Source organism: Tenrec ecaudatus, chromosome 16, assembly GCF_050624435.1.
Source record: "Tenrec ecaudatus isolate mTenEca1 chromosome 16, mTenEca1.hap1, whole genome shotgun sequence".
NCBI classification, from domain to species: domain Eukaryota; kingdom Metazoa; phylum Chordata; class Mammalia; order Afrosoricida; family Tenrecidae; genus Tenrec; species Tenrec ecaudatus.
Genome location: NC_134545.1, coordinates 12,678,479 through 13,255,194, shown reverse-complemented (window position 1 = coordinate 13,255,194; position 576,716 = coordinate 12,678,479). Strand labels below are relative to the sequence as shown.

Here is a 576,716-nt window from a genome sequence, read left to right as displayed (position 1 = left end):
AATTCCCTCACCAATTAGAGGCTTCCCTTCCAGCTGCCCCTGCCTTCCCCACACCTGCTGAGAAAAGCAGGTGTGGGCCATTAGCCCTCAGTTTGGCCACCACCTTGGGTCACGTCATTGTTCCTGAGTTGGCCACTGCCCTGCAGAAATGACCCCATGGGGAAATGTTCAGGGGAAGGCTGAGCACATGGCAGGCTCCAAAGATCCCCCAAACCATCTTCCCAGTGGGGGGATGGGGGAGACAGGGGGGATCAGGGCTACTGCTGACCACACACCCATGTGTTCTTGACTCAAGGTGGGGCCGTGGTTCAGCAGCTGTAACAGCGTGGCCTGCCTCTCAGCCCTCGCGCTAGATCTGCCATGACAAGAGCCGCCTTTTAGCAAAGGCCAGCATGTGGGCCAGCTGAATATAGCTGTCCCTGGAGACAGGGCCCCAAACTGGGGCCACACTGTCCTGATCCCCGTGGCCAAGGTGACTGCCAGCTCTGGTTGGCCTGGCTTCGTGGAGATTCAGCCAACGCCACCAAGCCCAGGGCCAGCTTCTTCCCGACGGCCTTCCTGGGACTCACGACCCACCCTCCCAGCAAGGATCAAAAGTGTCCACTTGGACACCAAGCCACCCCCGAGGCAAAAATGTCAGGGCCTTGGGGTGTGCTGGCCTGGAGAACGCTTCTCCCCAGCCTCCAACTGCAGGGAGGGCGTGGCATGGATGTTGGAAGTCCCGGGGCGGCTGCGGGACGGCCCCCCGCAGGAGTTAGGGTTATCATGAGGGGGCCCCTGATAGTGCAAATGGGGAAGGGCCACTCGCTGAAAGCCAAACAGGTCAGCTCCACTCCAAGGTGCCTACGAAGAAAGGCCTGGCAGTCTACTTCGGAACAAGGAGCCACAGAAACCTTATGGATCCATTTTACTCTGATACCTATGGGTTTGCAGCTGCTCTTGGATTATCACCATTTGGGAGGCCTGGTTAAGCCCTTGGCTGCTAACCAAAAGGTCAGCAGTTTGAACCCACCAACAGCAGGAGAAAAGGATGGCAGTCGGTCTCCATAAAGATCCTCAGCCTTGGAAAATCTCCGGGGACAGTTCTGCTCTCTCCTGGAGGGCTTGCCGTGCATCAGAAGAGCGTGAGGCTTTTTGTTTTTGTAATCACCATGTTTCAGATAAGGAAACTGAGGCATAGAGGGGGGGCTGGGCCTTGAAACCACCAAGCTCAGGCCATAGTACCCCTGTGCCTAAGCCTCGTGCTACCCTTTCTGAGCAGGGCCCTGGTAAGAAAGCAGTTGGTCCTTCCCAGGCGGCATCAAGCAGAGAGCTCATGGGGTTTGAGGAAGGATTGTGACCCAGGCCCCAAGGTGCTGATGATCTCCCGGCTGCTGCTGCTCCAATTCCTCAGCTGAATGTTCGATGCCAGCCCGCTCCCTCTGGGCCACGAACCGGAGAACCAGCCAGAGTCTGTGGGAGAAAGCGGGAGCTTCCTAGGAAGGCTTGTGGATTTCCCAGACGCATCTGGTGGGCACTCCAGGTGCCCGAGACAGCTTCAGAAAGTTTTCCCAGGTGAACTCCTAGCTGCTGTGCCAGCCTTGCCTCTGATGGGTATGGTCAGGGACGGCTGGCACTGTCTGGTGACTGGCGTCCAAACTTCCCAAGGTTCAGACCTGGCCTGCTTCTAGCTCAGAAGTTCAAATGCCAGAGAAGGCACTCACGTGTGATGGAGTGAGTGCAGTACTGCTGGAAGCTGAATTCTCCTCCTGTCAGCAATGCAAGCAGGAGCCCTGGTAGCGTAGGGGATCGCATGTTGGGCTACACATCTCAAGGTCAGCAGTTCAAAACCACCAGCCACTCCATAGGAGAACGACACCGATGTCTGATCCTCTAAAGAACTGAAGTCTCAGACACCCCACATGGGCAGCTTAACCCTGTCCTATAGGGTCACTAGGAGTTGGCAACGACTTGATGGCAGGGAGGGTGGGTTGGGTTCATTATATGCCAAGGAGATACGGGCATATGAGGAAGACTCCGGAAGGGAACAACCAAAAGCTCAAAACAAAAAGCTCACTGCCATCGAGTCGATGAGGAGTCATAGCGAACCCCTACAACAGGGAAGACCTGTCCCTGTAGGTGCTGAGACTGTCACTCTTTACATGACTAGGAAGCCTCCTCTTTCTCCTAGGGAGCGGCTGGTGGTTTGGAACTGCTGACCTTGGGGTCAGCAGCCCCACGTGTAACCACTATGCCACTAAGGTTCCTAATCACTAGCAAAGAGAAACACAGTGGAGTTCAAGCCTGTGGACTGCTATGACCAGGCTCTGGGACCCTGCCACCCTGGTCACTACCGATTGGCTACAGGACACATCATCATTCCATATGGCCCCACTCCAGCAGCTGTTCACCGGCATACTGTGTGTCGGCTTTTGAAATCCAGGGACAGTGGGTACCTGTGATACAGGCTGCCTGACTGTATTTGCAGAACAAATTGCCACCCCTGGATCAGACAGTTCATAATCAAGGCCAACCATCTCCGAGGGGGGCTTCGAAGAATTTGGGGTGGTGGTGGTGGGAAGGGTGGTGGTGGGAAGTAGAATTACAAGATAATGGAATAACTTCTCCACATACCATAGGAAGTTTTCAAGTAAGGGATCTTGGTTCCTGTCTCAGTCCAAGAGAGCAGCCCCTGCTGTTGATGACAAATGTATCCCTGTAGGTCTTGCTCCTCCCCTCGGAATGGATGAATGCGAGATGCAGACAATACAGAACACCCACCTTCCCGCTAGCTTCTCACCACTTCCCACCACATCCACCACCTTCCCACCATTTCCACCATTTTCACCACCTTCCACCACTTCCACCACCTTTGGCCACCTACCACTATCTTCCACCACCTCCCACCATATCCCATCACTTCCCACCACCTTCCACCACTTCAACCACCTTCCTACCACTTCCCACCACCTTCCACCACTTCAACCACCTTCCCACCACTTCTCACCACTTCACCACCTTCATCCTACTTCTACCTCTTTCTCACCACTCTCGCCAGCATTGCCAGGGCTGTGGTGCAAAGCTAGAAAGAGTGCCGGAGGTGGGGAGAAGCCACAAGAGGTTCGCTGGAAGGGTCCAGGTAGGAAGACTGCCTACTGGCTATGCTCCAGGTAGAGCTGGGGCACGATGGGATCCCAGGGAAAGGCACGGCGGTGCGGAAGGGCTGAGCGAGCATTTCCGTGGGTGTTCCATAGGTGCTGGATGGTTTGAGTTTCATCTCTATACTCTGAAGCCTGAATGCCTCTTAGGCTTGAAGAGTTTTCCCATCTCCCTTGAAGTAGGACCACACTGTGTCTTCCTCCCCTTTCCCAGGCTTCTAAATGCAACATGGTGTACACAGAATGCGGCAGGACCAGGCTCTTGTTTTCTCCCTCTTACACGTTGTCCACTGGGTGGGCCGTGCCTCTCTTTGCCCATCTGTAAAGTGGGGTGGAGGGTAGCTGACACCTGGCACACAGAGATGCTGTGAGAACCCAAAGGAACAGCCACCATGTGCTGAAACACAGTGACTCCTGCTAAGCACGACCAACACCAGCTACCCTGCCAACGGAGTAGGGGTATCCGTTGGGTGTTAACCACAGAGTCAGCGGCCCAAGATCACACACCAGCCGCTCTGTGGGAGTAAGATGAGACTTTGTAAGTCAGTAAAGCATCTGGGACATCCACGGGGGCAGTTCCCGCCTGTCCTAGAGGGACACTGGGAGTCAGAATGGACTCAATGGCGGTTGAGTGAGCTCGTCATCCGTGAGCCCTGGAGGTGTGATGGGTAAGAGGTTGGCTACCAACAGAAAAGTCAGGGGTTGCCACCTACCAGCTGCTCCTTGGGGGCGGGGTGGGGGTGGGGTGGGGGGGGATGAAGCTGGATGGGAGCAGGGGAGGGTGGGTAGTCTGCTTTCATCAAGATTTACAGTCTTGGAAAACCTGTGGGGCGGCCTTGGGAACCCTATGTCAAAGGAGGGTGGCCCTCTCAATCCGGATCAACCTTTGATGGTACCCAACCACCATGAACCTTCAGCAGCATCTTCCTGAGCTCCGTTGGTGGAGACTGGCATTGCCATGCCCTCGGCTTTCTCTCCAACCCCTCCCTCTTCTTCCAAACACTCAAGCCGTCCGAGGGGACCCCAGACTGGGTTTATTGGGGTTCTCTGAGTCTCCCCTGTGTGTACACCCAGCGACACAGCCTAGAGGAGCAGGGGCCTTGGGGCCAATAGGAGACCCACGGTGAACTGCGGCGTTGCTTGCCAACAAACAAAAGTTGCCTTTCATCAGATCCGCTGCTCCAGGAGAGAGGAGCCACTTCCTCCCGCCGCCGCTTTCTGGACGCAGACAGCCGAGGCGAGAAAACAGCACACGTTCTGCCTGTGATAAAACCATCGCAATCAATTTCGGCAGCTCGCGGCAGCTCCGACAGACTCTGCGCCGACTGGATCCTGTTACCGGGAGTGGAGAGAGTGGGGAGGGGCTGGCAGGGGTGGGAGGGTGGGGGTGGGTGGGAGGGGGCCTTCTGGGAGCCTGGAGCATTTGGCCGTCCTCAGATGGGCCCCATTATGCCTATAGGCTGGCGCCACTGCCGTGGGGGGAGGCAGGGGAGATGGGGCGGGGGGTGAGGGGGGCGGCTGCCAGTGTTAGCTTAACTCCTGCGGTCTCACAGACTAATTGCTCACGGTGGAAACAAGCCTCAAAGTGCTTTGGCCTCGTCAATAATAGGGTATTAGATGCCTTCCATTCCGAAGATCATTGATCGGACTCCTCACCAGGCCTCCTCCTGGCTCCGCTCCACTCCGGACGCTCCCCGCACCTACCCTCCCCTCCCCCCCCCCCGTAGGTGCCCCCCCCCCAACACACTCACACTCACACGCACACCATCTCTGATGACTCTTCTTCCTTTTTTTAAAAAGTGTTTTCTAAGCGTGTGTTTAGCATCAGTGGTGCCTAAGTGCTAATTGTTACACCACAGATTGATTGGCGACGAGATGGCTTGCCAAGTTTTTGTAGTCTCCTGGGGCTCAGGGCTGGGGCCGGGGCAACAGAGAGCCAGAGGAAGGAGGAAGGGCGGGGAAAGGCCAAGGGGTAGGGGTGGCGGGGGTTGAGGGGGCAAGAGGGAACGGAGGGGGATCCTGGGTCCTTCGGAGCAGCTTCTCAGGTAGCGGGTCCGTCACAGGGCTGGGAACTGCGTGCCACGTTCCCAGGGAATGGGGGCAACGTCTGTGGGTATTCACAGTGATTCTTGTTTTGTGGCTTGGGAAAGTGGCATGGGCTTGGCCCGAAGTGCAAACCTGGGACCAGGTTGCCATTGATGGAGAGGAGGACAGCAAGGAGGGCTGAGGTTCACCTGTGAAACCTTCAGCAGGTCCCTTCCACTAAGTTAGAGGTCTCAACAATGTGGCCCAGTGTGTGGGAAGGGCCTGGATGGACCCTCTAATCCCTCACTGGAATGGCTCTATTGAATTGTTGCTACCTGTTGCAAGGCAACTGCAGGCCGCATAGACTGAGACCCTGCCTTCGGGGCCCTGCACCCTCTCCACAACCCTGTGAATGGGACCCTTGAAACTCATCATGTTTTCAGTCATAGACTGCCAGTCCTTTCTTCCTCTTTTCTCTTCGTCCTGAACTGGTACTGAATCCTGTTCTGCACCCTAGCATCGTGCAAGCCACCACAGACAGAGGCCTGTGTGTGAGGTGCATTGGCCGGGAATCAAACCTGGATCTCTAGCACTGGCGGTGAGAATTCCACCACCATACCCCTCCTTGGCCCCAGTGATTCAATGATTTCATTACCTGGGTTTTCCCAAAGAAGATTGCCAGCCCCTTCTTGTGAGGTGCCTCTGAGTGCACTCAAACCTCCACCGTTCGGTCAGCGTCCGTGTTTGCAGGGACTCTGCTACCACTGCTGCTAAGAATAATAATCATCTTAAGTCCAAAGCGAAGGTACACCCATTCCCATCGCAAGGGTGTCTTGCTCTGCAGGTTAGCTTCTTTGGGGACTGAAGTTAAAACACCCACAGTTGTCAGTTCCACAGATCAGCATTCCATAGATAACAGATGAATGAATAAAAGAAGCATTTGCAACTACCTGTCCTTGGGCAAGCTACTCCAGCCTCTGTGAGTCCCTTTCCCCATCAGGAAAAGTGGGGTGCAGGCAGTCCCCTGGTTACGAACCTCTTACATTTAACTCACAGTTACATACACAATGGTTTCTCCTAACAGGAGGACGATACTGGGTGCCCATTAAAGCATTATTCTTACTGTACTATTAGTATAAAGAGGAGCCTGGGTGGCCTAGTGGGAGATGGGTCAGGCTGCTAACAGCAGGGTCAGCAGAGCAAGATGAGGCTTTGACCTCCATAAAAGGTCCCAATCTCAGAAACCTGCAGGGGCAGTTCTACCCTATCATTGGGGTCGCCATGAGTCGGCATTGACTCGATGGCCGTGAGTTTGAGATTCTGTTTTTCTTACAAGGAAGAGGCTGCTGTGTATCTGGATGTATTTCTTTCATTTTTAGTTCTCGTTTGCACACATGAAAGTGCACTCTCGACCTAGAGGAACCTCAGTCTCCCTGGAGTTAGATACGTGTCCCTACCTGCTCCACTTGGCATGCAAACTCAACGTACAGACGGACTTCAGAGCGGAGGCTGCAGCACTGACCTCTATTTCGGGAAGCTGGGGGAAGGAGAGAGAGCACACGCCCTGGCAACGCAGCTGCTGACCTGGCAGCTGTGTGTCCACCAATGTGACCTTCTCTCATTGTACCCTCCGATGAGGAGCCCTGGTCATAGAGGGGTTAAGAACTTAGCTGCTCACCGGAAGGCGGGTTCGAACCCACCAGCCGCTCGTCAGCAGAAAGATGAGGCAGGCTACTTCTATAAAGATGTACAGCCTTGGAAGGCCCGGGGGATGGGGGCATGGAGATGGGGGAGCGGTGGCAGTTCTCCTCTGACCTAAAGGGTCCCTGAAAGTTTTCATCAATCTGATGGCAAGGGGGTTGGTGGTGTTTGGGCACCGCCCCTGCAGTGACCCCACGTACAGACGGACCCGGCTCCCTCTGTGGCCAGGGGAGATGAAGCTGGGAGATGCTGTAGAGCTTGCCCTCGCTCTTTCTGTCCCACAGACACGCTTAGCCAAGGGAGTGCCAGGGGAGCCGGAGTTTGCTGATTGCAGGTCAGCCTTACGGGCAGAACAGGCAGCACCCAGCCCCATTTCCACCTTCGGCCCCGAGATGATTTGTTTATCAAAGTAACAAGGAGCCTGGCTGCTGTCACAGTTTAGGGCTCAGCGGCTGTCTGAAATCTCTGTGGTGATTTGAATCCACCCAGCAGGTCCTCGGAAGGGAAGATTCCAGGGCAATCTGCTCCCATAAAGATGTCCAGCCTAGAAAACCCACCGGGGCTGTTGGACCATGTGTTGTGAAGGCTTCATCTTCAGGCGATTTTAGGCGATAGTGAGTCTCACTGGGCTGCTAACTGCAAGGTCCGGAGTTCCAAACTTCCAGCCTCTCAGTGGGAGGAAGATGAGACTGTCTACTCCTATGAAGAGTTACAGCCTCGGAACCCCGCAAGGGCAGGTCTAGCCTGTCCTATAGGAAGCGACTTGATGGCGGAGCATTGGGGTGATTGGTTTGAGCCGGATGGAATCTTGTCCAGCAGGTCAAGACCCATGCATGAACGATAGAGAAGCACGTCCTTTCAGCAAAGGGCCGTGGGTCCCATTCCTCCTCCGTCCCAGCTCAAGGGTTCATTTACAGGTTGGCTTGGAATTGTGAGCTGCCCATGAAGTCAGCTCCAACCATGGTGAGGATGCAGTGGCCGGTCCTGGACCACTTTCATGACCCTCAGCGGGGTGGAGCCTATGGTTGCAGCTGCTGGAACCATCCATCCAGAGGAGGACGTGACCTTCTCCTTTAGACCAAACATTCGATGCACTTAGCTCCTTGGTTCTTGAGCCATTTCTCTCATGCTGAAGCTGTCGAGTGACCGTGACTCTTACACGGAGCAGCAAATAAGAATGGTGATGCTCTATCCAGTAAGGAGGATAGGGGCTGCTGATACTTTTGCTGCGTGCCATGCACGCTGCCAACCAGTCTGCATGCCATTTCTTCATCAGCTGTCGAGACCCCCCTTAGAGATGAGGAAGCTGCTTTCCAAGAAGGAGAGTCCCTCCCATACGGCCACCCAGGTAGCTGCTGGCCAGATGGCTGTCACTCCCAAGTCAATAGGGTTTGGGAGCCTCTAAAGCAGTGGTTCTCGCCTTCCCAATGCCGCCACCCTTTCATACAGTTCCCCAGGTGGTGGTGCCCCCCCCCCAACCATAAAACGAATTTTGTTGCTACTTCATCACTGCTATCTTGCTACTGGTATGAATCATCATGTAAATATCTGATAGGCATGCTATATTAGGTGACCCCTGTGAAAGGGTCATTCGACCCCCAAACGGGTCATGACCCACAGGTTGAGAACCGCTGCTCTAAAGTATATCAGGGATCCCCTGGGCTCTAATCCTAGTGATCAAAGCTATTTCCATGGCATCCGTTCCAACTCCCACTGTCCCCGTGTGTGGGTTCCGCAGCTTTACATCTTTATGGGAGCAGATGGCCTCCACATTCTCCCAAGAAACCAGTGTGTGGGTTTGAACTTCCACCCTGCAGTGAGCAGCCTAACGCTTACCCAGCAGCACCCACGGGGGCTCCTAAGGAACCCCAATCTTCTCTCCAGCCAAAGGTCTGGAATTGTAGGTCGTGCGAATGTTAAAGCCTCACAATTCTCTCTGCTGCTCATGAGCTGATTACAAGGATCTACATGTGACTTCCTCCCTGGGGGACGGACAACAGAGAAGGGGGTGGAGGGAGACGCCAGATAGGGCAAGATATGACAAAATAACAATCTATAAATTATCAAGGGCTCATGAGGGAAGGGAGAGGGGGATCGGGGAGGGGGGTGGAAGAGGACCTGATGCAAAGGGCTTAAGTGGAGAGCAAATGCTTTGAAAATGATTAGGGCAAAGAATATACAGATGTGCTTTATACAATTGATGTATGCATATGTATGGATTGTGATAAGAGTGTATGAACCCCTAATAAAATGTTTTTTAAAAAAATCTCAGAGAGGAAATGAAGGACTGACCCAACAGAGACAAGAATGCGAACCCGGTGAGTGGGTCTTCTCCAGAGGTCTTCTGTCCACCCAGCAAGCAGCCCTCTCCATGAGCCAGCAAGCCACCCTGGCGCCCTCAGTTTCCCAGCTGCCCGTTTCCGGGTCTCTGGAATGAGAGCACCTCATCCAAGCTCCTTCCAGCTCTGCTGCCAAGGCGGCCCGGTGATGGCCCAGAAATCTGTGCTGTGCTGGGTGGAGACCTCCTGGTGGCTTCTTCCAGATGCCAGGACCCAGGATGGACCTTAGCTTCAAAGCTTCCTCCCTGGGGAACTTCCTCTGACCTCTTCCTCTGGCTTCCCCTGACTGTCACCCCCATGCCACCCCTCTGCCACCACCCCCTTGCTACCTGGAAGCATAGGTCTAAGTAAGCGCGGGCTTTGTGAGCACTCTGGTTGTGTCTGCCTTGGGCCCAGCGCACAGCAGGTGCTCCACACCCATTCCTGGAGTCCAGGAATTCTGGCGAAAGGAGCATTCGTGTCACAACAGCTAAGCACTTGGCTACGAACCAAAGGGTCCGCTGTTTGAACGTGCTGGGCAGCTCCGAGGAAGAAAGGCCTGGAGGGCTGCTTCCACACTGACAGCCTGGCTCGTCGCTTTGATTCAGACTTAAGGGCACCTTACCAGGGAATACTGCATGGCTTAAAATCAGGAAAGGTGTGTATCAGATATGTATCTTCTTGGCCAAGTAAAAGATTAGGGAAAAGATGAAGACTCTCGAGGAGAGGGACTGGCAGAGTGGCGGCACCCAGGGGCTCCAGGCTGACCATGGGGAGGGTGGCGCTGGACCAGGGACTCGTTCATTCTGTGGCACATAGGGTCACGATGACTCAGAAAGGCCTCAATGGCACCCGAGGATGACCACAATAACAAGGGTTGGCCAGCTACAAAAGGGATGGGGAAGCCAAAGAGGGGGTGTGTTTGTGTGTGGGGAAGAGAAGCTCTAACTTTGCTTTTGGGGGAGAAGTGATCAATGAAACTTTAATAAGCAGTATTGCATTTGTGTTCATCTGGGTTGACTAGAGAAGCAAATACAGAGACACTCATATGTATAGTCGAAAGAGCTTTATATCAAAGAGCCATTGTATATTGAGAAAACATCTCAGTCCAGTCTAGATCAAGTCCCTAAGTCCAATAATTACCAATATATCCGATACTAGGCCATACATTCCTCTTCAGACTCATACAACACATGCAATGATTTTGAATGCAGGAAGATCACAGGCCAGTGAGTGGAAAGTCTAGTCCACGGAATGTCTCACACAGAGAGTGTGGGTCCTGCGTCTAGGGAGGAAGACAGGAGTTCCCAGAATCCTTAGGAGAAACTCATGTCCACACAGAGGCCTCATTGGCTATGACATTATTGACAGGCTAGATTCTACCCCTTCGCTTAAGTTGGCAAAAGATTATGTCACTGCCCTAAGTGGCTGGGTCCACCCTGGGATCCGCCTTGCCACTGGGGAGGAACATGGGATGTGAGCCTTGAACCGGAAGAAACAGAGTTCACAAAACATCTATCTGTTTCTAGGGACTAGGCCCGCTGGCCTGGCTTCCAGTCTGGTCTCAAAGAGCCTCTGGAAGGACTTGAGATTCTGAGAAGCATTGTGTTAAGACCTCCTTCTGCCGAGGTCCACACCAGCTCCCTCTACAAGCCTCCTTCCTCCTCAGCTACTGAGAGAGTTAATGTTTATTGTGTCAACCTGGCCGATAAACACAGGTGGGGTTAATTGAAGGGCAGAGAGATAAATGGCTTGGTGAACCTCACCTTTCTAGTTCTTGGGTCTCTTGCTTTCTGATGGTTGTACCAGGGTGCAGCTGCCTTAGCAAGTTCCCTGCTTCAGCTGGCAAGGTTCACTTCCTGCAAGACATCCCCAAGGAGAAGCCACATGGACCTACCCTAATGTAACCCTGGGTGCTGGAGCAGCCATGTGGATACCACTGCCAGCACTGAGATGTTTACACATTCACTGATTCGGCTTTCCTCCTGAAGTCGGCGTCATTGCATGTGTTTTGTGAGATGGAGGAGGACTTCGTGGATTGGTGTCAGACATATGGGTTAATGGTTTAATGTTGGACTTGTGGGCTTGGGCAGCACTGGGTTGGGATGTTTTCTTGATGTGCACTTAGCCTTTCTATAAAACTCTCTCTTATACATATAAGTTTCTGTAAATTTGTTTCTCTAAAGCACCCAGACTAGCACAGCGACCTTCCTCATCAGGAAGGTGAGAAAAGCAGCTCGCCATTGGATGCCGTTGAGAAGGACGCTCCTGCTGGTCAACCCCAGTCGCTTTACTTTACGAGAAGCTACCTGGGTCCAGAAAGGGATATGACTTTTCCAGGCCAGAGAACACTGCCCCTTTGGGCATCTCATACCCAAAGGCCTTGCTCACCCCCAGCCTAGGTTGATAAAGCTGGGCACGAGGATGAGGATGAAAAAGGTGATGATGGTAGTAGTTATGATTCACCGAGCTCTTGCTCTGGGCCAGGCATTAGGCTAAGTAAGGGCATCGTCGGAATGGCTCCTTTGACTCACAAGGCAACCATAGGCAATAACCCCTATGCCATGTGCTAATTATTGGACACACACACACACAAAACACTACCATCAAGGTGATTCTGGCTCATCGTGACCCTATAGGACAGGGTTACCCTATAGATCTGCCCCCTGAAGGTTCCTGTGACTGTAACCCTGCATGGGAATCGAACACCTTGTCTTTCTCCTGAAGCATTGGCCTAGGAGCAAACATGTGGGTGGACCAGTTCTCTGTTGAGTTACAACATCCATCCTCAAGACTTGGCAGTGGAAAACAACAATGGGCTGTGTAGTAGCTCACTCTGTCTTTGTGGAGGGAGGACGCGAGGGTAGCTCAAGAAGCATCTCTCTTGACATTGCAGCCACGCTGCGAGCAAGGGCTGCAGTCATCTGAAGGCGTGACTGGAGCTGGGGCAGTGGCTTGCAGGAGGATGTGCTGACAGGGTCAGCAATGGAAGGAGACCTCTGTCCTTCAAAGCATACGATCCAAGAGAGGGCGAGACGGAAGCTGCCGTATTTGTGATGGCCTAGCCTTGGTAGGCATTAAGGTCATGTCCACAAGATCTGGTTAATAATCCAGCTCAGCCCTCCTCTTTGGAGAAGGTGGCACAGAAGCACACAAACACTAGAATGGGGAGATCATTATGGGCCAACTTGAAGGCTGGCGACCACAATTACTACCGTGGTTGAATAATACACAGTCACCGGAACTCCATGTGTGGCCCTTGTGCCATTTTAACACGAAGGAGGATGAAGGTCACAGGAAATAAGCGATCAGTTCAAGGTACACAGTCACAAGTGCAAAGACAGAGAAGTCAAATTACCACCACCTTCCAGCCCATGTTCCTCACCCCCGGGAAGCTGGGATCCCAGGGTGGACCCAGCCGCTGAGAGCTCAGCTTGGCAGAAGCCGGCACCCAAGGCTTGGCCAGCCTCCAGTAACCTCACCCCTCCTGCCCTCTCTGTGGGTCATTTATTCCAAGAGCCCTGCTATAAATATCCACTTAGTGAAATGCCTTGCTCCTCAGGCACCTTCACCCCCATGCTGGCTGCCTGCACCCAGCTCCAGTGATGCCAGACTGCAATCTGAGTCCACTTTGCACACCCAGCCCCAACCGGCTGCCCAAGCTAGTCGGCAGGAGTGTGCTGGCATGCCCCCAAGATTGCTATTGTAAGTTAATGGCACAGCAATTGGTTGTTAAAAACACTAATTGACGTTAAAGAGGTGATGTTATCCCATAACTTAGAGGCCGCCCTGGTTGGCTCTCTCTTCTCGTCTTTTCTTCCTCTTTGCCTTCTTTATTAGGATGACTTTTCTAATGTCTGGGAGGCCCCACGGAGGACAGGCGCAGGGTCAGCTGGGCACAGGGAAGAGCTGGGAGTCAGGCACAAATAGACCCAGTTGTTTCTGTCCCCCATCGACAGCAAGGGAAAGGCCGGGACTGGGGTCTGACCAGAAGGGCGAGCCAGGGCCTGGGTTAGGTTTTCTCTCTTTTGTCTCCTTAAGAAAGGCTCTCCAGAAGTGGTCTCAAAGCCCAAATTGTGAGATTCTGGTTTGCAGAAGGTTCTGGATGGCAGTGGGAGCCCAAGATGCATTTGTGAGGTCTACACAGGAAATAAGCCGCCGGTGAGTTCCCTCTGTCCATCGTGGATGGATGGAATTAAACGGGTTACAAAACAGAGTGCATTGGAGAGAGAACTACAGGACATCAACATGATAAGCCTGACTCAGAGAGCTAAAACCTTTTCTGTTGATCCCCGACAAACATATTGGACCCGAGATGATTTTCAACAATTTTTGAGGGGTTTTTTTTGCTTTTGTTTCATAGTATCATTATTTTTTCTTTTTTGGCTTTCTTTGTTTTGTTAAAAAAATTATTTTATTGGGGGCTCATACCACTCTTCTCTCAATCCATCCATCCATCCACTGTGTCAAGCACATTAGCACATTTGTGGCCATCGTCATTTTCAAAACATGTTCTTTCTACTTGAGCCCTTGGTATCAGCTCCTCATTTCCCCCTCTCTTCTCCACCCTCCCTCCCTCATGAATGCTTGATAATTAGTTTTTCATGTCTTACACTGACTGATGTCTCCCTTTCACTCATTTTTCTCTTTTTGTTCATACTGGGGTTTGGTGCTGATGTACAAGGGGAACCCCCAAAAAAGACCAGAATTTTTTTCAAAGCTATGTATTTAATTATTTTTTTTTTTTACAAAACAACCTTATCACCTGCAAAGTACTCTCCATTATACTTACTAGATTTGTCAAATCTGCAATCCCATTCTTAGAAACATTTTTCAAACTCCTCTGTTTGGATGGCTGACAGCACCTCCCTCGTTCTTTTCTTCACCTCTTCTACATCGTCAAATCGCTGTCCTTTCATGTCCCTTTGCATCCATGGAAACAAAAAAGAAGTTGCACAGAGTGAGATCAGGTGAGGAAAGTGTGTGGGGCAAGAGAGGCATGCTGTTTTTTGCCAAAAACCAGCACACTGAGACGGCTGTGTGAGCAGGTGCATTGTCGTAGTGGCAAAACCAGTCCCCCATCTTGCCACAAATCAGGCCTTTTGTCACACACTGTTACACAATCTTTTCACACACTCTAAATAGAAAGCTTGATTAACAGTCTGACCTGGTAGAACAAACTCCAAATGCACTATTCCCCTCACGTTAAAAAAAAAAGCGTCTGGATTTTTAATTTCATTTGACAAACTTTTTGGGGGGGACAAGGTGACAATGGGCATCTTCCACTGGCTGGATTCATGTTTGCTCTCATGGTGTTAAGAATAGCACCATGTCTCATCACCAGTAATGACCTTGAGGGGGAAAAAAGAGTCTGGGTCACTTTGGAGCTGTTTTTTCAAAGCACAGCATGTTTCCACTCTCAATGCACTTTTTACTGGTCAGTTGGCACCCAAAGCACAAATTTTGCAGGGACCGTTCTCATTCCAAAATCTTCCTTTAAAATTCGCTAAACTGGGCTCAAAGAGAGTCCAGATAACTTCCCCATCTCTCCCATGGTCCATCATCGGTCTGGGAGCACGCGTACACAAATATTGCCAGCATCTTCATCCATTCAGGAAGCAGAAAGGCATCCAGATGAGGTCTGTCATCAATCGACATTTCCTCTCTTTGGAAATGCAAGAACCACTTGCAGAACGGAGTGTTTCCCACAGCGCTGTCCCTGGAAGCTGCGTTCAACATCACCGCATTTCTGCAGCCTATTTCACCAGCAGGAAACAAAATTTCATAGCTGCACACTTTTAATCGGCCATCACAAAAAAGAGGTTCCAGCGAAACTGCTTTCAGGAAAAAAAATCACTGCGACCAGAGAGAAGCTTCCCAGGTGATGCCGCTGCGTGCACTGACTCAGAGCGAGTTGCTTGATGCCCCTCTTGAATTTTTGTTCTATACTTTTCTAGACACAGCAAGTAGAGTAAGGGTTCCTGGAGGGGTCCTGTGGGGAAGGGTGGGGACAAGGGTCAAGGAGAGATGATATCAAGGAGCTCAAGAAGATAGAGAAGTTTGGAATGCGATCGTGGTCTCCATTGTACAGCTCTCCGGGCAGTGATTGAACAATGAGATGATGTGCTATCTGTCTCGCCTCCACATCAAAAGGTTTGGGGGAAAATAAAAGGAGACAGAATCTCCAACTTGGCGATCTGTGGGGGTGGGATCTGGCAACGATTGGGGAGGGTCTGTATTCTCGGTGTGAGTTGGAAGTCCAGCATGTGCCTGCTCTCTCTGAGCCGGACCTTGATGGAGAAGACGCCCTGGTGCTTCGTGAGCATGGAGCGCAGAGTCTGCCTCCTTTGGACTTTCTAAATCCCGCGTGTTTCTTGACTGCATTGTCGTCGTCTTTGAGATTGGCACTGGACACCGCCTCCCTGCACCAGCTCAGCAATCCCTGCACCTGCTTTTCCGTGACATTGATTTTATTCGTCTGGTTCCAAAGCCATTCTTGCAGTCCTTTTCCAAAATTTTCTGTTCCCATGTGCATGGGCTCATGGGCCCCTCGATTGCCTGGCTCATCTTTCCAGTTGTTCTTGTCTACACGGGGCATCTCAATATGAGGCACCCTCGAATTCAGGGGATAGGTGGTGGAGGAATTTCATGATTATCTTCTAATTCCATTGTCCACAAGCTTACTGAACCCCCCTCATCACTTCTGAGAAGAGCACCATGTTCAAGGCAGACACCCCTCCTATCCCCCACCCCGCTACTTAACTAATTAAGATGCCCTGCTTGTTAGTGAGTTACAAAATCGGGCTGCTAACCACAAGGTCGGGGGTTTGAATCCCCCAGCCCCTCCATGGGAGAAAGACGAGGCTTTCTGCTTCCATACAGATTGACAGTCTCAGATGCCCACAGGGGCAGCCCTGCTCTGTCCCACCAGGTTGCTATGAATCGCAATGGACTCGGTGGCGGTGCATTGGGTTTTGGTTTTATTCATAAAGTTGAAATGACCGCTTGGTTGAAAGAAGCCTTCTGGGGAACATGTTTGGTTTAAGGTTTAAAGATGACCTCAGGACACTAGTTTCCGGGGTTCATGTAAGTCAGTGTTTTCCAAAGTGAGCAATAACCCCACCCTTGGGTGCTGGCGTGATCCAGTAGTGCAGATACCTACACTTTATCCTGGATGATGGGCTAGAATACGCATGTTTTTAATTGCTGGGGGGCAGGGAGAAGCAGGGGGATGGGGGCATCTACCCTGCGGGATTGTCAAGGCCAATCTTTACTAAGAGAGAGGCAACCTGCATAGCTTTCGTGCATGGAGCCACTGATGGGTCTGAACCTCTGATCTTTTGTTAACCTAAGCTCTCAACCCCTTCGCCATTAGAGCGCCTCACCAGGCACTAGAGAAGGTTTATGTTCACCTTTCCTGATGACCCTGCATGGAGGGGGCTCCAGCCGATCCAGGTTATAGGTCGGAAAGCTAAGCCTGGGAGCAGCTACTCCTCTGTGTCACTGTGGCTGTCCCCAGATATGAGGAGACCGTGCACAACAGGCTCAGACCGCCGTTGTCTAAGAGCTCTCAGGTGTAAGGGTTTGGGATGTTGGTCGCCAGACCCTTCTTCCTAGTCTGAGTTGGTTTGGAAGCACCACAGACACTTGTCCAGCCTAGATCCATCATTTCAAATTTGACTCCACGGAGGGAAGGGGGCAGACCGCTCCTCTACCCAAGCCACGCAACGAACTCTACGGGCTGTGATGGGCCAAGGCCTGTTCATACGGTCACTGGATCTGACCATAAGCCACTCACTGCACCTCAGGGTAGGGAGAGCAGCTGGCTGGATCCGCTGGGTCCCTAGTTCTAAACTGTCCCTGAGCATCACGTCATTGAGTAACGCCAGGTCTGGGAGGTCCCATTGCATTGTAACATGCCATCACGGTAGCCCCAGGTCGCCAAAGAAACTGAAACGTGCAAATCAGGTGCTCATTCACAGACACGGAGCGGTCAAGTGGCAGAGCCAGCGCTGGAACCTAGATTTGTCCAAGGCCATGTGACCGGCAGACGAACGCCTACCAGCCACCCTCCCGGCCCTGACCTCTACCACTTGAGGTTATGCTAGGTCAGGTGTGATTAAGTGAAAGGATTTGCAACAGGGAGATGATGCAGAATTGTCCACAGATGGGGAGGGAGCAGCCGCTGAGAGACTGAGAGGCTATGTTGCCGTAAGAGGAGCCTTGGTGACAGAATGGGTTCCGCATTGGGCTGCTGTCTCCGAAGTCAGCAGTTCAAATCCACCAGTCGCTCCAGGGGAGAAAAATGAGGCTTTCTACTCCAGTAAAGAGTTACAGTCTCGGAAACCCACAGGAGCAGTTTGGACCCTGTCCTACAGGGTCGCTATGAGTCGGCATTGACCAGGTGGCAGGGAGGTGTGCTGTCAGAAGAAGCCTAGGGAGCCAGGGAAGGAGGGCCGCTTCCCGGAAGTAGAAAGGCACGGGAACATCCTTCCCCCTCGAACGTTCCCTCAACCATGAGCTCTCACAGGACTTGGCCCCGAGGCCGCCTGAACTTTGGCTCCCTAAGGCCCATTTTGGACTTGTGACCTTTGCTTGATGTGAAGTCACCCAAGGTGTGTTATGTTGTCACGGCAGAAGCTGCAGCCAGTAAACCAAGCCACCCTCTCCACCACCCATCCACGATGGCCTGCGTGTTTGGGATGGAGCTGGGGAAGCAGGTGAGCATGTGGACTTTGGGAGGCGCTCACAGCCCCACCTACCCCCATGGAAGGGCAGTGAGGTTCAGTGGCCCTGGCAGCTTTGGGCGCAGGCGGACGTCTGCCTCAGCCTCTTCAGGGAAACTCTCTCTCTCTCTCTCTCTCTCTCTCTGGCCTTGTCATCCAGGGAGCAGATGGGCGAGGGGAGGGTGCCACTGCCTCACAGCTGTCTCTGGCCCCAGGCTACCTGGGGTCCTCACCCACCTCCCCCAAGCCCCCAGGCCGGCAGGCGCCTCAACACCCTGCCGTCTGGGTCCCCAGGCCGAAGGGCGTCAGACCTTAATGGGGTGGTGAGATGAAGGCGTTGGAAACACTTAGTTCGGCTCCTTAGGGGGACAGGGCTGGCACCAGGAGGACAGGGGAGCCACAGCTGGAGACAGGGAAATGGGCCTTCGGGGGCCTGGTGGTGCCGCTGTGGGCCCCGAGGGGGCTTGGTGGCCTGGCCGCCACTGGCCCCCAGGCCTCTTAAAGTCCAAGAAGCCCATTACTTGCTGCCTCGGGCTTGGGAGGCAGGAGCAGGGCGCTTCAGCCAAGCAGAGCAGATTGGCCGGCTCTGTGGATCAATGGCTCTGGCAATGGGCTGGCCGCCCCTCCCTCCCGCCACCTCCCCCTTCCTTAACTAGAAGTGGGCGCCAGTCAGACAACAGGTCCTCTGCAGCTGCCAATCAAGGGCCATGAAATATTCATCCCGTTTAATCTTCTTCGGAGACTGGCCCGGAGCCCTGACGGGCCCGGATTGGTCCTCATCAGCTTGTAAAGGACGGATAGAGGGAACCGGTCAGGGGAGGGGAAGCATCAAGGGACTAGGGACCGCCAGAGCCACGCCAAGCCCCCCTCCCCCAGCGTCTCTCTGGGGACCCAGTGCACCTGGAATTGCCTGGCCAGGTATGTCCTGTGAGGGATGCCGCCCAAACTCCGCAGGCTTCGGGCCCCTTCCTACAGCCACCATACTCGCCGGGTCCCTGTGTTTCCCTAAATCAGCTGAAACTACTCATTGTTGTTGCTGCGTTCCTTCCTCAACCTCCCAGGACGCGTTGGCAAAACCCAGACTCAACCCAGAGGGCAGAGTAGAATTTCTCCCTTGGCATTCCTGAGACTGTCGCTGCTCTTGATGGGAGTGGACAGCCTCACCCCTCGCCCACTCGGGCCACCCGATGCATCCACTGACCAGGAACGCACAGGAACATCTGTGGAGTCACAAAGCCAGCCTTACTCGGGGTCTTCTCCAGCCCAGGGATGTAAGTAGACACACTTCTTTAAGCTCACTTGGGGGTGGGGGTGGGACATACATTTTACTCTTTTGCCCTATTGCTTCCTCAGGGGTAGGGGGACGGGACTGAGGCTCAGAGAGAGGAAGTGACTTGTGCCAAGTCCCGCAGCAAGTACGGGGCAAAGGCAGAGGTCAGTCCCAGGTGTCTGAGCTATAAGCACAAAGACTGGCCACCCGCACTCCCCACTGCCCGGCCTTCCCCTGCTTCTTAAGGTTTGGGGTGAACGCTAAGGAGTCCAGGGACAGGGAGGGTGAACGTGATCAGCATGCACAGATGCTAACCAAAAAGAGAGCCCTTGGGGTCCACTTGGAGATTGCCTCAGAAGAAAGGGCTGGAGATTGTCTTCTCCCCCAAAACCAGCCACTGAGAACCCCAGGGACACAGTGCTCATCAACACACAGGGTAGCTATGAGTTGGGTGGCCTTGACCGCACCTGAGCCGACTAGGGCTTTGCCTTTTTCCATAAACTGCGCCCTTTCTTAGCGTCTCCAGCCAATGGGACAGCACTTCAGGAGAATAGGGATCGCCTTTGTCTGCAACCCCATCCCAGTGGGTTTAGTTGCAGTTTCTGTCTTACGAGGGGTCTTACCAATCTCGTGGGTGGTGCAGGGGTTATACACACAGCCACTTACAGAAGGGTTTGCGATTCAGACAAACCAGCCAGGATGAGGCAGGTGGCCTGCTTTCATAAGGATTCCCAGTCTTGGGAATACGAGCTGGTCTTCTCGGTCACACGGGGTCCACCATCGCCTCATAGCACCGGTACCTATCTCACCAGGGAGTTCCAGGGAGATTGGAGGCTCAGGAAGTGTCCCTCAGGTAAACCCACAAGCAGAAGAGAATCCCGTTGCTCTTGCGGTGGTGGGGCGGTCGAATCCGTCCCGACGCATGGAGACCCTGCTTGTGTGCAACACAGCGGAGCACCACCTGGCCCTGCCCCATTCTAATGGTGGCAGTTGCTGTGTCCATCCTCTTTCCACTGCCCCTCCACTTTACCAAGCAGGATGACCGGGTCTCTCCTGTCATGATAATCCTAGAGGAACTTAGGTTCCCCCAATCCCGTCCTTTTCCTCCTCCTACCCCACCCCCATCTGGCATCCCAATGGGCATCTCCATAGCATCCTGATGTGTCTTGCTCCTTACCACCCGCCCTCCCTTGCCTGGGTCACTGTGTGGTCTTACTTGGAGACCTGCCCCTCCCCCAATCTCCCCCAGCTCTCCCCTCGGGAAGTGGCCAGGGGTCCAGGATCCAAAAAGGCCACGTGTACATCCATCGCAGCATCCTTTAGCTCCTAGCTCACAAATGCTGCCCAAGCCTCTGAGCATGAACCTAAGGATACAGGCCTGCTACCTGTGCCATCCCCTGCCCTGGCCTCATGCAACCTGCAACTGTCATGCACCATGCTTGTTTCTGCCTTTCAAACATACCAGCCTTACCCTTGGGTGGGAGAGCCTTAGTCTGCTGGGTCAGCCAGCACCCCCTTTTTCCCAGGACCCCTGACACCTTCAGTCACTGCTTGAGCCCATTCGGACTTGTGCGTCCACTGCAGAACTGTGCTACAGAGTTTTCCCCAGGCGAATTTTCCTGAAATAGCTCACCAGGCCTTTCTTCCGAAGTACCTCTGGGTAGACTTGAACTTCCCACCTTGTGGTTAGCAGTCGGAGGCGTCAACCATTTGCACCACCCCGCATGGATGCCATAGGCAGGCCCATCCAGCTCCCTGTGGTGGCTGTGGTGGGCACCTGTGCATGGCCACCCTGGACGCGAACTGAGGAAGGAAGGGCAAGAGGCCGTGGTGCCTCATGAGGGGGCTGAGCGATATTGGCCACATGCCTCATCTCTGCTCTCTGTGAAATCAGATGGTGCACTGACCCCCCCCCACCCCCCAAGCTGTAAAGCCCAGCTCACACAGGGCACGGTAAAGACAGCGTCTTTGCTGGGAGGTGAGCCCCTGCGATATGAGGATGAAGCCTCTGTGGCTCCCCGTGTCTGGACAAGATCGGCCACCAGGGTCAGAGCCCAGCCAGGCCACCTCCCCCAGCCATAAGCTGGGCAGCTGACCAGCCCTTCTTGTGCCTCCATTTCCTCATCGGCAAAATGGGGCAAGGGGCAATGGCCCGAGCTGGCAGGCATGTATAAGGAGGGCTTAGCGCCTCTCCAGGTAGCTGTGTGCCATCCCCATGCCAGCTCCATTTGCAAACCAGGTCACCAGATGCCCCAGGTGCCCCAGGTGTCCAGGCTGCACGAACGATTGTGGTCGTGTGCAGCTGCCACCCCAGCTCCCCCTCCATACCAAACAGCCCGTTGCTCCTGGGAAGTGGAGCTTTTCCAACTTCAGGAGCAGTTGCTCCCCTGAAGCCTGGCTCCGCACGTGGCATGTATGCCCCCAGGCTGGGGCCCAGAGGTCAGCCTAGCCCCTGTGATTGCTCACCGATACTTCCTCCCTGCCGCCTGGGCCCCCCACCCACTAACCCTTTGCAGATCTCTGGGATAAGTGGAGCTCTGTTAGGCCGGGACCTTCGGGGGCCACCACCCCATCTGCTGGGCCTGCCAGCCCTCAAGGCAGGTGGGCCTGAGAGCCGGAAAGCGCCTGGCACTTCCTCCCGCCTGATGGGGTCAGGGGATGGCGGCTAATTGGAGGATGCTGGGATGATGCCTGTCTCCGGCTTCCTGCTGCCTTGCCAGGGGGAGGTCACTGTGGGCGACACCCTTCCACCACCCACCCACCCCCAGCCTCCTTGAGGAACGGATGCTCATTCCCAATTGCAGGGGAGGGTTCTACGCTGACTTGTGAAGCTGTCCTGACTCCAGCCCCTGCCTGCTCCTCCCAGACTCGCAGACAGCTACAGAGGAAGGCCATTGCAGTAGCAGGCCTAGATGTCCCAGCACCAACCCTGGGCCAGTTACGTGAGGCAGTATGTTACTCAGCGTTATTAGTCTGGGTTGACTACAGAAGCAAATTCATATACACTCATGTGTATAAGAAAGAACTTTATATAAAAGAGCAATTGTATATTGAGAAAACATCCCAGCCCAGTCCAGATCATGGCCATAAGTCCCATATCAGCCCATATGTCTGATACCACTGTATAAATCCCTCTTCAGACTCACACAACACATGCAATGACACTGAATGCAGGAAGATCACAGGCCAGTGGGTGGAAAGACTTGTGGATCCAGTGGCAGTGGAAGCATCTCAACATTGGCAAGGGTCTCCACTTGGCTCCTCCAGCTTCAGGGCCCTAGGGTAGCTCCATGTGGCTTGTCAGCAGGAAGAGGAAGCAGAAAGTGAGTGTGGGTCTGGCCTCCAGGGAACTGTCTATCTCCATGGCACCTCCCAATGAGGTCATCAAGCTGTGACCTGATTGACAGGATAGACTCCACCCCTTTGCAAGTTGACACCAGATTTTGTATCTGTCATAGTCAGGGTAGGTTAGCTGCTGTAACAAGCTAGCCCCCCAAACACAATGGCCCCACGGTGGCTCAACAGGAGGGTTATCAGGGTCCCAGAGTCCCCCTTCTCACTCACAAAAGCCACATTGACTGCTGGGACCTATATCCCAAGATTTTTCTGATCTAAGGATCTGGGCTGGGTCTGAAACTGCGCATTTGAACAAGGTCTATGGTAATGCCGAGTGTACAAGTCCAGGAACCACTCTAAGCATCCAGAGAGTCACATCTCTCAGGCGTCAGAGTCCTCCCTAGTGGTGGTGTGGATTAGGCATTTGGCAGCTACTCTGAGTTCAGTGATTCAAACCCACCAGCAGCTCCACAGCTCCCGCAAATACACAATTTTGGAAACCTTATGCAGGGTCACTAGGAGTGGGGATTGGCTCAATGGCAAGTGAGTTTGATTTGGGTGGGTGTGGTAGTTACATAATCTGTCACCTTGCAAAGGGGTGGAGTCTAGTCTGTCAATCAAGATGCAGCTCGATGACTTCATATGGAGCGCCAGGGAGATAAACAGCTCCCTGGAGCCAGATAGACTCACTCCCTGAAAGACATTCTTGTTGACAAGACACATACCGATGGCAGCCTCAGCCTTAGAGCTGGAGGAGCCACGTGGAGATCCACAGCTGCGCTGAGATGCTTCCACTGCAACTGGATCCCCAAGAGTTTCCACCCACTGGTATGTGATCTTCCTGCATTCGGTGTCATTACGTGTGTTTTGTGAGTCTGGAGAGGACTTCATAGATTGCTACGAGACATATGGGCTAATATAGGGCTTATGGACTTGATCTGGACTGGCTTGGGTTGTTTTATTAATATATAATTACTCTTTGATATAAAGCTCTATCTTTTATATATACATGAGTATCAATGAATTTGTTTCTCTAGTCAACCTGAACTAACGCAGGGGGGGGGGTGGGGCAGAAGAGGAAAGAACAGGCATAGAACATAGGTTTCCATACATATTTGATCACCTGCTAAGAGAAAAATGACTCAGCACCCCACTGGCGATTAAAATAGTTTGTACTCTACAACACAATGTAAAGAAGACCACAATCCTCACAACTGGTCCAAGAGGTAACATGATAAATGGAGAACGGGTTGGAGAAGTCAAGGATTTCATCTTGCTTGGATCCACAATCAATGCTCACGGAAGCAGCAGGCAGGAGATCAAAAGATGAGATGCATTAGGTATGCTGCACAAGACCTCTTTAGAGTATTGAAAAGCAAGGATGTGACTTTGAGAGTAAGGCGCGCCTCACCCAAGCATGGTACTTTCCACTGCCCCGTACGCATGCGAAAGTTGGACAACGAACAAGAAAGACAGAAGAAGAATCGATGCATTTGAATCGTGATGATGGCAAAGAGCACAAGCTGACCTGTCTTGGAGGAAGTATGACCACAATGTTCCTTAAGGCCAAAGGTGGCAAGGCATCCTCTTGCATGCTTTGGACATGTTGTCAGGAGTGACCAGTGATGGAGAAGGACGCCATGCTTGGTACCGTGGAAGGGCAGGGAAGAAGAAGACCCTCAATCAGATGAATTGACACCATGCCAACAACAATGGGCTCAGGCATAGGAACCACAGTAAGGAGGAGGCAGGACCGGGCAGATGGGGTCGCTGTGGGTCAGAAGTAATTCAGTGACATCTAACAACGAAAACAGCACTAGCTCATCCTCCAGAATCAAGGTATCTCCTCACCCCCTCCGTCTTCACCCACTTTGGGAAACACTGGCATAGGAGGTGCTAAAAGCCAGACCTGAAGCCCATTGGTCAGAATTCATCACATGATCTAACTGTAAAGGATGCTGGGAGTTGTAGTCTAAGTGTGCACCCAGGTAGAAGAAGGAAAACACGACTATTGGTGAGTGCTAAGAGGAATTTCTGGGACAGACACTCAGGCCCAGCCAGTCCTCATGGTGCCTAGTCTGGGAAGCAGCGGTGTGTGTTCACGTATATGTAAAGAGTGACGGGCTCAGAGAGGGTGTGTTGTCTTCCCAAAGCTGCACAGCTAGCAAATGGTAGAGAGAGGTTACAACCCAACTCTCCTCCTTTGAAGCCCAGGCCAACAGACTCCACTCCTCTGTGCCCCAGATGCTTGCTGCTGTGCATGGGGTTGCTTGCTGCTGTCTATCTTCCTTAGTTCTATCCTCTTTAAGTCAGGGGAGCCAGGCTCACCTGGGGGCCTTAGCATCACAGTCCTGGGGATGCCAACATCCACATTGACAACATCCCAGCACCCCTATGCTCTGTTCCTGACTCCCACTCCTCCAGCGGTCCTGTCCTCCATCCCCTCTGTCACCCACACTCATGCCTACAACAACACCTACATGCCATCTCCCATTTCTGATTGGTAGACCCACTCCACGAGGCCCCCTCCAGTCTATGAGCCCTCTTCTCACCATCCCCACTTCCCACCGAGTACGCTGAGACTCTCAGAGTCTCACATTCAGCAGGGGACTCAGCCTGGCTTATGCCCTTACTGCCCTTGCCCCTCTCTGCCTCCATTCCACCCACCCTGTCAAGGCCTGGCATGGCCTAGCCTAGCCACTCTCTGCTCCTCTGTCCGTGCCCGGGGAGGCTGAACGTGGCCGGTGTGATCACATGCATGCTTAGCACGAGCTGGGAGGCTAGCCCACCCAGCCCACTGGTTCCAGGACAGGCTTCACAGATTGGGCTTCCATCTCTCTACCCAACATCCACCCCCAGTCTCACAGGTAAGCTGCTTTTTCATTTCTGGCTCTAAGTTTGTCATTCTTTGAGATGCAAGGATGACCTCGCCTCAAAGCCACTGTAGCGCAGAGGGACAAGCAAGGGACACAAACCACATCCCACAGAGCTATCCTGGCCTGTGTGGTAGCCTCTAGCCCACATGGCTAAGAAGCCCTTGAAAGATGTTGACTCCAAGTGAATGGCGCTGTTCATGTAAAAACCAAATGGGATTTCAGAGAGAGAGAGACCAAAAATCTCTCACCATGTTTCTATTGCGTGCATGGGAAACTGGTCCTATTGGGGAGATCCTAGGTTAAAAAAAATACCCGATTCAAAATAAGTATTGCCTGCTTCTCTTTACTTATACATGCCACTCATATTACATTTCTAGTCAGCAGAGTGTCAGAAGAGGAGTCAGCAAATGATGGCCCATGGGCCAAGGAGTCATGATGGCTCTGTCAGAATAGCATTAGACTGACAAGCACAAGACTGACAGTTCAAACCCAGTAGCCACTCCAAGGGCGGAAGATGAGGCTGTCCACCTCCATCATGATTTATAGCATTCGTTCCCAAACATACTGAGCCTAGTGATCCTTTTCAGGATTCTTTCCAGGAAAGCAAAACATGACTTGGTGTGCCCCTGTCAATGTAAACCTTTTGTCCTCTAGCTAGCTCATTATCCAGGATAAAGTGTAGGTATCTGCTTTTGCAGCCCCCCTAGGTCATTCTGGAGTCCTGGTAGCGTAGTGGTTAGGCATTGGGCTGCTAACCGCAAGGCCAGCAGTTCAAACCTACCAGCCACTTGGAGGGAAAAAGATGGTGCTTTCTACTCCCACAAAGAGTTATGTCTTCAGAAACTCGTAGGACAGATCTACTCCGTCCTATAGGGTCACGAGATGAGTTGTAATGGACTCAATTAGCAGTGAGTTTGGTTTGTTTTTTTTTTCCATGCCCCCACCCCCCAGCAGGGGGTGGTATCACCCATTTTGGAGAACACTTGTTTAGAGTCTCAACCAGCCCTATCAGAGTTTCAGTGAATCTGAAGCACTTGGTAGCTGTAGGGTGGGGTTACCAACTCCAAAGCAAAACCTACTGCCGTCGAATCAGTTCTGACTCACAGCCACCAATCTTATAGGACACAGCAGAACCACCCCTGTGGATTCCCAAGGTCCTAACTCTTCACAGAAAGAGAAAGCCTCATCTAGCTCCCGAGGAGCGGCTGGTGGTTTCGAACTGCCCACCTTGAAATCAAGTTGGTTCCAACTCCTAGTCACCTCACGTGAGAGCAGAACTTCCTCAGGGGACTTTTCAGATGTCATCTTTATGGAAAGGACCCCAGTGGTTATGCATTGCACTGTGATAGAAACAGTCGGCAGTTTCACCATGGGAGAAAGATGGGGCGTCCTGTTCCCATCAACAGTTGCAGTCTCAGAAAGCCACAAAGGGTCACTGAGTCAGCATGGACTGGACAGCAGTGCGAGGGTCTTTATGGGAGCAGACGGTCGACTCTTTCTCTCACTGAGCTATGTCGGTTCAAACCCACCACACCACCAGGTCTTCATGGAGAGGGCCCAAACTGCTGATTTGTGAATTTAGCATGGGTTAAAACCATGGTTCTCAACCTGTGGGTCGCGACCCCCTTGGGGGTCAAACGACCCTTTCACGGGGATCGCCCAATTCATCACAGTCGCAAAATGACAGTGATGAAGTAGCAACAAAAATAATTGTAGGTTGATTGGGGGGTTGGGGGGTGGTCACCACCACATGAGGAACTGTTTGAAAGGGTTGCAGCGTGGGGAAGGTTCTGAACCACTGGTTAAAAGAGTAGAGGAACGAATTGAAAGAAAATAAAACGATTTCACAGTGCTTGAGAAGAGTTTGAAGCTAAAACCTCGCTGTCCGCAAATCACGTTTTACTGGGGCTCAGTATGACCAGTTGTGTGCCCACTGTCTACTCGGACTAGGGCCCCGCTGTCACTGCGGCCCCCAGTAACAGCGACGTGGGAATGTTGGAGCAGACATTTGCGGAGTGGAGAATATGGAGAATCTAGACCTTAAGAGAAAAGGCTTGCTGACCCCCATTCTAAAGTACTGTTTTTCTGATTCTGCTGTGGACACAGCCCATCTGGGGAAGTCAGAAACTGCACATTCCTGGTCTCTCGGGCTCAGTGTTCACCCTGTGGACCTGGGGTTGAGGCCAGGAATCTGAATTTTTATAAGGGGGTAGGAAGATTCCCTGCATAGCACAAGCAAGCTAGGTATTGGCTTGTTAACTAAAAGGGTGGAAGTTCAAATCCAGAGTTAAGGCCTGGCAATCTGCGCCAGAAAGTTCTGTCACCACAAACCGTGTGGAGCAAGGGGCCTTCATGCCACGAGTTGAGTCAAAATGGACTTGGTGGCTCCTGGCCAGTGGTGCAGCCCCAACTCCTTCCCACACAGCAGCTTCTTTTGATCCTAGTTCATCAAACCCTGGAACCACCCCCACATCACAAAGGAGGACACTGAGGCCCGGCGCCCAACAGTGGAAGAGCTTGGTGGTAGCCTAGGGTCCTGTCGGAGTGGATGTGCCCAGCCGTCCAGCTGCTGCCTTTGTGCTGTGCTGGAACATCCTCCTGTCTCTCTCTCCTCCTGCTTTCCCGGGTTCCTGTGGGCTAAGCCAGATCCCAGGGGGCCTCCCCTCCCTCCCTGCACAGGACGATGTGTGGCGACCCTCAGGGAGGTGGGGGGCAGCGCTGGCTCCAGGCGGAGGGAGCTGTGATTTAATAAGCAGACACTTAGGGACAGCCCTCTCCGCTAATTGTCCATTGGCTGCCGCCGTCCTGCCGGCGTCTCTGGGCTCATTAGGAAGGGGAAGGGAGGGGGCCTGGGAAGAGCCTCCCCTTCTGGCTTCGCTGGCTCCGGAGATGTTTATCACACTGGACAGCGCAGCTGTACGCCCGGCTCCACGGGAGACTGAAAGGCAGGCCAGGCCTCTCCCAGGGGCATGCTGCAGGCTTGGCATAAAAAGGGCACAGGGCCTGGGTTCAAATCCAGACTCCGGCTGTGCCATCATGAGCAATAGGCTCGAACCCTCCCAGCTTCACTTTACCTCCTCTGCGAGATGGTGATGCCTGTACTTGGCGGGGGGTGGGGTGGGGTTGGGTGGGGGATCTGATCCTGGGGCATGAACTCCTCAACATTTGTGGCCTGTCCTTCGCTGAGCCCTGGAGAACTGCCTCTTGGGGAGACTGCAGGGGGTGGGGCTTGTAGTTATCGGTGTGGACAAATCTAGGCACAGCGAGTGTCCAAAGGACATTGACGGGGTACCGGTAGGGTCTTTCGGAGCGGCCCAGGTCAGTGATTTTCCATAGACTTCCACATTCAGGTTGGAATGACTTCTTTTCCCACTACGGTGAGACGAAGCACAGCGAACTGTGGTCGAGTTGTGTGTGACACATAGCCACCCCCTAGGACAGGGTTGAACTAACTGCCTCGGTGTGTTTCCGAAGCTGTCATTCTTTTGCAGGAGTAGAAAGGCTTAGCTTGTCTTCCCTCCCACGGAGCGGAATTGCTGATCTCTTGGTTAGCAACCTAACACATAACCACGAGGCCGCCATGGCTCCTGACAACTAAGATAAGCTCGTCTGCACTAAGATAGGCTCCTCCCCACTAAGATAGGCCCCTCCCACTGAGATAGGCTCCTCCCACTAAGAGAGGCTCCTCCCCACTAAGATAGGCCCCTCCCCACCTAAGTTAGGCTCCTCCCCACTAAGACAGGCCATTAAAAAAGAAGGGCACCAGACCAAGGGGCTTCATCTGAACATGACAAAGACGCTTCACGGAGGCTCTGAGGGAAACCCTTGCCTACTGACCAGAAAGCTGGCCTTTCTACCCACCTAAAGGTCCACTGGAAGAAAGGGCTGGCAATCTGCTTCCTAAAGGCCACAGCCTTGAACACACTACAGAGCTGCGCTCTGCTCCACACACTGGGGTCACCACGGACCAGTGGCTCCTGACCATGGCTGTGTGAATGTTGGGGGTGGAAGGGGTTTCCTAAGAACAAACCTACAAATGAGAATGCATAGGTTGAGAATGAGATTAAATATTTTCTTCCTTCCTTCCTTCCTTCCTTCCTTCCTTCCTTCCTTCCTTCCTTCCTTCCTTCCTGTCTGTCTTTCTTCATTTTAATAAACTGACTCTGGCCGGTACCATAAAAGTAAAATACAAAAGAACACCTATTTCGGACATCACGTGCTAGTATGCAGACATGGCGTGCTAACACAGAGCAGTGCGGCCACGGTGACCTTGGGGAACCACATTGTCCTATTACCTAGGTGTCTTTGAACAAACATGGAGCTCGTTTTGAAAAGCCAAAACGTTAAAAAAATTATTTCCTGGAAGTGCACTTCTGGCCTGAATAACGGGCTTCAACTGTTCTGCTTCTCAGCAGTAAGCAAGCGTAATTGGTGCAAACAGAAAGTGCCCAGGAAGAGTTACCTGCCCCAGAGAGGAAACAGCCCCGGGAGCTCCTGCAGCTGTCAAGGTAATATACCTTGCTCTCTGTGAATAAACCAAATTCCACCCTTGAAGACGGAAAGCTCCGATACTCCTAAGGAATTTCCTGGAATTAGTTTCATACATTTTATACGTCGCCGTTATCCTGGTAACACATCTATGGTCGATGTCCCTAAATGGGTTCAGGTTCCCAGCACCACCCTATGTGAAACACAAAAGGACACTGCCCCGTCCTGCACCGTGCTGGCAGCCATTTATGTCTATGTCAGCCCCCACTGTCGCAGCCACTGGGTCAGCCCATCTCATTGTGCGGGGAGAGGGTTTCTCTTTTTGATGCCTTTCTACTTTCCCATGTAGTATGCCCTTCATCCATCAGGGAATGGTCCCTCCTCGTCACATGTCCAAAGTACTTGAGATGAAGTCTCACCATTCTCACTGCGAAGGGGCATCCTGGCAGTACTTCTTCCAACACAGAATTGCTCACTCTTCTGGAAGCCCACAGTACACGTAAGAGTCTCTGTCAACACCATCACTCCAGGGCACCGTGCTTCTTCGTTCTTCCGTATTCCGTGCCCAGTTTTCACTTGTACAGGAGCCTATTGGAAACACCATGCCCTTTGGCTTCAAATGTACCTTGGTCTTCAAAGTGACACCCGTGTCTTTTAACATGCTGTGGTCGTTACGTACCATATTTACTCGAGTATAAGCCATCCCGAATATCAGCCGAGGCACCTAATTTTGCCACCAAAATGGCATTGAAAAATGTGCTGAAAATAATCTGCTTGTACACAAGTATATATGATAATCTGTTGTCAATTTGAGACTTAAGAGTAAAGGGGTGGAGTTTAGTCTGTCAATCAGGTCACAGATTGATGACCTCCTTTGGAGGCGCTAAGGAGATAAACAGCTCCCCGAAGGCAGGGCAAAGGCTGACTCCCTGAGAGACATTCCTGCAGACAAGGCATATGGAGCTATGCTAGAGCCATGGAGCTGAAGGAGCCACGTGGAGCCCCACACCAGTGCTGAGATGCTTCCACCACCACTGGGTCCACAAGACTTTCCACCCACTGGCCTGTGATCTTCCTGCATTCGGCATCATTGCATGTGTTGCGTGAGTCTGAAAAGGACTTTATAGATCAGTATCATACTTATGGGCTGATATCGGACTGATGGACTTGATCTGGACTAGGCTGGGATGTTTTCTCAATATTTAACTGCTCTTATACATAAACCTCTTTCTTATACACATGTGAGTGGCTATGAATGTTTCTCTAGTCCACCTGGGCTAACACACATACACAGATTTGCCTAATGCAATTTGTTATTTGATTTCCTGAGCATTGAATGTTGATCCAAGTAAGATGAAATCCCTGACTATTTCAATCTGTCTCCATTGATCATGATGTTGCCTATTGGTCCAACCCTGAGGATTTTTGTTCTCGACATTTTGAGGTGTTACCCACAGATGTTGTTGTTGGTTTGTTTTTGTTTTTTAACTCTTTAGCAGGACTTGCTTGCAGTTCTCAAGGTTGGATTCAGCTTGCATTCAGCAAGCAAGCTTGTGTTATCCACAGATGGAGGATTGTTAATGAGTCTTCTTCCAATCTTGATGGCACATTCCTATTCTGTAGTCCACCTTCTCGGGGTATTTGCTCAGCATACAGATTGAATGAGTATGGTGGAAGGATATCACCCCTGACATAGACAGCTTTCCTGATTTTAAAGCATGTGATCCTCCTTTTTGGTTATTCGAATACCTGCCACTTGGCCTGCGTGCGTGTACGTGTTTCACATGAGCATAACGGAGTCTTCTGGAATTCCCATCTTCACAATGGTGTTAGGTGACATCTAGTCGGTTCCAACCCACGGGGACCCTATGACAGCAAAACACTGCTCGGTCCTGCACCATCGTCACCATTGTCCACAGCGATATCGATAATTGATTCTGCATAGCCAAATACCTTTGCGTAGCCAATCCAAGAGGAATCAACATCTCTCAGGTGGTCTCTGCTTGTAGTCCAGGTCCATTTGTGGTCAGCATTGATAGCCCTTGTTACACATCTTCTTGTGAATTGTATTCTGAAAGTGCCTGACATACTTTTTTAATTATCTGCAGCATATTTTACTTGTGTATGATATTGCTTGATAATACCGTAGTCTATTGGATCACCTTTTCGGAGGGGATGGAAATGAGTACATTGCTCTTCCAATTGATTGGTCAGGTACCTATATCCCAGAATCCCTGGCATAGAAGAGTATTTCCAGAATTACATCTGTTTGCTGAAACATCTCTGGTCTATTTCAGGAGGTAGCATATGATCAATAACTGATAGTACTAAAGGAAGAAGTCCAAGCTTCACTCTTGGTGTTGGCTAAAGTCTCCAGAAATTGATGGAATAGCCATTAAGATTGACTATATCTTGACCGGGTTAAAACCTGCATATTGTACATCAGGGGAAAAAATGCACACGTTCAGGACATCTGGAACTCTGCGTTCAAAAAAAAAGCCTACGCTTACATTAAGTAAAGAGAAAGATCAGTCTTTTGTCACTGCTGTGATGCGCTAGGCTGTGAAACCAAGTACTGTCATCCTTTGTGTGTGCTCTACTGCACAAATAAAAAGGGAAAAGTCAGACTAAATTGAGTACCGTATATACTCGAATATAAGTCACATTTCTAGCGCATTTTTAATGCAGTTTTTGTGGTAAAATTAGGTGCCTCAGCTGATACTCAGCTCGGCTTATACTCAACTATATACAGTAATTTAAAACTTTTATTAAAAGAGAGAGAGAGATGGGGCATCATCTTTAAAACCTCCCAGTTCCCTGACCTGTGAGATCTAAACACTGGTCTGAGTGGTAATAAAAGGGGGAAAAAATCCAATTGAGACTGACTGGAATTCTTTTGTGACATACAAGCTCATTTCCAACAAACTCATAAAAACATCAGTATTTCTTCATGGCTCAAATTAATATAATAATAATTCCAGTAGTATGAATCCCTTATCATTCTTTATACCCACAAACTGCAGCCCGTGAGCTATAGCCAGCTCATTACATGTATTTAGGGGGCCCACAGATAAGATTGGCTCGACATTCTTAAATGGTCAGAGGGGACATAGCAACAGGGAAGGACCATCTGTGAAATGACAAAGCAACATGATGAAGTCCAAAGTGAAGTGTCCCTAACCAAAGTCTGATTAAAACAGTCATGCCTTATTGGCTGATATCAGACTGATGGACTTGATCTGGACTGGGCTGGGATGTTTTCTCAATATTTAACTGCTCTTGTACATAAACCTCTTTCTTATACGCATGTGAGTGGCTGTGAATTTGTTTCTCAGTCATGTCTTATTGGCTGATATCAGACTGATGGACTTGATCTGGACTGGACTGGGATGTTTTCTCAATATTTAGCTGCTCTTGTACATAAACCTCTTTCTGATACGCATGTGAGTGGCTGTGAATTTGTTTCTCTAGTCTACCTGAGCTAACACACGCGTCATAAAGACCTTTGGGAGCAGATTTGCCTAATGCAATTTGTTATTTGCTTTCCTGGGCATTGATGGTGGATCCAAGTAAGATGAGATCCTTGACTATTTCAGTCTGTCTCCATCGATTGCTATGTTGCTTGCATGTTGTCTGTGGCATAAGCAGGTTGTAATTGGCTGCTAAGCTAAAGGCTGGCTTTTCAAACTACCCAGTATCCGGGCCACTCATTCCTGTAAAGACTGTGGCCAAGAGCACCCTAGGAAGCAGCTCTTCTCTGCAGCACTTAGGGTGGTGGTGAGTCGGAATCCACCTGGCAGTGATGGGTTGAGTATGGCTACTTCCACAAGGCAAATGCTGAGTCATTGCCACAGAGACCTCACGACTCGCAACGACTGCACTATTCCCTGTGTCATCCCTGTTCCCACTCCCACTGTTGGTGATGTGGTTAAGTACTCGGCTGTACACCAAAAAGTCGGGGATTCGAATCCCCCAGCCACTCCACAGGAGAAAGGCGAGGCTGTCTGCTTCCATGCAGACCACCGCTCAGCAAACCCTGCTGGGCAGTTCTACTCTGTCCTATTGCACAGCTATGAGTTGGAATCAATCTGGTGGCAAGTGGTTTGGGTTTGAGTCCCACTCTTAAGGAGTCCTGGTATCACAACAGTTCAGCAATTGGTTTCTAACCGAAAGGTCAGTGGTTGGAATTTGCCAGCGCTCTGTAGGAGTGAAGGCCTGCCGATCTGCTCTTGTAAAGACGCCAACCAGGTGAAACCTCTGGGGGCACTTCAACTCTGTCCCAAGGGGTCACTGTGAGTGAGAATTAAGTTGAGGGCACATGACAAGAGCCCTTCTTTGGGGAGAAATAAGGAATTCTGCTACACTAGTTGATAATGCAGATTGGCCTGCGAATCTCAAGTTCAGAGGTTCAATTCTCCCAGCTGCTTCTCGGAAGAAAAGTGAGGCTTTCTGACACTGACTTGGAATCAACATGCTGGCAGTGCATTTGCTTTAGTGGGTTTTGGTTTTTCTGTCTGTTCTAAAGTGTTGAGGTGACACCACAGGCAGACAGACACAATTGGTGCCTGCCTGTGTGATGTGTGACTTCATGTGGGTGAACACCATCCACCGCCTTCCCTAGCTGCTTCATTCTAACCAACCCCTGGGACACAGAGAGGAGCAAACCAGAAGCAGGCGCACTGGGTTGGCCAAAGGACGAATGGCTGGCAAAATGAAAATCCTTTGGCTTTCACCGTCTCTGTTTGGTTTGGCTAGGTTGGCCCTAGTTCATCTGAAGTCATTATTTTTTTCGAAGATATCTCTATTGTTGCAATTTTCTATGGAAAACTTTAAAATGTGTACGCTAAACCTATTCAAGAAGGGGGTATGCAGAAAAGATCTAAAGAAGTGAGGAATCGGTGAGGAGTGGTGTGGCAGTTACATACCCTGTCAACTTGCGAAGGGGTGGAGTGGAGTGTGTCAATTAGGTCACAGCCAATGGGGCCTCTGTGGGGCATGGCCTTCTCCTGTGGATTCTGGGAACTCCTGTCTTCCTCCCTGGATGCGGGACACACTCTCTAGCTCTGCTTCATCTCCCTGCAAGTCACTCCTGTTGACAAGCCACATGGAGCTCCACTGATGGAGCCAGAGCCCTCAATAGAGCTGGAGGAGCCACGTGGAGAACCACACCAGCACTGAGATGCTTTTACTGCCACTGGGTCCACAAGACTTTCCACCCACTGGCCTGTGCTCTTCCTGCCCTCGGCATCATTGCATGTGCTGCATGCGTCTGAAGAGGAATTTATAGACTGGTATTGGACATATGGGCTAACATATGTTGGACTTATGGAATTGATGTGGTCTGGACTGGGATGTTTTCTTAACATACAATTGTTCTTTTATATAAAGCTCTTCCTTATCCACGTAGGAGCATCTATGAATTTGTTTCTCTGGTCCACCCAGACTAACACAGACAGTATTCCAGACAGAAGGGATAGGGGAAGTCCGCAGTCCCTGGGGAAGGAACATGCCTGATGGGTGTCAGGAACAGCAGGAAGGCCAGCGTGACCAAAACTGGGGGGAGGGAGCAGGCGGTGAGGTCTGAAAAAGTGGGACATTGGTCATGATTAGGCTTGTCTTCTCTCGGAATAGGCCAGGAATCCCTGGAGGGCTGGGAGCAGAAAGATGATTCCACGGGGCAAATGGGGCCTCGGTGCAAAGAAGAAGATAAACGGAGGCACAGGTGGGAAGAGAGAGGTTAGCCAGGAGGCCACTGGGTGAATGCAGGGGCAATGGCGGGGACTTGCCTGTGGGGCAGCAGGGGAAAGGGTGGGGGAAAGTCACAAACATCCTCCCACTGCACTGATCCAGAGCTACAGCTCCAGGTGGCTGGTAGGCTAGACAAATGGGACACACACGCAATGTGAGGTGCCATCAAGCTGCCTTCAACGGGTGAGGTGCCATCAAGCTGCCTTCAACGGGTAGTGACCCCGGGGGACGGAAGAACTTCCCAGTGGGTTTTCTCAGCGGTCATCTTTATTGGTGCAGACGGTCAGGTCTTTCTCCCATGAGTTACATGGATTCAAATGAGCAGCTTTCCTGTCAATCAATAAGCCCTTTATACTGTGTCACCAGAGCATGCTCTTCTCTCTCTCTCTCTCTCTCTCTCTCGCTCTCGCTCTCGCTCTCGCTCTCTTTCATAGGTGGGAAACCCTTGAAAGCTGGAACCTGTGTCTGGCAGAAACCTGTCAGAGCAGGAAAACAAGAATCTTCCCCACTGAAATGAGCCATAGAAAAATGGTCAGACTGCACCCCATCAAAAACCATGTGAGATCCAGGAAAACCAGGCCATCCTGGTGAGCTCTGCTTCCCACCAGTTTCACTGTAGACACCAGGCAACTTCCAGGACCTTTCGGTCCTATCTTCCCTCAGACTTTTGGAAGGCCTCTCATGTGATGCTATCGCTGTGTGCCATGGGGACCTTGTATGAGGGCAGAAAGGCCCCATAGCATTTCCTAGGCTGGAATCATTAGGGGAACACAGTGCCAGGTTGTTTCTGCTGCAGGGCCCTTGGAGGGTTTGAACTGCACACCTTTCGGTTAGCAGCCCAGTGTTTCAACCTTGTGCCACCAGGGTGCACTCTCTCTCCACTCTCTCGGTCTCCACCTATAGTGGTGTGTATGTATCTAGGCAGCTAGGTATAAGCATATACATGTGCTTGAAAGACCTGAGGAACATAGATATCTACACTATGTGTCAGAATTTGGTTCTCCATACCCAAGCACTTACATGTTGTGTCTCGGTAGTCAATGACACCCAACAACATACTTGTCTGTGTGTGTATGTATATACCAGCACCAAACCCACTGCCATTGACTCAGTTCTGACTCACATTGACCCTACACAGGACTTTTGCTGCTATAAATGTACGTGGAAGCGAATAGCCTCATCTTTCTCCCACAGAGCACCTGGTGGTTTTGAACTGCCAACGTTGTGGTTTGGCATCCAACCTTTATCCGATCACACCACCAAGTCTATAGGCATCAAATCTAGGGAAAGGCCAGTGGGATTTGTAGATGAGCCAACTTAGGGTGGAGATGACATTCTCTTCCTTTCCTTTAGGACACTTGGCAGTTTAGGGTGACTTTTTCCTCCTTCCTGTGGCTCTGGGGTACAGAGGCTCCTGCCCAGTCCACAAGGGGATGGGCAAAGATCGCGCCCTGGTGGCACAAGTTTACAGGGAGGTGGACGACACTGCCACTCTCCCAAAGCCAAGCAGCCAGTAATTGGCAGGCCAAAGAGCCCCAACCCCTTTCCAGCTACTTAGCTCCCAGGCTGCCCCCTAAGATCTGGGGGGATTGTCTCCCTGCCCAGCATTATCCTCCAAGAACAAGACAGGGAAGCAGAAGAACGTATGAACCAAGTAGAAAGAAGGAAGGAAGGAAGGAAGGAGAGAGAGAAGAAGAGAAGAGAAGAGACAGATCCACAGTCATTTCCCTGAGAATAAAAGGGATGAAAGCGGGGGGAGGAATTAATGAGGGGAGTCACTTGAAAGGGACCCAAATAAAGATGTTTCCGTCCGAGATGGCTCGATAGGACGCAGCGGAGGGCCTTGCAGCTGCACGTGACACTCCCTCCCTCTCTCCAAGGCTGCAATTATTTATCGGCCCCAGCTCTCGTTTTTTCCCCTCGCTTTAATGTGAACTGCGCAAACACACTCACTTCAAAGAGAAAAATCCTCATAAATGTCATTTTACTGCCGGCCCAGAAGAATAGCACCAACAGACCCTGAGAGTGGGGTGGGGTGGGGTGTAGGGACCCCGGGCATGTCTGTAATTAAAGGGGAGAGCGGCCACCGGCAGATGACTGCAGAGGAAGGGACAGCCTTGAAGGAAGGCAGCTGAGTCGGGGCTTGGGGGAGCTGCTAAAAGCGTGACAATGTTGGGGTTCAAACCCACAGATGCCTCTTTTGAGGCAGACAAGCCCTTCAACTCCTCCACATCCTGTTTTGGATGCTGTTGTTTTCGATCTATAAAACACAAGCAGCTTCATCATAATCCCCAGCGGGATTTTTTTTTTTTTTAAGTAAAATACCCGGAAAGTACCTGGCACAGAGTCTCATTCCTGTAGGTTTAGTACTTCACCACCATCTGAAAAGGTGGAGGCTCAAGTCTGCCTAGAGTAGAGGCTCTCAGCCTGTGGGTCACGCGCGACCCCTTTGGGGGTTTAAAGACCTTTTCACAGAGGTTGCGTAAGACCATATTTCTGATGGTCTTTGGAACCCAGACACCGCTCCTCTATCCCTCTCCTGGTGGGTCCGTCCACATGCAGATATGCTGATCTGGTGAGGAAGAATCTATCTCAACCTTCACAGTGAAGTTGGCCTTTTTCCCATGCTGTCGCAAAATGTAGCAATGTAGTTGACTATTGTTATATTAAGGCTGTTACCCAGGCTACACCATGCTTCAAGACAAAATTTCATGTATTTTTCATTAGAAATAGTTCGCAATTACATATTGCTTTTGTGATGAATCACGATGCTTTCATTGTGTTCAATTTGTCACAAGCCAAATACATCCTGCCTATCAGATGTTTACATGACAATTCATCACAGTAGCAAAATGACAGTGATGAAGTAGCAATGAAAATAATTTTATGGTTGGGGGTCACCACTACCTGAGGAACTGTAGGAAAGGATCACGGCGTTAGGAAGGCTGAAAACCACTGGCCTAGAGGAGAGTCCTGGTAATATGTTCCCCAAATATCTCAGGCATCGGACACCCCACGGAATGCCGCTCTCCTCTGAAAGATGGGGTATCACTGGGACTGGGCCTTGCCCTGCTGAGAACTGATTTGGGTGTTTGGGGTCATCTCTGCAGTGGTAGAAGTGTGTCTTCATGTCATGCTGCACCCCTGTGATAGAGGGAATGGGTGGCGTCTCCCAGGACCTCTAGATATCCCACCGGGTGACATGCGAGACCCCAGGTGAAAACTGCAATGTTGGAAGGGGGGCAGGAGAAAGCACACCCAGACTGTGCAGTAGCACCCCTCCCAGGCACCCATGTCCGCTCCCTGGCTGACTCCCATGGCAAAGCTGGAATGCCTCCCTGGTGGCGATGGAATGGCCAGCCTGCTTTAGGGCACATAAATGAAAGTCAGCTGCAGGGGCAGATTGGGGAACCTGGTAAGGTGATCAAATGAAACACTTGTGACCCGTCCCCCACTCCTTTCCAGCTTTCCCAGCTGGAAATGCAGGAAGTAGCCATCTTCTCTCCAGGACAAAGCCATCGAGTCCGTGCTGATGCAGCGTGACCCTGATAGCCCAGGGCAGGACTGCCCCCTGGGAATTTTCGAGACTGTAACTGTGTCCGGGAGGAGACAACCCTGTCTTTCTCCTTCAGATCCGCTTGGTGGTTTGGAAGGGCTGACCATGCGGATGGTAGCTGAACACCTAACCACCTACCATGCCACCTGGGCTCATTGTAGCCATGGGAGGAAGCTCAAAAGTCTCACAGTAGCTCCCCAGGGAACCCCATTGACTTCCTGAGCCAATGGCTACCTCCACCCACTAGGCGACCTTTCCTGACATGCGTAATTTAAACCACGGTCACTGGATTTTATATGATGGGCAGTGACTTCCATTCCTGATTAGGAAAGAGAGAGAGAGAAACAGAGAGAGAGAGAGAGAGAGGTACCCTTGCTCCCTAACTCTATAGGGTCTCAGCCTGAAGCATCCTCCGTGTGCCCAACAGTAGCTTTAGGTTATCTACCTGTCCTCTAGACCTCGGAGGAGCTCTTTCGTCAGCTCCAAGCTCACCTTTAGTAAGGGGGATTGGGTGGCCTGACCGGGTCTTGGGCTTGCTATCAGCAATGGGGAGTTGTAAGTCTGCCTTTGAGAGAACCATGTGGTTGAACCAAAGGAATTTGGTATCTTCAGGCACAGAAATGAACGTTTGGAGATCTTTCTCTCCTGCCATCGGGGTGGAGCAGAGACGGAATCTATCCAGGAATCTGGTCCGTAGCTGCCAGCTTCAGCAGGCTTTTTCTAAGCAATCCCTTCTGTGACCAGCTCAGTGTTAATAGGAAGGTCCCAGATCGGATGGCATCCCAACTCCACGTGTAAGGTCCCCTATTGCTCCTGGGGACCTTGATACTCATCCTGTCAGGCAAGTGGGTTTGGCCACTGCTCTCCTTAATCATGCTATCACATAGGCAAGGGCTGGGGAAAATGGTCGTCATGACGCAGTCATGCCATGGCCCTTAGCGGAGCACCTGCTCTGTACAGATAGCACTCGGCAGGAGAACGGACAGTGGTGCCAAGATGACAACAAGGGGCACATTCCTGGCTTTGAGAGGACACAGCATTCCAAGTTCCACCCTTTTCCCATGCTAAATGGAATGAGTTTCCTCAAAATTCCTCTGGGGAAACTTCTTCTCAACCTCCTCACTCCATCATTTATCACCTGTTTCAGATTTGCTTCCTGCTCCAAGAGTTATGCTAAGTCATTCTGCAAATGCAGCGTGTGTGTGTGTGCGCACGCGCACGTGTTTAAATATCTTGGCAAGTGTACAGTTTCCACTGGAGAATTCCTACACAGCTTCATTATGGTTTTTACAGAGTGCTGGGATGTATCGGACGGAATGGGAGGCATCACAAAATGTTTCTGGTAGCTTTAAAAGACAGGACAAACTGCCCTGCTGAGGACATGTAAGACCACACTACCACCTGGTGGCAATGTTGTACCTGAAGCCACTGGAGGAAGATGGCTGAGCTACCCCACCTGATTTGGGGGTAAAATGTCTGAATTGAGAAGAGATTTTTCATGGATGAAGCTGAAAGAGTCAAAGAGCTCATGGTGGACCATAGCTCTGGGAGCCAGTGACAGCTCAGATCAATGCTCTCCAATTATGGTCCCCCTTCTTACGGTTGTGAGGGGGCATTCCTTTGCCTGAGACAGGCATGACGAGGACTCCATTTCGCCACTGAGGAAATTCACGCACAGAGAGGTCATGCTACAGGCTGGAGGATACCCTGAGCAACATAGACAGTCAAGGCTCAGGCGTGTACTTTCCGATGCTGTGACAGTGCTTCCTGAATTCCATCCATCTGGGTTCCACTAATGTGGCTGACACCAAGGCCAATAAAGAACAAAGAAGGAACCCAGTGAACACATGGACTCTCTGTTGCCTGAGTAGACAGGGGACGAGTTGGGCCTGCCTTGAGTCAAGTCAGACTCCCTAGAAGCAGAGCCCGAGGCAAGGATTCAGAAGCAAGTGATTTTCTATGAGAGTGCTTTCAAGGGGGGAAAAGGACACCACTGTGGAGACAGAAAAGCCGAGGAAGGCAACTGTGGTTTCAGACCCAGTCTAACCTCTACCTGCACAACCACCACCACCCACCCCCGAGGTGGGGGGTGCTCAGTAATGTGCACTGTTCTGTGGCGTTTGTCCTATTTTGAAGGAAGGAGGCTGAGCTTTGGGAATGCCAGCACAGGGGATGGAAGTGCCCAGGCACCTTAAGGATAAATGACTCCCACTGCCCAATTGCATGCTGGGTCAAAGGACCCGAGATGTGGGCCATTTGCAGCAGTGCACGCCACAGCCGGGAGATGGGCATCCTGTACTTGCCTAGGAGAATCAGCCAGACGCCCTTCCCAGCCCCAGCCCTACGGCTCCCAAAGTCGAAGCAGGGAAGACCGTGGGGTGAGCTCCTGTGACCCAGCTGCTCCAGGCAGGGCCCTGCCTCGGCCTTCAGGAAGCAAAGCCTTCTTAAGTACAAGGGAGGGGAGCAGATGGAGGAAGAAATGGAAGGGGGTGTGAAGACAAGAAGATAGGGAGACAGGAAAGACAAAGCCTATCAACAGACACAGTTCCGAGTCTTCTCTGATAGGGGAAGGAGAGAATGGGATTAGGTGAGTTGCCTACTAGTCCGAGAAAAAATCATTAAGGGTGTTATAGAAATCCAAGTTGAAAACAACCAAATGACCAACCACAGTGGGGGGTGGGGATGGGAATGGCTCACTGAAGCACGGAACACGCATATAACCAGTTGCCAATTCTGTTTTACGGGGGGGTCCCTGTAGGACAGACTAGAACTGCTCCCTGATAGTCCCAGAGTTGTTATTGTTACAGTAGCCGGCAGCTTCGTCTTTCTCCCTTGTTGCACCCACTGTGTGATCCATCTCGCTGTGAGTTGTTCCTCTGTTTTTCACTGCTCTTTGACTTTACCAAACACGATGTCCTTTTCCAGGGACTGGCCTCTCCTGATCCGATGTCCAACGGGAAGGAGACAAAGGCTGGCCGTCCTTGATTCTAAGGAGCATTCTGGCTGGAACTCTTCAAAGACCTAGGTTTGTTCTTGGCCACCTCACACCTGTCTTCTGTGTGTTTGTCATGTGGGCTCCTTCTCTGAGCAAGGGTGTAAGACCCAAGAGAGCCAGTGGTTTTTGTTTTTGTTTTTTGACTCATTTTGTTCATAGTTGCGTCCTTAGTCCCTGGGACAATCACCTGCAAGAAAGGTACTCAAAAATAGGATGTGTGTTGTCTGAATTAAGGATAAATGACTCAATGGAGATATACTTATTTTAAAAAGAGAGTACACAAAGAGGCACCCTGTGGTAGTTATATATAATCGCTTGTCAATGTGAGGATTAAGAGTGAAGGGGCGGAGTCTAGTTTGTCCATCTGTCTATCGGGACACAGCCAATGAGACCTCTGTGTGGGCCTGGCCTTCTCCTGCAAATTCTGGGAATTCCTGAATTTCCTCCTTGGAGGAAAGAGAGACTCTCTCTCTCTGGCTCACTCCCTTGGAGATTCTCTACTGACAAGGCTGACTTCCTGCAAGACAGGATGGACAATGAGTCTGATGGAGCCTGAGGATCCACATGGAGACCCCTGCCCATGCTGAGATGCTTACAATGCCACTGGATCCACAAGACCTTCCACCCACTAACCTGTGATCATTCTACATTCAGCATCATTGCATGTGTTTCATAAGTCAGAAGAGGACTTTATAGATTGGTATCAGACATATACACTAATATCAGACTTACTGACCTGATCTGGAGTGGGCTGGGATGTTTTCTTAATGTTTAACTGCTCGTGGCTATAAACCTCTTTCTTATACACACATGAGTGTCTCTATAAGTTTGTTTCTCTAGTCTACCCAGACTAACACACACCCCAACATGAGTTCAGTCATACAAACCAAGTATATTCACATATGGCTGTCCATAGGAAAGGGAAAGTCATGGCCTGTGGAGATACATATTTCGTGGCATGGTATTAACCATTGTTAGATCCTTCTCTGCGCACTGGTACTAATCCAATTTTCTACTGTGGCCATGTACAATATTTAAAAGAGGGGCAAATGCTTCCGTTGGAGTTTGTTCTAAAATCAGGATTAAATATGAAAGCCTTTGGTGGATTAATCCATTCAAGAACCCTGATACAGCAGAAAAGACTAAGAAATCCATTGAAAAACAAACCAACAAACTCACCGCCATGGGGTCCATTCTGACTCAGAGCGACTCACTAAGGCACTGTAAACCTGCCCCTGTGGATTCCCAAGGCAACATTTGTACATTTGTTGCCATCATCATTCTCAGAATATTTTCTCTCTACTTGAGTCCTTGGTATCAGCTTCTTATTTTCCCCCTCTCCCTCACAAATCCTTGGTAATTTATATTTTTTGTATGTCTTACACTGTCCGATGTCTCCCACTTTTCTGTTGTCCATCCCCCTGGGAGGGGATTCTAGGTAGATCATGGTGAGCAGATCCAACTTTCTATTATGACAGGTTCTGAAGACTTCGACCCCAGATCTGGAGTGAAGTTGGGGCTGCTGAGGGTACAGGTGCCCCAGCCACCCTACGGTTGAGCATCACAGTGTCCCAGGGCCCTGTCTGGGTTAGCATCCCAGAACCCAACCCTAGGCAGGTGCCTCTAGCTCTCTGGACCTTGTGGGCATTTCTGCAGAACAGAGAGAGTCACATCGGCATCGCTCCTGCAGAGCGCCCATGTGACTGCATTTGATGTGTCTTCCTCCCCACAAACCTGGAGAGAGACACACACATATCATCATGTGCTCGCTGGTCCAAGCTCATTCAGAATAACTCAGTAAGACAGGAACGGACTGCCCGGTAGGGTTTCCTGCGCTGAAACCTTTCCGCGAGTCAATCACCAGATCTTTTCTCCTTGGGACCCCTGATGGGTTTGAGTTGCCCATCCTTTGATTGGCAGCTGAGCACTGGACCACAGCATGCCCAGGGCTCTTTAAAACCAAAAAGGCAACCTCACTGCCATCGGGTCTGTGTAGAACAGGGTAGAACTGGCCCTGTGGGATTCAGAGACTGATTCTTTACGGGAGTAGAAAGCTCCACTTTCCCCCACCAGGATGCCTTAGACAAACACTAGTAAGTAACTGTCTCAATGATAAAGACAAGGAAGCAAAGAGATCCACAAATCCCAGCTATTCCAGAGTAGAGACAGTTCTGACCCTCATCTCTAAAACCTTGCTTTCCCCGCAGTGTCCCTGCTCACTCTGAAAACACACCCCGAGAGACGGGTTTCTTTCAAAGACGGAGAGAAAGGTATGCAACACCTACGGCTCTGGCAGCGAGCAAGGCAGGCTTGCATCTACAGCCACCAGGAGTGACATCCCCCGTGTTTCGAAACCGAGGTTCACCCAAGGTCAAAGTAATTGTGCATGATAAATGGTTGATCTCTTCCTGAAAGCCTCACACAAAAGCTCCTAACCCAGTTAGTCGTAATGCCGCCCTCCTCCCAGTCCATTTAGGAGAGCAGGGTTTTATTTCCTCTGCACACAGCCACGTGCCAGAACCTTGGGCTCTGAGAGAGGGCTTTTAAGCCCCGACTCATGGGCTGTGTTTTCCCAGGGCCCGATCCAGACATCGCAAATGCCTCTCTGGCCTCTTCAGGTGAGAGTGGAAAGAGAGATGATGTGGGGAGAAGAGGGGGCATTTGTTGAGTGTTTGCCACGCACCCAGCACCATTCTGTCTGGTCCAGGAAGGAGCTCCCTCCCTCCTGAGAACCATACACAGTGATGACCCCCACTGTTCAGGTATGGAAACTGAGGAATGGAGGGGCCTGAGTTTCTTTAGGGCACACAACCAAGTTCCCCATACGCAGCATTGTGTTTTAGGATTGGCTCTGAATCGTCCCTTTAATTAATTAGATAAACAAATGAAGTTGCTGCTATCAACTTGATTCCATTCACAGAAACCTTAGGGGGCAGAGTAGAACTGCCCCTTTGGGTTTCCAAGGTTGTAAATATTTACGGGAGCAGAAAGCCTCCTCGTTATCTAGTGGAGCAGCAGTGACTTTGAACTGCTGACCTAGCGGGGCTCCCTAGTCTTCCCTGTAGATTTCCCCAAATCGTCACCAGTCCAATACATCAGCACTTAACATGGTTGGTAATTGCAAAAATGGTTCCTTCTTAGGAATGATGCCACCATCTGAGTTGTCATTTCTTCAATGGTTCACATCCATTACCTGTTTGTTCATAACCCCATGACACACACACACAAACTGTCCCAGGGCTCCACCTTACCAGTCTCTCTTCAGTTTTCCAAAGGGTGTCATGCTTTCCCCACTCGGTGCCTTAGCACATGCTGGACCCTCTGTCTGGACTGCTAGGTTGCCCTGCCTCACCCCCTTGACCAGTACTGCACTGTGACCCAGGTGGAGCATCCTGAAGGAAGCCAAGAAGCAAAATGTCAAATCCAAGCTTACTAATTGATATCCCATGGTCCAGATGTGGCCCTAAGAAGTGACTGCTTTGGTCACAGGCTTGGTTAAGACTTTAAATGAGTTGGCTACATTCTAAAAAGTAGCTTATGAAAAACCAAACCATCTGGCCACACTGGTCCTGCATGCCCTCAGGGAAGAGTTGGCTGGAGCTGGGCTGTGGCCAAGCCCTGAGAGTCACTCCCATCCCTACTCTCTCTCTTCTCAATCACCTAACTGGCCCCTATTAAAAACTCAAACCATACTCACTGTCACTGAGACAGTGACTCTATAGAGCAAAAAAATGCCCCCGTGGCTTTCTGACCTTCTATATCTTTACAAGAATAGGAAATCTCATTTTTCCCCTTCAGAGTGACAAGGGTTGAAATTGATATCCTTGAGATTAACAGTCCAGCTCATAACCCACTATAGCCAGAGTTCTTGAATGTCAGAACAAAAAAAGAGACCCCCAAAAAGTATCAGGAAATTTGTCAAAGATTTGTTAGACAAAAACTCCCCTAATAGCATGGAAGATAAGAAGATAATGCATTTAAGAACCCAAAAATAAAATCACCAAGGTATATCATAACCAAGCTCTCCAAAATAAATGACAAAGAAAAAAAATCCTGAAGCAGCTTGGGAAAAGCAAAAGGTTGCCTACGAAGAAGAAGCCATAAAACTATGTGATAATTTTTCAGTAGAAAACACATGGGCATGAAGGCAATGGGTGACATATTTATAATTGTCAAACATGTCAACAAAGACATTTATACACAACAAAATCATTCTCAAATATTGTAATGAAATAGAACATTTCTTGATCAGCAAAAATTAAGGGAATGGGTGAAAACCAAACCAACTCTACAAGAAATAAAGGAATTTCTTAGCGATAGAAGCAACCACAAACTGAGGTTAAATCTCATGACAATGTCACTCAGAAACCAACCCAGAAGTAGGAACATTCAAAGGAAAATACAGCTATAATACTGAAATAGGAGACCAGAAATATCAATTTGAATATGAGGACAACATCTAGTTGAAAAGAAGAAATAACTAGCAGAGGTACAGAACTTCCCACTGGAAACTCAAGACAATTTGAAGATAGAACAAACTGTCTTAAACTTATGAGGAAACTAAGACCTTACAGGGAGATCTCAAAAATATATATGCGTAAACCATTTCATCAAAATAAAAAGAGAAAATCATATAATAAACTGACGAACTGATAAGATCCATAAGCAAAAAGAACTCAGTAGAGAACATGGAGCAAAGAAAGCAGCAGCATCACACGAAATTTCACACCAAAATGACAGCAATAAATTCACATTTGTCAATAACTACATATCATAAATGGATTAAACATACCCATTAAGAGATAGTGAATAGCAAAATGGAGAAGAAAATAAGACCCATCAATATTCTGCCTACAGGAAGCACACCACAGGTACAAAGACAAAAATAGATTTTAAAAAATCAAATGACAGAAAAATAGATATCAAGCAAATGTCAATCAACAAAGAGCAAGAGCGGCAACATAAATGTTTGATCATCTGGATGTTAAAGCAAAAACTAGCAGAGACAGAGATGATAATGACTTTGTGATCAATGGAACTAGAGGACATTGCTGTGATAAGTCTCTATGCTCTCAGTGAAAAGGCCCGAAAAACACAAACTGAACTAAACCAGAACTGAAGAGATACATATAAAGCCACAACAATAGCGGGAGACTTTAAGACGCCATTTTCCATGATGAACAGAACAAATAGAAAGAAACCTAACAAAGACGCAGAAGAAATAAATCGCACAATCAAGGAACTTTACCTCACAGACCTATAAAACATTTCACCCAACTATGGTACAGTATACATTATTTCCTGCACACATGGAACATTCTCCAGGGGAAAAAAATATAAATACATTAGGCCTTCAAGCAAGCCTCGGTAAACTTTAAAGCGGTAAGATCCTTCAAACACCTTCTCAGATCACAATGCTACAAAATTAGAAATGAAAAGTTGGAAGATTGGGATTGAGAATCAAATACATGGAAATTGAATACTATCCTGCTTTAGACCTACTGGGTAATCAAAGAATGAAGCATGAAATAAAAGAATTCCTTAAATCAAATGAGCATGAAGACACAATATATCCAGACTCTTGGAACACAGCAAAAGGGTGCCCAGTGGGAAATTTATAGCAATCAGCGCACACATCAAAAAAGAATAATGAACTAAGATCAATACCTAAACCCAATATCTACAACAATTAGAAAGCAGAATAATCCTACAGTCACCAGAAATATTAAAAAGAAACTAAAAATTATAGATGAAATTGAACACAGGAAAATAATAGGAAAATTCAATTAAAAGTTTTCTAATTAGAAACCAACTAGAAATTGGTTCTTTGAAAGCATTAATACAATTGGCAAACCATGGTAACTCTTACAAAACAAAAGAAGATATAAATCTCATCAGTGAGAAATAAAATGGGTAACACCCAACAAAACTAACAGAATTTAAAAGACAATAAAAGAACATTATAAAGCACTACCTTAAAGACATTTGAAAAGCTAGGAGAAATGGATAAATTCCTAGAAATGCACTCCCTCCCTAAACACACCCAGACTGAGTAGGGAATTTGAACAGACCTGAAAAAAAAGACTGGGTAGAAAATTTGAAAAGGCTCCCGAAAAACGAAGACTTTTGTCAGTCTTTTGAGAAAACTCACAACATTCGGAGATATGTTGACACCAATTCTACTCAAGCTATTCCAGAAATCAAGAAGAATGGAATACCCTCAAATTCATTTTATAAAGCACATATCCCTGATATCAAAACTGGGGCAGGAGGGAGGCATCACTAAAATAAAATTATAGACCAATTTTCTTTATGAACATAGATGTAAAAATTCTAAGCTAAATTCTAATCGATAGAATCCAATAATATATATATATATATTACATTTTATTAGGGGCTCATACAACTCTTATCACAATCCATACATATCAATTGTATAAAGCACATCCATACATTCTTTGCCAATAGTATATTTTTAAGATGCATCATTACCAAAAAGGATTCAGATTATTTATGCAAGGATGGTTTAGCATTAGTAATACAATAAACATAACCTACCACATATGAAACAAAGGGAAAGAAGCACATTATCATATCAAGTGACCAAGAAAAAGCATGAATTAATAGTAGAAGGGAATTCCTCAACATGCTTAAGTAGGTACATTCAGACCAATGGCCAACAATACTCTTAATTAAGAGAAATCAAAAGCACTCCCTCTGTGAATGGGAACCAGAGCAGAGTCCTCTTCATCTCTAGTCTCATTGGATATTGTCCTGGAAGTCCTGGCCAGAGCTATAGACATGAAAGAGAAGTTAAAATTATCCAAATTAGAGAAGAAATAAAACTGTATTTGCCAATGATATGACCCTATATGTAGAAAATATGTAGGACTGAGCAAGAACATTCCTGGACCTGGCTAAACAGTGCAGTAATGTGTCAGACCGATGTACAAGATCAACATAGAAAGATCTGTCAGAGAACTCTGAGTAGGTGTGTTTGTCCGGGTTGACTAGAGAAACAAATTCATTGACACTCATGTATGTTTAAGAGAGAACTTCATATCAAAGAATAATTGCACATTAATATTGTAATTGTATATTAAGAAAACATCCCAGCCCAGTTCAGTTCAAGTCCATATTAGCACATATGTTTGATACCAGTCTATAAATTCCTCTCCAGACTCACAACACATGCAATGACAGGAAGATCACAGGCCAGTGGGTGGAAAGTCTTGTGGATCCAGTGGTGATAGAAGCATCTCAATGCGGGTGTGGGTGTCTGGGTGGCTCCTCCAGATCCAGGGCTCTGGCTCCATCAGTGTAGTTCCACGTGGCTTGTCGACAGGAATGTCTCCCAGGGAGAGTGTGTGTCCCACCTTCAAGGAGGAAGACAGGAGTTCCCAGAATCCTCAGGAGAAGGCCATGCCCACACAGAGGCCTCATTGGCTATGGCCTGATTGACAGGTTAAAATCCACCCCTTCACAAGTTGACAGATTGTGTAATTGCCACAGTAGGGAATAAAGAAAACAATGCTATTTATACTAGCCATTCCAGATATGATGTACTTATAAATATATCTAAACAGAGACACAAAAGACCTATACAAAAATATTACAAAAGACGATTCAAGAGATTAAAAGAGACATACATAAATGAAAGAAAATAGTATGTTCACAGATAGGAAGACTTAACACTGTGAAAATGTCAATGCTAGGCAACGTGATCTACATATCATATGATCTCAATCCAGATCCCAATAGCATTCCTTAAAGAGATGGAAAAGTCAGTCACCAACTTTACATGGAATGGAAAGAGAACTGAAGGAGAACTACAAAGTGAGGCCTCAAACTTTTCAATTACAAAGAAAGAAAGAAAATCCTGGTGCTGGTATAATGACCAAAATATAGGCCGATGGAACAGAATTGGAAATCCAGAAGTTAATCTACCCACCCATTTTTTATAAAGGATAATTTACCACAGCTGATTTTGATAAAGGGTGGAAACCTGTTAAATGAGGGAAATATAGTGACTTTAACAAAATTTGCACCAGCAATACTGATATATCTAGTTGTGGAAACATGAACCAGCACCAATATCTCACACCATGAACAATGGATTTAAAATGGGCCAAAGACTTAAATGTAACACCTAAAACTATACAGACCTTCAGTGAAAAACTAAGGACAAACTTAGAAGTTCTACTCTATGGCATAAATATACTATGAAATATAACTGAAAGCACACAAAGAGCAGAAGATATACTAGACGACTGAAATTTCCTAAAAAATAGATGCATGCATCAATAGATTTCATTAAATATGTGGGGAAAAAGAATCCACCTACTAGAAACATTTTGGTAGCACCAGAAGAGACAAAGGAGAGTCTAGCAAAGTCTTCATCACCTCAACCAACAAGGGAATTAAGAGCGGTGGCATCAATATGTCATACAAAGAGGTTTCATTAAGTTCATGCACAAATTCATTGAAGAGATATTGGAATTCCTTTCACAAATGTTTTGAGTCTCTCTCCTATGCGTAGCTATGTTCATCACAGCAAAAAAAAAACCTATAAAAGTAATCAAAATGCTAATCAGTGGATAAACTATGCTGTGTTATTTAAAAAAAAACACTTCAGAGGAGCTGATACCAAGGGCTCAAGTAGAAAGCAAATGGTTTGAGAATGATGATGGCAGCATATGTACAAATGTGCTTGACACAATGGATGGATGGATGGATGGATGGATGGATGGATGGATGGATGGATGGATGGATTGTGATAAGAACTGTAAGAGCCCTCAATAAAATGATTAAATAATAATACTAATAATAGTTCATAACCACAAATGAACCTGGAGTATCTAATGCTAAGGGATATTAGTCATAAAATGACAACTATTATATGAGAACACTATTATTAAAAGGTAAGAAAAGGTTTTCTTTGATGGTTACTAGACATGGGAGGGGAAGAGAGGGAAAATTGCTAACTAGAGGATAGCCACATATTAACATGGGTTAAGGGGAGTACAATATGCAAGAAGGGTGGGGTGGTCAGGGGAACATGATCAAGGCCAAGAAAGATACTAGGGGGGTTCAAGCGGTGACGACAACAGAGGTCAATGTTATTATGTAGACAAGCCTGCACTAACAGTAATAACAGCAGCCCAAAAGTGAACACCTGAGAAGACACAAAAGCCACACCGTATTGGAAAAGAGAATGGGGTCATACAAACATACACATAAAAAGGTTGACAGAGGATATTTCTAAATACAAATAATGCACACACATCCAGGAATATAGTAGAACATATGGGGAGAAAAAATATGAAAACTGCTTAGCTATATGAGGCAATTGAAAATATCATGACTTGGGTCAAGTGCACCTTCGTCCTCAAAGTACCATGCGAGCTTCTGAATATACTCTAAAGAGGTCTTGTGCAGCAAATTTACCTAATGCAAGATGTCTTTTGATGTCTTGATTGCTGCTTCCATGAGCATTGATTGTGGATCCAAGCAAGACAAAATCCTTGACAATTTCAACCTTGTATCATGATGTTGCCTATTGATCCAGTTGTGAAGATTTTGGTCTTCCTTAAGCTGACTTGTAATCCATACTAAAGGCTGCAGTCCCTGACCATGAGCAAGGCTTCAAGTCCTCCTCGCACGCTGTGTCAGATGCATATCTCAGGTTGTTGATAAGCCTTCCTGCAATCTTGATGCCACCTTCTTCTTCATATAAGCCAGCATCTCTGATTATTTCTCAGCACCCAGATCTAATAATTATAGCGAGAAACTACAACCCCATTGTACACCTTTCCTGATTTTAAACCAAGCTATAGTTCCATGTTTGGTTCCCACAACTCCCTCTGATCCGTGGACAAGTTCCGCATGAGCACAGTGAAGTGCCATCATTCCCATTCTCGTCACGGTTGCCCATGGTTGGTTATGATCCACACAATAGAAGACCTAGATCTGTGCAATTATCTACACATGCTGTCCCGTGTGATTCCAGACATGGCTATGTCTCAGGATAATCTATGTTGTTGCTAGGTATGTCCAGTGATTTCCGACTTCTCATGACCCGGCATACAACAGAGTGAAGCACTGCCTTCTACTGTGCCACCCTCAAGCTCGTTGTGATATTTGAGGCCATTGTTGTAGCCACCATGTCACTCCATCTCTCTCTCTCTCTCTCTTTTTTAAAAATCATTTTGGGGGCTTGTACAATTCTTATAATCCATACATCCATCCATTGTGTCAAGCACATATGTACATTTGTTGCCATCATCATTCTCAAAACATTTGCCTTCTACTTCAGCCCTTAATATCGGCTCCTCATTTCCCCCCTCCCTCACCCTCCTTCAGGAACCCTTCATAATTCATAAATTATTATTATTTTGTCACATGTTACACTGTCCGCCATCTCCCCCCTCTCTCTTCCCTGCTGTCCATTCCCCAGGGAGGAGGCTACACATAGATTCTTGTAATTGGTTCCCCCTTTCTACCCCACATTCCCTCCAACCTCTAGGCATCACCACTCTCACCATTAGTCCTGAAGGGTCATCTGTCCTGGAATCTCTGTGTTTCCAGTTACTATCTGTACCAATGTACATCCTCTGGTCTAGCCAGATTTGTAAGGTAGAATTGGGATCATGATGTTGGGTGGTGGGGAAGAAGTATTTAATAACTAGAGGAAAGTTACATGTTTCTTCTTGCTACCCTGCACCCTAACTGGCTCATCTCCTCCCACAACCCTTCAGTAAGGGGGTGTCCAGTTGCCTATCGATGGGCTTTGAGTCTCCACTCTGCATGGATATTCAGCCTCCCCTCAAGTACTTTACTGAATGCAAGAACACATTGTTCTATTAAATTGGCATTCCATGATGCACACCTTCCCAACATGATTGCTGAAGAAAAATGTGTGCATAAGCAAATGTGGTGAAGAAAGCGGATGGTGCCCGGTTATCAAAAGATATAGCACCTGGGGTCTTAAAGGCTTGAAGATAAACATGCGGCCATCTAGATGAGATGCATCAAAGCCCACATGGAAGAGCACACCAGCCTGTCTGACCACGAGGTGTAGAAGGAACCAGTTATCTGACATCAAAGAACTAAAAATCATATCAGTGGGTGCCCACCTTCCTGATACGATCACTGAAGACAAACGTGTGCATAAGCAAATGTGGTGAAGAAAGCTGATGGTGCCCGGCTATCAAAAGAGACAGTGGTCTGGGGTCTTAAAGGCTGGACGTCACTCCATCTCTTTGAGGGCCTTCCTCTTTACTGCTGCCCTTCTACTTTGCAAGCACGATGCCCTTTGCCAGAGACTGGCCTCTCCTGGATAATAAGTGCAAAGTATATAAGAGGAAGTCTCCCCATCCTTGCCCTCTAAGGAGCAGTCTGCCTGTACTTCAGCCAACTCTGGGACTGTGAACCCACCTTCCATCTGCTCTCTGGAGATCATCTCTCTGGGGCTTGGTGACAGAGTGAGCACATGGGTATGTTCCTGCTTCCCCCATACACACTCCCCAGCCCGTGCACCCCCCACCCCCCATTCTCTCCTTGACCACTTTCCCTTTCATGTCTTTGTTTGACAGATAGGAAAGAATCATGAGGTGTTGAGTATCATTAGCTTACAAACACCTCTGGAATCAGTAGGAGAGTGCAAACACTACTCCCCCCGCCCCCAAAGACTGTCTTCATAAATGATTTGTTCCTGAGTCCTCCCCTTTGGAGATGAAAAGAAAGGAGCTGGCAGGACGGACATTCTCCAGGGGGAGAGGTGACATGCAGAATAAATGAAAATATGATTGACGTCTCTGCCCAGCCCTGCTCACACATGGTTCTGAGCATTTAATAAACAGGTTGACACTCTGAGTTCCCCTCATTAGGGCCTTGCGCCAACCAGGACTAGCCGTAAATCAGAAGATGGGGGTTAACAAAGTGTGTGATCTTTAACTGGGTTGGGGCGCCCTCCTGTCTGCTCACATGGGGGGCGGCAACCTGCAAGCTGCAAAGAATTAACTGCTTGTGCCACAACAGAACATACGGGTACTCTGGAGGAGAGGGAGGCTGAGACAGGTAGGGAAAAGCATCCCAGGTGCCCAGCACAGATGGCTGGCCCTTGGGCATGAGAGTTGTGGAGATGCGGGCATGTGAATGGTGAGGGTGAGGGATGACTCTTATCTTGGTCTCTTGGTGCTGTGAGAACACAACCCCCTGCCCAGGGTTGGCTTTACAACTCAGCAGTTTATTTCCTCATTGTTCTAGAAGGGGCTAGAAATCCGGATCAGGTCTTTGGACCCAATGGTTTCTTCCTTGTCAGTAACCCCAGGTGTCCCCTGATTCCTTAAGGTTCTTTGGTTTATAGATGATCCTCACGCACACGTGTGCATTCCTAATCTGTTTTATGATTCAGAAATGATGAGGTTTAGAACCCCTGCCCCTCTACATTAGTATGATCTCATTAAATAAGATAAAAGAAAACCGTTACTTCCAAACAGGATCAAGGCCACAGGTACAAGGGCTGGGAGGTCAATGCACAGTTGAAGGGAGAGACAATCCGATGCAGAAGAGTCCTGGGTGGCACCAAGGGACAGACCTGTTTGTTTACTCACATGGGGCATGACTGAGGGAAATCCTACAAGGCGTTGGAATTTCCCATTGGAAGGGAATTCTCCATTCCTGTGGTTGCCCAACCTGCCTTTCCAGCAAATTTTAACAGAAGACTTGTTTGGGAATGCACATACGCACATAGCTTATGATGCCCAAATGAAATCCAAGAGACCTAAGTGCATATCCCCACAAAAGTGTTCATCATGTGTATACTGGTACAGCTTGGAACTGGATACACAGGGAATCCAGGACAGATAGATGATCCCTTCAGGAACAGTGGTGAGAGTGGCGATACCCGGAGGGTGGAGGGAGGGTGGGTTGGAAAGGGGAAACGGATTAGAAGGATCTACATATAACCACCTCCCTGGGGGACAGACAACAGAAATATGCGTGAAAGGAGACGTCAGACAGTGTAAGACATGACAAAATAATAATTTATAAATTATCAAGGGTTCATGAGGGTGGTGGGGAATGGGGAGGGAGGGGGGAAATGAGGAGCTGATGCCAGGGACTTAAGTGGAGAGCAAATGTTTTGAGAGCAAGGAATGTACAAATGTGCTTTACACAATTGATGTATATATGTATTGTGATAAGAGTTGCATGAGCCCCTAATAAAATGATTTTTTTAAGTGTTCATCATGGCTTTGGCTGTCATAAAAACCAGAAACCACCCAGGTCCCATCTCCAGGAGGGTGGATCAGCACATGGTGAAACAACCTGGAAATGAAATATGACTCCGGAGCATGTAGAAACCCAGACCAACACACAAACCTGCATGAATGTCACAGATATGGATCTGAATGAAAGCAGCCTAGGACACCAATGTACAGAGGGGCGGCTCTGTTGCTGTGCTGTGTGATTCCATCTGTGGGGCGTTCGAAACTAGGGCCACACTAACCGCTGCCTATAGACATCAGAATGGTGGCAGGAAGGGCAGTGTGGGTAGACAGGAATGGCGACCTCCTGAGGCCTGGAGCTGTTCTCTATTGTGTGTTCTCTCGACAGTGAGAACAGTGTGAACTTTTTTCTTGACCGCTGACCAGTATCCTTAATATTTTACTGTGCGTAAAGTACAACCCAGTCAAACACAGCCAACCAACCAAAGCACAATAAAGGAGAAATGCAGATTTGAAAGCCTTGGCACGTGCTGTTCTCTTGGCCTGGGATCTCCTGCTCTCATTGTTTATCCTTCATTAGGCAGCTGGCTCCCCTTTCCATTCAGGTCTTAGCTGAGTCTGTATCTTCTCAGAGAACCTTTGTAAAACAGTCTTCTTTCCATTGTTGTTGTTCGTGTCTGTGTTTGTTTTTATTGCCCTAGTCCAGTGGTTCTCACCCTTCCTAATGCCATGAAACTTTCATACATCTCCTCATGTGGTGGTGACCCCCCACGCCCCAACCATAACATTGTTTCCGTTGCTACTTCATCGCTGTCATTTTGCTGCTGTGATGAATCGGGCAACTCCCGTGAAATGGTCGTTCGAAACCCCCCCCCCCCCGCCCCAAGGGGTCACGACTCACAGGTTGAGAACCACGGCCCTAGCCCATCTCTGAAAGTACCTTTTGTGTATTTGTTTGTTCTCTGAGTCTTTCCTCATCAGTGCCCGCTCCCTTCTAGACTGCTCCCTCCTTAAGGACCAATATGTTACCTGTCATTGCATCTCTAACACCTAATTGCCCAGTAAATACCAAAGAGCAACCTGTTACATGAATACATCAGACTTTGGACTGGAGGTTTATATTTTGAAGTCAAAGTACTGTGTGTGTGTATGTGTAATCTTAGAATAATACATTCATGCTCATAGAGATACAGAGGGGCCTGGGGAGAAGAAATTACTTTTTAGGGTCATGCCATTGTCGATAGGGAAGTCCACTTTCCAGAAAACACCATCCCTGGTACTCCATGAGCGTTAATACCATGACACAATGACCTCTGCTATATTCCCTGGAACTATTTTTTCAGATGGAGACCCCTTCTCACAACTTTGCTAGTCCCTCGGGGCACAATGCCTAGTTGAAAGTGCAAGCCTCCTGGCGGCTTGATCCATTTGATTCTAACTCATCTACACCCAGCTCTGGATGAACTAAGCCAAAGGAGCAGCATCACGGCAGGGCTAAGGGCCTGAAGGCGGATGACACTGGCTTAGCCCTATCACAGCCAAGCTCCTTGACCTACTAGACTCATCCGTTGGTCTGGAAACTGGGAGTGATTGCGCTTTACCTCTTGGGTTTGTTAGAAGGACTCAAGAAGACAATGCCTCCAATGGAGGGGTGTGTGTGTGGACAAAGGCTGGCACCCAGTGAGACTCAGAGAGACGTGGTCATTGTTCAAACACATGCCAAGTCTAAGCTTTGGGATTCTAGGATCCTTACAATTCTCCATGGGATTGAGTCCAAGCACTTTGAGTCTGAAACTATGACATTCAAGATGGACAAAGGACTTGAGCAGACTTCCCTCCAGAAAAGATAGGCACGTGTGTCTGAAACATAGGAAAGATGTTCACCATCATTGGTCATTGGAGATGCCAATCAAACCACGAGATGCCGCTTCACACCTGTTAGCATGGCTATGCTGACAATGTTTTAAAGGAGAATAACAAGAATGGACAGGGATGTGGAGACATCGAAATTCTCCTAGGGTGCTCACGGGATCATACAACGGTGCATCCACCATGGACAGAGATCGTTGCATCTCAAAATCATAGACCAATTCTATTCCTGGCTTTATACCCCAAAGAGTTTAACATAGGTACTCCATCCCTGGTTCTATACCGCAAAGAGTTTAGCATAGGTACTCAAAAAGAGACCAGCATGCACATGGCCATAGCAATGGTACTGGCAATCTAGTTAACTAGTGGGAACCACCCACATGTTCATCCACAGGTCAATAGATAAACGACGTGGGCTCCAAAAGTTCGTGAGAAAATTCCATTTTCTTAAATACATTTTTCCCTATGAACTTTTTGGAGCTCCCTCCAATGAAGCATCATACATACATACATACATACACCATACATACAATAGAATATTATTCATCCTTAGGGAGAAATAAAGTTCTGATACATGCTATGAGAAGAAGGAACCTTGAAAACATTTTGCTGTTCCAGGATGCACACCTTCCCAACATGATTACTGAAGAAAAATGTGTGCTTAAGCAAATGTGGTGAAGAAAGCTGATGGTGCCCCGTTATCAAAAAATATAGCATCTGGGGTCTTGAAGGCTTGAAGATAAACAAGTGGCCATCTAGCTGAGATGCATCAAAGCCCACATGGAAGATGCAGACCAGCCTGTCTGACCACGAGCTGTGGAAGGGATCAGGTATCAAGCATCAAAGAACAAAAAATAATATCATTGTAAATGTGGGTAAGTGAAGACTCAAAGTCCATTGGCAGGCAACTGGACACCCCCTTACTGAAGGGTTGTGGGGAGGAGATGAGTCAGTCTGGGTGCAGGGTAGCAACAGTGAAAGATATAACTTTCCTCTAGTTCTTAAATGCTTCCTCCCTCCCCCCCCCACCCCCACTATCATGATCCCAATTCTACCTTACAAATCTGGCTAGACTAGGGGATGTACTAGAAACACAGGGAATCCAGGGCAGGTGACCCCTTCAGGACCAGTGTTGAGAGTGGTGATGTCTGGAGAGTGGAGGGAATGTGGGGTGGAAGGGGGAACCAATTACAAGAATCTACGTATAGCCTCCTCCCTGGGGGATGGACAGCAGAGAAGAGGGTGCGGGGAGACGGCGGACAGTGTAACATATGACAAAATAATCATTTATGAATTATAAAGGGTTCATGAGGGAGAGGGGAGTGGGGAGGGAGGGGGAAATGAGGAGCCGATATTAAGGGCTCAAGTAGAAGGCAATGTTTTGAGAATGATGATGGCAACAAGTGTCCATATGTGCTTGACACAATGGATGGATGGATTGTGATAAGAATTGTACGAGCCCCCAATAAAATTGTTTTAAAAACACAAGCATTTTGCCAGACATAAAGGGGCAAATCATATGATCTCACTTAGATGAAGCATCTAGAAGACATGAAGTCTCAGAGACAGAATGTAGTGGTATAGTTACCCACTCATCTGGTATCTCCGGACGAGGACAAGTTACAGAGACCAAAGGAGGGGAAGGGGAAGCTACTCTTAACAGAATTTCTAAATGGGGTGATGAAAAATTTGAGAAACAGTCTGGTCGTGGTCACCCACTGCTGTGACTGAGATTCGTGCCCCTGAATTGTACACGGAAAGGCAGTTAAAATGGCAATGTTACCTATTTTGTGTCACAATTTAAAAATTTTTAATGAAGGGATTCAGGCTTAATTTCCCACTCTATACTTATCTATAGTTTGGACCCTGGGGAAGCTCTTCCAAGCCACTTCTGAAGAGCAAGACTGTTGGTTGTCACTGCCTCTTAGGTTTGACAAGCAGCCAGTGAAAACCCACATCCCTTTGTTAATTAAGAGAATGGGGCTTCTGAAAGATTTTTCTCCAAAGCGATGGAATTCGGATTATGTGTTTTGTCTTCTCTCTGAACCTCTTGATTAGAGTCTTCAAAACTAGGGAGATTTCAGATTTTCTACCCAGGAAGGGTAAAATGGTTGGAAGAAAATATGAAAGATGACCACCTCTCTTCTTCAATTACTTTGTAGTATTTTGTAGACGTGGCCATTGGTTCATCAGAGAGAGACTAAAACTGGGTGCTGCCTGCACGGTTCGTAGTTCAGATCCAAGGAAAACAGTTTCAGAGACAGGAAGTAGAGCAGTCACAGAACATCGAGTCTAAGAGGCGGTTCGGTAAGAAGGGGCACTCTCTTAAAGGAAGACGGTAGACACTGCCCCTCCAGCCCACCCTCGCTCTAGAGCCACCGGCTTGTCATCTGTAAAAGGAGGCTGTCTCAGTACCTGCCTCCCTAGGTGGAGGCAAGAACTGACTGTTCTATTCCGTTCTACTCATGATTGACTACCCAACATTTTCCCAGAAGAACAAACTAACCCGGCTTGGAAGAAATGCAACCAGGATGGTGCTGAAGAGCTAGGATGCACGGAGAGACTTTGCCTCTTGTTCTTTGGACATGTTATGAGAGGAGGCTGGTCCCTGGAGAGGGACAGCGCACTTGGTCAACTGGAAAGAGCAAGACCCTCAATAAGATGGACTGACCCAATGGCTGCCACGGTGGCTGCAAATAGACGTACTCTTGTGAGGGTAGCGCTGGACCAGGCAACACTTCATTCTGTTTAACATCAGCTCTGTACGAGGGGAACTAACTCAATGGTACCTAGCAACATCACCCAAATTTGAATTTTCAGCAACCTTCTCTTCTTCTGCATGGAAATAATGAACACGTCATCATTTATTTTTCTTCAAATTACATAGTCAATATTGATTTTTGTTCAAAAAAAACAACAGCAGTTGAACTGTGTGAGATAGTTAAAGTTTATTGTGCCAACCTGGCCGATAAACACAGGTAGGATTAATTGAAGGACAGAGAGATAAATGGCTCGGTGAGCCTCACCTTTCTAGTGGTCAGGTCTCTTGCTTTCTGATGGTAGGACCAGGGTGCAGCTGCCTAAACCAGTTCCCTGCTTCAGCTGGCAAGGCTCACTTCCTGTAAGAAATCTCTGAGGAGAAGCTGCATGGACCTACCCTGAAGCAGCCCTGGGTGCTGGAGTAGCCATGTGGAGCCCCCTGCCAGCACTGAGATGTTTACACATCCACAGATTCAGCTCTCCTCTTGCAGTCGGCATCATTGCATGTGTTTTGTGAGATGGAGGAGGACTTTGTGGATTGGTGTCAGACATAGGGGTTAATGTTGGGCTTGTGGGCTTGGGCAGCACTGGGTTGGAATGTTTTCTTGATGTGCAGTTAACATTTATATAAAACTCTCTCTTATACATATGAGTTTTTATGGATTTGTTTCTCTCATGTGCCCAGACTAACACACTGTGTATAAAACAATAGTGGAGAAACTAAATGTTACCTGAAATCCCAGCATCCTAAGGGAGCCAACATAAGCATTTTGGAAGACCACCCCATGTATCTCCTTAGATGTGTCACGCTATTGTAAAAAATCCATTCTAGTGTTAGAATCAGCCAGGAATCTGAATCCCAGCCTTGGCACTCAGGAAATGTGTGATTCAGATAAGTCGTTTAAACTCTCTGGACCTCAGTAATTCATCTATAAAATGGGACTAAAAAGAGTTGCCTGCTCAAGCCACCGGGAAAACCAAGTCGAATGGGCTAATATAGATACAGTCCTTGGCATTGCTTCTAAAACCCACAGGCAGTTCTACTCTGTCCTACGGGGTCACTGTGAACAGGAATTGATTTAGTGGCAATGAGTTTGGTTTGGTCTTGGGTTGGCACATGTTAAATAATCAATAAATGCTGTGTATTAATAACCTTAGCTGAAGGGCATTGCTCTTTCAACTCCTGTAGGGGAGGGGGAAGGAGAGTAAGATATAAATAAACAACCGTGAGTGAACACTTTGGAGATTTAGATGGATGCCAAAAGTGTGGTTTCCCTGACCCCTTTATGAGCTTAAAGAAGAGTGTTTTGATGTATTTATGCTCCGATTTTTTTTCTTGGCTTGTACTTTTCCCTAGAGCTTCCTTCTACTTCTCTACAGCTTCCTTCCCCTTGTGATAGTTTTGTGAATAAGTCATTTTCCTTGGAGAAAGTACGCCTCAAATGCGTGCATGCCTTCAAATCAATTAGATGGATTACATTTTCTTTAAAATAGGAACTCTACCATTCATTCCCACATGAAGCTTTTTTATGATTTTGTGACATTGAGGTTAAATAGAAATTCTTTACAGCTTCATTATTTCGACGCATACAGCTGTGCTGATTTTTTTTAATGGATAAATGAAAATCAAGGCTTATGAAAGAGTTGAATGAGAGAGCAACTGTTCTCTCCACACAAAGATCTGTCCTTGACCAAAGGGGTTCCTGGTGCATTTCTACAAGAGGCGGGTAGTCATTGTGAGTACACAGAACTGAGATTTAGTCAGGCTATGGAGAAAATGGTTCATGTGTTTGGCTGCTAATGGGAAGCTTGAGTCCATCCACCATAGTCTTGGGGAGCAGCAGGGTCACCAAGGTCAATAGGCATTACATCATTCACAAAGACTATGTTCCACATGCTACTTTGGGGGGTAGTAACTGGGGTCTTAAAAGCTTGTGAACAGCCATCTAAGATACAATTATTGCTCTTTCCACATCTGGAGCAAAGAAAAGGAATGTAAACATGTTTTAATTTAATTTTTTATATAACCATTTATTGGGGGCTCATACAACTCTTATCACGATCCATACATCCATCATCCATTGCGTCACGCACATTTGTACATGTGTTGCCATCATCATTCTCAAAACATTTTCTTTCTACTTGAGCCCTTGGTGTCAGCTCCTCTTCCCCCACCCCACCCCCAACCCTCCCTCCCTCCCTCCCTCACGAACCCTTGATAACTTATAAATGATTATTTTTCAATGTCTTACACTGTCTGATGTCTCCTGCTACCCTCTGTTGTCTGTCCCTAGGAAGAGGATAATACGTAGATTGGTGTGATCGGTTCCCCCTTTCTCCCCTGCCTTCCCCTTAAGGGGATGTAAATTTAAAATTTAAAGGCATATGGAAACCATGAATCCGGTGAACTAATGGCCCACACAAATGTCTCTGAGACCAGAAGAACTAGATGGTGCCCTTTTCAACTACCACTACCAACTGCTTTGAAAAGGATCTCTGTTAAAGGTTTGGGGTAGAATTGGAGAGAACTAATTGGACAGATCTTTATAAAAAAGATCAGGTGTATTGGTTGAGTAGAGTGTGATCAGACCCCTAAGGTTATGTCTGTCCCTCAGTCACCCTAGGCCTGGACCTGAACTAGCCCATGTGTTACAATAATTATCCATTTAAGATCAAAAGGGCAGTATTAACCCAAGGACAATGTTCAGAGAGTTGGAAGGAAGGAAGGAAAGAAGGAAGGAAGGAAGGAAGGAAGGAAGGAAGGAAGGAAGGAAGGAAGGAGAGAGATAGGAAAAGGTAGAAGGGTTTGCAGTCGATAAGTTAAAACAAAATGGGCATGGTTTATTGTATGTAAACTGGTGCTCTGGTCTGTAAACTTTCATCTAATTCACAATTAAGTTAGTTAGTTAGCTAGTGGGTTAGTCTATGTAGACTAGAGAAACAAATCAGGGGAGACTCATATGTGTATAAGAAAGAGCTTTACATAAAGAGTACTGTATATACTTGAGTATGAGCCAACCAGAATATCAGCCGAAACACCTAATCTTACCACCAAAAAATGCATTAAAATGTGCTGTAATTTCGGGCTTATGCTCAAGTATATATGGTAATTGCATAATAAGAAAACATCCCAGCCCAGTCCAGACCAAGTCCATAAGTCCAATATTAGCCCATATGTCCGATACCAGTCTAGAAATTCCTCTTTAGACTCACACAACACATGCAATGACACTGAATGCAGGAAGATCACAGACCAGTGGATGGAAAGTCTTGTGGATCCGGTGATGGTGGAAACATCCCAGTGTTGACGTTGGTCTCCATGTGGCTCCTCCAGCTCCAGGGCTCTGGTTCCATCAGTGTAGCTCCAGGAATGTGTCACAAGTAGTGTGTATCTGTCCTCCTGTCAGCTATTTATCTCTATCACGCCTCCAAATGGGGTCATCAAACTGTGACCTGATTGACAGGTTAGACTCCACCCCTTCACAAGTTGACAGGAGATTATCTAACTGCCACAGACCACCCCTTGCCAACTTGATACTTTTACACAACTCTTTAGTCATATATAATTTTTAAACAAAACAATAAAATCATATCTGTACCTCACAGGATAAAACTAAAATGCATACAATTCAATGTGTGTCAAAGCTTCATTTAAACATAATGTTCTATAAGCTGCTTCATGCTTTATGCTCCCCATTTTGGGTATCCAATTTCTATACTGGCCATTTACACCAACCCAGTGCTCGGAGGAGACAATCCTAATCTTTGATGTGAAGAATCTTCATTCCAGTTGGAACCTTTCAAAGTCTGCATCCATAAGCAAAGTCCATTCAGGAAAGGCCATCCATAGTGTCAGCAGAAATATGCACCAGTTCACAGGCTCAATAGTCTTTTCTTCATCTAGTCTGGTTCTGGTCAACTCAACGTGGGCTGCCTCACTTAGCCTCACCAGGGTGCCCATTGGCTGCCTTGCCTTTAGACCATGGACCTCATCAAATTTTCAACAACCTTAGTCCCCTTGGGCTAGGTCATGAACTTCAGATCAGGCAGCCCACTCTCGTTTTCTCCTCTGGTCCCTGTGAACCAGGTCCACGGTACCAGTGACCAGATTCCCCCCTTCTCTTTATTGCTGCATTTCTCTCTCTTCCACTCAACAAGTTGATCCAGGTGGTCACCTAGCAGGCATTTCAGCCCGCCCAGAGGCTCCCTTGAACAGTTCAGTCCTAGAGCGAGGAGTTCCTTCCATATTCCAAGTTTTTCCTACATCAGGCACAAACCACTAGTTCAAAATTCAAAAAAGCCAGAGTTCCTTTTATCTTCAATCTGCCAACAGCCCCCTAGGCAAGTCTCTTCACCTTCAAATGTCATGAGCACTCAAGACCCTGGGTAGGGCTTATCCTTTTAGATCCTTCTTTGTAGGCATGTCCTAACCCATTTAAATTCCAATGTAATGACTGAAGACAAGTAATCTTACAAACTCTCTATTTTTACTTCCCAATAATCACTTCTATCTCAATCATTGTATCAATAACAATAGGTAGAAGAAAACAGTATAAACCTAGTACAGACAGATCTTAAACTTGATCTTAAAACAAATTCTCTCCTTATCTAAACTTTCCATATGGACCTTCTGTCAGGCATTTTGATCTCAGTTGGCCATTTTCCCTAAGCATCATGGTCTCAGAGAAGTTCAAGCAATTTCGTCCACTGAGCATAAAATAGATATTAATCACATTCATTTTCACCATTTCAAACAGGAATGACCAAAGACGACAACCAAAGAAAATAATTAAAACTTTAACTTCACATATTCTTTCCAAAAAAACCTAGTAAACTTCATATCCATATCTAACCTCTGGCTAGCCAAAGAAGCAAAATTACCAGAGTTGATTTAATGACACCTAGTGGTATGGTGGTGAATATGACTCTCCTTTGGAAGCACTCTCTCTGTACCTCAGTTTCCTTACTGAGAAATGAAGGTAGGCTGGAAGAGATGACGCCTCCCAATTCTGATACTTTAGGACTCATAAGTCAACTGTTAATATATTCCTATTCATACTTCCAAAGACCTATCTTCAATCCCTTTACCAGTGGGCAGGGGAGCATCAGAGTCAAATTTAATAAGTTTGCAGTGGTTGAGACTAATAATGGAATTTGTTGATCTAAGAACAGGTTATCCTGAAATAAATGAGCAAGACAGGAAATAAGCCACTTCGCAAGGAAAGCTGGGTAATCGTCTCAGGAAAACACATTCCGTCATAGGCGGCACGTCCACTTCTTCAGTAGCAGGATCAGAGGCAAAATCCCAGGGTGATAGAGCAAGATGGACATTCATGGAAAGAAGGAAATGTGCCTTTCATCTTGAACGACGAAGAGCTTAGAGAAGAGCCACACTGTATAAGTCTTGGGCCTTCCCACCAAGTCCTGTACAGAATTGGTGTTTATTAAGCCTTTGCTGTCAATCACTTAGGAGGAGAATGGAAGAAGAGGTCACAAGTCATCTTCCAGAGAACACTTAACCACGAAGAGGAAACTCCACAAACCCAAGTAGTTACAGTTCTGAGTGGCTGTTTTAGCTCTCCATAGCCTACCCCCACCCACCCACCCCCACACACACTTATTAGCCACTTACTGTATGTAGACCTCTTCCCTTTGGTGCCTGAGTTCCATCATGACCACCATCAGCATTTTCTTCAGCATCATCTTCATTGCCATCATCACCTTCATCATCTTCATCTTCCTCCCCATCACTGTCAACGTCATCTCATCTTCATCACTGTCACCATCATTGCCATCACTTATTTCTATGTCAGTCTTTGCTATCTGTCCTGAACTAGCAGCTCAGTGCCTTACATCAACTACCTCATGGCCGTTATACCCGTCTTAAGGTGGGGAGTACAACTTATCTTGGTCCGCTTTGTCCCCCTGCCCCCAAACAGATCCTGAGACACGAAGTGGAGGGAAAGCATTCACTTGGGAACTGATTCCAGGAAGCATGGTGAAGGAACAAGGAAGTGGAATGTAGGGAGGTGAGTGACAAGAATGGGTCCAGGGCTGGGCTTTACCACTGAGGAGTCAGTAGGATGTGTGGTCCCTATGTGAGATGGTGAGAAGACTGCAGAACTGTCCCTGTGAGGAAAGTGGTGTAGTTCTCCACCAAGTAGCACCCCTCATCAGTTGAGGCTGCTCCTGAGGGCACCAACTACCCTGTTACTTCCAACCTGGGCTGAGCCCAGGCCTGCCACCAGGGAAAGCCGCTGGGTAGAATGAGTTAACGTCTGCATGTTGAGAACAGTTCGTGTAAACTAGCTTTGGGGTTGGAGTCAAGGGGATCCGAGTGGGACATGGACATAAGCTATGCAGCTATTATTGTTCCTATTCTAGAGCTAAGCACGTTGAAGCTCGGACAGAGGAATAATTGGCCCAGAGCACACAGTTCCTAAGCAGTGGAGCTGGGATTCGAACCTGCATCTGTTGGTATCAGTGTCTGAGCTCCTCCCCCACACACTCTCCAGCCCCATCCATCAAAGGCATCCGTCATTTCTCATCCATCAAAGGCATCCGTCATTTCTCATCTACCTTCCACCCACAGCCGCAATTTCTGGGTCTGACTCCCATGGTTTAGACTTAGGGAGAGGGGGATTCTCCAGACTCCTCTTTCATACCATCCCTATGCCTACCATCTTTGTGACCTCCTAGGGTAGGGGTGAGGGGGTTGATCAGGAACCTGGGATCCAAGACTGTGAGGAAGAGTCGGTCTTCCACCTCAGCCAACAGGCCTTGAGGCTCTGAAACTTGGGAGACATCACTTCAGCACTCTGAGCCTTGGTTTCCTAATCTGTAGTCTGAAGAGATGATGGGAGGATCGCATGTGGTCCAGGGCTGTTTTCAGAATGAAATGGGACGATGCCCAGTGAGAGTATCATCCAGAACCCAGCCTATCATCAAGTGTTCCATGATGGCTCTCTCTTAGTCTATCCCACAAGTATCGATGACTATTAATTACCTAGACCTCTGGTCTCCCACTGATGAAGACCATGCTTCCAAAATGCAAATCGGGACATGACATTATGTGGAGGCAGAGTCTAACGACCTATGATAATGGTAAAACATGACAAATTCAAACCCCACCTTCTCTTGAAAGGTCTACCATGCTTGAAAACCATACATGTGTTTTGTTGGAAGGGGAAAGGATGTCTGACGAGGCCTGTAGCTGTCTGGCCAGGCATGGACTGAGATATTCCGGTGACTTTGGCTGCCTGGAGCCGAACATTTGGCTACTTTCGTTGACCGTCTGCCATCTGAACAAGAGATCCTGATAAACCACAAGACCATCCTATCATGACACTGCTGTTAAAATCTGGCAATGACTTCCTCTTCTATCAAATGTCAACAACGTCCCCCCAATGGCCTCATCAGCCCCACAGGCTGAGAATACGTACTCTGCCCTTGTCTCTCCTCTCCGGGAATACTGAGCCCCTCGATGGTTCCCAAGGCCTTTTCACTAGCTGTTCCCTCTTTCTGGAATGTTCTTAGCCCGTAGCCATATGGTTCACTGCCTTGTTTCCGTCAAGCCTTTGTGAAATGTTGCCTTCCCAAGGAAGACGTGCTCAACAACACCATGTCCCAGTGTAAAAATCTCCCGTCTCTACCCTGCTCTGAGACTCATTCTTCCTGACCCTACTGTATATTTCTCCCACGACCCAACAGATGTTACAATTTGCCTATCTCTTAGTTCCTAGAGTACTGGCTGTCTCCCTGTCCCTTAGCCTGGACTTCTTCAAGCTGGCTGGTGAGACAACTGTCATCTAGGATAGAGGTCAAGGATGCTTCAAACATCCCAGAGTGCACAGGGCTGCCCCACCGCCATCACAAGGAATTACCCAGCCCCAAATGTCACGGAAGGAAACTCCAAAAAGACAGGGATTGGGAGCTAATGTGATGCAGCTGTTCTTTTTAAGGCTGGTATCCAGGGGCACGCTTGGCATACAGAGGTCACTCGGTCATGTTGGGGAGAGCGAATGATCCCCGGAGATGATACCTTGAATGAAGACTCTTCCCATTCATCAATTAACGAAACTGTGTGCTTCAAAATCAGCAGCAGACCCAATGCACAGCCCGGCTCCAACCGCACACGCGCGAGGCCCAGATCTTTGTTGGGAAAGGAACCGCTGACACCGGAAGGAGAGAAAGACATCCCGCCAGGAACTCACACATTGTGTTCTAAGTTTAACACTTCTTGTGCGCGCTCTTGTCGAAACGCTTGGCTCCAGCCCATAATATCCCTGAATCCAGGAAGCCATTATGACTGCTCAGGGTCAGAGGTTGCTCCCATTGTAACCCACTTCCTCCATGGGAGTTTTAAATTTGGAAAGCGGTCTTACGGCCATTGTATGCAATGTCAGCTCTCAGATAACCTCAGAATTATTTTCATTTGTCCGCCGGGGCACGCAGATCCTTCCCCATGCTGTCCCCCCCTCAAAAAAAATAAACAGAAAGCTGCAGAGCAAGAGGGGTGTCTTCCTCCAAACATGATGTTAAGCGACCTAAAGGCAGGTACGAGCCAGCAGAGAATGAATCCAAGGAAAGCGTGGTAGTCATATTCCCAGTGGGCCCTTAGCATGAACCCCACCCTGGGGTGGGGGGTGTTGTTTCAGAGGAGGAGCGAAGGAAAAGACTCAGCACCCTAAGGGAGTAGCAATTTTAGGCAAGTGTAAACAAGTGAAACCTGACCGGCTGGGTTCGGATACCCTGCAACATTTCTGGAACTTTCTGGACATCAAGCTGAGTCCTGAACGCCGTGGATATGTGCTAGCATTTTAACCCTATGGCAGCAGGAGTCGCCTCTGGGTCTGACCAGAAAGAGAAGTAGACGGGAGGGTGTCCAAGGGTGGCAGAGAATGTCAGCCCGCATGGCAAGAGGACGAGGACGGTGGCGTTAGCTAACTGTGTGGAGAAATCGGGAACAGGGCCATCTTTGGGGGAGAAAGCAGGATAGGGCAAAGAGTGGGTGGGAGGTCTTTGATGAGCTTCCTGCTGGGGGTTGGAGTGGGCTGGGGGAGGCCGGACTTCTTCCATTCCATTTGGTAAATACCCAGGGAGTGCCTACTTCTGTGTGGAACGTGGGCAGTGTTGGATGTTGATGGTGGAAAGACAAGAAAGCAACAGTGTGAAGCTGCAGGTTGGGGTGTGGAAGCACTGTGGGCTGGATTTACATCCTCGAGGGGAGTCTGAGTACCTCCCTTCCTCTCTCCAAGACTTGCTGTCCACACAGGACCAAACAGTGGAAAAGACCAGCACCCCACCTTCTGACGGTGGTTTAGAGGCTGCTGCTTGGCACAGTGCCCACACCATGGAAGCTTTCCATAATGCATGTTAGTGTTCTTGGAAGCAAGACGAGGTCCTTTCTCTGAATTTGCTCACGGTGGGTTTCCATCGCCATTCTCAAAGGGAGAGTTCACCTTCGCTGGGCAGTCACGATAGGCCTGGCTCTGTACTTACGTCCCCTGGTGGAACCCCAACAGCAAGCGGAGGTAAAGGTGCAGGCTGCTCAGCAATTTAATACACCTGGTTCCCCTCCTACCTTTAGCACAAATGTACTCCCCAGGGTCTCCTGCATTTGAGTAAGCTAGGACTGATTCTGGCCAAGGTGGGGTATGCGAGGAAGTCACTTCCCCGTGCTCCCATAAAAAGCACCATTCCTCGTCAGTGGAGCCTTACTTGACCTTGGCATCGAGCCCCGGTTGTTCGCAGTCATAACTGCCCGTGAGTGCACTACCTTCCTTCCAGGCCCTTCTCCCTCCTCCACTGCCCTACCACCACTTCCTGACCTCACTTCCCTGAACGATTTCTTGCAATCCAATCCCAGTTGTTTGGGGGGTATGGCTGCTCTAGTTAGGGTTGTTGTTCGTGGCCCTGAAGTCGGATCTGACTCACCGTGCCCTTACTCACAGCAGAACAAAGCATTGCCCGGTCTGGTGCCATCTTCCTGATGATTGGTAGGCTTCGGTCCCCTGTTCACCAGGTCCACAGTTTGTCACACGGTGGTGCTTTGTGTGTGGTTAGGACTCCGGAAGCTCTGCCGCTGGGTGCAGCTCAGTGGGTGGTAGGTTGCACCTTGAAGCTGTTAGCTTCAAGGTCAGCAGTTCAAATCCACCAGCCACTACAAAGAAGCAAGATGAGGTTGTCAACTCCCATAAAGATGGACAGCCTCGGAAAGCCAAAAGGGCAGTTCTATCCCATCCAGTATTGTCGCTATGCATCGGAATAACTCGGTGGTAGTGGTTTTGATAATGCCGCTGGTATTTCCAGTACCAGCAGGGTCACCAGCCGGTTTTAGCAGAGTGGCCAGACAGACTAGTCTGAAAGAATCTACTATCGATCTACTGCGAAAAAGTAATCAATGACAACTGCATGACTTTGGGCCTGGCCCTCCCTGAATAAAACAGCAGCACAACCATCTAAGGGCAGACTTAGAAAACACTGACTGGCCTCCCCAAACGTCAGGCTCACTGCCACGGAGTCTGGTTCCAACTCATAGTGACCCTATAGGACAGGGTAGAGCTGCCTCTGTGGGTTTCTGAGACTGTCTGTGTTAGTAACTAGGGAAACAATTTCATAGAGACTCATATGTGGCTGAGAGAGACTTTTATATAAAGGGTCGTTGTACATTAAGAAAGGCATCCCAACACAGTCCAGTTCAAGCCCATGAGTCCGATATTAGCCCATATGTCCGATACCAATCTATAAAGTCCTCTTCAGACTCACGAAACACATGCAATGATGTCGACTGCAGGATGATCACAGGCCAGTAGTTAGAAAGTCTTTGGATCCAGTGGTGGTGTAAGCATCTCAGTGCTGGCAGGGGTCTCTAGGTGGCTTCAGAGGTGTGGTTGCATCAGGATAGGTCCATGTGGCTTCTCCAGCTCAGGGCACTAGCTTAGTTCCATGTGTCTTGTCAGCTGCAATGTTTCCCAGGAAATGAACAGAGGGAGAAGAGTCTTCCGCCTCCAAGGAAGAAAAGACAGGAATACCCAGAATCCTCAGGGGGAAAGCCAGGCCTACACAGAGGTCTCATTGGCTGTGACCCGATTGACAGACTAGATGCCACCCCTTTACTCTTAATCCTTTCAAGTCCCAAATTGACACCAGATGATGTCACTACCACACTGACCCTGCAGGACAGGGTAGAACTGTCCCTGGGGGTTTCTGAGACGGTCACTGTTTACAGAAGTAGAAAGCCTCTTCTTTCTCTCAAGGAAGGGCTGGTGGTTTCAAACCCCTGCCCTTGGGAATAGCAGCCCTATGTGAACCCCACCACCAGGGCTCTTTCAACTCATGACCAGGTTGTCAGGGTGGCTATTGATTCAACTGTTCAGCCCGTTTGGCTTTGAAGTGTGTGCTCTTCTTGTGAGTGGTCTTTGGGTACCCTTGGTCCCAGTGTGAGGAGGGGAGGGAAGGGATGGGGAGAGGAGGGGAGCAGGGGGCAGGGGAGAGGAGAGGAGGGGAGGGATTGGGAGGGGAAGGGAGGGAAGGGGAGAAGAGGGGAGAAAAGGGGAGGGAAGGGGAGGAAAGGGGAGGGGAGGGATGTCCCCAGTTGGGGCCCATGGGCACATGAGGTACACAAGCACGCAGCTAAGGAAATAAACGAGGGGAGTTCCCAGTCAGTGAGAGTGACTGCCGTGACTTGGCTTGGGCTCTGCTGACTCGTCCTCGAGCCCCATATGATGGATCTCATTCCCATCCCCCCTTCACGAAGGCTGAGTGATCTGCTTCAGACCGGATATCACCTAGCAAGGGCTGGGAGGAGGCCTGGAGGCATAGGGGTTACTCATTGGGTTGCTAACTGCAGGGTTAGTCAAAGCCACCGTCCACTCCGAGGGGGAAAGACGAGGCTTCCTACTCCCATAAAGAGCTAAGCATCTCTGCCCTGTACGGTTGCTATGAGTCGACAGAGCAGTGAGTTTGAGGGTTTGGGGGGAGGAATTCTTTTTATCTTTTTTTATTTTAAGCAAGTGTTGGGCGTGACCGTTGACACCCATTTCTGCCAGCATGCAGAATGCATGCCTGAGGTGGCTGCGCTACACAAAGAGGGGGGCAAAGCCATTCATTGTACTTACGCAAAGAGATGTCAGGGCTAGCAGGGCGTCTGTGCTGCGTGAAGAACTGATTGGCCGTGGAGGGTGTTTGAAACTCTACCCAAGGAAAAGCACGCCTTCCCCCTGAGAGGCGAAAGTGGAGCATGGGAAAACGTCGGTGGCTGAAGTAGGCAGACGCCTGTGGGGTGGATGGGATGGCCCGGTGTGGTGTCGAGCTGGGAAGATGCTCACTGCCCAGGAACACGTGGATAGCAGGATGGGAGAAGGGGCAGCAGGCTCACAGGAAGGGAAAGACCTTGTTTTAATGAACACGCACCCTGCTGCCTTGTAGGGTTGACTAAAGATGATCTCTAAGTGCTAACAGTTATAGAAGACCCCTGGTGATGCAGTGGGTTACATACCGGGATGCTGACCCCAAGGTCGGCAGTTCTGATCCATCCATCATTCCACGGGAGAAGAATGAGGCTTTCGGCTCCTGTCAAGACTGATAGCTCCCGACACCCACAGCGGAAGTTCGACTCTGTTCTGTAGGGTTGCCGTGAGTTGGGATCCACTTAATGGGGGTGGGTTTGACTGTGGCCTAAGCCCGAAGCTTAACCACAACATCCGTTGTTCAAACACACGAGCCATTCCTCGGGAGAAAGAGGAGGCCATCTCTTCCCAGAAAGATGGGAAGTCTCAGACACAAACAGGGACAGTTCTCCTCTGATTTAGAAAGCTGCTCCATGTCAGAATTGGCTCAATGGATTGAAGGATGCCGGCTGCCCACATGCATGCAGACCTTTGAGTCTTTGCACCTCTGAATGTGTGTGCCTCTGTTTGAAAACACAATGTCTCTTTCAGTAGGTTAATGAAGTGCCAGCAGAGTTGAGTGGATCCTAAAGCCGAGAATTTCTGAGTTATAAGCCTCAGACCCAGGGTGGTAAGGATCAATGCCACCTCATAGAACATCTTACAGGACAGAGTGGAACTGCTCCATAGGGTCTCAAACATTGTCATCTGTACTGATGGAGACGGCCACATCTCTCTCCCATGGAGCCACTGGTGGTTTCTAATGACCAAACTTTTGTTTAGCATAGCCTGAGCTCGGCACCACATGCAACACAGGTCCAGACACACACACACACACACACACGTGCACACACACTCTCACACACACATACACTCACACACACACTCTCTCACACATAAACACTCACACACACACTCTCATACATACACACTCTCACACACTCTCTCACACACATACACTCACACATTCTCACATACTCTCTCACACATATACTCACACACAAACACACACACACTTTCATACATACACACTCACACACATACACACATGTACATACACACACACTGTGGGAGTTACAGCATCTGTTGTCAATTTGAGACTGAAGAGAGAAGGGGTGGAGTTTAGCCTGTCCATCAGGTCACAGTCTGATGATCTCGTGTGGAGGCACTAAGGAGATAAATAGCTCGCTGGAGGTGGGACACCCACTCACGCCCTGGGAGACATTGCAGCTGGCAAGACACATGCAACTACACTAGTGCCCTGAGCTGGGAGGAGCCACGTAGAGATGCCTGCCAGCTCTGAGATGTTTATACCGCCACTGGATCCACAAGACTTTCCACCCACTGGCCTGTGATCTTCCTGCATTTGACGTCATTGCATGTGTTGCATGAGTTCGAAGAGGAATCTATAGGTTGGTATCAGACATATGGGCTAATATCAGACTTTTGGACTTGATCGGGACTGGGCTGGGATGTTTGCTCAATATTCAAATGCTCTTGTATATAAAGCTCTTTCTTATGCACATATGAGTGTCTATGGATGTTTCTCTTGTCTACACACACACACACACACACACACACACACATACACACACACCCTGGGGGGCGGGGCGGGTTGTGTGAAGACAGACACCATGTCTCGGTCTGTCTATAAGTCCAGGAGAGAGACCAGGGAAGGAAAGGACACCATGAGGACCCTCACTTGACCACATTGTTTCCATAACTTGGGGACGATATCTCTCTGCCTGCTGCAGCCTCTCACTTGTGGTGTTTGTGCCACAACACCCAGGGTAACCAAGACACTCAGCTTTAACTTCCATCCAGTCCATGCTGACTCGTAGTGGCCCTATCGGACAGGGAAGAACTGCCCCTGGGGGTCTCCAAGACTGTGACTCCATATGGAAATAGAAAGCCTGTCCTTCTCCCGAGAAGCAGCTGGTGGTTTAGAACTGACGACCCCAGGTACGGCAGCCTAATTTGTCACCATTATGCCACTAAGACACTGAACCCGGTCAAGGTATCATTCTTACACCGACCTCTCCTTTGTGGGCATTCGAATCCATCCCTTCTCAGCCAATACTGGTGTGTGTGTGTGTGTGTGTGTGTGTGTGTGTGTGTGTGTGTGTGTGTGTGTGTGTGCGCGCGCAAGCGCCTAGCCTTTTTCAAGAGGCTGTGTTTCCTTCCCACATCTTGGCACCCTGCTTATGGAACTTGTGTCCTGGAGTTACGCACCCTCTGGCCTCCTGTGTAGGGCTGCCTGGGAATTCGGTCCCTGCAATTTCAAAGCACTGCTTTTAAGTGCCTGGGACCCCTCGGGCCCTGGCGAAGGATTCATGACACGCTTCTTTCTAGTGACGAACATGGGATTCGAATTTTTTCCAACCACTAGAAAAGAAGTGGCAGAATTCCTTTCCCAGCTCTCAGGAAGAGCGAGGTTTCCCCTGGAAAGCTAGTCCTCATCTGAACCACCTCAAAGCGAGTGAATTCCTTATAAGACCCATCCTAGGAGTGGACCACGTCCTTCTTATCAGGTCACATCTCATTGGTGCCAAATCAAGGCTTCCAGCTCCTGGTGGCTCTTTGCTTCTGGTGCCTGGTCTTATATGCAACATGCCTGGCCACGAGGTTTGGTATTGGGGGGAGGGGATAGTGGGGGGGGGCTTCATAGGTCCTTAATAAAAACAAAACAAAGCCAAAAAAATCAAGCTTTCGCTGGTCTTGTATGAATTAGGGACCATGTAAACAGTACTTAACAGTTCTAATTGAAGGTCAGTAAATCCCCAAGAGATTAAACGAATCCTGCAAGGAGTCGTGTAAATCTCCCTCCCTTTTATGGCGGGCCGGCCAAGCCCCTAGCTTGCCCGGTGCACGGCTTCATAAACATGGTATGTACCTAATCAAAACCATTTTGCACCCAAAAGGGTGAGGGGTGTAAATCACAATTACTCTTGGCGTTAAACCCTTGGCCCCCAGGAGGCCCAGTGTTGCCACATTCCATCAGAGGCTGACTTTGGGGACAGAGATGTCTGGCATGGATTTCCAGGTCTGAGAGCCCAGCCTGGGTCTCAGCAGGAGAACTCAGAAGAGGATGCATAGCCTGAAAGGGATCATGATTTCCAGTGACCCCATCAGGCTCTCTGGCTTTTCCAGGCCTTCCCAGCTCTAGCTTGGCCGAATATGACTCCCCGCCATGGGATTGATTCTGAATCTCCCTGACCCAGTGGGACAGGGTAGCATGGCCCTGGTGGGGCTTCTGAGACTGTAACTCATTAAAAAAAAATTAAGTCATCTTATTGGGGCCCATACAACTCTTATCACAATCCATACATCCATTGTACATTTGTACATTTGCTGCCCTCGTCCTTGTCAAAACATTTGCTTTCTACTTGAGCCCTTGGCATCAGCTCCTCATTTGCTGAGACTAACTCTGGGCGGGAGTAGAAAGCCTCTTATTCCCTCCTGTGTAGCTGATGGTGGTTTCAAACTGCTCACCTTCCAGTTGGCAACCGAACCTGTAACCCACTAAGCCCTCAGGGGCTCCTGATTGAATAGAACTAGGTGTATCTTTAGATATCGTCATCTAGATTGGCACTTGATGTGCCCGCAGATTCGCGCATCATGCCCAGATGCAACCATCATTTTTCTCTTGAAGTTGTAGGCACGGTGTTGTTGTTTAAAGTCTACACGTCCCACTTCCTGAAATGAATGGCATCCTTTGGGGTGTACCACCAGTCCCCTCCTGCTCCTCTGAGCAGTCGCACCCCGTCCCCTGCCCCATCAGCACTGAGTTGCTTACCCAGCCATGCCTGGGGTCACCCGACCTCTGGACGGCCCTGGTGTGACTTTATAAGTGCAGTTCCTGCTGAAGCTGGAGTCGGGAGATTTCTGGGACTCTGCGCTAATGACATCCCAGCCAAGGTATTCCGGAGGAGCCCTGGAGGCACCGTGGGTGACCCCGTGGCTGTTCTCCTCTGGAGAAAGAGGAGGCTTTCTACTCCCATAGGGTCTAAGAAACTCACAGAGGCCATTCTTCCCTGTCCTGTAGGGTCCCCCGGAGAAGACATGGACATGCTGGCGGTGAGTTTGAGATTTTGGGGGTATATGCAGATATTTTTAATAAGACATGAGAACTGTTAGAGAGTCCTCCCTGTAGGCTGAAGGAGTGCCTCTGCCTCCATGTCCCTCAGCTCCGGCCCATCCCATTCTCCTCCCACCTCTAACCATGCACACCTGCTCACAGTCTCATCTGAGCATCCAAGTGGCATCTGCTGGCCTTGACTAAGGTCATCCCATAGCAGGACACCTTTGACACTGGTTACTCCATCCGTCTATGAGGAAGATGCTCATCTGTGTCTGAGACAGCCCGCTCCCTCCAATAGATGTTCGCCTTTAATAACCAATCCCTGAAGGCTATTGCTGGAGTCCCAGACTAGGGCAAGTGGCGAAGAGCTGGACCACTAGTCAGAAGGTTGGTGGTTCAACTTCATCTAGAGAGGCATCGCAGCCAAACGGCCTGGGAATGTGGTTCTGAGAGTCTGTGTCACGAGCACTGAACGCCAGGTGTGCCCTGCTCCTTGAGGCATCTCAGGTCACCATGAGTCAGAAAGAAGAGCGTCCACTCGATGGTCTCATAGACACGTGGCCACTGGGACAACGATTGTATTCCCACTTCTTCTAAATCCAAGGCCCATAGGAAGTCGCCAAAAGTGATGGGTCATTTGTTAAAGTTTTTTCAATTATGTTTGTTTTTTTAAGGGAAGGGGAGATACACATCGGTTAAGCCTCCTGTGAAGACCCTCTAAGCAGAGACCCGGCACGGGAACAGCCGGGCTATCACGCGGCGTGCGCTGGCACGTGGATGACTGCGGAGGCAGCGTGTTAAATCTGGACACTGCATCCCTTGAGCTCTCTTTCACACCATTTTAAATGTGTGATCATTTATAATGCTTTATCTTCTATTGAGGCTTTTCTCTGTTTGACTCTGTTATTGTTTTTTAGGGGTTTTTTTGTTTTGTTTTGTTTTGTTTCGGGGGTGGTGGTGTTTTGTTTGGGCTATATTTTTCATTATATGGAATCCAGGATGGGTAACTCTGTAGAGACTGGATTCATGGTTTCCTGGGATTATGGTAGAGAAGGGGTGGAGGTTGTTGTTAAGTGGGGCGCGAATAGCAATGATCACAAGAAAGAAGAAAAGGTCAGTCTTCTTAATAGGATTGAGCTATTGGGGTATAGATGATGGGCGTGTCCTATGCCAATGAAATGTTTTGTGTGTGTGTGGGAGGGTCATCCGCACTTCCAGCTGCTCTGAAAGGGATCACATTAGAGGAAGGTCCAGGGTAGAGCGGGGCACATATAGAGACTGGCACTCAAAACCATAACCATGACAAGGCTTGAGGATTACATAAAAATAAGTGGGAGTCCCCACCCCCACCGCCACCCCAGCCAAGACCATGGCCCTTAGTCACCCTTCAGGTCTAGAAGGGAACTCACTTCCAAAGTAGAATAATCAACCATTTCAGAGCAAACGGGCAGCATTGACCCCCAAGAGGAACAGTCGGAGGATTCGGAAAGAAGGGGAAAGGACACAGGAAGCCCAGGGAGGAAATGGGATTAACAGATGGTGCCTGGAGGGGATGGCACTGAATGAGTTAAAACAAAATGCCTGTGAACTATTGGATGTAAGACCAATGATCGGCTCTGCAAACCTTCACCCAACTAGCTGACTGCCACTGGGTGGATTCTGACTCATAGCAACTCTGCAGGAGAGGGTAGAACTGCCCCCTGTGGGTTTCTTGGATGGTAGGTAACCTTTGAAAGGAGCAGAAAGCCTTGTCTTTCTCTCGCCAGGAGCTGCTGGTGCTTTTGAACTGTGGATGTTACGGTTAGCAGCCCAACGCCTCCCCGTGACACCACCAGGGCGCCTCTGAAGTCATAAGACAAGTGCAAGAGAAACCAAACAAATGAAGATCCTGCCCCATCCAGCGGTCCTCTCTCTCCCACCCCACTGCACAGAATGCATACTTAAAGGGGCAGCAGCCTCAGACCTCAAGTGCTAATGCAGACAAAGGAGAAGGCAGGAGCCTGGAACTTGGACTTCATTTACAGCCCGGTCACCCCAGATCAAATGGACTATTCTGATTGGATTAGAGAGACACGCTCTGCCTGGGTGCCTTGCTACAGCCGCCAGACCTTATCCTCATTAGTACGCCACCCTGAAGGCCACGTCATGGAGCCCGGGAGGCAGAGTGACTCCATTTGGTGCTGCCTAATGGCAAGGTCAGCAGTTCGAAACTACCAGCCACTCCGGGGGAGGGTCACTATGAGTTAGAATGGACCCAATGGCAGGAGGGAGGGGGATTTGGAAGCCAGTGTCATACGTGGTACAAATACCAGGCTGTGTCTACTCTGCTTCCAGAAACAGCAGACTCTCAGATACCAAGGTGCTACAGTGGGTCTATGCTCAGATGCTGCGTGTGCATGAGCGGCCAGTCTGCTGTGTCCACAACTGTGGAAGACCTGCCTTCCTCACTCTGTAAGGTTAATCTTTTTCTCTTGGCTTTCAGTGGGCTCTTCTTGGAGCCACTTCCATCTTATCCGTCCCTCTCTTGGGGACCCCTCCTGCTTCTCTGTGACGCTTCTCTTCCACCCTGTCACTGCCTCACCCTTTCACTCCGCCACACGTGGCGCTCCAGTAGAGCCAGGCATCCAGGCGGGGCAATCTTCAAATCCAGAAAGCAAAGGAAAGGCATTCCGAATCTCGATGCACCATCTCGAGCAAACACCAAGGCAGGGCCGGGAGCAGGGGGTGGGGTGGGAGGGTAGATCGTGCATTGTGAATGTAAGCAGCAAACCCTCTTTAAAACGTTGTCTTTGGCCTGCTTCGCTGAATGTCCACCTTCCAGATGATAATTCCATCTGTAAATATCTTCTCCTTCCCTGTTAAATATCAATCCCGAAAACCTCACCTTCGTGGATTGTTAAGTCTCTCCCAATCTCTCATTCCCCCCCTCACCCCCAAGCACTCACGAGCACATACACACACACACACACACACACACACACGCAATCTAATTGTATGCATATTACAGTCCCATTGACCCCTTGGCTCTTCCCTCCATTGTATCTACTACTCAACTTCTCCATCATGCTGGGGAGCCCAGGATTCACCCAGCAAGAACCCTTTCCTGGAAAGGCCAGAGGAATGGTACAGTCAACCAACCACACACGAAAGTCCAGGTCCCACTGGAAGGAATGTGTCCTAAGCTGGGCTCCCTGAGGCAGAAAGCCACCTGCCATGGGGTGCTTTCAGCAGCTCCCCCTGCCAGAGAACAAGAAAAGTCGGGGTGAGAAGAGGAACGTGGCTGATCTGCAGCTCTAGCAAAGGCTGCCGTGAATCCCAGCAGAGCCCCGAAGCCCAGACGCTTGTTGTTCTCAATCCAGGAGGACAAGCAGGACCTGTGTGCTCCCAAACCAGTCACTCATCAGATGCAGGCTGTCTGGGAAGAGGGAGCATCGCCGTGAGCAAGGCAGGTCTCAGAGCAGGGCCTGCCGAGGACCGCGGCTGTGAGCTATGGCCACAGACTACTCTTTGCACCTGGGAAAATGAGTCCCTGGTCCCGCAGTGGGCACACACGCGTCCACTCTAATCTGCCTGTGTTCTGCCAGCAGCTACTTAATGGGCACCACCATCCAGCGTGCCTGGCTTCCAGGCCCCTGCCATCCCTTCCCCTCTCCCCTCCCCTCCAGCCCCTGCAGTTTGCTTGGAGCCAGAACTTCAAGAATTGGCTGGCGCCTTAATTGCTTCACTCTCCGCTGTGACATCAATTGGAGGTGACATTTCCCGGGCACGGCGCTGCACCCCTGTGGCTGCATATTCCCCCTGTCACAGGAGATAACCAGAGCTATCATAAGTGGAAAGCTAGACGCCATCAGAGGGGCAGGGGCCATGGCGAGCCTGGGCAGAGAGTTGGCAAGGCACGTTTCCTCACCCAGGACCCAGAGGCACATTCTGGTTTGTTGCGCTCTGCCTCCCGATGGGGCACGGGCTCTGACATTTCAGGGGTTACCTGACAGAGCTACAACCACCAGGTCTCATCCAGTACCAGAGGGAAGGGAGCTGGGTCCTGGGTGACAAGTCAGTGCCTGAGGCAGGGACTGGGCAAAGTGAGCAAACCAGTGGAGGAGGGAGGTCGCGATCCAGTGGAGCAGTTAGGAAATGGCCTTTGATGGCCAACAGAGCTGGGCACTGTCCCATAGACATGCGGACCTTTCCTCTGCTGTGAGATAGGGCTCCGCATACAGGCAGCCGCCAAGTTGTGAGTGACCCATTCCCAGAACCTTTCAGAGGAATGTGTAGGTGGGTCAGAACAGGAACGTGCGTTTCTTCTTGAGCTTCGCTTCCCTGCAAGAAGAGGAACCCTAGTGGCGCTGTTGATTGAGTGTTGGACTGTAACCCGAAAAGTGGGGGGTTCAAACCCACTCAGGGCTCTGTGGAAGAAAGATGAAGCTGTCGGTTCAAGATGCAGAGGCTTAGGAGCCCTATACAAAGCTGCCGGGAGTCACAATCGACTCGATGGCAGTGGGTGAGTGCCAGACAAGGCTCAAAGCCTTTTCAACAGTTTAAAAACTGCCTTTGTAGCAAGTGAAGGTGCGGGTGATGGTGTTAGTCCAGGTAGACTAGAGAAACAAATTCATAAACGCATCTATTATAAGAAAGAGTTTTATATACAAGAGGAATTGAACATGGATAAAACATCCCAGCCCAGTCCAGATCAAGTCCATAAGCCCTATCTATAAAGTGATCTTCTGACTCACAAAACACCTGCAATGACATCGACTGCAGGATGATCACAGACCAGTGGGTAGAAAATCTTTGGATCCAGTGGTGTTGTAAGCATCTCAGTGTAGTCAAGGGGTCTCCACGTGGCTTCTTCAGCACCCAGGGCTGCATCAAGGTAGGTCCATGTGGCTTCTCCTCAGGGATGTCTCACAGGGAGTCAGCCTTTTCAATAGAGGGTCTCACAGGCAGTGAGCAGAGAGAGTGGGTCTCCTCCCTCCAGGGAGGAAAATTTCAGAGTTCCCAGAATTCTCAGGAGAAGGCCATGCCCACATAGAGGATTCTCATTGGCTAAATCCTAATTGATGGCTAGACTCCACCCCTACACTCTTAATCCTCCAATTGACACCTGATGATGTAACTGCCACAGTGATTATGAGAAGTAATTGGTTGTTGAGTGTGGGTTAGTTAGATCAGTCCAATCTTTTCAAGATGAGGGCAGATTTGCCTACCATTGAAGGGCCAGTTGGATTATTCCCGTGTCTAATGTCCGAGCCCCGGAATTGCCAGTAGCTGCCTCACAGCCGCTGGGTGGTACAAATGGCTAACACTTGGCTGCTAACAGAAAGGTAGGAAGGTTCAAGCCCACTGAGTGATACTATGAAAGAAAATCCCAGTGATCTACTTTAAAAAAATAAATCCATCATTCGAAACTCTTGCTCAGCGCGGTTCTGATCTGATACCCAGGGTCATCAGGAATCAGAAACTACTAGGTGGCAACTGTTTAGATATAGATATAGATTAGATATAGATATAGATATAGATATAGATATAGATATAGATATAGATATAGATATAGATATAGATATAGATATAGATATAGATATAGATATAGATATAGATATAGATATAGATATAGATATAGATATAGATATAGATATAGATATAGATATAGATATAGATATAGATATAGATATAGATATAGATATAGATATAGATATAGATATAGATATAGATATAGATATAGATATAGATATAGATATAGATATAGATATAGATATAGATATAGATATAGATATAGATATAGATATAGATATAGATATAGATATAGATATAGATCCTTCTTGTTACAAAACTATCTTACCTGTATATGAGTACCATTCGTTTCTCAAGTCAACCAGCCTAACACACTATTCAGCATCACTGACAGATTGTTGATGGCCGTGCATGAAGTTCATTGATTGGGGATTAACACTGGGTGTCCCATGCGGAAGGCAACCAAAGAGTTCTACCATCCAACCACCACTGCCTCATCACCTTTATACCTTGCCAGTAATGTCTGGTTCCTTGGGAGAAAGATGGGGCTTGGGGGAAAGATTGGCTGGTTTGGGGGAAAGATGGGGCTATCTACTGCAGTCAATGGTTAGTCTCAGAAACCTACAGGAGGCCATCCTACTCTGCTTTATAGTGTGGCTGTGAGTCAGCATGGAATGAGTGGCAAGTGAGCTTGGTCTTGGGTTTTGCTTGTATGTTTATGGCCTCCTTCCCCTACAAAGATATGAGCTCTGGGTCAGCGCGGGCTCTGCCCACCTCATTCCTCATGGGAACTTGGTACCCAGCACAGTGCTTAGGGCAAAGCGGCCGCTTGACAGATGAGTGCTGAGTAAATGAAAGGGGGCTATGCCTGGCCTGTTCTGAACATCCCGGGAGCATCCCCTGGCTATGACTATTAGAAATAGGAAGGCTTCTAATCTGATGCCAAATCCCAGAGCACCGTGGGGGCAGCTGAACGGTGTCAGCACCCTCTGCGCTAATGAAGGTAGCTCTGGCAGCTGGCAATGTCCTGTTCCCCCCTCAACAGCTTCCAGACTCGCTGGTTAAATTATTATTCGAACTGACAAAGGCCAAACAGGTGCTGCGAAATGTCCCAATCCATCTCCATTTCAGTTTGTCACCCAAGATTCATGGGCTCTCCAAGCTCGTGGGACCCAAGAGACCATCGGGTTCAGTCCTCTCATTTTTCAGATGGCAATATTGACACCCCGGGAAGTGAATAACATCACTGGTCCTTGAATTCAGGAGTCTCTGCCTGGGATCCATTACCCCTGGCTGGGCAATGGTCCTTGGCCTCTCCGTGTCCTTTGCCTAGCTCTGTGTGTTGCTGTCCTTTGGCAGGGCCTTCTCGGAAGGGCCCCAACACCACTCCCTCTGGGAGCCACTCCTAGGCCCTTCCCATGGATCCTGCGAGCCCCTCTGCTATGTGTTTGCATTGACCCTGCTCTGTGTCCATATCATCACTGGAGAGATCGCTTGTCTCATGATCCACCCCCATCCCCGTCCCCACAGACTCCACTCTGGGAAGGAGGGCCCCGCCTGCCTTGTGCCCTGCAGTGCCCTGGTTATCCACGCGGTACCTGCCACATAGGAGGGACTCTGTAAACAGGCTCCGGGTGGAAAGGAGCAGGAGCCTGCATTCCAGTAGGAAAACGGTGAATTCTCAGACCACTGGCTCGTTTGCAAGGGCTACTTTCAAGCTTTGACTCGTTCCACCCCGCTTTTCTCCGGTGCACCCTGCATCAGCTGGATTTTATTAATAATAATATAAAGCGCCTATGATTTATGGGGCACCCTGGAGCCCAGGCTGATGAGTGGGCTTAAGCTTTGCACATAAAAATCAGGCCGGCTACCTGAAACCGGGCAGCTCAACGAGGGAGGAGAAGCGCGCGAAAGTGGGCCCTCGGGGACTCGGCCACTGGGTTTTCTTCTCAAGACGGGTCCTGCTCTGCACCAGCTGGGTGAGCCCAAGTTCTTCCTATTGGGACCATTCCAGGCTGGCCAAGAACAGGGCCATGGAACCAGAGGGCATTCCTGTAAGGCACTCTGAGCACTAAGGACTGGAGAGATGCCTTTGAAATCAGCTTGGTTGCAGGTTCCTTCGAGCCTGTAGGCGTGCTTTGTTTGGCTCATGGCAGGCTGGTAAGTAGGTAGACTACCTCCTGGCTTGTAACATAGAGCCTGGGGTCTTAAAGCGTTCAAGCAGCCACCCTTTTCTTGGAGCAACTGGAAGAGGAATACTGGGAAGACAAAGGGGATATGGAATGGTGGCCTGACGTCTCCACAAGAGTGGCCTCTTTTGCTGTGAGACCAGAAGAACAGCATGATGCCTGGCTCCCATGACTGAAGATTTTGATAAAAGGGTCCTGATCAAAAATGGAGGAAATGTAAAACAGAATTCCAAATGCTCGCAGAAACCAAGATTTTCTGGAGCCATTGGGGATGGATGAAGCCCTTGGAATGATTGCCCAGAAATAATCTTCATCTCTCTTTTTAATTTTTATAAATCATTTTATTGGGGCTCATACAACTCTTACCACAATCCATGCATACATCAATTGTGTAAAGCACCCTTATACGTTCATTGCCCTCATCATTCTCAAAATCCGCCTTCCACTTAAGTTCCACTCATTTTCCTTTTTTCCCTCCCCCAGCCCAGAAATAATCTTTAAACCTTGGGCCAAACATATACCCTGGAGCCTTCTTAGAACCCAGAAAGTTGTTCGCTTAGCTAATAAAAAAATCTGTCCTGAGCAGTATGCTCTTTTGAGAACCAATTATATAGGATCAGATAATGACAGCAAGTCCAGATAAGACAGGAACTTCAGTGGGCAATGCCTGTATGTTAGTTGTGTGGTATGATAGTCTGGGATGACTAGACAAACAAGTCCAGGGACATTCATATGTGTGCAAGAGAGAGCTTTATACCAAAGAGCAATTGAATATTGAGAAAACATCCCAACCCAGTCCAGATCAAGTCCATAAATCTGTTATTAACCTGGGTCCAATACTAGTCCATAAATTCCTCTTCAGACTCACATTGCTACTCACAATGATGCCCAATGCAGGAAGATCAAAGGCCGGTGGGTGGAAAGTCTTGTGGATCCAGTGGCGGTGGAAGCATCTTCGGGGCTCTGGCTGCCATCAGCGTGGCTCCATGTGGCTTGTCAACAGGAAGTTCCCAGAATCCTCATGAGAGGCCACACCCACAAGGAGGCATCATCAGGCTGTGTGACCTGCTTGACAGGCTAGACTCCACCCCTAGACCTATCTATCAAGTTGACATGAAATTACATAACTACCCACAGGTAGGAACAACTCGGAACAGGAGGGTGAAAATGGCTAAGCATCTCGAAGACGACATCCAATGTACACGTAGAAATGGGACATGTAGAGATGACTGCGTCCGTGTGTGTGTGTCTGTCTGTCTGTCTGTTTTGCTACGTATGTTCTCAGCAACAACAGCAAAAACAATCAACATTTGAAAAAAAAAAAAAGACGTCAGTGAATCACAGACATTCAAAAAATCAGATTTCACATAAAAAATCGTGACTTGTCCTGCTAAGACGTGAGCTCTGGGTGGCAACTTTGGGATGGGCGTTCCCGTTTGGTAACCATTGGCAGGCATGAGTGACCGCTGTGTTCTTTGGTTTAATCAGTCTCTGGCTCTCTTTCTACATCAGCCCCCTGGGTCTTCACTCATTTGAATCCACAGTCTGATCTGGAAGAGCCTGTTGTTGTTAGCTGCAATCAAACTGGACCCAACTCATGCACATTCTGTTATAAAAGCAATGGATGTTTTCACATGCCTGTGGTGCTAGGTGGAGCCCACGTATCTATCACTGCCCTGGAAGGGAGGGGGTGATGGTTTAACATAGCGGTTCTCAACCTTTCTAAGGCTGTGACCCTTTCATACAGTTCCCCATGTTCTGGTGACCCCACCCCCAACCATAAAATTATTTTCATTGCTATTTCATCAGTGACTTTGCTACTGTGATGAATCGAGTGACACTCCCCCCCCCCCAAAGGGGTCATGATCCACAGGTTGAGAACTGCTGGTTTAATAGCTGTGGGCAGACATACCAAGGAGCTGGGCCACAGCTGCTGGGAAGGTAGCAATTGGGGAGCAGAAAGGCAGCTCTACAGAGGATCTGTCTCCTGTCCTTGATCATTCCCTCCTGATTAGCCCTTCCAATGTCACGATTCCAACAGGACCCACCCTGACTCTGAATGAACCTCCGTGTGGTCCGGGACCATGCCCATGATTAGGTGTGGATCAGAATGGTGTGGTCCATAGATGTTTCATTGGCTGGAGGAATATGGCTGAGACCTGTTTAGCATCATAGACACACACACGCCTCCATGGGCAGACAGGAGGTAGCTGCACACAAGTTGCATCGACTGGGTGGCAAACCCAGGTTTCATTGCACGGCAAATGAGAATTCTACCACTGTGTCATCGCTGCTCCCAGAGAAGAGCTTACCACCCATAAATCAGCCAACTCTCCATGGAAAGGATGGAGACAGAGGTACTGGAAAGGAAAGAGGACGGATGCGCTGGTCTTTAGGATGTTGAAATAGTTGAACGTTATCCGTATAAAGGAAAGTTTGTCCTGATCACAGACCAAGCCTTCCTAAGAGTCTATCTGCTTTCTATGACTGGTGAAGTCTCCACTGAGGCTGGTGGAAGAGGTGGCATGGTGCAGGGTGTGGCAGCCCCAGCTTTGGAGTGAGACTGGAGCTGGGTTCAAATCCTGATTCTGTCTCTTATGAGTTGTGCAAGCTCACACCACTAATTTCATCTAAGTCTTCATCTCTTCGTGAGGAAAGCGGGGGCTCATGCCTTTACCTTCCTCTCAAAAGCAGAAAGATGGCTAAATGGGAGATAGAGAGGGTAACTGCAGATGCCACTGCCTACACGGGATACTTTGAGAAGTGCAGGCTAGTTGGAGATGATTCTTGGACAAAAGATGAAAACCATGAACGCCCCCCCTAGCTCAGTGATTCTCTCCTTGACTACACACGAGGCTCCTGAGAACATCTTCAAAATCAATGATGCCTAGACCTCACCCCCAGCGATTCTCATGTAAGGAGTCTGGGGTGTGGCCATTGGGACTTTTATAAATTTCTGAGTGATTCTGCTAAGTGAAGCCAAGCACACTGGGTGGACAATCAGAGCTACCTCTCAGTGCTGTTATCATTACACTCTTATTTTTATTATGCAGGAGATGGATATGCATCATCATGAGCCTGCTGGAATTAGATTGGCGCCTATTGCTGTAACCAGTCGCTTCAGAAGAGTGGTTTTCAATCAGGGTTGACTTGACCTCCTCTAATCCCCCCCAATGCCTGGTGATATTCTAGGTTGTCACATTTGGGGTGAGGAATTGCTGCTGGAAGCTAGAGGGTACATCCTTCTCTAGTGGGTAGTCCTGGTGGCATAATGGGTAAGTACTAAGCTTCAAAGTATAAGGTTGGTAGTTTGAATTCATCAAGATTTCTGCCTAGGCAACCCCATGGGGCAGTTCTACTTAGTCAGATAGGGCCACCAGGGGTCAGGATTGACATGATGGTACACAACAATAACAGCATTTAGCGGGTCGAGCCCGGATGGTGCTAGACATCGTGTAATACAAAGGAGAGCCCTCTACCCCCACCAGCCCCACCCCAAAAGAGTAAACAGCCTGAAACATGAGCGGTGCCATGCATGGGAAACCTTGCTTTAGTAGGTGTGACGGGGGAAAGACTCTTGAGTGAGAAAGTCATGCCACTGTCATGCCCTGTCGTCCTACCCTTGTGTCCCTTCCACTGCTGCCAGCTCTAGGAGGACCAAGTCCCTGGCTGGCCAGGTGGCACGTTGAGCACCACACTCAAACCTCTCCATGGACCCAGATCACTGCACGCCAGGTATGTGCTGGAGATGATTTTCAACTTGCAGGAGCCGTCCCAGAGTCTTGGCATCCTCCGGTGCTGGAAGTGTTTATCAGAGACTTCCTTGGAAAAGAAAGGTCATGCGGGGCGAACCAGTAACAGCTTTCTTTAATTTCTCCGTCTAACTTCTGCCAGCCACTGCAAAGAGGCCGATAGCACCTCAGTTATGAAGAGAAACATCGGAGCGGAGAAAAGGAGAAGGTGAGTTTATGCCACTGTAGGACCACCTGCCCTTGTAAGGTCAGCCCAAGCTATGATCGGAGGAGGAGGAGAAAAATTATAGCAGGAAAAAGGGAAGGAATGGAGGGAGGATGGGAGGGAGAGGGGCAGGAATGAAGGTGGGTAGATGAATGAAAGATGAATGGGAGAGAGAGAGTAGGTCCATGACTTAGTGGGAAAAAGGATGGATGGCAGACGGTCGGACGGACGGACGGACGGACAGTCAGGTGGGTGGATGGATAGGCAGGTGTGTGACTGAGACGATGGATGGGTGATGAGTGGGAGGATGATGGGTAGATGAATGGATGGGAAAGCAAGCTAGATAAGTAAGTAGGCTGGTGGGTCTAGAGGTGGGTAGACAGGCAAAGGAATAGATGGGTGGATTGACCTTCCTGGCTGCTGTTCTGACCCAAACTGATGCTCCAGCCCTGCCTCACCAACTAGCACTCACTCAGGCCACCTCTGAGTTTTCCAGACATACAGAGGTCCAGGCCTATCCTAAAATATCCCAGGCAGTTATTGGTGGAGGGGCAAAGTACCCGATCTTTACTACTGTACTTTGTACTGGTGATCAGCCAAAGGCTTTCTAAGCCCTTGAGTCTTTTAAGAACTTTTCTGATTTTCAGCGCTTTTTCATTACAATGCAAATGCTCCTAAGAGATGGTCCCTGGTGGGAGGTTATCTATTCATTCATTCAACCATGCCATCATAAAAACAATGAATATTTATTACGTGTCCACGCTGTGCCAGTATTGTCCTGGGTGTTGAGAGTACCCTGTAAGAGAAGCAGAAATATCTCTACCCTTGAAGGGGCCTTGGCACTGGTGTGGCAGGTATTTCGTTCAAGCATTGCAAGGCTGAGTCTAGGCGACAAGGGCTTGGGAGGTGGAAATTGAGACGCAAAGAGACAGCCTTTCAAGGGACCTGTGTTAGGCTGGGTTGATAAGAGAAACAAATCCAGTGACACTCATGTGTGCATAAGAGATAGCTTTATATCAAAGAGTAATTGTATATTAAGAAAACATCCAGGCCCAGTCCAGATCAAGTCCATAAGTCCGATATTAACCCATATGTCTGATATCAGTCTATAAATTCCTCTTCAGACTCACACAACACATGCAATGATGCTGAATGCAGGAAGATCACAGGCCGGTGGGTGGAAAGTCTTGTGGATTCAGTGGTGGTGGAAGCATCTCAATGCTGGCGAGGGTCTTCACGTGGCTCCTCCAGCTCCAGGGCTCCAGCTGCCATCAGCATGGCTTGTCATCCATGTGGCTTGTCAACAGAATATCAAGCAGAGAGAATGTGTGTCCCGCCTCCAGGGAGGAAGAGAGGAGTTCCCAGAATCCTCAGGAGAAGGCCATGCCCACACAGAGGCCTCATTGGCTCTGACGTGATTGACAGGCTAGACTCCACCCCTTTGCTCAAGTTGACAGGAGATGATGTCATTGCCACAAGAGGACTTATCTCCTCTCTGTGATCCTCTCTTCCCACATCACAATGTCATCGGTGCCCACTTGGATCTGGGGCCCGTGTGACTGCTCAAGGCTGGCTGCCCCCCACCAGGACCCATGCCCACGGCCCGGACAGAAGAGAAAACGAGGTCTCTGCATATGCATGCCCCTCCTTTCCCGAAGGAAACTCTCAGAATAGTGTAAAGGAAACCCTCACAGAGAGAGATCACACTGTACTGTCCTACCACCCACCACTCTGCGTTTGGGTGGGGATGGGCGGGGGGACTCCCTGGCAACCTTTCTTCATGGCACAGGGGGTCAGGCAGCTGGGGAAGGAGGCAGCCACACTGGCTCTCCACTGGTGACCCAGCCACTTCCTTGGTTCAGCCGTGCGACTTTCCTCGCTGAGCCTCGGGTTTCCCCCTGGTCGAAGGGAGCTATTGCTCTCTTCTTACCTTGCAGGAGAGTGCTGCCATTAGGTTTGAAAACACAGAACCTCAAAACCATACAGGTCGGATGTCTGGTGCAGCCCCTCTGTTCTACGCAGATCGTTCCTGCTCATGGAGGTTTAGAGCAGTGTTCTCCACTTTCCTGTTGCCGCGACCCTTTCACATAGTCCCTCATGTGGTGGTGACCCCAAACCATAACATTATTTTCGTTGCTACTTCATCACTGTCATTTTGCTACTGCGATGAATCGGGTGACCTTTGTGAAAGGGTTGGTGGACACCCCCCACAAAACCCCCATAGGGGTCGTGACCCACAGGTTGAGAACCACTGGTTTAGAGGGAAGCCGTACAGCCCTAGATTCAGCTCCGCAGCCTCCACGTACCCGCTGAACCAACCATCGAATGCCCCTACTTTAATTCCCTGCACTGGGGACAAGAGGACCCGTCCCTTTGGATCATTACAAAACATAAATATAAGCAACGTGGTCCCCAGCAGGCACTCAGAGGGTAGAGCCCTCTGCCATCGAGTCGATGTGACACTCAGTGACCCTACAGGGGACAGCAGTATTGCCCCTGTGGGTTTCCTACGCTGCAATGCTGTCATGTGGCCAACTGCCACGCCGTCTCCCACGGGGCGGCTGGTGGCTCAGTCTGCCCAGCTGTGGGTTGGCAGCTGAGGGCTTCAACCCCTGAGTCCCCAGGGTTCCTTTCTAAAAGCCGGGGCAGCTCTTACAAGGTTGCTACAGCTACCACCTCAGGGTGATCAAACTGATGCGTGGACGCCAAGCGACCTGGTAAGACCAAGTAGAAACGGCCCCGGTGGGTTTCCACGGCTATCACTCTGGATGGGAGTGGACTGCCTCATCTTTCTCCTGTAGAACTGTGACCAGAAGTGGGGCCTTGGGCGGTGGGGGGTGGTGGTGACCGTTTGGTGGTAGCACTCTTGCACCCCATGCAGGAGCTGCAGGTTGGATTCCCAGTCGACAACCCCCCCCCCATCCCTCCCCACCCTGAGACACCACTCATGCTTGTTCTGAACAGATTATAGCCAGGCTTCCAGACTAAGGGGCTGGGAAGAAAGTCCCGGAGATCTAGTTCTATAAACTGAGCCAAGTGAAAACGCTACAGTCGAACCCACCCTTTGGGCACAAGCCTGCCGTGAGTCACAGGCTGAGCTCACAATAACAACAACAACAGGACTATTATTATTTCAGGCAATCTGTAGATCTCAACAGTTACTCCCAGTCCGGAAATAAAAAAAAGATGCATTTACTAGAAATCACCACAAACAGGGCCAGGTCCCAGTTTTCAGGTGTGTAGTTGATTTGAGAACGAATCCCAAGCACCGGACTTTTGAGAATTTATGAAGCAGACAGGACCGTGGGGCGGATGCTGTGCCACAGACCCTCAGGGCCTGGGTAGGGGCTTGTTCAAATGGGAGGCCCTGTCTGGCACTCTTAGCTTCGGAGGGAGCCCACTTTGGACCTCAGGTGATGTTTCGTGGGGCTGGGGGTGATGTCGCAGGATTGAGGGAGAAGAGATAGCCAGACCCTTCCTTGGAATCAGCCTGTCTGTTGGTGGAGGCTGGGGCTGGGCAAGGGGCCCCTCCCTTCCTGCCCCTCCCCCCTGCCCCCTGCCATTCCCAGAGACTTGGCTGGCTCCGAAGGTTCCAGACAGAGGGAGCTAAACACGTTAGCTGACAGACTAGCAAGACACAAAAGGCGGCAGGAATCAAATAAAAGGGAAAACGCGGCAGACACAGGTCAGTCTTGTATAAATATTTATGCTAGAGGAGAAGTTGGTGCCTGAGTAATGACCTTGTGGCTGGTATTAATAGAGATAATGTGTGTCTCTAGGACAAGCCGCCAGAAAGAGAAAGGGGGTGGGCTGGGATGGGGGGGCGCTGGGGAGTGTAGGGGGGGCGGGAAGCAGAGCGAGGGCAGGAGCTGCGGAGGTTATAAATCTTTGTGCCAAACCGAAGCCCCAGCTGACCTTTATCCCTTCCTCTCCCGTCCCCTCCAGCGACCCCCCCCCCACTCTGTCTGCATCTTCAAATCTATTTTTCCTCCTTCTCGTCCATCATATCTGGACACAGCCCCTCTTTGTGCACCAGCCATTAGGAGGGCTGGGATTGTAATTTTGGTGCGTGCCTGAGTGTGTGTGTGCTTGGCTGGGTACCCTGCTGGGCTCACAGTTGGTGTTTAATAAGGGTTCAAGACCAAGAATGGATGGCACCGTGATTGGGGACCAAGTTTCTGTTGTCGATGATGGGGCCTCAACTAGGGGACCGATTTCTTGCTTTAATGGTTTCCCTGGCTCCACCTCTCTTCTGCTCTGCGGCCACCACGCAGCGGCGGCCACTTGCCCAAAGGGAAGTCTCCCTCAGCTTGGCTCGTCTGGGGCCAACCACAAAAGCTCTGTCAGTGGCTCCCGTGGTCCAAGCCCTATAGCACAACATGGCTGAGCTTTCATGAGATCACTGCCACGTGTGTCCGGCTTCTTCTCGTGTTCTCCCCACGCCCTGAGCACACCCATCCCCAGAGATCCTGAAATGCCTGCCTCCTTTTGCACATCCGGGCCTGGACACAGTGTGGTCCTTCCATCCTCCTGGCCCGCCTTCTCCACATGTCTCGCTTCCACCCTTTTCTGGCTTCTCCTGGGAGTCATCCCTTCTTCCTTCAGGCTACGATTCTCCGTCACGGTCCAGGCAGCACTGTCTCATGGGGATCTTAAGTTCATTGGTACAACTCCTTGCCTGCTCCCGTGCCATCCTCAGGATGGTTGAGCCCACGGGGGCAGCCAGAAGGGCTGCCCTCATGTGGAGGGGGCTCTCCCTTTTGCAGAAGCTCTTTTACTCAACTGGATTCCCTTGTCCGGCCAGTGGTCCTCCTGGATGACAGACACTGTTTGAAGGGAGTGAGCCCAAGCCTGGCCATCTTTGCGTCTTAGGAACATGTTGAGTCTGTTGCTTCTCAGACCGAGTAGTTCATTCAGCTGGCAGCGCGTGGTCTGGCCCACATGCCCCACCAACACTGCCACTCAGAGGCACTGGGTCTCCTGTCTTATTTTTGCATCATCCCGCTTCCCCACGTGCACAGACCACGGATTGGGGCAGGCCCACCTTAGACAGCTTTGCTTCCTAACACCTGAAAGAGGTCTTTGGCAGCCGATCTGCCCCATGGAATATGTCCGTCGCTCTCTTGGCCGCTGCCCTGTGGATGTTGACCATTGACGCCAGCAGACGGCATGCGTTGCGTCTCCATCTTCTGCCTCTTTTCTCTGTGCCAAGAGCGCTCTGTACTGATTAGCCACGATTAAAGAGCCAGTCTCCCTTCGCTTGTCTTTCTCTCCTTCGAGACTCTGAGGATCCTGAGGGCAGCAGGTTAACCTGTCTTTGCCCACATGCACAGCACAAAGCCTGCTCGGTGCCCAGGAAATGGGTGTCAAGGAGGCCGGGGTGGGGTGCCAGGATGACATCATCTCCTCGCTTAAGTCATTGAGAGGGGCTCAGCCTCCTCCCATGTGGGACGCAAGAACAATCAAGTTCCCAGCATCTGGGAAAGTCCTCCAACGTCAGCCAGGGTCTAGGAACTAATGACTTTCTCCTTCCTCTGTCCAATGGAGCCCTGGTGGCCTAGCGGTTACACCTTGGGCTGCTCACCACAAGGTCGGCCGTTCGAAACCACCAGCCACGCTGAGGGAGAACGTGAGATTTCTGCCCCTGTAAAGAGTGACAGCATTGGAAATCCACGCGGGGCAGTTCTACCCTAGGCTGGCTGAGATTCTGAATGGACTCGGGGGCAGTGAGGGTTAGTTAGCCCTCTGTCCAATGGGCCTCCCATTCAAAGGCCAGTTGCCCCCCAAGAGTCCAGTTCCATACATTTAATCAAAGACATTGACAAGCCGCCCTTGAGTTGACTCCAATGCGCGGGAGACTTCATGAGTGTCAAGAGACTGGGCTCTCAAGGTTTTGCAGAGGTTGCTTCTGCAGACACAGCCCAGCAGGCCATTCTCCCTTGCCTCCTCCAGGTGGACTCGAACCTCAGAGTTTTGGGCTCTCGCTAAGCGCAGCATTCACCATCTGCACCACCCAGGGACTCCTTAATAAAAGAAAGGAAGAAGGGGGTGGCGGGCAGAGAATAAGCCACTCAGCTCCAAGCCCTTTGCAAGGCAGCAGTCCAAGTCGGATGAGCCACTGACGCCAGGGTCTGGCGATCAAGATGTAAAAGAAGATTCCTCCCTGGAGATCAAAGCGCAGCTGCTTGGAAGCCAACCGAGGTCTCCCAGGGAGGGAACCCTGGAGAGTGACTCTCCTGGAGGAGATTCAAGGCCCGCAGCCCCCGCGGTCACTACCCCTTCCTTAGGCACCACCCCCCCTTCCCCCTGTTTCAGAATTGTCTGCTTCTCTCCCTGGAACCAGAGAGCTGAGTGAATGCCTAGGTCTTTGAACTCGCCGGTCTCTGAAGCCCCTGGGCTGTGTAAGGTCTGTGCTGTGCAAGGGACCAAGGGACTGAGACACACCAGACACCACTCTGGGCCTGGGCCTTGGCAAAGGGGACATCCTTGCATCTTCAAGATAGCCCAGGGGCACAGGAAGCCATAGCTCTGTTTTCTAGACAGGGAAGCTGAGGCTGTGAGACACCCAGCACGAGCTCTCTGTATCACCCTGCCCTGTCGCTTAGAACTTGCATCTCCACCTAGCAGGCACTGTCTCGTCGTTCTCCCCCCACCCCCCAATGAGAAAAGACTCCACCTTTTTCTTATTCTGTCTCTGGTGTGCTGGCTGCTGTAGAAACTGACCCCAAGCTGATGGGGTGACTCTTGTTTAGATGTGCCCTGGCTCTGAGACTCTGAGGTGACAGAGCAAGCAAGGCCAGAGGTCACTGGGTGAGTCCCATAGGGATGATGCTTAGTCCTCAGGAGGCCATGCCAAGCTTCTCCGGAGAAGGTAGAAAGGACAGGTAGAATGAACTGGACCCCTCTTGAGTGCACAGTCATACATAATGACCAGGTGATCAGGATGGGGAGCAGAATGGACCTGATCCCGTGTGGTAGCTACATAATCTGTTGTCAACTTGAGACTATTAAGAGTAAAGGGCTGAAGTTTAGCCTGTCGATCACATCACAGCGTGATGACCTCATCTGGAGGTGCTAAGGAGATAAGTAGCTCCCTGGAAGCGGGACACACACTCACTCCCTGCAAGACGTTCTGTTGACAAGCCACATGGAGCTATGCTAATGGCAGCCAGAGCCCTGGAGCTGGAGGAGCCACGTGGAGACCCACGCCAGCGCTAAAATGCTTCCACCACCACTGGATCCACAAGACTTTCCACCCACTGGCCTTTGATCTTCCAGCATCATCGCATGTGTCGTGTGAGTCTAAAGAGGAATTTATGGACTAGTATCAACATATGGGGTAATATCGGACTTATGGACTTGGTCTGGTCTGGGCTGGGATTTTCTATTAATGTTCAATTGCTCTTTGATACAAAGTTCTCTCTTACACACATATGAGTGTCTATGAGTTTGTTTCTCTAGTCAACCCAGGCTAACACACCCTGCATGGTTCTAGATTGAGACACACAGAATCATCCCAATATCCCATCTCATCTGTCATCACTCACCATGACTCTCTCTCTTTCTCTCTCTGTCTCTCTCTCTCTTTTTCACACACACACACACACACACACACACACACACACCTCCTTAGTAGTTGGCTTCTTCATGATGCTTACTGGCACCTGGCCTGTGGGGAGGAGGTGGTGTTAAGTGCTATTAATTTATTTGGGCTCATTCACTGTAACCCCTTCCCACCACATACAACACCGCAAAGCACGTCCTCGCCCTGTCCTGTTCTCACAACCATGGCTACATTTGAACCCACTGTGGCAGCCACTGTGCCAATCCATCCCATGGAGGGTCTTCCTCACTGCCATTGACCTTCCTCTACACCAAGCATGATGTCCTTCTTCAGGGACGTCTCCTGGATCCTCCTGACAACATGGACAAAGTACATGATGTGAAGTCTGACCACTTGATTCTGAGGAGCATTCTGGCTGTACTTCTTCCAAAATGTATTTGTTCATTCCTCTGGCAGCTCATGATAAGTCAATATTCTTTGTCAATGCCATCATTCAAAGGCATCAGTTCTGCTTTGGTCTTCCTTACGCATGGCACCTGGTGTGGTAAGGGGGTTTTATTCCAGGGAAGACACTGAGCTTCTGAGATACATCCCCTCAACAGGTGTCATAGGCAGGGTCCTTTGTAGATTCCAATCTTACAGTGCCATCTGATGCCATGAGCCTGGGAGACCTTCTGGGATGGCATGTGCTTGGCTGGGTGGGTGGTGCATCCCACACCCATGGGATTCACCATTCATCATGTGCCTATTAACCCACCCACCCATCCCTCCATCCACCCACCCATTGCTCCATCCCTCCACCCACCCACCCATCCCTCCATCCACCCACCCACCCATCCCTCCATTCATCCATCCACCCAACCATTCATTCTTCCACCCACCCATCCCCCCAACCCCCCATCCATTCATTCTTCCACCCACCCATCCCTCCATCCACCCATCCCTCCATTCATCTATCCACCCATCCATCCATCCATCTCCCCTTTGATAACAGAAAGCTCCCTGGCAACAGTATCAAAAGGCATGAGTTTCGGTTTCACTTCCATCAGGACTTGGAGGTCTGTTGAAGGCTCCTCTCTCTCTTCCATCTGGTCAACCCGGCTGACAGAAATTCCACAACTCCAACAGCGTTAGGAGGGTTGTAGGCCAATACGTGCATTTCAATAACATGTGTCTTCTTTGCCCCAGGGCAATGCCAAAGATGAATGGAGGCAGACCTCAGTGAACTTAGTGGTTTGACTTTGAAAACCATTTGTCAAGACCTCTCATACTAGCTCAAAAGAGGGAATGGGGATATGGAAGGGCTAAAAATGGAGCCATCATCTCTAATGACCCCAAACCATTTCCTGAGCCCGTAGTCTCCTCTCCTGTCTTATCTTTTCATTCCCTCCTAATTCCTTCCTCCATCTCCTCCTCCTTATTGTTCCTCTCCCTTTCCCCCAACCCACCCCCTACTCATAATGAGCTGCATCATGCCTCAACGCTTTGCTTTTTCTGCTCCTTCAGTAGAGATGGCTTCTGCTGTTCACCCAAGTCCTGGCTCTGCCTCATGCCTTCTTCACATTTGCCTTCCTTTAGCTCAAATCCCTAAAGGAGAATCTGATTGTCCCAGTCTTAGAGAAGCCGGCTTATTGGTCAAGGGCCTACCTCTCATCCAATCAGTGAGGGAATCACTGAGAGAATCAGTGTCCCTTAGGAGGAGGTGTGAGTCACGTGGGCTTGCTCATTCTAGAAGTGGGGACCATGGCCCAGATGAGAGAAGGGACTTAGAAAAAGAGGTTGAGTGGTTTCATGAGATAGAATAAGAGTTAGGATTACAGAATCAGGGATCCATTCCGGTCGCCATCCCACAGACCAGCCACTGTGATTCCCCATCTGATAAAAGGAGAAAATCAAGTCTGCCATGCCTAACTCTGGTATGCTGTCCGAACCAAATTAGATTGTGGATAAGGAAATTTCGTAAGCTGTAAAGCGTCGTTCACCTAGATATTAGCATTACTGGCTGGAAGTCACTCAACTACTTATGAGAGGGACTTTATAGCTCATCGCTTATGCTAATGGGAGGAGTCCTGGCAGCACAATGTCTAAGCACACAGTTGGTAACTGACATGGTGAAGGTTCAAACCCACCAGCCACTCCTCAGGGATTGAGCCCTGGTGATCTGCTCCGGTAAAGATGAGAGCCTAGAAAACCCTAGGAAGCATCCAAAGTGCACATGATGGCAAGGGCACACTAACGCGAGTCCACCGGGAGCTATTTTCACACAGTGGCAAGGGCAGGGGGTTCATGTAAAGTGCTGGGCTCTATAGGGAATGAAAGGAGCCCTGGTGGTGTGCTGGTTATGCATTGGGCTGCTAACCCTAAGGTCAGCAGTTCGAAACCACCAGCCACTCCTTGGGAGAAAGACAGGAGTTTCTATGCTGTAAAGAATTGCAGTCTCAGAAACTCACAGGAGAAGTTCTACCCTGTCCTATAGGGTCATCTATGACTCGGCATCAACTTGATGCTAGGGAGTTTTGTTTTGTTTTAATTGAACGATGCATGCAGTATAAAGGAAGAGGGAGTCTATGTAGAAAAAGAATGCTTGTAAACTGATTATACAATTCTGCTCAACATGATTGAACTATGGAATATGATACATATATTCATTAAAAATGTCTTTTTAAGAAGAAGGAAGGAACACATCATCACGGCATTGGTCAACATTCAGCCATTTCAAGAGATAGCGTGTGATCAAGAGCCAATGGTATTGAAGGAAAAAGTGCAGGCCGCACTTAATGAATTACTGAACAGCAAGGTTCCCGGATGAACAGCATGCCAACAGCGATGTTTCAGCCAACTCATGCAAACCTATAAGAACTCACTCATCTCCACCAAGAAATTTGAAAGACATTTCCCTGGCCAGCCTACGGTCAGAGATCCGTCTTTGTGTCCACTCCAAAGAAGGTGGTGCATCAGAAGGAACAAATTAATTATTGAGCAAAAGCAATCTCACACGTAAGTAAAAGGTTGCTAGAGATCATTTAAAAATGGTAGAAGCGGTAGACCAACGGATGGCTTTCAAAAAATCTAAGCTGGATTCAGAAAAGAGTGTGGCATGAAGGATGTCTGCTAACATCAGACGGACCATGAATGACAGCTGACAGTACCAGAAAGATGTTTCCTTCATTTTGATTGACAATGCAAAGGCAGTAGACTGTGTGGGTCATAACAGACTGTGGGTAACATTGAGGGGGGTGGGGTGGGATGGAAATCCAGAAAGCTTCATTGTGCATATTAGGAACCTGTACGTGGACTGTGGTTGTTGCACAATCTGGTGTCAGCTTGCAAAGGGGTGGAGTCTAGCCTGTCAATCAGGTTGCAGCTTGATGACCTTATTTGGATGCGCCATGGAGATAAATAGCTCACTGGAGGCCGGACCCACACAGACTCTCTGCTTCATCTTCCTGCTGACAGGACACAAGGAGCTTCACTAGAGCCCTGGAGCTGAAGGAGCCATGTGGAGACCCCTGCCAGCACTGAGATGCTTCCACTGCCACTGGACCCACAAGACTTTCCACCCACTGGCCTGTGATCTTCCTGAATTTGGTGTCATTGCATGTGGTGTGTGAGTCTGAAGAGGAATTTATAGATAGATTGGCATCAAACATATGGGCTAAGATCAGACTTATGAACTTGATCTGGACTGGAGTAATATACAATTACTCTTTATATAATGTTCTCTCTTACACACAAATGAGTCTCCCTGGATTTGTTTCTCTAGTCAACCCAGACTAACACATGGACCAAGAGGCGATACAGAATAAGGGGGCACTGTGTGATTCAAAATCCGGAATGATAGACAACAGGGTTGCATGTTTTTCACTGTCCAATATGTACGCTGAGCCAACAATCTGAGATGGTGGATGATATGAAGGAAACTGTGGCATCAGCACTGTAGGGAGGCTCATGCACAACCTGTGGGATGCAGGTGCAACCTTGCTTGCTAAGAGCAAGGATGATGTGAAGCCCTTGTTCGTGAAGATCAAAGATGGTAGCCTTCATTATAGATTACAACTCAAGGTGAAAAGAAAGAAAGAAAAGAAAGCATTCAACTGAACCGATAGACATCATCACGATAAATGGGAGGGGAGGGGAGACATTGCCAAGGATTTCATCTTGCTTGGATCCACAACCATTGCTCATGGAAGCAGCAGCCAAGAATTCCAGCAAGCCAACATGGCCCTGGGTAAATCTGCTGACAAGACATCTGTATAGGGTTAAAGAGCAAAGGACGAAGGTGTGTCTGACCCAAGTCAGGGTATTTCCCTGTGCCTGTGAAGGGTGGGCAACGAACGAGGAAGGCAGGAGAAGATAGGCTGCGTTGGAATGATGGTATGGGAGAAGATTATTGAAAGTCGCACAGGCTACCAGAAGAACAAACAAACCGATCTGGGAGAACGTACAGCCAGAATGCTCCTCAGAGGGACTCCTGTCCTTCAGATGTGTTGTGATGCGCGGCCAGTCCCTAGAGAAGGACATCATGCCTGGTAGAGTGGAGGGTCCGCCAACAAAGAGGAATACCCTGAAGGGGATGGATGGGCACAGTGGCGACAATAAGGACCTCAAACATAGCACCGTGATGGTGAGGATGTTGCCAGACTCGGCTGTGCCACCTTCTGTGCCACGTAGGGTTGAGACCAGTTGTAACTAAGTGGAAGGCACTTGGCAACAACCAGCAGAAAGCCAGTTTTCCTGAAGGAGAGGACAGGAAAGCACATTTGTCAAGGGCTGGTCTAGGGCGGGCCCTTGTCTAAGGGTGGGTTGCTCGCATCTCACAACTCTCTAAGACTATTGTTGTGGTGGTGGTGGTTGTTGGGTGCCATTAGGTTGCATGGGCTCTAACCCATAGCGACCCTGGGCACAATGGAAGGAAGCACTTCCCAGCCCTGTCCCACCCTCAGTTGTTCTTCTATTGAGCCCATTGTTGCCTCCCTTGTTCCAATGGCTGTTCTGTGCCCACATCAGGCTCCACAGCCTGAGCTGTCTGACTCACTCCCCTTCCCTCCTGGGTCTTCACTGCTCGCCCCCGCCCCATGTGCCTCAGCTCATCCCCCCCCTCCCCTCAGCCCTTCCCTGGACCATCAATACTTAATGCCTTGTGCTGCCACATTCATAGCTGTGAAGGATCCCATTGTGTGGCTGATCTATAATGTAAGGTTAATGCCTAATTAGCTCATTTAACGTTTCTTTCGTGGGTAATTCATGATAGGTCATTAACAAAAGCCAGGGCAAAAGGAGGGGCATGTTCATCACCATAAATCAAAGGCCAAAACATCATCATGGAAACAGGAACATGCATGTATTATTCAGGTCAAACAAAGAGCCAGGTCTGCACCAGACTCCTCGGTGCTCTTCTGACCTTGAGGTCAAGGGACCAAGTGCAAGGCTTGAGGGATATTTGCTAATAGCAGAAATGGTGGCCTCCGGTCTACTGGGATGACACATCTCCTGGTCAGCATGTGGCTGCACATGTCATAGTTAAACTTATGACTCCCCAGGTGCCAAAGACCACCGAGCCATGCGCACGGCCCACACTAATAAATAGCTACCACTGATCACGCACCCACTGTACTTGTGCGCCAGGGGTTCTACCCACCCATGTTCTGTGCACCAGTTAGCCAGGACTACATGACAGACTACCCAACAGCTCAGTCGCTTTCCACTGGGCGATCACTCGTCTGGCGGCAGCTGCCAGTGGTTGGGCTGACTATCAGTTGCTGGTCTAATATGGCGTCGTTGGTGTCTGGCTAGGGTGACAGGTGACTGAGCCATGTGTCTCTCTGTGTCGCCAGGGTTCCAAGACACAGGTGAGAAGCCTGCATGGCCTCACAAGGCCTGGACTTGGAATTGGCAGACTGCCTCTCCCGCCGTGTTTCATTGGCCCCGAGGGAGCGCCAGTTTAGATGCAGGGGTAGAGAGTTGGACTCGACTCTGCAAAGTCACGTGTGCCGAAGAATGCAGACGACGGGATGGAGAATGGCAGCTATGTCGGAAATGACTCTTATCTCCGTTCCCTTCTCCCTCGCAGCCAATCAGTTAGCCACTCTTCCAGCAACCATGTACTGCGGGCTCACTACGGGCCAGAGTCTGTTCCCGGTGCTAAGGCACCGAGCCAGGAGTAGGATGGAGTCTCTGGCCGCGTGCAGCTTACTTTCTAGTGGAGGATGAGGTACCAAAGAGAACCCCATAAGCTACATGCCGCTAGATGGTGGGACCAGGAAATGGAAGTGTAACAGAAGGCCTGCTGACTTTTGATGGGGGTGACCAGGGGTGGCGTCTGTCAGGCAGACGCAGGAACTGAGGGGTGAGTGGGGGAAGGAAGCAGCAGTGCAGCGCTGTGAGTGGAACAGACAAACAGCCCGTGAGCGCTGCAGCTGCTTGAGGCGACACCGGGAGAGGCCAGTGTGGACGGAATGGAGCTATGAGCGGAGAGTTGCTGAAGATGCTGTGGTCAGAGACCAAAGGGTGGCAGAGCTGGGCTAGCCACTGTTAGGACTGGCCTCTGGCTCTGAGCAGGAGTTACTGGATGGTTTGGAAGGGGACAGGGGGTCCAGGGTCTGCCTTCAAGTCCCAGAGGGGCCCCAAGGCTGCTGTGTGGAACAGAGATTGCAGTCATGGGAGCTGGGAGGAGACAGAGGGATGGCTCACTCTTGGGACTGGCAGAAGTAAGAGTTGAGGGAGAAACACAGGTAGCAAACAAATGTATTGATTCATTGAAAGGCTGTACTTGTCTACCATGGAGCGTCTCATGCCTTTTTGCCAACTGGGCGGCTTATGAAAGATCAGAATGCTGCTGGCAGGACCCTGTTCTCTCCCAACTCCTCCTGAAAAAGGCTTCCCCTGGAGGCATCCAGCGTCTGGTGTCCTCCTGGACTTGGGGTAGCATCTAAGGGCAGGTATTTGTGGACGAAGAAGGCATTTCCAATGAGGGGCACTCAACCACCACATCATCCTGATGAACCTTGAACTAACCTAGGTGGCTGGATCTGACCTCCTATCCAGGTGGGAAGGTCTGGCTCCTTGATTCTCAATAGCTTCACTCCAACCTTGGTCTCCATCTTCACGCATGGCTGTCTCCCCTCGGTGTCTCTCTATCTCGGCCTCTCTGCTTCTCTTCTTCTGTCAACCCCATTCGTGCTGTGGCAGCGACATCATCTCCTGTCAACTTGAGCAAAGGGGTGGAGTCTAGTCTGTCCATCAGGTCAGAGCCAACGAGGCCTCTGTGTGAATACAGCCTTCTCCTGAGGATTCTGGGAACTCCTATCTTCCTCCTGGGAGGCAGGACACACATTTTCCCCTGTGAGACATTCCTGTTGACAAGCCAGATGGTGCTATGCTGATGGAACCAGAGCCCTGGAGCTGGAGGAGCCACGTGGAGACCCACACCATTGTTGAGATGCTTCTAGCACCTTGGATCCACAAGACTTTTCACCCATTGGCTTGTGATCTTTCTGCATTTGGCATCATTGCATGTGTTGAGTGAATCTGAAGAGGACTTAACAGACTGGTATCTGACCTATGGGCTAATGTGGAACTTCTGCACCTGATCTGGACTGGGCTGGGATGTTTTCTCGATATACCATTGCTCTTTTATAACAAGTTCTTTCTGATGCACATATGAGTGACTATGAATTTGGTTCTCTAGTCAACCGGGACTAACACAGCCTCCTAAGCTTATCTGCAAAGGTTCTACTTCCAAATAAGATCATGCTCCCTGGTACAGGGGTCAGGACATGACAATATCTCTGCTGGGGGCAGGACACAGATCAAGCTATCAAAGAGAGGTGCAAGATGTTCTGGGAATATGCCAGGAGGAAGATGGTAGCCTGGGACTGAGGGAGGTACTAGGCAGGGATGCCCTCTCACAAATGAGCAGGACAGCATCCTAAAGGATGCATTGAGTTCTTGCCAGGAAGCTGAGAAGAAGGGCAGCTGGGCAGACGGCAGCTGGAAAGCCAAGGCCTGGGCCAAGGAAGTGTGACCACCCGGCTGGTGATCCCAACATCGTCCCCTTCTTGGGATACGCAGCCCTGTCTGCTGGCCTCGGAGATAATGAACATTCAGACCCTTAGGAAGGACAGGCCCGTTCTGGGTCCACGCAGCTCTCCCTGCCCTGTTTCTCTCTCCTCTATCAGCAGTGGGGAGGACCAAGATCGACCCACCTTGTAGTAAATGAGCCCCAAGGATTCATCCGACCTGCTAGATCAGTGGCTCTCAACCTTCCTCATGCCGCCACCCTTTAATCCAGTCCTCGTATGGTGGTGACCCCCAACCACATTTTCATTGCTATGTCATCACTGTCACTTTGCTACTGTTATCAACTGTCATGTAAATATCTGATAGGCAGGATGCATTTTCATTGTTACCAATTGAACATCATTCAAGCATGGTGATTCATTTCAAAAACAACATGTAATTCTCTATTGTCAAATATTTATTTCTCTTGACTAATCAATGACATCTTGTCTTGAAGCACAGTGTAGCATGGGTAACAGTCTTCATGCTGGGTACTCGTAGGTGGGCATATCTGCATGTGGGCAGACCCGCCTGGAGATGGATAAAGGAGCGGTGTCACGGTTCCTAAGACCATCAGAAATATGTTTTCCGACGGTCTTAGGTGAAAGGGTCATTCGACCCCCAAAGGGGTCACGATCCACAGGTTGAGAACCACTGAGCTAGATTAATAAAGACGGTGTGACTTTGACCTGACCAGAGTCGAGCACCCCTTGTTGGGTAGGGCTTGGGAAATCCTTCTTTGTCCCGCATGCCTGCCCCTCTCGACGTCCCTGCTGCTTCACGGAACAATGCAGGTGGAGGGGGGAGCAGGGAGGTGGCAGGATGGCCCCCAGAAAGAGGACTCAAGATTAAGCACATAAACTGGCCTTTTAAGAGCTTAGTGGGCCTTTCCCATTGGATCCCAAATGGACCACACTTGAGAAATTAAATAAACAGCATTTATCAAGGGCTTTTGTGGGCTCCCAGCTGTATTTATTTATAGGTCGGCCAGTTATTTATGGGCGCCCGTGCTCCGTATAAAAGCTTTGTCAGAGAGAAGTGGAGGGGAGGAGGCAGAGTGCTTTTGTGCTTACTTGGACACTTAAGTTTTCGCTCCCAGGAGCCCAGACAATGAGCATCTGCTGCCTTTGTCCCAGAGAAGCTGGGGGCAACTGTAAATCAGATGGAGTTTCTGGGGAGACTGGGCGGCTGGCTCCCCCAAAGAGTCAGAGGGTCTCCTCAAAGACCGATGAGGGCTGGTCCCACAGAGAAGTTGCAAACCTGATCTGGGCTCATTGGGTCTTCTGAATCAGCTACAAAGGCCCAGTCATGAATGCTCAAGACACATCTCTCCTGCCCCTCGCTCAAATAAGTGCTCAGTAGATTTGAGTGACTGAATCATGAATGGCCACAGAGGTTCCGTGGTAGAAGTCTTGCTTCCCGCTCAGGAGACCTGGGTTCAATTCCTGACCGGTGCACCTTGCATGTAGCCATGGTACCGAACAGGTTTCAGCAAAGCTTCCAGACTAAGAGGAACCAGGAAGGAAGCCCTAGAAATCTACTTCCCAGAATCAGCCCATAAAACTCCAATGGATCACAGCAGGCGGATCCATAACCCATCGAGGACCAGGACCAGGCAAGCATTTCGTGGTGTTGGGTTTGGGGTGACCATGAAATTGGAGGGCTGACCCCATGGCAGCTAACGAGATAGACTGTCCTGATGGTTACGGAATTGAAAACTCAGAGAAACGACCTCAAGCTAGTGCCGCGTGGCATTGCCTGTCAAAGAACTAGGCAATTCATGAAAACACAGCACAGCCGTTCTCTCCTGAGACTATAGTGAAAGGTGAAAGCCAAGAGTGAAGGAAAGAGGTGTAAAGAACAGGAAAGGAGATGAGAAGAGAGGACGGAAAAAGAAAGAGTTCGTGTCAAAAAAAAAATCATTGTCATGTTCTTTGTTGCCATGAAGATGAGAGACTCACTCCCACAGAGCCCATTCCGGCCCATAGTGACCCTCGAGGCCAGAGTAGAACTGCCTGTCTGTGTTGCTAAGACCGTAAATCTCGATGGGAGCGGAAGGCCTAGTCTGCCTCCTCCAGAGCGGCTGGTGGTTTCTCACTGCTGGCTGCGCTGTTAGTGGTCCCGCGAGGTCTCCCTGCAGAGTTAGAAATGCCCTGACTCTCAACAGAGGAAAAATGACTCAGCTAAAGTCAGGCAGCCACTGAGTACTGGGTTACTCAGCAGATTTAGGAACCATATTCATCCAAACTATAAAATAACTCAGAAAAAAAGGTGGGGGGCACGATGTTACTTTTCCTTTTAACCGTTACTAAAACTGGTATTTTAAAAATGCTTTTCCTGAAGAAAGACTAAGTAAACCGCATATTTGTCCTCCAGAAGGCTCAGAAAGGTTATGCTGGAATAGGAAAACTGTGGGTGATTTCTTGGTTCATTTTATTCATTCTTCTCTGGTCTCCATGCCTAAATTCCCATGGAAAATGCTGAAGCATTTTAGTGACTGAAAATTCGTGGTCAACCAAAAGGCAAACAGCCGCCAGACACATGAAAAGATGTGAGCCACCAGCAAGGTGTAAATCAAACCCACCATGCACTGTCACTTCACGTTCACCAGGATGGTTATAATTACAAAAGAGGGGGGGGCGTGTAACAAATGCTGGTGAGGATGGGGGCGGTAAATGGGCGCCCTTTCCCATTACTGATGGGAACGCAAAACAGTACAGCCACGGGGGAAAGCAGTGTGGCAATTCCCAAAATTAAAAATAATATCACCATGTGGCCCGGCAATTCCACTCCGAGGTATAGATCGACCCCAAATATCTGTAAGCAACAAAAACACCAAACCCACTGCCATCGGCTCAACGCTGACTCATCTTGACCCCTGTGGGTTTCTGAGACGCTGGTTGCAGGAGCAGGAAGCCCAGCCTTCCACCTGTGGAGTTTCCCGGCCTTGTCCCACAAGGCTCGTGGCAACGCACCTCACAATAGCCAAAAGGTGGGAACCACCTAACTGAAAATGGGATGGACACAGAGCATTGGAATGCTGCCCCCATATGGGGAGAGCTTGAGGACAAGGTTGAGCAAAAAGCCAATCACCCAAGGGCAATTATGATAGGACTTCACTTACTCAAAAAAGATCAAGAAAATGAAACTGTACAGAGGCTGAAAGGTATTAGTGGTGACTCAGGTGGGAGGGGGGCGGTGAACAGTGATGGAAAAAATCGTGCTGCTGAAAGATAGGGTTGCATAACTGGTGATCAGATTCCTCATCAAGAAATTGAGAATCCGGTAAAAGTTAAATTGGCACAAGGCGTGTCACAGATAGACTTACCACAATGGCTTCCAAAAAAAGAAAATCAAATGTCTACCGGGTCAGTACGTAATAAATAAAACGTAATCCCCCCCCACCTTAAGGAAAACCTTTTTTAAGATCTCCAAGGAGATAAACTCCAACTTTCTTTTTTTTTTTTGTATTCATACTATTATGAAAACTGTTACAATGTTGCACACAGGAAGGAAGCAGAATCAGTGATGTTACATTGTGGGGACTGCACTCCATGAGTGGAAACAAAAGGGGCGGGAATTGTTTATAGGAAAACTAATCTGTCTAAACCTTCACTGGACTCACAGTGAAAGTTCGTTTTCTTCACTTCCCTACTTTGAGGGTTATTTTACCATCGCCAGAACTAAAGAGATATGTACAACACCTTGAAATATCACTATCTCCATGAATCACTGTGGCTTCTGGATTAGTCTGGGTACTTTAGAGAAACAACCCCACAGAAAATCATGTATAAGAAAGAGTGTTATATAAAGGATAAATGCGCATCAAGAAAATGTCCCAACCCAGTGCTGCCCAAGCCCACAAGTCCAACATTAACCCATATGTCCAACACCAATCCACAAAGTTCTCCTCCATCTCACAAAACACACACTATGACACCGACTGCAGGAGGAAAGCTGAGTTAGTGAACGTATATCTCAGCACTGAAAGGGGTCTCCACATGGCTGCTCCAGCACCCAGGGCTGCATCGGATAGGTTCATGCGGCTTCTCCTCAGGGATGTCTTGCAGGAAGTGAGCCTTGCCAGCTGAAGCAGGGAACTGCTAAGGCAGCTGCACCCTAGTCTGACCATCACAAAGCAAGAGACCTGAGAACTAGAAAGGTGAGGCTCACTGACCCATTTATCCCTCCACCTTTCAATTAACCCCACATGTGTTTATCAGCCAGGTTGGCACAATAAACTATTTCTACTTCCTTTTGTTATGGAGGCTCTCATGGACTGGAGAGTCAACGTGGAGTCCTGGGGACTCTGGGCCAGAGCAGAACCACCCCAGAGGGTGTCAGAGATGGTCACCTTTACTTGACAGAAGCAGGTCCCCGAGTCTTTCTCCTGCAGAGCCTCTGGGTGGGTTCGAACCACCAACCTTTAGGTCGAGTGTTTAACTATATGTGCTACCAGAGTTTTTCTTAACATCTTTCAAGTATAATAAACAAACACATTTGCTCCATTTCTACATTGTGTCTGTTTTCTTTTTACCCCGATTTAAGTCACTCTCTTGGCCCCTCTCGCTACTATATCCAATTGTCCAGGATGTACTCTTTATCTGTTCAGGGGACCCGGGGAAGAGGTAAGACAAGCACTGGCAGACTTGTGCTGACTTACTAGTCCGTAGTGAACAGTTGTATTGGAGTTTTACCATGTCAAACATGTGAACCTGTCTACTGCAGAGGGACCCAAACCAAATTCGCCATCATCAAGTCCATTCTGACTCAGACCAACCCTGTAGGACAGGGTAGAACTGCCCTCTGAGTCTCTGAGATTGTAACTCTTTATGGGAGTAGAAAGGGTGGTTTTTCTCCCAAGAAACAGCTGGTGATTTTGAACTGCTGACCCTGTAGTGAGCAGTCCATTGCACAACCACCAGGCCACCAGGATTCCTTGGCAGATGAATAACTAAGCACAAGTAAATCCAACCTGATGTTGCTTATTGGGTCCTCCAGCTTGGTCAGGGACTGTGGATGTTAAAAGAGGCTTTGATTCAGTAAGAAAGTGCTATGAACTTCGGAGAGAGTTAGGTGCCCAGAAGCCACGTCTTTGTTCACTACAGACTAATAAGTAAGCTTGTGCTTACCTTGCTTCCAATACTTATAACTGAGACTGAGCAGGCTTTCTCTCCAGCCACTGCTTGTCTATAACCTCAGTCACATCTACATGAGCCCGGAAAGAATGAGCACTTGGGGACCAAAGTCACGTAACCGAACCCATTGCCATTCAAGTCCATTGCAACTCACAGCAACCCTGGAGGACAAAGTAGAATCCCCCCTGTGGGTTTCTGGGGCTGTCATTATTCACAGGAGTAGAAAGCCCCATCTTTTCTCTGAGGAGCGACTGGTGGTTTCAAACTGCTGACCTTGCATCACCACGACAGCACCACGGCTCCGAATGTGGGCACCCAGATTCAGAATACCGTAGATCAGGGCCCAGTCTCCAACTCTGCTGTGTCCTAGCTGGGTGACGTTGAGCAAGTCATGTAATTCTTCCACGACACAGCTTCCAAGGAGCCCAAATTTAAACGTGAATGCGACCAAAAAAAAAAAAGAAAAGAAAAATCAGGGGGACTCAAAGGAATGGTCACTTCCCATGGGGCCAGCGCTAAATCCTCCTCGACGCGCCGCACCGCATGGCTGGAAATGATGTGGGATTTCCAATCGCTTCATGTGCACGTGGAAGGTGGGTCATGAAACGGGAAGAGAGAAAAAAGGAGTGGTGCGTGGGCACGGTGGGGGTTGGCAGAGAGTCCTGTAGAGAACGAAAGAACAAACAAATCCATCTCAGGAGCACAGCCGGAATGTTCCTTAGAAGCAAAGGTGTGGAGACGTCCACTCACTCAGGTTGGGCAAGCCATCCGGAAGGGCCAATGGTCAGAGAAGGGCATCTTGTTCCATAGAGGGTCCGCGAGAGGCCTCAAGGAGGTAAATGGCCCCCAAGCTGTGTCGACTGACTGGAGCACACTAAGGGCCAGGGGCTGGGCACCGAGCCTGGTAACTTCCAGTCTGCTGTGCATGAGGTTGCTGATTTGATGAGCAGGGACGGAATCAGCAACGAGACCCTTTGGCCTCTGTTTTCCATTTGACAGAGGAGGGAAAACCCATTGTGGGAGGCTGACCTTGTAGCAAGCGCTCATGGGGTGCCCACTGGGTGCATTTTAGAGCTAGGCCCTGGCTAGCTCTAAAATTCATGGGGTGCTCATCCTGTCGCTAGACCCTGACACCCACTCTTGGGATATGTATCCTGGAAGTAGACCCTGGCTACTATTCATGGGGTGCTCATCCTGTAGCTAGACCCTGGCTATTCTTTTTGGGGGTATCTGTCTCGTAGATAGGCCCTGAAAACCGTTCTTGGGGCGCTCATCCTGTAGCTAGTCCCTGGTCTCCTTACTGGTCTCATTTCATTCTTATAACTGCTAACCTGTGAGTCTTGATACTACCGCCAGAATAGACTAGGACAAGGAAGGGTGGGTTGCCTGGGGTCCCCAGAGAAAGATTTTCCTAAGAAGGAGGCTGAGTATCTACCACCCAGAACAACAGGCCTAATCCTTCACAGGCCAGGGTCACCATAGCTCCTGACAACCACCCTGTCGCCAAGCACGGGCTCTGGTGACAGAGAAATGCTTTGAAGGAACCCAGACATGACTCATCCTCCTGGCCCCCTCCCTGACTCAATGGCTACTCTCTGACCAGCTACCATCAATAGGCCGCTGCCCACCCCATGCTGACAGGAGCTCATAAAAGGAAGTGTCCGGGTAAAAGTGTGTGCCCCATATTCCCCTGAGATGGATGTGGTTTGCATCCTGAGAGAACTAAACACCACCTGTGGCAGTTACATCCTCTCCTGTCAACTTGTGAAGCGGTGGGGCCTGTCGATCAGGCCATAGCCCACGAGGCCTTTGTGGTCATGGCCTCCTGAGGATTGTGGGGACTTCTGTCATCCTCCCTGAAGACAGGGAACACGCTATCTGCTTGGCATTCCTGATGACAAGCCATATGGAGCTATAGTGATGGAGCCAGAGCCCTGGAGTTGGAGGAGCCATGTGGAGACCCACACCAGAGCTGAGATGCTTCCGCCACCACTGGATCCACAGACTTCCTACCCACTGGCCTCTGATCTTCTTGCATTTAGCATCATGGCATGTGTTGCATGAGTCTGAAGAGGAATTCATAGACTAGTATAGGACATATGGGCCAATATCAGAATTATGGACTTGACCTGAACTGGGCTGGGATGTTTTCTTAATATAGAATTGTTCTGTATATGAAGCTCTTTGTTATACACATATGAGTGTCTATGAATTTGTTTCTCTAGTCCATCCAGACTCACACACCACCCCTGTCCTCTGAGGTAGCCAAGAGGAAGAGACATGCCATCAGGGGGAATACGGGTTTCAATCTTCAGGGGAACAGGGGGGATGGGACGGGTCACTCAGGTTTGGCCTACTTCACCTCAACACACCCGTGACTCACAAGCTGCTGTGGGTGCTCTCGCGTTAAGGATGGGGTGGTAAAGCCCAGGCTATTGGGTAGAAATTGCAAAGGAAAATAGGGAGCTGGCTTGCACATCTGTAAGTCATTTGCGTTTGAGACAAATGTATTCTGCTGGGCACTGGCGGGGGTGGGAGTGGGGGAGAGTGGGCTGGGGCAGTTGGTTCCCATTAAGCTTGGAAGCCTGAGAATGTCCTGCCTGTGACTCCATGTCGGTCCCTGCCCCAGCCAGGAGGCCAGAATGAGAAGTCCCCTCCTCTGTGGGCCGCAGAACCTGGGACTCCAGTGTGTTCACGGGGCCTCGGGAGAGAAATAGCCAGGAGACTTCAGACCCGCAGCCCTTCCCGGTGCCCTGTTCTCCATGGCCCCCTAATGAGGCATTTACATGACAGATCAATTATGCCCCTGAAAGAGTGGTTACAGGCTATTGAGTAATTAGGGACATTTTTAAAATACATGTGCGACCACACAAAACCGTGTTTACACAATGCTGAGGAACAAGCTTCCAACCACAGAGGCGAAAAGAAGTTAGCCGAGGCAGAGAAAGTCCAGCCCTGGGGTCGAAAGGGGGGTCCTGGTGGCTTTGAGGTTCAGGCCACGAGCTTGGGGGGATGGGCTGAAGGACCTACCCTGTGCCGGGCACAGCTCCAGGTGACAAGGCTGCAAAGGTGGACTGCAAGTTCCCGTTCTTGGTTTCAAAGAGCTCCTGGGTCTCAGGCGCATGGTGGCCGTGCTTGCGTGGCAAGCTTCATGCCTCGGTCCGCTGGACCTTTTATTCGGCAACCCTGGACTGAGCACCTACTATGTGCCAGGAGAGGGAATCTCAATCTAAGTGAAGGCTTGATCTCCTTTTGAGGCACTGCCAGTGCGGGCTCATTCAGTCACACGTCTTTGTAAAGAGTGTCCACACCCAGTCACGTCTACATGCTGTGAAGGAGCTAACCTTGTATCAAGCCAAGCTCCAGGGTCCAAAGATAGACGCAGACTTTTCTCCAAGTACAGTCTGGACAACCTTCTTATTGTTAAAAACCTCCAATGAATTGTTGCTTTGACTCACGTGTTTACAAATACAGGTAGCCCCCTGATGATGGTGTATGAGGGAGGATACACTCTCACGACCAACCTGAATTTCTGTGTGTGCGCATGTATTTTCACATTAAGAATACATGGTACATACAATGTGGCAACATGTCATTTGTTCGTGTTGTCCTATCCGTCAGTTCATACATCATGCTTCCGACCCTCAAAGCCAAATCAAGATCAGATTCGTAAAGGTCATAAAAGGCAACGATAAAGAAAACAAAACAAAAACCAAAATGGGATGTTCGTTTATGCCCAAAATGTCTTGTGACAGAGACATAAGCCTGTCCGTCAGGGGCAGTGGCTTAGTGGTTATGCATTGGGCCACGAACTGCAACATCAGCAGTTCGAAACCACCAGCCCACTCCGTAGGGAAAAGATGGGGCTTTCGAATCCCATAGAGTTACCATCTCAGGAACCCAGAGAAGCAGTTCTTACCCTGTCCGATACGGTCGCCATGCGTTGGTATGGACTCGAAGGCAGTGCATATGTTTGTTTGTTTGTTTGTTTATAATAGATACAAGGTTAGGATCCAGACATAAACAAGGGAGGCTTGTCCTGCTCTGAGCTCCAAGAAAGCCACAAGATGACAAAAGCTCCAAGATGACAGCCCAGCATGGTAAGTTTCATGACGGGAACCCTAAGGAGGGGGTGACACTCTTAAACAATGACTAGTAGGCCGCCAGGGTCCCTGGGTGGTGAATGCACTTAGTCTTTAATAGAAAGCTGGCGGGGTTTCGTCCACCCAGAGGCACCTCAGAAAAAACACGTGGCAATCTGCTTCTAAAAGTCAGTCCCGAAAACCTCACGAGCACTGTTCTCCTCTGAGCCACACGGGGTTGTCGTGAATCAGGACAACTCCACAGCGGCAGGTTTTCTGCGACGAGCTGGGGCAGCAGATCAGTCATTCCCCTTGGGGAAACTCAAGATGGAACAGCAGGCCCTGAAGGAAAGCACGATCCCCATTCCTTGTGAGAATCGCCAGCCTCTTCCCATCCTGTACCAATTAGGCCCCCGACTCCATCACGCCTGACTTCAAAGCGGAATGGCAGTGAATTCGCAGAGGACAATAAACCTGGCCCGTGGCAGGACTACAAGCCCATAAACGTTTTCTGGCCCTTCAACTGCTCAGCCAACATCATCCCCTGCTCATCACCAAAGTACCGCCTTCATCCACAGCCAGAACGATAAAACGTGTGTGTGTATATATATGCATATACATAAAAGTCTATATTCCCCTATCATCTGGGAGAAGAACCCTCGCAACAATATCTGCCTCCATGAATCACTCTACTTTGGAATAACCAGGGCGATTCCTGGCGTGGCCAGTTGGTGGCTACAAGTTGTTCTTGATCAGTGTTTGAAGAGTCCCAATTGGACCACGCACTTGCCGGGTGGCCTGGGATATGTCTCTTTCCGTTACAGCCTCCCCCCCATTTGCTCTATCTGAAATTATAGGATTGGACAATCTGTAAGGTTCTTTAGGCTAGACATACCTAGAAGGTTCTAGGTACATCCCGAGGGTTCACAAATTATGTCTTGGGCTCCACTGGGCATCGGCAAGTGCGTTCTCGTTCACTGAAGATGGCCTGATGAATTTGGTACAACACTTCCTGGAAGATGATTGGACCCGCTGTTGTTGAAAATCTTTTTAAAATAGTGCAAATGCTTGAACTCAGGAACTGATCACAGCAGAATATGTAGATTCATGGTTCTCACCCTGAAGTGGCTATATGCCCCCTGACCTCCCATCCCTGGTGATAGTTGGTAATGGCTAGCAACATTTGGGGGTGTTACAGCTGGGGTGGTGCTACCAGTATGTAGTGGGTGGAAGCTAAGGGTGCTGCAAGCATTCCACAATGTGCACAGGGAACACCCCGTGGAAGTTACATCATCTGTTGTCAATTTGAGACTGAAGAGTAAAGGGGTGGAGTTTAGTCTGTCAGGTCACAGCTTGATGACCCCTTTTGGAGGCGCTAAGGAGATGAATAGCGTGCTGGAGGCAGAACACAGACTCACTCCCTATGAGAAATTCCTCTTGAGAAGACACATGGAGCTGTGCTAGAGCCCTGGAGCTGAAGGAGCCATGTGGAGACCCCTCCCAGCACTGAGATGCTTCCACTGCCACTGGACTCACAAGACTTTCCACCCACTGGCCTGTGACCTTCCTGCTTTTGGCGTCATTGCATGTGTTGTGTGTGTCTGAAGAGGAATTTTTAGATTGGTATCAGACAAATGGGTTAATATCAGACTTATGGACTTGATCTGGACTGAGCTGGGACGTTTTCTCAATATACAATTGCTCTTGTTTATAAAGCTCTTTCTTATACACATATGAGTGTCTATGAATTTGTTTCTCTGGTCTACCTGGACTAGCACACTCCAATAATCAAAAATTACGGAACCCAATATGCTAAAACTGAAAATAATGCTGATGTTGAGAAATCTTGGTATAGACAAAAAAATTCACTCAGTTTTGTTTCTTGACATGCAGTCAGATATTAAGAAGAAAAGAAGTCAATACAAAATAAGAAAAATCTGTTTCAAAAATTTGTGTTTGGTCTACATGAAGGGATTCGTCAATGTCATTTTAAAACATGAGCAATTTTGCGGCCAAGAGCCCAGATTTTAGAGACTGACAGTTGTCTGGGTGTCAAATCTCACCCCTAAAAAACACTAATTACATGACCTCCACCTCTACCACTCCCGCCACCACCACTAACAACACCATTACCACTACCAATAGCAACGCCACCATAACCACAACTATCACCACCTTCCTGACTTCCAATACCCTTACTACTACCACTAATAACAGTAATACCACCACCTCCACTACCACCACCACCACTAACAACACCATTACCACCACCAAAAACAACAACATCCACCATCACTACCACCACTAAGCATACCACCATCACCTCCACAATCACCATCTCACCTCCACGACTTCCAATACCATCACTACTACCAGGAATAATAATACCATCACCACCTCCATCACCACCTCCACTGACACCACCACCACTAACACTACATCACCACCATCTCTAAAACTACTATTGCCACTACCATCACTACTCCCATCACTTCCACCACCACCGCTGTCTCCATTAACCACACCATCCCCACCGACAAAAACACAGTAGCACCACCATCACCATTACCACCTTCACTAACAACAACACCAAGAACAACAGCAGTAACACTATCACCATCATGACCACCAACAACACCATCACCGCCTCTACCATTCCCAATCTGCCACCACCCTAGCTACCAACAACACCACCACCACTACCATCACCACCTCCACGAACAACTACACCATTATCACCACCACCACAATCATAATGCTAGAAGGTATAGTTAAGCATCATTCCTATTTTATGGATGAAAAAATTTCGGCTCTTAGAGACCAGAGCCTTGTTCAAGATCATTCAGCTGGTATAATGTGGTTGAGGTGAACTTCTGCTCCAAGACAAAGCCCATGTCTTCAGCACATGATGACGTTCCTGAATGGCCTCATAGCACAAATAAGATCAAGTTATGGAGATTTATCAAGTTGTTTAGGGATGCAGTGCCCATTAAGTTCCCATTTTCCTGGAATTATCCAAGTTTTAGTACCAAACATCTGGCTCCTGGGAAACCCTCAGTCTTAGGCCAACTTAGCTATTTGGTCCTCCTGCTTAGGGATGGGCGTCAGTGGCAGCAGTCTGGTTTGTTTTCAGAGTACCTACACTTGGTGAGGGAGCGTTTAAGGTTGCAAATGTCCACCTTCTGAGGCTTACACACTTCTTTGACACCAAGAAAAAACATTGGGTCAGAAAACCTATCCCCACCACAAGTTCACAGCTTACACATGAGCTCCTTCTGGGCCCTTCTCTCTTTCACTGGAAACTGAAAGGGTGTGGTTAAATTTTCTATAAGGATCACCCATCTATCCCTCCCAATATGTAGCTTTCCATCTACCCATGCATCTAAGGACCCCTAAGGAGCAGTGGTTAAGTCCTTGGCTGCTAATGGAAAGGTCAATGGCTCAGACCTACCAGTTGCTACCTGGTAGAAAGATGTGGCAGGCTGCTTGCATAAAGATTACAGATTTGGAAACCTTTGGAGTAGTTTCACCCCGTTCTGTATGATTGGCTATGAGTCCAATTGGCTCAGTGCCGATGGGTTTGGGTTGGGATTCCATCCATCTACCCACACATCCAGATGGGGCTCATGGGTGTTGCAGATGGCTCGGGACCCAACCACTATCAGAACAGTTGGCCGTTCAAACGCACACAGAAATGCCTGGGAGGGAAGGTCTGGCCATCGGCTGCTGAAAGCTCACAGTTCTACTCTGAACATCGGAGGTGACCATGAGTCAGAATAGACTTGATGGCCACTCTGTCATTGGTGGGGGGAGGGGTTGTGTTGGTTTGGAGGAGGGGTTTGAAATGACAAGCTCTAGGCCAGGCTTTCCAAGAGTCCTGGGGCTGTGGTAGGTGACTCACTGGGCCGATGACTGCAAAGTCCACATTTCGAAACCACCAGCCACTCCACAGGCGAAAGATGAGGCTTTCTGCTCCCGTAAAAAGTGACCTACCGTATCGGAACTCGCCAAGGCAGTTCTACTCTGTCCTGTCGGGTTGCTATGAGTCAAAAGTGACTCAATGGTAGTGAGTGAGGCCAGTCTTTCAGGAGTTGACTGCCAGCTTTACCATCCTTTAACCGTATAATCTTGGCTCGTGACCCTGCCTCTCTCGGCCTCGGTTTCCTCATCTGTCAAATGGGTATGATAACAGAGTTTCGCTGCCCTGTAGTGCATGGAAAATACTTATCATGGGGCTTTGGCCCAGCCACAAGGTTCTTCGAATATGGTTGGCATTAGTTATTAATAATCACGTGTAACTGCATCTATTCCACTCAAAAGACGAACCCAGCGCCATCTATTTGACCCCAGAGATGTATTGGCCGACGAAACCCTCACTTATGCTCCTCTCTCACACATGGGAAGGCCCTGACTCTAAATCCAAGTGAATTCATGATGAGCTTCTTCTCTTCTGAAGCCAAGATGAAAGCGAGAGAGCGTGGAGCATTGAAAGAGGGAGAGGCTGCACCCTCTCAGGGCACAGGCCAAAACAAACATGGTGCCCTGCATGGCCGGTCATCAAGCCATGGCTGGGTGAGGACTCCACCCAGCGGGTGCGGCCACCTTTTGCGGCATCTTCAGGCTTTTTCAGCACCAGCTGCAATTACCAGGTGGGTAATTACCTTCTGACCCACTTCCCACAAATGCCTTTCAGGTTCGGCAAGCAAGGCACAGCATGAGCCAAGAGCCTGCCGTCGCTCTCTCATCCGGTGATCCTTCCAGTCTCCTAGCAAAGCCAAGCTCTCAAGGGCCCGCCAAAAATGCACCCCTGGCGATAAACTGGGATGCCCTCCTGAATATGCCAATGGGTAAGTTGTCTTATGGGTTTTTTTGACTCTGAATTCTAAGCCACTAAAGAGGAGACAGCTCGAGAAAGCCAAGCACAAAACGTGCTTGTCTTCTGTGGTCACAGACGGATGGGAGAGGTTGTGTTGGTTGGATTCTTTCTCTCATAGGAGAGGGAGGATGCACGTTGGCGGTGGTGGTTTTGAAAATGGCTGAGACTCTTGGAACGGGGTGCCTGGAGCCCAAAAGGTATAAGAAGCATACCCTCTTGAAGGTCGGGGAGATGGCATCTCTTCAACATCCCGGCCCGGGCAGCCCAACTTGGCACCAAACCAGTTTCCCATACCCATGGTCAAGGGGGTCTCTGGAAGCCTTGACTAGCTGGCTGTGCACATCCTGATGTGGTTGGAGATGCTGGGGAGGGAGGGGCTGCCCCGTGAGCCTCTGTCCAGCCAATCCATGCGCTCTCTCAGCCTCATCACCCTCCCAGTCCCGGGGGAAGGAGTGGAATTCTGAATGCAGTGATGTGAGTTCAAGGCCACCCTCTGCCCCTTCACCTTGAGCAAGTGATCCTGCCCCTGTGCCCTGTCTTTCTCGTGTGTAAAATGGGTACAATGGGGACACTACCTTGAGGAGCAGTGGTTCGGATTAAATGAGGCAATGGTTAGCACAATATTTGCCATGTCTGTGTGCCCGATACATGTGAGCTGCTGCTATAAGTGATTTGGCTTCTCTGAGCCTCAGTACTACCAGAAAGGAGGAGTTGACTTTAAATCATTTCAAGAGGTAGCAGATGCGCAAGAAGCAACAGTACTTGACGTGCCAACCTGGCCAATAAACACATTGGGGTTAATTGAAGGGCAGAGAGGCTTGGTGAGCCTTTCCTTTCTAGTTCTTAGGTCTCTTGCTTTCTGATGGTCAGACCAAGGTGCAGCTGCCTTAGCCAGCTCCCTGCTTCAGCTGGCGTGGCTCACTTCCTGCAAGACATCCCTGAGGAGAAACCATATGGACCTACCCCGATGCAGCCCTGGGTGCTGGGTCACCTGTTTGGAGATGCCTGCCAGCACTGAGATGCGTACACATTCACTGATTCAGCTTTCCTCTTGTGTCAGCATCATTGTGTCTGTTTTGTGAGATGGAGGAGGACTTTGTGGATTGGTGTTGGACATATGGGTTAATGGGTTAATGTTGGGCTTGTGGGCTTGGGCAGCACTGGATTGGGATGTTTTCATGATGCACTTACCTTTTATATAAAATTCTCTCTTATACATGAGTTTCTGTGGATTTGTTTCTTTAACGTACCCAGACTGATGCAGGACTGAAGGAAGAGTTTAAGCTATTCTGAAAGCATTAGCCAAAAACAAGGTTATCTGAATGGGTGGAAAACCAATGGAAATGTTTCAACAAGCTGTTGAAGCCCTGGAAACACTCGTCTATGCCAGGAAATTTGGGAGACAGCTACTTGGCCAACTGATTGGAAGAGATCCATATTTGTACCCATTCTAAAGAGAGGTGACCCAACAGAATGCCCAATTGATAGAACACTATCATTGCTATCACGTGCAAGTAAAATTTTGCTGAGGATCATCCTAGAACAGTTGCAGCAGGACATTGACCAGGAGCTGCCAGAGGTTCAGGCCAGATTCAGAAGAGGACATGGAACAAGGGATCTCATTGCTGACATCAGATGAATCTTGGCTGAAAGATTTGTGCTTGTGTTTTGTTGACTATGCAAAGATATTCAACTGTGTGGACCATATAACAAACTATAGATAGCCTTGACAAGAATGCAAATCCTAGAATAGTTCATTGTGCTCCTGTGGAACTTGTACATGGATCAAGAGGCAGTTGTGCAAACAGAACAAGAAGATACTGTATGATTTAAATTTTAAAAAGTGTATGTCGGGGTTATATCCTGTCGCCATACTTATTCACTCTGCATGCCGAGCAAATAATCAGAAAAGCTGGCTCTGCTATGAAAAAGCTCATCTGTGGCATCGGGATTGGAGGAAGGCTTACTGACAACTGTGGTAAGCCGATGACACAGCCTTGCTTGCTGAACGTGAGGAGGATTTGAAGCACTTGTTGATGAAGGTCAAGGATGACAGCGTTCAGCATAGATTACAGTTCAATGTAAAGAAAACCAAATGCTTCACAGCCAGACCAGTAGGTTCCGTCATGATAAATGGAGGTCACTGCAGAGTCCCATTCCCCAGCCCCTACCTGGACAACGGTTCTACCAGAAGCAAGTTACCAGCTCACCATCCTGAAGCCAATTTAGGTAGGGAGTACACACACACACACACACACACACACACACACACCGCCAAAGAAAACCAGAATTTTGTTTTTCAAAGTTGTGTATTTAAATTCTTTTTCAAAACAACATATCACCTTCGAAGTACTCCCCATTATACTTAATGCAATGGTTAAATCTGCAATTCCATTCTTGGAAACATTTTTCCAACTCATCTGTTTGCATGGCTGACAGCACCTCCCTTGTTTTCTTCTTCGCCTCCTCTGCATCGTCAAATCTCACTGTGCTGTCATGTCCCTCTTCATTCGTGGAAACAAAAAGAAGTTGCATGGAGTGAGGACAGGGGAGTCAAGTGTGTGGGGCAAGAGAGGCATGCTGTTTGTTGCCCAAATCTGGCTCACTGAGATGGCTGTGTGAGCAGGTGCATTGTGGCATAACCAGTCCCTCATCTGCCACAAATCGGGCCTTTTTGGTCACACACTGTTATGCAGTCTTTTCAGAACCCCTGAATAGAAAGCTTGATTAACAGTCTGACCTGGTGGAACCAACTCCAAATGCACAAGGGATGGATGTTTTCATCTGTTGAGGAAGGTGATGGACGTCCAGAACAAGGTTTTGGACCATTAAGAGTTCACCTTTTGTGAAACAAACTAACAAAAACACATTCATACACTTGAGATATACCCATAGTGATGGTCCCTCTAAGCTGGGTTCAATATCACAACAGTTTCTGTGACATATTTTCCCGAGCAGGAAACTAAATTTCACAGTCGCATGCTGCTTTCTTAAATCAGCCGTCACACCCACCCCCCACCAAAAAAAATGAGGTTTAAGCAAAACTCTTACCAAAAAAATATCCTGTGACCAGAGAGAAAGTTCCCAGGCAATGCCACTGAGTGCACTAACTCAGAGTGAGTTGCTTGATGCTCGCCTAGCAGGGAACAAATGCATACTATGAAAGCTCCACTCCACCCAATGCAATGCCTGTTTGGGGTTTTTTTTGCGGGGGGGGAGTTACCCCCTCATATTAATAGCCAATTGTGATGGAATAGAGTTGACCTGATAACAATCCCATGTCATATGTGTCTGAACCTAACTGTACTTCGTAGGGTTGAATTATTGGAAATGAATCACCAGACCTTGCTTCTTGGTTGCCTTTGGTGGGCTCCAGCCTCGGACTTTTCAGCTAACAGCCCAGTGTGTAAACCATGTTTACCTCCAAGGGACTTTGAAGCCACCATAAAACCAAACCAAACTTACAGCCATTGAGTCAACTCCAATTCATAGAGACCCTACATGGCAAAGAAGAACAGCTCATGGGGGTGTTCCTGAGCTGTCAGTCATTGAGGGAGCAGAAGGCCCCGTCATTCTCATACCCCGCAGCTTGGGGGCTCACACTGCTGATCTTCTGGTTAGCAGCCCAAGCCGTCACCCACTACACCAGCCAGGCTCCTTGAAGCCACCATAGGGGAATTTCATTCTTGAGAAAACATAATGTTTGCTGGGTTTAAAGTGAAGCTGGTTTATATAGATTTAGAGATGCTGTAAATTACAGTAGGATCAGCTGTACAAAGGAGATATACATCATTTGAGCCTTATTCGTCCAAGAAAAAGGAGACTGTGGTGTGACTGAGGCACTGAACCCCAGATGTAGCTCATGTACATTGACAAAGCAAGCCTCTTCGGCTCTTGGTCCTCTGCCTTGGTCCTCTGCCTCTCCGCAGTTCCCTTACACTGTTTGTTTATTCCCACCTGACCTTTGGAGTAAAAGGGCAGTCTCCTGCTTGTGAAAGATGAACTTCTCATTTTCCGAAACAGGTTCAATACAGCATGGGATTTACTGTCCTATAATCAAAGGACTCTGCCCATAACGGACAAAGGGCTTCCTCTGCATGTAGCCAGAATGAGTGTGTGAAGTTCAAAGTTGGCTTCATCTTGCCTTCTCTCCCTCCCAAAGGAGGAGATTATTTCATCACTTTGAAAGGGCTTTGCTAACTAGGACTTCCATGTACCTGGGGAGGAAGTGGAAGACACTACCCACAGAAGGGTAACCACTGGGTCCCCAAATTTTCATCGTGCGGCCCGGTGGTGCTGTGGCTAGATGGTTTGTCTGCTTATCTAAATGTCAGCAGTTCAAACCCACCAGTCCACCAGAAGTTGGGAAGGGTGATACCACCCAGAGCCACCCCATAAGAAAGGCCTGGCAAACTACTTCGGAAGAAATCAGTCATTGCAAACCCTCCAGAGCTCAGGTCTATCCGGACACACATGGCGTGGTCATGACTTGTGCTTGATTCAACGGCCAATGGTTCTGACATGAAAAACAGCTGCTGGTGTGATGATTGGGAATGCCCAAACTAAGCAAAAGCACACGGAAAAGAGTTGATTGAACAGCGTTGGAAGTGTGGCTTAGCACACACAAAGCTTAGAAGAGCTTAAGGTGCAAGGCATTGGGGAGGGGAAGGTGGAGAGCAGAGCGCCCAGGCCCTCCGAAATGGTCCTTACTGTGTCCTGTGAGAAAGGATGTGATGCATGGGGGGCATAGGCAGTGGGGAGAGCTGTCCAGGATGCGTCTGTGGTGGTTCTGAAGTGCCCTCAAGTTGGTGTCCGCTCATAGTGACCCTGCGCAGAACATCATGAAGCGCTGCCCAGTCCTGCGCCGACCTCTCGTCGCTGTCGTGTTTGAACCCGTTGCTGCAGCCACTGTTATCCATCCATCCGGTGAGACCCTTCCTCTTGTTTGCTGACCTTCCACTTGACCTCCAGTAGAGCCACTCGCTTCGGATAACCTGCGCAGGCTGTCGTTCCATCAAAATAGCGTCGCACACACACACCCCAAACTGGAACTCCGCTGACCTCCGTTTCAGTGGAGGTAGATGTTCGCCGACGGAGAATAACTGCAAATAGCAGTGCTTCTCCCCAGAGAAATGGCTCGGCTTGGCCAAAGAAGCCGGTCCGTTAATGACCCACTGTGGGTCTCCCAAAAGCCTTAGAAATACATTGTCTGTGACCCCCAAAGTTGGCGGAGCATGGTTTCAGCGCATGAAATTGATTGATGTATCTCTCCAAGGGTAGTTCTTTTTGTCCTTACCTTTGGATATGATGGGGTCTCTTTCTTAAAGAAAAAAAAATTGGGGGGTGATTTTTAAATCAAAGAAGCACGCTTTTAATATTTTATTTGTAAGCTGGTTCGTGACATGCATGCGTAAAATCCCCCAGGTTGGGGAGACATGGAAAGGGGTCATGAACATTTCATGTTTGGGCAACTTGGTGACAGGCACAAGTTGCTGCAATCCAGAGGGTTGGCTGTTCGAAACCAGCAGCAGCTCTGCGGGACAAAGACTGGGCTTTCTACTCCCGTAACCAGGTACAGTCTCAGAAACCCACAGGAGGTCACTATGAGGTCTGGTTTGGTTCTTGGTTCTCCCACCACGTGAGACCTCTTCCAGGTACCTCTTGGGAGGCAATCTAGAGAAAAATGAAACCCCTAGGCAAGATGTACAGACCCTTCTTCTTTCAAGGCAGCTTTCCACACGAGATCCCATTTCTGTAATTGGAGTCATTGGTTACAAATGACAGAGAGCCGATTCAAACGAGCTTAAGCAAAAACGCACTGGGTGGTTGCCGGTTCAGGTCCTCCAGGAAGCAGAAGCCAAGACAATCAAGATACTAATTGAGAGAGATGACTGGGAGAGATCACGGCAGCGGAAGCAAAGGGAAGCAGGCCAGCCTTGGGCCCGTGACACCTGTCTGACACTCAGGGAGAAGGGAAGGCCTGGGCAGGAAGAGTCTCGGGCTGTGGGCTAGATCTAAGAAAGTCTAAGGTGGAGGGGGTAGAGGGTGGAGGTTCCAGAACAGAGAGCTCACTAGAGGCGTCTACGGTGGACAGCATGGTCTCCCTCGAGAACCATACCCAGTAACTCAGGGAGAGTGTGGCTTCCGTGCTAAAGTCACGGCAGCTGGAGACTTCCAATGCTGCCACTCCCAGCACAGGGAATTGAGCGGCTCAGCCTCAGGGGCAGGGGGAGGTGGGGGAAGCCAGGAGGCTGAGAGAAAAGACTTAGGTATAGGTGGATCAACGCTTCCGTGCAGGATATCCCATCCACAGCTTCTCTTTCTCTTATTCTCACTTCTCTCTCTCTCTAACTCTCTCTCTCTCTCTCTCTGACTCTCAAATCTTTCCTTGACACGGCTGCCTCTGTCTTCTGAGCTCAGTAGATAGGTGCCCAGCGGCACCAGATTGAGAGCATCCCTCCCTAAACCAATCCCACCGCCAGAGAGTGGATTCCGACTCAAAACCACCCTACAGGACCAGGTGGAATGACCCCTTTGGGTTTCTGAGGCTGTCCGTCTTGCCAGGAGCCACAGTGGTCTGTTCGAACTGCTGACCTGGCAGCAAGGAACCCCATAATACCCCATATGCCACAAGGGTTCCCTGTAATTATTCCTAGATCCTGATTTTAGCAAAGGACTGTGGCTGGCCCTGCTGGAGCTTGTGTCTACCCCTGAATTGATCCACTGATCTGAAGGGGGGGGGCAGGATTTTCTAAATGATCAGGCTTCATAGGGGAGGAGAGTAGGGACTCCTCACTAAATCCTCATCCTCCCCCACCAGCACATGACTGGCAAGGAACAGAGGAGAATAGTCCAGAAGGCAACAAATGTCACCCAAGGAAAAGCCGATTCGTCAGCGGGGAGGAGAGCTTACAGGTATAGGCTAGGTGAGCATCCTTTGTAGTTTTGGTGAGATTGGGTCCAGATTCCTCCGGTTAGATTTTTTTTCCCCCAGGCCCTGTTGGTGTGGTGGTTGTCGACTCAGCTCCGACCCAAAGCGAAGGAAACACAGCATGGTCCTGCCCCGTCCTCGCAATGGTGCCAGGCCCTGGATTAGGTTGAAGGGCAAGGATACGGTTCCCCCGAGACAATGAATTGTTTGTGTTTTGTTTTCTTAAGAGGGTGAACATCACTAAGAAGGGACAAGGGAGCACGGGACTCATAAAACGGAAGGTTAATCCTGTGCTTCGTTGTTGTTGTTGTTGTGTTGGATTTGACTCATGTGGCCCGCACACAGCAGAAGGAAGTCTTGGCCAGTCCTGGGCTGTCTTGTTCATCATTGGCATGCCCCAGCCCATCGGTTCCACACCGTGTATTTGGGGCGCCTGCTGACCCAGGAGACTTGTCTTCTGGGAGGAGATTGGGCAACGTTCTGTTGTGATCCCAGGGGTTTCACCGGGTCATTTTCAGAAACAGATGGCCACACCGTTCACCTACTCTGAGTCTAGAAGCTCTACTGAAACATGTCCACCACGGGGTGATCCTGTTGGCACTGGCAGGACTGGTGGCATAGCTTCAAGCGCCAGAGCAGCACGTGGACCACCATGAGACCAGCAGAGAGATGGACGGTGGAAACTTCAGTAGAAGGCGTAGTGGTCATCGCCATGACGATATGGCATGTGCTTGAGATGAAATCCCTGGGTTGTAGAATTCCCCTCTCCTCGCTGCTACTACCTTCTGCCCACAGGATCCAGGCTGCAAACCTCCTTGCTTTCTTATCTCAAGATGAGGGCAGGGAGAACGCATTCACAAAACCATTGTTAAGTTGAAGTCCTGCATGGGAATCGCGGAGCTTGGCGCCTGGACCTTGGGAAGTGCTTGGTGACCGTGTGCCTGATGTTATTAAACCTGGATGATTTCATGGGCTTCTGCTGTCATTGGCTTCCTGCCCTCTCGCCTCAGTCGGCGATGCCAGGGAACCTGAAAAAAGCCCTTGGCTCCATAATCCAATAATCCCGTGGATCCTCAAAAAGGGGAAGGAAGGGTTCCAAGCCCAACGGGTTATTTTGGGGGATGAAATATCATCACAGTCTTTGCGGAGAGTGACTCTGGGAGTTATCCTATTCCTACAGTGAATTGTGCCGGGGGGGGGGGGGGGGGAGCCGGGGGAGGTTCCATTAGACAGAGAGGGATGTTTCAACATCCTAAAATACAAAGCACCTTTACAATTGCCCTTGATTTATGGCATCCCTGGGGCTGTCTTCAAGCTCCAACCACAACCCATTTGGGTCTGCCAGCGTTCCTCTCTTGTAGATTCAAGGGCACAGCCACAGGCCTGCAAGACTCCAAAGGGCCCAAGGGTTCTTACATGACCCAGTCCTGTCAAACTGCCATCCTCCCCCACCCCCTGCTACCACCCCCCCACCCCCTACCAACCCACCCAAGTGGAAGCCAGGAGGACATTCCAATTTTCTTCTGACTTCTTGCCTTCAGCCTTTGTTTCTCAAAGAAGCTCATCCAGCTAATCTAATTATTAGGCAGAGACTTGGAAAAAAGAAAGCAAAGAAATAGTCTTTGGCGACTTTGATGGGTCACAGGCAGCTGGCTGGCAGAAGGTGACAAGGCTTTGGCTTTCTCTCTGGCCAGATGAAATTAGGCAAATGGTGCAGGGAGAATGTTTTGCTTGAGTATACAATGGTGGGAGGAACCTACTGTTAACTTTGGCAGGGGACTGGACGTTCTGTGCTTCAACTCCGCATCTACAACCCCCGGCATGGCTCACATGGACCACTTCGTGGAAAAGTTAACGTGGCTTTTGAGAGGAGGTGAGTCAAAGTAGTATTGGAGAAGCTCACAGCAAGGGAACACACCATTAAGAATGAATCCTACCAAGATTCCTGATTAGGGCGGCCCTGGGCAGCCTTATTATGGTGGGCCAATGATTAAGCCCTTGGCTATTAATTACCAAACGGCTGGTGATGTCAGTCCACCCAGGGGCTTTTCCAAGGAGAGCTGTTAATTTACTTCTGAAAGATCAAAGCGTTCAAACTCCCGTCCATCAAGTCCACTGGGATTCATAGGAACCCTGTGGGACAGAGTAGAACTGGCCCCAGAGATGGTTCTGAGACAGTCACTCTTTACTGGAGTAGAAAGCCTCATCTTTCTCCCACCGAGGGGCTGGTGGTTTCAAACTGAGGACCTTGTAGTGAGCAGCCTAACCCAGTACCCACGGCACCACCAGAGCTCCTGTTCCAAGAGAAAGCCACTGAAAAGCCCACAGAGCACAGTTCTACACGGCCGCACACAGGGGTCGCTGTACTTTAGAAGCTACTTGGCAGCAATGGTTTTCTGCCAGGTATTATGTGGTTAGACCGCGTCTCCCCAGTTAACCCTAGCAGCAATGCTAAAGGGAAAATCATATCAGAAGTCCCACTTTCTAAGCGAAGGGGACTGAGGTTCAGAAAACAGAAGTGAAATAACCCATCAGCTCCACTTCTGGCTACGTCCCCAACAGCAGTGGCCGCATATGTCCCAGGAAGATCAGCATAAGAAGACCCGTGCACCTGGGCTATGCTACCCAAACTTAGTAGGTTTTTCTGTAGATGTGTGATAGTCCATATATTAAAGGGGTGGGAAATAATAAAAATGAATGAAACTTAAATTTATCCGCCCCCCCCCCCCGCTCCTAAACTTAAATTTATAAGAGAGACAGGTCATCGCCTTACAAACCCTCCTGAGGGGTGATAAAAGAGGGAAAGCAAACCTGAAACAGACTTAAATTCCTTTGTGATACAAATGCTAGTGAAGGAGGAGGAGGAAGAGGAAGAAGAGAAGGAGGTGGTCCCCGCATTCTTATTCAGAATAGTCAACCCCTGAGAATACTACCAACACCTGTCAACAATATCAATGTGGCTGAATGCATTGTTGTCTATTGGGACAAAGGAATATCCGTAAGTAAAGCTGAAATCATGAAATCAACTCATGCTACCCACAGTCACGTGGCTGGACCTCTCAGATACTTGGTGGAGTGTGGAAGCACCCACTGTGTGAATCTCTTTGTGTGACTCACCAAGATGGGCACAAGCCATCCCTGGAAGATGGAAACCAGAGGAATGACTCTGGCTCCTGTACTGAGAAGCGCTGTAAGGGAAATATAAGGTGGTGCTGTAACCTGATCTAAGGAGCCCTGTGACCCGTAGTTAAACATTCAGCTGCTAAGCAAAAACTTGGGGGCTTGAGCCCATGCTGCATCGTTGCAGAGAGAAAGACCAGGCAATCCGCATCCATGCAGATGGCTGTTGTTGTGCTTAGATGCCACCCCGTTGGTTCTTAGATGCCACCCAACCCATAGGGACTGTCTGCTCAGCAGAACTGAACATGGCTCGGTGCTGGGCCACCCTCACAATGATTCCTATGTTGGGTCCACGCTTTCAGCCACCGTGTCCCTCCATCTCATTGAGCGCCTTCCTCTTTTCCGCTCCACTTTACCAAGCATGATGTCTTTCTCCAGGGACTGGTCTCTCCTGACCACCTGTCCCAAGTATGTGAGACCTCGTCTCACCATCCTTGCCTCTCAGGAGCACTCTGGCTGGATGCCTTCCAAGACATGTTGGTCCTTTTAGCTGTCCAAGGGACTTTCCATTCAGTCGTCCTTATCCAAGGCCCAATTTACACATGCAGGAGGCAAGGGAAAACGCCATGGCTTGGACCAGCCACACCTTAGTCCTCAAAGCAACCTCCTTGCTTGTCAAGACTCTGAAGCGGTCTTGGGCGGCATCTTAAGCAGAGACAGCATGTCTGTAAAGACGGCAGCCTAGAAACTCCTATGGGCTTAGTCTACTCTTGTTTGAGTTCGAATGGGCTCCGTCACATCCAGCGACAGCACCAGATCTTGATCTGGGTGGTGGTTATACACACACTTACATATATACGTACACAAGGCATATGTAAGATTGGTTGTAGGCATGGTATTTTTTTGTGAGTCGTCTCTAAATAATCCTAAAAGGGGGAAGAGAGGAAGGGAAAGAGCAAAGGAGCGAGGGAAGAAGGAAGGCAAAGGTCCTTGCTCGAAGCCCCACAGGTCTGCTTGGATTGAGCCCGCTTTCTTCACTACTGGGCCAGACTGCCCCATAGCTGGGTTGATGTTGACTGTTGAATAAACATCTGTTGGTGGATGCGTGTCTGTTTATGGAAACTTAACCGCATGAGCTCACTGGCCTTCAAGATTTAGATCCTGGTGAATTCCCCGTGACCTTTCCTGGATCACCCCTTTCAGTATCTCTCGTGGTTCCTGATGAGGAAAATTGAGCTACAGCCGAGCTGTAAAGAGCTGCTGCCGCCAGCTGAAGTTGCGTGGTGAATCTGGCCCCTGGTTCTCAGGCCATCACCATGGGACTGTGGACAAGAAGAATGGAGACGGGTATTGATCCTTGCTCATTATTTAAATGCATATGGCGGCAGGCAGCTCTGCTCAATAAAACCCTGACCGAGACGCCTCAGGCCTGAGCGAAAGCCCCAGCAACACCCACTGGCTCCTCAAGGGAGACTCAGTTTCTCCAACTCAAAAAATGGGAGTGTGGACAGACTGGTGTAGTCCATTGTGAGAGCTGTTATGGTTTCCACTTATAATGTGCCAAGGGCATTTTGATAAGCTTGTTCTTATGCAATTGGGGGTAGGGGCAGAATTCTTTCCTCTTTTTCTACTAACCTTGATCTCAGACCCCTGGTGGCGCAGCAGGTAAACGAGTGGCTGCTACCCCCAAGCTCAGCAGCTTGAGCTCCGTGGGAGAAAAATGTGGCGGTCAGTTTCTATAGAGACCACAGTCTTGGAAACCCAACGGAGTAGTTCTACTCTGTTGCTTTGTTGTTTTGTTTTGTTTTAAACTTAACTGTTAAAACAAGATCTAGAATCCTGTGGTTTTGTTCCCATTTCAAGCTGTTCACTGGGTTGGCACCATGGTGGGGTATTTATTACCTTGGAGAGAGACAGCCTGGTACTCTCGTCCCCAGGCTGCTGCTTGCCAACTCCGCGCTCTCGGGCAAGTTGCTACACCTCTCAGAACCTCATTGTGTGCTTCTGAAATGGAGAGGGCATTCATATATACCTGACTGCCCACAGCTCTGGGGAGGTCTGGTGGAGTAGTAGTTATGCGTTGGGTTGCGATCGACAGGTCGACAGGTCGAACCCACCAGCAGCCCCGAGGGAGAAAGACTGGGCTCTCTACTCCCGTAAACAACTTTGGACTCCCATGAACAGTTACAGTCTCAGAAACTCACAGGGGGACCCCAGGAGTCAGCCTTGATTCGATGGCGGTGAGTGCGCATCCCTTGGCTTCTCACTAGTCCTCTGCCCACCCTGGAGCAGAACAAGAACTTGCCAACGGCGCTGCCCTTGTAAGCACTGGCCTTCCTGCCTCTATCTTTTAAGTGCCAGAATCACCGCACCTAGAATGATCTTTCCCATCCACCAGATATCTTCCTGGGTCACCATGGGTAAAGTCTTCAGCAACGGGGATGCCACTTTGTGCCAAGAGTGATCGATATGCCACACTCCACGTAGGTACAGTCTTTGGTGCTTACTGGGAGATGAATAGACCAGTCCCAAACCCCCTTCTTACCATCTGTTTCCTTGGACCACTCCTGGTCAGATGAGTCTGAGCCCTCCCAAATATATATATATATATATATATATATATATATATATATATATATATATATATATATATATATGCATGCTAAGACAACATCCATCCTAGAGATTCCTGGGGGGAAATTCCTGTGGAAGAGGAACAGGAGGGAACAGTAGCTGTCGTCCCTACCAGTGTCCAGTACCCATGGAAGGAGAGGGAAAGGAAGGCAGATTGGATAGGCCATCTCAGCTCATAGCTCAGTTTGAGACTTGTTTTAGACAGGCCCCTGGGAGTCCTAGAACCAGGAGGAGCGTGGTCTCCGCACACATGTGATGGGTAAGTCCGGAAGGAAGGCAGCTGCAGCCAGCAGCCAGCACTCTTCCCAGAGCAGGAGTGCTGGGCGGCTCATTCTTCTCATGACTGCTGGGCCGATAAACACCACCTGACCTCGGAAACTCACTGAGGATGGGACGGTGACTAAGGCAGGCAGGCATGGTTTCTGTTCCCAAAGTCGAATGAAAATATTGATATATATGTAGTATAGGTCCGTGTCTACCCTATGTAACATTAACATAGCCAACATACTCTAAATGCACTGTTTGCGTGAAGTGATGCGTATCTATCCTCAACCGCCACGGCAAGCCAAGATCCACAAATGTTCGGGAAAGGAGCACAGGTTTTTGGAGGCAGAAAAGAAAGTCCCCTGAGATCAGCCCACAGTCAGGGATGTGTCGCTGATGCGGCACTCCCCGAACGAAGATCCCCATGAGGAACAGAAGCGGCCTAGGCCCAGGGAAGAGGGGCAGAGGAAGAAACCATTGCAAAGTCCTGCTGTGGGAGGAGAGAGGCGCTTGCAGGGAAAGGAAGCCCGAGGGGGTGTAGCCCAAGGGGCAGAATGTTAGAACAAGCTGGGGAAGGAGGCAGGGCCAGCCCAGGCAGAGGAGTAAACCCTGTGAATGACCCTCATCTTTATCCTTAGAGCGATGGAAAATGATGCCCTGGCTGGACGTAAGCGGTGGCACGTCCAGATCTGTCTTTCACAAAGACCCCCCTGTGTGGGTTGGGGAGGTGGGAGACAGGGAGCGTGAGAGGATTTAGGGAGTACACAATGAAGGGGTGGGGAGCACTAGAACTGACTGACTGGGATGCCGCAGCTCATTTTAAAGGCGATTTAACCATTGGGGGTAGGGGGGGTGTTATAACATGATATGATTGAACTGTTGAGTTGGATGAAAGGTGGATTAGGTTCCAATAAAAATGTTAAAAAAAATAATAATAAAAGGCAAAAGATGACCCTGTGGTGACAGAGTAGAGAGAGGAGAGGAAGGCAGCGTGGACTCAACAGGAAATGTGGATCCCAGACAAGAAACGCTGGGACCTTGGACGAAGATAGTGGTGGCGTAAGCAGGGGAAAGAGGACAGAGTCTAGAGAATGAAGCCTGTCATTAAGACTAGAACGGCAAGGGACAAATACCTTGTGTGGCGTGTGGAGATGACAAGGTCGGCGTTGCACTGAGGATGTTTTGAGTGCCTTGTTGATACCCAAGTGGAGATGTTTCAAGGACAGCTGGATATAGGCACAGGAGCTCAAAGGAGCTGCCTGGGAGATGGACGTCCATTTTGAAGCGATGGACAGATAGATGGCATGGGCTCCAGGAAGGTGACGGAAGTCACTGAAGGAGAGGTTGTAGGGTGGGAAGAGAAGAGGGCCTGGGACGGCCCCTGGAGGTGATCCAGCATAAGGACTGGTGAGAGGAGATGGCAAAGGAACGGATGGGAAGCAGCCAGAGAAGTGGATGAAAATGGGAGGGTACAGAGCGAGGAAGTCGTGTCCCAAGGAGACACCGTCGAGTGTGCAATGTTGCCGGAGGGTCACGTGACACGAGAATGACCATGATCCACTCAATGGTCAAGGAGGCCTGCAGTCCATGCCTGGGTTTCCCAATCGTGGAGGTTCTTGAGAACCACGAGACAGATTTGGGTAGAGAGGGGATCGTGGGAGGCATACGGGAGTTGGTGGTGGTATCATGTCGTCAGGTGCTGTCAAGTCCAACTCATCGTGATCCTGTATCCAACACAACGAAGCTCGCCCAGTCATGAGTGCCCCTCACAATTGCTGTTATATCTGAATCCATTGTTGCAGCCACCGAGTCGATCCATCTCATCGAGGGCCATTGCCGCTCCTCTCTCCCAAGCAGGATGTCCTTCTCCAGGGACTGGTCTCTCCTGCTAACATGCCCAGAGCCCATGAGATGAAGGCGACAAGAGAGAGGTCCTGTGGGGTAGAAAACTCTATGCCACCATTGTCTTTGAAAATGCTATCTGTACTGTCGGTTGCAAGAGCCTGAAGAAGCATACATTATGCTTCTATGGTTCCTTACGGGTGGGTCTCTCAAAGAAACACTCACACTCATTTTTTTCAATCTAGCGTTGAGGCTTAAACCACAATTTCTGATGAGTGGAACTTTTAATGAATATATCACACATTCTCTCTCTCTCTCTCTCTCTCTCTCTCTCTCTCTCTCTCTCTCTCTCACACACACACACACACACACACACACATTTTAAGAGGCTTATGCACACGCTCATAATTCTTCCTGGACATCAAATGGCTCTTTAGAGGCTCCATTTTTTGAGGACCTAAGTACACTGCAAATTACACTGACACATAGGATTGCGTTTCCCTCGACATACCAGGGCTCTGAGGAAAAATTGGGCAAAAAAGAGAAATGCCTACAAGAGCACGCTTTGGGTTTTCCGTTCCTTCATGACGCTGCAACATGCAGAGGTCGTTCTTCAGGGCCTGCCAAGTCCAAGCGACAGCAGCTTCCGCCACCTGCCAGCAGGCTCCCTGGGGTGTCTTCTCCACGCTGTCCTCTCTGGACAAGATGAAGTGGGATGACAGAGCCGTCTGCTCACGTCGTCAGGAGTGGAAGCAGAGCTTTCCAGAGTAGGTGGCTTCTTGGGAGGGCGCGAGGGAAATCAGACACAAAAAAATCTTTGTTTTCATCGGTGAACCATGTCGTTGTGATGCATGGGGACCTGGTCATGGCATTACCATCTTGCATATCTCTAGCTCCATTTTAACCTTCAAGGTGGCGGTGGTGGTGTGTGTGGGGAGGCATACCCAAGCCCCTAGTCCACGCGGTTAAGATAGGAACTCAACCTATGCTGGGTCCCTTTGGCAAGCATGGGAAGCAGATCAATCAAAGCGATGCATCTTCAGCAATTGCTTCACAGACACTTGACAACTAGTAGCCAACCATGGCAATGGGACTTAATTCCAAGTCTCTTTGAGAACCGTTGGGAAAAGAGAGGCTCTCTCTGTAGGATACTTCGAGCTGAGAGGGCAGTGGATAACGAGGGTGCTGCACATGCCATCTTGTCATGTGATCATGCAAAGATGAGTTGGGCTGAGAACGACAGCGATCCAGGGTAAAGCAAGATGGAGGAAACAACAGAACTAAAGGAAGTTGTGATTATATCGGTTGATCGCCGTTAGCCAGCCACACCTAAATTCAGTCTACCACTGGTTTGTAAGCAATTTGAGCCGACAGTTCCTTTCCACTGGATCCCGATGAGTTGGGATTCTGGAGTTGTGAACTGGGATTTCCTTATTGAGCCAACTTTATTATTCTTATTATCTTTAATTTTAATAAATCATTTTATTGGGGGCTCTTACAGCTCTTAACACAATCCATCCATCCAGCCATCCATGGTGTAAAGCACTTTTGTACATGTGTTGCCATCATACTTTCCAAAACATATTCTTTCTACTTGAGCCCTTGGTATCAGCCCCTCATTTAGTTCCCCTGCGTTTCCAGTAGTTTTAAGTTGGTCATTGGACAAGGACAGGGTGTACTTTTCCAGAAACCTGTTATTAAAGCTGTTTCCTCTAGTGTGTGTTTCCTGGGGTGAGGGGAGTCCATTGTAAAGTGAATAAGATTTATTGATGATGCTGGTTTTTAAGACTCTTATGGGCCTAGGTTTCATATCCTGCATCTCTATGACTATACAGGAGAGATCCCTGGGAAACAGGTTGTGACACCCTGCATCTGCCTGACCATGGTGAAAATAAAATAAAAATGCATTTCCTATAGAGAATATGAGGAGCGTTGATAGCACAGTAGGTTACTCATTGGGCTATCGAAAACAAGGGCAGCAGTTCAAATCAACCAGCCACTCCATGGAAGAAAGATGAGGCTCTTTTGCTCTGATAAAGATTCACAGCCTAGTGAATGCCAGGGACTGGTTCTACTATTCCCTATAGAGTCACGGTGAGTCAGAACCAACTCCGTAGCAATAGATTATAAAAAATATGGATAAGTCAAACAAGTCTGTGCTTCAGAAGTACAACCAGAATGCTCTGAGTTCATCTTACGTTCTTTGGCGATGTCATCAGAGGGGACCAAGTCCCTTGTGAAGGATATCAGATACAGTAGAAATTCAGTGGGTAGTTGCTGCAACTATGGACTCAAACGTAGGGATGATTGTGAGCATGGCACAAGACTGGGTGGGGTTCCTCTCTGCTGTGCAGAGTCATTATGGGTCAGAAGCAACTTGACATCACCTCACAACAACAACACATGGTTAACTCGGCAGAGAGTTAAAGAGAGTTTTCTGTTAGAAACAGCAACTTTAAAATCCAACATAGGTTCCAGACTCGTGTCAAGACTTAAAATGGAATTAAGACTCTGCTTTCCGGCGGCCTTATTTGCAGCTCAGATTTTAGATTCTTGCTCAACCCCTCCTTTTGGTCAAGGATTTCCAAGAAATTTTTTGTTTTATCATGGTGTGCTGACTTCCTCACTACACTGTGCGTTACGGTGACTGCTTGTTTTAGGGCAAATCTTTTCTATGAGTGGCTAGGCATTATTCCCTGTCTTCACTATACCTACACTTAACACTCAATCTTCAGTGATCTTTCAGGAAAGTTAGTTAGGTAGGGTCCTATTAGAGGAACTGCTTGGTCAGGAAGTTGTTAGAGCGAATCCCCAAGTATATTTAATGAGATAATTGTCATTAATATGCATGAGTTACTCCTTTGGCAACATGCTGGTTCTGTGGATCAAAGCATTAACATTAACTTTCATAGACCATTTCATTGTTCTACCTATAGTGAAAACAACCCTACATCTCAAAAATGCTCTTACAAATATTGATCTAATCTCAAACTCCAACTGCCATCAAGTTGATTCTGACTTATCAAGTCAATTTTGACTCATCGCAACCCTACAGGACAGGGTAGAACTGCCTCTCTGGGTTTCCTAGACTGTAACTCTTTACAAGAGCCGAAAGCTTCATCTTCCCCCCTTCCGTCGGGGCACAAACATCCATAAGGACCTGTTTTCAATCACTAAATCCATGATAAGGAAGGAAGGCTATTAAAATGAACAGTCTGGACTGGGATTTCATTTTCAAGAATTCCTATTTTGTCAGTCATGTTCATGTCTTGATCATTTAAATTAACAGTGACATGAAAACTTGTGTTATTGAAATGCCTTTCCAATCGGACATGGACATGGCCTCTGGTACTCTTGTATTATCTGAAAACCACGCAGACACAACAATGACCATGCACAAGGCTCAAGAGTTGAGTGTGGATTTTTTAAATTGTTGGTTTCTTGATGCCTGAAAGAGCACAAATGATGACCTTCCTGGTATCATTTTTTTAGGGGGGGTGATAATTGGGTTGACTTGTCGAATCCAGTCTTTCGTCACAAGCCCCGATAAGCGTGATAATGCATTTTATCACAATGAGGCGGTTGGTTAGATTTTCTGTGAAGTGTGTAGGAAAGAATATGAAGGAACCTATGATTAGTCAGATGCATAAGTGACTAGTCTGTTAGAATTCTTTCCCATCGTTTTTTGTGTAATTCTTTACATTTTCCTCAGTGTCATTCACTGGGGGTGTTGAGTAAAATTAAACCAAGGCACCTGCTGTATATTCCTGCAGGATGCCACAGCCTAACACATAGCTTGCTTGAAAGTACCAATCAAATTGAGGATGGTATTAGACTTAGGACTATAAAGTCAATGTTTATAAATCTAAACTCTCCTGATGTGCATTATTAACATAAAAGCTTGCGGTGACAGCGGCATTGATATCTTTCCCCATAGCCCATATCATTAAGCACAATCCAAGTTTTCCAGGATTAAATTTCAGATCTAGGGGCTGGATTTTGATGAAATATATATATATATGTATGTATGTATATATATAAAAGACATAGATCTGCCTATAGATATCTCTTATAGCAGCGTCACATGCTGCTGCTGTTGTTGTTGTTAGGTGCCACCAAGCTGATGGTGACTCAGAGCTGCCCTCTATTCAACAGAACGAAACACTGCCCGGTCCTGTGCCATCCTCATCTGTGATGTTGGATTCCATTGTTGCAACCAGTGTGCTGATCCATCACACTGAGAGCTTGCCTCTGTCTCGATCCTCTCCCAAGTATCAGGTCCTTTTCCAAGACTGGTCTCTCCTGACATCACGTCCAAAGGACATGCAATAGAATCTCACCACCCTTGCATCAAAGGCTCATTCAGGCTCTATTTCTTCCAACATATATTTGATTGTTCTTCTGGAAGTCTATGGTATTTTTAAATAGTCTTTACCTACACCAGAATTCAAACTCACGGATGCACCTGTGGTCTTCCTTATTTGTTGTTCCGCCTTCACACGTATGAGATGACTGTAAATATCATGAGTGAAGTCAGACACAACTTGGTCCCCAGAGTGACATCTTTGCTCTTTGACACTTTAAAGTGGGGTCTCATATAGCAGATATGCCCAATGAAATAAATGATCAGATACTTCTGCTGCCTCCGCGAGCATGAACTGTGGATCCTAGTCAAATGAAATCCTTGACAACGTCAGTATTTTCTCTGAGTATCATGAGGTTGTGTGTGAGTTCCGTTGTGAGGGTTTTTATCTTCTTTGCAGGGAGGTAGGATCCCTACTGGAAGCCACGCTCTTTGATCTTCATCAGCAAGTGTGTAGAAAAAGGAGGGTGCACGTCTGATCTCCAGCTCCCAAGGGTAGCTTCCACAAGGCTGTTGTTAGACTTGACCCTATCCTCCATGCTTCTTCAGATTTCTGAGACCAACTCCTCCTCCCGTGGCCCTCTCCTGTCCTCACCCTCACTTTTTGTCTGGATTCAATCCTTCATTGCAATGGCCATAGTGAACTCAAAGGGGATACTCATAATTTCAGAGTTTATTAAGGAAGTTAACCGATTGAAATTCATGCGAGAAATAGTCAGGATCTTGGTAAACAATGAGGTCAGGACAGTTTCTTCTGTCCTCCTGTGCCCTCCGGCAGTCCTCTCTCTGGCCCACAGCCTCTTGGCCTCTGCTGTACTCTGCTCTCTTGGGGCAATAAATGCCCAAAGGGCATGTCACTCTGCCAGAGGCCACAGCCTGAAGGCACTCAGCTCCAGTTCCCTGGGCTAGCAAACCCTACTCTCACAGTTAAGTGCCTAGAGGCATTCGACTCCAGAGGCCAGCCTCCTGCCAGAAAGCACTCAGCTTTAATTGCTGTTATGCTTGGAAGTCCACCATGTAGTCTCACTCCCTGGCACCTGGTTCTGCTGCCACTGTTGCTGCTCTGCTACCCCACTGGTGTCACAGATGTCTCTTGGATCAAGGAGGTTCAATGAGCAGGAATCTCAGGGTCTAAAGGACTGATGAGCAAATTGTAAGGATTGCAAATCAGTGTGAAATTGTGAGGGAAACTATGTAGGCTATTCTGTGAAACTTGGGGCATGACAGTCCACATGTATAGTTTGGTCTTCCAGGGTGAATGGAAACAAACTTTGGCTAGCTGAGTCTCCCAGAACACTAAAAATGCACTACAAAGTCAAACCACTATAAAATGATTAGCTCTTCATTGAATACTAGGTTAAAAAAAAAAAGGTAAGTGTGGATTTGGGACAACCGGACATCAAGGAATTATTCTTTCAGCATGGCTCTTCGTTCCTATATGTTTCTCCATCCACAGTTCCCAGGCTTCCTTACAGGGGCTGATACAGGATACTGTTAGACCTGGGACCAAAATGTCTCAACAGTGAGCACACATCCTTCATTCACTTTCCTCTTCAAGAGATCCTGGGATACTTCCGACAGATACTTAGAGTATCCATTTGGATCACAATAAAAGTAAAATCAAAGAGATGTACTCAAAGTCCAGAGATAGCCAGAGTGAAGACGGCCCCTCCACCGGACAGTAAAGAAGCAAGTATTCTTATGCAATCGGAGCCTCCAAAATCATGATTGGCTGAAAGACCATCGGGAAAATTGAAGGCAGGTTAACTGAAAGTGGGGTCTGATGGACAACATATCTATGGGATTATTTGATTGATTGAGGGTATATCATTACAGGGGCACAAGCTTTTCAGGTGATTACGGGTTGGTCACAGGACAATGGCAAGACATACCGTTCAAGGAACATAGTATTGAAACTGCTCTCTCAAGCATCTCTTTTCCTGGGAGTCCACTATAAAGTAAAGGTTTGTTGACAATGCTGGGTTTTAAGGCACTTTGGGTCTAGGCTATCACATCCTGACCATGGAAACCTTTTTTTTAAATTTCCCCTTTAAGGTGTATGGTTAAGTCAACACAGAGGTTAAAGGAAAACTGCTGTCAGGAAAGACCACTTCAAAACTCACCATAGATTCCAGACTCTTCTTAAGACAGAAGTTGGACTTAAGGCTCTGCTTTCAGGTTTCCCTAGTGACGTACACACCAAGCCCCTCAGATTTGAGACTCTCATTGCCCATGGACTAGGCAGGAGTGAGCTTTCACACCTGAGCAGTATGTCATGCTTCTTCACCAAGGACGTATACTCAGACCGACCATCCTACATATGGATAACCTGGCCAACAGATGCTCCAGCTGGTCCATCACGAGGGTATATTTATTGTTACATAGTTTGAGCATCACCTCTGCTTTCGCATGCATGATCACATTCGTGTTGTGGACCAAAGGGGGATGGAAGGAGAGATGGATGTCACACACTCCTTTCATAAGTGAGCAAAGTAAGACCCAGATGTGAGCTCTCCAAAGGAAGAAGTGCAAGGGCGTCCCTTTCACCGTTGATTAAGGAAGCCTGGGAACATAGTGTATGTGACACCGTGGTCCCACAGAACAAGGGTGGTGCTGCTGAAGACACAAATTGAGGCCGAGCTACCTGCTGTCAAGGCTCTGCTCTTAATCATTCTTGTCATTTGGGCCACTGTTGCCACATGGACCTAAAAAAAAACACACACCAAAAAAACCACATCTCCTCAATGAAATCACAGCACCCTGACCACAAACAAGCCCATGCTAGTGCCTGGCGGGATTGTGGATTCTATTTTCTCACCAAGTGACATCAACAAGTTTTAAGAACCTGAAGGTGAATTCCTGTGTTCACCACACAAATGCGAGATCGTCCTTCTCCAGAATCTGGACTGAATGGATAGGAAGCGTTACATATAGTTCTGAAACCGTTAGATAAATAAACAAAAACTCCTAGTTTATGACTGGGGCTCACTCCCCCGTTTCTCAAGATCCTGGATTTTGTTTTCATCTTTCTGATACTTAAAACTCTCAGTTTCAACGTCTAGTCCTTTGTTTTTATGAGTTCTGTAGAGGGAGACCAAAGTAGCGACAATAGCAAAAACTCCACACACACAATCTAATGCTACGTGTTAAATGCCTCTCTGGAAAGTTGGATGGTGACCGGACACTCTCTCACTGTTCGAAGGCGCCCTTGTTTACTTAACTGATACACAACAAGACAGTGTTCCTTTACTTTTCATCTCTTAAAACACTTTGTGGTTTCCATAGATTTCCTTTCCACGTGTACAGTAAGACCTGATTCCATTTTCATTACGTATAAAAGCTATACACTCTCCATCATGACTTTTGTTCCCGCTTTGGTAGGACTCTGTCTCAGGGTGTGAAAAGGACTGAATTGGAGCTCTTCCTCAACATGAAACTCGTTGTGGATTTTTTCCCCTTTTTTTCTTTTTGTGGATCTGTGTTGTTTGTGTCAAATTATGTCTCATTCAGAGTGACTCACACGGAACAGAATAAGACATTTCCCGCTGGGTTCTGCACCCTATCCATCATAATTGCTGCGTCTGGGCCCACTGCTGTCATCATGTGTCAATCCGTCACATACTCTGTGTGCTGGGATTATAGTGAAAGGACACAGTGATGCGGATCCAGAAATATCAATTTAAAAATTAAAGATTGCTTTGGTTCTTGTGGTAGATATATAATCACTTGTCAATTGGAGAGGATTCAGAATGAAGGGGTGGAGTCTAGCCTGTCAATCAGGCCATCGCCAATGAGGTCTCTGTGTGGGCCTAACCTTCTCCTGAGGATTCTGGGAACTCTGGTATTCCTCTTTGGAATACTCTCTCTCTGCTCACTCCCTGAGAGACTCTCTACTGACAAGACACTTGGGCTATGCTGATATCAGCAAGAACCCTGGACCTGGAGGGGCCACATGGAGACCCACACCAGCACTGAGATGCTTCCACTGTCACTGGATCCACAAGATTATCCTCCCACTGGCCTGTGATCTTCCTGCATTTGTATCATTGCATGTGTCTCATGAGTCTGAAGTGAAATTTATATATTGGTATCAGACATATGGGCTAATATCAGACTTATGGACTTGATGTGGACTGGGCTGGGATGTGTTCTCAATATTCAATTGCTCTTGTAGCTGAAGCTCTTTCTTATACACATATGAGTTTCTATAAATTTGTTTCTCTAGTCAACCCAGTTCTAGGACCTCATCATTATATCAGTTAGGATATGTTGAGGATTGGGGCCATCACAAACCAAGGCACACGCATGGTTGTCAGGTTGATCTGAACTTGTTCCAACCCTATAGGACAGAGTAGGACTGTCCTGTAGGGTTTTTAGATGGAAATTGACTGAAACGTCTTTTTCCCAGGAGGTACTCCCACGTTTCTAACCCCTGACCTTTCAGTTAGCAGCCAAGTGCCACCAGAGCACTTTCAGTGGTCACAAGCAGCCCTCCAATGTTAGGGCCTTCAAGTAGCAACCTCGACATCTCGGTGTGCTTTGCTTCTATGGCAGCTCCACAGCAGGCTCTGTTTGGCCCGTGTATCCCAGCTGACGTGCCCAATACCTATGCATAGTCATCAATGTGAATTGATCTGGGTGATACTCAGGGTCCTGTTCTAGATAGCAGGCCTTGTGGCACCATGGTTAGGTACTCAGCTGCTGACCCAAAGGTAGGTGGTTCAAACCCACCAGGCTTTCCATGAAAGAAAGGTGTGACCACTTCCTTGCTTTAAAAAGTATGGCCAAAGAAGCACACCGGCCTGTGTGCTCACGAGGTGCTGAAGGGATCATTTATCAGGCATCAAAGAACAAAAAAATCATATCATTGTGTGCTCACCTCCATCCTATGATCACTGAAGACAAATAGGTACATAAGCAAATGTGGTGAAGAAAACTGACGGTGCCCGGCTATCAAAAGACATAGTGTCTGGGGTCTTAAAGGCTTGAAGGTAAACAAGCGGCCATCTAGCTGAGAAGGAACAAAGCCCACATGGAGGAAGCACACCCACCTGTGTGATAACAAGGTTTTGAAGGGATCAGGTATCAGGCATCAAAGAACAAAAAGTCATAACATTGTGCATGAGGGGAGTGTAGAGTGGGACCCAAAGCCCATCTGTAGACGACTGGACATGCTCTTATGGAAGGATCACGGGGAGGAGACAAGTCAGTCAGGGTGCGATGTAGCAATGATGATACATACAACTCTCCTCTAGTTCCTAAATGCTTCCTCTCACCACCACCACCACCCTCCACTATCATGATCCCAATTCTACCTTACAAATCTGGCTGGACCAGAGGATGTACACTGGTCCAGATAGGAACTGGAAACACAGGGAATCCAGGACAGATGATCCCTTCAGGACCAGTGGTGAGAGTGCCAATACCGGGAGGGTGGTGGGAGGATAGGGTAGAGAGGGGGAACAGATTATAAGGATCTACATATAACTCCCTCCCTGGGGGATGGACAATAAAAAAGTGGGTGAATGGAGACATCAGATAGTGTAATGACAAAATAATAATTTATGAATTATCAAGGGTTCATAATGGATGGGGGAGCGGGGAGGGAGGGGGAAAATGAGCTGATGCCAGGGGCATACGTGGAGAGCAAATGTTTTGGGAATGATGAGGGTAACAAAAGTACAAATGTGCTTTACACAATTGATGAATGTGTGGATTGTGATAAGAGTTGTATGGGCCCCCAATAAAATGATTTTTTTAAAAGAAAGTATGGCCATGGAGACCCTGTCAGTCAGGTCTGCTGTATCTCACAGGGTCTCAATGAGTCAGAACATGCCTGACGGCAGTGGGTTTCTTTCTCTTTGCTTCTAGAAAAATAGGCGGGGACTTAAAAGGAAACAGCATTCACCTGGTGCCTCGGGAAGAAAAATCGACCAAAAGTCGCTGCACAGAAACGTGAAAGACCCAGCCGCTGGCAGAAAAGCCATGACACTCTCTCTTCTCCTCCATGAGTGAGCTGGAGGGCAGATCCCAGAGCGTGTCCCCGCTTGCCTCGGGGCCCCAGGAAAGGCTCCCATCTCCTGGGCCTCTTCAACTCCCAAGCCTCGCCTGGAAACCGAACCGTGGGTGTAGAAAATCCTGTAATTACCGGATCTGATGTGCCCTTGAACTTTTCCTCTCTGACGTCACTGCAGAGCTCGAAGGTGAGTGGCAGGCCGAGAGGCCCCAGAGCATCTGGGGGGGTGGGGGGGAAGACTCTTGCCAGGAAGTGCGAGAGTTGCGTGTTTGTGGGTGTGTGAATGACTGTGAGTGGGTCCATGAATGCTACCAGGAGCTTCCCACGCTGTGTTGGCAGAGACGCAGTGAGAGGAAAGGAAGAAGGGGGGTGACCGAGAAGGTGGGAGAGTTGACTGCCACAAGGAGGCCTTGAATCCCTGGGCAAGAAGCATCGTGTGTGAACTCGAACTTCCGGTCATGTTGGATAGTAGGGAAGATGTGCGGGTGGGAGGACGTGGAGTCAGCCTCCGAGAAGAAGGACAACCAGGGAGATCACCGTCTGGTACGTCTGGGACGAGAGCAATTAGATACAAGAATGGGGCGCGTGAAATCATTTGTGCTGGAAGAGACTAGAAAGGCTTCTAAGGCTCCAGTGGACCTGAAAGTACCAGTGGGTCGAGTTCTGGAAGGTGGGACCCAGGTCCTATTGATGGGCGATCATGGAAAACAGACCTCCAGAGCCGCACTTCCCAGGTTCGAATTCCAGTTCAGGGGCATGATCTTGGGGAAACTGGTTACCTTGCCTTAGTGCCCTTGTTGGTCATATGGGGATTGCTCGTAGGACTTGTCTCATGGAACCGTTAATAAGGGTTCAAGGCGTTGAGAAGGAGCTTAATGACTGGTGATTTGAGAGGTAATTATGACCATCGTTGTCATTATCATCACCTCCCCGGCATTAAGCACAGCACACGGTGTAAGCTATCCATGTAACCAGCATCTAATCTACGTTGACTGATTGACTGACTGAATGAATGAATACTGTAAGTTCACATGGCCGAGCCCAGGCTCCATTCCGGGGCATTTGTACATATCACTTCCTCTGCTGACTCTTTTTCCAAACACCTTCCGGCCTCTCCATTGTCTCCCTCCATCCTACCCTCCACTGACCTGACATGGAAGGCTCCAGGCATCCCTGAGCTATCCAGCCCTAGCAGACCTGTGACCCAGGGATCCTTGGCCCCTCCTTTCACCATAAGTGCTTATTAAACATCTGTCTTGAATACTTGGCTGGATATTCCTCGAGGTCAAGGACTTGCTTCTGCCCCCGACTCTGAACTCAGTGCCCAGAGTAGTGCCTGGCAGAAAGGAGAGATTCCGTGCACGTTTCATGGACAGATGATGGCTGGACCATGTAACCAAACTGAACGCCCAAACTCACTGCATTGAAGAAGTCCCAACTCACAGAGATCCTCTGAGTCAGGATTGCATGGCTCTCTTTAGATTTCTGAGGCTGCAAATCTTCACAGACACTGAAAGCATCCTCTTCCTGCTGCAGAGTGACTGGTGGGTTTGATCTGCTGACCCACAGAGAACCCACTGTACCATCAGGGCCCCTTGAGTCACTTAACCCAAACCCAAACTCACTGCCATTGAGTCAATGCTGATGCCTGGCAATCTTCTAGGACAGGGCAGAACTGTCCCTGTGGGTTTCCCACAGTGCTATCTTTACAGGAGTAGAAAGACTCGTCTTTTTCTTGCAGAAGAGCTGTTGGTTTCTAACTGCTGTCCTTCTGGATCACAGCCTAATCGGGGTTACACCATGCCACCAGGGTTCCTTGAATCAGATAACAGTGTGATGCAAATGTTAATAAGGAAGCAAACCACCTGGGGGTGATGGGGAGACTCTGGGAATCGTGTCAAAATGTTGAGACTCTGCTGGGCAATTAGAAATAAGCTGATAAAGGTCTGATATCTTGGGTGACCTCACAGGCACTACAGAGAGAGTTCGGGTCAAGCCAATCAAGCCATGCAGAGCACTGAATAAATCAACGTATGCACAGCTACACCTAAAGAGGGTGGTACTCCAAATCCCCTTCCACTCGCCCCCCAGGGCTCAGCACCGTAATATAAATACAATGACACTATCCCTGTACAGGTTGGCTAATTAGTGCATGCCATCTTACCCAGCCACACGGACAAGGGGGTGAATTGGAAGCACCATCAGGTCAAGAGGTGACTTAAACCACTGCCTGGGTAATCTAGGACCCTCCTCTTTCTTCTACACAAACTGTGCTTCTCTGAGCCTCAGTGTCTCCATTTGTAAAATGGGGGTTACCTATGATATGGAGGCGATGCTTCCCTGGATAGAAAATCGGCTCTAATCAGTTCGGCGCCACAAAGGGAACCAGCTTTAGCACCCGACATGGCAAAGGGCAGAGCATGGGGGAAAGAAATCAGATTTATCATGGGAACTCCCAGATCAAGCCTTGCCTGAAGCTGCCCTTCCTGCTGAATTCCCAACTGCAGGTTGCCTCCAACGCATGTCCAGATTCAGTTCCCAAGACTGTCGTAGTTGGTACGAATGTAGTTAACTTCTCAGCCCCCCACCCCACCCCCGACCCCCGGACACACACACATCCCATCATGACTGTCTTTTGTTATCAATATCTTTATAAACAATCTTGAACATCTGGGAATGATAACGTCAGCAAGGACATGCTGTCATGCTGTGTGCAGGACCTATTACCAACAACAGGCTGTAAAACAGACGGCTATAAGTGGGGTTTGTGGTCATTTGAATATGTTGCAATTTTTGTGGTGAGGAGTAACCTATATGTTCACGTTGATGTGAAGCCCAGGTTCTGTTGGGTTTACCGCCCCTTGTACCAGAGAGAGTACAAATATCAGCAGCCCCTTCATCCCTTTTGTGACTCAGTTTCCTTGTTTGCCATACTCCCATGAATGCGTGGAGGCAGCAAGCTGTTAAAAGCCTAGGATTGGAGTCAGGAGTCCCATATCCAAATCTGTGCTCCATCACCAGCTAGTGACCAGATCTCTTAAGGGTCACCTTATTGCTCCAAGCCTCAGTTTCCCCAACTGTAGAATAAGTACTGCCCACCCGGGGAAGCGATGGAAAGTCTGAAATGAGATCGCGAAGGCCAAGTTCCTCACACCTAGACTACACACCCCACAGACTACACACTCATGCATTGTTGACTGGACTTGAATCTCCTTTTCCCTAACCCGTCTCATGAAGATTTTTTTACGGGAACGCATTGCCTGGTGTTGCAGGCGATTCTGTTGACCTGAGCAAGGTACACCACTTACTGGAAGCAGAGCAGAACGGAGGCCCAGAAGGGGGCGAGGCTGCTTTGGGAAGGCCACCAGGACAAGGAGGTGCTCACCATGCAGGCAGCCAGGCTTTGAGGCAAACGCAGACGTGGTTGTTTGGGGGAGGAGAAAAGTTGATGCAACACGGCACAGTAGCTGGGTGTTTTCAAGCTTTGAAAGAACTGTTTTTGCCCCAACTCCATTCCGAGAGAGAGAAGTGCCGTCAGATAGAATCCAGGGCTGACAAAGAGCAAAATATTTATTCCGGTAAAAACACTCATCTCGCCAAACTCCCTTGAAACGGGTTCTGCTTTCTAAAGAGCCTCTTATGAATTCAGAGCCACAAAGAATCACCTGGTGAGAGTTTGTTCCCAGAGGCGCTCCCAAGAAACACGTACCTCACCCTGCATGTACGAGAGCCCAAGGTCTCTGGCTGGGTGTCCTGGGGGGGTGGGGTGGAGGGCGGCTTCAGAGGGGGCTGTGTACCCACTGCCACTTAGTTTGCTAATGGAGCTGGCACTGCGAGAGCCGCCATTGGCAGATGGGGCCCTTCCAACTAGAGATGTGGCCGGTTGGCAGGGGTAGCAGAGTGCGGACTCCAGGGTGGGGACTTGTGGTGTCTGCCCCCCCTCTTTGTCATCTCTCTCTGCAAACATCTCCAGGTGCAGCCATTGGGCTCTGCAGCCCATGAGCACCAAGATCAGCACCAACCCCAATCCAGGGCTGTTCAGTCCGTTCAGACTCAGCCATCCTGTGAGCAGGGCCAGCTGCCCCTGCTGGGTTTCCAAGTCGGGGACCTTTAGAGAGGCAGTCTCTCGCATTTTGCTCCCATGGAGGGACCAGGGAGTTTGAACCACTGACCTTTCGGTTAGCGGCCAGACACATCACCACTGTGCCACCGGGCCTCCTTAAGGTCAGCATGACCCGAGAGCAATAGAAGGCCAACTCGTCGGCAATTTAACTTTCTCTAGAAGCCTCAAACACAGACGGGGAGGTAGAAAAATTAAACAGATGTCGTTCTGTCCTATTTATATTTAACCCAGTAGATCTAAAATACTGTCAGAGGAGCCGTGGAAGTGCATCAGTGACGTGCTTGGCTGCTGACCAAAAGGTTGGTGCTGCCAACGTCAGTCAGTGGCTCCATGGGAAAGACTTGGCTCCCTTCTTTTGCAAAGCCTCCGGCCTAGAAAACCCGACAGGACAGCTGTATGTGGTCCTGTAGAGTGGCCATGAGTAGAAACGGCCTCCGTGGGAAACAGACAGATAGTAAGTATTTTATCATCAGCAGATCATAAGTATTTAAACGTATTGAGATAGTTCGCTATCTTTGTTCATGGAAATTTTTGAAGTCCTTCAGCCTGCATTCCATCTGAACGCTGAGCAAAGACTCCAAGAAATGAAGCCATAGGAAGAACAAGGCATCAGGATGGAAGAAGGCTTATGAACCATCTAGAATATGTACATGACCCAGCCCTGCTGGCTGAAAGCAAGAATGAATCAATGCCCTTCCTGATGAAGGTCAAGCACCGAAGCCTTCAGTATGGGTTACAATTCAGTATCAAGAAAACCTGAACCCCCATAACTGCATCAATCCCATAGGATCTGGATAGACGGGGATCAGATGGAAATTGTCAAGGATTTCATCTTACTGGGATCCCCAATCCATGCTCGTGGACGTGGCAGTCAAGACATCGCATGGCATAACGCCTTGGGAAATCTGTCTCAAGTGTTGAAGAGCAAGGATGTCGCTTTGAAGGCAACGGGACCCTCGGTACTTTCCGTCACCTCTCAGACATGGGAAAACTGGACCATGGAGAAAGAAGACTGGAGAAGAGGTGTTGGTGCTTGACTTGGGGTGCTGGTGAAGAATATTCCAAGTGCCGTGGATTGTCAGAAGAACAAGGAAATCTGTCTTGGAAACGTGCAGCCAGCGTGGTCCTTAGATTCGAGGAGACCAGTGCCTGGCAAAAGACCTCGTGCCTAGAAAAGTGGAGGGTCTGGGAAAGAGGAAGGCCCTCAATGTGGTGGACGGACACAGGAGTTGCAACAATCGGCTCAAACATAGTGCTTCTCAGCATCGCACGGGGTAAGGCAATCATCTGCTCTGTTGTGCCGCGGGGTTGCTATGAGTTGGCCCTTGACAGCAACATGTAGTTTGCACCTACAGACCATGGCCACTTGCTCTTGCTACAGTTTGATTGGCTAGTAGCCGCATGTAGTAAGTGGCCACCAGGTTGGAAAGAATAACTCTAGATTCTGAAGGAGCCATGCAAGACTCTTAAGCTGTAATTAAGTGATTGGCCCGAGGATTTGCATTTCCTTTCCCCTGTGAGTGAGAAAGTAAAAGTCTACCTCTCAGAGGAGAGGCACCATCCTGGAAACTGGGAGAGGGACACGTCTTCTCCTCTTTGGAGCTGTCTGTACTAGAGAAGGAGGTCTCCTTCTAACTAAATGATATGGGATTGAGCTACATGGGTCTAAAGGCTCCTTGAGTTAATTAAGGTCTCCTAGAGCCCTTGACAGGTGTTTATGTGCATGATCATGACCCTTCTATTCAATCCGTGTGTTAGTCTGGGTCAACTAGAGAAACAAATGCATAGCATTCATTTGTGTATAAGAAAAATCTTTATATACAAGAGCAACTAAATATTGAGTAAACATCCCGCCCAGTCCAGATCAAGTCCATAAGTCTGATATTAACCCATATGTCCGATACCAATCTGTAAATTCCTCTCCAGGCTCCTGCAACATGTGCAGTGATGCCACATCTCAGGCCACTGGGTAGAAAGTCTTGTGGATCCAGTGGCAGTGGAAGCATCTCAGTGCTGGCAGGGGTCTCCACGTGGCTCCTCCAGCTCCAGGGCTCTAGCATAGCTCCATGTGTCTTCTCAACAGGAATGTCTCCTAGGGAGTGCTTGTGTGTCCCGCCTCCAGTGAGCTATTTATCTCCTTAGTGGCTCCAAATGAGGTCATCAAGCCACAACCTAACTGACAAGCTAAACTCCACCCCTTCACTCTTAAGTCTCAGATTGACAACAGAGGATGTAACTACCACAGTCTATTTGGACTTTAACAGACATGCAGGTTTAGCATCTTTTTGGTTTTCCAACTTGCTTTACTCACTTAACAAATACTAGATCATGGCCACATTGAGAGGTCAGAAGAAGTGGCTCCAAGACCCACCTTTGCCTGTGTGACCTTCCGCGAGGCTCTTTGGACTCTGAGCCTCAGTCTCCCCATCTGTAAAACAAGGGAACTTGAGCTAAAGTAGCTCGAGGACGCTTTGCACTGTAATGCACTTGCTTAAATTAGCACAATCCCTCTCAATGTCCCGAGGTGGCCATGGTCTAGTTGTGTGTTTGTTAACTGAGTCAAGTTCTCTCTTGTTGGAATATGTGTGGTTTGTATCCATGTGTAGATACAGTTCGAGATAGATATACATCTGCTGTGACTCGAGGATAGCTAGCTAGATGTAATACGCATAAAGAACGTGATTTGGGGGCCTACAGATCAAAGGTTAATAAAGGTCACCTCTGAGTAGGATTGTGATCAATAGCTATTGATCTCGATACTCCAGAACTTTATTTGGTAAGCAAACCCTTTGGTTAAACAAAGTCACCACCTTTAGTCTATGTCCCATATCATTCGTGGTCTATTTCATTGTGGATGGAATTCACTGCAAGTCCCCTCCATGCCTCCATGATGGATACATGACCCGGGGATAGCCAAAGCTAGCCAATCAAAACTATGATTGGCGAGTTCTATGAGCTACAGATACCCTCTCTCCTTTTGGAGTATGTCTGGAGGTGCTGGGCGACATGAGCGAGAAGCAACCTATGGTCCACCCTGCCTTGAAGAAGCAGAGGCAGGTGGTCTCTTTGGATGGCCTGGGCTAAGCTTTTTGTGAAGATAATGCTGCATTGAACTTTTCAGCCTGAAGGTCAATAGATCCCCCTTCCACACTTAAGCTTGATGGAATTGACAACGATGCTCAGCCTGAACTAACAGACATGTGGAATTGGCAAGTTTTTATGTTGGATGCTTCCATCATTGCTGAATTTGTTAAAGAAGCATGGACTTGTTCGTTTTAAATGCTATTTGATGTTTTCAATCTTCATAATCATCATCATCATCACTCGTGAGTATCAGATTCTTGATAGGTATCAAATACTGGACTTGAATGATCTCATTTATTTATTTAGTATTGGTCAAACATTTTATTCGACATCTTTTATTTGTCAGGCATCGTGCAAGGTGATGATATTTCACAAAGAATAAGAAAAGCCAGGCTAATGGGAAACTACTGAGTTAATTGAGGAATTATCTCATTTAATATTCACTCTCACCCTATAGGATGGGTCGATGGATAGATGGATGGATGGATGGATAGATGGATGGGAGATAGATAGACACAGCTGGTGTGTTAGTCCGGGTTAGCTAGGGAAACAAATCCACTTGGGAAACTCATATGTATAAGAAAGAGTTCTATATAAAGGGTAAATGTACATTAAAAAAGCATCCCAACCCAGTGCTGTCCAAACCCATAGGTCCGACATTAGCCCTTATGTCTGATGCCAGTCTACAAAGTCCTCCTCTATTTCACAAAACACACACACAATGACACCGGTAGGTCCATGTGGCTTCTCCTCAGGGATGTCTTGCAGGAAGTGAGCCTTGCCAGCTGAAACAGGGAACTGGCTAAGGCAGCTACAGCCTGGTCCAACCATCAGAAAGCAAGAGACCCAAGAACTAGAAAGGCGAGGCTCACTGAGCCATTTCTCTGTCTGCCCTTCAGTTACCCCCACATGTGTTTATCAGCCAGGTTGGCACAATAAACGTTAACTCTCTCAGATGGCATCAAATCAACTTTGACTCGTGGCGACCGTATTTACACAGGAGAATGAAGGTTTCCCAGTCACATGCCATCCCCATGATTGCTTACACGTTCAAAGCTTTCATTCTAACTCTAGTACCAACCCTGGAAAGGGGCATCATGCTTGGTAAAGTGGAAGGGCATCACAAAAGTTGAAGGCCCTCAGTCAGCTGGAGGGACAGTGGCTACAACAATGGGATGTTTGCAGGACAGGACAGTGCTTCGTTCTGTCACATATAGGGTTGCTGTGAGTCAGCACTGACCCAATGGCACCTAACAAAATCACCAGAAGTCTCCCTTAATTTCACGTGCCCTCACCTTCCTGAAGCAGGGTGACCTCCTCGAGTAATTCATTCCCCGTGGTGACGTATCCAAAGCGGGCAAGTCAGGGACTCTTGTCATCCTCAAGGTTGTCGTTGACTGGCTTTCGGAATTAGATCTTCAGGTCTTTCTTCCTACTCTATCTTCATGGGAAAGTGCCACCATGAGTAACCCTGCTAATATGTGAAACCAGGGCCAGAGCTTCCAGTCGCTTCCCGTATCCCAGCAGCACTTGAGGCACCGTAGTATGACCAACTGATAGTCAAGATTTAAGCCCTAATAAGGCAATTACTGCTTTATAGAGGGTGGAACCCTGGTGGTGCAGTGGTTATGTATTGGTGACATGCTGGTCATCTGCAAGGTCCGCAGTTTGAAACCAGCAGCCACTCCATGGGGGAAAGACAGGGCTTTCTATTCCCGTAAAGAGTTACCGTCTTGCAAACTCCCGGGGGAAGTTCTATCCTGTCGCTGTGAGTCGGTCTTGCCTGGATGGCAGTGAGTTAGGGGTCTGGGTTTATTTTATAGAGGACGAAACGGAGGCTGGGAAAGGAAGGCTGGCTTAAGCAACGGTTCCAGGTCCCATAGCCAATGAACAGAAGAGACTGGACGACAAGCCCAGTCCTGTCTGCCTCTAGAGATAGCAGCTAGCACATCTTACCATCTTGCTTGGCGGTAAGAACATTAGACCCAAGAGGACATTCTGTATAAAGACCCCCCACCCCCCACTGGAATATAAGCTCCCCTAAGGGTAGGGAGTTTGACTGCCTTGCCTGTCCTGCTCCACCCAGAATCTATAAGAGCACCTGGCACATTTGCAGCATGGGTGAAGGAATGAATGAGGAGCCGTGGTCTCCGTGAGCCAAGGCATCTGAGAAGCCCACGGAAATGCCCGACTCGGGCCAACCTCTGAAGCGTTCCTTCTGACTTCCTCGGGGATGTATCCTAGCAGCTCAGACACGCTTTCCAGTTGAAAACATTCATTTAATTAGCAGGCATTTTCCAAAGCGGATGTGCCTCGCTCAGTCACTGGGGCTGCTGTGGACGTTTGGCGCACAGGTCTCCCCGCACCCCAAACATCAAAGCATGTGTTGCCCAGACCTTTCTCTCCCAATTACTTCCAGTGGGGAAGGATGACCAAGCAGACAGGGAAACGGGCAAACACACACAAGATGTTTTCCCTTTGGAGGAAAAGATGCTTGTGGTGCAGGGAGCTCTTTGGGGAGGGAGGGATGGAGAGAGGGAGGGGGTGGATCTGTGTCTTCGAAATGGTTCTGTTACCAACATAGGCTGTTCGCTGTGAACTGCCAAGAAAGCATTTCTCACTGAGACCCAGCTTCCCTTCCCCAAAATAGATCGGAGCACAATCTAGAAGATTCCGTTTCATTGGGCTTGTTTTATTTCTTCCTCTTTTTTTTTTTTTTGGTGGCTCGGGGGCGCGGGGGGCGGCATTGTGGCTCTGGTATTCTACGTTGGTCTGGCCGTCACTTCTCAGCTCAAACGGCGAATCCGTGCCTTTGTCTCTCTTGAGTCTGCATGCCAGAGCCAGGGACAACTTCGAGATAGAGACGTCGCGTCGGTATTTTGGAAGGATGACGGTTCTTAATAAAGCACGATGCTGTTCTCCAAAGTGAAGCAAGTCCTTTGGCCCAAACCCTTCAGTAACTCACCGTGACCACCTGGGTGATGGGCAGGTGGCCCCTAGAGCGCCTACCTTCTCCCCTGGCCACAATTCTGCCTTCCTAGGGCCCTGCTGAAGAACCTCTCTCTGCAGTTCAAGCATCTTACTCCTTTACATGGGATACTCCCTCGGCTGAGAAGATGCCTTTTGCCCCGCTTTCTTCACCTGGTAGAATTCTACTCAACCTCTGATGTTAGCTTGGACGTCACCTCCTCCAGGAAGTCTTCTGTGTTCCTTCCCTCCACCTACCTTGCCCCCAATACAAAAAAAAAAAATCAAACTCACAGCCATCAAGGCGATGCTGACTCCCAGTGGTCCTACAGGACAGGGTAGAACTGCCCGGGTGAGTTTTTGAGACTGTAACTCTTCCTGGGAGTAGAAAGCCCTATTCTTTCTCTCCCACGCCCAGGGGAGGGGCTGCATTCAGTTATTTCTCCCTGGGCAATCACAGCCTCCTATGTGCCAATGCTGATGGCATGTTATAAATACCTACTTCCTTCCAGCTCCCCCCTACTGGTCGTTTCAGTGAAGACTCTCTGAGGCTAGCACATGACGGGTCTTCAACAAACAGCATTGAATGGACAGAATCCATAAATAGTCAAAGTCAGAGCTAGGAGGAACGTGGAATTTACATAGAAAAAGCTGGCGTTTCCTCCTTAAGATGGTTGGATTGCAGGCCAGTATACAAAGGGCAGCCGCTATCCCACCCCTTCCTGCAAACTCAGAGTGCTTGGAAGATTGACTCTCCCCTTCCCTAAAGCCAGCAAGGACATCAACTTGTACCTACGAGGTAAATCCAGCCAAACAAGTCCATTTGTAGCTCTCTAAGCAAGCCAAGGTTGCCACCGAGCCGCCACCAGAAATCTCGCTTCCATGACAGGCTGCTGGCTGCAAGGTCATAGAGAAGGTCGGAGTAAGGAGACAGGAGGCAGAGCTTCCTAGACAGGAGGGTTTGCTTTCTGGGCTCTGGGTCTCTGCTTCTATCCTGTCCAGCCACCACCATAGAGGCAGGTCTGAGGAGTAGACAGACCATGGGAAAGGGGAGCAGAGCATCTTAAAAACCTGAAGTCATTTTTCTCCAAATTTCAGAGCTCCGGAGAAAACACCATTTTATCCTTCACTGCGCTGCCCCACCTGGTGCTGTTATCAGACAAATGGGCTTTGAGGCCAGACTCGCAGATGCTTCTGCGATGTGAAGTGGTGATGCAAAGTTCACCAATACGTGGGGATGGTTGGCTCTTTGCAGACTCCGCCTACACGGGCCTCTCAGTAGGGCAGTACGTTTGCATCTCCATTTTACAGAATCACCTACCTCGTTCTTGAGTGGAGCATTGCGAAACCTGCACGGGGCCTTCTGGCTCCATGGAATTTCCTCTTTCACAAAGAAGTTCTTCGTGCCTTGCAGGAGATACTTGACAATTGTGTTAGTCTGGGATGGCTCCATCGGCTAAGCATGGAACTGCGAACTGCAAGGACGGTGGTTCGAATCTAGCAGTCGTTTCTTGGACAACCTCCAAAAACCCCTAGAGAGTAGGAATTGACTGGATGGTAATGGATTCGGGGGTGGGACCCTAGCTTGACCCCTAGTGGGATCTGCCGGGTATTAGGTCACTGGCCCAGAGCACACAGCTCAAAAGAGGCAATGTTCACATCCACCTTCTCTGGGGTTCGGGGTCCCTGTCTGTAAGATGGGATGGTACTAGGGCCTCCTCCCCCGTGAGATCTCACGGCTATCCAAAGAGGCAACTCTGTTCAGCGCTGAGCATGGCTTGGCGTCTGACTCCCACCAACTACTAACTCGGCTTTGGTGATGTGCTGCCTTCGTGTCTCCTGTGTCGAGGTGAATGCTTATTGTGTAAAGGCTGGGGGGGCTGGATGACCCTCTGTTCTGATGCATAGTTTCATCATGCCACAGCAGACCACGAATAAACCAAACCAGAGATTGCTAAACTGATAGAAACCCATGCCTTCGGGAAATGCAAGAGCGAGCGAGGGCCGGTTCCTGTTGGTTCCAGGGTGGAGAGAGGAGCTGTCTTGTTCTCTCTGTTGTTAATACATTCCCGATAGCCACTTGTTTCCTGGTTGTTTGCCTCTTCGGCTCTGATTGGCTGGGTTCCAGTCCATTGAGGTTTTTATACTGCACTTGGAAGCGATGTTGTGAAGACCTTGAATTCTCTAAGAAAATAAAAGCTTCCTTTATGTCCCCAGACTGTGGTAACTGAGTACCAACACCCACCCCCGGTCCTGACTTTCAGGATCATTCCAATCTCAAACCTTCTGTAGCCCCCATTCCATGCCCGCCATTGTCCCAGAACAACTCCCCTCTCACACTGAAAGGTCGTCCAGAGAGAACTTTGGCTGGGTCCGGCGTGCCCAATTTCCACTCGGATGATCCAACCCCCTGTTCCTCATGCATCTCCTTGTCACAGTCACCCAGTGTCCAATCATTGTATTCACACGTGCAGTCACCTCCCTGACACCATCACCCGTTACACACGTGCGCGAATGCACACGCTCCACCACCGCCACGCCACACCACGGTCCTACCTGCCTTCGCTCCCTCCACCGTGGCCAGCCTCACACTTACTGCTAATGTTTCAGTGAAACTGTTGGCGAAGAGGTTTAAGAAAACCCCAAATGCCTTTAATTACCACGGGGTCGAGCAGCGGTTCTCAACTTGTGGGTCACGACCCCATTGGGGGGGGTGTCAAATGACCCTTTCACAGAGGCCACCTAATACATCCTGCATATCAAATATTTACATGATGATTCATCACAGTAGCAAAGTGACAGTGATGAAGTAGCAATGAAAATAATGTTATGGTTGGGGGGTCACCATCACATGAGGAACTGTATGAAAGGGTCGCAGCATGAGGAAGGTTGAGAATCAACTGGGGCAGGGGAAGGCATTGTGATGATGTCATTCACCTAAGAATCCCACCACCACCGCCGCCACTGCCACCACCGCCACCACCACCCTCACCACCACCACAACCACCACCACCACCCCGAGTGTCTGGAAGGGTTTGGTTAACCAGGGACGTCTTGGCCTGGGTTTCCGCTCTGTGGTGACAGGCCAGAAGACACCTTGCCCAGATGAATGTTTCCTTTCTTGCTCCAGCAGGGTTCTGAAAGGCAAGCCAGCCCAGGCGACCATCAAATCCCGCTCTCGGGTTTGGCCACGTTCAAATATGCCTGCGTGTCTCTGGAAGGTATTGTGATCCAAAACCGACCCCACGGTGCCTGTGCCCACACTGACCCAAAAGGCAGAGCCACCCCACCCCATCCTGACCCCAAGCCGTCTCCAGTGGGATTCTAACTCAATGCAACTCTATGGAACAGACAGACAACCCTCCTCTCTATCCCTGTCCCCCCTTGCCGGTGTCTAAGCCTGTATGCTCTTCATGAAGGCCGATCACCATGGTCTTTCCCCCATGGAAGGCCTGGTGGCTTCTCCCCCCACTCCCCGCCCCTCCCACCCGCCTTCACCCCCAACCTCTGGTTAGCAGCCAAGCGCTTAAGGACTGCACCACCAAGGCGCCTGTAAACAGAGCAGCCCCCAAAGCGGAAGCAATCAGAGACGGCAGTGCCATCTACTGGCTCCTCTCGGAGACAGCGTGCTCCCTTTCAACCTGCCCTGTGCTAACCGCCTCTCTCAACTAAAGCTGCCGAGCAGTGTTGGCTAGGATAGCTCCGGGCATGGAAACCTACAGCTTTTACTGTGTTCCTATCCCATTATTGGGCATAGGCGTTTGGAAATACAGCCTCCTACTCCTTCAATCGCCCACCCGACCCCCTTCCAACCCACCCCCCACCCCACAAAAAAAAAAACAAAAACAAGCACTTAAAGGAAAAAAGACCAGAAATATGGAAGAGATTAACTCGGCTTATAATTACTTTTATGATGATGATTATTAATGATCATTAAAGAGTTAAATTAAAGCATACTCATAAAATGTTTAGGGCTTGGCTTTTACTCGCTCTTCATCCAGAGCCCTCCACCAGCACTTCACAGTTTGCAAAGGGCCCGTTTACGAGGCGGGGTACAGCAAAGGCCGGGGGAAGAGAAGATCCCACAGAGCCAAGGGTCTCTGCAAGGGAACGAGCCCACTTGGGTGCAGGGGTCCTTCGGGGATGGATGGCAGGGTGTGGCTCTTGTGGTGGCGAAGCGTTCGGTGTGAATAGCTAAAGAGCCTGTTTATAGCCTTTCCACCAGGACAGGACGCTGTGCATCCTCCTCTTTAAGCCGGTGGCCCTGTGCGGCCTCTTCTGAGCCAGCAAGCAGGGGAGTCACACACCTGCATCCCCTGCCTGTCTTCCTTCGGGTCTCCAACGGGGACCGTAAGTGGGAGGAACGGACAGCAGGGCCGGCGAGCGACGTCTTTCTCTGCAAGCCCGGGCAGCAGCTCTGTGTGTGTGTTTGTCCTGCTCCTCGGACGGACGGCGTGTGGGCCACTCATGGACACAAGTCAGACACTCGATTTCCGGTTTGCACCGTTTGGGGGAAATTTCCCTAGATCGTTAGCAACGCACATTTAAACAAACAGATGGAGGGTAGTCATGACTGTGCACACTCGCAGGCACGCACCCGTGGCACGTTCGTTTCTAAGCGCGAGGCCCCAAGGAGAGCTGTCCTCCCGGTGAGTGGCCAGCCAGAACAAGTCTTTGGGATCCAAGCCCATCTTGGTGTGTGCTTGGCCCCAGCTTCCCATCGGCTCCGCTGCTTCCTCTGAGGGGGTGATTTGGTTCATATTTCCTGGTGTTTTCAGTCCCCCCGCGTGGCTTTCCTTTTTTCTCGTATTTTCCGTTCCTGAGATAAAACTTCGTTTTATCATAAAAGTCAGGGCCGCTGGAGAACATTTCATCAATGAAACAGCCACTTGCGTTCGCGTGATTTTACTGCATGGACATGTGTGTTGTCTCTCGAAACCGGGCGGCCCAGCCCTGATTTCTTTCAAAGCGGGCACAAAACCAGCACTGGGTGGGGCTTAAAAAAAAAGCAAACTTATTTGAAAGGTAAAGATAGCTTCTTTTTAAAAAAACGTTTGCGCTTTGCTACGCCATGGGGGCTTCTCAGAGGTGCCAACTGGCTAGGGCCAACTTGTTCCCTTCGGAACCGAGAATACATCCGTGCCGGTTTCGGTCCTGGCAGATGCTAATGAAACGTATCTCGCCCGCTCTCTTGTCATCGTCCTACAGGACCAGAGGCCCCTGGTACCAAATGTTGAAACTTGGATGCGTTAACAGAAGACGCTTCTAATGGAAATGAGCAAAATAGGAGGTTTTATTTCTTCATGGGGATTATTTCCCAGATAATGGGGGGGGGGTCAAACAGGGATTGTTGATCATCCTACGTTGGAATTGCCGGCGGCTACCTCCCACCCAATTTTCTGCCCTGTTGGGAAAGGGAGTTTTGTTTGGGTTTAGCCGGGTTGGGGCTGGCGGCGTGCGCGAGTGTGCAGAGAGAGGGAACGAAGGAGAGGGAGCGAAGCCCGTGGTTTTGCTTTGAAGTCCCTGCCTAATTGCTGGTGCGATCGACCAAAATCCACCGAGACGGCACTGCACCCGGCAGCTCTCTGGAGGGACAGGCAAGCAGCATCGGGGCGGCTTGGAAATGAGCCCATGAGGAACAAGAGCCAAGGCAACCCCCCAAGGTGGACAGAAAGGGGTGATCGGGCTGTGGCTGTCCACCTGGATGGGGAAGGGGTGCTATGAAAGAAGAGGGGACCAGACGGAAAGGGAAGGAGAGAAATATTGACAGAGCGGAGGGCGTACAGTGAGAATGGAAGCAGAAAGGGGGTGAGGGGAGGGAGGAAGAAGGGGACCAGGCAAAGAGAAAATATTTGTCCAGAAGGAGGAAGAGAAAGAGGGGAAAGAGACTAAGGAGGAAGGCAGGGGGAGAAAGGGGAAAGAGAGAGAGGCAGAGGGGACCATTTACAGAGATAAGGGCAGCAGGGCCCTGGAGGCCATGCGCGGTTTCCCATTCCGGGGTGTCCTTTCTTGGTGCCGAGATGAAATATTACCTGTGGGAAACAGAAATGAAAAGGGGGTGCTGGCGGTGGTGGTGGAGATAGATGGTCAGTTTCCCTTTTTCTTTTCCAGTGTTGCAACACAGGAAACTGTGAAGCGAAAGCGCTTTCCAAGTGGGTGGATTCTTCTTCTTCTCTGGAAGGGCCCAAGGAGCTCGCAGCCCCTCTACAGGGGAAAAGTTCTTGATGTCACAGTGCCCCCTGGAGTCCTGGCTGGAAGGGACCCTAACTCCCCACCTTTAACTTCCCCTCTCTAACTTGTTTTTCTTACAATGGATGGGGGGAAGGGGGGGGGGGGCGTCAGGCAGCGAAAGTAATTTTTAAACAATCTCAGAACCTTTGAAGAGCTGCTACTGGTCAGATGACAGGAGGATTTTGAGAAATAACTTCCGATTTAGTTCGGATAGTTAGGGGAAGGGGGGAAAAAGGATAAAACCTCTTTCTCCAGTCTTTCCAACCCCCCCTCCCGCTCCCCCCTCCCCCTGCAGTCCCCCTCCCTACCTCCTTAATCCTATTTTAGTTGAGGTCTGACCTTGGAAATTTCCAAAAGACTTTAATCTCCCATCCTCCAAATTGCTAAAAGGAATGGAAAAAGAGTACGGTGCAGCATGTGGGTAAAAGTGGTTGAAAATTGTTTATTTGTGAATGGTCTCGACTTTTCCTGATAGTTAAGAATGTTAACGAGTTCATTAGGCACTCTGGAAATGTAAAGCTGCTCCCCCCCCCCTATCTTCTTGTCTCTTCCTTGCCCCCCCACCCCCCCCCCCACACACACACACACTCCCAGAGAAATAACATTCAACCAGAGGAGAAAGACCTCTGCAACCTCGCCTGCCTTCCCCAAGGCAGAGCTGCCGGGCTGGCGTGAAGATTCTCGGAGCTCTTAGAAGTACCCATGGGATTCCTTCTCCAGAAAGATCCTAGGTTTCCTCACCCCGCCAACACCACCAGAGAAACCAAATTGCCTTCATGTTGAAAAAGGACTGAGAGGTGGGGGTGGGGGGGTGGAGACTGTCCCCATAAATATTTCAGAGAGAGAAACACGGGCCCTGGGCATCGTGCGGCGCTCCAGTTGGAGGGGTCATTGAAATCATGAAGCATTTCATTTTTCAGATGAAAGGCTGGCCTGCGCATTGCCGCGTCGGGCTCTGATGTAATTTGAAGTGTCACTATGAAGCGGTCTCGGTGATTACGTTTTTTTTTTTCATTTCTCTCATTAAAGCGCCGATTTTTCCTGCTGGGGGTTATAACTTTGTTCCGATCTGAAATTTCACCCACCCACCCCCCGCCCCTTCCACGGCCCTCTCGGCTACAAGGGGGCTGATATTTATGACTGGTTTGAAAGAGTCACAAATCCAGTTGGATACGTTAAAAAAAAATTAAAACTGCTTTTGATTTTATTGAACGACATACGGAAGGCAGAAACTGTTTCACTGTCCTGTCCCCACGGTCCGTTTTAAATCACGAGGGACGTCAAAGGTAGAATGACTCATATTTAAACCGGTCTGTAATTATAGGAGGGAAGAAAAGGAAATGTTAGAGAAAAAAAAGTGTGGCGGGAATAGACTTCTCTTGGAAGCAATTGGCTCTCGAGAAATGCCTGTCTTGCATAAAGTTCCTAATTTCCCAGTAAATTCTTTTAAGTTAATAAACATCTTAAACACGGAAAAACCTTGAACACAACCTCCCCCCGCCCCCACCTTTGCCCTGATGCATATGCACACAGGCACAAAAATAACTAATGTCTTTTAAAAATAGGCCTTTTTTTTCTTTCTTTCTTTCTTCTTCTTTTTTTTTTTTTTTTTAAAGATTTCTGGGACGGAAATATTTCTCAGGAAATGTCTACCACAAATGTCCACATAATATCTGCACGGAATAATAAATCAAAATCGGGCCTTTCCCCATGTGACCAAACACAATAAGCTGGTCTGAAAGGTTGTTTTGTGCCTGTTTTTTAGCTCCCTGAAAAACCAATAATAGAAAATGCCCTATTGGGAAAGATAATGTGTTTTCTTGTAGCTTGGTGGGGGGGGAAAAAGAGGGAAAAAATTCCCTTTGTCAAAGGAAATTAGATCTATATTTGAGGGAGTGGGAGACTCTAATGTTTCACTGTGACACGATCCAACAAAAATCCAGGAAATTCAGAGCCCGACCCTGACGCTCGGGCGAAAAACTCACTCCGCTGTGTGCCCGCTTCTGCCTGCAACAGGTTTCAGGAGCCCAGAATGCCTGGGTGAACCTCAAATTTCCTGACTTCGGCCCTCCAGTGTCTCAACACCGAATCATTTTAAAACATGAGCGGGCCTTGGGAAGGTGGCGATTTTATGTATGTGTATGTCTTTGCCCCTCGCTTCCCTCCAGCGCAGAGTGGGTCTCTGCTGGCCCTCTGGTCACCTCACCTGGGGGAGGTACAGGCCAGGCTTTAAGAACGAGTTCCTAAAGGGGAGCTTCCGTGCCCAGAGGAGGGTCTTTTCCAAGAGGTCTCCTGGAGACGGGGCGAATGCAAAGGGAAAGATGAGTCAGGTGGAAAGGGTGGAGGGCATGCTTTGGGGCCCCGGCGAGAAATATTCTGTAGGCGTCCCGCCTCGTAGGCTCATTCAGGGGACAAAATCAAATAGTGGAACTCAACGGGCCCGCCGGTCCGGAGCCCTTGCCTGAAAAGGTTTAAGGCCAGGAGTTCCACACCATTTGTGGATCCCCGATCCTTAATTGGCTGCTGGATTGTTAATTACAATAGACTAATGGAAAACTGCGCCTGTAGGTTTTATGGACGGCCGCTTCTGAGCAAGTGCTTCCTGGTCCTTGCAGGAGCTAAAAAGCTTAAACTTTAACTGCGTTGTAAGTGTTTGGGGCTGGGGTTGAAAGGGGGAGCAGAGCATAAATGCTTTCAGCAGGTAAGTAGTTAGTTATTAAAACGGGCTTTGAAGCCCTTCCTGTGTGTGTCTGCATAATTTAAGGGGTCCGAGAAAGAAACAACTTTTTTTTTAAGGCATCTAATTTGGGTTTCATGGAATGCTCTGCTTGCCCTGATGTTAGGATATTTGGACGAATTTAATTCCCCAAATGCTCTGTATGGAAGAAAAGGGATTCTTTCTGGAGATTTAGAAAAGGGGGCAAAGGGGGAGGGGGGTGCGCCAGGAGAAAAATCCTTTTTAAAAGGCTTAGGGGAAACGGGGGTGGGGTGTGTGGGTGTGTGTGTGTGTGTAGAGAATAAGTGGTCAAGGGGCTTTATTTTCTAAAGCTCAAAATTCCAGAGGAGAAGGACAGTCGACTACGACTACGTAAGACCGGAGGAGACTAATTTACCTGAATTCCTTTGTCACTGCTGGGCTCTTGACTATGAAATGAATCTTTTCACTAGCCAATAAAACCAAATCAAAAGCATGTTTGGGGTGGAGTGGCTGGTGCCTCTGCAAAACCCACCCTGAATGAAAAGCCAACTTTCTCACTGTTTGTTTTGGTTTCTCCCTAAGAGGATTTGCAGAAGGAGCTGAGGTTTGGAAGCCCATCTGATGAAGGTGGGAGGTGTGTGTGTGGGGGGGGAGGTTGAGGAGTGTGTGTGTGTGTGTGTGTGTGTGTGTGTGTGTGTGTGTGTGTGTACAGGACCTGCCTCTCCTCTGCGCTTGTCCGCTGAGCTAAAGTGCCCTCCCTTCTGTGTGACCCATAAAGGAAAGGGGAAATACCTGCCTCTCAGCCAGGTCCCCCAACTGGTAGGGCTTTCCGTCTCTGTTTCCCTCCCCAAGGTTGTTTTGGGATCCCAGCCAAGGCCAGGGGTTGGGGACTATCTGTGACTCTTGTGAAAACAGCTCTAGGCTTTCTGCGCCTCGTCCTCGCCCCTTCCTCTCAAGCGGCCGCAATGCTGGACGCTCAGCGTGTCCATCTTGGAAGGGGTTGGGAATCCTTCCTTCCAAGCAGCGAGTAGCCACAGGGGGGATGTGTTGGCTCATGATGGGAAGCTGCCCTCAGTTCCCCCGTTCCTGACATGTTGTTGGTGTGGACAAAGAACATAAAAGGGGGGTGGGGTGGGGGGGTGGAGTGGCTTCTGATCACAGAGTTATATGTGATGAATCCACATGTAAAATGCTTAACTGTATTATTTCTTAGATTATAGGAATTCTAACCGTCCCTGCCCACCCCACCCCCCACACAAGCATCTGATAATTATTAGGAATATGTAAACATGCCTAATACATAGACAGCCGATGCTTGAACATTCGCACTTAGTAGGGATGTTAGCCTTTCAGGCTCTTTCTCTGGATTTTCAGAGTGTTGGGCTCTGGCTGCTTGTAGGGGTCTACTAGACCAGAGCCGTGAGGGCAAGATCAGATGGCTGAGAAGGCTCTGCCCACAGACTGGCTGTGACCAAGGCCGCCGGCAAGGCCTGCTTGCAAATCTCTTGGCCCGACAATGAAACGCGCCCACTTGAAAGATGGATCAACGAAAGCTTTTTGCTGTTCTCCGGTCCAGATTGGATTGGTTATCCAATTCGACTGAGTGCTCAGAAATTAGTCAATACGGCAACTAATTAATAATTTGACTGGATTTGAAAAACTAAGCCGTCACTCAGCAGCATGCAGAAACGAGTCAGAGTGCTCTCAAACTCCCTAGCTCTGCGAGGCCCGAAGGACCGTCCAGCCTCGGAAATCCACAGCCTGCGACGGTGGAAAGCCTGGGGTCTGTTTGCTTCATGCCAGGCCTTCGCTTCCCAGTGGGACAGGACACAGCAGGACTATGATGTTCAGAGGAAAACAAACAAACAAACAAACAGAAGAGTTCATTTCATACAAGCTATAATGATAACATGCCCCATCTAGTACGATGTATAAATGGCACTGTGTAATACTAGTCATATATTTTATGATCATCGTGGTGCATCAGAGATGTACTAAGTAATAGACGTTATGTGGGGGGGCCAGCGGTGCTTGAGTGGCAATCTTTCCATCTTCCATGCAGAGAGTCAGGTTTGATTCCCAGCCAGGGGGCTTCACGCACACTCACCACTCATGGGGTCAGTGGAAGCTGCCATATGGCTAGGATGGTTTCAGCAGAGCTTGCAGACTTAGAGGGACTAGGAAGAAAGGTCGATCGATCTACTCTGGAAAATAATCTGCCCGGGTAAACCTTGTGGATCACAATGGTCCCATCCCATAAGACCTGGGGCCACCAAGAGCCAGCGCCCAACTGCATGCCAACCAACAACAGCGGCATCAGGTACTGACGGGGCTAAGCAAGCACATTAGCTAGATGATTGGATTATGATTACTATGGACCTCCGGTAAAGGTGGGGGAACCGAGGGCAGGGTTGAGTCACCAAGCTGGTTAAGCTCACACCATTGTAAATGGCCAGATTTTGAACCCAGATGCAGAGCGGAAGTCAAACCTGGCTTCCAGGTCCTCTCCTATTTCCAGCTTTCGTCCTGTTAGAGACTAAGTGAGAGCCCTGCCCACCCAACTCTTCCCTGGAGGGACCCTGCTTTGTAGGTGTTTTCCTGGGCCTCAGTTTCCCCAGGACAACACCAGGGGCCATGTAGTCTTTCAAGCAATGCTCTAGGTCAGTGGTTCTCCACCTTCCTCACGCTGCGGCCCTTTCATAGAGTTCCTCATGTGGTGGTGACCCCCAATCATAAATTATTTTCGTTGCTACTTCCTGGCCCTCATTTTGCTACTGTCATGAACCATCATGTGAACATTTGGTATGCAGGATGTACTAGACGACCCCTGTGAAAGGGTCATGTGACCCCCAAAGGGGTTGAGAAACCACTGCTCTAGGTACTACCCCAACTCATGTTTGGAAGTAAGTAGCAGGTGCTCTCTCTGTGCCAGAAGATGACAGAACTTGAAAAGATAGGAGGATGTGTCATTATCATTAGTACTATAATCGGTAGTGGACCGCATGAGGGCAGCCCCAGTGGTGCAGGACTTATGAGCTGGGCTCTGATCTGCACGGAGCATCCACTCCTTGGGAGCAAGACGGGGCCTTCTACGGAGTAAAGTGCTATCAGAAACTCACAGGGGCAGTTCTACCCTGTCCTACGGGCTCGCCCTGAGTCAGCATGGACTCGATGGCAGTGTGTTTGATTTAGGTTGGGGACCTTAAGAGACCATTTTGACGGCCTCAGGACTGAGTTGTAAAAGAGCAAGGCCCGCCGAGTTTGATTCAGACTCTACCACACACTGGGCACACGGGGCATCCCCTTGCTGAGCCTTGAGTTTCTCAACTATAAAAGTGGAATCACGGCAGTCCATCATAATCCATACCTCACGGGGCTGGAGGGAAGATAGATAAGAAAACGCTGGTGTCGGGAACCGCACAGGATCCGGACACTAGCTAGTGCTTGTAAGTGGTACCGAGAGCAGAGATGATTGATGGTGGTGGCAATGGGTTAATGACGGTGGTGATGCTCATGGTTCTGGTGATGGGATAATGTGTGAGATGGTGGTGGTGGTGGTGGTGGTAGACATGGTGAATACTGATGGCAGTAGTATTGACCATAAGGGCGGCAACAATATTGATGATGATGATCATGATGATGGTGGCGGGGATGGTTGTGGTGTTGACCGTGGTGGTGGCAGCCATGGTGGTGGTGGTGGTTTTAATAGGAATGGTGATGAAGCCGGTGGTGTTAATATATTCCATTTCCAGTAGAGGAAATTTGAAGGGCCCAGCATCATAGGCGAATAGCCAGCCTCGCCAAGACTGGAGATGTATCTGCTGGGGACTGGCCCGCGGCTTTTTCCATTGCCCCATGCTAAAAATAAGCAGAGTAGCATCTGGCGCAGGAAACCCAGCAACTGCTGGGCAAGGCTGAGCAGCAGCAGGCTTCGGCCTTCCTTCTACCCCCTACTTGCTTTACGACGCCCAAGCAATTCCTCTGTCTGTGCCAGACCTGTCACCGGCCTCTTGGGGATGACGCCACCTTCTGATACTTAACTGAGTGGGAAGGGAAGAAGAAGAGGTTGAGAAAGCGGCTTTTTAGCCAGTAGTCCCCACTGATTCTATTGCAAATGGTCCCATGCGGCGTTCGTGAGGACTCCTCCCCAGAGGAATGGTTTCCTTTCTGGTTTCAGGCCCAGGCACCAAATAATATATTGAACTTGTCAACTGGGCTTTCTAAGTGGCCCTGCCCGTGGCTTGTGATCAAGCCTGTGAGAAACCATTGTTGAAGGGAACAAGGAGAGTGAGACAGGAGGGGGGAAGTACATAGATTTCAAACAGAGGAATTGACATGTCGGGTCAGCCCAGGTCCCCAAAGAGCACTGAATTTTCTTTCATAATGAGAGAGAAATTGGTTTGGGGTCTCAAAGAAGCCAGACCCACAGGGAACGGCTGTCCCCAGAGCCCAAGACTAACAAGAAAGACTAGGTGATACTGTTTGCCTAGCAAGCCAGGGACGGCATTACTAAGAGATAGGGGCATTCTCCAACATGCCCAGAGCCTGGCTTCCCAAACACGGAGTTCAAGGCAGCCACGAGCCATTGAGCTGAGTGGCTTCAAGGATGAACCTGAGTATCTTGACATGTGGAAACCAGACCAGTCAACGATTCTGGAAAGACTCGCTCCTAACTAGGGCAGGGTTAAAAAGCAAATAAGCAAACCGACAAAGCAAACTCAGATAGGTGGATTCATACTGAACGTGACCCTGTAGGCCGAAGTGGAGCTTCCCTAAGTCAGGCAAAACCCAGGTAGCCAGTGGCCATCAGGACTCACGCCTCACACACGGCCTGGTGGCATTCCAAATATTGTAGGTGATCTGCCATCCATTGATTCACTCTTTCACACATTCATTCCCCCAGCCGCTCACTGTTTGACTCCATGAGTATTTATTTACTGTGCATTCTGCGTGCCGGGCCCTAGCCTGGATACCAGAGACATGAACCCGACATGAAAATACTGAACCCAGCCCTGGCCAACAGGCGCCTTCTAGGCCCACAGAAACCAAACAAGCGAACTGGATTTAGCAATTGTGCCCTGAAGCATCTCTTTCTGAACTGTGACCCTGGGTGGCATCGTGGGTTAAGTATGGGGCAGCTAACTGCCAGGATGGCAGTTCAAGCCCACCAGCTGCTGTGAGAGAGAAAGACGAGGCTGTCAGCTCCCATAAAGATTGACACTCCCAGAAACTCTCGGGAGCCAAGGTGCTGCTCTGTCCTGTAAGGTTGCTGTGAGCCAGAATTGCCTCGATGGCAGTTGGTAGTGGGTAGAGCCCGGAGAGTAGGGGAGTGAGTGGCACTAGATGATGGGGGGGGAGGGGACAGTACCCTACCTCAAACCTGTCTTGGTGTGACCTCCACAGGCGAAACCCCTTCATGCGCTGCCCTGCCCTGGCCAATCCACTCCCGGCTTCTCTTCTGGCTCTGACCCTGCTCACCTTTCTGCCTTTGCCCGGCACCAGGCTTCCTTGCTGAAAACGTTGAACCCAGTCCTACATATCCGGTTTCAAAAACTGGAAAGGCTAGTATGAGCCCTGTGGGAGCAGAACCTCAGCCTATCCTGGCTGCTGCCACATCGCCAGTGCCCGACACCGGGCACAGAAGCCAAACTGGAGAAAGATTGTGAATGAGGACAAGAGTGTTGCTTTGCCCCCACCCTTGGCACAGTGCCTGGCATCAGGCAATGGGCATTGAGATGGTGAGGGAGAGGAGGGAGGAAGGGGAGAATGGATGGCTTCTGTGGCAGTGCTGGGAAACAGGCATGCTCTCAACCACGATTTCCAAAGCCCTAATTCCCGTACTAAAAGATCCGGTCATGCTAAATCATTTCAGGCACAGAGTATTACAGCAAAATGAGTTAAGATCAGTTCAGACTCACCAGCCTGGCCACGCAGGGTCCAGTCACCATAGGACGGAGACCGGCCTCTGAGCACGGTGGGTGGGGCCCAAGAGGATGCGCCGAGCCAAAAAGCAGTTTTGTGACCTCGTAATTTCTGAAAGCTCTTGGCGAGGCTGACCGGCTCCAGGCCCGGGCTCCCGCTGAGATCCGGTCTCTGCAGTTCCCCGGGTCAGCCCTGTGGATCCAGCACAGGCCCAGCCAGCTGGGAAGCCAAGTCACGGGTGAGACCCCGCCCTGAAACCCGCCCTTGTAGAGTCCCCCTTCTTGGAATACCTTCCTATCCGCTCACCTGAGCCCTAAAATGTTATGCTGGTGATCGTTATTGCAATGATCGTAGCCATTCGCACGAGACCACCTGCCAGTAGATGAAGCCGTTCTCAGTCAGGCCTCCAATCAGTGGTGATGGGAGGTTTATCTGTGCTCTCGGTTTTACACAAGAGGCAGCTGAGGTTCAAGGGGGTGGTGGACCTAGTCCAAAGAAACACAGCCAGGAACGGGGGGATGGGCAGGGGTGGGAGGGATAGAGACACTGGGATTTGGCCCTGGACATGTCCAACTCTAGCGCCCACGCTCCTCTCCCCCGCCCCCGCCCCCTCCACAGCTGTAACGAGTCCTGACAGGGCTGGTATTTACCAAACACACACGCAGGCACGATCCCCTCGTCAGTGTGGGCGGCAGAGAGACACAAGGACAGGAATGCTTGTGGTGAAACATCACTTACTAATGTCTGCCAACATCCTCTCTTCCTTTTTGTCTGGTGAAAAACATCCCTCGCGTGCACGCACACACACACACACACACAGGTTTTGGCAAGCATGTCCCCCATTCTAGGTGGGTCTGATGGAACCAGCAAACAAGGAAAGTCCCTCCATGGCCCAGCCGGATGTCACCTGAGTCACATGACCCAACATACTTCCAATCCTGGGGCAATAGGGATTCGCCGAGGCAGTGGCCATGTGACCCCAAACAGGCCAACCAGAGGCCTCCTTGGGTCTAAGGTGGAGTGGAAAGGCTTTCTCTTTCTTCTAAGACCCACGAGGGTCTTCTGGCCCCGCCTCCTAGCCCATCCCACCCTGGCATGAGGGGAGAATGTGGCCAAGCCAGAAACAAAGAAGGCGGAGGAAGTTGTCGCCCTCCTCCTTGGCTGTCCTGCCTTGTTACTGAGCAGGTAAGTGGCCTGGGATTCTGTCACATCTGGTTAACGGAGTCCTAGTGAAGCGAATCCGTCTGATCCACATCATTCAGTCGTGGCCCGTCCTATCACACAGGCTACATCTACTTAGAACTTGAGCCCGATCTGGAGAAGGGCATTGGCGGACAGAAAGGAGTGAATCAACGGGAGAGAGAGAGAGAGCCCAACTCTGACCCAGACCGTGGCTCGTGGGTTTCGACGCTCTCTGTGGGCTTCATCGCGAAAAAAATAACTTCCCTTTATTTACCGCATGCTACCACACGCCAACCGTCTGCTCTGACCTGCTTTCTCTCACATAATCCTCACACACGCCTGTGACATTGAAGGCTGTTGTTCTCGTTAGGGGGCAGGGGAATCAGTCCCAACTCACTGCCACTTGACGTCCACTGCCCATTCCTGCGCCCTCCTCGCCGTCTTTGCTCTGCTTGAGCTGCTGTTACAGCCACGGTGCTGACTGATCTCTGTGAGGGGCTCCCTTGTCCTTTGCAGGGGAGACCAGCGAGCAATTAAGATGCCGCACAACCAATAAGGGGCAGAAACTAGACCTTTGATGGCAGTTCTGGAGGGCTGGAAGATCCACCCTTTTCCTCCCAGAAGAGCCCTGGTGGTTGCGCAGTGGTTATGTGTTGGACTGCGAGTCCTAAGGTCAGCAGTGTGAAAACCCCCTGATACTCCACGGGGAAAAGGTGGGGCTTTCTACGCTCAGGAAGAGTTACCGTCTTGGAAACCACAGGGGAAGTTATGCCCTGTCCAACATGGACACATCATTCCACCCTGTCCTCCCTGTAGGCACCTGGCTTTGGTGTTGCTGTTCCCTTTGAATGCCTCTAGACCAGCGGTTCTCAACCTGTGGGTCCCAACCCTTTGGGGGTCGAACGACCCTTTCACAGGGGTGGCCTAAGACCATCGGAAAACACAGATTTCTGATGGTCCAAGAAACCGAGACACCACTCCTCTATCCGTCTCCAGGCGGGTCCACCCCCATGCAGATACACCCACCTACGAATACCCAGCGTGAAGACTGTTACCCACGCTACACCATGCTTCAAGACCAAATTTCATTTCTTTGTCATTAAAAATAAATATTTCACAATATACAATGACTTGTTGTTTTTGTGATGAATCACTATGCTTTCATGATGTTCAATGTGTGGCCATGAAAATACATCCTGCCTAACAGATCTTTACATGACGATTCATCACAGTAGCACAAGGTCAGTGATGAAGTAGCAACGGAAATAATGTTATGGTTGGGGGTCACCACCACACGAGGATCTGCATTAAAGGGTACGTGGCGTGAGGAAGGCTGAGAACCACTGCTTGAGAGGGACACTCCCATTGAAAGTACATTTATTTAAATGCCACCACGTCGGAGCGGATGCCGTTTTCTCTCTTCTCTTTCGGTTCTGAACTGCCGGAGGAAGAGGGTCAAGCCCAGGAAGTCTGGGGTTGACCCCAGGCAGGGCTGATATGTGTGTGTGTGTTGGGGGGGGTCCTTTCAGCACACTGCTTGGGCCCATCGGGAATGTCTGATCCCAGGAGGAAATATTCCCAGGGAGCCTTTCCTTCCAGGCTCCGGGGCCTCTGTAGCAGAGGACGAGCAGGCATGACAAAGGCACTGCTATGACAACATGTGTGTGTCGTGGGCACGCTCTGGAGCAGGATGGAGTCCTCTGAAAGCAGAGGGAGGGTGGAACACGACCACGATAGTCACTTGCCCAGAGTCACCCCGTTAGTGGGACTGCAACACTGGTCTGCCCGACTCCAAAGGCTGAACCTCTTGGCTCCTTTGCTAAAGAGCTACTCCAAGGACAAGCTGGGAGGGGACTCTTTAGGAGGGGACAGCTGCGGGTGACTGCGGGACGGGCCCCCTGTGACAGACAGGCAGCAGGCAGCCGCCTCCCCGGAGCTTCCCCGTGGAAGACCTGAATGCAGGCACATCTTGCAGGGAGGTGGGCTGGGTTGGGGGAGCCCACAGGTCTGTGGATGAGCACGCAGGCTAACAAGATTGACGAGTTGTGACTGTCCGCCACCCTGGGCCGAAAGAGCCAAGAGTTGGGGTGTATTCATGGGGCCTGGTGAGAGTGAGAGTCACGGCATTGGGGCTGCTCGGTGTGTTACCATTGTAAGAATCTTGATCATGACAGGAAGTGAGCCGGGCAAATAATACCTTGGTGCCTCTCTCCCCTCTCACCTTGCAGTCTCCTATTGGTGCCTCCCACCCCCCCCCCATCCCCCGTGAGTAGGGGCCGTCAGCGTCACGAGGAGGGCACTGTGAAAAGTACAGAGGATGGCTTCCAAAGCACGACCACAGAAAACAACATGGCGTCTGTCTTGCCCTCATTCTGGAGGGAAGCCAGCGGCCAGGCTGGGAGACCACGCAAGCAGCCCTGTGTACCGAATCCAGTCTGTGGGTCAGCCGGGTGAGCCGACCACCTTAGAAACTGCTCCGTTTCAGTCAGACCTTCCTGCGGAAGGCAGCTCCCCCAATCGACCCTGGAGGAAACCTTCATGAGACACCCGGAGCCGCAACCACCCAGCTAAGCTGCCCTGAGGTCACAGAGCACAGAAGTCATGTGAGATAATAAATGTATATTGGTTTAAGCTACTAAGGTTTAAGGTAAATTGTCGTGCTATAGATAAAGGGAGATAGCTTCCCAATATCCACCACACCCAGGCCTCTGGTTCCCAGGCTCCTCACTACGTGGTTTCCCTTCAGTTCCTGGACACACCCTGGGCTTCTCTGCTGCATTCCCAGTGTGTACACACACACACACACACACACACACACACACACACCGTTTTAAATTCATCATTGTGTCCTTGTGTTCTTCACAACCCCCCTAAACCACCTATGGCCATGGAGTTGATTCCTCCTCTAGACACCCTATAGAATGGGACAGCACTGCCCACCTGGGGCCTCCAGGGCTCTTCTCTAATCTTTATATAAGCATCCTGCCCCACCTTGCTTCTGCACGGCGGCTGGTAGGTCCTACCTGCCAACCTGTAGGTCCGTGGCCTAGCGCTTAACACTGCGTGCCAGCAAACCTGCTCTCCCGAGTGGGGTGCCCCTTGACTGTCCAAAAATCCAGATCGGCCCCGGCCTCTGTCCTTAAGCAACTGGATTGGGGACAAGTCTGAGAGGCACTGTTTGAAGGACCTCCACCAACAACCTAGATGTCAGACCCCGTGCTTCCCCTAGAAAGGCCTGGAAACAGACACATTTCCATGGATTTCCTGAATGGGTTTTCTTGTCCACGTGGTTTCTCTGTCTTCAGGGGCATGAGCAGAAATGCAAGCTCAGGGACTGCACTCCCCGTGGCATGGAAGTGACAACACAGCAGGCCCAGCTACTGTGGTAATTACGTAAACTGGTATCACCTTGAGACTATTAAGAGTGAAGGGGTGGAGTTTAGCCTGTCGATCAGGTCGCAGCTTGATGACCTCATTAGGAGGCGCCACAGAGAAAAAGCTCACTGGAAGCAGGCCACACACACTGCTTGTCTTCCTGCTGATTGGCCACATGGAGACCCCCTGATGGAACCAGAGCCCTGGATCTGGAGGAGCCACATGGAGACCCACGCCAGTGCTGAGATGCTTCCACCGCCACTGCATCCACAAGACTTCCCCACCCACTGGCCTGTGTTCTTCCTGCATTCGGCATCAGTGCATGTGTTGCATGAGTCTGAAGAGGACTTTATAGACTGGTATCAGACATATGGACTGATATCGGACTCATGGACTTGATCTGGACTGGGCTGGGATGTTTTCTCAATATTCATTTACTCCTTGCTATAAAGTTCTCTCTTACACACATGAGTGTCTATGGATTTGTTTCTCTAGTCAGCTTGGACTAAGACAACTACTGAGCAACTAGCCAAGGTAATCTATGATCATGGGCTGAAGCATTTGGTCACAATGATAAAGATGGAACCAGAGATCTGCGTGGACTGCAGATGAGTGGAAAGTTATATTGCAAGATGAGTGGAAAGAGGCTTAAACGAGAACTTCTGGTAACAGGCAACTCACAAGAAGTCGAACTGGGCTCGATAGTGGTGAGTTTGGTTTTTTGAGTTTTCGCCTTGACAGAAGGAGCCCTGGTGAACTAGTGCATTCCCCCTCGAGCTTCTAGCTGCTACGTCAGTCGTATGAACCCATCAGCTACTCAGTGGGAGAAAGATGTGGCTTTCTGGTCCCATAAAGATTCTCAAAACTCACTGCCGTCGATCGAGTCCTTGCCGACCCCTACTGACCCACTGTAGTTTTCCAGGACTTGACTGTTGACGGGCGTTGAAGGCCTGGACTTTCTCCTGGGAGCTGCTGGTGATTTCCAAGTGCCAAACACACGGATCACAACCCAACCCATAACCACCGTGGTTCCGCAACTCGGAGGCCCATCGGTCAGTTCTACTCTGTCCTATAAGGGCGCTAAGTGGGAATTGGCAGACTGGCCAGCGGGCTTTGCATATGTCCGACACCGTGTGAAGTGTTTGATTTACCTGATTACACTTCACATGTGGAGTTGCAGATACGCAGTGGGCTGCTAACTGCCAGGTCGGCGGTTTGAAACCACCAACCGCTCTATGGGTGAAAGATGGGGAGCGTTCGATCCCCACACGGTTACTGTCTCGAAAACTCACAGTTCTAGCCTACCCTGTGGGGTCTCTATGCATTAGCCTGGGCTTGATGGCAGGGAGCGGGGCTGAGAATCTGGGAGGTTCATTTTGCAGCTAAAAGGCTGCTACTGAGGAAAGTTATATGACTCGCCCAAACACCAACTAAAAGCAAGCCTCTAGTCCAGTGGTCCTCCACCTTCCTCATGCCTCGACCCTTTCACAGTTCCTCATGTGGTGGTGACCCCCCAACCATAACATTATTTTTGTCGCTACTTCATCACTGTCATTTTGCTGGGTGGCCCCTGTGAAAGGGTCATTCAACAACCACCCCCCAGGGGTCACGACCCACAGGTTGAGAACCGATGCTCTAGAGCTTTCTCTCCACTGCTGTGGCTCTCTGCCATTGTCACCCCTTGGTACCCAATTTCCCCTCTCTCTATTCATCTTCCCCCCGCCAGGGGGCCTATTCACCATTGCCAGTGGACAAGGAGAAGGGAAGATGCTCTGTCCCTCTTCCCACTTTCTCCCCATCCCTTGGAGATCCTCTCCCTCCCCCTCCCTTTCAGAACCCCGAGATGAAGACTTAGTCTGGGGTCCCCAGGGAGCAGCTGTCTCAGACTCCCGGGTGTTCAACACAAGCAGGTCGGGCCACTTCCTGTCCCGAAATTACCCAGAGGAGACCCAGGCCTTCACCTCTGCTCTGAGTTCACGGTCAGCAGAAAGCACCTGGGATCCCACAGCTTTCCTTACTGGCTGGACTCTTGGCTCTCACGGAGGAGGGCAATAACCGGCCTGATAAGTGAGGAGTCCGAGATGGAAAGCCCCACTCAGTGGGCAGAGTCGACTCTATTTGTTCCCAGCGGGCCCTCCCTCTGCCTGTGCTTTTCAAAATGCCTATCTGTATTCTCCCCAACACACACACACAGAGACACACAACATGGGACGGTTATTCAAATTCAAATACAGAGAAGGTGGCCATTTCCCCTTGACCGCGCTGCCACTGGATACATTCTTAGAACCTTTTCCTGGGGGTTGGGGGAAATAAGATTATACTATACGTACAATCCTGCAAAGCGCCCTGTTGACATAGCAAACGATGCGCTGAACCGCTAACCACAAGGTCAGCGGTTCAAAGCCACCAGCTGCTACATGGAAGAAAGAGGAGACTGTCTACACCTGTAAAGACTTAACATTTCAGAAACACCAAAGGGCAGTTCGGTCCTATCCTGCAGGGCCGAGATGAGTCACAACAGACTGGATGGTGGTGAATTTGGCTTTCCCATTCTGCTAACTACAGGTTTCACTTAAAACACGGCCGAGGCACTCCCGACCAGCAATAGCAACATGCTTATGTCATGTTTTGATAGTACGGCTGGCCAGTATTCATGTTTAGAGTACACCATAATTTACTTAGCCCACGTCCAGTGAGAGATGTGAGGATTGTTTCCAGTGTTCAGATATGATACCCCAACAGTGAACATCTTGGCACCCCTGTCCTATGGTTATTTGGGAGCCAATTCCTGGAAGTGTGATTGTGGAGTCAGAAAGGAGGCTTCTCTGTGTGTGAGGTTTTTGACACCTACGGCTCAGAAACCAGTCCATTCTGTTCCTCTAGGACAGCGGTTCTCAACCTGTGGGCCGCGACCCCTTTCCAGGTCAAACAACCCTTTCACAGGAGTCCCCTGATTCATCACAGTAGTACAATGGCAGTGATGAAGTAGCAACAAAAATAAGTTTATGGTTGGGGGGTCGCCACACCATGAGGAAGTGTCTGAAAGGGTCTCGGCATGAGGAAGGTTGAGAACCACTGCTCTAGTTCTTACCCCACCGGCGCTGCACAAAATCCTCAGCTTCTCCAGACTCTTGCCATTCAAATAGTGAATGAGGCAAGGTCTACTCCCTCCTTTTACTTTAAAATAAGCACAGGGTGTCCGAGAAGTTGGAAACAGGACAGGGAGTCCCCAAAGACCATCCACCCAGCCACTCCCAAAGTCAGCCCCCCACACAAGCACAGAGCACCGACCCAAACTCTCCACATTGGCGAGTGGGGGATCCACTCGACTGTCCGGGCTATTCCATTTGTCCCCATGTTCCCCTGATGTCCACTCTCTGTACCTGAAGCTCAGGTAGCACTTGGTCATGGTTGTCTCCCAAGTCCCTCTCCGATGTGGAATACCCCCACCTTCTGCCTTCATGGGTTTAGGATGCTTGGAGAACACCGGCCAGTTGTTCTGTTGCCTGTCCCTCAAACCTGGAGTTCTCTGATTCTTCCCATGAATACCGAGGTGGTCGATGCGGTTTGCAAGAACGCCACGCAAAAAAAAAATGATGCCATGTTTTCCTCGGTGCGTGGCTTCCGGGGACCTGCGGTGTTAGACTGTCTGAGTAATCACTGACAGTGTCATCCTTGACCGCTGGGCTGGCGTGGCCGTCGGCCAGGCTTCCCCACTCTAAAGCTACGCTGGGTCCTTTTGTCTTGAGGGGAGAAACGACAGTGGAGACGCTGCAACTAAGTGACTTCAGCCTTACAATGGGTATACTCAATGTTGTAGTGGTGTGGTAGTCTGGGTAGAACAGAGAAACAAATACATAGACACTCTCATGTGTACAGGAAAGAGCTTTAGATAAAGGGTAATTGTACATTCAGCAAACATCCCAGGCCCATCGAGATCAAGTTCATGAGTCCAAGTTTAGCCCAATATGTCCAACGTCAATCTATAAATTCCTCTTCAGATTCAGGCAACACGTGCAATGACGCCGATTGCAGGAAGATCACAGGCCAGTGGGTGGAAAGTCATGTGGATCCAGTGGTGGTGGAAGCATCTCAGATCTGGCAGGGGTCTCCACATGGCTCCTTCAGCTGCAGGGCTCTAGCATAGCTCCATGTGTCTCCTCAGCAGAAACGTCTCGCAGGAAGTGTCTCTGTGTTCCGCCTCCAGCGAGCTATTTATATCCTTAGCGCCTCCAAATGAGGACACCAAGCAGCAACCTGATTAACAGGCTAAGCTCCACCCCTTCGCTCTTAATCCTCTCCAATTGACCAGATCATGGAAATCCCATAAGTGGGATATGCCGTTGAGTGGATTCTGACTCATGGCCGCCCTGTGCATGGCAGAAGGAAACACTGCCTGGTCACTACATCTGACAGTGGTCTACTGTGACTCTGAAGGTCTCCGGTGGTGAATCCTTCAGGAGTAGACAGCCTATCCCTTCTCCTTAGGTTTGTCTTGGGCTGGAAGGGCCACTGAAATCTGTTCACCTTAGGTGGCCCTGCTGGTATTGAAAATACTGGTGGCATCACTTCCAGTATCCCCAAAACACGCAAGCCACCACAGGATGGGACAGAGTACACCTGCCCCCAAAGGGATCGCCGGGCTGTCATCTCGGCCGGAACAGAGAGTCAGGTCTTTTCTCCCAGAGCCATGAGGGGAGTTGAGAAATAGGCAGCTGCTTTCACCATGGTGCTGTGATCGGATTATGTCAGTGACCCCTTCCTGCCCTCCCACACTAACCTCCGGGGCAGAGCAGGCAGCATATGAACGCGCAGCAAGGATCCTTCAAGAATGGCAAGTGAGGAGACAGAGGGAAGCGGATGGGTCTTCTGGTCTCCCAGGGAGCCTGCTTTTAACTGGGAAGAGTGGGAATGCCCAGTGGATGCAGGGCTCTCAGCTCCAGATGCTTCCCCAAGAGCCTCTGCACACTTTCCCCCGGTTTCATTGTCTTCCCACCTCAGGGCCGCCTTTGCCTCCTTGCCTCAGGCAGGCATCTCTGCACTTGCCCAGGGACTCTCTGAGTCTTCCGGGTGAGGGTGGGAGTGGGGGTGGATTCAGCACCCAGCGGAGTCACTGAAAAGAGACAAAGAGAACAAAAGGCAGCTTCACCCAACATTGTGTGCCCAGGACAAGCCCCCTGGCCCCTGCATCTTTGTGACTGGAAAGCTCCTTGCCGACTTTTGCTCCTGGGAATCCCCAGAGCAGAAGCCACCCTGGAAGAGGGATTCCTGGAGGCTGTGACGACAAGCAGGGGAGAGTCCAGGAGGGGGTTGCCTGCCATCTCTACATGCCCACGACTCCCCTTGAGGTCCTGTTAGGACACGGAGCCCTCTGCCTGGGGCGGGAGCAGAGTCCGCATTTTGAGCAAGCTTGTGAGGCTTTTCCACTTTGCGGAGAACTGGGGATCCCTCACAGAGGACTTGAATGTGTGGCCGAGATGGGGTGCTGGAGGCAGACAGGAAGGAGAACGGAGGGTGCAGGGAAGCTGAGAGCACAGGATAAGGGGGGTGGAGGGAAGAGGTAGGGAGGGGCAGGAGAGCTTCTTGAACTCTGGCCCAAGACTATCTCTGCATTAAAGGGCAAGAGTGTCCCTTTTCTCCCTCCCCCTCCTGAATCCTCCAGTCCTCCGACGTAGCAGGAATCTCCACCTCCCGCCATCCCACCTCCACCTGCATGCACGTCATGGATGTGGTGAAACTGAGGCAAAGTTGGTAGCCAGCCACTCAGTGCACATGTGGAAGAGTCAAGCCCAGAGCAACCAGATGCCAACTCCTGCCTGTCCTTCCATCTCCTCTCCTCTCCTCGGCATCCTGGTGTGGGACCCAAAAGAGGCCGATTTCATCATGGGAGCCAAACTGGCACCAAGGCCCGCTTCTCAAATAACAAGGCCAGTTGGAAGCTGTTAAGCGCAGATGGGAACCAGCCAGCAACAGGTGAAAGGCAGCCCCACCTATCAGCACGGCTAGAAGCTGTAGCACACTCTTGGCCTTGTCTCCCCAAGTTCAAGGGGGAGCCCCGTCCCCAGATGCACCTGCAATCAAATGTGCAGCCTCCAGCGGGGGGACTGGGGTCTCCATCACGCCGAACCGGCTTCCACGTTCCCCTATTTCCTGGAGCCCTGTGGGAGAACGGTTTCTCTGGGTTAATATATGGTGCTAATGAGGGGTCGCCGGCGGGAATAGGCCAGGTTTACTTGATCCGGGGCTTGGATGGGAGCCAGCGCCTCTCTGGCCATGACCACGCTCTCCTCCCAGGCTGGTACACTGTTGGAGATTAAGATGAATAGTCTGCAAATGGACTAACCTTTTCCAGGCCCCTTTAATGAGGCTTCTTATAATAGGGCCATTTCTCTCTCTTATATTATGTGTACACACACACACACATGCACGCATTCCTTAACATAATCCACATGGAAATGAAAATCTCTCCCGCGCACTTATTGGTTTTAGTTGGACTCTGTAATGGGCAGGACACTTTTGCTTCAAATAAAAATCCACGGTTCGACAAGAAGGACTCCCAGTGACTCGGCAAGGTAGTTTGAGCTCACTGGAGGATCTCCTTCAAGTGTTAAAGTCGCTAGTAATCAACTGGATCCAAGGCATCGTGGGCACACAACGCACAGCAAGGTAAACCAACCCCCCCCCAAAAAAAAAGATACTCCATTCTGTGATTCACTGTGGATGATGGGACTTGAGACGCTTCTCACCCCAGGTCCCTACAGAGAGAGAGAGAGAGAGAGAGAGAGAGCTATGTCCTATATGAGACCTTCACCAACGTCAACACAAAACAATGACTCGCATATGCCACAGTACACGTGCTCCTCTACAGTGTACAAGGGCCTGTTCTTCCAGAAGGTACCTCTAGGCCGACTTCAATGGTCAACCTTCCCATTAGCAGCCAAGCATGCGCTAACAAGGTGTACCACCCAAAGAGTCTACTCATGGACCTAACCTGAGAGAATTCTAGCCTTGTGTACCGCCAGGTGCTTCTCAGCTTCACTGTGTACCAGGGGGAAAAATCAGATGATGAAGCTGGGCCTTACATTCTCGGCATTCACTGCTGTGATCTACGTGCAGATTAAAGACGAGAACCCGCCGAGGCGCACAGCTGTTTCAACGCCATCCCAGGTCAGTGGTCTCTGCAAGGCTGGTAAAGGGCAAGAGTAGTCTCGCAGAGGCCAAGCAGTGGACAGTTGCTCAATCTGGCTGCAAGGTAATAAAAGCAGAAATGACTCGTTTAAAAGTATTTTTTTTAAAAAAAAACCTTGACCACATAGAAATCTAAAGTCGCTCTCCCCCCAAAAAATAGGAGACAAAGGGGAAATCAAAACCAACAATTACAACAGAGAAAATAGCAAGATGAGAGTACCGCATATTAAAATAATCTCTTAGGGAATGCCCAAAGCTGTAATCAGAAGCAAAGTCATAGTATTAAATGCTACCACTATTGTATTTTAAAGGATGCAAATAAATGGGCAAAGCATCGACTCAGGAAGTCAGAAGGGAAGAGCAAAACAAAGCATCAGAACAAATAACAAAGGGGTAAGAAACAGACAAGCTGCCAAAGGTTCTCATCAAGAAAAAAAGCAAAACAAAAGAAGATTACACATCATTAAGAGCAAGAAGAGAGGAAGACGGACATCCACTGAGCCGGAAAAGATTTTAAATAGCAGACTCTCAATCACGTTCAAAACCACCTGTGCTGAAGTAGCTGCAGCATTCAGACGGTTAACACTATCGAGGAAGCAGGGTGGAGAATAATAAAAATGGAGACCCAGGGACGAAGGACATGAGTAGCCAATTCTGAGCAGAATGGATAATGAGAGGCAATCGGTGGGAAAGAAAACGCACAACCACACTGCTGTGTGACCAAGTCAACCAGTAAAACTGGGAGCACCTGTGATGTCCAATGGGTTCCCTATGCGATTGGCCCCAATTGTGCATCTGTTGCTCTTTGTGCTGCATGCAACCAAGAGGCAAAGGTCAGGTGTCAGATCAGCTCTGACTCCATGCAGCCCGTGAAGAACAGCCTGAAACATCGCCCAGCCTGGGCCCTTCTTCAGAACCGCTGGTTTCCTTCCGCCCCTGTGGTGGCCACGGTGTACCGAGGGGTTTTGAGCAGTTCGTGGGGAAAGGCCCATTCACTTGCATTCCATTTCCCCACACACGTGGTCATGCCCCTCATGCGCCTCGGCGGCTCATCTTCCAGCAGGACATCTGACCCAGTGCTGCTGCTGCTGCTGCTGCAACCGCAGGTCTCTCACTGGCTCACGTTCCGAAGCGGATCGCCAGCTCTCTCTTCCTATGCAGGCACTGTCTGAAAGAGCTGCTGAAACCTGCCTCGTGTGGGTGATTCTGCCAGTATGTGAAATACCAGTGGCACAGCATCCGGCATCCTAGCCACTGCAGCAGGGCGAACGAACAGACAAGTGGTGGACATGAGTGAGGAGGAGACGCATTAGATTGTCCCTGCAGAGGGATACAGGTATTTGACAGAGAGAGGGGGGGGGGAAGAGAGAGAATGCTTTTGCATATGCACATACAGAGAGAGAACTCTCTTGCATATGCACAGAGAGAGAGAGAGAGAGAGAGAGAGAGAGAGAGAGAGAGAGAGAGAGAGAGAAGAGAGAAGAGAGCGAGGAACATTTAGCTCTGCTTCATGGTTCATCAAATTACTTGGGACCTTTCTATTTGAGGTTCACGGTTTAATTGGATTCGGGACCCCATACTTGACAGGGTGATACCCTTCATAAATATATGGGGGTGGGGGAGACCTCACAGCCTGGTTTCTCTAAATTCCCAAGGAACGACCCTATGCTCTTGGGCAAGGGGCAGGGTAAGCAGCCCATTCATATTTTATAAGTTTGTTTAATGGAGCCTTCATCTTGGGGTTATGTATTTTTAAAGACCGCGTAGCTGAGATTGATGGAGATGCGGGGCTCCTGCTCCTCGACATCTCCTCTTACAAGCCAGAGCACTGGAGGGGGCCCAGCCCTTCTGGGGCCAAGGAGGGACAAGGCAGAGTCTCCAATAGACAAGGCTACTGAAATGCCAACTGGTTAAATAAATTATGTTCATCCCTATAATGGAGTGTGTGCAGCTGTTAAAACGAATGAGCTAGATCAATGGAAGGGTGGTCATGGTACCCTGTTAAGGAAAGAGGACAAATTGTAGCGCACGGGGGATAACAGGCTCCGATTTGATCACAGGAAAGTGGGGTGCCTGTGTACAGAAAAACGAGAAGACATATGAGCACCCGTCGCCTAACCCGGAGATCATGTCCAAGCTCCACTCATGACTAGCTGTGTGGCCTTGGGCCTTCTTGACCTCTCTGAGCCTCAATTGCCTCGTCTGTACAATGAGAGGGGAGCCCTCTAGCCCCCACTCTACCCACAAAGCCAGAAGGATGGATCCAGGGAATGCCTGGCCGCCATTTGCAGTCTTCTCAGCGCATGGTCTGCATTCAGCACAGACACGGCTGCTTCCCGTGGTCACGCAGAGACAGGGCAGGGAGGGGACCTGCAGGGTTCCCCTCTGCTCACAGGTGAACTTCTCCAGCGTGTAGACTTGGCGGACGTCATTTAAACATCACAGAGTCAGTTTTTATCATGCTTGTAGCTCAAGGCCCTCCAAGGAGACAACGGTGGGGATTCTAGGCTTTCCAATGGTCTCCCTTCAGAGCCCGGGGGGAATTAACTGGATGTTCCCACCCTCTGGGGGCAGGGCAGCCCTCACCCCACCCATATGGACACCAGAAGGACGGGGAACAGGTGAGAGGGACCATGGTCAGAGTCTTGGGTGGGCACCTGGGTGGTCATCTGCATCCTGAAAGATAGAGCTGCTCTCTCTCAACCATCTCGCATTTTTCTCAGTTCCGTTCACCCTGGGGAAACTGAGTCAAGGTGGTGCGATGGTTAAGCACTCCGTGGCTATCTGAAAGGCCGGTAGTTCGAGCCCACCAGCTGCTCCCTGGGAGAAAGCTGCCGCAAGTCGGCTTCCGTAAAGATTCACAGCCTCGGACACCCCATGAGGCTCTTGCTCTCACCTGCAATCACCTGAACGACAGTAGGCTTAAGCAAGAGATGCTGGGCTCTGGGAAGACACGGGATAACAACAACGGCTGTACCTTTTCGTTTTTGAGTCATTTTATTGGGGGCTCTTACAGCTCTTATCACAACCCATCCATCCGTTGTGTCAAGCATCTTTGTGCAGATGTTGCCATCATCATTCTCTAAACGTTGACTTTCTAAGTGAGCCCTTGGTATCAGCTCCTCTTTCCGCCTCCCCCTCAACCTTCATGACCCCTTAATAAACTATAAATTATTATGGTTTTCATATCTTATACCGATAGCGGTCTCCCTTCATCCACGTTTCTGTTATTTTCTTTGACTCTGTTATTTTCTTTTTAATGGATGACGAGGAGCCTTTTTTGCAATGGAGGAGAAATTTACCTACGATAAACATACCTGTGGTCAGGTAGACAATTCAGTGGTGCTTGGTACATTCACAATGTTGTGCACCTACCACCTCGGTCTCATTCCCATTTCCAGTCTTACAAAGAGGTAACCTCAGCCCTCTGAAGAAGTCCCTCCCCACCTCCCCCTCTCCACCCCATCAGACACTGATGTGCTCTCTAGTCTCTCCGAAATTACCTCTCTTGTGGCTCTTTCCTATCAATCGAATGACAGCAGTGTGATAGTTAGGTTTTGTGTCCATGTGGCTGGGTCAGGATTCTCAGTGAGTTGACAGGTAAGGCCTACTACCGCCCCACGCCTACCCCCGTGGTGTTATGTAACAAGATGTAATCAACTAGCCAGTCCGTTTTTAAAAGATGAGCAAGGGTGGGTTGCAGTCCTCTTACTCAGGTCACAGCCCTGATATAATTAAAAGGAAGTTTCCTCCGGAGTGTGGCCTGATCCCTATATAACCAGTAGCAGTGGAGTATCGAGCTTACGTCTCCTTAGGTCAGGATCCGACACATGGCTCATTGAACTCTGGTTCTTTGGAGGTGAGCCAATGGCCTGCCATGCGGCTTGCCGACCTTGGGAGCTATCAGTGGGCCATTATCTCATCTGCCCTGATGACCCTGGATTCATCTACCTGGGTAGGTCTTCTTGCTTCGTCTTTCTGCTTCCCGGTTTGTCAGTCTCCGCAGCTATGATCCAGAAGCCTCCAGCTTAACATCTGACCCACAGGCTAGACTTACCTGCTTCTACAATTGTGCACCTGCTTCTACAAGCCGTTTCCTTGGCATAAATTAACTATCTCTGCCTTTGCTTCTCTATGGCCTTCTGTGTCTGGCTTCTCTCACTTAGCACAGGGCTTTCAAGCTTGTCCGCATTGTAGTGTTTACCAGAACCTCATTCTTTTTCATGCCTGAATACTATTCCACTGTGTGGCTAGACTGCACTCTGTGAATTCATTTTTCTCACTGATGACACAGACAGCCTTGCTCATTCACTCACTATGAATCAGTCACCAGGCTAGATACACCGTATGCATTGGTCCTTTGAGAAAGGTACTGGTCAGTCCCCTTTTATACAGAGAAGACAATGGAGGCTCAGAGAGGCGAAGGCACTTGCCCAAGGACACACAGCGTACGGTGGCAAAGCCAGGATTTGATTCCAAGTCGATCTGACCACAAAGTTTAACCCTAACAGGGGGGTCCATACTAATAAACCAGTGGCCCCTGTCAGCAAGAGGAAGGGATGGATTCATCCAGAGATGCCCTCTGCTAGTGGGATGACTACCAAACGATTGTGCAGATTCTTCCACAGGCCTGATGCCCAAACCTGGAAGAGTTTGTGATAGGGCCGTGTTTCCCAAGTTTTTTTTTTTAGAATACAGGTGTGTGTGTGTGTGAGAGAGAGAGAGAGAGAGAGAGAGAGAGAGAGAGAGAGAGAGAAGGCTATCAATGTCTAGAAGCTCTACAACTCTCCGGCGTTCTAGGCTGTTACTTTTGTTAGCAGGACTTGACAGAGATTATGATATTACACCTGAGGATGCACAGGACCGGGCAGGGTTTCATTCTGTTGTACACCGGGGCACAACTGTTTGACAGAGTTGCATATGAAGTGCATTGTAATGGCTTGTTTAGGGGACATTGAACCCTGAGGTCTGATCTGGAATCACTGACAAATTCTGTGTTTTCCCAGGTGGATGCCAAAAGCCCCAGAGAGCTAGCTCTCATGGTCACCAAAACCAAGCCCACTGCCATTGGGTCTTATCTACCTCCTGGCAGCCCTAGGGGACAGAGTGGAACTGCTCCCGGGGGTTTCTGAGACTCTCGGGCAGTCTCATCTTTCTCCCTTGGGGCAGCTTGTGGGCTTGAACCGCTGACCTTGTGGTTAGCAATGCTATGCTCACGCCCCAACTCCTTTATGACAGTGATGCCATTCCCAAATAGTACTTTACTGAATGATTGCACTGGAGGAGCACCCCCACCACGTAGGGGAATCTGTAGGGACCTGTTATGAATTACATAGGTGGTGGTGGTTATCACGTACCGTCAAGTCAATTCTGACTCATAGGGAGCCCACATGTCAGAATGGAACTGCCCACCATAGGGTTTTATAAGGAGCCCCTGTGGAGGGTTAATCACAAAGTCACAGATTCAGACCCACCAGTAGCTCCTCAGGTAAAGGAGGAAGTGATATGCTCCTGTAAAATCTACAGCCTCAGAAACTCTATAAGACTGCTATGAGCTGGAACCAACCCCGTGGACATGGGTGGGATTGATCTTTACAAAAACAGACGGTCAGGTGTGTTTTCCCAAAGAGCCGCCCGATGGGATTGAACTGTCAGCCTTCCACCTTGAGGGCTTCTTGAATTAAATTATCTGGGAGTCCTCCATGCACAGCTGTGATTGTTTAGAAAGAAGGTCTTCTCCACCAGGTTAATTCAATCGTGGCAGAGTAGGGTGGGGTCTGAGTTAAAACCCAGGAAGACCAGGCCCAGAGACAGGGCACCCAGGAGAAGATGGGTGGCTGTGAGGTCCCTCTACCAGCTAAGGAGCTCCCAGAACTGCCAGCAGGCACCAGACATCATGAGAGGGGGCCCCCAAGGGACTCCGCCCAGCTAAGACCCTGATCCGGGCTCCTCGCCTCCAGAACGAACGGTGAGAAAATAAACATCTGTTCTTGAAAGCCACCCTCTTGTGCGTGCTACTGCAGGAGGCTGAGCGTAGGAAAGACTGTTCTCTCCGGCTGGGTGCCTGTGAGCGGGGTCCCCTCCCGCTGTCTTTGAGCACACTCCAGGTGGACAAGGGGAGCCTGCATGCACTCGGTAGTGAGCGGGTTAAGCGCCAGAGGGTCCCCCAGGAAGGAATCGGGCCTGATGTGGGACAGGCGTCTTCCTTCCCGGGACCAGGAAGAGTGAGGGCAAGGAAGGATAAAATATTGACTCGGGTGAACACTCAGTTGCAACCTCATGAGTAAATGGACCATTTATCCCCAGCCCGGAGCTCCTTGAAAAGGTGACCGTCCATCAATCCCTCCTCCTCCCAGCTGCCCCTTGATGAGCTGCTCTATCAATGGGCTAATTTAGCTGATTACCAAGGAATTTGAGAAGAATGGGCCGCCAGAGCCTGGGTCTGGGCCAGCAGTGCATTAACGCAGCCCGTGTCTCCCTCCCCCTCGCCCCCCCGCCCCTGCTTGGGAGCAAGAGGGGCGTCTTCCCCCTGAAAACGTGTCCCATCTGATGGGCTTCTGTTAAACTCACCTCCGGCTTATCGGGTGCGCCGGAGAAGCCTACCTGATATGGAGTCTGGGCTTTGCTGTCCTCAAGTCCGTGGTGGTGAGGACAGGCTCTGGGGCCGGTGCCAGGCTATTCTAGGCTGCCGGTCAGCGGCATGGGGGCGCCCAGGCCTGTGGAGCAGAGCGGGCGTGTAGGCAGGGAAGCAGAAGCCTAGACCGGGCCGATGCTGCTCTTTAGAGAATGCCTCACCCTCTTCCAAACCAAGGAGACTAGACTTACATACGGGTGGAATGGATTTAGGACTAGAGGGCGTCTTCCCCACACCCCTCCAAAACAGCCTCCTTCAAATCCCTCCCCCACCCCATCCCCAAGAGCTACATCATTCCCTACAATCCCCATCTTTTAATGACAGGACCACCCTATCCATATATCCCATCTAAAACATTGGATGACTAGTTGTTTACACTTTAGTATGAATTAGTCTGTCCAAATCTTTGGCTAAGGCTTGGGGAGCAAGCAGATGTGCCCTGAATGGCACAGGTGGCTAAGTGTTCGACTATTAGCCAAGAGGCACCTCAGAAGGCAGGCCTTGACCATCTGCTTCTGGGCAATCATGGTCTCGAAAGATGGCGGGGGCAGTTCTACCCTGCACACACGGACTTGCCCAGAGTCAGAATGGACTTGGAGACAGGGCACAGTCGCCCCAAGAATTTGGTCTGCCCACTCCTTTTAAGGCTCTGGGGACAGGAGAGCGAAGGATCAGTGTAGATGACCTAAATCAGCCCAGAGAATGGGGACAGAGGGGCGGGACCTTGGAGAGGACAGGCATTCCCTTTTCTGCACAGATAGTTTCCATGAGAGGGAAAGAGAGGTATTCCACGATGAGGAACAGAGAGCCCAGGCAACAAACGGGTTGCACGTTCCATTCTGCTGAGACGGTGCCTGATAGGCAGCAAACTGATCAAGCTTCTGGCTGGGTCCCAGGGAGAGGAATAAGAAAGAACACACGCCCAGGTAGGTGGACATCCTGTGTCCTGGAATAGCAGGTCCTGCCATTCAGAGGGTCTGAAAGCATCTCAGAACTTTTCAGTGGCCTTTCGTATTAGAACTGGGTTGTCCATTCAACATTGCAGCACGTGGACTTCAAGTCAGCACCACGCTCATACTGAACAGTGTTTGATTGCAATGAAGACCAGCTGGAGCGAAAGAGGATTTGCTGGCTTGTGTAGGTTTAGAATTTAGAGCGGCGGTTCTCAACCTGTGGGTCGCCACCCCTTTGGGGGCAAACCACCCTTTCACAGGGGTTGCCCGATTCATTACAGTAGCAAAATGACAGTGATGAAGTAGCAACGAAAATAATTTTATGGTTTGGGGGGATCACCACCACATGAGGCACTGTATGATAGGGTCGCAATATTAGGAAGGTTGAGAACCACTGGTTTAGAGGGCTTGCTTCAGGCATGGCTGGATCCAGTGCCCCAATGATGTTGTTAGAGATCTCTCTCTCTCCAGCTCTGATCTGTCTCTGTAGACTGTATTACCAGGCAAAGCCTCTACACGTGGGTCCAAAGAAGGCCGCTGGCTGTTCCAACCTCACATTCAGCCCGCTTAGAAGCCCAGTGGAAAGGGAAACCTCTTTCTTAGAAACTCCTGTCAAAATCCCAGAGACAAATCTCATTGACGTCTATCACTAATCTCTTAACCAATCACCGACCCAGAGAGAAACTGAATGAGTTGGCCAGACTTAGTCCAGGCCCAGTCCTGGGTCTGTTAGGGGAGAGAGGGAGGAAGGATCAGCCCCACTCAAGTCATGTAAAGAGAAAGTTGAATCATCTGTGAAATAAGATCATCTGTATCATATAAAATTGCTGTGAAGATTTGATGAATCACACTCAACACACATTCATTGAGCACCTATTCTCTGCTGGGCACAGTGCTAGAGACTAGGGAATTCATCAGAACCAAATTCTTCACCATCCTGGAGCAGATAATCTTATAAGGGGCGGGAAGGGGGACAGACAAAAAATATGTAGCGACATCAAGAAATACATACATTACACTGAGTGTTACAATATGCTTTGGGGGGAAGAATAGGAGGCAGTAGTGGCCCTGGTGGTACTATGGTTAACGTTGCTTGGCTGGTAACCAAAAGGTTGGCAGTTCAAACCTACCGGCTGCTCTGTGGGAGAAAAGACCTTGTGATCAGCTCCTACGGAGATTTCAGCCTAGGACCCCTTGTGGGGCAGTCCTGTTCTATTTTATGGGGGTCTCGGAGCTGGAACTGGCCTTATGGCAGATAACGAGACAGGAGAGGTCCTCCCTAGGGGTGAAAATGGTTAACGCGCCTGGCTGCTAACTGAACGTTTGGAGGTTCACATGTGCCCTGAGGTGGCCTGGAAGAAAGGCCTGGTAATCTGTCTCTAGTTTGACCTTGACACACACGGGGTCCCCACGTGTCACCATGAGTCAAAGTACCTACTGGCGGGTAAAGGAAACGTTGCAGAATTCAGTAGTCTGGTCGGGCTGGGTTTTCTCCACAAGGTGGTGTGTCTTGAGAAGCGCCCTGAAGAAGGGGAGGTCAAGATGAGGAGGGAGAACATTCCCGTCAGAAGAGGCAGCCTAAGAACCGTGAGGTGGACCATGCCTGATGTCGTGATGGACAGCAAGGAGGCACCTGTGGGTGTCACAGGACAAGGAGGTGGTAGAGAGGTGGTAGGGCCAGATCTTAGAGGGGCTTAGGGTCACAGCAAGGACAATCACCTGGGAAGTGGTCAGCACCGCCTGGGCTAGAAGATGCCAAGAAGTGGGAGGGAGGAGGAGGAGGATGCGGACAGTGGTGGTGATAGCGAGGTTGGTGATGATGGCGGTGCTGACAAGGGCGGCATGGGTTATGATATCCAGCATGCCAGCAATCGCAGGCAGCCACACACGGACATACCCTCACCTCCCGGAGCTGTCCTGAGGATTTCCAAGTTAACACAAGCAATGTGCCCTCTGACCCCATGCTGAGAACACTGCTCTGTAAACAGAGGGTGTTTCCTGCCACCACAAGTCTGTATCACGCGTCTGACACCATTATCACCAAAAGGTCACCAGGTGGCACCCATTAGCAGAGCTAACACTTGCTCTTCTGCTTACATGACCCCTTCTTCACTTCCTCTTCATATCGGCAGATGTGGCCTGAGTCCAACCTTATCTGCCCCGGGGAGAGTGTGTGTTCCCTCTTGCCCTAATCAAGTGGGCCATTGCCTAGGTGTGGATGCAAGTTATGTGGATATTATTATTAACGCCGACTGACAAGGCTCCAGGCTATCTGTCTGACATCCTCAAGCCGGCCGCCCACTTCATCCTGCCTCTTGACTCCTGGAAGCTCCTTCAAAGTGTAATTACGAAGGCTTCTCGGATGGCCACTGGCCGGTGGGGCCGTCCCCCATCACTTGTTCTCCAGAGAGGATCTCTCCAGATTTTTCCAGCACAAGGACAGACACGGGTGCGAGGTCACTGAGCTGTTCTCCAAGGTCCATCCTCCCATCACCTCTGACCGGGTGGATGGCCTTTGGCTCTTGAGGGGGGTGGGGCTCCTTGCCTCACCTACGCTTATTTCCTAAATCCTTCTCGGTGGGAGGACCCTTTTGCAGGTGGAAGTCTAAATATCCTGTTTGGTAGAGCAGAGGACTGATGGGAATGAGGGATCTCCCCCCTATGGGGAGCATGAAGACAGTGTAGGATGGAGCAGTCACATTTCCTGGGGTGTAGAAGGTCTGAGCCAACTTGATGGCAGCTAGTTGACACGACATGGGTCAAAGGAGCATCTTCTGCATACCCTCCGGGAAGGTCCACGCTCCTTCGAATTGTCATGAGCTCTCTGTGACCTGGCATTTGCCCCCTTTGTGACCTTCACTGTGACCTGGTCTTTGCCACCGTTGTGACCTTCACCTCCCACCAGCTCCCTGCCACTTCCAGCCAGGCTGAGCACCCGAGAGCTCGTGTGTGTGTGTGTGTGTGTGTGTGTGTGTGTGTGTGTGTGTGTGTGTGTGTGTGTATGTTGGCATGCTGTTCTTCTGGTCGAACACCCTTCCTGCTGCTGGGTGCAGCCAGCTCCCACTTACCCTGCAACTGAACTTCTTCCACTCCCACTGGGAAATCCTTTCAGCCTACCACCAGATTCCACGTGGGTGCTCGCCCTTGGCAAACTGTCCATACCCCCATTGCTGCCTGTCTTATGTGGCGCTGTGTCTTTACCAGTCTCTTCTGCCTGTGGAGAAATTTTACTCAACCTGCGGTCTCCTTCTCTGGGGGCGGGGTCGAGCACGCAGTCAATGCCTGCTAACAGGTCATCGCTGAACAGTGAACTAGCCACCGGGTTAGTCTCATGTCAGCGTTGCTCCATGTGGGGCAATGGCTGAACAAAGTGGCCCTGCCGGATGGACGAAGGGTGGCCTCCCTGTAAGAGGAGGCTGCAGCAGTCAGATCCTCAGGGTGTGGGTTTCTGCATCCTAGAGATACTGATTGGGCAGGGTGTGGACAGGGCCCACAAAGCTGCAGATGAATGCCACCCCCATGCACCCAGTGCAACTCCATGGCCCTGGGAGCCTCCCCAGCGGGTGTTCGAGTCCTCAGGGCACCGTCTCTTCTCAGTTCTCCTCTGGCCTCCCATCCTTGCGGCCCAAATCTCCGCAGCAGCCGTGGGGATCGCTGCGCTGGGACTCCTGTTATTTCCCCAAGGAAGGAGAAACCTGGCCTGGGCTTTTAAGTGAAGACTCAGTAATAGAACAATCCAGTTAAAAGATCAGCAAGACGGCAGAGCATGAAATAGGAAAGTCTCGTGCCCAATTGATTTGGACCCCACTCACGGGCTTGGGAAATGAATGTCACAGGCTGTACCAAATGGCAGCCCGGTTTGTAAATCACTACCGGAGATTAATAAAGGAAGCAGGCTTGATTAAGAATTCAGAGCATCGGCCCCACTGCAGATTTATAGACCCTGAGGTCTGGCCACGGGATTGTAAGGCACCCCACCTGTTGATCGGCGTAGGGGGTGGGGGTGGGGATTAACCCTCGAGTTCCTGGCTAAGGTTTGAGGGTGGGACCCAGGCCCTGGGGAAGGAAGGCAGACTTCCCTGAGACTTTCCACTGCCTTGCCAGAAAACCAAGTGCCTATGGGACCCCTGACCTGACATTCTTTACATTCCCCCCACCCCCACCCCCACCACCCCCACCCCCGCTCACTTTTGAACAGGGGGAGAATTTGATCGGACAGCCCATCTGTGTGCTATCGCATGGTAGCGCAGCTTTCCCACGCAAGGCTGCAAGGTTACAAAACAAAATAGAAACTGCCAAGAGAGCAAGGTATCTCATGAAATCCAGCATGGCCTAAGCCAGTCGTGCCCGTGGTGGAGTTTGATCTTGACCGTGAACGTCAAGGCCCTTAGCATTGGAGGGCATCTCTGAACTCCCCTCCAGACCCATGAGAGACAAAGGAGAAGGCACTTGAGGCTGCGCGTATGATGGGGGAGGGGTGTTGGGGGGGTGGACCACGTGTGCACAGTTGTTGGCTCAGGGCCCCAATTCTTGTTATGTGCTCCACGTCCCCGTATGGAATCCCGCATTTGGAACTGTGCTTTTCCAAGAAGAGGCCGCGTGGTGTTTAACAGTCTAGTACACAAAGGGCATTGGAGGTGCCCCGGCAGGAGTCTCACCTCCTCTGCAGGAGCCGCAGGTTCAATCCCAGCCTATGCCACACCCGTCCATCGGTGGAGGCTTGCACACCACGATCATGCAGAATAGGTTTCTGTGGTGTTCCCAGGATTAAAGACCTGGTGATCTACTTCCAAAAACCAGCCAAGGGTCTGACCCACAGCGGATGGGGGTGGGTGGGAGGGGCAGTGCAGGGATAGAGGATCACTCTATTCCACGGTGTGCCTGCCCTATGAGTTGGGGTCACTTCAGAGGCAAGTCACGAGCTGCGCTGTTGGTTCAAACATCAGATTGTCTGAAGTTGGATGGTGATGAAATGATGGCTGAGCAAAGATTGGGGCAGCAGATTGCACCCAGGGCAGTAACCTCTAGGTCGGCAGTTAGAATCCATCAGTTGCTTCTTGGGGAAAAAAGGAGGCTCTCTGCCCCCATAAAGACCAAGAGTCTGGGAAACCCACGGGCAATTCTGTTTTGTCCTCCAGGGTCGTTAAGAGCTAGGACTGGCTCGATGACTTTGACCTTTTTGTAGGAATGCTCTATTTCTTGATCTAGATTTTGTTTATAAAATGTTACTAAGCTTTACCTATATGGTGTTAACTCTTCTGATACTGTGTCAGTCTGGGTGGACTGGAGAAATTCATAGACACTCTTATGTGTATAGGAAAGAGTTTTATATACAAGAGCAATTGAATCTTAAGAAAACATCCCAGTCCAGTCCAGATCAAGTTCATAAGTCTGATATTAGCTTATATGTTGAATACCAATCTATAAAGTCCTCTTCAGGCTCATGCAACACATGCAATGATGCTGAATGCAGGAGGATCACAGGCCGGTGGGTGGAAAATGGCGGCTCCAGTGGCGGTGGGAGCATCTCAGTGCTGGCGTGGGTCTCCACATGGCTCCTCCAGCTCCCAGAGCTCTGGCTGTATCGGCATAGCTCCATCAGACTCATCCTCAGTAATGTCTCACAAGGAGTGAGCATGAGTCCTGCCTCCAGCGAGCTATTTATCTCCTTAGCAGCTCCAATGAGGTCATCAAGCTGTGACATGATTGGCAGACTAAACTCCACCCCTTCACTCTTAAGTCTCAAACTTACAATAAATTATGTAACTCCCACAAATAGGTAGATTCAAAGAGAAGTTCGAATTTTTTTTAAACAGAATTTGGCCGAGTTGGGGGTGGCCCACAGCAAACAGACATTGCCCTTTGAGAATAAGGTGGCCATTGAAGAAGCCTTGTCTAGTGTCGGTGGCCCTCACGCCTTCGTTCAACGTGCCTGCCCAAGACATTCCTTCCACGGGGCATGACAAACCCAGAGAATAGCAGGTTCGACACCAACCAAATCACGTGATGATTTTGGTTTCCCCGGGGATGGCACCGTGAGGTCTGCACCAGGCAGTAGCCTACAGAGCGGGCAAGGAGCTCGAGGAAGAGGTCTGGGATGTGGTACAAGCCGCCAGCGTGTGACACGAGGCTTGTGAAGGGAGAGAATAATGTTGAAAGGAATGTAACCCCTAGGGGCTTGCTCCCTGCAGGGGATTGTTTTCAAAGCAATATCCACAACGTGAAATACAGGGACTCGTGATCAAAACCGGGTCTGCGAGGTGTGCAGCGTCGTCTCCGTGACAGTGAGCCGGAGTCCGACCTCGCGCAGGAGGTGTTTGCCTTGGCAGAATCGGACAGTATCGTGTTTGTGTGGATTCACTGTGTAGCTGGGCTCCACCGCAGCAAACACAGCCTCCTGGGGGGAAAGGCGGGGACAAGGGATCTTGTCTTTCTGGCTCACCTCTGGATCCCAGGAGCCCAGCAGGTGCCTGGCGCGAAGTCAACACTCGATAAATACCTGTTGGTTTCATCGGGGAAAGGATTTCAGGGTGGCATGCTGAGCTCTGGAGTTTCAAAATGTTATCTTTCTACGGAAGCGTTTGATCGCATGATTGTTTTCCGCCCGTAGAGGCGTCTGGGCATCTTCTAGGCTCCGGAAATGCAGGCGTGAGCCACGTAGAGATGGCTCTTTGTGCCCCTCCCACCCACAAGTGTGTGCATTTAAAAAAGCAATCGCTAGGGAAGGTGGTGAGACTTTTGAAAAGGAATGTATGACAGTGTTCCAGAGATCGAGAAGCACCCAGTTAGAAGAAGGCAGCAGCGCAGACAGACACATCATGAAAAGCCTGGTGACCCTGATGGTGGAAACCCAGAGGAGAAGCCGAGACTACGACAGAACAGAGCCTTCCAGAGAAGCTGTCCTGAGTCCCCTTTGAACCGCTCACCAGGACCCCATTCAGCGGGAGGTAGCCTGAGTGTGTTGGTATTATTTACAATGCTTGGCTTAGCACCATTCAGTTTTATCTATGAGCTGGGACCCCGCCAGGGCAGTCAGACCCCAAAACCTTCCACAGAAGCCGCTCTTATGGGTCCGGTTGGAGTAATTCGTTGTCGGTATGCCGGTATGTCAACGCTCTGTCTTGCTTAGCTCCTCAATCTAAGCTCCTGGATGCAGTCGTCAGGAGATCAAACAACACGTTGCATGAGGTCCAACTGTTGCAGGACACCTTTGGAAAGTATTGAAATGAAGGCACACCTGACCCAAGCCATGGGATTTTCAATCACCTCGTATGTCCCTGAAAATTGGACAGCGACCAGGGAAGATGGAAGAAGAATGGGGGCATTTGAATCATGGTGCTGGCAAAGAGTACTGAACGTACCATGGACTGCCAATAGAACCGCCCAATCTGTCTTAGTAAAAGTAGATCCAGGACGTTCCGTAGCGGCAAGGATGGTGAGACTTCATCTCACGTACTGTATTAGTCCAGGTAAACTAAAGAAACAAATTCACAGCCACTCAAATGTGTGTAAGAGAGAGCTTTATATACAAGAGCAGTTAAATATTGAGAAAATATCCTAGTTCATAAGTCCAATATTAGCCCATATGTCTGATACCAACCTGTAAGTTCCTTGCAGACTCATTCAACACATGCAATGATGCCAAATACAGGAAGATGACAGGCCGGTAGGTGAAAAGTCTTGTGGATCCATGGCATTGTAAGCATCTCAGCACTGGTGTGGGTCTCCACGTGGCTCCTTCAGCTCCAGAGCTCTAGCTTAGCTCCATGTGGCTTGTCAGCAAGCGTGCCTCGCAGGGAGCTATTTATCTCCTTAGCACCTCCAAATGAGGTCATCAAGCTGCAGCCTGATTGGCAAGCTAAATTCCACCCCATTCACTCTTCAGTCTCAAACTGACAAGACGATGAAACTACCACACGTACTTTAGACATGCTCTCTGGAGACCAGTCCCTGGAGGAAGACCTCATGCTGGCATAAATGGAAGGGGAGGGAAAATGAGGAAGGAAGACCCAAATCCCATCTGTAGAACATTGGACACCCCCCCCCCACAGAAGGGTTATAAGGAAAGGATGATTCAACCAAGGTGCGGTATAGCACCGACGAATTACATATCACTCCTCTCGTTCCTGAATGCTTTCTCTGCCCGCCCCCTCCCTACTACCATGACCCAGTTCTACCTTACAAATCTGGCTAGACCGGAGAACACATTGGTACAGATAAGAGCCCTTGACACATGGAATTCGGGACAGATAAACCCCTCAAGAACAGTAGTGGGAGTCGTGATATCATGAGGACAGAGGGCTGGTCAGGGAGGGGGGAGGACAAAAAGGGGGAATCATCACAAGGTTGAATATATAGCCCCCCCTACCAAAAGGGATGAATGACCGAAATGTAGGTGAAGGGAGACAACAGACAGTGTAAGATATGAAATAATAATATATAATTGATCAAGGTTCACAAGCGGGAGAGGGAGGAGTGGCAGGGGGAAAAAGAGGAGCTGATACCAAGGGCTCAAGTAGAAACTGTTTTGGAAATGATGACGGCAACATGTACAGAGATGCTTGATGCAGTGGATGTGTGGAATGTTATCAGAGCTAAGAGGCTCCCAATAAAATGATATTTTTTTTAAAGAAGGTGGCCCTCAACAAGGACGGACACAGTGGCTACAACCCTGGGCCCAAACATAAGAGCCGGGCCGTGTGTCCTTCTGTTGTACGCAGGGACACGGTTAGATGTAACCTACTCAACAGCACCTGACCACACAAAGACAACATGCCTGTAGACCGCCACCTATCTCTCAGCTGGTTGTACGGAGGTGGCTTGCGTGTTACTGCGGTCCTGGAAGCATCGCCACTGAGATTTCACACCCCAGCAGGGTCCCCCATGGTGGACAGGTATCAGGCAAATAGGAACAAAGGCCTGGTGAGCTGCTTCTGAATGTCAGCCGATGGAAACCATGTGGATCCCATTAGAGCGCTGTTCAGTAGAAGGCCGAGAGGTGAGCCCCCCTCCGTTGGAACACTCAGTGCCCAGCAGCTGCCACAAAGGATTCAAGCAGGCCAAGGATCATGAAGGTGGCACACAATGAGAACCACCTTCATGTTGTTCTCCATCAGCTGGCTTGATGGCTACCACCGCTACCACCACATGTCAGCAAGAGACCATGCAGGTCGTGCGTGGTGCAGAAGGGAGGGAGGGAAGGCAGCGTTGAAAGACCACCTCTGTCACCTTCCCAGCATGCCTTGCTTCTGGGTCTTTCATTCTGTTCATACAGCATGCAGCGAGCACCAGCACTGCGCTCAAGGTGATGCCCAGTCCCAGGGCCCCCTCCCCTTCAAGTCCCACCCTCCCGGGGCCAGTGTTGCAGGCAGGAGAGCCAGAAGGGAACCAATCAAGCAGAAGGCACTGGAGAGGAAGTTCTCAGTGGTCTGGAGCCAAGGAAGTGGAAGGTGTGGCCCTGAATAGTGGGGATGAGGGGTCACTTTTGACGGATGCACAGGGGAGACCTCAGAGCCGGTGGCATGGGGGCAGAGGCCCATATGGCCAGCAGGAACCGAGCAACACACAGATGTGAAGGAAGTGTTCCGGCAGGAGGTAGAGGCCAAACACGGAGGCAGGTACCGAATCAGGCTAAAGGTCCACTCAGGCCAGCTTGCCCTTATTTTTAGGGTGGACTATAAACGCCATTATAAAGTTCCACCCAACCTTGTTATTCGAGCTAAGGTCTTCAGACTTCCTCCTCCCTCCCCTCCCCTTCTTGTACCGCCATCACTACCACCTCCACCTCTAATCACCTCCACCTCCACCTCTTCCACCACCATCACCTCTACCTCCAACACCTCCACCTCTTCTTCTACTACCTCCACACCTCTACCTCCTCTTCAACCACCACCTCCTCCTCCTCCACCACCTCTTCCTCCACCACCACCACCACTGTACCTCTACCTCCTCTTCAACCTCCTCCTCCTCTTCAACCTCCTCCTCCTCCTCCTCCACCACCAACACCACCACCATCACACCTCCACCTCTTCTTCAACCTCCTCCTCTACCACCTCTTCCTCCACCACCCCCACCACTGTACCTTTACCTCCTCTTCAACCTCTTCCTCCTCCTCTTCAAATTCCTCCTCCTCCTCCTCTTCAACCTCCACCACCACCACCACCACCACCACACCTCTACCTCTTCTTCAACCTCCTCCTTCTCCACCTCCTCCTCTTCCTCCCCTCCTGTTCCTCTTCCTCTTCTTCCTCCTCCTCCTCTCTTCTTCCTTCTCTTCCATGACCACCACCACTTCCTCTACCACCAGCACTAACACCAACACCAACCCTTGTGGTAGCTAGATGATCTTACGTCAACTTGAAGATGTATGGAAGCTTAGAGGTGGAATCCAACCTGTCCATCAGGTCATTGACTGATGGTGCCTCCTTGGGAGTGCAGCCTTCTTATAAGGAGGACTCCGGGGGCCTTCCTCTCACTCTCCTCTTCACCTTTCTGCTTTCTAGGATGCTGCCGCTGGCCCTGAGAGCTGCCAGAGCCCTGTGTGTGTCCACTGACCTCAGATCATCATGACTCACTGGCCTGTGGTCTTTCTGCATTTTCCATCACTGCATGGGACTGGGTGAGTCTGGAGAGGGATGTATGGACTAGTGTCGGACTTATGGACTTGAGTTGAACTGGGCTGGGATTCTTTCTTGATATGTAGCTATTTATTTCTTATCCATATATGAATGTCACTGGATTTGTTTCTCTAGTCCACCGGGCCTAACGTACCATATCCTCCACCACCTCCACCTCCTTGTTCATTCTCCTCCTCCTCTACCATGACCACCCCAACTACCCCCACCACCAAAACCACCAGGACAGCATCATCGCCCCACTACCATCCTCCCCCTCCTTCTCCACTGCCAGCACCACTAGTAGCAGTACCAGCTTCTCCTCCTCCACCACCACCACCTCCACCACCATGACCACCAGCACCACCACCTCCACCCTCCCCACCACCAGTACCTCGACCTCAAGTTCCTCCACCACCACCTGGGAGTTTGTTAAAATACAAGACTCCCTGGTGGTATGGTTGGTTAATGTCGGACTGCTCACCTCAAGGTTGGTGGTTCAAACCCACCAGCTGCGATGAGGGAGAAAGATGACGCGGTCTGCTCCCATAACGATTCACAGGCTTAGAACCCCACAGGGGCAGTTCTACTCTGTCCTAAGGGCTTGCTTGGCATCAGCATTGACTTGATCGCAGTGAGCTGGTCCTGTTGATTTGGACCCTCCTTAGACCGAGCCAATTGCGGTAGAGTCCCTTCTGACTCATGGGGACCCGACGTGGGTCAGAGCAGCCCTGTGCTCTCCAGGATGTCAGATGGCTAGTTTTTCAGGGGTTGGTTGCCAGGCCTTTCTTCCATGGCATCCCTGAGTGTCCTGAAACCTCCAACCTGACGATGAGCAGCGATGCCTATCAACGGTTGAACCACCACCCGGCCGGACAGAATCAGAAACTCATTGTAACTGATCTGGGTGACTATTGCATCTGAGACCCGAGGCCCCACCAGCCACTCTGTCATCATGGGGCGAGTCCGTTCTTGCGAGTCAGGCAGGACAAGACTTGGACCCATCTGCAAGCCGTGACGATCGGATCGCCTCCCGGGACTCAGTCATCGCTGCCTCTTTCAATAGCCCCAGAAAAAGTTAGGGTCCTGTGAGCAGTGGAGACAAGCCTTGTTATTTGGAAAGGGGTCACCCAGTCACGAGTACAGGGAGGGATCTGACTCGGATCAGTTTGCCCTTCATTTTTCTGGTCAGCTCTTCCAGAAAGCAAAGGGCAGATGCCCTGCGGGAAGACAGACCCAGTAGCCACACCTAGGCCTGGCTAGGGTACACTAATGGGGGGAGGCGGGGCAGGAATGCTTTGGAATAACCTCTTGTATAACCTCTTTGGAATAACACCCCAGAAGGGGAGCAATTACAGCATGAGTTGCTCTCTTTCCGGGTCTCCCAGGTAACAAACCTGTCTTTTGCCAGGAGGAATTGGAGAGGGGGCACTGCCCCATCGGTGGTGTCTTAGGTGGAGAGGTGGCCCTGAAGTCTGATGAAGTCGCAGATGGTGCCAAAAGGGGTCATTTGGGAAATTAGGGCTCTCGTGCCTACAAAGCCCTAAGTGGGAAAAGTGCAGGGGCCACTGAAATGGTCCGGCCTCCCTGGGTCAAATTAAAAGGCAGAGAGTAGGGTCTCATCTATAATTCAGGAGTCTGAGCAGGGCAGGAGGACCACATCAGAGGGACACACACACACACACTCGGGCAGGACAGGTCAGATACCTGAGTGGCCTCGGGGAAACAGACAGCTTGTTTGGCTCAGGAAGGAAAAGCCTGGTCTGGATCGATGCAGGAGGCTGTGCAGAAGGCAGCGGATGGGCCAGAGCATCAGCGCTACAAATCATTAGTTACGGTGCTGACGGAGCCATCCATCATGCCAACGAGTCCCCCGCCTTCCGCAGCAGCATCCTAAAGGCAGGGGTTTTCCATGGCCCACCCGTCACAGGCCGCCTCTAGAGTGGGAGGACTCAGCTCCTTGGGTGAGAAGTGGCTGAGTTAGGCATCAGGGTGGCTCACGGAGAGTCAAAGGTTGCCCGTTCTTGTCCCAGGGCTTGGCTGGTGATGCACTAGAGAGACATACACAAACCTTACACCACCACCACTCCCAAAGTCACGGCAGCAGCAAATCAAACCCGGGTGCCCTAGACATTCACCAGAGTTGCTGGGCCCCCGGGGGTTGGAGGTAGTTTCAAACTGCCTCTGCCTGGTAATAGATGTTATCATTGTGTAAATCAAAAGGTCCCTGTGGAACTCGGAGCTCCTTGCTGCAAATCAGAGCTGCAAAGGATTGAGTGTGAGTTGTTCCAGTAAATCTTGATGTATAAAAACAGGCCAAAACAGACAACAACCCAAACTCAATGCCATTGAGTGGATGCCGACGCATAACAATCCTATGGGACGGGGCAGAACTGCCCCGTGAGTTTCCAAGACTCTAATTGTTGATGGGAATAGAAAGCCCTGTATTTCTCCCGCGGAGGGAGCATGGGGGCGGGGTGGGAGGGTGGCTTCGAACTGTGGACCTTGCGGATTGCCGTTCAATGTGTAAACCACTATACCACCAACATTTAAAAAAGTTTTTATATAAAGTCCAGAAAGTAACCAATACTAGAGGGGGTGAGGAGAGATGGGAGCCCTCGTTGTCTGCAAGGGAAACTGGGGAACTGCACAGGCACTGTGGGAAAAGATCTGGCACTTCCTCAAATGCCATTTGACCCAGCCATCCCTCGGCTTGGCATCTTCCCTGAGGAAGTAAAGCACACAGATGGGCATACCCCCGTGGGCATCGCAGCATGAGTGACCATAGCAAGAGCATGGAAACAAGTTAAGCGCTCACGGGTGGGGGAATGGAGAAACATCGGTACCTACGTACAATGGAACACAGTTGTGGTAGTTACATGATCTGTTGTCAATTTGAGAGGATTAAGAGTAAAGGGGTGGAGTTTAGCCTGTCAGGTCACAGCTTGATGACCTCATTTGGAGGTGATAAGGAGTTAAATAGGTCCCCGGAGGCACGACACACACTCACTCCCTGGGAGACATTGCAGCTGACAAGAGACATGCTAGTGGCCTGAACTGGAGGAGCCACGTGGAGACCCCTGCCAGCGCTAAGATGCTTACAATGCCACTGGATCCACAAGACTTCCCACCCACTGGTTTGTGATTTTCCTGCATTCGGCATCATTACATGTGCTGCGTGGGTCTGTAGAAGAATTTATGGACTAGGTATCAAACAGATGGGCTTATATAGGTCTTATGGGCGAATATTGAACTTGGGGACTTGATCTGGGCTGGGACTGGATGTTTTCTTAATATATAATTACTCTTGGATATAAAACTCTCTCTTACACACAGATGAGTGTCTCTGGATTTGTTTCTCTAGTCCGCCAGGACTAACACAGTACTTGTTGCATTCACAATTTTAAAAAGAGAGACAACACAGGCCATGGGCCAGAGTTGGCTCAAGCCTGATCCACAGCAATAGAGGCCTAGGTAGTCTTCCCATTGTACAGACTGGAAAACCCAGGCTTCAAGCAGGCAAGGATTTGTCCAAGCTCACAGAGCCTGGCCGGAAACAGCTCAGAATGAAAGTTTGAATTGTTGATGTCACTGTCTGATGCTCTCCCTGCCCCTCCCTCCCTGCCCATCTATCTTCCCTCTTTACCCAAATATTTACGACGTGCTAACAAGGTTGGAGGGGGAGCAGGGTGTAAAGTGTGAGGGGTGCTGCACATACAACCCATCACAGTCCTTTCTTTCTGGAAGCTTCCAGCCTCTCCTTTCCTTACAAACCTTTTTTTAAAGTTTTTTCTCTCGAACTTTGTACTGTGCGTTAGGTGAAGAGCAAACCATCAGTTGGTATATTCACCAGTTCGTACCCATTTTGTTTCCACTCATCCCCTGATCCCCTTCCTCCCTGTACTTCCTGCCCCCACCACTCCCACCCCTACCTCCTCTCCTGACCCTCTGAGTTTCCATCCTCGGGTCAATACTACCCTTCAGACACCATGTTTCAAAACATGGAGTTTGGTTTTTTGTAAATTCGTATTTGAAAGCTAACCAGGAATGTGTTCTGCTGCTGGGTGCTTCCTGCCCACCCCCCAAAAAATAAAATTAAAAGTTATGACAACGCAAAGAAACCTCCACAGCCCCATTGCTGGCAAGTCAGCTGGGAGGGGTGGCAAGCGCACTGGTTGTCTCTGGGCTGTGAGGATCGTGACGGCAGCACGGGATGGGGCGGCGTCCCCTCTGCTGTCCACAGGGCCGCCATCTGTGCAGAACAACTCGGTGGCCCCCAACCACAATAACTAGCAATGATCTTGACAAGCATACGTCCCAGGGCCTTTCTTCCGCAGGCAGCCGGGTGCGTTTGAACCTCCAGCCTTCAGGTTTGCAGTTGACTGCAAACTGCTTGTGCCCCATCCCCAGGGAGCCCTGCTGGTGTCGTGGTTACTCGCTGGGCTGCTGACTGCAAAGGTCAGCAGTTTGAAACTGCCAGCCAGTCCACAGAAGAAAGAGGAGGCTTTCTACTCCTGTGAAGAGTGACAGGCTCAGAAACTCACAGAGGCGGAGTCTGCCCTGGGCCACTATGGGATTGTCTTGTGTCACCCAGGGGTCTGGAGGGGTGCTCTATCGCCAGCAACACCTTTTCTCTTTTTAGAGACCTGCGATGATTAATTCGTTATCCAACTTAACATGTTCCTTGAGGGGGGTGCAAATGAAAACCATAGATAAGAGGGAGAAATGGCTTAGGGTCCCAGTATCCAAAGAGGCCGACCATAAGCCATGTGGCATAGATCGCGCTGCATTTTATTCTCCATTCTACATTTGTATAGACCTAGATGTAGGCATGGGCATACATGAGACGACTGTGTCAGGTGCCCGGGGGGCGTCGTGGGCTATGGTTTGAGCTGCTGACCTTAAGGGCAGCGGTTCAAACCCACCAGCTGCGGTGAGGGAGAAAGATGAGGCTATCTGCTCCTGAATCCAGAATCCCAGAGGGGCAGTTCTGCTCCATCCTACAGGGTAGAGAAGAGTCCGAATGGACTTGCTGCCATTCGGTTACCTGTGTAAGTCTGTGAGTAATAGTAGTAGTGGGGTGGGAGGGGCAAAGACAGAATCCTTCTAGACCAGTGGTTCTCAACCTGTGGGTCGAGACCCCTTTGGGGATCAACCATCTCTTTCACAAGGGTCTCTGGATTCATCACCGTAGCAAAATGACAGTGATGAAGTAGCAATGAAAATAACTTTATGGTTGGGGGGTCACCACCCCATGAGGAACTGTATGAAAGGGTCACGGGCTTAGGAAGGTGGAGAACCACTGGTCTATACAAACCACACCGTCCCAGAGATCACATGCCTCTGTGGTCCAATGTTCACTCCTCCTAGCTGATCTGCAGATAGTACCCTAGGGGACCGTGGGCTACTGAGAAGGTGGCGTCTGCCAGAAATTCCCAAGAGCCCACCGGGTCGAAGAAGGGATGGTGGCTGCTGGGGATTGTGGTGGGGCAGGCCAAATCACAGAACCACCAGCAGCTTCATCCTGAGTCAGGGCGAGCGAAGGCAGCCTGCCCACGAATCCTCGAAGGTGCTTCATCTTTGTAACAGCTCTGCCCGGCGGTGTCCCCTTCAGGTGACTTCTCATTGCCATCGGTCAATTCTGACTCACCAAGTCCCAACAGGACTGGGTCGAATTGCCCCAATGCATCTCCAAAACTGTTAACTCTTTAACTGGAGTAGGAAAAAAATGGTCTTTCTCCCCCAGAGCGGCCAGTGGCTTCAAACCGCTGACCTTGCACGTAGCAGCCCAGCGAGTCACCGCAACCCCAGCAGGGCTCCTTCCATGACCTAGTCACAAGCATGTCGCCAAGGTCAGCCAGGACAAAGACAGAGAAGCAGCCACCTCGGGGAACAGTGTCTTCTGTGCTCCCGGAAGGGCGCTGGGCAAGGCTGACCACCTTCCTCTCTGATTTAGGCATCTGTCCATAAAGTGCCACCTGAGCTGCTCTTGGGAGGGTGGGATCCGGGTTGTAACCCCCCTGGAAGCATCATGAGCTCAGTAGTGCCCTCCATGGTGTTGGCCCTTTGAAAGGTGCCTTGTGTGACATAACCACCCACGTCCTGATCCAGTTCAAACATGGCCACTTTGTGAGGCTGTGTGTGTGGCCAGGAGCGGGGGGAGGGGGGGTAGGGGTGAAAGGGGGAGTGGTTATGATTGATCCATCTCATCCATCTATTGTTGAGTCTTGACTACCGAAAGGAATCCAATAGGGTTTTCTCAGTTGTAAGGTACAGATGCCAACTCTGGGTACCTTACGCAAAGCAGGGGCCCCTGAAGAATGGGCTTGGAGAGAACAGGGCCACCATGCCCAGGGAGCAAGACTTCACGCTGGACCCTCTCTGAGACATCACACAGTGGGGGTGTCAGCTCCAGTCACCTTAGGCGACCCTACAGCGAGCCTGCCCAGTCTTCCTAGGCCCCATCCCTGGACAAGGAGAGGGGAGCACCTCTACTGACCACCTTTCTATTAGCAAGTTCTTGACTGTGTGCCTGCCACCCCAGAACTGGTGGGGTTTAAAGGCTCCGTCTCTGTGGTAGATGAGCTGGGTCATCCTCCCAGCTCCATCCCTTCAGAGCTGAGGGACCTTCAACTTGTTCCTCAACATCCCCAAGTCTCAGATTCCCTCTGTGTTAAAAACACAAAAAACAAACAAGAGGGGCTAATGTAGTGTGGTGTCAGAGGGAGGGGCTCATTCACCTGTCAATTATCCCTGGCCTTCTCAAGTCCAAGGGCCCTGGCTCTGCTCTCCTTCCACCCCTGGGCTGGGGACTTCTCTCCTTTGAGGTGAGGCTGTGGTTCCCGCTGGCCTGCACGTTCGTGCGGTCTGCGGGGAGATACTGGCCCCAGAAACTTCCACCCGTGGCTCTTTGGAGATCTCCCCGAGACAGAGAAGAAGACCCGCTCCGTGCAGGACCAGCTTGATGGCTCCCCACACAGACTTCAAACCCGAGCCCTTTGACCCCTGCAGCCATTCCCTCTTGGCAAAAAGTTTCGCTTCCTGCTCCTGCGAAGTTAAGCTTTCAGGCTTAGGGGGAAAGGGTTTGTTGGACCAACAAACAGCCCTTTAAAAACAATATTTTGATGAGTTAAGTGTAAATGAATCAGAAACACATGGATTAAGCTTCTCTTGATGTACACATGGGTTTAATAATTATTGGGGGGCAGGGGTGAGACAGGGAGAGGGGGCAGGAGGGGGGGTTGAGAAAGGGAAATGGGGCTGTACGGGCCCACGTCTGGGGTTTTATCACATCGAGAATGTTTGAGAAGTAATTCGAGACATTCCGCACACCCCCAGACTCGGCCCGATTTTCCGATTACACTTCCAAGCAACCAAGCAGGATCTTTCTCGTCATAATTGAAGCCTCCGACGGGCCAGGTTACCGCGGTTCCTGATTGGCCGGGCAAGAGGCTATGATTTATATGACCATCCCAAGATTTATATATTGCCATTAGAACGAATTCCTTCCGAAGTGAACGGTGCCCAAATACAGCTTTATAAATATCCTTCCTGCGAGAAGCCGATTTCACAAAACTTCTCTTCTTTCCCTTCCCCCAGCCCCCCACCTTTAAGCCACAGCGCCCCCACCCCCACCCCCTAAGCCCACCTCCCCCATAAGGGCTCAGACCAATGAGCGGGGCGGGAGTTAATTTGACCATGACTGAAACGTGTTTCACTTTGGCTTGTGTTTAAAATGAGTTGGGACTATATAAGTTATGGGTCACAAGAAGGTTAGAGCTAACGGGCCCATAAGTTAGGCGGAGGGTGGCAGGGGCGGGCTTTTATAAATGCTTATTGCTTTCATAAAGAGAAAAGCTAAGATGTGTTCATGCCGAACGCAGTCAGACACTCCATACATCAGGGCCCGCCGTTTCCTTGAGGAAATGTCCCTTACTGGCTTGGCGGGCTTCTGTCTTCCTGCAGTGACATCATCAGCATTGGACGTCTGGTTAGAATAAGTAACTTCTTCCACATGTGGCCGTGCCTGTCTCCTTCCCCCAAATAAATTCTGATTCGCTCAAAGCTCTGAGGTGCCCTAAATCAATTGGCTTAATGGGCAGCAGAAAAGTGGGGTGAAAGGTGGTGGGGGGGTAGGATTTCCTGCTTTTCTAATGCATCCTCCCGTAGGTCCTGCTTCTGATGGCATGATCCTTAAGTCCCACCCTCCGTGGACACTGGTGGTTACCAGGAAAAGAAATCGCAGCGCTACGTCTGGGCGAGCCTCCTGGACAGGCATAGGGTGTCCACGGGGGAATGGGAGAGCTGACGTTATTGCAAACACAACAGGGTGATGATCCCACAGTGCTGTCATGAGAGGCATTGCCACCAGGACTGGAGCCACCTGTATCGGCTAGGGATGCCACAGGCATGCCGCCTAACAAAAGACCCCAGAGCTCCGTGGGTTGGAGGGGCAATCCTTCACTGTTCCCTGTCCAGGTCACAGATGGTGAGTTGATGATAATGAGGGAGGAAAGGGGTGTAATCCAGGCTCCAGGCTGAGTCTATGCTCTGGGCAGGGATTGACCTTCCCACTGAGCCCTGTGGTTAAGTCGCAGTCTGGTGAACCCAGCCGTCCCTCCTGTCATCCCAAGTCATCAAGTTTGCAGGTGGATTGTTACTCAGCGTCCGATAACCTACCTGCCCCCACTTTGTGCTTCCCTTCATAGCCGCGGTTCCCAACCTGTGGGTCGCAACCCCTTTGGGGGGTCAACCAACCCTTTCACAGGGGTCGTCCGTTTCATCACTGTAGCAGACTGACTGATGAAGTAGCAACGACAATTATGTTATGGTTGGGGGGTCACCACCACCTGAGGAACCGCATGAAAGGATGTGGACGTGCTTTTTGGAGGGCCATCATTCAAGCCACTGAAAAACAAGTTGCTGTACAGTCGGTGATAACTCCTGGGGGCGCCATGGAGGCAGAGTAGAAGCGTGTCCTACAGTGTGCTCAGAGCTGTCACCTTCCTGACGTAGACCAGGCTTGTCTTTACATATCACATCAGCATCTCTATGGTCAACCAAGCAAATAACTCAGCCAACCTCCCTATGGCTCGCCTGGCCCTGCCTGTTTTGTTTTTTGACCCATCTCCCTCTTATCAGGAGATACAGATAGAGATAGATAGATAGATAGATAGATAGATAGATAGATATCAGAATAATATCTGATGAGATATTACCTTCACACAAGCTAACACTTGTCCACCTTCTAACCTATTCCTTCCCCCCTTCCCTCCCTTCCCCTCCCATCCCTAGTCACCATCAGAATCTGCTTCTTTTGGTATAAAAACCTCTTCTTGATCCCCCTTCCCACCCCGCCATAACAGTGGTGGATACAATACTTATCCTCTGATGCTGGACTATTGGCCCTCAGTATAATGTGCTCCACAGCCACCCACGCGGAGAGGTGCTTCACAAGGCCATCATCATTAACAACACGTAGGCGCCCACCGAGCGCATGCACCGTAGTGTGCTGAGCCATCCTCCCCAATGGGCATTTAGGTTGGGTCCTTCTTGTTGTTGTGAAAGTGCTGTGAAGGGCCCGGGTGGGCATGTACCTGTCCATGTGTCCGGCTGCTCTTGAGGGACGACTCAGAATCCACTGAGGTGGGTCAGACTGCCAGCAACAGGTTAATAGTTGAGTGCTTGTTTAACTCTGTCCCGCCATCACCACCAGGGACTCCCCGTGAAGAGCGGTTCATTAAAGGATTCCTGGTAAATGGCTGGGAGGGGTAGAGGGAACCACAGCCAGTGGAACAGCCAGTAGCATGGGGGCTGTTGCCATGATAAGGCGGAAGGAAGAACGCATGAGCGAGGTCCCCAGAACCAGACCAGCAGAGAGAGTCGTGCTGCAAGGGCTGCCTGGACAGAAGCAGGAACGGTTGTCCAAAGGCACAGACAGAAGGGAAGGAGCAAAGATACCCACTTCTCCCTCCTCTGCATCTTGCCAGGGACCCCACTGGCCAAGCCCAATGAGAAGCCAAAGGGCAAGGGTTGCCCACTGGTGCTGGAGGGGAAGCAGCAAAGATCCAACACAAACATTGTGCCCGGAGCTGTAAAGACCTGAGCTGCTAGGTCCCGGAGCAGTCAGCTAAGGCAACAAACCCCAATGAAAGTCACAGTCGGGCTTATATCATGGTGATGGTGTAAGCCAGGGGCTCCCAGCTGCCCCTGGGGTCCTGTTTGTCCCCCCATGGAATAGCACCAGGTAAGGGTCAACTGTGCTCCCCCAGGACATATCGCCCTAACAAAGGAGCTCCCACAAAAGGCTCCTGCTATTTTCTGGGCTTGGGAACTGGCCCTGGCTGTGGGGTGGTTGCCCACAGGTGCGTGTGGGGAAATCTAGAGTCCTGCTTCAGGGTGGAACAGAGGGTTTTTAAGGTGACACCCACCCTGCCTTGGAAGGCAGTCGCATGCAGTAAAGTTGCCCCATAAAAGACTTCCAAATCAGCCTGTTTTGGAGCACAGATGCGCCTGAGTCCTGGACGGTGAAGCCCATCGGCGACTGCAGCGCACTAGCAGATGCCCTGCCCGGGAGTCTTTGAACATGCCTGTGTGGACATTGGAGAGGGACACAAGACAGACGGTAGGAGAATGGACGCATCTGAGTTGTGTTGGTGAGACCTCTTGCAGACACCTTAGGCTGCTGGAAAAACACATCAGTCACGGAGGAAGCACAGCCGGGATATTCTTGGAAGCGAGGATGGTGAGACTTCAGCTCACTTACTGTGGGCATGCCATCAAGAAGGAGCAGTGTCTAGATCAGTTCGGAATCCTGGGTAGAGGGTCCGTGTCCAAGAAGAGGGCCTTTGAGGAGATGGACTGGCTCGCTGGCTCCAACAATGGGCGCGGGCATAGCCGTGACCATGAGAATGGTGCAAGATCAGGTGGTGTTTCATTCTGTTTTCAAGTCGCCGTGAGTCACAGCCTGCCCGATGACAAGTGACGGCATGAGCAGGAAGATGACACACAGGTTGATGGTCAAGAGCTAGATTCCTCGAGGGACCCAGAAAGGACCAGAAAATCCTGGGTGCACACTGTGCCGTGGCTGGTTCCAGTCGATGGGAAGGCAGCCTTGACTCGGCTGTCATTTGTACGATACCATTGTCACTAAATGTCACCGAGCCTCATGCGCTGTAAGTACAAAGCAAACTGTGGAGACGGAGATGGGGGCCCTGCTGTCCGGGAGCTGGCGTTGACCTAATGACATCACCACTCAGCAAACAAGAAAGCACAAACAAGCCGTGGAAGGAGCTGCCTGCCACGCCGACAGGGAGCTCAGAGCATGTGACCTGGGCTCAGAACACAGGGACATCGAGTACCAGGAACTCGGGCCAGCTGACCTATTTAGGTGGGAGAAAGCACATGAATCACCACCTCCCTCGGCCTCGCGGGAGATAGAAATGAGGATGGCTTGAATAAGGGGCCTGCGAGGCAGGGAGGGAGTCGTGTGGCCGTCACTTGCATGTTCTTTTGATTGTCGATGTACCAGGTGCGGCGCAGGACCGTCTGCCAACATGTGGCTGTTGCAGCTGAGTGCATTCCAAGCCACAGCAAACCCCTACGGTGGATACGACTGCCCCATGAGGTGTCCAAAGCTGTAATCACGACTAAGGCAGATTGGTCAGCTATTCATCAGAATCAGAAGAGGCAGCCAGAGGGTATCCATGGGGCAGTGTGTTAATCCGGGTAGACTGGAGAAACAAATCCATAGACACATACGTGTATAAGAAATAGATTTATAAAAAAAAGAAATAGATTTATATACAAGAGGAATTGAACATTGAGAAAATATCCCAACCCAGTCCAGTCCAAGGCCATAAGTCTGATATTAGCCCATATGTCTGATACCAATCTATAAAGTCCTCTTCAGACTCACAAAACATGTGCAATGAAGCCAAATGCAGGACGATCACAAGCCAGTGGGTAGAAAGTCTTTGGGTCCAGTGGCATTGTAAGCATCTCAGTGCTGGCAGGGGTCTTTCTGTGGCTTCTCCAGCTACTGAGGTCTGGTTGTGTCCATGTGGCTTGTCTTCTGCAATGTCTCCCAGGAAGTAGCTGAGAGAGAGAGAAAGAGAGAGAAAGTGTCTTCCACCTCCAAGAGGGAAGTACCAGATTTCCCCGAATTCTCAGGAGAAGGCCATGCCCACAGAAATCTCATTGGCTAGCTCCAGATTGGTAGCCTAGACTCCACACCTACACTCTTAAATTGACACCAGATTAGGTGACTACCACAGGCAGCTTTGAGAGAAGCACCGAGCTCTGGTGGTAGGACCCAGCCCACCTGGGTTGACACAACAGGAAGGGAACCTGGGTGAAGAACGCTCTGAGTTCAACCTCTCCAAACTCCCATCACCATGGGCAATCGGATCCAAGAGTCAGAAGTCACAAGGCAAGGAACCTCATTGGTTCAGTCCAGATGAGCAGCCCGCAAGAGGTAGAGAGCGGATTCTTTCCACTTCCCTCATCCACGTCACTGCATACGCTACTGAAGGGTGGGCCAAGAGTCAGGAGGACGGGAGCCCAGTCCCTGCATCTAACCTGTGCTGGTGGAAGAGAATGGTGGCTATCCTGGGAGCTTCCAGGAAGAACGATGAAATCCATCTATGAAGGAATACACGCAGGATGTTTCTGAGAAGTGAGGAAAGGCGTCATGCTTGGTAAAGCAGATCAACAACAACAAATAGAGGAAGACCGTACAAGCGGTGGATTGACTCAGTGGCTGCTCAAACACAGCCATTGAGAGGGAGCAGGACCAGTCAGTGCTTCCTTCGGTTGTCTACAGCAGGGGTCCTCAAACTTTGTTAACAGGGGGCCAGTTCACTGTCCCTCAGACCCATTGGAGGGCCGGACTATAGTTAAAAAAAACAAACTATGAACAAATCCCTATGCACACTGCACATATCTTATTTTGAAGTAAAAAACAAAAAGGGGAAAAAACATCCGGCGGCCTGGATAAATATCCTTGGCGGGCCACATGTGGCCTGCGGGCCGTAGTTTGAGGACACCTGGACTATAAAGGGTCGCTGGGAGTCAGAACCAATTTGACAACAACCATCAACAGGAAGATCTTTTGCAGTAGATTTGCCCGGAGCTTTGAGTGGCCTCCCAAGGCCACCAACATTGCTTGGGTTTCCTTGGCTTGCTGTCACATCCCTCCAATCTCTGTCTTCACCTGGCCTTCCCCTATATGTTTCTGTGACTCTGATTTCACCTTTCTCTTCGGAGGCTGCTAGTCATTCAATGGGAGACCCATCCTGGGCGCAGGATGATACCATTTCTTGATGCCTACCTTCATGGAATTGACCAAGACTCGATTTCCAAATAAGATCACTTGCTGACATTCCAGGTGGACTGATCTTTAAGAGACCACTGGATGGTACTAACAGGTGGTTCAGCTGCTAATAAAAAAATTTTTTTAAACAGATGGCCTCGGAAGAAATGCCTGGCAATCTGCTTCTGAAAACTCAGCCACTCACCGCCCAGCGCAGAACAGCTCTCCTCTGATACATGTTGCCCAGCTGGCCTGATGGAGCAACAGCAAACATGTACCCTATTACATCACGGCTAGCAAGAGCCCAGGAAACTAAAGCTGGAGAAGCGTCACTCCAAAGTTATTCACACCTCTCAGCGCCAGAGAGGAGGGGCAGGGAGAAGAGGGGTGGAGAGAGGATGGTCACTCAAAGAGCGCTCAGGGGAGGGCTGGGTAAGCAACAGCTGTCCTGGGGCATTCTTACAGCCCCATCAGCTAGAAGGGCAGAGTCACAGACAGACTCTCCCTGAGCCTCTTGAAAAATGATCACGCTAGGGACAGACATCAAGAGGGTGCAGAGGGTCATTTTCCTGGACTGAAAGCCCACAGTAACAGTGGTGGACGCTGGAAAGCACGAGATGGGGCAGAGACAGAAAGGATTGCTACTTGGGTTCCGGTTCCTACATGCCTGGGTTGATTGAGAACAATGTGGGTGTGCCCGTGTCTCCGTGATTGTGGAGAGATACAGACAAGTTCTGTTAGTAATACATTTGTATGCATCTCATGAGAGTGTCCTCAAAACTGTTTTTCTTAAAGGATCTTTTGGGGTGCCATGGAATGGACAGATTTTGAAGTCAAGGCTCATCTCGAACGACTCGTGTGATCAAAGCTCAAGGGGACATCTTGTTCAAATCACTGTAGCTTGTCAGCAAGTTTCCAGGAAGGCTGCTCGACCTAAAACGACAGGTTTGGGATGGATCACACATTTGAAGGGATGGGGGGGGGATCTCCAAAAGGGGGAGACCATCAACTTGGACGAATACATTATGGCACAAGTCTAGAAACTGGTGGCAGAAGAAACTAGGATCACTCCAGGCGCCAGAGCTGTTCAAAGTGAGATCCCACCTGGTTGGGCCTTTTCCAGTTTAACTGAGTATGTTGGTCTCGGCGAGCTTTGGGCTCCATTGGGGCCAGAAGGATTGTGTCAGGATGACCTTGCTCACAGAGCTGGTTTTGAGGCAGTCGAAGCTAAGGAAGATGATCGGCTGGAATGGAGGGGGACAAGTCTCGGCTGGAGTAGTCTGAATCGGAGAGCAGGTCCAACCCACTCAGTGGCTTCCAGGGGGATCTGCGGGGCCAGTGGCATTCAAGGTCGAAAGGTCAGCTCAGAACGTGATAGAAACAGGATTCTAAACAGGTTGTCTTGATGGATTTCCTTGAAGGACCTTGGGAAATCAGGGAGGCTTATGGGGAAGATTTTTTTAAGAAAAATGGAAAACCTCATGGGTGGGATAAAGGCAGGGAAGTGTCACTGAGGAAGGCTAGGGCTATCCGGTGAGAATTTTTATTCCATCCACCCTACAGCCCTCTGGATCTTGCCCCTTCAGATCTTTTTTTTTTTTTTTTGGATCCCCAAACTCAAAGAACGCGGAAAATGAACGTGATTGGAGTCCCCCAGGGATGCCTAAACCTACCACGATGAACATCGAAGCATGCAGAATTCTTGCGGGCAGGGCTTGGGGGATGGACACTCTGCCTTTGCGACTGTGTGACCTTGCGGGCAGAGCTTGGGGGATAGACACTCTGCCTTTGCGAATGTGTGACTTTGCGGGCAGGGCTTGGGGGATGGACACTCTGCCTTTGCGACTGTGTGACCTTGCGGGCAGGGCTTGGGGGATGGACACTCTGCCTTTGCGACTGTGGGACCTTGCGGGCAGGGCTTGGGGGATGGACACTCTGCCTTTGCGACTGTGTGACCTTGCGGGCAGGGCTTGGGAGGTGGCCACTCTGCCTTTGGGACTGTGTGGACCACGCTGGAGCACAGGTGGAGCAATAGTAGCTCCACCACTTGACATTTATGTTTCCTAAAGGTTATTATTGTGATTTGGTAGCAGTATTTGTTTTTTAACTTGTGTATAAAAATAGAGAAGACCTCATGAACTGGGACAGCGAGGAGCCCTGGAGATGGGAAGGAGCCATGGCGAAAACAAGAGGAAGAGAGATCCCAGCCTATGAACGTGTCTGAGCGGTCATGAGACCCTCCTGCCTGAGTCCCTCGGTTCATTTTCCTATAGAGCAATGTGATAAGGGAGCACTAAGAGAGCACCCTGTCCTGGGTGGTTCGGCCGTGAAGCACATTGAACCAAGACCTGGTCTCCCCTCCCTCAGCACATGAGCAACTCTGGGGTCTCCATGTGGCAGGCACCAGGTTTGGCACGCAAGAAGCATCCAGGAAACGGCAACCATCGTTCCATCGTTCATGTTGACTGTGGGACTGGCTGGGCACATCTTCTTCTGACCAGGTGTAGTAGACTGAGGGTAAGGAATTTTTAAAAGGACCTGCTTTTGCTCAGAGCCCCTTGGTGGTGTGAACAATGGATGCATTTAGCCGAAGGGTTGGCAGTTCAAATCCACAAGGACACACTTCAGAAGGAAGGCCCAGGGAAGTCAAGACATTTGCCCAAAGGACAGAGCCAGGTCTTGAACCCCCCCGGGCTGTTGGATCCTACATACTTTACTGGGCGCAAGAGTCCCACTGGTTGGGGTCTGCGCCTTTCCAACCTTAGAGACTGCTCAGCTCCCCCACCCTCTGCCCTGCTTCCTGAAGTGCCCCAACGGGCATTATTCTCCCATAGATCAGTCTTGGAAGCAAAGGGGAAGGGGCACAAGACAGCCAAGCTGGAGAAGTGGCGTTTCAAAGGCCATAAATCCCCTGTCTCCGACACGCCCTTTGACAACGAATCTTTGGAAAACACGAGCCAAATCAGCCAAAGGGGTGGCAGGCCAAGTCATAAAGCAGCCACCAGGGGACATCTAGTGTCCAGGGTTATGCTCCTCGCATTCCAACGGGGTGATGTCAGCCCCCACTCCAGCAAATGGCCTGACCCGGGGAGATGCCACAAGAGAGTCACCATCCGTCTTTTCTCATGAGTCCCCAAGACATCCATTCGGGCCAGATTCCGCCCCCGGCCATCACCGGCAGCTGTCCCTCACCCTCTGATGCGTTTCAGATGTGTGGATATGATAGGAAAGCTCCGATTTCAAAGCCCTCTTTGCATGGAGTCTCCGGCCCCTTGGACCTCGGCCTCTGCAGTAAGGTGTGCCTTCCTTTCCCGTGGATTGGTGGCTCTGTGTCACGGTGGTGGCGCACCATTGTCTCAAAGACCTTTCTCTGGGGACAGAGAGGGTGTGCTGGGACCCCTCTGCCCCTGCGTGGGGCAAATAGGCAGATGCGGAGGAAAAGAGTGAGCTCTTGCGAACTCAGAGATAAGCACGCGGCGAGCTTGTCCGACGTCAGATGCCGTCCAGTGGATGCTGCATGGCAACCCCACGTGTGTCAGAACAGAACTGTGCTCTCTAGAAGGTTTTTGATGGTGAGTCTCCAAGCCTTTCTTCCAAGGCACCTCAGAGTCGACTCGAACCTCCACTGGACTGATCACTTCCCTGGGAAGCACTTGACCAGTTGTGCCATCCAGGGACGCCCCTCCAGCCCAAAGTTCAACCCGAAATCATTATGGTTGAGTTAATTCGAGCTCACGGTGGCCTTGCGTGCCCAGAGGAGAACTGCCAGTAGAGACCAAAGCCCATCTGTAGGCAACTGGACATCCCCTTACAGAAGGGTTGTGGGGAGGAGACGAGCCAGGCAGGGTGCAATGTAGCAATGATGAAACATACAACTTTCCTCTGTTCTTGAATGCTTCCTCCACCCCTCCTCCCCACTATCATGACCCCAACTCTACCTTACAAATCCGGCTAGACCAGAGGGTGTACATGGGTGCAGATCAGAGCTGGAAACACAGGGAATCCAGGACCGATCCCTCAGAACCAATATTAAGAGTAGCAATACCAGGAGGGGAAGGGGAAGGTTGGGGGAGAAAGAGGGAACTGAGCACAATGATCTACCTGCAATCCCCTCCCAGGACAACAGAAAAGTGGATGAAGGGAGATATCAGTGAGTGTAAGACATGAAAAAAATAATTTATAAATTATCAAGGGTTCATGAGGGAGGGTGCGTGAAGGAAAGGAAAAACGAGGAGCTGATACCAAGGGCTCAAGTAGAACGACAATGTTTTGAAAATGATGATGGCAACAAATGTACAAATGTGTTTGATGCAATGGATGGATGGACTGTGATAAGAGTTGTAGGAGCCCCCAATAAAATGATTTTTAAAAAGAAATGCCCATTGGGTTTCCAAGGCTGTCAGTCTTCACAGAGTGGCTGGTGGGGCCCAACTGCCAACCTTTCAGCAGCAAATGCTTAACTCCTGCGCCACCAGGACTTCATAGCAGGCACCCAGGAAACCCTAAACCTTGAAGACTGGCTTCAGAAGAATGGTAGCTGCACCCTTCAACTCCAGTTGCATATCAGTGCCCCCACGAGGAGAGTGGTTTAAATACTATCGCTGGAACCCCTCCCTGGAGACTGATGTGATTGTCCAGGAGGTGGGCCTGGATGTAGACAGGTAAGACTGTGCTTACCTTCCTTGGGTGGCTTGTAAATTATCCATTGCTGCGTCATCAATTACCAAGACAAATTGTTTTGCTAACGCAACAGGAGTTCTTCTCTCCTCATTTCTACAGGTCAGGAACTGGGCACGGTCAAGCGTGTGGTCTGTGTCAATGTCAATGGAACCTCTAGGAATATCCTTGAATGTAGATTAGCTGAAGCAAAAGGAAGAAATGGGGTAAAAGAACTGAACGGGAGGCTTCAGAGACTGGCTGGAAAAGGTGAAGTCGAATACGCTAGTGAAATCAATTTCCTTCTCTGCATATCTCAAGCTGAAAGACCGGCGGGGTGGGGGGGGGGAATTTATAAGCAAAATATTGCACAATGCAGGAAGCCTCAAACCATGATGGAAGAAGTACAGAGAGTCATAGTATCAAAAAGAACTGATTGACATACAACCATGTCAAGATGTAGTTACAATTAAGACCGGTGGGCCTGAAGGAAGACATCCTAGTTGCACTGAAAGGCATTAGCAATAAACAAAGGTACCGGAATCGACAAGGTACCCACTGAAATGTTCCAACACACTGAAGCAGCACTGGAAGCAGTCAATGATCTAGGCCAAGAAATCTGGAAGGCAGCTACCTGGCTAACTAACTGGAAGAGATCCTTCTTTGTGCTCGTTCCAGAGAAAAGTGAGCCAACAGAATGCAGAAATGATTGAGCAATATCATTAATACCATATGCAACTAAAGTTTTACTAAAGACCATCCACAATGGTTGCAGCAGTACATCAACAGGGAGACGCCTGAAATTGAAGCCAGGTTCAATAGAGGACGTGGTATAAGAGATGTCATTGCCAATGTCAGATGGATCTTGAGTGAAAGCAGAGGATGGTAGAAAGATGTTGTCTTGGGTTTTGCTGCCTAGGCAAAGGCATTAGACTGCGTGAATTATAACAACCTACGAATAAACACTAAGAGGTACGGGAACTCCAGAACACTTCATTGTGCTCACGTGGACTAAAAGGCAGCCATGCAAACAGAACAAACGAATACTATGTGGTACAAAATCAAGAAAAGTATGAGTCAAAAGTGTAGCCTATTCAATCTTATTCAATTCATGCTTATTCACTCTGATGATGAGCAGGTCATCTGCTGAACCTGGCGATATGAAGACGAGGATAACATAGGAAAGGAAGAAGCCTTATTAGCAACCTGTGGTATGTGGTAACGCAATCTTGGTTCCTGAGGGTGAGGAGCGCATGGTGCACTTGCTTAGGAAGATCAAGGACTGCGGCCTCCAGTGTGGATTGCAACGTGTGGAAAGAAGACCAAAATCCTCACAGCTGGACCAACAGACAATACATCGTGATAAACAGAGAAATGATTGAAATGATAAGATTTCATCTTGCTCACATCCACAAACAAGACTCACAGACAGAGCAGTGAAGATATCAAATGATGTATGCTTGTATACGCTGCGCCAGGCCTCTTTAAAGTGTTGAAAGCAAGTGTTTAGTCTGGGTTGCTTAGAGAGACAAATTCATAGGCACACTTATGTGCATAAGAAAGAGCTTTGTAGACAAGAGCAATTGAATATTAAGAAAACACCCCAGCCCAGTCCAGATCAAGCCCTTAGTCCGATAGAAGCCCATGTGTCTGATACCAGTCTATAAAGTCCACTTCAGACTCACACAACACATGCAAATGCAGGAAGCTCACAGGCCAGTGGGTGGGAAGTCTTGTGGATCCAGTGGTAGTGTAAGCATCTCAGCGCTGGCAGGGGTCTCCATGTGGCTTCTCCGGCTCCAAAGATCTTGCTCCATCAGCCTCTCTCCATGTGTCTTCTTCACAGGGATGTCTCACAGGGAGTAAGCAGAGGGAGAGAGTGTCATCTGCCTCCAAGGAGGAAATACAGGAGTTCCCAGAATCCTCAGGAGAAGACCGTGCCCACACCGAGGCCTCATTGGCTATGACCTGATTGACAGGGTAAACTCCACCCCTTCACTCTTAATCCTCAAATTGACACGAAATTATGTAACTACTACAGCAAAATGGGAAAACCATTGAACTATGAACAAAGCATCCGAAGAAGATGTAAGAAACCCTTTGAGTCACTGTATCAGAGATCATTTCAAGAGGTAGCATATAATCAAGAACTGGATGTATTGAAGAACTTACGATGGTGAAGAGGTCCAAACAGTCCTGAAAGCATCAGGGAAAGACAAGGTTCCAAGAATGGGAAGAATCCCAATTGAGATGTTGCCACAAATGGATGTCGCCCTGGAAATGCTCACTCATCTACACCCCAAAATTTGGACTACATCTATATAGACAACCAACCGTGAGAGATCCCACGTGGAGCCAACAGAAAGGTAGCTGTTACCTAACAATATCATTAATATCACATGCAAGCAGCTACTTACTGAAGCTCATTCAAAAGCAGTTGCAGCAGGACATCAACAAAGAGCTGGCAGAAAGTCCAGCCAGATTCCGAAGAGGACGTGGAACGGGGGGTGTGATTGCTGATGTCGGACGGCTCTTGGCTGCAAGCAACGGACACCACAGAGATGTTTACTTATGTTTTATTGACTGTGCGACGGCATTCGGCCGTGTGGATCATCACGGACTCTGGATAACATTGCAAAGAGTGACAATTCCAAAGCACTTAATTATGCTCATGTGGAACCGATAATCAGACCCAGAGGCAGTTCTTTGAACGGAACATGGGAACGCCGCGTGGTCTAAAATCAGAGGTGTACATCGAGCTGCTAGCTTTTCACCATTCAGTCTGTATGCTGAGCAAATTGTCTGAGAAAAGGCACGACATGGAGACCGAGGCATTAGGATTGGAGGAAGCTTTATTAACAGGCTGCCGTATATGCAGATGGTACACACCTTGCTTGTGGATTTGAAGCATCTACCGAGCAAGATCAAAGGTTATAACCTTTAGTGAGGCAAATGGTTAACACGCCGAGAGGTTGGAGCTTCAAGTCCACTCAGAGGTGCCTTGGAAGTAAGGCCTGATGATCTACTTCCAAAAAAAACCAAAACCATTGAGAACCCTTTGAAGCATAGTGCCACCCAGACACAGACGGGAGCACCAAGAGTCAGAGTCAGCCTGGTGGCAGCATGTGCGGGACTAAATTCCCAGCGAAACTCTCCCAAGACTGCTCTAGTTTGGTGAGAAAGAATAGGAACATTGTCAGGGGGGAAAAGGACCCAGGTTTGTTTGTTTGTTTATTTGTTTTCAGTTTTGACTAACTTTCTCAAGACATTGCATAATTAGATGCTATCATTGTTTGGCCTTCCACAAAATCAACCAACAAAATGTCGTGGGCATCCCAAAAGCTGTCACCATGACCTTAGCTCTGAGCAGATCCGCTTTGGGATTGGTTGGACCACTTCTACCTCTTGGTCAGCCATTGCTTTGATAGTGCTGTGTCTTGAAGATCATATTGGTAAAGCCATGTTTTATCTCCTGCTACAAGTTTTTTTTTTTCCAATAAATGTTCCAGGATCTTGAATCTACTTATATGAAATTTCCATCAAGAGCTCTGCTCTTATCTGTACCTGATCTGGACACAAATGTCCTGGTACCCATCGAGTGGAATGTTTGTTCAACTTTTAATTTTTCCGTCAGAGTTGTTTAAGTGGATCCCATTGAGATGTCTAGGGTGCTGGTTATTGTTTCTGCTGTTAATTGTCAGTCCTCTTCAATTTTAGGACACGATCAAGATTAATGTCTTTTTTCCAATTGATGAGGGTCTTTTGCTATGGGCACCATCTTCAGCATCATCTCATCCCCATATGCGATGAGCTGGAACTCACCGACTGCTGCTTTCTTTGGGGCATTGGCCTCATACATTTTCATAAAGCAGCCACCATGTCACCATCCTCCACCAAGCTTCCCCAGACACTTGATGTTTGGTTTTGCTGCAATGTTAGTAGAATTCATGTTGCTCCTAATCGGGACTCTCTTCAAACTGCTACCTTAGATTTCGTAGAGTCTCAAATTAGCTCCACTACACACATGATATAGCAAGTTAGCAGGAGTTTTTATTTGGGTGCAAACCATGTTTGAAATCCATGCATAATTTTTTTTTCATAATCTGCCTTTCCCATGAACTTTTTGAAGATCCTGTGTGTGTGTGTGTGTGTGTGTGTGTGTCCCTACATGATACTACAGAAATGGGCTTTTATATCAGCTTCCTGTAGGCATGACAGGAGATTGGGCTTAGACATGAAAGGCTAACACTGAGTCCCTAGTTAGAAGCCACTCATTGAACATGCTACATGCTATCACACTATCCATCCCGGAAACAAAAATCAAAAAATCAAAAATCTCTCTTAAATTTGACGTTGATAGTTAAATAGTATTTCTCCCCTTAAACACTGGTGAAAGTTTGATGAGTATTTATGCCTGCAATGATCTCGTAAGTGGACTCCCTGGCCCCATACTCACTCTCGACAGAGTGTTCTCAGCACTGAACCAGGTCTAAGTCTCTCCTCTATAAAAGTCCTTCCCACACAAAACTCCCATCCAACGCAGGATAAAACCCAAAGTCCTCACCATGTCCTGCTGGCCACAGGGCGCTCTGACCTCATCTTCTCCCCGCCCCTCCCCCATCACTCCCTCTTATCTCTCCACGTGGGCCTCCAGCTCTCTGAAGACACCAAGCGCATCCACCTCCGAGCCTCCTCGTTCTCTGTGTCTGGAACGCTTGCTCACTCACCTCCTCCCACGTGTCTCTGCACAGATGTTACTCATTACGGCTTGAACGATGTTCCCCATAAAGAGAGGTTCATGTGTACCAGGGGGTACCTACCAACACAGTCTTATTTGGAAACAGGTTCTTTGAAGGTGATGTCAGGTGCCAGAGGTCATCCTGGAGTATAGGGCAGGCCTTAAATCCAGTCTGAGTACTCTCCTTAGAACAGAGGAAAGCACACACACACACACACACACACACACACACACACAGAAGACGACCCTGTGAAGATACATCTACAAGGGCACAGAAGGTCAAGAAAACGATGAGGCTATCAGAAGCTAGAAGAAGCGATGCCCTCATTTCAGATTTCCAGCCTACAGAATGGGGAACCAAATCGTTCTCTTGTGATCCTGCCACCACTTGGAGAGACCGCGCATTGAGACCCATCCCGGGGAAGTGAGTGCCCCTTCTCTCCGCAGAGGTCCTCCAAGACCACTCTCTTGCTTTTTGGACAGCGGTGAGTCTATGGGTAACAAAACACTCGCCATTTCTACCGCCTTCCCGGGTACCGCTTCGCGCCATTGCTTAGGGTCAGCGCGCTTGGCGCTGCTCAGTCCTCACCCTGAGCGGCTCTGGAATGTTTGCATCCCTCTCCATGGAAGCTGAATAGCCCCTAAGCACGCGCTTCTGATCTTCCCTCATCCTCTTCCTCCTGCTTTCAATGACTTTCTACTTGATGGCGCTCCGCACTTGCTAGTTATCGGACTCCCCAGCCGGGAAGTGAGCCCCTGGAGACGAAGGACGTCGCCCGCCTTGTTTGCGGCTTGTATCCTCATCGCCTAAATCAGGGGTCCTCACACTATGGGTCGAGGACCTTTATCCAGCCCACCAGGTATTTCCCCCCCCCCCTTTTGTTTTTTAGTTCAAAATAAGATATGTGCAGTGTGCATAGGAATTTCTATATTCCGGCCCGCCAACGGGTCTGAGGGACAGTGAACTGACCCCCTGTTTTAAAGGTTTGAGGATCCCTGGCCTACATGGTGTCAGGGCCAGAGGGGGAGATCAAGTCGTTTCTGAAAAGGATGATCTCCTGGTGGCGTCTCAGACTTTTTAAAGAAGTGTGATTTTTTTTTTCTATGTCTTCAATCCCTTTCCTAACACAAACCCCAACCGGGCCCCTACTCTCTTGTCAATTCCAAATCGGCGGCGTGACCATAGAGTAAAAAGCAGACCTGCTCCATCGGGTGTCCAAGGTTGTAAGACTTGTGAAAGAAAACTGGTTTGTCTTCCTCCCGGGGGGGGGGGGGGGGGTTGGTGGCTTTGAACCACTGAACTTGTGGTTAGCAGCCAAATGCTCTAACCACTGGGCAACCAGGAGCCCCTCTTGCCATAACACAGCCCAAATCCCTGTCGCGAATCGAATGTCACTCACAGTGGTCCTACTAGATAGAGCAGAGCTTCCCCTTTGGGTTTCTGAGGCTGGGGATCTTGGCGGGAGCAGCAAGCCTCGAAGCTGCCACAGGGTTTGGGCGGCCTTTATGGTGAGCAGCTTAGCGCGTACATTGGACGACTACGATCATTTATAGGTAAGGGCTCTGGGCCAGAGGACGCAAATGAGCCCCAGGTAAGGAGTCGAGCTGTGATGTCATGCCAGCTTGGCCTTTCCATGGTGCCATCTGGGGCTCAGGTCAAGGTGGCAAGGAACAGGGACATCAAAGCTGCATGTTGGGGCTCTTCCCCCAAGACACTCCTCAAGAGGCTCGGGGACCCCTGAAGCACTAGGTCTTGCTGCAGGGGCCTCAACCACGTATCTTGTTGTCATTGGATGCCTCTGGGTCATTCAAACGCACGGGGCCCCGTGTGACTGCACAGACCTGCCCCATCGGGTTTCTAGGCTGGAATGTTCATGGGAGCAGATTGCCAGCCCATCTTGTGCAGAGTCTCCGGGTAAGTTGGAACGGCCAATCAGTTTTTTAGCAACTGAATACTTAACTGTTGTCCCATCAGGGTGCATTAAATGTATATGTAAATATTTAAAAACCCAACCCACAGCCATCGAAGGGGTATCAACTCACAGGGAACCGAGAGAACAGACTAGAACTGCCCTGAAGGATTTTCAAGATCCGAATTCTTTAGGAAAGCAGACTGCCCCCATCTTTCTCCTGCAGTACAGCTGGTGGGGTTAAGCTGAGCAATTTTCAGGGAGCTGAGAGTTTTTAACTACTGTGCCGCCTAGGAAATCGAATCTCCAAACTCACACTCTTAGTGGAGCCTAGCACCCTTTCCATCTGAAAGCCTGAGGGCGTGGCCCAGGGGCAGGGTGTAGAAGTCTGTACCCCAGGTCTCCGTCACCCCCAATCTGGACAGGGAACTTTCTTCTGGGCATGTCTGCCTCCACCATCATCACAGAGCCAGGATAGAGGTGTGGTGGTTTTTTGTTTTGTTTTGTTTTGGGGGTGGGGGTAGGTTCTGGAATTGTTTTTATAAAGGTTTATCTAAGCTGACGTGGATTGCAACACCCACCACATGAAAACCATACACAGACTGAAACAACGCAATTCTGCACAGCCTCCCCAAACCCCCAAACTCAACCTTCCCAAGAGGCATGCCAGCATCAGTGGAGATGAGCAGAAAGGCAGTGTAGACCTTGGTTCAAATCCTAGCTCCAGCACTTACTAGCTGTGTGTCCTTGGGCAACTTTCTTAACATCTCTATCCCTCTTCCATCAAATGGGGACAGTTCTTCCTCGCAGGAGGGGGGGGAGGGGCAATCAAAGCGAAGCGTCTGTGTGAAGTGCTAGGCACACACTGCCGTCCACAGCAAACTCTCTGCCACCAAGTTAATTCAGCTCACAGTGACCCTGTAGGACGGAGCAGAACTGTCCCTGTGGGTTTCCAAGATGTAACTCTTTACAGGAGTAGAAAGCCTCAGCTGTCACCCTCAGAGAGGCTGGTGGGCTCAAACTGCTGACCTTGTGAGTAATCCACAACTCCACCAGGACTCCTGGGCTCCTACTAAGGACTCCTTAAGTACTAAGGTTATTGGTATTTCTTTTTAATCCATTGGGGTATGTGGTCTTTTATTCGGAATGAATAACCATGGGGTCCCGCAGCGGCACTCCCCAGCACTTACACCAATATCCTGTTCACCAGTTCCCTCTTCTCTCTGCCACCCAGACAGCAGGCTCCGTAAATGCCCTTTGCCCCAGAGCATGTCCGGCACTTCAACACATGGTAGGTGGGGAAACGTCCTGAGATGATGACACTTCTGTTGCCGTCCACCTGTGAGTGTTAGAAACCCACTACCTGTCTCACACAGGCAATACGTTTCTGTTTGGACAGCCAGTTCGTCAAGTGCCTTGTAGCCAGGTGTGGCTGGAGGTGACTGCGTTGGATGGGGTAGGTTTCATGAGCCAGGTCTGGATGGAAACTCCCCTGAGCACCTGTCATCTCTGATCAGCCTGGGTCTGTCTCTCTAGCAAGTCCTTCCTCCACCCAGAACTTGCCTGTCGGTCCTGTGGGCTGCTCCCTGTAACTGTGTGTGGCCACAAGGGGGCACTGTCTCTTTCGGAACACGAGCTATGGTGGGACCAGCTGTATGCTTCCAGTCTAAAGACATTTCTTGGGATTGGGGGGCCCTGGGGCCGTCGATTTTTCAAGCTAAGTCAGATGGGGGGAATTGTTGCGTGAAATCTTGTGTTATTTAGTGTTGTCTCAATACAAATTTAAGCCCCTCATCCCTAAAAAAAAAAAAAAAATCCCTGGGTAGTGGCAATGGTTAAGTGCGTGACCACTAGCTGAAAGGTTGGTCCTCCAAACCCTCGCAGGGAGGGGTGCCTTGGAAGACAGGCCTGGCAATCGGCTTCCAAGAAGTCTCACCCTTGAAAGACCCATGGGGTCGTCCAACTCTGTGCACATGGGGTTGCCTTGCCTCAGAATGGTCTCCACAGCCCTTCGTGACGACACAGACCCCAAAGGTAGCCTGGGGTGGAGTCAGGGGTTACATGTGGTTCCCAAATGAAGCCAAACTGCAACACGTAGCGTGTCGCTTTTAGTCTGAATCGACCGGTGGGAAACTGGCGTCGGTCTTTTCAGCCCCCCAGGGGTCCTGCAAACAGCTAACACTCCGCTGCTAACAACAAGACTAGCAGTTTCAGTCCCCCTGGACGTGGCTCAGAAGAAGGGCCCGGCGATGTATAGGCAGACCTCATTTTATCGTGCTGCATTCAAAAGGAAAAATGTTGGTTTTACTGCCGTTGAGCTGATGCCAATTCATAGCAATTCTTTTCGGTAGGAGCGGCTGATGGTTTCAAACCGCTGGCCTTGCAGTTACCAGTCCAACCTGTAACCACGATGCCATAGACACTGTGAATGAATGAGAGCTTGTGGCACACTCACAAGCTCCCTGCCATCAAGTCCTTGCTGACTCCGTGACACTAGAGTAGAACTGCCACTGTGGATTTCCCAAACCATCAAGCTCAAGGGGGAGGGCGGGGGAGGGGGGGCAGGCGCGGGGCGGTAGAGAGCCCTGTATTATTTTTCCCGTGAAGCAGCTGGGGGTTTTCGAACTGTTGACCTTGAGAACTGAGCCTACACATGAGTTTCCTTGGTGGCCAAGTCTACTGGCACCATTTTACCAACAGCGTGTTTACTGCCTGTCCGCGTGCCAACACTTGGGGCATTTCCCTAACACTCTTGTTTTAAACGTGTCCTCGGTGACACTGCATACGTTATGTGCACATCGCTTTAATATGTGCGTTCTAACTGGCAGGACCCCATAGGACAGCATAGAACTTGGTTTCTTTACCGGAGCCAACTCCCTTCACTGGTTCCTCAGAGCGACTGGTGGGTTTGAACCACCCACCTGGCAGTTAGCCGTCCAGCGCTTAACCCATAGCACCACCAGGCCGAAACACTCCAGCCCCTCATTCTAGACCAGTGGTTCTCAACCTGTGGTCGCGACCCCTTTGGAACCACTGTTCTAGACGATTCTAGGAGACCACTGGGGTGCCTGGACACCCATCCCTTAAAAAATAACACCCCATAAACTAACCCACTGGTGGCGTAATGGTTACACATTGGGCTGCTAACCCCAGGGCTGATGATGGTTCAAAACCATCAGCCGCTCCGCAGGGGGCAGACGAGGCTATCTAGTCCAGTAATGAGTGTGTCTCAGAAACTCTACCCTGTTCTTGTAGGGTCATTGAGTTTCTTTGAGAAACAGACTACGCCCTTGCCCCAGCTCTGCTCCCCCACTCCTGCGGGTCTGCTACCGTTAATTTCTCAGGTGGGAAATACCTCGGTTCTTGGCTTCCACGCGAGAAAGAATTCACAGAAGCCTGAGTTGTGATCCAAGTGGGTTTTTATAAAGTCAGAAGAAATTTCAGGTTTTACAGTCTCGAAAGAGTACACGTTACTTCAGGGAAGCCTGTCCAATCTCAGAGGAAGCCACACTGGGGCCCGCCACTGAACACAGGCAGCCTCATGGGGCTGCGCGCCCACAGGAGGTGACCTGAGGCCGAGTGGGCACAGATCAGGGTCAAGGGGGAAAGGCAGAGGGGCCAAAGGGGTGACTGTCCTGCCGCTATGGTATGTAAACCTCTGGCTGGTGAGGCAGTGGAAAGTATTTGTTGACCATTGGCTGAATCAAGCCCACCTGGGGCCTAGCTTGGGCCGCCCAGGTGTACCGGCCACCTGGCTTGGGGGGCTTGAATTGGCTCACACCCAGTTAAAGTCTGTATGGGTGGCTAAGGCTCGCCTGCTTCTCTTCCAACCTCCTCTCTGGGGTCCTTCAGGCACGTGGAGGGGCCACCCCCTCTATCCTGCTACCTTACACTACCAGCGGGCACCTCTGAGTGACTGAGGACAATCCCTTGCCACTGGCTCTCCAAATCCTAAGCAACATGACAGGCCCAAATGAGTCAAGCAGCCCAGTGCATGTCTGAGGCTTTCCAGGCCCGTAAAGAATGACCACCTGGTCAACCCACCGGGGCCGTTGTGCACTGTCTCCCAGGGCCTCTGTGAGTCAGAATCGACTCCAGGACAGTGAGGTTTGGGTTTTCAGTCATTACCAAAGTCCCACTGGGCTAGGCCAGGCGACCAGTCCAAAGGGCAGACACTGCATCTTGACCCGGAGCTGACGTCCTTTCCAGAAGCACAGCTTTGCCACCCCCGGGACCAGATTTCAGCGAAGCCCCTCTCATCAGCTCACCAGGTAAGCCCCAAATGCCTGCATAGCAGCGGTGGAAGCAGCTTAAGCTTGAGTTAAACAACGTTTGAGTTCCCATGTTTTCATAATCATAAAAGGTAAAAATGGTTCAACACCAGCCGGTTCTCAACCTGTGGGTCGAGACCCCTTTGGGGGTCGAACGACCCTTTCCCAGGGGTCGCCCGATTCATCACAGTAGCAAAATGACAGTGATGAAGTAGCAACGAAAATAATGTTATGGTTGGGGGTGGGGGTGTTCAACCTCTCCCTTCGCCTCTCCGCCCCTCCTTTCCAGGTAGGAACAGGTCAGGTTCCAGTGTTTTCTTGGCAGTTTCTGTCCACCTGTATGTTGCTGCCGCTGTTGCCCTGGTGTTCCTGCTGATGCTTTGTGCCATTGACTTGATTCCTACTTCATAAATGACAGATTTATGAATAGACCCGTAGTGTTTGCTTGTCTGTCCCCTTTAAAAATGACTGGAGCAAATGACTAGGCCGCCCTGCGTCAGAGCTACTGGAGGGGGTTAAACTCCCCTCATTCCGGTTAGCAACTGGGCACTTCACAATTGTGTTATCAGAACCAGAAGTTCACGACCGTCGAATTGATTTCAAGCCAGACCAGCCCTGGCCAAGGACGGAGCGTAGAATTGGCTCCTGATCTTGTAGGTTCGAACCACCAACCTCTGGGTGAGCCCAACCCACTGTACTTCTAGGGCTCCTACTGCCCGAGTGAAATGTTGTTTGGGGTGGGTTTGGGGGTTGTTTATATAATGGGAATACATAGATATGTAGATAGTGCTTCTGCGATTAAAAATATGTTTTCGATGTCTGTCCATTGGCGGATGCTTGGTGAATCTACCTCATTCCTTTTAACTGCTAGATAGAACTCCCTCGCATGGCTGGAACATCATTTTTAACGGTCTGTGCTGAATTCCTGTGGACTCACTCAATTCGCTTTAACCTCGCTCACCTGTCTTGATTCTGGCCGACCAGTGAAAACAAGAACTCTTGTCAGGAGACTGCTAACAGGGATTTATTGTTAGATTTGGTACAGCTGAGAGAGTAACATTTGGTAAACAACCAGGAGCGCCAAATCTTGAGAGGGGGAGAGATTTTTATACAAGAGGACTGGGGTTGCCTATGAATCATAAGTAAAATTTTCATTAGGTCTGAACCTTTTTTTTTTTCTATCACAGACTTTCAACCCAAGAAAACTGCATACTCAAACATCATCCCCTTCTTAAAATAGCTTGATCATTTGTTTAACCATAAACTATAATTTTGTCGTGCATCAGTTACAAGCGTTCTTTGAGTGCAAAACATTTTTTTTTATCGCCGTCTCAAGTAAACATGGTTGACTCAAGAGGGGGGCCCTGTGCAGTGAATTTCCTGCATCTAAGTGACAGTTACAGCCTTAGAGGGGCAGCCACGGAGCCAGGAGTCAGGGCCCGGAACACAGAGCAAGCAAGAGGAGGGCTTTCGTGCAGGAGCCTGGCTAGGAAAGGGGGTGCCTCTGGGCACTTGATTGGGGTAGTTGGACTTGCTGACCACCTGACGTCAGGTGGCGTGGCTTTGGGCTGAGGCTGGCTGGAACAGGGTACCTCGGGGCACTTGATTCAGGTGGCATGGAGCTTAGCTGAATGCCACCACCATGGCTCCTTTATGATGCCCAGGGCCCTTAAATTATGAGTTTCAGTAGATGGGGGAGGGAATTCATACTCAATCACCGGGGATCTGTTAAAAGCCTGTTATCATGACAGTCTCTTCCAGGCTGCTCAACCTAAGCTCTCTTGGAAGGGTTTTTATTTGGGCTTTTCTTTCCACTGGGTGTTTTCAGTGCCAGCCACTTCAGAAAACTGTTCCAGGGGAGGCCGGAGTTTCCCAGTCCACTGAATGCTTCGTGGCTCAACTTAGTTCTTTCTGAATCAGGGGGGACTTCCTGGTGTCTGATTAGATGAGCGGATGAGAAAACGGTGCGGGGGTCACACCTGACCACCTCTAGCTACACCGAACGGGGAAGGTGACTCCAATTCCGCATGCGCGCAAGGTGATTCCAGACGCGCCCCGCTCTCCATCCTTCTTTGTCCAATCAGCCTGCTTCTCTGCTGAGTGTGATTATCTGCGACAGTGTCCACTCTCCTGATTATGGGTGTTTATGTGGGAAGTCCACCGGTGACCATAAGTCAGGATCAGCAAGCGGGAAGGATGCTTGTGAGCACAGCAGTAGGCGTGTCTCTGGCCTGAGCGATGGGCCCACTTGGCCTCTGCCCTGCTCGAGCACGTGGTACCAGGCTCCTCGAGATGCATAGGTGCCAGGAGGAAACCACCCTCAGCTTGACTGGCTCCGTGGGCCAGGAAGTCACCTGGTCTTCTAGCCCCTTGGGATCATGGTCTCCCAGTGGCTCCTCGGCTTTGTCTCATGGTCTTAATGGTGTAGCCTCTGTGCCCCCAGGTGTAGCATGTGACCCGCTCGCTGGTGGTTCATCTGCTTCATGGTTGGGAGATTCTCTCCCTGCTTCTGAAATAGCTCGCAGAAAGACCCGGTGGAAGGGCAAAACAGACTATTCCGCTCCATTGGTGTTCATACGTGCTGTGTGTTAGGCAGGGTTCTCTGGAGAAACAAAACCGACACTTATGACTATATATATGTGTATGTGTGTATGTTTATATATATGTGTGTGTTTATATATATGTTTATATATATAGAGAGAGAGAGAGGCTTATACAACAAAAAGGCATATAACAGCTAATTAGTCCACTCAACAGTAAAGAGGGCTTTTTTTTCAATATTTATTTATGTATTTATTTTTAAGATCATTTTATTGGGGGTTCTTGCAACTCTTGTTACAATCCGCGCATCAATTGTGTCAGACATATTAATATATATATATATATCCCTCATTCTTTTCTAGACATTTACTTTCTATTGAGCCCTTGGGATCAGCTCCTCTTTTTTCCCTCTCACTTCCCCCCTCACCCTCGTGGTCCCTTGATAGATGATAGATTGTTATTATTTTCGTATCTCATACTAACTGCTGTCTCTCTTTCCCTCTGATTTCTGTTCTTCTTCCTCCTGGATAGGGGTGTATAGTTATGTGCCCTTCGTTGCGATTGGTACCCCATTCCTCCCCATCTCTCCCCCACCTCCCCTTACCCTTTTGGTATCACTACTCCTGTTCCTGTTCCTGGATTCGCGTGTCCTGAGCTTTTCCTCTTGCCTATACCTGTGCACATGCTCCTGTCCAGTCCAGAGCAGGAAGCAGCACTGGGGTCATGATAGTGGGCTGTGAGGAAGCTTCACGGAACCAGAGGAATATTGTGTGATCCATCAGGGTGCTACTGCACCGATTGACTCATCCCTTCCCTGCAACCCCTCTGTGGGGGGATGTTCCATTGTCCGTAGATGGGCTTTGGGTCTCTGCTCTGACAACCCCTTGTTCTCACCAATGCATATTTGTTTGTTTGTTGTTTGTTATGAATCTTCTGATGCCCATTGCCCAATCCCAATGATACCTCATGATCACACCGGTTGGCGTGCTTCTTCCATGTGGGCTTGTTGCTTCACTGTTGGGTGGCCACTTGTTTAACTTCAAGCCTTTAAGACCTACATACTGTATCTTTTCATAGCCGGCCACTATCCACTGTCTTCACCACATCTGCTTATGCACCCATTTTGTCTTCAGTGATCATGTTGGGGTTTGGGGATGGGGGTGAGCATCACAAAACACCATTTTGTTAGAACAACGTGTTCTTGTATTGAGGGGAGGGTATGAGCTAAGGCCCAAGGCCTCAATGTATTGTCTTGTGAATATATGTACATAGGCCAATACCTCTATTTTTATGGATTCATGTATTTATATAAGAACCCACCTCTGTAAGACCTCTGTCTATACTTAATATACTGAAAGTCCTTCAGCTCACAGAGGGCGCTTCGGTCCAAGGTCAAGGAAGTAGACAGTGGAGTCTTCCCTCAGCAAAATAGGCAGAGTCTGCTCGAGGTAGCAGAGCCATTTATCTCTTTGCCCTCCAATCAAACTGCAACCTGATTAATCTCCACCCACATATTCCTAAGGCCAGGTTGACACCTAAACACCTATCACATCCTATGTGCATGATCCCACTCAATTATCTGAGAACCCTGAAGTGTGGTGATTACATGTTGGGCAGCTAACTACAAGGTCCCCAGTTTGAAACCAGCAGCAATTCGATGGGAGAAAGACAAGGCTTTCTACTCCTGTAAAGAGTGACAGTCTCAGAAACCCCCAGGGGCAGCCGTACCCTCTCCTATAGAGTCACAATGAGTTGGAAACAATTCAGTGGTAATGAGACTCAATCATTTGGGGGATGTTATTTTTTTTAATGCCTAGAAGAACCATACTAAGCCATTCCATCCACGGCCATCGAGTCAATTCTGACTCATGGCTACCCTGGACAGGATTTCCGAGATGATAACTATTTATAAGATCAGACAACTTTCTCTCTCTCTCTCTCTCTCTCTCTCTCTCTCTCTCTCTCTCTCTCTCTCTCTCTCTCTCTCTCTTTCTCTCTGTCTCTGTCTCTGTCTCTGTCTCTCCCCCATGGGATGGCTGGTGAGTTTGAACCACCAACTTTGCAGATAGCAGCTCAACACCTTGCCCAAAGAATAACCGAGACGCCTTATTATATAGGCTACTAAGTTCCCAACCAGAGAGCCCAGGTTGGAATGTTTTCACAGGTTCTTCCATTCTCCACGAGAGTTGGCATTTCTGTTTCATCAGCTTTAAAATTGCTCGCAGACGAGCCCGAATGGAGACTTGATGTGCTAAACCTTTATGTGCCCGAGAAACCTGAGCCAAAAGTCCCTCAGAGTAGACAGCATCTTGCAAAGGCCATGCCTGTACCCGTTGTGCGTTTGCTAGCAGCTCTTGGGTTGATAGAAACGCTGGAACCAAACACTGTCCGAGCCAGTCCCGTTCTCGCCATCCCGGCTAAGCATGATCCCCCTCTATCAATCCTTCTCATGAAGGGTCGTCTTTTTTTGTGGACCCTCTACTTTCCCAAGCCTTATAATCCTTTTGTTCAAGAAATGGTCCCTCTTGATCGAAAGCATGTCCAAAGTACTTGAGATGAAACCTCCCCCAACTTCTAAGGAGCCTCTTAGCTGTTTCGAGTTCCATTTTTCCACTAGCTCTTTGAAGACCCATCATATCCAAGAATTTTCTTCAACGGCCTACGTTAGAGGGGATGAGCTATTCTTCAGACTTCCCTGTGTGCCATTTAGCTTTCACATGCATATGAGGTGATTAAAAAGTGCAAGACATGACCAAATAATAATTTATAAATTCTCAAGGGTTCATGAGGTAGTGGGGAGCAGGGAGGGAGGGGAGAAATGAGGAGCTGATGCCAGGGGCTTAAGTGGAGAGCAAATGTTTTGAGAAGGATGAGGGCAATGAATATACAGATATGCTTTATACAATTGATGTTATGTATGGATTGTGATAAGTGTTGTATGAGCCCCTCCTAAAATGATTAAAAAATCGATTAAAATCTCATGGCTTGGTCCTCAAAGAGACATCTGTGCCTATGAACACAATAAAACGTTATTTTACAGCAGATGTGCCCAGTGCCAGACGTGGTCTCATTTCTTGATTGCTGCTTCTGTGGGCCCTGACTGGGGATCAAAATAAAACAGAATCCTTGACAACCTCAGTCTTTTCTCCATTAGCCATCTCATAGTGGTGCTGATCGGTCCAGTTGTAGAGAATGTTGTTTTCTTTGCACTCAGTTGTGATCCGTCCCGCAGGCTGTGTGTTGTCTTGGACCTTCTTCAGCAAGTACTTCAAGACCCCTTCACTTGCAGCAAGGAAGGCTGTGTCATTTGCATATCACCAGTTAAGGAGTCTTCCTGCAGTCCTGATGGAGTTCTTCATCCAGTTCTTGGATTATTCGCTCAGTGTAGAGATCGAATGCACATAATGGAAAGATACAGCCCTGATGCGCTCTCCGGGGTTTAAATCATGCAGTATGCCCGTGTCCTATTCAAACCACTACCTCTTGGTGTATTTAGAGGTTCCACGTGTGTGCGGTAGAATGTTCTGGAATTATCATTCTTCGCAGTGTTGTCTGTAACTTGTTGTTCACACAGTTGAAGGGCTTTGACCTGGCATCACAGTCAGCACAGGTAAACACCTTTCGGCTTTCAGCCAAGATCCCCCGGCACCAGGAATAATAGCCCTTATTCCGTGCCATCTTCTGAATCTGCTTGGATTTCTGAAGTTCGGTCACTCTACTGCTGCAATCATTTTGTGATCCTTTTCAGCATATGTGATATGAATGATACTGTTTGATGACTTCCACATTCTGTTAGAATACCTGTCTCTTAGCCTGGCCTCTGGGGGCAGATCCCGTTCAGTAGGTGGGCCAGGTCGCTGCTTTCCAAATGTCTTTGTGTAAATGAGTGAACACTCCGCTTGTGGAAACCTCTCGATTGATATGTCACCAGTTCTCGGAGCCTTGTTTGTTTATTTGTTTACCAACACCTTCCATGTGGCTTGGGCTTCTTCCTCCTTGAATGGCATCGGTTCTTGATAACAGGCTGTCTTCCGAAATCGTTGAATGCTGACCATTCTGTGTGTTCGTTCCATCGCCTTGTGATGTTTCTCTGTGGAAGCAGGTACCTCCAGGTCTGTCTTTTTTTTTTTTTTTTTGCAAAAATGACAAAAGGAGTTTATTTTTCTAGCTCGAGCTAGGGCTTCCCTCCCTCCACTGCCCAGCGCAGCAGGGACCCAGCATCCAAAGGGGATCAGCCCTGAGTTCTTTGTTCTCCAGGCTTTTATAGGGCTAGGGGGCAAGGGGCAGTCCAGGGTTATTATTCTTTAAATTTATTGGAGCATATTTCTGGTGCCAGTCTTGTCCAGCAGTGACTGGCCAGTAGGGTTGTGTGTGTCCTCCCGATTGGTCTGCCGACGGTGGGTGGTCGCCTGCTGGACACTGTGTCCCATTGGTCAGCATGGGTCAGGCTACATCAGGCGGTGGTTTACATCTGTTCCAGGAACCTCAGGTCTTCCAGATCGGACCTGGCAGAGGTGAATGGTCCCCTCGGGGGCCCATCGGATCTGTCGCCTTAGAATCAAACCATCCTGTCAGGCTTCCTAGGGCTCCTCCAGGTCTGTCTTGATGAGGTTGTTGGGTCTGTTTGAACCAGCAACCTTTGGGTTAGCAGGGGAACACAGATGAACTGGGTGCCACCCAGGGTCCTTCTGCACATATCAGATGCCCAGTGAACATTGGCTGAGTACATGCCCCTAGGGTGATGGTATGCACTGAGAACTATTATTGTCCCCATTGTATGGAAGGGGGGACAGGCACAGACCGAGGAGGCCGTCATCCCCCCAAAGACTTACCAAATGCAGCTGCTTTACAGTGTCATCCCCACAGACATACTTGCCTATTACTGTACTGCCTTGGATTCATTCACAGAAGGAATAGTCTCGGACTGACTCTCTAGAAGGTTCCAGACTCAATCCTAGAGGGTGGACAGCAACCCATTACCTCCTGCCCTCAAGAAACTTGCAACTTGGGGGATGAGCAAGGCTTTAGAAATCACGATGACCTTGGGAGCATGATGACGGTCCTTCACCAAGACCTGGGGTTTGGAAGGGAGTCTGGTGCGTGAAGCGTCAGGCTGCCCCCAGAACATGTTAACCATTCGGCCCCAGCGGCTGCTCCTGGGGAGAAAGAGGAGGCAGTCTGCTTCAGTCCAGTCTCACCGCCTCAAAAGCCCTGTGGAGCAGTCCGTCCGCTCGCATCGCTATGAGTCAGGATTGACTGGACGGGCAGTGGGGTTTGGGGATTGGGGGTTAGGAAGGCTTCCTGGAGGAGGCGGTGTTCAAAGGGAGACCTGAGATGCCTGGAGGGAGAGCGCTCCTGGGAGAAGGTACAGACAGGCTGAGCCCTGAAGCTGCTCCTCTTTGGCCAACATGTCCTGGTAGCCACAGCGACGTGCTTCCCTTTGTGTGTGCCCAGAAGCCGCAGCGATGGGGCCAGCACTAAACGGTCCCTGACACTTCCAAATGCTGGGGGCTCCTCCGGCTTTAATCCTCAGAATTAGCTCCTGGCCCCACCAGCGCCATCCCCTGAATTGTCAGAGGGCAGAGGTCAATGCATTAAGGAGGGTAGATTAATACCCGGCCGTAAATCCCAGAAGCGGCCTGTAAGCAGCAGTTCTATTTCACACAGGATCGCCCCGGCCATTGACCGGCCTGCCTTTGGGAAGGTGCCTGTGTGTGTCCCAGGCCGTGTTTACGAGCCTTGCCCAGCCGTCCTGGGCAGCGCCCCCCACACGCTGCCCTTTGATCAAGGAAATCCAATACCTGAGGTCTGGGCTTTATGGGCAAGCCAGCCTAGATTAAGGGACTTAACCACAGTGGATCACAACTAATAAACCCGTGTGTGAGCCCCACCACAGCGTAGCCCTGGGGGACGGGTGGAGACAGCAGATGCCTGAACAGGATCCCACCCAGGGCCCCACTCCTCCTTCTGGCCCAGGCCTACACGAGGCAGAGAAGCTGGCTTCCTGTGTTTCTTCCTGCCGGGCTTCCGTTTATGGGCCCACGAAGACGTGGCATTTCCCAGCGAAGCAGCGACTCCCCAGTCATTCCCCTATCAAATCTTTATGATGGGTTGATGTGGCAGCCACTATTGATTCAGCAGTGAGGGAGGGAGGGAGCCCCAGCATCTGCCTCCCAGGGGAACGAGGTCTGAGGCTCCGAGTTCAGGGATAGATTGCTCAAGGCTGCCTGGGAGACAGAGGCTGGTCACCACTTGGGAGATGTCCTGAAAGGCTTGTAGGAGGAAGCAGGTTATGGCTGAGCGGGCAAGGGGACTCAGGTCACTGGCCAAGCTGGAAGGGAACAGTGGTACAGGCAGCGGGAACAGACCCTGATAAAGTCCAGAGGTCTCTGAGAGAATGGGATGTTTGAGGAGAGGAGAGAGACTCATGCTATTAAAGGCGGGGAAAGAGAGAGCCGAGGCGGGGTGGGAAGTGGTGGAAACCCCTTGATGTCCTTACGTGCCATCTGGTCATTTCCGACTCACCTTGGCGCTGCGCCCGACCGAATGACACCCGGCCCAGTCCTCCACCCTCCTCACCATTGTTGTTACGTTTGAGCCCATGGTTGTAGCCACTGTGCCCGTCTCTCTGGTCGGGAGTCTTCCTCTTTCCCACCGCCCTTCTGCATTCCCAGGCATAATGCCCCCTGGCAGGCACTGTTCTCGCACGTGCCAAGTCCAGGAGTGGAAGTCTTCCCCGTCTTTGCCCCTAAGGAGCATTCTGTCTGTACTTCTCCCAAGACAGATGTTCATTCTTTCGGCAATCGGTGTTGCTTCGATATTCCTTACCAACACCACCGTTCCAATCCGTTCGTTTGTCTTGTATCTCCTGGGTCAATAAGGCCGGGGTTCGCCTGTGGACAAAGGGACACCCGAGGGAGCGAGGTTCCTCCGCTGTGTGTGGCTCTTTGGGAACGTACATGCGGCTCTGAAGTAGAATTGGAAACCAAAAAATGTTAAGGATGCTTTTCAGATCATGGTGATTTTATGTGTTAATAAAATATCTTCATGGCTCACGGATACTTTTTAAATTGTGGGGGACAAGACTGGCTCTTTGTGTCAAAAGCCTGCCGCCCCTGTCCTAGCTGCAGGGCATGGCATTAATTGGAGTAAACTAAGCACTCCTGAAGGTGCCATTGCTGGTGTTGGCCAGCCTACCTGTGGCAGTTACATCATCTGGTGTCAATCAGGTCAGACACAGCTCCATGACCTCATTTGGAGCACGACAGAGATAAATAGCTCGCTGGAGGCGGGACACACTCACTCCCTGGGAGACATTCCTTTTGATAAGCCACGTAAAGCTATGCTGAACTAGAGGAGCCACGTGGGGACCCACGCCGGGCTGTGAAGCTTCCGCCACCTCTGGATCCACAAGACTTCCCACCCACTGGCCTGTGATCTTCCTGCATTCGGCATCATTGCGTGGCTGCGTGAGTCTGAAGAGGAATTTATGAACGAGTATTGACACAGGGGCTAATATCAGACATCTGGACTGGACTGGGATGTTTTCTTCATGTACAATTACTCTTTGATATAAGGCTCTTGCTTATACATCCATGAGTCTCCCTGAATTTGTTTCTCTAGTCCATCCAGACTAACGCACTACCTGACTCGTATGAACCTTGTGACCGACGGAACAGAGCTGCCCCATTGGGGTGAATTCAGCTCCTTTGCTTCACTGCGTCTTCCTTTTGCTTCTGCCTCTCCATGCTCCAGAGCAAGTTTAAGTCACAACGTGACTCAACGCATCCATGGGATCGTCTCTTTCTTCTCTTTTTTAAATAACCATAGGGTCTCCTCATGCCTGATGCCCACCGCTCACCAGTTCTTCTGTCAGTAGTGCTCAGAGCACCCACTCTGTTTTCAAGATGTTCCCTAAATCCAGGTGGCACACACTCAAGGTCCCACTGTGTGTTTAGGGGCCTTCTTCTATTCTTCCACTTCAGCCTGAATTTGGCAGATGAGCACTTGATGGTCTGTTCCACAGTCGGCCCCCTGCCGTGTTCTGAGATGACATGACCGGGATGGTGTGGCATTCCACCCCCCAACCCCACCCGTCTCTTCCCACACACACGCAGTCCTTTGACTTCTGAGTATGCCAGCCAACGAGGTCCCTGTGTCTAGTTGCTGTTCATGTCGAAAAGGGCCTTTTACAATGAAGAAGTCATTTGGTCTTGCAAAAGTCCATCTTGCCATCTCCAGTGTCGCGTCTGTCACCAGGGCCGAGGCTCCTCTGTTTTCGAATTGTGCATTCCGATCACTGGGAATCATTCATGCGTCTGGAGGATGTTTGTCGATCTCAGGCCACAGAAGTTGGTCAAAGTCCTCAGCTTCCTCTGGTTGACCATAGGGGTTAGTGGATACATTTGAATAATAATCACATTAACTGGTCTTGCATATAGGCGTCTGGGTATATCTTATCACTCCCTGGTGGTATGGTGACTATGCATCAGGCTGCGATCCACATGGTCAACGGTTCAAAACCACCAGCAGCTTCATAGGAGAAAGACTGGGCTTTCTACTCCTGTGAACAGCTGTCGTCTTGGAAACCCACAGGAGGTCGATATGTCATTATGGACTCAATGGCAGTGAGTTTGGTTTGGGTTTGACATCGTTGTGCTTGAGGAGAAACCGCGAATGCCACATTGTTCCCCTTCGGTGTCTCATTAAAGACCGTATGACCGTGTTCCCGAGTGGCCAAGACCCATCCCTTTGGGCTCATTCATGCCTAGGAGAGTGACCAAGGGTTCTTTTCCATGTTGGCCAGTTCCCAATTTTCCCAGACTCGCAGCTTATACAAGCCACGGGGCAGCTATTAATGTTTCGAACAGTTTCTTCTCATTTGGTGTCGAGCTTCATTGGCAAAGAAAGGTTCTCCCAGACGTTGCCCACCCACATCACTCAGGCTGACAACTTAGAAGAGGCAGCTCTCCCCGTGTCGTATTTTGGGTGCCTTCCATCCCTAGGGGCCCATCTTCTGATACTGCATCAGAAAATATTCCACTGATACTGTATCCCCACCCCACCCCCTCGTTGCTATTCTTAAAGGTGTTCAGTGACAATTTTTCAGAAGTGGACTGCCTGGCCTTTCTTCCTGCTCTGCCTTAGTCTGGTAGCTCCACTGAAACCTGTCCGCCTGGGTGACCCTGCTGGGATTTGAAAGATTGGTGGCGTTGCTTCCAGGATCACAGCTACATGCAAGCTACCATAGTACAGAACGACCAACAGTGGAGGCTTTAGGGTAAAGTAGCCAGTAGTAGTCTCCCTGTTAGGGGTTTCATGTGAGTCCGCTGAGTCTGCTGCAATTCTTGGTAAAGCCCATGGACGAGACAACAAGATGTTGTCGGTTCCTGTACCATCTCCATAAGCACTGTTAGGCTTAAATCCATTGCTGTGGCCACCCTGTGTTTTGGAGTGTCCTTCAATCCAGAAGGTCCATCTTCTAGCCCTTCATTGGACAATATGCTGTTGTGATGATCCATAGGGTCTTCTCCATCCACCCCCTCTCCCCCCCCCCACCTCCCTACCATGGCTACTTTTTGGAAGTAGAATGCCAGGCCTTTCTTCCTAGTCTCTCAATGTGGGTACTGTAGTAGAACCTGTCCTTGCTCCCTGTGTTGGTCGCGGTGGACTACAGAAACAAATCCATAGAAACTCATATGTGTATAAAGAGAGGGTTTTATATAAAGAATAATCGTACATTAAGAACGCATCCCAACCCAGTCTAGTCCAAGCCCGTAAGTCCAATATTAGCCCATATGTCTGATACCAATCTATAAAGTCCTCTTCAGACTCACAAAACACATGCAATGACGCTGACTGCAGGACGTTCACAGGCCAGAAGTTGAAAAGTCTTTGGATCCAGTGGTATAGTAAGCATCTCAGCACTGGCAGGGGTCTCTACTTGGCTTCTCCAGCTTCAGAGGTCTGGTTGCATCAGGGAAGGTCCCTGTGGCTTCTCCAGCTCAGCACACTAGCCTAGTTCCATGTGTCTTGTCAGCCGCAGTGTCTCTGAGGGAGTGAGCAGAGAGAGTGTGTCTCCCACTGCCAAGGAGGAAACATTGGAGTTCCCAGAATTCTCAGGAGAAAGCCAGGCCCACACAGAGGCCTCGTTGGTGATATCTTGATTGACGGGCCAGGCTCCACCCCTTTACTCTTAATCCTCTGAAGTCCCAAATTGACACGAGATTATGTGACTGTCACACGGCCGCTCAAGTTCCAGTGGCATCGCTTCGCAGCACGGTGCTGCGACAGTCACACCACCGTAGCACAACAGTGTCAGGCTTGTCGTGTGTAGGGCAGTGCACCCCCAGTCCAGAAGTTACTGCCATATCCCCGTGGTGCCCCTTCAGGTCTTCCCCTCCCCCTGCATCTCCTGTGAATGAGCAGAATATCTAAGAACCCCATCTTTCTAGGCCCCCTGTATTTTTGGCAAACCTCAAAGAGGTGCTGTGCCGGGGCGAGCTCCAAGAATGCGTGTGTTTCTCAGCGGAAAGGCCTGATGGTGAGGATGGCGCAGGACCGGGCAGCGCTGCGTTCTGTTGTGTGCGGGGTCCTTACGGGTCGGAGCACCTAACAACGATGACAAACAGAGGGTCTGGCTATTGACATGGGCACAGACCCAGAGGGTCAGGAAGGGTGACAACAGAACTGTTCAGAAAGATGGGACCGGAATGAAGCAGCACCGGCCGTGACAAAGCGCCCGCTTGAAACTCCATGTAGCTATTAATCAAGCCCGGTCAGGCCTATTGATTCAACAATGTGAGGTCCCTATTGTGGTTCCCAGTAAGCAGTGGGCATTGCCACGGCCGGCGCTTCAGAGCATCATGACTGTTCTCACTGTACGTTACACATGTCTTTCTGGATCTGAAAATGTTCCTTTAATTGGTTTTTAATGCATAGAGATATACAGTATTCATTCATCCTCCACTGATTATCTGGTTCACTGATGCTTTGCACTTACGACCTCAGTTACAAATCTGTTTATTTTGCGTGTTAATAATGTAAATCTGGAGGTTTAAAAAAAAAGGCATGAGGCAACAGTAGCCCTGACTGTGATGGTTACGGTTCTTTGTCAACTGGGCTGGGTCTTAAGCCAGGGTTGCTTTGGTGGTTATGTAATAATGTCATTTAGCAATTATGGATAATTAGGCAGTTACATGACAATGGTTGTCTTCCATTTTATGATCTGACGTGGCTGGCTTCCATTTCTACACAATGCTAGTTTTTGCCTAATGGCCTTGTTTGGGGGTTTAGCGGTTATATAATAATGTCATTTGGCAATTATGTAAAATTAGGCAGTTACGTGGCAATGGCTATCTTTCATTTTATGCTCCGACGTGGCTATCTTCCATTTCTACACAATGCCAGTTTTTGCCTAATGGCCTTGTTTGGGGAACCTAACCATGTAGACAAGTCAGACGCCCAGTCATTGAGTCAATGTGGGTTTCTGAGGCTCTAACCCAGGGGTCCTCAAACTTTTTAAACAGGAGGCCAGTTCACTGTCCCTGAGACCCGTTGGAGGACCGAACTATAGTTTTTAAAAAAAAACTATGAACAAATTCCTATGTACACTGCACATATTTTATTTTGAAGTAAAAAAAAACAAATGGGGTAGGAAAACGAGCTGATTCCAGGAACCCACGTGGAAGGCGAATTTTGAGAATGACGAAGGCAACGAATGTATATGGGTGCTTTATTCAATTGATGTTTGTGTGGATTGTGATAAGAGTTGTATGAGCCCCAATAAAAAGATTTATGTAAAAATAATTAAAAAATTAAAAAGCAAAAAAATAAACAAATGGAGCAAAAACAGCTGGCGGGCAGGATAAATGTCCTCGGCGGGCCGCAGTTTGAGGACACCTGCTCTAACTCTTTACAATAGTAGAAAGTCTCACCTTTAACCCAAAAGGTGAGACGTGGTTGACTGTTCTTTACAGAGATGCGCTCATTGGCATTAGGTATGAATCTTCTCCAACTGTCCTGGTTAAGTGCAAATTCACCTTTCAAAGACACTTGAGAATGGAACTCGCTTGTAATCTGGGCACTGTGGATACATTGCTTTTCATCTTCATCCACAACACAAACAAACAAACGAACAAAACAACAGGCTTTTCTGTTTCAACTTTGAGGTGAAAACAAAAATCAAGGGAAGATTTTTAAAACTGTGTGCGTGAGTTCTGTTGTTGCAGTTCAGGGCTGCTGAGCTCTCTCCCGCCTCACAGTGAGCCCGGTGTGGAAGGGTAGATCTACTCTGTGGAAGCATACAGCCAGGTGTTCCGCCCTCAGAGCCGCTGGGAGTGCCCTCAACCTGCCAACTTTACAGATACCACGGAGTCCTTTCCCGTTGACCCACCGGGGCCCCTTCTTGTGGGGTTTGGAGAAGAAAGAGAAGCGATCCCAAACAAAGCAAGACACGAGCAGAGCTGGCGTGCTCAGAGGATGGGTTCTTAAATCACGTTGTGTCGGCACCTCCAATTCTCGAAGGACCAAGGAGTCCCAGACTCTCGATAGGCTTTCCCAAAGGATGACGTCTGGGGAGAAGGACTCTCATCTTTTTCCACCACGTGAGAAGCAATCAGGTCTGATTTCCTCACCGTTGTAGCCACCGGTAAATGCCCCTCAAAATGAAGTTGGAGGGATGAGGACTCATGGAGGAACCTGAAAGGAAGACATCTCCCAGGCAAGTGGAGGCTCCGGAGAGTGGCTCCCCAGATTAAGATGTGGTGTTTTGTCCCCTTCTCTTGCTATGACTCCTGTTTCCAGCTGTCCAAATCTGCTGCCTCTTTGGGTTTCCAGATGTCAGCAGTGGGAGGGCTCTCACGCTAGACGCTCCCAGAGCCCTGTCCTCAAATTGCAGACTGGTCACCGGTGCTGGTAGCTCATACCTGCGTCCCAGAAGAACCTCGTGCCTCATAGGACCTGGTGCAAAAAGAAAAGAAAAACAGGAACATCAGGTCAGTTGAACCTGCAGGACATAAACATGACCGGCCAAAGCCCAGCGCATTGCCCCTGAGCTGGGCAACCTTACAGTACGGGGTAGAGGCTCCCCCACAGGCTTCTCAAGGCTGTCGGCTCTAAGGAGCCTGGCTGTCACATCCTTCTCCACGGACGGGTTCAAACCACCAACCTTGCGTTGAGCTGCCAAGTGTTCAAGGGCTACACCAGTGGGCTCCTTGCACTCTGCCAACAGGGGGGAGGATGAAACATGTAGGAAGGTGGAGGTGTTTCTTAAAGAACACTTAAGAAAGCCCGTCCCCAGTGATTATGATGGATTCCCTTGTCCACTGCCCCCCACCCTCCCACCCCCATAGGTGTTAAGATGCTAACTCTCTGATATCTGTGGATGACGGGGCCTTGGTTGGCACCGAGCTACTAACAGAATGCTCGGCAGTTCAGACCCACCCAGTGTCTGTGGAGGGCTGCACAGCCAAGGAAGGCTCTGGGCAGTGGTACTCTGCCACACGGGGTCACCAGAGATCAGAATCCAACTGGACGCACTCCGTTATATGCCCGTGGCTCCCATCGTGATTGGACAATGGGTTTTCGCTGTTGTGTCAATTAGATCCTACCCAGTGTGGTAGATTCTAAATCTGGCCCCCCTCAGAGACACCCAGAGAGCAGAATAGATACACACACACACACACACACACACACCACACCCCCCTATGTGGCAAAACAGATACTGTGTCAGAATCATCCAAAAATCCCCACCAGCTACGTAACAAGGAGGAGTTGACATGACCAAGACCCTGGTTTGCACTTCGCGTTTCCAGAATGGTGGTGGCTATTCCAGTTCCCAGGGCTGCATCAGGGTGGGTCCATATGGCATCTCCTCCTCAGGGATGCCTCGCAGGAAGTCAGCCTTGTCAGCAGAGCGTCTCCAAGGGACTGAATCGGGAGAGATTGTCTCCTGCCTCCAAGAAGGAATTGCCAGATTTCCCAGAATTCACAGGGGAAGTCCATGCCCACAGAAGTCTCATTGGCTATCTCCAGATTGACAGCCTTTACTCCACCCTACACTCTTCATCCTTAAATTGGCACCAGATTAGTTGTCATCCTCCCAAATCTTATGTTCCTCATCCCCTTCCTTGCATGCCTTGTGCTCCTATTCCACGCATGTTATTCCTCGCTGTGGTTGACTTGGCTCGGGCTGTGGTTGTCAAGGCAGCCGTAGCGGAACAGAAGGAAGCACCTCCCAGGCCTGCATCGTCTTCCCAATCACTAGCCTCTCCGAATGCATCACGATGGCCATGGTGCCGGGTCATCTCTCTGAGAGCCTCCCTTGTCCTTGCTGGCCCTATTTCACCCCATTGGATGACCCCTTCCAGGATCTGACTCTCCTGAAAATGTAGCCAGGGGAAGCAAGTCACACAATGTTCTGTGTGATCTGCAGGATTGACACTGGCTAATGCTTGGAAGGAGACTGATGGGTCCTTTTAGGAGTGTGTCTCCGTCTAGCAGCTCTGCTGAAACCTGTCCTCCCTGGGTGACCCTGCAGGCATTTGAAGTACCAGTGGCTTAGCTTCCAGCCTCACAGCACCAGGCAAGCTACCATGGTAGGACAAACTTACAGACAATGATCTCAGTGCATTTGTCTGTTCTAGATGTTACCTGTAACGGAGAGGGGAGAACGTATAATATTCACAACTCATGAGAATGTTTTCATCCGTGGTGTAGCGTCTATCAGAATGTCTTCTTTTTATAACTGACTAACATTCGGAAGAACCGGAAATCCAGAACACATCATCGTGCTCATAAGGAACGTGTATGTGGATGAAAAGTCAGTTGTGTGAACAGAACAAGGACATGCTGCATGATTTCCAGACAGGAAAGTTGTGTGGTATCCAACAGCCATATTTTTTCAATCTGTGCACTAAGCACGTAATCAGAGAAGCTGGCTCGTGTGTAGAAGAATGGGGCATCAGGATTGGTGGAAGGGTTATTAACAACCTGCCATACACCCATGACGCAGTCTGGCTTGCTAAGAAGAACTTGAAGCACTTGCCGATGAAGAACAAACATGGCAGCCTTCAGTAAGGATTACAACTCAACGTAAAGAAAGCCCAAACACCCACAAGGGGACCAATAGGTAACATACCATGGAGAGAAGGTTGAAGTTGTCAAGGATTTCATCTTGCTTGGGTCCCCTATCAATGCTCCTAGGAGCAGCCGTCAAGAGGCTGGAAGGCAAGTCACATTAGGAAAATCTGCGCAAGACCCCTTCCGAGTATTGAAAAGCCAAGATGTTACTTTGATTCAAGCCATGGTATTTCTCATTACCTCATATGCCCGAAGTCAAACGTTGACTAAGGAAGACTTGAGAGGAACCAATTCATTTGAATTGCGGTACTGGAGAAGAATATTGAAAGTGTCACGGACTACTAAAAGGACCAGCCAGTCTGTCTTGGCAGACAGCTCTAAGGCCAGAGTGCTCCTTAGAGGCGAGGATAGCCAGGCTTAATCTCACATACTTTAAACATGTTGTCAGGAGGTACCAGTCCCTGGAGACGGGTAGGCCCTCAATGAGATGGGTTAGAACCGTGACTTCAACAATGGGCTCAGGCATAGGAACAATTGTGAGGCAGGTGCAGGACCACGCAGCGTCCCCTTCTGTTGTGCACAGGGTTACCACGGGTTGGAAGGACTCAATGGCGCCTAACAACGTTCCATTAAATGGGTGTATATGCCACATTTTGCTTACGTATTCATCTGCTGGTGGCGACTGAACTTGTTTCTGCCTTTTGCCTCTGTGCATGAGCATGTGTGTATGAGTTAGGTGCTTGAGGCCAGTCTTTTGGGCGTCAACCTAAGCATGGAACTGCTGGGTCTTAGGGTGAGTCTGTAAGTTTTAGCACAACCACCAGACTCTTCCACCATGGCTGCCCGTTTACTGGCCCATCAGCAGTGGGGTGGGGTTCCAGTCTCTCCCCAGCCTCATCAACACATGTCCGCTTTGGTTGAGTTTGGTACCTTGCTTCTCTTGGCCATCCCAGTGGGCGCCGAGTGATGTCCCATTAAGGCTTCCATGTGTGTTTCTCTGGTGACTCATGCTGTCGAGTAACTTTCCATGTGCTTATGGCTCAAGACTTCCTGTGACGTGACCCTGCCTCCTCTGTTACTGGACCCGCCCTCTGCTTACCACCAAGGATCTCCGATCCATCAACGCCTTACCAGTCCAACGAAAGCACTTGGCTGACGACTCAGCTGAGACTTCCCCTGCTCTCTGCCTCTCACCCTTTCCTGGGGCCACCCCTACCTCCACTCCATCCCGAAAGCTAGAGATGCGGACTCAGACAAGGGTGGGCCCACCACCAGACTGGCTAGCGCAGGGGGCGCTGTATCTAATTCTCACTAATGGCAAGAGGCCAAGGCATTTGGGAAAAACCCTCCCTGAAGGAAGGCTGCTTGCAGGGAATGAAGGAGGGAAGCTTGCAAAGGGCTTGAAGCTTCCCTGTTCCTTTAAGAAAGATGCCCTGTGGCTCCCACTGGAGGCGAAGCAGGAAGTCAAGCACACAGCTTCAAGGATTCTTTATTAAGACGTCTGTCTCCACAGCAGGGAATCAGCATGGGGGGGGGGGGAGAGTCTCCCCAAAGACTCCTGAGGGTGTAGCACTTGCCTCCAGATGGGACCAGTCAGGCCCTCTGCCTGGCTCTAAACTCCCCAAGACCAAGACCAGTTTCCTAGACCCATCCTTAGCACCTCACCCCTACAAAAGGTAAATTAAGAGACTCTTTAGGCTCACATAAGAAGCCCTCGTGATGCTGTCTGGTAAGCGTTGGAATGGTAACCAAGAGGTCAGCGGTACAAACACGCCAGCCCCTCGGGGGGAGAAAGATGAGGCTGTTGACTCTCATAAAAGTGCAGGCTCAGAAACCCCATACTGAGTCACTATGTTCAACTTGATGGCAGTGGGTTGGGTTTGGGGTTCAGGCTCACAGGGGACTTTCTCTGAATTTTGGGTCCGGGCTAAGGTGGAGACCCAGAAGTAGGCTTTGTTTCCACAAAGGAAAGAGTGTTCCAAGTGGTGCCAAGGCAAGGTCTGATTAGGTTTCCCAGTCGCAGCCTTGGGTGGAGTGTCCAGGGGGAGGCTGGCCGCTCTCTTCTCTCTGCAGCGCCGTGCTCCCCACTTCCACAGAGCCTGGGATGCCCTCCTTTTGCCAGGACCCATCTCTCCCCACCATCCCCCATCATCCAGTTCCTTCTTGGCATTGAGATCTCAACTCCTGTGGGGGTGGGGGGGGAGCCTCAGTAGGGGCCCAGGAAAGCCGGTGCCCTGCCAGGTCGTGTGCGGCTCCACACTCCTCCCGTTGGAGTTGGAGTTTTGCTTTCTACCCAGGTGAATGTCGCGTGCTACCCCTCTCCCCCCATTCTATTCCGCTGCACTCACCGGGACACACAATAGGCCCTCGGTTCACATGTGTGGGCTGACGGGCATGACTGAGTGAACGTAAGAGTGAGTAAATGGATGACGGAGGGAACAAATGAATGAGTGAATGAAAAGTTCTGTGTCTGAAAGGACCCATTAGTTGCTATGGTTTTTCGTTGTTCCCTCCCTGGCGGCAGTAGGACAGGTTGGCATGAACAGATCTCTCTCTCTCTCTCTCTCTCACACACACACACTCACACACACACACACACACACACACACACACACACGAGGGAGGACATTTCCAGGTGGTGAGGGTGGGGGCTTCCAGGCAGAAGCTGACCCCCAAGAGCCAGCTCTGTCCCTGACCCCTCTCACCTTCCCTTGTTCGGACCTTTATGGGGCCGTCTGCCTGTGAGCATCAAAGCAGAAAGCACGGCCGTGATTTGTCCCCGACAGCTCTATAAAAATGTAATTACCCAATAACCTGCTGTCTGCAAAACAAGCCATCCTTCTGTTTCTTCTCCCATAAAGAGTACTTGACAGCCCTGTTCTATCAGCCTATAAAACCTGCAGAGGGTTGACTTGGCCCCTGCTGGAGTGGGAACCTTCAGGGGGAGCTGGGGAGGGGAGAGGCGCACCTCTGACCTGCCAGGCCGCTGGCTTCAAAGTCACTGTCATGGTGGGGAGAGGAGAGGCTGGGCAATGCAAGTCACACCTAGGAAAGGCAGGGTTCCGGGCCATGCTAGAAGCCCAGGCTGGCCAGTTCCCACCGGAAGCGCCTTTAGTCAGTCAACAAACATCCGTTGAGCACCCACCCTGTGCGAGGAGCCCCTGGGGTCGGTGGGGGATGAGGTGCAAACAGTCAACCACTTAGCAGCGACTCAAAGGTTGGTGGTTCAAAGCCACCCAAGAGGCGCCCCTCCCTCAGAAAGTTCTGGTGAGGATGCTTCTTAAGCGCAGAGCCCTTGAAAGTCCTCCGGGGTCACTGGGAATCAGAGTCCTGATTGGGTTTGGTAATTACATGGGAGGCTCAAGGCTGGGCCCCGGCAGTTGGAATCAAATGCAGCAGAGGCTAGTCTCTGGAGGACACCCCCTTGATGCCACGGCTTTGCTTTACAGGACGGTGGGGGCATTCCAGAGTGAATCTGTGACCCTTTGTCGCACAGACCAAGCGACCAGGTCACCCAACAGTAAGTATACTGTGCTGCCAGCCTGGCAAAAGAAAATGTTTTAATTGAAAGAAAAAGGGGGTGGGGGTGAGGAGGATGTATTTTATGTTGGTTGTGGGGGTGGTGAAGAGCCTGTGTGTGTAATATGATACTGAAGGGGGAGGGGGCCCACGGTGGATTTTGTCTTTGGCTATTCTTGGCTTGCCTCCGAGTAGAGGAGCGTATGGTCTGGGGGGAGCTGGGTAAAGAAATGACCAGTCTTAGTATGTGGGAACATACACACAGCTGGGGGGGAGGGGGGACCATAGAAGAGTCCCAGAGAGAGGATGCATGAACCAGGGCAAGCAAGTTTGAGGGGGGTTGGGGGAGGGGAGAGGACATTCCCGAAGGCAATGGCCGTGAAACGTGTCTATGCTGACGAGCAGAAGTTACTCAGCCTCCAGTCCCGTTCTGGGAAATGGGGCTAACTACAAGGCCTCACCTCTGAGAGTGCCCTAAGGCTGAGACGACGAATACATAGACCGCAATGAAATCAGCGCCCCGTGTCTGGTGATGTTTGCGTGAGAATGAGCGGTGGTGTTTGGTGTGTGTGATGACCGTGGAGGTCAGGAGCCTCCTAGAAGTCCTACAGAAGAGACGGGCTCCAGCAGCTTGGAGAACGGAGCCATAGGACCACCCTCGTGCAAATCCAAGGGAGGGAAACGTCTTGCCTGGGTGGTGGGAGGTCTGGCTGGGGAAAGCGGAGGGAAATCAGAAAAGTTGATCCTAAAGAAAGTGCCTTGGGATGAGCCGGTGTTGGGGACCAAGGCATCCATTCCTAGGCAAGAGCACCGAAGGAAAGAGTTGCCTCGACAAAGCAGAAAGGGTGCTGACCGTGTGGAAAGGAGCCAGGCCCACAATATCAGCCCCTTGGTTACAGCAGCGGTTCTCAACCGGTGGGTCACGACCCCCTTGGGCGTCGAACAACCCTTTCACGGGGGTCGCCCGATTCACCCCAGTAGCAAAATGACAGTGGTGAAGTAGCCACGAACATGATTGTATGGTTGGGGGGTCACCGCCACATGAGGAACTGTCTTAAAGGGTCGCGGCCTGAGGAAGGTTGAGAAGCACTGCGTTAGAGACTGCGCCGCTGTGTTCCACACTTAGAACTGGTGGGTTTGATAGTTTCCTTTGGGGAAGAAAATTATCTGAATATTTCCTGGTCAATCTTCCTTCCTCCCTACCCAACCCCCCTTCCCTCCCCAGCCCTGGGAGACGTTCTGTGTCAGGCAAACATCCCCCTTGAGCCCTGGGTCTGCCTCACATCCCCTGGCGTGTGGGCACGTGGGCCGCATGGAGGGCATTAGCAGGGCGGCGGCCCGGGACCCTGTCTGCCTCAGGAAGGCCTGGATTTCACACGTGCCCCTCACGTGCAATCGCAAGTCGCTGCTGAGTCAACTCCGGTATTTCCGTCTCGGAGCCAGAGGCAGAGCCTGGGAACCCTCAGAGCTGAAGTTCAACCCTGAAGTTTGACACCCACCGCCACCCCTGGGGAAACAGGAAATGGACTCACCATGATCCTCAGTCTGGCCCTGGGGGCAAAACCCAGACCTCTTTGCAGGGGGAAAGGGGCAATGGGCACGAGTGGGAACGCCTGCCCCATTCCTCAATGCAGCTTTGAGCGCAAGCGGGGTGAAATTCTTAGTTCTGGGGTGCAGCTATAACAAAGACCGCCCACAGGTGGCTTTAACAAGCCTTCAGACGTTTTCTTACTGTTTCAGAGTCTGGGAGTCTGAATTCAGGATGCGGCTCTGGGAAGGGTGCCTCCTCTCTCTGCCAACTTGGGGAGCCAGAAGGTGCCCTTGACTCTTCTACCTGTGTTCTCTGGTTCCTTGGCCACTTGAACATGTCTGGGCATTTCTCATCTCCCCCATCGCTGCCCGCTTGCGTGCTTAATCTCTCTTACATCCTGAAAGAGATTGGTTGGAGACACACCCTCCACTAATCCTGCCTCATTCATAGAATCAGGACAAAGGCAGACGCTCCTTTCCCAGGTGGGACCGGAACCCTAGAGCACAAAAGTTTGGATTTACAGGCTACGTTTTGGGGAGACACAATTCAACTCTTGAGTGATCCAGAGGAAGGCGAACAAGGAAAGAGAACTCAATGAAGTGTGGGAATGGTACCGCTGTGCCGTTAATTTCTTAAAGGGGAACTAACAACCCTTGTTTGTTTTGACCCTGTGCCTGGCCCCCCCTCTGAAGAGCGTCCCTGTTGTTAGCTGTGGCTGAGTGGACCCCAACTCGAGGCCTTGTGAAATCAGTGAGGCAATATCTGTGCGCCCATTCTGAAATCACTGACTGCGGGTGGGCAGTCACATGCCCAATTCTGCTGATTTTGAGGGGGAACCGTGAAGACCGTGCTGGGGTCGGCAGCATGAATCGTGAATCCTTTGGGGGCTGTGCAGCCTCAGCAAGCTTGGCCAGGCCGTAAGAGGCTTGTGACTGAAGCAAGTGGCTGAAAGCCATTTATTATTCAGTGTTTTAGATGTCCAAAGGATTCATCATTCGCTTTCCCCTCCCTGCCCCTGGCCCCACACTGCTCATTCATCTTTTTTCAGAGCCCCTTGCTGAGCAGCCACCTACAGGTGCCTGCCACGAGTAGGTATCCCCACTTTTCTTTTTCCTTTTTAAATCATTTTATGGGGGCTCGTACAGCTCTTATCACAATGCATACCTGCATCCATTGTGTCAAGCACATTTGTACATTCGTTGCCATCATCATTTTCCAAGTGTTTTTTCTACTTGAGCCCTTGGCATCAGCTCCTCATTGTCCCTCCCTCCTCCAAATCCCTCCCTCACAAGCCATTGATGATTTATAAAATTTTATTATTTTTTTTATGTCCTACACTGGCCGATGTCTCCCTTTATCTACTTTTCTGTTGTCCATCCCCCTGGGAGGGGTTTATATGTAGATCATTGTGATAGGTTCCCCCTTTGTCCCCCGACCTTCTCCTTACCCTCCTGTTATTGTTACTCTCATTGTTGGTCCTGAGGAGTTTATCTGTCCAGGATTCCCTGTGTTTCCAGCTCTTTTCTGTACCCGTGTGCATGCTCTAGTCTAGTCGGATTTGTTAGGTAGAATTGGGGTCATGTTAGTGGGGTGTGAGGAGCATTAAAGGGCTAGAGGAAAGTTGTGTGTTTCATCAGTGCTGTGCTGCACCCTGACTGGCTCGTCTCTTTCTCTTGACCCTTCTGTAAGGGGATGTCCAATTGTGCTACAGATGGGCTTTGGGTCTCCACTCCACTCTCCCCCTTATTCACATTGATATGATTTTTTTGTGTTCTGGACCTTTGATGCCCGATACCCAATTCCATCGATACCTCGTGATCACACAGGATGGTGTGCTTCTTCCATGTGGACTTTGTTGCTTCTCAGCTCCATGGTCACTTGTTTATCTTCAAGCCTTCCAGACCCCAGATGCTCTGACTTTTCATTCTAAGAATGAAGAGCATAGGGGCCAGGAGAAAATCCCATTTCTTCAACAATGGAGACCGAAGCAAGGCCTGGCTGACCCTTGTTAGCCTGTTAAGGAGATAGGACAAAGGCCCGGGCAGAGAGTGACCCCAGAGTGAGTTAACATGCTCCGGTTCAGAGAAGGTGACAGCCCTCCATGCCCAATCCCGCCGTCTCAGCCCAGGTTTCCAGCAATCCTGCTCAAGCGCCAGAATGTCAGGGCGCTCCAAGTGTCCCTAGAAGCAGTGGCAGCAATCAGGAGCATCGTAGCCACCACTGCCCCTTCCCGAGCCCTGGGTATGTCCCAGGCAAACTGGACCCTAGGAGAACAGGGTAGAACTCGCCGCAGAGCTTCCACGGCCGTAATCTTGATGGTGGAGGTTGCCAGGCCTCTCTTCCTCATTGCCACCAGGTGGCTCCAAACCGCCAGCCTTCAAGTTAGTAGCTGGATGCAAACCATTCGGGTCCCCCAAGAGCCTTTTTACCTATTGAGAAGGATCCCTCACGTGTATCTACAAGAGGCAGCAAATATACAGAGACCAGATTTGCTAGCGGTCACCCAGGATGGGCCGGAGACAGGAGAGGGGACAATGTGCTTTTTCTGTTAAGGGAGATCTTGGGGAGAGTCCAGGGTGATGGTTGAGCAGCATGCTGAGCATGATGAGTGACACGGGGCTGGACACGGGAAGGAGGATGCAGACGCACAGCGACCCTGTATTGGGCTCCCAAGCTGCTGATCTTCCTGGGAGCAGACAGCTGCATCTTTCTCCGGTGAAGTGGCTGGTGGGTTGGCGACCTCGCGGTTAGCAGCCTAACCCCGAAGTACAATGTCCTGAGCTGTCCCCAGGGGAGCAAGCTAGACCAGCAGACCAAGCTCGGGGGTAAGGGGGGGGGTCAGGCATACAGAAAAGGCCTGACTCCCCGCTTTGCGGCTCAGGAACACTTCCTGGAGAAAGTGTACCCTTCCTAGAATGGAAGAGTCCCAGGAAGACACCAGAGAGCCTGGTCAGGGTCCTGAGAGCATTGGAACACTGTTAGTGACCCACCAGAGGCAGGACTTGTGAGTGGATGCTGCAGAGGTAGGCTGGGGCCGTGGAAGTGAACTGACCTCATCCAAAGAGCGAGAGGGAGCCCTGGCAGACTTTTAGGCGGATGAGAAAGAGGAGAGGGAGCGGTGTCTCCACCGACTCGCTGCAGAGCGAGAGGGCAGGAAGGAGTGCCGACCCGCACATGTGTCTGAGGGATCGAGTGAGCCCAGTGGAACAGTGCCCAGAGTGGGTGGGAGTATGTCTGGGATCTAACTTCTGCTGGCGTATGCGGCTGGGAGCAGCACATGTGTGACCTGACCTGCGAGGAGGTCAGCCTGACCCCAAAAACAGCCAAGCATGCCTGTTCCTCTATTTCCAATCCAGAAGAGGAGTCCAGGGGCTCCGCAGCCTCCCCCAGTCACCCCGCTCCTGTCTTCAGAATCCACCCCCAGTTCATCAGTCATGCATCCAGCCCCGCAGCCCCTCCTCACCCAGCTGGTAACATGCAGAGTAGCGGCCAGGGCCAAGAGCATCTCAAGGCTAGACTTACTCAGAAGACAGAAACGTGATCACGCCCCCCCTCCACCCCGTGGACAGGAGCTTTAAGGGGGGCAGCGAACTGCCAGGTGTAATTAGACTAAGCCCCTCGGGAACAGGCGTCCGTCCTGCCCCATTTATGTCAGCACCCTTCCTTCCTTCCCCCACGCTTCTCCAACTGACCGCCGACTTACGCTGGCCTCCTGGCAGGGAAGGGGGCCTGAGGGAGACCGAGGAATGTGACGAACTGCCATCAGAACAAGGTCATCGTAGGGGCCACCTTGGGGTTATGGCCTCCCTGTTGGTACATAGGGTTCGTGTGGCCACCTGCTAACTTCACTGAGAGGTTGGTGGGTTGCGTCCACCCCGAGGCACGTTAGCCGAAAGACCAGGGGGGCGGCAGGGAGCGGATATGGAAGGGCTCAAGCAGAAAGACAGTGCTTTGAAAATGATCATGGCCACATACGTACACACCTGCTCGATAGCATTGATGGATGGATGGTTATAATATCAGTAGGAGCCCCCCCCCCAAAAAAAGGTTTTAAAATAAATCAAAAAGGCATAGAAGAAGAAGAACTACTACTACACTGGCTGCAACTCAGCCGTGAACCATGCTGTGTAGCTCTGTTCTACACTGTCATTCCCTGTGTTCGTTGACCACATACTCTGTGACAGGCCCCTGGCAGGTCACTCGGCAGATTGGACCTCCTGTAATCTAGCTAACTGCATCCCGGGGAGGTGATGCCAATTCCGTTTTCTAGTGAGGATACTGAGGCTCAGGGCAGGAAGTGAGGAAAGCCGGGGTTGAACTCGGGGTGCCCTGGCCTCACACCTCCCTGACTGCTGTAGCCTGTGGACCTCAGCGCCTCCCTCTGCTCTGGCGCCTGGTGAGTTCTGACCAGGGCTGCCTTGTCTTGGCTCCGGGGCCAGCTCCTCTAGCCTAGCCCAGGATTCCCAGGCCCAGCGTCTCTGAGCTGTGTGCTGTCCATGCGTCTCCCGGCGGGCCCCAGGTATGTCAGATGGGGCTTCCAGCAGTAGACCGCTAAGCCTCACTCCAAACCTACAGCCAGTTGTGTCGTGCTTGGCACCAGCTCGGGGCTCCCGGCTGCTCTAAGCACCCAACAAGATGCAGCCTACAGTCCCATCAGGGACTGTGGTTGGCTGCTTGCGGGTGGATTGCCATTAAGACCACTCTCTGGCACAGGCAAGTTCCCCTAGCCGGCTGCCTAGGTGGTGGTCTTTAATGGGGACAGATGACAGGGTCTTCTGAGGTACGAGGGATGGATTCTAACCCACAGCCTCTCGTCAGCAGCCGAGTGCTCCCGTGCTGAGCCACCCAGCTCTTTAGTGACCCAGCGCAAAATCCGTGGCTGTGGAATCAGTCTGCAGCTGTCAGCTCACCGTACGCAGCAGTCTCCTGAGGGCCCGTGACCCAGAGGAGGCGCAGCGTGGGTTCACGCACCCACACTTATCCAGCTCTTGAAGAGGCAGGGCTGGGCTTTGAACTCGGGTCTCCAGAATCTAGGGCAACCCCATTCACTGTTGGCATGAAATGGCTGAGGTGTGCAGCCGGGACGTGCGGCAGTGGCGCTGGGTGCTAGTGCAGTCCGGCTGAGAGAGTAGGGATAGGTTTGTTTGTTCTTCTTCCCAGCATGCTTCAGCAGAGAGGTGCACCCAACAGGCTGAACTGGTCAGACGGTGCAGACTTAGAGCAAAGATTGATAAAGCACCTCTGAGAGCCTCCTAGCTAGCAGGAGGCAGGTGTGTCTGTGTGTGTCGGGGGTGGTTTGTTGGCAGCATCGCTCTTGGAAGAATCTCAAAAAGCAGTTGTTTAGTAGGCATTGCAACCGGAGGCCCTTAGATGGGCAGGGTCCTGCCCAGTTGGGGATGGGGACGACTGTTTCCGAGAACACTGCTTTTCCGAACAACGGCACGAACACCACGGCACTCATCATTTCGCCCAGTGCTGACCCTGCACCCAGCGCCGAGCTAAGCATGTCCCGTGGAGGCGTTTCGCACCGCGTTTGACTGTGGCAACGAAAACGCTGGCCGATTCAACTCCTCCCACGTGGACCACTTAGCGGGCATGGATTAGCCTTCTCTTCCTGGGCCACCCTTGCCACTATCAAATGCCACCACCAGTCACAAAAACTCAGTGACCCCTACCCAGTGATTCTCCTCCCCTCCTGACGCCCATCGCCACGCAGGAGCTTTAGTTCCCGGGCACTGGCCTGTCTCATAGGAGCAGCCTGATGCTACGCACAGTATTCTACAACATCACATGGGTAGGAGCTTTTGTGACCCACTGATCCCGCTCCGCGTGCTGTTTTCAAGGCCCATCCAGGGGGTCCAGGGATCGGTCTTTCATTTCTCTCACTGGCTGAGTCGTGTGTATCCAGGGTAGACGTGCACAGCGCCTTTCCCTCGCCCGCACAACCGTGGTTGCGTCCCCTCCTCTCTTACAGAAACCTTTCTGTTTACGGTTGTGTTGGTCCGGGTAGACTAGAGAAGCAAATTCATGGACACTCATGTGTAGAAGAAAGAGCTTTAGATACAGAGTAATTATACATTGAGAAAACATCCCAGCCCAGTCCAGATCAAGTCCATAGGTCCGATATGAGCCTATATGTCTGATACCAGTCTATAAAGTCCTCTTCAGACTCACAAAACACATGCAATGATGCCGAATGTAGGAAGATCACAGGCCAGTGGGTGGGAACTCTTGTGGATCCAGTGGTGTTGGGAGCATCTCAATGCTGACAGGCGTCTGTCTCCACGTGGCTCCTCCAGCTCAGGGGACTGGGTAGCTCCATGTGTCTTGTCAGCTGCAATGTCTCCCAGGGAGTGAGCTGTGTCCTGCCTCCAGCCAGCTATTTATCTCCTTAGCACCTCCAAATGAGGCTGTCAGCTGATTGACAGGCCAAACTCCACCCCTTCACTCATAAGTCTCAAATTGACAACAGATTAGTTAACTACCACAATGTTCCTGCTGCCGTTTTTTAGGATGGATGGTATAAAAGTCTATTATCCTGCACCAATCCCTGCCTATCAGTGATGTTCTAAGACCCAGATCCTGGGGAGTAGGGAGCACCATCCCCCGTGGTGCAGGCAGTTCAACACTGGGGCGCTCGCTGACCAGCTGGTGGTTCGCGTCCCCCCAGAGAAAGCCTGCCAAGGTACTTGTCAAACACTCAGCCCTTGAGAGCCCCACAGCGCGCCCCTCGGCGCCCACGTAACCACCAGCCACAGTCAACACAGTGGCACCAGTTGGGGTGAGAGGCGGCAGGGGATGAAGGGAGATGAGAAGGCAGTGGCTCTCGATAGCTTTACCAACAGGCAAATGCGTATACAACCCTCCACTGCCAAACTTGTAAACACGCACCAGCGACTGTCGGTGGATGAGTCTCTGAAACAGGGATCTGTATCAGAGGAAACCTTTCCTAAAAGCACACAGAGTGTTGGATTCTAGCTGGGTGGCGCGCTAGAACCAACAGAGCCAACGAAGACGGCAGGAGAAACAGAGTGGTGGCAGGCTCCCTGGAGGAGACAGTGGCTGGAAAGGCGCGAGAAAGGACTGTCGGCAGTAGTCATGGTAGTGCTAGTGTGAGATTTTCTCCAAGCTCATCAAGTCAGACTTGGGAGGGGGAGGGTGGCAGAGAGCAAAGGGCACATCGAGGCCCAGCCAGACCCCCGCTCTTGGGTCTCCAGAGCTTTGGCCTCAGGGCTGGGTCACCTGCTTTCTGCTCCAGTGCAGTTCAAGTCTACGATTTGAAGGCTTGGAGATGCGCTCTGCTTTAAAGGACAAGGTCTTGCCTCTCTAGGTATTTGGAAAACAAGCCTCAGACCATCTTAGGATTCACTTAATTGAGTACAGGAGTACAGACATGCCATGAAGGAAGGGCAGGGGACCATGGGACCGTGCTTAGACCTGATGCTCAAAGCAGATTCCTCTCTTACGATAAACCCATTCTGGGCCCCTTTGGTCCAACCCAGTGTCTGGTCGTAGGTAGCAGGGCCTGTTCTGAAGGAGCGAGTCCGGGGGCACCGGGTCACACACTCCACTGCTAACCAGAAGTACCGCGCGGAGAACCCAGCTGCCATCAGGAGGCGGCAAGATGAGGCAGGTCTACCTGTGTGCACATTTACAACTGCGGGGCCCCCACGGGGAAGCCCTACTCTGTGCTGTAGCGTCACTGTGAGTCAGAGTTGGCCGATGACACACAGCCACCAGTTTATTCTTCCCTGCGGTCACTCGGTAGGTGCCGAATGGCCAGCTCTGTGCCAGACGTCATGCCAGGCGTCGGTGAACGCAAACACCGAGAAAGATAGTGGGTAGACTATCAGTCAATCAAGGGAACCGGATGGCTGAATGGGGTGCGGTTAAGGGACAGTGGCAAAGACCCAAACCTGGGGGGGGGTGTCCCTTTATAGAAAGCAAGAATTTTATCACTGAAATGCTGATACCGCTAACTCTCCTGATAAAAGTGAACGCCTCAAGAGACTTGGTGCAAGATTCGAGCCAAAGCTCTGGGGGTGAAGAGTGGTAGTGGAAATGACTGAGCAATTATAATACACAGATGGGTTTTATATATTTTATATAAATATAAATATACTTATAAGTTTATATGTAAATATATTTATAAATATAAATATCTTCTATTTCTATAATATAGATATATATAAATCATATATAAAGATATAAAATATTTTATAATATATTTATAGGTATATAAATAGCTTCTATTTATGTAGATATATAAATATCTTATATATAACTATTATATATTTATATAATGTATATTTTATATGTATATATGTGTATGTAAATACATACACACATATAGAGAGATACATAATTATAGATATATAGATACAGTGTATCTACATAGCTCCTGCATCTATATAAATACAGTAGCTAGCTATCTATAGATACAGACATATATATAGATACAGTCTTAGTTCTGCACTGGTTCCAGACTTTAGTCTTCAGATCTTGCCATCAGCCCATCAAGGACCTGTGATGCTTCTGCACAGGGATCCTCTGTATTCATAGGTCTCTGACGGTCTGTATGGACGGGTGTCCCTCCGAGGCACCTAGAAGCCAGCGCCGTGCACCTCCCTTCAAGGAAGCGCCGCCGCCGTAGCAGAAACGGTTTTTGAGCCTCTCCTTTGGGCTGACACAACCTCCCTGCACCAAAAGTCCAAGCAGCCCGAAAGTAATTAAAGCAGCTGGGATTGATTGGGATCCTGGGTGACCTTTTGGTAACTTACCTATGCCTGCCATTTAGCAAAAGAATAATTTATGATGCGAGTCAAAGGGCAGAGAGCCAAGGCAGACAGCAGAGAATGCCGATTAGCCTCCGAGGGGTGAAGTGTCAGGAAGGGGCCCGAGCTCCCTGTGAAAAGACGGCACGAACGCGGTCAATGCCCGGCTTCGCCCAGATGCAGACGCCTGCGGTTTCCCTGCCTGTCTGCCCTTCTGCTTCTTAGCATCCGAGAATCTCGGAGCTGGGAAGCCCGAAAGGTCTAGCCAAGCTCATCCGCCTGACAAAGGAGGGAGCGGAAGCCCCTCGGGCGCGGACTCTGCCCAAGTGGGGTTCAGTGCAAGAGACTTTTCTGTTGTACCTGGAATCCTATGCTCTGACCACAGGGGTCTGCGGGTCCCCAAGGTGCCCTGCACCAAGGTAGTGGACAACTCAGTGTAACAGCACAAAAAAGTACTGGGTCCTGCAACCTTCTCATAGCTGTCAGCCGCTATGTTCATCTTTGTCACACTGAGGGTCATTCTTTGTCCTGGCCCTCGACCATGCAGGGCGGCTTTCCCCGGGGAATGGTTGCCCCTGGCGACCCATCCGAAGTAGGGGACAAAATTGTGTCCCCCTCCTTTCTAGGGAACCTTTTGGTGCTGTTGATTCTGAGACAGATCCGTTTGTTCTGGAAAGCCACCGTTAGGAGTCTTCGCGCCCACCGGAATTCTTCTCCGGTCGTCTTTGTCATGGTCCGGCTTTCTCTTGCCTGTGAGGCGGTTGAAGAGGGTCCGAGGCCTGGGCTGGGGGCACCGCGGTCATCCAAGCGGCATCTTTACTCTGTAAGCTTCACCAGAGGCTTTGGCAGCAGATGTGCCCGGTGCCGTTCATGTCGCCATCTTGACTGGTTTTGGGGACTGACTCATGAGGACCAGAGATCTAGAGGCTCCGTCATGTAGTTTGTCCACAAGACCACCTCACAGGCTCTCACTCAGCATTCTCAGAGATGAGGGGGACCCAGGAGGAAGTCGTTGCTGGCAGATGTGACTAGAGGCTGGAAGCTTCCTTCAGTGCATGCCCATGGCCACCTGACCACCAATGGGGAACTCTTCCATGTGGGAAGCCCCACCCATACTGTAAGCCCCAGCTTTTGTGCAGCTTCTTCCAGGAAGCCTTCTTTGCTTTGTCTCCCTACCCCTACCCCCCTGCAGCAGTTCTTCTCTCATTTGAGCTAACTCTTTTTTTTTAAGATCATTTTATTGGGGGCTCTTATCACAATCCATACATCCATTGGATCAAGTAAACTTGTACATATGTTGCCATCATTATTTTCTAAACATTTACATTCTGTTTGAACCCTTGGTATCAGCTCCTCTTTTACCTTCCCTCTCCCCTTCCCACCCTCGTGACCCTTTGATGAATTACAAATTATTATTATTTCATATCTTACACTGACCGCTGTCTCCCTTCCCCTGCGGTTTCTCCCCCCGACCCCTTCCTCTGCCACCTTCCCCCTACCATTCTGGTATCGCTACTCCAATTTTTATTCCTGAGGGGTTTATCAGACCTGGATGTCGTGTGTCCTGGGCTGTTATCTGTACCTGCGTACAGGCTCCAATCTAGCCCGCAGAGAAAGGTAGGACTGGGACCATGATAGCGGGGGGTGAGGAAGCCTCAAGGAACCAGAGGTGTATGGTATGTTTCATCAGTGCTGTTTGACTCATCCCTGCCTTGAGACCCTGTCGCATTGTCTACAGATGATTGGCACTAACTCTCAGCAGCCTTCTAGGACTCAGTTTAAATGCTGTTTGCTCCGGAGCCCTTCTCTGACCCTGTGGGTGAGGTGAGATTGTCCGCTTGCTTTTGCTCTGCTAACCCTGGCTATGCTTGGGTTCTTTCCCTCTTTGGATGGGCAGTTGCACAGAGAAAGAAACTGCTTCCGCCCCGTCTCACCGTTGCATTCCTGGCACTTAGCATGGCATCTTGCCCACAGCAGGCATGAATAAAAGGACAGAAGGATAGATGGACAGACAGGTGCAGCAATTAACCATTGAGGTAACCCCAAAGCACACTGTCACAAAGTTGATTCTGACTCATAGGGACCCTACATAGGGGTGCCAAGGCTGTCAATCTTCACGGGGGGAGAGAGCCTCCTCTTCTTAGGAGCTTCTGGAGGACTTGAATCACTGACTGAGGAGGGAGCAGGCCAATGCTGACCTCACAGCCCCACCGGGCTCCTTGTTGAATGAATCCATTAGTTCCCAAGTCGATGGGTTGGCGCCTAGAATCCTGAAGGCACGATTCACATACATGTTAGTTTTCTCATCTCGGCCATGCTGCTGAATTTGGTTCTCAAAAAAATGGCGTCGTGAGCTGGTCGACCGTGTGGTTTCTAGAGCCGGGCTGTGTGATCTCGGATTTCGAGTATTTATGAGCCGTCTGGCCTTAGGCAAGCCACGGAACATTCCTGAGCCTCGGTTTTCTTCTTCTTTATAAATGCAAATGATCACATCGCCCACCCAGCCAAGGGCTGCCATCGGTAACTAAGATAAACCACTGTCGTCGAGCGGGTCCTGGCCCGTAGTGACCGTCTGCAGGGTTTCTGAGACTGGAGAAGCTGCGGGAACGGCCAGCCTCGTCTTTCTCCTACAGAGCAACTGGTAGTTTTGAACTGCTGACTGCTGTGGGTACCTGGGCTAAGTACTGGGCCCCGGAATTGGCACAACTTACATCTCAATCAGCCTCTGCTATCATTGCTCCGACCTCATCTATGCTAGAACAACAAGGGTCGCATCTAAGTTAAGTCCGAGCACCTAACGCAGTACACCTAGTGAGTCATCAAAAAGATCCAATAAACGCATACCCCAAATGGTGAGCGAGTCCAATGTGCATGTGTCCCAAAGGGGGCCAGACACTCGTCGGGGAAATGCCGTGTCTGGTCCCAGCAGGATGCGGACAAGGACCTTTCTGGGTGCAGTGACAAGGCTAGACCATGAGTGTTAAGGTCACTGGAGTTGGTCATGGCCATGTGGCCATAGAGGAAGCTCGTCGTGGGCTTAAGAAATAACCACATGAAGCGTTTAAAGGTAAGAAGCTGCGTTGCATGTGAGGAAACAAAAGCAAACCTTGTTATGGATTCATTCCATCCAGACCTGTGGAAGCAGCAGCCGGGGGCGGCGGGGGAGGGGGGGGGCGAAATGACCTATCGCTTTGGACAATTCTGCTGTCTGGTCAAGGCCAAGGTGCCACTTGGAGGGCTCAGGTGTGCCCAAGACCGTGTGTTTTCAGTAGCCTCATCTGCAGTTCCGAGCTGGACGGTACAGAAGGAAGAATTTGGTGCCTTTGAATGATGGTGCTGGCGAAGAATATGACATTTCCCAGGGACGGCCAGAGGGGCCCTGGTGGGGCAGCGGGTACAGGGGGGGCTGCAGTCGGCGTGGTTGGCCGTTCAAGACCACCAGAAACTCCGAGGGTTACAGTCTCGGATACCCTCAGGTTGCAGCTGTGAGTCAGCATTGACTCCAGGGCAGTGAGCGTTTTGGGAGGGCCAGGGGGTGACCAGACCTGGGTTGGAAGAAGAACAGCGCTAGAGGGCAGTGTAGAGCCTCCCCAGAGCATTTGCAGTGCTGCAGTCTTTACGGAAGCAGACAGTCCCCTCTGCTTCTCCTAGAGCTGGCGGTGGACAGCCAAGTACTTTAACTCCTGTGCCACCAGCGCCCTTGAGCACACACATCTCTTTATATAATCTATCTGAAGTGTAAGTCCAAAAGCATTGATGTGAAATCAGAACCATAGAAACTTCTATCGAATAGAAATCTCAAACTGGGAAACTAGTCCGCGTGCCCTCCATCCAGGTCTATACGCTCCCCCCCCCCCCCAATATCCCTATCTTTTTTTCTTTTTTCAAGTTTGGGCACTTCTAAAGGTAGGGTTTCCATCCCTCTAGCTCAGTGGTTCTCAACCTGTGGGTCGCGACCCCTTTTGGGGTCAAACGCCCCTTTCACAGGGGTCACCCGATTCGTCACAGTAGCAAAATGACAGTGATGAAGTAGCAACGAAAATAATCTTATGGCTGGAGGATCACCACCTCATGAGGAAGTGCATGAGAGGGTCTCAGCATGAGGAAGGTGGAGAACCGCTGCTCTGGCTCTTCCCCAAAGCTGTCTGTGTGCTTTGGCTTATGTGACATCAAGCTGGCCTTTGGGGCATCGTCCCATTGTGTGCTGTTTCCATGTTCTTTTGTGTCTGGGAAACAAAAAACTCTGTGGGCGGGATCAAGAGACTGTAGGGCGGGTGGGGTAAGGTTTCCCAGTGGCAATCTGGAAAGTTGGCCCTGATGGCCCTTGAACGAGGTACCTTGTCGGGATAAAAATCAAAATAAACATTGCTCAGTGAAACTTTCCTGACCTCTTTTTTCCCTCATCGGTGCAGGCTTTTCTGAAAACTTGCTCATGAGCCCCCGTGAACTTAGCAGATATCCCTAAAGGTTAGCACCAGCCCTCCCCCACCCCCAACACACACACACAAATGACTCACTGTCACCTTGTCTAACGGATGTCTCTGCCTTGACTTGAACTGACCCAGCTGATTCCCTAAGAAGTCACTGTTATGATTGGAGTTTCACTCTTTTTTTTAAACTTTATTTTTAATCACTTTATCAGGGGCTTATACAACTCTTATCACAATCCATCCATACATCAATTGTGTAAAGCACATTTGTACATTCATTGCCCTCATCATTCTCAGAAAAGTTGCTCTCCACATAAGCCCCTGGCATCAGCTCCTCATTTTCCCCTCCCTCCCCGCTCCCCTTTCCTTCATGAACCCTTGATAATTTATCAATTATTATTTTGTCATATGATTGGAGCATCTCTTGGATGAGACCAAGACAAGGGCATGGCCCAGAGAACTTGTCTGCAGCCAACCGGCTGGCCGGCCACTAATCACGGAGATGTGCTTACACGTGATTTGGAATAAACCCATACATGTGGGAACTGGACAGTGATCATTTGTGACCTACCCACGTGAGAATAAAGTGGGAGGCAAAAGAACAAAATAGTCATAGGTGAATGTGAGGGATGTGTACAAGATTTGCTGGTATTGCTTTTTTTCTTTGGTTGGGGGTTTGTTTTTTGGTACTATTGGTATTCTGGATAATATTTTAAATTATGACCCACGTTACACATTGTTTCCCAATAAAAAGATGCTTGCCGATTGTGGGAGGAGCCTGGAACCACCTCATGGTGCAAGGTCTGTTTTCAAGTCGAGTGGTGACCTGGTCAACAGGTGACCCGGTGCGGCGGTCTCCAGTAGGGTGTTAGCTGGTCAGCCTGCAGAGGTAGTGAATGTGTGACCTTGCCCCGTCTTCTCTCATGGCAGACATTATTCATCGCGACGGTATCTTCTCTTCGTAAATTCAGACACCTTCCCAACCCAGCTCCGGCTGATCAGAATTGGCGCTCTGGGTAAAATTAGCCACCGACATGAGCCCTTCCAGAGCTTACCTGGTTGGAGAGATATCAACATCTTTCTGATGAAGGCACTCGAGCCCTGAGAGCCACCAAGGGAGATGTGCATCACACCTCTGTCTCCTTACCCCGAACCTAGGATTGGTTCTGTGTAGTGAAAGGAGGTGCTGTGTAACAGAAGGACCCTGTTGTGGTGGCAGTTGGGTGTCACTCAGTACATTCCCACTTGGAGCAATCCTCTGGGCTACCGTCTTCACCAGAGCAGACTGCCAGGGGTTGGCTCTAGGCTGGTCCCCACCGCCAGCCTTCTGGTGGGCAGCGGAACGCAGGGCTCACCCAGGCTCCTTGGAAAGCCCCTGGAAGTGGTCCTCGCCCAGTGCTGCCGCCTTCCAGCTGAAGCAAGTTGCCCTCCCACTTTCTGTGCCTCAGTCGCCCCGTCGATACAAAAGGAGTGAAGCCCCCCCCCTACCCCCCAGCGAATGACCTGAATGGGAGCATTCTGTACCCTTCGCAGGGAAATTACCCGATGGGGATGATCGCCATTACGGACCTCACCCCAACCCGCATCCTTTCCCCTCTTCTTCCTCTCCTTTCAAATGACGTCTGCTAATGGAGTTTCCCTCCCAGGGTGGAAAGCCGCCCCCTGTCCCCAAACATTTTCAGCTCCGGGTTTTCACCAGCCCCGCGGAGCTCGCCTGCCTTGAACCTGAATCATGCTCAGGTTTCAAGAGAGCAGTTACATGTCCATTTCCTTCGATTATCAACGAAAGGTTAAATGCCCAGCCCTCAGCCCCAGATGCCGCCCGCCTGCCTCATCTCGGGTTTCCATTATGTACCGAGGAGGCCAAGCTGGGTCTGTGGGTTCATTCTCCAGCCTTGGCCCTCGGCTAATAGAACCTCAGCCCCTCTCTTGAGCTTAAAGCTTTCTCTGCAGCCTGAGCCAGCCAATTTAAATGCCACTCACCGCCCTGCCCGTACACCGTGGGCTCCCAAGTGCACCAAGGAGCCCGAGCAATAAAATCTATTAGGTCTCCTTTGTCCCATCTTCTCGTGAACTTCTAAGAAAAGGGGGCACTAAGAGGATCAGTACCCAGAAAAACCTTCGTAATTGTGGCTTCTACGCAGCGAACGAGGAGAATTACCAAGGCAACCGGCCAATCATTCTGGTTAAGGGCAGAGGGGGTTTAGCTGAGGAGTGGATGCTGCAAACCTCTATTGCACGGTAATCAGAGAGTAACCAACATTTTAAAAGGCCCTTGTGTAAAAAACAGGAGGACAACAGGGGAGGGGAGGGGAGGGGGAAAAATTAATTTCCTCTCATTTCCTGCCTGCTGCAGTCATTGATTGCGAGCCAAAGGCCAAGAGGATGCTCTGTGCCCTGCACCTGGGGCCACAGGAGCCGGCAGCTGGACCGGCCTTGTTGTTTGATTTTGTATATGTGCTTATTTATCTCCACCCCCCCCCCACCCCCGGGGCCCGGCCTCTGCAGGGTAGATCTTGTCGCTGGCAGGACCCAGAAGGTCAGAAAAGCAAGCATTAGAACATTGTCCGCCTCCATCCAGCGGGCTCCGACTCTCGGTGACCCTGTCCGCGGGCAACAGAAGGGAACGGCCCTGCGCCACCTGCAGGAGGCTTGTCATGAGTCAGAATGGGAACGCACAGGGTACGTTTCCAGAGGCGACATCCCGGGGACCTGGGGGTGCTGGTTGCCAACGGTCGGGGGGGCTTCTGAAAAGTCCTAATGGTAGAAATATGATAATAACAAGGGCAGCCATGTGTGTCAATCATTGGCCAGGTGCCAGCAACGTGTTATAGACACTATGTTCGTGGTCGCTCTGGGCCTCTGAGACCACACGACTGCATCCGCTGCCGGGGGCCCAGCCTGGAAAGAGGGCTTAATTGAAGAGGGTCTCTTTTACACAGGTGTGGACCAGGTTCTCAGGGCCAGCAATAGTGGGGAGCTGTCACCACCCCCCTCGGCTAGAGGGAAGGAACAGTGGTCCCAGAATGAGGGAGGACGGGATCCATGGGGAGGTCCCCACCAGCCAGAGCGGAAGCCACGAAGGGACACAGATGCCCCTCCTGAACTGCCATCGCTCATCTGTCCGTGGAGAAGGCATGCTACCACGATGCTGAACGTGTCTCCGCGGAGCTTCCAGACTAAGACAGACTAGGAAGGGCCTGGTGATTACCATTTGTGGACTTACAAAATGCCTCCTCCACCGGCATGGCATCCCACATAGCCTTGCTTCAGATCAAGGAACTCACTTTACAGCAAATACAGTGCGGCAATGGGCCCATTCCCATGGAATCCACTGGTCGTATCATGTTCCTCATCATCCTGAAGCTGCCGGCTTGATAGAACGATGGACTGGGCTCCTAAAGACACAATTACAGCGCCAAAGTCTGACTCCAGCCGGCCATGAGGAAGATGCAGGGCAGCGTTTCATTCCCTTGGACACGGGTCACCGTGAGTTGGGGTAACTCAACAGCAGTTGGCAATAGCACATCCCCCATCGCTATTCATATCGATCCTTTGGGGCTATCAACGAGCTCCTCTGTACTGCCATTCTTCAGGAGTGACAGACGGATGGACGACCAGGGGAGAGGATCGCGGTTTTCTTCATGTGCAGAAGACTTGCGTGACCCAGGCGCCAAGGAGCTCAAGCGGGACAATCTCTTTGGTCCCCTCTGTCCCATCTTGTCATGAGGTCTACAAAAAGACGCTTAAAAAAAAAGCCATTTCCTGGAACGACATCTGTAGGACATCACAGAAAACATTAATAGGATTGGACAGTGGGTGGTGTCGTAGTTACGGGTTGGGCTGCGATCCTCACATTCCTCCATTCAAAACCACCAGCAGCTCCATGAGAGAAAGGCCTGGCGTTCTGTTCTCTGTGGCCATCTCAGAAACCCCCCAAGGGCAGTTAGGAGTCAGCACTGAGTCGACAGCCGTGAGCAGACTGGACAGCTTGTTTGGGCCAACTGTCTAGCAAGCGAGCTTGTCCTTGGGCATCGTGTACACCAGAGGCTGCACACGGGTGCCCGCAGGAAGCAAGGAGGGCGTGGCCGTGGCCCTCCGAAGAGACAGCCACTGCCCAGGTGACTCACCTGTTTCCAGGCCTCTTTGAGGGGCTGGTGTGCTACTTCCTCCCATTTTTTCAGGAGAATCCAGAGAAAGATCCAGATTCTTAAGTAGCATCGTATCCTTGACTTCTCAAGAGGTAGCTGCTCACTCAAGGAGCCTGCTGCCCCAACACAGAACAAACAACCACAAACAAACACCACTGTAGGGGCCAAAACACCTCACACCTGAGGCCCGCCAGTGGGTAACCTTTATTGAAGGCAAAGTCACCCAAGGTCACCAGGCCCTGTGGCAGGTGCTCTTCGGGTTTCATTCTGGACTCTGAGGCTGGTCTCCTGTGGGCTCTGGGGCAAGTCCTGCCCCCTCTGCAGACCCCAGGTGCCTATCTGCCTGAGGGGGTTTAAAAGATGTCCGTCTGCAAGGACCCTGCCCCAGAGCTGTGCTTCACGATTCAACCCTCTTTTCTCCCAGAGGAGAAGCTAGTCCGCTGCATGATCGTTTCTGGTGGAAAGTTCCATCCTCATCTGTAAGGGGTGCTGTTTCAGTGGCCGCCTTCTGATGTGTGCATAATCTCTCACTGTGGGACCCCTCCATCCCCCCAAAAGTACCAAGGTTCACCATCTGTAAGGACTGTCGGAAACAGAACAAAACCAGACCCATTTGCCATTGAGCCGATTCTACCTTACAATGAACCGACGACGGGGTGGGTGGGGGCTTCTAAGTAGATTGATCTTTCTGGGGCTGACAGCCTCACCCTTTGCATGCAGCCCAGGGCCACGCCCAGCAGGACACCAGGGCCCTGTGGAGGAGGATATGTAGGACCGTGAGCTGCCTTGTCCACTTCCCTGTCTGGAGTCCCTGGGAGGTGCAGGCATGGTAGTGCATGCGCAACTTGATTCGTGATTTGAGCCCGCCCTGAGATGCCACAAAAGAAAGGCCTGGCTCTCTGTTGTGAAACAAACAAACAAAAAAAAAAAACGCTGGAGGACAGCTGTACTCTGACACACATACGTGTCACCAGGCGCCAATGTCGGCCTGACAGCCAGGGCCAGCCACGGAGGCGCGGCTTCCAACGCCGTACCCTCCAGCCACATGGAAATGGCTGGAGGCATTATGGGATGTCACTGCTTGAGGGGATGGCGTGTCCTAGGTGAGAACAAGGCTGCATAGGGATGCCCACTCCCCACCCCCATCCTGCAGTCCGCTAAGTCGACCTTCCCAGCCTCAGTGGCGGTGCAGGGGCTGAGCTTGGTGCCGGGGACTTGGTTGCCTGCCTGTCCAATGCAGTTCCTCGTCTGGTGGCCAGTTCAGAAACGCGCCGCTCCTTTTAACACCCATCACTTCCCAAAGGAAAGTCAAAACAAACCCCCCCCAAATCCATGGGGGGGGCAGTAAATAAAAGGATATTTCTGATGTTTTTCTAAGCTTTTCATCCTTTTTAAAACAGAGGGTCAAGTGGCAAGCGAGGAATAAAAGCAAGTCGTTCCAAAGGCCGCAGAAAATCAAACCAGACCCGTCTCTTAGTGTGTGCAATTACGGGTGCAATCAGGTAATGAAAGGCTTATTAGTTTAATGTGACTCCATCGAGGACCAAGAAGCGGGAAGGAAGAAAGAAAATGGATATGAAAGAGGGGCGGGAGGGGAGGGGGGACATGAAAGGCGTGGCGGTGTGGCAGACGGAGGGGGCGACACTGAGCTGTGTCTCGTGGACTGAGGGCCTCGTGGGGGTGCGGTGGGCAGAGTGGGCCCTGGACCCTGCTCCCCACAGCGCCTCTGCCTGCGGACCTCCAGCAGGTGCTCTGTAAACAATGGTGATCGTGGCCGTGTCACACATCAAAAAGGTGGCCAATTGTTTTGGGTTTGGGTTTTTTTTTTAATAGACTATTTTATTGAGGGCTCATACAGCTCTGATCACCATACGTCAGCTGTATCAGGCACATTTGTACATTCGTTGCCATCATCATTCTCAAAACATCTTCTTTCTATTTGAGCCCTTGGTATCAGCTCCTCTGTTCCTCTTTTTTCCCTCCCTTCCCCTCCCTCATGAACCCTTGATAATTTATAAATTATTATTTTCATAGCTTACACCATCTGCTGTGTCCCTTCACCCACGTTTCTGTTGTTTGTCCCCCTGATTGGGGGGGGGGGTTTGTTATACATCAATCATAGCGATTGGTTCCCCGTTTCTCCCCCTTCTCCCCCACCTTCCTGGTATCACGACTCCCATTATTGGTCCTGAGGGGTTTATCTGTCCTGAATTCCGTGTGTTGAGAGCTCCCATCTGTACTGGTGTACATGCTTCTGTCTAGCCGGATTTGTAAGGTAGAACTGGGTCATGATGGTGGGGGGTGGGGGGAGGGGGAGCATTAGAGAACTAGAGGAATGATGTGTGTTTCGTCAGTGCCATACTGCACCCTGGCTGGCTCATCCCTTCCTTGAGAGCCTTCTGCGAGAGCATGTCCAATTGTCTGCAGATGGGCTTTGGGTGTCCACTCTGACCCCCCACTCATTTGAATCAATATGATTATTTTGGGTCTTCTGATACCTGATCCTGTCATCGACACCTCATGATCACACGGATTGGATTGCTTCTTCCATGTGGGCTTTGTTGCTTCCCTGCTAGATGGCCGCTTGTTTATCTTCAAGTCTCTAAGACCCCAGACACTACATCTTCCCATAGCTGGGCACCATCAGCTTCCTTCACCACATTTGCTTAGTGAGACCACTCGGCGGCATGAATTCCAGCAAAAGCCGTGTGAGGGACACAACTTGCGGACTGCCCTGCCTTTCTGGATCCGGTAGCTCCCCCTTTGGGCAGGTGAGGCATCCACTTTCCTGTCACTGATGTGAGTAGGAAATACTGGTATTTGCTAGCCCCCATCCGAGCCTGACCCAGGTTCTGACTCTCACAGATTTTCCTCTCCCTCCATAAAGATCGTATGACCATGACTATGATTCCCAGGAGCCTGCTTTACACCAAGGAGAAAGCCCCTTGGGCAGGAGCACCCACCCTGCTCCCGTGCACTTGCCGACTGCAGCTATTTCATGCGCTCTGGTACCCCGTGTCAGACGGACATCGCCTAGCCTCGTGCAGTCAAGGCCCATCCGCGTCCTCATGTGTGTCAGGAACTCACGCCTCGTCTCCGCACTGTCAGACGACAGCTCTTTTGAACTATGTGCTGGGCCCTGATTGAGGCCGTGGGGACCCAGCCGTGAATGAAATAGATAAGAACACACACCCTTCCTCCCCTCAGAGCTTTTTATTCAAGTGGACCTTTAATCAAACAATAAGTGAAATCCATAGGGTGCTACGTGGAGAAACATGAAGTCGGGGAGGGGGGGGATAGGGCATGCCAGGATCTGGGGAATTGGGTTGGCATTTTAAGAGCAGACGGCCGAAGAGGGCCAGAGGTGGAAGACGAGTGAGCCGTGGACAGATCCCAGGAAAGGGCAGTCTCACACAGAGCAAAGGCAGTGCCAATGCCCTGAGGTAGGTGAGTGAGGAGGCGGGAGACACAGAAAAAAGGGGCTGGCAGAGGAGGCCCACCCAATGGAGGTGGGCTCTGCAGGGAGGGGCCCGATGGCTCTTGCCCTGAGTGAGGTGGGTGCCATGGGGGAGGGGGTGGACAGAGGAGGGACTCTGGGTCTCTATTTTCAGAGTAGAGATTGGAGAGAACAGCTCAGACCAGGGTGAGATGCAAGTGAGGTTTGAGGAACGAGTAGGGAGGACCCCAAGAGTGAGCGAGCATCTCCTGATATTTTATGCCCTCACTTGCCTCACCCTCCCCGGGGGGCCTGGATGGAAGAGTTGGCTGGGAGCATTCGGTAGACAACGAAAGAGGCCGCAGACCGCCCCTCTGGGAGACCTGGCCACACAGCTGCTGGGCCTGTGTTGACTGAAGGTCAGCGGCCAGCCCTGCACCTACAGCATTGGATTTAAAGCTCCCTCCTTCACAGCCAGAGGGGTCCACATCCCTTGAGTGATCAAGACAAGAGTCTAAGAGCCTGGCCAGCCCAGCCCAGTGGAGGACCCCTCCTTTTTTAGCTGCAAACTCCATGTTTCTATTGGGACCACATTATACCTCACCTTCTCTGCCATGCCTGCTTCTCTCCCGCCCTCCCACAGCCATGAATCCCCAGGGGCATCCTGTGAATAGGGCCCTGCGCTCAGAGTCAGCTTCCGGGAGAACCCAGCCTTAGCCAGCCTAAGACTCCTAAGGGTGTGAGAGCCCTCACCCGCCTCATCCTCCCCTTCCCAGTGAGCACCCTGCACCCTCCATCCCTGCTCCCATCTTGCCTCTCCACCACCACAAGCCACCCCTCTGTCCGGGGCTCTGGCCTCTGGTGTAGCTTTGTCTGGTTTAGGATGGAATGTCCTTTTGCCCAAAGAGGGTGGGAGTGTCTCTATGTGGGTCTGTATCTATATAACTGGTTATTGTTGTTTGGGCAGAAGTTCACAAAGCAATATGGTTTCCATCCAATAATCCGTGCCCATTTCGATTCATGGCATTAATTACAAGCCCCACGGAGTAGCAGCACCCTCCCCACTCCCCCACCCACCCATCACGCCGCTGTTTACTACTCGAGTGCGTATAATTTTTGAGTTTGGCTTTGCCCCCGACGTAAGGTCCTGAGGAACCCTGATGGTGCTGGGACGTAAGCCCATGGACCGCTCTCGTGGGAGAAGGAGAGAGAAGGCTGTCCACGCTCAGCAAGATTTAAGCCTCAGAACCTGGGGTCACTCTGAGTCAGAATCGACTCAATCGCATTGAACGCGCACATGGCCACGTGCATGCAGGCGTGCTCCGTGCATGCAGGCGTGCTCCGTACACGCAGACACGCGTGTGTCTGCGCTTCAGAAAGCTCCAGGGGGGAGTTTTGTTCTCTCTTCCCCTCAGGCTTCCCACAGGCATTTTAAAGCGCATTCGACTCACACACATACGTGTACACACGAAGGGGCTTTCGAAAGTGAATGCCCCACCCCCACCCCCGAAAGGAACAGCCGTGCTATGAGACAGAGCACTATAAAACTGATGGTGGCAGACGCGGTTAGGTGAATCTAGAATACTGCCTTTAATCTCCTTTTTTGGGGTCCCACTTTAAAGTTGTGTACGTTTTTACAGATTCCTGCTTTTCGACGGCGGTCTCCCTGTGTTGTCTAGTTGTTGCTGTTGAGGGCGCTTGTGTGTTGACTTTCTGTGTGTGCTTTTCTGTGTGTGAACTCCAAGATAGGTCACTCTGTCCCGACAGTAACTGCGTCAATAATTGCCTAAGGGGCTGGCGGGGAAGGATGGGGGAGAAACGGGGCGCTGGCAACAGGGAGTCAGAGAAGCGAATACTCTGAAATTGATTGTGGCGGTGATTGCACAGATTTTAATATGATTGAATGATTAAACTGCAGGTGAAGGGCATGCCAATAAAACTGTGTTTTCAGGTTAATGAAAAAAAATTCTATTTCCCCATGAGCTCCCCAAAGTCCTTTATATCATACACACAGTCTCTCCAGAGCGCCTCGAAAAAATTCATGATTAGGGGGAAGGTGGGAGGCAGGAGGGGAGGAAGAGGGAACTGATCACAATGATCGATACATAACCTACCCCTCTGCCCCCGAGCGGGACGAACAACAGAAACGTGGGTGAAGGGAGACAGCGCTTGGTGTAAGATATGAAAATAATTATTTATAATTTGTCAAGAGGTCACAAGGTGGGGAAGGGAAAAGAGAAGAGCTGATACCAAGGGCTCAACTAGAAAGTAAATGTCTGGAAAATGATGATGTCAACCTATGTGCAAATATGCCTGATACAATTGATGGATGGATTTTTATAAGAGCTGCAAGAGCACCCAAGAGAAAGATCTTTAGAAAAAATTCATAGACAAACTCCATTTTGATTCTATTTTTCCACAGACATTCCGAAAACCCCTCATAGATCGTTCAAGTGTGCTGCTGTGAGCAGCTGTATCTGGTTCTGTGCTCTTCCCTGTGTAGTATTCCACGGGCAGGTATACTAATGTCTTCCACCCTCCTTTAATGGACACTGACGTCCCGAGGCCTGCCACAAGAGAATTTGTGGACATGCCGATTAAAAAGCAAAAGGAGGGGCTACCACATCCCCACTACTGCTCCGGTTAAAATTAGAAAGTCCAACAATCCCAAGTGCTGGTGAGGACATGATCCAACCTCCTTCCTCTCGCTCCATGGCCCAGCTGGGTGGCCACTCGGCTCTCGGCCCCTCGAGGAGCCAACGGTGTCCTCCCAAAGGAAAGGAGGCCAAGAAGAGCAGCATCGCCCAGGGCCTGCAGGCTCAGCACAGCAGCTCTTTAGTTCAGATTGACACCAGGCCGGCTCTGCCAGCCATCCCCCCGCCCCCCAGCCTGCCTCCTTGGCCCCTCTCCCCAGCGTGGCCGTGAACCCCCTTGCAGTGGGGGAGGCCCATCCTTTGAAAGAGCACTGAGTTGCCGCCCGTCTTGGGCGAGGCTGCCCAGAGTTGGCAGCTCTGTGATCAGTCCCATGTCAAGTGTTAGTTCAGATCGGCATCCGAAATAGCAGTGAGAGGTTACAGTGGTGGATGTTGAAATCCAGTCCTAAACAACGCCTCTGCCGACAGAGCTTGCTCCAGGTGGCTTCAGGGACCTGCCTCCTCCTCCTCCTCCTCCTCCTCCTCCTCCACCACCACTACCACCTCCTCCACCACCTCCACCTCCTTCTCCACCTCCTCTTCCTCCACCTCCTTCTCCACGTCCTCTTCCTCCACCTCCTTCTCCTCCTCCTCTTCCTCCTCCTCCTCCTCTTCTTCCTCCTCCTCCTCCTCTTCCTCCACCTCCTCCTCTTCCACCTCCTCCTCCTCCTCTACTGCCACCTCCTTCTCCTCCACTTCCACCTCCTTCTCCTCCTCTTCCTCTTCCTCTTCCTCCTCCACTTCTACCTCCTTCTCCTCCTCCTCCTCCTCCTCCACCTCCTCCTCTTCCACCTCCTCCTCCTCCTCCACTTACACCTCCTCCTCCTCCTCCTGTTCCTTCTCTTTCTCCTCCTCTTCCTCCTCCCCCTCCCCCTCCTAATCAAAATCACGTTCCCAGGCAGCACGGCGACCGGGATGGATTCTCTTCTCCACTCACCTTTTACATCCCCGTCTGCTTGTCTGGGGTGATTCCACATGACTTGTTCATGGCTCTGTTCTCAGTCACCGTTGGGGTGCCCCAGTCGGCAGCATCTGGTTTTTTTTGTTTGGTTTGGGTTTGTTGCGTTGGCTTTGCAGTAAAAAGATTCCCTTTGTCTCTCCCCGCCGTGTTTGGGGGGGCGGGGGTAAGATCAACATACACAGGGGCTGGTGCGATGCCAGCAGCTGCCTTACCTGACCGCGGGCCAGGATGCCCGCTTGGTTTAGAGAGGGTGAGGAGGCAGGTGGCCCCGCCATGGCCTTGACTCATGCGCCCCACAAGTTTTGTTTTCTTTGCAGAGCTCTGCTTTCCACCAGCCCCACCCCCAAAACAAACTCCAAAGAAAGCCCCAAGAAGGATTCTTTGTCTGAGAATGATACACCCACCCCTCTGCCCTCCACCTTCTCTAAAGCACAAGGCATCCTGGGAATGGCAGGTCAGCCACCAGTGCGGACCATGATTTAGGGATTGCTTGGAGTGGATCCTGGTGAATCTGATTTTCTTTTCCCGTGTCTTAAGTTCTCTACCACAGATGTGGGCAGCGGCTTGAAATCATGAAAGAAATCAACTGTCTTAAGAGAAAGCAAATATTGCTTGTGGTGTTGCTTATGCACGTTCTGTACAGCATGGAGCCAGATTCTGATGGCCAGTCAGTAGTCACTTACCAGGTGCTCAGTGCGTGGCAGGGCCTGACCTTCCACACAGGACACCCAGGTTCAGGGCCCCGTCAGCACGTGTGTTAGTCCGGTGGGCTAGAGAAACAAATCCAGAGAGACTCACGTGTGTGAGAGAGAACTTTATATCAAAGAGCAAAGGTACGTTAAGAAAACAGCCCAGCCCAGTCCAGATCAAGTCCTTAAGTCTGCTATTTCCCCATATGTCGATACTAGGCCATAGATTCCTCTTTGGACTCATGCAGCCATGCAACAATGCTGAATGCAAGAAGACCACAGACCAGTGGATGCAAAGTCTTGTGGACACAGTGGAAGCACCTCAGCACTGACGTGGGTCTCCACGTGGCTCCTCCAGCTCCAGGGCTCTGGTTCCATCAGTGTAGCTCCATGTGGCTTGTCAGCAGGAAGGCAAATGTAGCGAGAGTGTGTCTCTGGCCTCCAGTGAGCTATTTATCTCTTTCACGCCCCCAACATGAGGTCATCAAGCTGCGACCTGATTGACAGAGTAGACTCCACCCCTTCGCAAGTTGACAGGAGTTGATGTCACTGCCACAGTCCGCCTCTGGCACAGTCAGTCAGTGGCAGCTTGTGATGCCACCAGGAGGATGAGGAACATGTTTCAGCGGAGCTCCCAGACTCAAACAGACTAGGAAGAAAGGCCTGGTGACGTGCTTCTGGAAACCAGTCCGTGACAGCCTTCGCGATCACGTGGCCCTATGCCATGGTGCCCGGGGTGTCCTGAGTCAGGGCCTGACACTGGCAGCTCACAGCAACACCAGCAATGCAAACTGTCTCTGGCCAAGCGAGAAACCAAAAGAGCATGTGTTGGTGAGAGTGTGGAGAACCAGGGCCCTCGTGCACGGCCAGTGGGGATGCAAAATGGTACAAGCACTTGGCAGAGAGTCTGGTGGTGAAAAGTTAAGCACGTTGACATCAGGTGCCATTGGCGTCGATGCCGGGTACAAGAGAATCACAGAATAAAACCCTGCCCGGCTCCCTGCCAGCCTCACGCTGGTTCTTAAGCGTGAGCCCATTGAGGCAGCCACTGTGTCCACCCATCCCATGGGCGGGGCCTGCCTCTTTTTCACTGCTCCCCCCTCCACTTTACCAAGATTGACGTCCTTTTCCAGGGTCTGGTCTCTCCTGATCACGGGTCCGTTGTACCTGAGACCAAACCTCCCCATCCTGGCCTCTAAGGAGCACGCTGGCTGTACTTCCTCCAGGACAGGTTGCTTTGTGGTTCCGGCAGGCATGGGTGATGTCAGTCTTCTCCGGCACCCTCCGTCAGATGCATCGATGCTTCTTCAGTCTTCTCTGGCCAGTGTCCCACTTTCATATGCGTGTGAGGCCATTCACCATACCATAGCGAGGGGCGGGCGCACCCTGGTCCTCAGTGTAACCTCTCTACTTTTCAACCCATTAATGAGGCCCCGGGCAGCAGCTTCACCCAAAGCAAGGTGTCAGTGGTTCTCTTGACTGCGGCTTCCTTGAGCATTTACTGTGGAGCCAAGCAAGACGAAATCCTCGATTGACAACGTCCATCTCTCCTTTGCTGACCATGATGTCGTCTACTGGTCCAGTGGCGAGGATGCTGGCTGGCTGTCCATTGAGCTGTAGTCCATCCCGAAGGCTGCCATCCTGGATCTTCATCAGCCAGTGCTTCGGGTCCTCCTCACGTTCAGCCGGCAGATTGTGTCATCCATGTCCCACAGGTTGTCCATGAGCCTTCCTCCGATCTTGACGCCGCGTCTTCTTCATAGACTCCAGTTTCTCGGATGTTCTGCCCAGCATACCGATTGAATAAGTACAGTGAGAGGATACAACCCTACTGTCCACTTGTCCTGAGTTTAGACCAAGCAGTAATCCCTTGTTCGGTGTGCACGCCTGCCTCTTGATCTGTGTGCAAGTACCGCATGAGCACAATAGAGTGTTCTGGGAATCCCATTCTTCTCAAGGCTCTCCGGAGGGTGTAATGGTCCACACAGTCGAATGCCTCAGAGTTAATAAAACACAAGGAAACATTTTTCTGGTACCCTCTGCTCTCAGACAAGATTTCTTGGCTATCAGCCGTGCTGTTTCTTGTTCTGCGCCCTCTTCTGCATCCAGCCTGAACCTCTGGCAGCTCCCCATTGGTGTTCTGCCGCAGCCATTTGTTGGATGATCTTCAGCAACATTTTACCTTGACTGCTAGATTGATGATACTGTTCTGTCATGTGGGCATTCTGTTGGGTCATCTTTCTTTGAATGGGTCCAGATAGGGATCTCTTCCCGTCAGTGGGAGAAAGACAAGATTCTTTACTCCCGTGAAGAGTTAGTCTCCGAAACGGGCCCCTTCTACCCAGTCCTACAGAGCCATCACACACCAGAATAGACTCGCTAACAATCAGTGAGACGTTAAACATAGAACAACCATAACAACCCGGAAATTCCCCTCCCGAGGTACAGTCCTGAGAGATTCGAAATCAGGAATGCGAACAGACGCGTGTGCACTGCGGTTCATCGAAACGATACTCGCAAAATAGCTAAAACGTAGAGCCAAGCGGACACACAGAACGTAACCCCTACACGCCGGGGACTATCATTCAGCCAAGAGAAGGGAGGGCCCGAGGCACCTCACAGCGCAGCCTGGATGGACCCCGAAAATATTAGGCAGAGTGACAACCCAACCAATGTTGTGTGGTTTCACTTCTATGAAACAAAAATTTTAAAAGCCATTGTATAGAGACCAAAGTGCAATCGCGGGTCCCAGGCAGGGGGAAGCTGAGGATTTTCCATGTTCACGGTGGGAAGGGAGGAGCAGGGGCGACCGCACCCACCACTCCCGTACGGTGGGGCCTCGGTGCTTTATGTCCCTGCACCTCGGGGCTGTGTGGGCTAGAGGCCCTGGGACCCAGAGGGAGGATGCTTTCAGCAGGGGCCAGTGGGAGACTCCTATGAAGTTCAACGCGATGGTTCATCCCACCCTTTGCAAGCAGGACTTTGCGAAAGCAGATGCCGTCACTTGCTGCCTAGTCTGTCCTTGTAGTTGGGTCAGTGCCAGGAAGTCGTGCCAGCTCACGGTGGCATCCTCACATGGCAGACCAGTGCTATCCCACAGGGTTAGCGCAGAGGTAGCAACCATGTCAAGCGTGGCCCGGGACTGGGCAGGGTTTCCTTGGGTTGGATGGACGGTCACGATGAGTCAGAACTGGCTCCGTGGCACCGGGTAACCTTCCTGGAGGCAGGTCACAGAACTTTCTCCCACGCAGCCACTGGGTGACTTTGAACAAGGTTGACCTTGTGGTTAACAGCCAAGCGCTTTACCGTTTGTGCCACCGGGGCTCTTTAAGCTCAGTGAACCTCAATTAAATGAGAAAAACAATAAGAGTATAGGTTCCTTTTATTAATTGAGATACTGTGGAAGTGTTTACTGAACCCAGTGCCTGATAGAAAGTACATCTTTTGATCTGTGGTACTTAGAAACGGATAGATCACATTAGCCTGTTTGACCCATGTCTGCTGTTTTCCAAGTGATTTCTAAAGCATACCATTATTTAATTATCATTACTACTGGGTACATTCCGCTGCAGATATTGACAATTGCTCCGAGCTTTCTGCTCGTGCATATTTCATAGGTCTATCACCAGTGTGTCTGTGTTAGTCCGGATGGACTAAAGAAACATGCATAGACACTCATAGGTGGATAAGAAAGAGCTTTATATCAAAGAGCAATTTTATATTGAAAAAACATCTCAGTCCAGATCAAGTCCACAAGTCCGATATTACCCGATATGTCCGATACGAGTCCATAAATTCCTCTTTAAACCCATCCTGCATATGCAAGGATGCTGAATGCCGGAAGATCACAGGCCAGTAGGTAGAAGGTCTTGTGGATCCAGTGGCGGTGGCAGCATCTCAACGCTGGCACGAGCCTCCACGTGGCTCCTCCAGCTCTCTGAGTGTCGCAACAGCAAGAGAGGGAAGGCAGAGAGAGAGGGCCTGGCCTCCAGTGAGCTGTTTATCTCCGTGGTGCCTCCAAATGAGGTCATCAAGCTGCCACCTGACAACTTCGCTCAAGTTGACAGGAGGTGATGTCACTGCCACAGCATCCCTACACTGTCTACCGGAAATCCGGATGGAGTGAATTCCAACTGCTCCCATACGTTCCGAACTTTCCCTAGATGCACATAATGAAAAGTATATTTCTTCTTTATTATTATCTGTGCATAACACTTCAACACACACATGTGTTCCTTAGGCAGCTTGGGGGCCCGGGCCCTGCCTCCCGTGACTGCTCCCTCCTCCTGGAGGGAACCAAGGGTGGTCAGAGGCGGCTTGGAGAAGCACGTGATAGGGCTGGGAAGCCAGATCTGAAAGTGACAAATAGGGTGCAGGCCAGAGCTCATTGTCGGAGCAGGAGATTAAAGGGTTGAGCTCTTGTTTTTCCGGGAAAGAAAGCTTTCTTTGACCCAGACTTTCCAATGGCACTGTGTGCATGGAGCTGGAGGTTCTCTGACAGTTTACAAGGTGCTGCCCCAGTGTCTTGGGGCTTCCACCCGGACCCCTCGTGCTCCGACTGTGATTTCGTGGGTTTGCCTCTTTGTTAGCTTGGTGTGCCTTTGGGGACGTGCTCGGGGTCTTTGGTTTCCAGAACTGGCAACCTGCAGGCCACAGGCCAAATCCTGCCGCCTGTCTGTCTTTGAAAATCAAGTCGCATTGGAACACAGCCGTACCCATCCATAGACGTAGGTACTTGGGGTGGCTGCCTTCGAGCAAGACTGTCAGAGGAGAATGGTTGTGACGGAGATCGTGTGGCCTCGTAAGCCTAAGTCATCGAGTTTCTGACCTTTATTAAAATTTGCTGGCTCTAATTTATTTCCTTATTAATCAACCAAACCTACCCCCACAGAGTTCTTGCTGACTCATAGTGAGCCGAAGGGCTGGAGTCCAACGGACCATCGGCTGTATATCTTTCTCTGAGCAGCTGCTGGCTTAGAACTGCTGATCTTGCACTGAACCGCCCAAATAAGCAACACATTCTACCACCCAGGCCCCTCATTTACGACGAGACTCAAATTTCTTGAGCAGAATTTCGTGCCCAGGTATGTGCTGTTTCCCAACAGTACTGGGCAGGGAGTCAACTTTGGAAGCCAACCCCTTCCTAGTCTTGTATTTATCCCCTCCTTGTCTTGTATTATTTCTTGGCTAACTTTTAACTGTCCTTTTTTTCCCCTCCCCTCTTCTTCCCAACAGAAACGTGTCATTTGAATTGCCTGCATTAGCTCATCTTCTTTTTCACTCCGGTTGTTATAATCTCTTAATATCTCAGGTCAACTCCAAGCAATCGTTTCTCAATTCTCTCTCCTAATTCCTCGGTCAGGTTTCCCTTCACAGCTCCGTCATACACAGACGAGACAGGAGATGGTTATGGATACGAGGGGGCTTCAGGAATTGTGTGGGAAATGGAGTTGAATGAGAATAGGATACATTTTTTAAGCTCCCAGCTCAGCTATGCATATATAGAGTCGAACGAATGAAGGGGCATTGGAAACTTCGTGGGAAAAATTCCATTACCTTTTAACCCTATTTTCCATTTAGTTTTTGAAGTCTTCTCCCATGTGTATCTGAAACGTTTTCATTGTTCTTTTGAGTGTTTCTCTGAACAACCAAGAGTTCTCATTTCATGTTAAGGACGTTCATTTCAGAGAGAAAATGTCAGAAACTGTGCCAGTCTCTAAAATCCCAGTCTGGGAACCAGTGGACTGAGCACTGCAGCCAGTGCTGCCAGCTGGTATCAGCACACACCCAGGAGCATCGTGTTCACAAGGAATCGGAGGCACTGTCCGGTCTCACAGGAAGGTGTGCAGCCATCTGTTAGTGATGTCTGCCTGGGCCAGGAAGTTGGGAGAGAATGATGGATCTGCCATGCATCTGCCATCCTTAGTGAGTACCATTAATGGCCTAGGCCAGCGGTTCTCAACCTTCCTAATGCTGCGACCCTTTCTTACCGTTCCTGTTGGGGTGACCTCCCCCCAACCATAACATTATTTTCGTTGCTACTTCATCACTGTCATTTTGCTATTGTTATGAATCAGGCGACCCCTGTAAAAGGGTCATTCGACCCCCAAAAGGGTCACGACCCACAGGTTGAGAACCGCTGGCCTAGACACTCTCCCAGGTTGATCTTGAGACCCAGGCAGTTCCCATGACCACAGAACACTATGCACACTGACCAGCCAACTCACAGCATGACCCAAAGCAACCAAGGGAGATTACAGGTGCCCCAGTGGCACAGTGGGCTGTGTTGGGCTCTTAATGGCAAGGTCAATGGTTCAAGCCCATCCACCACTCCACAGGAGAAAGATGAGGCTGTCTGCTTAAAGCAGTGGGTTTCAACGTAGGGTTCGCGACCCCTTTGGGGGGTTGAACAACCTTTTCACAGGGGTCGCCTAAGACCATATTTCCGATGATGGTCTTAGGAAGCGAGACACCGCTCCTCTATCCGTCTGCAGGCGGGTCCACCCACTTGCAGATACACCCACATACGGGTCACCACCACATGAGGAACTGTATGAAAGGGTGGCGGCATGAGGAAGGTTGAGAACCACGGCCTTCAAGATTTAAGAGCTCATTCCCATCTGCCCGAAAGGATGGCTCTGATTCCGAATTGGCATGGAGACAGTGATTTTTTGCTGCCCAGACTCGCCCACCCACTGCAGCAAAATAGCTCATTTCAGGGACCTCCCAGATGACGTCAAAGACAGAACTCAAATTCATGGCCGTCTAGTCAATGCCGACTCGTGGCAACCCTGTAGGATGAGATCGAAGTGCCCTGCAGGTTTCTGAGACTGCGAATCTTTCCAAGAGTCGCCAGCTTATGTTTTCCTGTCAAAGAGAGACGCACTCATTTCCTCATCAGGTCAATCTCGTTTCTTCCTAGGAGCAATATTGCACATCGAGAACCACATAGCAAAGTGGGCCACTCACACAACATTTAAGAGGTTGTGTTTTTGTCTTTTGTCTTGTACTGCTTGGCCCTGTCTGGGACCAAAGCCATTTTATTGCCCCTGGGGTGTGATACTGCCCTCTTTCTGTGAGCCGTGGACTAGCCGGTGTTTCCCAAAGTGGATGATACCCCCCTCGGTGTGGGGGGTGGGGGGCACTGGAACGATCTTGGATGAGGGGCTAGAGTGGAGCTGAGTAGCTTTTCTGAAAAGGGGGCAGTGAGCCCAACAAGACCATCTCAGGGGAACCCTGGTGGCCTAGTGCACCACGTCGTGGGCTACTGAAGAGCAGCAGTCAGCCCCCCGCCCACCCCCACCCCAGTCACTCTGAGGGAGAATGAGGAGGCTTTCTGCTCCTGTCAAGATTTGCAGCCTTATTTTTTTTTTTAATTTTTTAAATGATTTGCAGCCTGGGAAGCCCCAAGGGGCAGTTCTACCCTGTTCCGTAGGGTCACTGTGAGTCAGAATGGACAGTGAGTTACTGGACCTAGGTCAGAGATGATTTATAAGACATTATCCGAACTTCCAGGAGGGCAGAGGATCATGGGAGGAGCAGAGGACAGAGAGAGAGAGACTCCCTGCTAGCCGTTGGGCCCTTTAGAACCAAGTGCCCACACTGCCTAGTTAAATAGAAACTTAAGAATCCTGAAAAATGCTGTCCTTACCATTTGTGCTAGTCTGGGTACTTTAGAGAAACAAATCCACAGAAACTCATATGTACAAGAGAGAGTTTTATATATAGGCTAAGTGCACATCAAGAAAACATCCCAACCCAGTGCTGCCCAAGCCCACAAGTCCAACATTAACCCATATGTCCAACACCAATCCACAAAGTCCTCCTCCATCTCACAAAACACACCCAATGATGCCGACTGCAGGAGGAAAGCCAAGTCAGTGAATGTGTAAGCATGTCAGCGCTGGCAGGGGTCTCCACACAGCTGCTCCAGCACCCAGGGTTGCATCGGGGTAGGTCCATGAGGCTTCTCCTCAGGGATGTCTTTCAGGAAGTGAGCCTTGCCAGCTGAAGCAGGGAACTGGCTAAGGCAGCTGCATGCTGGTTTGAAAGTAACAGACCCAAGAACTAGAAACGTGAAGCTCACCAAGCCATTTATCTCTCCCCCCTTCAATTAACCCCACATGTGTTTAGCGGCCAAGTTGGCACAAAAAACCTTAACTATCTCATCATTTCATAAGAGCAAGGGCAGTCACCAATGGAGACTCTCGGTAGGGGAGGGGGGAGCACCAGCTTAGAATACAGGACAGCCTTTCCTCATAGAGAAACATCGGCAGTCAATAGCCATCCGTCGTCGTATTTTTGTCTTCATTTCTTTGTTCATCCCAGAGACAGAAAAATAGCAAACATGTGCTCAGAAGGCATTGAATTTGTTGTTGAGAACCCTTGAGCAGTGTGTGTGTGTGTGTGTGTGTGTGTGTGTGTGTGTGTGTGTGTGTGTCGGGGACTGTCACAAACAGCCCCCGTGGGCATGACAGTCGCAGGGCTTGGTGGGCTCTGCAGGGCAGTGGGCTCCCTGCTCTCCTTAGAGCTTGACCGCTGCCAGCAGCCCTGGGCCTTTCGTACTTTGGGATGCCAAGCCTATTTCTCCATATCACGGGCCCACAGAATGTGCAGATGCATGGGGCATGCAGCGTGTGCACAGGAAAAAGCCCGGCGTGAAGGGGCTGGGTGGCTTAGGAGAACGAAAGCAAGGTGTAACGCACCCATTGTTTGCCTAAGGAAAAAAAAAAAGGGCAGACCAATCTCTGCCTCCAGCTTCACGGCCCCCGGCTTCCCTGGCGCTCTCTTCTCCAGCCTCTGCCTTCAGGGCCCACCGAAAAGACCCCCTGTGCAGGAGAGACTGCACACCCAGAGACACGGGGTGAGGAGGAAGTAGGCATCTCTCCTTTGGGGGGTGGCGGGAGGGGGAGCAGAGTTCCACTCAAGCTCCCTGAAGATCGAGCGGCCTGAAGTGAGACTCATCTAAATGACTCAGGATGAGTATCGCTGATCTATCATGTCATTTGATGCTCCATCCATCTCCCCCACGAACCAACACCCTCACTGACACTTCACGAAGCCTGGCTTCTGGGCAAAGTCAGGTAGAATTGAGGAAGTAGACCTTGGGCAGCGTCTCTCTCTCTCTCTCTCTCTCTCTCTCTCTCTCGCTCTCGCTCTCGCTCTCTCGCTCTCTGTCTCCCTCGCTCTCTGTCTCCCTCTCTCTCTGTCTCCCTCTCTCTCTGGCTCCCTCTCTCTCTGTCTCTCTCTGTGTCTGTCTCTCTCTCTCTCTCGCTCCCTCTCCTGGGTTCAAACCAACAAGTGTTGCAATGCAAACACCTGTGCTGGCTTCGCTGATGAGAAAGAGGAGTGACAGCCCACTAGCAAACACAAAAGCCACAGGACAGCCACATGACCTAGGCACCGCATTCCCCACGGGACACGGGGGGCGAGCGAAGCTCGGAGGCATTGAGTGACCTGCCCAGAAATACGTAGCAAGAAGGCGCAGAGACCCAAAGCACACAGGGCTCAGCCAGAACAGCCTGTGGTAAGCCCTCCCTCCTCCTCGCATGCCCGCTGGGCCTCGCCGGGAGCGTGCCCACTGAGGGAAAGGGAACACAGGGCAGGCTGACCTGAACTTGGTGCCACTTCAACCCACAGCCCCTGGTCCAGCCCTCACTGAACTGGGAGATTGCAGAGGAGGTAGGAGAGCAGTTTGCATTGGCCTGCTAACTTCTAGTGTCAGCGGTTCAAAGCCACCACCCTGAGAGACGGACTATGCTTTCAACTCCCGTAAAGGTGTCCATAGGGGGTTCCACCTTGTTCTAGAGAGATGCTTCGAGTGTGGTTTGTTTTTATTTGATGGTTTGGGGAGACGGGGTGAGGGGTGCCTTTCAGAGCCTGGCAGGATGCACTGGTCTGCCCAGAAGTTCTTCAGAAAGGCCCATCTTGTGCTGAGGGGTCTAGTAGGCAGTGTGGCTGCCCTCCTTCAGCCTGAAGGGTCATCCAGGAGCGTGGTGCCGATGGCTCTGGTCTCAGGAGTTGGGTGTGCAGACTGGTGGGGGGTGGGTCTATAGGCCAGTGTGCACACAGTGGCGACCCCAGTCGCTCCCTCCTTGTGTGGGAGCGCGGGCACACCCACAAGCCAAGGTTGCACACATGCTTTGGGCCGGCAGCCAGGAAAACTTGGGTGCAAACATGGGCTCTTTCACAATAAATTTGACCTGGGCCAGTTCTCTGTCCCTCTGGGCCTCAGTTTTCTCACCTGTGAAACAGCCAGTGCCAGTAGTTACGTCCCAGGGAACTCAGGGTGTCACGAAGACCTGTGAGCTGTCAACTTTGGCTCAGCTGGCCCTGACCCACCATTGAGTCTCAGTACAATCAGAAGAGGAGCCCTGGTGGGTAGGGGAGTGGGTATACATGTTGGACTGCGATCTGTAAGATTGGCAGTTTGAAACCACCAGCACCTCCGCAGAAGACAGACAGGGTTTTATGTAAACTACTTGCAGTTTCAGAAACTCAAAAAGGGACCAGGTGTTGCATCAGCTCCATGGCAGGGAGACAATCAGAGGAACAATCTCAGATGCATCAGGTTCCCTCAGCAGCCCAGCTCTGGCCACCCCTGCCCTCAGGAAGGCCACGTGCCTGGGAACCAGGACTCAGATGAGGTGGGCAACAGCAAGCACTTGAACTTGAGAGCCTGAGGTCCTGGGCAGAGCCCCGTTTGTTGTCTCTGATACCAGCCGAGAGAGCCATTGGCCTAAGCTCCCTCTGAGTCAGCAGGAGGGGGGCCGTCTACCTGCAAGGCTGAGCCTCCGCTGGCTGCCGATCAAGACACAGAGCAGACAGTTGTGATCCAGTTGTCACCGGATCATTGCTGGCTGCAGGCGGCCAGGCCTTCCTTTCTAGTCTGTCTGCGTCCGAAGGCTCTGCTGAAACCCGCCCAGCATGGGCCGCCATCAAAGCCAGCCGTTTCCCTGCCGCAGGATGGGGTGAGCATTAAATACAATAGCTCGCCCAAAGTGCTAGCGCCCGCACTCTTGAGCAATATTGCAATGAGTAATAAGCTCGGTGTCCCCGAGGGGCTAGGGTGGGTGGGGCGGAGGAGCAGCATAGGGCACCAGGTTTTCTTTGCAGGGATTAGCTAGCGGTGGGCGGCACAGAGATGTGGATGCATGAAACGCACTTCAGAGGTTGAAAATACTCTCCTGCTGTGTGGTACGACGACGACGAGACGATAGAGTTAGAGCTTTGAAGGCCTGGCGAGGCAGTGGGCTGAGAGCCCTGATCAGTTGGGTGGCTCCTCGGGTCACTCTCACGAGTTACTGCACTTGTGGGGGACTGGCAAGCTGCACCTCCGCTGCTCATATGCAAGATGGGGAGACTGGGGGCCAGGGGACAGGCTGTAGAGCGGGCCTGTGTGTGCAGACTGCAGACAGACAGGCCCAGGGGAACCCATTGGCTCTTAAAGCCTTCCACTGATTGGATAGGCCCATCCGAGTTACGGAGGGTGCTCTGCTTCACATAAGGCCAGCGGAGGTGACCACGTGTCACCTCGTCACAGCAGCGCCCACCCTAGTGTTTGCCCAGACAGCCGGGCACCTTGGTGATGCCTGAAAACTAACCACCCTTGGCGGCTGGGCCTCCACCCTTCTGTGTGACCCTGGGCAAGTCCTTTCCTCTTCCTGGGCCTCCCTATTCCCATCTGTCCATGGATGAAAGTTGTTGCCACCCTGAGCCTGAAAGCGGGGATGGAGTGGGGGTTGCGTTGTGGAGCCTGGAAGGCCCGCCCAGAAAGGGCAGGGACCTGCCCTGGTAGAGGTTCAGGCAGGGCTGCCTCCCTCCACCCGCGGGAACCGGGAGCCCTGACTCAGCGGCCAGCGGGGCGCCGGGGGCACGGGGCGGACCTCCGGGCCTCACCTGCTTCTGCGCTGCGTCGCCCCACGCCCGCCCGCGGCTCGCCTTTCATCTACCCTCCTCGTGGCTCCAGGCGGTGCTTTCCCAATTGCCCCGTGACGCCAGGCCCTGAACGCTTGACTTCCGCAGGGGGTGGGGCAGCCAGGGCAGGTGAGGCCGCCAGGTGAGGCCGGCTGGTGCCCGCGTCCCGTCCTGCCGGTCTGTGGTGCCACCTGCTGGCTGCGTCGAGAGACACCTGTCCGGCCCGCATCCTGCCGCCTCCATCCAGCAGATCCGTGAGAAGCTCCTATTGTGTGCCACAGGAGCCCTGGTGGCGCCGCCCCAGAAGGCATGAACGAATGATAGCCACAAAGTGGGCAGTTCAAACCCCCCATCGGTGGAGGGCAGAAGAAAGATGAGGCTCTCTTCCCCCTGCAGATGGTTTGGAGGGAAATGTGCTATGCAGAGGTCTTGGGGAGAGAAAGGACTCCAGGCTGGGCCATCGTGGGTGGTGTGAAGTTAAAGAGGCAGAGGCCAGCTGAGATGCTTGCCCTGGCCGCAGAGAAGCTGCCCCCCGAGGGGGAGGTCACAGGGTAAGGCAAAGACTGCCCTATCTAGAAGGACCCCCAGGCCTAGGTCCCTGCAGCACTCCAGTGCAGGCACGAGTGCTGGGGGGTGTCCAAGAACTAATGCCCATGGCTTTTCCTGAGTGTCCGCTCTGGGCCAGGGACTATGCGGAGCTCCTTGGGGCAACGGTTTATTAGACAGAGCTTGTGATGCTCCCAGTCGAGCGAGGGCAAGTCGGCTGGACAGGTTTCCTCTTCTCCTGAAAAAAAGTGGTCCACATTTCCACCCCACCCTGAGGCAAACCCACAGGAACGCATCTCTAACGGTGGGGCTTTGCGCTCTGTAGAAGCCAGGAGAAGGCAGCAAGTGAGTGCTCTTCAAAGCTTACTATAGGGACGACCTGTTTTATACTCCGTCTCCATTTCTGTGGGCGCCAATTGTTTTCTGTGTGCCAGGGCCAAGCCCAGTCACAGAAGGACTGAGCGAGGATACTGAACAGACCGTGGTCTGAGATGAATGAGATGAGGGAATGCTGGAGGCCAGATGAAGCCTAGAGGTGGTGTCTGAAGGTGCTATGTCACACCGGCCTTCTCCAAGGGTCCTCAGCTGCTGGGGCTGGGAGGAGGGGGGAGCCTACCACCATCCTCTCCTCCTCCTCCTCTTCTGGAGCTCGTCTTGCTCCTGCACTCACAGCCGCCGGTGGGTTCCATCCACCCAGGAAGGGTCACTGCGGACCATGGCCGGGCTCTGGCATTGCCATTTGGGACTGGTACCCAAGGTCCAGCCCCACCGCTGGAAGAGCGCAGAGAAACAGGTGGTGTCTACACCGGTCGTTTTATCTGGTGGGTAAGCAGGCTGATGGGGGGAGGTGGGGCAGGTCATTTCTGTTTGTGGGAGAGAAGGGTGGGACAGTGCCCACTTGCATACCTCCACGAAATAGCAGCTCTGGTTTCAGATGGCCTGCTGATTGGGGAGTGGGGTCCTGGAGCCAGCAGTCTCAACATCACTTGGGGACTAGTACGGAAGCCCTGGGGATGGGGGGGGCACTACTCTGTCTGCACAGCCCTCTGGGGGTTCTAGCACTGATGAGCTAGAATGTGGGATGGAGGTGATCCCCACCCCCACTCCCCCACCCAAAACCCGCCAGTCCACTCTTCACAAGTCAGCCAGCCCACCGTCACTACTGCATCCAGCCCGAGGGGCTCGGGCTTTGCTAGGATCTGGGTGCACTGACTGGCTCTGCTGAGCGTGGGGAGGGGGTGGGGGGCTGTCATGTGGACCCTGACACACACAAACCCTGTGTGACTGAGAAGACAAACCACATAAGGTTTCTTGACCCTCATCCTCTGGACATGTCATCGGGAGGGACCTGTCCCTTGAGAAGGACAGGGTAGTGACCAAGGGGAGTGATTGTGGGCTCCCGCAAGGCCACAATGGTGAGGCGCTGCAGGACCGAGCAGTGCTCCGCTCACTGGGGTACCTGGGGTCGATAGCACCTGAAAATAAAGCAGGTCGTTACGGGAGCAGAAAACCGGGCCTTCTGTCTCGCAAAACACTCTTTGCTCCTTTGCTTCGGCAGCTGTAGAAGACTAGTGTACATGTGCTTCTTCCAGGACACAAAGCTGGTAGTAGGACAGGAGGAAAGTAAAAGGAAATTGAGCAAAGAACTAGGAGGCAAAGGACACTTACAGAGGTCTAAATACAGGCGCACACATATGTAAATATATATGTGTATATAATAGGGACACAGGTCTATGTACATATATTTATATGCTAAGTATTAAGGCAGGAGATGGACATTGGGCCTCCACTCAAGTCCTTCCTCAATGCAAGAACCCTTTGTTCTAATAACCTGCCATTCTGTGACGCTCACTTTCCCGACAAGATTGCTGAAGTTAAAATGGGTGCATAGGCAAATATGGTGAAGAAAGCTGATGGTGCCCGGCTATCAAAAGATAATAGCATCTGGGGTCTTAAAGACTTGAAGATAAACAAGCAGCCATCTAGCAGGGAAGCAACACAGCCCACATGGAAGAAGCACACCAGCCTGTGTGATCATGAGACATCAATGGAATCAGGTATCAGGCATCAAAGACCTAGAACATACAGTCATATTGATGTGAATGAGGTGTTGGGGGTGGGGGGTGGAGACCCAAAGCCCATCTGTAGACAATTGGACATCCCCTCCCAGAAGGGTCACAAGGAAGGGACCAGCCAGGGTGCAGTATAGCACCAATGAAACATACAACATTCCTCTAGTTCTTCAGTGTTTCCTCCAATCATCTACCTTACAAATCTGTCTAGACGGGAGCATGTACATGGGTACAGATAAGAGCTCTCGACACATGGAATCCAGGACTGATAAACCCCCAGGACCAGTGATGGGAATAGTGATACAGTGAAGGTAGGGCAAGGTGGGGAATAAAGGGGGGGCCAATCCCAATGATCGACATTGAATCACCATCACCACCCAGGGTGATGAACAGAAGCATGGGTGAAGGGAGCCAGCAGACGATATAAGATATGAAAATCATAATAATTTATAATTTATTAAGATGACATGAGGGTGGGTAGGGGAAGGAGGGAAAAAATGAGCTGATACCAAGGGCTCAAATAGAAAGTCAATGTTTTTTTGTTTGGGTTTTTGTTTCACTCATTTTATTGGGGGCTCGTACAACTCTTATCATAATCCATATATACATTCATGTATCAAGCACATTTGTACATTTGTTGCCATCATCATTCTCAAAACATTTGCTTTCTACTTGAGTCCTTGGTATCAGCTCATTTTTTAAAAATGTCATTTTATTAGGGGCTCACACAACTCCTTTCACAATCCATACACACATCAATTGTGTAAAGCACATTTGTACATTCGCTGCCCTCATCATTCCCAAAACATTTGCTTTCCACCCAAGTTCCTGGCATCAGGTCCTCATTTTTCCCTTCTCCCCCCACTCCCTGCTCCCTCATGAACCCTTGATAATTTATAAATTATGATTTTGTCATATCTTGCTCTGTCCCACATCTTCCTTCCCCCACTTTTCTGTTGTATGTCCCCCGGGGAGAAGGTCACATGTAGATCCTTGTAATCCATTTCCCCTTTCCAACCCACCCTCCCTCTACCCTCCCAGTATCACCACTCACACCACTAGTCCTGAGGGGATCATCCGCCCTGGCTTCCCTGTGTTTCCAGTTCCCATCTGGTCTAGTCAGGCTTGCAAGGTAGGATTCGGATCATGACAGTGGGAGAGGGGGTAGAGGAAGCATTTAGGAACTAGAGGAAAGTTGTATTTTTCATCATTGCTACATCGCACCCTGACTGTCTCGTCTCCTCCCCAAGACTCTTCTGTAAGGGGATCTCCAGTGGCCTACAAATGGGCTTTGGGTCTCCACTCCATACTCCCCTGCTCATTCACTATGGTAAGATTTTTTTGTTCTGATGATGCCTGATACCTGATCCCTTGACACCTTGTGATCGCACAGGCTGGTGTGCTTCTTCCATGTGGGCTTAGTTGCTTCTGAGCTAGATAGCCACTTGTTTACCTTCAAGCCTTTAAGACCCCAGACGCTATGTCTTTTGATAGTTGGTCACCATCAGCTTTCTTTGCCACATTTGCTTATGCACCCATTTGTCTTCAGAGGTCGTATCAGGGAGGTGAGCACAAAATGATAGGATTTTTTTGTTCTTTGATGCCTGATAACTGATCCCTTCACCTCGTGGTCACACAGGCTGGTGTGCTTCTTCCATGTGGGCTTTGTTGCTTCTGAGCCAGATGGCCACCCTTCTGTTTTCCCTCAAGCCCTTTAAGACCCCAGATTCTATCTCTTTTGATAACCAGGCACCATCAGCTTTCTTCACCACATTTAGTTGTTCACCCACTTTGTCTTCAGCAGTTGTGTCAGGAAAGTGAGCGTCATAGAATGCCAATTTAATAGAAGAAAGTATTCTTGCATTGAGGGAGTACTTGAGTGGAGGTCCAATGTCCCTCTGCTACCTTAATACTAACCTTATGAATATATGCACCTAGATCTATTGTCCCATCCTCATGTATAAATATATTTGCATATGTACATGTCTTTATCTAGACCTCTATAAAGGCCCTCTGCCTCCCAGCTCTTTCCTCTATTTCCTTTGACTTCCCTCTTGTCCCACTATCATGCTCAGTCCCCACCTGGGTTTCAGCAATTCCTCTTGGTTACATTATCCTTGATCATGCCCTACCAGGCCTCCCACACCCTCCTCACCACCGATTTGGATCACTTGTTTTTCCCTTGTCCCTGGGTTTATTAACACCACCACCTTCCCCCCCCCCCCATCTCCCCATCTCCCATGTCTCCACGGAACTGTCTGCCCCGTTGTTTTCTCCTCCAGATTGTTCATCCAGTCTATTTAATGTAGACAGACCTACGGAGATAATAACATGCACAAAAAAAGACAGAGCAAAACCAAGCAACAATATACAACAAAACAATGACAAAAACAAAAAACAAAACACAACAAGAAAGAAAACCTTGTAGTTAGTTCAAGGATTGTTTGTTGGCCTTTAGGAGTGTTTTCCAGTCCAGTGTGTTGGGGTACCACGCCCTGGCCCCAAAGTCCACCTTCAGCATTCCCTGGGGAACTCGCTGCTCCATTCCCTTGCTGTTCTGTTGCACCCCCTTAGTGTTTTGCCTCAGTGTGACAGGATCCGATCGGGTGCAATTCTCTGTGTGTCTCTGGTGTTGTCACCTGTAGGGATATGGGTCAGTGAGGGATGTCATGTCTCATAGTGGGACCAGCCATATGGTTCTCTCTGTGGACTGGCTGTTGAAATTAGGAACATCAACCTCCTGGCTTGGTGGTCCATGATGTGCTCCACTCTCTCCTCCTCCCCCTTCATCCGGTCCCATGTGCTCCGATCATCTATGTTCCTCTTCCAGAGCTGTAGATTCAGTGCCGTCCTTTGAAATAAATTCTTCTGAGGGGAGGGGCAGATGTCCCCTTAGTAGTTGGGGTTGGGGCAGTCCCCAAAGTCAATGTTTTTAAAAGGATGGTGGCAACCTATGGACAAATGTGCTTGACACAACGGATTTATGGATTGTTATAATAGCTGTAAAAGCCCCGAATAACGTGATTTAAACACACACACACAAAACTGACAATGCAAATGAAAACGCTTCCCCAGTGGCCTTACCCCACAGTCGGAAACAAGAGCCATTGGGCAGGTTTATTCCTTTGAGACTGTCTCATCTCTCATTCTTGACGTTCATTTTCCCGCCTGAGCAACACATAAACACACCCTCATGTTGGTGTAAGTGAAAGCCCATCTAGGACTGTGTTGTCCTGGTGCTGTCGGGTGAGCCAACAGAATCTCACACGATTTTCCATGTCTGCCCTCAGATGTTCCTTTCCTCTTGGATCATGTTCTTGATGGTTTTCTCAATTGTTGCATTTTTTAAAAAGCTGAAATTCAGATGTAGAACTAGGCTGAAAACAGAGAGGTCTTTAGACAGTTAGGACTGAAGTTAAGCCTGTGGTCATATTTCCTGCAAGCTCTGTTCCTCCCGCTCAGTGAAACCCTCTTGGGTTGAGTGTCTATCACATGGGACCCTGGTGGTGGAGTAGATTGAGCCTTGGGTCGGTGACCTAAAGGTTGATGGTTCGAACCTACCAGCCACTAATGCTCTCTGGGAGAAAGTTGAGACTGTCGGCTCCCATAGTTACCACCTCAGACGCTCTACGGAGCATTTCTCCTCTGACCTGTAGCATTGCTGTGAGAATCAACCCGATGGCACAGCAGTGAAGCGCTCGGCTGCCAGCCACAAGGCCAGTGGCTTGAACTCCCCCGGTGAACGCGGTGTAGCTGTCTGCTTTTGTAAACCTCAGTCCTTCACTGTCTTGTGGGGTCACTGCGAGGTGGGTCTCCCCCAAAAAAACGTGGGTTTTGTTTTTCATCATCCCAACTCATATTTCTATGACTTTTGTCTCATTTGCAAGTGTGTTAGTCTGGGTAGACGAGAAACAAACGCATAGACACTCATATGTGTATAAGAGTTTTTATATACAAGAGCAATTGAATATTGAGAAAACGTCCCAGCTCTACCCACATCAAGTCCATCAGTCCGATGTTAGCCCATATGTCCAACACCAGTCTATGGAGTCTTCTTCAGACTCAGGAAAGACATGCAATGATGCCGAATGCAGGAAGATCAGAGGCCAGTGGGTGGAGAATCTTGTGGATCCAGTGGTGGTGGAAGCATCTCAGCACTGACGTGGGTCTCCACGTGGCTCCTCCAGCTTCAGGACTCAATCTCCATCAGCATAGCTCCTTGTGTATTGTCAACAGGAAAGTGTAGCAGAGAGTGTATCTGGCCTCCAGCGAGCTATTTATCTTCATCATGCCTCCAAATGAGGTCATCATGCTGCGACCTGATTGGCAGGCTAGACTCCGCCCCTTTGCAAGTTGACAGGTGATGTCACTGCTGCAGCCACTCTCCTGCTGAGGACACTTGGGCTGATCACAACCAGGGGGCTTCAGAGAGTTTGTGGGAAAACTCCATTCGCTTTCAATCCCATTTGTCTGTGAATTTGTCGAAGCCCCGTGTTACTGCTCATGTTGCAGTGTACATCCTCCTTCAAGTCTCTCCAAGGCAGTTTCTCTAAAGAACTCCCAGAACAGTGGGATGGCAGCTCCCCAGGGCCCAGCACCTTCAGGGCAACTGAAGAACTTGACCCTGGGTACACCCATCATCTCCCGCATGTTTCCAGCCACAGCCCAGGGGCTCAGATGGATTATCTTTGACCAGTCGAGGGGACGTGGGCTGGTATCTCCTGGTTTCAGCGTGCGCTTGTTTGATGTTTCAAGGGAACTTGTACTTAAAGCAGAGCCGGGTGACCCCCGGGTTGGTACTGACAGCTTTAGCCTGTTTTTCTTTGGGGGGAGGGTGGCCCTTCCTCCCAATGACGGGGAGTTCGCGGTACATTCTGTTCTAGATAGCGTGTCCTTCATTCTGTGCCTATCTGGTGCATCTTCTGTCTATATGTGATATTTTCATGATTTCGGGGTTTTTTTGTCGCCCCCCCCCACTATGAAGTTTCTAATTGGTCTCAGCGGGAGGGTTTGACTTTTGTGTGTTCTGTGTGAAGAATCTTACCCAGTGCTTTCCATCAGAGGAACCCATGGATTCTGACGTTGAGTCTGTGTGCTCACATAGGGTTCATTTTCACAAATGGCTTTAGGTAGCTCAGGAAGCATGCTTCCTTGCACTGTTGAGTGTGAGATTCTGTTAGGTCCATTCAAGAAGGCACACAAAAGGTCATATCTTCAGTCTCCTTAGTCATGTTATCCAGCGTGAGGATGTGTGGAAAAGTCCGTTGTGAATTTGTTTCTCATTATTGTCCCAGGAGGGTCTGCTTTGTTTTTGTTTTTTTTTTCCAAGTTGTTTATTAGATGCTTTTATTGTCATTTAAATTGGTGACTTCCTCATTACTTCTCAGTCTCTTCCTCCTCCTTCTTCAAGGTCATTGTATTGGGGGCTCTTTACAGCTCTTACAACAATCCATACATCATCAGATCAGGCACATTTGTACATAGGTAGCCATCATCCTTTCCTGAACCTTGACTTTCTCCTTGAGCCCTTGGTTATCAGCGCCTCTCGTTGCCCTCTCTGCCCACCCTCCCATCCTTGTGATCCCTTGATCGATGATAAATGATTATTGTTTTCATATCTCACACCCACCACTGTCTGCCTTCACCCACGTGTCTGTTCTTTGTCCCCCCGGGGAAAGTGGGATTAATGCAATCAGTACCCCCCTCCTTCCCCTCCTCCCCCAACCAGGTTCTGCCTTGCATGAATGGAGGTATTGTCATGAAGAGTCCTGGGGACCCAGGCTAAGGCCCTGCTGCTAACCACAAGGCTCATGGTTTGCCGTTGGGGGGTGGGGGGGCACTGTGCTTCCATACAGAGGCGTCTAGGGGACTGTGGAGCGGTGCCCGTGGGGTGGGTGGAGTGAGTGGGAGTCCACACATACTCAGTGCCAGGGCCTTGCCGTTCAGCAAGACATTCGTGTTCAAGATTCCTTTTCGCTAGCTCACCACAGCTACAGTCTGCTTCGCATAACTCTTTCTCTCTGTTCTCCCACCAGTCTGGGGGTACCCTTCATCCCTTGGCTGCCTCATACGCTTCTCTCTTTGCTCTCATCCCCAGATGGGCCCTCTCCGTCTTCAGCCCCTGTGACACGTAGTTTACGAAGTGGCTTCTCCGAGAAATCACACGACTGTCCCTGGTCCAGGTCCCCCGGCCCCTCAGGCAGCACCGTCAGACTGTTTCATTGGGGACAGTCTAGCAGTTTCTCAATGCTGTACTTTTTTTTACCTCACATTTCCCCCCCACCCTTTTTAGAAAGACCACGTACCGTATATACTCATGTATAAGCCGAGGGTTTTTTCCAGCACATTTTTCTATGCAGTTTGCGTGGTACAATTAGGCGCCTCAGCTGATATTTGGGTCGGCTTATACTTGAGTGTGTACGGTGGTTACTTCTAAACACCTGAGCAAAAGCCTCTCCCCAGTTTTGTACAGAGCCGTGTGCCTTCATTTGTTTACTGTGGGTGTTCACTGGGCGTGATCTCAGGTGCCGAGGTTACATGGTTGTGTGCTCTGCTGGGTATAGTCTCCGTCTGAGTTATTGTGTGGTCGGTGTGCATGTTCAGGGGCCTATTCCAGGGACACCATCACTGTAGTCTGATGTGTATCCTCTAGATGTGACGGTTTTGTGTGCTTGGATGTGGATATTCTGGAGGGCAAGTTCATGGGTGGTCAGATACACATACAGTGGGTGGCAAACGAATACACAACCTGGTGCACATAATGGATACATGAGTGTGTGTATGTGTGTGTGTTGTATGTAATGGAGACACGGAGGTTTAGTGTGTTCTGTATGTATGTATTCTGGACGGTGACTTACTGTGTAGTTTGGTGTGCCTATTTGAGCAGATGTGTGCTCTGGTGTGTATGGGAGCTGATGTGTATATGCAGAATACTAACTTTTACTGTGTGATGTGCACATTGTGGGTTGTAAACTCATTTATAGTCTGTTGCGCCTCTTCTAGTTATGAAGTACAAGAGTGTCCGATGTGCCTACTCAGAATGTTAATTTGCTGGTGGCAGGATGTTCATATTCTGTGTACTAAAGTACCACGTTTCTACTTACTGGGATGTATGCATTCAGAGGGCTAATTTACGGCTATGCTCTAGGGCAGTGGTTCTCAATCGTCCTAATGCCATAACCCTTTCATATAATAGTTCCTCATGTGGTGGTGACCCCCCCAAAATAAAGTTTATTCTGTTCCTACTTCACAGCTGTCATTTTGCTAGTGTTATGAATTGGGCGACCCCTGTGAAAGGGTCATTCAACCCCCCCAAAGGGGTCGCAACCCACTGGTTGAGAACCGCTGCTCTAGAGGCTGAATGCTCTGATGTGCATGTTGGATTTCAAATAACTTTTGATGTGCAAATTTCATATACTGAGTGTGGTCTGATATGTTTATTCTACATACTAGATATGGTCTAATATGCATACTGTGTGATAAAGTGTTGTATGTTCAGATGCGTATATTCTGAATGTTCAATTACTTGACATATCTATTCAGGTTGCTATGTTATTGTGTGCACCTTCTGGACGCTAACAACCTGTGGTCTGAGGGGTCAGAATATAGAACGTCTATTTGTATATTAATATGTGCGCTAAGCCAAAGGTGTCTGATATGCCTAGTCTGGATGCTGATGTACTGTGTGGTGTGATGTGCATATTCTGTAGACTGAGTCACTGTGGGGTCCAGTATGTTTATTCATGATACTAAGTTACTGTGCTCTCATGGGCATATTCTGGACACTAAGTTACTATGGCAGATTAATGTGTGGTTGGATGTGCATGCTCTGGTTACTAACTTAATGTGTGGTCTGATGTGTATGTTTGGGATAGTTAAGTTACTCTGTGGCCCAATGTGTATATTATGGGTGATAGGTTCATGTGTATCTGAAGATGTATATTCTGGTTCATGTGTATCTGATGTGTACATTGTGGATTGAGGTGTATTTTCTAGATGCTACTACATGCTGTTTTGTGAACAATGATATGTGGTTTGATGTGCATGTGGTCGTTATAAAGTTATTATGTAGTTGTGTGTATGTGTTGTGGATACTAAGTGATCAGATGTATGTACTCTGGATACTGTATTGATACGTATATTCTAAATACTGTCACATGTGTTCTGATGTGCACATTGCCCATGGTTAGTCAGGTGTGGTCTGATGAGGAGGTTAGTATGTAGTCTAAGGCGTGTATTGTAGATGGTAACTGACTGTGTGGTCCTGTGTATATTGTGGATTCAGTTGTATTTTCTAGATACTAAGCTTCTATGTACATGGTTTTCATATTGGGGCTACTCAATGACAGTGAGTTTGGTTTTGGCGTTTGTATGTTGCTTGTTCATTTTTGAGAAGTTCTTGTGTAGTCTGATGTGTGTGTGCTAGTACTAATTATTTGTGTTCTGATGTGTATATTGAGGATGGTAAATTAAGGTGGCTGATGTGTATTTTGTACATACTAACTTACTGTGTGCTCTGAGAGATATGTTCTGTATAATAAATTATTGTGGTCTGAAGTATATATCCTCAATAGTAAATTGTTGCGTGGTCTGAGGTGCATGTCCTGAGAATGAAGTTACTATGTGGTCTGATGTTATGGTCTGGATGATAAGTTAGTGGTGGTCTGATGTGCATGTTCTAGATATTAAGTAACTGTGAGGGCTTAAGTTCATACCCTGTTTCTCCCAAAATAAGACAGTGTGTTAATTTTTGCTCCCAAAGATGCACTAGGTCTTATTTTCAGGGATGTCTTCTTTTTCCACGAATACAGTACACACTTATTGCTGAACAACAACAAAAAAGGAAATTTATTACCTGTATACAGTACGGTAGTAGTTGTCATCACAAACCAGCATAACCAGGCAAACTGAATCCTACAGTATCAAGAAATTCTTGTTACTACCATTATTTCCACATACAACAATCTATGGTACATTTACTCATTTATTCAATGACAATCATGTCATCATCTTCTGGAACATCATCATAACAAACCAAACCCTTATTTTTGGAGAGGTCTTATTTTCGGGGGGGTGCCTTATATTTCAACGAGAGGCAAACTGTTAAGTTGGTCTTATTTTCGGGGGATGTCTTACTTTTGGGGAAACGGTAGGATAGTGAGCTAGTGAGTGGTCTGATGTGCATGGTCTAGATACTAAGTACCTGTGAGGGCTTAGGTTCATCATATACTGAGCTAGTGAGTGGTCTGATGTGCATGTTCCAGACACCAAGTTACCTTGTGCTCTGAGTTATTTATCTTGCCTGGATGATTAAGTGATGTGTTATCTGATGTGCATGTTCTGGAATATTGATCACTGTGTGATCTGATGCACATGCTGTAGATATGAATTACTGCATATTGACTGGATGTCCTTGTGTGTGGATAGATGTCCTGTAGGAAAGACAGCATTGTCTTTCAAGGTAGCTCTCGGAATGTCCTTTTCGATGATGAAGGCGATGCCCCACCTTTTGAATGGGACATTCCTGGCATAGGAAACGGTATGATGTTCTGATTGACAATGGTCAGTAACAGGCCATCTCAGCTCACCATCACCCAGGAGATCTATCTTTGTGTGCTCCATTTCTTGGTACATGCTTGATGCATACATTCCACGCTCCAGTTATTAACTGAAGTTGCGGCTGTCTCTTCTCATTTAGGGTTGTGCCCCATCACCAAATGAAACAGTTTGTCTGGTTATGCTGGTTTGTGATGACAACTACTACCATACTATACACAGGTAATAAATTTCCTTTTTTTGTTGTTCAACAGTAAGTGTGTACTGTATTCATGGAAAAATAAGACATCCCCTGAAAATAAGACCTAGCACATCTTTGGGAGCAAAAATTAATATAATTAGTGCCAACTCGACTTTGAGCCGGTGGCTCTTCCTCAGTCATGTCGCGTGCCTTCTCCTCTGAGGGGCTCATCTTCTGGCACCTTCTCTGATAATGTGCCGCTGCTGTGTCAGCATCGGGCAGCGTGCCGCTGTTATCCATAAGGGTTTCAGTGGCCAATTGCTCCCTCCTTGGTCCTCCGTTCCTCTGGAAGCTCTGCCGAGATCTGTTCACTACGGGGTGACCCTGCTGCCATCGGAAAGACCAGTGACAGCTTCCAGCATGACCACAGTACAGCAAGCTGGCAGACAAGCAGTGGACTGACGCCGTGGCTACAACCATGGGCTCAAGCACAATTAGAGCTGTGAGGACGGTGGCAGGACCAGGCTGGGTTTCGTTGCACCGTACAAGCGGCTACTCATCCACCGTGCCCATGTGGCCTGCTGTATGTATTGTGAATGCTACATCGCCGTGGTCTTCTGCATCTTCTAGAGACTAGGTGACTGCGTACACAGGATCTCTGTCTTGGACCAGCTTGATGCACCCAACAACGAGGGCACTGTGTGGGTTGATGTGTCTCTTCAGGAGGCCACATCATTGTGCTTGGGGGCCACGGAGCCTGCTGTAACTGAGAGCAACCCTGTGTGCAGCAGAAGAAAGCACTACCTGGTCCTGTGCGCCCTCACAAGTGTTGCATCGGTTGAGTCTTCTATTGAAGCCCTTGTGCCAGTCCATTTCTGGGGGGTCTTCCTCGTTTGACCTTTCACTTGACCAAGTATGATGGCCTTTTTGAGGGACGGGGCTCTCCTGACAACACGTTCAAAGCACAAGACGAAGTCTCTTCGAAGGAGTGTTCCGGGTGTGCCTCGTACAAGAGTCAGAGTGGAGAACCAAAGCCCATCTGTCGACAGTCGGACATCCCCTCACACAAGGCTCACAAGGCAGGGACGAGCCAGCCAGGGTGCTGTGTTGCACCAACAGAATATACAACATTCCTCTAGTTCTTTAATACTTCACCCCACCCACCCCCACTATCAAATCTGACTCGACCAGAGCATGTACATTAGTTCAGATCAGAGCTCTCATCACACAGAATCCAGGACAGATAAACCTATCAGGACCAATAATGAGAGTAGTGATGTCAGGAGGGTAGGGGAATGGTGGGGGGAAATGAGGGGAAACTGATCACAATGGTCTATAAGCCTCTCCCAGGGGAACAAACAACAGAAACATGGATGAAGGGAGACAGCGATGGTATAAATATGAGAACAAAAATAACTTAAGCTACTCGTTGCCAGGGGATGCTAATTTTTCTGAAAAGGGGGTTATAGGACAAATAAATGTGGGGGCCTATGATTTCTGTGGTGGGTGACAATAAATGTGTTTCTAATGGTGAGCCACCCTTGCATACCTGACACAAATCCCTGTCAAGCGTGAGGCATGGTTGCTTTCTATCTATTGTTGCATCCAGTTGAGCAGGATTTCACTGGGAGTGTGTGCATCCATATTCCCAAGTGAGACTGGGCAGTACGTTTCTCTTTGGTATCGTCTGCTTCGTTTGGATATCAGGGTTATACGCACGTCACAAAAGAACTTCAGGAGTTTGCCATACTTTTCTATATTCCAGCATTGTTTTAGTGGAATTGTGTCAACTCATCCCTACATGTCCCAGGGAAACCGTTTGGTCCTGGAGTGGTTTATGTCAGGTGTGTTTTATCGACCTGACCCGTTTCTTCTTTTGCTGTGGGTCTGGTGAGGTTTTCGATGTCTATTAATTTAGATAGGTCTCGTGTTTCTAGGAGTTGGTCCATTTCCTCTAGGCCTTCAAATGTGTCAGACACCAGTCCTTCCTAATAGCACTGTTGTTGCTGTTGTCAAGTTTCTCTTTCCTTTTAAGTTTGCCAGTGGGTTTGTCAACTTTGTAATTCCTTCCAAAAAAATCAAATTCCTGTTGGTTTTTTCTATTGCTTATCTGTTTTCGGATTCATTTATTTCTGCCCTGTTGTTTATTATTTCTTCTGGTGGCTAAGGGTTCATCTGGCCGCTCTTGTTCTAGTTGTTGTAAAGTTTGGGTTAAGGGATTGATTTGGGTTCTTCCCTCTTGGTTAATGCGGATGCTCCTTGCTACAGCTTGTCCTCTTGAGCACAGCTTTTGCCGCATCCCAGGGGTTTGGGATGTTGGTTTCTGGGACTCGCGTGACCAGGGCATCATGTCTCCTGGAGTTTTCCTCCACTCCCAACCTTTTACCTCATCTGATCCACCTTCGCCAGAGTGCTCTGGGATGTGAAACATTTCTTTACACTTCATCTTCCAACCCTTAGCCAGCTTGGTGAATGTAGTTCAGCAGTTCCTTTGTGTAGGAAACTAAAACGGAGGGAAATATGACTAAGATTATAGTCCCTAACTTATAACAGAGGGAATCTGGAAAGCTCGTATTCCATGGGAGGAAAGCCACCACTTTGGCAAGTTATTGATAAAGTACAAGTACATTATCCTGCATTAATTCCCACAGACTCCCCCCTAACAGCTATGCTGCCTTTAAGTGAGCACATGGTTGGTTCTGTCCCCCTGTAGAAGCAGACCTTCCTGTTATCTCCTCCCACTGAGGCACCCATCCCCCTCAGGCCTTCTCTCAATGCAGGTAATTGGCTTCCTCACCTGTGAGCTCAGGGACCTTACTGTGGTTACCACCCACCTTGTGACACGTGTACCTACTGAATATGCATGTCTATGGCTACCTATAAAAGCCCCCAAAACAGAAAGATGCTTTCTCCCTTCTCTTCCTGCTCTCTGTGCAGACCTGGCTGCTGAGATCATGGCCGTCCAGGAGGTGAGCGTGCTACCACGGAATGTGTATTTTATCTTCTCTCCTATTTCTCCTGTTCTCTATGACTTTACTATGAGCTTTATATATTATCTCCGTACAGTTGCGCCTGTGAACCCCATGATATTGCTAGAGGTCGGTTTACTCTATCAGCGGTTCTCAACCTGTGGGTCATGACCCCTTTGGGAGTTGAACGACCCTTTCACAGGGGTCCCCTAAGACCATAGGAAAACACATGTTTCTGATGGTCTTAGGAACCGAGACGCTGCTCCTCTATCCGTCACCAGGCGGGTCCGCCCACATGCAGATACGCCCGCATATGAGTCCCGGCTTAAAGACTGTTACCCGTGCTACACCATGCTTCAAGGCAAAATTTCTTGTATTTGTCATTAGAAATAAATATTTCACAATATATAATTACAGTTTTTGTAATTAATCACTATGCTTTAATGATGTTTAATTAGTAACAATGAAAATACATCCCACCTATCAGATATTTACCTGACGATTCATAACAGTAGCAAAATGAGAGTGATGAAGTAGCAACGAAAGTAATGTTATGGTTGGGGGTCACCACCCCATGAGGCACTGTATTGAAGGGTCACGGCATTAGGAAGGCTGAGAATCACTGCTCTAGAACCTTTGTGTTCAGGGTTGTGTTGTCCATGGGACAGTTAACGCTGTAGTTTGCCCTTGATGGACCATGGGGTCACTTCTGTTTCAGAGCCGTTACCAGTAACAGCACCGTGCTTCAAGACACGTCTCGTCACGTGACGTCTCTCTCTCTCTAGGGTAGTGGCATTGCGCTATTTGGCATTCCCGTTCGTTCTTTGTCACGTGACAAGATGGCAAAACTCAGTGCCCTCAAATGATGGCACATGATTTGCGTATCACACAGGCAAGTCCAGGTCTCTGGCAACCCAGACGGTGGGGAGATGGTCAAGGACGGCCTCCCTTGCAGGCCTGGTGAGTGCTGCTAGCCCTGGGCTGGGACACCTCCGTTCTCTATGTGGCCTCTGCACTGATGTGAGCTGTCTCACGTGCCTCTCCCAGGGAACCCAGACTGTGGGAGAGGACGCTGAGCTGCAGGGCTGGCTGAGACCTAAGGCTCCCTCACGGCCCACCACTGCCTTCCACATGGGCCCCGGGCCAACAGCGAGCCAAGCAGGGAGACACTGCCCTCACTTCCTGCTGGGGGAGGTGGGAAATGACACTGCAGATTATGATGGGGCCGTGGACTCGGTGGACATCTGGACCGTCTTCACTAGATAGTATGAGGCCCGTGTTTCTTCATACCCTGCCCCCTCCGGGTGGTTGTACTGTTTTCTGCTCCGCTGCTGACCTATCTCCCCCAGATGCTGTTCCAGAGTTTGGCAAATGTTCTCTGGAGGGGTCCAGACGTGGCTGGCAGGCCACACGGTTTGTCAGGACTCCACTCTGCCCTTGTAGCATGCTCCAGCGAGCTCATTTATAAAACCAGCGTTTGTCAGCCCCTCTGCTTCTCCAGGTGAGACCTGACTGCAAGCCCCCCATCCCACTCACACACCCCAGCCAGGTGTGGGGTCCTATTTGTGGGAGAGCTACGTTGTCCTGTGCACCCTCTCACATCCATCAGCCCACCACAGAGAAGACCACAGCTTGTCAGTCCCTGCTCAGGTTCTAAGGCCACCCCTGGTCCATGGGAGAGAATGCCCCACATGGGTCCCTTCCAACAGACCCCTCAGGCTCTGTCACCTCAGTGGGTTCTGGAGCACAGGCATGCTTTCATCCCCGATCAGCAGACAGGTTGGAGCTAGGAGCTGAAGGAACAGAAGTTGTCTGCCAGGGGTTACGTTCCCAGAACCCCCTGCATCAATCCCCGGCTCCAGCCCCTTGGTCTCTGCGGACACTTGCTTTGTGGCCTCATCATGCGGTGGCTTTCTGTAGAGGTCCATGAGCCGGAGAAAGATGTGTGGTCGCCATGTCGGTCCATTAGGCGGAGCCTGTTAATGTGGTGCTCCAACCTCCTGTGTTCCTACGTCCTTTTCAACTGGCTCGTCTCTCAATTACTGAGAGAGACATGTTAAAACCTTCCACTGTAATTGTGGGTTCCGGGGAGGCTAAGTGCATACAGCTTTCAAATGATCATAGCTTCTGTGCACCCAATCTCTTAGCATCGTAATAAAGCCTCCTTGTTTGTGACCATGCTACTCGCCGTAAAGCCCTGCGTGTCAGGTGCTGATACAATCAAGCGAGTTTGTTCCAGTGCTTCCCTGACATCCATGTTTGTGTCCGTGTTAGTCTGCGTAGACTCGAGAAACAAACTCATAGACATTCATAGGTGTCTAAGAAAAAGTTTTATATGCAAGAGCAATTGAATGTTGAGGAATACATCCCAGCCCAGTCCAGATCAAGTCCCTAAGTCCGATATTAGCCCATATGTCCGATACCAGTCTATAAAGTCCTCTTCAGACTCACAAAACACATGCAATGACGCAGAATGCAGGAAGATCACAGACCAGTGGGTGGGAAGTCTTGTGGATCCACAGGTGATGAAAGCATCTCAGCGCTGGCAGGTGTCTCCATGTGGCTCCTCCAGCACCAGAGGCCTGGCTCCATTAGCCTCTCTCCATGTGTCTTTTCCACAGGGACGTCTAGCAGGGAGTGAGCAGAGAGTCTCTCCTGCCTCCAAGGAGGAAGACAGGAGTTCCCAGAATCCTCAGCAGAAGGCCATGCCCACAGAGGCCTCATTGGTTATGATCTGATTGACAGGCTAGACTCCACCGCTTCACTCTGAATCCTCAAATTGACACCAGATTATGTGACACGACCTCCCTGACCGTTCTTCCCTGACTGCTTTACCTGTTCCTTCCGATCACATGTGGCTGGAGAGAGGACTCACTTCTTTGGTGATCCCAGGCTGCCGAGGGCTCTTCATTGGCATGACCGACTGAGGCTGTGGAGTTGGTAGCAGGTGCTGGCGCACCTGTGTCTACTCCCACTCGATCCATGTTTATCAATCTGTGTGTCTCGACCCCTTTGGGGTTGAACGACCCTTTCACAGGGGTTGCCTGATTCATAACAGTAGCAAAATGACAGTGAATGAGTAGCAACAAAAATAATTTTATGGTTCGAGGGGGGTCACCAACCCACAAGGAACTATATGAAAGGTTCACTGGACTTGATGGATCAAATGTCCTCTGTTTCCTCCTTTGCCCTGGGTTCAGATTGGGAGCTGTACTGTCTTGGGCCTATGATTTCAGTACCTCACCCTGAAGATTTCAGTGTGTCCCCTGACTCGTAGTGACTGGTGGGAAATGGTGTCAACACTCATGCCTTCCTCTGTGGCCAAAGAAGGCCCAGAATGCTTCCACCCAAGTTGTGCTGTGACAGGGCGTGTCTCCACCTGACCGTGCACATTGTGGAGTCACGCAGACCCTGTGGGCAGGTTTTCCCACCTGCTCACCATGCCCTCTGCCGCTGTTTCCCGTGGAGCTTCCTCCCAGGTCGGGTTCCGTCCTTCCCAGAGTGACACACATCCTCGGCCTCCTGGTGATAAAGGGAGTTGCCTTCTGTTTTTGCAACGCACCCTCCTTTCCCGTGGGATAGTTCAACTGGGTATGGAAATGCAGGCTGCCGGTCACTGTTTGCTCAGCTCTTCTGTGGTCAAGGAATCCAACAGCAGGCCTTTGCTCGTGGCCTTTCGTTTCCTTTCCACGTATGGAGAGGCTTTCTTTGGCGTGTGTGCTTTGTAATTCTCCTACACAGGTTAGCGTTTTTCTTTGCCTAGATCATGAGGAGCCATGCCTTCATCGGGGTGAAAGCACCCTGCACCAGCGCACCCGCTTTGTTTTCACTGTCCCTCCCCTGATCTCATTCCCATCACACCCCAGCAGGTCTGCTCGTTGGAGGTCACGGTCTCTCGGCCCCTTGAGTAGGCTCTTTAGTAGGTTTTTACAACCTACTTGCGTTGGAAACAGAGGGGCTTTGGTTTGGTCAGCCAGTCTGTGGAATGCTCGTTTCTTCCCGGCTGTCTGTAGAGATTGGCGCCTTCCTCTCGTCCATAGTTGGGGGTGGGGGTGCTGAATTTCCTTAGAGTGGGACACACTGTCCTGTGACGGCTTTGTCCTTAAACACGGATCTTGAGATGTCCTTCGTGAGGAGGAGCGTGACACCATTCCCCCTGGCATGTGTCCTGCCTGTCACAGGAAACTGCACTATTTTCTGATTCAAAGTGGCAAATACCGGTCCGTTGTGACCCCCTCCCGCCTACAGTCCCGGTTCGGATGCGTTCCATTGCATTTCTGACGATGATCCAATTTTCCCAGGTCCGTACTTGGTGTGTTCCAAGTTCCGGTGCTTTGTAGATGTTTGCAGCTGTTTGGTCTCATGGTTGAGTACTGGCCTGTGAGCAGAGGGGAGAAGGCTTTGTCCCCGCAGGCTCTGACTGCACCCTCGCCGCTCTGGTGGGCTCTGCTTTGAGAAGGCAGCTCGTCCGTCCTCAGTCATCGTGTGAGTGTCTCATGCGGGGACCCGATCTCTGACAACGCTGTGTCCATTGGTGAGGTTTCAAGTGTCTGACAGTGTTTGCCGCTACCAAGCAAGTCCTCAGTGGCTGAGTTCCCAAAAGTGGGGGAGCAGCCTGTACCTCCTTCATCTGTTCTTAGTCTGGAAGCCCCGCAGAAACCTGCTCACTCTGAGTGATGCTGCTAGAATTTGAAATACCAGTGACATCACTTCTGGCATCACAGCGAGACACGAGCCACCGCAGTCTCCCACGGCTTTTCCAAGGTGTCTGTGGGGGAGGCGCCGGGTGAAGGGCATGTGCTTTGGCCTCAGGCTGCTGCACAGTGCAGCTGCTGGGGAAGAAGCACAAAGCCCTCTCCTGCCACATACGGAGAGGCACTGCCAAGGCTCTGTGCCCACCTGTCTGTGCATATAAATAGGCCAGGTGAGAGCCAGATAGATACCTCTTGGGGCAACCCCACACCTGGCCCAGCCAGAGTCTGTCCCCGGGGGCTGCTGGCCCACCCCCAACCCTCTGGATAGAAGCCCAGAACAGCACACCTTTTTGCCTCCAAAACAACCTTGTGTCTATCTGTCAGTGAAGGTTGCCCTCTGGTGGGCATCCGGGCACATAACCAATGAGTGTACAGCCCAGGCTTGGTCGGTGAACAATAGGAAGGTGTACTGATACAGTGGTAGCAACAGATGCTCCAACGCACCAGCCATGGTGAAGATGGTGCAGGGTCCGGCAGTGCCTAGACTCAACCACATCCCACCCAGAGTAGGAGAGAGGACTCAGCAGACCAAGTGACCAGGAAAGAGCCCAGATCCAGGCCAACCTTTGGTGCTTTGCCAGGGGATAGCTGGTGCTGTCCAGTGAGTGTTCACTGCTAGCTACACATCGACCGTTCAAACCCACCCGCCACTCAAAGGGAGAAAGATGAGGCTCGCCGTCCTCAAACTACTGACAGTCTCCAAAACCCCACCTTTGGTTGCTGTGGTCAGAATCGGCTTGACGGCAGGGGCTGGGTCTGGCTTGGAAGCAAAACCACCACCGCGGGTGTTCACTGGTGTTTTAGGACCAATGACACTTTGGTAGCAGAAACAGGGCGTAGCAGTGTGGGCAGTTGGGGGACGAATGGGGGTAGGTTGGTATCAGACGCTAAGAGGTTTCCAGGTGATATAGGGCTGCTACTTTGCCCAGAGGCGTGGATAATACTGAAGATCCAGCAGGTGTTGGCTGAGGGCCTCTCCTACGTATCAAAAGTGGGCATGAGCCCGAGGGGAGACAGTGGCGCTGTGCCCAGGACCCGGCTGGCCGGGGCCACTCCAGCCCAGTTCTTCCCTGAGACCAGCCCTGCCACAGGCTCTGCTTCCCTTCAGCCTGCCTTGCCCTGAAGGTGGGACTGAGGGGTGTCTGTGCCCCCCGCCATCCCCCAACAAGATGGGGCGTCTTAAGACTCGCGTAGGACCAGTCCGTGGACAGGCATCATGGGTGTTGGCATGTGAGCTGTGCTTCTGAGGGGGGCCCATGGCAGGGAGCAGGGGGTGGGGGTCTCTGTAGAGAGGGCTGCTTGATTTGTGGGGGGAGAAGCCAGAGGCTGAAGTTACTGGATGAACTTGGGGGGCAGGGGCTATCATCCAGGGATGAGGAGGGGAGGGGTAGGTGGGAGTTCCCTTGTGGTCAGCAGGCACTTCTCTGCAGCTTCCCAGTTACATGTAACCCCCACTGACTTGGCAGTCCCCACTCAGAGCGACCCTGCAAAGCTGTACCTCTGTGAGGGAGCAGCCAACCCCGCAGAGGGCCAGTGCGAACCGCCAGCCTTGAAGCTGTCAGTCTGCTAGGCAGGCGCGGGTGATTCTCACCGAGCAGGAAGCGCGGCTGGGATGTCGCAGGCCGTCTTGAGCAGTGGCTTCAAAGGTAAAAAGCAAGCCGCAGAGCCCACACACACAGGCCAAACTGAAACCAGCAAAGACGTGCAGGTGTTTCTAGAAGCTGGGCGAGTCTCAGGATGCCGCTGGGGAGTGCGCGCCAGTGAAAGACTGTGGATGCTCTTGCTCCAAAGGAAGGAAAGAAAGTCAGACCCGGCACTGATTCTAGCCAAGGAAGAGGCGGTTGGCCGTGGGACCATCAAGGTCGTTTAAAGCAAGGATGACTCTGGAAAAGAAAGGGACAGGATGCAGCGATTCCTCCAGCACCCCTGAGGCACCCGTCACGCAGTGAAGAACAGAGGGAGGGCAGCTCCGACTTGCAGGGGGGCGTTCCAGCCCCTCCTCTCCACCAGTGACGGCACTTACCGGTAACTTGCCGCCCAAACCAGCACAGACGGTGTGACAATGTGCCAGGTGGCCCGGCCCGGCGGTCAACTCTCACAGCCTCCCGAGACCCCGTCCAGTCGGCGACCTGCCACGCTGTGGCTGCTGAGAACTTTGTAGAACCTGGTGAACTCGGATTGGAGCTGAATTGTTAAGTGTTTCCATTAAAAGTTTAAAGGACTGGAAGTGAATTAAGTAATGATAATAAACCAGTAATTAAAGAACCATTGTCAATATTTAAAAAAAAGACTGGAAGTGTAAAAGGTTTCCATCGGATCCGACTTTATTGCATTGGTAAACGGCCCTTCCTCTTAACCATTAAGAACATGAGCTTACGAGCCCTGGCGGTGTCAAAGGTTCAAAACCACCAGCCACTCCACCACAGGAGAAAGGCGCGCTGCTTCTGCAAAGAAGTCTGGGAATCCCATGGGGGCAGTGCTACAAGGTCACTGAGCCCGCATGGACCCGAGGACAGTGAGTTCGGTTTGCTGTCTGAATGGACACCACATGCGGAGTTTCGGAGCGTTAGCACAGACACATTGCGCTGGCCACCTCGTCCGGAACATCCTGTTGCACATGCTGCAGGAGAAGCCGGGCCAACTGGGTTAATGGCTGGCAAGGAGCTGCCCGTTTCCATTCACCACTCTTGGAGAGGAGGCTTCAAGAAACGTTTAGTGCACTGTGGGTCTCGGGCCTGACTGTGCCCAGGACGGGACACAACTGGGGTTAAGTGTTTTGAGAAAAATGATCACTGCCAGAGGACATCACCTTAAGACAAGATTACTGTCCGAAACACTAAACGAAATGTGGGCGAAGAAAAGAACCAAGGGTCTTAACCCACCCCCACCGCCAGCATAGAGAATGCAGCCAGCCCCATAACCCAGGTCACGGATCTCCGTCCCCCCTGCTGCAGCCAGACACCTCTGTGCTTCAGATGCAGGTGGCCCACTCCCGGGAAAAATGCCCATTCCTAAGGAAGTGTGCACATGATTGGAGAGGGAGCGCTGGGTCACACACCGGGCTGTTGGGGTCAGTGGTTCAAACTCACCTGCTGCTCCACAGGAGAAAGAGGCTGTCTGCTCCCATAGAGATCCCAATGTCTGGCAGCCCCCGTGAAGGAGTTCTGCTGTCGGGTCTGGCCACGGTGAGACTGGCAGGAGTGGGCTTTTGCAGGGGATGGGTTTGACACACACCCAAAGCCCCCAGGCTGTCAGCACCTGCCTGTCTCGGCCAAAGCAAGCAGATGGGAAGTAAGTTTGCCGTGAAGACACCAGGAACTTGAATCAGACCCTCCCGAGAGTCAGGGCAGAAACCCCAGAGTTCCGCAGAGGGCGAAACAGCAGATGGTGGGGCCTCCAGAGGCAGCTGCTTTGGGAAACTCTTAACAACAGAACTGAGAGGGAAAAGCTGCTAAGCGGGATACCCAGCAGGAGAAACCGGTGCCCATGGTGATGGACTGGAGAAGGGCCTCCCCAGCCACCGAGTGTGGCCACCCTCTTGCCCTTCCTGTAGACCACTACCGGGAGCTCCAACCCAGGCCAAGGAGGCAGAAGCGTCAAGGAAGAAGAAATATCCGTTTGCTAAACAACTCCCCCAACAGGTGTCTGAACCTGGAGCTCCCGACAAGACTCCCCATTTCTGAGGTTCAAAGGAATGCGCCCTTTCACAAGTCTACACCCACAGAGCTTTCCTGGTGCTGCTCAACTCAGCCAGGTGGCCAGTGCCTCCGTTTCCCGGGAAGTGACCGGTCAGGAGCAACATCCCAGGCTTGCCCATGAGAAGAGGGTGCTGAGGAACCCACCTGAGAGTGCAAACGAGCCCACTGACCAGGAAGCCAGCACTGCATCTCAGTGAGAACCCAGTCTGACCACGTCCAGTCGATGTGGCCCATCTGCTCCTGCAGCAGGAGTCCCGTGATGGCCTCTGATCACAGCTCCGGATGACCAGTTTTCCTGAGTAACCGTTTGCTTCTGTGAGACCCGGAAACTAAGCCGTGCCCGACATACAAGCAGGACAGAGATCCCAGAACCAGCGACGTGCAAGTGACCCTTGTAACATGTCAGGCCAGATGGATGTGAAGACGGACTCGTCTCTGCCCCGCTGAACTCACACACGGGCTGCCCAGGTGCCGAGCTCTGCCATCCCGGCAGCGTCTGCGAAACCACCACGCCTACTCTAGGCCCTTATTGCTGCACCACACACCCAGTGCCTGAGCTGAGCCACCTTCTCTGCCCACCCAAGAGACCCAGCTCGCGGCTGTCTTCTACAACCCTTATTTTCATTGTGCAGAGGAGTGGAATCCCACCGTCGTCGAGACCGGCAGGAAAGCCAACAGCCAGGTGTGTCCGTCCTGGGACAGGTGCACTACTCCATGCGCGCCGTGGGCTGGGCTCCAGGCTACATCCCTACTGCCCTCGCGTCCGGCTCGGCTCAGAGCCACCCTGCCGGAAAGACCCAGGAGCCCTGCTCAGGAGCTGGGTGAATTGGGTGGCTGCGCCCAGGTTCCTGCTCAAGAGTTAACGTGTGCAGACTGTAATACAGCCGGGTGTGCTCTTCCCACAAGCTGCCTCTGCCACCGAGCCACAGACTGGATCCCCACATGTGGGAGCAGGAGGCATCCCGAGCATGGGAGCACCCCCTTCAGTGCGGCTGCAGGATGCCACTTACTGACTCCAAGTCTTGCTTGGGGTGTTCAGAGGTGAGTGAGTCAAGGCAGGGAAAAAGCCACTCAAAAGTTCAGTAATTCAATAATTTATTCCTCTAAAAAAGTGTGTAAAAGTATATAGCTCTCATCCACAAGGTATATATGAATGACATTTAAAATGGAGGCCTTTTATCAAAGTCTTTAGTGTACTGTACCAGCGCTATACTGTAGTTTCTCTTAAATGAACTTCACGTCTTTGTATTCTTTCCAATTGTTTGCTATATATAAAAGAAGCTCACTGCAAAATGCTTGAAGGAAAAAAGGAAACAAAAGAAAGAGAACGCCCCAGAGCCATTAGCTCTGAAGCCGACACACAAGCATGCTGGCCCCGTCCCGCCCGTCCCCCTTCAGTCCAAACCGTGGTCAGAGTTCTGATTTCTGCAGAATTTCCAAAATTAAAAATAAAAAAAAAATAACTTCTCACTCTGTAGCAAATCCAGGGCTTGTACATTTCAGATTAATTCAGTAAAAAACTCACAAGTAAAATAATGCATATTTAAGGGAAATATCATACAGACTTTTCACACAGAAGTACATAAGATTTTTTAAAATCTATTGCCATTCATTTATTTTTGCACAAAAACGTATAAATATGTCACCAGCTTTTTCTTAACTTAAAAAACTTAAATAAAAGTCACCCGATGAAAACTACCCTTTGCTGCCTTTTTTTTTTTTTAATTTTTGTAGGGTTTTTTGTTTGTTTTTTATATTTCTTTTTTGCTTAGAATTGGGTTTCTAGGGAAGAAAAGCCCCCTGCATTAAAAACAGCCCATTTAAAAAAAAATCCAAAGTTCTGATGAATTCTGGGAAAAAAAGCAACCCCAAAGTGGTAAAAGATTACAAATATCTACTTTACAATGTGTCTTCTCACCAGGATAATTTTATACAAGTCTACAATCTTCATCATTTTATGCTCTTCAAAAGACCTTGGGAAATTTCCTTTCTGATTAAGAAAAAATAGCACTGCAATATTTTTAAAGTTGATTTTACACTGTACACATTAGATACAAATGGTTTGATATATCAGATCTGTAACCTATACATTGCGAAAGGCGCCCCTCCCCGGCGGCACAGAGAACCCCTGGTCCGGGAACACGGTCCGGCTCTGCTCCCACGGCCCGCCACGCCACTCTGCTTTCAAGATAATGTTTTAAACGTTAGATTATTTCAAGAAAAATACTTTTACAAAATCATATTGATTATTACATTTTTCTTTTTTGTTAACAACCATGATGTGGAAGTCTCTTGGAAGAACATTTAGCTGTGCGGGATCCTCTCCCTGGCAGTCTGCAGGGGGCAGCCCTACGCCCACCGCCCCTCAGAACAGCACCCGGCACCACGAGCCGTGACGAGAACCCTCTCGAGCCTGCAACGAGGAGTCGTCGTAAAATACTTCCATCAGCCACGGACACTTTTTAAAAGGCGTTTTTAAAAAGTTCCACCATGAAGGCTCAACTTCAAGTACTAATTTATGTTGTCATATCTCTTTGAAATAAGATTCCTATGGTCCACAAAAAATTCACCCTATTCATAGCTGATTTTCTGAGCGAACACTTTGGATTGTGATATGTACATGAGTCCCGTTTGATCCAATGAGGAGAGGCCTGGCTTTCGGGAGCAATTCATTGGGAAGGAACTTGCCGCCAGGACCCTGAGCTGGGTGTCTGCCTTCTGGACAGATTCATGGCCCCTTCTAAGGAAAGTGGCAGAACCTTGGCAATCCAGTTTGTTCTTAACGACAGCTACTGCTGGAATGAGACTGCTTAGGCACGGGCCTCCCAGCGGCAGGCCCTCCTCCCCCTCCCCCGAGGACCCAGGTGCGCAGTCAGAACCCCGTGGTGGAGCTGAGTTGGCTTTCAGCTACTGTCCCCCGTCCTCACCAATGAAAACAAAACCGCCGCCACCCCCAGCCCGTGACAGAACGACTTAAAATAAATAAAAACATGAGGCTGTCTCCAGACCTTCCTATGAACACACTGGGGAACTGCTGGCCCGAGCACGCAGGAAGCACAGCTGGGAGCTGGGGCTCAGGCCACCCCGACAGCTAGAGGATTTTATCCAAAGGCTAAGTCACGCTCCTGTTTAAACAGAGACTGAAAACAGACTCTTGTGCAAAAGGATACTGTCTCTTCTGTTGCCCTCTTAAAACCAACCCTGCCAACCCTTCCTGTGGACCAGTGAGTGGGGCCGCACACAGCGTCCACGGGCGGAAAGTCACTGCTTAGGGAGGTTTCCAGGTCGGTGAGAGAAGTGTCCGTCCCTCGGTGATAAGCACTGTGGAGAGTGGTCTGAGGAGAAGGGAGGGCCATTTGCAGAGTGGAGCGGGCCCCTGGGCCCTAGAGGCCAAGTGCTTTCCTTTAGAGGATGTTCATGATGGCGTTGTACAGCTGAGTGAGCACCACAAAGTGGACAGGGAGGCAGGAAGTGCGGTCCTGGGTGGCTGGGTTGCAGGTGAGCCAGGACAGGGCATTGTACTGCTCCAGGACAAACCTGCGAGAGAGGGGCCACATTGGGCGGGCCATGCAGAGCACACCCCGTCCACGCACACAGTTCTTCTTGTTCCCTGGCCTCAAGGTCACCCCAATTGGGGCACGGCAGCTGAGCTGGCTGTGAGTATCTGACAAGCGCAAGGGGTTCCGAGACGCAGTCTTCACAAAGAAAGAAGGTAAGGGATGGCTATGGGGAGGATCTTGTTTCAGGGAGACTCGGATTCTCTCTGGCTCGAGTTTGTCGGCCAGAGGTGCCAAACTCACGATGACTTTTCTCACCATCTGAAGGCTCGTCTCAATCTGTGTCCACCAAGGCGCCTCTTGCGTGCCTGCTTCACTACAATTCTCAAATCATCTACCAGTTAGAAAATACTTACTTTCTCACAATAGGAACGGAGTCAGTTCCGATTAAGTGACCCTACACAACAGGACAGAGCTGACCCTGTGGTTTCTGAGATTTTCTTCCATGGGGTGGGTCATGGTTTCGTACTGCCGACCTTGAGGTTGGCAGCCCCATGTGAAGCCTACGCACGGTTAACCTTCTAAACAGGAGGCCAGTAGACAGGCCCCTTTGGGTTTCCCACGTGACGCTGTCCCTCCCACCAGGCAGCAGCTCTTCCATAAACACCAGAGGAAGAGCATTACCGCAGCATTGGGAACCGGCGTTACCTTAAAACATCAGATGTGGTCTTGGAGTCCAGAGGGTGTGGCACCCGCTGCGAATTCCTGGCAGGGAGAAGTTCGTCCGTCTGTGCTACTGAGATGTGGTGGTGCAGTGACGCCTGGAGAGAGACTGATGGTGAGTGGGGAACAGTGCCTCAACCTGTGGGGCCCTCTTCTTACTGGGAACGGGCAGACAGCAACTGAGCTTAACACGGAAGGAAGCGGAATGTTCGAGTTCCCTTCTTCAGTAGCAGATAAGCCCACAACAGCCCTATCAGACAGGGTGGAGCTCTGCCCCGTGAGAGCCCCACCGTTCTCCCACGCTGAAAAGGAAGCACTTATAAAAATATGAATACTAGGTTTTTCTGGGTTTGGGTCATGGTTATCATCATGTAATCTGTACAAATTCTATCTTCTAAAATTGTCTCCATATTTGGTTTAGTAAACCCATCTTCATTGTTATGAAGAAACAATATGGTATATGGATTTATAGAATTTTTTTGGTTGCAAAAGGTAAGTTTGATAGTTTGTATCTTATATATGGCTTCACAGAAAGAACGCATGAAATCACGTCTCCTTTCCCACCATCTCTTTGGGGTCAATTCATTCCCTGGGCCCACAGAGACGGTCAGGCCTCGGGGTTTTGCTAACCTGTTGGTAAAAGTGGTGTTTGGTCTAGGTTCCCTCACCTAGAGGGGAAGAAGTGATCATCTGTTGCGTGAGTGTGAGCGCCCAGGCAGCGAGCGGGAGCTATCTGCACCGTTAGGACTGCGTGTGCCCGTTCTGCAGGGCCCAGCACACCAACCTTGAGGAAGAGGGGGCACTGGTTCTGAGCCTGCGGGCAGGATGACCAGAACCACGGGGGAAGATTCTCGGCTTTGGCAGTTGAGACGAAATACCCGAGGGCCAGTGGCTGCTGCTTCAGCTCTTCCGGGGCCTCTCTCGACAGCAGACGCTCACCCTGGCTCTGAAAGACACGAGATCAGCAGTGTCCAATCCCTTGCCCACAACTCTAGGTCACAGGCAAGTGAGGAGGTACATACTTTGTGGAACGTTAAGTCTGGTGACCATTCTCAATGACCCAATATAGAATTTCTGAGGCCAGACAGCCCCTTCTTTCTCTCAAGGTACAACTGGTAGGTGTGTACCTGTGGTTAGCGGTCCCGAGGCTGACTGCTTGGTGAGATTACAAGGTGATGCAAGATCAGCAGTGTCCAATCTGCTGATCCACTCCAAGCGACACCCACTACGGAGCTGCTATGCACAGGCCAGCGGTTCAAACCCACCAGCCGCTCCATGGGAGGAAGATGGGCAGTAAGGGCAGACCCAAGGAGTCAACTGAGCGACAGGAAGGCTCATCTCTGGCAGCTGCAGGCTATTCACAACAGTGCTCTTTTCCGGCGACCGACCAAAGCCATCCAACCGGCCACTGTCAAAGACACCTGCCTTTGCCAGCAGGGGTTTTCCATGGACACCTTCAGCAGGGCACCCTGGGAGCTGGGACATCCCAATCTTATCAACTACAACCACCAGGACTCCTCATTCCTCCTCTTCCGTGCCTCAGAGCCACCATGCTCTCAGCTTCAAAAGGCAAAGGCGCCCATGTGATGGGGAAATGGGCAGAAGGAGCCAGAGCCTGGGGTCCAGGGCTCTGGGACAAGAAGGTATCCTGTCATCTCCCTCTCTCCAATAAACCAGAGGTTCTATTCTGCATGTGTTTGTCTCCACACAGGTGTGAGCCGCGCTGCTTCTGTCCACATACGTCTCTGCCCATTTCACAGAAGTGGCACTCTGGCCTGCGCTAGCAGCCCCGTGGGTAAGTGAGGGCGCAGCAACCGTCACTCTGAGGGGAAACCCCAGGCGCACCCCAGAGCGTGGTCGCCTGCACCCAGGGCCATCTTTCTGACAACACTCATGCATCAGGAAAAGAATGCATTTCAGTTCTCGCCAGAGCCACTGGCTCCCAGAGCAGAGCACGCACTAAACCCGAAGGCTGACTTTCCCGAAGGTTCCGTTGTTAAGAACCCTTACCCGACTGTGCTGGAAGTGCGAGCCCACTCCGATGCCTGAGGGAGAGCCGGGGGAGGGGACGGGGGAGGAGTTGGGGGAGGAGTGAAGGTTCCCAGTTATCAAGATGCCGATGTCATTGTCCATGTCGTCTGGGAAAGGGAGGTCAAACATGTCGTCTAGAGGGAGGAGAGAGAGAAGGAACGACTATTAGCCTCTGGCGACCCGTGCTCTGTTCTCCCAAGGTCTCCGGAGGCAATGGAGTGGAGCTCAGAACCACCTCTGCACAGCCACCATAGGTGACGCCGTCTGTGCGACTGAGCCCGCCTGGGCACCCAGCAGGTCCCGGGCAAAGGGCCAAGAGGAAAAATTAGCACCTGCAACCCAGAAACTGTCAACAGGCTTCAAAAAGGTAGTGGAGAAATTATCCTGTCTTTTAATCCCATTATCCCACAAACATTTTTTTTTTGGTGGGTGGGGGGTCCTCTCCTTAATAAAAATGGGCATCCTTCCTCCTCCACTTCATAAGGCTAAATGTCAAAACAAACTACAAATGCGTTACAGAGACTACGCAGGCTCTCACCTCTCTAGGTGCCCAGTGGTTATAGGAAGAGACTGCCAGTCCCTCCCCCAGCGTGTTGTTCCGGAAGGGACGGGCCTTGCACTCACCGTTGTTGGGACTGAAGCCGTCTTCATTGGGATAGTGGGCTGGAGCCACCTGGATGGTGGATGACGTGGGGAACACCAAGATGTGTGTGCAGGAAGCATCCTGCGGGGTGTTGAGCTGAGATGACTGCATGTTGAGGGCAGTGCTTCGGCCAAAAACAGAGCCCATCGTGACAGCATCTTAAATAGAATGAAAATCAACTCCCCTGTGAGGCTCTGGGCCATTAGCCGCAAGGTCAGCAGTTCAAACTCACTCCAGGCTCCTCAGTAGGAAGAAGAGGTTGTCTGCTCCCATAGAGAGCTCCAACCTTGGAAACCCTGGGCTGCCGAGTGGGTTGGTCTGTTTAGTCTGGAGAAAAACAGCCTCTGGGCCTGCAGCTCTGATCAGGCAGGCCCCTCTCCACACAGGGGGTTAGACTACCAAGAACGATCTCCAAACATCAAACTCCCAGTTAGCTGTGGTTACTCACACTGTATGTAGGTAGTACTGTAGGAACACCCCCCCCCCCACCACCACCACCCCATTCAACTAACTCATTATTAGATCTAACATTTTATTACAGCCTGAGCTCTGGCTAAACTCTGGCTCCTGGTCTCTCACTAGGATCATGGAAGACCTCTGCCCGGGCTGTAAGCAGCTGACATCCCCTCGGGGCTAAGAACAGCCCCTTGGGTGGGTGGCCAGTGAGGAGTAACTAGATGTACCAGTTTGCCTAGTTGCTGAGTTTTTTAAACCAGCCTGCTTTTTTACACCCCATGCCCACACGCATTGACTGAGCAGACTGTGGTGCAGGCCTGGGTCTAACATGCCTCAGCCCTGCCTGCCTCGCCATCCAAACAGTCTTCAAATGGGATTAAAATTCATATCTGGCTAACAGAGTCATGCTGAAGGATGGACTCTGGCCTGACCCAGACTGCAAAAAAACTCTCATTTCTGTCCCAAACGGATCGACAGGGGCCCTGAAAGGAGCCATAAGGCTATGCCTGTCTAGACTGAGCCCGGGCAGCAACTTACCTGGCATCACCACAAAGGAGCCCTGGGGCTCCATGGCCACCAGGCAGGCACTGAGGATAGAGGGCGAGTCAGCAGCCGAGATGCCACACATGCGGCACACGTCCTTGAGCTGTTTGCTGATTGTCTGCAGGGAGCACTCTCCCAGGAGGATGCTCCAATCTGAAATCAAACGCCAGGGTCTCGTGAGGTCGGAGGGGCTTGTGCAGCCCGAGTCACCTGGTGATGGCACCTGGCCCACCTTCTCCAACTCCACTTCTCCTGCTGCCACTTCACTGGGGACCGGAGCACAGGTAGGGACTACGACGCAGTTGGCTCTTCCCCTGCACGGCCAGGGAGAAGGCGCCCGCTCAAGTGGACAGACAACAGGACACAACTTTCCCTTACATGTTTAGTTTGCTGTGGCCAGACCAAAGTGAGGTGGGATAGCAGATGGACAGCGAAGGCAGAACCAACCCAGGCCTGGGGTCCGGCCACACTAGGGAAGGGAGAGCACCCAGCTTGAGCAGCCCAATGCCTTCAGGAAGTAAAACAGGCATTCCGATAGGAATGAAGGGTGGGAACCCCAGGTGTGTGGTAACAGACTATTTGCACCAACTGCTGGGCAGCCCGGGGGTAAATGCCCGTAAGAATTCCCAGTGAAGAGACAATGGCACGTTCTGGTGCCGGCTGGCTCCCAGTCCGTCTTGTTACTCTCCGTAGCCACTTTGATGGGAAAAGCCTGGGGCCGGTGGCGGACCAGAGCTGCAAACCATTGCCCAGACACCCAAAACTAGGCTCTTATGGCTTCGACATCTCTGGTGAAACATTTGTACGTTTAAAAGTAGTTTGTTGTCCTTATTTTATGTGCTGGGGGCTCAATTTGTATAAAGAAAAGCTTGAAAACCGCTGGGGTATCTGGTACATTCCTAACATGGATTCAACCCACTTCCACCCCAGTCCACCAAGATCCCCAAGTGCTCTGTAAGAATCGCCAGGGGGTGTGGGGTGGGAAGATGAAGGGAGCTTACAGAGGCTGGTGTCAGGGCCTGTCCATGTGCCACCCCACTGTCGCAGGCCCCTCACCTTTAAGCTCCCCGTGGCCCAGGCGTCCCAGCCGCCCGATGACAACCCTCCAGGGGAGCGACGTCATCTGGACGATCCCAATGCACCACTCCCACAGCTTCTGCAGGCCGATCTTACGCGCTGACACCTTGCTCCTCCGAGATCTGTAGGCAGGGGGTCCCAAAGAACCCGGTTATTACAGTCTTACACAGGAAGACAACCTGTTAGAGACACCCAGAGAGATGAAGTATGCAGGGTCTCACCTGTTTGGTAAAGCGATATTTACAATGCAGGTCTCCAGCAGCTCCCCGTGGAGGTCAGTGCATGAGGCCAGAAGCCATCGCTGGTCGTGAGACAGGCAGTAGCCCACAAAGAGCACGTTGTATTTCTGGCTGGCCTCACCGAACGTCTCACCTAGCTCCGTCTGCTTGTCTTTGATGGGAGCCAGGATGAAGGGTGGGGAGTAAAGCTGGATCGGGCTGGGCCGCTGGAACCAAAACCAGGCCTGCGTGAGCACAAGGCTTTTGACCCAGCCTTTCCACCTCCACTGAGTGGTTATGCGCACACATGGGGCTTCAGAAAGCTCATGGGAAACTGCAGCCCTGCGTGTGTGCAGAATGCTAAGAATTCTGCTGACATGACCTAGTCTGGGAAACCCCCACTATTCCATTTTAGAAAGTAAACTGGCCCCACTTCATTAGAACAAGGAAATTAGAACCACAAGAAGTTACTGTTACTCATTCACCAGAGTGACCACCCTTTCAAAGGCAGGAAGCACCAAGCAAGGTTCAGAGAACCCAAACCACCAGTCCTTTTACTCCCCATCAGTAGGGCCTGTCGGGCACAGGGCCCATCATCAACGGGCTGGGCAGTCACTGCTACGGCTGAAGGAAGAACGCGGTAATGCCTTGTGGACAGACAGGCACCAGGACCAGAACCACAGTACGGCCCTAGCTGCAAACTGGAAATACCCAGTCACGGTGGCATGGATCATAGACGGTGATGCACTCACGAGTAGTCAACAGCACGCAGAATGAAGGGATGCACCCAATTCCGTGTGGAAGACGCCAGGTGTGAGAGAGTGCAAAGTTCAGAAACGCACCAAGGGAGATGGAGATGTGACTGCTCTTGGTGGGGGAGGCTGGGTGCTGTGCGGGTCCTACTCAGTAAGCACTCGGCCAGCAGCACGTCTCTACCCCTAGACTACACGTGGGTACATACACAGGGAAGCTAAAATCCAAGCAGCAGCTGTTACCTAAGACAACACCGTCATCTGTGTTGCGGCTGTGGCACACAGGTGACTAGTGAAGGAGCCACGGCAGAGCAGCACGCTGTCCGTGGCAGGCATTTCAGACTGCGTGCAGTCTTTCTCTCAGATGTGACCGGAGCCCTCAGTGCCCACCGACAAATAGCAACCAGTAAGGACTGATCCCCTGGGGGCCTCGTCCCAGGCGATGAAATGGAGCAGTGTACTAATGGACACTAAGATGGGAAAGAAGCTGGAAAAGCTCAGGCTTTTACTTCGGAGTGGGACGACTGACTGCATTACACAGCCCTCCTGGCCCACCCACATCAGCAGGTCTGTGGTGTGCAAACTCTCCCGTGAAGCGCTGTCTGCTGCTGCTGGTATGCATGCAGTGGTTGACACTGGCTTTGCAAGGCTTTGGAAATTCTAAACGTGACACAGGATGGTCTGGAAAATAAATAACGTTGCAAACTTAGGCCTAAATGCTGGTTGGTTTTTCGTTTTGTTTTGGTGCTCCACATTTCCCTTAGAAGCATGAATCCACGGAAAGCTGGTTTCCGCTTCCATCCGAGGAGGAGGAAGGAAATCCACTCTCGGGCCGAGGTCTGCTGGAAGCGTGGGCAGCAGATACCAGGGCAGGGCAGCTGAGAGACTGTGGAGTGTCTCTCTGATGAGTGGAAGGCACAGCTTCACTTCAAAATGCGAACAGCATAATTAATACCTTTGGGAACCTGGAATGTTTCCATTTACAAATGTGAAATATATTGCCAAATGAGATACCATGTACCAAGAGTTGACTTATCTAGGTTCTTAGGGCAACATGGAACTTCAGCGGAGGGACATGAGCCCTGCATGGCTCTGGATTACTTAGAGCCACCCACGCTCTTTTTTTGTTTCCGTGCTGCTTGGCAGGTTTCAGCCCTGCCCGTACCCACCTCAGGGTTCTTGAGGGTCATCTCAATGCTGGCTGCAGGCCCGAACCCCGTCAGGGATTTAATGTGGATCTGTGTTGGCAGCGGCCGCCTGCACTGGCAGTACACGGAAAATGCCATGGACTTCAAGTACTGAATGTAGAACACGTGCTCGTCCTTCATTGTCTGCAGCATGTACTGGCAAGGCACAATCTACAACACAAACACAGACAAAGCATGTCTAGTCTGAGGAGGGCAAAGCGGGAGTATGGAAGGACGTGACCTCCTCACTTACACCTGAGCTTTAACACGGGTACACGTCAGCCCGTACACTTCAATCCCCGTTCCTCCCAGTGGGACCAAATCTGAAATTACAGCTGTCGCCAGGAATTTAAGAAGAGGCGTGTGATGTTTGTCACATATACTGCCATTGAGAAATTACTCTGCCACTGTGTGTTCTCATCGCTGAGTTCAGGATTTGGATGGAAGCCCCTTGGTCTCTATGATGCAGAGATGCTGTGCCCAACTTCTCTAGGGTCAGAACGCCCGTGGCCTGATCAGCCAAGCCAGGGAACCAACAACCAGTTCCCATCAGTTCTTTCTCAAAGATGGCGGTAGTGAAGGCAGCATGAAATCCAGCTACAACCTACAGCCTCCCCTTTGCACCTGTGAAATCACAGTAGGCTCTGGAATTGCAGTGCCAGAAGCTAATGTCCACCTAGAAGAATCCACCTCAAGAGATGCACTGATTTTAGAAAGACTATAAAGGTTTTTATGACTGTTTCATTCACAATAGGGCTTTTTGCCTACTGTAGAAGCACATTAAATGCCTACTTATACAGGAATGATTGAAAATGGAAGTATGTAGTGATTTAAAAGGTGTGAGAATTTTAAAGTAACACGAGGAAAAGTGTTCATGAATCATGTTTTTAAAAAGACAATACTGAAAATACAGTCTTGGCTATAAACACCAACATCAAATTAGGCTAGGGATGATCTGAGCATGCTGCAGGACCTGGGAGTGGAATCACACATCTTTCCTTTGATACTTTCCTGTATTCCAACAGGATCCCTGGTAGTGCATCAGGCCATGACTGCTAGCCAGAGGTCAGCAGTACAAACCCACCAGCCAGTCTGCAGGAAAAAGATGAGGCAGTCTACTTCGTAAAGATCACAGTCTCAGAAACCTTACGGGGCCAGTTCTCGGTCTTAAAGCATCACGATGAGAATCAGCACAGTGGGTTTGGTGGCAGTAGGTTTCGTTTTGAGGTTTTTATTATATTGAAAAAAATTCTAAAGCCTGAACCCTTCCTTTCTTTACAACTTCAGCAGTAAGCAATAAATTTGTACAGTCACCTGGAGAATGAAAGAGTCCCTCATATGCTCAGGTAAATTGTCCAGCATCTCCGTGTAGCAGCGCATCAAGCTCAACAGCCAGAAGTTCCCGGACGTGGAGTCGTCCTCTGCAGTGTAGGTGAAGGGGTCTACCATGTAAATGACCACGGCTGGGGGGTAGGCGTGGCTGTCCGCAGAGTCGGGCTCCGTGGGGATGCCGATCCTCTCCCTGTCTGTCGCACTGGGGGGGGGGGGCGGGGGGCGGGGAGAGCACTCATGAGATGCACAAAATAAAACGGGGTCACACGGAGGGAGGGCCAGAGCTGCGGGGCACCGAGTACAGGTTCAAGTACACTTCAGTGAGTGCCACACTACCAAGAAAAAGGCAAACCCACCCAGAGCGGGCGGAAAATGATAAGCGTCCTTCCCCATGAAGATCACCTCCAACCTGCTCTCCCTGACGTGTGGGATGCTTCACATGGCGGTCTTGCAGAATGCTCTCCCTCTGAGGGGCGCAAACTTCTGCAGACTACCAGCTTGACACGTATGGAGTCGGGCTGCTAACTATAAGACCAGCAGTTCCAAACTATTAACTACTCCAAGGGAGAAAAATGTTACAGCCTCAGAACCCCACCGAGGCACTTCTACTCTGTCCTTCCTACGGGGTCCCAGAAAATCAACCTACAGGAATCAACAAACAGTAGTGAGTGTGGTTCTGGGGTACAGTGTTCCATTGCCGATTGTCATTTTCTCTGGGGAAGAAATTGAGACATTTACTGGACTTGAGAGATTAATAAGGTCAACGGGTAGAGAGGTCCCCCCGGAAGCCACTTGCTGGAACCATGCGCGAGGCACATACCTTTCTTGTCCATCCTGCGAGGCGCTCTGCCCAGACTCCGGGTCCCCACCACAGCTGATGGTCCCTTGCGCTCGGTCTGCAGAGCTGCCCCCAGTGCTGGGGTTCTGCCCTCCAATGCTAGCACTGAACCCCGAAGAGGCAGCAGTGCTTATCTGGCTCATGCCTGGGGCAGAGGCGGATGCTGAGACGGAGGCCCCGGAGGCCCCAGGGCCGGAACCACTTGTAGGGTTGGCAGAACTGCTGTTGGAGGTGGGGTTGAATGCACTGCCAGCTGGGGGTGCTGCAGATCCTGCATTTGGCGCTAAAGGCCCAGCACTCCCCTGCGGGACCTGACCCGGTGCTGCTGCTGGTGGGCTCTGGTACTTGGGTGGTGTCAGCAGGCTGCTGTCCAGCTGCAGGGTGGCTAAGTAAGGTGCTGGAAGAGGACACGCAAAGGCAGCTTCAGTGAGGGCGGCCGTGTCAGAATGAACCCGAACTTCAGCAATTTAAAAAATATGATGCTTTCAGCCCACTGAGGCTATCATTACATCACCTGAAATGCTAGCTCCACAAGTAAACAGGCTGTATTATGCAGACATGGAGATGACAGGAACAATTCTGGGGGGAAGCTTCTTTTGGAGAATGAATTTCTCCTGTGTTAACTCTCTCCTTGTGGACTCACTCCACGGGCCCTTCAGGGAACCGTGCGCGACCCAATAGAATCTACCGTGGCTCCTGGGTGCACACCACACAATGGGGCCTTGTGCGTCTCCACACATCTCTGGAAAGTGTGGGTTCACACAACTCACCTGTCATTGCACCACATTCCTGGAAGGGGGGGATGGGGGTGCCGGGGTGTGTGTGAATTAGACAGGGCTGCTCCAGGCAGCTTTACCGTGTTTGAAAGAATGTGAGTCTGCATAGTACCCAAAACACACAATTTGACCCATGCCAATCCATAAATGCAGCTGTAGGACGCTATGTTGGCAGGACGAGCGCGCACATGGGTGGGAAACATGGGGAGGGCAGTGTTCTCTTGCACAGTCCCCTTTGCCCAGACAGCAAGCTCCCGCTTACCTAGGTGATGGCGGCAAACTTTCGCATACAGTTTGAGTCTGGAATGATTGTCACTCTCCTCGCTGCCCCAAGGCTGGCTGAACCACTCGCTCACTATCTCCGCGGTCAGCTTCTGTGCCCCGCTCTTGCCCACACGCATGATCCCGTCCCGGAGCACTTTGCAGATGGGTTTGTGCTGCCCCAGCCGACACGTCTGAAAGACAGAGTTCATCACACACGGGGGCCAATGAGCAGGGCAGTCCCCACAGCCCTAGCATGGTGGCCTCTCCACCTCTTCTTAGCTTTGCCACGGGCAGCCCAGACCCATGAGCCAGCCCTTTCCGACAGCTGTCACATGCCCCTCTGTGGCTGGCTGCCTCTCCAGAACCCAGAGTGAAGCCTCTAAGGTAGGACAGACCTAAGCTTGCCCTGGGCCCCCTCCCCCCAAGCAACAGATGACTGACATGTAAAACTGCCTCTGGGGCTGACTGAGGAGACGTCTGCCTAAGCCTCTGAAATGATCCCCACGCAGGACCTATCATTAGACACCGCCACCCTTAGGGCCATCTGCTAGGTTGAGGCAGGCACCTGGAGACCACCCACTAGCTGAGCTCACTCCAACAGGGAGCGTGCCCACTACTTTTTAGTTACTTTGGGTCACAGAATCAGGTATTTATCTCCTAAGGCATTAAATGGGTACAAAGAGCACAGAATTCAGACAATGTACCTGCCAAAGGGAAGCTGCTAGGTGTACCTGCTCACCAGCAGGAAAGGCAGCACCATTAGGAGGAAGTGAAGGCTCTCCTGCCCTGTACAATCCACTGGTGTCCTCTCTCTGCTTAAGCGGGTATGGCTCACAGCCAAGTGAGCAACCCTAGAAAAAGGTCTTTGACCCACACCCGTGACTCTGTAAAGCTGTGTAGCTTACGCCCAAGGCTTGAGTCAAGGGACCGTCTAGGTTTTAGAACTGCGTTGACAAGTTTCCTGTGTTAGGTCAACTGTAATTTCACACTGGAATGCATCCGTGGAGCGGACCCGCTCACCCATCACAGCATGCCAGGGTTCAGTCACTGGCTTCTCTGACAGCACACACCTCCTCGCAAAGCTGTAGCCACACACGTGCACAACTGAGACAGTTGATTCCCTTATAGACAGTGAATGTTCTGCTCGGGGATTTTTTAAAAGTCGAACTTAGCATCTGACCTAACAGACATTTTACTCGCTTGCAATGTGCCTGTGAGTATTGTAGGCACTTAAAATACTAATTCTATTTAATCTCACCAAATATAAAGACATTAGAAGCATCCAAAGAACTTTCGCAGAGAACGAACTTACTCTTCAAAGACTATGTGTTTCTAACTTGTTGAAAGCAATATAAATCTATACACTTATCGTATAGACTCGTGTAGAAGCCGAATTTTCCAGCACATTTTTATTGCAGTTTTTGTGGTAAAATGAGGTGCCTTGGCTGATATTCAGGTCGGCTGATACTCAAGTACATATGGTAAATATATAAGATGATCTATTTGGCTTGTAATTACTACGGTCACATCTGTATCCAAAGTTTCACATTAAAACAACTATGTTAAATAAAATATCACAGAAAGACAAGGACTCGCTATATAGGATAAACTGGACAATACCAACTCAAAAGATTAGATGGGAACTCTTGGGGGCATTTTACGCTAGTGGAGGAATGGCTACTCACCAAAGGACAGGCACAAATGGTTGTACGACTCCAAGAATGTAATCAGTGTCACTGAATCACACATGTAAAAAAACTTAGGCTTCGTGCTGTATTTTCAATAAAAAAATTTACTAAAAACAATCAGACATAATTATGTCCTCTTTCGTTAGGTGTCAGTTGCAACTCACAGCAAGCCATGTACAACATAGTGAGCCGCTCCTGGTCCTGGGCCACCCACATGAGCGCGGCTACACTTGAGCCCTCTGCCCCACGGTCTGTCAAGCCATCTCATTGAAGGATCTGCTCCCAAACATGATGTCCTCCCTCCAGGGAAAGGTGTCTCCAAGTGAGAGAGCCATGCTATTGAGCACCCGAGACAGAAACCTCACTTTCTTCGCCTCGACGGAACGCGGTGGCTCTACTTCCTCCCAGACAGATGTTTGCTCTTTCAGGCGGGCCAGTGCACACTCAACATTATTCACCAACATCACGAGGGAATGGCATCACCTGATCTCGTCAACTTCACTCTGAAGGTGCAGTCTGGCTCTCTGGCTGAGGTAAGTTCGTGTGCTCTCGTGGCGGCCCAGGGCACTTTCACTAGTCTTCACCAGCCTGCAGTTCAAATGCATCCATTCTTCGGCCATCTTCCTACTTCACTGTCCAGTTTTCACATGCACATGAGGTAAGTGAAAATACCACGCTTGGGACAGTTGCCCCTAATGCTGAAATTAACATATTTAATACTTTAAATAGGTCTTGTGCAGCCAATTTTCCCAACACATCGTTTGTGCTCTTGACTACCGCTTTCATGAGCATTGATTGTGAATCCAACTTGATAGCTGTTCGATCTTTTCTCCATTTACCACAGTGTCCTCTACTGGCCCACTTGAGAGGGCTTTTATCTTACTTACTACACTGAGGTATCATCCACACTGAAGGCTGTGATCCTTCATTTTCATCCGCACGTGCATCAAGTCCTCCTCAGTCTCAGTAAGCAAGGTGGGGTCATCTCCACATCGCAGGGAGTTAAGAAGCCTTCCTCCCATCCGGATGCTAGTTCTTCTTCACACACTGCAGCCTCTCGGATTATTCGTTCAGCACATAAGGAGGCATGATGAAAGGACACAACCACGTGAACACACATATTTCACTGTCCTCCAGTTTCTATTCCTGGCAACGTTATCCATAGTTTGTGGTCCGCACAGTTGAATTCCTCTGCATAGTCAATAAAACACAAATAAATATGTTTATGGTATTCTCTATTTTCAGCCAAGATCCATCTAACGTCAGCAGCGATATCCTTTGTGCCACAGTCTCTTACAAATCTGGCTCAAATTTTTGTCTCTGTGCTGCTGCAGCCATTTTTGACTTATCTTCAGCAAAACTTTATAGTAATTTCCACATTCTGTTCAGTCGCTTTCCTTTGGAATGGGCACAAATATGGATCTTTTCTAGTCGGCTGACCATGGAGCTGTCTTTCGAATGTCTTGACATAGAGGAGTGCTTCCAGGGCGCCCTCTGTTGGGGGAGCATTTCAACTAGAGCCTTGTGTTTTGCCACTGGTGACTCCACCTTCAGTGCAGCTTGACTTCTCTCCATGCCGTCCATTTTTTCTCTTACGCTACCTCTTGAGATGGTTGAACATGACTCTGAAGTCTGTCTTCTTTTAATGCTTTCCACACTCAGCCCATACAATCCTTCAGTAAAGCAACCTGAGGCTTTCAATTTTTCTCCTTAGCTCTTTCATTGCAAATGCAAAAGTTGGTCACGTGTTTCTTCATCTCTGCCAGTAGGGATTGGTAGAAAAATCTGTCCAACCATCCTATTACTTGGTCTAGGTAGTCCGCTATCATCCTATCCTTGCTAACACGTTGTGCTCCAGGGCCAGTCATGCACTACTCTCCTTGATGACGGGTGCACCCCCACTCTTGCCCTCATACAATGGCTCTAAATGGCCACGACCGGACCCGGTCAGCACACAAATCCCCACCTAGGACATCAGCCTGCAGCTGTTCCATTTGATTTCTGAAAACCTCCCATTTTGCTAGGTTCATTCTTCTGGCATCCCATGTTCCAATGACTGATGGATGTTTGCCACTGCTTAATTTTGAGTGGTGCCACATTAGCTGATCAAAGTTCAGAAAGTTCCGCTCCAGCTATGTCTTTAAAGTTGACCCTGCTATGATTAGGCAAGCCTTTCACAGGTCAATTTTTTAAAATTCTCTTTTCTTCAGAGATCGCCAGTCTTCTTCCTAATCTCAACTCCACTAAAACCCTCCTGGTATTTGACATAAGCTTTCTGCATCACCACAACATGCTGACCACCACAGGATGACAAACTGCCACAAGGGGTGGGAGTTATGTATATGAACATTTTCTCTAGATTCCGAAATGATCTATTCAGGGCCTCCTCCTTATCCCTCTCAAAAAAGCAGCAAAACAAAATAACGGGGTTAGAGCCAGTGCCTTTACCTTTCCTGCTGAGCATGGCTTTTTGGAAACCATGAGCACCCAAAGCGGGAATCAGCTCTGGGGTCTGGAGATGTGTGTGAAGGCTGGATCAGAGAAGCCCTAGATCTAACAGTGTCAAACCAAGGCGGGGAGGCCACTGACTTTTGGAAAAACCTGCCAATTTGTTCTTTTCTTCATCCAACAATGATGGACATTTCCTTTGGCATCGACTTTGAAAACACTTGCTCTTTCAAATTGGGCCACCAACAGGAACCTCCCCCTGAAGCCTCGTGTCACCAGATCAAGGCTCACAGTCTCACTCTTACCTCATAAACAGCGCTCAAGTCCCTGAAGAAAGTTTTGGCTCCTTCGAGCAAGGCCTCGTTTTCTGGACACACCACAATATAGGCAACATCACGGTGGCCCCCATAGGGGTCCAACAGCAGCCTCTCCCAGAATGGCAAGGAAAATGGTGAGATGGTGAGGAAGTCCTTGTCATAGCCCACAAGCAGAGTGGGGATGGGCAACGGCTCAGGAGATTCTTCTGAACCTAAAGACAACATTGTCATTTAGCAGTGCGCCTGAGGCCCTGGGCCCCCAACCTGAACAATTTACAAGTTCCTGGCACCTTACTCGATAAGTTCTGGCATCTGAAATCTCATGATTTCAGAGTGACACTCTTAAAAATATGTTCTCAGATTTTTCAGATGAAATGGACCTTCATTAACTGAGTCAGACAGAAGGCAAGAACAAGTTCAAGCTCGCTGTCTAGTCAGCAGGCCTGCCTTCCCTATAGGAGCCTGACCACGAGGGAGCAGCGGGGGCGGTGCAGAAGTCAGCCAGCCGAGACAGCATGAGGGTGGGCGTGTCTCACAAATAAGCTCTTGGGGAAGACGTTTCCCACGGGCCTTGACTCCACAAGTGACTTTGGAAAGACAAACCAACGGAAACTGACAAAGTTGCTGCGGTTGGGGAGATTCTGGCGCAGGGCGACCCCGTAGGGCAGGGCAGAATGGCCGCAGAGGGGGGTCTATGGCTGCGAATCTTTAAAGAAGCAGACTGCCACACAGCTCTCCTCCCCCAGAGTGGCCGGCGGCTTCGAGCTGCTGACCTTTGGGTTAGCAGCTGAGTGCTTAACCAATGCACCACCAGGGATCCTCATCAGTCTTAGCAGGACACACAAACCAAACCACTGCCATCGAGTCAAGTCTGATTCCCAGCAAGCCTACAGGACGAGGACAGACTGCCCCTGTGGGTTTCTAGGCTGTCAATCTTTACAGGAGTCGACAGCCTCTTCTTTCTCGAAACAGCTGGTGGGTTTGAACTGCTGGCCTTGCAGTGAGCAGCCAAACAGGTAACCTACTAGGCCCCCAGGGCACGACTGGGAACAAGTGCAAAGGCAGTCAGGATCTACCGTAGGTGCCGCGCCCTGCCATCTTGTGGAACTGCTGCCAGGTGAGCGGGCCCTGCACGTGTTGGATGTTCTCCCAGGTCCTGCCCGTGCGCTTCTTCTGGATGGCATCCTGGAGGCAGGGCTGCAGGGACAGCAACATGCGCACCACGTCCTGGGAGGAGAGCATGCTGCTGTCCAGCACTGGAAGAGAAACGGAAAGACACAGCTTACCAGGGGCCACACCTCCTCCCTCCTCTCCTCTTCCCAGCCATGGTGGGTGGGGGTGGGAGGGTGATGATGGGGCTTGGCTCAGGAGCTGGGGGAGAGTGTCCGTTACTCCTGAAAAGAATCAAGGGACGTGGGTCTTCCTGTGTAAAAAGAGCTCAACTATAGCGCTATGTGATGTTAAAGGGGAAACTAGGTGCCCGCTCTTTTTAGTGTCACATACACTTGTTTGCAAGACTTTTCATCAGAAAGGGAAGCTGCAAGTTATTGTATTATTTTTATTCCCAAATGTCCATGTTTTAATTCTATCATGAGTGAAGGTAGTAGATTAAACAGATGCTTTAAAAAAACAGAGCAAAAGCTCTTAATGTAAAAGATTCTCACAGGAAACTCCATTGAACTCAGAGAGACCACCTCGTGAACAGCCACAGGAACCAGGCAAGACTCGGGCAAGGCTGTCATCTGTGTGCCAGGTGGCTACCCTATAGTTTAAGGACGGTCAGTTCCTATAGCAAGTATCAGGGGGAGGGATTCTCGAAGTAGACTGAATAGTGCGTAGTGCGTGTGTGTGAGGGGTCTCAACACTTAGCAGTCTCAGAAAGGTTTGAGGAAAGAGCTAATAACCAAGTTTGAAGGTGCCACCCACACCCTCCCATTTCTCTGGGCAAGGGGCAAGGACGGCTACTTAAGAGCTAGCGACCACTTGAACAACTGACTCCAGGAAGCAGCCTGCACAAGTCTGGGTCTCCAGCTGCACCTAAGACACTAGGCAGCCTGGCAGTGTCTGTGCACAGGCAGTGTTCGTGGAGCTGCAGGACCCTGCCTAACCAGGTGCTACCAGTCACCTTTCACCTTCAATGTTTGTTTGGTTTTGTTTCCTTCTTGGCTTAAAGAGGATTGTAAATTCCTTGTACCCACATCTCCTAGAAGTAGGCAGGTGACAGACACAAAGCACTATGGTCAGGATCACTGAACACAGGCCGGGTCCCCATTCCTTCACCTCCACAACCCAGCCCTTCTCTGCAGCAAAATGTACTCCCTCCACTTCCAGATGTTCTGACACGGTGGGTCTGTCCACACACACACTTTTCTGCCTGAAAGCCATGGGGGTGAGGGTGGGGCGCAGCAAAGGCAGGTGTCTATACTTTATCCTTGATTAGGGGCTAAAGAACCAATGTTTCTACTTGCCTGGGAGTGTTGGGTGGTCAACCAAATTGTAAAGCTAAGGTGTAAAAGAAACCAACCGAGCTCACCTCCCACATGTTTAGGGGGAAAGACTGTGTTTTCTTCAATTCTCACACTCACTCAAGAAACACACAGTCAACCCTGCTAAGTGTGAGGCTCCTGGCTTGACCCTGACCCTTGGTGCTACTTCTTGAGGGGTCCCTGCTGCCTGGAAGCCTCCTTCCCTGCTTGACCTGCATCACTCCTGACTCCCTTGGCCTCTGGCCTCTAGAACTGTTCCCTCATAACCTGAGGGATTTAAGAAGCCTTTCCCCCTTCAGAAGCAGGATCAACCATCCTTTCAGGCACCCCCTCTGCTCTGGCCTCTGTGCCCCAACCCCACAGAGCTCTCCCTCCATCAACAAGCACTGCCTAGCCGCACCTAGAGCCACTACCTCTCCACTGTCATCAACTGGCCTCTTCCTTCCCACTCGCTTCAGACCCCGTCCTCTCTCAATGGTCCTGCCTGAGCCCATGGATGCCACAGCGTCTCGCTGACTGGTCTACCTGGTTGTTTCACAAGGGACCACGTTTCAACCACATTCAATGTATGAACTTTCTCTCCAGACCTGGTCTTTCTGTGGTGTTTGCATCTCTAAATTTCTCCAGTTCCTACCCAGGTGTGCAACTGAAACGCCACAGAGACATCTTAAACACCTCACTCACCTTGTCCCTAGTACTCAACTCTTCCCTAAACCCTGCAGCTCCACAGCCCTCACACTGAGACACCAGCTCACATCTTCTCCATCACACTGTGAGAAGCCTCAGTCACACTATAATTTATTTTATCTACTGCGATGGTCCAACTCCCCGATTCCTGCCAGTCTCTAACCGCACCTGTATTACGGGAAGATCACATTTCATTCTTTTTGCAACCACACAAAGGTGATGCCGGTGCTTCCTCTTAAAACCTTTTGATGCTTGGTCACTGATCTTTGGATGGAGACCTACCCCATGATGTCTCCAAAGACTAGTCCAGCCCTGATGACCTCTAGCTTCCTGAACTCTCTGAAGGCTCTGGGCTCCCCATGACTTGGATGCCTTTACACAGGCTATTCCTGCCTAGACACAATCCTTGCTCCCCACTCTCTCGACCCAGCTAATGTGCTCATGTGGGCTCTTCACTGAGGTTCCAGTGAATATTCCTCCTCCTTCAGAGAGGTTCCCCTGACCTCCAGGCTGGGCAGGCGCTCCACCCCAGACTTTCATCAGTGACCGCGGTTCTGACGAGACACAGATTGGTGTGGTTATTGGCTAATGCCTACTCTGTAATCAAGAGGACAAAGTTCAGGGGGTGGTAGCCCCCTATCAGACAGCATGTGACTCCCCGGATGCATCACAGTGTGGGCACTGACAGAGTTGGGGGAAACAAGTGACTTACCACCATAGAGCCCAACTCTTCAAAGTGTCTGTCACCTGGAGCTCTCACAATACAAGGCAGAGTGTGATCCCAGGTCGGGATGACAAGTACCAGGAAACCCAGGGAAGGAGAAAAGCGCAGTGTGGGCGAATGGGGTGGGTTTAAACACTCCACACAGTGGGGTGGGGATGCTCAGTTTTCACCTCCTGGCACCCATGCTGCCTCAAAGTCAGAGGGTTCCCACGCAGGCTGCCCACTAATTGAAATGCATGCGAGAGGGAGTTTTCAATAATCACTCCTCTCTGGGGGCGAGTTGATGTGCAGCATCGTCCCCCTAAACTAGGATGACATCGTATGTATAGCTAGCTCTCCGTTAGAACTCTTTTAAGACAGGACATGAAAATGCTGGTCATTTCCCTAAGTGAAGAAGACTGGTAAGCTGCCGTTTCGGCAGTGTATTCTGGGATACCCACCATTGCTGTGTGGCCACGAGTGTGCAGTAGCACTTCGCACCAGTGCCTCGTCCACTTTACCGCCTGTGGGGTTGTCCACATACTGCCGGCCCTGTTCCAGTGCGTTGAAGCACTCTGTCCAGTAGTCGTGGTTGTCGGCCTGCACCCGGTCGTAAGTCCAGCTCACGCAGGGGAGCGGCTGGCGGCTGCTGGAGGAGATGTAGTCCAGGAAGCTCAGGGAGGCAAAGGGCTGTGTGTGCTGGTTCTGCAGCAGGAGGAGGAGGCTGATGGGTGGCTCCTGGGACTTTCTGGCTCCTTCCGGCTGAGGAAGGAAGGTGGTCTGACACAGCATCAAACGCCTCTCTGCAGCTTGACCAATATCAGAATTCTTCCCAAAAATATCCAACTCATCTTCAAGGAAGAGGCCTGAGTTGTAGCCAAGCTTGCGGTTCATGATGGCGCTGAACCCACAGGTGCAACGGTACTGGTCCTCATTGGAGGAATCGGGGATGTATAGGCCAACATCCGCCCCTTTGATGTTCATGTTGCAGGCGCAGATGCAACAGCTGTCAAAGTTTCTGTCTTTAAAGATGTTCATCACCGAGTCGGAGAGAATCAAGGTGACGTACAGACTGTGGGCTTCAGGAATTGGTTGCATGGTGGCAGGCTCCACAGAGTTAAGGGGCCGTGTGGTAGAGGGGGTGGAGGCTGGTGACCCCTGATCGGTGCTGTCATACTTCACAGACCCTTGACCACTGGCAGTACCCCCACCTCTGGGAGTTCTTGGGGTCCTGGGGGTCCGTGGTGTGGGGACAGAGAAGCGGGGGGTTGCTGGCGAGGGCAGGACTCCTGCCCCGCTGTTGCTGGCGGGGGCGGCACTGTTGAGCGTCACTGGAGTGTTCATCTGCGGTGTGTTCAGATAATCTGGGTCTGCGAGGCTCCCGACACTAGGCACGTTACTACGAGAGAGAGAAAGAGATAGATAGATAGATAGAGAGAGAGAGAGAGAAGAGAGGAGATGTGGGTATGGGGAGAGTGGGGTCTTTCCCGGTGCAGGGCACATCCAGAGACACCGCAGCCACACACTGTGCATTCTATTCATGCATGTGCACTCTCACCTGCTAGCTTCCGCTTTCTAGAGAGAGAGAGAGAGAGAACTCAAAGGAACTAACAAAGTAAGTGCTAAGGAAGAAGCCAAGGGCTTCTCGCATGTGAAGGTTCTAGATAAGAGTGGGGGCAATGTGGGATAAAACTCGAAAACCTAAGAGATCAGGCTTACTGGTCAGCTAGAGACTGGTGGAGTCCAAGAATACTAATTACCCTTAGTTATCTTCCAATCTGGCTCACTTCTCAGGCCAACGACAGACAGGTGGCTAAGGGGAGCCAAGTTGCCCTGGGGGTGTAGTGGTTATGAGTCAGGCTGCGAAATGCAAGGTTTGAAAGCCCAGATCCTCGGCAGGGGAAAGACGGAGCTTTCTACTCCCGTAAAGAGTTTGTCTCGGAAACTGTCCTAGCAGCTTGCTGTGAGTCAGCATTGACTAAAAGGCAGTGAGTTTGTGTAAGGGGAGCAACAAGACTAGGGAAGTATGTACACCTTAGACTCATCAACCATTTGAGGTAAAAAATGGCAATATCCACCCAAGGACAAAGTTCAGAAGGGTTAGGAAAGGAAGGAATGGAAAGCAAAATCACAGGGAAAAATTCGGATAAGAGATGTTTCCTTCAATGAGAAGAAACGGTGTACGAAGTGTTGAATGGACAGCCTGCTGTGACCCTCCCCCAGTTCACACACAGTCAAACAGCAACAGGAGGCGAGCACTAAGAGCAGCGCAAGCCGGCACTTTCCGCCTGCCTAGGCCACACTCAAGCGTTCCTGGCTTTGGCCAGTGTAAGTTTGAAAAACAGTACCTTTTAAGTAGAACTTTAGCACACAATTTCGGATGCTAAATTAGTGAGAAGCCCCTAGGATTAGATCTCCATCTAACGTGCAATTACACTTTTGTCATTTTCCAAAAAAGAAAGTCTGCCAGGTCCTTGGCTCCAAGTCTCTATATGGTCCAAAAGGAGCACGGGTCAAACACTCGAAAATGGAACCTTTCACCAATTTGCAACGTGGAGCCCCCTTGAATGCTTACAGTCAGGAGTGACCTGAGGGAATTATAATTTTGGTAATTCTACCAGAGTGGTCTAACCATCAATACAAATACCACATATGCCACTAAAAGGCCTCTGAACCGGTTAGGGAGCTGCACCCAATGAAACACAGCGCATCACTGTGTCCAGCATGTGACCAGGTGGGCGTTTCTAGTTCACCTTTTATTTTCCCTCATGCTGGGCAACACCATGTGTCTGATGCTTGTCCGCACTCTGAGGCAGGGGATGGCCAGCCTGTTGGTATCTCTTTTCTCATTAGCAGTGACTTCTCTTAGGAGAAGTGTTTGCAATGCTCTGCTGCTGTATTATTGTAACAGTTTCTTGGCAGACATTCTTTCCACTGGAAGGATCCTAAGAATACCAGTTTGGGATTTTTTTTTTAACGTTCTCAATGCTCTTTTGAGATATGAGAGTGCTTAAACCAATCCTCCACCAGTGGGCTACATCGTCATTCACTTTTAATATGACAGAATCATGTCATAGAGCAATGACTCTCAAATAATTGCCTTGTGATTTTAATTAGGCATGCCTAAGCTACCAGCTGAAGATCCGAATCAGACACTACAGCCAGAAACACTCTATTCTGGTCACAGTGCTATCGGTGGGAACAGGGGAAAATGACCCAGAAACCTGATTGCCAATCACCGCTCTCTCAGAGAACAGAGTAATAAGTGTGTAATAATGAGCTTTTCTGTAATAAAACTCCCTTCAAATTTTCATGTTCAACAAAACCCTAAAATTATCAGGCCATTCAGAAGAGAAAAGCAAGTGGGACTGCCAAATGAAAACATACATAACTCAATCGCTCTCTGGACAGTAAGAACGGCAACCCTCCGATAGTAGCCTGAATTCCCCCACTCAATAAAAGTGAACGGAGCACCCACCGCCCACCAGAGGCTGGGCATTCAGCAGGTAGAGAGAGAAGAGAGTGCGCTCAGAAGCAAGGCTGCAGACAGAGAGCAAGTGGTGGCGGGTGGGTGCGTTACAGCAGGGGGCTTTTTCATGGCACCTCCCTGGACTGGAGGAGTCCACAGTGGGACTCCACATAATGCAGAACTGTGCTGTCCACTAAGGGAGCAATCGGCCACACCGGGAAGGAATGTCCCTTTTCTAAATGAACCGACATCCGGGATCAGGCTCACTAGCCAAGTTCACATACTCAGCAGCTAGGGCTGAGGTGAGTGGGTGCCACACTGGATGGCACAAACATAAAGCACAGAAACCCCTGTGGATGGGCCAGTGCTCTACTGGGAACCCCGACACAGAGCACCTTCCTTCCGCTCTACCCACATCACTCCCATCTGCTGCTTCTCTGGCCCTGACGGAAAATCTGAGTCTATGGCCGTTTGTTTTAGAGCATTTCAATTACTTTGGTTAAGAAATGATAAATCATAGGGCAGAACTGATTGATCGCAGGACTGTGGTTTTCAGCACTGTGAAATCCAGGCTATCCCTGAATTATGAACAAGCCTCGAATTATCAGGTAGAGCTTGTATCTAATGTCAGTTAGTCAAACTGTTTGGCTTAGTACAAAATGTACCTATCTGTGCGTAAAACCCTGAAACCCTCTGGGATCCAGTAAAGCATCTCGAACCTAACCATCAGGAGCACCGGTGGGTTAGTGAGTTACATACACATCCGGCTGCAGATCAGCAGTTTAACCCCCAGCAGAAAGATGAAACCTCCTGACATAAAGGTTTCCAGCTGCAGAAATCCACAGGGGGCAATTTTACTCATCCTATAGGGTCCTATAGGGCCTCTATAAGTCAGAATTGACTGTAGGGCAGTGAATTAACATAATGATACAACAATACAGGGGGGTTTCAAAGAGTCCATGGGGAAATTCCATTGTTTTTCATTCTATTTTTCACGAACCCTTTGTGGTCTCCCTGTCAATTTTAATGGGTGTCAAAAAGCAGCCCTGTATCATTACAACCCGCTGTGTGCATTTCACATTTTAAGTATCAATTGCCTCTGTGCATGCTGCATGCTAAGTCAGATGTCCTTAAGCCCAGGACTGCTGGGATGTCTAAGAGTCCATGAAAGCCTCTCTTTCTTCCTCCAATGCCCTGGCCCCACTCTTCTGCTGCTTCCCTGTATCACAGGGATTCCAGGGGAGACATGTTGATTTCAAGTACCTTGAATAACATGCATTTGAAATCATCCATTTACAAAAACCAAAGAGCTTACCCCAATCCCCAAAGGCAGCATGTGCACCACCAACTCCAAACACACAGGTGCTTGATTCTGAGAGGCACAGGGCACCTGGCTCTCCACACACACACACACCCAGGGGTGTTCCCAAACACATCAAATTCCATTTAACAGTGTGTGTGTGGGGGGGGGTGGGTGGTGGCACATTTTTCAACACGAAATCACCCTGAACTGCTATTAAAGAACATTCCCCAAAGATCTGCTACTGCATCATTTTAAAACAACTACTAATTTGTTAAAGTTAAAAGCAAAATTGGGTGACTGCATGTAACCCAACGCAGCAGTCCTGGACGTACTTGTAGCCATCTCTGATGAAAGTGGCTGCAGGTGGCATGGGCAGTTGTTCGATTTTAGGAGGAATTGCCCAGGAAGGCCGAAACAGACAGGCATCGGGTATCTTCAGAGGTAGCAGGCACTGGCTCGGCAACATCTTCAGTGGAGCAAACATGGAGGATCCCAGGAAAGGTTGAAAGGGCGGGACTCTGTGCACGTAGGAAAAGTCCTGCAACAACAAAGTGGGCTCAGTGTGGATGTGGAGAAGCTACTTCACTGTTGGCCAAAATGGTGTAAGCTACCGGTAAGGAAACTAGTAGTTGACAGTCACAAAATGCTACTGTAACAAGAGCCAAAAGACCTGATCCTAAAGGGAGGTCAAACTTATAAACCAAAAAAGACTTTATTTAATACTGTGGTTCTCAACCTTCCCAATGCCGCGACCCTTTCATACAGTTCCTCATGTTGTGGTGACCCCCCCAACCATACAATTATTTTCATTGCTACTTCAATGACTATCATTTTGCTACTGTTATGAATCGGGTGACCCCTGTGAAAGGGTCGTTCTATCCCCAAAGGGGTCGCGACCCACAGGTTGAGGACCGCTGATTTAATACCAACAGATGTACTGGTAAAAATAACAATCAGACATGCTGCTGTTTATTCAATTCTACATGGCAGGGACCCTGTGTGACAGAGTAGAACTGTCCCATAGGGTTTCCAAGGCTGGGGTCTTTTCTCGTTCAGAACTGCCAGTAGGCCCAAACCACAAAGCTTTCAGGCAGAATCTAAGCACTTTTTTTTTTAAAACTTTTTATCATGAGTTGGGTGAAGGTTTACAGAGCAAATCCATTTCCCATGAGCAAGTCATACACATTTTGTTCCATGTCACTGGGCCCACTTCCTCCCGTGTCTGCTGCACTCTCTCTCCCTCACCTCCTCTCCCAGTCTTTCTGAGCTGCAGGATTGCTCCAAGTCAGTGTAGTTACTGAACCTTGTCCTTGGGGGAAGTCTACCCGTGACCTCGATAGCTGTTGGATCCATGGTGTGTGTCCCCCACTAACCTATTACTGTTCTCTTTACACCTGTCTTGTTTGGCTGAAAACTGAGTCTCTTGGAGAAGTTCCTCTCCAGGCCTCATGGGTGAGTAATGGCCATAACTTCAGCAACCTCGCCAGTCTCTGTCTGACCAGAAAGCCAACCCTCTAATCGTTTTGAGTTGTTTCACAGTTCTCCAGGACCTTTCGATTCTTTCCACAGCGGTTGTAGCGGTAGCCAGCCCCCGTCTGGTTCCTCTGGTCGCAGGGTCGTGGTCATTGATGTTCATCTGTCCCACAGACTATCTGTTAACAGTTACCAGGTGTCCTGGGTTTCCTTCACTCTTCCATCCTCCTCACAGGACAGGGATTGACCCAATAGTGGCTGCTTTTGAGCTTTGAAGACCCCAGTCACTACCCACCAAAGTAGGATGGGTAGGATGGGTATCTTTATGGACACCGTTTGTGCCAACTGACATTGGTGTCCTCTGAGACGGTGGTCCTGGGCCTCCAGACACAATGACTCATTTCCTGAGTTTGTTTTGTTTAAAAACAAAACTCTGCACCCCCCCAAGGTTCCTTACACGATGCGCTCAAAACAAAAGATCCTTAGACACTTACCTATATGTGGCTTCTATATAAACCATTTTAAAGAAGTGTATGGACCAACTTGGAAGTCATTCTGGCATGAAAAAGTGAATACCGTGGTCTCTACCTTTATTTCCTCTGGCTTGGGGCTTCCTAAGCCGTCTTCTACTTCCATCTTGAATTCTGTGAGCTGTGTTGTTGAAACCATGCTGACCATAGGACTCTCCATCATGCCTAATGCCGTCACCGTCTCTGAACTGATGCCATCTTTGTAATTCATCACAGGGGAGAAAGCAGGGTGTTGCTCCAAAGATGGGGGTGTGGGGAACATCCTCTGTAGGTCTGCAACTGCTAAGAGAGAGACAGAGGGGGGGAGACATTTGGCGGGCAAGGGTTTTAAAACACCCAATGCTAGGCAGGCACCCTAGCTGAGCCATGCTGATGGAGGGGTCAGATGAGTCACAGCGAGCGAGACCCGCGGAAGCCTCTAAGGAGGTCACCAGCAGAAGCCTGCCATTCTCTGAAGGTGACCGTCAGCTCTGATGCTTTCTGCTCTGACCTCACATAAAGTGTAAGAACAAAGTCTACAAAACTTTTTTCCCCCTTCCTACAACTAACTGGCTTGCAAGTGTGAGGAGAAGAATTATGCAGAGGTTGGAAACAATGAGACGGGGCAACCACTTTAACCAAAAGTTCTCTTCCTCCTTAGCATTCAGTCTGAGAATGTTCCACAGCACAGATGACCCAGTAAACCTACCAACGCCAAAGAGTCCTTTATGAAGGCAAAAAAGGTCATTGAGCTGTAGGAGAGTTACCTTGTCCATCCGGAAGATTGACAAGTCCCCTGCACTCACAGCTGTTGTTTTAGGGGCAATCTTCCGGAAGGACATGAAAATGAAACTCCCTATTTAGAGTAAGTCTATCTAAAACCAAAGAACATGTATTGAAAAAAATCGATTATTTTCAGATGTGTTTTAGAAACACATAGCACAGTGGTTCTCATAGAGCTGAGTGAATGACATCATAGTTTCTCTCAGAGAAGCCAGCTCCCGCCACAGAGCCCAGGGAGCAGAAGGCAAGTCTGGCCACTAGGGGGTGTCTTGTGCAACAAGCTGACAGGTTTGGAGCACAAAAGGAAGCTGCTGATTCGGAACCTCATTTGTGCCCCATTCCCCCATCGTGCTATTTCTAGCAACTTCAACATTTGCGCAGCCCAAAATAAACACCGAGTAGACTGATATCTGCGTCTAGTTGTGAATCAGAAACGAATAAAGAATAACTGTGCCGTTCCGCGCCTAAGGCAGAGCAGCACACACTGAAGGAGCTGGTCTCATCTCTGCCAGCCCAACACCAGTCCCTTTGCTCTAAAGGGCAGGCAGGGGGCTAGGAGATGAGGAGTGGAAACAGGAAGCACTGGAAGGAAGTGGAATAAAAGGGGCACTTAGAGGGGTTGGCATTGGATGAGTGGACACAAAATGTGAGTACGCTGTTGAATGTAAAAATGATACCCTGCTTTGTGAGCCTTCACCTAATGCACAATAAAAGTTTAATTAAATAAGTAAGAAGGAAGGTTTCAGCAGGTGTGTATGTGATTCTTGGCAGGATTTCTATCGTTTCTTTTTTTTGAGGAGCAGGGGGAAGAGCCTCCAAGCAGCTCAGTGAGTGAAGGTGCAGTAAGAGGCAAGCCCTTACTGCACCATGAGGTGGTCTGCACCATGCTCCCGCTGAGCAATCCCAGACTCTCCTGGAACCCGCCGCCTCTTCTGGCCGCAGCACCCGGATGTGAGCTGGAGGAGGACGGTTCCTTCCAGATCTCAACTTCCACCAGAGCAGCCCTCTGCTGTTCTTTCTAAGGTAGGAGTGGGCGTGAGACTCCATTCGACAACACCCTGCTGCTACCCAAGAGACTACAAACCCAAGGTGACTGCACCTTTCATGATGTGGGAACATTCTACCCTTAAGAATATGGCAATTTGTACAACCAAGAATACCACCTGGAAGGTGGAAATGAATCCCTCGGTCGCTGGACTGCCCCCCGACCACAGGGATCCCAAGTGACCGAATGGCACCTAACAACAAAACAAGGAGACAACAGGCACAACACGTCTGTCTGTGAGGGAGGTTGCCAGAACGCCCCTTAGAAGCCAAGATGATGAGACTTCACCTGGTGGACATGTCACACGTCATCAGGAGGGCCCGTCCCTGGAAAAGGACAGCGTGCTCGGCGAAGGGCCGTGTAAAAGAGAAGGACGCTCAACAAGATGGACTCCAGGGGCTCAAGCGCAGCAACCACCGTGAAGACGGTGCAGGACCAGGGAGTGTTTCCTTCTGTTGTTGCTTATGTCACTCCGAGCCAGAACCAAGGCGACAATACCACCAACAGAGACAACAACAAGAACACAAGGTGAACCAAGCCAAGCGTGCAGCCCCGAGAACCATTTGTGACACGCTGTTAACTGATGGATTCTGAAGTCAAAAAGCAAGTCCTTCAATGTAGGAGCGACATTTTTCCCCCTTGAAAACAAAGCTGAAGATGTTGACATACGATTATATTACACTTAAAATGCATCCACCATCTAGTTTCCCAAGCCAGAGAGCAGCTGCTAATCAGTTTTATTGTCGAATGAATTGAGATATACAATGTCAGCTGTAATTCCACTTTAAAAACTCTTCAAACTCACAATCTTTGGGCAAGAAGTAACTTGGTAATGGAAGTAGCGATACCATGAGGTTAGAGGGAAGCTCGGGGGAGAAAGGGGAAACCGATCTCAATGACTAAGCCCCCACTCCCCACCCCAGGGAGACGAATAACAAAAATGTGAATCAAGGGAGACAGGGGACGATATAAGATATAGTAACAATATATAATTTATCAAGGGTTCACAAGGGTGAGAGGGGGAGCGAGGGAGGGGGAAAAAAGGAGCTGATACCAACAGCTCAAGCAGAAAGAAAATGTTTTGAAAAGGATGATGGCAACATATGTAGAGTGTGCTTGATACAATTGGTGTACGGATTGTTGTAAGGGCCCCCAATAAAATGATTTCAAAAAAAGAAGTGGTAACATGGATATACTTTCTTAGATTTAAAACAAGTGTCAGCATAGCCTTTCCTTTGCTTCAATAGTATTCTTGCTAACATACAAAATCTAACAACAAAAATAAACCAAACTCATTGCCACCGAGTTAATGCCAACTCCTAGAGGGCAGGGTAGAGCTGCCCTTGTGAGTTTCTGAAACTGTAACATTTTACGAGAGCAGAAAGTCCCATCTTTCTCCCATGGAGCGGATGGTGGTTTCGAACTGCTGACCTTATGGATCAAAGCCCAAAGCATAACCACTACGGCACCAGGGCTCCTAAGGACAAAAACAGTTTCCTTAGTTTTCAATTTTCCTCTAAAAATTGTGCGTGGCACAGCACAACATCCACTAAGTCATGAGTCCTCACTCATTAGGCTGGCCTCCAAATTCTGGTTTGACTGGGAAGAGATGGAAACACGGCTAAGCTTCAGGGAATTTCTGAAAAGAGGAGACCCGAAACATGTTCTAAGATGATCAAAGGGAATTAAGACTCCAAGTTGTGGAGGCAGAAAGAGTCAGAAGGCCAGAGAATCTCTTTGGTTCCCTCAAAGTAAAAAAGCATGGTTTGCCTATTTGCTTGTCTTCCAAAACATGGCCCAGGAAAGGAGGGGCAGACACCAAAATGGACTGCACTGAGCCGTATGCCCACAGTGCTCTGCTACCTCACGCACCGTCTGTCTGGGCAGTCTCCTACACTCTTACTCGATCTAAGCCGGCAAATCAAAACTGACACTGCCCCCCCCCCCACCTCCCACCCATGACACGAGCACCTGGCAAGAGGGTCCTGCAAACAGTAGGTGTGCTTACAGATTATGTAAATGAAGTGAACACAAAGTCCAACCCATAAACAAATGGCTAACGACAAAACCTGAGAAAATGACACTTCCATTTTTGTGACTTTATCATATGCCATCATGGGACCTATACTGGTAGCCTGGATGCTCAGGGGGACCACCTGCTTATAGACTGTTGCCTCACTGCTGGTCACAAGAAAACCAACAGGGATGTGGCGCAGCCCAACACACCATTCACCAGCCACTGAAGGGAAGGCAGGCTGAAAAGTTAGTACCAAAAGAATGTAAGTTATCGCAACCCGTTTCATACGGATTAGATGCAGAAAGAATGTTTACATGCATCACGTTAAATGAAGCATATCATCAAAATGAACTTTCTCCATTCTTTTTGCTTCTTTAATGTGCCTACTAGACAGCTGAATAATACGAGTGACTCCCGCCTATGGCTCATAACTGTGTTTACGGGGGACAGTGCCGTGCCAGACAGTACATTCTACAATACGTCTGTCTTCCCAACTCAGTGTCCCATAAGGCTGTTGCAAGAAAGGACAACTCTGGCTAGGGACTTTCCACTGTGGTTTCTGCAGAGGACACACTGCAGGGGTCTACGTGTAAATACACACATACTTTGTAGACATTTAAAAGATGCTCTTAATACCTGTACACCAGAGTTTTCTTGATGCCATATTCCAAATGTATCTATTTCCATGATCAGCACACCTTATGGGAGTCCTGGTGGCAGGGTCAGCAGTTCAAAACCACCAGCTGCTCCTTAGGAGAAAGACGGGCCTTGCTACTCCCATAAGGAACTAAAATCCTGGAAACTCACAGGGGCAGTTCTAGCCTATCCTACAGGGTCCCTACGAATCAGCATCGACTCCATAGTCATCATACTCCATGATGAAAAGTTTGGCAGCTTTTCTCTTGGAAACAATTGTTATGCACAGGCCTGAGAAGGGAGGGCAATGACACTGCCCAGAAGCACGGTTGGACAGGGAAGGAACGTTTAACACCGCTATGTATTGCTCAAGCCCAAGAGGGTGGAGGGCTAGCTAGTGCACCTCGGTGTCGGGGAAGAAACCGCCCATCTGGCCTAGCCCATATTATCTACTTCCACACAGTTTCTTCTCATCTGTGGGCTCCATGTTTATAAAATTCTGCAGTGCAGACTAATAAAATACCAGCAAAGCCCCACAGCAACTAGCTGGCTATCATTACTCATTTTCCTCCGTGTCATGCTTGAGGAGGCACTGCTTATTTTACGAAGCTATGGATCCACTAAAGCCATCACAATCCAATCTCTGTCTACCTCACACTTCTACATGGGAGTAAACCAGCATCACATTTATGGGGTCATGGAAACTTTGTGACTCATTCTATGGTGGGGTGCTTTTGCCCCTCAATTTGTTCTCATTACCAGCTGAAGTTAATGAGAGGGTATTACAGAATGATTTGCAATAGAATTATGTTTCTGCTTCAGAGTATCCACATAAGCTGCCCTGACTTCCTTTGCTGTTGGAGAATAATGCGGCTGCTTTGGGTAAAGAACAAAGCAGGAAAAAGATTCTTTCTCTTCTTGTCAGCACACATAATTAAAAAAAAACTAGTTGGTTTCAAAAGAAAAACACAAAAACTAGGGTGAATTCAAAAAAGGACTACAGAAAACTAATGTGCCTTATCCTTGTGTGAATTGTATGTATGAAAACAGAAACATTTTATATCTTTTCCTAACAGAATATCTCCTTCAACATGTATCCTACTGGCAAGGGACTACCAGAAACAAACTGAGACGTGATCTTAAATCGTAAATGGACATTCTTAATTGGCAAACAACGAAAAGGCATTTAAATGCTGCCGCCCCTCTGGGAGGTGGGGGTCCTGTCACACACCCGTTCAAACTGGTCCTGAGAATTGGGTCAACACAGTGCTCTGGGAGCAGGCAACACCGAGCATGAAGAGACGGCTAGTCAAACCTCAAGCCGTTTGCTCCACTTACTTGGTGGGTATGGAACGGCGGTCCTTCCATCCTTCCCAAGGGGCCGGTCTTCAGTCCCAACCGTAGGCATTTTGGAAGAGCGCAGTGCGGGTGATACAGCCTAAGAACGGATGATCAGTATTACAACAGAGCACACGCCTGTATCCAAGGATGCCTCGTCACACTTAAAAACAAAGGAGCCATGCTGCTGACACAGTGCTCTCGGCGGGAACCGGAGGAGATGGCTACAAGTCTATCAGGCGTGAGAAACAGAGCCCAGGCTCTGTTCATGAACCTGGTCTGGGCAGGTCGGGCCATGGAAGTCGAGGCCGCAGACCGTAAGCAATGCTTTCCTCCCAGGCTGTCAGAGGAAGCGGCTTGTGGGCCGGAGGGTGACACCAGGGTGGCGCCTCCAGTCGAGCCTGGTGCTTGGAGGCAAGCAGCTCAGAGATGACTGCAAGCCCTCCAGAGTTATTAATCTGTGCAGCAGTTACCATGCTTCTTGACCAAAAAATAACCTTACTACTTCAAACTACAGAAACAGACATGAGGTTCTTCTCTGACATGTTATCGAAAGTCCCTTACTAGACAAGATTATCTTTTAAGAGTGCAAATGAACTGGCAAACACAAAAAAATAAGATAAGACAAAAGAAATTACAAGTAGAGGTTAAATTTTATATATGTTACACTTTACAATAGCACAGAATTGAAATGTAAAATTGAGTTCAAAGCTATTCATGGTGGAAACTTAGCCAAAAGCCAATGAATTTGCAAATGATTTTAAGTTTAAGGGTAAACTATTCTCTTGGCTAAATGCAAGGCTAGGAATTCCAGCAAAGTAGAAATGCTTACTTCAGAGGGGTTACAATTAGATTTTAAACGTCCAGCCATCCTCTGCATATTGACACTACTAAAAATACATTCTGGAACCTTAAATATTTAGTCCAACGGCTATTCCTCATTTTCACAGAAAGTGACTACAACGGTTCAGAGGTAGCCACGGAGCCCGGGCGAGGCACTGGGCCACGCAGGACTGCTTGCTCCGCAGTGGGCCACTCCACACGCTTTTCTCCTCCTCCCCGCCTAGGTCTTTGATTTGTGATAGCGTTTTGTTTCAGATTTAATTCCTACCATCACCACAGAAGATCTATCCTAACCCTTAGGGTCATTTAAGGCAATGCTCAGCAGTACGAAGCTTTGGAGACAGTCAAGTTCCCGTAGGATCAGATCAACAATGAAAAAACTTAACACTCTCCTGCCCTGCTGATCCCATCGTTATGTCCTTCTCGTCCCTGCACTGACTGCACACATTCACGTCCCTTACATTTCAAAACACAACAGTTACCATAGAGCCAGCCTGCTTTCTGAACTCAGCAGCTATCCGCGGAGCCCGCTACAGGTAGGCAGTCTGACCACCAAAGGACTGAGCTTGGCCCACAGCCTTCCAAACCACCTGGCTCCCCAGCATTAGGAAGTAGATCAAGTCAGTTCACCAACCCCCCCAAGCCTCTTCGTTGATACCGCTAACCAAGGCTTGAGGAGTCCTCGGCCTGGAGTGACTCCCCTGCCTCTCACTGACCTCAGTCTCTCCACATTCCCAGCCTCGTTCTTTGTGGCCATTATAGATTTATCTTCTTCTATGAGCATATGGCATTCATTATGGACATTACCTGGTAAGCAGGTACATTTAATTTTAATATAAAATGGACCTTAGAAGTGTGACTTCCTACGTAGCCTTCATGCCTGGGCTTAAGTTGTATCTTAACACTTAAGACTTAAGAACCAAGCTTCACATAAGCCTTCCCTGTCATCAGGAGTCGTGGTGGCACAGTAGGTACCTGTTGGGCTGCTCACTGCAAGGTCATCCATTGCGACCCCATAGGACAGAGCAGAGCTGCCCCTGTGGGGAGCCCAGAATGTAACTCTTTGTGGGAGTGGAAAGCCTCATCTTTCTTCATCGGAGTGACTGGTGGTTTCAAACCATTTACATTACAATCAGCAGCTCCACGCTTAAACCAGTATGACTGCCAGGGCCCCTTCTCATCTCTAAGTTTCCAGACAGTAATGAGTATTTATCCTATTTTTATGCAAATAGCACAAATTATGTGGGCTTTTTGCAAATCGTACAATCCCTTGCGTGTTGTTTCCTACACAGCTATGCACACAGTATATAGAGACACCGTTCTCGGTGGAAAACTCCCACATATTCCCCAAGGAACAAAGTTGGCGAAGAGGATGAGGACACAGATTTCTGGACTCTTAGCCCAGCTGTGATCTAGGGGGCTGCAGTTCTTCTTGTCACTTTAATCACATGATGGCTGGTAGTCTGTAACTTCCATGTGTATAAACTATACTGCCTTACTTTAATACTATGCTCCTAAAAAGCATGTCTCGGACTCACATAAAAATTTTTGCTCTGAAAACACAGACTGACTTTAAACTATTAGACAAAGTAAAAGTATGTGGCATTTTTCAAAATCGACCTATAGGGACCACACGACCCATTTCTATCGGTCCTATGTTATGTAGAAGGATTTATTACAAGCAGGAAAAACTGCCATCTTTGCCACAGAAATGACAATAATGAAAAAGGTCACCAACCAATGAGGTCATCAGGTGTTAGATACTAGCTAATAACTTTCAGAATTTTTTCAAAGTATACCACTATTTTCACTTTTAAGAGCATTCAAAACCTGAAATTCGTGTTCCCAACTTCAGCAGACTAAACTCTTGAGGAAGCGCTGGCGATGGCAACATGTCCTCTCTCAAAGGAAACCATTGTCCATGAAGGGATGGGAGACTCACCCCAAGTTCGTCGTCATCAGAATTATCAAAGATGTTGTCTAGGTCGTGCAGGGAAGGTGCCAAATCTGTCACCTGCGTAAGGCTACTGGGGCCAGCTCTGCCAGCAGCATTATCCTGCCGGACATCTGCGGGAAGAAGCAAAAACGAACTGGGGTAAGCGGCTGTGCCCAGGGCTAAGGGGGGGAGGAGGACATGGACAAGACCTGCCTGTGGCTTTCCTCCCTGCAGTCCAAATTCAGTTTAGAGACCATTACTTTCAAACGTGTTTATCAGTTTTGAAAGCAATTGAGAAACAAACTGAAAAATATACTACAGATGAGACCAACTTATTGGTACTACAGTTAAGAATATAATTTTAAATCGAGATGCAACTCCCTTGCATTTTATTTTAGCAACAATCCAAGTGAGGCAAATAATCATGGTACACACCTGTTTTAGTAGCAGAACTGAAAATAGACATGGCATTTTTCCCATCAGGCACCGGCGTGGAATGACCTGGTGTAGTGACATCCTTGGTACCAAATCCATCCTCTGACTGTGATAAATTCAGCCAAACAAAACACATGAACACCAACCCAAAGTGCGGAATATGAGGGAGAACACAAAGAATTAGAGGGCAGAATGGAACTTGTTATGAGCACAAGTATGATAAACCATGGTCTATGCAACCAGAGGAGATCAAAGAAGCCCTTTGTGCTACACTGAAATAGAACCGCCAACTCCCCTGGGGCCCGCTGAGTGAATCAGAGTTGGATGCCCACATGGTACTGCGGGCTTTTTTTTTTTTGCAGACGGACATGTTGGTAAAAAGCTGCCTTTTATAGTTTCTTAAACACAGAGTGACGGATCATGTGCTCAGAAGCTAACCAGATCTCTGTCGAGGAGCAGAGGAAACATTCCCCTTCAAGGAAACTGGCCTCTTTGAGAATCGTCTTCTTTCCTCCACTCGGAGGAATACTGCTCTAAATGACTGCACTTCTTAGAGTGTCTTAAAATCTACGGCTGAAGACAGGCGACACCACCAGTACTGATGTGGGTGGCAATGGAACCAGTGCGACTCACACTGCAGTTTCCACATGGTGCCTGTATCAATTTACGGAGCTGAATAGGCGACTCTGCTCGGGAGAGCAAACAGAGCAAGCAAGGGCTTGATAGACGGCAGGCGGTATCACCCTTTTATCTTTACCTCCAGGAATGTTTGCGTCATAGCGAGAATAAGTAGGGAGCATAGGCCAACACAAATTAGCATATGAGGAGGAGCATGCACTGGACGAGCTACAGCCTGGAGCATATGCGGCTTCATTTATGTGCAGCTGGCTTTTCAACAAAGGTGAGCCAGGACATAATACAGTAGCACCGAGAGCATGGGCACAGGGACAGAGCAATCAGTGTCCCGCCGTCCGTCCGGAGGCTCGCACGCTTGTGGGGCACACCCTCTAGCTCAGACGGTACCTTAGTCTTTTTCAGGGAGTCCTTCTCCGTCCCTTGCTTGCATTTCTTGTTGGCTGTAAAGATGTACTTGATGTCACCATCCTCAAAGGTGTATGGGTCATTGACTTCTCCCAAGCTGTCTCCAGGCTGCTGGGTGAGAGGCATCGGGTCCAGGAAGTGGAGCGGCTGCATCTGGGGCTGCTTGTCTTGCCAGATTTTAAACCGTTTGTGAGGGTGTGCTAGGAGTCTGAAAGGGAAAACAACCCAGGAAGGCGTGAGCAGACAAACCAGCCACACTGATTTAAACACACAGCCACACATGATTGAAAGCATTTACGGAGCTTAAACTGAAAAGCACATCTACTTAGCAATTTTCTTTGAGAGATTATATTCGCAATTAAAGACATCTCACTAAGCTTTGCCAAGAATGTTTGTCTTCCCCCCGCCCCGCCCCCTACCGCCCCACCAATTCCATGGGTTCTGGGGACATAGCGCTTAGGTTCAAACTCCCTCTGCGTTAGTTACTAACTACATGACCTCAGTTTCCCAGCTATGAAATTAAGATAATAATATGTTGTGGTGAAGATTAAATGACATAATCCGAGTAAAGTGTTTAGAATGATGGGTGGCTCAAAGGTGCTATTACGTGTGTAGCAGTAGTGGTGCTGGAAGCACATTACTTACCTGAGTGCACGCAAAGTCTTTCTCACAAGCATCAACCTACAAAGGAGGTGCTGACAGAAACGTGCAGACTTACTACAGAAAGAACCAGAGTCTTTGACAGAAACAAGAGGAGGTGAAAAAACACCACAGCAAAAATGCCACAAGTGCCTTTCCAGGGCGCGGAATAAAACAGCGTGTGTGCTGGCCTTCTTAGAGGGCAAAGCAGTGGGCTCTTTAGCACTGTCTACATGGGAGGGCTGGAAGGGGTCAGCAGAGAGACAGGAGGAACCCGGGTGGTGGGCTCGGAGGCCCTGCCCTCCTCACCTTTGCAGCGCGGTGCTCTCAGAGGTCACCTCCATTCTGGCATCACATCTCTCACCCTGGAGCTCTGGGGGCCTGAACTCGGCGTCATCGCTGGATGGGAGGCGGTAACTGCGCCACCGCTGATCCGACGACTCCGGGTTCGAGGGCCTGATCCCACAATATAAGGCCGTCTCGCTGACCTCTGCCATCAGAGGCAGTCTTTGGCCTACGAGGACAGCTCTGTCATCCAGAGTAGCTAAGGGCTGGAGCTCTAGCACGTTTCCATAGAGGGCTGGGTTCACAGGGACAGGCGGTGGGTCCAAACTCTCCGTTTCCTGACCCCGTGGCTGCGGGCTGAGTGTTGGCGGCAGAGGGGAGATGGGGGAATGAGGGGAATCCATAGGATTCAGATTCATTTGCTTGCTTGTATTTCTGGAAGGCACGGCCATTTGCTTATCATACTTCCTACTGCTGGACACCTCTAAGGCGGAGTCTACCCCTGCCAGCCCCAGCTTCTGCCCTGCTGTGTCCTGCTCCAGGCATAACTCTTCGGCCACAGAGGGCCTGTGGTGGAATGGTACCAAGGGTCTCTTTTGCAACTTGTCTCCTTTCTCCTGCCTTTCTGCTGTTTTGTGCTTAGAAGAAGCAGGAGGCGGTAAAGATGAAGATGATGATGGTCCTGCACTGAACCCTGGTTGAGATGTTGTGGGAGGTCGGTTGGGTCCTACTGCACAACGTTTTAAAAGTTTATGCCTGAAATGGGAATGAAAACCAAGTCAGCAAATGCGCGGGTGAAAACAAGGGCACCCTCACAGCAGGGGAGCGAGCGCCGCCGCCGCCAGCGCACGTCCACAGCAGATGTTGCTAACACAGCTAACCAAGCTCCAGGCTTTCACTGTGTTTAAAATGACTGAAAAGGGCAACACACCCCAATAAAAAGTGATGGGTCCGCCACATACAAGTTAGCACGTAATGGACAAATTCATCACAAAGGGAAAACTAATAATAGATTGCTAACTCCTGCACAATTACTGGTGGAAAAATCCCCCAAATCTTTTCAGCTTTGTGAGGTTCCCAGACAACCTATTCATTCGTATTGGATCTGTGAACCAAGAATCCTGAGATTCTCAGGCCAGAATTGTTTCTTTCAAGTGCCATTTCTCTTTCAAACAACTCCTGCAACTCCAATCCAGAATGACTTCTAATGGGCCAAAGTCTTACAGACTGGCAGTCCAACAACTCCCTCGCAGAGTGCAGACCATGATGCAGGTCAGTCTGGAGAACACGGAACAGAAACTGGATCCACTACCAGCATCTAAGAATGAAGGGATCAAAGGCAACTTTGGACCCAACACAGACATGTTCCAATGAGACCAAAGTGAAAAGTTGTGAGAGAAGATTAAGACAACACACATACACAAACGCACTTGAACCATCGAAGCAGGAACAGCAAGTCTGCTCACATCCTAACACACTTCTTGGCAAGCCCGAGTATGAGAAATTGCTCAGTTGATGATGCCAAGGTTTAATCTGTACAACAAAGTTATATAGCAGGTCAGCCAGCTTCTCCCAATATATAAATCACTGCCAGGGAAAAATGCAAGCCTTCCTGCCGGTGGAGTAGCTGCTCTCTGAGGCCACCAGGGTGGCATTAAATCACTGCTGCATTGCACTCAATGATGCCCTAGTGGGCAGTAAACGGATTTGTGTGGCATAATGGGAGAGTTTAGTGGGACTGCAGGATGGCCATCCTGCCCCGGAAGACCATTAAATAATGTGAGGAATAGACCATTCCATAATGGGTTTGGTAATCCCACAGTAATCTCAAAACTCTCTTGCCAAAGTCTTTACTACTCTTAAAGAAATAAGCTCTGACTTTGAAGACGATTGTCATTGCTTCAGGACACTGACAGGCAGGCCTACAGTGTGCCGGAAGCCTCCGAGGCAGAGAGCGCACTGTTCCGAGGGAGGCAGCTTATTTTTTACAAGCCTCTACTGTATCTTCGTGGGGTGTTTATTTTAGAACTTAAGCTTAAAAGTCTTTCACATTCAACTTTCTGATTGGAATTTTCTTGGAGAGTATTTAACCTCATAGGCTCTTTGATACATATTTCCTGGCAGCTGCTTCAAAGTAAGGACGTTTTGCAAGCGGCTAATCTTATAAAGTCAGTTTTCCAACTGTATTTAACAACCAGCTACACCAGGGAATGGTTATCCTTCAGAAGACACAGGTAGGTAACAGATGATCCTGGCAAATCTCCACGCACGGAAGGCTCTGGCTGCGACACGCTGGGGGTGAGAAGGCGCCTGAGGCGGAGCCAAGTTCTGTGGCACGGTGGCCAAGAGAAAGAAGGAAGTGGCATCTACGTAACAGACATTTCAGAGGAAATCATTGCACACAGAGGGGAGCTACACAAAAAAGGGACAATCAAGTTGGGTGCCTGGTTTGTGGAGAACTAGACACATCAAAACAAGAGCATTCTCAAATGCAATCTTTCCCCCCTGCCAAACAACAAAACTGTGAGGCGAGAGCTCAGGTTTAGAGATCTGGTATGTTGAGCTGCGATAGGTTTGTGGCAGAGAAATGTAGCGATAATCCTGAAGCAATCCTGAAGCACAAAGGCAAGGACGTTCTCTGCTTAATTCCACTGAAAAGTATTCTAAGGGGGCTATGTGGTCAAAGTAGCCAATAGACATGTGATATAAACCGGTAAAAAAATTATTTTTCAAAGAGAAGAAAAAAATCTAGACCAAGAAAAAGAACAGAAAATTCAGTTGAAGGCACAAGTAAAGTTCCACTCCACAGACATGGGTAAAGGTGGGCCATGGTGGAACTGTGAAGTTTTGAGAGCGAAATAAATTTCAGTTGACAAATACTCTTTGTCCCACAATTCACAATGACAGAGACAAAAACAAAACAAATCTTTAACTGCAACATACAACTTTTGTCCCAGGACCAGAAAGAGATCCTCACACCCTCTAAGAAGGGACTCTAACCAGAAAACTCCGATGTGTCCTACCAGAAACATCGGTCCTGGGTGTCATTCGGCGGACACTTACACCTCTCAGCCAGAGGCTGACTATCAAGGCGGGGCTTGGGGGAAGAATCAACTGAAAGGGAGCAGGAGAATGGGGAGGGTCAAAACTGTTGTACTGCTCACAAGTTACAGTGCTGAGTGTGCGCGCACTCACTCACTGAAGAAGCAGCATGACCGTGTCCTCTTAACCGCCCCTGGGCACCGGGGAGTACTTTAGGGCTGACACTCACTTTAGACATTTCAGAATCCTAATAAACTCAGGACAGAGTACAACTCTTTACGTCCACAAGACGGAGTGAGTTGAGCAAATACTCTCAAAGAGTGCCAGTCAAACACCCACATGAACGGGCCAGTGACCTACTATGACTACTGCAACTTGAGCTTTTAATGGGTGTTCTCGGTGACCAGAAAGCATCACCACTACCAACCCACAAGGACAAAAAAACAAAACTATCTACCACGGGTCTGTCTACTACAAATTCTGTTTATCGTAAGCCAACCTGTTTTCAAAATATTGTCTCTTTTAAGATTTAGAGTAGTCACTAAAAAGAGATGGTCTTGCCAAAGTGATACCTTTAGTGTTGTTGTGTGTTTGCTTTTTAATTAAAAGATCATTTTATTGGGGGCTCTTACAGTTCTGACAAGATGTCTTTCATTCTGAAGGAGCTAACCTGAAGAAACATGTGGGAGCAATCTGCTAGCAGGGCCAGTTGTCTAATAAGCCTCTTTCTGGATCCTGACATTACGCTACTATCCGCATAAAAGAGAAGAGTGGCCTTTTCCACTTCGACTTAAGAGGAATAAGGGCATCTTTAAAAGAAGGAGAAGACACACACAGAGTAAAGAAATGGTCTGAGAGGCTTGGAGAAGAGCCAACAGCATTTGCCATTTGTGGTGGAGTATAATTTCTTAATACGGCTCTTCTATCCCTGTCTCTGTAATTTCCATCAAATGATTGGGTGAGACCATGCAAATAGGAGTGTGAAAAACTAATAGTGGGGACAAAGCACAGGGACAGAGCATGGGAGCCAAGCAGGCAGCCAAAGCAAGGAAATCACGAGACAGAACAGAGGAGCAGTGCTGAGACCATGTGACTGTGCGGCAAAGCAGCAGACTGGCTTCACTGGCCCATGGAGGCAGAAGCCAAAGAACTAGAGAGACCCCTGGCTACTAGCTAAGAAGTATAGCTCTAGACAAATGACTGCATCCTTACTGTTCACTGATCCTGCAGGGCTTGTGGTAACCTGTTAACTTCCCCCAATGACCCCCCTTTATGAGACCTGTGTGGCTACTGCAACAGATTATCAAACAGCAGAGAAGTGGGGCGCTACACGATGAACAGCTGAAGGTGACTGAGAGGGGTAATGGTGGAGCCCTAGAGCCCAACTGTGGATAACTGGACATTCCTGAGCAGAGGGGCTGCATGGAAGAGAAAATGCATCCATGGGGCAGTTTAAGGCCGATGAAACACACAACCACTCCTCTAGTTCTTGAATCTTCCTCCCCCCTCCATTATGATCTCAGTCCTACCTCACAAATCCCGGTAGTCCAGTGTACATACAGTGGCATAAAGACAAACCCCCTCAGAATCAGTAATGGGAGTAATGATTCCAGGAGGGTAAGTGAAGGGAAGAAGGAACAGATAGCAATGATGCAGAATAACTCCCCTCAAGGGGGATGAATACAGGAGAGTGGGTGAAAGGATAGAATGGGTGGTGTAAGATATGTATAAATAATAATAACAATACATATTAAGGGTTTGCGGGGTTGACAGGATGGGGGAGGGAGGGGAAAAGTAAAAAGAGGATCTGATATGAAAGGGCTCAAGAAGAAAAATAATGTCTAGAATTTGTTAAAGCCAACAATTATACACGTCCGCTTGGAATAATGGATGTATGGATTGTTATAATATATGTAAGAGCCCCCAATAAAATGATTGTGCTTTTTTAAGGGGTGGAGGGTAGAGGCATACATGAGCATTGCCTTACGGAGCACGGTCTTGGGTTGGTGCCGAGTTGTGTAGCCTCAGGCGGTCAGCTGTGGCCTCCGTGCTGTTTTCACAGCAGTAATCATCCCAGCCACTACAGTTGTTCCATTTTAACCACTTACCTGGAACAAGAACAGCTAACTCTTTGGGTTGGATCTACAAAATCCCAAGTTGCAGGATTGTTAGCAGGCTCTTCCTCAAGTGTTGGAGTCGATACTTGGCTCCTCCTAAAAGGGTTACAAAATGTGATTTAGGTGTAAAGGGATCATGCTTCTGGTCTGGGGAAGGGAGATGTGAGCAGGCTGTATTGCATTAGATACATGATGGCCTCCTCCTGGCAGATGTTCCAAGCAGCCATAGTATGGAGCTACCACTTCCTTCAATGAACCACCAGCAGCAGGAGTCTGAGCAAGTAAAACAATAGCTGGTTGCTTTTTAAATATTGTATTTTTTTAAAGGTTATATAAATTATATAGCAATATCTTCAATAGAAACTCATTTTCCACGGCATCTATAACACTACAGCCCTCTGATAACCATTTAACCACTTCTAATACCCGTATAAGGGCAGCATTCCACCACTGGTCCCATCAATCAACCAAAAGATGGAAAACAAACACGTTTCCTCTGTGTCACTGATTGTCAGCAGAAAGCAGAGTACTAGGAGACACACACAGAAGACAAGAATGCAGGCAGTCTTTCTGGACTGCCGGTTTGGCTATAGCTGATACTGTCCAATGTTCTCGAAACAGTCCCACAGGGACTTATGCTGCTCAGCACCCTCCTCTTCCTGCTCTGAGCTACTGAGAGAGAGACTCTGGGCCATACGGACTGGTGGAGGTAAAAGGCTGGTGGTAACAAAAATCAAGATGGTAAAGGAAAAATCAAGATGGTAAAGGTTAACAAAAGAGAAAATGTTAACTTAGAAGTTATCTAGGCACTGCAGAGCATGTGAAAATATCTGAGCCAATTATTGTAAAGGAAAGGATCATTTTGTCAAAGTGACCAGAGGTGCCTTTTATATTCTAAAATGTGATCTTCAATGTCAAAGATTTTGGATTTTATCTACAACTATTTTTTAGCAGCTTATTCTAAAGCCAATTCAGTGGAAAATAAATACACAGCATGAATTTGCTAAAATTCTAAAAGCTGAATCCACAGAACAGGTTTTAATGGCAAAAGTAACAATATACGTAGCAGGTGTTCATGTGACACTGACTGACTTCTCGGTAAGCACAGCTATGAGCAGTCGGTGACAATGGTGTCCGCGGACATCCTGTTCTAGAGAAGCAAGACTTCTTGGTTTACCTGTAGCAGTCACAAGTGAGCATCTCACGCCTACACAGGTAACAAAATGCAATTATGTTTACGCAGAACTTTGAGGAATGGAACGGCTCTCACGGACTATTTTGCTGTTTTCAACTTAGACAAAATAATCACAAGTAATCTGTTCTGAGAATCAATTTTCCCTTTTGTCCAAAAAAACAAAAAAAGAAAAGAGAAATTACAAGTGAGAAGGAAAAGGAGGAATGGAGAAGGAAAAGGGTGGGTGTGTGTGTGTGTGTAAAGTAGGTTGGTAAGGAGAAGAATGCAGCTAGAGCAACCATCGATCAGAAGCACAGTAGCTATTATACATCACCCCCCCAGCCCACCCTGCAGAATAGTCGGTCACCAGCTCGATCCAGATGGACATGACAACGTATACAAGAAAACATGGTGAAGAATGGTGCTTCCTTTGGTCGATGGGAATACTCAAACTTGGTTATCCATAGGAAAACCAAGCCCACTGATTACTGTCCCGACACGGTGAATTTCTGAACCATGCGTGCTAAAGAATGTCGGGTAAACATCATGAGCCAGAACATCAACTATTTCCTAAAAAACCAAATCAGGTACAATAAACACCTCTGTTGTGAATTTTATTCTGCCACATTCTGAAAAGATGAAATGCCAATCCAATGACCCCTCCAGTTTGGTCAGACAGTGATGGGCACAACTTGCTGAAAGTGTCTCATGTTGTGGTCAATGGTATGCTTACTATACCGTGATACCGACACAACTCGGAAGACATACTTGGACTGGGTTCTGCTGAGGATGCATTCCTTCCAGACTCGACGGACCATATGATTGTGGAGTTTTGGAGGAATCTTCCCCGATCTCTTTGGACTGTGCATAGTTATCATTCCCCCTTCTTGGGAACCTAGGTGATTGACAGCACTCTGCGTACCTCCAGTCTCACCTGGGAGGGGGAAAAGACAGGATTTTTCTGAACATATCTGCTAGCATGTAGATGACTGGCATGAACATAAATATAAAATGTATTTGCCAACATGTATTCATACAGCTTTGCCCCAGCCCCAACGCCACCTCTTAACTGTGTGTACTCTTTCTGTCGTGGCTCTGCTCTTTCCTAAAGCAGCAGCTCCCACAGTCGCACGAACACCATGCCTGAACACAGAGCCCGTGGGGCAGAGACAGTGAGCACGCACAAGCACGGATCCAACCCACAAGCAGGCCTCCCATCGCACAGTATGAAAGCTGGAAACAGTTTCTCAATCCCAGCACAGGACAGTAGAGGGGGCTGTGTGCCTGTGCAGTCAAGCGGTGGTGTAACTGCGCACAGTGCCCTGGGTAGGAGAAGGGGGTTAAAGGCACAAAGCTTTCAACAAGGTCAAATTTCAGCTATGTGTGGGGAGCTGTTTGTCCTTATGCCAGACACGGTTTTTGAAAGCGTAGTACTAAAACGCCGAAAGAGGTTATCTTGACATTTTCTACCAGTGGGCTGTGCATTCACTGGTTTCTCTCTGCTACACCTCGCTTAGTTTTCCAAATCTGTATGCAAACCGCCCCCTTCCCCTCTAGCCACTACAATCACCACTGGTGATACTGTCTCTGCATGATTTTATAAATATTCCCTACTTCTCTCTTGTAGAAAATAAATACTACAGTTCGTTTCCAATGATAAATTCACTCCATTAATTTAATCTATTTGATTTAATAAAAGTATTGTTGGTTTATTCTCAGTAGAGCCATTATGCAAAGCATCCTTACAGAAATAATCAATTGAAAGCACTGTGGAAAACATCCACTCCATTTGAGGCAGAAAGAAGCAATGTTGAGCCAAAAATGGAACATTCTTGGTGTCAGTGGAAGAAACACTCTAAATGCTTATGTTTGGAGGACCTGAAGTCTCTTGTTCCACGATAAAGTACTATTACATCACACATGACGTTAATGAAAGAAGATGGGTATTTAGTGCTACCGTTTATTTTTCAAGTTTCCTGACTTGGTTCATGGTATAAAATAATTTCCATTTTACAGATAGTTTTAAAATGCCTACTATGAAACTAGCTACATGAAGAACTAGGTAACAGACTTTCTTCCCTTAAACACCCTACAATACGACTGAAGAGATCAAATGCCCGTGGCATCATAAGGGAATCATTTATGACAGGGAGAAAGGGGGAGGGTCTGGGGAGGGCAAGGCAAAGAGATTTTCCTGATTAAAGCTGGGTTAATGCTTTTATAGGTGGTACCTTACATAAGAACAAAAACCTCACTGCCATCGCGTCCATTCAGAATCAAAACCACCCTCCTCCAGTACAGGGCAGAGAACTGCCCCTGGGGGTTGCAGAGACCCTAACTTGGTATGGACTATAAGGCCTTTACCTGTCCCTCAGGGAGCAGCTGGTGGCTTGGAATTGCTCACCTTGCAGTTAGCAGCCCAACATGCAACCCACCACCCACCAGGTGGTAAATTCCTTACAAGGAATTCAAGGAACCTTGGAGTCAGGTCTGTGTACCGGAGGTGAAGCAGATGGTGCACTGGGCTGGTAACCCGCTCCCATAAAGGGTTACAGTCTTGGAAGCCCACAGGGGCAGATCTACTCCTGTCGCTATGCATCAGAACAGACTCAGTGGTGGTACATGGGGAGTAGTGGTAGTTAGGTGGTTCAATGCATGCTGAATGCTGCTACCTTAACCATCTCTACAAACAGGAGACACTCGCTAGTGCGTCAGTATCCAGCTAAGGCGTGAATGGTCTCCCCAAAACCAGCTTGTCTTCCTTCCTTGAAAATCTCAGACGGTCTGCCATTTGAGAGGGCAAACAAACCCACTGTGACCCTGTCCCTACAACTAGGAAACTTGGCCATTCGGGACTCTCTTGGATTCGCCAAGGGCCCTTAAGCTCTAACCCAGCATACGATGATGTGAAAACTGGAGCAAATTATCTTCATTACAAAGATACCGACAATTTTTTATTAAGGACTGAGGTGGCATTTGGGGGGAGGGGGGGCGGGGCGCAGCAGCAGCAATCCAGGGCCAAGCACAGACCACACATAATGTTAACATGAAAGGATTTGTAGGTGTGTGGTTAGGAAACCCACACTGAAACCACTATAAACAAAACATATCCTTACATTGTGCATTTTAGAGCAACTTGGGCCTGCTTGGAGTTTAGCCCCCAGAGCAAGGCGCCGGGCACCCAGCAGGCCCTGGTTAAACCGCACACACATTTCACTAAAGACCACTAAAATAAAGGGCTAACAATGTCAAACGTTAATAGAACTATTAACCATCCAAACCTTTCAAATAAAATGTGGTTGAAACATTTGAAAACCAATACAGATACTCCTAGCCTTTGTATGAGTAGATCTTCTTGGCAATGATTACTATAAGACCCTGTAATAGCCTAGTCCAAAGGGTCAAGGTCCCTTGTGAGTCACAGCCTCCAGCAGCCTAGGCTGGCTCCTACCACCAACTGCTGTTCTGACTGGGATCTCAACAGAAGGGCCTGAGCAGAATGGGAGAACCAAGTTCAAAATCATTAAAAAAAAAAAAAATCCCGTCTGATAGAGACTTGTGGAACCCAAGGCTAAGCTTTGTACCTGCAGCTAAAGCCACCCTCAGGATCACAATTCAGTGCAACCCTAGGCAGACCTTCGGAAGAGACAGTAACACCTGGATGGGACACTCACCTCAGAACAATCCACCATGACCCAAAGGGCAGGAGGGGCCAGAGCAGAAAGAAGAATGAGCACAGGGCCCAGGGAGGTGTGGGGAGAGGGCTGTGACACTGAGGGGACGGCACGTAACGGCACGCAGGATGGAAAACTAGCTGCTCTGTCACTTGTCATCCAAGCCAAAAAATGTTTAACAAAGAAACAAAAACCTATCTATGAAAGTGTGGGGATTTGCACCCCTCTTCCCCCCAGTTAAAATGAACTGGAATAAAAATGAGCTTGTGGTAAATTCCGTCACCAGGGACCACTCTAATTCTCTGCTCCACCATACAGTGCTCGATGTACATTGCTCCTTACCATCTCAGGAGCCAGCCAGGCACCTTGCTAAAACCAGAGACTACGTTTTGTCATTTTCTCCCTCTCTCACACACACAGCTGAGTAATTCCTTTCCAATCACTTAATAACATGTGCCCCGACTGGAGTTCTAAGTAGTGTCTTGAATTTTCCGAACTACCATTTGTACACTGTTTTACTACTTACAGAGTATTTTCAAGTACAGTACCTCATTCATATGTGTAAATGCCTCTATATAAAGTGTGTAGTAGCTAACAAGAACAGAAACTGAGGTTCAGACCACATCTGTGAAGTGAATCAGGTTTCTCCACTAGTAATCTGTGTTTTGAAACTAGGCGTGTCCATTCACAAAGTCCACGTTCTTCCTCAGCATGTTCTCTAGCCCCGCCCGCCCATTACTGAGTTGCCCCTGCAAGGGCAAGCTCCACGCTACAGACACTGAAACACTCTTACGGAATCCTCACACAAACATCCACGTGTACCTCACGCTTGACCATTTGTCCTCCAGGGTGAGTAATAGCCAAGCCCACTGTGACTATGCCCATTAGAGGATCTCATTAGAACCCGAGTGTGATGGTGGTCCTTATATTTATAGTGACCAGATCCCCAGACAGATTGAGTCCAACCACCACCACCACAAACAACAAAAGGCCATATAGGAAATGCTGCACTCAAACAAAAAACGATAAACTGCTTCCACAGGAACACATTTCTGAATTCTTACACGAAGGAAGACAATCCAACCATGCTGTGAACATTTTCACAAGTAGCTAGCAGTCACTACTAATGCAGATAGACTACTGACAAGACACAGCACCTCCCCGGAGCTCCTGGATGCCAATCTAACCCTCTGTTGTAACCAGGCAAGAGTTACCCCAGACCTGCCCCGAGCTGGCAATGGCCATTTGGGCAAAGACTGAGGTCATTCTCTGATCTAGTGCTTTCCATCTGTAAAAGGGGAACCTCATGTGTTATCTCCCACCTCTATGTACCAAGGGGGTGGGCATGTGTGCAGCGCTTGAAGAGAAATCACTGAAGAGTTGTGGGACATGGACATAATTAAAATTGTGATGCACATAAATGCTATTTAAAAATCTCCTCTTTGGTTTTATAAAATCCCTCATAAACTCCACCCTCCATTATCTTCCACTAGGACGTTCTCAAAGTGGAAGTCCTCCATCTGTCCATAATAAACAAAGGAAGGCATGGTGTCCCAGGTCCTCTTCCTTCCCATCTGTCTTGGGAGTGTACTCACCTAGGACAACCTGTTCTGGAGAGGTGGGAGGGGTAAGGGGCATCCCACCATTACTTGGGTCTTTCACACTCCCCAGTCCTTGCTGCCCCACGGTAATATGGCCTCCAGCATTGGCCACGCTCTGAGGAACTGGGATGTCGTTCTGAGAGATCAAAACAAAAGCCGAAGGATACACCATCCGAACGCCACCTAGAATAGAGAGAAGCCAGCCTGAGAACTGAGTTCACATCCAAGACTGCCGAGGAACCTGTATCTGGCGGGCAACATTAAAGGTCAATGGTGAAAAAGAGGTGGTCTCGGCGCACCCACCCAAAGGGCCTGCGCTTCATTCCTTCAGTGCAGGTTAAGGGTTAAGTCTGTGCTCCAACGCAGTAATAGCATTTGGAACACAGGGACCATTGGTGCTTCAGGCAAGGCAAGTCCTCCACATATTCCACTATGTCGAGAGAATAAAAAAAGATGGCGAAATGACACAGCTTGTTTCTGATGAATCTAAATGATTATCTTTTTAAATTAAGACAGCTCGAGATGATCGAAAAAAGTTCTTCAGGCAAAATATTTTCTTCTTACCAACAATTACTTCGACGGCCACGGGGAAGTCATCATCATAGCCCAACTCCTCTTCATCCTTCAGTTCTTCTTTCTTTTTCAGCACCATTGGGTAGAAATACTGCCATTCCTCCATCAACTTACGGGTGGCCGGATCAGACATCTTGTAAGCGTGGCCTGTTAGCGTGCCATTTAAGCCATAAGGACTGACCAGGACTACAGGGTGGGGGGAATGAGAGAAACGTAAGTTACAGATCAGACTAATCATTCCCGCTGAAGTCCAACACTACATTGGTGGTCATTTCAGGTTAAAGCACAGCATTACTTCATGTGCCGGGGGCTTTCAAAATGTTCCTGGAAAATCCCATTCTCTCTTTATTCCATTTTCCCACCAACTTTTTGAAGCCCCCTCAAACATAACTCTTTATTTCTTAGTCCTTTTTAAAATGTGATTTTTAAAAGTTACTCAGTACAGTATGCCTTCCATTCTCATTTTCTCTCTCTCTCTCTCTCTGAGATTAAGTAGAAGTCTTGATGGGCACTGTTAAAAGTGGAGCACCAACCAGCTGCAACATAGGAGAACAATGTGACAGCATCCTTCTGGAAAGACTTACAGCCTTGGAAAGCCTGTGGGGCCATCTGACTGTCCTATAGAGTCCTATGAATCAGAATCAACTCGTTGGCAATGGGTTTGCTTTTGGTTTACCACAATATTAGTCAGCTTTATCAGCATGCTGTAGGTACCTTATTTGCATATTAAGGCATAAGTGAGTTTCCTAAAAGCGAACACAATGGGAACCCTGAATCTTTCATAGAAAAATAAGAAAGCCATTCATACCAATGTCCTCAAACCTGCCTAGAACCTGACCATCCTTCCTATGGGTCTTGAGGTTGCCAAAAGATCTGTGGTACTCAGAGAATAACAAATAGTGCAAACCTGCCATTAACAGGAAAGTCTTAGTGTCCTAAGCTAGAAGCCTCACGGTTATTTCCGTTTTAGAGAGCTGTTGATAAAAGAGAGTAAAATGTATCTCCACTCCTGGAGTCCTCCTGTCTTCCTCTTTCAATGTGTGACCTTGATGTCATTTTCACTGAGCTAAACACAAAAATATAGTTAGCATGGTACTATGAATAACCCAGCCAGCACTTAGCCTCAGGCTTAGTATTTCAGCTGTCCAAAGAATACTTTTCTGGGGACAGAGGTCACTTTTACTTAATCTTGATTTTTAAAAGCACACCTCAACAGTCATGAAGTGCTCTGAAACTCAGTCATCAAGGCAAGACTGACTCACGGTGGCCCTAGAGGGCAGACAGAACTGCCCCAGTTGGTGTCTGAGTCTAAATCTTTACAGCTAATAGACAGCCTCATCTTTCTCTTGCAGAGCAGCTGGGGGATTTATACCACTGGCTCTGTGGTTAGCAGCTCAGTGGGTAGCCCAGGACACCACTGGGGAGACTTAAGTCACTAACTAAGAGCCCCTTTTTATTGATGCTATAAAAACATTTTATTTTAACCTGTGGGGTGGTAGAGCCCACCCATCAGGAGAGATACTAGTATCCACTGCACTTATTTCTTGGTGCCCTTTTTTATGCTGCTCCTCAATGACCCGAATGAGATGAAAACACTGCCTCCAACCAACACCATCTAGCATGGGCAATCTTCCTGCATCCACACTTCTGGGAAATGCCCACATCCATTTGGATAACTCTGTTACCTTTAATTATCTATGGGCAAGCCCCTACCCGAAGCAGTCATCTCCTCCACACCAATCATGGTCAATAAGCAAGGTAATGTCCCCCAAAAGTTTTCTATAATGCAAGGTGTTAGTGTCAAACCAGTAAGACTTAAAATGAGGCTAGAGAAACCTGGTCGGCCTGATATCATCTTCAATACAGAGGCCAGTTCAGTTTCCTTCCCTTCCCTCCTGAAGAGCAGCTCCTCTTGTTACTCCCATAAATGATGCTCTCAATTTTATACGATAATGTTAAGATGAAGTCAGATAGTCCTCAGCACATTTATACTCAAATGTAGTATTTACAGAATTCTGAGAATCGTCTACGTTTAAGGTACAACTTGAGAATAGCTTGGGGATTAGGTTGTTTTGGATTTTATAGTTCATCCATCAAACACACCAGCTTACAGAAGGGTCAAATACACAACTCAAAATGTATTACAAAAGGAAGGGTGTCTGGGTGAAAATCAAGTAACAATTTGATGAGAGCTCCATATTCCTTTTTTAACCTTTAAAAAAAACCACTTGTCTTTAGGGCAACAATTTTAATATAGAGGCTAAACATTCTTATGGCAGGCTGTCAGAGTAATAGAAATACTTTATCACATTTGTTAAAATATCTTTGTTTTTAAAAGTACATCCCACCTGACAGACTATTTCAAACAAAAAGGATTTTTCCATATTTTAACATTTAAAAACAATTGTTTATGGAAAATTATGACTCCCAAAGACAGAAGTATGAATTTAGAATACCTAGTTAGATAAGGAGGGTGTGAAGAAATTTTGGTAATATCTGAATGGTAACTAAAGCTGAGATCATTAAAATATAAATAGTCTAAATTACAAGCAATGTCATCTATAAAGGAAACAAATAATAAAGAGATCCATATCAGTGAAGATACTAGACACTGTCTCTAAAACCCAAACCAAATCAAACCTACGGTCACTGAGTTGGTTCTGACTCATAGTGACAGCTGTGTATAGACAGAGTTCCTCACGAGGAGCAGACAGCCGCCTCCTCCTTTTCACAGAATGGTGTGAACTGCTGGCCTTGTGAGGAGCTGCCCCAATAAACCAAAGCCCTGGCCACAGCGCTGATTGTGACTCTGCGTACTACATACAACTCTAGAAATTTGATTTTGGTTGAAATTTCTAATGCTCAAGTGAAAATTAATGTTATGTTAGTAGAGTGTACATTTCTGAACTGTGCTGATATTAAAAATGGGGGGGGGGAGAGAATTTTTAATTTGTCAATTTCCTACTGGATTATATTTTTCAGAGACTGTTAGATCTTGTGTTCTGAAGTTAATTCTCATTTAATTCTTCAATACTATTTCATATAAGATCTGCTTTGTATGTAATAAATAGCAGCAAACAACTGGCGAGCCGTTATCACTGAACTTGTAAAATGATAGTCTTTCCTTTCTCTTTCAAAAATTGCCTTTGTGTTTGGCTTTAAATGTCCATTTCCGCTAAAGTTCCATCTATAATGCTGTGCGGGGCAAGCTGGAGGTCGACTTGGGGAGTGGCAGGTGGAGGGACTTGGTCAGGGATTTACCTTGAAATGGTGCAGGTGAAGACTGGGCCATGTGGATGTGCTCCTCGTTGATCAGGTAAATGGGCTGGTGTTGAGCAATCTCCACACTTGTGCATACATTACTTTCCCCATGAAGAAAGAAGGTGAAAGCACAGGACAAATGCTCACTGCAAAGAAAAAAAACAAACACTCAGATCTGCAGCTGGGTAGTGGGCAGGGACGATCAACAGCAAACATGGCTTCACATTTTCCATCAGCAGGTCCAACCTCTGAGAATATTAATGCCATACACTTCTAGTGGAGTGCAGACAAACCGAATGGTCACTTATTGAGACTAAGCTAAAGCTGGAAGATAAAAGTCAAGAAGCAGTCATGCTGCATTCAGAACTTAGGAAAGCAACTATGACTCCTGTCCCATTTCCACACACACTCTATCTCCTGCGCCAGTTTAAACTCCTAAGAAAGACTAGTAAGTTTTCTGCCTTACTAGGAACTAGGCACCTGGGAAAGACTCATTTATTTCTTGAATCAAAAGAATGAGAAAAGCTTTTAAAAGCTAAAAAACAAAAGCAAAGCCCCAAAGTGGCCTATAAATCAAATAGGAAAACCACCCAAAAACTGGCTTTTTAACTGAGTCTACCGACAAGGACAAACAAGTTATGCTTATGCCTGATACCCAGTGACATCAAAGTCGTGAGGTTTGCCTCCTGACCGTAAAGTGAAACTGTGTATCTAAAAATAACAATTATACACTTGTTATACTTAAATTCCCATTCAAAGGTAACAAAGGTCTTTAAAGTACCCTACTGATCTGTTTTCCAGAGAACTTAAACAATTATAAACCTGAAAGGGCCTGGGAGGAAAAAATTCAAAATTATCCCTGTGGCATATACTTTGAAAGTTGTTTGTTATCTTTGGTCTTCCTAACACATCTCGTTTTCTACACACTGAAAATAAGAGTATTTGCCTGATTATACTGGGAACCAAGATAACTAAATACCACAAGATGTTGCTCTTTTTTAAAAATCTCTAAAATATATTTGAATTACTATTCCAGAGAATTAAATGCTATGTAAAATGTGAAGTCATAATGCTTTATGAAAAACAGAAGTAACTTTCACTTTATCACACATGGTGAAGCACACGCTCTGCCTTGACAAGTGTAGGCGTGCACTGCATGTGTCTATTCTGGCAGCGTCTTCTGATGATATGCACCAATCATGGCCCAACCTCTGTAATGGTAGGGATATACAATGGTTCCAAATAACAAATGAGCACTACCTTTGTAGCATGTATATTACTATTGTTAGCATTATGATTATGATTAGACTAAAGATGTTTGAGAGTACCTGGAAAGGCTTCTTTTAATTTTTTTAAAATGCACAACCAGATAAACTACATACACCAACTATAAACCAAACCATATACGAAGACAAACATTTGACTGACATTAGCTATAAACTGCATCTATTGTTCCAATTTATGTACAACTTGACTTAAAGACAGTAGGACACAGTTAATTACTTCATGTAGTTGGCCACAGTCATTGTGATTCCTACAAAATGAATGGGTAGGATTATGTAAATGTGAGGTATTTGTGGCCCATCAAGGAACTGGACAGATTACTTGTAATGTCATTAAGGTGCATGGCATCCAAGTGGGATAGAGCCATGCAAATAATGTATACAGAACTCTAATGTGAGGACTGGTCAGCTTTGCCATTCTGCTAGGTTTAAACGGGTCCCCTCCTAAGCAGAAAAGAGGGAATCTCACTACCATCAAGAAAGAAGAAGCAGGAGTGGAGCACATCCTTTGGATCCTAGAGAGCCCTACCTGAGTAATCTCTTTGAATCAGGATTAGAAGACAAGAAAATGTGACACCAGAGAAGCAGGGCAAGAGTGGCAGCAGTTGAGGGGGCAGAGAACCAAGTATACAAGACAGAGGGTGGGCTTCCTGACTCCCGATACAAAACAGTAGAGTGCCTTCAGTCAAAAGACTTGCTGGGCAGAGTGAGCTGCTTCTCCGGGAACTTAATGAGGAGAGCTAAGTTTGCCAACCCAGTGAGCTACAGCTAAACTGAGAGCCTTTGGGCCAAGGCCACTGGGGAAAGAATGCAGTGCCTTTGGGGCATGTACTTGTAGCGCAAAAGAGCTTTAGGACATTGCCCAAGCAGGGTAGAAGCCAAGGGTCCACATGGCTAACAGGAGACAATCCCAATCCAAGAACTCCTTTTTTAAAACAAACAAACAAACAAACAACAAAAACACTGTATATACACCGAGTTTTTCCAGCACGTTTTTTGTGGTAAAATTAGGTGCCTTGGCTGATATTCGGGTCGGCTTCTACTCGAGTATATAGGTATATGTTTATTTCTGGTCCTGAATTATAACCCGTTATCTTCATTTATAAATCCCATAATCATGAGTACGGTCTGTAGAGTTCTGTGTGGCCACTGAAATGAACTACAAAAACCAGCCGAACATCGCCATGGGAGGAATGGTCGATACCTGAATAATGATAATGAAAGCTACAGCAGGCCCAGAAAGGTCTGACCTTTCTCCACTTCATAGGAATCATTGGGTTGATGCTGAGTTTGATGCTCTTTGCTCCTGGCAAAGTCTAAGGAGGACAAGTGTCAACTCCACACCAGTTTAACATTTAGAAATGGAATTTGTTCATAATCTGCATATGTAATATGACGTTATACAATGCCCATATCTTGTAACATCCTATTCCACAAAATATATCATTGACGTTAAGCAAGACATGACTGTACACTGAGATGATCCAAGATGACTATCTTACTAGAATGTGGAGTTTCATCAATAGGAAGCATCAAATCTTGTTTGGGTTATTAAGTATATAACAAAATAAGCTCAAAATAATGAGCAGAAATTTAGAAACTTAAAAAAATTCTTCATTCCAATTGGTATCAGACTTTGACATTTCAAGGTCATAAGGAGGAAAATACGCACATAAACATAATACCGGCAATAAAATAACACTAGAAGTACAACATGCTGTCTTTTATAAAAATAACCCTAGACACCTATCATCATCAATATACAACATTATGACTAACATATAATAGGACCAAAATACTGGACTACTGAAGGTAGATCGGCTAATTTTCCTGTTACATCCATCCTAATTCATCACAGCCACCACTGTAGCCAATTGCCTATTTATAGGATAACTGGTTGGGGTTACAGATGTAGAGTGTAGACACGGAATACATTCTCTATCCTGCAGATTCCCGACTGTGCATGAAAACAAATGCAGCCAACATCCATCTATCAACTACTAAGTGCAAAGAACAGTGCAGGGAGCCTGAAGTAATGCTGAATAAAACATGGTCTTTGTCCTTAAGGAATATATAAGGGGGCTTCAAAATGTGGTGGAAAGTGGAAATGAAAAATAATGGAATTTTCCCACCAACTTTTGGAAGCCCCCTAGCATGCTAGCAAGAGGAGGGTTAGAACAACACAGGTCTAAGACAACGTCAAGCTGAAATGCAGGAATAAAAAGGAAAACAAAATGCCACGGGGAGGCTAAGGTGTAGCAATTTCTCTAATATGAAGGATCCAAATGCTCTACAATTAGAATGAGTGAAAACAAGCCTGAGAACACAAGTAAAAGGCAGGATGTAGAGGACGAAGTAAAGAATAAATGTGATTGAAGCCGGATGCCGTTTGGAAATGCTTTTCATGGAATTCATGGAGTGAAGGGTTTGGAAGAGCCTGGGCAGGGAGTCTGAAATCACCTCTGAGACGATGGGACATCCCCAGGAGATTTCACACGGGAGACCACGGGAGGTATGAATCCATAAAGCCACCAGCGGAATCTAAGAGATGGCTATGGAAATTTCAAAATAGTAGTTCCTAGAACTGTCTCTACTTAAAAAATAGTAAAAGTTTGGAACAGAAAAAGGTCATATTAGACAAGTACACAGGGTTGTAACTAAATTAGTGATCTAATTTCCTTTTGTAACATTGGTAACGCTAAAAACAGTGAAGACAGTTCATATAAGATAAAACAACGAGCAAGTTAAAATAGAAATACAACAAGTCATCAAGTGATTGAATTGGGGGCAAGATGCTTCACCCTCCTGCGCATGGGTTTCCTCAGACATAAAAATCAGTTGTTCACCCAAACAGCTCAGCCCTATAGAGACTCCCCAAATTTGTGTTCTAGCAAGTTCCACTCCAGGCTCAGAAACTTCTCTCATACTGAGAACCATGGGTTTTGGCATTCTGTAAATCCCTTTCCAGGAATGAAATTGTTTTTTCCTAAGATTACGTGAAACAAGAAAACAGGATGACAATACTGACTTGAGTGTAGCATTCCCCTTTTCATCTAGCAGTACCACTTCTAAGAATTTATCCCCCACAAAAACAAATGCATGTTAAAAATAAAAACTATGTACAAAGTTCTTGGCGACAGCGCTGGGAACAGGGGAAAGGACCATAGAGGTCTAACGTACTATACAACCACTTAAAAGAAAAATGGTCCTGTCTTTTCCATACGGGTTCTGAAAAACCTCTAACATAAACTGTTATGAGAGGGGGGAAAGCAAGATATAAAACTGAATAATATGCCCCATTTGTATAAAATGGGGAAGCAGGGAGGAAAATACATACAAACAATTTGATTACATTGGCATAAAATTTCTCTGGAGGAATGCACTTTCAAAACCAAGTGATATTGGTTACTTTTGTAGGGGGAGTGGGGCTCAAGGCTGAGGGGTGGGGAGAGAAACGTCTGCTCCTTTCTGAGCAGAGGGGGCTCTATATCACAAGAAAAGCCATGGTGGTATGGTCTGAAGCGGCCCGGCCTCCCATCCCCGGGAGTGGGTGGACACGCACTTAGAGGCTAAGCTTCCTGGCCCAACTGAGGAGTACACTACAAGCAGTCTTCCTCCTGTCAGAACTGGCTCTTCATCAACGCCTGCCGCGATCACCTATTGACTATTTGATCCACAAGGCATCAATATCTTCATATGTCACCATTGAAAACTGGGGAGAAAGAATGCTCTGAGACAGAAATCCTGTATTACCTCCTCAGAATGTTCAAGGCACACATGAGGCCGGGGTGCCACCCATGTGCTACTTACTCCCTATCTATCTAAGGGATCATCTAAAAGGTGACTCGAAAAATACAGATGTAGGCCAACTATCGCACTTCTCTGATCTAGAAATCTGCTTCACAGAGTCGAATTGAGGTCTCTCTCTCTCTCACCATCAAGCTGATTCCAACTGAAAGCAAGCCTATCTAGAGGTCAGGGCAGAGCCACCACGGTGGGTTTCTGAGACTAACTCGTTACAAGGTAGAAAGCTTCATCTTTCTCTCATGGAGTAAGTGGTGGTTTCGACCTTGCATTTACAGCCCAATGCATAACCCACTATGACAGTGGGGGGTGGGGGGATGGCGCTCATTAAAATTCAGGTAATTTGGTTCAAACTCAAGCCCCCTTATATTAAAGTATAAAACAGAGATGGTCTGGCTTGCGCAAACCCATTTTCCCAGAAACAACCAGAATTACACTCAAAATTTGATAATCTTTCTATTAAATAGTCCATTTATAAATAAGGGTATTCATTTTCATCCCTACCAAGTTACACTCTAGATAAGTAAACAAAGATCAGCTTTGAACACTGAGAATAGGAGTTGTTCACATACAGTTACAGATATGGAACATCCTACAGGGACATCATACTTTCTAGAATTGAGAGATAAATCTTCTTGAAGGTCTCATACCTGTTCTGGCTTCTTTTCACCCATCTACCATTCGTACCTACACCTTCAATCACTTAACTCCCTTGGTTTGTATATATCCATCACTTAAAAATTGTAAGGGGCTTTTAGAGATGATCAGGCAGACCAACTCTTTTTTTTTTTTTTTTTAATATTCCAGTTTGGCCAGACCATACCCAGAGCTACAAAACTCCCTCAGATAAAAAAGTCAGAGGAAGAACCCAGGTCCTCCATTCTGGACATAGTGTCTACAGGAGACCCAGGACTTTCCACCTTAAATCAAAGTGGGCTTCACCCTTGCAGTGTATAGTCAATCACTGAAAAGGTCACACAACACACTACTTAAACCAGTCTCTCCTCTCCCCTGCTTCAATTCTTCAGTTCCCCACTACTGCCCGCAGGTCACAGGCACTGTCATAAAAGTACACAGAATGAAGAGCTCCGCCACGTCACTCGGCGACTTTCACGTGGGTTCCTTGGTCCTTTTCCCTAGGACACTGCACTTAGCCAAGTGCTCCAGGCCTACTCAAGCCTGTACTTTCTCCGCTCTTTATCCAGTAAACCAGGCCTGAGGGCTGGTGAACTCTTACTTTTTTTTTTTTTTAATTAAATCTCTGTTTCAACTTCAAGATTCCTGGTGTTACACTGAGGTCATGTTTCCTGAAAAGACTAGCCTAAGGAGGACCAGAGAGTCCTTTTTCTCTGCAGAGGAACGGGACTCCCACCCTCATGATCTCCCATCAAGATTGACTTCTCCTCCCCCCTCTTGGCCATGCTACTCCCGCTGGACTACTGTCATATCTTTTCCCCCTCCATCAACTAGGAGGTTATCAAATAACACAAAAGTAGAATGACTCAAAGAATAGTAACTCGAATAATAAGTGAATACATAAAATAACTCCAATTTCATCGAAGTCTTTAAAAAAGAACTAAAGTATTAAGTTAGAAAACAAGGAGATGAAAGCCTATCTTATAAAGGAATAGATTAAAAAGAGGCTTCCGTGGGAAAAGGTGGACATTTAAAACAACACTTAAATCTTAAGAAAACTGTGGCAAACATTGGCAAAATGGACTGACAAGGTGTGTGCCACAATGAGTTCAAACGACACACAATGGTGAGTCCTGTTGTGCACTGGGTCACTTGAGTGGGAAGCAGCTCACAGGCACCTAGCAACAAGAGAAGAAGGAGGAGAAGCAAATATCTGAGTCGGTTCTGAGCACTAGCGACCCTGCAGCAGCAGAGAACTGCTCCCTACGGTTTCTGAGGCTGTGTGTACACGGTCACTGGAGCTGCACACTGCAGAGCCACAGGTGGGTTCAAACTATACGGCAATGCTTACCCACTGTGCCACCAGAATTCCTTAGATACAGAAAAGGCACATATTCAAATTCTAGGCCTGTATTTTAAAAAAGAAAACAAAATATAAACTGGGGGATTGAAAAGAATCATCTAGTTAAAACAGATAAAGACCAGATACCAAAAACAAGACACTGAAAACCATTTAGAAAATACTATATAACACTCACTCATGTTGTAACTCATATAAGACTGACAAGAACTGCCCCTGTGGATTTCTGAGACTATAAATCTTTTCAGGAGCAGAAAGCTTCATCTCTCTTCCAAGGAGCAGCTGATGCATTTGAACTGCTGACTTTGCAGTTAGCAGCCCAACGAGTAACCCACTACGCTGCCAGGACTCCTTGTAATATGAACTAGAGATGCTTATTCAAGCTAAAGCCCTTCTCAGTAAGTGCTGTATTATCATATTTCACCTGTGCTACATGCAAGCACATCTCAAAATACCTCACCAGATGTTCCTCAATCTTTATTCCAAGCTTCAAAGACCCATTTCTTTCAGAAAACGACCATCAAAATATTTTGTTTCAAAGTAACCTCTAGGTAAATGGCAAAGCCAGTTTGTCAGTAGTCAAAGCAATTGATTCATCCACTTCACCTGGCAGCATCCCTAGACATTAGGGTTTTAAATAACATATTTATATATTTCTATACTAGGAGTCATGAGATTGATATCTTTGAAAAAGAAAACTATATTAGAGAGCTCCCTTCTACAGTGTAAGTGTGGATCAGCTAAGCATAACATATTACCTATTCCCTCCTGTACAGAAACCTTTTTCTTTCTAAGAAAACGTTCAAGAGCACACTGGCTACAATCCCTTTATGGGCTGCTTCAGTAGTCTCCGTTCAACCCCTCTGATTCAAGATTGGACACTTTCTGTATATGCCACTTGGTTCCAAACGTCTGTTTTTGTTTATACCGTTCTTTTGCTTAAAATAAACTTCCTCTATTCTTCATCTAGCTCCTACTCATTTTCAACCTCAACTCAGGCATCATCTTTAAAGTTCCCAAACAGGCTAAATGTTTCCATAACACTCTGTGTAGTTCACAAGCAGGGCACACCAGTCTCTTTAAGTTTGATGAGGACGAGATAATGTACTTTTTAGCATTTTGGACACTGCATGATGACTGCGTAGGTAGGTCTTCAATTAATATTTACTTGAGTTTAGACTACATTAAAGTTTGGAATTCTAAGTCATGAGATGGTGAGGAACAAGAGAGAAAAGCTGCAATACTCCAACGAGGCATATCCATTCGGAGACACACCCTCTGCCTAACTAACCCTGAAGGAGTCTACCTGGGAGCACCCCCTGACAACCATGGGGTATAGTACATCATGACTCTCCTTGGAAACCGGACACTGTGTATGCTTCCAGACTGATCGAGGAACTAGCTGAGACTACATAAGGATAGACAAACTGATAGGCAAGTCGCTTCAATAAATGCTGTCAAACAGTTCTGTTCCCACACAATTTTGCAAAAAAAAAATTCACTACTCAATCCTCTGCCAGTTCCCCACTGGCTAGAGGGAAAAGAAGTCTCAACAGTTGTGCCATGCAGTCTAGTCCTTCCTTCCTGTGGTGCAGCCTGCCCTTATTCCCTACGGCCCTGCACGCCACCCCACACAACTTCCAACTTCGTTCTTCTGAAATCCCATCTTTCAAAGTTGAACACCGCTCCCCACCACCCACCCCCCTCTATGGAGGTTTCTCTTATCACCTCCTTCCAAAAAGCCCTTTTTACCCTGCCACAAAGAGAATTTACCTCTAGTTTGGCACTCAGGCAATCAGAGGGCTTGGTTTAATTAACAAACATTAACAGAGCATACCTATTCTGTGCCAGACTCAGGGATATGGATGAACAAGATCAGATCAGCCCTTTTGGGGGGTGGGGGGTGTTTCCATCTTCCTAAGCAAACTACCCAAGAATCTTCAAAGGGAACAAATATACTAACAGGGAACTAGAGTACCCTCTTGTATGTACCGCAAAATCACATATAAAGTTGAGGATATTCTGGAGGGACACCTCAGACTACATTTTATATTTCAATATGAAGGGTTTTTTTTCTCATCTCAACTGTAATATAATCCCTCATACATGTCTACACCCCGCAAAGTTCTTAACCATGATAAGCCCATGGAAATGGAGGCAAAGTTATTTTTTTTTAAAAAAACTAAAAACACTGCTCCTAGTGTTTATAAAGTACCACACAGTCTACCTACTGCCATCATTGGCTGAAATCCTAAATCCTGAGGTCTCATTAATAAATCAGAAAGTATATCCCATAGGAAGAGAAATCTGCTTTTATTTCACCTTCCCAACAGTTTCGCCCGGTCCATGGATTCATATGTCGTAATATACCTTGGACCTGTTGCCTTCTGTATTCCCAGCACCTACCATGGAGGATGGCATACAATACTTAATAGACAATCACTGAATGGATGATGCAGTTTTAGTCATCGCTAATGAGACTACTCTTTCTAGAAGTTCTGTCAGGAGAGGAACAAGAACAGTTGATGTAAGACCCATTCTTAAAGTGGGAAGAAGTTCAATCATTAACAGGCGGATGAAATTAAGTGATGTCCAGTGCTAGTGAAAAGGTGCCTTTAAATTTATTTAAGAAACACGAGAGAGGGTGGGCGTGGGAAGGGGGAAAAGAGGAGCTGATACCCAGGGCTCAAGCAAAAGAAAATGTTTCGAAAGAATGATGGCAACATATGTACAAATGTATTTGATATAACTGAAGTATGAATTGTTTTAAGAGCTGTAAGAGCCCCTAATAAAATGATTTCTTAATAATAAAAAGGAAAGAAACACAGAGGGGTGACACAGGAGGGCAGAAAGATTAATATTCTTAATCCTCCCCACCTCAATCTCTCAAAATACCCTAGATATTAAAAAAAGGGGGGGAGGATTGGTTTACTTCTTACATTAAGTTTTCAGGGTGCAAGTATTGCATGTGCTTTCTAAATGCATTATGAATATTAATAAACTGTTCTTTTCATGGTGGAAAAGTGTTTTGATAACTGATTCACAATGCAGAATGCATTTAGATAATTTTATCTAAATGTGCTCTGTATTATGAACTTATTGTCTTAAATTTCTCCAAGTTGTCATTAACCAAATCTCTTGCCAGAAGTAATTTGCTCCACTCTATAGATCCTCATATGAGAATATTTTGCTATTATTTCCTTGGCCTTAAAAATAGCCAGTTTGTTGGCAGCCTGATGCAATCCTTTGCTTACTAGCATACTGAAGTTCTCTTGCTGGACGAGTCTTACTGTTGTCCAACTCTTTTGTAAAGAGGTTGGCGTTATAACATCTACGCCACAAGACTGGATTCAATTATTTCCTAGAGCTTTAAGCATGTTCACTATTCCATATCGCTCCTCTTTAAACTACAAAGTTAAACTACTGGTAGCGAAAGAAAAAGGCCCAGGCAAGTTAGTATTAGAGAAATTGGTTTTAAGTGAACACTAGTTCTTACAACTAATAAATTAATCATTACAGGTCTATGAATACTCACCCTACGCTATAAGTTAATGATTACATTAAGTTACAACAAAGGGAAGCAATGAAACCATTTTGTCTCACTGGGGAGGAGGGGCAAGCTCACTAAAAGGTCCCTTTCTCCGATCCTCTCTCTCACTATCAAGGCTAAGTTGCTCCCTGGCACTACATTTGACATGAATCCTTCCAGGCTACAAGAGTACCATTTCAGGCACTGTATGGTTAATGGAAAATAGTTTGTATTCATGAAAAATAGCACCCTGGTGGCCTCCATGTAGCCTCATTTGCTAAGAAGCAGGGAAGTTCGGAAGTTCGGACTCCCTGTGTCCTGACTGGGAGAGTCTTCCAGCCTGACGCTGTTGGCTGTTCCACTCAATATCAATGTCAAGATGCCAATGTGGACCTGGGCACTGCTCACCTTGGTGGGGGACATTTGAAGATCAAGGGCCAACTGAAAAAAAAAAAACGTGAGGCCACTTATGAAGGTCAGGTTATGAAAAGGCAGGCAAATTATCTGGTCACAGACTCTGGAGAGCCCTTTGAAAACGAAATCAGACTATGACTGGTAGGAAATATAGACTGCATTTATAATTGGCAGTTAATAACAATTACAGCACTTCTTTGTTCACTTTAGACTTTTTCTTTTTTACAAAACATAGTATTCAACAATACCCTCCTCCCTCCACTCATGTTTGTTACTTTGAAAGATAGCAACAAAGTTTATTGGAGGTGAAGGTGGGGGTGGGGGCAGGAAACCACATACATTGTTCTCATCCAACACCACTGAGACTACACTAATCATAAAGGACCGGCGGGCACTAACAACAGCGAAGACTTGACAGGGCTTTTGGTCTGAGAGCAGGAACCAGCTTTCTTCATAGGCCCTACTGTTAAACTGTAACGCTGGATCATCCCAAATTGCAAAATAGCTTTCTATGGTACCTCTCAAAGCTATGAATGTTTGCTGCTGTTTTGTAAAACATCCCCCTAGCTCTGTGACAGACTTTGGACACCCAAGGGGCGCCTGAGTGGCAGTCATGGTGGAGGCCTGGCCAGCTTGAAAGGAAAGGAGGGACAGACCTCTGACATCTGTCTAAATTCCCACACCCAGCTCACAGTGGGAGAAGTGACCTGTCCCCACCCCCATTCCCAAAACAAAACACCATACAGCAGATGGAAGTTCCAGCAAGCTGCAGTTCATCAGGTGAAAACAGCAAGTAGGATTTTACCTACACGGTTCAAACTAACCAACCACAGCAAAGTAAGTAGTCTTGGCTTTCATAAATTGTTTTCCTTTCCACATTCTGCTACCTCATTTTCCATCACATGTGAACATCAGTGTTTATTCCCCCTCTACCCTAATCCCCTCATTTACTTATTTTTCCCCTCTCGTTTTATTTATTAGACCTAAGCTTCTCTGAGTACTTCTTGAATGAGATGAAGTAGGTAAAAGAGGAGAGAAGGATTTATATGCACACATTTCTGTTTCTCCTACTATAATTCCAACTAAGGAATTGACAGCATTAAATTAGCCTTTACTTCACAGGAGCTGATATGTAAGTGATGCCATAAAAGCCACAGAGGTATTTCCTGTCCCTCTTCACAGTAATAACGGTTCTGGACTGTATTTTTAAAAGAAATGGACTACAACAATCATAGAAGCTCTATTTCAGAGCTAGCAGCTGACGCAGTAGCTTGGCAAATTCTTTAAAGGCTATCCCACATTTGGCATCAGCTTGCCAGTGAGCAGGTCTTTTATATTCAGCACTGTGCAAAAACTGTCTCACTCACCAGTGCTCAAAGGAGGTCACAGTTTCCCCAGCAAGAGGGAAATAAAATTGGAGTTGACACTTATTTGGTAGAATGCTGTTATCAGCAAGTATTTATCTTCCATACTCTTACCATGCCACAGGGCTAGCCCATAAGCTAGGTTTTCTTTTGCTTTAATCAAAACACACTGCAGCCTTCAGTCATCAGCACCACTCAGGACCGGCCTCCTCTATGCCTAACACAGGATTTTCCATAAACCTGATGGCTAAATCCAGCAGAGAAATCAACACAAGACGCTTCTAAGACTTTGGGAGTCACTACAAAATTATGAAGTCAAAAAGAGCTGCATGTTTTGCAATGCGATATAAATTCTAAGCAATGTCTTTTAATTCAGGAAAATTCTACTACTAACACTGAGTTGTTAAGTACTTTAAATCTGGATATTACTTATTTACTAGAAGGATGGTACTTGTATCTAAATACGAGAAAACAGAGAACTCATGGTCCTTCAATGTCCTGGGCCCTAACAGGTTGATGTGTACCTTGAGACACCCATTACAACCCAAAAACCCACAGCCGTGCGGTTGATTTCAACTCATAGAGGTCAGAGCCAATTAATACCTACTTTTCAAAGTACTTTGATGTGTACAGTGGCTATGCAAACATTTACTTACTGGCAATCACAAGCAATCGACCTCTGTATACTGCAAAAAATTATGAATGTTTAAAATGATGGGCAATTATTTTGAGGGAATGTCAATTTTCACAAGAGTTAAGAGATAAAAACTTATGGTAGAGTAACTTTTTTAGTATCAAGAATCAGAGGCTTGAAGAAAAAGGGGAAAAAAGTCAATGACTTTGGCAATCTTCAATTCATTCATTCATTCATTCATTCAACTCATGTGCAAATACCACGCCCTAGATGGCACAGTGCCCGTTCACACAGCGCTTACCTTCTGCTGGGAGAATGTAGCAGTGATGTGTTCAGGTGGTGGGGGACAGGCAGAGGCAAGTACAGATGGATGGGAAAGTCTCCTTGAGAAGGGGAAATGAAGTCAGCCACAGTGAGGTCTGGGAGCCTACAGAGTCGGGCTGAGGGCTAAGTACAAAGGCCTGAAGCATAGCAGCAGGCTTTGGTGTGCAGGGACAGAATGGCCATTGTGTGTGCAGTTTACTAATTGAAGGGAGAAAAGTACAAAATGAGGTCAGAGAGGTAAGTGAGGCCAGATCATATATGCTGTATGAACAACGGTCTGGGATTTGAATTTTGTTCTAGATACACTGATTTGGCTACTGGAGAATTTTCAGCAAGGGAATTACCATTGCCTAATTTTATTTTGAGAAAAATCGAGATTTTTAAGAGAGACTTAGTTAATAAATTGTGAGGCAAGCTAGGAGCACAGCCATGGCAGAAAACAGCAGGGCATGGGGCTGGGAGGACGGGATGATGTCTGCAGCAGAGAGGAGAGAGGAGGGACTGGATCAGAGAGGCACATGGAGAGAGGCCAGGGGCGTGCAGGCAGAGGTGCCCTGCGGGAGTCAGACAAAGGAGCAGAGCGCTAAGCAAGGTCAGGGCGAGATGGAAAAACCTGGAACTGTGTGCTTAGCAGTGGCAGGAGAAGTCCACCCAGGAAAGGCTCCACCCACTGCTGACCACCCTTGGGGGGAGAGAAGCCCCGCCAGCATCTGACACACATTTGGAAACCGTGCTTCTCCACGGACAGGTAAAGAGAACAATGACGCTTCCCCTGCGCTGCCAACTGCAAGTTTAAGGTAGTGAACAGAGTCACACCACACAACACACGCTGCCTTCTTTTAAAAAGTAGGATTCACAAGTTTAGTAACAGTTCATTGAAAACAAGTAATAGTTATAAAATATTACTTGAATTATCTGAATAAACACGAGCTTTTCTAGTTAATAATCACATCTAAGAATGATTAATATCCTCAACCTGAATAATAGGGGGAAATTAATGAAGTAATCGCGCAATCTATTTTACATTAAATTCAGAGATCTCTACCTAAGGTAATTTCCCCTTTCATAATGCTAATAAAAGTGGGGAGAAATGTGCTAATTGGTCATTTCCTTTCTCTGGATCAACAAATTCCATCAGATTTACCACTTGCTCACTAAATGATGCTGGATAACTCTTATGTACAAATATTGGGAAATGATCCAAATTCTCATCAATAGGAAAACGGATGGCTAAATCTGTGGGTATCCCACACGATGGAATCTACAATGACACAAAACAACCAAGAGGAATCACAAACACGATGGTGAAAATATAACCAGAAACAAAAGACTAAATACTGTACAACTCAACACAAACACAAATTAAAAAAAAAACTGAGTTGCTAAAGCTCAGACTGGGGGTTACACTTGGGAGGGGAGGGTGAAGACTAGAAGAGAGCATGAGGCGAGTTTTTGAGGTGCTGGCTCCCCCACCACCTCCTCTGCAGGAATACACACCAAGGATCCCTGTGGATGCCTGAAACCGTGGAAAAGGCTGAGCCTTATGATTTTCCTGTACAAACCTAACTGTGATAATGTTTAATTTATACATTTGTCACAATGAGATTACCAATAATAACCAATAACCAGACATGATTATTAAGTAAAACTATGGTTCTTTCTTGAATACAAGCACTGCAATGCTGTGAGAGTTGTCCAGATAACCAAGATGGCTACTAATTCTAGACAAAGGGATGATTCACATCCCAAGCGTGACAGTCAAGGACAGCATGAAATTTCATCATGCTACTCAGAACAACTCACAATTCTAACCTTATGAGTTGGTTATTGCTCAAATTATCCATTTAATATTTTCAGACTGTGGTTGACCTCCAGTAACTAAAGAGCAGAAAGTGAAACCAAGGTTAAAAGAGAACTCCCATAACCCACTACCAATGAGTCAATTCCTACTCACAGTAACAGAGCAGACGTGCTTCTAAGGTTTTCAAAGTTGTAAACTATCATGGGGGCAGACAGCCTCAAATTTCTTGCCAGGAGTGGCCTAGGAATGGATGGGTGATTTGAACTGCTGACCTTGTGGCGAGCAGACAACTCACCATGCCACTGGGGTCCTCTTGAGGGAGGACACTAGGATATTCTATTTCTTCATCTGATCGGAGGTTACATGAATGCGATGTGTTTGTTTTGGAGGAAACGTACTGAGTTTATAAAGACTTCGCTTTTGAGCAAATGCTGTTGCTTTGGTCTTGGAAAGGTGACTGCTCTTAGACAAGAGCAGAGAACACGCAGCCCAAAAGCAAATAAGGCCTGTGAAATCATCAATACCAGCCAACACCACACACTTCAACCAAGAGGAGCAATACCAGCCATCACATTAACCCAAGCAAACCAAAAAGAACACACTGCCATCCAATTGATGCCAATCCTTAGCTACCCAATAGGATAGGATAGAAATGCCACTGTGGATTTCTGAGACTGTAACCCTTTAAAGACGCAGAAAGCCTCATCTTTCTCCAGAGGAGCAGCTGATAGTTTTAAACTGCTGACCTCTGGTTAGCAGCCCAATGGGAAACCTCTACACTACCAGGGTTCCTTTAGGGTAGAGAAAATTAAATATTTGAGCAAATAAATATAGCGGGCTAATTTTTAAGGTGACAATTTGGAGGTGCCAAAATTAATGTTAAAAACACCCAAATGAAAACAAAAGGATGAATATAAGGAAGAAAAGGGTAGTGGGGTCATGGGGCATTAATCCACCCAAGGGGAGGGTATTGTTTATATCTCCACAGGGAAAGTGGGACCAGACTTCAACCCAGTGTCGCAAGGTGTGAATGCAATATCCCGGCGTGGAGGAGGGAACCAGTGGAGAGGTCTGGGAGGCTGGCCCCAGCACCATAAATTAAGTGGATTCCTGCCCTTCCCCGAAAAGAATTTGTTCCAAAGGACGACATTGACTCTGCAGCTCCGGGAGATGGACTTATCTGATCGGAGCAGACGAAGGGGCAGGAGGAGAGAGTGGAGCACAGCCTGGCCCACCAGGCCATGATGATGATGTTCCTGAGTAGAGCAGCCAGTCCACAGAGAGAACAACATGGCTGGCCCTACTATGAGACATGATGCCCCTCAGTGACTAAGGGCGATACAGGGGACAGCACCGGAGACACAGTGTGGGAATTGCACCTGACCTGATCCCACCACACCGAGGCAAATCACTGGGGGAGTGCAGCGGAACAGCAAGGGAATGGAGTGGCAAGGTCCCCAAGGAATGCTGAAAGTGGACTTTGGGGCTAGGGCGTGGTGCCCCAACAGACTGGACTGGAAAACGCTCCTAAGGGCCAGCAAACGATCCCTGAACTAACTACAAGCTTTTCTCTTGTGAACTGTTTTGTTCTGTTCTTTGTCAGTGGTTTGTTTTTGTTGTTTTGTTGTCTGGTTGTATACTGTTGCTTTGTTTTCCTCTGTCTTCTTTTCGTGCATGTTAGTGACTCCACAGGTCTGTCTGAATAGGACAGGCTGGATGAACTATCTGGAGGAAAAACAACGGGACCGACAGTTCCGGGGGGACTTGGGGTGGGGGAGTAGGGGGGTAAGGAAGTGGTGTTAACAAACCCAGGGACAAGGGAAAAACATGGGACCCCAAATGGTAGAGAAGGGGGAGTGGCAGGCATGGTGGGAAATGATCAAGGGTAAGGTTGCTTAGAGAAGAGGTATACTCTAGCCCAGGTGGCGATGAAGCATGGTAGTAGGGCAGGAGGAAAGTCAAGGGAGATGGAGGAAAGAGCTAGGAGTCAAAGGGCATTCATGGAGGTCTAGACAAAGACATGTACATGCAAATATATATAGGAGGATGGGGAAATAGATCTATGTGTCTATATTTATAGGTCAAGTATTAAGGTGGCGGAAGGACCGTGGGCCTCTACTCAAACACCCCTCAATGCATGAATACCTTCTTTTATTAAATTGGAACTCTATGATGCTCACTTTCCCGACACAACGGCTGGAGCCAAAGTGGGTGAACAAGTAAATGTGGTGAAGAAAGCTGATGGTGCCCGGCTGTCAAAAGAGATAGTGACTGGGGTCTTAAAGGCTTGAAGATAAACAAGCGGCCATCTAGCTCAGAAGCAACAAAGTCCACATGGAAGAACACACCAGCCTGTGTGATCGAGGGGTCCCAGGGGGATCAGTTACCAGGCATCAAAGAACAAAAAATCATATCATTGACTGCACACCTCCATAATAGGATCGCTGAAGACAAATGGGTGCATAAGCAAATGTGGTGAAGAAAGCTGATGGTGCCCGGCTATCAAAAGAGATAGTGTCTGGGGTCTTAAAAGCTTGAAGGTGAACAAGCGGCCATCAAGCTCAGAAGCAAAAAAGCCCACATGGAAGAAGCACACCGGCCAGTGCGATCACGAGGTGCCAAGGGGCCGGGTATAAGGCATCATGCAAAAAAAAACAAAAAACGATATAAGTGTGTGTATGTATGTGTATATATGTGTATATGTATATGCATATATATACCATATTAAATGAAGGGGGAAGTGCAGAGTGGAGACCCAAGGCCCAAGTGTCGGCCAATGGAGATCCCCTCATAGAGGCGTTTAGGAGAGGAGATGGGTTAATTAGGGTGCGAGGTAGTACAGATGAAGAACACAGTTTTCCCCCAGATCCTGGATGCTTCCTCCCCCTAACTACCATGATCCGAATTCTACCTTGCAGGCCTGGATAGGACAGAGGCTGTACACTGGTACATATGAGGGCTGGAGGTACAGGGAATCCAGGGTGGATGATATCTCAGGACCAAGGGTGTGAGGGACGATGCTGGGAGAGTGGAGGGTGAGTGGGTTGGAAAGGGGGAACTGATTACAAGGATCCACATGTGACCTCTTCCCTGGGAGAGGGACAGCAGAGAAGGGGGGAAGGGAGACTCCGGATAGGGCAAGATATGACAAAATAACGAGGTATAAATTACCAAGGGCACGTGAGGGAGGGGGGAAAAGGGAGGGAGGGAAAAAAAAAGAGGACCTGATGCAAGGGGCTTAAGTGGAGAGCAAATGCCTTGAGAATGATTGGGGCAGGGAATGTATGGATGTGCTTTATACAATTGATGTATGTATATGTATGGATGGTGATAAGAGTTGTATGAGTCCCTAATAAAATGTAAAAAAAGAAAAGAGGAGAAAAAATGATTAGGGCAAAGACTGTACAGATGTGCTTTACACAATTGATGTATGTATATGTATGAACTGTGATAAGAATTGTATGAGCCCCTAATAAATTGTTAAAATTAAAAAAAAAACACCCAAATGACTCTTGGCAGAAAAAAAGATCACCACACCTACTCTAAGGAGTAGTAACTCCCAGGTAACGTATCTCACGGCCAATCTCTCATTGACTAAAAGGTGAATTCAGGGAGCGGCTTCTGCTCTAAGTTTCAATGATGTCTTAGAATGGCAGTGGCAGTGGTTCCTCTAACTGCAGTTGAACCTAATCTTGATTTACAAATTTGAGTCTAGTTCTACATCTTCCTCCCATTCGATCTGGGATCTTCTTGTGTGCTGCTGGTTACTGCAATGGTGAGGTACCACCTAGTTCTCCTGATCTCAGGCCGGCGGAGGCTGTAATTCAAGGAATCGTTAGTCCTGTGGACTAATTGCATCGTTGAGTCTCTGGGGACCTTCACGCCTCCTCTGGTCCAAGCATGAAGAAGGCAATAGTTACATCTTAGATGACTGTTCCGAAGCTTTCAAGACCCCGGACCCTACTCACCAAACTATGATGGAGAACATTCTGAGAGCAACTGACCTAGATGTTCCCAAGGCTGTGACTCTTCGTTTTCAAGCCCGGTAACTCAGTCTCATGGAGTGTTTTGATATATCTAATGATTTTCCTTAATTGTGCCCATTATTGTTCTTCTCCCAAACCAAACTCACTGCCATTGATTTGATACCAACTCATAGTGAACCTATAGGACACAGGATAGAACTGCCTCTGTGGGCTTCCTAGCTTTTAACTGTTTATGGGAGTAGAAAGCCCGTCTTTCTCCTGAGGATCAGTTGGTGGTTTTGAACTCGCAATCTCTTGGATCACATTCCAACACAAAACACTATATACCACTGGGGCTCCTTTTTTTGTTCATTTGTATATGCACATATGAATATAAGCAGCACACAAACTGAGTTGGAAAAGTCTGAGTATTTATCAAGCATTAGGCAGAACAATGGCCTCCCAAAGATGTCCAGGTCCTAATCTGCAAAACCTGTGGCTATGTTATTCTACATGGGAAAGTGAAATTAAGGATGCACATGGAATTGAGGTTTCCATTCAGCTGACCTTAAAATCAGGAGATTACCCTGGATTACTTTTTGGGCTCAATGTAATCAATCAATCAATCAATCTCTCTCTCTCTCAGGCACCCTGTCAATTCAGACTCATAGTGACCTGATAGGACAGAGTCAAGCTGCTTCTTAGCAGTAGAGAACTCCTAAGGAGTGGCTGATGGTTTTGAACTGCTAACATTGTGGTTAGCAGCCCAACTCGTAATTCACTACATTACAATGGTGCTTAAATATGGAAGAAGCAAGAAAGGCAGAATCAAAGTCAGATGACATGATGTAATGAAGACTCCACTCACCCTGGGTACGTTTTGTGACTAACGAGGGGAGCCCCCAGCCAAGGAACATGGGTTGCTGCTAGATGGAAAATGCAAGAAATGGTTCTCCCTCATTACGCGCTTCGAAAAGGAGCGGGAACCTTGATGACACCTTGACTTTAGCTCAGGGAGACCCACCTTAGACTTCTGAGCTTCAAGACAGGAAGCTAAAAACAAAGGTGGTTTAAAGCCACCAACATTGCGATAATTTGCTAGATCAACATTAGGAAATACCTATATTATACTCTGTAGTTTTATATTTAGGATGTTATATAATTCACACAAAATCAAAACATTCTAACTCATAACACTTTATAAAAAGAAAAATTGCACATTCTAAGGGAGGTAAGCTTAATATACTAAAAGTTATGTTACCTTTTAGCCTGTCCATAAGGATTAATTAATAAGCCCCAGAAGGGGGGACTTCAAAGAATTTATATAAAATGAAATTGAAATATAATAACATTTTTCCATAAAATCTTTGAAGCCCCCCTTGAATTTTTAACATTATTTTTAAGTCCTATAATATTCAAAACATCCATTACCCAGTTCCATCAACAGACACTCACACTAATTCTGAAATGCTCTTAAGTGACCTTTCAGTTGCCAATGGAAATTCATGGGAATTGGGGCAATGAACAAAAGCAATCTCTGAATGTGTTATCATTTACCTCCTGAATTTAGTGAACGAAACATTTATGAATGAATTTTACAAAGGAAGCAATTATTCTATCCTAGTTCAACATACTATTCTTCACTTATTAACTATCTTGTTATCAACATTTTGCAATTCCAATAGTAAAATTCTGACTGTTTTGCACATTAATGATGTGCATCTGGCAGTGTCCAGCACTGAGGTGCATAGCAAGAGTAACGCTGATGGTTAAAGCTATTTCTCAAGGTAAACCAGCAGCCATCTAGCTGAGAAGCAACAAAGCCCACATGGAATAAGCACACCAGCCTGGGTGATCACGAAGTGGCGATGGGATCAGGGATCAGATATCAAAGACCCAAACAAAAAATCATTATCATTGTGAATGAGGGGGAATACAGAGTGGAGACCCAAAGCCCGTCTGTAGGCAATTGGACATCCCCTTACAGAAGAGTCACAAGGAACAGAAGAGCCAGTCAGGGTGCAGTATACCACTGATTAAACACACAACTTTAATGCTTCCCCACTCCCAACAAATATCATGACCCCAATTCTGCCTTACAAATGCAGCTAGACCAGAGCATGTACACAGGTACAGATTAAGAGCTGGAAACACAGGGAATCCAGGATAGATAAACCTCTCAGGACCAACATTAAAAGTAGCAATACCCACATATATAAATAAATAAAAGTACCAATACTAGAAGGGGAAGAGGAAGGTGGCAGGAGAAAGGGAAAACTGATCACAATGATCTACATAAAAGTGGGCCATTGTGTGCAATGGTTTGGCAGTTATGTAGTGATGCACTCTGGGAGTTAAATAATGGTGTAATTGTCTTCCATTTTATGATCTGATCTTAGCATTTTAGCGTAACTCCTTCAGATTTTTACATAATGACTTATTCTTTGAAACCTAACTATATTGATAATTGAAGAGTGGGTACATTTAAGAGGAAAACAAATCTAGCTGGGGATATCTGGACGTAGCCACGTGACTCCAAACCTGTAGTTTGGCTTGATGAATACTGGCATTTTAGAAGTTAAAGAAGAGTCTAATCAAGTTCTGAAAAATAGTTGCAGGGCAGGCATTTAATAAGATTTCTAAGCAAACCTGGGCGGTGGGTGGGGTGGGGGGAGCTCAACTGTACACTTTTTACTTAACTATCTGAATAAGCACTTATGGTAACTATTATTTCAAGACACTGCCACTTATTTTCCTAATGAAAGCTAAATACCATTATTTTAAGCAGCTAAGTTTTCAGATTATGCCCACAGACAAAGGGGGAGGGGTTGCGCATGATTTCACACCACTTGTATTTTTAAGTTTTAAGCAAATGCTTAAATGAAACAAAGATCTGGCTGATGAGGGGAATGTTCACAGCAATAAACGTAGATGGCATTAGCCTAAAATTCAACTACAGCCCATGTGAATGTAGACGCCTCCAAGAGCTGGAAGGGTTCTTTTAGCTGGCCCGCTAGAGTAACTGCCTGTGACTGGCAAAAGGAGCTGAGGCAATCCAAAGATATCCAGACAGAACTAGCTACCAGGTGCGGAGAGACAGTGGTAGTAAACTGTCTCCGGGAGCCTGCTTTTTAAATGAGACAAGTTCATCAGCACTAAAAACCACAGCCCTGGTGTGATGGTTAATGCTATGCATCAACATCTCTAAGCCAGGGCTCCCAGTACTGGATGGCTGTCTTCCGTTGTATGCGATTATGTGGCTTATGAGAGTTCGGCATTCTATGTGTGGTGAATGCTAACCTCTACATGCTAATGAAGCAGCATTAAAGTGGGGTGTTATCTTCAACTTTCTAAATGGGTATCACTTTCACATCCTTCAAAGTCACAACTTTACTCTGATATAAGGACCATTCCCTTAGGGGTGTGACCTACATTTATGAGGGTGCCTCAAAAAGTTCATGCAAAGATGAAGGTAAAAGACAACCGGGGGGGAAAGATCATGAACTTTTCCACAGATTTATTTTTCAAGCCCCTTCTTAGAAGAATGCTTTGTCAAGGTTTCTCCCTTGCTCAGAATCCTACATCCAGCTCACCATCTGACCTCTGGTACTTGAGCTCAAGCCAGCAACCTATCACCTGATTTGCCTATTTCAAGATTCACCAGCTTCTGTGCAAACTCGATGAACCAACAGCTTTTCACCTTGGCTGCCGTTTGTGGGTTCTTCAGCCCCTGGGGCCGCAAGTCAAGAGAAGCCTCCAGTCTGATACCTGACCCACAAATCTGGGACTTGCAAACCTCCATATGAGGTTTTCTAAAGATAAATCTCTGTCCAACTCCCTCCCTATCTAATCACACTTCACTGGTTTTACTTCTCAAGAGAGGCTAACCTAAGATGCCTAGTGAGCCACTTTTAGTAATTATGGTTTCCCCCGACATTTCAGAAAAAGTGGAACAGAAAATGTTTTGAACCACCAGTTAAGAACAAAGAAATTGAATGGCCTGTTCTGCTTCTGCTCGGTGCTGGTCAGACCATGATCGGAATGTTCTGTTAATTATGGATGTCACACGTAAAGTGAGTATTAAGCAAAAATGGTACATACTCAGAGTGACCAAACGAACTTAAAACCACTAACCTGAGAACTGGAGGAATTGGAGACATTTGACCGAGAAATAACTTAGAACACAGTCCACAACCTTGCCTTATAGTCATGTACACCAGTCTTCAGTTGTGGCAAATACCAGTGATACATTCATCAAAATGTGGTTACATACTGGTCAGTAGCTGATGGCACACCAGAAGGGCTCACCGCATGTCCGTTAAGCATCACTGAGTTAGACATTACAGAAGAATAGGTTTCAGTGCAATGAAAAGACTAACTTTCTAGCTGTGTTCTTTAAAGAAAGAAACAAGAAGCCACCCAGACAGGCAACCCTTTTGCTATTCCCCATTGGTGTGGTAGAAGAAATGTAACTGTGGAAAGGTGGATGCACAAGCTGACCCTCAAAGCCCCCCTTCAAGTCCTGAGATTCTAATGAGGCCGTATTGTGACTGATCAGCTGATTTTGATATAAAATATTTCATGTGCACTGATCACTCAAACAGCAGACACAGTACTGGGAGGCCAAGCACATCCAAGACTAAGGGAAAGATGTTGTGGGAAGAGGAAAGCGCACTCTTCTGTAACTGGAAATGTATATTGTTGGTAAAGCCACAAACGCGTGAATTCTGAAATTAGCCCGCTAGACCACACCTTCTCTGCTCTTGCAGAATGACCATCTCAAAACAGAACTTCCACGAATACCTGGATATAAAAAAAGCAGCAATATAATAGAACTGAATAAACACAAATTTATTCTCCCTGGAAAAAGAGACGTGAGGTTGACAGTCCTAAAGAGCAACTTCCTAGCCAACTGCTGCGTAGAAATGAAGAAATCAATACTGTTTGAATAGACAGAGCTGTGAAAAGAAGACAATCTTTGCTGGGTGTGGTGCCATTACAATGTTTACCCTCAAGAGCAGCAGTCTCAATTGAATTCTTGGGAGGATAAAGTGCTGTATTTACCCACTGTTAGCTGATGTTTGTCTTGAACAATGTCCTCATAGATTGTCAACTTCTAAATTTCTTATTCACTGCAGTTCCACGCCTGGGGTCACGATTAGTAAGAGTCCGTGGAAGCAGCCATTTTGTGGAGATATTTCCAGCTACCCTGGAAGAACCACAGCACCTTAAGACTCACTTAATCCGTCTACACAGCCTTCTCTTTGCATCAATTAAGCATACAATAGAGTGCAGTACATAAAGCCTCAATAAAGCAACCCAGAAAAAAGGATCAAAGCCATGAAAAATGTATTAATTTATTCCACGCGATGCACTTGTAATTCTTCTACTTTCCGTCAAGATCACAGTACAGTTTAATAGTCTGGTTCGGGGACCAATTAATCCTTTTATATTTAAATCAATCACTGACTCCTCTCCGAATAATTCCCCTTCTACTTGCTGCCTCCCAGTTGATGTCTTTGGGGAAGGAGTACAGTGAACACTACGTGGCACATTAATCAGGTTTGGTAATAGAAAAAGAAATGCACTATCGCAGGGATCTAATACAGAGTGTAGAGCATGCTCTAAAACATGTTAGCATAATCAGAACATGTGTCGTCATTTCCTTAATTAAAACAGTCAAGTTCAACTTGGAGCCCAGGGCACCCTTCATCTGGCTTTTCCTATTATGTATACACACATGTATCTATTTATCTTGACTTTGTAGATAACGCCAATGGGGGCGGGGAGGGGGAGTGGGGGAAGTGTTCCGCCCTACCTTTCCCCCACTGTTGGCCAGCCTCTCCCTCCCTCACTGTGCAGAATGGCTTGATGATGCTCACACAGTGGGAAAGGGGAAAAGTAACAGAAAAGCATGGATTGTATTCAAGCTGCCATGTGCTTGGCCCCCTGCCACAGAGCTGTGTCCTTTTCCTTGAGCAACTCTGAAGCCTAATTAATAGGGTTAATTCACTGTCGCATTCATGGGCTGTCTAAAGATTCTCCCCCACTGCATGTAAAGCAGATGTCCATGGTCAGAGAAAATTCTCTCTGGCGGCCCCACTTGAAGAATGCAGCCCACGCCACTATGCAGAGAGAAGCTGCTGGATTGGCATGTGGATGTTGATTCAACATGTGATGTACATTCAACATCCACAACATAATTTAACAAGAAAACACTTTCCCTAAACACGTGTGTGAAGGAGGCATGATCGTTCACATGAGTAGGAAGGGCTACGCTGTCGTTACTGCTTCTCACTGCAGCGAGCAAGGGAGGCAGGGAGTCCAGTCCAGCTTTTCATTCCTGCGCTTTAGTCACGACAAGCCAACTTTGTATTCTGGTGGCCACACCATGGATTTCAAATGCATGATTTAGCTCCAGAAACTTCAAAGCAAACATAAGCACTTTTCCAATGGTCCACACTCAGTAGTTTCAGGAAATTTGTAACTGATTAAGTTTCTATGTAGATTCGGCATTAAAAATGGGAGTTTGCATCTCGGTCTAACCGGAACGCACTGCTGACTCAGGAACTCTGGCAGTTCAGACAATTCCCAGGGTAGGCAAGCATGCCGTGAGCATCAGCTCTGTTCACTTCACACCGATGGGAACTCATGACCAGTTTCCCGTCCACTCTGGGAGACCAGTCAGAAGAAGAGTGAAGAGAGAAGCCAGGCGCTATATCCCCTGATCCTAAGCACTAAGAGTATCGCCAAACAGACATTCAAGAGCCTGCCTCTGGTGGCTGACATGTTGACAGAGTGTTCTCTGGGCCTGTGAACTGTGACAAATTTGGAGAATTGGTTGACAACTATGACCTAACAAGCAATCAAGTGGAAAAATATGAAGTGTCATTATTCACGAATCCCTAAAATAAAACAGTGGCATCAAAGAAACATTTGAGAGCCACTCAAGTCTTTTGTGCTTTGCATCTCAGACTAGAAGAATAGATCTCAGAATAGTAGACCACCATGTGCACACTTTTCAAAGTGAACCAAAGCCCATCACCAACAATCCTTAGTCTGCTTCCTAGACCATAAAAGCACCCTGGCTAACAAGAGGGGTTTTCTATGGTGGTGGGATGGGCTTGCGTGGATCCATTCCTCCTCCCCTGTCATACTCCCCTTGGCGGGCATCTGTCAAATAGCCTGTACGGAAAAGGAGGGCCCAAGTAGACACGAATAGTGTGAACGAGCACTAGGAAATACACACACTGCTAAGCAGTTATACTGCGGTGAGAAATCACCCCTTCTTTGGGTCTTTGTTTGGCTAACACACTCATGTTTCAGTGAAGGAGCCCTGGTGGCACACAGTTACATACTGAATCACTGAAGACAAGGTCAGCTGTTTGAATACAACTGCTCCATGGGAGACGGAGGAGCTGTCTAGTCCCGTGAAGAGTTACAGTCTTGGAAATCTACAGGACAGTTCTACCTTGCCCTATATGGTTGCCATGAGTCAGAAGTGACTCTATGACAGCGAGGGTTGTCTTTTGCTTTCCCCCCTTAAACTCACAGGGTAAATCCCAAGTGGGAAAAACTTGCCACCGGTTCATTGTGGACTCAGCTTAGGAAGGCCTCCAAAACAAGAGGATAGACCTGGCATGGCCCGTGTAACACTGGAATATCTTTCTCTTTTCTCATTGTACCCTAGTCATCCCAATGCAGGGCCTAAGGATACTTACTGACTACCCCAATGAGACACCAAGGGAAAAGTCTGGCCTCACCCACCATCTGTCCTTTACCTGTGAACAACAACCCACACCACATGCCACTCTCAGCTTCCTGGATGGGGAGCTCAGAGGTGTGGCCTCGTCCCGTGACCTGATAAGGGTCTCTTTTCCTTTCCGAGGCCAGTGTGACGCATGCCTGTGTCTTGTAACTCCACGTAGCCAGTACTGACACCACTGTGCGACAGGAAGCATGAGACAGAGTGTGTTTGGTGACGGTGTCTGTAAGTCTTACATTTGACGTCGCTTGGTCAGCATTAAGACAATTATCTTTTCCAATAAATAACCCATAAAGCAGTGTAGTTACCATTATAGCAACACCCTTCTTTAGGCAAGTTGTAGGTAAAAATAAAATACTAGCAGTGATGATCAGTGACTAAAAATATGTATACTACTTTCTCAAAAATCACCGACAAGACATATTTGTAGTAGGAAGCAGATAGCAATAAAAATTAAGCAAATGACTACTGACATTTTGAAGGCAATGTGTACAACCTACACTGGAGAGAAACTAAAGCTTTAAAAAAAACTGGGTTTATAAAGCATCTTATCTGTAAAGCCAATACTACAAACTTGTCTTCTTATTCTCTATTCATTAGCTAACCCCCTGCCATCCAGTTGATTCTAACTCAAAGTAACCTACAGGACCGAGCAGCACTGCACTGTGGGTTTCTGAGGTTGTAAATTTTTGTGGGATCAGAGAGCTCATTTTTCTCCAGTAAAGCATAGATTTGAACCAAGAACCCTTGTGGTTAGTAGCCCAATGTATAACCCAGATCTACGTTATCCTATGACAGGCTGATTCGAGTGCAAACAATTGTATCTTTGAAGTTTACATTCATTCACACAAAATGAAAGGATCTTAATTATTTTCTTATTTTTCAAAGTTGAATCTGTGATTGTTTTCACAGGCAGTGTAAAAACCAAACCAAATCCTGAAAAGTGCTGGAGCGCCCTCAATGGAGCCACTGAACACATTACAAAAGGAAAAGTTAGTGTGGTGATAGAAAAGACAGAGCCAACTGGACATATATAATTCTACTTCTGAGAACCAGAGCTGGAAGGGCAATGTAAAAGAAAGTTTGGCTACTTAATGTCTTTGTTCATTGCATTCTCTTTTGTTAAACAGAGCTTTGAACTAAGTGACTTTATATACTGGAACATTTTAACAAATAATGTATATTGTAAGACATGAAAGTGTAATTAAATAAACATATCTGTTTCAATTCATAAGGGAAATTTCTTATAGTAGAATTTCAGTAGCAAGGGACTCAGTATTTCGTTTTCATTTCATCTGGTATGGTTAATTAAATACTATGACTTTAAAAAGAAATGTCTTTCTTTACTCATCACCCAAGTAAGCCACCCACCCAAGTTAAGCAACTGACAAACACACATGAAAAAAATTAAAGACAAAAATTATAAGCTAGCTGTTTTACTGATTTAAACAAGAATGCTGGTGAGAGGGGGGAAATACTGCTGCTTGGAATTTATCTTATTAATCAGTTAGTGACTATGCACAATCTGGAAGCTAAAATCAGAAGAGGAATAAAGAAATCCGTGTGCATTACTATTTACAAAGAGGAATGAAATGGGCACAGATACTGATTCTCTGAGACTGGGCATGTGCAGAGGATGGAGATGGGCATGGGGGTGGGGATGAGGATGAGGAGGGTGGGGGGTGGGGTGGGGTCCTCAGAAGCCACTGTGTGTTCTAACCTGTGAGTGGAAATCAAACACAGTATGAGCCAATCCCTTTCCTGATCCTGGAACCAGGGTGAAAGAGTAAGGGCTGTGCTCTCTAAGCCACTATAACCCAGCAACTGCTTTGTGACAATGCGTGAGAAGCAGCAGTTAAGCAACTGAATGCCATATTGCACTGGGCAAATCTGCTGCAGAGACCTTCTTTTAAATATTAAAAAAGCAAAGATGTCTCTGAGGACTAAGGTGCTATGGCTTTCTCAATCGCCTCATATGCATATGTAAGTTGGAGAATAAATAACAAAAGTGAAAACAGGAACTGATGCCTTTGCGTTGCCAAAGTATACTGACTATACCACAAGTACTCAAAGAATGAACACATCTGTGTCAGAAGTACATCCAGAAGACTCCTTGGAAGCAAGGATGGCGAGACTCCATCTCATGTCACTTGGACAAGTTATCTGGGCAGACCAGTCCCTGCGAAAGGACACCAGGCCTGCTTGGGAAAGCACAGAACCCGAGATAAAGAAGAGGGCCCTCAATGAAGTGGAGTGACACAATAGTTGCAACAAGGAGTTCACACTTAGACATCGTCATGAGAGCGGCACAGCACAGGGCGCCAGGCAGTAGTTCTTTCTGTTGCACACAGGATTGCTAGAAGTCGGCACCAACTCCAAGGCATCTAACAATAATGCTGGGTAGAAGCCTGAGAAGAGATGGGGAAGGTAGATTGGTGACGTCTGAAGAGAAAAAATGAGGAGTGAAAACACTGGAAGGCTAGGGCAGTATCGCAGAGTGAAGTGATACAGCGATTAAAACATGACAGGGAAAGTGTTAAGAAAACAGTATTTGAACATAGTTTGTACATGTGCAGACTAACCTACAATTCTATATGGGTACATTAAGAACCAGTGTCATACACAGTTCAGAATGAAGTCTGTTTGTTTCCTTTATTCCTATATAAAAGCAGAAAAATGGGCGAAGTGATCTTCATTTCACTTGCAGTCTTTTCTATGCCTTTTAATTGAGGAGTGAAATGGCACGGGAGTTACAGGCAACCGATACGATCAGACTTCTGTTTTAAAAATAACTGTTTTTAATAGTATTTTAAAACTGAAGAGACAATGATAACCGAGTACTCTCACACTGTCTCTACTTAAATGGTGTTCCCAAGGAAACAGCTCATGTCTCAACAATATCAGAGTCTGCATAATTATTGACTACAAAGGAAGTATGTTACAATGAGACATTTGCACTTTGGCAAAATGAAAATGACCGGCTTGTTTTATGCCTTGATATCAAACAAAAGTCTCCGATTTTCATATAGAGATCAGCACTTTTCATGTGCCACCGACAGGAGCAGGTTACATTACTAGCAAGTTCTCTTGCGCCGAATGTTGCTATTTTCAGCACATTCTATTCCAGACTAAAACAAAGACAACTGAAGCCACCTTTATTTTTAGGCACTAGCTCCTGCCTCTTTTGGAAGAAGCTCAGCTGTGTAGTCATTCCTGTTAAAACGTACATGGAGACAACTGTCTTTAAACCATTGTGGATGAGGTACTTTGCATATGACCCAAATCCTTATAACTAAGATAATTTAAATATTATAATTTTATGCATATTTCTATTAGCCACAATTATGTCACATAATTTCTATAATGTTAATTACAATTCTCTTGCCTTTGATAGCGAGCCCCCTCCCCCGTCCCGCCAGAAAAAGTGCTCAAAACTTTGGCACAAAACAACTGTCATCTATAATTCCTGTAAAGAGTTAAGAAAAAATAAAGTATGGATGGGGTTTTTTTCCCCCCTTACAATCACTGGCCAAGCATCTTGTTGACATTTCTAAAGAAATGGGTTATTTTTTCAAGAGTTATAAATATCTAAGTCAACCAGTTCTAACATTATTGGTCTTTATTGGTCCTAAAAATGTAATGGGCATGGACCTTTCATTTGCTCAAGGCAGTACAATTTCAAACAAATATAGGGAAGTTTAATCTCTCAATTTCCATTATAATAACTGAGCAAATGGAAATAAACATTAATTATGAGAATACCTAGAGACAGAATATTCTAAGGCTGGATTTTTCAAATAGTATAGGTTGTAATATCAATTTAGTGGGTTTCACTCAAAATTGTGTAATGAAGCAGAATATTAGAATTTACAACAGCATATGTAGGAAGTGAATTTCAGGAGGTTGTGCGCGTGCATGTTCGTGTCAAACACATGGTCTCGGTTACAAGCTAAGATACATGTCTTTACATGCAGTCCAAATAAGTAAAAATGCTTTGAGAAATAAAATGTTGTGGAGAAATTATTTAATAATATGGTAGCATTAAGTTTTTCTTCTCGTGGTGACCTTTTAAAATGTTCTGTCAAAATCTCAAACTGTAATTTAGTACTAAATTCTCACAAGAGGCAAAATTGGGAGGGGTGAATTACCCTGGTTAACAAAGCCACAGCACAGCTCTCCTGCAATTAAATCCAGAGACGCCTGGACAATAGCTGCCTTTTAGGAAATGGCTGGAAAGATGCTCAAACTCTGAAAATTGAATTCCAATCTCACTAAGCCAAGATTATGCCAGTCTGTGTCCTATAAAAATTCTTGTATACACATGGGACAGGCAACAACCATTAGCACCCAACCCCCTGAAAAATATAATGTATGTATCAAATGGGAAATTAAGAATGAACAACACAGAGACATTCTAACAACCAGTGGCAGGAAGCCAAGCCTGACTAATACAAAAGCAGTAAATTTAGCTAAAGACGTCTCCCCCTGAATTAAAAGCCCACCCTACTTTAAGATGGTAATTCTTTTTTTATTAAGCAGTTATCCAAGCTCCATTTATAGCTATCAGGATTCACTTATTTAAGTTTCCAGCTGAGGAAATGTACATTCTTCAAACTTCATAGAACTGCTCAGTGTCAAATATTGAACAATGTATTCTAAAAACATGTACAAAGTGTATATGTGAAATATGCAGGCAAAAATATATAGACTGGGAAGTCAATGGTTCATACAGTCATAGCCAAAGAAAATGTGCTGTTTTGTAGATTCTTCTCCATTGTAAGTAACACCCACGGAATTAAAAAAAAAGATTATTATATGGTAACATCAAGACACAGAGTTTTGCCAAGTATAGAATTCAATTCACTATTATTTAAAGTAATTTTTTTTTTTAGAACTAGAAATGCAGTTTTAGTTTCCCCGTAAGGGAAGTAAATAGTCTGTGCGGTCTCTTTTGAAAACATAATTGAGAAATTAATTCCAATGAGCCTTGACATTAACTCTGTCATTGAGGAGTAACAGTTGGCTGGAGGATCACAAGCAAAGAGCAATGATAAATGGCAAGCCAGTATGTCAAAGGAGAAGCACTGAGAGGCCAAGCTGACAGATGGGAAGGCAAAGGAGAAACCCAACATGCACACCACATTCAATGCTAGAAATATCCGTATGAGATTGCATGTCCAAAAGCCACACAGTCTAATTCTACTTTGTCCCTCCATTTAGCAGCAGCAGCGGTATCCACCCCATGTTCTGCTTTAAAACCTCATTGTCATCATGTGGTTAACTATTCAAGGCTGAGAGACAGAGTTGGCATTTTGCTGGGGTTAAATGACATGCACCATGAGGAGGAGTCAGTGTATGAGAGTTGAGAGTTGGGGGGTGGGGGTAAGGGGGAGGACAACACAGGTAGAATGCAAAGCCTGGAGTAATTTGTCTTCTGCTAATTTTCATCTCAATGAGATGACCTGATCCAGAAGCCAAAGGAACAAAGAGGTCCAAGTAAAAGGATGATGAAGTCATTAGGAAATGTAAAGGATCGACAGGGAAAGCTGTGCAGGCCCATGTGGCTGGACGTGAGTCTTTTAGTGGGCCATGATCTCAACTTGGGGTGTCTAATGGCATTTCTTTAATTGAGGTGGTGCAACAGTACGGAGAGATCCTAAAGGTACACCCTATACATCTCTTTTAATGCCAGAAATCAATCACGCCAGGGTTTTATGGAGGAATTAATTCTTCATAATCCACAGAGGGGGGAAAAAATGTCTTGGTGCCATTTTAAACGAGTGTTAAATCAATTGTGATCTTTGTGGGGGGAAAACTGGAAATCATCATTCATTCCTACATGCCAGCCAGTTAAGAACAAAAATCGCTGATTCTGCTCTGGGCTCTGGTTTGCATTACACGGTTTTGAGAAATTTACCATTCCAATCTTGTTTTGCTTAAGTTAACATTACAATTTCCCTCATATGCCTCCAATTCTGAGAAAGGGGCAATGGCACATATTAGGTGCAAGGGGAGCTAAGCTAGTATGAAAAATTAACAAGGGAGAAAATTTACCACAACAATAACCCATAGATGAATGATTGAGAGTTTAATGTATTTTGATTAAATGAGGATGGCCAAGGCCTTTCCACAGAAGGATAGCAATGCCCTAAGTGATGGAAGGCCAGCCTCATCATTAATGCCTTGGCAAAGATTTGAACACGTCAGACATTTTCAAGGTGATGTATAGTCCACTAGTTTGTTTATAATGTGGCAACCTATCTTATGGAAAACGTGTGTCATTTACTATAAAAGAAATCAAAACTGCAGGGCTTACTTTAAAAAAAAGGATTTTCTTATTGCACTGGCTTGTCTTCTAAAGTCTTGTAAAGATGCTGACAGTTGAAAAGGGAATAAAACATAATCCCTACCCTCTAGGAACTTACCTTCACAGAGAAAATATAAAACAGAGCTGGATATAAACTGGAGAAGGTACAGATAAATACCAGAGGAAAAGCGTAAGATGCAATAAAGTTTAGGAAGCGAATGCTCTGGCCATGAGAATCCAGCAGCTAAGAGTAGGCACTAGAATTGGGTCTGAAGCATTTGGAGAACTCGGATTGCCTACGATTGGCAACTTGGAGAGCCATACCAAGAAACAATAAATGGATCCTAGTCTGTAGTGAGTACTTATTTGCCAGACATCTTTCTTAGTACTCCCCATTTATTAACTCCTCACGTGCTCACTCTAACTCTGATGCAGACATTAGGTTGATATCCCTATTCACTCTCAAGCACTGTATTTTACATCCATAACTCAACTGGTATGGTAACTTGCTGCCATCCCGTAGGTTCTGACCCACAGGTGCCATCCCGTAGGTTCTGACCCACAGGGACCCTATAGGGCAGGATAGAACTGGCCGGGTGACTTTCTGGGATGCTAACTCCTCATCTTTCTGCCAAACAGCTGATGGATTTAGAACTGTGGACCTTGTGGTTAAAATCAGCCCAACATGTCAACACAACACCATTTCAGTAATTGTCAGCAAATTTTACCATGCCATCAGTTTATCTTGGCTCTTTTCCTTCTACAAAGTTCATTAGAGCTAATTTAGTATCCTCACTGCAGATGATAATGCAAACTCAAGAAAGTTTGTAAGGAACCTTGGTGATACAGGATTAAGCACTCAGCTGCTAACCAAACGGTGGTGAGCTTTGAACCAATTCGGTGGCTAGGAAAATTTAAAAACCGGTGACCTACTTCCAAAAAGATTATCAAGAAGAGAACTCAGTGGGACAATGGCTTTTTATTACACGAGGCTGCTGTGTCTCACTGGCACCCAGCAACACTATGACAGTGAAAACAAAGACAATACTAACGGTATACTGCCAGCAGCAGTGCTCACAATACCAGGTACGCATCTAAAAGAGTTGATGGGGGGTGGGGGAGAGGGTTTCTTTTTAAAGAAGCTGTGAAGGGTCAAAAATTGCACAGTGGTTGGGCATTTGGCTGCTAGGGAAATGGTTAGGTGTTCAAATTCACCAGTCGCGGCGTGGGAAAAAGATGTGGCATTCTGCTTCCATAAAGATCACCGCCTTGGAAAACTGGTGGGACACTTCTACTCTTTGCTCTAGGGCCGCTGTGCGTCGGCATCGATCATGAGTCTCAGCCGAAGGTCAAGGAAGGCATGAAATCAGAAAGCAGGGCTAGAAGAACTCAGAAGACGTCCCTCCAAAAAAGCACTGCACACACCACAGGTGACCAAGTAATCGAGATGCCTGTCTGTCCTGATTTATTTTTGATTACTTGATTTGCAATAATTGTATCTGTAATAATTTGGTTAAGAAACTGTTAAGTATGAGAAAATACTAATTCCAAACATCCTTTAGTGATAACCTCATAATTTAGCCACATTTGTTTTCTTCTGAATTCTCCAAGTGGCAATGAAATAAGTATAAAGAGCAGCAGATAAGATTCTCTAAAAATTTTTAAGAAATTACTTTTATCTAATCATAAATGATTTTGTAATTATAGGACATTAATATCTTGGGCATTAATTCAAATCGCTCTTAATGATCTCCTAGAGAAGGAACTACCAGAGATAAAAGATAAATTTAGCTTTGGCTTTTTATCTTTATTTCATTCCTTAAAATTTAACAGAGTGCTTTCGTCTGTCTTCCTGATGTGGCAGATTTACTAAAACCCCAAAATAATACACCATCGTTATTTACATGACATGACAGGTCCTTGCTTCGGGTCTCTCCTCCACAACCAGCATCACGAGCACAAAAGCCAACACAGTTCTGAGGCCGAAAGAAGCACAGCTGTCTGCCCACCCTGGAACCGAACACATAGCTAGATGAGACAGCTAGCCAGCTCAGAGGCCAAAGTAAACAACAACAGAATCCTTGGTTCCTTTGAAGAATTTAAAAGCTCCACATTCAGTCCATCAAAACCCCACAGGGCAGACTAAAGTCCCAAACACATTACTTTTACTAATCCTCAAGAAATGGTCAAGGCACAGGCCACAGGAAAAGTACAAGTTACCATTAAAGGATGACAAACAGTAGCTGTAAACCTAAAAGAAGACTGCAACTGGCCAGCATCTGAGCTCCACTCCCTAACTTACCTACCCCCACTGCCTTTGTTCAAGGGTAAAACTATGTAATTAGCCACATTAGGTGTGGTTCATTAGCTACATGATCTCCAGAGCTGAGTGTCATCTTGACTGGCTGCTGTCAGAAGGCTCTGCCAACAGGTTCTAGATTCCAGGGAGAGCTTCCATCACACAAATGGAGATGTAGCATTCCTGTTGATGAGATACTAGTGACCACTGCTCTTCTCCCATTGGACAATCCTTGTCTATTCCAAACTCAGAAGAATGGCCTTTTTATCAGTCTCCGCAATGAGGACTTACTTAACATGTGGAAAGGGGCCCTGCTGGTACCGTGGGTAAGCCCCTTGGCTGCTAACTGCAGGGTAGGGGTTTGAACTCACTACCCTCTCTGTGAGAGGTAGACATGGCTGTCTCTTTCCATAAAGATGGTGGCTTTAGAAATCCTATGGGGGCCAAAAGTAAATGTGGCGAAGAAATCTGATGGTGCCCGGCTATCAAAAGATAGAGCACCTGGGGTCTTAAAGACTTGAAGGTAAATAAGCGGCCATCCAGCTCAGAAGCAACAAAAAGCCCACATGGAAGAAGCACACCAGCCTGTGCCATCACGAGGTGCCGAAGGGATCAGTTATCAGGCATCAGAGAACAAAAAAATTAGATCATAGTGAATGAAGCGGGGAGTGCGGAGTGGAGACCCAAAGCCCATTTGTACGGCAATGGACATCCCCTTACAGAAGAGTCTTGGGGAGGAAACGAGCGCAATGTAGCAACAATGAAACATACAACTTTCCTCTAGTTCCTAAATGCTTCCTCCTACCCCACACTACTATCATGATCCCAATTCTACCTTACAAATATGACTAGACCAGAAGATGTGCACTGGTACAGATAGGAACTGGAAACGTAGGGAATCCAGGGAGGATGATCCCTTCAGGACCAGGGGTGTGAGTGGCAATACTGGGAGGGTAGAGGGAGGGTGGGTTGGAAGGGGGAACTGATTACAAGGATCTACATGTGACTTCTTCCCTGGGGGGGTGGACAACAGAGAAGAGGGTGAAGGGAGACGCCGGACAGGGCAAGATATGACAAAATAATAACTTATAAATTATCAACGGCTCATGAGGGAGAGGGGAACGGGGAGGGAAGGGAAAACTGAGGAGCTGATGCCAGGGGCTTAGGTGGCAGTGGCTTAGGTGGAGAACAAATGTTTTGAGAATGATGAGGACAATGAATCTACCAATGTGCTTTACACAATTGATGTATGTATGGATTGTGATAAGAGTTGTACGAGCCCCTAATAAAATGATTTTTTTAAAAAGAAAGAAATCCTATGGGGGCAGTTCTACTCTTTCCTATACAGTCTTTGTGAGTCAGGATCAGCTTTGGTTTAACACGCAGAGACAGACAGCACTAAAGTGAATTTCAGCACCGTTATTTTACATCTTGCTGGAAAAAACATCGTCATTTTCTTCAACTGTTTACATGGATTTGCGAGGTCAAAAATGTACCAACTTCCAAACATTGACTTTCAATATATCAACATTTAATAGAATTTCTTTTTTTTCCTTCAAAATTCTGAGTGGTATAAAAATGAAATTTTACAGGTTTATTTTAAACTGCTGAGCTATCCTTTACATCTTAAAAAAGAATTCCGTTCACAAAAATAAGTATTACATCTAGTGTTTCAGGATCCAATGTCTTCCATACTAAGACACCATATATCATCATTGTAAATTCAGAGAAGGATACAAACGAAAAAAAATCCATAGACTTTTATCACTTCTGACAAGACACCTAATACTCTGAACAAACTTTAGATCTCTTATGCTATTGAAAACATTCATATACAGTCGATCAAAAAGATGAAATGTATTTTTTCCAGGCCCCAAAAAAAGAATCGGTAGCATGCTTTTGCTCTCATTTTCTGCTCCTCCCCCTCCTGTCTTGGAGTTAGCAGCTTCTATCTGCAAGCACAGGGGACACTAACCTGAAAGTTTCACTCTGGTGTGTCAATAAAACAAATTACTCCCCTCATCGTTAATTCAGAAAATTCTAAAGCACTCATTTTGAAGCAAGTTAGAAGAGAATATTTAACTTTTTCTTCAGGTCACTTATCCCAAGCTAAGATTTAAGAAGCTATCATGAACTGTCCATTCGGATTTCTCTCTCAATTCTACCTTAGAGAACTGGGCACACAAGCAGTTTTATCTAGATGCATTTTTTTGGTTTGTTTAAAAAGTTCTAATAATAACATGGCTATTATAAGGTAAAAATTACAGAAAAGCCATTTTTAATTACTCAGCACTAAGAAAGGCAACATCAGAGGGCTGTCCAATTAAGCAGACTTTACCAAGTTGAAACCTTACCTATTATTAGCTGCCTTAAGTTATTAACCTCTCTGTATTTTTGTTTTCCATGCTAATAGAATAATACCTACACCACAGAGTTATGCATATTAACTTGTTGCTATCTCATCCATTCTGACTCATCCTGACCCTGCATACACAACTGCCCTGCGGGCTTGCCAAGGCTGGAAATCTTTATGAAAGCACACAACCACCTTTCTCTAGTGGAGCGATAGGTGGATTTGAACTGCCTCGCATTTGTTTAGCAGCTGAGAGCCTTAACCACTGGGGGCAATGAGGGCTCTTTTATAACTATTAATGAGGCATACTAAATGGTCATGCTTTGATACATAATCGCTAGTAAAAGAAACTCCCCACACAACAAAGAAGAATGGAATTATGTGCTTTCTAGCCCACGCCTCAAACAGAAGCACAACTGCCTCAACATTCACCTTCTGGAGCAACTGATGGGTGGCTTCGAACTGCAGAAACCCTACAGGTGACAGAGGAGAACTGTGCTCTCGGGTTTCCAAGGCTGTAATCCTTGTGGAAGCAGGTCATCAGGGCTTTTTCCCAGGGAGCCGCTGGGTGGGTTTGAAAGGGTGCCTTTTCAGGTAGCACGGAGCTCTTACCCATGATGCCACCGGACAGCTATAAAACCTCACTATTGACTGTGCCACTGCTGTATGATCACAAACAAAATATGAAGTGTGGAACTGAAGAGAGTCATTTGATTTGGCTGCTCAGTCAAAAGTGCCCTGGAATCTTGTGCTCCAGATTTCTGAAGTAAGCCTCCAAAAGTGTGCGGCCTTGACAATAGCCTGGCTGGCGTCTGAGACTTAGAAGGGCATTTCTGGGGTCTTCTAACACTCCACTGGCCCAACAGAGGCCCACTTCCAGAAAGGCAGGCAAGAAGGACTAGCTGAGTACATGACAAAGCAAAGCTGTCCTAAGAGTAGGTGCCCACCCTTCCTTAGACACCTTTTACATGAAACTCAGGACAGCAGTCACACCCACAGGTGGCGGCTCTCCAGCCTGGAGAGTACTTACTTCTCAAGTAGAAGTTGTGTGATCACAGGGACCACATCAACCCTGCCACCATTAATCCCGACACATAGCACAAACTGTGGTCTACCAAAAGCTGAAAAGCCTGCACTGAACACCTAACAGATGCATGGCAACAACAAAATAGAAGCTCTGCTCTGCTTCACTGCAACAGCACAATGTCAGGATACCTGCAGGATGGCCTGAGAGAAGACCGATGGTGACGCAAAGACACAACACACATTACTCAATCTCCCTGCAAGGCAAGATTACATGCAGAAGAGCATTTAATCCCATTTCCAACCAGATTGGAGCTCTCCTGAGGAACCGTTTGTGAGAATCCAGAGTAAAGACCATCGTGACACAGTAGCATCCCCTTCTGGATTCTGGCAGCGCATCAAAAAGCCTGTCCCAACAGGCCTCAGATTGCATGGTCAGCGATGAGGAAAAGTGAAAGGAGTCTTCGACTTTGCTGCTTCTCTGAAAAGGGAATTACATTAGGCTATTAAGTAGTCAGATACATTATTTTATTGCTTGCAAACCCCTTGGGTAATAAAGAACGAGCACAAATTGCCACAGGCAGTTTTGGAGGAAAAACAGGACTGCGCCAAACATTGACAGCTGCTCAACTGCAGCGGTGGACAACTGCAGCGAGAAAACAGGGCAGCAGTTGTAGTTTTTCTGCTCAAGTGGAGCTCTTCCCCAAGTGTAGAGAAGGCGCTGCACAAGCAGATAATCTGCACAATTGGGCTCTCAATGCATGACCTGCAGAGGCGGGTCAATCCGGTCCGGAAAAGTGACCACCCTCAGATGCTCCGCCCCTCACCCTTTGCCACACCCTTCAACACACACACACACACACACACACACACTCCTCCTCAGTGAGGGCCCTAAGAAGCACAGCATTGAAAAGTAAATAGCTTTTATTCAGAGGAGTTTGAGATTTTTTTGATGAAAATGCCAACATACAAAAACAAAAAGGGATCTTCCTTTAACATGGTGTATGATGTGAGGAAACGGCTTTTTATTTAAAACAAACAAGCCCCATCACAACCTGCAATTTATATCACACCTTGCACAGGATGCAGTCCGCATGAGCACTTATTTTCATAGGAGTCAGAGAGCAAAACATGACTCCTTTTCCCCTTGCTGGAAGGTTGTTAAAGTTCAGACTTTCTCCTAGAGACCATCTGATCTATGCATTTTAAGCTCTGTTTGTTTGCTACCTTAGAGAACTGTGTAGGAGTTTTACACACTTCTAAGAGTCCTGGTGGCCTACACAGTGAGTGGGCTGCTAAACGCAAGGTCAGCAGTTCAGGCCATCAGCTGTCTTCAGGAGAAAGATGAAACTTTCTGCTCTCATAAAGACTGGTAGTCTCAGGAGCAGTTCTACGCGGTCCTATACATAGGGTCGCTAAGCATCGGAATCCACTCCCTGACAGGGAGTGAGAGAGACTGTTACGTTTCTTAAGAAAGGTTTGGAAGCCCGAATAACCATCTCATGGTTATAAATGATGTAAGAAAAACAATGTAAGAACTTTAGCTTTCATTATAAACAGAAATTCTTACAAAATGAGTTTAGGCAGTTAACAATATAGAGAAAATCCCCTTTTTAAGTTTAAAGCTTTCAAAATTTCAGAGTACAGAATGGAAACAAATAACAAAAAAAGAACAACCCCCCCCCCAAGCAAGAGGGCAAAGAAACCACCAACTAGATGCAAAAGAGCAACTCTTCCAACTAGCAGCAGATGGCGCAAGTGGTTATACGTGGTCTGCCAGTGTCTGCTATTTCACTGTCTAGTTTGCCAGGTTCTGGCTTTAGTTGTGGGAAATTTTAATAGGTTGATGGACATAAAATGACTAAACAATAAATGTATAACCAATAAAACAAAGCCAGAGGTTACTTTAACTGAAAGCAGTGAGAAGCAATGATTTTTTTATTAGAATTAACTTGAATCCTACAACTTTTGAAACATAGGTACAGTCAACCACACAGACTCAAAAGAGACCAGAAAAAGCTGTAAGAAGGGTAACATTATAGTGTGCAGACCAACAACAGTCAGTGTTCGAATGGTTATTAGCCATATATTATCAACTCTGGGGAAGGCAACAGCCTGAGAATTTGGAAGATAAGCAGGGTCAAAGTGCTTGGAGAGGATAACATGTGTTCCCAGAGCTACAAAAAGTCACAGGGGTTCAGGCCAGACAAAATCTGCACACCATCAAAATGAGGGCTGAAGTACCACTATGACACCGCTGGGGAGCATCACCTTCCCGGACAGTTCTCTACTGTGACCCACAGTAGCGTGACTGGGAGAGGATGTCTGACAAAGTTCCCAGGAGCACAGAGCTTTCTTGGTCCAAATTTAACAGGCGGTGGGAGGACAAAGTAAGGGAGGCCGAAATCTCAACGGTCATTTTTATTACATCCACTATCAATTTGAAAAGTAAGCATGCACCCACTCCCATATGTGTATTTATAATTTTTAGTTTCCACATGTGCCTCTGTATTTTGGTGAAACTAAGAAATTGATTGTGGACAGTATCATTTGACAAAATGCCATGAAAAAACAAACTGCTAATTATACATCATGTGTAAAAACCACTATTTGACATGTTAAAAAGTTTGGAAGGGTATACATCTTATGACCAGTGAAGTGTGGTACTTAATATAGTGTGTATATCATAAACATACACAAACCCCAAATGAAGAGAAAGAAGAGACAGTCTATTGCCATTGTCAATTCCCACCCACAGAACCCTGTTCCTTAGGATTTTCACAATCAACACTGAAGGAAGCAGCAGTCAAGAAATTAAAGGACCTACTGCCCTGGGCAAACCTGCTGAAAACGATCTCTTTACCGAGTTTAACAGTGAAGGTATCATTTTGAGGACTAAGGTGTCCATGATCTAAAAGTGGCATCCTCAAACTATGGCCCACATCGGCCCGCCAAGGACATTTATCTAGCCCACCGGGTATTTTTGCCCCGTTTGTTTTTTTACTCCAAAATTAAGATATGTGCAGTGTGCGTACGAATTTGTTTATAGTTTTTTTAAACTATAGTCCAGCCCTCTAAGGGATCAGAGGGTCATTGAACTGGACCCCTGTTTATAAACAAGGTTTGAGAGCCCCTGATCTAAACCATCATATTTTCAATTACCTCATATGCATATGACAATGAATAAAGTTAGATCAGAGAAGAATTGGTGCCTTTGAATCCTGGTATTTATGAAGAACATGGATGCAAGAAGAACGGACAAATCTGTCTTCAGAAAAGTACAAGAAGACTGTTTGTTAGAAGGAAGCTAGGATGGCAAGACCTTATGCTGGTAGAGGGTCATCAAAAAAGACAAGGAGCTTCAGCGATGGACTGACATGGCAGTTCTAACTATGAGCTCAAACACAGGAAAGCTAGTGTGGATGGCACAGGATAAGGTAGTTTTCCTTCTGGTGTACACAGGGTTCCTCTATGAGTCAGAAGGGACCCGAAGGCACCTAGCAACAACCACCATGTGGATTTGCAGCACGGCTGCCTACGGCACTTGCTACTACTAAATAGCCTATGGTTTTCTCATCTGTAAAATGAAGATCACGGCTCTTCCCTCACAGGATTAAAATAGGGGATCAAGTAAGTAAATGCATCTAAAGCTTTCGGCAAATGCTCAGAACACAGCGAGACTCAATAAATGCAAGCAAAGGGATCATTCAGGGGAATTTATTTCACCTGTTAAATTACTTTAAATTGTTTAGACCAGCAGTTCTCAACCTGTGGGTCGAGAACCCTTTGGGAGTTGAACAACCCTTTCACAGGGGCTGCCCAATTCATAACAGTAGCAAAATTACAGTTATGAAGTAGCAACAAAAATAATTGTATGGTTGGGGGGGGTCACCACATGAGGAACTGTATGAAAGGGTCCTGGCATTAGGAAGGTTGAGAACCACTGGTCTAGGGTGGTGTAAGGTGGGGTGGGATGGGGGGCGGGGTGGAGGTGGTGGTGGTGTGTGTGTGTGTGTGTTTTAATTATCTAGGTTTTAGATGATCATGGAAAGCATGTGATTTAAAGCCATTCGAATTCACTGAAGTCACCATTGGCTGCCACAATTACTGACACAAATCCTTAAGGTATGAGCTCTCAGCCCAAAGTCAACTTTTGCCTCGAGATTTGTGTGAAGTAAGAATAGTGCACAAATAATTAGTATCTGCCCTTTTAATTTGACCCCAAGTTCAGGGTGGCAGGGTGTTTTGTAAATCTAGCACGGCTCTTAGAACCGGGACCTGTTAAGAATCACCTGGGGGCTTGTTAAAAATACAGATTCTGGCTCAGAATATGAGCAAGCTAAGTCTCCGTGGAGGGCAGAACCGGACTGAGGAAGTTCTAAGCCCAGATCTAGGATCGGAAGCTCTGTGCTGCTGTGTAGATTTCAGAAGTATCAAAGACAGCCTCTAACAATATAAAGCGCAATGCACACTATCGCCACAAAATAACAAGAGTCTCGTTTTCTTAGCAAGTGTTTTTATAACAGAAATAAGTTTTTAAAGCTTGTTTTTTGGGGTTTTTTAACATAACCTGTTCCCTAAGGCTGTATCTAGCATCAAACACAGCCCTCCAAATGTAATCTTTAGAATTTCCTAAACCATCGACTCAAGAATACCACCACGGCAGACACTCAACTGTGGATGGCAAAATACTGACAGTGTTTGTGGCAAATAGGCCATAGACTCGCTCGCTGGCCTATGTACTTGATTTCTGACCCCTCAAACTACAAAATCAGCTTTCTGTCTGCTCACCAGAATCAACTTTCCACGTGTTTTTCAGATGGTCTGGATTTGGGTTGGGAACTATGTATGAATTTCACATTTGGGGGACTCTCAATCTGTGCCTGCTTCACACACTCGCTCTGGATTGTTAAGAAGTGGTGTCTGTCCACCACTCGTGTCACAAAGAACACACATTGGCAGTGGCACAACACCGCCCTGCCCCTCCCCCCCCCCATGTACTCGTCATGCCCACATTAAATGACTGCCAATTTCCAAGCTGTCATAACGGGGGCAGAATCTCAATTTGACAATGTGATGGTTTACACTTTGGGACGTCTGGCTTCAACCTTTGAGAAACTGTTTGGGTATAAGAGGCTAGGTGCTCAGGAGAACACAGCTCTTGATCCCTAAGAACCAAAAGCCTCCCAGTAACAACCGAGAAAACCCCATGGCTCTAGTTCATTGGAGTCTGGCATTCTTTCTCCACAGGCCAAAAGCCAGATGCTGGAGAGCGTAAGCTCCAGGCACTTTGTGGCAGTTAAAAAAATAAAAAAAAACCGCCATGGAGTCAACAACCAACTATTTGTTTCTCCCACAGAGCCACTGGGCGTGCTCAAAATGCTATCCTTACAGTTCGAAGGCAAGCACATCACCAGGAGCCTTAAGTTGGTGGTGGCGGCAGTTAGGTGCCATCGAGGTGGTTCTGACTCGGAGCAACCATGTGTATAGCAGTGGGGAATGCCGTCAAGGTCTGTGCCCTCCTCCTGGCTGGTTGAGCCCATGTGGCAAGCACTGTGGAGGGTAGATAAGGTCAAATGAACCCTGAGCAGTCTAATCAAGGGGACATTTGGAACCAAGACTTGATGGCTGAATACCCCCAATCTGAGAATAGTTCCAGAGTCTCCCTAACCCAGTTGCTGCCCGGCTTCCTCCGGACGAATTTTCCCAATTGCCTTGGGTTTCCCATCTCTAACCAGCACATGAATTGCAAGATCTGGTGATAAAACCCTGCCTGACCACATTCTTATCCAAGCCACCCAGAGTCAAAATGTGCCTATCAGACCCACCCCACCCAAGTCCAAGGAGTAGAGTATGCATATGGGTGAGAAACAGGTACAAGTGTAGGCTCCAGGGCCACGCTGCCTCACTGAATACCCAGCTCACCACAGGACCTGGCAAAACTTTGCATGTGTTCCTTAATCTCTCTGTACCTCAGATTTTGCATCCATACACTGAAGATAATTACTACCTAACAGTACTGTTATCAAGATGAAATAATGTAATCCATGAAAAAAAAACACCTCAGAACAGAAGCATACAGTAAATGTTCAATAAAGGTTAATCTCACGCAACCCAGGAGCAGGAATGGGAATAGTGATACCAGGTGGTTGGGGGGTGGGGGGAACCCAATCATAATGATTGATACACACACACACACACCTCCAGGGGGGAGAACAAAGGAAACCATGGGAAAAGGGAGACAGTGGCCAGAGTCAGATATGAAAATAATAATAATCTATAATCTACCAAGGGACCATGAATGGGGGGGGGGTTGATACCAAGGGCTCAATAAAAAATAATGGTGTAAAAAGAATGATAGCAACGCATGTACAAATATGCCTGATACAAGTGTGGTGTATGGATTGTATTAAGAAATATGAGTCCTCAATAAAATGATAAAAAACAAACAACGAAAAAAAGTTAATCTGTTAATTCATTTATATAAGGACAAGAGACTTATTGGAAACTAATCCTGTGGAAATATCATTTGTTCTTTCTTTAATCAGCTTTCCCAAAGCAATAAAAATAAGCACAGAAGCAAGCAATGTTTCTTCCACCCACCCACCTTCATCACGGATTTTCTGGGCAGAGGGCTTAGCACCTTAGTCAGTCCAAGAGCTGCAGAATGGGAGTAAAGACCTTTTTTGGCTGTGAAGAAAATCACTAGAGCGATCACCCCCTGCAGTCCTTGGGTCACAAACTTCACAAGACCACGGTGCAAGAAAACACACTGCAGAAAGTCCCGAACTTTCATTCACAGAGGAAGAGACTGCTGTCCAGAAAACCTGGTGGTGCAACAGATAGGAGGTTGGCTGCTAACCTAAAAGTGGCCTGTTTGAACCCACCCAGGGGCGCTGGGGGAGGAAAATCTGCCAATCTGCTCCCAGAAGACTGGCTATTACATCATGCAGGGTTGTCAGGGGGTTGATGCAAGCACGCCCCGGGTACACAACAACCGCAATTCAAAGAAATCCAAGTCAGAGAACAAATTCACAAGCGCAAGCTGCCGTCAACTGAAGAGGCAAAAACAGGAAGGACAAACCTGAGTTAGGGAATACTGCAGGATAAAGGACACAGAGGCCCACTGCTGGGGTGTGAAGTCCAGTCTTTCTCCACAGTGCCAGGGCCCAAATGGAACCTCAAAAAATGAGTGTCGTCTCTCCCTCTGTGAAATGGGAGTGAGGAACACAACAATTTCTTCAAAAGGTGCTTCCGGTTGTATCATTTACAAGTAACGGAAAATTGGGACAGAGAGCAATAAGAATATACATTCATAAATATTCATTATGATCAGTGTAACTGGTTTGCTCCTCTTGAGAATTTTCAACTTTAAAAAAGCTGTAAGCCTCCAAAATACATATCAATTGTTAGTTTCAATAGTTTTGTTTTAGCCTTCTTACAGCACAGTGTCTGTTGTGCTTCCCGGGTTGTTCTTAAGGAGAGTATTTCACGACGTGCCGGCCTTCAGTACAGCTGCTGTGCGGGTCCGCTGCAGGCTTTCCCCAGAGGAGCAGCAGAGCTGTCCCAGATCGGCGAGGACTCCTGTCTCAGTGCTCTCACTGCACCGTAACGCACGCCATTAACGCTTCCAAACTGTGTATTCCATTCAAGTGGCTTTTTTGGTTTGTTGCTTTTAATCTCTTAAAGTTTAAGCAACTTTTACTGTTTAATATCATCTTAGCAATAAGTAAAGCAGTCCCATATGTGGCCTTTCATACACATTAGGATCCTGCTTGTTTCCCAGGCTTCCATACCTGACTCTAATTATGCCAGGTTTTATGAAGCAGAAGCATCACCCACTCTTGACAATGCAAGAACTAGAGAAATTCATTGCGAGGGGGTATGCCCAAGTGCAGAATAAAGTCAATGAGAGAAAAAGCACACACCATTGTCAGACAGTCCATTCCACCTCCCAGTGACCCGTGCAGGGACAGTGAAACTGCCCATCGTGGTTCCCGGGCTTTCCTTCTTCCCTTACACACTCTCACAGACAAGTTTCGTTAGCAGCCGAGCACTTAACCTCTGTGCCACCCTGGCTCCTCTTACAGGATAAACAAAACCCAACCACTGCCATCAAGTCCATTCTGGCTCATACTGCCCTGTGTCGAGTTTCTAAACCTATAAAGCTAGACAGAAAGCAAATTATCTCCCCCTTCTCCACTGGAGCCCTTGGAACCACCGGTGTTGACCTGTGGTTAACAGTTCCATGCTCAATCTACAGCATCACCAGTGCTCCTTTCTAGTACACACAAAAACTCACACCAACTCACGGCCATCTCGTCACTTCTGACTCATAGTGACTGACCGGGTCTCTCTGGGGTTCCAAGGAGGTAACTGTTCACGTCTACGCATAGAAAGCCTCTTCTTTCTCCTGAAAGATGAGCAGAGGCTTGTGGTTTTGAAGTGCTAACTTTTAATCTCATTGCGTGCCCAAGTTTCACATCTGTCTGTACAATGGGGTTGCTATCATCACTCTCTCAAGGTTATCTGACGATTAAATGAGATGTTTCTTTAAGTGCTAGCTTAATTAAAAAACACTTTCAAAACACTTGGACACCAACCACTCTTCTAAGCATTTTATAAATATTAGTTCATTTAATCCTGATAATAAGTCTATGAAGTAGTGCCAATACTGTAATTATCTCACTTTAAAAAAATCATTTTACTGGGGACACGTACAACTCGTCGCAATCCATCCATCGTGTCTCGCACATTGTACCTTTGTTGCCATTATCATTCTCAAACTATTTGCTTTCTACTTGAGCCCTTATCTCACGTTTATAAACAGAACCATAGAATTAAGCAACTTGTACTTGCTTAAAGTCACACAGCTAGAGAATGGCAAATTTGGGATTTAATTCAGGTTGTCCATCTCTGAATTCATGCTATGGCGGACACAACTAGAGTGCCTCTTGGCATGTGGACAGAACTGGGGCCAGCCTAGCCGCTGATCACCTTGGTCCCTGCGGGCCCTCAGTGTCCAACAAGGTGACACAAAAGAAACACATGGTGCATCTAGATGAAGATCACCTCATATGGAGATATCGAAGGTCACAAATTAGTGCCATTGGATTTTAAAAAATCATCTAATATTGCTCAATAAATGTTCAAATAAAACACCAGTTCATATTTTTGGTCCTACCAGCATCTAACAACCAATATCTATTATAAAGAAGTACTGATTATTAAAGAAACATGCTCCCAATGTATTTAAATATAAAGATTTAGAAAGTTAATTCATGCTTATTATTTTATCTTTCCCACCACCCCACAAACCCCCAGCCAACAAGCCGATTCTGACTCGTAGTGGCCCCGTATAAGGTGTCTGAGTTTGACGATCTTTACAGGAGCAGACAGCTTCCATTTTCTCCCAAGGGACACCTGGTAGTTTGAATTGCTGACCTTGTGGTTTAGCTACCTGATGGTGCAAACAGGGCTGTTTTCTCCTTACTGCCCTTTCTTCTCGTTGACTAAGTAACACGTGCTCCTTGTAGAAAACTAGAAAATACAGGAGTACAGCAGAGAAACGACCATCGCCAGTAATTCATTTTCATCTTTACTTTTGAGTGTAGCCTGACACATTTAATTTTCTGATGATGACAGCTTCTTTCTTTCTTTTCTGAAAACAGATGCAATTTCATGAAGCCCAGTAATTACTACTAAGGTGTTTCAAGAAAGAAATGCATTGTAAGTAGGTGAGAGGCATTAACTTCACTCTTGGCGTCTCTTCAAGCATGAGTGCTTGCTATACTCGGTGGGCTTAGTGCCAACGAAGTCCACTCAATACACATGACTGACTGACTTCAACTAACATGTTACAAAACCATTTAAACAACTGTTGATAAAACTAGTTTTAAGTTTAGAAACTGGCTACTAGTTAATGGCAAATCTTGGAGCTACAATTGTCTCCCAACCTACTGAATAGGTCAAATTACTCAATGGGTACAACCCAAGCACAGCAAGCGGTAGTTTGGTTTCAGATATGCTAGCAAATTGAAACAGAATAGTTTTGTTCGACAAAATACAGTGTCCTCTTATGAAAAAAACTTTCCAGGTATAACTTATTTAGATAAATACTTACGTAAAATACTTTTACACTTTTTTTTTTAACACTTTGGGCTTTATTAACACCAATTGCTCCCAAAGGTCAACCTCAAAATCCAAGCCAAGTACCAATCAATGACAGCAAGGAAGACTGCTCTGTTCCTTTACCAGTACACACACCCCGTTAATTGGCAAACATAAATACTGCTATAGATAAAGTATTGCATTTTTTTTCCTACTATCAAACCGAATGGGTGATTTCTTGTTCATTTTTTTATGAAGCTAAGACTTTTTTTTTTTGAACAGCTAATTAAATAGGTTTTTTAAATTGTTTTTATTAGGGGCTCATACAACTCTTGTCACAATCCATACATACATCAATTGTGTAAAGAACATTTGTACATTCATTGCCCTCATCATTCTCAAAACATTTGCTCTCCACTTAAACCCCTGGCATCAGGTCCTCATTTTCCCCCTCCCTCCCTTCCTCCCTCTCCCTCATAAACCCTTGATAATTTATAAATTATTATTCTGTCATATCTTGCCCTGTCCAACGTCTCTATTCACCCACTTCTGTGTTGTCCATCCCCCAGGAAAGGAGGTCACATGTAGATCCTTGTAATAGGGTCCCCCTTTCCAACCCACCCTCCCTCTATGTTCCCAGTATCACCACTCACACCACTGGTCCTGAAGGGATCATTCACCCTGGATTCCCTGCTTCCAGTTCCTATCAGTATCACTGTACATTCTCGGGTCTAGCTAAACTTGCAAGGTAGAATTGGGATCATGATAGTGTGTATGTGTGTGTGTGTGTGGGGAGGGGGCATTTAGGAACTAGAGGAAAGCTGTATTTTTCATCGTTGCTACATCACACCCTGACTGTCTCGTCTCCTCCCCAAGACTCTTCTGTAAGGGGAACTCCAGTGGCCGACAAAGGGGCTTTGGGTCTCCACTCCGCACTCCCCCGCTCATTCACTATGGTAAGATTTTTTTGTTCTAATGATGCCTGATACCTGATCTCTTCAACGCCTCGTGATCACACAGGCTAGTGTGCTTCTTCCATGTGGGCTTTGTTGCTTCTGAGCTAGATGGTCGCTTGTTTACCTTCAAGTCTTTAAGACCCCAGACACTCTATCTTTTGATAGCCGAGCACCATCAGCTTTCTTCGCCACATTTGCTTATGCACACATTTGCCTTCAGCAATCCTATCATGGAGGTGAGCACACAATGATATGATTTTTTTGTTCTTTGATGCCTGATAACTGATCCCTTTGGCACCTCATGATCACACAGACTGGTGTGTTTCTTCCATGTGGGTTTGTTGCTTCTGAGTTCGATCTTCTTGCAATTTTCTAAACTAGTAACAATATTTAACATTTAAAGCAGAGATTCTTTCAAAGGTCCTGAGTCGTTATTTCTGCTCAAATCAGTCAGGTTAGGATGAACACTCAAAGAACATGGTAAATCGCCATTCATTTACCTCACTTAGTTTTTGATAAAGGACTTCGTATGCCTGGGGAAATTAACTTGCAAAACTTTCCAGCTTCCACACCTTGTTAGATTTAGTGTTAATGAAGCCAGCACTGATTTTTATTACATGCTCAACTGGTTTTCTGGGCAACTTTCTTGATTGCTATTTGAAGAACAAATGTGTCTGTCATTCCGCAGATAGTCCAGTTTACCTAAACAACCCTTTATACTGTTTACAACACAGTGTTCAGTGCCAATGAATATTTCCATATTATAGCAGCAATGATCGAAAGCTAGAACTCTTCAGACAAATTCTATAAAGCCCTGGAGTGTCCATTAACTTCACACTGGTCTCTCTGCCTATGGTTGGTTAGCACACTCAGAGTACACTCATTAGATCAAGATGCTACTCAATCCCAGTGGGGTCTATGCTCGTCTGGACTGGCAAGCATTATTTGACATGGACAAGCTCTACTCCCCTCACACTGCACCATTACCACACTGACACCACCACCACCACCACCACCACTTAAATTCCTGCCATCTTCAGATAGTGACTCACCCCCTGCTATGAGAAAAGTGTTTAGATTAGCTTACCCAAGCATGCAAAATCAGGAATTAGGATCTGATCTGAAATGAGTGGGATTCAATTTTTATTCATGCTAGATGTTGCTTAACCAATTCTGGTCCTGTTTTGCAACTCTCTGCAATTGTAAAACGTTTCTTTAATGGAAATAAGCAGCTAGAGGAAAAGAATTTTTTTTTTTTTAACTGACACCAGAGCACACCAAACACTGTAGTTAGCAAGTAGGCTCTCGCCTGCTGGGAAATGTAGTCAGGACCAGGATTAGCCACTGACCACAATAGCTTTATGAGTCTTATGAAAACCAGCTTGATTCTGCCAAAGACTGAAGCATGTACCAACAAAACTAAAATCAGAGACATTTACTGTAAACAAGGTCCTTAAAAATCGTCTTGTCCAACTTCCTGCTTTCTCAACAAACCATGGTCATGAATCAGTTTAAGTGATTTCCATCCAAATATTCAAGTACTTAATAATGTGCTAAGTATTACTCCATGTATCCTATTTTGCAAAAGGTCCCTTCTTTTTAAAGTATACATATATAACCTCGCCATATGTTGTAGCAGAAAGCACAATGAGATTTCCAGTTCAACTCTGTAAAATTAAGAAATCGATGCATGTTCTAAAACAGTCTCACTCTCTCATAAGAGTAAGAATGAGACACTACAGGAGGCCACAATAGAGTAAATCAGTGGTTCTCAATCTTCCTAATGCCACGACCCTTTCATACAGTTCCTCATGTTGAGGTGACTGCTCCCCCTCCCACCCCACCCCCCGCCACCCCAGCCATAACATTATTTTTGTTGCTACTTCATAGCTGTAATTTTGCTACTGTTGTGAATTGGACGACCCCAAAGGGGTCAAGATCCACAGGTTGAGAACCACTGGATTAAATGCTTTTAGGCTACACTGCTTTTATTCGGGCAGATACTAAGTAAAAGAGTGTAAATAAATTAACAGCTCTATAGTGAAAAGAATTAACATCCTCCAAAAATCTGTTAAGAGTCAGGATTGGCTGAAGAAGGCACAGAGATAAAAGATAACTTGGTAAAAACCCAGAGTCTATTATTGAAAAAAGTAAATGTAGGTTCACACTTTGGCGTGACAGTTTTATTCTAAATGACATAAAGTAGAGCTCTTTGGGACTACGATATTATTTCCTGTTTCCTAACTGATCAGTGAGCCATCATTTTTGTCCCCTTATGGTTGTTAGGTGCGGATGAGTCTATTTTGACCCAATGAAACCTTATGTACAACAGAGCAAACCACTGCCTGGACCTGCTCCATCCTCGCAATCATTGCTGTTGTAGGCACGGTGTCAGTCCATCTCACTGAAGGTCGTCCTCTTTTTCTTTTCAAAGCATGATGCCCTTTTCCAGGGACAGGTCCCTTTCGACAACTTGTCCAAAATGAGATAAAGTCTCATCACCCTTGATTCTAAGGAGTATTCTACTTACATCTAAGAGAGAGAGGTCCCTTCTTCTGGCAGTCCATTTAACATTCTTCACCAGCACCACAATTCAAAGGCATCAATTATGGTTTGATCATCCTTAGGCATTGTTCCAGTTTTCACATATATATGAGCCCCTGAAATTGCCATGGCTTGGGTCAGGTGCACCTTAGTCCTCAAAGTGATGTCTTGGTCACTCTAAATAGTGACTACTGATCTCGCTAATGCTGAATCTGAATGGAGTTTTGTTTGTTTACTTGTTTGTTTTGTCCCGCCCACCCCAGCTTACCATTCATCATAGTTAAGTATGCTGTTGCATTTTTCTCCCCAGCTTACTGTGACCAGAAAAGGGACACAAAGTACTCAAAGCAGCTTTCTTAGCCTTAATCTATTGCATTTCTCTCTCAAATCACAGCCCTTAGATAAAATACTGTTTAACATTAAAATATCATGTCTTTCCTAAGCATCGTTTCATCCAATTTGGGGTTTCAAAAAAGATGATCGGTTCTTCTACTTTAATGACTAAAAAATAAGTAAACAACATTTTACTTTCCTCCCTAATTCTAAATGTGGCGAAATGCCAGGAATATCTGTCCTCCAAAGCAAAGCAGAATCCTCTAAGTACCAAGCAGGCACTAAACTGATGGTTAAAGCAAACCTGCAAGAGGTAGACAGAGGGCCTCATCTCTTTCCCTGATCTCTGTTCCTGTGACCCGAAGACTCAAATTGATTTGAAATACTTGACTACACTAAGGATTTCCCATTTGACAGCTCTCAGCAGGAAGATACAGACCATGTGACTACCACAAGGGAGCCCTTGATAGAGCAGCATTCAGCTTAGCCCCTTAGGGCAAGTGCCCAGACCACTGCCAGTTAATTGAGAGAATGTGCAAGGAAGGGAATTTGGTTCTTTCTTCTAAATGTGCATTTAAATACCCTGCTTGGAGTTTTATTGTGTGCTAGAGGGGTTCATAAAAGAAAAGCAAGATTAGGAATCTTCTTCAAAGCCTTAAAGGCTACTAAGTCTGCAGTCAGCTCTGTGTGCTGGTCTGAGGGGTTTCGTTGTTGTTTGCACTTAGGCTCTTTAGCCTAGAAACTAAAAAGTGAGCTACTGCCAGGTTTTGTGTATCATTTGTCTTTTAATTATTTCACACATGAAGTCTATACCTTTCTCTATTTCCCTTTTCTTCTGTCTTAGGGGGTGCGGGGTGGAGAGTGTTTATTCTTTTTAAAATTTAGGGCAACAGTATAGCAAAGAAATTAAGCTAACTCATCCTTTACTAGCAATATGGCTTTGACCATTTCTCTATCTCTGTATCTCAATTCCTTTAGTTAAAATTAGACATATGGTACTACCTACCACCACCTCTCATTTCCCAGGGCTGCCGGGGTAGACACAAGACACAAGTATCTAACAGTCAATATACACACAGACCATGCCCTGCACCAAAAGAAGATGGGCAGAATTCACAACATCACTGTATCAAAAAGAATAAGTCAACACTCAACCATTTCAAAATATAGCATGTGATCAAGAACAAATGGTGCGGAAGGGAGGAGTCCAAGCTGTCCTGAGGAAGTTAGCAAAAATAAGGTATTCAAATTAATGGGATACCAATAGAAACTTTTCAACAAGCTGATGACTGACTGGGAAACACTCACTTATCTATTCCAAGAAATATAGCAGATAGCTGCCCAGCCAATAAACTGGAAAATAATATTCATGTGCATATCAAAGAAAGGTGATCCAACTAAATATAAAACCAATCGAGTAGTATCATTAATATCACAAGCAAATATAAACTTTGCTGAATATCATACTGACAGGGAGCTGCCAGAAATTCAAGCTGGATTCTAAAGAGGTCGGTCCTGCCGTCAGAGGTATCATTGCTGATGGCAGAAGGCTGTCTCCTTGTGTGACCCTGAACATGCAAAGGCATTTGGTTGTTTGGATCATAACAAACTATGAATAGCATTGAGAAGAATGGGAACCCCAGAACATTTCATTATGCTCATGCAGAATCTGCACATGGACCAAGAAGCAGGCATTTGCACAAAGCAAGGGAATACTCCGTGACTGAAAATCAGGAAAGGTGTGAGTCAGGGTGATGTCCTCTCACAATATTTATTCAATCTTCTCTATGCCGAGCAAATCATCAGAGAAGCTGGACTGTAAGAAGAAAGTAGCAAAAATAAAAATAAAAATAAGTAAATAAATAAATAAAAAAGAAGAAAGTAGCAGACGACGGACAGTGTAAGACATGACAAAATAATAAGAATTCATAAATGATCAAGAGTTCATGAGGGAGGGGGTAACAGGGAGGGGAAAATGAGGAGCTGATACCAAGGGATCAAGTCGAAAGCAAATGTTTTGAGAATGACGATGGCAACAAATGTACAAATGAGCTTGACACGATGGATGGATGGATGGATGGATGGATGGATGGATGGATGGATGGATGGATGGATGGATGGATGGATGGATGGATTGTGATAAGAGTTGTACGAGCCACCAATAAAGTGATTTAAAAAAAAAGAATAAAGTAGCATAAAGAGTCGAGGAAAGCTTATTAACAAGCTTGCTGAAAATGAGAAGTGCTTGAACCACTTGCTGGTGAAGATCAAGGCATGGAGCTTTCACTATGGACTTATTATAACTCAATGTAAAGAAAGCAAAAATCCTCAGACCTGAATCAACAGATAGCATCATGTTAACAGGAGCAAAGATGGTATTGTCAAGGATTTCATCTTGCTTGGATCCACAATCAAAGCTCATGGAAGCAGTAGTCAAAAGGTTAAACAACCTACTGAATGGAGCAAATCTGCTATACAAGACCTCTTTAAAGGGTTCAAGTGCAAAGAAAAGGCTAAGTTGTGTCTGAACCCAAGCCACGGTGTTTTCAATTACACCATATGCATGTGAAAGTTGAACAGTGAAGTAGGAAAACTGAAGAAGAACTGATGCATCTGAATTACGGTGCTGGTGACAAATACTGAAAATAAAATGGACAGCCAGAACAATAAGTCTGTTGAAAGAGGTGCACCGAAAATGCTTCTTGGTTGGGAGGACGGCGAAACTTCGTCTCACGTACTTTGGACATGTTATCGGGAGAAACCAGTCACTAGAAAAAGACACGGTGGATGGTAGAGTGGAGGGATATGAAAAAGAGGAAGACCGTCAAGGAGAAGGAATGATGCAGTGGCTAAAGCAACGGCCTGTAACAACAACTGTGTTTTGTTCTAATGTACCAACTAGAGGGCACCAAACCACAGCATCCATTGATGACTTGAGGATTTGTAACAGATGATTTCTCAAAATAAAGATAAACATGGAGAAGGGAACGTTCTTGTTTTGATTACATTTTTGTTTTATATTACAGATAGTCCCTGATTTAAGACATGTCTGAGGTACACTGCTGCCTCCTCCTACATCTCACCTGTAGTAGCATGTATGACATACAATGTTGCAGAATGTCATGTCTGCTCTCATCAGATCTCCAAGTTTATGCATAGCATTTATAACCCCAAGATAAAAAAAAGATGGCATTCGTTAAGAGGCCAGAAATGGAGGGGAAAAAAACAAACCTTAAAAATGAGGTATTCAACTTAAGTCAGAATTATGTTGACAAGTGAGTCATTAGAATAGAACTGTTGGAAGTAGGGGACAGACTGTCTGTAGTACACTTTTCAGCTCATTTTCTATTCTAATCTGAGGACACACTAAGTAGAATTACAAGGAGCAGAGTAGGTTCCATTCAGTTCAACCCCAGCTCGAAGTATCCTTTATGCTCAGAGTTGTACGTGCCGAGTAGAATAAAAGTAAAAATAATATAATGCACATTGGAAACCAAAACCAGTGTAACTTGTAAATATTCCATCTGGAAAGAGAATAGGAGGAGACTCGATTCTCATTTTCCATAGAGCATGAATTCAAGAAGAGTCTAAAGTTGAAAACAACGCAAAGAATGGCAGCTTAAACATGTGACTTATACATAAAGTGATAACTTTGAGAAGAAAAGAGTTAGAAAAGTTGCCTCAGGGGAGCATTCCAAACGGGAGATCAAAGTTAACTTGAGTTGCCAGGGAAGACAGGAATGGTGAGGGAAAATCATTAACAAAAGAGGAAAGGAGCTTAGGCTATGCTCCAGATTGTGAAGGGCAACTGTGGGTGGACCAAAAAAAAGTTCTGGGGAGCAGAAGAATCAGATAAAATCTGGGTAACATACTAGACACAAAGGACACTTACAATATGTTCTCAGGTTGCAAAATCCCTCATCAAAAGTAATCTACCAAGATCAGAAACAGGTAATTGCATATCAAAAAGGGGGGGTGGTAGTGAGGGGAAGAAGACTATCATAATAGACCAAATATGATCATTTTAGAAAGGAGACCCTGTAGAGGTAAATATTTTATTTTATCATTCACAGATTTCCATGGTATTCTTTATCTATAAATATTAACCTATTCTACCTCATTCATACACACCTACCTATTAATTATATCCTAAAAATAAAGCATGAGTCTCACACTACTGACAGGTTCCCAGCGACAAATGTAACCACTTCTATGAAACACACTTAATGAACGTTTTTGTTGTTTTTATTATACACCTCAACCCATCAAATACAATTCCCCCCTCTGATTACACAAAAGGAAGGCAACAGAACTAGAACGCTAGCTATGCAGATTTAAACATTCACATTTCAAAACTTGAAAAAGTAACTATAGGGCATATAGATCTACCCCCAAAAAAAGTTACGAAACGAGTGTGCACAATCCCAAATTGCTGCATTAATAAGCTATTATTGATTTCCTATCTGCTACTCCTTGTGTTTAAATCAGTGGCAAAAAGCAACAGACACGTAAAATAAATTTACAAAGGAAATTGGAAAACAGAAAAATCAGAGTCCAGGACTGTGTTTGGTCTGGGAAGCAACTCCAGTGGCCTTTCAGACACTCAGTATCTGTTTACATGGCTGCTTACCCTGGGGATTAGGGCTCCCTCCCAGATAGTGCTGGAATGCCTTTTCATCTCTGCTTCCCTAGAAGATAGCACAGATCCCAGCTATCACAACCGTCTGCAGGGTCACATGCCAGGGTGTGAAGTAAAGGTGAGGGAGAAAGAGATGAATGAGAGAAGAGGAAAGGTAGTTTTAAAGTGTTTTAAAAGAACTTTTGAAATCAGAAAATGAGGGGGCTTCAGAAAGTTCATGGGACAAGGGAATTAAAACATATTGAAAAATTTCCCCTTTGAACCTTTTGAAGGCCCCCTCCCGTATTTGTTTTAATAAAGATTTTTTCCCCCTTAGAGCTAAAATATCATCCTTTCCCATGTATATTAGACAGAGTAAAAAGAAGTAAAGATATCATCCTGAGCTTAAGTGGAGAAAACACTCCGATGGAGCAATAAACATCAGCCACAAACCAATACACCCAGCTGGAATATATAATTGCTCACAACTGAACATCTGTATATTTCCAGCAATTACAAGTATCATCCAAGAACAGGACAAGTTTGACCAAGACAGAAGAGGCGGCTAATTAACTCAGAAAATGCATGAGCAAGTTGGTATTTATGTTAACTGAGGTGTGGGCCAATGACTACCAGAAAAGATCTAAGGTCCAAACTGTTATGGGAGGCAATCTATTATTTTCTTTTAAATGGCATTCAAAGGCTAACACACAGACTTCAAATCCTACAGTAATTAAATAAGAGGCTGAATATTAGAAGAGGAATGCCTTTCTAGTATATACACACACACACACACACACACACACACACCAACCCTCCCCAACAGAAATAATTTCTAAACAATTTTCAAAATATTTATGAGGGCTTCAAAGTTTTCACTGAGAAACCCCACTATATTTTAATTCAATTTTCCCTTGAATTTTATCATAAAGCCCCCTTGTATTTTTCATTCCCTTGTTTCAAAGCTAAGGCTTTTACAAGTTCAAATTTAGAAACCAGGAATTTTGTACGTTTGCTTTTAGTTGTCTCTACTCTTTAAGGAAAACCCAAATGTTTCTTTCTTACTATTTCCCTAGGGATCTGAGTGGAAAAAGATATGTCGAAAAAGGTTAAAAAAAATACATAAATATTATACTGACTGCATTCCTCATGATCCTCATGAACGAACACACAGAGATATGTACGTGAGGGTCCAAAAAGTTTTGTGTAAAATTTCATTGTTTTTAATGCCTTTTTCTGAACTTTTTGGGCATTTGGGTCCCTGTGTGTGTATAGACTTCTTTGGAAATTTACTGTCAACATTATCTTATAGCAAACATTAGAACTTTTAGATCTACGAGCAAAGGAGTCTGTTTTGCTATTAATAAGCAGATAGACTTTAGTACATGAAACCATATGTTACTAATTCAACATATGAAACTCATTCATCAATGTCTTTTTGTCACCATTATTAGAATTATTTTAGTAATTTAAAAGAAATGTAGTGTGTTGAATTACATTTTAAATCTATTAAGCAAAAGTATCTTGGCATGTTAGTATTATATTTTTATACTTAGAATATTATTCTTTTTAAGTGTTTTCTTTGGGGAATAATTTTTTTCACTTTTTATAGTGACTTCGGCGGAAATTTACATATCCGATCATTTTTGCATTCAAAAGGCTTATACAACTTATGAACCTTAGGGAGTAATTTTCAAGTAAACTATATTTAAAGTTATTAAAATTAAGGAAACTTCATTTAATTCATTCCACAACAATATTACAAATGGCAGTATAAAGTGTCTAATCTCCACAAAAACCTTCTAAGACAGTAACTACCAATTATCAATTCACTAGCAGCAAAATGAAACAAGAAAAACTAAGCTCAAAAAGCTAAACAACTTATCCAAACACAAATACCTTATAAGCTGGGAGGAAAAGAATGGGAACAAGGCCAAGTCTCCTAAGTCCACGTCCCTCCTTGACAGCACTACTCTGTCCACTCAGTGGCCTTGGTCACAGAGATCCTATTTGAGTGTCCAGCAAAAGCCTCTATGTTCTGCTCACGGTAAAAATGGACAAAGTCTTCTCGTCTACTGAAATCTTAACTTCATTTCCGGTTTTTAAAAAAATCATTAGCATATTATATGCTAAGTATTCACATTTTCTCGGCATACTTTTTTGGAATCTGTAACATCTCAGCACTACGAGGACACAAAATTCCATATTCAGTCATGAATATGGAATCAAAAAGCAATAAAATGATTCAAATGCACTGTTCAAAGATAAACAATCGCCACAAACTAAAGTATGGCAATATAGATGCAATATTTAAATTTAGCTTTGTGAAAGTTGTAAAGACTTTGGGGTTTTAAAAGAGATGGGAAAAGATACAAGGCTTATATGAAATAGTTAACTACCCTTCACTCTTTTAACATAATCGTTTGAAATACAATTAAAATACTACCTAATACTGATGTAATCCTTTTGTATTCCTACATGTCTTCCATCCCTTCAAATGTCAGCTAAATTATGACATGAATAACTGATGCTGACATAGTTTTGTGACTATTTTAGTCAATTCATCAGTGACCAGATTTGAGAACGTACACCAAGAGAGATATACCGTATCAAGAATAGTTAAGTTAGCTCGGCAAAAGTGACTACATACTTAACCATTGAGAGTCACAGACATAAAAGTCAAAACTTTAACCACAGAAAATCCAAAATCTTTAAAGAAAATATTAGAATTCAAAACTACAAATCCATAGAAGACAATCATCAGTTAGGTCAAACCAACAGAACTAATCACCATCTGCTTATGGTTACAATGAAGTCTACATATTGTTCATGCGTAGAGGTAGGTATTTCATCTTAAAGTTTGTTGTTTTGTTCTGTTTTTGAGGGCACAGAGGTTTCTGGGTTTCTTTGAAATACAATCCTTGCTTGGTCAGTACTGAGCACTATCTTTAGCAAGTCATTCACATCATTAACGATGAATAAAGTTCGGACGCATTTGGAAAAGCAATGTACAGTTCTGGTTTTTCTAAGTATCTTACATTGCTCTAAGAGGCATCAATCAATTCTATAAAAACTGTCCTCATTCAATTCATCTGACTTGTTCAAGTTATGCCACTCAAAACTTTAATGAAGAATGATGGAGTAAATTAAAAATCACATACTCATTCCAAATGGACCGTAAAAGGTGGTTTACACATACTGACAATCATCGTTCTAGCCCAAATCTCTTTTACCGAATCCGAACTCCCCGTTACTCAGTACTAACGACAAGCACCCTCCGCATAATCGAACAGAAGCCGAGAGCTAGCTCAACTCACCTTTTGTTGACAGGCTTTTCCTCCTTCTCATAGGGCCGGACAAACCATTTCCCAATCCTGACGAAGTTCTTGTCCATTAGGCACCTGCAACAATTCATCAATAATTAATTCTAGCATTTCAACAACAAAATAACACAGCAAGCTGCTGCCTCAACAACGTATGCAGTAAGAATAAAACATTAAGTGGTCATGATGTCTTCATGAAACTTTTCACTTTCCATGGACTAGAAGAATTCTCAAGGCAAAACTGGTTGACTTGCTCCTAACAGATCTTCGCCCTATATATGTTTGCCAATCACACAGGACTTCTGTAGAAATGTGGATTCCTGGGCAAGGGAGCGTAAGCGGACAGCAGCTTTTCCGGAGTGGCTCTAGGCTACCCTCCAAGCTGACGTGCCCATTCTGCAAGTTCTGATGCTGCCCCTTTTCCTTTTTATTTCTGGTGCGGCATGTGACGGGTGAGCCCTTGGCATGTTTGCAGGAATAAAAATTTAAGAATAGGTTCATCAGCTCCCTCTTGATGTAGGGTGTAGTAATTAAAGCACTCGCTGTTGCTTTGCGAGAACACAGGGCACTGCAGACGTCTAAATGAGGCATCACTGCTCTGCTCCCACCTCAAGTACAACAACCCAGCTTCTGTCTCCAGGCCTTTTGTGTACACGGTCTTTCATGTCAAATCACGAGTCATCTTTCTGAAGATGTTCTGAGCCCAAATTCATGACTGAGCCCAACTCATATAATGTCATTCTGCCCATAATTCAATTGAACCGACAACAATGTGAACAGCTCTGACCAAGTTCACTCATGTGCAGGCAAATGACAACTGTATTGTAACCGCCAGCTGGGCCAATTGTGAGACATCATCAATTATAAGGAGCACACCGATTTCAAAGATATAAAAATGTGAGGGGAAAAAGAGTGTACACTACGGAATTGATGATATAAAATATTTACTAATATCATTCAATGAAATTCCCCACCCCCTTTTTTTTTAAAAAAAAAGCTGTCAGGAAGAAAATAAAAGAAACCTGTCAGAAATAAATAAAAGAAATCTGGATGTCATTCTTTAATATAAGGTCCTCCAGAAAAAGAGTTATACAGCCATTCTTTATTCAATATTCAGGCAATTCTGTACTTGGCCTTTATGTCTATAATTTCCATACCACCAGAAAAACAGTAAACAATTCAAGCACTTACTCAACTCATTACAGGCTAGATGGGTTAGAAAATGGTACCGGTTTCTTCTCACCACCGTGTAACTCCCTTTAGGCAGTGCCAATGAAGAGTTCGCATGGCTCAATCAAAGTCACTGCTTCAACTGGTTTTGCTTTGAAAATGAGTTTCTAAGGCAATCTTCCTTATTCATTGAGGTTTTTTAAAAAATCTATTCTAAAGGAACCCAAAGTCTGTTTTCCTAAACTCATCACATGGACACATTTGTCTCCATTAAGTTTACAATATACACGCACAATACCTACCAAACCCACTGCCACTGAGATAATTTTTGACTCACAGAGACCTTAAAAGGCAGGCTAGAGCTGTTTCTCCCACCCCACCCCCAGGTTCTAAAGGCTATAAATCTGTATGAGAGCAGGCAGCTTCATCTTTCCCTCAGAATAGGGGGTGAGTTCTAATTTCTGACCTAACAGTTTAATAACCCAACAAATAGGCCACTATACCACCAAAGCTCCTTATATCCACTGAGTACTTAAAAGTAAAAAACAATACTTGAAAGGTACATTCACTAGCTAAGAGAATTATCTATTTCTAAAACTAGAATACATCATATCAAATGCTAGGAATTTCCATTAGAACTCTAGTGTTTGATATCAAAGATTCCTTCCTCCAATACCACAATTAATAACAATGACAAGACACACTGTGGAGACCACTATAACCCCCATACCACATGCTTGATTACAAAGCACAGTCTCTCATTTAATTCTTTAATAATGGGATTCAATAGTTGTTACACTGTTAACTCTGGGGGGTAAAGCAGCTAAGGCACAATGAGAAAGTCACCTGTCAAGGTCAAGGAATTAGTGAGCCCTTAGAACTGAGAATTAAGCCTGCAGACATCTAGTCACAGAGCTAGGGTTTTCCACTTACATCATGCTGTCACTACCCTCGAGCTATTATATTTCCCCTCGTGTTATTTCCCCAATTTTTTCCATCTGAAATCCAGGTGCATCTTGCAATTGATAGTTCTATTTACTGTGATAGTATTTTATACTCCAAAAGTTGTTAATAAATTGCAGATGTATTTTAAAATCAGTAAGACTTCAAATAATATCAGGGAGTGGAAGCATCAGGCACAGGATGGCATCAAACACTAAGCACTGTCACCTAGTGGCACTTTATTTAGTATTTACCATTGTAGAATACATATATTTTTTTCATTCGTTCATATATGCTTTGAAGGTCACAGTACAAGGAGATGGTTTATTCCTTAAGAGAGAAACAACATGAAATTTACTACTGGGCCTGGGATTTAAAAAAAAGCTTTAGACAGGGTAATCTGAAAGAAAACAAAATATCCAGAACTAGAGAGGACAATGTGTGAAGTTTATTTCAAAAGCTCTGCCCTTGTGTGAAAGTAAAAGTCATAAATTCTATTTTGATGATTTTGTTCCAAGAAAAAGGGGGGTGAGGTGGACAATACACAGCCAAGAGCACTCAAGGGCAAAGGCAAAAAGCTACTGAAAAGGCTATTTGAGATTCCAACTCTGTGTGCTAATATATCTCCTGAAGTTCCCCTATAGATCATAGCAATGTCAACAAACAGTTATTATTGCTAATATGCAAAACTGCCATGGAAACTACTGATCCTTCCATCTGAACCATCTGGTTACAAATGCAAGTCATAATTGACTTAGGTGATTTTCAACTGCTTATCACTTCCTATGTGCTCACCTCTTTCCTGTCCAGTGGAATGAAAACCTGAGAACACAAAATTATATTGGATAAAGCTGTGTTTTCACTCCTTTGGTTAAGTGCTGGGTTTGCCACAGACTTCATCTCTGCATCAGACCAGCTGGTTGGCATAGATAGTCGGGAAGCGGCCAAGTTAGCAATGTCACTACAACACCTCAGAAAAGGTTGTTGCTGATTGGTGATGCTGGGTAAGGGGGCTCCTTTTTTTCTGTCTTGGCCCCCACCCAGGAGAATTGAGTACTGAGCTGGTTGTAGAGGTGACAGATAGCAGGGAAGGTCACCTTGCTACTCAATAAAAGAGGTCAAAGTAACTCAGCAACTATCAATATTTAGACTCAACTTCCAGAGTCGCAGCTACTTTTGATAAAAAAACAAAACAAACAAAAAAAAAACCCGCATTCACTTTTCAAGAAAGATACAGGAAGAAAAGAGTGGAGAGAGGAGGGAGAACAAAGACAGGAAGATGGGTGGGGGCTGTGAGCAAACATTTGTGCGCACACGGGAACTTCTGCGGGTCCACCTGGGTTAGAGTGCAAAGTGTATCACTGCCCAGGTTTTAGCCTGTAAATTACGAAGGCCATGAAAGAGGAAGTGTGTCTTTGCTCCGTTATCTGTCTGGCATGTGGGGATATGCTGACTCAAGAGCACACTCTACAGAGGCACTAAGTCCTTGGTTCTCAATCTTTTTCAGTCATGAATCTATAGTGAAAACAAAACTACAGAAATGAAAGCAATTATTGACCCTAGTGGCAGCCGTCGTGTTTGCACGCTGGGCTGCAATCAATCACAAGGCTAGCAGTTCAAAATCGCCAGTGCTCCACAGGAAAAAAGGCAGGGGTTTCTACCCACATAGAGTTAGTCTCGGCAACCCACAAGGGCAGTTTTACCCTGCCCTATAGGGTCATCCCCAGTCAGAAATGACTCAATAGCAGTGAATTGCATAGCAAAAGCAGAAACACTGCACATAATTCCATGGGACTAAACACCTCTCTGCAGGAGACTGAGTTTGGAATCTCTCTCCTGAATACTACCACTCACTAATTGCTATTGACCCTGTGTTGGCCTGGAATCCCTTTTTTGTTCCTCTCATCCTTCCTCCTGTAATTTAAATTCCATTCATCTTTCCTAGCCTAGGTCAAGTCTGCACAGTAGTCTGACAATTACACATCAGCACTCTAACTGCTGAGTTGTAATGAGGCATTTCTATGGCTCACTTCTCCATGAAGCTGAGCCTCAAACGCTCAGCTGGGAGTTGTGTTGGAATGACTAGGTTTGGAGTCCAGTTGCATTCCAATACAACCCCCAGCTGAGAATTTGCATTTCTACCCCAAGCTATTGATATACTGACTCAGACTCTAGATTTTAACAAGATCACCTTGGGATCTATAGGAACCACAGGAGGATCTTGTTTAATGTACGTCTATAATTAGGTATATCTCAGGTGGAAAAGCAAATTCTCGGCAGGTCAAACTAGAATAAACCAGTTTGAAGCTCCCATGAAACTCGAAGTTCCTTCGAGGAGCAAAGGCAGTATCTTTCTTATTCACAGACTATTCAACACATATTACGTGTCTACTAGATAATCTGCTTGATGCTCCATTCTACACTAGCATGTGCCCAATAAAGACCTAAAAATACACCCTATGCACTGTGGGTGCTCTCCTCCTACCGTGCCACTGTTCTTGTTTGTAGGCACTAATCATGGGCCACCTTGTACTGTTATTTGGCTTTTCACCAATGAGCCACTCATTGTTTGAAGTAAAACTCTACACATCTCACCTTTCTATAGCCCACCACCTCTCACTCTAGACTAAGTGTACAGTCAATGCTCAACAGGTGGAAAATCACATAGATGTTAAAAAGACTTAGGAAGACTATCACTGCTGTCCAATACTTTCACTATATTTAAAGAACATCCGGTAATTAGCGAATCTTTTCAGGAGAGAAAATTCACACATACAGAGAAGTATACAAGAAACAAACTTTCCATTTCTTACATACTACCAGTTTTGTTTTGTATTACTATTTCTGAGGAGCAGATTATATATTTAACCTGGAAAATAAACCTAGCAGACACATTCTATCTGCCAAAATGTTTCACCTCACCATCATAAATAGAATTAGGAATGGATTACCAGCCAGCCCGCACCAGTCACTGTCATAGGACTTTCAAGCCTGCTTCATTATTAAATGATAACCCGTAAAAGCTCGAAAATATTACATTGCAACATTGCTACAGTACTTTAAGTTCACAAAATGTCTTTATAAGCAATAGTGCTGGGTAATTTGATGGGGGCGGGGTAGGGTGGTGGTCATAAATTGGTTTCTTTTTTACAAATAATTTCCAAGCCCTCCCCCTCTTGACATTAACTGTTTTAAGAAACAGCTGCTTCAAAATGAAATCAGAATGTGTATATGTGCTTCAGTGTCATGCCATATGCTCTAAATAATTAACTACAAATGCAACCCGAGTCACAAATTGGCATGCTGTAATTCCAATCCCAAAGCCACAGTAGGCCTGATGTCGCATTATAGAAGTTGTCTCCCAGCAAGTCGCTTCTCCAACGGTGGGGAGGGAGAGCAGGGAGGCAACCACTGGCTGACTCCTGAACCTGACATGGTGTGGGCACAAGTTATTATAAAGCACAATGTTTCTGTGCCACACCATCAACCAAGCTGTACCTCAGTACCGTCACCAATGACAGAGTTGCTCAGCTATCCAAAAGACTTCTTCCCAGAATCAGAGCCTTAACCTCAACATTCCAATTGATTTTAATCAACCGCACACACTAAGAAGTCAGTTTTAAGACCCTTGGCTTCAGAGAAACTACAACATTCCTAATTTCCAACTAGGATAAATAAACAAACTCTTCTAGGTGTTGAGAAGAGAAAACCTTTTCAATTGATCCCTTCTAACGTCATTACTTTGGGCCCTGGTGGATGCTGTCTCCTCTTGCCAACAAACCCTATGCCTTCTCCAACCTTACAGGCTGGCCCCATCCAAAACAAGCAGAGAAAAAAAAAAAAAAAAGAAAGAAAGAAAGAAAATCCCAAATCACTACTTTTAAACCTTTAGGGTTAACCCCATTTTCCAACTATATTTTTAAAGAAAAATTTAGAAGTCATAAAGTCATAATCCTTTCCCTATTTTAAGACACAACTAAAAAAAAAAAAAGGACACAACTGATTAGTCTTCAGACAAATGTTTTTCTCTATAGACCCTTACCATGAGCTCGATCTTGTTAAAATGTAGGTCCTGAATCCTTATGTCAGGCGTGAAAAGGCAAATAAATTCTCAGTGGAAGGAAGTCCTGGTTTTGGCCTCTCTTTCTCTCCCTTTCCAGCCTGGACCCTTAGGTCTAAAGGACTCCTCCTCTGGCATGCTTTACAGAATTACACACTGTACACAAATTCAATAAAATGGGAATTTATCAATTCCTCATTTCTTGCTACCCTTATCACATTCTACCCAACGACTCTCAACATAGCATTGCTATAGATATCCATTTCTTCAACTAGGGCAGAACCCACCACCATGCTCTAGTGAATATATTCATTACTTTGAAATCGGCGCTCCACCACACTCAAGAAGACTGTTCATTATCCCTTTGAAGATCACAATACCAGTGCCTGCTGAGGGCTAGGAATTTACAAGTACAGTAGTACTGGTATGATTATAGTTCCCACTTTCTTCTTCGCTGATTGTCACTGTACTTCTTCAAATAAGAATATCTTACCTCTAAACACCAACTCTTGGCAAGCCAAGCAGCTCTGGGCCAAAGGCAATCTGAGAGCTGTGTAATAAACTACCGTGGGGTGAATCTGCTGACAACCCATTAGGGAAGCAGCAGCAGTGGACTACTTAGAAGAGCCATTATATTTTACAAATGTCAAATACCCACAGATTAAAGTCTCCCTAAGTAAACATGGAAACGATAGAGCATAACTGCTTCCAAAAAGGTATGTAATCTTCCATTGTATGCAAAGCAATAATTTCAGTGGGGGGAGGGCAGCATTCCATCAAAATCACCTGATGTAAAAACTTAAGAAAATAGAAACTGAAATAAAACATGCTGCTACACATAATGTCAAGTTGACAGAATCGTGCCAGAGACTTTACGTATTTCTACAAAGCTCAAGATTCTCATAGGTGGTCCCACATATGATGCAAATCGGTAGGCAATAACAAAAAATGTGGGTGATGTGAACCCACACATTTCCTGGCCTTTCTAAAGCTTTTTAGCCCAGTATTTTACTTTGCTTTCATAGATTCAGTGAAAGAGGCATGGTGTGCTCTGAAAACTCACACCAATTACAGATGCACTGGTGGGGCACTGGATTAAGCAGCATTTGAACCCACCAGCCACTCTGCAAAAGAAAACGGAGGCTATCTGCTTCAGTAAACCTAAGAGCAGCCCTTCTGAGCCAGAGTCTACTCGGCAGCAGTAAGGGCATCAGTCATAATAACCTAAAAGCAACAGCCACTACACCGCTTAATATTAGCAAGCACTTCAGGATGTTGTTCCCATTGGTCTGTTCAGTGAAAGCACTCTTCCATTCATGAGGAATACGAGACAGCCTAAATTGAAAAGATGGAGTGTCACCTGTGACAAGTTCACTATAAATATACAACATTATCTCACTAAATTGAAACACTGATGAGAAACCATCTGAACTGGTGAATTATTTGGAAAGAAACTGAGGAAGAAAAACAAGAGGTGGGTTAGAGGGAGAGAGGGAGGGAGAAACAGAGAGAGACATAGCTCCTTTAAAGTATATACAATAACTTGAACTAATAGCATGTTTCAAATGCTAAGTCCTATATAACTTATTCTAATAAATAAAAAGAATATTTGGTATTAGAATTCCTAAAACAACTCATTATTTTAAGTAAATTAAACCTGTCTCCAAAGACCTTATTAAACAATGTTTTATCCTTAGCAAGCTTGTGTTATATACACAAAACAAGGACAAATTTTTCAGCGTTGTTCATGTTATATTAGCATAGTTCATAAATAACTAAAAATCAAATTAATGTTATTCTATCATTCTGGGTATCTGCCCAAAAGGGGATACTTGACCATGAGAAAGATAGGAAGAGAGGAAAAATAAGCATGGCTACAAATGAGAAAACATAAAGGCCAAAGAGAATTGAGTACGTTCCGATACTGAAATTCAGACCCAAATGAAATTCTTCACCTATGAATAAATACCCGAGGGAGCCAATAGAGTTCAAAGTCTTTAGAAGAAGGCACAGCTACTTTTCTCTGGGTGTGTCAGAGACACCGCTGTGTTTGGGGAACATGGCGGGTGAATGACCAGCGGGTTGTTATTAGAGTGGTGTGAGATTTCAAGTAAGAGGTCTGCTGTTGGTGCTGTTATGTGCCATTGAGTACATTCCAACTCATAGACCCTGTAGGTCAGGGGATTTTTTTTTTTAATAGCAACAATCCTTCTAGTCATCCAACTTGCAGCAGTAACTGTTTCCATGGAATCTTTAAGGGTCCAGATAGCTAGGTCATTCTAAAAGTCACTGGGAGATACTTCCATTTAAAAATGGTCTTTCAATTTGGGGGACAAAAGAAGCCAAAGGGGTAAGATCAGGATATGGTAAATGGGGGAAAGAACTCACCTGGCCTTTTTCTCATCAGTGTAGCTTTCTATTTTCTTAAAACTTCTTCCTAATAAGCCTCTGTAATCGCCCTATGCTTATCCTTCAAGAAATCTATCAAGATTATACCTTTAAGTCCCACAAAAGTCACCATAAATTTCTGAACTGACTTCTCTGCCTTGAGTTGAATGAAACTAGCCCAAGAGATTCCCTCAGAACTTACTGTTTTGATGGGACATTGGTATTTCTTTAAACACCATACAGAGACTAAGCCAAATGTCTTACTGAAATAGATTTTCTAAAGTCATCCATTCACTCATCATAGACAAATGTTTAAACACTTTTTGTTTTGAATTATATCCTGTCCCTTCCTATCCCACCAATATCAGGCATGGCCATGTGACTGGTACTTCTCACTGAAGAAAGATATTTTCTCATCCACTTGACTTAAAGCTTGGCAGTCAATGATCTGGCCAATTTATGCGGAACTGGCATATGTCATTTCTGCGTAAACGCTTTTATGAGTCATTGTGTGCTTTGCCAGGGCCCCAGCCAACCTCAAGCAGGAGTTCCTACATGGTATGGATTCTAGAGGGAAGAAGAAATAGAGCAATACCGCAGGCAACAAGAGCAAGAAACAAATCTCAATGGTAGTTAGAAGTCAGTGTGATCTGTTTCTGCAGCAGAATCGCAGAATGGAGTCTCATCTAACTGATGAAAGACCACTGGAGTACTCCATGACCATCAGAAGAAAGAGAATGTGTGACTGCAGGAATGGCTAAAAGACAGGGAGAGCCAGCAAGAAGGTAGCATGACTAGCTGGGCACAGAAATTATTGAAATCAAATGAGTATTACTGTATAAGTAAGTATTCATTAAAAATAATTATGTCAAGTAGTGGAGATACAATAACACGAAAGCCATAGATGTCAATGTTGTTAAGGATATCCTCAAAATGCTTAATTATTTCTTATGACTCCTTCTATTTTTAGGTTACTTGATATAGCCTTCAAGCCTGGTGGCTCATGCATTAAATAACTGGGTGCTACCTAAGAAGCTGGTGGTTGTGGGTGAGGCAATCTACTTCAGTAAAGACTCGAAGCTTCAGAAACCCTAGAGAGCAAGCAGTTCCAGCCTGCCCTATATGGTCTTTATGAATCAGAATCAGCTCTCAGACAGTGGGATTGGTTGTTTGGTTTAATATGATAAGCTACTTCCATCAAATTTTAATGTCAGTGGTCTGTAATCATCTATACCACCTCTTAATTAAAGTACAGTATACATGTAGTAAGCATATAAAATGGTATAAAAATCACAAGTATATAGCTCAATTAACTTTTTACCTGGAATTTTAGAAAATAAGAAGCAAGAACTTATGAAGAAAAATAAATCCATTCTCTCAAATTTTATAAAAATAGCATCATACAAAAATTAAAAACAAAAAAGCATGCTTTGTAAGGCTGTCTGTGGCATAGAGGTTACACATTGGGCTACAAACTGCAAAGTCCACAGTTCGAAGCCACCAGCTAAGGAAGAAAGATGGGGCTTTCTACTGACATACAGAATTACAGTCTTAGAAACCCATAGGGACAGTCCTACCCTGTCCTTTATGGTCGCTATGAGTTGGCATTGACTCAACAGCAGTGAGTCTGGGTTAGGAAGAGGAAGGTGTCCTACTCACAGGTACCCAGGTCTTTCATGAACACACTTCTACAAATCTGAGAACCTTAAGAGGGGAACAAAATACTACAGGACATTCATCGTTATAATTGTTCATTTTCTTAACAATTATGTTACATCAGAACAACACCAAAAAGAAAACCAAGAAAAAACACAAAAGCAGCCAGGCATGGAATAGAATTAGATAAATTACATATGAGCCTAAGAAATTGAATTTAAAAATATATAAAAGTTACAGAGGTGACAGATATCTGCTTTATGTAAGATCTAACAATAGCACTCTCTCTCTGAAGATGAAAAGAACTCCTTTGTGCCACTACCCAGAAGTATTAAAGCAGAGGGTGGGTGGCCACATTAAAAGGATAGTATTGAATAGGATTCCTGCCTTTACAGAGGTAGGTAGTCTGAGTCCTTTAATGCTGTGTCCAACTCTGAAAATAGCACCATCAATACTTAGATTAGCTAATATGAACAGCGACTAACCATTTATTGAGGTCTTACAATGAAAAAGATACTTTGCTACGCAAAACAGCACCTCACAATTTATAGGTGAAGAAACAGGCTCAGTGAGGTCAAGTCACTGACCCAAGTCACATAGGTAAATGGCTGAACTAAGATACAAACAAAAGATCACCTGTCTCTGAAGTCGGCAGTGATGAACTTGTAGAAATATGTGCTCTGGCAGGATATATAATCCAAAGCCAAATATGTTAGCTTCTGCCTCGTTACCTTTATGGGAAAAAATGCTCTTAAGTATTAGTGAGCTATTTTATGTTTGCTATTTTTTAAAAGCAGATGACACATACAAAATAAGTGTATAAAAATGGAGCTTTGTAGGAAGGAGCAAATGAAAGATGATGAATAAATTTGAAGTCTACCTTGTATTTTAAAACAGCATCACACATCACTGATATAACAACACGAGCTCATCACAAATCAATAGCAAAGCAAAATGAAAAATATCTTGTATGTAAAGCTTACCTTAAATTTTTTACAGATATAGTATTTTTGATAAGACACTGTAGAGATTCAACATTTTATATACACCTGATATCTGAGCCTTTGGAAAGATAGCTTTCTAGGACCCCTGCTTTAAGGGAGTACTTTTCAAGGTAGTTCATAGAACTCCCTTATAATTAAGCATATACAAGGACGGGAGAAGAGCACAAAGAAGGGTACAGGGGAGGGAGGAAAAGGCATTTGATAAAAGTTTTTAAGCTTTATTATTATACCAACTTTAAATAAGTTTCAAGAAGCACAAAACACACCCTGTAAGTCATACATTCCCTGAAAATTAGTTTCAATTACCTCAATTCCAGCATGCATACATGAAACTCTAATGATCCACAATGGAAAAGTGAGCTGATCTTATTGGACTGGACATGGAAAGGCATACAAGAAAGCTGCTTGGAATACCACAGCAAACTATCTTTTAAAAAAAAAAGTGGGGACATAAACCCACAGCCAATGTCTAAGCTTATAAGAGCAAAATGGTAGCCATTGGACAATCTAGTTTCTGTTCACAACAAATAAAGGGAACTAGAAACTATTTTAAAATTTCCTGTGCCTCATGAGCAAGGTAAGTCACACATAGAAAACAGTTACTGTAACATTGATAAGAAAAAAATCATTACCAATTTTCGGGGGGGAAATCTCCATTCATACTATGCAGATATAAGAAACTTATTTTATTCTGGCATAGAGTATGGAAACAATAAATTGTCCACATTTTCCTGAAGGATTTGTGTCTTGTTTTGCAGAATTATATTAATATTGTCCAGACTACTTAAAGTATTATATAAGTACACAGAAGTAGAAGACTCCAGGAGAGACATGCAGAAATGTGTTTCCTATAGAACTGTGTCGCTCGTCCTGGTCTTTGGCATCTACTTTCTCCCTCAAAGCACACCCAGATCCTAGAACAGAATGCCAGAAAGAGGGGCTCAAACATCGATGGGGATTCTTCCAAAGGAACCATCAGCAAAGGGATTTTCCCTTTATGAGCCAAATCTCTAAATATTTAAGCATCAAAATAAATGATACTATTGACTTATAATACAGTCACTATAACAGAAACTATGGATCCAAACTGAAGAACATACTTATAAACACATGAAGAGTCTGTGCATGGGGTTGGAGGGGTGGGGCGGGGGGCCCCCGCGGTGTCAGAGGAGGGGTCCTGCGACCGCATGTTTTTTTTATATTATATAATGACAACTAATTAAAAAAAGGAGGAGTGGCAATATTAGAAAATTAACATAATAACCATAACAGTCACAAACGACTTAGGTAAGAATCACAAATGGAGGTGAAAATGAGTTAGAATTAAATGAGAAATTGGATAATTATATAGTCTCGGTGTATCTGCCTCAAATTTACTTAGTGACTTTGAGAATTGACAAAGATTATAGGTAATAAGCTACTTAATATATACTGGTGAAACCAAGCAGCCTACCACCTCAGCCAAGTGAGCAATGGTCCTCATTAAATATGTGATGCTGACATCATGTACTTCCTGCTAAGAGCCCCCTGAAGAAGGCACACGTCACTTCCATAGTATTCCTACTAGAAAGCATTGCCTGAATCTTATAATAGGGATTCTGATAAACATTGTGAGGTATCATGTAAAACAGAGGGCCTGAATGCATCAAAATGTCAAGGTCAAGAAAGGCTAGGAAACTGGTATAGATTTGAAGACCTGGAAAGTAAACATCAAGGATGATCACGAATGAGATGGCAAAGGCATTAGTTGTAAAAGACATAATTAGTACAACGGACAATACCCAATGTTAACCATGGACTAGATAATGGCCTTTTATCAGTGATACATTTCATATCCTTCATCACTGCACAGTGGCTTTGTAAGACACTATACAGTGAGGCAAAAGGAAATGCGCACTAAAAACTTAGGGTACAAAGGCACACAAGTCTGCAAATCATTCTCAAGTTTTTAAGCACACAGAAGCGCAGAAGCACAAGGGAGACGGAGAGAAGCCACAAGTGATAAAGCCCTGGGGTAACACCCCTTGTGAGTCCAGGGAAAACGGCAGATGGGGTTTCTCTGTGCGATTGCAGAAACTTTTCTCCAAGTTGAAATTATATCAATACCAAAAACAAACAAAAAAACACTTTCTTTCTTTCCTTATATAACAAGAGTAAACCGTGTTCCAAGAAAACAGTGCCCAGTAGCACACTGGGTGTGTCTCTGGACTACTGCGGTGCTGTTCCTTCTCTTACCTTTCTAACAGGTTGTGGATTGCTTTGAAGAGCAGCGTCCTACATTCATAGGAAAGGCCATTTTCCCAGAGTCCTTCTTCTACAACTGAAACAAACAAACAAACAAAAGAGAAAGAACCATAAGCAGGATTTCCAAATAAAAAATTTTAACTGAAAATAATAATTTATACGTTATCCAGGGGTCACACTAGGGTGGGAGGATGGGAAAGGGTAAAAAGAGGAGCTGATACCAAGGGCTCAAACAGAAAGAAAATGTTCTGGAAGGAATGATGGTAATTATCTACAACTATGCTTGATCCAACTAATGTATGGATTGCTTTAAGAGCTGTAACAGTCTCCAATAAAATCATTTTTTAAAACAATTTATTGGGGCTCATACAATTCTTATCACAGTTCATACATATACATACATCAATTGTATAAAGCACATCTGTACAGTCTTTGCCCTAATCATTTTTTTCTCCTCTTTTCTTTTTTTACATTTTATTAGGGACTCATACAACTCTTATCACCATCCATACATATACATACATCAATTGTATAAAGCACATCCATACATTCCCTGCCCCAATCATTCTCAAGGCATTTGCTCTCCACGTAAGCCCCTTGCATCAGGTCCTCTTTTTTTTTCCCCCTCCCTCCCCTTTCCCCGCTCCCTCATGTGCCCTTGGTAATAGATATGACAAAATAACGATGTATAAATAAAATCATTTTTAAAACTTTTTAACTTCAGAACCATTTTTCCCTAGTGAATGGTAAAGAACGTATGAAAATGGCAAGAGCCATTATTTCAGCTGCTTACTGTGTCCAAGAATTTTAGAAATAGGAAATATGTCACATATAAATCTCCTACCAGGGAAACCACTAAGGAAGGTTTTATGGGTTTTTATTGCCCACTATTACTGCTGTTGTTTAATGACAAAAACTTGATTTTAAAAATGAGCAACAAAAAATACGTAAGCAAAGTTAAGCTAATATAACAATTTCTTTTTTTTTTTTGCTAATATAACAATTTCATAATGGAATTAAAAATCGCCATTAAACAGATGCCTAAAGTCAGAAAATATGTACAGAACACCAAGTTAAAAAACCAAAAGGAATAACTTCCACAAATGTCAGTTATATAAATTTCTTTCAAATTTTTGAAGGCCATATCTGGAAATGCTTTTTATGTTCTTAAGCGCATAGTGTGAGGGAAAATGTCAGAAAATTAGGTCATGATATAACAGCAAATTCAATTCCTGAACTCAAAATTTCAGTAATGTTTGACATTTGGAAAATAACATATTTGTCATGGAAATGTTATGATCTGGTCACAAGTAACTAACACCAACAGAATGCAATAAACTGCGTCCCATGCTGTCCTAACAGTCTTTCTTTTTCATATGCATCACCCTAGAAATCATCATTTCCTTGTGAGTTATATTAGCTTAAGATACCTAAAAATTGTAAACAAGACATTGACATAGAAATTTTTTCTTGTTATCTTAAGGAGCACCCACCTAAGAAAATTTTGACAGTAAATTAAAACATAGATTAAATCCACAAAACCCTTTTTTCGATTGCTTTTACAACCTTAATAGCCATTCTAAGATGCATCTCCATATTCCAAATAGAGAAGTTTAGAAAGCCTTTAAAGTACATTTACATCCATGACTTATTGATGTATAGGTTTGTGTTGTCTTTTGTGTTGCTCTTTCGGAGGGGGGATAGTTTTTCAATGACAAAGCTGAATAAGTATTTCTTTGCTTGAATGGGTCAGAATATTTTCCCACGTGGCCAAACCTGATTTACTTAATTTTCCCAAAGTAACCTTTGTCATAAGTATTTTTATATTACCACTAGAGAAAAGAAAACAAAATAAACAGATGGCCCTGATATCTATATGATCTCTATTGAAAAGAAAACATCCAAAAGGTTTCAATAATCTTCTGAATGTGTTTTGAATCTCTGTTTGCAAATGTTTACCTCCTTGATAGAGCTTTCCCTGGATGGGGGTGGAGGAGAGAAGAACCTAATATTTCAATTAAAAAAACATCAAGTGATAATTTGTTCTTCCCTAACATGTTTCACTCACATAGGACACCAAAGAAGAACTGTGCGTTAACCCAAAGGAGTCCAACAGTAAACAGTGCAGGTGTGAACACAATTTGTTTGCTTGTTTTTAATCCAAAGGAGATGGTACATGTTTTATTAACCTTCACGAATAAATTATTAAAAGCAAAAAACTTTAGGCAACAAGATCAGCACAGATCAAGTAGTACTCTCCAACAGTGCAATATATTATTAGTTAATTTATTTACTTCTTATTTAACACTATGAGAATAAAAATGTAAAGAATAATATTTTAGGGAAATATTTTTATTTTTTAAATACTGATACTTATTTTGAAAATAATGCCACCAATACTGCTTTTTAATACAATGATTTTCATATCTCCCCTTATACTTGACAAGTATATTTTGTACCATAGAGTAATATAAGTTTAGGTACCAATGTAACAAAAAATTGGGAAGAAAGGAAAAGCATGAAGTAAAACACATCATTCTACACTGAGCTTTTCATGTTTAAGAAACATGTACTAAAACTACAGTGTTAAAAATAGTAAACTACAAATCATCATGTAAATCAACAGACAAAAATCTAAGACTTAATAAGTTATTGGAATGATAAAAGGGGACTGTGTTTGGGCTTGGCACACTTCAATTTCATAACATAAGTCGAGGCTTGTGATCAAAAATTAACCAAATTACTAATTTTGGCTATAAAGTTGGGAAAGTGTTATGAACTCCTAACTTACTATGTTTTAATTTATATGCAGTTCTGTAGGGCTACTATTCAAAAACAATAAATATAAGGAGCCCTGGTGGCGCAATGATTAATAAATAATGAGCTACTAAGGGAAAGGTTGCTGAGTTGTTCCCAACCAGGGGCTCTGGTAAGATTAACACCTATGTTTCCCTGAAGATTACAGCCCAGAAAGCCGTATGGGGCAGTTCTACTTTGTCATGTGGGTTTTGACTTGAGTCAGAAAGAGACTAACATAACAGCATAGCGTAGTACCATCAAGTCAATTCCTATTCATAGAGATTCTATTATAGGGTTTCTGGCAGTAAATCTTAATGTAGTGGTTCTCAACCTTCCTAATACTGCAACCCTTTCCTACAGTTCATTGTGTTGTGGTGACCGCCCCCAACCACAAAATTATTTTTGTTGATACTTCGTCACTGTCATTTTGCTACTGTTATGAATCGGGGGATCCCTGTCAAAGGGTCGTTCCACCCCCAAAGGGGTCGAAACCCACAGCTTGAGAACTGCTGGCTTAATGGGAGCAGACAGTCTCCTCACTTCCACAGGGCAGGCTGGTGGGTTTGAAATGTTGACCTTTTGGAACATTTATGTGATGTTCCAAAACATTTATGGACCAGTCTGTTTCCATAAAGATTACTACCTCAAAAACCCAAATGGAGCAGTTCTACTCTGTCCTATAGAAGAGTCGCGGGGAATTGGAATCAACTGCACAGCAGGTTGATCCTGAAAGCAGGAATTAATACTGTGAACACTCAATTTTTTTTTTCATTTTTAAAAATATGGAACGCTTCACGAATTTGCGTGTCATCCTTGCGCAGGGGGCATGCTAATCTGCTCTGTATCGTTCCAATTTTAGTATACGTGCTGCTGTAGCGAGCACAAACACTCAATATTTTTCAGTCAACTAATTTTGTTAGTTTTCAACTAAAACTGATATAGGTACTTTACTAAGATTTCCATTTTATAAATGAGAAAACATGGACTTTAAAGTACTACAAAACTTACTATGGGTTATATGAGTCCAAGAATCTGGCACCAGAGTCTTAGGTATTAATACCCAGTAGCACAATGGGACTAAGTGTATTTTAGATCTAATTTTCATACGTGGTAAATAAATTAATTCTCCCATTAATTTAACTCAAGAGGAAGCAGTTTTAGCTGCAGGAACTAGAATATTTCAGATATTTAATAAATGTGTTAAGTTGGCCTGGTGCTTATACCTTTCAAAATTCCACTGGATTTCACTTTCAAGCAAATGTCTCCTTATATCCAAGTTAATTGGGTTACAGTTGCTAAGGTACAATTCAAACTCAAGATTTTGGGGCTCTCCGGCCGAGGATGTGCCCAACATCCTACACGGCTCTGCCCTGTAAGTCCGGACTCATGCATATTGCTAGCACTGGCTAGAAAGGCTACATTCCACACTGCAGGTAAATGTCCCCTTACATCTAAGTTTACACTTAATATGAGTGCTCTCTAAATACCTTTTTTTCCCCCTAAATACCTCTTTTAAAGGTAAGCAAAAACTGACATTGCTTTTGCAATGTGCTTGTGCAGCTCCACGGTAAAGTCATATAATGCCACATTTTTGCTTTTTCAACTCCTTATCACATTCTTCCATGTCCACATCAAGGTACAATTTAAAGATTTCAATTTGCTGGATATTGAGATTCCTGTTATTTCTTTTGTCTAATTTAAGTTCCCGTAAATGAGTTGAGATAGTTGTTACCACTTCTTTCCCTCTCTGAAGGTAGACTAAAAATAAAGGCAATTGCCAGTAAGTTTATCAGACAACCTGAAGGTGCTGGGCTCACTCTACGAAGCCCGCACTCTCCCCAGGTCACACACTGTCTCCGTCCTTTAAAGGACAGGAAAAAGGAAAAGGCTGGTGGCATAAGTGGCTTTGCATTGGGCTGCTAAATGCAAGAGCTGAAGAAGAAAGACTGGGCTTTCTAAGGTCTTGGAAACCGCACTGGGACCGCTTTACCCTGTCCTTTATGATATGGGTCAGCATCCAAAAGTTCTTGGAGAAAGCCCATTATCATTTCATTCCCCTTTTTCTGAATATTTGAAGCCCCTCATACAAGTATCAAGAATCTCTATCTCCTATACTTGGACACCTACCTATATTCAATGGGATATTTGATCTCAGAAAAAAACAAAACACCACGGGATCTAAAGCATTAAAGCTTCCTGACTACAAAGAAAAACTGTTTGGGCATTAAAGCTATCTCACTTAAATTAGAAAAGCTATCATCAGAATTTGCTTTTAAAAATTGCTGTTATTCAATCTTTTTTAATACAGTAATCCTCATATTATCAAATATTTAACCAGTAAAATCGCTTCATATAAAAAATTTAAGCATAAAAGCAATGTTTTAAAAAGGAAAATTTAAATAGCAATAATTATTGCTTAGCGCCTGAATAATTTTTCAAAATCCTCACAAATTATAAAACAACTTCTTTCAACTTTGCAAAACATGAATCCTTGCAGAATTAATAAGCTTCTTTGAACGAAAAGCCATATAAAAGGTTCAGGGGAAAAGTCAATATGGCAAAATATCAAAGCAGCATATACTTCAATGATTTTGTGTTTCCCAGCAGAGAACCTGGAAAGATACCTCTTCCAAGTCGACAAATGAAACGGACATACTTTACTTGAAGGGGAAAGAAAAGGGGAGGGAAAATGGGATAGGGAAGGGAGGAGCATAAAGATTGTGAAACCTTGAAGAAATTCCAGCTCATGCTTTTAGAATTCAGGTCACTCTGCCTTACACAGTTTAAAAGTAGAATTACTTTCAAAGAATACACATTTCCTCTGAGCTATGATACATATTTCCTTTTAATGTATCATATTGCAGCAACAGCTGAAATGAACGTCTAGACATCAAAAACACTTCTTACTCCCACCTACTGCTTTTTTACCTCAGGCATCAAAACTAATGAAACCTATTATCCAGAACATTGAGTTCAGTAACCACATAGGCCATGCAAAGACTGGAGGGGGAGGGGCGCTCTCAGGGAAGCACTCCTTAGTCAGCCATGAAAATTACTGAAATCAAATTCTGCTCCAAACTCCAAGAATACAAATAGATTAAAGCAAGGCATATGAAGCAAGATTATTTCCCAGTTATTGCAGTGACAAAAGAGAGCACACCTCTGAAACCAGGGCTTATAATTTCCCACTCACTCACTCTCTTTGTTTTCAAGCTCTATCATATCATACCAGGATTTATAATTTGCTACTCTCTGTGTTTTCCATCTCTATCTTTTATCATATCAAACTCTTTGTAGCTTAAAAAAATCCTTTTAATTACTAAAATCGAATTCAGAGATCACACCAAGCAGATGCTATAAGAAGAAATCACTGATCAATTTAATTTAATTTTACAAAGGATAGCAAATGTATACAGCATTCTGAAGTATCTGCTTTTTAAAAAATTGATTTACACAGAATTGAGTAACAAAGTAGCATAATGCCACATTAATTCTGAAAGATTGCATTATACCCATAAAAATCCAATTACACAACACCATTGATTAATCACAGTTATGCTGCCATTGACTGCCTTGTAAAATCTATATTTGAAGTCATTAATAACTAAATGGACTTATTACTTATAGCAAATTCAACCCACTTAGAGCTCCAATCTTCTTGAATTGCTTGTGGGTGTAGAATAGTTGGTGTCACTTAACAAATCTATGTTGAAAATGGATTTTAACTTTCCCAGTGTCAATTCATCAATCAAGTAAGAATTGGGGACAGAAATTATATATCAAAATGTTCCATTTATTTTTAACTGTTTGAACGTTTAAATGATTACAATATTGATAATAATCTGAAGACCAAAAAAGCACAGTTACAATTCAACATTTTAACAGCATGTCTTCCTAGGGAATGCTTTAACAGCGTAGGTTCTAGGCCAGTTGCAGGAGAACCAGAATCTTAAGGACAGTTTCTCGACAGCAGTGGAGCAGTTCGGGTATGGCCCAAGCTAGCATTTCACAGAATCACCGGACACCATGCAAAGCCAGTAAACTTAAAATAGGGAGATCATTAAAGTAAATTTCTAGATGAACCGCACAAGACTTTCAAGATACAACTGTGACAGAAAACAGAAATTGTGCACGAAGGCTGCTAATGATACCTGAGAACGAAGCGTGACCTCATTTGCTACTCCTTCAGAGGATTTGAAAATAATTAGTACTTTTCACCCCTTGAAACTAGTATCAGTATGCATTTTTATAATATAAAACACAAGCAAAGTGATTATTTTCTATTTCTTTGGCCGTGTATATATTTTCTTCAGTGAACATGTATATGTCGTATGTGAGTAAGTATTTAAAATACAGTGATTATCTATTAAATAGTCACCCACAGGTGGATGGACTACATGATCACAAATTCATCCAAAAAGGTCAGTATTCTTACAATAGGAATCACCACAAAATAAAATACAATTATGAGAAGGAACAGCAAGTGACGGGGTTCAGTTGCAGTATTTACATTTAAATTTGTCAATGCTGAGAAATAAAAAATTTATAAAATTCCTCTAGGAGAGTGAGCTTCCTCAAGAGAATATAACATTACTATTGATTTCAACATTTGTATAATTTGAACAGTAGACATTAAAAATATTTATTTGTACTCCACAGGCACAACCTGATTTGTAACACATACACACACACACACACATATTTCTCTCTCTCTCTCTCTCTCCAGCTTGCAACTAAAATTATGATAGGGCAAGTCCCCAAATTGCCTTTTACACTAAAGCTCAAACAGTTGTCTGTCACTGCTATTAGAGTGAGTAATCCTTGCAGCTGTAACTGTTTGAGATGCAGCTGTCTTGCTGGCATTCTCTCCCCACCCCCACTAGGCCAGCATTTCTGTTCTTGCTACAATAATCTTAAAGAGCATTTTACAGGAGGCTTAGCCCTGGCTGAGGGCACTCTACTGCGTGACCAAGAGAACATGGAAACACGATTCATTAGACACGCCTGGAGTGATAACAATGGTGCTGCTTCTTGCTGCCTTTCATTTCATACATCAGGCTGAGACTAATGCATTCTCGTTACACAACAAGCACATTTATAGACAGGAAAAAACTGTAATCACCTTTGATTAAGAGACAGCATATTTTTCCTATATGAGCCGCCAGCCATACTGACATAGTAATTATTTTTTAACTGACAGGTTAAAATAGCAAATGTAGCAAAATAACATCTGCCCCCGAAAAGGGGAAGAAAATTAAGAAAGTGAAAGAAGCCGACTATTTTGAAGATTGGGAACACAAAGGCTGCTCTCTAGGCCATGCTCAGCGCCATCGCCCTGGGCCCTGAGGAGCACACCTCTGTTTCCACTGAAGCTGCAACACCTACACCACACAGACTCTTTATTAGGCAACCACTTTCTGAAAACAGGTTCTTCTAGTTTAGGCAAAAACTGCACAGCTTTTTGCCATCTTAACTGTATCACAACCGTATTTTTACTCAAATCTCATGCGAGCTGTGCATTTTTTCCCAACCCTGCAACAGCCTGGCACATTTGCTTGCTATGTGCTCCATGCATGTAATGTACTATCTGCGTGGCTGGTACTCACGTCCGTCCCCTTCTTCTTTGCCTCTGAACTTCGAAACTCAGCAGTGCAACGGGGTTCCTTCCCTTTGTCCATGATCTACTTTCACTACAAAACAATGTGTTCCCTCTTTGTTCATTATCTTCTTTTACTACAAGATAATGTTTGTCTTTACATAAACTGCCACTTCAAAGCAGAAGACAATGCCTATTTTAAGTGACAATTAAAAATGTAACTGTGATTTTATAACAAGATTATAGAATAACTGTATCATAATCCATCATTTGACCCAAGCAACACCCTCTCATTAATCATTGCAGGTAGTGAAGATTTGAACTCGAAAGATAAAAATCCTAATTTAACTCAAAAATAGGCCATAAACTTAGTTATACTGACAACATGCAGTCAGTTTTCTTCTGGGGCTTTAAGAAAGCAAGCCACTTCTTCACACACCCACATAGCCACAGTCCCTAAGGGATTTCTGCACTTGGGGGGACGGGCTTACTAGGAATTTGGTAGGTAGTGAAAGAGTAGTAACCCAAAACTGAAAGATTATAGATAACATAATATATTTGAAGTATTTTTTCTAGGTTAGCAAATTCTACCACACTTTTACAAATCCAAAAATTGATTAGTCTCTTTCATCTTTTTCTTATGGACATGCAGATTTTACCACTAAGAATATAATGAAATGCAAAACTTGTAAAAACCATTTCATGTTAAAAATTTGCTAAAATCAAAACAAAAAATGAACAACTACCCAAAAAAATGTTGATTGAGCACAAAACTTTGAAACAAAATTGCTTTGGGGAAAAATGACACAGAGCAAGTGTCTTTTGGTAAAACAGCAACCCTTTGTGTGTAAGTCAGACACTGGACTCTGACGAGAGTCTAAATAAAATCTGTTTTGATAAAACGTAGTATTGGTAATCAGATTATTTTACATTAAAAATGTTGACGTGTTTATCATATGAATTCCCAACCTGGCTCTGAGCAGCTCCGAAATTACAATTCTTCACTTTAAAACAAATATATTACTCACCTTTAAAAGCCAGAATGTATTCATTTTCCCCTCCAGCCTTCAAAATTAATCTATGCCCCTTAATTTAACAAAAACAACCAATTGGAAAGCAATAAAGGTTTCTCAAAAGTTCAAGTTGAAACACATCCAGGAAAAAAGTTGTCTTTATCCAAAACGTTTAACAAGCTAGGTAGTTTCCAACTCATATGCAAAATCTACAAATGACCTAAATATTCCAATACTGCCAAGCATTTTTACTTCATAGAGGTGTTTCCACAGTCAAGAGACCCTTTGCCTTAACATGACTCAATTGCAAAAACTCCAAGTTCTTTGGGACTGCAATGGTGTAAATGAATTCCATCGTTATTTTCTGTCTAAATGTAGAATTCTGATTGGAGGGCCAGATGACCAGTGATTTTAGATAGGCTACAGCTTAGGGTGGAGCAAAGGCCACCTGCGTTACACAGGAGCTGTGTTATTATACAGGACACCTGTGTCCTATGACCAGGTGTCCCTGCTCCCATCCATATCCACACAACTAGCACAGACGCAGATTAATCCAGTTATATAGTTTCATCCACTCTACATTCAGGAGTTCTACAGAGGTTCGTTTGAAAAGATGAACTAAAACAGGAAGAAGAAAAAAGTCTGCTGGTAGAAGGATAGAATTTACAAACCACAGAAAAGGCAAAGGAATTAAAAGCAGGAGCAAGGCAGGGACTCCAAAGCCCCCAGGGCAATGCTAGCACTTCCATGGGCCTGCTGCTGCTTTTGTAGTTAGCTTAACTCTCTCCAGACTCTTCCCAGCTCTCACACAGCAGGATCCTAACCAGGTACACTAGAATGTGGGAAAGTCTTCAAAGATGGAATTGGAGGATTGCAAATGTTTACAGAGGGCAAGTCCTAGCCAATCTGTTTCTTCTCATCAGGTCACTCCCTCTTCACAAAATCCAAAACCAACATGAAAGTTAAGAATAATACAGGTTAAATGACCTTAGAGTCTCCCCACCATGTAGAACCATGTTTCTTTGAGGGAGTAATGCATTAACCCATAGATTTCCTTGTAGGACATACAGAATCACTAATGTACTTTGTCAACTACTGTATTCCTCTACCAATTCTCCTTTTTATAGTTTCAAAACCAGCTATTATAAAGTGCAACGATTAAAAGCCAAAGTCACCCAATACTCAACTAAAGAGGAAATATATCCTGGAAAATTGCTCTATTTAAAACAAGGCATGCAAATCTGCTAAAAGAAATATCACAAAAAAATTTTTTTAAATATCACAATGAAATACCATCTTAAGTGTGTCAAAAATTTAAAAGGAATATCATTAAGTACCAGAACAGCTATGAGGAAACAGAAACACACAACCACCACCCTTGGCCCTAAAAAAAAAAAAAAAAAAAAAGTGGGGGTGGGGGGAAGAACCACATTGCTAGTAGAAGTAAAAAGGTGATCTACCTCTAGAGAAAAATGACTGACAAGGTCTAATACAGTTGGAATTCAGCAACGCTACTTCAACATGTACCCACAGAAATACGTGCTTATGCACTCGCAAATATAAATCAATTGTGCTATGTTACAATGACAGAATGCTACAAGCAGCCCATAAAATTCTGAACACATTTAACTCTGCTTTATAGACAAAAGATGTCCTTCAGACATTATGTCCATTCATGTATGTGGTCAGAATGTATGCACACACGGTGTACAGAGCAATGAAAAGTGAAAATAACTGTAGATAAATGCAGCAGCATGGATAAGTCTTTAAAACATAAGAGCATAGACATGAAAATGGATACTATATGATTTCATGTAGCTAAAATTACAAAACAGGCAAGCAAACGGCACTGTTTAGGAATGGATATAATGTAACCTTAAAGCAATATAAAGCAAAGATATAAAACTCTGGCTAGTATTTACCACTGAAAAGGAAGTAAAAGAGTTTTAACAGCACAGGAATACTCGGGAACTTTCTGTAATACTCCTTGGAAGTGCACACATGCTAGCTGTACAACAATTCACTTATTTTATATATAATTTTGTTTGTTATAACTTACAATTTAAAAGATTTGACACTGCGCTTCCAAAAGGAGCCCTGGTAGCTTGGGAGTTAAGTAAAGGTTGAACCCACCAGCGACTGGGCGGGAGAAAGGTGAGGTTGTCTGCTTTAGTGAAAATTTCAACCCAGGCCATGCAGGGAAGGAGTGCCACGCTGTACTACAAGGCCGCTGTGAGTTGTAATCAACAACAGTGGGTTTGCTTTGTGGGCTCATACTTTAAAAACAAAATGTAATATGAGGTTGAAAGTTCGATTGTATGTATGTATATATATATATATATATATATATTATGAACAGAGGTTTTAAGATGTATGTGCAAATATATGTAATATATGTAAAGTAAAAAATAATATTCACAATAGAACTATATAGATGTTCAACCCAAGCAAGTATGGAGTGCTCAAAACAAAAGCAGATAAAGTCCGCATACATGCAAAGATATTACATGCCAAGGACGCCTTGGCAATACAGCTGCTTATTGGGCAATAGAGAAATAGCCTAAAGAAGAAGCCTAGTAAACATGTAGCAGATGTTGTTTGGACAGCAGATACACAACACTCTGTAAAGTACAGATATTGTTGTTGAGTTTCTTTTACAATCCAGCTTCATCAAGAATCTGGCAGGAAAAAGCCTTTTAACTGATCTCCCAGCTTTTCACTCAAAGTCCAGTAAATACACTCTCCAAAGTGAGTCAAAGGCATCTTTTCAAAACTTACAGCGCATCATAGCCCTCTTACACTTCAAATTACTCCTGTAGGTCCCCACTGCATTACTCATCTCTGTGGGTTGAGATCCCTTTGGGGATCGAACGACCCTTTCACAGGGGTTGCCTGATTCATAACAGTAGCAAAATTATAGCTATGAAGTAGCAACAAAAATAATTTCATGGGTGGGGGTCACCACCACATGAGAAACTGTATGAAAGGGTCACAGCATTAGAAGGTTCGGAACCACTGCTCTAGATAAAATCCTTAGCATGGCCTGCAAGGACGCCACCTGCTCTCACTTCCATCTGCCTCCTTCCAGCTGCAGCACTGGCCTGCTTCCCCAGCAAAGTAAGGCTCCAGGGCTTTGTCCTTACTGTGGCAGGCTGGCACTCCTTCTCAGTCTCAGCTCAAATTCATCTCTTCAAAGAGGCCTTCTCCAGGAGCTTCACCTCTAGTAGCCCTTCCTCAGCTACTCCCTTCCTCATGAACATCTCCATTTATGTATATATTATCAGCCTTCTCATCCATAGAAACTCAAAAGTCCATATGCACAAGGGCAAAGTCTATACCTGCGATCTTACTGTATGCTGTACAAAACCTTCCATGAAGAAAACACACTGTGAGCCCTGAAATCTAAAAGGTATTCAAAGTTAAGAGTAAAAGAAAATCTGTCACAAAGTGATCATTTAATATTAATCCACAAGGCATGGCTATAACAATTAAGCTTACATGGTATAGTTTGGCACTTTTATAAAAGATTTAATTTTAACTTCTCTCCACATCCTCATGCTAAAAGAAAAGTTTTACACATTATCAGAGTTGTTTGGGTTTTTTTTTTTTACAATTATTTCTATGGAAACAGATTAGGGTTATAATTAAATCATGAAAATATTTCTATAGAAACAGTATCAATGAAAATGTGATGAAAATAGGATGTTATTTGAACCTATGATAATTAGTGAGACTAGAGTGATGAATATAAAGGACTCTTGAGGGAAAATAAATATACAATAATGACAATAAAGCATTACTTAACACAGTTTCTATCATAAAGTGAGCCTTTGTAAGGCTTTAATGTGCTAAATCAGGCAATTTTAAAGTATGTGACTTCTCTCCTAATAATTAACATTGAGAGATATAATTATTAATGCTCTCACACTGGCATATTTAATTCCAGTGGAATCAACTTGATAGGGCATTATTATTGATGAAGACTGCATCGCCATACATCCACAATGCCCTACACTGTCTCATGTTCACTGTATCTGGTATAACAAAGTTATAATGAAGTGATATTATATTCTTATATACATCAACATAGCTACATTTAAGTAACATAGTATATGCACTACTTCCATCTTATTGGGAACCACATCTTAAAAAGCACTCTCACTTGGGGAGTGAGGAGACACATGTATGTAAGACAAATGCACATTAGGAGGAAAATCTTGCAGAATCTTTTTTGTGGAAATTTTAGCCATTTTCTATTATAGTCTTTCTGGGAAACCCCTTTCAATATAATTATTCTCAATTATCTCGTTTTTGTGGGTGTGATTCTTCCCTCAAAATTAAAAAAAAACGTAAGTCACTGTTTTTGATCAATTATAACTTAGACATGTGGCAGTCAATAGTAAACACTAAATTTGAGAAGCAATATTTAAAAGATGGATTTGATCCATTTGAGGGGGACTTCTTATATTCTGAGCTAGATTAAAGAGAATTGCTTTAAAACGAGGGTGAACAGAAAAGAAACTGAAATGGAATAGCTCTTTTAAATCGACAACGATTTACTATTCAGTCACTCTGTATCCCTTCAGTCAAGAAAAAGCAAAGCCCTAACTTTCAATTAGTCATACATTGTCCTATTTGATTTTTTTTCCTCTAACCATTCCACCCTTTTGAAGGTGAACTTAAATTAAGTCGAAGGCACATAATACACAGGCAATAATTTGGAATTGGATTTTTGCCTACCCAAACCAGACATTATGACTTGCAAGGGGAGAAGCCATATAAATAAGACTATTCACAAGATAGGGAGCATCAGCACCAGACCCATTTACCTCAGGGCAGTCACCAAAACTTCAAAGCACCATTAGGCACAGCATCAATGCTTTTGTCTGAAAGATCTTAAGAGATTCCATAAGTGACCTTTGTATCACAAGCAGCTAGGGCTTTCCAGGAAACAAACAGATTTCTGAAACTCAACAGAAGCTGCCTAAACATTTCTTACTGACTATGGAAAAAAACAACAGCATCTTTCTCTGAAGGTGATCATAAATTAGTAACAAAATTACTGGCCACACTGGAATAACACAGAAATGTTTTATACTTGCTTTCCTTAATTCAGGTTCAGAATAACTATGTTTCAAAGAAAACTCTCCAGATTGCGCAACTTCAATTTCCCACTGCTCATTTTCAAAGGCAAAGTGACCAAGAATTTCCCCAAGGAGAACCAATGTGTTAATGCCCTAAAACCTCATTCTCAGGAAAAAAAAAAAAAAAAAGCATCTTTGATAGCATGTCTAGCCTTTCCAAAAATCTTAATGAAAAGGTAAATCTATCATAAATGGAAAGGCCTTTTTTCTTTTTTTAGAAATGAGCAAGCCAGGCTCATCAAAAGGCTAGAAAGGACTTTCTGGAAAGAATGATAAACATCTTGGAATCTCACTCCTTTTCTCACACACTGAGCTCCAATCTGCAGCCTTTTCCCTCTGAGCCAATGCACTTGATGGGTGTGATAACAGATGGATCATTGTATCTGCCAACTTCCTGTGCCGTACTGTATGAGGACTGATAATTTGGTGGCTACAGAAGCCCTGCAACAGACAATGCAAGCAATGCTGGCATTCAGGAAGGAGCTGCATGCAGTCCTTTGACAGTCTGTAGGTGTTAAATACATATGGATCAGTGTACAATGTAAGCTCTCTGCAAGTATCTAAGCCACATTAAAAAAAATTAAGTACAGAGCAAGCTAAGTTCTAAGTAAAAGAAAACAGGAAAAGGCAACTATATCTCACGTTATAAAGTGGTTATTTTTCTTCACCTAAGCACACATGAAAAATTTACATTGCTCAAAGATCTTATTAGGACTTCATGAGCAGGTTAACTAGGAATGGAAATATGCATCTTTGAAAGGAAAAAAAAACACTGTAGGCTTGGTTTGTGGGTTTCTCAATCTCAGGACTATTGGCATCTTGGGTGGAATAATTCTCTGCTGAAAGCTGTCTTGCACACTGCCAGATGATTGGGGCCTCGGTGGCAGTAGCTCCTTACGGACAGACACACTTGCTGCCCAGCACCTCGTGACACCCCAGTCTTCAGCACTGCCAGAGTGAGAAGAAGATTGCATTTCCACCTTTCAGATCCTCATGTATATCTTACAGCAGAAGGATCTTCACCAACTGTGCGCACATTACTAAACAGAGGAAAGGCACTCGAAAGCAAATTTTTCACTAAATTCCAACAGGGAATTATAAAAGCATTAACAAACACAAGACACATGTATTAAATCTCTCCAAAAGAGAGCAAAAAGTCGGAGCTCTACCACAACACAATATACAAATGGCTCAACAGCAGATAACTTGATAGATCCAGTGCAACCACTGTCTTGACAGAACAGATTCAGTACCTTGATTCACAAACCCAACACCAGCCTAGGACTTTACCCTTGCTTTGCTATAACACTATCTGGGGATACTTATGTTGGTGACAAATCATAAAAGGCAGAAACGGTATGGTATATTGACAAATGGTGTATTAGGGAGGCTGAACTTCAAAGGCATATAATTTAATTTCCAAGTACACCATAAAGATGGATTTAGAGAATGAGATAGTAAATTTACAATTTCGCATATCACATATGGCTATAGCAAATTAAAAATATATATTATAAAGCACATAGTAGGATTTCATCAATCGCCTCTCAGTTTGTGTACTTACTTGTTGCTATAATGTTGGAAGCTATTCTACAGGGATTTAAAATACCAGCAGAATCCCCCAGACATGGTAGACAGGTTTCAGAGAGCTTCCACACGTACTCTAGGAAGCAACACCTGATAATATATATGTCTTTTAAGGTTTCAAGGGGAGTGGTGTGTGTGGGTGTGTGTATCGTGAAAGTCCTTTAAGTAGCAAGAGAGATCTATCTGATACAGCACCGTAAAATGAGACCCCAAGTTGGAGGCACTCAAGTATGACTGGGAAGAAGCTGTCTCCTCAAAGGAAAGTTGACCTTACTGAGGTGGGTGGAGTAAGACCTTTGGGACCTTCATTTGTTGGTGTGGCATGACTCAATGTAAGAGAAAAAACATCTGAAAACTCCCATTAACAACCAGAAAATGAGATGTGCGAAGAATGCAAGAAAATGAGACGAGAAGACCTCAAGAATGATGGAAAGCATAAAGATTGATTTTGTAGGCATTAGTGAGCTTAAATGGACTGGTATTGGCCATATTTAGACTACAATGACAGGGATGGCAAATTGAAGAGGAATGTGGCACATTCATTGCCAAAAAGAACCCATCCATATCGCATATGAACTACAATCCTGTTAGTAATAGGAATATCCATGTACCTAGAAGGAAGACCAGAGTGTCCTGATTACACTGGATTAAGTATGAGGTTGCTAGCCACAAGGCCAACAGTTCAAACCCAGCAGTCACTCCACAAGAAAAAAGTAGGCTGTCTTGTCCCATAAAAGTTCAATAATCTCAAGATAGGCACGATAAATAATCTGGAGAAGAAAACAACAGGACCAACAGTTCTGGGGGGACATGGGAGAGGAGGAGACAGGAAAAAGGAAGGGGGATGTCAACCAACCAGGGACAAGGAAACAATAGTGATCTAAATTAATAGCAAGTTGGGCACTGGGTGCCTGGTGGGGCTTGATCAAGGGCAATGTAGCCAAGAGGAATTACTGAAACCCAAATGAAGGCCAAACATGATAGTGAGACAAAAGGAAAGGAAAAGGAAATAGAGGAAAGAACTAGGAGACAAAGTATATTTACAGAAGTCTAAATACAGGCGTGTAAATATATAAATATATTAATATATAAGGATAGGGGAATAGATCTATGTACATGTATCTATATGTTAAGAATTAAGGTAGCTGATGGACATTGGTCCTCTACTCAACTACTCCCTCAAAGCAAGAACACTTTGTTCTAATAACCCGGCAATCTGTGATGCTCACCTTCTGGACAAGATCGCTGAAGACAAAAGGGGTGCATAAGCAAATGTGAAGAAAGCTGATGGTGCCCAGCTATGAAAAGATATAGCATCTGGGGTCTTAAAGGCTTGAAGATAAAAAAGCAGCCATCTAGCTGAGTAACAACAAAGCCCACATAGCAGAAGCACACCAGTCTGTGTGATCATGAGGTGTCGATGGGATCAGGGATCAGGCATCAAAGACCAAGAACAAAAAATTCTATCAGTGTGAATAAGGGGGGAGTGTAGAGTGGATACCCAAAGTCCATCTGTAGACAATTGGACATCCCCTTACAGAACAGTCATGAGGAAGAGACAAACCAGTCAGGATGCAGTACAGCACCGATGAAACATACAACTTTCTTGTAGTTCTTTAATGCTTCCTCTCTCCCCCACCCCCTCCACACACACTATCATGACCCCAATTCTACCTCAAAAATCAGCTAGACCAGAACCTGTACATGTGTACAGATAAGAGCTGGAAACACAGGGAATCTAGGACAGATAGACCCCTCAGGAACAATAATAAGAGCAGTGATAATAGGAAAAGAAGGGGAAGGTGGGGGGAGAAAGGGGGAACCAATCACAATGATCTACATATAATCCACCCCCCGGGGGTGGGGCAACAGAAAAGTGGGTGAAGGGAGACATCAGTCACTGTAAAACATGAAAATAAATATATAAATTATCAAGGATTCATGAAGGAGGGAAGGTAGGGGAAGTGAGAAATGAGCTGATACCAAGGTCTCAAATAGAAAATGTCTTGAAAAGGATGATGGCAACATATGCACAAATGTGCTTGACACATGGATTGTGATAAGATCTGTAAGAGCCCCCTATAAGATGATTGAATAAATAAGGGGGGGGGGGTTTAATAATCTCAAAAACCTACATAGGAGCACTATAAAATCAGTTAACAAAACTATTCAAATTTACACACCAACTATTAATGACAAACATCAAAAAAAATTAAAGCATTTAATCTGAAATTGATCATATTGCTATAATCTGAAATTGATCATATATGTGATCAAGATGTACTGGTAATTATTGATTAGAATATGAAAATTAGAAACAAAGATGGAGGACCAGAGTTGAAAAATATGGCCTTGGTGATAGAAAGAAAACTGATCACACGATACAATTTCCCAAGACTAAAGATTTATTATTTGCAAATCTTTTTCAATTACTTAAAAACCAACTGTACACAGGGACTTCGCTGGATAGAATACACAAGAATCAAATAAATACACTAGTAGAAAGAGAAAGGAAACCTTGTGGTATGGTGGTTATGCTTTGGGACCCTAACCGTTAGGTCTGTAGAACAAAACCACCAGCCTCTCCAACAGACAAAGATGAGGCTTTCAACTCCTATGAAGAGTCATAGCCTCTGAAATCCACAAGGGCAGCTCTAAACTGCCATATAGAGTTGCCGTGAGTCAGAACTGGCTCGATGACAATGAATTTGTTTGTTTTGTTTTGTTTGGGGAGGGGGAGTGAGTTTTTTTGTTTTGGTAGAAAGGAATAATGGAGAAGCTCAGTATCGATCAGAACTAGGTAGACTGTTGAACAGATCATCGATTGCTTGTGTGCAGATTCAAGTTGAATATGCTTGTGTGCACATTCAATCTGCTTGTGTGCAGATTCAAGATTTTACTGAAAAAAAGTAAAATACATGCACAAGAGCCACCTTGCGTATATTCCTCCTGAATATATTTATCACTTCAAGAACCGATCTGTTGCACTGAACGTCAATGAGTGCAGACCAGATATATTGTGGAATGATATCATACACAGGGGAAAAAAGATATTTAGAGAGAGATGAACAAACATATAAAATAGAAGTCAAAAGACACTCTGAAAGAACTAAAAGAGCTACACAGAAAATGACAAAGGGTGACTTGAGAAAACAGTGTGAAATCAGATAATGGAATGTGCAAAGACCTGGAGTTACAAGCCAAACAGGAAGAACGTGCTCAGAATTTCTCGACTGAAGAAAAGTCAAGCCTTGAGTTGAAATACTGAAAGATCCTAGGGCCAAAAATTGAATGGCACAGAAAGCATCAAAAAAGGTGTAATAAAAAAATAAAGTCACTATATCAAAGAGAATGAGTTGGCATGCTTACATTTCAAGAGATAGCCTATGATCAACAACCAATACTGCTGAAGGAAAAGGTCCAACCTACACTCTGAAGGCAGGGGCGGGCAAGGCTCCAGGTATCGAAACAATACCAATTGAGATGCTTCAGCAAACTGATGCAATGCTGGAAGCAGCCACTTCCCCGTACCAAGATATTTGAAAGATGATTCACAGAAGGATACAGAATGAGACATACAACTATTGATGTCAGATGGATCTTGGATAAAAGCAGGAAACACCAGAAAGATGCCTACCCGTGTTTCATAGATTATGCAAAAGCGTTTGACTATGTGGAGTGTAATAAATTACATATAACAATTGCAAAAAGTATAATTTCAGAATTTGTCATTCTGCTTATGCTGAACCTGTACACAGACCAAGAAACAGTCGTTCAAACAGAACAAAGAGATACTTCAAGGTTTAGAATTAGGGAAGGTGTGTGGTAGGGTTATCTCCTTTCACCAAGCCTATTCAACCTATATAATGAGCAACAATATAAAAACTAGACTATATAGACAATGTAGCATCAAGATTAGAAGATGGCTTGTTAACAAGCTGTGATATGCAGATGACACACCTAGCTTGTTGAAAATGAAGAGGATTTGAAAGCACTTACTGGTGAAGCTCAAGGACTATATATAACATAGCCTTCAGTCTGGATTACAACTACTCACTGGAAAGAAAACAAAAGTCTTCGCAACTGAAGCAATAAGCAGCATCGCAACCAACAGAGAAAAGACAGGCTGTCCAGGATTTGATTTTATTTGGATCCCCAACCAACATGCATGGAAGCAGCAAGCAAGAAAGTGAGCAACTTATTACATTGGGTAAATTCGCGGGGCCGGGGGAGACTTCTTCAGAATGTTGGAGAGCAAAGCTGTTACTTTGAAGACTAAGGTGCACCTGAATCAAGTCTCTGAGTACTTTGAGTAGCCTAATATGCATACAAAAGTTAGACAATGAATACAGAAAACTGAAGAATCAATGCCTTTGAATTATGGTGTTAGCAAAGAATCTTACATGTAACTTGAAGTAGCCAGAAAGACGAACAAATCTATCTTGAAAGAACCACAGTAAGAGAACATGCCTTAAAAACAAAAATAGGGAGACTTCATCTCACATACTTTGGACATGTTATCAGGAGAGGCCAGCCCCTGGAGAAAGACGTCATACTTGGTAACTTAGGAGGTCAGCAAAACAGATGGGACTGTTTTGGATCCTCAACTAAAATAACTTACACCATAGCTACAACAGGCTCAAAAATGGGGGTGGTGCCTGACCAGGCAGTCTCATTCTGCTGTACACAGGTTCCCCTGGTAGTGGAGTAGGTTATGAGTTGGGCTGCTAACCACAAGCCATCAAGTTCAAAATCACCAGTTGCTCTGAGGAAAAAAAGGTGAGGTTTTCCACTCTGTCCTACAGGGTTGCTATCAATCAGAACCAACTAGATGGCACCTAACAACACTAACAACTGGAATGGTCTCCGCTCTGGCACAAACTGTTGTGGCTTTTAATTCACAAATGCATCGCTTTAGTGAGTCTTTACTGAGCACATATAATATGTTAGGCAGCACTCTAGGTGACTGACAATTCAGAAGTGAATAAAACTTACATTTTTGATGAGAGGCCAGTAATTTTATTGATATGTAACAGATACTGCTAAGAATTCCAAAAAGGGAATAAATAGGGCAAGTAAAAGTCCTGGCAGCAGGAAAGGGCTTGGTGGCAGGAGATAAGCCAATCAAGATGGGCCAAGGCCCAGTGGTGCAGAGTTCTGTGAGTCCTAGTGGGTTACTTAGGAATATCTTCAGTGGAAGAGGAAACCACTGCAGTGTTTCAAATAGGGCAGCTTTTCAAATATCCTTTTGGCTGCTATGTGTTTCTTGATTTTAAATGAAAAACTAAATTAGATACTGCAGTCCTTTTGTACCAGGTAGAGTCAGAGTTTCTCAAATTGGACTGTAGAAAATTCCTTACACACGCCACGGCATACTTGTTCTCTATTTTCTGCTAACAGTAATGTTTGAGCTCATCAGATGAGCTCGTCATAAATGACTACCACCACAGATCTCCAAGGCCTGTGTTTGCAAGTGCATTCCCTATCCAAGGACTAATGGGAAAGAATGCACATTGCATTGATCTGTTGAATTCACAGCAACTTGGGGTCTAAGGAAGCTACAGTAAACTGTGAAAAGGAAAAATTTTACAACAGTTCAAACAAAGGGAAAAATTTAAAGCAGTTCAAACAAGGAGAGGCAATAAGAGGAGAGTCTTTCTACCATCCACAGTAGACCAATAAGCCAAAACTAAACAGTCATCTGTAGGCACAGGACCAAATTCTCCCTGTGCACAGAAACTTAGTTCTCCAATAAACATCAAGTGTTACAGCACAATATGATATTAATCTGTATTTTAGTTGTTATCCAGTTCTGATCATATTTAATCTATAAAGCTATTTCAGTATTATAATTATAATAGTTGTAAGTAGTTTATTCCAAATAAGTGGTATCCAAAGTCTCTGAAGTGCTCATACATTTTTCTCACTAACAATAGTGAATATAAATCACCACAAACCCAAGCCACCGGGTAGATTATGACTCACAGTAACCCTGTAAGGCAGAGTAGAACTGCCTTTGGCTTTTCAAGCCTCTAAATCAGGTGTCCTCAAACTACAGTCCCCGGGCCACATGCGGTCTCCCAAGGACCTTAATCCAGCCCACAGGGTGTTTATGCCTCGTTTTCATTTTTTTACCTCAAAATAAGATCTGTGCAGTGTGTATAAGAATTTGTTCATAGTTTGTGTTTTGTTTTTAAGTCCGGCCCTCCAACAGGTCTGAGGGACAGTGAACTGGCCCCCTGCTTAAAAAGTTTGAGGACCCTGCTTTAAATCTTTAGGCAAACAGACAGCCTCATCTTTCTCCCTAAGAACAGCTGAGGGATTTGAACTTTCATTGGTTCCTCAGTAAACTGAAAACTCCCCAGCTGGACTATGCCCATGAATTTAAGTTAGACTACAGAGAAGATAAAAGTGCAGTAAATCAAACAAGTCATCTTGAAATAATGATGCATCTCTCCTTTCAACTTGTCTTTAGTCCAAACTTCTTTGAGCATCTCTAAATGTCAGCCCGACAGTGATAGCTCTTCTACGGCACATGCCCCTTCCCTCAAATGGGTGAACAGTGAACTGATGACAGTAGTGGTCCTGGTGAGGTCATGATGAAGATGACTGCAATGGCAGCAGCTATCGTTTACTAAATGACGTTTATGTTCCAAGCACACAATTCAGTCTCAGTAATAAGCCCAATGGGAAGATAGAATCAGATAAGGAAAATGAGGTAACAAACTAAGTAATTTTTCTCACGACCACAAAGCTAACAAATGAATGGACTCAAATTGAAAAACTCTGGCTTATTTTGTCACACTCGGGTTAAGCCAAGAGCTGTCCTTCGAAAACTGCCATCAAGACCACATAAGGTGTGAAAACTACTAGGTAAAAATTCTCAAGTATTCCCTACTACTAAATCAAACTCTCAAGGAAAGCCCCCAAGTACATTCTCACATCCAATGACAATTAAGACCCACATTGTACCTAGGGCTACTCTATCTCCAATTAGATTATGACATGTTTGCACATATAGACAATCTATCTCATCAGCTCTCGCCTGTCTAAAAAATATATAACATTGTGCCTTGTAAAATAGCAGGTGCTCAACAAAGGTTAGTTGTTACACCTTCCTAGGAATCCCTGGGTAGCAAGTAACTCAACCACTAGCTGAAAGGGAGGCAGTTCAAACTCACTAGAGGTGCCTCTCAGGAGAAAGGCCTGGCAATGTGCTGCCAAAAGGAAGCCCTTTTTGCAACAAAACTCATTCTTTCATTACTGCTAATATTATTAAAAGTCATTGTTGAATTTTATATTTGTTAGAACAGTGGTTCTCAAGCTTCCTAATGCTGTGTGACCCTTTGATATAGTTCCTCATGTGGTGGTGACCCCCAGCCATAACATTATTTTTGTTGCTTCTTAAAGCAATAAATAATTATATACTGAAATATTTATTTCTAATTATAAATAAATGCTATTTTGTCTTGAAGCATGGTGTAGCACGCCACCGGGTGCTCGTAGGTAGGTGGTATCTGCATGTGGGCAGACCCGCCTGGAGAGGGTTAGAGAGCGGTGTCTTGGTTCCTAAGACCGCTGGAAATATGTGTTTTCCAGTGGGCTTAGGTGACCCCTGTTGAAAGGGTCGTTCAATCCCCCCAAGGGGTCATGATGCCACAGGCTGAGAACTATTGTGTAAGAACCTGAAAAGCTCCAGCTACCCCACAAAAATCATGTTATGAAACAAAGCCTTCATTCCTTGTGTATGTGTGTCTTCAATTTGAAAGAAACATGCTTTCGTGTTTTAAAGTTGGGTTGGGTTGTTGGTGTTTTGTTGTTTGTTTTTTTTTTGGGGGGGGGGGGAGTTTAACATTAAGAGCCTTGTTGTTAAAGTTAGGTCTAGAGACAAGACCTGTGAGTGGGACAGGAGTAACATGGTAGGTTGGTAAGAGATGCCTGTAAAGAAAGTCGCAGAACCAGAAACCTCTTGGGTGGTCCTTAGAATTCCCTCTCAAAGCTCCAGTGAGTGAGTGAGGCAGAGGCCAAGCTGGCATACTCCCAGAGCTCCAGCATCTGTCTCCCTTTCATTCTCACCTAACTAAAGTATTATGAGTCAAGGAAGTTAGAGGGGTCAATTAGCTTGTGTCTTCCCACACCAGACATTTGTGTTTGTGGCCATCAGGATAACTCTAGAGAACTTTCAATTAACACTTGTCTGATCTCGGCCAAGTCATAATTTCTCAAAAACCATTTGTCATAGTGTGGCCAATGGGGGGGGGAGGGGTGGACACCAAGTAGAGGCTATTAACTCACTGCCATCAGGTCCACAGTAGGCATTAAAAGCCATGAAAGCTTTATTTTGTAGCACATCATTGTGGGTATTACTTTTGTTGTTTTGTTTTGATTTTGAAACCAAGGATTCCAAGTCACTACAAGTTCAAGGTCTTTTAGGATAACTAGAATCTCTACCGTAAGCTATTTTCTTTATGATTGGAGAAAAAATAAAGCACCTATCTTTCCATCAAACGAATCTCAAATGCTCATTTTTACAAGTGATGAAATTCAGAGCAATTAGCAGTTTGCTAATAAATAACACACAAAAAAAAGATAATTCAGTTGAAGTACATGTCTAGTTTTTAAATCCACATGATGGCTCCTTTTGTAGTAGCAAGGTCACAAAGAGCCCAGGCTATAGACGAGGCATACAGTTTTCACTAGAAAACCATAAATGCAATGATATGCCAAGCCCTCACACTGTTCATACCAAGCACATCACAGAGCATATTTTAACTGCACCAGTATTTCAGAGTTTGAAAAATGAAATGCAGGCTTATTTTATATGGTGTGATATATCTATCTAACCAATTACATCAACTGTTAAGATAAATTACAAAGTGATCCAAAGATGGATGATGAAAGCTGGTAACTTTGCCAAGTTACATTGAGTAGGAAATAATTATGCATCATAATGAAGACGTTCCTTAGAGGCAGGCCCCACTACAACATCATTAGCATAGCAATAGAGTGATAATAATAATGGTTTGATACATATCACAGAGGAGTGCTTGTCTGTCCACTGGAACTGTACGGACTTCAAACTCTTAAGACAATGTAAAGGTTCTTAAGTACGGATTATAAATAAATTGAACATTCGTAGCCCAGGGGATAGCAGGATTCCCAAAAAAAGGGCATCACAATCTCTGGAGAAGATTCTGATTTTCAGCAGTCAATTCAAGAATCTCACCAAGAGATCCTGTTCATAAGGAAAAGTAGTTTGTCATCTAAAGCCAAAATGAAAATCTTTTGCCAAGAACAAAGACAAATGTGACTCCTACCTTTACCATAAAACATTTTATATCTTCCCGCTCTGATTCTAAACTCCAGAGTTTGTCCTTGTCACATGTGAACACCCTAGTACAAGTTATACACTTGCTGAGTATTTACTCAATATTTGTTGGATGAATAGATGAGCAGATGGGAATGAACTGCTCTAGTTTCAAAAGAGAGACAGGACCTTTAAAATAATTTTAAGTAGTGTTTCTTTTTATAATTCACCTAGGAAGAAAATTATCACGAAGAGGAAAGTAACACGTAAAGTGAGCAAAACGCACACACTGCCTCCACCCCACCGCACCCCGGCCCCCACCACCACCACTTCCCGGCATGCTCTAGTCTTCTTATCTGGCTTTATTTGCCTCCAGAGTCCTCCCACCATCTGACATACATTCATGCTTATTTATTGTCTGTCTCCCACCCCAGCCCTCCTAGAACTTAAGTTTAATGAAAGCCTGGGTTTGCTTGCTTTATTTCACTGCTATATCCCCAATGCCCAGGACATTTCCTGGGAAACATTAAATATTCAGTGAGTACCTGTTGAATCCATTTTCAGGGCTCATTAATGGTGTTCCTGTTTCTTCTAGCAGTGAATGACTTTACAGCTCTAGCATTAGAGAAGAAATCAGTCTTATAATTTATATGCACATAAACAAAAATCATTTCCTCTCTGGTGAACTGCTGCTGGCTTTGAAGCCTTCTGTAGCAGATACCTGGAAACGTGCATCTTTGAGACAGCAAACCATCATAGTCAAATCTCATTGCAAAAAAGGACCCAGAAAAGCAGACATTTACTGGTCTGAAGCAAGTGGTCACAAAGCTACCCCTGTCTACAGCAAGAAGAGGGATCACCACTGACTCAAACCCTCCCTAGCGAGCTCTAAAGGCCGCATTCCTGCTCAGCAGGAGAGGTGGCTGAAATGGGAGCCATCACATTTTAATTACATTTGTGATGTCTATTTGCCCTCCTAGACACTTAAGTTCCTTGTCCGACTGGTTTCTCTTTATTTCCTTCACCAAATAATCATTTCATTATTTGTTTCCTGGATATTGTTCTTGCTTAAAAAAAAAAGTTTGTCTTAAGAACCCTGTCCACAGCCCATCTTTGCTGTTGTTGGGCTGTTGGGTGCCATCAAGTCACTCTCCTATGTAACACAGAGCAAAACACCGTCCAGCACTGCATCATCTTCACAACTGTTCTTACGTTTGAGTGCACTATTGCAGCCACTGTGCCGATCCATCTTTGTCCGAGGGCCTTTCTCTTTTTTGCCGCCCCCTCCACCTTATCAAGCAGGATGTCCTTCTCCAGGAAATGCTCTTCTCCTGATAACATGTCCAAACTGCATAATGTGACAAGTTTTGCCATCCTCACCTCAAAGGATCATTTGGCTGTTATTTCATCCAAGACAGTCTCTGACCCGTTAGAATATAATAATCATAGTGACAGAAAAACAACAGGACTGAGCATAACAAATATTTGTTGAACTGAGTTCAATATAGACAGAGAACAAGAACAAGATGCCAATAAAATTCATCTTTAATCTACAATGTATTTCTACACAATTCAATTACCACACTAAATATCCATACCATGAACCTAGGATGACGGCACTTCAATAAGCCTCAATTAATCTGTTAACTGTCTGTATTCAAACCAATATTAAAGCTATGCATAATTAGTCATTGTAATTATTTAAATGCAGGGCTATAAACATTAGGTGGCAGCAGCAGTACACTGTTCATATAATCTTGAAACTGCTTTTATTTTATTCTTCACGGTAAAAATCTTACCCACAAATGAGGTTGCACAAATAATTGTGCATATAAAATGAACTGAAAATACAACAACAAAGCATAACAATAAAAGCATCCCTTTGTACCTAGTTTTTTCTAATAATTTTTGTATGGCCACAGTCACTGAGGAGTATATACGTGCACTGGCTATTTCTAGCAGTGTAGTCTTGCTTTGGGTTTATGCTTCCTTCTTCTATCACATCTGGACGCATACACGGTCCAGCTGAGAGATCACCCTAGTCCATGGTGCGGTCGCGGTCACGGTCACGGTCACCTTTTCACCTAGAACACTGTAGTCCTTTTTTTTCTTTGTAGCTTTAAGCCCAGCACCTCCAAAAGCAGTACTTGGACAGGATGGCCCACAACATCCTTTCACTTATTCAATCATCAAACAATAGTCCAACAGCTGTTTTTTAACAAAGACAAACTTCGGGGGCAATTTTTTATGTTCGAATATACACAATTCATGAATACATATGTAGGAAAATAGTGAGAATTTCATAATACATACATTTTAAAGCAATGTAAAGTTTTAAGACAAATGTTATGTGGTCATCATGATTAAAAAATAAGAACTCCTGCATATCTTTCTATTAGAACTGAATACAGTCAAATTGTTCCTTACACTCATCCAAACAGGTAAATTCAAAATTGCCTGTTTTCTACTGACAGAGCTTTGTGGGTTCAGGCTCTGCTGGCTACAGTGAGAGGAAGAATTACAGGTTTGTGCTCAGCCAAATGACTCTATAATCATTGCCAATTGCTTAATTCTGAACTACACCAGTAGCTAACCACTGATTATGAAATGCCTAGAGTTAGTCTATTTTCTTTACTGTTTACATACCGTGGAATAAACATTTAGGCAAGAGACGGGCATACTAAACAACCTCAGAAACTGTCAAAACCCTCTCATGTCCTTTTGTTGTGATGACTGGTTTGGCGTTAACTTCCTCAAAAGGTATTTGTGAAGCATTTAACCTAACCACGTGTGAGAGCACAACTGCTGTCACTTAGTATACTTGCACACGTTCCAAAGAAAAGTCTTGGAAAGGGTTCTTGATGTGGGTTTGTTTGGGTTTTGCTGTGTTCTTTTTGGAGGCGTGAGAGAGGGAAAAAAAGCAATTCTAACTTTTACCAAATACCGAACGCTTGTCTTCCTTATTCACTCCTTGTGTCCACCTTGATCAGTGGTTCTCAACCTGTGGGTCACGAACCCTTGGGGCGTCGAATGACCCTTTAACAGAGGTCATTCAACTCATAACAGTAGCAAAATTACAGTCATGAAGAAGCAACAAAAATATTTTTATGGTTGGGGGTCACCACCACCTGAGGAACTGTATTAAAGGGCTGCGGTATTACGACGGTTGAGAACCGCGGACCGGGGATGGGGTCACACAACACTACTTTACCACATCAATGTACACAAAAAATGATGCCACGTTTATGCAGATAACATATGGCACTAAATCATTTCTCAGTCAAAAATTAACCAAAATGAAATAATGATCACCACTCCCTCACTTCTACTGGGTCAAATCCACCTCATAGCAACCCCAGGACAGCGGGGGTAGAACTGTCCCCTGTGGGCATATGGCAAGGCTGTAACTCTGTGTAGGAGTAGTCTCTTCTTTCTCCTTAATGATCGTCAGAGACATAGGCATTTAGGTAAGGTCGGGCCTTGCTACTTGGAAGTTCCTGGTCCTAAATGATATTCCAAAAAGAGCCTTGCCTGCACAAAAACAGTGTGAAGTACCATCAGTTAGGTCCCTCTGATTTGTCCCTCAACAGCTGCTACTAACTTAATGTAGTCTTCTTCTTTCTCCAGGACTGCCTCCTCCTACAGTGTTTTCAACCACATTATGCATTAATTGCTTTTTTTTGTGGCCCAAGCTGGATAGCCACTAGGCCACCTTTGTGTCGCTATGAAAACAAGTAAGCACACTGCAGGGCAGGGAGTGAAAAGAGTAGCAGAGAATATTTTTCCAACATTCATAGCTAGATAAGGACTGAGCCTGGTGAGTTGTTTATATTCTTAGATGGAGCACTGAAGTTACAAATCCTAAATATCAGCACAAAAACGATTTCCAAAAGGGATGAGGGGTGGTGTTAAGGACAACCATTTTAAACTTTAATAAAACAGGTGGTGTATTGCCTACAAGAGACCACACATGAACACTTTCTTAAAATTCCCAATTATTTAACCAAGGCTACAGAACATAATAGAAGCCAGGTGGCTGCACAGAACCACAGCTCAGACACATACTCAGTCTATCTTTGCTGGGCTTTTCCTTTGCGCCCAAGTACTCCAGGCAACACGCACGCAGCAAAGAGGACTGAGCTCAAAAGGCTTTCTATGCCACTTCCTCGAATGCTTAACTCGCCACGAGTACGTACTCACATCTGTGCTTCCAATGAAGGGGCTGGTCGACAATACATTTTCCTGGTTCCTACATCAAAGTCAGCATCAACAAAGCCACAACTACTGCACCAAGCAAAGCTGATGTCCAGTATTTCTGAACCTTCCCCTCCCTCTTGTCGTCCATGGTGGTCCCAGCATTGACAATTGTTTCAGATCCTTTGTCTGGAGGTCTCAGTGATTCTAGCTCTGATTCTGTTCTAGGGACCTTTGTCCCAAGTCTATTTTCCCACAAAAATATTATTTTTATGAGAGTACCTATCTCAAACATGACATTTTTCTCAAAGCATCCAAAATGGAATCTTTCCGTATTAACGGTTAATCAGTAGATCACCACCTGGGCTTCTTACTATGAATTCATAGTCAAAGGCATGAACTCAAAGGTTCCAACAGCTTCTTACAGAGCTTTCAAAGATATCCGGGAAAGGCATCTTAAAAAGTGCCTCTGGCCGAGAGTAAGACAGGCCATGAAATTTGTGCGCTTTGAGTTGCACAGAAGTGCACGAAGTCTGATATGCAGACTCGTATAAAGTGAGCTCTGAGCGCTGTACATTCACAGATGTAAGGGATTTAATTATTTGCTATCTAATCATCAACACCTATGCCACACTGTTTCATGTTGCACTTCACAGCATCGCTATAATGTTTCTGCCCTGTGGTTGCTCCACTTAATTCATCCCATACCACTTACCAAGGTAATTACATGTGTCAGCACCGCTAACAAAACAGCAGTGCAGAGCACATGACTGGCGTCAGGGCACTAGTGTCAGGTTAGCCTCCCATTATCTTCCTATGACCACTTAAAAACACCTATCAATAGTATCTCCTTCCAACCAACAGACTAACATCTGCCCGACACCCAATGAGGAGCTATGGTGGTGCCACCATTAAAGCACTCAGCTAGTTAGGCAAAAGGTCGCTGCTATCAGGTTGGCTCCTACTCACAGCAACTCTATGGAACTGCCCAGGGCAGACGAGGGCCCTACCTGTCAATCTTCACTGAGTGAGAAGCCTCATCTTTGTCCCCGGAAACAGCTGAGGCTTTCAAACTGCTGACCTTGCGGTTAGCAGACCAACACATAACTCACTCTTCAACACCACAGCTCCTTCCTACCAAACACAGTAGTAAACTTCAAGAAGACAAATACATAAAGCAATTAAGGAAGACCTCATTCGCTTCTGTTTGTGACAAGCAAGGTTTGGGTTTTTGTAAAATCAGCTAACAAAAACTGGCAACTCAGCTTTGAAAAATTACTTAAATCTTGATAAAATTCGCTAGATGGCCTCAATTCAATAAAAAGGGAACTAGTTTAAGTAACACAAAAAACGTATCCAATATTTACTTTGGGGAGGGGGGGGGTTGTTTTCCTCCCGGCACACCCTGCCTGCCAACTATCCAATATTTAATAACAACTATCTCGCAAAGATTGATTGTGTGCCCATTACAACGGGGGGGGGGGGGCGGCGTGAAATTTATCAAAAACAACTTTTGGATTTTTACTATTCTTATTTTTACTGTTCAAGGAATCTCACAGGATGGTCAGACTCAACTTCATAAATTCTTGACTGCTAATGAGGCCAGTAGGGGTACTTGGTCTAGTCTCAGGGTTTCAGGAAAGACTTCGCTCAAGTCTTCAATGGTCACCTGATCAAATGGAATGATGTTCCTCATCTTCTCCAGCTGCTTCTCGTACTCCTCAATCCTGGTCTTGGAAAGAGACGCAAACTTGGCACAAGTTTTTTTCTTCAGTATCTACAAAGGGCAGTAAATTTATCCTCTAACAAAGGGATCTTCGGGGCCTTCAACTGCTTCTCAGAGTCATCCACTAAACTGGCCTTAGACATGTTACGACAGCAGGAGGCGCCTCGGGGAGAACTGCCAACCTGAAGGTGAGGCCCTCATTCCAGTGAACTGGCCTTCTGTTTTCTGGGGATGATCTCCCCAAAGGCTATCCAGGGCCATCAAAAGCAAGATAAATGTATACACACAGAGATGTCTTATGTATTACCTATATGATACATATTTTTATTTACAGGAAGATTCCAAGAACAGAATATATGCCTACAACTCTAAACCCTCCACTACAGCTACATTTTTATTTTAACAGAGGCAAACATTAAATATACTGTTCTAAAACTGTGTAATGCCTTACATTCAACTCACTTGTATAAACTGTTGATTGCTCATTCACTCACTACCATTGAATTGACACTGACTCATAGCAACCCTACAGGTTGTGAGCTACTGAGGTTGAAAATATTTATGGGAGCACAGTCTCCTATCACTCTCCGATGGAGTAGCTGGTGGAGATGAACTGCCCACCTTGCAGTTAGCACCCCAAAGTAAAACAAAGTATAACCACTAGCACTCACCTCTTTGTTGCTGGTAAAGCTTTATACCTGAGAAACCTCTTTTTCTCCTACAACAGGGGAGGTACTGTAGATGGTTTTTTAAAAAGCAAGGAATCCAGTCTGAACAGCTTTATGTCAATGACAAAGAAGTGGTTTACATAGTATCCACCAAAGCAAGTAAATGATGTGTCAAGTGGACAATCCAGTCTGTGTTTGCTGGTTTATATCTACCCACTAACCCACTCTACATTCCTAGCTACAGTCAACCTACATGGGGGAGGTGTGGGGGGGGGGAGAGGATATCATTGTACTTTGTATTTTAGAAGGCGAGGAGTATGGAAAGGGAGGGTACTAAAATTTAGGCCATTTTATAAAGAAAGCAAGTCTTGCTTTCAGGGGGGTAAGGAATTTGATACACAGCACAACTCCCGAATCAAGATCATAGGTTCCAATCTGTTACCATTAGACCACCATCTAGACTCAACCCAAAATGTTAAGTTTGTGGGAGACAACAAGGATTGAGGCCTAGGATGCCCTTTCACTGAATTCGTGATAGAAATTTGTTTTACGAAATTATATCAACGACTAGGTGTAACAGGAGGGTAACAATGACTTCTACCTTTGGGGATTTGTTTCTAATCTTAACAATGAGATTTCCAATCTACGGACAAAGAGGCGCAACTCTAAGTGAAAGGAGACTCTGGCCTTGCGCAGCAGGTGACTTACTAGACCCTTTTTTGTCTTGTTGCATGCTGTGTGAAGTTGATGGTCTGATGACACGGCCTGCATGGTCAGCCGGAAAGAGAAGTCGGGGTTGGGGTCACACTGACAGTGCAGAGCTCTCCACTTCAGCCCCCATTGCAATTAAGTCTGTGCAGAGATGTTCACTGTTGGAGCCACTCCTTTGACAGTTAAATGTCCCTATGTGTGCACAAACGTATACATTCAGGTTTTATGTTGTTTGTGATCCAACTGAAGGGTAAAGACTGCATCTGTGTATATACTACTATAGCTGATGAAATCTAAATGTGATATCAGAAACCAAAATGAAATCACCTTTTCCACCCCTTCTAATTTCCTATCCCCATCCTTGTCTCCCCCCCTTTATCCCTTCCTCTTAGCTCTTGCATCTTTGAACGCTGTTTTTGTCATCCATTCACAGATCTTTTGCATATAAATGAACTACAGGTACTGGGGGGGTGTGGGGGGAGGGGGAGGTAGGTGAAAGGACCCAGGTCTTTCCAGCATATGCATCACACCGTTTGTGGATAGGACCATACAGTCAGAAGGATGTATGCAGAGAAAATGGAACAAACAGGTGGAGCCAATTCTAGGACCACTAGACATTTTAGCCAAGAAAATTTCTGTTCTAGCAGAATGATAAATTGGGAAGTGGTAAGGAGAATGGGTAAATGACAATAACAGGGATCAAGTATTGATGGACTAATGGTGAAAGATTGGAACCTGTAGTCTTGATTAGTGAGATGGACAATACACTGAATTCCCTACCTCTTGAAAGCAAGGCTATTTTTGTATAAAATCCCTTAAATTCTAGTACCTCTACTTTCTTTTAATTCTCCTCGCCTCCTAAAACACAATGTAAAATGACATTTTTTTTTCTCCTTTTGCAGGTTGGCTTTAGCTAGGAATGCAGAGTGGGTCAGTGGGTTGGTAAACCAGCAAACACAGACTGGATAGTCGATTTCACACATCACTGTTCGCTCTGGTATCTTTAGATAGATACTATGTAATCCACTTCTTTGTCATGGACATAAAGCTGTTCGGACTTGATTCCTTGCTGCTTTTTCCCCCCTTGGCATCTACACTAGTTTCTTCACTTTTGTAAGAGGGGAAAAAAAACAGATTTCTCATTTATAATGTTCTGCCAGCAACAATTAATTAAGCCCTGGTGTACCACTTCTTTGTCTTTGCTATAAAGGCTGTTTGGGGTAAAGAGCCTGGTGGCACAAGAGTTATATACTGCGCTACTAATCAAAAAGGTCAGAGGCTCAAAACCCTGCATGGGCACCTCACGATCTGTTCCATTCAGTCACACAGGGTCACTACCAGTCAATGGCACCTAACAACAACTCCTCCAGCTGCATGCTGACTGCTCCCCACTGGCCTTCAGCCCCCACTGGCCCTTTATGATTATTTTGGCCTCCTCTGACAACTATAACAAGCTATTACAGAGGTTCTCAACCTGTGGGTTGTGACCCCTTTGGGGCGGAGGGGTCCCACAAAAGATCCTTTCACAGGGGTCACCCAATTCATAACAATAGCAAAATGACAGCTGTGAAGTAGCAATGAAAATAATGTTATGGTTGGGGGTCATCGCAGCATGAGGAACTGTAGGAAAGGGTGCGGTGTTAGGAAAGTGGAGAACCACTGCTCTGTTATTTCCAGGGCTTGCCAGAGAACTCAGGTGTACTATTCTCACATTTGCCAGCTTTTACTGGTGTTTGGTGACAGCCCTCTATGTCAGCAGAGAGTGGACACTTACTTCACTAATGGTCACTCTAAACTTGTGGGAAAAGATAAACTTTGCAATTAGACAGATCCAGGTTTCGATCCAGCTTTGTTGCTTTCTGGCTTTCTTAGGTAAGTCATTCAACTTAGTCTGAATTTCTTCTTTTGTAAAATTTTCAAAGATTACATTTTTGTTGTGATTGTTTTGAGGCTATGGGTTCGTATACAAAAAACACCTGATACTCTGCTAGGTACACACCAAGGACTCAACACTGTATCCATTATCATGTACTTTGTAACTCCTTCAGTTCCACAAGGCTTGCACATTGTACCATATGTTAAAATTGAGGAAAATAAAAAAATAAAAATTGAGGAAACGAAATAAACTCATACAGAATAAACTAGGTCCATAATTTAATGATAGTCAAACTTCCAACAACCAGAATCACTTGGGGAATACTGTTTCACTATAATGTGCCTGTTATTTAAGAGAATTGTGTAGACGGGGCACTTCCTGAAAGAACCAATTTTCATATATAATTGGTTATGAGATCAAAGATGTCTGCAAGAAATAAAGAAATGTCAGAACTGTTCAATGTTTTAAGATAAAGTAAAAATGTTTTTCACATCCTACTTCTAACTTGCTTCCTTGATGTAAAAGAAAATGATTTTAAAAGGTATGAAAGCCTTCATTAGTAGTAAGGAATTCAGTGAGATTTAACAAATGTACACAATGGAGTTCTTTTGTTCCACTGATTGTGAAATAAAATACAGTGCAGATTATATTACATAGGGCCTTCTGAGAAATGTGCAGGAGGTGAATCCAATGGATTGGCAGGACCTGGGCAACAAAAAGTCACATTATAGCAGATCTAATTTAGGAATACAACTACAGCTAATTTTGGAAAATGAGAATTAACCATATGCCCAAAAGTAAGACGATGGCTTCTGCTTGTAATGACTGTGGAAACTATGCAAACTAATGTATACCTTATCCTGATCACCCTAAGGGTAAAAGTCAGAAATTTTAAAATGACAGAGAAAGGCTTGGTTTTGTGTTTTAAAAGGTATTTTCTAAATCCAAAGACACTTAAATTAATTAACATTCAACTTCTATTCTGTAATATCCCTCCACCCACATCTGTTTACTTCTTCTGTTTGCTTATCATGTCCCACTAGTAAGTAATCTCTGGAGGCCAATTCCTACTTATATGGCCACATCCGATCCCAGCTCTTCCCACTTGCCTGTCAACTCAACTAAAAGTGATCCCTTCCCATATCACCCTCCTCTAAGCACTTTCGTTGACAATGCCTACCTTTTGAAACTTGCTTGCTCAATCTTACACCCACATAGTTACTCTCTCCCCAATAGAGACCAAGTTCCCTATACATAAAAACTTCTTATAAAGTCCCAAATATGAGGTGAGAACATTAATGTAAAGTTAATGTCTGTTGAACTAAAGGAATACATTTTTTACCAGGTCTGAAATTCTTTTGAGCATAATTATAGTCTAGTTACACCTATACCATTATTTCCATTTCTAAACGAACTTTAATAAACAATTTATATGTGCTAGCAAGAAACAATGAAGTCATTTTGGTCTGGTTGGATATATGTAATTGAAGTGTCAAAATTTGCCCAGTTGCTTCAACATCAAACAAATCATTTGTGATGGTTGAGGTTGTGTACCAACATGACTCCTATTTACCTGTCACCCGCTAGTTACATCCCTTATACTGATGTCTCTGAGAGCAGAAGGTATTGTGGGTGACCTAGTGGCATGGAAAAGGAGGAAATCAAAGATACTCAACACTCAAAAACAAATATAAGAACGAAATATCAAAATAAAATGTGCCTACCTTGTATTATGGTTACATATTAAAATGTCATTATTTTAAGATATGTGTACTGAGGTATGACATGTTATTTATGAACCCTATTTCAAATCACCATGAAAAAAAAATAGGGACAAATGTGACAAAATAGTACCTGTTAAATGGGTGGGAATGAATGCAGAATGCTCAACACATTATTCTATTCTACCTTGATGTGTTTTTGAAATGTTTCAGAATTAAAGTTCAAAAGAATGAAGGGGAAATGTTCCACTTGGATTCCAGCTTATGTGGGGCACTCTCTGCCTGGATGCAGGCAGTTTGCCAAACCTCTCTGAGGCAGGTTCTTCCCTTGTGAAGTAAGGGTAACAGGCCTCAGAGAGCTGTGCGAGGGTTAACGTAGTGCAAAGCGTACTAGGCTATCTAGCAAGCATAGTATGAGTGCAACAAATGTGGCTATTACTATTGATCCACTTCCATTGAAGATAACCTGGCCAGTGTATACACAGAATGTACTGTGGGGAATACTGGAAAGTTAAGAGGAAAGCGCAATCACTTTTCTCCAATATTTACCACAAAGTCTAACAAAGGCAGAAAGACACGGGGGAAGTCATGATGCCACCACTACCCGCAAGAGAACACACAAATGTGGTGCTCTCTGAGACTTAAGTCCTCCACCACCCACCAGCAGCACAAATGAGCACTAAAGAGTAATCTCTTTCTCTAACAAGAACCTGCTATGCCATTAACAACGAATCCAGTTGTTACTACATATAACAAAGAATTAAAATGAAGAGGTCTAGACAGTTAAAGCCTAAAAGTAAGTTAACCACGTTTTCCTACAAGGTATTAAGGCAAATATTACAATAGCACCTCCATAGTCAGCCAATGACTCTTCTGCGAAAAAGGCCTTCTAGTTCAAATATTCTCCTACTGCAGGAAATTGTAATCAAACACCAACATCGCTCTTAAATACACAGGGGCGCCATGGAACAATTCTTTTGTGTTAAGAAAATGTTTCCCCTTCCTCAAATTGACATTGAGGTAAGAACACAGTAAGTAACCCCTTCAAACTGAACATAAGTCAAAAGATTTCCTAGTTATTCTACATGGCCAGTCTTATAAAGTAAGCCAAAGGAGGGTAAGCCTGGTAGAGGTAAGCATAGGTGCACTGGCACCTCAAAAATGAAAAGTCTCTGGTACCTTTGTCTACAACATGCTTCCCTTACTGTTCGTCTACATACAAGTTGAATACTTTGGCTCTGGCTTCGGAGAACTAGAGGCAATAAAACAGATGAGATGCATATGATCTTCTATATGTATCAACGTCAGTGAAAGGAAAGTCACTGCAGAGTAGCTCCAAAAACAACAAAACACGCAGCCACTGCAGCGCAACCCCCATGCCACAACAGTAGGAATCGTGGCGAGGATCACCAGTAACAGCTTAAACTCTTCTTGAGTTCCCTGTGCATCACGTGCTATGCTACGTGACTTCGACGTGCTAACTCGTGTCATCTTCAAATTCACTGAAGTACTGTGATTTTAATTCCATACTCTACAGTATGCCAACGGTCACCTGCTAGTACCCAAAGGAAATGGAATTTAAGTCTGACCCCAAAGCGCAATACTATTAACTACTAAACTACATAATCTCTCTCAAATAGATTCCCACACCTGCAATAAACTTGGAGCTATGGCTATCAATGCCAAGGCCATCCAGTGGAACTGACAATGATTCAGAGTCGGTTCCCTATCCCCCAATAAATAATTGTTAAAGTATACTTTTATTAGAAAGTAAACAAAAGAAAATTCCACTTATTTTTAAAATAGTTCAATGCAAAATACTCAAACATATGCTATGTCTTCAACCACACCCTATCCAGGCATATCTCTGTTCAGAATGACTCATTTTCTAAAGGGTCCAGATAATTAAAGTACGCTGTACTGAGAATGGAAGACATACCAGATAGATAGATACATCTTATGATATATATCAGTAATTTGTCAAGTATCAAGTAAAACATCAAAACAACATAAAATACATTAACTATAAGTTAACAAATAAAAAATTTAAAGTCTTCCATGTTCTGAATACATTCAAATAGTATATTCATTTTGACTGAAGATCCATAGATTTCGAGAAATATCTACTAAAACCAATGCCCACGTGTCTACTATTATGTTAATTCTGATAATAATTAACAAATACAGGACATTCACTGAGCCAGTCACTTAAAATACAGTATCTCACGTAACCATTTCAAAACACCCACTGACATCAAGTCGATTCCAACTCTATAGTGACCTACACAGGGATCCCAAGGCAGTAAGTCATTTTTCGCCCACGGTGCAGTTGGTGAATCTGAACTCACAACCCCTTGCACTGAGCAACCCAGAGCTTACCCTCAATTTACGTATGAGGACACTGAGGCATGGAATGATAAAATAACATAAAGGTTTCCGAGATCACCTAGCTAGTGAGTGTTATATTTAGATTCAAATATTTTTCTAATCTGGAACAAATCCAAGTACATGAAAAGAAGTGGTTTGTGTCAACTAACAGTTCTGAACATTTCTTTCTCTCTTTCCTTCATCCAAAAAAAGCACTATTTTAAGTTTCTAGCAAAGGATTTTATTTAGTTTCCAGCAAAGGGCAACATTAACAGTGAAAGGCGGACAATGTACTTATTTAGCAGCTTCTGGGGGAATTAATAAATGAGTTCTCTCTTCTGTGCCCTGAACTATAGTTGAGCTAAAGGAGAGGCTCTGAGATGATGTCCACCAAATGAAGATCCCCATCTCAGAGAGCTGAGGCAGACATTACAAAAGCCATTTCAATACGAGCAGTTACTTTAGTACTGGCTAGCTGCCCAGAGAATGCCAGAATATATTTTAGCCAAGTGGACAGAAAAAGAAGTGGGATGAATTTTAAACTCCACTTTAAATCGACTAAGGTCTAAATAATACCACAATACCATTTCCTCTCTCATTACATCTATATATAATTAGACTTAGAAAAGTGAACAGGTAATTTAAAAAAAAAAAAAACTCTTTTCTCTAACAGCCCTTCTACATTTTCAGCTTTTGTTTTAATCAAATTTCTGAGATTTAGTGGGAAAAGCCCTAAACTACCAATATTGATATATTGTTTTATAAACTACATCCATAAAAGGGAAACTTAAAGGATACGTAAGAGTATGTTTTAACTGACTGAAAGAAAAGGTGGTATTATATTTGTGAATTAAGTTATTTACAGACCATATGAGCAGCATCTCATGTTTAATTCCATAATAACAGCTTCCCCTTGCTTTTTAAATTAAATCTTGAACTTTAGACTAAGTGACTCTCAAGAGAAAAGAATTATAAATGTGCCACATCCTGTTCTTTACTTCAAAGCAGCAGTGTGAAATAATAAAGAGCTAATGTGGTCCTGACGATTACTGTACATTTCATTAAAATTTCATCTCTTTGTCCTACTTAAGGACCCACTACATGCTTTTGGCCATGTGGAATCAGTTATGCAGACCTTGCGATTTCTTATCCATAAATATTACTTCGCTACTTGTACAAGCATAAAATATAAACTAAAAAATAGTTTATACTACTTTTATAATGTAAGATTTTCAATAATCCCATCATAATTCAAATCACCAAAAGAGTGTCAGGTCAAATCCCATTACAATGAAGACATTAAAATTTTCTAATTAGAAGTTTCAAATAAATGGTCTACTGGTTGATAATAACTATTAATTTCTAAGCAAGAGGTGGTCATGGTGGTGGTGATGGTATGCTTTTTTAACCAGCATACATTTGAATGCTACTGAAAGAAACAAACTTCATCAAAATGAAGCCACTTCTATAAAGTGTATTTGAAGCCTCATACTACTGACTTCTTCAAAGGGTTCCAAGGCACTGCAATAGTCATCCAGAGACATCACGGAGTACAGGAGGAAGAGCATGGGAACCTGGATCTGGCTCTCCTCGTACTAACAGTTGGTATGCAGCAGTCACTTGGCCTCTTTGGGAAGAGACTGAACTAGGTCCTTACTTTGTGAAAGGCTTGATCAGAATGTTGGCTACAACAGAGCACCCAGTATTAAACCGACACACATAACCTGCACCTGGTAAAGCACAGGGGCCCCAGTGGAGTAACCTGAAGATCAGTGAGTTAAAAACACAAATAAGGGGGCTTCAAGCATTTGTGTGAAAATGCCATTGTCTTTTCGTTCTCCTTTCTCGGCAAATTTCTGGAAGCCCTCTTGTACACCTCCTCAGTTATGTATTTAATTTACTTGCCAAATTAAGGGAAAAGTTTATAATAGAAGCCTTCATCAGCTTATAACCAATAAACTAATCATATCATCCTTGTCAATTAAACAAAGCCACATCAAGTTCAAGCTATTCATTAACCATGTTTCTCTTTACAATAAAGATTCATGAAGAGTCATATTACATATTAGACATTTTTTCAAGTGTTTGTAAAAAGGGTGCTTACAAAAATTCACCGTGGGCATCTTCTAAATAACAAAGCCTACACATTGAGTATATACAGTATTTGCTTAGAGAACGCTATAAATTTTTATAGAACAGACTCCCCCCCCCCCATATAAACTTGACCTTCCAGCAATATCTTCAAATAGCTAAGTCTTTACCAGAGTAGGGAAATCAAATTCAGAGTAACAATATATTTCCAATGTTATCAAATCAAAAGAAAACATTTACCATCTTAATGGCCTTCTTACATGAATATGACATCTATTAATCTGATAGGCAAGGGTCTGCCCTTGCAAGGAATGTTACAGAATATTTTCCCCTAGCACGTCCCCCACCATGCTCAATGTAAACAGAGCTCAATCTGTACAAAGCAACAACTCATGGATTAGTTTGCAGTTGGAATATATTTGCATAACCTTCTTTTCTCAATACTATCTTAAATTCTATGCCACTGGAAAATCATATTATCAGTGAAATGATCTTATACCCCAGGGGGATGGCTGCTTTGTCATAAAATGATAAGACGGCTAAAGTAAACCAGTTGTACATAACCCATAGACAAGCAGATGGACTCTAGGTACCCACCTAATTCTAACCCCAATCTAAGAACAGGTAGGCCAGTGGTTTTCAATCAGCCTAATGCCACAAGTGGTACTCAACCTGCCTAATGCCGCAACCCTTTAAATACAGTTCCTCATGTTATGGTAACCCCCCACCCCATACATAAAATTATTTTCGTTGCTACTTCATAACTGTCCTTTTGCTACTGTTATGAATCGGGCAACTCCTGTGAAAGGGTCCTTCGACACCCCCACCCCCCCCAGGGATCGTGACCCACAGGTTGAGAAAGGCTGAGTTAGGCCCTGCTCAATACTCACCTTCATCGGGTGATCACTGAAGATATTGGTGCTACAACAAAGTGTGGTGAAAAAAGTAGATAGTGCCCTGCTATCAACTAGAATAGTGTATGGGTTTTAAAGGCGTATGTTAAAACAAGGAGTAATCTAAGTGAGACATCAACTAAGTCCATACAGAAGAAGCACACCAGCCTGTGTGATCCAAAGATGACAAATAACAAAATCCAAATATGATGAGAAGAAAGGTATGAGAGTAAATTGTGAACAGCCAATTTATAGAAGACTATTGGGGCAGTGGGAGCCCAAAACCCATCTGCAGAGTAACTAGTTGGATTAAGCCTCTGTCAGGTCCCCTCTGGCCACAGTTCAGGGACGCAAACAGCTTTGCTATCAGACAGAGGCTATTGTAAATGTGATTATGCTGGAGGGAACTATGGTATAACATGATACTTTGTCAGATGACCTTCTTGACCCATCCTGAATTTGCTCTAGCAAATTCCCATCCTGAGTATCTCTCTCGCTTATTCCACAACAGAAATTTTCTCTCTGACTTATTTTAATATTGCCGGTGGTCTTTTCTTTCTTCCTCTTTATTGTTATTTTTTAACTTACCATTTCTGTTTTGTTTTGGGTTGTTTTGTTGTTTCTGAATGTTTCCCAGTTTATGAAATAGAAGGATTGGCTGTACAGAGACAATAACTGATGCAAGGGTCTATGGGGATGGAGTGGGTGGAAGGACGAGGGGAATTGGGGAACAAACGATGGAAGTGGGGGGGGGGGGAGAAGGGTGCACTACAAATGATAGTGATGATACACAACTCTTTGTTAAAGTGACTGAACTATGGAAGTGTATGATATGTGATTTTTCTCAAAACTGTCTGCTATTCATCCTTGGTCTCATCCATCAGCACTATCTGACAAGACACAGTAGAGTGTACATCAAGCTTCAAGGAGAGTCTCCTCCCACAGTTTCACTGCTGTGGCTTCAGAGCTAAGTGGGAAAGTGTTTTGAACAAGTGTAATTGATCATTTGCCCATGAACCAACGCCACGTACCTGCAAAAAGATCTATTTTCCCAACCAAAATTCTATGTATACTTAAGGACAGCCACAACAAAACGTAGATTTAAGAATACTGCCCCACCCCACCCCCAAAGAAAGCCCCACCACCTAAACCACCACCACGAAACAAACTGGCACCAAGTGGATTCCAACTCAAACTGACCCTATAGGGCAGAGTAAAACTGCTCCCTAAGGTTTACTGAGGCTGTGAATCTTGACAACAGCAGCCAGTCTCAGCTTTCTCCCCTGGAACAGTTGGATTTGAACTGCTGACCTTGAGGTTAGCAGCACATGTTTAACACACTAAGCCACCAGGGATCCTTGATTTAGGAATTCAACAATAAAACTTGACAGTAGAATTCTTTCTATTTATTTAACCAAAACAGAGGCTGCTGCTTCTGCAGCTGTAGTAGCCTCTTCTGACTGATTTGACATGAGTCGCTACATTTAAAAACAGACGTTTTAAACAGATGGCAAGTTAGCTTAAGGCTTCAGGAATTATCTCCCACTCTCAGTCACATTTGCCAAAGAAGAGGGCACTTGTCTTCTGCTCCGGCTCCGGTAGAGATGCCTTGGCAATGGCCCACAGAACCTCAGTGGGTGATAAATAACTGGAAAGCAATGTCACTGTGGCCACCATAATTTACACTCTTAAGAACCTTGCTAATTACAAAGAAGCACTAAGAAGAATGTAAAGTCTAGGTAAAGAATTTTTTAAATGCCTTAGATTTAGTTAATGTAAGTCCAAGATTTACCCCATACTAATGAAGATTTCAAATTACAATTACTTTTAGTCACTTTTTCCTGGCAAAAATTCTTCACGTCCACGTAATGACTAGCCAAAGCTGTGGTTGGAGTATAAGAATCACCTTATGCTCATAAAAATGTTTTTAATCATTAAAACACATGCTTAAGAATAGTATTCTTCATAGGCCTGTTGTTGGATTTTGTGAATTAACAATCACTCAAACACACACACATACACACACACACCCACACACAATCTTCTGCACTGGCACAAAATGATCTTTTAGAAGAGTATCATCCAGACTCCTGGCACAAAAACATAGCAGGACAGGTCTCTGCAGGGTAGACAGGCCCTGGAAGTCTACAAAGACTAGGAGAAGGCTTACTTTCAATTTTCTCTCTGGGCTATGCTGAGAGTTTTCTGGACCACGTGTGTAGGTACATCCATTTCTGCCTACCCAATAAGCTGCCTGTGCTAGGATCACACCATTCCCATCAGCTTACTTCTCTCCACCAAACCACCTCCCATCCCCAACACTGATCTTAAGATAAAGACCTAAGGCCTTATCATAGCCGGGAAGGATGCTGCTCTTTGCAGTCTGCACAGCCCTTCTCTGTCCCTCTCTCGGGCCTCATCTGATACGATTTTCACTCCTTTCTTCATCTATTGTGGTCAGATCTCAGTTCCAACAATAAGTCTTCTATCTCCCTTTCTTAAATCAAATCGCCATTCTTTAAATATATATATATATATATATATATATACAGAATCAAAATTGTGCTTAGTGTTTTTTTCATATGTATATGAATTCATTAATTTCTATCCTCTGTGAACTACATCCAAAGACAGCACAGAACAAATGTGTTACACAAATCACTCTGCTAACTAAAAGCTGCCAGTTCCAGTTCACCTGAAGGCATCTTGGGAGGAGAAATAACAAACCAACAAACCAGCCACTGGACCTCCGACAGAGCTACCATCTCTTCTTACATGGGCCGCTGTGAGTCAAAGTGAGCTCATGGGCAAGGGTCTTGTGTTCTCCAGTACTTGGCGCAGTGCTTGACACAAACAAGGCACTGAAGTATTTTTAAATTAAAGGGGAAACAGATTCAAAATGGAATTATAACAGTGGGCAAATTCATGACCACGTGATCAGTAACAATCCCATAATAATCCTGTTCTTTTCACTGAATTGGACATTTTTGCCTAAATCTTCATCAAGGATCCTTTCTTTTTAATGTTTTAAAATTTCAAGCATGAAGATAAAATCCTTCATGCACGATCCCATAAATTTATATTCCACCCACGCCTCCACCAAAAAAAGATGTTATGGATCTAAACCTATAAAACCAGATTGTGCTTTAAACAGACAGAAGATTAAATTACTGAGTTGGTAAAGATAAAGAAATGGATAGAAAGACTGAAAAGAAACCCATACAGTAAAGACATGCTTTGCAGGGACTACATCATTTAGAGAAGTGTGTGCTATAATGTGTTCCAAATATTTTATTTATAACATACAAATTTATTATCTATTTAAATAAATATAAATATTGGTTATGAAATATATTTTAGTATCTTTTATAATTTGTTAGCAGCATATAAAAACACTATAAATGTTATGTATTGATGGCATAAAAAGAAAAAAATTAGGGAGTTGTAATTTACAGACAATATTTTACTTTAAAACTGTCTGCCACATTCAACAGCCCATCGGTTATTTCACAACATTGTGTCTATTGCATTAGGACGTGGTTATTGTGGAGAAAACTAAATATACAATGAGCAACCAGTAGCCATTGAAACTCAGTTACTCGAAAAGGACTCTGTTATATATCCTACTGATGCTATGCAGATATCCCTTTGTGGTCTTACCTCATCTAGACTTTTATTTTCTTGCTCATTATTGCTTCATTGCTAACATTTCCTCTTGATGGTTATTGATCATGTTAACAGCTATAATACTGTTTCTTTTGCCTGGAATTGATGGGGCTATAATTTATAAAAACTTGTACTTAATGCTGCTTATTCAAAGGAATGATATTTTCTAGATAGTGCTTTTTAAAACTGTACTTTCAATATTCCAGGTAAAATATATGTAGCCTTTCTAAAAACATTACGTATCTAAAAGCGACTTATAAAATTACTATACCCAAAATACGCACACAAACTCAATGTCATCACATGAATTCTGACTCATACAACCCTGTACACCCGGTCCCCTAAATTTGCCCTATGTACTTACACACCTCTTACTTCCGCATTTAGCAAGGCTACATGCACCAAGTTACATCACCTCTAAAACAACCTGTCATGCCCTCTACCTGCTAGAAGTATAAAACAAAGAGCCATGTGCGAATAAAGCTCTGAAAGACAAAAGGGAATACATTTTTTACATTTTTATTTGTAAACATAAAATCCTGTTAGAAGATTTCATGAGTTCGAATTAGAGTAATAAATAGAAGTAGCACCCCTCCTTATTGAACTCTTATTAAAAATTATTATTAATTAGGATTAAATACATAATCATATCATTCCACAGTTCAGTCATGCCAAGCAGAATTGTCCAACTGCTACCACAATCCGTTTCCAAACATTCTTTTGGAGAAGAGCCGGGCTGAAGGAGAAAAGAAGAGCACACAAAGCTGAGATGAGGAGCTATTTGGTTCCTTTCCGCTTCCTCTCTTGCCTCCAATTGGAGAGGAAGAAGAAACTGGACCTGTCCCTCAAGTGTGGGTGGTCCACAGCCTGCCAAATTCCACACGCGTTATTGTTTAATTTTGTCAGCAGCTATTTCTTGAATATTTTCCTGTCTTAAAATCTTATGGTGTTGTTACTTATAATTAAGAAAAGGATGCCAGCTACAATAAGAATTCTTTTAAGATCTCTGAAAACACAGACCTGTTTAAACTCCAACATGGTAATCAAGGAAAAAATTAAAAACTAAATTTAATCTATTTATTAATTTATTTAAAAACAACAATAAATGGACTACACATCAACCTCACCTATCTTTTTTAACAATACCTTATGGTGTTTTTGGAGAAGGTTTACACAGCACAGTTTAAGTTCCCATTCAGCAACTTCAACATAAATTACTCAGTGACACTGGGTCCATTCTTCACAATGTGTGACCATTCTCACTGTTTTTGTTCTAGTTGTTCTGTCAACCTAGCATATTCTTAGGAAAAAAATAATTATCAGGCGAGAAAAATATCGTGAGGACACTGCTTTTCATTTTGCAAATCTTTTATGTCTGCCTTAATAGAAGACAGTTGGATTCTCTTATCTGATTCTACATTCAATATGCTGGAATATGTTGTTTTGGTTGAAGCACACCAAGAAAATCTGTTCTCCCATAAATTTGTGCTTGAAATGGGAGGCGCATTTAAATAGCCTTTTCAGTGGATAGTCTCCTGTGACACTGTATCAAAACATGGTAAAGAGCAATTCCCAAAAGGTTAGCTGCCATGTGTAATTGAAAACCCTTCATTTTGTAATATCATGCATTGGTCATTTGGAAAACACCGCTTCACTGATTACATGAATCACTGACACAGTCTACATTATATGTAAAAAAACACAATTTCATTATCACTATGTATCCACTTGGGTGTTGAGTCCCCCTAACACACATCCCTGTATTTCAGAGAACTTAACATTCTTAATAAGTACAGGAAGTTCCCCACTTACAAAACATTCAAGTTACAGTGAACAGTATTTATGACTCTCCTTTACACCCCCAAATTTTTTTGTCTGTTTCATTAAGCAGTATGCACCATATCTGTAGATCTCTAAGTTAATGTCAGACTGATAGATGTAGTATGCTTGCAGGCAGCTTGGGACCTCCCCGTTCAGACACATACCCCAAACTGCAAGACACACCTAAAAGGACAATCAAGATTCAACTGTGAGTATGTTAGGTAACAAAAGAAATATGAGCCACAGTAAAATCAAACATTTCTGAGTATTAGTCTAACTACTGGCAAGCAAAGTAAAACCAAATAGGCACCCAATTCAACTTCCATTTCCACCTGGCTAAATTAATAAAATTCAATAATTTATTAGCACATCAACTGCCTTAATTGCAAGAAATCGGGAAGGGAAAGGATTATTCATGTAAAGGGTCAACTGACAGCTGTGAGAGAAAAACGAGTGGGGAAGCCCAGAAAGTCCATTGCAAACACTCATATTAAATTTGGAAACTTAATGATGCCACATTCTGTTAGGCCAGCAAAACCTAACAGAAGCATGATATGCTAGGTATAAGAAAAGGGGCCTAGAGCAATGGTTCTCAACCTGTGGGTCATAACCCCCTTTGAGGGTCAAACGACCCTTTGACAGGGGACGCCCATTCATACCAGTAGCAAAATTTACAGTTATGAAGTAGCGATGAAAATAATTTTCTGGTTGGGGTCGGGGGGCACCACAACATGCGGAACTGTATTAAAGGGTCACGGCATTAGGAAGGTTGGGAACCACCGACCCAGAGGTTAAAGTTTCTCAGGCCCTTGCCCTTGTAGGGAAAGAACAAGCTCCAAGTATACAAATTAGGAGAGGTCATTCATTATCATCATCCAAAAAGAGTGGTGAGAAGTATAAAGACCATACGCTGAATTTGATGAGAGCTCTAAGAAGTCACCTTGGAAGCCAGGGTAGTGGAAATGGTTAACAGACTCAAGATTGAAAGTTCAAGCTCACCTAGAGTGCCTAGGGAGAAAGGTCTGGTGACCTACTTCTGACAAGTCAGCCACTGAAAACCCAACAGGGGCAGAGAGCTGAGTTCTCCTCTAACATATAATAAGTTTCCATGAGTTGAATACCACTAAACAACAACTGGTTTGGTCTGTTGTTTTTATTTTATTTTTTTGGACTTTTTGTTGTTAAGAAGTAGCCTCCAACAGGATCATCACATCTAGAGTTGGTCGTAGGGAAAGATTACAATGGGAGGCAGATAAGCAGGCAGCAATAGAATTTAGAAAATAAAACAAGTGACAGAGGCTTAAGGAGTTGGCTAATGGATCAAAAAGTTTTGTGGGTGGAAGAAAAGAAGTCAATAAACAAGGGAAAATGGAAATGAGAAAACTGACAAGACCAAGTGACCTAGAGCAAGTGAAGAAAAATGGGTCACCATCACAAGGGCCTGCTTGACTTAAAGAGAACCCACTTTCCTTCATGAGCAGCAGGGAAAACCCACAATGCCCAGTGGCTTTTGATCTGTGGTATGGCTCAGCAGGTTGGAGTTAAAATTATAGAGGGTAGATTTCTTGAGTTGGTTTAAAAGTTCCCACACTTGGCCTTCATCATTCCTCAAATTCTTAAAATTTGGAGTAACTCCATTAAATTAGCTCCTAGGCATTTTTACTAATTAGGTAAACTTTTTAGCAAAGTGCCAGAAAATACAAAGGAAGGCACTCATTTGAAGAGTACACCTCAATTTTCACAAAGTACACATACCTATGTAATATAGTATATGCTCCTCTCACAAAACACAACATAAAAATCACTTTTCCAGAATTCCCATTGTTGGGGTCCCTACTCTCCAATTCAATTATCACTACACCTCATTTCTAGTTTTTACTTTTAAATATATATATATAAATTATTTTATTGGGACCTCTTACTGCTCTTATAACAATCTGTACATCAGTTGTATCAAGCACATTTGCACATGTTCCCATCACCATTTTCAAAACATTTTCTTTCTACTTGAGCCCTTGGTATCAGCTCCTCTTCTTACCCTCCCACCCTTGTGAACCCTGGATAAATTATAAACTATTATAATTTTCATATCTTACACCATCCGCTGTCTCCCTGCACCCACATTTTTGTTGCTCCTCCCCCGTTGGGGAGTGGGCGGGAGGTATGTCGATCATTGCACTTGGTTGCCCCTTTCTCCCCCCACCTTCCCACTACCCTCCTGGTATGGCTACTCCCATTATTATAATTATTATAATTTTCATGTCTTACACCATCCGATGTCTCCCTGCACCCACTTCCCTGTTGTCCGTCCCCCAGGGGAGGAGGTTATATATGTAGATCCTTATAATAGGTTCCCCCTTTCTACCCCACCTACCCTCCACCCTCCCATTATCGCCATTCTCACCACTGGTCGGTCCTGAAGGGATCATCTGTCCTGCATTCCCCCCGGGTGTACATCCTCTGGTCCAGCCAGATTTGTAAAGTAGAATTGGAATCATGATAGTTGATGGGAGGAAGCATTTAAGAACTAGAGGAAGGTTGTATGTTTCATCATTGCTACAATATAACCTGACTGGCTCATCTCCTCCCAGCGACCCTTCTGTAAAGGGATGTCCAGTTGCCTATAGGTGGGCTTTGGATCCCCAATCTGCACTCCCACTCATTTACAATGATATGATTTTTTGTTCCTGATGCCTGATACCGGATCCCTTAGACACCTCGTCATCACACAGGCTTCTGTGCTTCTTCCATGTGTGCTTCGTTACTTCTCAGCTAGACAGATGGCTGCTTGTTTACCTTCAAGCCTTTAAGACATCAGACTCTATGTCTTGATAGCTGGACCCCATCAGCTTTCTTCACCACATTGCTTATGCACCTACTTTGGCATTCTAATAACTTTCCTCCCCTTCATGTCTTTCTCCTGGCAGTCAGATGCATCTTAAAAGAGTGGTAAGCCTAAATCCAACTCATCTGTGCCGGAACCACTCTTACTTTAAACACATAAGCACAAGTTCACTGGGGCCTTCCCAATATACAAGACATCCAGTCATATTTCCTTTGTTTCTTTCCCTTGCCACTGCCTAAAAGCCTAGCTCACTTCTACCCTCTCCACAAGCCACTAACTCCAATCCCTCTAACTTCACTGGCATTTGAAGTTCCACTTTCACTGACAATTGGAAGCCATCAGCCACCTAGCAGCACAGTACACAGTGGCTTCATCTGGTTCCCACAGATGAATCCTTTCCCTCACAGGAGCAATAGTTAAAGCACTCAGCTGAGCCCTGAAAGCTCAGGAATTTGGACCCACCATCGTCTCCATGGGAGAAGGAAGTGGCAGTCTCCACCTGTAAAGAATACAGCCCATGGGGGGCCGGCCCCAATCCCAACTACTAAGTGGACACCTGTCACTCCCTCCAGAAAAATTTATTTCAAAGGACAGCACACTGAATCTGCATCTCCAGGCAGGGACATATCTGGTCGGAGCCCACAGGTGCTGAGGAAGTGGGAGGAGGAGAGAGTGGAGCACATCCTTGCCCACCAGGCCTTGAGGACGATGACCCCAATTAGAGCAGCCAGTCCACAGAGAAGATCACATGGCCAGCCCCCCTATGAGACATGACGCCCCTCACTGACCCATAACTCTACAGAGGACAACACTGGAGACAGAGTGTGGGAATTGCACCCGATCTGATCTCACACACAGAGGCAAAACACTAGGTGTGTGGGGGAGTGGGGGGGGGGCAACAGAACAGCAAGGGAATGGAGCCGCAAGGTCCTCAGGGAATGCTGATGGTGGGCTTTGGGGCCAGGGCGTGGTGCCCCAAGAGACTGGACTGGAAAACACTCCTAAAGGCCAACAAATGATCCTTGAACTAACTACAAGCTTTTCTTTCTTGTTGTGTCTTGTTGTCACTGGCTTGTTGTTGTTTTGTTGTATATTGTTGCTTGGTTTTGATCTGTCCTGTTTTTGTGCATATTATTATCTCCATAGGTCTGTCTAAATAAAACAGGCTAGATGAACAATTTAGAGAAAACAACTAGACCGACAGTTCTGGGGGGACATGGGGGGAAAGGAAGTGGTGTTAACAAACCCAGTGACAAGGGAACAACAAGCGATCCAAATTGGTGGTGAGGAGGGTCTGGTAGGGCATGATCAAGGGTAATGTAACAAAGAGGAATTGCTGAAACCCTGGTGGAGACTGAACGTGATAGTGGAACAGGAGGAAAGTCAAGGGAAATAGAGGAAAGAGATGGGAGGCAAAGGGCATTTATAGAGGTCTAAATAAAGGAATGTATGTATGCAAATTTATTTATATATGAGGATGGGGAAATAGATTTATGTGCATATATTCGTAGGTTTAGTATTAAGGTAGCAGGAGGACATTGGGTCTCTACTCGAGTACTCCCTCAAAGCAAGAATACTTTCTTCATTAAATTGGCATTCTATGATGCTCACCCTCCCGACACAACCGCTGAAGACAAAGGAGGTAAATAAGTAAACGTGGCAAAGAAAGCTAATGGTGCCCGGCTATCAAAAGATATAGCGTCTGGGGTCTTAAAGGCATGAAAGTAAACAAGCAGCCATCTAGTTCAGAATCAACAAAGCCCATATGGAAGAAACACACCAGCCTGTGTGATCACGAGGTGCCAAAGGGATCAGTTATCAGGCATCAAAGAACAAAAAATCATATCATTGTGTACTCACGTCCATGATATGATCGCTGAAGACAAATGGGTGCATAAGTAAACGTGGCAAAGAAAGCTAATGGTGCCCGGCTATCAAAAGATATAGCATCTGGGGTCTTAAAGGCTTTAAGGAGAACAAGCAGCCATCTAGCTCAGAAGCAACAAAGCCCACATGGAAGAAGCACACCAGTCTGTGTGATCACGAGCTGTTGAATGGGATCAGGTATCAGGCATCATCAGAACAAAAAAATCTTACCATAGTGAATGAGGGGGGAGGTGCGGAGTGGAGACTCAAAGCCCATTTGTAGGCCACTGGAGATCCCCTTGCAGAGGGGTCTCAGAGAGGAGACAAGCCAAACAGGGTGTGATGTAGCAATGATGGAATATACAACTTTCCTCTAGAGTTCCTAAATGCTTCTCCCCACATCCCCCACCTATCATGATCCCAATTCTATGTTGCAAGTCTGGCTAGATCAGAGGATGTACACTGGTACAGAAAGGAAGCAGAAACACAGGGAATCCAGGGCGGATGATCCCTTCAGGACCAGTGGTGTGAGTGGCGATACTGGGAACATAGTGGGAGGGTGGGTTGGAAAGGGGAAACTGATTACAAGGATCTACATTTGACCTCCTCCCTGGGGACGGACAACAAAAAAGTGGGTGAACGGAGGCGTCAGCCAGGGCAAGACAGAGCAAAATAATAATTTATAAATTATCAAGGGTTCATAAGGGAGGGGGGAGTGGGGAGGGGGGAGAATGAGGAGCTGATGCCAGGGGTTTAAGTGGGGAGCAAATGTTTTGAGAATGATGAGGGCAATGAATGTGCAAATGTGCTTTACACAATTGATGTATGTATGGATTGTGATATAAGTTGTACGAGCCCTTAAAAAAAATACAGCCTTGGGAATTCTATGGGGTAGTTCCACTATGTCCTATAGGGTCACTGTGAGTCAAAATATACTATATAGCAAAGGTTTTAAAGAGTCCTAGTGGAGCTTCAGTTAAGCATTCAACTACAAAACCAGCCAATCGGTGGTTTAAGACCTCTGTGGGGTTACAAGCGACCATCTATCTGAGAAGCATCAAAGTCCACATGGAAGAAGCATACCAGCCTGTCTGACTACAAGGTGTAGATGAGACCAGTTATCAGACATCAAAGAACTAAAAATCTTATCAGTGGGTGGCCACCTTCCTGACACGATCACTGAAGACAAACGTGTGCATAAGCAAATGTGGTGAAGAAAGCTAATGGTGCCTGGCTATCAAAAGATATAGCGTCTGGGATCTTAAAGACTTGAAGATAAACAAGTGGCCATCTAGCTGAGAAGCAACAAAGCCCACATGGAAGAAACACACCAGCCTGTGTGACCACAAGCTGTCAAAGGGATCAGTTATCAAGCATCAAGGAACAAAAAATCGTATCATTGTAAATATGGTGAGTGCAGAGTGGAGACTCAAAGCCCATTGGTAGGCAACTGGACACCCGCTTACTGAAGGGTTATAGAGAGGAGATGAGCCAGTCAGAGTGCAGGGTAGCAACAGTAAAACATATAACTTTCCTCTAGTTCTTAAATGCTTCTTCTCCCCCACCATCATGATCCCAATTCTACCTTACAAATCTGGTTAGACCAGAGGATGCACATTGGTACAGAGAGTAACTGGAAACACAGGGAATCTAGGACAGATGACTCCTTCAGAACCAGTGATGAGAGTGGCGATGCCTGGATGGTGGAGGGAATGTGGGGGATGGACAGCAGAGAAGAGGGTGGGGGGGAGATGCCAGACAGTGTAACATATGACAAAATAGTAATAATTTATGAATTATGAAGGGTTCATGAGAGAGGGTGAAGGAGGAGGGAAAATGAGCAGCTGATATTAAGGACTGAGGTGAAAGGCAAATGTTTTGAGAATGATGATGGCAACCAATGTACATATGTGCTTGACACAATGGATGTATATATGGATTGTGGTAAGAATTGTATGAGCCCCAATAAAATGATTATTTAAAGAAAGAAAAGAAATATTTCACGATATATATGTTTTTTAAAAACTCTGTGGGGGCATCTCTGACCCCCAATAGGGCTACTCTGAATAGAAAGCAAACTGGACGGCAACAGCTTTTAGTTGGTTTTTTAACTGAAGAATGTTGCTCCTGTAAATGCTCCCCACCCTATCAGACACAATCAACTTCTCTTTCTAATTACTCTTCCAGCCCAAATCCTGGTCAGAGCTGCGTGAGTCCTTCTGCCCCCAGCCCACCCATCCAGCGGGGCACTTTCACAGGCTGCTCATGGCAAGGTGAACGTGTTGATCTCCCCTCCTGAGTTTCTAAATTCCTAGAGATGGATGACTGTTTCAGTAACCACCCTTCCGACATACACTCAAGCAGCAATCAGGAAGTGTTCATCAAAACCAAGGAACATTAGCATGCGTTTCCTAGAACTTACAAAATTGAAAACTTGAACTAAAACTATGTTGAGAGAAAAGATGGTGTGAATGCATCACAACCAGCTACAGGAAGGGTAAGAAGCACAGAGCAGTTATCGAAAGGAGTCTAGAACGAATGGCTGTTCTAACCGCTACTGGTTTGGGTCCACATGGTGGGAAATATGCTCCTAGTGGGGAAAGCAGCTTTGCAGATGGTAACTGTGTGAAGACGACTGAGGTTTCCCACAAACGATGCTTTGGGCAAAGAAAGATTTTAAAACAGCCCCAGAGGAGCAGTTTTAGTTCAGTGATACTGATATACCAAACTAGTGGTCTACGTTTTTAAATGGCCATCTGTAAAGCTATAGTAAGGTAGGAAATGGTATTCAAAAACATACCAGAGTAAAATAACCAGGTATAACCAAGAATGACATTTAAGCTTAAAACATCTTGCTGAGCACCAACTTATTTATAATAAGTTCCTAAACTGCCAATTCCTATTAACAATTCTTATAAACAAATGCGTACCCTGGCACGGAGACATTTAGGTCAATTTTGTAAAAGGTGCAAAACAGCCATTCAGGTAAAATATTGTCAACCCTAAAGTATTACAATGTAGTCACCATTTATGACAGTCTCATTTACTTGTTTAAAAATTCTGAAGCAATTGATGAGATTATACTGCTAATTTAGAGGTAAAGGAGGGGTGAGGTGGCCACATCTAATTCTCTATGTGAACTAAAGATTCTCCTTGTATAGAAAAAGGAAGCAAGAACATGTCTGTAAAAAGACGAAGAAAAAAAGGGTAAGTGGGTCCCTTAAATAGTGCATAACTAACTAGGTTAGGAGGAAATTACATGACTTGTAACATTACACTGAGTGGACGCCAGCAAAGCTCCAAATAGAGTTTACAAACCACCCATGCCAACTCCCCCTTAAGCCCCATTTAAAGAGGATTACCGCCTAGAATCTAACCTCACAGTGTCACTGCTTCAGTGGCGAGGCCAATGAACTGATTAAACAAACATGGAGTTTCAACAAATGTCCTCTTCATTCGTCACTGAGAACCCACTGAGGAAGCCTATTCACTGTGCGGGAAGCCAGACCCCTTCGGGAAAGGCTGTCACAGCTGTAGCTAAGCCTCAAACGTGTATGATGATTGTAGTCCATCTGCAGTCAATATGGTAGAGGGGATCACCTGGTAAAATTAAGTAACAAAAACCAACCAAGGAAGATGAACAGTTCTAGAACATGGATGGTCTGCAAAGGACAGTTTTTAAAAGCACATACATGGAAACTGTACACCTCAGGAGATTGGGGAGTTTGCACCGCAATGAAGAGAGAATTGCTTTCATTTGGGTGGCAACTGGCCAGTCTCACTTTGAATCCAATGTGTCACTAAAATGAGGTTTTCCTGGAAGCACGAACAATGAAACTTTTGGTTTCAAAGAAAACACAGTTTAAGAAAAAAATTACGTGGCAAATGCTCCAAATGTCGATGAACAATAAATAATATCTTCAACCTGGAATTTGACTAACTGCCACAGATGTCAACTAGCACTAGACTTCTTACCTCAGCTAGTAGTTTGAATTGCTTTTCTGATGTCAATTTTTAAAAAATCAATAAAGGCCATTATTTTGATTTAAACCACATATCTGAGAACCATTGCCTATTTATCACTTGAATTGGTTTTCTCAGTTTTATAAGAGAACTAAAAGTCATTCTTATTAAACTTTCAATACTAAGTTTTACTTGATAATTACCAAATATTTATGACCCATGCCTATTAGAAATAACACTGTGCAAGGTGATACGCTATTCCAAAATGACAGTTTTAGAGTTCAAAAAAAAAATTTAGAAATATGAAGAAGCTTCAAAAAGCTAGTGGGGAAAAAAATGGGCTTAAAACAGTTTTTCCACCAACTTTTTGAAACCCCCTCATTATCACCATAGGATCTCTCTAGTGTCAGAGAATCAAAGTACCTCAGTAAAGTCAAGGCAGCAGAGACGGGTGGGCACACTCGCGCATGCACATATACACACGCATACACACACACAATGTACACTCCAGATATCAGCAGACAGCAGTTGCCGCAAATTCTATAAAAAATCAATATCATGAAATTTGATCATATAAACATCTTCATTATTGAAATGCTTTTCATTTGTTTTAAATTCTAATAAGTAAAAACGTTTACTCCTCTACAAAGTGGTCAGTAGAAATTATTATTGGATGAGCAAAGGGAACAGATAAGAGGCACTAAGGATTTCCTTCTTCTAAAAAATATATAGACTAATTGAAAATGAGAGTAAAACACAGTTATAGTAATAATACAAATGCATTCTTGAATTCACCCACATTTGACAAGGGTGTTAAAAAGATTGTGGAGGCTATGTCCCCACTAGTCCACACCTTATGAAACTCAACGGAATTGCTGACTGGTACAAATTTTAACAATATGCAGTTTCGAAGTTCCTTAGAAAATCACTCAGAGCTCTTGGTAATCTGCTCCCATCCTACCTTTTCATTTGTTTCCTACTAACTCCTGACTGTGCCCACTTTATCAATCATTTTCACCACATACTTCCTTTCTCCACACCTTCAGTCACTCTCTTCTCTGGAAACACATACCCTACCCTCTCTGCAGGCTACCTTAGGACACCCATCTTCCAAAGCTCATCGTTTTCAAACAGTGCCTCCTCGTCCACACAGCCTTCCCATTTTCCATAAGAAGTGAGGCATCTCACTTTTGAATTACCATAAAATAATTGTATCTCGTGAAACATTTTATAACATAAAATGGTACATATATGATAAGTGTTTTCTCTCCCTTACTTGACCGAGTACCCTGTGACTTGATCACATCTGTGAATTAACATCAACGAGCCAGCCATAAAGTCTAAAGCCAGAAGAGACTAGGTACCCAGCTTACAGAATGAAAAGTCTTCCCAATAACCCCACCATTTCAGGTAGGAGCCTGAGGGGTGGGGGAGAGATGCCTTTTATTTTTATACCTTTATTTCAATTCCCATTTAGAGGCTTTGATTATATACAAGCTATGTTTTCAAGAGTAATTTATATAAGGAAGCTTCAAAATGTTAATGGAAAAGTGCAACTTTAAAATAATGAAATTTTCCCAAGAACTTTTTGAGGTCCTCTTGTATAGGTCCAATAAGTAAAAAGTCTCAGGATACCTTTTAATTGTCTCAGAAATCCTTCCAAGGAGGCATATCACTGGAACATCACACAAAGCCGAGGCAAGTAATATCTCCAATGGCAAAGTAACCCGTACAAGGTCATTACAGCAAGGGGGTGGAAAGCTGGTCAGAGAATCCAGTCTTTGTGTTTACTTGGGTTAATTGCTCAGGACATACATTACCAAAAGGTCAAAAACTAACACACAAAATTTTAAGATTAACTAAAAAGCAAGAGACCATGATGACCTCTCGTCTCCTGTGGTTCTGGATGTCCACAGTTAAGGCATGGCTTATGACACACCTGTCACTCTTTACACAGCAACCTAGAAAGTGTTCCCAAGTCTACACTTTGACTTTTCAGAATTTTCTCCTAACCAATTTTTGTCTACTGTTACCCTTGAACACACTTTCAGCTCAAGAGAACAGCCAGCTAGCTAGAAAGGCATACATGGCCGGTTTACTACAACTCAATGATTTTTTATCAGACTGTCACCACATTCCTACCTGCACTTGTCCCCTTTTTGGTTTTCACCAGGCAAGCTTCCTTAATGACTCCAGCCCCCAACTACTAGTTTCCTTTCACATAAAGAACCACAGCTAGTGTTTTCTTACATGTAGTGTTCGTCTCTGGTTAAGAGGTGAGGCTCCTGCGTGAGATACAGGGACTGTCACCTGTGTGCCCTTTGGGAGGCACCCTAACATCTCCATTCCCTTCTCTATGAAATAGAGAAATCATGGCATGCTCCCTTCCATAAGGGGTGGGGGATGGAGCACCTCACAGTACTGAAATAATGACTACGAGTTAATAGATCCAAAGTAATTGAACAATGGTTGTCACAGATAATACTAGCTGCTGCTTCATCATCACTTGTTCCAATATCAGAGTTATTTTGTTTTATCTTGTTGGAAGTGTAACTTATTCCACAATGTTGGGCACCCAGGAGGGGGCTTCAAAAAGTTCATGGAAAATGGAATTAAAAACCAATAGAATTTTCCCAATTTTACTAGGTCCCTCAAATAATGAAAAACTCACTGTCATCGAGTCAATTCTGACTTATACCAACCCTATAGGACAAGATCGAACCGGTCTTGTGGTTTTCCAAGCTGTTTGTGGGAGTGGAATCCCGAGGACCAGTTCATCTGCTGATTTGGTAGTTTCTAGTCCAGTGCAGAACCACTGCCTCACCAGGGCTCCTTTAAGACTTCTAGCGGTGTTTTGCTTACAGTTACACTTTCTAGTCTTTCAAAACAAGTTACCAGGCTTTCTCTAACAAGTCTGTTACTTTATAATGCAAAAAAAAAGTGTGTCTTAACAGTGTCCTAATCATCTAGAATGCCAAAAATATAACTATGCTAACCATAGGCAATGCACAGAGGTGAATGAATAGCTGCACCATTAAGCCTAGAACTTGTACAGAGCCAACTGCTCCATTTAATCAAACACCATGCAAACTATTAAGAGTTCCATCTGACTTTAACAGGCAATTTCGCAGAGAAAGAGCCACTGGCTGCTAAAAGATCTTAATAATCCGAGGGGCCTGGAGAGTACTGCCTTTTTTCTTTTTCTTTTCCTCTCAACAGAAATCAATGGAAAGCCTCTTGAACACAGCAAGAAGATGGGGTTGGTTTTAGCTACAATGTAAGTCCCTGCAGAATTTCTGAGTGCCAACAATAGTGTCACATTTCTCACTCATTCACTGGGTTTCCTGGTGCCTTTTTAAGGATTGCAATAATCTGTGCAACACTGCTGACTCCTCAGTATTACATTTTATAGCGCATACTTAGCAAATTAAAGTCACTGTCACATGACAGCGACCATTATTATTCTTGAAAAGAAAATCGAACATTTTATCACAACAAAGAAACTATTTTTACATTTCTAATACTATATTTTTTCATAACTTGTGGATTACAAGGGATCCCTAGCAGTACTGTCAAGAAAGCAATGGACCACAAGGTGGGTGGTTGAAGCCCACCAGCCACTCCTCAGGAGAAAGATGAGGCTACCTGCTCCCATAAAGATTTACCCTCAGAAACTCAAAAGGGCAGTTCAACCTTGTTCTCTAGGGTCACTGTGAATGGGAATCAACTTGATGGCAGTGGGTTTGGTTTGCTTTGGTTTTGAGATAAAAGGAGCCCTACTGGTGCTAAGAGTTGGGCGGCAACCTCCAAAGTCAGTGGTTTGAAACCTTGACAATGGGCTCAAGCATAGAAACAATTGTGAGGATGGCTCAGGGCAGGGCAGTGTTTCCTTCTGTTATGCATACGCTGGCACTCTGGCTCAGGCATTTGGATGGATTTCAAACCCACTAGCTGCACTATCAGGGAAAGATGAAGCCATCTGGTTTTATAAGGAATTATATTTTCAGAAATCCTATACAGATAGGGTCACTATGAGTTGGAATTAAAACAACAGTGGGTTTGGTTTGATTTTTGATATCAAGAATAAAGCCATCGGTGGAAATAAGGCTGATTTAAGTTCATATTTCATACAGCCAGCAAACCATACATACACTCAACAAATGAATAGAAAACATGCATGTCCTTACCTAGTTGAGTGAAAAATAATTCACTCACATTAAGTTCTAATGAAATCTGTTTAAATAAATGGAGATCCACATACCTAAAGAGCCCCTGTATTTTTTACTGTTTGCCCCAGTAGTACGTTGCTAGCAAAGCTATGGGGACAGTATCACAACCCAAATATGACAATGATATAGTCAAGATACAGAATATTTCCATCACCTAAAGGATTCTCCTGTTGGCCTCTCACAATCATCACTGGACAATAGCCCACACGCTATAATTTTGCCATCGCAAGAGTGAACTGTAAGTAGAATTTCATAGTCCATAACTGTGGAGATTGGCTTTTTCCCAAACACCATAATTCTCTGGTGATCCATCCAGTTTCTTACATGTAGCCATAGTTTATTCCTTTTAATTAAGGAGTAGTACCCCACTGTATGCCTATGCCTAGTTTAATTTTTCTTGAAAGACACCTGGGTGATTTCCAGTTTGGGGCTTTAACGGACAAAGCCATTATAAATGCTGGTTTTTGTGTAAACATGCTATTCATTTCTCTGGAATAAATGTCCCAGGAGTACAATTGGTACCTAACAGGAAAAACACATGGTAGCTGCATGCATAGTTTTTACAGAAAATGTCAAACTATTGTCCACAGTGGTCGTACCATCTTAAAGCTCTCTACAAAAATGTTTTGACTTTCCCTATATCTACCCCCCACCCCTACCCCCCAGCATTTATCACTTTTTCCTCCTGAATTTTAGCCACTATAATAGAGTTAGTATTCAGTCTCTCACCATTAGTATGTTTGCTGAATGTTTCCTGTAGATGGTCTTTATCAAACTGAAGCAGTTCCTCCCACTCCGATTCTTCTGAGAGTCTTTTATCATGAATGGACACTAATTTTAAGACTTGAATATGTCCCAATTTGCATAGAATCAATTTTAAAATTTGTTCTGAAATACTTTTCAATTCTTCTCATTTTTGTGAATATGAATCTTGTGAATTTAGAAAAACTATCACTACATGAATCTATATTAAAGTACGTTTTTCTTTATTATACAACATACAGTATGTCTTACATCCACAGCTTCAAGTCACACATAAATATTTCCCCCCAGGAATCAATCCAAAACACCATCATTTGGGCAACATGTCAAACAATTTGGTATTTTTTGTTTAATCAACTTATCAAAACTAAGGACTCTTTACATTCATGTTTTATAAAGTCTGCTCACTTAAGCACAAATGGTGACATCCTATATTCTTTTAAACATGGGTTAACAACACAATTGTCACTGAAAATGAGACTTTCCTGTCCTCAGACATTCTGTTGCTATCTTTACGATCACAGATTGGTTAAGTCAATTAATTCTTCGATTAAATTAAAAGGAATTTTATACATATAAAATCTAGGTTCAACTAAAAAGTGCATCCGAATCAAATTGATTCAAATCTCTCGTGACTTTCAAACAGAAGGTCTAAGAACGAAGAGTATAACCCAAACTATTAACTTTCCATCCTATAGAAAATACCATGTTTTCTTTGTTATTGGAGTAATGAATAGGGAAAAAGTTAAAATAATATTCAAAATGGTAAGAAAGTAGATAAAATTATTAGGACAGCATTTTCATAGATTTAAAGCCCACTAAATAGCTAATGGGAATGAAAAGAGACCATCATAAAGTTACAAGGCTATGGAGAGGGGAATTATTATTGCCTCTGGACAGAGCGCCAGCACTCCCCTTACCCCACTCTGCACAATCAGATTTCCACTCCTAATCGTTGGTCGTCAGGCCCCTCTTACCAAATTTGTTCGAGCTTTTAATATTTTCTGCTTTATTTTCAGTGGAGGTTTTAATTTTTTTACTTTGTTATTGTTGTTAATTTGTGTTTTAATGCTTTTCTGCATATGAAACCCAGGACAGGTAAAACTAATGGTTCCTTGGGGGTGTGGCAGGGGAAGTAGAGGGGAAATGAGGAGCTAATAATGATGAGGACAAGAATGAAGAACATGTTCTATAACTGACTGTGGTGACGATTGTACAACTCTCCTTGATGTGACTGAACTATTGAATTTCATGATATGTAAATTATATTAAAAAGACACAGAGTACTGAAATTAGACTCTATAATAAATATTGTTCTGTGGTCATTATTTTGAAGTATTATTCCTACAAACAGATCGTCAACTCAGAATGACAATTGTTAATAGAGGGGATAAGTATGCTTCAAAAAGTTTATGGGAAATGTAATTAAAAGATAATGAAGTGGTTCCAGGAACTTTAGAAGTCCACTCATATATAACCGAACAGCAATAAAAGTTACAGAGGACGCAACTCCAATATTGCTCTACCAAAAGGCAATAGAGTGTTGTGAGTCACCAGACATTTAACAAATGAGCTCTGGTGGTGTGATCAGGTAAGCCTGGGTCACGTATTGTTGAATTCTACTCAGAGGTGGCAAGGATTTTTTGTTGCTGCTGCTGCTGCTGTTTTTTTGTCGGGGATGGGAGTGAGTGGGGGGTGGGTGGGAGGGTGGTACTGTCCGGTAAGTGTTTGGACTACTAATAGATAGCCCAGGCAGTTCAAATGCCACCAGCCATTTCTTGAAAAAGCCAAAAAAAAAAAAAAAAAAAACCATCACACACACATCTACTCCCCAAGAGAAGAAACTGCCAAGGGAGAACGTGCGTCCTTCCAGTACAAAGGAACCAGCCAAGAACTCCAAGATCATCTGCCAAGTGATTTCATCAGAAAAACTATCAGTGAACTCAAAGCGTTAAAACGATTACTTAGCACAAGCAACAAAAATATATTAACGTAATTCTATTTCATTACTAAAAAACTTCAACTAATTGTTGAGCCTTCCAAAAATTAACAGTGAAGGCTGTGACAACTGAACAGTAATGACCTGTCTTGTTTTTCAGGGCTGACAAGTTTTCTATTCTGGAGGATTCAATTTTACCACTTTTTTACTGCTCATGCTAGTGGGAAATATTTGCATTTTCCCTCTCTGACTTTTGCAACTTTCACTACATAAAACTTCAAATTAGGGCAATGAATGTACAAATGTGCTTTACACAATTGATGTACATATGGATTGTGATAAGAACCCCTAACAAAACTATTTTAAAACACCTTCAAATTACCAGATTTTAATTAACACTAAATCAAATTTTATTTCTGTACTCCAATTTTAAAGAGGTAGATGTAAGTGCGATAAAAGGGGAGGAAAAGAGAGAAAGCATGGAGGGAAGGAAGAGATGAGAAAAAGGAAGGAGGAAGGGGGGAGGAGACAGTCTGTACCCACACCTCCACTTTAAAATGTCCTTTTAAAGACAGGACATTTCCTGAATCACTATAGGAGCAGTAAAAGTCTACTTCAACTGCAATGTTTTAATGCCTCTGATCCAATTCACTTTTAGGCACATTGAAAAATACTTCCCCAAAAAATTAAGCAAAATAAATTTTGGCTGAGTTGTACAAGAAAATAACTTAGGATCTGAATTGTATCCATTAAGACATATAACTGATAAAGAGGGGGAACCGATTACAAGGATCTACATATAACCTCCTCCCTGGGGGATTGGCAACAGAACAGTGGGTGAAGGGAGAAATCGGACAGTGTAAGATATGACAAAATAAGAATTTATAAATTATCAAGGGTTCATGAAGGAGGAGCGGAGAAAGGGGGAAAAATGAGGAGCTGAAGCCAGGAGCCTACGTGGAGAGGAAATGTTTTGAGAAAGATGAGAGTAACGAATGTACAAATGCACTTTATATAATTGATGTATGTATGAATTATGCTAAGAGTTGTATGAGCCCCCAATAAAATGATCCAAATAAAAAAGACATACAACTGATTAAAGTTTTGCTTATTTGGGCGATTAATAAAAGTGCATTCATTTCAGTATTATGCAAGCACAGTTTCAAAGTTTAAAGGCTATTTGCAATAATCCACATTAATCATTTTAGATGGCAATGCATATCAATAGGAATCTTTCTAAGATGTAATAAGCTTGACTAATAACCAAGTCTGAAACACAAACTATAATACAGAACATAAGCTCAGTATGCCTGTCAAGACCAAGTATATCTTTGCTGGTGACAAATAACATATTCCTTCTAGTCTGAGTCTCCACCCATGTGATCCATAAACTTACACTGGCTTCTAGTGGATAAAAACACAGCGCAGACCTGCAGCCTAACTGCAAAACTAGACCTGTGTACATTGCAGAGGGGTGGATTTCCTAATGAGCATGGTTCAAAGCTATCTGATAGTATGAGAAACACACCAGACACTTTCTTCAGTTATCTGTAAATGTCAAGAGGTCTTTGGCTCACTGCCATAAGGAACTCTGTCCGTTCTCTGCTTTATCTCTTTGTCCATTCTTCAGTCATTTAGCACAACCACTGCTCTATTTTCATCAGTGAGATGTTCTCCTGGAACAAACAGGGAGCACTAACTGCTACACAAAAGCAGCCCCTTGCCAGCTGCTAGCTAAAAGCAGGGAAATTAGAGAGCAGCACTTCACTTTATTTGATCATCAAAGCAGCAAAACATTTTACGCTGGCATTTACTAACCCCAAGATCCATCCTTTTATGGGAAGTTAAAAAAAAAAAGTTCATATAAAGGACCTCCCTTTCATAAGAAAGGTATATCAGAGAACACTTACTACTTAAAAATGGCAATTAAATCACAAACTCATTAACAGTTAAGAAATACCATCAATAGTACTTATGTCAGATAACCAAAATATGACCTATTATCTGTCATTTTCCTTCTCATGCACAATCCAGTAATTTTATACCAAGTGCAGAACTAGTACTAGAGAACTGGGATGTAAAATAAACATGTACACACTTAAAAGTTAGCTAATTTTCTACTGCAAAGGTCAGAACTGTACCATTGATCTTACAGTACTATTTATTACCTGGTCTATTGTCTCTTCTACCAACAAAAGTCCCATGTTCATCTGACCCAGGACTAGCCATGCCTTTCACAAACTGCGTTACAGTTTAACCGTCTTTTGGAACATTTCATCAATACTCAAGAAGTCGCTTTCTCTTCTGACGCCGACACAGACCCTTAAGCCTGCCTCTTGGCCTGGAGACTGGAACGACAAGTTCATTCAGGGAGTCAAAGGAGCAAGCTGTGTCAAGCAGTGAACATATTGAATATGAGTTAGTGTTACTTTTATACGCCTGAGAGTATCATGCTGCCTCCAATATCAACCCCTACTCCCCCCAGACTAAGGGCTACCAAGGGCAAGACTCTGGAGATTCCTCTTCAGTTTCAGTTCCCACCGCTTCTATTTGATAAATGTGAAAACTGAGCACGTGAACATGCTTTAAGAAAATGAGCACAATAAATTACAGCTATCATTTGTATAAAGATGCCAGTGCTAAGGAACAGAGTACTAAATCTCAGGGTCAGAATACAATTACACAAAGTTCCCAACCCCTACACTACCTCTCTCCAACTCTAATTCCCACAAGCGAGCATGGCAGGACTTTGTCTCCTGTACCCTGGACATATTTTCAGGAAGAACTAAACCCTAGAGAAGGATGTCATGCTTGGTAAAGTAGAGGGTGCATAAAAAAGACGACAATCTTCAACGAGTGGGACTGACACAGTGGCTGCAAAAATGAAGTCAAACATAGCAATGACCGTGAGGAAGGCATAGGCAGGGACAATGGCTCCTCCCACTGTGCACAGGGTCCCAGTAAGTCTGCAGCTTGATGCACTCATCATGTACTGTGGCTATCAGTTACTGTCTCTCCACTCAGAGACAAAGAAACCAAGATTCGCTTATCTCTTCTGTCTTATTTTCCTCTCTCTCATCTCTTCTTCCTTTGGTCTCTGATGAGCTTTTGTGTGAGAAAAGGGCTGGCACACTTGGTACCATTCAAACAAAGAAACAGGTCTTACTGTATACAATAGATCAAGATTTTATTTTCATTGACTTTGTAAAGATCATCTCAGGCATTTCTGCTTAAGAATGTCAAGAAGAGTTTACACTAAAGTGACACCAGATTATACACACTTTACTTTTAGGTCAAATCGCTTCCTATGACAATATCCACATCTCAAAATAAATAGATGAATAAATAAATAAATAAATGGCAGTCCTCATTTAGGAGTTCTAAATTATGTCACCATGAGTAAGAATCAACTCAATGGTAGTGAGTGTGTGTGTGTGTGTGTGACCCTTTGAGGTTTCCAGAAACCTATCTGGCTTTTAAACATCCTCTGCCAATTAGAAAGTACTCTTACCACATGCCTAAACTCCTGCTTTCAGTAAGCATAAAAAATTAGTGCTAACTGTTTTAAAGTACTTACAAAAAATAGTTCCATTTCGTTAAACAGTTATCAAGACGAAGATTTGAAGACTAAAACTATTACAAATTGCTTTGTGTTTTTATCTATGCCAGCAGAAATATTTTGTTCTAATATCAAAACCCACTTTTCTCTACCACTTCCTGAAAGTATATTTATCTACTCTATCATACTTCTAATATTTAAGAATGCAATCTGGGAAAGCTAAAAATTTTTATCCAGTAAAAGGTATCCATTAGAAAAATACATTTTCTTATGAAAATAAATACTGTGTCATGGCTGAAAATTCACAAAGGGAAAGTATTCGGAATGGCCTACAACAAAAAAAATCATGTGACTAAATACACTTCCTAAGTTTTTTGTTGTTGTTGTTGGTTTTATTATTATTATTTTGCCTAAAGTGGCACCAATCCTGTCATAGTTTCTCATTTTCTTCTTACACAAGATAAAAAGAAAATAACCAAAACAGTCATTCAAGATTTCCAAAGTATTTTTGTACTTTTTGCAATGTTAACATTTTTTAAAATCATTTTATTGGGGGCTCATACAACTCTTATCACAATCCACACATACATCCATTGTGTCAAGCACCTTTGTACATCTGTTTCCCTCATCATTCTCAAAACATTTGCTTTCCACTTGAGCCCTTGATATCAGCTCATTTTTCCCCTCCCTCCCCGCTCCACCCTCTCTCACGAATCCTTGATTATTTATAAATTATTTTGTCATACTTTACAATGTCCAATGTCTCCCTTACCCAGTTTTCTGGTGTTGTCCATGTCCCAGGGAGGAGGTTATATATAGTCCTTGTAATCTGTTCCCCCTTTCTATCCCACCTTGCCTACCTCCACCCTCACAGTATCGCCACTCTCACCACTGGTCCTGAAGGGACCATCTGTCCTGGATTCCCTGTGTCTCCACTTCCTGTCTGAACCAGTGTACAATGTGAACATTTTAAGCTACTGTAGCCACTTTTCTCATCACACGTTACACAGATGAGACTAAACAAACTCCAGTGTTAACTGTATCCACAATGAATTATCAAATATATTAGTAAAATACTATTCTGTAGATAAAATTAATTTGAATAATCAAGAGAAAAGGTGGGGTGGGGTAACAGGGGGTGGGGAATCTTTCCTGCTAAGTCTAAATTGTAAAGCTCTTGGGAATCCATTCAACTAGCAATTGTTCACCTCCAAGTGCATTAGTTCACAGGCGCTACATGAACAGTGCTAATACAGTAAAACAAACTAATACAGTAAAACCTTGAGAGTTAGAACCTGCCTTAGACCAGAAACCTAGAAAACGCAAAGATCTTCCATTAAAACAAGTGTTAGAGAAGCAGAAGACTTACACCCTGTTAAGACAGAGAACTGAACCGGGGAAAACAAAGGCTGGTGTAGGTTCGACAGTAGACCATCCCAGTGAGCCCCACAGTCAACACGTTCATCAGGTCCACGAATCTCCGCACCACAACTACATACACGTGGAACACAGCCCCTGAACTATCCCACAACTATCTAACTAGGGTACCTGAATTGCTTTAATGCCTAGACAGAACTTGGGAAATTAGAAGGGATTAGTCAGTAAATTAAATGTTATCAAGTAATAGCTGTATGGATTGGATTCCCTTGAAGGTGGATGGATAGACAGAATGTGATCACAGATGGCATTGTACTTCATGATGGATTTAGCAACAAGCTCCTTTCTGACAATGAATGCCACACCATTCCTCTAGATTGTGCTATGCCCAGCATAATGCATCATAGGCTGCTGAGTCAAAATGGCCTATACCACTACATTTCAGTTCTCTTAAAATCCAGGATATCGGTTTCCATGTGTTCCATTTCATGTTTAACCACTTCCAATTTTCCTAAATTCATACTTCACACACTACAGGTTCCAATTATTAGATGATCTTTTGCAGCTGTTTCTCTTGACCTTGAATCCTGCCCCATCAGTAAATGAAGATCCCAAAGGCTCCCCTCCCAAAGACATTACCTGACTCACGTCACCACTTTTGACTCCCCTCCAAGAAATCGGCTTTCTTCACTCACATTTCAAGTGCCCTCGGATGGCAGGGGGCAATCTACTGACAGTATTTCCAACAATGTTCTGCTTCCTTTGTTTAGGCTTTCAGTATCTGAAAATGCTTCGAAGCTATGCAATACGGTTTTCAATGGCTTCTTCCTCAGAGTCCTTCGTTGCCTGTCCTTCAGTCTGGAAGCACCACTGGAACGGGTTCACTTTGGGTGACCTTGCTTCCAGCATCACAATAACACACAAGCCACCATAGTATGACAAACTGACAGACACGTGGTAGGTATCAAATAAAGGGCAGATAAAAATGGCTAAAGAACGTTATAAAAGAAAAAAATGATTAGGGCAAAGACTGTACAGATGTGCTTCATACAATTGATGTATGTATATGTATGAACTGTGATAAGAGTTGTGTGAGCCCCTAATAATTGTTAAAAAAAAAGAATTGTACGAGCCCCCAATAAAATGATTTTTAAAAATAAATAAATAAAATTGGGGAGGAAAAAAGATCCTACCATATAATAGGCATGAGAACTATGTTGCTGCTAACTTTTTTAAAAGGAAAAAAAAGGTATACAAATGGGCTTATATTTTGGGTTTAAACAAAAGTGATAAAATACCAAAATCTTAGTGGAAACAATCTTTAAAAGATCAAATAAGGTAAGCCTAACACTATACATTGTACTTTATAAATTGTAGCCATTGATATATCAAATACAAGCTGTGAGAATAAACCGTGCTATGGAAATGTTTCCTTGATTTGAAAAGTGTAAGGATGGAGGAGAGGAATAAAAATAGATACGAAGACAAAGATGCAATGTATCTATATGTAAATCAATAAAAATAATTCATTTTTAAACAAATATTCTATCAACAGAGAAGCTTTGTATAAAGAAAGGTACCTTTGGTACACAGTCATGAGTATTATTAATGTAGTTAATAACATATAGAAGGAGCCCTGCTGGCACAGTGAGTTACGCTTGCTGGGCTGCTAACAGCCAGGTCAGCTGTTTTCAAGTCCACCAGTGCCTCAGAGGGAGAAAACGATTAGGCTTTCTGCTCCCTTAAAGACTTATAGCCGAGGAAACTCGCAGAGGTCACTGTGGGTCAAATGAACTCAACAGCAATGAGTTTGGTTTTGTGTTGAGAAACATACTTTGTAAACCAGGAATCTTTAACCAGGAATCAATGGAGGGATTGCTCCCTCCCCTGAACATACTGCAGTTTTCGGAGGAGTGGACAGGGCAAAGTGGCACAGTGATGAAGTACTCCACAGAAAGGTTTGTGGTTTCAACGCCATCAGCCACTGTGTAAGATGTGGCCATCTACTTCCCTAAGAGGCAATTCTCAGAGAGTCACTATGAGTAAGACAGGTGTGCTTTTTTCTAGACCATCAAAACTTTCTGCAGATCCTCAAATATATAAACAATCTGGAAAGTGTTAAGAGCCACTCATTCTTAATGTTAATTTTCCTTAAACATGAGTACGATGTGACAAGAAAGTGAGCTACACAAAGAGTAGGGTTAAAAGAAGTGATCATTCAAATTCAATGAAAATCTTTTTACATCATAAAAGAAATCTGCTTTATTATATTTGTAAGCTGCAAATTTAAAAATTTAAAGTTTGAGGGAACTAAACTAGTCTTACAAAACAGATGTTGTTGCCTGTACTATTTCATCAATTCAAGTCACATTCCTAGAAGACAATATAGCCATCTGATGAGTTCAGCGTCAATGGAATGAGCCAAATCCACACAACAGCACTTTACAAAAATAATCAGTAGTTTAAAGCAGGGCATGTGCAAAATTCCTGAAATAACACATGCATAATTCACTGCCAAACTCAGATCAATTCAAAATCTGCAGAGGCAAGAAGCATTATTATGGTACTGAAATCCATATTCAGTAAGGCTGTCACAAAGTTTCATTTCAAGAAAATAAATGACTACAGAAGCTTGATAATCATTTGGCAGCTATAAGTACCCTTCGTTCAAAGTAGAATCATTTCACAGAGCTTAAGATTTTTTTAAAAAAAGAAAGAAAAACACCAATTTATAGGACTTTAAATCTTGAATTTAAGGATGAAAAGCCAACTACTTGAGACCTGTAACAGTTCATCTTCTCAAATATTATATCTACCCAGACAACAGTTAGCGGCAGAAGGGTACAGTGGCACGGGAAAAGGCACAGCCTTATTAGAGATCAGGGCTGCAATCCTAGCTCGGTCACTAACACGCTGAGTGATTTGAAGCACGTCACTTCACCTCTCTCCACCTTGGTTACCTGGTCTCTAAATTGCTGAATACTGTCATGTCCATAGGAAACCTACCACCACTACCCCACCCCTCCCCATCCCCACACACACACCAGCACAACCCCCCTGTAAGGTCCATCCAACCTCTTGGGTCCTTTCAGGGTCACTTGTTGGAGCTCACTACCATCATGTCAATTCCCAATCAGAGTAACCCTATAGGTTAGGGTCGAACTCTCTCTCTGGGTTTCTGAGGCTATAACTTTTTCTCAGAGTAGAAAGCCTCATCTCTCTCCCAGAGATGGGGTTGGTGGTTTCAAACTGCTGACCATGAAGTTAGCAACCCAATGTATAACCACTACACCACCAGAACTCCTTAATGCAGTGGTTCTCAACTTTCCGAATGCCACAACCCTTTAATACAGCTCCTCATGTTGTGGTGACGCCCAACCATAAAATTATTTTCCTTGCTACTTCATAACTGTAGATTTGCTACTGCAATGAATCAGGAGACCCCTGTGAAAGGGTCGTTCAACTCCCCCAAAGGTTGAGAACAGCTGCCTTAATGTTAGAAGAGCCTCAAGAACGTAAGATGCTGCTGCAAAAGAAAAGTGAAAAATAAAACTACACAACCTTACGTTGCCAGGACCAACGAAATTTGATGAATCATCTTACTAAAACTTTTCATATTTACATCATGCTTGCTTCCCTAAGAAATCTCAGTAGGACCTCTGACCTGTGTTTCCCCACCAGCAGAAAGTGGGGGGGGGGGGGGTGTTCAGAATCAGTGGTCTTCACACCTCAGTCCCGGGAACGTTCACAACCATCCTCTTCACATGAGCGGCACCTGGGCGTTATTGCTTCACATTCCATGTACGACTGGGGTTGTTTTTTTTCAAGTAGATTTGGGTTTATAAAATGTTTTCAAATGATTCCCACAATAAATAGTCCTTAAAGTAACATTCTACACAGCTGGACTATTCCTTTTATAACAGAATTCAACAATAGAATGAGATTTGTTTTCCAGAAACTTGCTCAACAGACACACTGATGCTGCCTTTAGTTGCGAGTCAGGCCTATAGGCACAACAGTCCTACATCAAGCCCCATAGCCCAGCATGGGCTTTCATTGGCTGATTTTCAAAACCAGGTCTTTCTTATTAGGCCTTCTCAGTGTTCCTAGACTACATAGACTGCATCTGTTAAATACTGCAAGAGATACCTAGCACGATCGTCAAGTGATGTCATGGCACGGTCCTACCTGTAACAGTTGATTTAAAATTATCTTTCCACAAATAAAAATATAATAAAGATGCTTTTCTCTTTTAGGAAATAAAAACCCTTAAGAGGAGCAATCAACATTCCCTCAACTGACAACGATAAAAGTTTAAAATGCCAGGTATTTGAAGACCTGACATTACTGAAGACCCAGCTGAACTGTAAATTACAGCACACATTTCTATCCCCATTAACACATACGGATGGACAGACGGGAGGATGGTTACATAATCCTCAATAACTACAGCATTAAGCCTGCTAGCATAATGTTTAAAAGTAAACTATGTATTTTAAAAGTTTATAACTTGAAGCCTCCAAACACGTTGAAGTTAAAAAGTTAGGAGGGGAGGGGGCTTTAAAGTCTTAGGCCCTAACTAAACAACTTAGGAACACACAAAAACAAACTAACCTCACTGCCATCAAGGGAATTCTGACTCTTAGCAACATGGCCGAACTGTTCTGTTTCATAGAACTTTTTACTTTGTCTCCCATAGCACTCTCTTTTTCAGCTAGGCCCTATAACTTCTAACAATGGCCACACTGAACGTACAGAAATTCTCTCAATCATGGGTTTTATTATAGAAGTGAACATTGAGTCAACCTAGGAGAGCCTACCTAGGGAGAGACTGACTGTTGTCCTGGTCCTGATTGCTCCCTATTTCAGAGTATGTGGATGCTCAGATTTCCACATTACAAACCCCAAATCACCTACCTTGTCACTATGTGTCCTGCGTTTGGATTGCTGCCCTGGCTTTTCACATAGCACCTTGTTTCATTCCCCGCTACAAAATCCCTTGGTTGTTGCCTACTCAACTCTTTAACTTCATGACCTCGTTCTCTGTCATGTGTGTCTCCTTTTGGTCTACCTACTTTAAACTTATTATTACACACTGCTTTAAAAAGGGAGTTCTGGTTGCAAAGTGGTTAAGTGCTCAGCTGCTAAGAGGGAAAGTCAGCGGTGGGAACCCCCCAGCAAGAGAAAGATATAATGCTCTGCTTTCATAGAGATCACACCTTGGAAACTGCATGAGGCAGTTCGACTCTGCTCTATAGGACACTATACATAAGCATGGGTTTGCCAACAATAGGTCTGTGTACTCTCTAGACTTGGTTTCTGCCCTTATTCACCACCTCCTCTTAGCCTAACTAGGAGGTATAGGTGAGCAGACAGAAACAGGCCTGGCCTTCTGAACCATACCGGATTCTCTAATTACCTAATGACCTATGTGGCCTTGGTCGTCACATTGGTGCCAAAGCACCACCAGAACGAAGAGGAACAGTGGTGGGCACAGCAAAGTTACCTTCATAATGGGCACAGTAGTTCGATCTTTGCCTTCATCTATTTGATGTAGAATTCTAACCTCATAAGTAGTTCAAAACACCAATTAGACATGTATTCCAACAATGCATGAAAATTGGAATGGTACTTTAAAAAGCAACACTACAAAAAAACTTGATCAGGCCTTAACCCTTCACTCAATAACTTGAAACTAACTTCCTTCCTTGGTAAACTCCCCTTCCCACGCCTCAAAGAATTGCGTTTTCAATTGTTCCGCTGAGGGTGGAAAAAGTTGGGGAGGCAGAGGGAGTGAAATAGCAAATGCTTTGTCCTAGTCCTTTCCACTTCAGGCATTTCCTTCTCTACATGACTGGGGGCAGAAGAAACTCTTGATTAGCAGATTCAAGGCCCTCTAGCAGATGGACTGACACAGTGGCTGCAACAAGGTCCTCAAAGGAACAGTTGTGCGGATGGCACAGTCAGGCCGTGTTCCTTGCTATGAGTTGGAACTGACCTCACAGCACTTAACAACAACATGGTACAGATTTACCAAAATGGACATATTTTGATGAACAGCCACCAATCTAACCCACTTGGGATGAATCCCAATTATTTTCCTACCCTATCCTTTTGTTCACATCCATCTTCTACCTGTAGCCTGAGAAACCAATACTACTTCCTATTTTGAGGAAATAAATACTTCATCACTAGGATTTTCATGTCCACAGATGTTAATTAAACCCTCTATAACAGGCATCCTCAAACTACGGCCTGTGGGCCACATGCGGCGCCCCCCCCCCCAAGGACATTCATCCGGGTGATTTTGCCCCATTTATTTTTTTACTTCAAAATAAGATATGTGCAGTGTGCATAGGAATTTAGTCATAGTTTTTTTTTTTTAACTACAGTCTGGCCCTCCAACGGGTCTTAAGGACAGTGAACTGGCCCCCTGTTTAAAAAGTTTTGAGGACTCCTGCTCTATAACAATAAATTTCATTTCTGAAAAACGTAAAATATGTTTCATAAAAACTTGCCTTTTGCTTTGTTTTAGCTGGAAAAAGGAAACTTGAAACTTCAAACACCTATGACAAATGGGATAAAACTAGGAAGCCTACCAACGTTTGTATCTGTTTACAAAATGATCTCTGTCCTACGGCACCCCTGAAGACTTTGAGCAGATTTAGAGAATTACACATCACACTTGAAAAGTTATCCAAGTGGTGGCTATTGTTAGGCACCATGGAGTTGGCCCCAACCCTATATGCCAAAGAATAAAACACCGCCAGTCCTGAGCCAGCCGCACAATGGCTTTCATGTTAGAGTCCATGGCTGCAGCCACTGTGTCAATCCATCTTGTCAAGGGCTTCCTCTTTTTGCTGCCCCTCCACCTTATCAAGCACAATGTCCCTGTCCAGGGACTGGTCCCTCCTGATAATGTGGTCCAAAGTACATGAGATGCAGTCTTGCCATTCTTGCTTCTAAGAAACATTCTGGCTATGTTCCTTCCAAGAGAGATCTGTTGGTTCTTTTGAGACCCTGTGGTACTTTCAATATTCTTTGCCCACATAATTTTCTCTTCTGCCTTCTTAAGTCAATGTCCAACTTTCACATGCCTAAGAGGTGATTGAAAATACATACCATGGCTTGGGCCAGGTGTACTTTAGTTCTCAAAGTAACATCTTTGCTTTTCAACACTTTAAAGTTGGAAAGCAGTTATACCCAAGTAGAAGTTCATTTAAAACATTACTTCAAGTACAATTTAGCAGAGAAAACTGTACTTGTATGAGGAGCAAAGAAGGAATGATGAGAGGATGCTGCTTCATGTGTGAGATATAAATGTGGTTAATCTGTGCAAAACTCAATCTCACCAATGAGTATCAATCATTGAAGCACAATGAGTATAACCTACAGAAAAGGAAGAAGAAAACTTATGAGACACTTTTTTGTACCAAAAAGTCAGTCAGTCAAAGGGCCAAATGGCAATAGTCCATTCCTTTTAGAAAGCATGGTTTCTTTGACGTCCTCTGCCACTAATCATCTGGGGAGGCACAGTTATCAAAGGCTTGCTGCACGCCCAGGGGCCTGCTTCTAGTCACACCTCCTGGAAAAAGAGAAGGCACACAGACCAACATGGAGCCTTTCGTGGCAGTTAAAAAGACAATGTGTGTTCTTGCTGCACTTCTTTGAAACATGCTTCATTTTGTATATTCGGCTTTGTAACCACATTCTGCAGCATGATCAAACAAAATCTATTTAAAATAATTCCTAGAAATAAGAAATAAAACAAGACAGACATACTGCACTATGTACCATAGAGGAATTCTCTCAAATGACTTTATAGTACAGTATTTCAATGGCATGTTTTAGCATAGACTACACACTAAGGCAATAAAAAGATCTACCAAAGCACACAGCCATGAGTACCACGCAACAACAAAGAGAAAGCTTACTGTTCTTCAATAATGATGATGTTGGCGACAGCTCACCTGTGCTATCATTTGAGACTGGTGAAGTCATAGTATGGGGATATAGCAAATGAGAAATTATGCCAAGAGCCAGCAGTTTTGGAATGGGGGGGGGAAGATACAGGTTTGAGAACAATGACATTGAGTAAAATCACCTGTAATCCAGAAGATGACGGCCTAATAGTATAAATTACTATCTTTAAAAAAAAAAGTTGCTCATTGTGGACACTGAAAAGGTCTAGAAATGATGTCTGACTAGTAGCAACAAGACTCCTCTATGAACAGATAGTGGTCTCTAAGTGCCATGGCCTCCAACCTGAAGGATCCAGAATTCTACCTGGGAAAAGTGGCTGATTCCTAATCTGGACCAGGAAATGTTCAGAGCAAGCCTGGAACATCATGTACCCAAAAAGGAAGATGCTGATGATGAAGGGCACATAAATAGGACCCAGTAGCTACCTTGAACAGGCCTCTACCAGACAGGAAAAGGAACATTTAAACATTTACAAAAATAATGATATCCATAGACTGAGATCACAATATGCTTAAATCCATAAGTCCATAATAATATTAAACAATAAAAGTTCACAAGTCATCTTGGAAAAATGGTTGACTAACACTTCACAAGGTAAAATTAATGTGCCTATGTCTTTGGAATGTTTCTTCACATGCCATTTGTATCAATTTCCATCTCAATAAGAACTCAAATAATAGCTAACAATTCTAATCATAGAAGACAGGGGCAAAGCTAACTCAAAATATTCTGTACAGTTAGGCACCAGGAAGAAAAATGAAATGGTGTTAAATGATCAAAAGTATGATTTTTAAAAATGAAAATGTTAACCAAAATGTTATCACATATAAACATACCTTCAATCGTGTGTGTTGAGTGAGTGTGTGTGTGTGTGTGTGTGTGTGTGGTGTAAAATCAAAAACGTACACAACACAAGATTGATCAATGATTATGGTGAGTGCTTAGGGCCTAGCAGGTTTTTTTTAATTCCCAACATATTAGATACCCATTAGCAGTGGACTTTAAATATGCCAAGTATGTTAAAAGGAAGTAAGCCTTTGAAGTTTCTGACTTCTGGGGAAGAATTAGAAACCACGAAGACACAGCTCATATGTTCAACATCCTTTAAAATCTACTTAGAGGAAGTATGCTCTAAACTGTCCCCAGAAAAATCACAAACAATACAAGTTTGCTCCTTATCAAGGTTTTACTCTTAAAAATGATTATTAGTACACCTATGCCACATTGTCTATCTCTGGCCTTTTCGGATGCCTCATCCAGCTAACCCATAACCACTGCACACCCTTTGAAGAAACTGTGCTCTTAAACCAGTTTAAATACTCCCAGCCACCTATCACCTACCAGCCCCATGCTTGTCCTATAATTTTTTCTCTCACCATTCTTCATTGCTTCCTCTCAACTGTTGAGGAAGGGGTCAGACAACTATTAGGGCACAATCTCCTACCTGCCAGAGAGATTTGTTCCAGACCTATTTTTACAGGTCCCAAAGCCAAAATCAAAACAGGGTGATACTTCCAAAAATGAAATAGAGCCCACGAGTTGTGGTAAACCCAGATGCTTTCCAGTAGGCCCTACCATAATCTAGACTCTTCATTTGATTAAGATTTAAACATGGTTTAACCAAAATTAGGTTTCTTCCTAAAATACACTTCTAAAGACACAAGTGGTCATCCCTTCTTTTCCCTTGCCCTACCCTCTTAAACTGCTCTCATGTCATGGTCAGTCAATTGCCACAAACTAAACAATTTGAATGGAAATAATCTGAGACAAATTCACTTGTCCTCTCTCAACCCCCAGCCCCTTACACCTTATACATGACATGAGATAGGGCATCTGGGGAAGGAGCAGAGGAAAGTCAAGCAGATTTGGTCTACATAATGCGTCTCTTAAGTAATGCTGGTTAGCAGAGAAACCCTGAAATGAATTCCAATCACCACAATAGCACGTTGCCTAAGACTACATTCAAAGGATCACAGTCTCCAGTGAAATCATTCCAGGAGAGCATCTAACTTAGACTGCACATCTGGCCCTGCAGCTAAGCACAAGAGAAGCTGCTTTGAAGTGCTGCCACGTCTACATTCCTAAAGGGAAGCAGAAAGGCCAATTGAAAAATGGAATGAATATACTATTCCCTCTCCCAATTCCTTCTGAGAGCATTTAATACATAGACATTGAATGAACTACCCTATTTCATGGAATGTCACATCAAGTATCCTAAAATTTCCTTTTAATACCTCCTTCAATATTAGAAACCGTCCAAAGCCAATGGTCACAGATCAAATTGTGTCCTTCCCAAAACACTTCTCAACCTGGTGAGGCCATGATTCCCAGTGGTTAATGAAGCATGATTATTTTCTCATTAGGGGCTTTCAAAAAAAGTTCAATCAAAACAGTGGCTTCCCAGGGGATCCGTTAGGCCAGTTCAATTCAAGGCAGAGAGATCATCTGAGAAGGTTATGGTGCCCGTTTTGGGGGGGATTCCAAGTGAATAACCTTGACAGATTTTTTGCAAAGGACATGGATGATTGAGGGAAGACGGGGGTCGTCTTGTAAGTTAAAGAAAGTCAAAACAGCATTGGTAAGTAAAAGAATGGGACAGTTGTACTAAGGAACATCCACCCTAAAGCCCTGATCCTGCCTCTTCAGACTTCTATTTATTCCCAAAATTCAAAGGACATTTTAAAAGAATACAATTTTAGGCCCTTAAGCTAATTTGGTAAAAATTAAGCAACTTGGAAATCTTTGAAGACAGAGAAGAAACATCGCCTTTAGAAGTACAAAGGCCTAGACAGGGACTGTGCTGAGAAACAATAGCTTAACATTTTGATGCTTTTAAGGAAGGTTACATATTGTGGTATATTCCTAAAAAGACCAAAGTAACATGAGGACAGCAATGTAGTCATCTAATAATCACCTATCAAAACAATACAAAAGGTAAGTTTTGTCAAATGTTTACTAAATTAAGCATACAGAACATTTTCTCCGAGAAAGCCAAATCTACCAAATAACCATTTTATATCTCTGTAATTAGAACACAGTGTTTATAAATAACACCCTTGGAGAAGCCCATGGGAAATTAAGTTGCTAATTGCTTATAATGATGATGATTAACTCAATTTTTACAAATGCTTCAAAATTAATATCATCATTATTTTTTTCTGTTTGAAGAAGGGTTAACTGAAGAACAGTAGATCCTCTCATGTGAAATGGCCAAAACTCTGACACCACAGACCTCAGTTTCACAATTTTCTTTGGGTTGTTTTATTTCCAGTGTATCCTATGACTGTACTTATTATCAAGTTGTTCTTTCTGCAAGAAAGATTTTTTTAAAGGCCAAATAATTATAGTTAAATGTGCTCACCAAATACAGTGCATATGGAGCAGCTTAAATTAATGTTTCACTAGACTAAAATAGTATTGTAAGTTAATCAAGCTTGCACTTCACATTAAAAGGAAAAAAATGTGGGCATGGAGTTGCTTGTAATTCAGTGACCCTACAAGACAAGAGAACTGTCCCATAGGGTTTCCAAGGTTCTAATTGTGAAGAAGCAGACTGCCGCGTGCTTCTGCTGTGAAGGAGGTGATGGGTTCCGACTATCAAGCTTACTGGTTAGCATCTGAGTACCTAAGCACAGCACCAAAAGGGCTATTTTGCAGTTTAGCTAATGCCCCATAAGTAAGTAACTAGAATCTTAACTTACAGGCTAAGGTAAAACACGTGTATAGAAAAAAAATCAAGTATGTTTGGCCCTAGCAATCCAATTACACAAAACAGAGGGCTTAAAATATTGTATCAAGAGCATCGAGTGATTCCTAAAAGTATATATAGGCCTAATAGACAACAAAACTATAGCAGAAGGGGTGACGAGAAAATTATACTACATATCATCCTTGTTCTCCTGAAACTAAACATCCCTGGACAATCTCAGAAAGAGGGCAAGAATGTTCAAGGCAACTCCTTGACATGCTCCCATGAGATCAAGTAGACTGTCTTTGGAGACGTTGCTATGGTAATCAGATGTGGCAGATCTACAGAAAAAGCAACTACTCTTGTCATTATAGTTGCTATACTAGCATCTAAAACCAAATGCAATACTAGAAAAAGTCCATTTATGAATAAAGTATAAAGCACACCACTCCCATAATTTGCAGTCTGACGAATCTGAACAATTTAGACTAGTTCCCAGTCCTTTCTATGAACCTGGCAGGTTTTCCTTTCCCACCAAACTCTCTTCCAGAAGACGGGTGGGAAGCAGGACAGGGAAGGAGGCAGGGATGAAGGGGAGGATGGAAAGACCTCCCAACGATCTAAAAACAAACCAGGAGATTTAACCTCCCATGAGCAAAATTGTGATTTATTCTGCCAAATTCCTAAATCCAATGTTTCTGACTTGCCAACACATAAGGACCATGACACCAAATGAGAGAACCATTTATTTCAAGAGGTAAATTTTTAGGAGAGAGTTATTTAGTTTTCAATTAGGAAAACTGCCAACAAACACTTTCTGAAATCTATGTTCATCAGTCCAGAATTTAAAGTTCCTATCTCACAAACAAAATATTATCTCCATCACATTTAAATTGCCCTTACACACACACACACTCCTTGAAACAGAAGTGGGGGGGAAACACAACAATGAGCCATCTTTCAAACGTGTAAATTTAGTCACTGTAAATAAGTGAAGAATTATTTGCTTATGTAAACTTCAGTGGATACAAAGTACTAAAACATTTCTTTTTAATTGATAGAGTAGGTTAAATAACAACAACAAAATACAATCTCCTCTTGCCAATATGCTTTAGTCATGGGAACAACAACAAAGAAACTAAACTGTGTCTTGGACCATCAGACTCACCTTGTTATGCAATATTTCAGTTTTTCTAATCAAGAGCCATTTAATGAAACTGGAAGTACCCTCTCTTCCATTAAAAGAAACTCTCTCTTCCATTAGACTATACAAAAAAAATTTTTAACTTGTACGTTTCAGAGTTCCAATTTCAAAAGTCTGAGGCTACATTAGATATTTTCAAACAATACAAAATCACATTTGCAATGTTATATTTACAGTTAGTCCAAATGCGGATGAAAATATGGAACACTAAAATAACTTACTCTAATTTCTATCAAATGGCATTAGTGCTGCATTACTTTCAGAAAGGGGGAAAAGGAGGGTCCACAGGCAATGATCTTTGCTGCATTTTAATAAGACCTATGATTCTATTGGACTAGTAAGCTAATTTCAGACCATCTTATTTGAAAATATAAGCCTACCAATCAGGCCTCACACACGTACTATGAAATATTACGTGGCGATCTGCTTCCCCCAAGACAGCCATTGAAAATCTCATAGAATATAACTCTACTCTGATACACAGGGTTGCCAGGGGTTGGGGTTGACTCAATGGCAACTGGTTTTAATATGTTCCATACCACCTCAATTTTACAAAGTACCTAATCTGAAAGAAAAAAGGTCTCAGATTAGCATCATATAGTCTTAAATTGACAAACATTTTTTAATGCTCAGGAAAAGGTGGGAAGGAGATGGAAAAAAAGTTATTTTTTTTCCAGTTATGCTGAATATATTAGCATATTTTAACAAATGTTTGTGGCTTCTCTCCATCACCAAAGGAAGTAGTCTAAATGATATTAAACACTTCTTTCAAGTGAGCACTCCCTAATATCTTTCCTTCAGAAGTGACAAAGCACTGTTACAGGCATTTTCCCCTCTGCAGTGTTGGAGAAATCTGTCGCCACATAGTCCATGTAGCGTGCAAACACTTTGACGCGCTCACTGTCAAAGGGACAAAGCCAAGGAGGTCTTTCTTTCAGACCCTGGTTCCTATCTATCTATGCCTCTGGTCTCTACTACTCACTCTCCATTTTACCACTCCTCCAGCCTCTACCATGAGCACTGTCTTTCCCCTCTTCAGTCACATATCCAATAAACCCTGAACCCAAAGCTTACATGGATTTCAATCCAATTCAACTTCTCCTGTCATAGTGCAATATGAAAGAAAACCTAACACGCTGGGATCCTACCACCTCATTTTTAACCCTACAATGTCCAGCACAGTTATTTACAAAAGTAAAATTGTTTAATGTACTTTTAATGGATAAAGATGGGTCCGACTCATTTCCCTACACTTGAGCTGGTTAATTTTCAGGCCAATAAATTAAAACTCTTCCCTGACATGAAGTTCAATATTTAAGGAGCAAAAATCAGGTGGGATTAAAAATATACAAATCAGATTTTTAATGGCCCTCATTGAATCTCACAACAAGAATGACACAGAACAATATTCTCCTTACCACCACTTACCACATTGCTGCCCCCATCAATCCTCTGAACTGTTCTTTTCCATGACTCTGATACTCAAGAGATGCTCTGGAATGGTGGGAGTGTCTTAGCCCAGCAGTCAAGGTCCTCATGTCCTGATTTAAATGATCCTTACAAGCTCATTTCCTCCTCGTCCTTTTACCACACCCTCTCAACAGCCAGGCTGACATTCTAGCCATCACTTGGACTACTCTTCTGTGTCATATTTTATTTTTCATTCTTACTAGACAGTATTTTCTCCCTCCTGCTCCTGAAGCACACATTGCCCTCAGCTTTTCAAAATGTCTTTTTAGATGTCACTTAATCTACTCATTCCAAAGTCATGAAGTGATTCCAATTCATAGCAACCTTATATGGAGTTTCTGAGGCTTTGTAAATGTTTTATGGGAGCAGGTAACCCTCATCTTTCTTCCCTTGGAGTGAGTGGTGGGTTTGAATCACACTGATCTTGCAGTTAGCACACTGCCCCATAGAATGCTCTGGCATGAAGTCTTTATAGGAGCAAATCATCATGTCTTTCTCCTGAGGAGAGGTTGGATGGATTTGAATCTTTGGTTGGTTGCCAAGCAATTAACTATTGCACTACCAGGGAAGACACTTTACTTCCTCCAAAGGTTTGAAGACTCCCTCCTCAAAATCCCCAGAGCACCATATCTGAACTTCTATCAGAGTCACCACTCTCACTACATCCAAGCACCTCCAAGACTCACCTTTGGACTTAGGAAAGAAGTGCGCAGAGATGCTTCTGGAGCAGCAGTTGTGACCTGTCGGTTGTGATCCATCCCTTTGTGGGTCTAAGGACCGTTTCACAGGAGTCGCCGATTCATAACAGTAGCAAAATGGCAGTTATGAAGTAGCAATGGAAATGCTATGGTTGGGGGGTCACCACCACATGAGGAATTGTATGAAAGGGTCGTGGCATGAGGAAGGTTGAGAAGCACTGTTCTGGAGGAAGCTACCTAAGCAGCTGGGAACAAAGAAACTATGGCAATAGTTGCTCAAGAACACCTAGAGCTCACTGGTGATGTAAACATGTGGAAAGTCATGTGACCAACCAATATGAGAGCCATGCAGCCTGCTCCATACTAACTGCTCCCTCCCATGAATGCAAGGGACACATTAATGTATTGGTGGTTTGGGAGATGATGACTGTGGCAAACACCAACATACCACTACTGTGTCAGTCAACAGAGAACTCTGCCAACGCTGTATCTAACTAGCAAGAAAATCTGTGACCAATGTGTAAAACCACCCCAGAAGAACACATGCAGCTAAATGGAAAAGTTTGGGCCAGAAAAGTTTGGCCAAAGTCCATTGTCATCTACTCAAAGCAAAAAGCTTTGGTACTTTGACTTTTCTTTTATAATGATGATCGTTTGGAAAGACTTTCCCTTTAGTATGATAGAACATTAACTGGAGACTCTAAGTCTGTGTGTTGAAATGTCTGCTCTCACCATATGGAAATCATGACTGCCCATGAAAAGGCAGCAAGACATGAACGTGACTTAGGTTACTCGTGCGCTACAATCCACCTGGTTGAAGATGACAGCCTGTATGCTAATGAAGACAAACTTATATAAGCAATTGTGTTATGGTATTAAGGGCAAAACATGGGAAAAAACACTTGCTTCATCTTGGCTGTGGAGGGAACATAAGTAAGCTAATTGTTCAAAACTTTATTTCAGACCTGTAATTTTAGTCATTTTAAACATTATATCCCCCCTTGAATTTCAAACGTAAAATTATTAAAGTCCTCACACTACCAAAACAAGAAGGAAGGGGGGAAAGGTCATATCTACTTTGTCATTCTATCATCCCAAAGCTATTTGTCTTTCAAAAGACAAAATTCAAAAAAAAAAAAAGCTAATTGGCTGAACAATGTTAAGTTGGAGAATACAATCTTTGACACTGCAGCAAGAGGAGGAACATGGAAAAGATAAAACCCTCCCTTATGAGAATATTTATTATATTGCGTTATAAGTTTACTTATGCATTATTCTACAAAAAGCTAACTCTGAGACTGTGAATTGAATTATCTACTTCACCAGTAAATAAATGCCTGCTACACTGCACGTCACCTGACCCATATTAAAAATGCAGTGATACCTGAAGACTGAACAAACAAAAAGACACACCAAGAGTGAAGAGCCCTCTAGAGCCTTGCAAATTCCCCAAGAATTGTTAAAATAAGATTCTCCAAATACAAGTGTTCATTGTCTCTACAGAAAATGAGCAATGAATTTTAAATTTCAAAGTCTTCTGGAGCACTGACTCTATCACTCCCAGTCAGAGCACAGTGCCAAGCACCAAACAAATGTTTCTTAAAATGAATTCTGTACTTTCCCTTCTTCCTAGGATAAGTAATATGGAGGTTATATAACCAACTATTTAATTAGGCTTTTGAAATTAAGTATTGAAAAGGTTGAAACATACCGTATCTACTACAGTATAAGCCAACCCAAATAACAGATGAGGTGCCTAATTTTACCACAAAAGCTGCATTAAAAATATACTGGAAAGCTCGGCTTATACACGAGTATATACAGTAAAACAGTACGACAGCTACTATACTCTCTACCTATTCTCACGAGTGTCCAATAACCTTAATCTAACTCCAAAAGCAGAATAATCTCTTTAAATCTAGTACTGAATACAATAGGAAAGTACTGGGCCGAAATCAAAGTCAAGATCACTTTTTACTCAGGTCAAAATAAAATTTATGACTCTTGAAATTCCAACAATTATGATTATGTCAACCAGCCAACAATTACAACAAAAAACATGTTTTTTATATCCAACTTAACTTTACACTTACTCTGAAATTCACAGTTCAGTACTCTGTGTACTTTCTGGCACTTTCAGAAATTCAGTCTCCAGAAAAAGAGCTCCCTATGCAGTAAACCAGCACTTATTTTTTATGACATTAAGGTCCGACTTTTGGGGGGAAAAAACAACACTCAAGCTCCCATTTCATCTCCAACTAACCCCAGAAGAACTCTGTCATATTAACACAGTACTAGCAGCACATACAAAGCACTGAAGACAATCAGCGAAGTGGTCTAATGCTAGTCTTCCCACAGAATAGACTGCCTTTCGAATCCAGTGGGAATGTCAATGTTCCTCCCTAGTTTTCAGAAATCTGAAGAAGGAAACTGTAAAGCGTTTTTCAATTTAAAAAAGAACACATGACAGATGTAATTTTTAAAAACCTAAATAAATGCAACAGAAAATTTCAGTGGCTATTAAGGTAAAAAGGCAATTCCACAGATCGTTTTAGTCGGTTCAGAAGCATTTTGGAAGTAGACAGAATATTAATAATAAAACAACAAGCTTTAAAATTTCTATTTCTATATATAATTGAACTTACTTTAAATTTTCAAGGAAAAAAAAGAAGGAAGCTGCACACTCATAAATATGAAGAATTAACTTTAATATTTATAGTATTCGTGTGTATATCTACCATATTAAAAAACAACAACTCATTGCCATTTAGTCAGTTCCAACTCACAGAGAGGACCCTCCAGGACAAGGAAAAACTGTGCCTGTGGCTTTCTGAGAGTAACTCATTTTACGGGAGGAAGAAACCTGTCTGTCCGTCTGGATGTTACACGCTGCTAACCTTGTGGTAAGCAGCCCTACTACGCATAACTATTACACCATACCACCAGGGCTCCTATCTACTACATTAAAAAATAATTAGTAAACCTTTACAGGTAATTGTCAGGCACTTTTAGTAGTGTGCCAACATTATAACACAACTACTTAAGGAGTAGAATTTTGATATTTTAACATTATAAATTTTAAAATGGAGAAAATCATTAATTCAAGGGAAAATAATGACTTCTACATTTAATCCATTCACTTCATGAATCTTTCCATGAATTTTAGGAATTCTTTCAAGTGACTGTGATTGAAATCCCTGAATAACTATCAAAACAAACTTCTAGAAGCATTCTATTATTCCATTCAGACCAGTTTAATTTTCTTTAATAATTTTAAATTTTAACCTTTCCGAGGCAAAATTATTCTGAGAATAAAAAGCTAACTGAACCAAAACTCTTTCTCTAGATCAGTTCAGTATTTCAATGTCTAGAGCCAGAATTCCAGAAAAGTTTTTATCACACTTTGTACAGCTGCCAAATAGCTTCTAGAACGAATTAGTAAGAAATATCTGTAATACCTACCTAAATTAAGCACTAAAATTGTTAACCCATTAATAAACTGATGAACCTTTTCATAAAGTATGTATCAGATACTCATGAAATCAAACTCCCATAATCTACAGCACTGTCCCAATTAATCTTTATTCTAATTTTTTATCTTATTTCCAAGAGACAACTCTGAACTCATTGTATACACAGCAGACTTTTTGGATCCTACTTCTCTCAGCAGGCCATCTAAAGCCATACTGTGTTTAAAGGGAGAGGAGCCCTGATAGTGCAGTGGTTACTCATTGGTTGGCAGTTCAAAACCACCAGCACCTCTGCGGGAGAAAGAATGGGTGTTCTATTACCAAAAACAGTTACAGTCTTGGAAACTCACAGGGAGTCGCTGTGAGTCAACACTGACTCGATGGAAGTGAGCTTGTTTGGTCTGGTAAACAAGCACAGGTCTTTGCTTTGATAAACCTAGACTGGCAGGAGTTAAACTGAAGAGTCCTATACCTGAGCATTAACCACATAAGTTAGAGGACCAGAGGAAATTTGGGGGGGGGGGGGGGAGCACATTACTTGTGTGAAGACAAATTGTTGTTGACAAACTGCTCTGTGATTCTACTATTTAAATGAAGCTTTCGAACTAACATACCATTGAACCCAGAGTTATTAGTTTGCAGTCCCTCTAGTGTTCAACTAGTTAAATTAACAGTCTCAAAATGGTGACGGCTGCCATTTATTTCCTAACTACTAGTCCTGTTCTACATGTCACATAAAAAAATACATTTAATAAACACAAAGCATAAAAATGTATCAGCAGAATCTTAAATTTTCTGTACTTCATTCCATTTAAGATTCAAAAAGAAATAACAAAGTTCAAACTCCTTTCTACTGACAGACTGATTGTAAAGCACCTAGCATAGAGTCTAGCTCATAAAAAAATCAACTATAAATATTTGATTATTGTTTGGCTCCTAGTTTCTAACATATAACTATTTCATATCATCATTCATTTCTAGTTTACTGCTACTATAAAATTAGGTACAATATGCATAAATAAAAACTATTCTGCAAATAAAGACCAAATATGGAAATGGAAGTAGGCTTCTTGTGGCATAAAACATGAATTTGGGGTGAGAATTCCTGTTAAGGAGTCCCTGAGTGGTGCAGATGGTTAAGCTCTGGACTACTGGCCAGAGGTTGTCAATTCAAACCCACTTCGAACCTCCTTGGTAGTAAGCACTGGTGATTTGCTTCCAAGAGGCCAGATCATTGAAAATCTTATGGAACAATTCTATTCTGCTCACATTGAGTCACCACGAGTCAGAAGTGACTGGACAGCAAATAGCAGTAACAAAAATCCTTTTCAATAAAGTAGTTTTACTAATTCTATATATGTGATACTTTATCTAAAAGCTAATCATTATTCTGATCAAAGGCTAAGTACAATGCATCAAATATTGACTGCACTTTTTTCAGGATAGACAGCAATCCTACCTAAAACAATACTGGTCATAATTTGACTTTTTAATTATAACATCTCTTAGGAGAAAGGACATAAGTATTATTAATAATCCTCATACCACCAATATCAGACAGCAGTCAGCTTTAGGGGATCACATTTCTTAACCAAATACCCACATATAACTACTACTACCCGGTAATGTCCACTGTAAAGATTCCTGATTTTATCTATAGGTAGGAGTATGAGCAACGAATAAGTTATAAAATCACATCCTTATTTAGCATATAAATTCATATAGGTTTTAATATTTCGACAGTAAAGCTCATTAAAGCAAAAGCGCGACTATGAAACACACTCATTTCTACAGCATTTAACTCTCTATCAACTTTCTATACTCACTTCAGGAGCGGCAGCAGAAGAACCAGACTGGAACCCTCATACCACAGGTAGGAACAAAAGATCAGTATATGATGGTGACACATATCAGCAAAACAGGCATGGTTTGAACCGCCAATTATTTTAGTTTATTTGTTACACTTATCCTATGGCCTCTAACTCTCCTAAGGTAAAAGACAACAAAAGAATGACAAATTTCTTCCCGGCCTCTGTTCCATCTTAAGATATGTGAAGGTGAACGGGACAGAGTAATCCACGATCCATGACCTATACTTCTGCTGAACGCCAGCTGAGCTAAGGTCACAAATGGAAAAAGAGAATGATCTATGGCTCCTGGCCAAGATGGCCTGATTCACTAATGATGGAAGAACTCTTCAATCATCCTCTGGGAGATACGGCTGCATTCCACATGCCACCAAATCAAAATTTCAACTTATTTGGGCAATCTAGAACAACTGCAGGGTTGTAAGCTCTCTCAATCATATAGAAACACATACACACACACACACACACACACACACACCACACCCCCCTTGAAGGGGATAAAACAACTTTGTCTTTATTAAATGTCTATTTAAACTTCTCAAATTTGCACAGTACTAACTTTCCATCTTAAATATTTAGAAAACCAGCAGATCCAACAGGCTGTCTTCATAATGATAGAACAAAAGACGAACGCAGACACTAAAAATGTTTGCCTAAGTCCTATGCTATCTCATTTTATCTTGTAGTCAATAACCATGAGAATCTAAAAAGCTAGTAATTGACTCCAGCTTTCAAGGTGAGAAATATAAAGCTCAATGAAAGCTATCTGTCAACTTGATTCTGTAGTGAAACATTCGGGACTTTCTCAGATGCCTCGGCCAAGCAATCTTACCTAATCATTTCTATGTAGTAATATCAATGCTAGAGTTGGGCTGGCAATTTTAAAGCATATGCAGGACAGCAAAGGTCATTCAGTCCATGATGTATTTATAAGTTAACAAGGCTTATCACACAATATCATTAAGCATTTTTACCCTCCCCCTGCCCATAGAAATAGTGTTCTTCCACAAGCCATCTGTTCCATAGGACAATTAAAACTCAAGCTTTTTTCTAACGGCCCCAAATTTGTGCTATCTATAACACTGATAAAAAATAATTCAGGACCGCTTGGTGTAACTGAATTATGAGGTGATATGATATATAGTATTAACTCCCAATTAATAATATATTTAAAAAACAATTGATGAGAAACCAATTTTACTAAAACTTTTTTTTTCAGTTTTAAAAATTACAGCTTTAAGAAATTATAAAACATAGATATCACTATCTCATCAATGTGCAGAAAACAAAACTCAATGCATCAAGAAACTTTCAAGCGGAGTCACATACGTTCTGAAAACCGTCTCCAAACAGAACAGCATGTTTTCCGATGTGATCCAGGATGCAGGGGGGGCTTAGGGATGTGCAATAAGGCTAGATTGGTAGCCTTTACCCTAGTTCTCTGCTAGATACATCCATTTACTCTGTAATTTGTTTGACAAAGATATACCAGGCACTTTATCAGTCCTGGAATTACAATGGGAGCAAAGGTCAGATACAGTCCTGCACCAGGCAGTTTAGCCTCTCTCTTGGTGAGCTTTCCACCTAGTCCTATAAAAAAACCTCCAATGCCTGTCTGTTAAAGAAACCAAACTTCTCAGCCTAGGGGTTCAAGCTCATCACCTTTTGACCAAATAAGCATAAGCATTTTCAAAGAATCTCGGTGACATACGGGAGCCACCTACTAGGCTGCTAACCACCAAGTACTCATTTTGAAAACAGTGTTGCTTGCATCTTTCAACTCTTCTTCCGTAGACATCCCAAACTTTCCTACTTTACATTCCTACATGTGCTACATATCCAAATTCCACTCATCCTTTACAGTTCAGCTCAAGTATCACCTCTTTATCAAAGTTTTGCCTCCTACCGTACAATTCCAGTAATTATCGTCTTAGGGTACAATAGGAGTCCAACGGTTTGAAACTACCAGTCGTCTGTGGGAAAAGGACAGGCGTCCTACTTCTGTAAAGGAGTCACAGGCTGGAACACCAACAGGGCTGTTTCTACTAGGTCCTACCGGGTGGCTAAGGGTCGGAATCGACGAGGGCTTTAGGTGTTGGGGGATTATTTTGAGGACACATTACTCTCTGCCCTGTAACAATGAGCTGGGTACATGCTATCCCCCCTATAAGGCGTCAACTTCTGAATGGCAGATGATGTTCCTGACTTATTTCTATATTCTACACAGCACATATCAGAGTGATGACTCAGTCAACAGCTACTGAAAAATAAACATAGACGGACACCATTCTAACTATAAAAGATCATTTAACAGTGACAACAGTTCGAGGTCGTGAAAATCAAAAATAGGTACAGAACCTCTTCTCATAGATTATTTGTCACTGTTTTATACACTACTATAAATTTAAATGTGTGGCCATACCCCACATGGAGGAGTTTTAACCCTGAATGCCACTTCGCACATTTCCCCAGTACTGCCGGGATCAATCACGGATGTTGCTCCATTAAGTCATTTTCCCCAGTAAAATAGGATGTACTTACCGGGGATGGGTCGGCAAATCTGTTTAATTGAGGGCTCTGGCTGCCTGAGTTCTGGTTAATGAAGCCTGTACTGTCGACATGAGGACAAGTGCCTCAGCCACATGTTCTACTCAAATCAAGAGCCCTTCTTTGTTAGCACTCTTGATGAAACCAATCGTGGCTTAACACACATCCTCTGTAATAGGAGTCCTTGTCAACAAATGCTGTTTCCTCCCTCAACAATCAGGGTCATGGGTAATTTGTCCACAATAAGCCAATCATTTGCATAAGTCAAGTAATTCATAAAAACAAATTTACTACAAGAATTTGAGAGCAAGCTAGTCAAAGAGCATTAATAATGCTCCAGGTACTATGCTCTTTGACTGCCAGTATACAACAAGGAGAGTGTCTCCACGCAGAAGAACAGACAATGTGCTCATTCGGCAGATCGTACATTTGCGTGTTCTCACAAACACACCAGCAAGCTTTCTTAGGCATCAGCAACCACCAAAATGTATTAATGAAACTGAAAAAATTGAGTTTCTTGATAGATGTCTACAGATTACTTTTTAAAAACTACGAGCATATTACCAGAAACTTAAACTGGGCACAATCTAAATTTTTCTTTTACTTTAAATCTATTTCACTGTGAATAAATAACACAGCTTCTTACAAATAATAAACACTAAATAAAATAGCTTACACTTGAGCAAGATTACCTCTGAAAAGGTAAAATAATTTTACTAAACAGATTCATACTTCCCCCTTTTAAAAAGCAGTCATTCTGTAAGTATTTACATTCTTTCTACTTGTATAAACGTCAGCCTTATAAAATATTAGAATCCTGTTAGGAGGAATTGTCCCCAGCCCATTAAAAGCCATAAAAGATGAAATATTTTAAAGGAAGATCTTTCGCTTATGATAATTAAGCAGGAGGAATCATTTACTAACGATAAACACTAACCTTCACTGCACAGTTTTATACACACAATCTATTCCACACAAAGACACTTCTTTGTCACCAAATTTTTATCTTATTCTCTCTCTCTCTCTCTCTCTCTCTCTCTCTCTCTCTCTCTCTCTCTCTCTCTCTCTCTCTCAACAAGCTAGTTCTGCTGCATGATTAACTGCAAACTGCAGGGTGTTATTCCACCACAATACCCTGGCAACCGGCTCATATTCAGTTACACTATCGCAGCACCAAAAAGGGGAAAAAAGAACTAATTGTATGATCATGTGGATATTGTAGAAGCCCTTTAGTTCAATCCTAGATGGGCCTCAAGAGGATAATGCTTATTCTGTTGAACTCACTGCCAAATCACAATATGAAAGAGCCAGGATGAAAACAAGGCCCAATTATACAAAGAGTGCATTTTATCAATGTCGGGTTTATAAGAAATAGGTATGTGGCCCAGTACTTGTGGAAAATTGTTCAAAAATATTTACATAGATGGAGCTTTAAAGGAAATTATCCAACACTTACTAGTCATAATGATATTCACTGAGAATCTCTTCAGGTAGAATCAGGCCTGCAGCTTAGCCACTGAAACACTTAAAGCCACAGACACCAATTCTCATATTCTTTACCACAGAATTTCTTTAGAATTGCAATTGATCACTTAAAGGAGCCAGCCCCTGTGGCACACTGATAAAAGCACTCAGCTGCTCACCTTACTCCTCGGGGTCAAAAACATGGCAATCTGCTTCTGTAAAGATTTGCAACCTTTGGAAACCCTATGGGGCAGTTATAGTCTGCCCTTTAGGGTCAGGATGACTCAACGGTAGTGAATTTGGGTTTAGTTGACTGATCTTTTAAGAAAATAAAACTCTATGTGCAATTGCTACCACTAAAGTTATTTTTAAAGGAATGCAAACTCCTAGTTCCTAGTGATACTCATGACTGAGTATATGAAGTTCTACTTGCATATCCATTACAAAACAGAACAAACCATCCAGAAATACTCTTTCAAACAATTATTCATCTAACTAAGCACAAATGACAAATAACACACTGCTTTCAAGTTGATTCCAACGCATAGTGACCCTACAGCCTACAACTTCCAAGGCTATAAATCTTTACAGTAACACATAGCCTCATCTTTCTCCTGCAGAGCAGCTGGTGGGGTTTGAACCACCTTGTGGTTGGAAGTCCAGTTTCCTGGACAGAATCAAGGCTCCTAAATTAAGCACAGAGTTAAATAAATTGGGTAGGCTATCGTATTTCAACCAAATCTAGGGATCATGCAACCTTGGTTAAAGATGGCCTCAGCAATTACTTCCTGTTTCACCCAACAGTTATCCCCCTCTTTAATACATTTCTGATTTTTCAAAGTCTGGTTCTATGATAAGAGATCTCTAAAAGGAAGAGGACAATTATCTCTAAGGACAATGTAATCCATTTATCTTAAGATACTTTATAAAAGCAAAAATTTATAGCATTCATGTCAGTTTTTAATACATTTTATTTATTTTACTATCAGTTTTACCGGCTCAGTTTAGAGGATCTAGCTTAAATGAATGAATGAGCTGGAACTACTGGGATCAAAATTTACCAACAATCATAGAAAATATCTAAAGCCAAAAAGTCAAGCCCTCTGTCTCAAATTATGCAAGCTGGTATTCTTTCTGTAAATATAGAAAAGTGAATTTGATATAAATATAGCACTGCGATAGTTATGTGAGCTTTATTTAAGTGGGTCTGATAAAGTGAGTCAAATCATTTTATATGGCACAGTCAAATAATTTCAAAGTATGTTACAGTTCAAGATATATATAGCTGTGAAGCAAACATTGGTTTCAATTTCAAAAGATACAAAATATGGGTTTTCTGTTCCCCTGTTGCTAGTGACATGACTGTAAATCATAACGGCTCCCTAAGCACCAGTGTCCCTTTGAGTGTGCTAAATCTGACAGTAGAAAAGGGAGAGGGCACTCATGACTGATGAGCCACAGGATCCAGTCCCCAAACCTTTCTTCCAAAGCAACCCTTGGATTGCAGAGGGTTTCGTTGTCTGTTTCGCCTACTACATTAAGCAAGACCAAGCAATGCCAGTTTAAAACATCAGCAAAGGAATTTGCTTATAAAGCAAATGGTGTTCTTTATATATTTATTTTTTCTTCTCAAACCTAGTTCAATTAAATGTTCAAACATACTACTATAATTTCTTTATTGAACTATATAGGCCCTTAAATTCAAATAATAGCTTTTCTACAATTTTCCACATTCGGTTTCTTTTATATCACCCTACCTGAACAAGTGAGAAAACAAAGAAAAAGTCTTATAAGATAAAGAAATATTTAGCACCTTTATGTACAAAACTTTCTAACACTTCAAGTTTTCTATTTAAAGGGAGGAATCAAATATGGTTACCCTTAGAATTACTACTGTAAATATTTATGTCAGTCACAATTTAGTCATCACTGAAAATAATTATATTAATTACACTGGTGTCATAGTGATTGCGTATTGGGTTAAAAGTTCAAAATCATCAATCTCTGCGAGGGAAAGATGAAGCTTTCTACCGTAAACACTGCAGTCTTGGAAACCCACATGGCAGTACCACTCTGTCCTACAGGGCTGCCAAGAGGCAGAACTGACTCAATGGCAGTGAGTTTTGGAAATTAAATATAGAGCAAGTTAAGTTTCTCCAGTTTCAGGTAAATTTTCAACTCTAATTGTTTCCACAGATGACTCATATGCCTTAACAATAAGGATTTTTACTTAGACTTATTTCCCATAACTAGGTGACTTTTTATAAAACTAGGCTACAGTGCCCACATCTATCAATAAATAAACCTCCACCACACACAAACACAAAAATCAAATGATTAGATTTTCCCCTAAAGCAACAATTTTTAAATTCTAATTTTTTATCAATTGTTTTTCATATCATTAAAATATAAGCCTTTCACTTGCTATTTCACCACTATCTCAGTTTAAATATCTCATTTTTCATAGAAAAACCTAATTACATGGTTCAGTAAGTTGCCTGCGGTAACACATCGATTTTATTTACATTCAAAAGTTAGACTTTAGCATGGTCTCTCAATTTCAAGCACACTGAGTTTAACAATCCCATCTAGTGTGTTATATTTGTTTCTATTCTTTATATGAAAGAATTCTGAAGTCATTATGATCTTACTGAGGTTTTACAATATGGATTTCTTTCTGAAGTCACAAGTATTTGATTTTCCTTCTTAAGGACATAATTATCTTTAAAATCTAAATTTTCAGTACATATATATTAGAATCATTTAGATAATCATCACACAATGAAATCTACTTTTTTATGGCTTTGGCAAAATAATTCTCTCTAAAACAAAATATAGGAAACTAGTAAATAGTGGAAGTATGAAAAGAATCACAAAAAATATATGATATGCTAAAAGCCTTGAAGCATTTAGATCCAGTGGCATCAACTTTAGAAACTATTTAGAGTCAGCCACCATTTCCCACTAGATGCATGTTTTCCCTAGAAGTAGAAATATACATTAATTACCCACTGCCATTAGAGCTGATGGAAACTCATCATAAGTAACCCTACAGGACAGAGTGGAATCACTCCTTACGAGTTCCTGAGCCTCTAAGTCTTCACAGTAGCAGACAGCCTTGTCTTTCGCCCACAGTCGCCGGTGGGTTTAACTGCTGACATTTGGTTAGCAGTCCAAGGCTTAACCCAATGTGCCATCAGTTCCTTGAAATACATACTACAAATCTAGAATACTGCCAAAGTATAAAGCCACCTGTTTTTAAAATCACCAGCATTTTACACTTATATGTAAACAAATCCAATAATAAAAAATAATTCCTTCTCAACGTAATGATTTCCTATGAATCAGAAATTGGCCACTGACAATAAAAACATATGCAAAAACAAGCTGAAAGCAAGTCAGTGAATGAATTCCCTCAGGGATGATATGGGATAGGGAGTAGAATTTCAAGATGATTGATATTTTACCCAGAGAAAATGACTTTCAGTAATGCCAATTTTATATTTAAAGTAGTTGTTTCTTAATGTTGATTATTATTATTTTGCATTTCACTGGAGAATTTAAAAAAACAAAATGCTAACTGCAATAATTTTGATTCTAACACAAAACAACCATATAGGGCAAGGTACAACTGCCCCTTGGGTTTCTAAGACTCTTACCCTTTACAGGTGTGGCAAGCATCAACTGCCTGTTGGAGCTACTAGTGCAGTGGTTCTCAACCTGTGGGTCGCGACCCCTTTGGGAGTCAAAAGACCCTTTCACAGGGGTCACCCAATTCATAACAGTAGCAAAATTACAATGATGACGTAGCAAGGAAAATAATTTTATGGTTTGGAGGGGGTCACCACAACATGAGGAACTATATGACAGGGTGGTGGCATTGGGAAGGTGGAGAAGCACTGTACTAGTGATTTCAAACTGCTGACCTTGTGGTTAGCAGCCCAATGTAAAACCATTACACCACCAGGGTTCCTCAGAGGTATACTATTGGTTTAATTTATTTTGCTTCATTTAACTAAGGATAACCAGAAATCAGACACCTAATAAGTGTTCAGATTATAAGATACACAGTACCATATCCCTAAATATTTTATTTATTGTCTTGAATTTTTTTAATTCAGTGTCAATTCTTTTTAGTAATTAAAAAAAACTGGAAGCTGTCCGTTTTCATAGTTTGGCTTCGTTACCTAATTTTCCTTGGTTAAATCTCCAGTATATTTTTCATCCTTTCTCCTCTCTCCTACCTTCCACCTTTCCTGTACCTTAAACTGTTGGCTTCATTTGATCTTTTCACAGCTTTTATAGAAGCGATAGTTCAGGAAGTCTGTTGTTCTTTAAATAGACTCCAAATTAGCTTTTTCCTCAAACCACTGAGTAAAAAATTTTTGGAGAAAGTTATTCCGAATCACTACGTCTCACCCAAATTTAATTAATAATTACAAAGGGAAAAGACATAGCTGCACTGGACAAACACTGGAAGACACTGTTCTACCTACTTGGTCATCATCACTGCCCTCTGTGTCTCCACACTGGTTCAAACTGATAGGACCTGCTACGACTCATTATTCTTGTCAAAAATGCTTAATTTTTATGTAATCATGAGGAAACAAGTCATGGCCAGAATACTATGCAGTTTTCAGGACAACTGAACTGTTTCATTCCAATAATGCCAACATCATTGAATGACCAAAAAAAAAGGGGGGGGGGGAGTGACAGACACACAACTTTGGGAATGCTCTAAATTAGAGGAGACTGACGAGGCAGGGCATGCATTTCTAGGTAATTTTGAGTCACCGCAACCCCATATGTGCAGAGTAGAACTGCTCCAGAGGGTTTTCAAAGGTGTGACCTTTCAGAACTAGATCATGGGCTTTTCTTCTGAAAGGTCCGCTTGGGCGGATGGGTTCACAAAGTAGCCCGGCATTTAACAGTTCACACCATTCAAGGACTCCTTGGTAAACTAGGAAAGTCAATTTAGTGTGCTATACTAATCTCTAAAACTCAAAAAGAAAACGTGGAGAAGTATTTATTAAAGCCAAAAAAGTAATAGAGTAATAAATAGCATAAGAAATGCCTACATATTAATAATCTTTATATTAAGAGATCAGTGTACTTTTAAAAACAAGGTCATTACATAATGATCAGCATTTCCAAACTTAAATAAATGTTTATCGTAAACTAAACAGAAGTGTAAGTTCACACCTTGATTTAATATAAAACCGCATACTACAGTCCTATGGTCATCGCGTTCATTACTGCTAGCTTAATATCTCTCATTAATTTAATCTCTGTCTCAGTTCCAATTTCCTCCTCCTTGTGTGAGTGTAATCTGTCACATGACCCACCATCCCAGCTTCTAAGTCGTCTCTATTTCATTCAAGTCCTATGCTCCAGACCAGTTTACTTGTCCTAAAATTCAGTTGATGACTCCAAGCCTTTACTCAGGGTACTTTCATTTGTACATAAACATCCAACACTAAAAATCTGCTTTAGACGATGGGGTTTGGACCCTTTATCCTCGTCATTTCATTGTTCTATGTTTTTTCTAATTTTCTAATTACGCTGTATTATTTCTGTAATTCTAAAACATAATTTAAGAAGTGCAATCTTGCCTTAATCTTCTCCCACCAAAAAAGAACTTAAAACATTAATGAATCTTCATATGAAAGCAACTATGTTATTAGGTATGTGGAGACACTTTATATACAACCAGCGATTGACCGGTTAAGTAAACTCAGGGACCCAGAGTAAATTCTTATATCTATCAACTAAGTACTCTACAAAATCCTGGGAGAAAGGTTTCAAGTTGAACAGACAAATGGACCACAAGGTAAACTGCTCAATTAGTCCACTGTGATTTAGTGCCCTCTGGCTGTTGAGGCAGGAGATATCACAGATAAGGCAGGAAGACAGGAGAAAGGAAGGGGAAAAATGGCTGCAAAGAAAAGCTAGAAAGGTGTCAAGTAGAATTTTATACATAACTCCTTAGGCCTATGTAGAAATTTTTAAAACATCAACTAACAGGCATTACAAAGAGCACCTGAAAATCACCAATCAATAGTTAACAAAATATAGAGAAGTTTGGAGAAAATAAAAGCTGGCTTTCGAGATGTAGTCAAAAAAGTTAAAATTCTAACTAAAGAATAAAACTTGCATTAGAAAAATTCCATAGCATACTAGACAGAAACATAGGTAAAAGACAAAAGTTTTTACAAGAAAAAGTAAAATTTCCACTGGTCAATGTATCAGTTTCCAGATATCAGATGCAAAATTGAGGCGACAGTGGGGCAAATCTTCGGAATCACTTTAATTAATCACATAATTACATAGAATTCAGGCAAATGCAAGGTAAACCTTGTTACGCCCCAAACAGCCTGCATGCTTCACATTAACCATTCTTCAAGACACCGCCATGTATGTCACTTCCATCTACAGGAACTGGCTAGTAAGAAAAAATAATTCTGTTCACGGTACTGTGCCTCGCAAATGATTCACAATTCCCTACCATTTCAAAAACGGTAACTCTCAGCCTTGCTGTCTACACCACAGACCCAGCACAACAGGCTAGGGAATTTGAAAGAACTGGGTGTGGGGTGAGGGTGAGGTGAGTCAATTCAACATGTGGGTTTATCTTTTCAACAACTGCTTTAACCTTTAGGGAATTTTTCATTATTCAAAAGCACACGATACTAATAATTTTTTAAGAAAAACACAAAACACTTACCCTGCAGTTCATGATGTATTACACCCACTAGGTTGGGTTCATCTCCCCACCAGAATATCCATAACTCTTTGCAATCTGGCTTGACATCACGACGCCATACACACAGCAAGTTGGCTTGCAGGCAGCGGATGAAACTTAACAGGATTGGGTCATCCTGGGCAGGGGCTGAAATGATGGGTCCACAGTCCCCATGCCCTCCAAAATTGTACCTACGCCATTTGATTCCCGTGAGTTCAGCCTGAAAAAAGGACAAGAAAGTGAAAACATTTTTGATAATTATCTCTAAACACACAATTCTAAAGACAGGCTTTTATACCCAAAGAAGCATATTGGTTACAGCAAACTTTTACATTTAACTTCTCTTAAGATCCCTCTCAATGAAGAATGTTTGATTATCCTCTCTAAATTTTGAAGGGAGGGTGAGGGGTGGTGTGGCAAAATGTTAATTTTTTTCTACATGGCACTTTATATTAAATACAAAAACAAAACAAGTAAATAATTTCATTTATTACTGCACCATTTTATTTACCTAAACCTGTATTTCCTATAATGTCCCATCACAAATCTATTTATCATATTATGATTCATTATTGGAGTTGTAAATTTTACTCAGAAACCAGGTAAAATAGAATAAGCTTGCAGGATTAAAATGAAATCACTTCCTTCAGAGGACTTCCTCAATTTCTTCTCATCCAGAAGATACATTTTAAATCATTTTTATTCAGAGGAGCAGTGAACATGCAGTGACATGATGCCTCATCATGAATGCCAAAAGGCTATTTATGTAGAAGCTACGAATAAAACCAAGGCAGAGTCATCAAGAATTTATTCATATTATTTAACACGTAACAGACAGAAAAACCTTGTTTCTTTAACAATTCCCTAATGCCACTTGGATTTTTGTTTAAGCACATTTTAAAACATGGAAACTTTAACAAAGACGCGTTAGAGGACAGGCACTTTTATCCGTGTTCTATGGTGCACATTTGTGTTTAAATTTCCTTAAACTTGGGGTTAAGGAATGAAACTTCAAAGATGTTGTAACACAAATGAACGCTGAAGTCCTAAGCTAAGTAGCTGTAAAGTATGAGTTCAAAACTGATAGTAAAATATCATTCTAACCCAAACAACCCATGTTTCCCCTTGTATATCCATTCATTCAGTTCTTACTCCTATTATCTCCTTTCTCCCACCAAACCAATCATTTTTGTCAGCCCGCAGTTTGTCAAAAAGCAAGTATCACTGGAGGTGGGTGGGTGGGGTGGATACTATTTCTCAGTAACATAACTAAAAGCAATATAAAGCACTAAAACAAGCAATCACTACAATGAAGGCATTGAAGAAAAAAATTTCACCTTTCCTCAATGTTGAAGAAAATAATGCCTTCCTTCCAAAAATAGCTAAGAAAATAATATCCAAACTAAAGCTGTCTGAAATTGTCACTGATTCTTCCCAATGAGACAGGTAAGCATCTTCAGTGAACAGTCCCAGTAAAAGCTAGCACAGTGTTGGCATAAATTAGACTTTCCCTTTATGCCACTTGGTTTACTGATTATTAAAGCAAATCACCTACAAAACAAATAAGCATAATCATACCAGAAATAATTATTTTCCATAATCCCACCAGAGATAATAACTAGAAATATATTTCATGTTCTATTATGCTTTTGGAGTATATGAATGTTTTAAGTAAGAACTACACACTGTACAGTTTTATTTCTGATTTTTCATTTATGACGTTTTTGTACATTACTAAATATTCTTCAAAACAATTTTAAATGTTTGCATACATAAACGTTTGCATACAAGTCTACCTATTGTTTGAAGAAAACACAAGAACCATCCCACAACAACTGGACAATCTTCCATTTTCCTCATTATGATAACTGCCATAACTGGTAAATACCCATGAGCACTGCTATTTACCCTGATTATTTCCTTAGGAAACACACTTGATAAAGAATTAATATGATGAATGCTATCACATTGCTTTTCAGGTAAATAGTCCACCAATACTAGTAACATTCTCCTAAATTACTTCTTTTTTAAAACACCTGTCAATATATAATAGAATGGTATGTCCTTGTACGAATGTGTGGTCTCCTTAGAGTAATCATCTGAGGCCAGCGTTCCTGGGTTGGAATCTCAGTTCTCTTTAGAAGCTCAATAACCTGTGTCCTTAGTAGCCTCATCTATGAAATGAGGATCATGAAGTTGTGGATTGTGTGCATCAGTGTATGTGAAACACGCAGAGCAGGGCCTGGCTCAGGGCAAAATGAAAAAGATAGCACTGTGAGGAGTAGCACAGTCGTCCTGCCTTTATCTTTGCCTTTTCATATCCTTTGTCTACTTGTCCATCACACAAAGTTGTCTGCAGTGCTTCTTCAAGAGCCATGTGTGCTTTAATCAAGAAAGCTCAACATCAATATTTAAATACACATGAAAGAAAGGAACGAAATGAAAAGGGGTTAAAGTCTGAAAAGCTAACTTTTCTTATCACTGAAGCTAAAGATCGCAGTCTGTGCCTGAGGACCTTGAGGTAAGAGAAAGAGGGAGTAATAGAGGATGGGAAAATACACCAACAACTGAGTCACTAGTACCAAGGTCAAGAATATTTTAAAAGTTAAAGAATAAGACACATCGTAGATTTAAATGTAAACATCTGGTGAAAATCCACATACAGAGATTTACTCCCTTGATCACTTTCACCTGTAACATCCGCACGGTTCAAAGGACAAAATCTTTGGCTTTGACTCAAGTCAATGGTTTCTTTTTTTCAGCACTTCCACTAACTTTCCTATCAGTGTTTCCCTGCCCTCCATAATAGAGGGGGGCCACTGATACCTGCTCTAAGGTCTTTTTATGGAGTTGTTCTTGAAGGGGTTTCACGCTAACACAAGTGACACAAAAGCAAGGCTTCAAATTTAATCACTTCTTAACTAACTCAGCAAAGAGAACTGGGACATATTCAATTATTTTAAAACATTTCATTCCTTTACTTTTAAGCAGGGGTCCTCAAACTTTTTAAACAGGGGGCCAGTTCACTGATCCTCAGACCCATTGGAGGGCCGGAGTATAGTTAAAAAAAAAAAACTATGGACAAATTCCAATGCACACTGCACGTATCTTATTTTGAAGTAAAAACGAAACAGGGCAAAAACACCTGGCAGGCCAGATAAATGTCCTCGGCGGACCGTAATTTGAGGACCCCTGCTTTTAAGTATAAAACAGATATTCAAAGACTTAGTTCTAACTTTTGAATTAGTGTTAGTCAATAGAAAAGATGACTTAGTGATATTAAAATGGTTTGCCCAGGAAAGAAAAACCCTATCACGGAAAGGTATGCAATTAGGTTAAAAAATGTCCTCATTGGCACATTGTGGAATTGTGCCCCATCTGACCCCATCACACCGGGTGAAATGCTAAGGATGTGCAGCAGAGCAGCCAGGGGAGCAAAGCAAAGCAATGAAGTCCCAGGAAATACCAAAAACAGACTTTGGAGCAAGGGTACAGCACCCCATCAGACTCAACCAGAAAACACCCCTAACGCCAACAAACAGACCTGGAACTATTCAGAGGCTTCTCTTTCTTTCTCTTTCTTTCTTTGTCCTTGGTTTTTGTTTGTCTTCCTTTGCTTCTTTGTTTTGTTCTGTCTTGTTTTTGTACTTATTATTGTCTCTGCATGTATATCTAGATAACAGAGGTGGGATAATCAATCTGGAGGTGAAAACAACAGGACTGACAGTTCCAGAGGGACACAGGAAAGGGGGAGGCAGGGGAAAGAAAGGGGGCTATCAACCAACCCAGGGAAAAGGGAAAAACAAGAGATCTAAAATTGGTGGTGAGGAGAGTATAGGATGCCTAGTGGGGCTTGAACAAGGGCAATGGGAGGCTGAAAGGAATTGTTGACACCCGAATGAAGGCCAAACGTGCTAATGGGACAAGAGGAAAATAAAAGTAAATAGAGGAAAGAACTAGGAGGCAAAGGGCATTTACAGAGGTCTAAATACAGGCACGTACATATAACAATAAGGAAATAAATCTACATAGATATATTTATATGTTAAGTATTAAGTAGCAGACGGACATTGCGCCTCTACTCAAGTACCCTCAATGCAAGAACAATTTGTTCTAATAACCTGGCATTCCGTGATGCTCACCTTCCCCACATGATCACTGAAGACAAAATGGGTGCATAAGCAAATGTGGTGAAGAAAGCTGATGGTGCCCAGCTAGCAAAAGATAAAGGTCTTAAAAGCTTGAAGACAAACAAGCGACCATCTAGCTGAGAAGCAACAAAGTCCACATCGAGAAGCACACCAGCCTGGGTGATCATGAGGTGTCGATGGGATCAGGTATCAAGAATCAAAGACCCACAACAAAAAATCAAATCAATGTGAATGAGGGGGAGCACGAAGTAGAGACCCAAAATCCATCTGTAGACAATTGGACATCCTCTTACAGAAGGGTCACAAGGGAGAGACAAGCCAGTCAGGGTGCAGTGTAGCACCAATGAAACATACAACTTTCCTCTAGTTCTTTAATGCTTTTCCCTACCCCACCCCCCACCATCATGATCCCAATTTAACCTCACAAATCCAGCTAGACCAGAGCATGTACAGGGATAGAGATAAGAACTGGAAACACAGGGAATACAGGGCAGATAAATTCCTCAGGACCAATAATGAGAGTATTGATACCAGGAGGGGAAGGGGAAGGGGAAGGGTACGGTGGGGGGGATAGAGGGAGAAATGATAACAATGAACTACATATAACCCTCTCCCAGGGGAATGGACAACAGAACAGTGGTAAAGGGAGACATCAGTCAGTGTAATATAAGACATGAAAAAATAATAATTTATAAGTTATCAAGTGTTCATGAGAGTGGGGGAGGGTGGGTGGGCGAGGGAAGAAAAAAATGAGAAGCTGATACCAAGGGCTCAAGTAGAAGGAAAATGTTTTGAAAATGATGATGACAACACATGTACAAATGTGTATGACACAATGGATGTATATGTGGATTGTGATAAGAGCTGTACGAGCCCCCAATAAAATGATTTTTAATGTCCTCATTAATTATAACCATGTGGATAAAGATCAATTCAAATCCAAGTCCTGATGACCCAATTTCTGACTAATGTATCAATATCACCATGTATCTAATAATTTCAAAATTATGAAGCAAACCTTTAAAATAGTCCTATGGCAAATGCTTTCACCAACTGCAGTGTTTCTCATCATCAAAAAGACAAACTACAGCTTGATGGAACTGCCTTGTGTTTTCAGGTCTCGCAAGTTTTCCACCTTTGACAGGGTGTGGGCACCATTTCCTCCCACTCTCTAATGAAAAACCTTTGCGTTTTCCTCCTCTGACAGATTTCTACCTCACACAAGTTCTGGCTTTGGGAGATTTTACTATTATTGCGAGTTTTGAAAATATAGATTTGAAAACCAAAATTAAAATCTTATGTTCAATAGCCGCCACCATTTATTACTTTTTTTTAAATGTTAAACTATTACTATCAAGTTTATTCTGACTCATGGCAACCCTAGAGTTCTTTGAGACAGTAATTTTTATGGAAGCAGTGTCATCTTTCTCCTGTGGAACAGCTGATGGGTTTGAACTGCTGGCCCTAGTAGCCCAACACCTAACCCACATAGCACCAGCAAGGCAGGCTCTTTAATCATCATCTGTAAAATCAGAAAGGTTAAGTGACTTTCCTAAGCCCTATCAGCTAACAAACAGCAGATCCATTCTAATGTAACCGGACTTAAAGCACACATTCTTTCCACTCTGACATGCTGCTTCACAGGACTTCATGTTATTATAAAATAGTACAAAGAAACTGTCATCAACTCAATTTAGCAGTGTCTAGAGTTCATGGCCATACTTTCTAATTTAGGAAAGTTCATGAATCTCTCTTTAGTCTTCCTGAGGCATTCAGAAAAGTCGCAAAAGGGTACTCACACACTATCCCATGAATTACCATATATACTAGTGTATAAGCCGAATTTTTCAGCACTGGGGTTCAGCTTATACACGGGTCAGTGGTACCCCAGCGAGGTGTAAATCTCACTGTCCTCCACTCCCCCTCAGGTAACGGGACGAGAGCCCGTTATCTCGTGGGCGATTGCCGTTTCTCCATTGATCATTCAAAGCCCTGCTGACACTGCAGGGGTTTGAATGTTTACTCACATCTAACCAATCAGAGCCGTCCTATGACATGCATCTTTGAATACGCCTTTTAAAGACCGTGCGAGAAGGATGTGGCATGAATGACAGCAGTGATGGTGATGATGGCGATCTCAGTGAGGACAGCATCTATGATGACCTCACACCAGCTGAAGCTCTGCACTGGGATACGGATGATGATGAGGAATCCAGTTTGGAAGGATTTTAACTCTACATTTTAGCTTGGTTGCTGATTGAGCTCAGGGAATAGTAAGTACTCTTAAGGTATCATTGTTTTTGTTAAACCTATTTTCCATTTACTGTGCTGGTTTACTAATGTTAAATGACTTGTTCTTTTATTTGTTTTTTATTTAAAATAAATATTTAAATACTGATGTCTCAATTTTTAGTAATTTTATTTTCATTTGTTTTGATTATTGAAACTCACCAATAGTGTCTGCTTTTTCCACCCTAGGCTTAAACTCGAGTCAATCAGTTTTTCTGGTTTCCCAGGTAATAATTAGGTACCTTGGCTTATATTCGAGTATATACAGTAGGTGACTTTTAACTTCCCCTTGATAATTATATGGCTACTTTTACATATTACCACTCTGAGACTGTGCCTACACACACATCTCTTTAAAAGTACACATATGTGTAACAAACCAGGAATGTAACTATTCTAATAGGGAGAGAGGCTAGACAATTCTTCTGAGCTATGGCTGGACTCTGCTGTCAAGGTTCCCTGGAAACTGGACCAGGATAAAGGCACTTCCTAATAGCATAAATGTGATTTAAATAAAACCTGTATCGACTCTACTGTTCATGTACTCATTCACTGCCATTGAGTCAATGATGACTTATAGTGACGCCCTGTGGGTTTTAGAGAATGTAACTTTTTATGGGAATACAAAGTCCAGTCTTTCTCCTGAGGAGCTGCTGGTGGTTTTGAACTGCCGATCATGCAGATCTCAACCCAATGCATAGCCTCTACACAAACAGGGCTCCTCTCTTTACGTACAGCATGTAGAAAATGAGCTGGCAAATTCTCCCAATGGAAATAATTTACTTGCACTGAGCCACTGCAACCAGACCCCTCATGCCCAACAGCATAGACTTACATTAGGAGTCCTAGAGTTAACACTGTAGTACATAATCATGAAACAGAGCAAAACCAGCAGGCTTCATCAGAATGCACCCATGGTGCAGCAGCATGGAGACACAGGTTCTTCAACCTATATGGTATTAGAAAACCCACTCCCCCTCAGGGCACCTCAGCTTCATGATCCCTAAAGTGGAAATGACTAACCTATACCAACAACAACAAAGAAAGACCTGCTGTCTAAGCAATTCCCACTCCCAATGACCCCATAGCACAGAGCAGAACTACCCTCATGGAATTCCAGGGCTGTATGTTGTTGTTACAGAGTCAGACTACCAGAGCTTTATCCCACAGAGCAGCTAGCCGGTTTGAACTGCCAACCTGTCTGTTAGTAAGTAGCCATGCACTTAACCACTGTGCCACCAGTTCTTGATTACTGATCTAAATAGTATCAATTAGTTTCTTGGCCAAGACTAATCATATCCCTTTGACAAACACAATTTACAAATGAAACCAAGTCCTTATTAGATGTCTTAGCATAATCAGCAATAAGAGGAGAGCTGCCAGAGACATTCAGATTTTCAAGAATAGTCGACAAAATTTTCCTCAAAACACAGAAATTAGCTTAGTATTAATCCTGGACAAGACATTAGAAAGGTGTGTGGGGGAAAAAAACAGTTCTGACTGTCTGGAACCAACATACCCGTCTCTAGGAAATCCCTCTAGCAGATGAGGGAAATACAGTAAACAGAGTAAGCACTTCTCAACTCAAGTCCTAGGAACGGGAAAAAGGCCACGTATAATAGAAAGCGTCTGTGAAAACCTAACTAATCAGCTCCAGGTAAAGACAGCAGAGTAAACACACACATCTGCTTTTGCTCTATCTGAAATCCCACTAAAATGTCAGTAAAGAGGTTTCTTTGTTTTGCTTTTTCCTTAAATCATAAAATCACAAGGATAGGTAGAACAGGAGAAGAGATAAAAGCAGCAAAAATTTTAAAGCTAAGAAGCAGATGCTCAGGAGGTAGAGAAACTTACTAAGAAAACAAAATCCTACACTAGCCAGGGAGAAAGCTGAGAAACAACTCAATTTACACAAAAGCTCCTTGGCCTCAGGAGTTAAAGATACAGGTAGCTTTGGAAGTACCCGCAGGGTTGAAAGGGAGGAGATAAAATAAGGAAAATAGTTGGAAGCCTGTTAAAGCAGCACTCAGATCCCCAGATAGGCTCCCCATGCCACAGAGAGGAGTCAGTACCCACCCCCCACCCCCCTTCATCCCAGCAAATAATTGGAAGTGTATTCTCTGGAGACAATAAAACAGAGTATCTGGATTAAAGCAAAAACAAAAAGAACAAGGGGGTGTCGGGACTGGGAAACACAGGGGGAAAAGAGGATAAGGAAGCAGGGTGAAAATGGGGCAAGGGAGAGGTGTCAGGTGAACATGTACAGAAGAAAGGCCAAAACCCATCCCATCTCACTGCCTCTCTCTAAGCCCCAGAGAGCAGTCTGGTAAATTGCAGAGGTAGGAAGGTATGTTTGCTTTGTAGGAGGCATGGAGAAGATGGACTGAATCCTCATCTTCAACAGCAAAAGATGTACAATGAAAAGCCTAAAAGTAACTATAAACTTAGTACTTAGAAACATTTAACTAAAAACAAAAATAATCAAGGGATGATGGTGAAAACATTTGTCTCTGGAGATGAGAAGGGGGAAGAAGGGGTGCTTGAGGAGGTGACAATTTTGTAGAACTACCTGAATCTTTAACCAGTAAGAATATAACTGATAAAAATATAAAAAATTAAATTTTAAATAAAGTAATCTGACACAGAAGGAAATGTATTCAGTGAAACTTAAAATTTCTACTAAAATTCATGCATACTTACTATTTTAGAGGGGTTACACCTAGACTAATTCTGAAATTTCGGGACTAAGAATCCCATGAATTAAACTTCAAAAGTAAAAAAGATTGCTTACTGTGGACTAAAAAAAATGTGTTGTTGCTGTCTGTTCTTTTCCCCATTTTCAGACTATTAAAACTGCAGCTGGGCAGAGTACATGTCCCCTCACATCCGGTTCTGCTCAAACTCTCTCTGCCCTAGCCAAGCTGCTAGCCAGGGAGGGGGGTTACTGACAAGAGAACACTGGATCTCCCTTTCGGTTAGAGCAAGATAAATACAATGTGCGCTCTCTCCGTGATTAGAAGTTATAAACAAAAATGCTTCCTAACATGTAGATTCTTATTAAGTCATAATTTGTTATCACAATATTAATTTTTTTCCAAAAGTTACCGTAAAAAGGGAAGTATGCTGGTTTAGCGACATATAAGTGAAAAGGTCTTGAGGGTTTCATTTGAAAATACCCAAAAACCCAAACCCACTGTCATGACATCAACTTCCACTCATAGCAACCCATTAGAGGGTTTCCATCTAACTCTTCACCAGAGCCTCATTTTTCTCCTGTGGAGCAGCTGATGAGTTTGAACTACTGACCTTGCAATCTGCAGTCCAACGCCTACCCAACCAGAGCCACCAGGGCTCCCTTTGCTTGACAATAGTGTAACACAATTTTAAAATGTGAAGAAGCAACCAGTAAGGTTATTGTCATCCTGATCTACATTATGAAAATACAGAACCTAGATTCAACACAACAGGTCTTTCTTATCAAGCCACTAGTCAATATTGCTTTAATGCCCTGGTTCTAAATCTCTTTCAAAGAGATCTAAAGCGGAACAAATTCACAGATAAAGGTCCACGCTGGTGAAGAAGCCTCAGGTTCAATTCTTTCAAACGAATGAATGTGGCAACAGAAAAATATTAAATATCAAAGCTTTATGACAAAAATATATAGCAAACAAAAATCTGAAGAAATTTTTAAGTCTTCAATGATGACTGATATATGAAAACGGATTGTACTTGCTCAGGACATTCCCAAGTGGTAACAACAGACTCTAATGGAAAAACTCATGATCAAAACAGTAACAATACTGACAGCTCCCTCAAAGAAACAGGACGCAATCACAGCCATAAGACATTGAAGAGAAACTGATCAATACTACAAGAAGATATTACAGAATGACTTCAAACATGGTTTATGAAGTTCCCCCTAAGTCTGAGTTTCACGGATTCCTTCCAATACTAAGATTATAAATAACTCTAACACCATTTTTATCTCAGTAAGCAATCCATGTGTTTTTATAAGTTTTATTAATAATAAATAATAAACTTGAGCACAAGGAACATGCGACCAGATAAAAACCTGCATCTACCCAAAAGGATAATGAACATAAAAATCCGTTAACATGTAAATAAATGTAAATATAAAATGCTTCTTTGTTCATTTTCTGTTTCTTTAAAAGCTAATTATTTAAACAATAAAGAGTCACAATGTATTGTGGGTAACAGATCAGATATAGATGAAAATCATATGGTAGCAATAAAACAAATAGGAGAAAACAGAAGATATAGTTGTAAGGTTTTCACATTATAAATCAAAGGGTTTACATCATTTGAACACAGATTGAGGTAAATTAAAGATGTATAATATAAACCCTTCACTCCCTAAGGAACCCTGGTGGTATAGTGAGTGAGGTTAAGAACTGGGCTGCTAATCAAAAGGGAAGCAGTTCAAACCCACCAGCTGCTCCATGGGAGAAAGGAAGATGTTTACTCCCGTCTTGGGACCCTGAGAGCCTTAAGGAGTAGTTCTGAGCTACAGGGTCCCTAAAAGTCAAAATCAATGTCATGACAAAAAATAAACCAAATTCAAGCGGAAAGGAAAAAGGTAAAACAAAGAACAGATGGACTAGATAAGGGAGAGGGGGAGGGGGGAGGACACTTAAAACTAAACCATAGCAGTACAATCACATTAAATACAAACTAAACTTTAAAATTAATTGATAAAAAAGTAAAATCTAACTATGTGCTACCTGTAAGAAATACTTGGATTTTCCCTTTTAACACCAAAAAAAAAACCTCCAAAATTTTAAAGACCAAAAAACCAAGCTCACTGCCATCAAGTCAACTCTGACTCAGAGCAACTCTAGAACAGTGAACTGCCCCTATGGATTTCCAAGACTAAATCTTCATGAGAGCAAAAAGTCTCATCTTTCTCCCACAGAGCGGCTGGTAGTTTTGAACTAGTACTCTTGGGGATAAGCAGCCCAACGCACAACCATTACACTACCAGGACTGCTCTTTTAAAACCACAAGTAAAAAATAAAATGATAGAAAATAATCGATCATGCAAATACAAATGGAAAGAGAGTGAAAGTGGTTAGCAGCTAGGAGGACAAAAGAGAGGTTACATAATGATAAAAAACCGTTGCTGTTAATTCAGTGTTGTAGGTCAATATCAGCCCACACAGAACAGAACCATTACCCAGTTCCACCCTATCCACACAACCATTGCTATGTTTGAGCCATGGCTGCAGTCTAAAGAAAACTTAAAAACCCCAAATGTCTATGCTATTGATAACGAAGCTTCAACACACATGAAGCAAAACCGTAAGAAGCAGACGAATCCAGAATTATAACTAAACATTTCAACACTCCTCCTACCAGTAACTGATGGAACAAATAGACAGAAAATCATTAAGGATACAGAAAACATGAATGACATTATCAAACAGCATAACTGAAATGATATTTATAATATACTACACCTAACACCAGCACAATACACTTTTTAAAAGCCAAATTCACATTGAACATTCACCAAGAAAACCACAGGAAAGGCCCTAAAATAAGTTACCACTAAATTTTGAAAAATTGCAACCTGTGAGTACAATTAAATTTGAAATTAATAAGATCCCGAACACACTTTGCTTCCTACAGAATCTAGAAATTAAACACTACTTTCAAAGAACTCAAGAAACAAAGACTCACAAGGGCAATTAGTAAATAATTTTTAACTGATTGATGAAAACAAAATATACCAAGATGTACGGGATATGCTAGAAGGGATAAGCTAAGGATGTTGAACTAACAAACTAGAAAAAGCCTGGGTCCCTTGATTGTCTCTAAACTTCTTACTCATAAAAAAAGAAATACATGTCCATTTTAAGCTATTTGTCTTTTTAATAAATTCATAAGTATGCCCCGAAAATTAAATCATGTTTAACAAACATTTTAGTAGTTATCCTTTCATTTTTAAAAACACAAATCTTTAGCCAGGTGATTTTTTTTAATGTTTGAGATAATAATTACTTAAGTTTTCACTTTGCTTCTACCATTATTCACAACAATATGCTATCCTAATTTTTCATTTCCCAAATGATTCCTCAGTTTGGAATGAAGTAGTGTAGGGGAAAAACTATCTGGGGGAAGAAATCTTAAGCTGTGTTATTACTCCATTAATCTCAGAGGAAACTTCTTAAAAATGTAAGCTGTGTTATCACTCCATTAATCTATGGCAAATCTGTATGCTTCAGTGATTTCTACCTTCGTGCTTGTGCTGAATTATATGGTCTAACACGGTTAATTTTTAAAGGCTTAGAAAAGAAAGAGACCAGTACTGCTTGGAATATCTGGGAGGAGCTTCACTGTGGTCCACAAAGCACTGCAGTGCAAAAAGGATGCATGCAATACACCATCCTGGCTGAGAGTTGAAGCTCTAAAGTCAAGGGACTAACATTCAGCTTCAGCAGCTGCTGGTTGTGTCAACATGGGCAAGTTGTTTGAAATTCTCACTTCACCTTTCCTGTTTAGAACATGGAGTTAGTACTATCTTCCTCACAAGGATCTTGTGAATATAAAACGACCATCTCCATGGGCCCAGCAAGCAGTCCAACAGTGCCAGGTGTACAGTAAGCACTCAGAAACAGCCATAGCTCTGAGCTAAGAATGAGCACAGCAGGTGGGAAGAAGGGATCTACTGTCGTTTGAAGTTGAAAAGCTTCCTATTAGTGAATTGACAGAAATTTTTACAAGGAAAAGAAGAGCTTTGGGAAACCCTTAGAAAAATAAGCAGGTTCACGGAAGAAATATCTATGGAAGGAAGCTCATATAATCTCACTAGAAATTAAAAAATGGAAAATGGTGGGGTTTTGCTCAGGATTTCAATGGTTATCAACGCATTCAATTTAAAATAAGCAATCCTTTTTCTAGGAATCTATCTGCAGAAATATTGCCCTATGTGTACAAAGAGAATCCACAAGTGTAGTTTACACACTACTATAGAAATAGGCTTTACAATTGTGACAGTAGTGTAGGTTTACTATTCCTACAGTCGTATTCATACTACGAGTGTATGAATCATACTTGTGCACATCTTAATGTCCCCAGTGATGGCTAACGAAGTGATAGTACATCCATCATATGAAACAAATGCTAGAAATGAGGAAAAATGAAGTATATTTTAATTTACTGAAATGAGCTTATTTCAAGACAAATGTTAAGCAAGTTGCAAGAAACAACAGAAAGTTATTAACTTTCTGTGATTGTCAAACTATGCATATGCCCAATGTCAATCATCAAAATGCAACAACAAACTACAGGGTAAATGGACTGCAACTACACAGTACTGCACAAGGTGACAACAGCCTACAATATTGTTGGAATATAATATTAAACTAAGAAAACAAGCTGCAAAAGACTATAGTATGCTTACATTGTATACAAGTTCAGAGTCATACAAAACTAAATACAGTGTTTAATTATTAAGAAGATTAAAACGGGGGAAAACAAGCAATGGTAAAAAATAGTCACAATAAGTTATCTCTGCAGCAAGTGGGCAAAGAATGGGTTGATGAAGGGCAGACAGGGCTTCCTAAATAATACAATGTTCCTTTTCTCATAGTAGGCACAGGGGTATTCATTCTAACATGATTCTGTGTACCTCGTGTATGATTTATCCATGCTATTTTTCTCTATGTAATACTTAATACGGTTTTTAAATTCTGTGTGTAGAGGCACACAGACATGCAGGCAAAAGTGGGGGGGGGGCCCTAAATGTATACAAATTAAAACACAAGTGGTTTCTGGTCCAGGAGGAAGGGGAACTTCTCATGTTTTATGCTAGATATCCCATATTGTTTGAATTTGAGGTTATAAAATTTAGATTTTTCCATTAAAAGTACAACTATGAAACTGTAAGCACATGGAAAATATTAGTACAGCTGAATAAAGAATCCTATCTAGACTGGTTTTATCTACATGCTTATACAAATATGTGCACACTGGCAAGAACAGGAGTTAGGTAACATCTGATCTAATGAACTGGGTTGTACATGGGCAACTTTTTTTATAGCTTCAATTTCTTGGAGGTTTTATTTTTGGGGAATATTCTTTGTTTCACTAGAACTACCTCACTTGGAGAGAAAAAGACAAATAGCAACTGCACGAATGCCAAGTCTCCACCTTCAGGGTAACCAAGTGAAAAACCTACCCACATGGGAGGCTGAATGAATTACAGTCAGTCGACAATGGATCATGCACGCTGGGCCAGTAAGTGCACTCAAAACAACTGGAGAGGATCCCCACCACACCAAGGAGATTACATCAATAGGTTCTGAAGTGCATATGTACATTTCAGTGCTTAACTGAGAGCGGATGCTGCCAAGTAAAAGCGCAGCAGAGGCTGGGAGGCTCCAAGTGCAGGGGGCCTACGAAAAGGGGTTTTGTTGTTGTTTTTTAAGGAAGAGGATAAAAAGAAAGGCACAGGAAAGGATGGAGAGAGGGAAGCAAAAATATGGCCCGCTACACTATTCTAAATAACTATAAAAATATTATACAATCGGACAGTGTCAAAAAACAAAGAATAGAATTGAGAGGAATAAAAACCCAAAGAAATCCAACTCACAGTGAGAAATAGGCACACAATACATACTGATTTCATAAATGCTCCCTCTAACCTAGTCTCTAGCTCCAAAACTTCAGCAATGCCCACACAAAGATATGAAGGAAAACTGGACAGGGGGATCTATTTCATTTTCCAATAATATCACTAATTTGAAGTTATTATAAATAAAAGCTATTAAAACCTCTTAATACTTACTTGCAAAGAAACAAATTTAATCTATCTGGGCTTATCACCCTTAACAAGAACGGTTCTGTGTAACAGAAGTTGGTAAAGACAGAATCAACTCCTGCTAGTTAACCAACTGCCATCAAACCAACTCCCAGGGCTCACTCTCAGTGACCCCATGTGGGTGAGAGCACAGCTGTGCTCCTCCATATGGTTTCCAAGGACGAAATTTTTGGAAGTAGATCCCAGGCCTTTCTGCCAAGGAGACTCCTTTCCTTCTGTTTCCTTTCTTCCTGTAAGGTTTTTCCATGCCCGCTCTGACAACCAACATTCCACGAGCTCCTCCCCCGCCAAATTACTCTGCTGCACATCACCTGCCAGAGGTCTTGTATTCTGACTGACTCAGATATTTCTAGTACTGGGCAGATTACATGTGCTAATGGTTTTTGGGTTTTAACTTTTTGTTGTGAATTAGGTGAGAGTTTACAGAACAGATCATCATTTGTGTATTCAACAACATACGGAACCGGTGTTCATTTTTAAGCTCTTTCTATACTACTTCCTGTTTCTAAGCCTACAGCATTTGCCTTTGACTTCCTTCCCCTACTGCAATCTACACTCCAGTGGAGCCACGTGAGTTCTTTTTCTACAACATAAATCTGATCATGTCATTATTCTCCTTAAAACCCTCAGGCATTCCCCTCTACATACAGAATACACTTCCAACTCCTTTCATGTCATCTACTCTAGTATCAAAAGTCACCTTGTCTCCCATTTAGAAAATTAAAATAAGCATTAAATTAAAATGATGATGATAATAATAATAATAATAATGGGCAGTATTTTCCAAATATTTCTAGAAATTTTACTTCAAAACTATCAATACATTATTTACATGGTCGACAAATATATTCATCTCAACCAAACTCAAAAGTTTTACAATATAACTAAATAAATCATGTTCACATAGCATATGAAAACTGGATGGTTCTATCTAAAATATTTGTATTTCTCCATACCAAAATTAAAATGTAAGGTCAATCACAAGGAATCTAAATAAAAGTCTATTTTCTAAAATGAATCCTAATAAGTATTACTAATTTCCTTATGGGTTCCTAGCAACTGTTAAAAGTCAGCTGTGTGGGTTTCTTTACAGTGTATAAGAATCACCATTAAACAAAGTTGAGCAACAGTATCTAAGTTGCTACAGAAGATAAATAAATGCCTACTGTAGTGAGTCCTGTTCATTTTCTGTTTGGAGTATTTCTGGAGTTTGTTGTATAACTAGCACACGCTATTCATCAGAACAGACTCTTTTGGTAATTTTCTCTTGAATAAGTAAATACATCTATTTCAAATCAAATTTATAACACTTACTTAAGAAACCTGTGTATTAGCTTACCCACACCAAAATACGAGTTTCCCATGAGAATCATACCACTGGTGAATTAAATGTTCTAAGATCTTGCAAACAGACTCAAGAACAGCACCATCTGTCTGGGCTGCAAAAAGCTCAGTTTCACTGCCCGATAGCCAAAGAGCAACAAGACACCAGCTTCATGCCTCTCTCAAAGCAATTTATAGATAACCAGTGATCCCAATCTACTTGAAATCATGGGGCTTGACTCAATTCACTTAAATCATTACACGTTGTATGTAAAACAACATCCTTGGGGGAGGGGTGTATATTTTCAGTAACTTGAACATTAAGAATGTCTATTTCAGAGGGTAAATATTTATATTCTTCAGTAGCTGAGATGTAGATTTATGACCTGGTCAACTCACTGACACTGAGTGAATTCCGACTTATCTTATAAGGACAGGGTAGAACTTCCCTGTGGGTTTCTGAGCATGTCACTCTTGACCAGAGTAGAAAGCCTCCTCTTTCTCCCTCAGAGCAGCTGGTGATTTGAACTGCTGATTTTGTGCTAGCAGCCCAAAACATAGCCCCTATATGACCAAAGCTCCTTTATGGTCTAGTATAAATTCTAAATCTAAATTGGTCTGGTGTTATTTGTGTCAGAAAAACTCATAAGAATTTTTTAAATTATTTAGAATACATTAAGTTTTTGATAGAATTTCAATTTCTCTTGTTAATGTAAAAAAAATACCTTAAAAAGGATAATTGGAAAATTGGTAAACTGATTGAGAATTCAATTCGGAAATCTCTTTACAATCCTGAATTCAAAAACAGAAAACAGTGCTTACCATGGCAATTCATAATATTAACAACTAATACAGACACCACTGACTAGGTAAAGCATCCCTGGTAGCACAGTGGTTAAGCACTCAGTTCAAACCCCACCAGTTGCTCCTCTTCAGAAGAGAGACAATCTGTTTTCCATATAGAATTACAGCCTTGGGAACCTTGTGGGGCAATTCTGCTCTATCCAATAGGCACATTATGAGCTGGAATTGTCGTGATGAAAGCGGGTTTGAGTTTGATATTAGGTAAAACACATTCCTCTCTGTACATCCAAACTGCCATAAATGAAGCCCCGGTGACCTAACAGGCAAGCATCCAGTTCAAACCCACCCAGCAGCTCCTCTGGACAAAGACCTGGTTACAGCCTAGAAAACTCTACTGTGTCTGTCACATGGGGTTGCTAAGGGTCAAAATCAGCTCAATGGTGCCGAAACCACCACCACCAGATACAATCCTACATGGCCAGAAGTGCTCAGGTTTTTACCTCCTTCGGCTGCAGTAAATGTTACTAAAAGATCATTTATTTGCCAGCTGTTAGAAAGCAAAAATAATCTGTCCTAATATCTAGTATTACCAATCAGTGGGACATGAAAACCACCTTCAGTAAAACTGAATGGAAACAAGGTTCACTAGGACCACTAGGCTCAGAACTGCAAGTGGCGGTCTACAAGCAGGCAGGGAATCCTGGCACACAGCCACAATGGCTAGGGGCTAGACAGAGCTCTTTTGGCTCAGCAGAAACTCCCCTACTCCTGCCCCTGCCTCTAATTAAAGATACTAAAATGTGGGCTTTGGCAGCAACAGAGAGCAAAGGCAGAGGATAATAAAATATAAAAATAAAAGACACTAACCAAATTAGGATCGTCTGAAATAATATTTTCTGGGATGGTTGACTAAACTGTTTCTAAAAATAATATGAAAGGAAAAAGAATCAAAACCTATTATGAATAAAGGTGGCATCTACTCGTCTAGACTGATGTGTATCAGTTCTGGTATGATTAGCTCAAAACCAGTCCTTGTCATAATTAAATAAAGCAAAATAAATCACCACATAAAATGCAAGATTTTAAGCTTACAAAGAATTGATCTCATTTATCCCGGGTCAAGTTCATCTCTGAACTTCAAAAGCTGTTCAGACTAACGTAGGAATGCCCCTACTTCCTTCAAAATGGATTGGTTTTATATCCTCACACCTTTGCTCGAATTCCTCCTACTCTGTTCCCGTGCTGAGGACATCACCTGGGTTCCTGACACCATCTCCAGCCAGATTTGTTTGGTCAAGTATCACCCTTTTAATGCCTCCCATCTAGGCCCTTTGCCCCACCCCCACTCCCAGTCCCAGTCCCACCTGCTTCACTGCCTTTCTTCAGTTGAAAATGAACATGTTGTTCACTTTGTCATTTATTCATTCTTCAAACCGCTATCATCCCGAGTTTGTCCTCAATAAGCAAATGTACTGACTTCAATTAACTAACAAGCTGGCCACAGGATAAACCACCTCATCTTCGTTTACTCCTCACATCTTCAGAAGGCCACAGCAAATGTCTTTGAAAAGCATAACCAGCCCCCTCTATTTTTATGTCTGAGAAAGCAAGTCAGATTGTCTACATAAGGCATACACAGTAAATACCTTCACCATTTAAATGTCTAGGCTCCATGCAAAGAAATAAGCCTGACCCACACCTAATTTCTTTTCAATGCACCAAATTTAAAGACTGAAAGTTGCACAGTTCAACAATTCTAACTTGTCTGTGTAAGAGAGCAATGCTAGGAAGGCTTTTAAACACATTAATAAATGTAATACCATGTAACACACTTGTTTTTTTTCCTCCCAACTCCTTTCTCAAAATAGTTTCTATTCTCTTCTTGGATTATCTCCCGCCTTTAGTTTCATATCCCATCTGCTCATTTAAGACTCACGTCTGTCCAGCTTTTGAAATATTTGTCACTCTAGTCATTAGCATTTTGAGTAACATAGCACTGTTGTGGGTTTGTTTTTCTTTTAACTTTAGAAGTGAATTCTTTTAGAACTGAGTATTACGTTATCACCACTTCTTAATCTAAATTGCCTGCCTGCGGTCCAAGTTTTCCTGTCTTAACAAAATTAGGACTCACTAAGTTTTTGTACTCTTTTTAAAGAAAGAGCCAAGACCATACACTAGAAATGCTGGTAAAGCTTTCGAAAGACAGACTCATAGTTATCCACTGAGCTTCTAAAGGACGACTGTCTAGTAAGCTACTTCCAACTATCCCCTCATGAGCCTCTCCTCTAGGTTTTTTTCTGGCTACGAGGCACAACACTGTCCAAGTTGCTCTCTTTCTGCACTTGAACATAATAGCACCCAAGGAACTAAAGAATACAATTTAAAAGTCTAAGTGCCAGTTTATTCGCTAGCCCATGAAACCTTACCCCAATCCCTGTCTTCATCTCACTGAGGCTCAGAAGTCTTCGTTTACCACACAAAGTAGCCAGCAGATGACAGCTCATCTCTAGAGGTGAGCAAAGGGACGGATCTGAAGGTCAGAGTACCACAAAGTCTGTGTGATGACATCACAGAACTGCCACCTCTCTTGCCTTGTTCAACGTTTACATAAAAGGGCATCAGCCAAGAGGCAGCAGCAGCAGGTGCCTGCCCAAAAGGAGAAGGGAAAGCTGCCCTATTGCCTTCAAAAATGCCACTCTTCCTACAGGATGCCATGTCAACACTGCGTGAGGTGGTGGTCTTGCTGGGCAGCGCAGAAGCACTGCCACCGGCTGGGCTGAGGAGGGTTAACAGCGCTGGCCTCCCAGGCGCTACCTTCAGATGGAAGGTTGCTCCTGCCATTCTAAATGGGAGCAATAAACATGAGTTTGTGCCCATAAAAATGCTGCCATAAATAGCATTTGTGTTCTCCAACACAAGCAATCGAGTGTAATACACGCTAAATAGGCTCACCGCCATTTGTATCAACAGAGGGTTTTGTTGTGGGGAAAAAAAGCAAAAACTTGCACATTACCTAGGGTTTCTGAATGCTAGAGACCACCTACCTATAAAATTCTAAATGTCTGGATAAAAACTTAAGACCCTATTCATATTCAACTAGATTAATACAAAAACTACAGATTTGTGGGAGCCATGGGGTCACAAAGAGTCTGAATCGACTTCAGGGTAACTGGCTGGGTTTGTCTGGCGCTCCTTCAATAAGGCCTAAACACTCTTTTTGGATGGTACGGCATAAAATCAAAAAATAGAACTTAGCCATGTGGCTGAGTATCTATACACTCTGTTCAAAACACAGCACGGGTTGTGACACGCGTGTCAAATTAAAATGTGATTTAGTCTTTAAGAAGAAAAAGATATTTATTAAGTACTATTTCTGACATTCCCTGAGACAAATCTCAAAATGTTACTAGAACTGCTATTTAAAGTTCAAAGAGCACTCTGAAGCTGCCAAGGAATTAATAGCTTAAACTACCAAATAAGAGCCACAGTTCAATTCCCAGTCTTATCCAGTAATCGCTCAGGGTTGGTGAGGCAAAAATCGCTCAGCATATTAAAGACATAACCCCTCTCAACTATGAATCATACACACAAAATGAAAAGTTTTAACATCTAGTGACAAATTTCAGGTTTTCCTTCTGAAACACAGCTGATATTCCAGGAAAGAGACATTATAAATAATACAGTCCTAAGCTCTCTTTATAAAGTACAAATACAGTACACGGTGACTTCTAGACTTAAAATAAGCCATTTTACCATTCCAGCTTCTGGTTAACCACCTGAGGAGACTATGTAACTTTAGCTGTAATAAGCTAGAAGTTTCTTCCTCTTAAAAAGAAAAATTTATCTGGTCATCCAGAATGCTTTCCTTAAAAGGTACACAAAGTATTTCACACTTCGGACCCTCTTAATTTCCACCAAGCCTTCAGAAAGAGAATTTGAGGCACAAATGAGACCCATCTCCTCCATCCAGTCAAAAACTTGAAATGTTCCCACAGGTTCACTGTCCATTTTCTGGACTCCGACAAAGTCATCTTACAGCTGTCCACTTCCAGCGTAGAGAGCGAGCTTAGCCGGGGCTCTCGACCTTCCTAATGCTGCCTCCCTTTCATACAGTTCCTCATGTGGTAGTGAATCCCAAGTATAAAATTATTTTCATTGCTACTTCATCACTGTCATTTTGCTACTGTTAGGAATCAGGCGACCCCTGTGAAAGGGACATTTGACCCCCAAAGGGGTCGCAACCTACAGGTTGAGAACCACTGGGTTAGAGGAGAAAAAGAATCAAGATCCTGGATTCTTAGATTTCCGCATATCTCCGGGCTACCTAACACACGGCGTCCTCAGGTTGATTTCCACTCAGAGCAGCCCTACAGGATGGAGCAGAACTGCTCTACCAGGCTTCCTAGGCTGCCCATCTTTACAGGGGCAGACTGCCTCCGCTTTTGCCCAAGGAGCGGCTGGTAAGATTCAAACTGCAAACTCTGGAGTGAACAACTCAACATGTGATCCACCAGGGTCCTATGGAACACATATAGGAAGTCTGAATGCATATTCCTTGAAAGTGTGATGAAGTACACATCTACTATTCAACTGGAATTCTCTTTAACAAGTATCCTACATTTAAAATATTACCAAACCTCAGTACACACACGGTGCCTCAAAAAAAAAAAAGACAAACCTGTTGCCATTGCACTTATTCCAACCGACTCACAGAGACCTCCCAGGCCAGAGTCAGCTGTGATTTGACACAAGCAGACTGTCACAACTTTGTCCTGTGGAGCAGACTGCACAGATGATATCATACTATTCGGACCAGAGCTAAGCAGATGAATTTTCAAGGTCAAAGAAAATAGCATGTACGTGGACCAGGACCTAACTGGACAATGACAACTTCCTAGACAAATAAGACGGAAGAGAGAAGAGCTGTCTGACCATTCATTTAACAAATCGCTAACAAGTAGGAAGGTGTGCAAAGAATGCAAAGGTGATTTAGACCAAGGTAGGGGGCCACACAGTAGCCGGAGTAATTAGCTCTGCCTGTGGGAACCAGGGAAAGCTTCACTGAAGAGGTGCCATCTGAACTACCTAAAATGTAGTTCAAAATGAGCCCTGATGGCTAGCCCTGATCGGTTAGACTATAGATGGGTCACCCCAAGAATGGAGGTTCAAACCCACCAGGTCCTCCATGGGACAAAAATGAAGCTGGCTGCTCCCTGAGAGATGGACACCCCTGGAAATCCTATAAAGTGTTACTATTAGTCAGAAATGACTCCAGGGCAGTGGGGTTGTTGTTGTTGTTGTTTTGTTTGGTTTGTTTTTTTTTGGGGGGGGAGGGTCTGGTTCAGATTGTGCCAACCATATATGGATGCAAATAAGCAAGGAGCTGGTTCCAAATGGTCCAGAGTTACATATACTTATGTCTCCTCTATTTCTCTTCAGGACATTTAAACTCAATCAAGAGGACTGCCAATGTAAAACGCTTTTTCATGCCAATTATGCTATTCTGAATACCTTATTTACCAGCGCTCAAGTTAAGCTCAGATGGATTAAATCATCTCTAATGAAATAAAGTGGAACTATATTTCCTATACACAAACGTCACCAACAGAGTATGACTGTGCGAATGCCACAGGATCAGGCAGTGTTTCCTTCCACTGTACACAGGGTATCTGAGGAGGGGACGACCTGACGCATCTAACAGCAGCAGAATGGAAGGAAGCTTCAATGTGTCTCACACTAAAACATTTTCTAATAAATTTACCAACTTTCTTTGCAGAAAAAAATAAATCACAATAATGTGCATGTAATTTAACACTCTTTCGAGGATCAATCTTTGAAATTTCCACCAAGCATTATAAAAATGCTATTCATAATTATTCCTCAAATTTAGTTTTAATATCAAACAAATGTTTTAAACAAATCCAATACAGTGGACTAATTCAAATTAAGTCTTAATTATCACATTAAGACAATCTAGTGAAGACTGAAGAAACAAAGAATATTTGCCAGTAAATTTACCTAATTCTCTTCATGTTTCCCTATCCATGCTTTAAGTTAAATCTACAAATGTGAAGTGATACCAAAGGCTCAAATAGGAAGCAAATATTTAGAAAATGATGGCAACGTATGTACAAATATGCTTGAAACAACTGATGTAAAGGTTGTTATCAGAGCTGTAAGAGCCCTCAATGAAATTCTTTCTTTAAAAAATCTATAAATTTGAACTCTGCAAATTAACAACACAAATAAAATTTTAATATAATCAACTCAGGAGTTCCTTTGAACAGCAATGGAATTTCACTGTACAGGCAAAAAACACAAAATGTAGAAAGCTGCCAGTCCAGGCTCTGTACAATTTCACAGTGGTAGAAGAGTTATAATAAGATTCTACCACCACTCATCTAGAATGAGAAAATAAACATTTGAAAATCTACAGAATACAACCCTATAGAGATACCAATGAAAGAACATTTGCCCTTGAGTTTCCTATCATCTAGAAAGGAGGGAGGGATAAAAAACATCTTTTCTCCTTTTTGGCAGACCAGAATCCAAATGTTTAAACAGACGTTACAACAACTCTACTCCAGCATCACAGAAACATGCTAACCCAAATTCAAGCAAAGCAGGAGTTCCTAAAAGATGGACTTTGGAGAATAAAATAAATTTCATCCTACAGATGATTTTGAAAGCTAAGTAACAACAATGAACAGAGTAGAACTATGCCTGAAATAAACAGACAACTGCAACATTTTAACAGAATTTAAGACTATGTTTATATCAACAAAATCAGAGATAGAGAACTATGCTGATATTTTTTACTAAACAAAAACTGAGCAAGCATACATATTTCATTCATGCAAATGAGTTTGAATTTACAATTCCTCATTTATGTTAATATTTACCAAGATTAATGGAATATCATCTCCCCTATGTAATGAAGTGAATTCCCCCAACAGAACAAAGCTAACACCTTCAAATCTTTCAAATAAACAATAAAAGCATATACTATAAGAGGAAATTAGCTAAACGTGCTAAGAAAGAAGTTTAATGACTCAAGAGGGGGGAAAGTCCTATATTCCAAGAACATTATAAATAATTTCAAGTCACTAATTCTAAAACTCTTAAGTAGGTCCTATGTAAAAAACATATTTCTAAAAACAACGCGCATTTTCAGACGGCTTAATCCCTTTGTAATACATTAAATTATAACATAAAATGACCCATTCTGGTTGTCACACACACAGCTTATAAAAATTTGCACATAATGCATTTTAAATGAATGACACATTAGTAGTAATGTTGCAAAAATTCTTTCCCTTTCTGAAAAAGGGTTGCCAATGCACTTTCAGTAATAATATCAAATAACCATTTTAACCAATCCCCATAAACGCGGTCTAATCTCTTATTGTGACATAAATGTACCAATTACATTGAGGGGAAAAAATACTAGTTTAAAAGAGGTTGACATTATTTGCTTCTACCAAAAAAGTCTAATTATTTTTAAAAAAAGGAAAGCCAATCTACTTTTGAATCAAACTATAACTTGAAAGATGGTTGAATTAACTATCCAGGCAAACAATCTCAATATTGTTTACAATGAGCTAAGAGCTTCACTTCTATTTTAAATAATTTTACAAGCAACTACAGAATGAACTTATCTTTTGAAAAGTGTTATCATAATTTATATAGTATAAACCCGTGATAGAGCATCTTCCTTATTAATCTCAAGAGGAGTTCTGTGAAAGTGTTTGATGAATACAATTAACTCACAATTAACTAGGCTAAATTAGCCAGTGAGGGGGAAAAAAATGAATCAATTTTTTTCCATGCCTAATTAATGTAATATAATCTACCACTCTTACTGGGCAGTGTTTCCTTGGGTTGTACACAGGGTCACTATGAGTCAGAATACTTAACCATTACCACTCTAACTTAATGCAATTTCAAGTAATGGCTTTCCATATTTTTTTACAAATAAATATCTACTATCCCACAGACAGTGATCAGCTATACAAGCACCTGGCATAAATTCAACCAACACTCACTGTCCTGCAGGCACGCACGGCCCTGCCCATTATGCTGAGAAACAGACTCAACCTAACTTTCTCCCGAAGAGCTCATTCAAGCAACAGCACAGCGGATGATTCTGTAACATGCATGTCATTTAGGTACAATATTTTCTCTTTTAAATTATGAACTCATCCCACGTACCAACGACTCTTCAAAATGGTCCAGTAAACTGCTACACTGTGCCTTAAATTGCTGTCTATTATGTACTTAAAAAATATTTACTAGCAATTGGAGGTTAATATAGCAACTATTACTGGGTGGCAATTATTGCTATTAAAAATATATAAATACTGTAACACCATGTGCTACTAACAAGATGTGAAATAGAAAACACACATTAGCAATTTATAAATATTTTCATCAAAGAAAATGAACCCACAGGAAAAAATACCTTTCTATGAAAACACTAAAATGGTAAATTGGGATGAAAATACACCTTCTGCATGTATGGGGCGGGGGAGGCTTTAGAAGATTATTGAAATGATTCTATTTTGCTATTATTATTATTGCCATTTGATAGTTCTCCTATCTGGTTCTGGCTCAAAAGAGATTTCAAAGTTTGCAAACATAAATCTTTATGAAAAAAAGTAAGTTCAACAACAGAACACCTTAAAAGCTTCAAATATAGAATGAAAAGTTCTTTAACAAGAATTAAATACTGATGTGTATATCTCCGTTTCCATTCAAGGAGGAAGAATTTCAGATCATCCATTTACTCGTATTGAGGAAGATTCTAAGCAAATACAATAAAATGTGGGGCATATATAACTAATTAGGTCTCCCTGTATACTGAAATCTAGTTAAAGGGCATAAAATAGCTTCTTTCTTACTATCTCATTGAATAAATAAAGCTAAAGACAGACATCAGACCGTACATCTGGAAATTATAGTGTCTTCCCACAAGGGTGAGTTCACACACCATAGGGCGCACTGTTACACTTTCCAAAAAGGCAGATTTAACACACTTAACTGAATTATAACGGAGTGAATATATCACCAGAGTCACCCAGAAATGTGATGGACGGCAGGAGAAAACAGTTTTGAGTCACAAAGGCGCAGCCAGGCGTGCATGTACTGCAGCAGCTACAAATCTCACAAGCAGGTAAGACTGAGAAACACATCCCATACACACAATGCCATTTTTCACATGCTAGAAGATGAAGGAGGAAAGGGATGTGAAGAGAATTTGGGAAACTTAATGGCTCAAAGTAGAAAAGCAGAAATCAGGAAGCAAAATAAAGCACTAGCAGAAATCTTAAGGCACCTAATTGCACAATCAACGTCTTCTAAACCATAATGAACACCTTACGGTAATGGAAAGTGGGTAGGTCATTATTGTGGTATAGAACTTTAATCTCTAGTTTATATTTCAACCCACACTACTATGAGTATCTAGGTAAATTCTCCATAAACAATAATTACTTCTGCTCAAAAAAAACTACAGGTCAGAAAGAAAACTACATGCTATTATTAAACATAAAAGGAATTGTTTTTCCAAGGCCTACTTTATTTTGAGCAGCTGATGTTTACATCGCCTTTGGCATTCTTAGCTACTCTGTATAAGGCACTTTAGGCAACATATGTTTAATATTCTAGGTTGCTGCTATAAATGAATCCTAATCAAAAGTCTCAATTTGCAATACAAAATTTACAACAATCAGCAGCTTTTTAACTGATTTTAAAACTTTTTTTTAAAAAATGCAACTCCCCACTGTCAATGTACCAAACAAAGTAACAAGTAAACACTTTCTACTTCTTTACCAAAAAACCCAACCTTTGCATGTCTTGTGTCTGATTTCGGAAGTTGCTACCGAAAAAATAAACCTTTTTCTTCTTGTAGGTATTTTCACAAATCAATTCCTGGTTTAAAGAGTTTAGGGGAGATATACTCAAGGCACTACGTTGAGTCAGTCCTAACCAAAGGACAGCTGCCTACCTACAAAACTGTTTCTCCAAAAGAATCTCAAGCATCTTATCTCTAAAACATTATCACTCTCTCTTGAGCATTTACAGAAGATAAAGGAAGCAGGTCTCCTCCGCACTGCCGGCACCAGAACGTACTGCAGTTGTCGGCAAGAACCTGCTGTATATAAATTAGCCACATACACACAGGCCATTACCAGTCAGCATGATAGATGGTAATTTGGGGAATCTCTCCGCACTAATATTGGTCTACTTGGTTATTTTAATTACCTGTAAGAGTGTCAATGTGGTCACCAGCTGCCAAACAACAACAACAAAAAAACCATTTTTAAATACCCCTTAATCAATTGGCTGGCTAATCTAAGAGGGTCCCTGAATCTGACTGATGCTAAATGACAGGGGGGGAGGGGAGAGAGGTGGCCAAATGGGATTTATTCCCACAATATTAAAAGATCACGAGAAAGTCATCACACTAGCAAAGAGAAGACTCTCTACTTAGTGATAATTTGGAGCTTAAGGATAAGGTACTTAAGGTAACATGTTTAATATTCTAGTAAATAAAAATGTTCCAAGAAAAATTTTAATCTGACACAATTTTAGTGGAAGCAAGGACAGTATGTCACTCAGTATTTGTAACTGAAAAGTCATTGTTGATTTTTAAATCTACATTAATATAGTAGCAGATTTAATAAACTAACACTTTTATTTGAGAAGTTGGCAAGATTTTTGCATTTCTCTACCAGTCTCAAAGGAAGGGGGGGCACTTATGCCACCCATAATTAAATGTAACTAATTACAATTTGAACACTAAATTATTTATCCAGTGTAAACAAGGATTCAGAGGAAATACTTCTATCTACAGCAAGGGTAACAGAAATTCAGCCCCAAAACTATATTCTCCAAGAGACTATCCTCCCACCCCCCCAAAAAAGGCACACAACTTAAAATAAGTTGTTTTTTTAAGCTAAATTAAATAAACCGTTTAGCCAATTTTCCAATTATATTCTACGCTTGAAACATAATTGCCTTACATCTGTTTACAAACCTTTGCTCAATATTTAAACAAATCCGTACTCTCCCGGGTACATAGCTAGACATGCAGTAACTCAAGCACAAAGCGCACATTTAAAGACCGCGCACTGCAATCATCAGCCTAAACGCCAGGTTTAACAACGTGATTGTTTTCCGAGGAGCTAATACGACCCAATAAAAAACATTGTTTTTTTAAAAGCAAAGATGGCATTTACCACCCCATGTCAATGCCACCGCCAGGGCCAGAGTTGCTGGGGTCCTATACATTTGCAATTTCGATGAATCTCGCCGCCGCCGCCGGGCGCTGGGGCTTCCGCGAGAACAATCGACACCCCAACTGCTCCAAGACTGAGGCCGGCGATTCCAATCCGAAGGAAAAGTTGTCAATTATCGGAGAGCCAGGGAGCGAGGCGAAAGCACATTAAAAGCGATGCTAGCCAACCGCCCAGCTTGTTGCTTTGTGTGCGTGTGTCTGGGGCTTCGTGGTGAGAACCGAGACCCACAGATTTTTTTCTAAAAGACCCCGGAGCAGAGAGAACAAGGAAAAAGCTTTCTCCACCTTCCGTCGGCTCGGCGCAAGGGCTCTCCGAGCCGCGAGCCGCGAGCCCCGAGGAGGGGCGGCCGGCGGTGTGGACGGACGATCGCGGGAGCGCCGGGTGCCACCGTCCGCCACTGACACACGATCGCGCGCCAGCAACTGTCTTCGGGCGAAATTGCAGGTGTCATGGTGGAATTGTAATTAAAAAAAAAAATTTTTTCCCTCCTCCCAAAACGCGGTCCGGGGATCCGACGCGAAGCCGAGTGGCCGCTCGCTGCCCCTGGCAGGCGCGGGCACCCCAGGCAGCGCCTCCCGTCCACCGCGGGGGGCAGGCGGGGGGGTCGGAGGGGAGGGAAGGGGGCGCTCCGAGGGCGACCCAGCCTCCGCAGCTGTTGCGGTTTCCACTCGGCAAACCCACGCCGCGCGCCGCGCTCACACGCGATTGTTAAAGAGCCAAATACACCCTGGACGGGGTCCCGGGCGGGCGAGAACCCATCCAAGGGGGCGACGCGGCGAGCGGCGGCGGGAGGCGAGGGAGGGGCCAAGTCCCGGCGGCGGCGGCGGCGGGAGGAGAAAGTTGGTCGGCGGCGGAGGTCGGGGACCCCCCCCCCCTCACCCCGCGGTCCAGCCCCCTCCCCGCAGCCCGGCTACTCACCAGCGAGAAGAGGTTGGAGTGACAATCCTCCAGGCTCGCCCCGTTCGCCACCCAGTTCGCTGCCGCAGTCATGATCCTCCGCGAGCCCGGCCGCCAGAGCGGGGCATGTCGGAGCGAGGCGGCCGAGGCGAGGCCGGGCCGGTCCGCGGCGCCTCGCCGGGGAGCGCGGGGCGGCCGGGCCGCCGCCGCCGCCGCCGGGAGAGGGCGGGCGGGCCGGCGGGCGGGCGGGAGGCGCCGCGGCGACGCCGCGCCGGGGGCGGCGGGCCCGGGCCGGCGGGGGGGTCCGCGGCGACCGCGCGGCTCCTTCCTGCTCGGGCGGCGGCGGCGGCGGCGGCTTCGGCGGGGGGCGCTGTCCGCGCGGCCCGGCGCCCTCCCCGCCTCTCAGGGCCGCCGCTGCCTCCCGAGCGGCCGCTGCGGGCCGGCCGCCGCCTCTGCCTTCGCGGCTCCTCGGCCGCCGCCGCCGCCTTGTTTATCTCCAGCCACCGACTCCCCCTCAGCCCCCGCCGGCGCGTGAAGGCAGGCAAGCCCCGGAGCCGCCGCCGCCGCCGCCTCGGAGCCGCCGCCGCTGCGGAGCGCGAACTCGCGAAGGGGGGGGTGCGGACGAAGCCAGCGGGCGACCCCGGCAGCAGAGCGACGTCCCCTCCTTCCTCTTCCTCCCCCACCCCCCCCTCCTCCCCAGTAAGCCTCGCTTCTCCCTCCCCGGGCTCGCTCGCTCTGACAGCAATGGCGGCCGCCGACCGCGGCTCGGCCCGCCATTGGCTGGCGCCGCACCACGTGACGGGCGCCGGCCGCGCGGGGGGGGGGCGGGCGCGGGCGGCGGGGGAGGGGCCGGGAGCGGCGGCCGCGGCTCGCGGGAGGCGCTGCTGAGCCGAGCGCGGCCGGGTTACGAGACCGGGAAGAGGGCGAGAGACGCGGAGGGAGAGAAAGAAGTGCGAGCGGCCCGGCTCTCCGGCGCACGGCGGGCCGCGGGGCCGAATCCGCCGGGCGTGGGCGCCGCGCCCCGCCCCTGCCCGGGCCCACATCCTCGCGGAGCGCCCGGGAGGCTGCAGGGCGCGACCAGCTGCCTCGGGGAAGCCCGCGGCTGCTGCGAAGGAGGGCCTCTGGCTGCTGCCCTCCGGGCCGCTGCGTGGCCGAGGTTTGCGGTGGGCCAGGCGGCAGCCCCCAGTGCCCCACGGCGCGTCGCCTCGCAGCCTCACTCCCCGGGAGGTGGGTCCCGCGTTTCACAGACTCGCAAACTGAAGCACAAAGAGATGAAGCCCCTTGCTTGAGGTCGCACCCCCAGGAAGAGGTGGTGTTGGGATTTGAACCCTTAGACCCCTGGACACTGAAGCCCCGCTCTTGCCCTCTACTCCCCTCGCCCAGAATAGTCTGCCTCCAACTAATAGTGATTCTTGTCTCATTTTATACATTCATGTTGAGCCTTCCATTCATTGCACAAAGGTCTCCTGAGCCAGTATATCAGTGTGTGTGTGTGTGTGTGTGTGTGTGTGTGTGTGTGTGTTTTGGGGGGGCGTGGGGGAGGGACGTCATCGAGTCTAGTCTTGACTCATAGTGACCCAACAGGGCAGAGTATTACTGCCTCTGTGGATTTCTGTGACTAAATCTTTGTGGGAGTAGAATGCCTCCTCATCCCCGCAAGGAGCGGTGTCTGGTGATTTCGAACCGCAGGCCCTTTTGGTTAGTAGCCCAATGTATAAGTCACTATGTCACCCGGGATCCTTTGATCTATACAGACAAGCATAACATTTCCACTCTATGTACCAAACACCTTGTCTTCGCTCGTGGCTCCTTTATTCAATAACCAGCATTTCATGAGAATGTCCATGCCAGGAGTCCAGAGGCATGCCAATAAGAACTCTTTCCCAGGCCTCCAGGTATTCCAATTCGTAGCGACTATGTAGGACCATTGGAATTGCCCCTGCAAAGGTGTAGAGACCAACTTGTTCACGAATACGTCCCAAACATGCGAAAGCCCACCGTTTTAGGGGGATTCGAATGAAAGTGAAGGAAGGGAACTGTTGGAAAAGGAGCCAGGTGAGGTGTACAGGGGAGGAGCCTTAGGCACGTAGTCTGAGCTTCGGAACTACCATAAATACTACAAAAGCAAATGTCTTGAGCAACATGTTAGTGTATTATTATCGTGGGAGACACTGTTGCAACCATTGCACATGCATAGATCTCATAATCCTCACAGGAGCCATTGAATGACACTATATCCTGTTGTGTGATGGGCCAGACTCAGACGACTGCAGGGGCATCCTCCCAGCCTCACACCGAGTGTGGGGCAGAACTAAGTCCACAGCCCAGTCAGCCTGACTCCAGAGTCCCATGCTTGAACCCAGCAGGTTTCAGATCAGAATTCAGGTGACTTCTGGTGGGGAGCTGGCTCTGCCATCTCTGGTAGTGTCCCCATGACCCAGATGGTTAACTTGCTGAACTTCATTTACTAATCTGTCCCAAAGAGGGGGGGGGGCTAAGGATTGACAATCCCTTCCCACCCCCCAACTCAGGTTGTGAATTTCTAAGGAGCTCTGGTGGCGTTAAGTGCTCAACAGCTCACAAAAAGGATGGGCCTTCAAACCCGCCAGAGGCTCCTGGACAGGTAGGGAGTGGGGCCTGGAGACCTGATCCTGTTACTAGTGCAGCTTTGGAAACTCTATAGGACAGCACTCCTCTGACTTCTAGGGTCACTATGCGTCACAATCAACTGGTGGGCAACAGGTTTGGCTTGGTTATGAAGCTACCATCTATCAAAGTACTTCAGGGGGCGAGAGGACTAAAGTACTTGATCCACATGCATGGTGTGTCTTCGGCCTGAGCAGAAAGACAGTGTGCTGGACCTGCAAACTGAGAAGTCCACATTGCATGTACTTACATTTCAGGAAACTTCACCTACACGCCTGGTCACCAAACTCACATTCTTCAGCAAGTGTAGCGCAAAAAAACAAAACAAATTAACAAAGCGACCAGAAAGCCTTTTTAAAACCTCTCAGAGCAAAATTCATTTTTAAAAAAATGAGCAAAGGACAGGGACAGTTTGCAGAATAGGAAATACATATGGCTTTGAAATATTGAAAAAGATGTTCCACTTCACTCATCAGAAAAGCAGAATTAAAACCGCAATAAGTGATGACAATATTTTTTAAGTTGAGGCAGTGTGAAGGGCTCAGCTGCTACCACAAAGGTTGATTCGTCCCTGGAGGGAGGTAGGGGCCTCCTTCCTGGTTGATGGGAAGATGGGCCGGCTGTGTCACCTTCAATGTCAACGGGGCAAACAACAGAACTGAGTAACGAACAGGTCCTTTGGGCTCAGCAAGTCTACTTCCAGAAGCACATGCGGACCGATGCGCACCTAGACCCCAAAGACCACGACGCAAAGATAAGAACAGCAGCATGGTGTGTATAGCAGAAACTGGGAAACACCTCTGTGCTTACCAATTAAGGGAGTATGTAATAGAATTTCATCTCATATGGTCACAAAAGTAACAGATTAGCAGTGTGAAGCATAATCTCTTTAGAGGGACACAACTTCTGCTAGGGGCAATGGTTGAACGACATGATGTTGTGATTGTGAGGTGCTGTCTGGTGGGTTTTCCAGCCATCGCCAGTGGACTAGAATGGCCTTACGCGGTTCACTTGGCTGCAGTCTTTAAGAGGGTGGGTTGCTAGATCTTTCTCCCCTGGAGCCACTGGGTGGCTTCCAACCAACTTTTCAGTTGGCAACTGAGCACTTAACCATTGTGCCACTAGAGCTCCTAGAACAGTATGACAGACAGTTGATGGCCCTGAACTACCCGTGACGACTGCTGCAATGTCACCGGTCTTGTTACCGATCTTTTTAACCACAGTAAGAGAAATCATCATCTCAAAATTATTCTTCATACAGGTACCTGTGGAAGATGACCTTCAGCACTAGCACGAGTTGTCTCTAGGTTGTGAGGTTAAGAGACTGGGAGTCCGAGTGAGAAGCATTCATCTGCACGATACCAAAAACAAGTCACCAAACAAACCTCCCTGCCATGGAGTCGAAGCCGACTCAGAGCGACCCTACAGGACAGGGGAGAACTGCCCCCTGTGAGCTTCTGAGATGGGAACTCTGTATGAGCGTGGAAAGCTCATCCTGTTCCCGCAGAGCCATTGGTGGTTTTGAACTGCTGTCCTTGTGAATCACAGCCCAGTGCTGATGCACCACGACACCAGAGCTGCTTCTGCACCCTAGTTTGCGGCCATTTTCTTTTTCTCTTTTTAATCAAGTGCATAAATACTGACTCAAAGCTGCGAGTTACAAGCAACAATAATAAATAAAATCGGAAGCAGACTAGCCTGGCACTACCACCATGAAACAGCAAGCAAGCCCACTAAGCAAAACAAAGCTCGTCAGGGGAAATGACCTTAGGTGTCAAAGGCAAGAACCCAAGGAGGAAGAGAAGAGACTAGAAAGGCTGAGTGTGATGAGAGGCCAGGGGAACCAGGTTCTAGTCCCAGGTGTGCTGCTGAGCAGGTGTGTGACCTAGGACAAGCCACCTGACTTCTCTGGGCCTCAGTTTCCAAGTGTGTTTTTTTAATGGGGTAAGGGGCGAGGAGCTTCTAGCCAGGAGCATATTCCTTGAGAGTCCTGATAAGGATTTGCAGGGCTCTAACTCAATGGGAGTTGGTAGGCGATTGCAACAAACGAAACCCACCAACTGACTTGTAGGAAGGATGGCGGCCAGTGAACCAGGGGTAAGGGCGTCTGGCTCCTGTTCCCAAGGTGAGAAGCACCTCCAGGCGGCGCCCTGTGCCTCAGTTTCCCTGCTTGTGAGGGGGCCTCTGGCCAGGCAGGAAACAGCAGTTCTACTGGGCACAGGTCTCAGGTCTTATTCAGAGAACAGGTTAGTTCCCCTTTGCGGTTCTCAAAGCTCATGGAAGAGAGAAAATGGAAGCAGAAATGTGACCAGAGGAGGAAGCCTCTGCTAGGAGTCCACAGGACGTCTCACAGCTGCAGAGCCCTGTCTCACAGCTGCAGAGCCCCATGCAACAACGTGGAGTTAGAGAGTGCTGTTTCCCACTAGGACACACCTGGGTTTCAATCCCTGGGCTGAGTGCACTAAGGAGCCTTCTGGCCTGGAGCAAGTCACTTAACACCCCCCCACCCCAACCCCCACTCCTTCCTGGACAGTGACTTCCCAGTGTGATAATGCCTAGACATTCTTAGCTTTGTGCCCGGCCCCCAAGGCAATCTGTGCTCAATAATTTCAAGATTCACACTTAATTGCCTGTCCCCCAAGTCAGAGGGCTGTTGACTGCTTCATTTTTGTTTTTCTTCCCACTAAACTTTATCTATCGGCTTCGTTGCCTTTCAAATGATGGACCAAAAAACACACTAGCTTCTCGGGCACCTTACCAAACCCCCCAAAAAGAAGTCACTTCAATCAATTCAATGCCGACTCATAGCAACCCAATCGGACAGAGTAGAACTGCCCCAGTGAGTTACCAAGACTCTCTTTCCCTGAGTAGAAAGCCCCGTCTTTCTAAGGACCCTCTAGTGGTTTCGAACTGCTGACTCTGCAGTTAGCAGCCCGATGGCTAATCACTCCCGGGGCCAGGGCTCCTGAAGGACCAGGCAGTAGTCTTCTATCCCAGTCCCCGTCCCCCCCACCCCCGCTACACGATGTGGACAAGCTGCTGTGAACACTTCCATGGCCGTGCACACCGCCGCAGACGTCAACATCGATTTTTATGGGTATTCTCTTGCTTTATGAGAGTGGGGTCATCTGCTTGTTCCACCTAACAATGGGTCACAAATGGGCCTCTAGGTCTCTTGCTGTAACGCTCTAACTCCTTCTTTTATTGTGTAATGTTCCATAGAACCCTTATGTCATAATGTATCCAACGTACTCCCTTATTCCCAAGCATTCAGGTGGTTTCCACATTCCTCTCCACCTCCCCCGCCCCCCCCCTATTCTAAACAACGGAGCAGTAAATATTCCTGTCCATATATATCCTGACACACTGACGTTTTTATTTCCGTAGCATAACGTCCCCCAAATAAGGTTGGGATTGTTTTTATTGTTAATAAATGTGTATTTTATTGTTAATAAATATAGCCAAAACCTCTCCTAGAAATTGTGGCAGTTCAAACCCCACCCCCCACCTCGAGGAAGATCGGCTACCTCAAAGCCTTGCGGGCGTTTCAACCCTGCTCGAGCTTTCCATGTCTGCCAGCTCTTTAGGTGCAAGTGGCTGTCCTTGTCCTTGGCGTTTCTGTGCCCTCAACCCCAGTGAGGTGGACGACTCTTCTTGGGCTGTGTGCTCCTTGGCTCGGCAGCTCAGAACATTAAAGAACCACATGACAGTCCCACAGATCAACTCCTCAGGACCGATATGAAGAGTAGCGATACCACGAGGGTAAGGGGATGGTGAGGGGAGAAAGGGGGAACCCATCACAATGGTCTATCTATAACCCCCTCCCTGGGGGACAGACACAGAAGAGTGGGTAAGGGGAGACACCAGTAAGACATGAAAAGATAATAATTTATAAATTATCAAGGGTTCATGTGGGAGGGAAAGGGAAAATGAGCTGATACCCAGGGCTCAAGTAGAAAGAATGTTTTGAAGATGATGATGGTAACAAATGTACAATGTGCTTGACACAATGGATGGATGGATGGATGGATGGATGGATGGATGGATGGATGGATGGATGGATGGATTGTGATAAGAATTGTACGAGCCCCCAATAAAATGATTAAAACAAAAAAAGTGTATGCAGAAGCCCTAGAGGGAGGGAAGATGTGTCAAAAATAATAACTTCACATTTCGGTAGTTTATTTAGTACAGGTCTCTGTGGCTTTATAGCAAGACTTATTTACTTCTCCTCATAGAGTAAGACTCTTTAAAAATAATAACTGCATGCTATCTAGATGTAATCAAATAATAATGCCCTTCTAGCCACAATGCATTATGTGATATATTTAAAACATTACGGTCCTAATGGCACCAGTAAGAAACGTTATACAAAGCCCAGTACTGGTCTTTGGTCACTCTCCTTTAAGGTGGACAAGGCCATTCGGTCCGTAATTCTAGGACACGTTTCTGGGCACTTCCATGTGGCAGGCCTGTCTTCTCCATGCCTTCTCTTATCATGATTCAATTTTTGAAGTGGCGGTTTTAACTTCCCTCTGAGAGAATGGTCTTATACCTATCAAGCTATGCTGCCTTGGGCAATAACAGCTTGGTTCATAACTACCAAGGATTTCCTAATTGTTCCAGCCTCTCCCCTAAGACACAGGAGGAAGAACCAAACCACAGCACTTGTGCCTGGCTCCTTAGGAATGGTGGCACCTGCAACTGGGTAGTTGAGGCAGAGTTAAGGGACAAGAACTCTTAAGAGTTGGACAGGACAAGACGTGGTTCCCATGTCAGCTCCCCCACTTCCCTTCTTGGTCACCTTGGCCTAGTGACTGAACCTCTCTCCCTAAAGGCCTCAGCTTCCTTATCCCTAGGGCAGGGCTGTACTCCTTCCTACCTCCTGGGCTCACCATGAACAGTGACATGCAGCACTCAGGCCCTGCCTGGTGCATAGTAGGTGTTCAGCAAATGCGAACCCCCCAGCTGTCAGTCATTTTGTTGTGCTACGGGGTGGCCGGTGTGTTGCCATTGATGCTGGAGGCTGTGGCCGTTACATAAATCTGTCAAATTGAGAAGGGGTGGAGTCTAGCGTGTCAATTAGGTCATAGTCAATGAGGCCTCTGTATGGACATGGCCTTCTCCTGAGGAGTCTG

General features: G+C 46.3%; 1 protein-coding gene and 1 non-coding gene across 3 annotated transcripts; both read right to left on the bottom strand.

The window, feature by feature from the left end:
- Window positions 1–311,482: 311,482 nt before the first annotated feature.
- On the bottom strand, window positions 311,483–569,134 carry MED13L (mediator complex subunit 13L). 2 transcript variants are annotated; one of them, XM_075534610.1, is made up of 31 exons: window positions 568,954–569,134; window positions 539,309–539,546; window positions 440,464–440,548; window positions 427,003–427,086; window positions 366,264–366,409; window positions 362,994–363,188; window positions 362,424–362,612; window positions 357,923–358,088; window positions 355,972–356,076; window positions 350,846–351,577; window positions 349,880–350,105; window positions 348,857–348,962; window positions 348,428–348,552; window positions 345,643–345,742; window positions 339,903–340,123; window positions 338,174–338,379; window positions 333,531–334,468; window positions 330,270–330,449; window positions 329,182–329,405; window positions 324,739–324,931; window positions 323,683–324,097; window positions 322,845–323,064; window positions 321,513–321,701; window positions 319,595–319,818; window positions 319,353–319,495; window positions 318,291–318,449; window positions 317,279–317,455; window positions 316,634–316,788; window positions 315,408–315,569; window positions 314,609–314,721; window positions 311,483–313,940 (listed from the first exon to the last, which is right to left on the bottom strand). In XM_075534610.1, exons 1-31 carry the CDS (start codon window positions 569,023–569,025, stop codon window positions 313,808–313,810), a joined length of 6,621 nt encoding a protein of 2,206 aa, XP_075390725.1. In that variant the 5' UTR covers window positions 569,026–569,134; the 3' UTR covers window positions 311,483–313,807. The 2 variants fall into 2 exon arrangements, with proteins under 2 accessions (XP_075390725.1, XP_075390724.1); XM_075534609.1 differs by having other exon boundaries at window positions 339,903–340,126; window positions 568,954–569,133.
- Window positions 444,048–444,154, bottom strand: LOC142429989 (U6 spliceosomal RNA). The gene has a single exon (XR_012780483.1). It is a non-coding gene; the product is annotated as a U6 spliceosomal RNA (small nuclear RNA).
- Window positions 569,135–576,716: the final 7,582 nt, after the last annotated feature.

Bases quoted from the DNA above. Each gene is read 5' to 3' on its own strand.
- MED13L (XM_075534609.1), bottom strand. From the start codon at position 569,025: ATGACTGCGGCAGCGAACTGGGTGGCGAACGGGGCGAGCCTGGAGGAT. The intron at 329,406-330,269 runs GTAGATCCTGAC...TGTTGTCTTTAG, and splicing joins GGCAGGGCGCGGCACCTACG to GTTCAGAAGAATCTCCTGAG. The intron at 323,065-323,682 runs GTATGTGCCTCG...CCCCCCCCCCAG, and splicing joins TCGCAGGATGGACAAGAAAG to TGCGACAGACAGGGAGAGGA.